At 42.2% G+C, this 460,423-nt stretch overlaps 1 protein-coding gene across 2 annotated transcripts; it reads right to left on the minus strand.

Annotated features, from left to right (window-relative positions):
* Positions 1 to 7,320: 7,320 nt before the first annotated feature.
* On the minus strand, positions 7,321 to 418,015 carry alk (ALK receptor tyrosine kinase). Of its 2 annotated transcripts, none has more exons than XM_030117063.1 (29): positions 417,163 to 418,015; positions 258,800 to 258,910; positions 234,988 to 235,140; positions 171,847 to 172,051; positions 105,447 to 105,580; positions 83,346 to 83,477; positions 77,211 to 77,345; positions 75,916 to 76,019; positions 72,450 to 72,622; positions 69,614 to 69,708; positions 57,755 to 57,874; positions 41,962 to 42,127; positions 39,284 to 39,431; positions 34,905 to 35,015; positions 34,328 to 34,469; positions 33,374 to 33,541; positions 31,872 to 31,970; positions 27,870 to 28,025; positions 26,735 to 26,848; positions 22,207 to 22,393; positions 19,777 to 19,867; positions 19,067 to 19,131; positions 18,850 to 18,979; positions 18,261 to 18,358; positions 15,531 to 15,623; positions 11,309 to 11,410; positions 10,955 to 11,089; positions 9,495 to 9,585; positions 7,321 to 9,047 (listed from the first exon to the last, which is right to left on the minus strand). In XM_030117063.1, exons 1-29 carry the CDS (start codon positions 417,926 to 417,928, stop codon positions 7,977 to 7,979), a joined length of 5,295 nt encoding a protein of 1,764 aa, XP_029972923.1. In that variant the 5' UTR covers positions 417,929 to 418,015; the 3' UTR covers positions 7,321 to 7,976. The 2 variants fall into 2 exon arrangements, with proteins under 2 accessions (XP_029972923.1, XP_029972922.1); XM_030117062.1 differs by having other exon boundaries at positions 234,976 to 235,140.
* Between the last annotated feature and the right edge of the window lie 42,408 nt (positions 418,016 to 460,423).

Here is a 460,423-nt window from a genome sequence, read left to right on the forward strand (position 1 = left end):
ACAAAAAACCTCAACAATCTCTCTCTCTCTCTCTCTCTCTCTCTCTCTCTCTCTCTCTCTCTCTCTCTCTCTCTCTCTCTCTCTCTCTCTCTCTCTCTCTCTCTCTCTCTCTCTCTCTCTCTAAATGACAATATATTGTCAGCATCCATTAGAAAAAATCCATTTTTGCCATGTTCTGAGGAAGACGTTCTATAAATCAGAATCTGAATGATGAACCGACAAGGAGAGGAAAAGCTTGGATTCTACTGGAAGGTCATCTGGAGAGAAAAGCCTCTCGTCTTCACCTCTCGAAAAGATATGGAACGAAGCTGAAGTACTTCCATAAAGCCTCTGTAACCCAGCTCATTGGAAAGAGTTTCAATGTTTTTAGCAGTTATTGCTCCGCTCCTCGTCGAGTAATCTGATCAAATCTGGGCTAAAAATACATTCTGAATCCAAGTTGCCGATCGTCCAGAAGAACCAAACTAAAACTCTGGAGTTTCTGTGTTATTATTAAGTGTGATCGGAGCTGACAGGTCATTCCCCGCCAGCCAGATGCTGCCATCCCGGTTGTGAATTAGAGTCTGACGGTTTGAACACGTAATGTGGAATAAAGTTCTGTGAAAATGATGAGAAGACAGGTAATAATTTGGAATACACTTAGGAAAAAAATTTAAATTCACAGGTGGGGATTTATTTATACTTACTGCAAACAGTGAAATTAGACTGGCTCATTTTTGACTTCTGCAGACGTGAATATTTGCTTCCATTAAACAATCTGAAATGTCCTGATGCAGATATTAACTATGGTTGAGCAATAAAACAACTGTGACTGTGAATATTAACTGTCTGAATTTTTTAAAAAATCAAATTCGATATTAATGTGTTTGCTTCTTATTTGCTTTGAATTTCCAACACAATGAAGTGATATTGTCGATGTGGTGGAGTGAAGTTAATATTACGGTTTTTCTCCATTGGTTTGGCTCATTTCTTGAAACAGAAATTACGTTTTCAAAGATCCTTCTCATTTGCTTTGGCTCATTTCTCCAAACAGACCAGATGTTTTCAACTCTCTTGGTTCTCTTGTCAAAAACAACCCGGATGGTTCAGCAGAGCCACATGGTTCACCTGTCAAAGCTCCGATCTCTTCCAAAACAGTTCACTCAGGCGTCAAAGCTAAATTTCTTTCTCAAACAAATGATCAATGTCCTCAGAATGCTTTGTCCTTTTGGCGCTGTGTGGCTCTGCAAGTCAAAATGTTTGGATGTTTGGTCATTAAGGCAGAGGAACATTGAGGAACATTATTCCACATTGGAGTAGAAATTATGAAAGCCTTACCTCCATATTGGAGTCGATATTATTAAGGTTTTATTTTTTTTCAATTTTCACTCATCGATGGCCTTACCATTGTAATATAATGGACTTTATGAAAAAAACTTTTTTTTTTTTTTCAATTTTCAGTTACCGATGGTCTTACTATATCCTTATCTCGGCAATAAAGGCGAATTTATGGAAAAAAAAAATTCTTTTGCATTTTCACTCACGGATGGTCGTATGATAGCCTTACTGCTGTAATAAAGTGAAAATGCTGAGAAAAAAATATATTTTCCTTTTTCACTCACAGATGATCTTACTATAACGTCATTACCTTAATAAAGTGGAATTTCTGAAAAAAAATTTTTTTTTTCAATTTTCACTCACCAATGGTCTTACTATAGCCTTACCTTCATATTAGACTCGGAATTATAAAAAATAAATAAATAAATAAATTTTCATTCACCATCTTACTATAGCCTAACCTCCAGATTGGAGTTGAAATTATAAAGGCTTTTTTTTTTTTTTTTTTTCCAAATTTCAGTCACTGGTGGTCTTCCTTATCTCTGCAATAAAGTGGAATTTTTGAAAAAAAAAAAAAGAAATTTTCCATTTTTACTCACAGATCTTACTATAGCTTTAAATCTGTAATAAAGTGAAAATACTGAAAAAAAAATTCATTTTTCACTCAGCGATGATCTTACTACCTTACTCTCCTTGCCTTACTACCATAATAAAGAGGAATTTATGAAAACTACAGTTACTACAGCCTTAACGCTGTAATAAAGTGAAAATACTGAAATTATTATTTTTTTTTTTTCATTTTTCACTCACGGATGGTCTTACTACCTCTTACTACGCAAAGAGGAATTTATGAACAAAAATATTTTTTTTATTTTTCACTCACAGATGATCTTATTATAGCCTTCCCGCTGTAATAAAGTAAAAATACTGAAAAAAAAAAGTTCTTTTTTCACTTTCAGATGATCTTACTACTACTATGGCCTTACTACCATAATAAAGAGGAATTTATTAAAAACATCTTTTTTTTTTTTCAATTTTCACTCACCAGTGGTCTTACCTCCATATTGGTATAGAAATTATTAAGGATTTATTGTTTTTCAATTTTTACTCACCGATGATTTTACTTATACCCTTACCATTGCAATAACGTGGCATTTATGATTTTTTTTTTTTCAATTTTCACTCTTGATTGATGGATTGGTGGATTGATCCACCTTTCTGCTTGTGCCCAATCCTTCAGTGACAATGGTTCCTGTGATATATTTTTTTCTTTTTTGTGTTGTTTGGCTACCAGAATACACATTGTAAAAGAAAATGAAGATAAAAAGCATTTTGCAGTAAGAAGAACCTTCAAGTTTTGACTTTGTTGCACTCATACTTCCAAGGAAACTGTAATTATTTTTATTCACACACAAAGTAACTTCCATCCATCAGAGTTCAACATGCTGTAACACACACACACACACACACACACACACACACACACACACACACACACACACACACAAATTAAATTTGTACATAGCCCACAGTGCTGTAAATGAAGCTGGAGTTTCACAGCTCACTTCTTCACTGGTCCCCGTCCTCACCCCCCTGGTCTTGCTCCTCACCATCCTGTAAACAGATCCATGTCTGGTATTCATGGTATTGCAGTTTGTCCTTTACAAATTTTGACAGTTGAACAGATGATTTTGCAGGTGGTGACTGATACAATGAAATGATGCTGAAATGTTTGGGAGAGAACAACCATTAGGCTGAGAAGCAATCAATCAGTTTAGATCAACATGATATAATCACTTGGAAATTGTGCTAAATCTAACCTTACTGTGTGTGTGTGTGTGTGTGTGTGTGTGTGTGTGTGTGTGTGTGTGTGTGTGTGTGTGTTTAAAGACGTTCTGAGAGATTGAGACATGTCCTAAGATATTTCCAAAGTGAGGAAATCAATGAGAAATGCCATCCTGTTGTGAGTAGTTTGCAAGTTTGTCCGTGTTGTTTTGCGAATGGAATTTGTGTTTTAAGAAAGGAGCCAAACTGTAATAGTGTAATAAAGAACTGAAATATTGTTCATAAGGAAATGAAAAGAGACCTTGAGAAAAATTCAAATGAATCAAACACAGCATCCTCACGGAACTTTTCCACATCTCACTCTGTCACATTCAGATAAAATATGAAGTCAGAATGATTCATTCATTGATTTATTTTCACTTCAAAAGAAGGATATTGTACTTTTATTGAAATATGTAGGGCAAACATTTTTTGTACCGAAGATGTTCCAGAAGATTCATTAACACGATGCACTGAATGTTTTGAAAGAGTAACATTAACTGTGAAGCGTCGGCTGCATTATGTTAACATCAGCTGTTATTTAATCTTTCATATCGTCTGCATTTGTTTCATGATGTCATGAATCTGTTTTATTAAAAAGTGCAACCGTCTTGATTAAAGAGCATCGTCCTGTAGTAATTTCAGCTGAAGTTAAAAAATAAAGCAAAAAAGAAATTTTCCAAGAGGCGATCAAGGTGCAGAAGCCATTACGCCTCACGTCGGCAGCTTTATCACGACAATCATCCTGAAAGCTCTTCTATAAACGCTGCTTTTACTGACTCATCCAGTGCAAAAAAAAAAAACAAAAAACAAAACTTTAATATTTAACAATTAACTCAAGAAAAAGTCAAACAGAGCGGATGACAATGGCTGACAAGCTGAGCGCTGAGTGTCTGTCTCAGTCGGACGTGGAGCCCACTTTCAAGTCGCTCATTGAGGGAGTCGCTGTGAGGAGGAGACGGCTCACACACACACTGGGGCACATTATCGTCGGTATTTGTGCAAATGGTTTAAAAATGGAAATTGGAGGCGGCTTTGCGGAGAGCTCCAGCTGATGAGCGGAGTCATGAGAAATGTGGCCTCTCTGCATGGCGTTTGTTGCTTGAAACTCATATCAGCACTAAAGCTTTCTCTGTTTTTTTTTTTTTATCTTGAAAGCATTGCACGGTCCTCCCTCTGACACCGGAGTGTAAAATACTTCTGCTGTTAAAGATGTGGAGGACGGCGTCTGCGGATCCTCGGGTAATGTGAGGCGGCAGAAGAATTCAATCCGATCCGGTCGCGCTGATTGTGGTGATTCTGACGGAGAGCAACATCTGGCTCCTCTGGAAGGGAGATGAGGAGCAGAACGCAGAAACATAGAACATAGAAACAAATCCGTCCCTGATGGGAGACAAACGATCTGAACCATATGCTTGAAGGAAAGTTAGTTTTTTTTGAGCGCACAGTCGACACAGCTGGTAGAGACGTACCAGGAAGGGTGTTTTTTTTTTTTTTTCTTTCTTTTTTCTAGACATGTTTACAATCCAGGGATAATCCTGCTGGGGGTCTCCATTCATCCTGTCAGGGCTTATGTGCAATAATGACCAGCTCACTGTACATAATCCTGTTTATTACACAAAGTGAGCGGCGGGAACACGACGCTAAGTATTGTTTTAATCACTCTCACTCGAACGGGAACAATGTAGATTACCGCGCACAGGTCTGACTTTTAAATCATCTGCGGACCACTGAGCAGGCTATTATGTTCTGCAGTGGGCAGAAATCATCATCACTGATGTTTCTCATTTGAATGTTCATTAAGGGAACATCCTGTTTGGTGAATGGCCTTTGCCACTTATCCTTTCCTAAAGAGGACTTAATAGCTTCCACAGCCTCCGCTGGCCGGGAGGTCGAAGTGGAAATCCTTTGTTCTGCAGTCCAATACGAAGATGGATAAGTGAGGTGCATTTTTTATTTTTTTGAAATTGAGGGCGGATAAAAAAAAAAAGATACAGGCTTTGATTGGTAAAGCTGTTTCATTTGAGGAGAAATGGAATCCCTTCCTGACCTGCCGTCACAAGATGTCCGATTACTGCAAACTGAGCAACGTGGAAATTATTATTTAATTCATTTGTAGATTCGGAGAGACTCAGTTCAGCTGAAAGTCTATTTCTTTATGAATAGAGAAGATCCATTTTCTAAACCCCCTCCATCCACGGTCGTAATTTAGAAGTTCCCAGGAATTTAATAAATTCGGTTAATAATTAAAGAAGTAATGACTCTTTGGTGCAGTGTGTTGATATAACTTGGCTGAAGCACCAATGAGGTGCTTTGTCTGATGTTCTCTTAACAATCTGCCAGTTTTCCACAGTCTGATCATCGTCTTCATTTCACAGCGGAGTCAACTATCCATCCAACCACTTACCTGCTTTATCAAAACAAGGAATCGCTGAACATTAAACATTAATCATACATTATTAATCCCTTTTTTTCCCCCAGATTAACCCTGTTCCTGCGGCACTGCAGTCTCATTACGGCGCTGCAGAGAGCTGACGGTAGTTAAAGGATCAGCTGACGGCTCTTTAGGGACCCGCAGTGGTGATCTGCGTTGTTCGAATCAGCTTCAATCTACACCTCTTCAACAACGAACTCTTTAAATATTAGGCCAACACTGAGCCGATCGCAAATCTGACTCAGGAAAAAGGAATAGATTTGTGGATAACAGAGTCAGTAATGAACCCTTTGGTATGTGTATGATAAATGATAAAAGGTATCAAGTAATTGAAGATTCCAGAAGCTTGATCTGAGTTTGAAGTTTCGTTTGTGAAGCCTGCTGGAAAAGACCCGACGTTTTAAAACAACACAGACGAGCTGCAACACTTCTTGGAGGAGAGGTCGATGTGAAAGTCACTGACAACTGGTCGGGCATCTTTATAAGCCTCTTTTGATTTCCTGAGGAATGTGTTGCAGAGCGTCTTGTACTCCTCTTGCCCTTTCTTCCTCCTGTTTATTTTTTTTTTTTTTTGTTCCCAGCAGCTTCAGAGGTTTTGTTGTGAGTGGAGGAGAGGTTGTCGGTTTGACCCCCTCCAGACAGCAGCAGGCAGACAAATGCAGCTATTATATAGTAATTTATTAATTTTGGCGAATGTCTTCTGAAGGCCAATGTACAGCTTTTTAACAGAGCCATAGTACAATACTCTATAATTACAACATTTACAGGTGTTGTCTTTGTACATCGAACAGCGGGGATGAGCTGTGAGGAGAACACAGAGTGAGTGAACACAGGCACCAGAAATGAAGCGGAGAGAGCCGCCGTCGGCCGCCGACCTCGCCTCTTTTACAGCGGACTGACCGAATACTGTCAAGCAAAAGCATCAAAAAACATCTTGTCATCATCCACCTAAACATGAGCGCCCCGCCGGCATTAATTTGATAAGATACACTATATGCAACTGCTGTAGGACGGAACAAAAAAAAAAAAAAGACTGGCGTGGAAGCAGAGTCAGACGGGTTTCATTCACACGAGGAGCATTTAAACTCCTCACTCGCGCTCATTTGTATTCCACAACAGTCGTCCTTTAATAGAAAAAGATAAAATATGCAAATTTAAGAACGTGGAGTGCATCGAGATAGCGATTTGAAGGTTAAGATTGATTCAGCAATATCCAACGGTTTCTCCATCCGACGAGAGGAGGAGGAAAACATTTTTTTGACAAGAGCCCAATGAATAAAAGGTTACTGAAAGAGCCAGGAGGGAAAGAGGAGCCTCGGATTCGCCGTCTCAGAGCTCTCGCTCGACACGCCGCGGAACAAAGCGAGGGTTTGAAAGAGGACAGCTGGCAACAAGCGGCTTCAAATGTTCGGATATAACTCCTAAACGCCGCCGAGGTGGCTTCTTCTTGTATTCTTTTAGTAAAATAATCTCCTCCGCCTGCCTCCGTGCTCCACTTCTCCACCTGTTCCACCTTAAAAAAGAACACAGCGGTCTACCTGTGTGTTGTGGGGGTCTTGCTAAAAATAAAGTTCTCGCTCCTTAAGAACAAAACCAGAAGTGAAATCTGAGTCGATGCGAAATGAATTTGTTTGGATTTGAAGAAGCATTAATAATTTATAGAGCCACTTCCAAATAATAAATAAACAAATGAATAAATAAACAAGCAGGCAAGCAAACATCAACAAACACATTTTCCCAGTAAATTTTTTTTCTCCATATAAATGTCTCTGGTAATCCAGTGTCTGTTTCTGTGATATTCTTGAAAAATAGTCTGATACAAGTTATTCAACTCACTGGTTTCTCTCGCTTCTTTTGTTTTCTTGTTTTGTTGAGTTTGTTTTCTCTCTGAAAGGATAAGGAACAGTGTGTGTGTGTGTGGGTTCTGCATGTTGGCTGCAAGCTGTAAACAACTTGCTGCAGTCAAACAGGTCACCAAACTCTGGGAGCGGACGTCTGGCAGAGACGGGCAGGTCCGACCCTCCTCTGAGTCCACGCCAGCAGGCCACGGCGCTCGCTCCCCGACGCCGGGAAAGTCTCCCCGTGCTCCGGACTCTCGGCCGACTCTCGTCCTCTCAGAACCGATCCCTCCAGCAATGAAAAAATACATTTTTAAAACTCTTAAAACTAGCCTTTTTTTTTGTCTGCGTTTATTCCTCTCAGAAGCCGGGTGAGTTCTCTGATGTGCTCCGGGATCCGCCGGGGAATCGAACACGCCTCCAAGGTGAGAGGAACGACGGTAGGGGGGCGGTGAAAACGGGTCTCTGTCCTGGCACAGTGTTTGATGCCTCCAAAGACACTAAAGGCCCGGAAGGCCCAGCAAGCGCCGGGGGTTGGGTGGGGTGGGGTGGGGTGGGCGGGGCTAAAGCACGGTGGCGTTGTGGCCCTCCATCCTGGGCAGCCGCGGGTCCTGCACCGTCCCCATGGTGACTAACAACGGGCGGCTGTCCTCGGGCACCCCCGGCCGGGCCAGGGTCACTGAGGTGGGGATGGAGGGTCCGCGCTGCAGGGTGGCGGAGGGCGTGCCCTGAGGGGGCGGGGGAGGGGGGGCGGCGTCCAGCGGCAGGCCCTGCTCCTGGTAGCCGTAGCCGATGTTCCCGCAGGGGAAGCGTCTCAGTCTGTAGAGGGGAACCGGGGGCAAGGCGGCCGAATCCAGGAGCAGAGGCGACTGGGTGGCGGGAGGTGGGGGCGGGGGGAGCAGCGGCCGGCACAGCCCCTGCTGCTGCTGCTGCTGCTGCTGGTGGTGCAGCAGCTGCAGCTGGTGCTGCTGCTGCAGCTGATGCTGGAACTGCTTGTGCTGATGCTGGAGGCCCAGCGCCCCCGCCACCTCCGCCACCGTCCGGCCCACGTGCTCCTGCCCCTCGCCGGGCACCCTGGCCCCGCTGCCCCCTGCACCCCCCACCCCACCCTGCCTCAGCTGCTGCTGCTGCTGCTGCTGCTGCTGCTGCTTCCTCTGCTGCTGCTGCAGGAACCAGGAGCCGTACGTCGGATTCCACAGACTGGTGCTTTTGCCGTCCTTCTCCGGCGGGTGGCCCTGGGCGAAGGCCAGGTTGATGTGGCCCCCCTCGGCCGGGCCGGGCTGGGTCGCGACGTGAGGCCCCTTGGCCGCGAGCATGGAGGGGGCGGCGCAGGTGACCGTGTTGGTGGTAGTCATGGCCATGGCGGTCTGCGTGTGAGGCTGCTGGTGCTGGTGGAGGTACGGCTGCGGCGGCGCCGGCGCCGGCGTCTGTGCTTTGACCTCCGACGCCGCGCTCGTGGAGACGGCCTCTGTCGGGTAGGAGGGCGGCGGCGGCGGAGCCTCTCCGTCAGGCACCTGGGCGTTCACAAGCACGGTCGGGGCCGAGGGGTCGTCGGGGCGCACGGGGGCTCGCTCCTCCTCTTCCGGAACGGGTCCGTACTCCACAGGCAACAGCATGGTCACCACATCAGGGTCCTGAAAACAAACAGTGGACGATCTCTCAATGCTTTCAGCTTGTTAAAACAATAAAGTCATAGAAGAAGCGACATTAGCATCGATGGTCCTGCAATAAACTTAATTCCTGTTTTTGTTTCAACTCCTAAAAGTCAAATGTGGTTTAATTGTAAGAAATGATCATGGCGGTCATTGTGTTAACAACGTTAGCATCATTTCACAGTTTCTTTCTTATTAGCAATGATATAATACTGGTTATGTATGTAAGTCGGGGTGCTAATTGGATTTCTTGCTAATTTAAACAGAAACTACTGCAGTGCAGGTCATGCCACAACTATTGTGGGAATTCTTTTGTGGCAAATCAGTGATTTTTTTTTCCAGAAATACAAGAAAATTGTAGTGAGGTATTTTCCTGTACTCCTTCGCCACACGGTGTTTATAATCCTGCAGCGTGTTCCACCTCCTCACCTGCAAACAGTAGTCGATTCTCTCCAGGATGGTTGAGAAGTTCGGCCTGTCCTCAGGCTGGTGCTGCCAACTCTGAGTCATTATGCGATACCTTAAAGACGCGGAAGCACAAAGTTAATACACTGTATGCAAAGCTTTGTGTGATTTATCACAGGGCCAGGTCAAGAACTATTTTTATTTGGTTGTTTTTTTGGGGTGCAGAACTACAAAACAGACACAAAAAAGGATTAGAGATAACAGTCCTGCTGCAGAAACCCTGGATGAATGTATGTTCCCAGCAGGGCTCCATCAGATCCTAATATTGACTCTGGAGTCTTATTTTACAGAAGCTCTGGATGCAATCAGGTGAAAATCACATCAGGATCCGAACCACATTTGAATGGCAGCTTTAAACAGGGTCCCGTCACAGTGTGGACTCGAATCCCGCTGATGTGCTTTCATCTGTGTCCTGTTGTGTGGCTCGCAGGAACTTGGGCTTAATGCCGCATCACACGGCCGTGTTGTGTTTTTTTTTTTTTTTTTTTTCGAAGGGAAGGTGCACGTTTACAGGGAGGCGAGGCGGGTGGCAAAACGATACAGCAGCAGTAATCTGCAACGCCGCGGCCGACAGGTGCGACGGATAAAGCTGTGAAATCACGGGGAGGCCAAAGTGCAAGCAGACAGCCGGTACGGCACGGGGGGGGAGAGCCTGTCTGCCGATATGTATGTATTTTATAATAGAGTTCACATGAAAGGCGGTATATTCCGCAGCGAGCCAAGAAAATACAGTGTGATTTGAAAATGGTTTTTAAGCTGCCTATCAGCTCGCCATGACTTCCAGCAAATTGAGAGGCGGACATGAAAGAGGAGCCTTGGCGTGGCTTCCACAGCGACTGCACGGAGAGCGATCTCCCGTTAGGTTTTCGTGACACCTTCTGGGTCACAGCTTGTTTACATGTCAATATCAGACGGCCATCAGAGCCTTTCACACGTGCGAGCGTGTGCGCGCTTTTGTCTGGATGCTTTCGTATGGACAACAACGGCCGAACCTGAAGAGTCGAAATGAGACCTCACTGGGTCTGAATGCATTCAGCATCTGGGTCACTGCGCAGAAAATCAGCGGGTTTCCTCAAACTGTCCCGTCTGGCCATCCTGGATTCGCTTCAGATCTTAGTGAAATGTTGTCAGAATACTCAACAACTCGCAAAATAAACTTATAACCTTTAAAAAAGAGGTGCAGGTTCCAGGAGTGCCGTTCCAAATCCACACGCATTCCGGCTTTCGAGCTATTCTGCTGTTGGACACTTTCAGCATGTATCTTATTCGGTTTCAGGGACATGGGGGCTGTAAGCCAATAAACTGTCAGGGATTTTCAACCATCCATGTTGGAACTTTTTAACTGTTTCAGGCACCGACTGGGCATCATTTCAAGCGCTTCTTTTCTCAGACGGTGAAGAAAACCGATGTGTTCACCCACTTACACTGGGCCGGGGCAGTTTTTGGGCGGGTCCATCCTTCCGCCGTTGGTGACAAACTCCAGCACCTCCTGGTTGCTGCGGCTGGGATATGGCATGTAGCCCAGCGAGAAGATCTCCCACAGCAGGACCCCAAAGGACCTGGAGGAGGAGGAGGAGACGGCGGAGGAAGAGCAGTTACTCTCAAAACTGAAGGGACACTGAGGCGCCATAAATCATCAGGTGGGTGAAGCGGGAAAGGATGAGAGCGAAGGGAGGAGCCGGAGACAAGACGAGGAGCTAAAATAGAAAAGCAGGAGTGAAGGACGGAGGGAGGTGAGAGACGCGGCGGCGTCGGGCGGAGGCGGACGGCGTCCTCACCACGTGTCTGTCTTTGATGTGAAGATGCCCTCCATGAAGGCTTCGGGTGGCATCCACTTCACCGGCAGCATGGCCCGCCCTCCCTTCCTGTAATAGCTCGCCCTGCAGAGACACACACACACACACACATCAACAATCAGCAATACACAAAAAAGAAAACAGAAAACACACACAGGTACACACCATCACACAAACGCACCCACACACACATTAGAAATAGTGAGAGTCTTGATGACTAATTGTGATACTTCTCTTTGACCAGCATTAAAGAAAGGAGCAATTATAAATCAGAAACAACAATAGAGGTTTTCAGCACCGTCACCATGGCAACCACACTGCCCTCACACGCAGAGAGTGGGGAAAAAGAAGATAAATTCTCGGGTCGAGCAATTAATTGTGCGTTTGTCAGTGTGGGTATCGGCACTCTGATCCTATCGCCTGTCGCAGAGCGAGGCCCTCATCTCGCGCCTCACGTTGCCTGAGAAGTTATCTGATGGACTCTATCTGATTTTGGGCGGTGATGGAGGCGGTCGCACGGGGCGAGCAGCTGAATGTGGGCGTGGCTGAACCGGTTAGCTTCTCACTGACTTTTGGGATTCGAGAGCGCTCGAGTTGGCTCGGCCCGCCGCCGCCTCTGCGGAGGCGTAAATCTGTTTCGCCCCTCAGTAATTTTGTCGTAAAAATGTCAATTTATTCCCCGCGCGCTCGTTTGTGAACACGGCGAGCGCTCGATGATAAACAGGACGGCGTGGCGGCGGCGGCGGCAGGCTGGACGGCTGCCAGTCCCCGATCCCCGAGGGTCTCCCCCGACAAGAAAAAGTGAAGACGGCGCTCATCCCCACAGCTGCTGCAGGTGGCGGCGCAGGACAGCGCTGTAATTACGGCGGGCAGCTCCCAGGTGGAACCGTGAAGACGGCGCAAGGAAAGATGGAGAAATCACATCCAAAATAGGCATGCGAGGCTCAGCTGAAGCGGAGGGGATCGCGGATCCTGTTCGGGCTGCATGACCCGTCACATGATGTGACAGATTTGAAGCCGCGCTGAAGCTCACCTGCGGCGCAAAGTGTCAGAAGTTGTGCTAAAAGTCGGACTGCTGAATGTCTCCGAAGTGACGTGCAAAAATTAAATCCAAAAATAGAGTTGGAACAAGCGCCAGGAGCCTGGAAGAGGCAGGCGAAGGCAGGCGGGATTCACATTCTCACTTCAGTCATTACGTCCCCAAGAAAATTCATTTGTTAGAACCTCAGATCAGCAGTTTTTAAAGCGAGTGACTACAAGGAGGGATTATCTAATTCCTCATTCAGGTGAGGATGTTGAAACTTCTCCATCTCCCTCAGTATGAGGCGAAGGCTAACAGTCGGAGCCGGCGCCCATCGTTTACTTTAACTCTGAGCTACAGCTGCGAGTCTGCAGGGGATCACCGAGGAGAGGGGAATATGGAAGATAATACGGCTAAAAAGGAAAAATATATACTTAGCAAACTATTGGCATAAGAAGTTACCCTTGAGGGGAAATTACACACAATCAATGAAGCAGAGAAAACAATCACTGGTGGAGTGTGTTAGCTTGACGGATTAGCTGAGAACGACACCGCGGGGCAGCGGCGCAGATCTACGCCCCACGCCTTAATCTGTCACTTAAAATAACACCGCTGGAATCCAGTTCCACCTCCATTCTTAGGCCCACAATTACAGGACGGAGTCGTGCAGCCACTCCTTTATTGTTCCTGTCCATCCTGACGCGGGGGGAGCGGAGGGACGTGGACTGGCCCCTATTAAAGAAAGACACAGCGCCGCTGAACTGCTGGGCCTCTGGTGGGTTCAGCGGCTTGTTGCTTTAATTATATTGTACTTTTTGTGTCCGTCCTCGCATTTGACTTTGTTGCTTTTTCTTTTTTTTTTCCCCCACTTTATGCAGACCGAAGTGCAACATGTATTTCAGGGTGTATTTCATGTGTTTTTACTGCTTGAATAGATGTCTCTGTCACTGCTGGCTGGTTATTCTGCCCTCTGCAAGTGAAATTTAACTTCAACTCCAACTCCTGTACATGATGCTACTCAGGAAGATCTCCTCTACCTCTTTAAAAGAAAATTGAGGGCTGGCATGATGCAGAACTGAAGACTGATAATCCCCCTATCAGTAGATCAAGCCTTTATTTTTCCTTCCCTGCACATTTATGGAGGTACTTATTACTACTACAGCGAACACCACCGGCAGACGGGAAGCTGAGCTGCAGATTAGCGGGGCTTAAATGCAGTCGCAGCTCGATCGGAGGTGTTTTATACGTGTGTGAGCGGGAGGAACAGTGGGAGATAGAGGAGTATTAAACCAACAGCAGCCCGAAAGACAGTGGCATGTACCTGAGGACATAATGACAGAGCTGCCCCGGACGTGTTTGTTCAGACGCTATTGTGCACGTTGGCATGTGTGCACGAATGAACGCCTTGCTGTCCCGCCACTGCCGCTCATTCCCGCTTGAATATGGTCATTTTCGGTGAAACAGCGGTTCTTTTGTGATGGCGCTGCGGAGCGGCAGCTGTTTACCTTTGTGCGATTACTGTCTGGCAGCTATTGTTTACCCAGCTTTTTATTTACCGCCGCATCGCCGCTGTGCGAGCGCGCGTGTGTGCGTGCGTGCGTGCGAGGGAGGAAGTCGATGGGAGCGCCACGTGCGAGCGTGCCCGCGGCGCTGCGATCAGGATGTAAAAAGCTGACATTAAAACCCGGTCCCGGCGCCTCGCCGGGGCGTCCGGCCCTCTCGCCACGGCCTTGAAAAGGCCCCCATGTCCATTGTCACGCACATCATAAACCGGCGAACAGAATCACACACCAACAGCCTGGTGGCACTGCGAGCTCAACACCCAGCCCTCCCCGCTGAACACAATAACGACGACAATAAAAGATAAATAAATAAAGAAAAGAAATCAGGTCCCAGCACCACAGCTCTGGGCTGAGAGATAAAAACAAAATCGCAGCGAGATACCTGAAAAACTGACATCAGCAATTAAATCAAGCGCTCCTAATGTGGCTCCCCGGGGACACTGCGCAACAGCCCCGCTCCGGATGCGCTGAGAGTGACTCTGCTCTCGTGTGACTTTCCGCCGGATGATTGGAAAGTGCTGCGTTGATACAGCGGCATGTTGTGACATATTTCCCCCGCTCTCATTTTCTTAGCAGATGAAAGGCTTGGGAGATTTCCCAGCTGGCTTGTGCATTGATTCAAACAGCGACACGTGAAATAGTACAAGCTGTATTAAGAAGAAGTGTAGCCGAGGATAATGAGCGGGCGCTTCGGGGGGAGGGGAGCGACGACAAAAGAGCTGATGTGGATTGAAAGAAAGCATTACTACAATAGTCTGATAGGAAGACACAATGGTAGCAGTGATAAGGGCAACTTTTTGATTGATTTGATTAACAGCAGCCATGTCCACAAGAACTATTTACTAAAAAGTTTCTTTTAACTGTCATTAATACCGGCCTCAAATGAACACCCTCATGAAGATAAACGCTTTTCTCAAACAATCCTGTGTCCTAAATAAATATCTATTGTATGTCTTAGTAAAACAATTAACAAGTAAGAGCTCTTCCTTTTAAATTAAACTGAAGGACTGCTCAATTTAAGTACTTTTTCAACTAAATACAATGAATTTTGTTTATAGTAAACTTTAAATGAAAATCATTCATTTACTAGTAGTGTAGTAGGATGTAGAACCAACATTGCAAAATTCCTCCACAGAATGTAGAAGTTACCTTACCAACTGTAAAAATGTATTCTAGAAAAAGCAACCGGAACAACAAAAGAATATTTATAGTTTTGTTGATCAGTACACAGAAAAACTGACTTGGACTTGCAGCATCAGACCCGATTTTGAAAATTGATCGCGACAAAACAACCTTCTTTTCTTGTGTTCAGTGCTGCAGTTTAGCTCCTCAGTTCCTCGGATTTATGTCCGCGCACGCTGACACAATGTGTCAGGTGTAGACACGAGCTCCATTCAGCAACGACGCCGAAAGTTTTCAGATGAGCAAAAAACTTTGGATGGGGCCAAGCAGTGACAGTCAGCACTTTACCCATTAGGATGTCAGATCGGATCATTCTTGTGCCGCTGACTAATGGTCACAGTGCATACTCCACAAGAAAAGCCACGCTAATTCCTGAGCGAGCCGGAGCCTGGTCAACAGGTCCGGTTTGCCGCCTTGCACTTCCGAGCTGGAACTCTACCTGTAAATGTCCCGAGCCATCCCGAAATCTCCGATCTTGGCGACTCGGCCCGGTCCTTTGCACGTCAGGAGGCAGTTCCGTGCAGCGATGTCCCTGAAAGAAGAGAAAGGCTGAAATGCTGACGTTCAACTCGGCTCGTCTCATCTCTCATCTGCTCTGTGGTTAAACAGAGCTCTCTGTACATTTGCATCTATAGGAGGGTTTGATGGCCGAGACACTGCAGACGATCCCCCTGCTGGATCTGAGGCCCTTGGCAAACCGGCAAGTGTGGAGTTTCTTTATAGTGTCTTTATGAGTCTGCCCACATGGTGCATCCACAGAGAAAGACTGAAATATTCCACTGTGTGAACGGCTGATGGGCCAAAAGGAGGAAAAATTCATATTTGCACTGTACTGATTCGGTTAGTCCTTGAGCAAAAAAAAAATAAAATAAAAAAAAAATACAGTAGTTCACACAGCATGCTCCAATCCTGTCGGGAAAGGGGGGAAATGAGCTCACACACACGATTTCTGCTCCCAAGGCATCCAATTTCATGTGGAGAAATGACGTAGCGAGGACACTGTTTCTCATCGAAATGAAAGATAAATGCGCGATGAAGGCTGATAAATAGCCAGAACTGAACGTCAGGGTAACATCATGTGACACCGCGTTTGAGCATGAAGACAGAATTTCACTGTTTTAACGTTTTGCCCCCGCAATCTGATTAACTTGGATAAGAATTGACACAATGAGGTTAAAGTAATAGTTCGGCCTGATTTAAACTGAAGGCTTTTCAAGATGGTATCACTGCGTGTCTCTTGGGCAGAAATGAAGAAGTAAAAAATCTTAAAAAATAGTGAGAAGAGCTGAAAACAGGTCAAAACCTTCAGTGTCCCTCTGAGTGAGCTATGACCCCGTTTATGCAAATTTTCAACAGCTCAGTGCTCAAATAAGTGAATTTCTAGCTCCGCCTCCTCACTCGGTGTCTGTAGAGATCCTGTCAAATTCTCCCATCACCTCTGTCAAGTTTATAACGTCCAGATTCATCGCTCGTTTGACCCTGAACATCACAGTCAAACCTAGATCCCAACAAAGACGGAAACGCAGGCGATGAAGTGATGGAACGGAGTTAAACGCTTTACTGAAATTGATCCATCCCTCAGACCTGTTACACCAGAATCAAAAAACAACAACAACTATTCAACACCCTGGGGTCTAAGACATCCATTTGTTTTCCATTTCCTTTTAAAAGAGGTCTGTTTTTTTTCACTTTGCTTGACTCAAATTTAGTCTGAAGCAGTTTATTGAGTTTCAGCGAACAGAGCTATCAAACAGGCTATTTCCTTAACTGTGTCATTACGCCATGAAATTTTCTCTTCGGCATTAAGCAGTGAAACAATCAGTCAATTCAGGGTCAACAGATACTTTAGGAAGGTTTGTGTGTCGCTCTGAAGGAGCGAGAACACCCGTGCTTTTCTGTGAGATACTACTGCTAAATTTAAACGACTTTTTTCCCCGAAAGTTTTCATGAAAACTAACTGCGGTCCTTGAAACTCCGCATTAGCTGTCACAGACCACCAGCCGAAAGCGTAAGAAAAAGAAACAAAGTCACGTGGACACGGTACATGCAGCGAGCACGATAACGCAAAAGCAGTGCATTACTGAAACGTTATTATCTGGCCTTACACTGTCGAGCTTATTTACAGTAAATTCTAAGTGTGGCGTAAAGAGCCATGCCACTGCCGCTCTTCGACAACGATCCGCGTTATCAGTCCGCTTTAATGCCTACGGTTGCATTAAAACTACACAACTCCTTCTCAGGTTAGCTACAGTTGATGCTCCAACTGCAAAGCTTGTTGTAAAATCAAATAATGATCCACTGACTCTAAAAACGGGTAAATACCACCATTAAGAAACTGTTCTCAGACAGCATTAACCCTGTGATTTAACCTGCCGGACCCCAGTAATCCCAAAGAAAAGAGCTGCATTTTCCAAGTCCAGGCGACTTCTTTCACCTGCCCTTTACTCAACCTGGCATAAATGCACCTCCATGAAATTGAAATTTGCCTCAAGGACAGTGTTCGGGTGAATTTTAATAAATTCTCCAAGGAGGAAACACATCAGGCGGTGTAGAAGATCAAGAGTCAGCCGTACGGTGGATTGATGGAGTTTTACTGCGCGGCGTTGGAGCAAACAAGGTTTACGAGGCCTCGTTTTGTCGTTTGATGATTCCGAGGAAATCAAAAGACAAAAGGCAGGTGAATCCATTTTGACCTTTCCTGCCATTCTTCATGGACGTCCTGGAAAAGGAAAATTCGGGGAGACCACATGTGGAGGCCCATCAGCGAACACGGAAAGGAAACGCTCTTGACTCGTACCTCGGATATACGTCGAGCGTAAAAAGGCAAGCCGGCTTCCCCATCTGGCCGCTCTGATACTAAACTCATCACTTGTCCTCTCTGCTATCGCGGAAAGGCAAAAACCATGCAAAGTCCATATGTTCCGCTTGGAAGGACGCAGTCGGTTTGTAATTGTGAGAAAACGCTCGCTGATGAATGTGGGCATCACTGTTTGTCCGATGTGCATTTTGCATTCCACGTGCGCACGGCGGCATGCGTGTCCGTATGTGCTGCGTATTATTTACACTTGGCTTGGTTTGTGTGGGAGGACCGCAGAGAATATTACATTCTCACGCATTAATGCAGATGGATTGTTTGTGCATCTAAATGAAGAGGCGGCCGTCCGGGTACCTGTGTATGAACTGGTTCTCCTCCAGGTACTGGCAGCCCTTGGCGATGTCTCTGGCCACGTTGAGGAGGTCCACCATGGTCAGGCTGGACGGCTGCTCCTAAAGAAAGGAGAGAAAAGATGATGTTTATTGTTAATAATAATCAGAGTGTGATATTTCTATCCTGGAGATAATATAGAATTTCAATCTCTCGAAGACGTGCTATACTCTCCATTCGTCTTGCTTTATTTTCAATGGTAATGTGATAAAAGTATTGTGAAAACAATATGACAGTGTGAACCAGCTCTCTTCGACTGACGAACCAGAGAATTATCGCCTGGATCCGCCGCGGCGCTCGACTTCACTGCCTACATAATAAAACAGTGAGGTTCATCTGTTTGCCGAGGCTGCCCGGCTCCAGTTTTACGGCTCCGGTTCGCCCTCACTGCTCTCACGGCGATACTTTGATTTCCTCGGCGAAGACGCACAAAAACACACCGTAAACTACAAGCTAAACAGAGGCCACCAGACATTTTTTTTTTTGTGTCCAGATGTGATCCGATCACAGGCGGCTGGTAGAATCCCAGCTGCGTAACGTCAAAGCGCCTCACCAGCCGCGGTCTGGTCTCTCTCAGGAAGGTCTTCAGGTCGCCTCCGGCCATCAGCTCCAGCAGGATGAACCTGGGCATGGCCTGCAGGCTCACTCCTATACAACGCACGATGTTCTGGTGGCTGAACTTGCTGCAGGGAACAGGAACGGCAGAGGGACGTGTGTGTGAGACGGCGAATGAGAATCGGGGCTGCGGCGGTAGACGGTGCAGGCGTTACCTGATAATTAGCGCCTCCATGAGGAAGTCCAATTCATCCTGCTCCGAGCACACCTCTGGAAGTGTCTGGTGCGAATAGAAATCACATCTCAGGGCAATGAAACAGTTTTAAGATAGAGATAGAGAGGGTTTCATGTCTTTGGATGAATCTGATTAACTTTTATGTAAAGCTGAAATTACTGTATTCTTTCCTGATATTCTCATTAGTATCAGTTCTTCAACCCATCGACAACAAATGTTTTTGTTTCTTTTAACTGGATCATCTCAAGATAACATCTCAATATATTATTCTTGAAGTTTTCTCAGATTGATGGAAGTAATGAAATAAGGACGAAACATTGAGGATTACAAACCGAGACCCTGCAGTTAAGCAAGTTCTGATGCTGCAAGTAAAGTTTTGGTCTCGGTTCACTGAATTAAAAGTGCTTTCATATTTAATCTACAGCAGCTAAAACTAGAGAGCCAAACGTAAAACTGAACAGTCCAATAAAGCTCGTAGACACAGAATATATTTTTTCAGCTGGTTGAGAGAGTTGCTGCTCCTCCTTATTAGCATACATGCCTCTAGTCTTTCACAAAATAATATCATTCTTCATACGACTGAGATAAATTAGTGGTGAGGAACACATTTTTCTGCCGTACACCAAACTCGCATCACATATTCACTTGCGCTCTAAACTTGAGGACTTTGTAAAGGAAGTTCCGCCTCACCTTCACGGCCACTTGCAGCGGACTGGGTTCGCCCGGTATCCCCACCGCCAGGCCTTCGTAGACCTCGCCAAAAGCGCCGTGACCCAGACCCCTGCAGACAAAGAAACGGATCTATTATTAACCGCCGCATCCATATTTCAACCGGGAAGATAAAACTTTTACACTAAAGAGTCGAACCAGAGCGCTGGTGTGATTTCCAAACTGAAGATATCTGAAGCAAACAGCAGTAAAACGTGTCCTGAAGACACCTCTGTCCGAGCAACGATCCCCGCTGGAGGGGAAGCAGCCGTGGAGTAAACTAACAAGAGTGATTTTTTTCTTTTTAAACAGGACAGTTGAGACTCTTTCGGTTTTCTAAATTAGCAGTTGCACAGCTTTTAATCCCGGGAAGACGAGCCGTTGTCTCTCTGTCACCATCCTCCTGCGGAAGCTAAAGCACCGACGGATAAACTCTGACTCTGAATTATCGTTCTGATTTCCCTCTTTTCGCAGTCGTTTCACTTGATCCACTACTTGTACAACTCCAGACGGGAGTAATAAATGGAAAATACTCACCGGTCGGTAAGAAGAAAGGAGTTATTGCAAATTTTAGGAAGTGAAATGATAAACTGGTGAACTATAAACACATGAAAGATGCATTAAAAATTGAAAAGATCTCTGCAAAAATAATTTCCCAGCCGCTTGGACTCACGCACTGCGAGACTTTACACGTTAATATTTCACGCTTTATTTTAGCTGCGACTTCTCACACCATGCTGTATTTATGACTCCACTGTACTTAAAGCGGATTTTCAAAACCACGATACAAAACTATGAGGCTGTCGTTTACTATGTGTGCTCAGCTGCTCTTATCCTTCTTTGTTTTCAGTATTTCCACTTCTGGGAGCCCTACTTTAGAGATCTATAGCAACTTATCACACACTTGGCACAGAGCGGCACCACAGAGCGCAGTGCAGCATTTTCTTTTTTCTTTATTTTTTTCTTTTGTTGCTCGATTCAGACCAATACTGCTTTAATTTCCCTATTCAGCATCCATGTTATAAAACAGAAAACACAGTCATGTCCGGCTGTGCACCCATGGGCACGCTGGGTCTAGAAAGAGACGTCAGGCATATTGATAGTCTATAACTAGCTCCAGGCTGTTAGCTCCAGGCTTTGGAACATTATATACTCAAGTTATCTGTGCTTTCTGTTTTTCTCTGCTTGTATTGAATATCGAACCACATAGCAAAATGATCTCTGTATATCTTCAAAAAAGAGTCAGCAGAGACGTGATTATTTACGTAGATAAACCATCAGGTCAAGATGCTTTGGCTTTGAACTGCAGGTGATGCTGTGGAGATTCCTTCATTTCAGATCGGACAACTGTCGCACAGCAACAGTTCATTTGTTACATCCCTGTTTTGTGTTCTAAGCTCCGCTTTTATTTATTCTTCATGAATCTGCTGATGCAGTGAAGCATGGGAACATCTTCGGGGGGAGAAATGTCAAGCAGTATTGTCTGTCGACCAAAACTGAACACTTTTATTATTTAATAAAGGGACCTCAAAGCACACACTCCAAATCAAATCATGCATGTCCAAATCCACTTATGTTTTCCCATTAGAAGATAATCTGAGCAAACATTTCAGAGGATGGATTAACTCTTGAGGTTATTCATTGTGTGTAATGGTACGTGTACCTGGAGGTTAGCGCATTGGTTTAGTCAGGATGCTGAATGGGCCAACGCAATGAAGACAGACAGTTTAAAGGAGCTTCGGTGTCTCTTCTCTGCATGCATGCATAGATGGCTTTATTCCATAGAAGGAGCTCCCACTAGTGGTCCGACACGTTAACTACATCTGTCGTTTCTAATGCGAAACTTTTCTGAAACAGACGCAAAGACAATGAGTTTTCACCTGAAATATTTTCATGTAAACGGGGCCTCAAAGAAAATGTAATAATTCTAAATATAATTGTAAAAAATAATTGTAAATGTGCTAATTTGTATAATTTGCAAATAAATTTATTCAGGCAACAGAAAGTCTGACAAGCCAAAACAACCGACTCTATTCAATGAGCCAAATTAAAATAAGTGGCTCGCTGAAACGAACCACAATTCCGTTCACTAATTGGGAGCCACTCGTTCTTGAATTTACTCAGAACAAAACAAAATTATCCTTTGATTTCGGTGCTGATTTGAGTTGTTCGTGACCTAAATGGATTCCTGGTTCTTCAAGATAGCGATCCACCAGTCAGGATTTATCAAATTCAAGTTTTTTGGGGAATTTTCTTTCTCATTCTAGGAGATCTGACTTCTGTTCTGACTGATGCAGCCTTCAGGTCTGAATGTGAGTCACAGATGTCGACATTCAGTCAAACTTACCACAGCTTCCCTGTCAAATTAGTTTCACCTTTCTCGCTTCGGGTGTGGCGTCTCGGTTCTCCTACCTGGTGAGAGAAATGTTTCTCCGGGGCACCTCCTTCAGGTCGTTGACGGAGGCCGTCTTCCCGGCGAAGCAGTAGTTGGGGTTGTAGTCTGTCATGATGGTGGAGGCTCGCAGCTTACTGAGCTTGCAGTCTGGGCTCTGCAGCTCCAGCTGAATGGACTGCAGCTCGGTGTGTTTACGCCGGTACACTGGTGAGACGAGAATGAAAGCGGGGTTTCATTCCACTGCCGAGATCCCCCTCAGTTTGGAAAACACAAACAAAACCTCCTACCCATCTTCTTGTTGAAAATGATTGCCGGCAGTTGAAGCACAGAAAGGGGAAAGCTTTTTAAAGCTCTTATTTCTCTAAAGACTGTAAGCGTGTGCAACAGCAATCATTGCTAAATTGACTCTCTTTGTGTGTGAGAGATATCGATTCCTCCCTGTAATGCCAGATTTGTCTTTCTAAAATATTAAAGAATTTGGCCCCACAACATTTGAATCCATCCAGGAAATGCACACATGTCAAATACACAAACTCTAATATCCAACAGAAACAAACAGCCACAATACTGCATTGAAATGGAGCAGATACAGAGCAGCAAACAATGAGAAAACGTGAACTTCTCTCTCTCTCTCTCTGTGTGTTTCACACCGACACACTGAACCTCACACTGAGAAGTGCTGGAAGCCTCGACCTGTCCTGTGAACACGTTATTTGCAAAGAGAATTATCTGTGTTTGCTTGTATTTGTGTGTGTGCACACGGAGAGTTATTTATTTATTGTGTTGTTTAATGTACGAGGGCTGTCGGCTCCCGCCTCTGCAGCCATCCATCATTAGAGCCTTTCATTCATCAGAGAGGTAATCCAACGCCACGGCTGCCCCCTGCCTTGTACATCCAAGTGAGTGCATGAGAAGAAGGTAGATATATATTTATATATACATGTGTGATTGCGTGGAGGAGGAGGAGGAGGAGGAGGAGGAGATGGCTCAATGAGTGTCTGGCTGTGATCGCCTGAAAGCAGGCGGGCAGCTGGATGTCTTTGCTCGGCGGTGAGACGGCTGAGGGCTGTCTGAGAGGAGCCGCGGAGACACAAGAGGAAACTGCAACTGCGTGGGTGTGGGTGATGTATATATGCATTGTTCAAGAAGAAAACTCACAAGGAGGGGAATAAAAAAACAACAACAACAACAAAAAAACCTGTTCTCAATGTGAGTTTGTCCATATGGTTATTTACATCGAGATATGTATACACAGTAAACAACACCTATTTTCACAGCTCAGCTAGTAAACCATAAACATATATATATTTTAAATATGCCTTTTATTACCCTCTGTCATGCCGAAATGGTATCATGATAATGTCAGATATTTCACTGTTAACTCTAATGCATTGGGTGTCACGCACAAACCTTTCAATGGTGAATAATCTCTGCATAAGACACAGTCCACGGCACAAATGTAATCAATGGTAGGTGCATTAATAGAACGCTGTTCAATAAATCGATCAAATATCCAAGTTCTGTGCGTGCACGACTAGAAATTAAAGCAACAACCGTGAAGAAGGTCAGCACTGGGAAAGTCCTTGAAGTAACAAAAAGCTGTTTATAGTGAAGGGAATGAAACATTTTCTTCTGTTATTAGCTATTTAAACACTGGATGAGAAAATGGACTTTATGATCTGAGCTGGGTAAAAGCTTGCATACTCGATGAAATGTTCATGAGAAGAAGAAGAAAAAAAACGAGTTAATGAATGTAATAAATATTGAAGACTCGGGGTTGCTGTACTAATTTACTCTCTGATTTGTTTTCTTGTGTTTTGATTGAGTTGTTTTGCATGTTTTTACAATAACAGGGTTTGACTGATCGTTCCTGTCATTAACCGACACATGCTGGATGGATCGCAGTGGAGTGGAGTATATGTATGCAGGCTTTACTCTGTGTTATTGACACTCTCTCCAGACGGCCTTGCACCTTTTGCACTGCATCCGCAGTGTGTGTAATTACCCTCTCTGCTTATTTTGAGAGTACCAATTGATTTATGGGACTCACCGATGTTCCTAAATCCTCCCTCTTTTTACAAAGGAGTGTGAGGTTTGATAATCTCTCAAACAGAGCGCAAGTTTTAAATGGGAGCAACGAAACAAAACAGCACAAGAAAATTAGAATATCTGTTGAGGATTATTGCATGCTTGAGGGTAATGAGAAGAACTGGACAATTCAGTTTGAGGGCTACTGGGCCAAAACTGGTCCACCCATCCCAATTAAGACCAGAAGCACACAGGCTGATGGCACCTTGTGTTCAGATTCAGCTTTATTCAGCTAAATTGCAGCTCTGAGACGGCCTTCAGGCGCCGTGCAGATCCTGAGAAGGTGCTCACATAGATCTGCTAGAGCCTTTTACTTCCTGTTAGTCCCTCTGCTGACACGGCATTTTGCTGCTTTGCCTAATTCTGCTTATTCTGTGTCTCTGTAACACAGTTAATGATGCTTTCTTTGACCTTTTTAAAGACATATTCGAGGATTCTCCGCCTATTTCGTACAACATGGCCGATTTGCCATTTTTGGAGCGCTGCGCATGCGCGGCTCCCTCCGCATGAGGACTGTGGGGAGCGCGCACGTCAGCCGCATGTCAGTTTACATCCGCGCAGCTGGAGCATCGTCTTTCCGCGTAGGATTAAAACACATTTGTAATCATGTCGGACTCTTCTTCCAATCATACATAAGAATACAATCCGTAAAGTGGTGTCTTACGTGTTCATGCAACAGAAACACATTTGAATGGGATAATAAGCATCATGTTACCTGTCCAGCAGAAACTTCCCCACGTCGTGATCAGTCCGAAATCCCTTTTGTGATTTGAATGTCCGCCACCTCGTAAAGGAATCTCCCAGTAAAACACGCGTTTTGCCTTTCTTTTCTATGACCTTTCTTCTATCCTCTGCCATCTCAAACAATGTTCTTTTTTTGTAGCTAGCCATCTTCAGAGGTGTTCGCGGGAGGAGCAAGCCGCTGAATGAGATGCGATGGTAGCTCCCACTGCATGTCACTTCCTAAACAACGCTCTGCGCATGCGCGGCTCGAAACCAGAGCGCGCACAGAGGCGGCGACTCGACATGATATGTCATCATGCAAACGCCTTCCCAGATTGATTGACATTATGACTGCCCAATCACAATTTGGAACCATACAACGCTGATTGGTTCTAAGGATCCTCCAGTATGTCTCAACTGATTCCTCAACTGTAACCAAACTTTGCTTTAGGGGATATTACCTAATTTCACTTAATGTTTCTTATAATAAACTATCAGCCACATGGAGACAATGATTAAAAGCACTGAGCATTTGTTTGAATTTCAGACTTTTTGTGCATGAGAACAACCCTGTGACTAAGTATTGTCTGTGAAGCTAAGTCGATTTCCAAAATCGAGATTTATTAGTATGCAATAGCTAGATTACCTCCTGCTTCCACACAACCTCAGCCCTGATGCTCATGTGTGTAAAAGAATCCGTGGTGGTGAAGAAATCCTCCCCCCCCAGCCCCCGCCAACAAACCCTTTTTCACAGCCTGCAGGTGAAACAATGCAGCCTTTATCGAAAAACATAAACCATAGAGACGTTAACAGCTGATATCAAAATGAGAGAGTTAACTCCCGACTGTAGGTGAGTGATTATTAAAGCTTTTGAATACTTAAAATGACAGATATTATAAAATCTTCAAACTCTTTCAAGGTCCTGCGGGACTCATTATCACATGCTTTGGTTCATCTGCCTTAAAAATGTAGGTGTTTGAAATATTGATTCTCACGGTTGCGTTAATCTCAAGAGTGTGTTGTGTGTTTTGAAAAACGCTTGTGAACCCTGTAACCCATACTTGCTTTTCAAATTGTATGAAATTAAAAAAAAAAAAAAAAAAAAAAAGACTCATTCAATCATGCAACATTACTTGCACAGAAAGTATCTTTTCAAACCGAGGGCCTGCAGGACTGGCATTGAACGTAATTATTTTACAATGACCTTTTGAATCCACACAGCCTGCCTCCAATCACTGTGCCGTTCTCTATTACAATACCGAACGCAGCTGCTCACGGTAAACCAATTAATAAATAGAAGTACTTAATGTGTCTTTGTTTTCACTTGGAGGTTGAAAATGAAGCCAGAATGAATGTGACCTCTCATCGAGTGCATACGGTGCTCAGAGTGGACTGAAACTTTGTTCTGATTATATTTGTAATGCTAAGTTTGTCTTCAGAATTCAGTTAAAGGTGAAACAACGAGGCACCACTCAACTTAGCTCTGACCTTTGAGTGTGTAAGAACCTATGGTGGTCAGGGGACTCAGAGCGGAGTCTGACGCACAAAATAACACACAATCAATTCAGCGAGTTGGCTTTCGGAAGTGTGGGAAATCAAGCAAAATACTGGGAGGATTTTACATGAAGAGATTAATGGGCAATGCGTCATCTGACCTGTCTGAAAGAATCTGTATTATTGGAGATGGACGGATTTTAGTTTCAACAGACTTTAATAAAAGTGCGTGATGCTTACTGATCATGACTCCGGACACGGCCAGCAGCAGGGCGGCGATGAGGGCCGAGGTGCCCACCGAAAGCCCCAACGCCAGGTGGGACAGAGAAGGCTGCGGCGGCAGCAGGGAGCGCTCTGCAAGACGAGGAGGAAACGGCAGCGTTGGACAGTTGTTGTCCTCCACAGGTGGACTGTTGGCATTCACTTTCGCCACTCTGATCCCCGACATAATTAATGATGAGACACAACAGAGCGGAGGCGTGGGGTGCATGGGGGGGGGTAATCTCTTTTCACTTCCTTAAGCTGAAGAACAAAACCATATTGAGACCGTGACCTATAATGACCGAGCATCATAGAATTATCTGCTGCTTGTCATTAACCGAGAGCAGATTTGCGAATCAAAGGGCAAGGAGAGACTGGAGGTCGTTAAGATATTATTGAGATGGTAATAGCCCTGTTATTTTGTCTCAACTCGCAAAGTGACGCTCCTACGTATTAATTCATTCCAGATCTACAGTCAGAAATGTATTATTCATTGGAAAAATCCTAATTGGAGAGGCCCACAGGGAGGAGAGTTCAGTCCACGTTCCTTTGTTGCCGTTTAACCTAAAAAGAAAAAGCCTTTTTTTTTTTTCTTGGGGAAAAAAAAAAGAAGATTTTTTTGTTTGTTTGTGCTTACACCGCCTGATGGGCAGTGCTTGTTGTGAACTTAAGCCCGTTATGCAACACAGCGAGAATCCAGAGTCTGGAGTCGCTACATCAATATCCAGGTGAAGCCTTTGACATGCTCAGATAAAGAGCTTTTATCTGAACGCAGCCGAGTTAAATTACACATCCCAGAGCAGGAATACACACAGATAATAACGCTACATTCATTTCCATTAGCAGGTTAGCTTACTCTACATATTGATAATAGTTATGAATGATTAAAGCACTATTAAAAACATTTCCTCAGATAACGATTCAATAAGGAACAAAGCCTCCCGGGCCTAATTACTGTTGCAGATTAATTCAATATCTATTCTTTTAATCACAGTCTATTACAGGTATGATTACGTTTTGACATTTAGATTTGTTTCACGTGGGATGGAAGAGAGAGACGCGGGCGATGATTCTTCATTACTGATTTTGCAACAGCGGCTCCCGCGTGTCCGACCTGTGGCGTTGATGCAGGACACTTTGTCCCGGTCCAGGACGAGGTCGCCCTCGCAGAAACAGACGACCGCGTCGTCGATCACGTGGCACTCGCCGCTCTCACAGTGGCTGCAGTTCTGCACCGGGCTGATGATCACCTCCCCGTCTCCCTCCATAGCTGTGGGACGCACACACACACACGCACACACACACAGGAGGAGGAGCAGAGAGTTCAGTATTTGATTAGACGTCTTCAGAATGTCTTCTGGCAAAATGAGCTCCAAGTTCAATAACACTCTGATGTAATTTACTGGAAATGATCCTAATTAAAGAATCTATGAGGATTACTTTCTAGTAGTTTCATTTCACCCTGTTGTCGTCGTCATCATCATCATCATCATCATCATCGTCAGAACAACCTCTGATTCAGTATAATATGATTTTCAGTCATAAAAACAAAGTTTGTTGCACAGTCATGGTTCTTGCACCCATTGTGGAGGTACGTGGAGTTTTAAGCTCTATATGCCACTTGGGGTCCATCCATCCATCCATTTTCTACCGCTTATCCAGGGCCAGGTCGCGGGAGCAGCAGTCTCCGCAGGGATGCCCAGACTGCTGCTCCCGCGACCATTTGGAGTAAAAAAACAAAACAAAACAAAACAAAACAAAACAAAACAAAACAAAACAAAAGCCTCAAAAATGAAGAATCTGATATGAGAAATGATATTAAAAAAAACTTCAAGCAGTTTTACGTGGTCAGTCCCAATCTCTTCTCACTGAACACGAAGCTAAATACAACTCTGTCACTGAAACAGCTTCAAATCATCTGATGGTTGAAATGTTTAGACCCATTAATAATACATTGCTCCGTGGAGAATGATTAGACGGCGCCTCGGCCACAGGATGTTTTCATCCTGTCTTCTCTACTTTGAGCCCAGACTTTCCACCTAATTCAAAGCCCGACTGATAACATTTGGAGACCAAAGGTTAACGTATTCCACTCCTGCACGAGAGCCAGACAGGAAGACGTTCCTCTTTAAGACAAATTCTCACTTGGGGTCTACATTTTATGGCCAAAGGTCACTGTAAGCTCATGATAACCGCTGAATATAATGAGGTGTACATGAGTAGCTGGGAAGCAGGAAAGTTTGAAGTTCTTAGTGGTAAAAATACACCTGAAAGCAGCCAGTTTTGATGGTATTTGTTAATCTATATGGGGAACATGAATAGTATTCATGTTATAGTATAGTGTAGTAATTTCTATTGGTGAGTGGGCATCAGCTTGTGTGTAATGTCATGTGAAAGATGGGAAAACCAAAAACCTAACTTAAAATGTGGAAATCGTCTGATTTGGCCTTCTTAACTAGTCTGTTCAGCACGGTTTTGTCCTTTAGAGTCTTGGAAAAGTGCTTTGCACTGGAATATCGGCGCTGCAGTTATTTAACCAAGCTGCTATCACTGCTGTGGTTTGACTTCGTGCTCGCATCGATTTTTACCGTCAGACCAAAAGATGGAAGCAAAACACCTCCTGGACGGCTGCTGGTGGATCACTCTGGCGATGTCCAAATTTATGAAAGATTTGTGAAAGATTTCATTAAATAACTTTATACCTGGGTCGTGCAACCAATGGCTGCACCAAGCGTGTGAAGCTAGACGTTGTACTCTTGTTACTGGGCCAACCGAAAGCGTCCAGATTTTCATTACGGCCATTCTCACCTTTAACTCGATGAATTTACTGATATGAAGCGGAGGCGTGTTAATCACAAATACAATCTCCCCTGCGCTCTTGGGCTGGAAGGAGATCTGCAGACTCTCTTCCCCGCGCGGCGCCGCAGCCAAATATAGGTTTGATCGGTTTTCACATCACCCTCTGTTTTATTCGGGTTGTAAAGGAAGCCATTCTCTTAATTGTAAGCTGCAGCACGCGGCATCCTGACGTGAATTAGTCAGGGGCCTGCCCGCGAAAGCGTGACTCTTTAGTAAGCAAGGCAAACGCACTCGTCTGCAGAATCTATTTTCTCTCATCACTCCGTTATCAGCTTCATAAGTACAAATACATAAATGTAACCCAGAAACACCAGAAAGGTTTCCAGAGAAGAATACAAATGTGTGGAGTGCAGCTGCTGACTGCATACTAATGTGTGGGCGTGCTGCTGTGCGGTGAGGATGTTTAGACACAGTCGTGCGGAGCGCTCCTTCAGAAGCTGACGGTGGCTGGAATTCCACCAACTCTTCCCGAGACCTTCTGTCTGCACGTCTCATTTAGCTCAACTAAATGATTGTATGTGCAACTTCAACATCAGCATCAAAGCCAAACGAGTTTCTCCTTGCAGGGGATATTCTCCCCCTTCAGGTAGCTGAATGATGACCTGAGGACTGGATTTCAAAAAGGTGAATAAATTGAGATCCAGGGCAGATCGACCATGCATGTATTGTCAGTGCCCCGTCTGTCTCCAGCAGGTTCAGAAACACTCTGTATTCAGCAGGAGTTTTTCCGAACATGTCGCCTCTGTAAACACTGAAATGCTTTTCATGATCCTGTATTTTGGAGGCTTTTATCTCGAGCAGCTTGACTGTCCTGAATCACTCAGAACCAGCATTAGAGATGAAAACAAAGCTCCAGCTGAGAGGAAAATTACTGGTGATGCTGTTTGTGATTAGACCTGTGAGGCACATGCGCCCGCAAAGTCAAATTTCACAAAGACAATAAGTGAGCGAATGCGTGGTTTTACATCACGGTGCGATACATGGAGAGTTATGGAGATGAGTCAAGTTATGGAGGGTAGCTTCGCCAATCAACAAGCTTTCGGTCATGCTCCTAAAAGTTCTGCATAGTTAACTATGAACTGCAAAAGTGCATCACAGCACACACAGCTATCACTAAAAGTGAAGGAAATAAAGTTATTAACTGATTCGCCGGCAGAACTATCTGTGTGGCGGAGTAGCTGAGGTCACATTAACATTAAAGACGTCCGGCCGTTTCAGGTCTACTGGTTTCCATAGTGACTGTTGAGTGCCTTAAATGCCGTCAATGATTGCTGCTAGTTACAGGTAAAGTTGTAAAATGATGAAAATTAGACGCAGATCTTCGCTCGTTCAGATGTTTTGGTAAATTCTTCAGTTAGACTTAATGTGTGAATCCAATAAGACAAAAAAATAAATAAATTTCCACGCTTTTATCTGGTTCACACACAAAAAAAAAACAGTCCTTAAATGTGTTGTTAAAAATGGCGACGTGTTTTGTTTCTGTAATTACCAAGCAGAAGTGAAAGCTAAGCAAACAAGTGTTGGTCTAAATCACAGTTATTTACATAAGCCTGATGACAAACTGTGGAGTACAGTCATCATTAGTCCGCTATGAAGCATCGCGCCTGTTCAAGCTCAAAAAAGAGATGTAAACAAAAAACACACACCTCAAACTTTACTTTGTATTTCCATCTTTTTCTACTCCTCTCCAGAGTTGCGTAAAGAGGGAGTCTTGGATGATGTACGAGCGGTCAATAGGCTTATCGCTACCGCAGAAGTTTTCACAGTCAGACTGCTTTTTGTACCTGCCAGCTCCAAAAGAATCGAGTCGGAGTCGGTGGGGATCAACAGGTTGCCAGGGAATGAATTTACTGATCTTCCATATCTCGCAGCATGTTAGTCAATAAAATAGTTTGGTTTAGCTGAGATGAACTGCCGCGCTCTCTCCGTGTTTCGGTGTCACGTTCCCATCTGGCAGTACACATCTCCATTACTTCTGTTTGCTGCTGTGTAGTCTTCTACTATATTAACACCAGTCCAAATGTACCACAACCAAAAACCCATTTCAAATGTCAATTGGAAAAAAAAAAAAGTGTTTTCTCATTCTGTGAAGCAGAAACACATTAACTCTCACCTACACAGACACACACACACACACACACACACACACACACACACACACACACACAGCAAAAAGGTAGCGAACGCTGCAGAGGCTGCATGCTAATTAGCAGGTGGCGGCTGAGAGCGCATTCTCAAACGCATCCCGTGACATTACCTTTCAGGGCATAGACGAAGGGCTCTCCCTCCGGGCTGAGGAAGGACGTGCCGTCATCGCCATCGTGCTTGGGGTTGTTATCTATGGAGGTATTACCGCCTGGAGAATACAAACACGGCATTAAGCACACCAAAGACGACATAAAAGTGACAGAAACCCCGAGTAACACACTGAATATTCATATTACTGGCGAATAAAGGGTGGCTTTCGTCGACATGTGAACCTTAAAATACTGTAATTGCCATCATATGCATCCATAAAATCTGTTTTTTTTTTATAGATGTTACAGTGAAATGCTTTGACCTGGTATTTTTGCTCGGAAGGTGAGTTCAGATTTCACAGCTGCTCTACAGATATGTGACCAGAAAAGAAAGTGTTGTTGAGGTATTTAGAACTTGTGCTGCCCCAGACAATGAAAGCCAGCAGTTTCTTTTCTATGAAATATAAAGCATTTTTTAAAGTAGGAGTTTAATTTAAGCTGCAGGTAATGGTAAATAAATCTTGTGAGTAGTTTAGTTTCAGAAAACTTGGGAGTACTTCTTCAAAAAGTTGTGCTTTCAGTAGCTCTGAGCATCGTTGTGCTGTAAACAGACACGCAAAGTGCAACAAAAGTTTTCCGTTTTCACTTGAAAAACATAAATGAGCCCTAAGAGAGGAGGAACGACAGCTCTGTTCGCCGTGATGTGAATCACTAACCCATGCATTCCAGCAAATGGTTACGAATTATTAAAAGAATAACACTACTCAAATATTAATTTTCATTAACGGGCATAACGGTGATCATTACTGTGGCGAGGACATAGCTGCAGGTCTGGAGGAGCATTATCGTTTTTCCACTCATTAGCCGGATAATCCTCCACGCCATGGTCAGGGCCCGAAGACACGAGGGAGGGAATATCTCCCTCATCAGGTACGAACCCCGTGCTGCCTGCGGGCCAAACTTTCTCAGGACTGTTTGCGACTTGAGGTGCTGCAGAAATATTTATTTACTTGTAATTGTAGGTGAATTTACAATTTACTTTTTTTTAAAGCAAACTTTTTTTTTTGAGCTATCATCAGGCTCTGATTGCCGTTGAACGCTGAAAACAGTGATTCCTCACAGATATTACATGATTTTTTTTCACAGAAAGCGCAAAAAAGATCCGTCAAATAAGACGAAAACACAGCGCCACACATTATATTCTCAGCGAAAGAAGGTAGAAAGGAGTCTGTTTTGACAATATGTGAGACAAAAGTAACGTCTAATCCAGATTTACAGCTGATTGAGCAGTTAAAGGTAAGAGGCGCACATCTGTCGCTGGGATTCCTCTGGATCCCTGATCTGTATCAACTCTGTCAACCTGTCAGCACCAGTATAAAACACAGATGGCACGACAAGATGTAAGTTTGGCTCATACCTGACAGCTCAGAGGTGTTGATTTATTCAACTTTTTCTAAACATTGCAGGAAAAAAAAAGAAAAGAAAAGAAAAGAAGGAGCTGGGACATTTTCCCCAGACTAACCTCTGTAGCCTCCGCCGCCACCGCCGGACATACAGCCGCCCCCGCCGCCCCCGAAGCCGCCGCGGGTCTGCCAGAACTTCTGACAGGCCTGCCCTCCCTGGCCCCCCAGCACCGCCGGTCTGCCCCCCTGACTGTTGGGAGCGGTGTCGTTCCAACCTCCGCCTCCACCTGTCACCCAACACAACACCGCTTTGATATGATGCTGTAATGTGTGTGTGTGTGTGTGTGTGTGTGTGTGTGTGTGTGTGTGTGCGCGTGTGACAAAGATGTGAGAGAATTTGCAATAAGAGGGGAGAAAAGAGAGGCTTGTCGCATCCTCTGGATTGTAGTCTCGGTAAACATACTTGCATAAGATCCAAAAAGTTAAACAAGTTAGGACGAACTTGCCGCATATTAAAAGACAAATCATTTCATTTTCTTCTGCAAGACATGCTTAATATCGCATTTTGCCTCAGAAGTAAACCTTGAGTTTTGAGAAATTGTGAAAATCAATATTTGTTTTTTTTTTTTTTTGTGGCGTCAACCATGAATAATGGAAGCTGCAGTGGGTACAGACGTAACGTTGCACAAATACAGAGGAGGAGCGTGCAGCGCGGCGCACAGAGGTGGCAACATGCGATGAAACATGCATCAGGACAGAAGTAAACAGCTCCGGGATAAATGGAACGAGCGCAGGTAGGTATGCATATAAACCATCCCGCCATGAGTTCCGGCTATAAACTCTTGTTTATTGTTTCGGCGTGTGCGTGCACAGGGGAGAAGAACGCGCCCCGGCTCTCACATCCGAACGCGGGGAAGATAAGACATCCGCTCGCAAATCACATCAGCAGTCGGCATCAGTCGAGCGTTTCCGCCCGCCTGCGCCGCACCCTCTCGCTGACGCGCTTTATTTCACGCAGCACGTCGCCGGCGCTAAAAACAAGTGGCGGACATCAAAGCCGGGCGAGGCGGTACCTGCGGCGTTGGACTTCCCGTTGCGTCCCGGTTGGCTGGGGTCATAGTCCATCTGCTCCAGCTGGTTCTCTGATTGGCTGCTGTAGCCTCTTCCGCCTCCCCCGGCAGCGATGATAAGAGGGGTGTACACCCCTTTGTCCACCTGGACCGGGAGGGGAGCCAGTCAGACTCAGGCAGCGGGAGAGTGGACACTTCAAAGGAATTTTATGTTCACGCAAAGCAGGAAGATTAAGGATTTCTGCTGTGAATATACAAATCTACAACGTGGGGATTTCTTAAGAAATGGAACCAGAAAAAAAAAAAAAAAAAATCATCATGGGTTTGACTTTTATTTTCAAAAAGTCAGAATTTTTTAACTAATAAATTAGGGGAGACAACTTCATCATGATCAAACATGGAACCGATTAGTTACTTTCTGAAATGACAAGAAGGTGAAGAACATAATCTGAACGAGAAAAATCTCCTGAACGGTGACCAACAGTCACGCACACAAGCCGTTTTGAACCACACACCAACATCTGGAGGGATTATGTAAACATCAGAAAAAAAAACGATTGCCTTCTTGGAATCTCCTTACCTTGAAGACATAAGTGGCCCCTCCACCTCCACCTCCTCCACCTTTCACTTGTGTTTTGTTCACCATCGGGCCGCTCTGTTCCAGGCAGATCTTATTCAGCATGGCGTTGGACTGCGGGGAGGAAGAGAGATGTCAGCTCACCGAAGAATTGCCTTCGTGGATGTCAGCCGTGTGTATGAGAGAGGCTGAGCAGCTGCCAAACCGCCGGCTGCCGGGAGTCCAAGGATTTAGCATTATAATAGTGAGCAAATACCAAGCAGAGATATTCACGGGCGCGCAGGAACTGAAAAAGCAGAGCGAGAGCACCAGCGTTCGCTTTGAAAGACAATTCCAGCGTGATTCCGCCCGGCGCTGATTGCGACTATCCGTCGTGTTTTACATAACAGCGATGCTGTGATGTTACTGTTGAGCATCAAGGGTGATAAAATTAACAGTACCCACTAAATAAGACAGTTAATCTGCTCTTTTTTTCTTCCAGAGGAGGAGAAATTCATTCTGAATGCTGCAGAACAGCCTTTGGTTTGGTGTATTTGTTTTAACAATGTCACTCTGTTGTACTGCTCGAACAGAGACAGGAGCAAACTTACAGTCGTTACTGAGGCCTTGTCTAATTTGCTTATTTGTAAATGTTTGTAAAGCTTCACATCAGCTTGAGTCGGAGATTATTGTGTGCAGCTGGTTCACTGGAAACCATGTGAGCAGTGATAACACACCATGAAGTCTTGTACTATATCTGACTTCATCTAGGGAAATCTGAATACATGCGATGTCTAAAATAGCATTATAGACACATTTACCTACGCAGGAAGCTCATAATAATAAATCAACTCCACTGCACTGAATTGTTGATCATCACAAACATCAATACTGCATTTTGAGTTAAAACCCACCATAAACAAAGGAAAAATAATTATAAAAACAAGACATTTGGTTCATAAGGATAAATACGTTGATTTACTCTGCAATCTTGTTGCAACAGTTACTATTTTCCCAAATCCCCCTTTGCTGGATGAGGAGCGACAGCCGCATGAAATATGTCCCGCTGTCTGTGACATTAACATCAGCCTGTATCCACAGTCGCTGCGATCCGTCAGCATCATTACACAAACGCTGGCTTCCATTTATAACATCTGTCAGCACGCCGCTAGTTTGTCTCAGCCGCGTTGTTGCTGCTTCCTGTCGTCACCATAAATTCATAAATCTCCTTCTTTTCAAAAAGCACTGACGTCCGCGTTATTGAGCATCTTACAACAACGTATTGAAAGGAAACTTAAAGGGAAACAAGAGTTTCCTCTCCGAGTATTTAGTCTTTATTTTGAGATGGAGAGAAGCTAACTCATAGCATCCACCTGGAAAATGTGGTTAAAGACTGATTCGAGAAATGATATCATTAAGAAAAGAGTATTTTAGTGGTAAATGATAGTTACAGATAACAAAACTAAACATAAGACTTGATGAGGATGACAGGCCCAGAAGGACGACAGCATGATCTGGTTTATGTCCTCGGGCAACGAACTTCATCGCTGAAACGTTTATCCCGCCTGGTGTACTGCTGTGGCGCAGTATTTGGAAATATGACTGAACTTTGTGCAGACCCAAAACTCTAATTAATCTTGATAGTTGGCAAAGTTACTCCAAAGATGTGGGTTTGTCTCAAAGGACACGGAAAAAACTCAAAAAGTATTTTGTGCTGAAATTATGCGGTGAAATTGTTCATACTGTTAATTTGCAAAAGCAGTGTTTTGACCTGCGTGCTCTTCCTCCACTATTCCTTCCAGAAATCCAAAACCCTCCAGGTGGATGTTTTGTTGACTTCTGCTCTCGCTGGTGCGTCTTCCTCTCACGTACGCTATCCCACCGAACCGCCTGAAGCAGGGCCTGCTTGTGAGAGCGAGCGGGCTCGAGCTTTTTCCTTCTCTTCACCAACCGTGTGCGAAACGCAAGCAGTCGCAGCGGCTCCTTCAACTCCCCCGTCTGTGATAACCGAAACTCCGGAGGGCCCCGAAGGAGGGGAGGAGGAGGAGGAGGAGGAGGTGGAGGAAGAGGAGGTGGGGCTTACGTGACTGTGATTGACATGCAAGTGCGTTCAAATGTTCTGGAAGAGTCTTCTCCGCTTGCTCTCCTTTTGAGTTGGCTGTGTCACCGCAGCTTCTCCTTTTTAAAGTTGAGTTTGTGTCTCAGAAAGGAAAAAAAAAAAAAAAAAGAAACTAAAAGTGTGTGTGCCTGTGTGTGTGTGTGTGTGCAAGAGAAACAGCAGCAAGTGTCTCTCAAGACAAGGCGAGGTGTGTGTATCATCATTCTAAAGCTCAAACTAGGAGTGAGAGAACACGGTCTTACAGCACAAATCACTTTCTGAGCGACCCTTTGGAGAGACTCGCTGCCTCTCGCTGTCAGAACTGGGGGGAAATAAGAGGAACCTTAAACGACTTCAGTTTCACTTTGGAACGGCGGAGTCCCTCTCTGCCGTCTGCGCTGAGCACTTCAAGACACACCGCTTTAAAAACTAATAACGGGATGACAGTGGAGAGAGGACCCCTGCTTGCTAAGCTAGACGTTTTGCTTGTAAAAACACACACGCACGCACAAACACGCACACACGCACGCAAGGACAGACCTTCGAGCTTTAACCCAATGAGATTCGAGACATCCTGCTAAATCAGCACCACTCCAAACCGTCATTTTAAACTAAATATTTATGCTCTGTGCAAAATGCTTTCATTGCGTGTTTTCTTTAGAGCTTTGACAAGATATTTTACTTCTGCACGTCTGCTTGTTGGCACAACATAGTTTTGCGGGGTTGTCCCACGAGACTGCCTACCTACAGGTGTCCCAAGGTGACTGCATGTTATTCAATAAGAAAAAGGTGTTGCTGTAAAGCTTCTGGCTTTGGTAGCACTAGACACGTACCTTACTGTGATTATGAATTCAGTAATGCAGATAAAATTGACCTTTTATTATGCACCGGACCGTATTTAGCAACAGGAGTACCACTTATGTTAGAGGACAGTGGTGCTCTAAAGTGTCTAGGATGTAGTGAAATGATTACACAACATTTTCAAGAAACTGAATGAGAAAAGTCATTCATTCAAATGAATTCTGAGGAGAGAACCTGGAGAATAAGCGTGGTTTTGGTAAGAAATGTAGTTTAGGGATGGCAGACGCTTACTTCAAAATCTGAAAAGATTAACAAAAAGAACACAGAGAAACATTTTTGAAATATCCTTCAATAAAATGTCTGGGATGAAATTCTCTATTCAAAAACATTCCAACGAAGTTTCTGTTTTTAAGCGAGATTGTTACTTTTTCGTACATGAAACACTACCTTCAGAGTGTTAGCTTTAGCATTAGCTATGGCTCTGTAGCCATGGTTACTGTTTTACTGAACTCTTGTTTACTGGAGTGAATCCATCACTCATCCTGAACCATCTCAGTCCTGCTGACAGGGAGCTCTGCAAGTTACAGCTACATTACCAGCCTCTAATAAACAACTTTATTTCTTTAAGGCTTCACTGCCATATAAGCAGGTATTTTATCTCAGTCTCTCTTTTTTTATTTTAAACAGCAGGAGCAAACAAGGCTTCAAAACGCACCACTTTTTTTTACTGTCTAAATATTAAGGTCTGTTGCTAATTAGTAAAAAAATTCCATCCTTTACACACAGTGGAATTACAGAATACAGCTACTGGATGTTTAAGTTTCTGACAAATTGATGGTTTCGGTGGATGGGCACAGTTAAAAGATGATTAGCGGCCGTGGCTTGTTTGCATTCAGGACAATGACCTCCAACATCAGGCTGCGGGACACTTCGGCATACCTGACAAGAGCCGCAGGGGCTTAGTTATCCTTTTTCATTAATGCTGAATAATAATGATTCCCTCGTTTTCCCTTCTAGTCATACCGAGGTCCACAGGGAGGCCCGCGGCTCAGGTGGGAGCGCAGGTTGTGCACTAATTGCGTGGCTGGCGGTAAAATCCTTGGCTTCTTGGACAAGACACCGAGTCCCAGGTTGCTCCCAACGGAAAGTAAATACCATGCAAATCCACTCTACTACTGAGGATGTGTTCATGTGTTTGTGAATAGTCGAAAAAGAGATGAAAAATGTAAAAAAGCATCATGTGGACCATTTGCAATGATATCAATCAATAAATCATTTAAATTTGGAAGCAAGGAGTGGCTGTGCTTATTGAACAAGAGAGGACTGTTGAGTCTGTTCATAACACTGATTCACTGCAACATTTACTGCTATTCTGCCATCAGTTTTAAAGTTTATCTTCTCTGACAAACGATTCACTGCAGAGTCTCGTAAAAGACAGCGCCGCTACTCACTCCACGATAACTGACTTCCCGAACCGCAGTGAATAACTGTGAAAGACACTCACGTTGGGGCAGGCGTCCTCCCCCTGCTGTCCCACCAGGATGTAAAGCAGCTCGCCCTTCCTCAGCAGGAAGTCCCCGGTGATGTAGATGCCGTGCGACCTGCTCATGGCCAACACGCTTCGGCCGCCCGCCGCACCGTAGGCGGTGATCCTGAGGTTCAACACGGACAAACACAGACGGGTCAACACTTCACGATTTCTCCTCCGCTGGTCGCAAGAATTTTGACTCAGCGGTGGTGAATTCTTTAATATTATCTAGTTTCGGTCAGTTAGAATTTAACATTAGCTGCTTCATTTGCACCAGAACAACTGAGAGGAAATATTCATTCATTCATTCATTTTCCACCGCTTCATCCCTTTCGGGGTCGCGGGTGGCTGGAGCCGATCCCAGCTGCTGTGGGCGAAGGCGGGGTACGCCCTGGACAGTTCGCCAGTCTGTCGCAGGGCTGACATATATAGACAAACAACCATTCACTCACACATTCATACCTAGGGGCAATTTAGGGTGATCAATTAACCTACCATGCATGTTTTTGGACCGTGGGAGGAAGCCGGAGTACCCGGAGGGAACCCACGCACACACGGGGAGAACATGCAAACTCCACACAGAAAGGCCCCGAGCCCCGGCCGGTATTTGAACCCAGGACCTTCTTGCTGTGAGGCAAGAGCGCTAACCACCGCGCCACCGTGCGGCCCACTGAGAGGAAATATGCAAGACTTTATTTTCCACATTACTGTGCAGACAGACTGGATGGGGGACGCTAAAAAGCTTTAAGACCCTCTAAAGTCATGGTTAAATGAAGAATGAATAACTTTTTTTTCCCCATTTACTCAGGTTTCTTCTTCTTCTTTACCCTATCGCCAATCAACGCAACACATTTGTGGCTTCATTTTCACCACATCAGCAGTTAACTTACAGACAATAAACAAGCTGAATACTGTGACTGTATCTTCTCTCCACCAGTTACACCAGATACAGCATGAGGTCATGTTCCTAACTTCAATAATCCATTTTCCGCTGGTGGCTACAGAGGCAGGTTTACTTTTGAATACAGTGGAGACAGCTTTAACAACAAGGACTTTACATTAATTTTAGAATTTCCTGGAATGGCAAATAACCTTAACAGACTTTAACCGAGTGTACTGCAAACTCAATCAGTTTTTTTTCTGTTTACAGAATAACTTTTCATTAAAAATGAAAGCAAGCTTACGCTTATATTTGTTTGCTGAACAGGTTCACTGAAACACATGCAGCAACCGAACTGCACTTTCTTTCACACTTAAGTAAAGACATTGGATATTCAGAGCCGTTCAGTAGGCGTTTATCAGACATAACTCCAGGCTAGGTCTTCGCACGTCCTTCCCTCAGTTTTCATGAGTGTGCAAGAATATTAAGTAACAGCTGAAAAAATTATTTTGCAACTCTTGAAAACATGTTTTCACCCTGGGTGCTTTTTTTTTTTTTTTTAATAAAAACATTTGACCTGCTGCAGCTCCTTTTTCAGAGTGAAAAACAAACAATACAAAGAACGGAGGACACACGAACACACCGCTTTGTGGCCGAAGACACCAAATTTAAACGCTCCAATTCTTCTTGGCAGAGGAAATAAAAAGGCGCTTGATTGTTTTTTGGGAACCTTTCGATATTTCTCTTCCTGGGCGGTGGAGCTAGGTTGGGGTGGGTGGATGGATGGGTGGGGGGAGGGTGAAGAGTGGCCCGGTGCTCGGTTGCAGCTACCTCAGCTGTTTGCCTAATGACTTCTGGGAGATTCAGAGCGCATATTCATCTCTGTGGCCGTCTGTCAGCTTCATTTACAGCCTCTGCCAGCTACAGCGGCCCTGCATCCAGACCCATTGTGGAGTTTTGTGTTGGGAAACAGAAGGCGCTGTGTAAAACTACGGGCTGTGTGGGAAAAAAAAAAAGCCGGCGCTGTCCGCGCTGCTGTTCGTCAGGTGTTTTCGGTTTTTCAGCGGGTACGTCTCCCGTGCGTGCTTTGTTGCTTTTCCGAGGCGATGTGGGAGCCCGGCAAGCTTTTTTGGAGACGCCGGTTGTTCAAAAGCGAATCCGAGTTTAACACCTTGGGTACCCACAAGAAGAATATTGATCTCCGAGAAAGTGCTGGGGGTTTTACTTTGTTAATCCTGGAGCGGTGCAGTTAGCTCGAGGTCAAGGTGCGGAGGCTCATCGTTGAGGTATTTCATAAACCTTTTAAAATACTGACGTGGGTGTTTGTTTTCTTTTTCCAGTCAGATCTGTTGAGCTGCTCTTTCTGCAGCCTCTGCTCCCTCCTGCAACGATCTGATAGCGAGAGCCCTCTGCTTGCTGCTGAAAGATTGATACGCCGCTGATGAACAGAGAAGGCGAGGTGGGCGTGAGGAGAGAGCCTGGAAACAGAGCGAGCGGCAGCCACAGCGCTGATGAAGACGGATGGGCTAAGTGTGTGTGCTGTACTGTACGTGTCGAGCGCTCATGAGCTCAAGTGCGCACGTCTAATGACTGGCCCGGCATCGCGGCAGAGACCCTTCAGAGCAAAGAGATAAAATTATTCCAGCGTGGGCGTCGAGCGAGAAATCGGTGGCACAAATGGCCGAGGCTGACGTGTGTGTGTGTGTGTGTGTGTGTGTGTGTGTGTGTGTGTGTGTGTGTGCTGGGAGGCTTTGCTGGCTGGCAGGAGGCCTACCTGTAGGTGCCAGTTTCTGGGACCCGCCACGTCTGAATGCCTTGGAAGGGCCCTCGGGTGCCGACTGTCACGTTGACGTTGCTGTTCCTGTAGGAGTTGAGGCACTGAGTGGGAGTCGGGCCTTCGGGGCCCACAGCCCCACAGGTGTGAAAAATCCACTTTTTGGCTGCAACATAAGGAAGAAAGAAAAAAAAAAGACAAAAAAAAATATAAAAAAACTTCAGTGCTTTGTGAAGTGTGAACAGCTGCTAAGACACATTCAGTGTTTATTTACATAAACGCTCAAAGGTAGTAATGTAAGTAACATGTCAACCCTTTAAACTAAAATGATTGTTCAGGTTTCTACTCACCCTTATGAAAGTGTTCTCATTTTGACTGTTGCTCAAAGTGACAGAACGTTAGTGAAATGTAGCAAGCAGGCTGACAAAATGACGCCATATTAAATTGAGCATTGAATGAAACAAATCGGATGGTTTGAAGTTATGTTACGGTGAGGATATCAGTTTTTCCTCCGCTTATGTCTGTTCGCGGTTTCTTTTGTTGCTCAAACTTGAATTTGAACTTACAGTTCCTTTACCATCAACACATGGTGCTGCTTTTTCTATTGCTAGCCGAGGCACCAAAGTGACTCCTGACACCACCTTGTGGTACAAGGTTGTATTGCAACAGGGTGATTTAACATTTGTCTGTAGGAGCACTGGGTTGCTGCTGTTAGCCTCATGGCAAGAAGGCTGTGCCTCAGAACACTGGCTGGTCCTTTACGTATGGAGTTTGCATGTTCTTCCTGTATGTGCATGAGTTCCCTCCCATTGTTAAGTTAGATGACGACTCTGAATGTGAGTGTTTGGACCATGCTGGACTGGATGTATCCTGCTTGAAACCACGGATATCTGAGATTAGCTTCTGTGATACATTCCAAGCGGTACAGAAGAAGAACAGATGGAAATAACCCTGAAGCAGAATCTATAATCATCATTGCAATGGTGTCAAAACACTTGTTTCTTGACAGTGTACTTAATATTTCATGATATATTTGTATATATTACAAATTGTACCCGGTAAGCAAGCATGACTGAGAGGCTGGAATTCAGTGTTGAACACAGATGAGTTATAGTTCTCTTTTTGCATTCATTTCACGTCAAAACATTCCCTGCTGCTCCACTTTCATAACTCCAAATGTAAAGATTTGAAGCAAACTCTCACATATTAAGGAGGTGAGCTCCGTACTGGGAGCTGCTTGTGCAACATGCTGCTGTTACATTCACAACAGCAGCGGGGGGACGCAGTGACAGCATTACAGGTGACAAACATTTCTCCTCATTTTCTGTGTAATCCCATGTGTCGGCGCTAATTGGAATTCTTTTCACTGTAATTAGCACGAGATTAGTCTTGTCAGATGAACGTGGAAGGACTTAACGCCGCAGCACTAAATCCTGATTTAAGGCTTGTGAACACAGAGCGAGGAGGTAGACACAAGGGAGGTGAGCTACCTCCTGTCGTCCCTCTGCACGCCCGCGAACGCTCTCAGACTGCTTCCAATTCATTTCGGGGCTGGGCTGGTATTGCAAACCTGACGCCAGATGGAGTCGCTCCTGTTGTAAATCCAGTCACACGGGGGCTCCTGCAGCCTCCGAGCTGCAGCTCGCCGAGATCTGACTTTAGATGCTGATAGTGCTCCACAAAGACGAAACCGCTCTTCATTTCCGTTCATCATCAACTCCGGTAAAAGTCAATCTCGGGTCATAGCGTGGTTTGTGTAACTCAAAGAAAACTAAACTGAACAGAGCACAGAATAGCTCCCGTTTGACCGCGATGGCCATGAATGGTGAATGTCCACTTGTGCAACCTCTTGAACACGACTTTAGCATTCAGGAGAGTTTGCAAAGCAGTTTCTACCAACAGTCTCCACCTGCTAATGTTTTGGATACGGCCCATGCACCGAGTAATTCATTCCTTTAGCGTCAGCAGAATTTGTTGTCTCTAATAAAGGGCAACGCTTTCCTGAAACCATTGTTTACTGGAGCAGCGGGGTCATTAATCCGTGGCTAATTAAAGATGTCAAACTGTAATATCAGCATTAAGCTGTTTTCACAGTAGCTTTATACAGTAACACAACTGTTGGAAAATGGCACCCAAGGTGCAATTTTTCAAAAACGCTCTGAGTTTGTCTCCGTGTAAATCGGAGGAAATGCAACTTTTTAAAAATGCTCCGACATCATTTGTTTAACTGGGAAAAACGGAACTTTTCTGAAATGCTGTACAGCAGATGCACACTATGGCAGCAGCAAATACTTCTTGCATGTGTGGGTAGATGTTCAACAACAACAATGGCGGCCTCCAGAGTGTCGTGACTCCCAGTCCATATTCTCCTGGGATTCTTTAACTAGCAAGGCAACTTCACCGGTTTTCAAAATGTGATTATTAATAGTTAATCTAAGACTAATTTGTAGTGATTTACTAAACAGTCATGGTATTTTAGGGGTAAATCTGTTATCTTTAGGTTTGCTAACGTCCCTCTGTTGCTGCTACCGAGCCTCTGTGGGGTTGAAACAACTTTCTTTGTGCTTTCAATAGACAAACAACAGAAAAAAGTTCAAAAAGTGACAAGAAAGAGAAGAAAGGAGACAAGACTCAGAGGTGGAAATTGAACTCATGAGCACATTTTGCCTGCTGTGTATTGCCTACTACAGCCGAGGCTGAGAAGCCGAGATCGTCATATTATTTACCGAGCAGCATCCTTGCTGACTGAGCACAACAACAGCAGGAAGATGGTATATTTAGCAAAACAGTATTTTTCCTTTTTCTTTTATACAAATGACGAGAAATACTGTGTTCCTATTAATTTTCTCCAGCTGAGTTATGAGAAGGAAAAAGACACATTTTTAATCATCCGAAAGAGAAAAAGCAGAGAGCGGCTTTCTGGTACCTCCAGTAGTGTTTCCTATTACCGCAGAAACCTGGATGGACTGCCTGCGGAGCCTCATATTTGTCGGTCTGGTCCTCATGATTGGAAGGGCACGAGGTAAGAGGGAGACAACATCGGCGCCTCATACTGAGCGCCGCTCCGTCTCCCCGCATACATCCTCTCTCGAGTTCGTACTGCCAGCGGAGGCGATTTGGAGCCGGCCAGTACTTTGAAAAACACTTTAAAAACAGCACTGTGGTAAAGAGAAGGATTTGGAGTTTAGCCTGGTTTCGGCGAGCGCACTCCCATTGTAAGAGAAAAACACAGTTTGGGCGAAGGGAGCTCTGTCGGGCTGGAAAATAAGGACTTGATGGATCAATCGATGTCTTGCAGATAGAAGCCAAAGTTAAAAAAGACTGAGAAGCATTGGGAATGAATACATCCCTGCTGCAGAAAGCCTCCAGAGCCAAACAGTGCTTTAAATCTCACCAAATTTAATGGGCAAACACAGGAAGGCAATTAGTTAAGGAAGGAAAGCTGTGGTGAGGCGAATCAAAGTAAGGAAGGGAGAGTTTTCTAACTTGGACGAATGGAGATTATTTTTTTTTTATTTCATGAGGACGATGCTTGATATGTAAAACAAGGGTGACTTTTTGACACCAGCTCTGCTGTTGTTGAACACGGACAAGTTTTCTTATTGGCTTTGTGTCAGCTCTCTCCCGTCGCTCTGCATTTTACATCTTAATGATCTCATTGGTTTATTGATATGAACGGCCTCACGCGGCGCCTTCGCTGTGAATGGAATGCAATCGCTCGCCCTTTGGCCTAATCTGAGCCGCTACAACTAAGAGCCTCATGCCAGCCTGGAAACACACCATGCTCATCTAACATTATGAAGAGATTTCTCTCCACATATCTGAAATTAGACAGACTGAAAAATTCCAAGCCTTTTGTTGTTTTGTTCTTTGCTCGAAAGTCATATTTATGATAGTTTTTCACAACTTCCAGTGTTTTTCCTGTTCTTTTAACATGAAGCCAAAATAATGAATGGAACGTTTCAGTCTATATGTTCTGAGACTAGAAAGAACTGACAAAAAAAGGCGACTTTTACGACTCTTTTCCCAAGTTGTTTTTATTTGTTTTGGACACGTGTGTGTTAACCAGTGTAGGGTCTTGTGTCCTCCTAGTTTCCAGGATACATAAAGGGAGTGTGTACACACAAACACACAGAGAAATATATGTACAAGATACAGATAAAGGAGGTGAAAGCCACAGTGGTGGATGTCAAAACCAAGTGAAGCTGTCATCATAAACAAAGCATTGTTTAATTTCATGGTGTAATCTGAGTTATTACCAATAATTACAGAAAACCTGCAGGGGAGGAGCAGAGAAGCAGCTGGTTACAGCTCGCAGCCCTTTCTTTATCTCTCATTTCATGGTTCTTCAGCATCTGTGGGGAAACTCCTGCATATGGCTGCTGGTTGTGCACGGAGTTGCATCATCGCGTGCCTCTGCAACATAGAGGCTGATTTCAAGTACTGGGGAGGGGGTGTTAGATCGTCCTGTGATAAACATGGCAGATGCATGACTGCAGTTTCCAGAGTGTTCCACGCGTGGTCAAGCATCCAGAATACAGACAGCAACACACCTGTCAGGTGTGGTAAAATGGTTTTTATTTCAAGGATGCAACCCACTGGGCCACATCACTGTTTGAATCTTATTAAATTTATCATCAAAGAGCAATTTATTTGTCTGGGTGGCAGATTTACCAGTGAATTCATTTCTGTGTTTTATCAACTTAGCAGCTCTCAACAATTAGAATAATTGCAATAGACATGAAACAAAAAGCAAGTGCATTTTCATTTCCCTCTCAAAAATCATGTCATTCACGCTGCAAATCCAAAAACGCTGCAGGAAGAAGGTGGGGCTGATGGAACCCCACATGACTGAAAATGAACCGGATGAGATTCAGAGGAGCCATCTCATGCCTGGCTCAAGTCCTGATTCCACAAATTGAATCAGTGTTTCTACGTTTGCCCGATTTTTTTCAACACAAACATCAGTATTTCCAGTAAAATACATGACATGCAGCCACCGGTGGACCTGGCCGTGCGCTTGGCTCGGAGCTGTCAGGAGCAGAGAGAAGGACCCTAAATAAGCTGCTCTCCACGCTACACAATGGCCCGCCACACTCGCCCGGCAGAAGAGCACTTTCCGAGGCAGACTGCTGTCTCAGCCTGAAGAGGGCTTTGTGCCCCGCGGGCCAAACGGTTATTCAGCTCTTCCCGGCGGTTAAATTGAAAGCTCACCTCCTTTCTGTCGTTAAGTGGCTGGACGGCTGCTTACTGGTTGCATTCACTACATGCATGACTTGTTATTGCTGATTTATTACTATATATATATATATATATATATATATATATATATATATATATATATATATATATATATATATGCCGTGTCCATCAATCCGCCCATGCATGTGTCTATCTATCACAGTAATTACCTGAACTGTTAATCTCCTCACTTCCCCTATCTTAATTTGCGCGTATTCAATCACAGCCACAGCTCGTTGCAGTTATTCATGATCTGACACGTCGCAGTTGTGTTTCTGTGCTCTGTGTTCCATAAAATATCACATCTTTCTTTCTATCTGCCTCCTTGTCCATTTCCTCCTTTCAATGCACCATTCTGACAGAAGATTGTTTCAAACAAAAAAAAAAAACCTGAGAAAAAAGCACACAAGCTTGAAAAAAAAAAAAAGTTACTCCATCTCTATGTCAGCCTGCCACCTGCATACAATCATGAACTTTGTCCAAAAACGGAAGGAAAAGGGAGAAGAAGACTAGAATTACTCTCACATTCAAGAGTGGAGGCAACATATCTTTGTGGCTGAGTCTGGACAGTCACGATCACTGTTTGATCTAATGTGTGCAAAAAGCTAATTACTGTAAGTAGGTCAGATTTGATGCAGTTGTGCACTAATGTAATGTGTTATAGAGTATTAACCACACTCCCGGGGTTACATAAATGATTTTAATTATGAGTACAAGCAGCGGCTTCGACTCTCACGCGCGTCCATCTGCCTTATATTTCACTTTTCTCTTAGTCGCATCTGGTTGGAGCCGAACCTGAAAAAACACCTGGAGAAAATCCAAACAGATAGAGAGAGAAGATGCAAACTTCACACAAAAGAATGCCTTGAGCCTGGAATCGAACCGCGGTCTTCTTGCTGTGACGTAAGGTGGATCATAGAGCCTATAGAGTCATTCAAAAGGCTGAAAATTCAAACACTGCAGCATCTGAGCCTCTATGTGAGATTAGTCAGACCTTGAGGAGACCTTTCTGTCTATCTCTGTGCGATTGTTTGCAAGATTTGTGTCGTTGTCACTTCAGTGCCAGAGGCTAACCATCGCTCACTGTAACTCGGCCGATCATTCATTAAAAGCATGACAAGGAAGACTTTTAGTGGCTACTGTATAATAGAGTCTGGGTACAGCAGCTATATATATATATATATAGAAGTGGTCTGGGTTTGTCATAGCATAGTAAATTGTAAAATTTGTTCAGCTACATAAAAAGACTAAAAGTTATTAGAAGGAATATTTGACGTTCTCGGCTCTGTTCTTTGCACTCATGCTAAAGGTTGCAATCAAAGCTGAAAGCAAAATGTTTAATCTCAAATGTTAGCAGTAGAGGGCTGAAAATAGTAAATATGGAAGATTAGTAAGGAACTTTAATCAGTGTATGCACACAACCGAAGCACAGGATTTTGTAGTTTATATCCATTTCTCCACAACGCAGCCCATCGTGACATGTTTTCACTTTTAATTGTGTTGAATATGTAAATTACATGCAACCTCTTGAGCAAAGCCCCTCAAATTAAATTGTCTCTGTGAGAGGGTTAATTGAAGTGTGCTTTGACGCTGTAGTTCAGGGCACTTCCCATCTGCTAACATGAAGGGATATGGATTGCGACTTGCACTTTAAGCAGCCTCCAAGGAGTGATGAAAGTGCATCTTCACACAATAGACACAATAAACAGCCCTGCCAATGGATTTTGGAGTCTTTTATGAACGCTCGGCGTTCCGACAGAGGAGGCAAATATAGGAGCATCTGACGCGAACGCCGAGTTGACGAGACAGTCTTCGAAATTTTCATTAGCTCTACTCATTTCACCGTTACGCAGCAAAAACGCCCACTTGCTCAGCTGCGGGGCTGACTCCAGTAATCGCATGCCAAAATATTTAGACACCAGAAAGCGTTTAGGCGCTCGCTGACACGCGGCGCATTCACGGCCGCGCGCGGGGCTCACACTGCCGCCGCTCATTACCCCGCCGCATTAATCATCAGCGAAACGTCTACAAGATCCCTCGGCCTCGCTTTCCCTTCTCGCTGCAGCCCCGTGGATCTCGGCCAGCGCTGCATCCTACATGACCCCGCACATGAGACAGAGTTGAAGTGGCACAAAATAAAGCTCTGCGCACACACGCGAGCACTGAGTCACTCTCAGCTTGGCACTTGGCAGAGCAAACAAAAACAAGGCCGGCTCTCACCAGCGTCCGCTAATAAGTGGCGCGCTCCCTCGTAGCCATGTCAGGCCCCCTCTGACATGCAGAGATGCACACGCCGATCTGCACGGACACGCACTGAGGAATAAAGAAATCCAATCCTGGGAAAAGCGCCGACTCCGTCTAACTATTACACGGATCTCCTTTTTCTGTGAACTTTGCCACTGGTGGGATGCCATCATCATAACAAACAGTGGCCTCCATCAAAAAACGAGGGCAACGCTGTGCAATTTCATCAGGGGGAGAAACTGCCGCAGACGAGCCACATCACAGAGAGAAGCATTCGAAGGGAGAAGGAGTCGTGGTTAAGAAAAAAAAACGTGTGATGGGATTGCAGAAGAGAAAGCAGTGCAGCAGCGGTCTTTATCCCCTGCGAGCGTTATTGAAAAGAGACAACAGCAAATATTTCAATCTCTGGAACCAGCCTTGGTAGGGGGGCAATCAGGATGAAGAATACATAAACCTTCTCAGCCTCGGGAAACACTGATTGAGATATCGCGTGTTTGTCTCCCACAGATGGTCAAAGAGACAGATGGACCGGACTGAAGCCACTCTGTACCAGAACACATGCTGTGACAGTCTCTCTGATTCTAATATGTTTTTACTTGAGCCATGTTTTGGTGAGAAAAGCTCTGTCTGATCGAACATCTCCTTAAACAGAGAGAGACACACACACACACACAAGTCTAAGTCTTGGCACTTGAAAGTACTCAGTCAATGGCAGACTTTAATAAGAGCATTTGTGGTTAAAATCCCAGGGGACTTGTGTGTGACTGGTGGGTTGTATATGGGAAAATCGCCCACTCATGTCAACATAAGCATTCCAGTGGAGATCAGACAAGACTCTGAACACAGGCAAGTGCATTCAGGTGTTTCTGAAGTTGTAAATTGAAAATAATTGGATCTGATCGGATCTGTTTATCAATGTTGACGGCAGTAACTATGGAGAACGAGACACTGTGCCTTTTATCACTGTGGTGGCTCGAGCTCAGTGGGGAGAGTCCGTTAAATCCCATTCGATCCTCAATCTCGCCACGTCCGTGTGTCGAATGTCCTCAGGCAAAAAAACTGAACCCCAAGTTGCCCCCAGTGGTGATCCAACCCCTTTCCATGGCAGCTGTCACCATTAGCGTGTGAATGGATGAATGTGACGATCGGCGCAAAGTGCTCTGAGACAAGTCCCTTCAGCAATTCCAGAAAGTGGTCCCATTCAAACAAAACGGTTTGCATTGCAATATTTGAGAAACTAAGAAGTTTGTGCTTCTTATCCACCTCCGTAAAAGCCCGCCTCTAATGGTTCTCAAACCCCACAAACAAAAAGAAAAGACAAAAACAAGCAACAACAAAAAACAGTTCAAACACTTTTCATTCCAAGCTGCTCTCCTCTCTTAGCATGTGCCCTCCTTTTCCAGTGACAGTTGTCCTCCTTGGGCCAGCCATTAGAAAGATGGATCAAGGCTGGCACGCCATGAATGGATGTGAATGCTAAGTACAAAGCTGATGGAGCAACTGAGGCCAATTAATTAAAAAGCCTGTTTTGCGTGGCACCGCTTGTTATCGGTCTCATATCTGTCTTAGTGACTAATGTTTCTCCCCTCCAAAACCCACAGTAACAACTACTAGTTAACTGATCGCTGCAGGCCAGCATTTATGAACAAGTAAACAATGAAGCAAATGCCCGCGTCTGCTCGGCAAAGCTAATTAGCGGGCACAGAAACGGCCAAATCTCCTTTCTGCGGCGAGCGTTCGGGGACCGACATCTGCTGTCAGTTACTTTGAGGAGCCAATCAGGTCGCTCCAGTCCGCATCCCCTCAGTCTGTCTCTTGGTTTGACGCCAGTTCTCATCTGCTTCACACGGCTCAGTGTTCCTGTTTTTGCATGAATGGAAGTGGAACACCTCGATATGAGAATGCACTGTCTGTTCAAAGAAGCTAATCCCCTCAGATAAGGTGCAAATATGTCAACGCATCATGACAGCGTATGTGCGCGGCTGTTTCAGAGTCTCACCAGAACGTGAAAACATTAATCTTTGCCGACACAAAAGCAAACTATCGATGCGCACTGGGAAAAAAGGGTGATTTTTGCTCGAAAAGTAAAAAAAAAAAAAAACCCTTCAAAGGAAACAAGTGAGAATTACCATGGTAAGATTTCAGAAACTGTGACATCTAGACGGTTCATGTTGCAAGAAATTCTAAAAACACACAGAATTCATTTGTCCCAGACAGGATATATACACCCAACTCTAGATTTTTTTTCAATCATTCCCATCATGCCTTTAGTATTTGACAAAAATCTTTTATTCATTAAACTTTCACTTTAAATAGAAAAGGAAATTATTTTTTGGAAAATGAGTGAAAAACCAATTAAGAGGTTTGCTGAGTGTTTCCATATGAAAGAAATTCAGCATGTGAGAAAATGATTGCTTGAAACTTGTCAAAAGGCAGCAGTATACACTATATGTTTCTGAATTCTAAACTTTAACTGCTCTCCAGATTTTGAAAAGCACAATTTCTCTGGATCTTACCTTACTTTATGTTACTCCACAGCAAAGCATTGCTATGCTGTGGATTATTTCTGTGAAAAGCCACAATGGAGAGCTCAGAATAACAGCTACACCTTCTGCAGCAGCGGCTGCATACCAACACCGAGCCGAGAGATTCATCCTGTACCTGCTGATGGAACAAACTGTTTATAGGAAGCGGACACTGTATGCTCCCATCAATTAATCAGTCACTGTGTTTGATAAGCCAATGTGAAGTTTAATTTTGATTTGAATCTTTCGTGTACACAACCCAGCATGAAAAAGCTCCGGTTTACCGTATTTTTATGCAGATCAGAAAGTGGTTTCATCAAATAGTTTGCTGCAAAGTTTGCGACTCGTGCATCATCTTTTCATGCAATTCTTCAGTCTGGCTCATAAATAAAGCAGTCTTTTTTATTTTTGTTGTGCTCACTAAAGATCAGAAATGACTTATGTCCCATTTTTTGCTGGAAAAGTAAAATGCAATAAGCGAGGAAACCAAGATGACGCAGTAAGTATGATGCTTTCTTGTCTGTTGCTGGGTTACTTTTTTCATGTTGTGACAAAAAAAGCGATTGCAGTTCCAGCTACGCATTTGAAAGAATCTATCAGTCCTACAAAACTGTCTTCAAATGGTGCTTCCCAATAGCCACATGGCAGAGTGAAAAATGTGCATCTTTAGCAGGCTACACACACTCAAAATCAAGGTTTTCTTCTGTTCTATTTCTGTTTCTCTTTGTGCAGAAAAAAATAATGATTTAGGGGGAGTTACTGAAGAGATTCTGACTTTTCAGTTTTGGTTTCAATTTCTTCATACTCACTTATCCAAAAATAGACTCTTTTTGAGAAACAAACTGGAAGCGGAGCCGCGGCACGTCCACATTTAGAGATGAGCCAGTTGAGATCTTTTGGGCCTGCTGGTTTCTTTCCACTGGTGGTTTAACAGACTTGACTACCCCCAGTGAAAATTTTGAGGCTAACCCAATAAAAGCCTGGTAGATTAAGTCTCCTGGCTGGATAGTAAATCTCCATATTAACATTTGAGCTCAGCATAAAGTTAATGGGGGCAAGAAGATGGACGAATACAAAACGACTTCTTTTTTTTTTTTAATTGGATGATCGAGTCAGATTGGTTTTACAACATCAAGTGACTTTTGTGATTGAATTTCCAGGAACCTGGAATAACCAAGAAAAATTAATTGAAAAATGAAATGTTTACTTGAGGCAGGATAATCCATCTTTTATCTACAAAGTATCATGGAAATCTCATGACATGCTTCAAAAAAAGCATTGTTTTTTAATCTGAAACATCAAAACAAGGATATGTTTAAGACGTGGAACTCCCAAGAAACAGTACATACCTATATCTTAAAGAAATGACAGACGCTACAAATCGAAATATGACAAATGTACTTGGAAAGACTTGAGAATTTTCTTGAAAAAAATGCACCGAAAATAAGCCTGGAGCTCATTTTGAGCTTAGCGATGCATTCTTTTCCCACCAGGAGAGCTAATCGCAGAGAGAAAAGAAAGAAAGCTAATATGGGTTGAGTTCTTCAGCTCCGCTTCCACCCGAACAAAAGCAAGTGATGAGTCAGCAGCGGGTTACGGGCGCCACACAGTTGGGTCGGTGGTGAGAAGTGAAAACGTCAGAGTGTGGGAATCAATGGGGATGGGGAGGAAGAACAAGAACAAAGAAAAAAAAAGAACGAAGGTGAAGTCAGGGTGAAGAAGACGAGCTGGGGGAAGAAGTCGGATAGCGGGCTGAGATCAGAGTGAGCGCTGACAGGAAGACGGGGCGGAGGGGCGAGGAGGCAGTAATGTGAACTAACAGGCAGTCAATAACAGCTTTTACATGAAGCAGACGGGAAACAAATGGAAAAATAAAAGGGGAACACGCTGTCCCGAAAGAGGCAGCCACGGGTAAAAGAGAGAGATGAAGGGGAGGAGGGAGAGGACACCCTGACGTTGGGTGGGGTTAATCACCGAGCGTGTCCGGGGACGGGGAGACTCTCGATGGAGTGACGGGTCTGCCGAGCTGAAACCCTCATCGAGAGCGCCGTCCTGCCCTACAGATGTCAAGGCGTCAAACTCCAGAAGGGGAGGCAGCGAGACGACACCAGGCGAATGTTAACTGCTCAAGGTTGTCTTTGAAATGGACCAACGCTAAGACAGCGACTTCTACCTCCTGAGTTAATATCTATGATAATCACAAGGGCGAGACAGGTGAGATCTCCAAGTTCCATCTTCCTCTGAGGACATTTAAGTCCTTCTGCTTTTATTGTAACCGTATGAAGCATTACCTGTGTGACCACTATGAAATTGCCTTTCTATTGCTGGCCTTGCCACAAAACTACGGCGGCAGGCTCCCTGATATGAAACACCTTTTACATAATCTCATATATACAGCGCATTTCCCCCTCGTGTCTGAAGACGGGCTCGGTCACGGCCGTGCCTGATCCTCCGCTGTCCCTGTGTGACCCTCCAGAAAGAAACACTACTTTGTGCTCAAGACCAAAGACACATGGCAGACTTTAAATGAGATAAACCTGCACGAAAAGAGGACAAATTAGCTCATTAGGTTGTGGAAACACCAATTTGAGAGTAAATAGTCAACAGTGGTACACTTTGGACGGTTGCTGCTGCTGGGTGAACTTTGGAGGTATGTTGTATAGATAGATAGATAGATAGATAGATGGATGGATAGAGAGTGTTGTATGATGTTGACTGTTCTGGCTTGAAGATATTGAAGGTACACACGGAGTAAACGAGGCTGTTTAGATCTATCAGCTGCTCTTCAGAAGATCGAACGCTGTTTGTGGAATCGGCAGCCATCTGACCAGCTGTTCACTCTTAATCAATCAGGCATGTCTCCCACTTAGTGCAAATTCTCTCCATTTTGCTTCCCTCCTACTCAAGAAACACCAAAGTAAAACAAAGAAAAACTTTGTGTTTTCAACTTCATCGTGTTTTAAAAAAATAATAATTTTTCTTTTTTGGTCTTAGACCAAAGGAGAAAAATATTAATCAGTTTGTGCCTACTGGCAAATACAACATCAGGTCCTGGACCAGGCATGTTCTGTTTCTCTCTCCAGCGACCAATCATCAACTCGTTCTGCCTCGGTGCTGAATTGTGTTCACATGCTTTGTATAAGAGAACATCTCTTTACAACGGCTGGCTCACTCCCACCTGGAAAGCTGGTTCTTTCCAAACACTCAACTCATCAGCCTTTTGTTGAAGGTATACTTTGAGAAAAAGCGATGATTATGTTTCCTTCACTGTATTTTTCTTATCTTTGGTCTGTGCTTGAGCTAACTTGAGCAAAATCTTCTTTCTTCACTGTCTGGCTCCTTTTTTGTGCCGTGAATGAGCTGCGTAACCTATAGAATGAAAACCTCCCTAACAACGCTGTGTGCTGAGACAAATTCACACATGAGCTTGCTGTGGGGATTAGCGCCCTGCTGAGGAACTCACCAAGAGTTGACTTGAAAGTATGAAAACTAAAAACATGAGCAGGAGCTGCTTCATTACACATATCAACACCTGAGTCAGGTGAGCCACTAATTCATCTGGATTACAGAACCTCGAACGGCAGGTTTGTCACCAAGTTCAATAAGATCCAAGCAATCTGTCACTGGATTTGATGAAGTGTGGACATAGTCTGTGACTCGATTTTCACCTTTCAGTTTGGGTACAACAACATTTTGCACTGCACACTGTCAGCCTCCACGTCCAAAGACATACTGAACCGGGATGCTGGCGCTCTCGTGTCAATATGCAGGGCGCTTGGGAAAACAGACTGATTTAGGATGCCGATTCCACAAAGAGAGCTGGGCTGTAATGCTGATCATCATATTCTGCTGCATTCTGATTGGTAGATGAGTAGCTGTAGGTGATAGCTGTGCGGTGTGGTTTGCCATCATGTAATTTCCGACATTGTCACATAGTAATCACTGTCACAGACACTATTGCTGGCGGGCGGTGGTCGCACAATAACAGAGCGTGTATAGCTGCCATGAGGCTGTTTGATAAGCGTATTTTAGTGCAGCTTTCAAACAAACTTCTTTGAAGTTTGAGTGTGGTCAAGTATGAAACAGTGCGTACTTCTGAAATGGACAACCAGTGAAGTTTGTTGGTTGATTAGCTTGTTAGTGGCTGACTTTTGGTGAAGATATAAATTGTTCTAAGACTGATTGGGGTTAATAGGTGTTTTTTTTTTTTTTTTTTTTTTTTGTGCTGGTGCATTCTAATGATCTTTAAGGCCTCTATTCCTCCTTCTTGCATTCCTCCATAGAAACAAATTGATCGTTGCCAAAGGGAAAAAGAAAAATCATACATCCTTCAGATCCATTTCATCAAGATTTGAGAGTTTCTGGCTGACTTTAGATATAAAGGACGAGTCATCCACAGTCAATAAGTAGGGAATGGGAAGAGTCTTAAAAAACACACATAGGCACAGGAAGAACATGCAAACTCCACACAGAAAGACTCCAGGCTATGAAGAGATCATAATGATATCTTGACTATTTAGGCACAAATCTGTCCAATGTAACTTTCTTGTGTATCTTTGGGTTGGATACTGTCAATGACGACAATAACACCATCTTTGTTTTTCCCACTACTGAAGGAAGTGACCCGCAGCTTCAAACAGCCTGGAACAATCGTTTGAAAAAAGAATGAAAAACTCTTGCTTCAGATGACAAAACATGACAGCTGGCTAATGATTTTAATCCTGCAGTTAAACCAAACTTTGCTCGACAGAGCGGCTAAATGGTTGGTCTCAGTCACGGAGTCGAGATGTGTTGTTTGTGTCCCACAGTGTGCCGGACTGAAATGTGCAACTAGCTGTGGATGTGAAGCGAGTCTCCGAGCTTTAACAAAATTGATTTGTTAGCTTTAACAGCATTTGAATGCCATGAAAGGCTTTTACACCGCCTGGGTGAGAAAACAAGATATAGATGGATGCAATTACAATCCCCAAGCTTAGGAAATGCTGTCCACACCAATTGTGTTTGGCCCGCAAAAAAAACAAAAAAAAAACTGTCATAGACAAAAATTCACATTTGTTCAAGGCTTGCATAGCAAGTGTTTTTGTATACATGGTTAGTGGAAGGCGTTCCTGAGAAAAATGAAGGCTTCAAAAACCATTTTCCATTCAGGGTAAGTCTAATGGTGATGCCTCTCCGCAGCAGAGCTTCAAGTTTGATTGTACCTCAAGTACTTCAAAGCTTCTCGCGAAAGAAAATGTGTTTTTAAAACAGGCTTGATATGAAAGTAACTCGAACTTATGACTTTAAATATAGAAATTGAATCCTTGCTTGTTTTTACCCTTTTGAATTGAGGGCAGAGAGAGAGAGAGAGAGAGACAGAGAGACAGAGAGACAGAGAGAGAGAGAGAGAGCGCAAGGTGGAAAATGTCAAGTCTGTGTAACTGGCTCCATTGACATTCTCAGGAGACAAATTGGAGGATTTTACACTTCAAAACTGCCCGTCCTGCTCCATTTAATGCCAAAGGAGATCTGTGCAGCACTCCCTTGAATGCGGATGTGGTGCCAACCAGCAGGGGGCACACTTACTTTATTGAGACCCAACTGTGCCATGTGCCAATGCTTAGCACAAGTAGAGTAATTGTGAATCAGAAATGCATGCAAGCAGAAGGAGGAAGCAGAGTACGACAAAGAGACGGAGGGAGAAACAGACAGAAAACCGCATTGTGGAGGGTTTTCCCCCTGAGGGTGGAAGGAAAACACACTTCAGGATCACCCACACATTTTGCCCCTCTTCTCTTACTTACAGTAATCTGTGGTGGGGACGTTTAGCGACGGGCTTCTGATGGATGGCGGGAGAGTCCGGCTGGTCGGTCTGAAGGGCAGCCTGGTCGTGCTGGTCACCACGGGAGGAAACTCACCGTTGGCTGAAAAGGAGCAGAAAGCCTTTCATTGACAAAAGCACGGCAGCAGAATCCCGTCAATGTTACTCTGAGAAAGTGAGCTAAGCGCAGCAGCTGAGGACCGCTCACCCACACATTAAAAAGGAAAGGGGGGGGGGTTGTTTCATTCGTACGACCTTCTGTGGTACAGTACAGGCTGTGAGCTCCACGTCTGCTTCTATCCCCGTCCATCCTGATAGAACATGAGTAAGCACTTTCAGCCTGGGTGGTTTGTCGCCAATTATCAGTAACCCTCCCTCAGGGTATCCTCGGATCACAAGCCCGTCGGTACCTTGATCTCCCCAGTCTCAAATTCAAACCCTGAAAGGAGTCTTTCAGGCAGAGGGACTGGCTGGTCGGCGTTGAGGGTTCAACACAGAGGAACCTCTTTTGCCAAAAGATGAGTCGGGCGAAAGCCATTTTAACTACCAAAATGGTTTGATCCCGACCTAATAAAAACAGCCATCTGTCCTTATTCCTTTAGTTCTCAGCAGAGGTGGAGGAGCAGCGTTTCCCTGGTGGCTCAGCTAAATCACTGCACAGATGACTTTTTTTTTTTTTTATTACTTCTATGCAATTGGCAGTATGAAATATTAGTGGTAAACTCACTGAACGGTGTTAGAAGAATCTGTGGCCAGATTTGATCAGACACTGCAGAGAGCGATCAATGCAACCCTACTGATTGAACATGATTAAATGCTTTTCCAATATACGGTGCGTCTAGGTATGGAATACTGTGGGGAAGGCGGGGGCTTGTTCAACCGTGGCCTTAAAGTACCTAGTTAAAATCTAAAAGTCAAGCAATCACCTCCATAGACATCGCGGGGCCATGCACCACTCCAGCTCGAGTACACATTTTCCTTTGGTTTCAAAAGGTCAGCCGCAGTCTTCAGTTTAGCAGCTGTAAATGCGTCTTGAGTGGTATTTTTAAGGTGAAATTCCCATTTAAAGATTCTATCACACGTGATCCGCAAATTTCCAGTCCTGCTGTAAATGTGACGATGTCTTACAGTGTCAGATACAATTTACCGATACTGGTGCGGTCTGGTAACGCCGCTGTGAGCAGCGCACGGTAAGACAGATCAACCCGGACACGTTTTCATCACCTCTCATGTCTAGACAAACTCCAGCGGTTCTCAGTCTCAGTGATTTATGGAGCAGCAAAGTCTGTTTGAGCTCCCATAATCTATTCCGGAAGTTTGTAGCATGTGAGGGACAAACAATTCGAGCCAGATTCAGATGAAGTGAGACAGGAAGACGTCTGAGAGACGTAAAAACCAGATGCTGTTACAAGTTTAAACAAAAAAAAAAAAAGAGTAATTGAACAAATATCTTTCCTTAATAGTGGGATCAGAATGAATGAATGAAGATGTAAATTGCTTTTGGAAAAAAAAAAAAAGACTACATCAATAATTCAAAAAAATCTCATTCAAATTGTGACTGATAAAATAGATTACAACCCAAATGTTTCTACAAATTATTCAAAAAGCAAGTAAATACAGACTAAAGTGAAGGGAATAGCATGTTTAAAAATGTATAAATGCAGGGAAAAGGGGTTTGATGGTAAAATAACAGCAAGTCTTCAAAGATGAGATTTAAAGAACTGGGAATACACAGAAATGATAAAAGTAAACAACATCAAAAACTACTTTCTTATAAACACATGTGAAACTAAATCAATGGAAAAATAAGTACACAACTATGAATTTGAAGTGATGAAGAGAAAACAAAATAGAAGAAGGGGAGTATGGAAAAAAATAATTCCATTAAATAAAGTCATTAAAACTAGAGCTATTATGCTGATCTGGTTAAAATTAATAGATTGTTCTATTCCGGGAGAAACACATACGAGCAAGACTTTTTTTTAAACACTGCAGGCTTTGTTTTGGGTCTGTTTCTGCACAGGCCTCTCTGTGTAGCCGGTGATCGAAACCGCCTCAGTTTGGGCTCGACGGGCTTTCAACCCTCAAAATTTAATAAAGACCCTCCCTCATTTCTCTTTATTTATGACTTCCAACGTGTCCCGTACAGACGTCTGACGCGTGCAGACAATGAGTGGTAAGTGATGCTCTGCGTTCATGTGACCCACATATGGAGTCGTCTTTGTGCTCTGCATACGGAGCAGTCTGTTGCATGATTACATGGCTTCAGGGTTGATTTGCATTTCATACAGCGGGGGGGGAAAATGAAAGAGGTTTGCCAGTTGTAGACCGGCCTGTCTCACGCAGCAGCAGAATAGCAAACAGTGGGCTGGCGCCGTGGCTGCGTGTTATTCTCCACAGGGCTGCCCTGGATGGCAACCAGCAACAAAAGATGATTTAGAGGTTCATGAGAGTATATTTTTCCACTTTCTCCTCTGCTTCAAGTAAAAGACATGGGGAGTGGAAAATGAAGAAGTCGCGGGCCTGTGTAAGAGGAGAAAACCCACTGATGAGCAGGTGGTTTTTCCGGGATTCTTGAGAACGAGTCACGTCAGGCGCCTGCCGAACGGAGATCAGATCCGTCGCATCCCAATGAGCCGTCCGGAACGTGACAACGGCGGATGAGAAGACAAGGCGCCTCATTCCTGTGATTACTTTCCTGCCTCTTAGTCCCCTCAGGCTCCAACAACACGGCCGGGGGGGGGGGGGGGGGGGGGGGGGGGAGCGGCTCCCTCCCCTGCAAAAAGGGTTAAAGTGCACGAAAAACCTGCTGGCTTTGACTTACAGCAACTCTGAACTCCAGCTCAGTTGTCACCTGTCGGTAACATATACCTCTGAAAGCTGCTCTGGCTTTAAATGTACACCACCGCTCTGCGCTGAACCCGGTGGCTTTGACTGCTGGTCTCCGCTGAAAACGTCTCAGGGTAAAGAAAATCTTGTAATTTCGTCTTCAAAAGCTTAAAGCGCCTCAGCCACTGCTTACCTAAAATCTGCCAGAGAGGAAAAATCAATAGCTCATTCCCAGCTCTGTAATCATCAAATAAATATGATCGTCTAAGTCTCCACCGCGCGGGGGCTTTGATGCAGAACCAGCCTGTGTGCAGATTCGACGGATCGCACGCACAAAGCGAGTGACCGCAACATGTCTGATCACACGGTGTCTTTGTGAGCTAACACCCATGAATGCGCTCAACTTTTTCACATCTGAGGCAAAGTTGCTAATAAAGCTGGCCTTGTTGTCATGCCAGGCACGGCCGGCACGAATGCAGAACCGCGAAGCAGACAAGAGGCCATTGGTATGCTGCTGCGGCGAGAGCAGGACTCTGCAGGTCCGCTGCGGAGAAGCCTGAACCGGAGGGCAGGCCGGCAGCCGGCGCGGCTGTCACTGTTTATTAGCCCGGGCGCCGTAAGCTACCTGAAGCTCACCAGAGGCCAGTCATGGGAGAGCGAAACGGAAGGAGGAGGTGGAGCGCTTTGTTACCACCCATCCACTCAGCCGGAGGCCGAAAATATCTTCAAATTGCAAAAAGCTCTGACCAAAATCCACATGAGAGACCCCTCATGCTAACAGGCTCAAAGCAGGACACCCACAACCTGCGAGCTTTCCTCACTGCAAACATTTAGTCAAAAAAATCAAAACGATCTCAAATCATAATCATCTGTTGTAAAACTCATGTATGATTTAGGGTGGCAGGGGGGCTGGAGCCCATCCCACCTCATAAAACCTGAAAAGGTACACCTGGGAGGGTCAGCAGTCCATTGGGGAAAACACACCGACGGGCGACTGGAGCCTGATACACACTGCTTTAAAGCAGGGGTGTAAAACTCGTTTTAGATCAGCAGCCAATTTCATCTTGAGTGAACTGGACCGGTAAAATAGTGACAGAATAACTTTTGAACCTTAAAAGTTTATCCTTGCTGTGGCACAGAGCACATGTGACGAACATGTCTATATTTCACAAAACAGTGACAACCGGAAATGACCACAATCTTAACATAAAGCCAATTTTAATGAGACCTTCTGGTGTAAAATACAATAAAAAGTCCAAAAACAGCTCGATGGTTTGACTGGGTGTGTGTGTGTGTGTGTGTGTGTGGAGGGGGAGGGGGGGGGGGGGGGGGGGGGGTGTTGAATATGCTGGATAACTGGTCCTTAACTGAGAACAAGTGATCATAAAAGACCGATGATGGACATACTCTCTGCTGGAACCTGAACATTACAGCTTCTATTTATGCTTCTCTGTCTGTGGAGCTTTGATTGTAGATCCAGTTGCCTGTTTGGTTTTGACAGTGTTGTATCTGATTAACAGCGCCGTGTCTTCAGTGGGAATGTATGCAGAGCCTGAAGTGAAGGCCTGTGATGATAAAGACGGCTGATATCAGTGTGGTCGTATGAGTTATCTCTGGCCGCACATGTAATTTTTGTTGACGCAAAGGAAGCCTGACTTTGTTAGACTTGTGTCTCAGTCCTCCAGGCTCTGTTAAAACCATGTAATTGGTCTACCATTCATCCAACTGAAGACTTCTTGCTGTTTGTTCTCAGTCTTGGTGAATCCCAAACAATTCAGATGATAAAAAAGATGAAATTCTAGCTGTGAGAATCAACTTTTCATGACAGTTCCTTTTAATTATCTCTGTTTGACGACACAGTGAGTGCACTGAGGACATGACGAGTGTTTGCGCTTAGATCTTCATGCTTCTCACATCACCAGCTGCATGTGTTTAATTACTAATACTAATTACCTTCCTGTGATTTCCTGTTGTGTGACACAAGTTGGCATGGCAGGTAACACTGATCCAGCAGTCGAACAAGATACAGTATCAATCCATATATATATGAACTCTCTCAACACTTTTGACTGTGTTGAATGTCCACATTAGTAATAAAAACATCTTTTTTTTATCTTTTACTTTAAATGTATTGGTAGCGTCACATAAATGTGAGCTTCCCTCGACTTAAACCAAGCTTTCCTGAGCTATTCATGAATCTGTTTCTTTCGAGGAGGGATAACGCTCAGATTATACAGCCTTTTCCTCCCACTCACTGACGGTAATGAATAAATCCATCATCACACTGACCCACACGGTGTTCAGCTAATGTGCCACAGCAACACGGAGACAATACAGCCATCGTCGCATACAGACAGGGCCGAGCCAGGGAGACCATTCAAGTCATGCAACTGTTACTTTACTAATAATAAAGTTACTTTTTATTTTCCGTAACTCGTACAAGAACTCCACCATGTTTTAAATAAACAACTTGTAATGGTGAGAAGCATCGCTCGTAAGCTTGACACTCACTTGGGCTTCTGGTTGTTTTTCTCAAAGCTGAACATTTTGCTTCAAATGTACGACTTTGTGGACGGAGTGTATATTTAAAACGCTGCTGCAGTTCTGTTATTAAGAGTGTTTTAGTGTGTTCATTCCGCAAAGTTCCCTTGAATAACAGATGAAGTCAGGGGTGTCAAACACATTTTAGCTCAGGAACCACACGCAGCCCAGTAGCAACTTGAGTGGGCCGAACTGGTAAAATAGTGCAGTAACAACCTTTACGTCTAAACTGTGGGGTTTTTCTTTGTTGTGGTGCAGCGTATACATAATGAAAATACCTATAGTTCTGCAAAAACAAAGCAATTTTTGCAGAAATGACCACAATGTTAATATAAATCATATTTTAATGCTACTTTTTGGTGCAAAAATCTTCCCAAAAATTCTATAGCAGTCGCATTATACATGTTTTCTTTTTTTAATTGGATCTGCTTTCGGGCCTATGGGCCTTATGTTTGACACCCCTGGATTAAGCTAATGGTTCTTCAAAGTGAGAGAGAGAGAAAAAAAAATACTATAAATCGGTTACTGAGCTGTTCCCTGTCTTTTCAAAAATCCAAATAACTGAACTGAACCACACACCAGCACAGCATTAAACAATATTTGACAACAGACCAAAATCTCAGCCAACTTCATTCTCACAAATCAAGTTAATTCAAAAACCGATTTCTACACTTAGAAATACTAGCAGAGGCGCTGATTCACTACATTTAAAAAAAAAAAAAAAGACACGTGTTGGATCAATGTAATTCTTGCAGAAGTTGGAACAAGTCAAAAAAACCCAATGAAATGTTTTTTATGTTTGGCTCTTTTTTTTTCACCAAGTAAAACTCAGTTTAAATAGATTTTTTTTTCATGTAGTCTTCAGAGACAACAACAAATAAAAAGAAAAAAAAAACACGTTTCCCTCCACAGCTTTTTTTTTTCTTCCTATGTGTGTTTTCATCTTTTGAGAAGCAGCACTGTACAGACGGTTCATCGATGTCAAGGACTCGCTGCTGATGAGGCACACTCACAGTCTGCTGCTGGGGGAATCTCTCGCTCGGCGCGTGGGGGAAAAAAAAGAAAAAAAAAAAAGAAAGAAACGATGGCACACACCAGAGAGAAAAGAATGAACTTCCGGTGCTGTCTAACCCAATAAACTAATTTAATGATGCCGGTGAAGATAAAATGCTAAAACCGACAGCTCGGTCCAACACCTGAAGGGCAACGGCTGCATCATCCGGCACACACGCCTGCCAAGCCATACATCACACTGAAGCCAAGAGGACGGCGGGGGTTGGTGGGGCGGCGGAGAGGGGAGGGGGGAGACCACGGATGGCTGATCGTCTGCATAATGTGCTCGCAGTATGTTTTCTCGCTAAAACACATTACGAGAATGTGTCATATTGCTCTGAAATCCATCACGCTAATCAGTCACGGGGATCACTCTGGGAAGCGACGCCCTTTGCCGAGACTCGGCGTCTCACGCCGGCCGCTCTGATTGATAGGCGATAAAAAGTGGCGACGTGGAGTGTGGCTGCAGGTGATAGATACCCGGTCCAGATTAGGAACTTGCCATTTGGATAGTGAGCGGAACAGGGATGAATTGCCGTAGCAGTGTCGCCGCTCCCAGGGACTTAAAATACAAATTGGTGCGCAAATATCTCTGGGGAAATGTCATGTCTTTAAATAAAGAGTCCCTGACCCAGGAAGCCGGGTGGTGGCGAGTCTCCGCCGGCGCAGATCAACAGCGATTCCTCACATCATATTCAGCTGATAAGGCGACGGTATCTGATTGCATTTTAGAAGTAGTTTCCCACAATAGCGTGAGGATTATGCTGAATAAATTAAATCATCGCAAGGTGACACGAAACAGATTATATGTTCCCGCCATTCGCTGCTTATTGGGATTGAAAAGCGGTATGGAAGTGATGTGCTTGACTAACGCTGGTGTCAAACGCACACTTTTCAGTACTTCATCTTGACGGAGGCGGTGCACGCGGATTCTCGGAGCTGTGAATTGAATTACGTTACTGAACAGTGATGTGAGGTATCAGTGCGACTGTTTTCAAATGGGAAACTTCTCTTACACCAAACAGAGATAATACAGAATCATATACATTTTGTGGATCTGCAATGTCAAGAAGCAGGATGTCAACAAATATAATCCCTCTTTAATTCAAAGTGAACAAGTGCTAAATTTGCTAAAAATATTAGAAATGATCAGCTCTTCTTCTATCTTCGGGATCTGTCACATTGAGGTTAGGGAAGCAAGCAGAGCACAGAGGTGAATTCACAGGTTCACTTCCCACAGGTTGCCACTGTGAGTCCTGACTCTCACCTTCTCTTCCCTCCATTCACACAGTGTCAACCTTACACCTTACTTATAGTCACAATTTTTCTCCGCTAGATTACTTTCCAGTGGTCTGCCAGTTTTTCGTGGTTGGTGAACTCCTTCTTTTCTCTGTCCGGTCAGGTATGTGGAGGTATTAATCATGTCATGTAGGAAAATGTTCTGCAGTGAGACAGAACTGCATCGACTTCACTTCACCACACCAGAAACTGACGGATTCTTCAAAGTCCCTGGTCAACTCGCCTGGTGCCGGGACCACTTAGGCAACTTAATCGGGCTAACGGAGCAATCTATGCAACACACTAAACGAGAATCGATACGGTTTAGTTGTGGAGCGTGGTGTGTGCAGTCCAGCTGTTTGTGCTTTTACCTCAGCTCTCACATCCAGACGCTCAGACATTACTATTCCCGTCACAGCTGGAGAACGTTCCTTTAGATGGGCAGAGATGGAGGGAGGAACCGAACTCCTGACCTTTCACTCCCATTCTCGCACGGTTGTCATCGCAGTGCTGTTTTGATACTGATAAACCATCTCAATTATAGCATAGAAATATCTAGAAAGGTGACGTGAGGGTTGACCTTTGGAAGGCAGCAGTACAACAGTAGAACATCAGACCTTATCAATCAGCGCGCCACACTGTGGCAGAACTGAACAGTTTTTGACATTTCAGGACACGTGAAATGATTTAAAGAATGAATGATGCAGTGATGTAATAATGTATATAGTTTTCATAAGGTTTGGTCGGATGAACGCACGAAGGAAAAGACGCGGCTCATCTCGCAAGATCGTTCCAAGGACAGCAGGCGGCACATTGGGGTAACAGAACATTTTAAGACGTTTAAGCCTTTTTATACTGGCAGTAAAAGCAGAAATAATCCCATTACTACAGAAATTGAGACCTTCAAATAAACTTTACTATTAATAGACTCCAAATATAGTTCAATAGTACAATGTGAAATGCAAAATAATGCCAATGAGTCAGTCTAATGAAGGACTCAGAAGGATTCGTGTTGGAGGAAAATGCTCGATAATCTGGATTTTAGAAGAAACTGAAATGTTAATAAACTACTATCATGTAGACAGGAGGAACAAATATTGATTCCTGTGATGAGAGGGATGATAACTGTAGTTTTAACAAGACACTGTAAAGTTAATGTTACTCAAAGTGGTTCATCTGTGAACAGGATAGAGAGACAGCTTTCAAAGGAGTTCATCTACGGACCGAGTGCACGTATGCACATCGACTGCTGTCTCGGAGCAGCCTCCCGCTCTACTGATATGTTTAACCGTGAACGAAACAACCCGCGCTGCCATGAATTTTACCACCTGCTGCTGGAGTCATGGCTGCTCCTGGGAGAGAAACTCATTCTTTGGCTGGAAAAGTAGACATTTTGTATTTAAGTCAGATGAGGCCAGAACTTCTCTGAACATTGAGAATTCTGCCTCCCAGCTGTGAAAATGCTCTCAACATCCAGGGACTCATCAAACCTGAAGACACATCTACAGGTATGAAACACACCTGAACTCACAGTGAAGGTAAAGTGTTATTAGCCTGCTAACCTGTCAGTAACCTGCTGCTGAGAACCACAGCCTCACCAGGCTGAACTCAGAAGAATCTGATGGAGGCAATAAGATCTTCAGCCTGGATGGAGGATTTACTGGAGACTGCATGTTTCCTTCTGTCACTGAGGAATGAATCAACTCTGAACTCTTGAAAAAATACTTTGCATGGCCGACCTGAACACAAAACCCTGCTCCTCACTACAGCAGTACAGCTAAACAGCAGACTGAGTATATAATATAAATGTGTGTTGACACTGTCAATGTGGCTCCTGGTGCTGCTGCTGGACTGTAGAACTACTGGAGGAACACAGTCTGAACTGATGGAGCTGATCCTGAGTCAGAAAGAAAGAAAGTCAGATTCTCAGTAGGTTAGAGGTTAAAGGTCATGTTGTTGGTATTAATTGGGTCTGAACACAGAGTTCAGCAGAGTTCATAACACTCAGAGCTTTTAGTGTTTACTGTGTAGAGTTGTTGTCAATACACTGTGAGGACGGCACATTGTTTTTGTCTTTATTTTTTGTTTGCTGGTGAAGTCATGTAAAAGTAACTAAAAGTAATCTGGTACGTTACTTTTTAATTGAAGTACTTCGAGTAAGTTATTGATTACATTTTTTGACAAGTCACTTGCAATTGTACCGGATTACAATTTTAAAGTAATCCTCCCAACCCTGCGCGTATGACAATAAATACAAACCTGATATTCCACGCACATGAGAGGAACCTGTTCTAATGATGGGACACAGTGAGGATCGTGGCTGACAGACGCACGAAATAACACACAGTCTATTTAGTGTGTTTACCTTCATGCATATGGAATATTAGAGGCGTTTATCACAAAACACAGGGACCAGTATGCCAACTGAGGAATTCACGAGCTCAGAAAATGTTCATCGTAGTTTAAAATGGTCTGTTTTTGATGAATTTCCTGACTACAGCTTTTATCTGTGGACTTTATTTTAAGATAGCTCCTAAAATTTTCAATCTTCGCTTTGATTGTACTTTTCTTTCTCTGTTTTTCTTATGTGAAAATTCAGAGATACTTGATGTAACTCTCATTTTCCACACACATTCCCAAATAGATATTTTCATGTTTGAAGGTGTTCAGCAGCTTGACTGCGTGAAGACCACAAGTGAAATCACGGAAGCGTTGCAGCTGCCAGCACATCTTCGTCATGTAAACACTTTAAAAACACAAAACCCACATTTGAACGCACAGGTTTGTGCATGATGCCACTAAACTACAAGCACAACCTTTCTGCATGTGTGTACAACCGAGGACACTCGACTCAGGATTTCAACAAATCAATTCCAGCCTGATTTGCTCAGATCATTATTTGCTCCAACGAATGAAAAAAGCCTAAATTACCTTCAGAAGCAAACTGTAACTGTGTTGCTAGTGTTTTTAGGGGCAATCAAAACCTCCTCAGTGCAGAATTGACAGCGGCGTGTTACTTTATCGCAACGCTGCAAAAGCAAAAGACCATATCGTTCTCTATTTCAATTAAAAGCTGCTGTTGAATGACAGACTGCACGGGCCTGACGACAAATCATGAACACTAAACGCTGCTTGTTAGTGTGTTCACTGGAGACTGAGGCTTGTTGTCGCAAATCTTAAGAAAGCAGGCTTTTAGGGAGGAGCCTATTAAACTTTATATCCTCACCCCGTTCCCGCTAACAGCATGTAGCATGAATACTTCTCCTAACCATAACTCCACCATTTACGATGTCTACAAAATTCTAAAACTACCAAAAAGCAGAGGGATGGAGCGTATTACTTATTAATACCGCTGCTTCCAGGACTTCTGCAGTACGCGATCCAGCAGTGTGACACCCATTTGCGAAATCATATAATAATATTGAAAAACTGTCAGATATTAAAAATTTAGGCAATTTTAGCAGCCGGGGTAGAAGCACTCACTGTTTGACAATTTTAATTTCACAAAATCAAACTCACTGCAGGTGGGATGAATATAAATACAGTAGGATAAAGAGTCGGGAGCTAACATTGATCGTTTTTAGACAGAAGGCGAACAGTCCCAGTAAAACATTAGAAAGGAGTTTTCGCAAACAAAAAAAAAAAATCATGAAAATCTAATGCTGAAGAATAATGTGGGAGGAAAAAAAAACAAAAAAACAACAACAACCTGACATTGAGCGTAAAAGGTCCTCTTTAATTATCTCCGATGATAATTAAAAAAAATGTTTTGCACTGCATAATTACGGCTGAGGAACGGAAATCAATAAATCATGAATAAGCAAGCCGCTTGATGATGCTCCAAAGTGTTCAAAGCTGCAGCACAGTCAAATCTTATCTCTGTTAAACATAATCGCGAGGCAGACCTGCACCGATTATTAATTCAACACTTTTGGGTCACGTTGAATGTTCGACTTAAGCTTTTCGGAGGTCCCTGAAAAGTGCTCCAACTTTTTTTTTTTTTTTTTTTTTTTAGGTATCTCAGTTCTCCCCCCCCCTCTGTGCCTGTCATGGTCAATAATTCACACAGTCAGTCACACAATTACTTCAATTCAGCCATAAGTAAAAGTGAAAAAAAGAAGGACTTTGACATTTAACTCACATGCCAGGAAGCAGTCCATGCTGAAAGAGACGTTGTCGAGAGAGATGGCTGAGCCGGGTCCAGGTCCATCTTCGGTGCTGAACTGGAGCCAGAACCTGAGGAGAAGCGGAGCGGCTTGAACCATCTCGCACACACCCAGCGGATGGATGCTTTCTGGCTGAAATGACGTGGGGAAGAATTTATTGTGCTTTAAGAAAATTGCCGAGGAGAGTTTGGCTTCGCCGGATGTGCTTTGCGTCCTCTGACATTCACGTCTGTGTTGTTGCAGACTGTCTGCTCTTTCAGGCCCAGACAAAAGGAGCCGTTTGACTTCTCTGAGGATTTAATGTATTTTCTGGTTCCAAATTAAATGTTGCTACAGTTGCACAAACATGGAGGCGAGCGGGGGGCTTTAATGTGAAATTTTCTAAAGCAGTACTTTAACATTTTGATGCTGTTTGTACTGCTGAAACTCAGACGAGAAGACTAATACCCCTCGGATGTCTCTATGGAATTAATGAGGTTGGAGTCAAGAGTTTGCATAGTGTGCAGGAGAAAATGAGGGAACAGCTAATCTCGCTCCGTCTGCAGGTTAAAAAAAAAAGAAAAGAAACAGGAGTTCAAATTAGCATGTTACATCTACTGTATCTTCCACTTTTTACTATTAGAAACAACCATGTGGCTTTTCACTGGAAAACGCTCGACTAATATTTGATCCATGCATGACATTGATTTCCAGTGTTTTTTTTCTACACCAGTATGTCGTGGAAACTGATTAAAATCAATGTTAACGAGTGGTTCCATGAAACTGCAGAGGCTGTCAGGAATGAATGAAAATTAAAGAAGTTGTTTAACTTGAACTGATCACTGGCCTATTGAATCGGATGATCCATGATCCATATGCAATACAGTCAGAAAAAACTGCTTTTTTTTTGTATTTCAAAGTTCAACTTTCAGTGCTAGTCAACTGAGCTCTTATTTAAAGTAAAATGAAACACACTTGTTGTTTCTGTCTCCGTATCAACAGAGACAACTCCTGATATGTGAAGTAGTGCACTAATGCATCCAGTCATAGTAAACAGGTTATCTGCACATGAAAAAGATCAGCAATAATAATAAGTGGTAATTCACAGAGTAATGTCAAAGCAGCTCACTCTTGTGAATTGAACAGCACTCAGGCCCACATAATGAAGAATTACTGCAGCCTAAAGGTGCTTGAATGTTACGCTGTACTGTTATTTACAGGTAAGTGTGTCTCGCTGTATCTTTTTGTAAAGCCATCGCTTCAGAAAAAATTGCATAAAAAAAAAAGCCTTTTCCACTTGACCATTGTTGTCTAAATAAGGCTTGAGATAATCATATTTGAGTAAGTGGGAGTATTTTAAATTCATGCTACAACAGTAGTTTTGGGTTTTTTTTTGTACTTTGCTAAACTAATTGGATCCCTACATCATCTAACTGGATCTTTTTACTCAAAGGACAGTTTGATGCAAATTTGACCAAAGTTTGGAGTTTAAAAAAATTAATTCAGAAATCAGTCTGATATCTTGAGCTACAAAACTGTAGCGGCAGTGTTTCGGGCGATTTTAATTTATAAACTATAAAAGCAATATGTACATAATTTAGGACCTCTGGTAGCCAGAGTAATTAAAAAATTAAACAATGAAAGTGTTTTGTTAGCAGAAGTGAACAGAAAAGCCTGTATTTGGAGGAGGATGGGGCGGATGGACGGGTTACACACACAGCTTCACCCTAGAGACTGGGCACTGATCCCTTTTAAGGAGGGACAGATCAGGATTTGTTAAATGCGTAGATCTTTTATTCTGGAGCAGGAGCTTCTCCTCCTCTTCCCCCAGTTGCTACTTATCGCCATTTAGATGTAGTTTAAGGGTAATGACATGTCCGATACAGTTAGCTCCATTATTCCACATGACTAAATCTTCCCTGTTACACTACTTGAGTTTTAAATGAAGACAATAAGTGACTGAAGGTTTCTCGGACTTGATACCTCAGCTCCTCCAACCTAAACCCTCAGACGTGGTTTCTACATACAGTTTGCTGAGTCCTGACTTCTGCCTGCTCTTGAGGCAGCATTTCTGATTCTATTTAAGCTCTCCAAAGGTCAGTGTGCAAAGTCGGGCAGGTTTACCTCGTGGTTGTGGACATGACATTCTAATTAAGAGCACAAGCACAGCTGACTACATATCCCAGGAATCAAAAATTAATCACTCTCAGGGGAGCGGGATTATCCAAGCTTGAATGGCAAAGAAACCCCCAGTCAGGCAAACAGAGACGAAATGCTTTATCTGGGCTTTCTTGCTCTCGCTCCCTTTTCTCTCACTTTCTCCTGTTTTGGTTTAGTTTCTCCCTTCATTCAGGGAAATCAGGGCCGTGGTTAATTGGAAGGCAAGTAGAGTGCAGTGCCTTGTGTATTGATTTCTCTTCCCTTCATCACAGACGAGCGGAATAAACAAAGAAGGGGGGGGGGGGGGGGGGGTATTTTGTACGGCTGTACACATGGCAGGTCCATCGTATAAGGCACGCATCCCTTTGGGCTTCATTAATTTGTGGCGTTGGGAGGAAACGTTTCTCACAAAATGGAATAAAAATTCTAAAAATCTGCATTTATTAGGGAGAGCTCCTGTGTCTCTTAAGACTTCCTTTGCGGTGGGAGCGCTTAAGTATCTGTGGGAGTGTGTCAGAGGTTTGTTGGGATGAGAGCCGGATGACTGATCTGCTCTTAAACACTTCAAAGCAGCTGCCGACAGTTTGATGCTCTCAGACAACCCGAACACGCCGACATGATGTGATCAGTGCTGCCTGTCGTGTAGCCCGAGCAGGTGATCGCTCCTCGTACCAGTCTGCCAGCCCGTACAGCGGCAGCACGATGAGTTTCCAGCCCCTGTCCGATCGGGGCTCGCTGGCCGAGTGCCACAGCCGCCGCTGCTCCTCTGGACCGGTGCTGTTCTCCACCATCCACAGAGACAGCGAGCCCATCTGCGGACCGCCGGAGCACAGCCAGAACCGCACCTGCCCGGGAAAGATCACACGTCAGGTTATCAGAGTCGTGGAGGACGGAGTGAGTCTGCTTCTTTTTGCTGTAGATTGCTGAGCGATTTTTTTTTTTTTTTTTCCAGACAAAAGATCAAAACAATATCGATATTGCATATGGAAGTTCACTGCAGCAGACACCACCTTTGAGAATGTCATCGTGGTGACAAATACATTCTACCAATGTTAATGGAAATCAATGTCGCACAGTGCAGCAGCTAACACACTCATAAGAGTCTGTAGGAGCCTGTGTTCATTAGTCCAGAGCGGCGGTGAGAGCTACAGGAGCGGAGACTAAACTCTCTTCTGGAGAAATGCCTCATGAGTTATGAACTAATTCAATTCTTCTGACGGCAGCATGAAAGACGCCTGAGCATTAAAAATAACCTGCATCCAGACAACCTGTGACGCACTAATGCAGCCTGTCTGCACGTCGCTGGTTTACTCAGCTGTACAGAGAGCACCTCCGTGACTAACTCATGTAAGGCAAGTGATACTATTAAACCACAATACTGACATCTAGCATCTAAGTCTGGTAGGTAAGTGAAAAAAAAAGCACACATTTTGCAAAACTTTAACAAGGACTAATGATTAGAAAACCACTTGGGAACGAGATCAAACCGACTACAGCAGATCTCTTTGTAAACTTTCTTCATTCGATAGTTTTAAATGTTGGTGGAAGTTCGACTGGTAAAGGCTCACGCATACCAGCTGTGAGTGTTTCCAGTCTGAAATGTCCTGAAAATGATAAATAATCTCTCCAGAATCATCCCAGTGAGGTTAGAGGAACAGTTTGGAACAATGTCACTAAACTCTGTCGCTAGTTAACCTGGGTAATGATGGATTGTTTGTCACATCTTGGACGTCACTGACCACTAACAATGAAGCAGGGTTACTGTTCGAACTCCATTCCCAGCTTATGTGTCTTTTTTTTTTTTTTAAATCCCCCAACAAACCCCATACTGAGCAAAATAAAATGCTAATACTCGCTGTGGGGGCGTCTGTTGGAAGACCTCCAGTGCCTGCTGTGTTTCTGACAGACTGTCGATTTATTTTGATGTACTGGTCTGCTTTGTTTATTGTCTATGCTGTTAAGATTGATTTGCACCATTTTTAACAATCCTTTGTTTTCTTTTGTATAGCAAAGAACTGTGCAGGCAGTCAAACCCATCAATACTGAGACGGCTATTGGAAGCATTGCTGTATTTTGAATTTTCAGTCCATTTGAGGGATGCTAAACACCATTTATAGATTCATTGCAAAGTTTTTCTCTCGCTGCTACGTGATAAAAAAAAGAGGATTTGGATTGCAAAACTGCAGATAAAGCAGCTGTGTTTTTGAAGCCTGTTTTAAACCACAGACAATCATGGTATATGTGCCTAAATGCTGCAACTTCCTGTTTGATTTCAAAACAAAATCACGTTTCAAATCAAAAGCCAAAAATCAAAGTAGACTTTTCAATGACCATCAACTTGGGGATTTTGTACAAAACTTAAAAATGCAGAGAAATGCTCTATAAATTATTCAGTTTTTCGCTCCATGTGAGTGAATCAAACAAAAACACAAACAAACAAAAACCTGCTACTTCATTTCCCAGTGAGGATTTCACAACAGAAGTAAAGCAGCCAAATGTGTTATCAGTTAAAAGCGGGATGGACTTAAATTTGCACCGAGATGAATCAGCAGCAGCCATCTGCTCAGTTCTAATTATTACAAGATTAATAGAATTCAATCAGGATTATAATTTGGGTTATTTTGCGATCTGTGCTGCTCTCGCGCGGCGGCGACTGCTGAGTCTGATTCAAATGGACAACTCATTGGCTGCTACAGGAATTAAACTACGTAAAAGGAAACCTGAATCTGAAGCTCTGGATGTGACCATTTTGCTCTCCAGCATTTTTTATTCTTGTTATTTTGTTTTGTTTTGGAGGCAGGAGGATAATTCTTTTTCCACCATTTATGTGGAACAGATGCTGGCTTAAGCCTGTCGACGGGGAAAAAAAAGAAAGAAAAGAGAAAGAAAGAAAAACCTCAACACTTCTAGTCCGGGCGCCTGCATTGTGGCCGGCGATTGCGGTTCTTATCGTCAGCGGCGCGGCCACATGGCGGTCATTTAAACATCAAGATTAGAGCCGCTGCACGGCGCACACCGGGCATGACATGAAAGTGAACGTGTTCTGTCGCTAATACCCAAAACTAATATCCTCAACATAGTTGTCCAAGAGCAGACAGGCAGGGCTGAACGGCACCAGCTCGCTGTGGAAAGAAGGATTTAGCCCGCTAATCTGGAATCATTGCTAATCTTTGGCGGCCTGCCAAGAAGCGGCGAGGGGAGGTCTGCGGCGGTGTGCTCCGGCTCCTCGCTAACGCCACACACCTCAAACGTACCTGAGATTGAGGCAGCCGCCTCAACGTGTGTTCTCTTCCCTCTCCCGCCCGCAGGCTCTTTTCACGTTTCAATCGACAAGGCTGACTGTATTTCGGCGTCTTATCTCGCCGTCTGACCGTTCGACCCCGTGCATCGGGCTCCAACTTTCGCCCGTCCCTCCCGTCTCGGCCGCCCTCGCTTCCAATTATTCCTTAACTCCGCTCCAAATGAGCCCGGCAAACAAACAGGAGGTCAGAGTTCACGGCGGCGTGATGCGGGAGACCCGCTCGGACGCCACGGCGGGCTTCATCATGCAGTACTTTCTCGACCTGTGACTGACAGGTTGGGGATGACTGCGAGGATCTCCCAGGATGCTCAGGCCGGCCGCTGTGAACCGGCTTGCTCGGAATAACGGAGTCAGATTTCTGAACTGTTTCTCAAAGTAATAATTAATGCAGCAAATGGCAGTTTTTTCAATGATGCATCAAAAACTGTGACTTGGAAATTAGCTAAATGGGCATCTGTGCGAATTCATTTCTTCTCATTCAGATTCTTATTACACACAAGTTAGTTTTGGACTGATACAGAAACATGAAACGTGTTTGTGTTGGGACCTATTTTACCGCTTAATGATTGATATTTACGCTCAATAAATTTCCAGATGAACTTGTTTTTTTGTTCAGTGCTTTAGAAAGTTCTACAAATTGATTAAAGTAACTGTTTCTTTCTTGTGAATGGAAATTTATTATTATATTTAGTTGAAGGAAGACGCAACAAAAATGTACAAATGATGTCCAGAAGAAAACAGCAGAGGTGAATAGATATGTATTTCCACACAACAAACTCTGTATTTCATGATTTCAAATCGAAATAAAGGAAAGTCACACACTGTGAGGAGTTTTACCGTGCAAGGGGAGTTTCTCAGAGGAGGAGGGAAGAGCGGGCTCCTCAGCAAAGCTAAGCCACGCTGACCTTTAGACTGGCCTCCTTCGACAGTGAACGTAGAACCTTTAACAAACACGCAGAGAGAAAAAAGAAGTGTCAGAGCAGATTATCAATCACACACTCACTCAGGAGTTACAGCAACACAGGATTTTTTTTTTTTTAAAGATTGCAGTTTGCTTCGGTTTGTCGATTCGTGATTGCTCCCTTCACTGCAGCAGCCACTTGCTGTCGAACACAAATATCTGTTTCGGGTGTCCGTAAGCAGAGCAACATCATTGTGTCTCGATATTTTCCCCACAAATAAACTAGTAAATAAATTAACAAAGTAAAAATTAAATTAGTTCAGCTTCAGAGAAGCTGTCTCACATCATTAGCTATGTTTATCATGTATTTTAGTACGAGAAATGAATCATTGCATAACAAGGCAAACAAAACTGAACAAAAGAGTCCAGAGAGTTCTTTAGTTTTATGTAACAATGAGGCAATGAGGCTGGTGTCAAATTACAAGTCCTCGATGGTCTGGAAAGGAAGGAAAAGATGCAAGTTAAAACACAGTTCCATGTATTTCCATTTATTTGCTACAGTCTGATATACAGTGCATAAAGACACATTTTAAACTAAGTCATTGAATTAAAAAAAAGCTAAACAAATAAATTAGAACAACAGCTCCAAGTTCAGTACCCAAATTTAAAAATGTTAAAAAGTTTCCAAAGTAAGATTTTCAAGGAGCCCTGATTAGAGACTGTCCTTAATTCCAGGTCAGTGTAGCAGGCTGTTAAAAAAACAACAAACTGATTTTGAATCGCTTACTATTTACTATGAAACTCAGAGCGCTTCATTTACAGTCCCCCCGCGCTACCTCTGAGATTTCTGTAAATAGTTGAGATCAAAAACAGGCCTCAGCAAAACTGAAACTTTAAAACCTCCTCTGGAGACACACTTGAGTCGCTGCACTGATGATGAACTGCAGTTGGAGCCCGTCCCTCCTTCGGGATCGCGCGAGTAGAAGCGCTGCGAGCCGAGCGAGAGCGACATATCAATGTCTGCAGCGTCGCACAGCCTGAGTCAGGGTCGATGACACACCCTCACCTCTTCGCTGCCCGCCGATATTCAACAAACCCTCAGGAATACAAGCAGCAGTTCCCTTTTATTCTTAATTTACATAATCTTTCTACATATATACTGTATTTGCTAAAAACTATTCCCACCATAGCGATTGGACTATATTAATAAGCGGCGGTGTGGATGGGTCACCTGAGGCCGGGCAGCTCTGTCGGGTCGCCTTGGGTAGCGACCGGAACTTCCTCCAGGAGAGGCCGCGGCCCGACGCCGGCTGCCAGCTGCAGTCGCCGTCTTCAAAAGAGCAGTAGCTGCCGTTGAGGAAACGTCCTGCCGAGCGAGAGAGAAAAGTGATATTACATCAGGGGAGGGGAGTAAAAGATGATATACTAAAGCAGGCGTATAATGAGCGGACGGGCCCGGCAGGGGTGGCTGGGTGGGCGGGAGAAAGGGGGAAATGCCATTAAAGCCGGAGCCGGATTTCCAGGGAAAGAGAGAGAGGACGGACGAGTGATGGAGGAGTTGAGCGACGGCGGAGGCGAGGAGGGGCCGAGAGCGCTGGAGAGAGCTGCGTGGAGGCTAATGGCCCACAGGACTCTGGGTGTGTTGGAGGGAAAAAATTAGGACCGAAGTGTGGAGGGAGCTGACGTTAGAAACAGAGGCAGAAAATGGAAAAAAGTCCCGATGTGTCCGGAGCGGCAGATCGGAAGACGTGATAGAACAAGAAGAAGAGAGGAGGGGGAGGTGGTGGTGGTGGTGGTGGTGGTGGGGGGGGGGTTCCGAGGGGAAATGAGAGAGCCACAGTGGTGACGGGATGTCAATCTGTGGGAGCAATCAACTTCAAACTTCAACCAATCGCAGGAAGCTTTTAAACCGCCGTGTGGGTAAAAGCTGGCCTGTCCGGCTGCGATACAAAGGAAGAGTTTTACTGGAAACAAGCGAAGCCCAAAACACTCGAAAGTTTCATGTTTCGCTAAATAACTGAATAAAGAAGATAAACAAGTTCAGGAACAGCACATATTTGAACAGTAACACGTCCATCACCAAGCCAAATAGATGTTTTCCAGTGTTACTGTGTCGGTGTGCAAAGGGCCTCACAACAATTAGATATTTAGAAACTGAAATCAGTAAATGTGTGCTTAAAATATCAAATGCATGAAATAGCACAGAAGAATTTAGAATTTAGGAATCAAGTTACCATCATCTGGTCAGTTGTAGCTTTTTGGTTCCATTAGTATGAAAAACTCAAAGTTAATACAGAACAGATCAGCTTGCAAGACACTAATACCCCAAACTATGGTTGTGAAAACTTTCTTCAAAGACATACAAAGAAAATGTCTATTTAGAGTTTTTTTTTTGTGAAATACGTTGCCATTTTGTCCAGTTTTATTTCAAAAGTAAGACTTTTTTCTTTTTTATTTACATTTTGCACATTATTCTTACTGATCTCACACTGTTTTCTTATAATACTCATTTAAATACTATTGCTGACAGCAGAGAGAAAAAATCATTTTACAGGCAAAACATGTTTTTTGAATCGCTAACAGCACATAGGTGTTAAAATACACAAATATTAAAGTGGTTCATAAAAGGTTAAAGAAGACTTGAAACCATGTCAAAGATCGCTGTAATTTGTATTTTACTCACACCGTCTATGCACTCAGAGCTTCACATTGAAGAAAAAATGTAACATTTTATGGCTCCTGTTGGAGTTTGATGTGTTGTCTTCAAATTTCATTGAGCCACCTTATCTTTCCTTTATGTTCCTTTTATCATGAGCCGTTGTCTGAGTGCCGATTGCATACGAGGAGCCACGGCCTGATAACTATGAGCTTTTTGTGAAAGGCGTCCTCCAGGTAATGGGATCAGAGGCTGGCCTGAGGGGGGATCATACAGCAGGTAGTCTTCAGGGAGAACAAACAGAAAAACTGTCTTTTTTCCCCCCAATGACTGAGTTTTTTTTGTTGTGCAAAAGAGCCAAAGAGCGAGTAGCAGAGAATGCAATTTCATAACACTAGGAGAAAAAAGGAAAAAGTGGATGGCTGCTTCCTGTGATGTTTTCAAGCGAATGCAGAGCATCTCGGGACTTTCTGCTTTAATAAGTAAATTTCATCTTCTTCCGTGTCTTGTGATATGAGTCACTCTCTTCGTTACATAAATCTGGTATTGCTCCTCTTAGATGTTGTTTACGCATCTCGCAGAGATTCACAGTCATGTTTCCAGTGCGAACAGAGCCGTCTGTGATGATTTAATCTCTCTGAATGTCATTCAGTTAATGTTGTCAATTTCAGCCCAACGTCAGCGCGACTGTCGGCTTGACAAGAGGATGCGGCCGATGAAAATGGATTCTTTTATGACCAAGACTTGAAGGCAGTTTGGTTTTACTGGTCTACTAAACACCACCAACCTCGCTGATGTTTAAATGATACTAATAATTCTGCAACAGGCTTTATTGGAAAACACATGTCAGGAAGGACGGAGAGGCTTCAGTCTTCCCACCTTGTTCCTCATGTTTTTTTTCTTCCGGCTCCCAGTATCACTGTTTGACATTTAGACAATTTCATTATGTCTTCTGTTTGTTTTTTTTTTTGTTCACCGTTACTGTAAATTTCTAGCGGGAGCTGTTTTGATGTGACAAGATGATCCACGTAGAGAACAGTACGCCGCAAACGTTGAAGCTCCTTTAAACTTTCAAAAAGTTGGCTTCACTGACTTCGAACACCAGTGTTAATATATGACTGCAAGAGTCAGGCCCATCAAAACAAATCATAAACAGAGTTATCATCGACATATTAATCAAGAAAAGAATAAAATATAAATAATGCATGAGGTTAATCTGAACGATGCGTCTAAATAGTTTACTTCATGTGCTTTAGAAACATTTAGCGCTGGACTGGGATCATGTCAGCTCTCTTAAAGATGAATATAGTATGAAATGTTTCACTTCTCTGAGGTGAACATATAGGGCTTCTAGTTTGAGAAATATGGAAATACTAATTTTTAGCATAAAGACGTTTGGTTGGGTGGACCTCCTGCTTTAAATAATAAAACTCTGTAGGAAATGAAGAGCAATCTGTGAATGTTTCATATCTAAATGACTGAAAAGTAATGACTTGTGTAATTTTGTTATTTATAAGCAACTTCCTTTAAAAAAATTGATTTTTATGCCTCATTATCTTTAAAATGGAAGAAATTACATCTTAAAAATGTGAACTTTAGACGCTGAGTACACATAAATTATGTTTATAAAGTAAGAAGTCAGTTCAGAATGGTCATTTGGGAGGTTTGCTCTGAGTTTCTCACAGTTACTGAGCTTCAAGCCTTTACACAAAGTTGGAAACGGTTATTTCAAACAGCACGTAACGCCTTATAGACGTGTTTCGGAAACCCTACTTCTGGAAAGCAAAGATCTAATAGAGGGAGTTTATACCTAAATTGTATAAGCTGATTGAATTTTTTCTTTTTTAAAAGAATCATTATTAAGTCATCCAGAACGCAACACCTCTGCCATAACGCTAAACTCACAGCTGTAAATCTGAAACTTCACCCCGCCTTTATTGTGTTCAAATTAAAACTACTGAATGGGAATAGTTTATATTGTTTAATCCTTCTCATACATGAATTAATATTGTTTTTGCTCCATTCCCTCTCTGCCTTGGTTAGCCCGTGTACTTCCTTCTACTGTCTGGTTGGATGTTTTTAAGAATTAAATATTCAACAGACCATAAATAGCACATTCCCCAGTAAAACTGTAATGCTGTACCGATCAGCACTTGAAATATGGTCTTATAAACTAATATATTTACTCTAATGCCTCTACTTTAGGCTGTAAAGTCTGAGTGATTGATTACCAATATGAAATCATTTAAGTCTTATTATTATTGAAGTTTCAGAGCATGAGATGTGATTTTTGCAAATGGCTGAACAGCTTTAATGCCGTGATCTCACAGCGATATGTTCACCACCTTCAATGTTAGCTAAAGCTATCTTCTTCAAGATAACTATTTCACTAAACTCCTGTTTATCAAAGGAGCAACACTGTGATTGTCCAGCTGACAACTCTGTAACAACAGTTGCCTTTATTGAAACCTTAATTTATTAAAAATCATGTCTCAGGCCACAGCGAGCTTTCTCTTCTGCTAGTTTTAGGCTCTATGTTTAATATTATCATAATAATAAAAGAATTTCCTCAAACTAACTGATGTAACTTTAGCCGTAGTCCTTTAGCCGTACATCCATCAGTCATCCGACTGGCCCACACGGTGCTGACAGCTCCGTTAATGTGTCAGGGTGAGACGGTGAAGTAATACAAAAGATATTACTGCCTACTTTTTTTTTTTTCAATGAGTAGTAAAAGAGAAAAAAAAAGCCACTACTTTTAGAAGATTTAATAAAAAAGCTGTCATAAATAACAAATGTTCAGTACCTTGCAGAACACTTTTAATGATCCCTGGGAGAGGCGAGTGGCCGTGGTATCGACAGGGAGAGAGAGACCTTGTACTGGTGCTTAAAATTTCAAATTTTGATGCAAAACAGGACTTCTGTGTCTCCTCGGCGATGTAGTGTTGGAAAGCAGAGGGGTGTCGGCAGAATTTAAAACCGACTAAGATCAACTGAAGGAAGCCTGCAACTCTCAAAGAGCCGGGGATGTGTTTGTGCATAATGATGGAGGCCGGGATGCTGAGGAATATCCACAGGGACTCCATTTCCCTTATATGTCAGGAGGCTTTGTGATTGACACCGGCTAAGTTTGTTCCTCCTGCCTCTTTCCGCCTTCTCCCCGTTAATGAGCCTTGGCGGGGCTTATGAAGGATTTAAATAGATCAAATCAGACGAAGATAAGTCATGGATAGATCATAGAGAATAGGGTATCAGAGCGGGAACACTGTGTGATTTGGGGTAGAGGGGGGTAATCTGTGACGACGGCGAGGGATGAAAATGGAACGAATCGGGAGCCCGAGAGGAAAAAGAGCATGTCAGGGTGGAGTGATGAATGGACTCCTGGATCATTGCTCCTTGTCCTTAATCAGGAAGGATTATAGGTTGTCACATTTAAGAAAAAAATAAAAGAGAAAGAATCAACTGAGGGAGGAGAGGAGGACCTTGATTCGGAGGTAATGACAGCTGGCCTTCATGCCTCTGTGAGCATTATGAAGATACAAGGGGGGGGGAGGGAATGATGTGTGAAAATGCCCAAAATCTCTCAGCACATTAGGTCTTTCTGTGGAAGTTCCATCGGTTTACTGTAAATGCTAAACTGGAGTTTCCATGCTCTGTTTGCCGCCAACGCAGTCTGATTATCACCTCCAGAACATGTCATTTAGTAATTCTCCTTGCCAGTAAATGACTTGGACAAGCTGTCTTTTTGTCTCGCTGATTGTTACTTGTGCTTAAACGTCCTGATTCGCCGCTTTTAAAATCAAAACATTTGCACACTTATTGCATTCAGATGGAGATTGCACCCTTGGGTCTGGCCTCTCGGGCCAATTAGCATTGATAAGTCCTCCCCGGAGCGGAAAAAAAAAAAGGGAGAGTGCACCAGGAAGGGATTTTCACCCTATCGTTAGCCTCTTATCTCTCAGCTTCCTATTGTTTGGAAAACCTATATGGGCCAGGGAACGGCCATCATTTTAATAAGCACCTCATGGGAGGCTGACCTGCACGGTGGGCCGCGGAAAATTAATTCAGCTCGGTTTAATACGGGTGAAAATGGCTAAAAGTTCTGAACCGTGCATGTGTAAATCTGAGCGAGAGTGCAAGCATGCAGGTCGGGGGGAAAAAAAAAAAAAAAAGATTCCCAGCATTCACACACGGAGACACAAACCGGGAAGCCTGTGGGACTTCACTTGTGAATAAGATGTCAGCACACTTGGCTAGCGTTCCTTCTAGGCCTCAACAAAAAAAGAAGCTGAAAACAAATGTGCAAAGAGATAGAAATAACAAGCATGGAATATGTCAAGGGTGAGAAATGCTAGCCAAGCATAGCTACGCCGAGCTTTTCTCTTTTTTTCCGCTTTCTCTCGCTGATTTTTTTCATGCCGAGAAATCTCACGCAGATGCTCAGTCGCTGCGCCGTCGGACAGCATGAAACGGCTTTATTAAGGGGCGGCTCAGCACGGCTGGCCGACCGCTCAAGCACGCCGATTTCATCCAGAGCTGAACTGGAGGATGAAGCTTCAGCTTTTTGCTCTCTCCTCCCAAAACATAACATCTATTCACAACTTATTCTTCCCTCATTTTCAGAATATTTCAAGTCCTAATGCTTTGAATTAAACGTATAGAAAAGCTGTGTGTAAGTACGGTGTGTGTCATCAATGTGTGTGTACTCACGACATCGGTCTCCTTCGTCGTCGCCGTGCGGGCAGTCCGGAGTGAAATCACACAGCTTGTCCAGCGGGATCCCGGGTCCCTGGTAGCACAGGTACTGTCCTTCTAGCGTGATGTTCTGGCCTGGCGGAGCCGCTGAGGAGAAACAGAAACAGGACAAAGAATCAAACCTGTGACTCTGTGCTTCTCACACACTCACCACTCAGCTGTTTACTCGATGCTGTAACGCCATAATGAACCAACTTTGTTGGTAACGCTCAATGAATCTGTAACACAGGTTTATGTAGCATACTTAGATGAACCTCTGTGCCGCTATCGGCGCACTGGTCGACTATTTCAGCTGTTTTCTTGCAGGCCGTTGTCTTCTCCATCAAGTGCTTTTATTTATTCCCACTTTCAAGAAACACTTAAGTCAAAGTTCAAGAGCGTCTGATGTAAGTCCATTAGTCATTAGACTGAGTCTCACAGTGCGGACACGATAAAAATACACTCACACAGAAGCTAGTGAGATGATGAAAACATTGTACATGAGTTAAATTCTCAAGTAGTTCATCATTTTTTTTTTTATGACCTTTGAGAAAGAAAAATAAGAACATTTAGAAATCGAGTTCTGTGAAGAGGACTGAAGGTCAGTATGAGATGTATGGTTTGGAAAGTGTTGAATGTGGCAGAGATGAAGAGGAGAATTACACCGAGAATGGACAGAATCAAAAATGAACACCTTAAAAGGACACCAAGGTTTAGCGGGTGAGAGATGAAACTATGCTGGCGACACGCTGAGAGGAGATGGTAGATATGTTGGACGAGTGGAGATGGAGCTGAGGAAGATCTAGGAGATTGTTAGTGTAACGTGGAAGAGGGTGAGAAACAGGCCGATATTTCACCGTGATAACGCCTGAAGGAAGCAACTGAACGACAAACAGGGAGTCAGTGAAATCGTGTAATTATTTCCACAACTGGTTAGAACAACAACCATTAAACTGTCTACCTCAGGAGGAAAATTAGGAAGAAACTTATCTTTGTTTTTGGATTTTGGTGCTAAATTCACACAAATAAGCTGCTCAGACAAAAATCATGACTAACATCACCCAACAGAGAGGAAATATACAATTCTCACCAAGGAGTACATCAGTCAGTGACACCGGCTCATATAACCCCTGACTGTAAACCTTGTATGACAGCCGCAGTGCGCCTTCGCCCGCATAAATAACTCGGCTTCGGGTTCGTAAGCATCTGACTTTGAATACAGTACATATCCATCCCAGAAGGAAGCACAGGCAGCAAAAAAACAATGACCTAGATACAGTGAGAGCACACACTCACACACACCTATTCATATCATCGGCCTCAGCTTACTCAATTGGGACATTTGCATATCTATGTAAATCGGAGTAGTGATATCTCCGGGTTGAGCAAACTGACTGCTCACCTTCACCTTAATCATCTGAACCTGATCGCAGCAAACAGGAACAAAACTGCAAAGCTGGGAGGAAGAAAAAAAAAAAAAAACTGCCCACAGATGAGAATCTTGTTTTCTCACCCGCTCTCATGAGAGAGGCGAGTCGAGAAAAGACAAGGAGAGATTGCTATCATGAGTGACTGGCTGCGCTTACAGTAGTTTGCCCTTGATCTGTAATATGCAGATTTGTTCTCCGCGTTCAGACGAACTCAGGAGTCAAAAGTGTGATAAGGATTCCATGACAGGAGAGGCAGCGCTGAACAAATGCTGTAAGCCGAGCTGACGGAGATAGGCGGTAATGCTCAGCTAAATTTCAACCTGAAGTTTGTAATTAATTTACTTTGTGCTGCGTTCCAGTGTGCGTGTTTGGATGTACAGTGTGTGTGTGTGTGTGTGTGTGTGTGAGAGAGAGAGAGAGAGCCAGACAGAGGGTGAGACGATCCAGCTTCGTTACACACTTTTGTCAAACTGTAGCGAACAACGGGGTGACAGGCGAACAAAATGTGGCAGGACAAGATAAAAGTGCAGCAAAAGTCAACACATTTATAACACCGGCGTGTCAGGAGAAACCGAACAAATGGGCCAATATTACGACAGTGTTTTGCTGCTGGTGCTTTCAGTTGCACTCCCCAGACCGCTCATACATTAAGTTGAATAATCTTCACAGTGCTACACATTCTCTCATATCCTCCAGAATCAATCAAACCAAAATAAAATGCTAATCAATGCAAAAAGGACATTTAATAAGCTTGTATTATTTGGCTTATAGTGCAAACACTTCTACTACAAGTTTGACCCCAAAATTAAATCAAACTACTGAATGATCAAACAATAATATAGTATGCAAGTGAAAACACACACATCCCATCCATCTATTTATCCAATTGGGAGTCCAATCCAAAAATACTCAACATTTTATGGATAGTATTACGAATCTTAATATTCAAGTTTCACTTCAATCTAATTCAATAATTTGTGTAGAATAGAAATGAGGCATTCTTAAATTATGCATTTAATATTTCTTTTTTAATATTTTCCAAACAGTTCCGTTGCCATTGTGCGTGTCTGAGTGTGCGTGCACGTTTGATAGATGTAATTAAATCTTTTCAATAAGACTTGTTCGCTTTAACCGTAGAAGAGGCCATATTAATTACCTCGGACCAAATAATTAGCCCCTAAAATATAAGGTACAAAAGGTTCAATTAGACAAATGAAGTGCTGGAGTTTCGGCGATGACCCCGGACTGCACGCTGTAAAGCAAACTAAACAGAAAGGCTTACAAAAGAGACGAGTCACAATATGACAGAAAGTTAAAATGACGATTCTGTCTCAATCTGAGCACACCTCTACTTCGTTTTTTTTTTTTTTTTTGATTCTTAAGCCCCTGTCAGAAGCTGACATGCTGCTGGATTTCGAGGGAGGTGGTGGCATTCTTAAATGGACCAAACCCATTTGTCACAGGCCTCCCACAGACCTCCATCATGGCAGGACTTCTGCATCTGCCGCTGAGCGATCCGGCTCCGGCTCCTCTCAAAACTAGCATCAAATGACTCGGATGATCAACACTGTGGTGTGTCAGCGCTTATGAATTGTCTCTCTGTGTTCTTTTCTGCAGCTCGGGTCTGCGTAAGCACTCTGAACAGACATCTGACATTTAGAGGGGATGCAAACATAATATTTTATTGAAATGAAGCCGAACGAAAGCATGTTAGTCTTACAAACCCATATGCGCGCATATACGGGTTTGGTTTTTTTGCAGCGTCTACTCAGTCATGCTCGGCACATGTATTATGCATCGGCCGTGCTTAGTGGCTTCCTTTCTGTATAATGTTGACACCGCGAGCCAAGTGATTTATCAGGAGAGAAAAAAAAAAAAAGTTATCTGGAGTACACCGGAACCTCTGGGCGATGTATGTAAATTCATCGATTTATCTTACTTTGATGACAAGGGGAGTAAAAAGTAGTAGCCAAGCGGCGATGCCACTAACTTGGGGCTCCTGGAGCAGGTAAGTGCAGCCAGACACGGCCGCTGCACTCCTGGCCTACCGCAGTTCTTAAATCACACCTGTCAGATTGTGAAAACAAGTGGGTCAGCGGGGGATGAATTGCCTGTGGGAGTGAGCGAGTTGTGTTATCCCCGTGCTGGCGGGGCTGGTTTGGCTTTGTGAGGCGAATGATGTATGAGTGTCGGAGAGCTGGAGAGGTGAGCGGTAGAGGGCACGGCGGCCGCTGACAAATGACACGGCGAACGCCCAAAAAAAAACCCGCCAGAATCGCAACACTGGTGGGCCAGAGCGGAATCGTGATCAATTAAGAGTCTGGATTTCACTTAAGCGTACCGCCGGTTTTTGTGCCGGCTTCATGTGGAGTGGAGTTCAGGTTAGAGGTTCTCATAGCAAACACGAAACAAAAAAACAAGAAAAAAACGTGCACAAAACACACAGTAACACATTACTGCAGGACTGATGCTCCTCAGTTTATATGTTTATATACAGGAGCGGCTCTTTTACTGTTTCACTAAAGTTCTTTTTAGAAAATCTATTGTAAAATTATTAAAATGCTGCAAACAGCATAACTTTAGTGTCTTTCACCTTAATCGCGAGTCTAAGGAAAATATATCCCTCATCCGACACTATACAGATGGAGGAAGATGGGGATTTCTAAAGCCTCCCATAGATTCCTTTTTTTTTTTAAATATTGAAGAGATGGCCCCGGAGGATGTCAGCCTTGCCACTCAGGAGGACAGAACATCTTCATTACAGAGCGAAAGTGGTCACTATATAATCTTTACACTGATTTGCTGTGACATTCCGCCTAATATGGGTGAAAGTGGACCCAGTTCACCAAAACATGCTGAGTCTTACGGCTCTCCTCTGCATTGGTCACTCAGCTGTGTACTTTAAGACAAGAAAAAAAAAAAAAGCACATTCAGCAGACAATAACCTGATCTCTGCGACAAAGCAAGTCCATTCAGAAATCGCATGCAAGTAAAAGCAGTGCCAAGAGTTTTTATACAGCGATTCAAAGTCTTCTCACCAAGGACGGACTCCATTGTTGCTTGAGGCTCACGTCTGCATTTTTCTGTTTCATCACAATAAACTTCTGATGAAAGTTACTGGATCGCATCCCCTTTACCACCAAGTGAAGTTCCCGTCCAAAAGAACATTAGCCACTTCGCTGTCTTTTGAAGGACTTGCGGGGTTTTAGAGTCGGAGGTTTACTTCCACATTGATTCTTCGCTGCAAGGCTGAAGAAACAGCAGAAGACAAAGAGACTGAGATCCTCTTGTTTACTCAGTTCTCAGCCTTGCTGCTTTTATCTAAATGTCAGGAAGAAGGGAAGCCGTCCAGAGCCATCTGCTACGATCTATAGCGTTTAGATTATCACGACTGTCTCCTGACAACTATTAAATGAGAATTGGTAAACAATTAACAAGCTACAAGGTAAGAGTCAATTAGAAAGTGTTCTCAATAGGTTGTAAGAGCTGGTAGTGTTACTGGTGGCATCCGGAAGGTGGAGAGCGTCGGCTTCAACAATATCTTTGCTTCCAGTTGCTTCCACAGTGAATGGAGCTGCTGCAGTCAACGGAAAGAGCCAAGTAAAAAACACATTGGCACATTTTGCTTGCTTCTCTTGAAGTCTCCGTTTGTGAAAACCTAACGCAGAGAACAGCGAATTATCATAACAGAAGAGTGTTAAACTAATTGGACAAATGAGCAATTTTTAAGTGAAATTCACTCTTCATGTCCGTTACCATCAGTTGCGCGCCTTTCAAAGACGGGTTTCCAGTGAAGCAAAGTTTTGCCTCCATCTCCTCAGATTCCCGGCCAGGCTGCCCTGATTTCTTTCCTTCATTCATGCCATCTGTTTGCAGGATGAAAAATCAGATGCTCTACCTACAAGATCAAGAGCAACCGACTCAAGCAAGAAAAAAAAAATCTATATAGAGATTAGATAACAACTAAAAACTAGTGTAAAAATAACCACGAAGCCCCCAGTTCTATTTGAACTATGTTGAATGAAATACTGTTAAGATATGTCAAACCTTCTTAAAGCAACACTAAGGAACTTTCAGTTTTTGTTGATTTTGGCGGCGCCAGTGGACAAAAGTGGTAGTGTTTTGCCTGAACGAATACTACAGTTCCCATGAGGACTAGCGCGTGGCTTCGTAAAATGCTGCTCCCGGTGGCGTGCTGTCGGACTGAACTCGCCTTTCATTTGTTTCCAGTGGCTGTGTGAAGGATGGATAGTGACGAGGTAATGAATCTAATGGTGGCTAAACAATGTTATATCATGATGTGACGCATGCCGTAAAGCAGTCCGCACATTTGGAGTTTTTTAGTGTGCAGGGTTCCTACCACCCTCCTCACAGTTGCTTAGTCCAAGTGAAAGCAATACTGACGCCCTCAGGCTGTGGCAGAGGGGTCATTCAACTAGTTGTAAGTCGATGTATCATCACAAAAGATATTAAAATGTTTCATTATGGTTGAAAAGTTCCTTAGTGTTGCTTTAATTGAAAAATAAATAGAGGGTTCAGGAACATGTGGCTTCCTCTCAAGACTAATAACAGTGAATAAAAATAATATTTAAACATAACTTACAGGAAACAGTTATGCAAGTTTGTTGCTTCCAGGGTAAAGTCATTCTTTACACTGTTACATTGTTTGAAGTAAAACTTATATTATGGAGATTAATTTGATTTAAAGATTAGTTTTAAAATCAGGTTTTAACCCCGGTTTAATCAAGCTAATAGTTCGTTCAAGACAGATCGCTTTCTAGTGAAGCTGCTACAGGTTTAGACTGCTTGGAGATCTGGCACTGAGTTTCTCTTCTTTCTCACTTTCCATACATTCAAAGCTCAGCACTGCATGCTTCCAACACTGAGTTTCTCTCTCCTATAGTCCTTGCTCTCTCCTCTGTTTTCTCTTTCTCAAATTCCTGCAGGATCTCGAAGTGTGGAATTTGAAGTTTTTGATCTCAGCCTCCTGCTACCATCGAGTCTGCAGTGAAAGGATAAGCTCGCTGTCTGATATCACTTGGTTTGTTTGATCGTTGTTAAACAGAATCGGTTCACCCGTAAGCTTTAACATTCGCCGTTGCCTCCAGTTCCATTTCACTCAACTCTGGTTTCCTGGAGAAGAAGCGCCACAAAACTAAACTATTCTTTGTGTTTTCATATTACTGCACATCACTTTGCACTGAATAAATTAAAGATACAAGTATTTAATAATAATAATAAAAAAAATCATTTTTGTAAAAGTGAAAGAGGAAGTGAAAGAGTCTGATCCCACATTAAAATCACTTTAACAATAACATTGAATGTCTGAGTGTTTTTGCATAACTGTGTCTCTCATATCATGTTTTCATAGATTCCGCCGATAGACGAGTTGCACTCAGCGGAATATCACAAAATCATGCTAAGCGATGTGTCCAGACATTTGAATAAAACTTTTGCCACGCTTTGGCGGAGATCGCTTCTAGTTTTGAATAAACGCGTCCTTGTCGAAAGATGAGCCACAACAAAACACACAGGGAGATCGGAGAGGCGCAACCTCAAACTGAAATTAACGTGGCTTTTGTTCTCCTACAGATGAGCGGGCACGTCAATCATATCCTTTATTCCTTTTGAGTGCTCTGGAATAATAGCAAAAATACTGCAGTTTGAATACTGCTTGTGTTTGATGTGTATAAAAAAACACAACAAAAACGGACACAATCAAAAGCAAGAAAAACAACAACAAAAAAATCTATTCACAATCATACAATTCAATCTTTTTTTTTTTTTAACAATTTATTTATCCGTTCTATTCATTCCTCTGTATTACCCATATTCAGAGATACAGTACTTGAATGGATTCCATGAAGAAGGAAAACTTTAAAGGACCTCAAAGTGAGGACGCCGCTGCTTTCTCTCCTCTCCATTAAAGGCAAAACCCGGAGAAACTCACGGAGATTTACAGCGCAGCACTGAAGACGGATGCAGCAGCGGTGCCTACCGGACAGTTGAGAGAACAAGAAGTATTTGCTCTTGAATTCAATTAACTGCACGAAGCCATGCTCGATTGGTTCGAGCGCCGCCCAATCACAATCACGATCTGTCATGATCCCTTCCCGGACAAAGAGCACTGGTCCAGATAAAAAAATGAAAATAATGCCTTTAATGTCCATTCTACAAGCCGGAGATGATTTCTTTCATCGTAAAATTATAAATTGGTGAGAGATTATCTAAATGGCCAATTTGTTTTACTTACAGGCAATCCTTTAAATCCAAGCCAGGGCCTGTTAAAGCGTCGCTTGTACTTTTCCAGGCTTTCTGAGTACTTTTCTTATCAGTGTTGAGTTTATGGAGAGAGGTTTATGGCTTTATAGCAGGGCTATGGACCCATTTTAACATTAAAGGCACGTCTCAACATAAGCACTCACACGAATGTGAAGGGAGCCACATTTCATTCAGCGTGACCTATAAGTTATACTACATGTAAAGGGCAAGGAGGAAATCTGTGACTTAACTACTCAACATACTTGTCACTCGCAGTCTAAAATTACAGTTAGTTGAAATATCCAGCCATATCAAGAAGGATATAAGAATATAATAAATGTGCCGGCAGTTTTCTTTGTAAATTATCATTAATGTCACATCACACCACATGATTAACTGCTGAAAGAAACAGCCAGATGATCGATGAAGAAATCAGCTGGGTGGGTGAGCAATCCATTTCACAGTTGACCAACAATCCAATAAATAAACGACTGAGCATCTGACCAATCAACCAAGAGACTGGCCACCCAATCAGCTGTCCACAAAACTGCATTAATCATTCAGCTGAATGACACACTGACAAATCTAAAAAAACAACAAACCAAATTGATAATATATCCAACAACTGAATGAGCAACCAGCAAACTAACCATGAAAGCAGCTCGCCCAATAGACAACTAACCAGTTCATCATCTCACTGACTGAATAACCAGTAGAACGATCAAGTAACAGACTAAACATTGTAGGCATCAACCAATCACATTTTTGTTTTTTATGACGTTAGTGGCTGGGGGTCTGACTCGGGGAGACACCATTACTCTGCTTGTTTTAAGGAGCAAAAATCAGAAGAAACCAGTGTAAACGATCCCTCAGACTCCTTCTGCATTCATCTGCAATTTCCATCTATTTCCTCGGAGCGTGCATTAAGACCGACATTCACAATGTGCATCCCCGCTCGTCTTCGTACTTAAGAAACACCAAGCCCCACATGATGGCCAATCTCACCGTTGAAGTTGCTCTTATGATGACAACTACTTTTTCTTATGAGGCAAAGTAAACATTGTTCCCGACAAAAATGAGGAGAATCTTTGACATCAAAGAACGCCGTCTCTCAGACAGACTGTGGTGAAGCAATCAGCATTACACCGCCTGGCTTTCACTCCACTGTGTACATGTGCTATTTCAAAGTTTTTGCTTTTTTTTTAGTTTGGTTAGACAACATGTTTGGATTCCTCTCACAGAGGAAATAAAGATGTTGCATAAACATTATCATGTCACAAGAGAGCTTCAATGGCGTCCGGTGGTGATGGGAAGCACTGCTGCGTACATGCGCAAAGAGTTAGAGCTCATGTTATACAGCAGTGGTTCTCTACTGGTCTGACTTCTGGACCCACCATCAGCCCTGAAAGACAAACCTACGGACACTTTAAACTTCTCAAAAGTCACTGAATGGCAAGACAGTTTGAACTTGAGATAAAAAAAAAAAAAATAATGGAAAATCACAGTATGTCAGCATAACTAACATGTTCCATGATGAACCAAAACAAGTGGAGAGGAAATGTTAAATTTTTTGCTCAATTAGCTGAAATTTAATAAACACGAACTCTTACTTCAATAACTTCAGTCTTGTTTTTTAGCGACTCAACTGTGTTTTAATGCACAAACATGAAATTAAAAAAAAGTAAATGTATTGAGTAGTCATTTAAAAAAATGCTCAATATGTAGCTTTAGCTGAGTGCCCACTCAATGAATAAATAATTAACAGTCCTATTAAAACTATTCAGTCACTTATTCAGGCATGATAAGGCCGACACATTTCATTCACACACATTTTTAACAGACTGAGTGTTTTCATGGAAAATACATGAAATTAAAAGTATACCTGATTTGAAGCTTGTTTATTTTTTTTAAATAAAATCTATGAAGATATAGGTGAGGATCCTCACTCACTGAACCGATCACAACCAACACCGGACTGTCGATGAAAACGTTTCTTCTGTAGCAGAATCTATCCACAACTTCAGAATAAATTCAGCCAAAAGTGCAATTTAAAAGGATTCAAGTATCTATATTTAACTTTTCTTTAGATGACCTTCTCAGTCGGTAAATGAAGCAGCTCTCTTTTCAATATCTGATTTAACTCTGAGTTTGGAGGAATTAATGGAGAACTGCATGTTTTTACCTCCTGACAAGAGTCTCAGTCTGAAGTTTTAGTAAACAAAGCTCAGTGTGTTTGTGTGTCCAGTGTGGATGTGCGTTAGTGTGTGTCCAGTGTGTTCAGCTGAACAGAGCTGACAAGAAACGCTCGCAGATGAAGGTCGAGCCGTTCTCCTCACAGAGCTGCTCCACAACTGGAGAGACTTTTTCAGCCTGAACTCCGAAATATGTCCGAGTCTCACCTGAGTTTCTCTGAGTTCAACTAGCAAATCAAAACAAGCACTGCGGTCTTCTTCTATGGTGTCAAAGGGAGAGAGTCGACCGCATTGCAGGGAATTAGCGCCATCTATTAGGAAGTACAGATAGACATTCAGGATTTTTTTTCCCTTAACTTTTTTCCCCCCTGCAGCACACTTTGGGGTCACCCACCAGTCAGAAACACGAGCTCAGTAGTGTCAGAAATACTGTGATACTCTCAGATGTGTTGTTGTACATGTTGAATATGACAAAGTACTGTCACATATAAAGTAATTAACAGCACAGAATAACATGGCACTGAGTTAATTATATAAGTTAATCAGCCTCTTGTCAACGGAGGATGAAGAGATGAAGCCACCTGGATGAGGGGCAAGGCTTCAGAACATCTGATCAAGTCGTGTCTGACCTGATTCGATTGCTTTACGATGGCACCCAACACAATACCGACAATTACAACATGATTCAGTTAAATCTATAACAATCAAAGTCACAATGCTACAAAAAACTACCAAGATGTACAACAATAACACCACCAAACATGTCTGACAGCAACTGTGTAACTAACCCAATTACATTTAAATTCATATAACTGAAGAATCATTGTGCGTACTGTGTGAAGATCTTTGTCACGTTTTTTTTTTTTTTTTTTTTTTCTTATTACATACTCCATAACTGGGCATGGTAAAAGAAAAACAAAAAACACCCCAACAGATTGGGGTTTGAGTCAAGTGTGGAGTTAAAAGCTGTATATACCAAACCAGAGGCCAGCTGCTTTAAGTTTAGCACCTCCCCCTCATCAGTGATCACACGTTTTGAGAAAAGAAAGCTCTTTCTCGAGCCAGTGTTTGATTGGTCCATCTAGTTTCCATTAACCTTGGACCCGGTCTCACTATTAGTAGACAACCGATTCAGATCTCTGGGCCGTCGCCCACCTCTGCTCAAGGCTCAAGGTTTAATCATTTGAAGACAGTGTGTTGAAAAAGGAGACACTGGAGTAATGGGTTCCTGGTCTTGGACTGAGAAATACTAGTTTCAGTTAATGACGTTAAAATGAATGTTCACCTTTATAAAAACACCTTTTTTCTTTCTTCCATTTTCATTTTCTTTGCACAAACTCCAAGGCAGTTAAAGTCATTCACCCCCTTCTCTCAGCAGGTTCAATGAAATGTCCCCCTGACAGATCTCATTAACAGCACCTAAATATTTGCATGTATTAACACCGTACTGTAGCTACACTGTAATTATAATGCAGAGTGTGCTGTTTGGCATTAAATGGATAGAAGTGGCTCAATGGGCAGATTAAGTGCTTCAGGCCGGCATTCTCCGCAGAGCGAAATGAGATTTAAGGTCGCTGCATCTTAACGAGTGACTTTTCTTCGATGATGCTTTAAGTCCATAACATGCAGAAATTTTCTCCATCCACGCCAGGTTAGGGTTGATTTAGACATCTGTTCCATTTGGCATACGCAAGCTGGGAATACTTCACTTGGTGCCCTGGCCCATTTAACACTTGCTCAATATCTTAAAATGAAACTGCCTGTGTAGATTGCCTTGGAAAGGTGCCTGCAACAGACACAGTTTTTATTGAGGGGGGACGATGCTCGAGGAAAGGCCTAAGGCAAGAGATTAGAGTTAGAATGTGATGAAGCTCAATACTGCCAGATAAGGCCTCGCCTTGGCAACTTGTTGGCTGCCCATCTCTCTGCTAATTGATGGACTTTGTCTCTTTGCTCTGTGTGCATTTGCCAGGAGTCCAAAAAAAGTGTAACCACGGTCAGTTTTTCTTTTCTTAAAGGGACCTCAGTCTCTTCCACAATTTTAATACGAACAACAAAAATGTAGAAAATGGCTTCATATAATTACCTTTAAGTGAATATGTCAGAAACATTGGCCTCAAGGACCCTAAAGGCTTTGGCCAGAAATTAAAGAGTGACTCATTTTTAACACACTGATCTCCATGTACTTCTGAGACGGGGATTTCTTTGCTGCGTTAGCGATCACAATTTTGTGTACTGTTCGGTTCTTTAAAGCCTGCGCCTCAGGCAAAAAAGACACATTCAAGGTAATGGAACCAAAACAAAGACTGAATGAAAAGGGATTATAGCAATTTGTGAGAGAAACACAGCCGGAGTGGGGCAGGAAGCACCACACATGGACCTGGATTCAAAGGTTTCCGTGTGTGTGTGTGGGCCTGGCTCCTGAAGGATTTTAAGGTGCATAATAAACAGATTTGTAAAACCTCAACATCAGGTGGCATTTGGCTTACAGTGGATAAACTCCAGCTCCAACTCTGGATGAAACCGCTCGTAAATATTAAGCCTGCAGAGTGTTGAAGGAGTCTGGACATGTTGGTGTGGAGACCATCCAGCTCTGGCAGTGACCTGACCCAGAGACCGTCGGATCACATCTATAGCCAGTGTGAGGAAAAAGGGCTATGAACTGACGAATGAAAGCCAAATATCCAAGGTGCAGTCAGCGTAGACCCCAGTGGAGTTTTTTTTTTGACCATGAGACCTCCTAGCCTGGGGAAATGCCTACAGCAATGCAGCAAAGTCACGAGCACAGCAGAGGTTTCCAAGATACAGTGTTATATCACTGTGTTATATACAGTGTTATATCCCTAACACACACACACACACACACACACATATATATATATATATATATATATATAATTTTTGAATTATTTTTCTACTTTACCAATAGCACTTGTACAAAGCAGACATCAAACTAAATAAGGTTATTCAAGTTTGCATGTGGGACCTGGTTTGTGGGTGTTTTTAACTGTGCTAACAGCGTGGCAATGAGGGGCCATCAACTGATCCACAGCTTGGTTTATGGCTTCAATATATAATTCAAAAATGATGAGCAGCCTTGAGATTTTGCACAAACATTCATGTGCGCAGAGGATAAACACTGACATCTTTGGTGAAACCCTGACTTTTCCTCGTTCTCAGGAAATTAACATTTCTTAGTGCACATGGAATATCTCAACAACTTCTTTTAGATTGCTGTGACTTTCAGAGAAGACATTAGATCCCGCATTAAAATTAACCTGTAGAAGAAACATTTAGCATCATTAGCAGGTCACAGTTCTGTAATTGTATAAGTCGTGGCTTCATTGCTACTTGGAAATGAAAGATGCACAGAAGCCTGACGTATTTTTTAAACATTAAAGATGTAATGATTTGTGCACATGCCCACAATTAAATGAGACACAGTATTCAGTTCAAATTAGGAGGCAGCTCTTAAACTGAAATTGCATAAATGGAAAGTTTATTTACAATAATAATCATAATGTTCAGCAAAACTTGGACAACTGGCTTGCCTGTCCTCTGACTCCCACACTAAACCAGCCTGCAGGACTGCCTTGTTTTACATGCACAGTGTCACTAAAATCAGGAACATATTGGCTCAGAGTGATGTTAAACTCAGTAATGCATGCATCCATTATCTTTAGACCAGACTGTTGTGCGTCCCGGTTTTCTTTGTGTCCAAATGATTGTGTAAAAAGTCTCCAGTTGATTCAATATGAAAGAGATCATATTCCTCCGACATTTGTTTCTCTACATTGGTTCCCTATAAAAAGCTGTTAGGCCCATATTATACCAATAAATCGGAATTGAAATGTTTATACTGTTGCCATAACAAAGTGAAAAAGAAACCTCACTATAGCCTTACATTTTCTTTTCATTCTTTTTTTTTTTTTTTTTTTTTTTTTTTTTTTTTTAAAGATAAGTGCCATAAATTTCCAAATGGGGTTTTATTTCCCATGAAATGGAGAAACGTCTCACATTAAACATCCAACATGTTGGTTGTGTTCAGTTGGGAATAAAATACGAGTTTATGAGCATTGCTGATGTTGCATCCTATTTTTATTTACACTCTGTACATCATCCTGTTTTGAAACTTTATAATATTTGGAATGTAATAGTAAATGCAAACTTAATCCCTATATTAGTTCTGAAATGCTAATATAAATGAAATCAAAGTGCATATATGAAGATTCGATTAATGTGTTTACAACGTCTATGTGAACCGAGTTGCTATTCTCTTGTAGTCAAGCAGAATCACAGACAAAGTCTCAATCAAACCTGCTGGATGAAGAAGTCGTGCGACGCAGCGACCGGCCTCTTTCCCGTACAAAACGCCGCCGCCCATCCATTCACTTGTCTCACACTCTGTCCACTCCACTGGCTCTCTCCAAACCCATTTCCCTCATTGCCTCCACAAGGCGGATTTTGATTGATGGGCTCGGGGACACCCTACAGCCGCTATGTACCTAATCGCCAAGTATAGACTGGCTGTGACGCTCCATTAAGGGCCTGAAGCGGCACGGCGTGGCGGTTAGGGAAATGGGCCAGGGGAAGGGAAGGTCACCGGTTCACATTCCCACGGGGGCCTGCCTTTTCTCACCTACTCGTCCAATTGAAAAAATAAATTGTGTCAACTGGTGCGGTTATTCATGAGCACAAACACGCGGTTTGCTCTCCGCTGTGGGCAAACACAGTTCTAAGTATTAGGAAAGGCGTGACCTTTCTGCCGCCACGCCGCACGGCGATGGAGGCAAAGTCAAACCTGCTATTGACACAATCTGGTAATGAGCTTGTCTGTCATCACAGCAGTGTCTGTTTACTCCCAGAATGAGAAACTGTAAAGAGTGCCGCTGACATGTTTGCAGAGCTTGAATAATTGCGCTCGCCGTGCCATTATGCCACCGCCGTCAGCAAAATCCTGGCAGAAGGTAGGATTCTAACGTCTTGTCGGAGGGTTGAGCTCCGGAGATGGGCATATAAACACACAAGTCACTTTAAGGGCAGCAAATTGGATTGCTTGTTGGTCCAGTGACTGATGAGTTAATTAAAGCAGAAGGGTATGGAGAGAGGAGTCAGGCAGCCCTCCATTTATTTATCCTGTATTGACTATATCTCTCCGCACTTCGCCGGCAAGAGGAATCGCCTGCTTACTGCTCAGGAAAACAACTCGGAGGGAGAAAATGGACATTGTCAAAATTCAGCTCCAGATTGAAGGGATATTAGGGAGAGTTAATTAGGACTGAATCACAAGGATTTAAGTCAGTTTGAATCAGGTGACAGCAGGTAGGAAGGAATTCGTTCGTCGGCGATGTGGCATCGACACGAGAAGAAATTCCTTTAATCCTGTTTTATTAATGAAGCAACAACTAAGTAAGACTTCATTAAATTTGAATTGCATATCATGTTATATTGATGAGCATTTCTTAATGATTGAGGTGTGTGTTGTACACTTTTTGGAGTTTCAAGGGATGTCAAATGGTGAAACAGCCACATCTTCAGCTCAGTCACAAGAGCGATTTCTGTGATTTCAGTAGATTTCTCTCTATTTTTAGAACTCATCACTGAAACGACACAATCCCTCATCAGTATGTGTGGATTTATCATATCTTTCTGGTTTTACTGTCTCGGTTAAAGCCAATATCTTATAAGATGCTATCACTGACGACCTGTGCAACACGCCCTCCACCTGCTTTGGAAAGAGCGATATATAAGATGAATAGATGCTATCACTCACTGACTTACATGACTCAACTAGATCGAGTCCGGTTCAATCTATGTTCCAGAATTGTATTCATTGTGAGCTTTGGCATTTTCTTCCCTTTGAAAATAATCAAATGTCTCATTTTTTATGCACCCTGAACTTTAATAAACCCACATCACTCCTTATTTCTGTGTCCTCACGTCGGCATCGGTAACATTGTGTGTGATGGAGTATTGTGTCACCAGCAGGATTAGTCAAGCACCTCCTGGCCGTGGAGGGTGACAGGTAGCAATCATGAGTTGATCCAAGTCTGATGAGAAAAAGGTGGCTTGAGGAAAATAAGAAAAGCTGGAAGTTAGGAGCAAAAGTTTCTACAGCCACCTTTGTGAAGAAAATTTGCAAAAACGATGCTTTTATACGCAAGGAATTGTACTCCTCCATCACTCTGTGCATCCACATTTATCAATGCCCCCGTGAAGCCCACCCCACTCCCCCTCTTTCTGGCCTGGGTCAAGTTGTGCCACAAAACCATTTATTCTCAATGCACCATTTTCTTTGCTGATTTTCCTGATGATTTCCACAAACACACTGCCTCATTTGAAACAAATTAAACGTTATTTTGCTGGAAAAAGCTGGTCACGTTACCCTGATGTCTCCTCAAATCACCAGGCACTTTGGTTTGATTGATACAACACAAGATCTTGAATTTACAACTGATCATTAGCATGTATTTCTCTCAGAGAGTCCTCCCAGTGAAACGCGCTTTCTTATCAAAACTATCCCAAATGTCAGGGAAACTGTTATTCAACAAAAACAACAGAATGGCAGACTGAACATTTGGCGCCCACAGTCTCATGTTTGGATTAATTAGAACTTCAAACCTTTGGGACAGCATTAAATACAATTATTCCAATCCAAGTTTGGATCAGTCTTTGTGTTATTCACGCCCCAAAGCCTTACAATACAGGTCATTAATAGCAGTAATTAACACACTGGGAGCACATGAGACCAGAATGACTAAAGCAAACGAGTGTTATTCGTCAGAAAGCGAGCGCGAGCGCCTTGGCTTCATGTTCCGAGCTGGGAGGAAAGGTAATTCGAGCCCAGGTTGGTGACAGGTGCTAGAGGGGAAAGTCAGGGAGGTTCAGCGCGGTGCGAAATGTGCTGGGGCCGCGCCGAGTGTGTGCCGAGACGGATTAGGGCTTAGTTTTGGGAGTGGGATGTGTGCGGTGGGTGTTGTGCTGTGGGAACCAGGTGCAGCCTGATGGGAGAACGGCGTGTCTCCCAACTGGGCACAGCTGAGAGGAAAACAGCAAACCAGGAACACCGAACAATTAGACACTGTTCAACCTGGTCCTAGGTGCCGCTCTGCTCCGTCTCAGCAGAAACAACAGGAAGAATTACACAGAAGTCGCTCGTATGGCAACAGGCAGGGTAGGATTTCAGTTTCTCTTGCTCCACTTGTATAATAAAAGTGTTTCTTTGTTGGCTTCGAAGACAATTACAGGAGGTGTTTGACTTTTTCTCTATTCCCCCTATAAAAAAAGTGCTTCACACAAACAAAGGAAGTTGAAGTTTACGCAAACAAAACCCATTCTTTTTAGATTTAGTTCAATAGAAAGGTTGCTAAAGTATAAGCTGCAAAAGAAATTAAAAAAAACTTTTTTATGGATTTATGCTGTCAGTGCGTCAACAGTAAAATGTCTTCTTGCAAAACCTTTGTCACCTCAACTATCAGCACTTGGTGAGATGGGAACCTCAAATAAATGTCATGATTTCAGTTGTCCTCCCTCCTTGAGCACTTCCATACACTAAAATTCCCGCAGTTGAACCTTTTTACAAATGTTTTATTATTTGTGGTATAATTGATGTCATGTACATCAAAATTTACTGGCTGCATGTTTATGCTGTCAGTGCAGGAAAGTCCCAACGTGGGGAAGTCCCACGTCTGTGCATAAAGTGTTCACATGACCACATGTCCGGCCCCCAAAAATCTGCAGAAAATACCCGACAATCCAACCATCATGCATACAAAAAAAAAAAGGTTAATAATAACATCAGGAAGTGGAAAGGGTGGGTCGATCAGAAATATTACTATTGTGGATAACTCTCTGCGTTAGCCCTGACACTGACTGCATTATCCTCACTTTGACACAGTGCTGGCTGGGACATAATACAGCAGCAAAGATGGGACTTTCTCATATTTCAATTATTTTAGCTTCTACTTCCTCTTTTGGATATTATTATTAGTTTAAAAAATAATGTTTAAATCAATGAAGGACAAAATTGGAGTTCTGCAAACAGTTTTGAATATGGAGGATATTAAAGCAGGGAAAAGGAGCGACCTGCAGTGAGTATCAGAGCACTTCATAAACTGGCCTCTTCCTCAGGGACATTTACACTGACCAACTACGAACATTAAAAAAAAGCCCAGCTGTATATTAAACAACCCCGCCTACCATGGGTATCTAATATTTTCACTGCTGCCCTCTGGAAGGAGACACAGACTCTTTAAAACTATTGTGTCCACTAAACTCTTGAGGTGAATCCAGCATGCAGGGGCTCAGTTTCACCAGCAAACAGCTAACAAGAATATTAACAATGACAGATTAATTTACGGTTACAGAGAAGAGCTCGGTGCTTTTGTTTTAAAAGGTAAAGTTGACTTTTCTTTGTTTTCATTATCAGTTCATCTTTGTTCCCCACTCCTCCACACCTGCATGCATATTTGCATATCAGACAACCAAATCCAGATAAAGTAGAGCTGGGTGTTGCTGATTTCTGTTTGTTTGTTGCGCTTCCGCTTCTTCCAACTGCTGCAGCCTGATCAGAAGTCCGAGCTTCACCAGTTTCCAAACCAGTCTCCCGGTCAGGGCCGTCCCGCAGAGCAGTGCTCCTCGTTCAACCCGAGGAAAACGCCGACCCGGCATGAAAGTCGTTTCCGAGCACAAAGGATGAAAGTAGAGGAGATTAAATCTGCTTGACTGTGAACGTCTCTTCTGAATTCAAGGAAGACACCTCTGGGAATGATCTCTGTCTTTTTTAAATGCTCTGCGTTGTTTAGTAGAAACTACAAGGCAGAGTTCTCCTGAATGCCTTCCAGTGCGACAGAACGAACTCCGAGCACAATGAAGGCCCATCTGTCAGACTGCTGTCCAAGTCCTCCGTCCAAAATCTCTGGATGGGTGTCAGGGCAGCTGAGAACAACTGAAGGCCACATGGCTGGGAGCAAGCGCTCGCAAGTCAAGTGATTGACTTTCATTCATTATTTAGTTGTTCGTTTTATTTAAATGTTGCTCTGGTGGTAAGAACTCCCGCCTCACCAGTCCGAGTCAGGGCTTGGATGACTTTTCTCTGCTCGCCTTGTGCATGTATGAGATTTCTGGTTGCATTTGGGTCGAACCGAAGACTCGGATCGTCTTCACCCACACTTTTTAGCTGCACTTTTGCATGGAGCGATTGAAGCCTCCCATACTGAATAAAGCATTGTGGACAGAATATCACGATATGTACTTATTGGACCCCTTCCTCAGAATGGTCTCAGAGTGACCGTTTTAGTCACCACCGCATTGGCTGATGTCAAAACACCTTGAAATATTCCTAAATTCAAGAGCACAATGCATTCCGACTGTGAGCGCCACTGAAACAAATAAAAACGATGAATAGATCAGAATTCGTGTGGACCGAGACTGCAAGCTGCCAAAGCATTAGTTACTAAGTCCTAACAGTACCAATCATCTCTTCATGCTGCAAAGCTCAATTTTCTATTCTTCAGGATTTCTCTGTGTGTGTTTGTTTCTGTGAGGATTTCACTGACTAGTTTTTTCCACTAAATAACCAACACAACATGCAATTTGCTCAGAGGGGTTGAGATATTAGCATACAAACACAACAAAATGCTCTCAGACCATCGCGGCGCTCAGTGGCACGGTCTGACAAACAAATGGGGAAAAAACAAACGAAGTTACATTTTTCTCCTGAGTTAATGTTGCTTCAAACATGATTAAAGCGAAAGAAGAAAAGTTAGTTATGTGCTACGATTAAAATTCAACCCTGCATCATTCATGTAATTTCTTATCTGTTCAAATCATTTAATTCTGTTAAAAGAAAAAAAAAAAAAAACGGCCAAAATGATTCTGAGTGTTCCATTTTAATTTCAATAAATGAAACTTGTATTTTTACATTCTGATTTTATCAACCTGGTAAATAATAAGGAAAAACGCGGCTTGAAAATGTGGCTTGAAATTATTATATGGGGAAAAAAAAAAGAACTTAACTAGAATTTGTTCTTGGTCAATGTAAAGACAAACTTATTCATTAAATGACAGACTGAAGGTGGTACATGAGACAAGTCTTACACAAAGCACAGTACAAGTTGTTTTTGTCTCTTTTCCTTTCCAGATTGGATGTTACATATAACATTATGACACATTCCAGCCTTAATTATTTCTTTGTTTTGTTTTAAACCTTATTTGAATTGTTTCAACCAATTTTTGACAAATTCAATTAACATTTCATATTTATATTAAACTTCTACAAACTGTTTTCAACCATTTGAGCTCATTCTGATGAAACTTTTAATTGAAATTGCATCGCTAAAATAATGTTTTATATGTCATTTCCCATTCAGTGTGGTCTTTACATGCAGCCACAGTGAACCACCTGATCTAATTCAACTATTTACAATGAAAAAGAAAGGAAAGAGACGACATATTCAGCGAGGATGCGTGTTGGAAAGCACAAAGCGACAATCCAAATGTTTCAAATGAAAAAGAGATTTGATTGCTTTGTGACGCCTCCTACCTGGACAAATCAGAATATACACAGACGCCGAACAAAAGGCGCCAAAGTAAATCATTATCAGGTCTTTTAATTGCAGAGTTAAGACGTGTTATCAGTGTGATGAGCAGATAATTGAACTGTTTGTCATTCTGTGCTTCAGTATTTCTGCTTCAGGGCATTCGGAAGGCTCTCTGCACAGATCCAGCTTTGCTCGGTAAAGAACTGCTTTTGATAGTAAAATGCATGGAAGATATTTCATGTTCGACGACACTTGGTCCCATGAAGCCCGAGCGAGGATCGTATCTGCGGATCCTCGGCGAGGCGCGCACGAGATGTTTGAGCAAGCGGCCGCTGCACTTCTGCGTCGAGTTCAGAGGAAATTGAATCAGTCGCATTAATTCAATTTTCAGGAGCTTTCCAGGCTGACAGAGGGGGATATTATTTCAGTCTCGACTGGTTTACGCATCTCGTTCCGAAATGCGGATGTAATGAAGTTAAAAAGAAATCACAGAGAGCGGCCGCGTAAATTCCAGTCTGACGTGTGAGGGCTGCTTTGGGAACTCAGCCACTTTGTGGGACATGTGAAATGCATTAAGTCCTCACAGAAAACAAAGATCCTAAGAAATCATCATCTAATATCTGGACTTCTGTGGAGAGGAGAGATTTGTCTACAAGTTAATCCTGCAACATGTAACTTCACAGAGGATATAACTGGCTTCATTCCAACCAGAAACCTGTCTTTGTGAAGTTTGCACGTTCTCCGTATTCCTGCCAGTGTTTCCTTATTTTACTCTGACGTCTTCTCACAACAAAAGACGAGATTAGTTTCTCTGAGCTGGATGCAATTGTTTGCGTACTGCCTTATGCCGAAACAAACAACTCAATAAATGCAATGAAAATGATAATAAAAAAACAGATTACAGTACAGATAAATCACATCACTGTATGCATCGCTATTTAAGTTTATCTGGTCATAAAACGACCATGAAATCAGATTTGTCGATATTAGAGTAAATAAAGAAATAAACAACGATTCTGTTTTGCATCATCCAATTGCTTGAAAACCTCTTTAAAAGTAATGAGCATTCAGTTATAAAGTCACAGATAGTGTGTACACTCTTTCTATCACTAAAAAATGGATTATGTTTTATCAAAATAAACTTGCTCCAAAAGCAAGTATTCTCATTTTTAAGTGAAAACACTTATCAAGGTAATCAGTGTAAATAAAAGCAAACAATAGATCCCAACATAATTCATTACTGCAGAGAAGCGCAATATTTTTTATATCACCGTCAATGCATCTGCATATTAGGGGAAAATCTATTCATGTTCAAATGTGAATAACTGTCCTCCTTTTTTTATTTCAAAGAAACTAACATGATGAATAAGAGAAAAAACGTAAAACCAGACAGTACCTATTGATGCTCTCGTTATAAGGATCTTTAAGACCTTCTTGTTCACTGCACAGTGAATTACTGCATTAAACAGTTCACATTATGTTTCAGTCACTAAACCTCCAAAGACTTCAACTTTTAAAAGTCCAAAGAAAATCCAGTAACACTGGCTCTGAAATGGATGAATTAAAACAGCAGAATAATGTAAAAAACCCAACGCCTTGCACTTATTCCAGATTCAAACGCTAACGAGCGGCGGCTTCATTTTCACGACTTACCCATGGTGCAGTTGGTGGTGAAGTGGGGCTCGATGGTGGCCGTGTCGTCCTGCGGGACCCTCTGATCGTAGCTGCCCAGGATCTTGAAAGGTGACCCCCTGTGGGTGCCCAGGGTGAGGTGGACCACCGCCCAGCTGCCGAGGAGAGAGAGCAGGAGCAGAGTGAGCGCCAGGAGCAGACACCACGGCTGACAGAGGCGGCCGCAGCCGCCGCGGGGGTCGGGGGTCTGATGGGTGGCGAGGGCCTGCTCGGCCTGGCACCCCTGACTCTCAGAGGAGGAGGAGGAGGAGGAAGGAGAGTCGCCCGAAGCTGCAGCGGGAACTTCTTGGTTTGACCCTTCCACTTTGGAAGGGTCGCTTTCTTCCTTTGTCTGGTGCTGCATGGCCCACCCAGTGAGCCCACCCGCCGCCGTCAGTCTGAAAGGTGTGCGGGGGGGTGACACCTCTGCTGTCCGGCCAGGTGCGCGTGTTTGTTTGTTTCTGTGTGTCTGTGTGTGTGTGTGTGTGTGTGTGTGTGTGTGTGGTCAGGAGTCCCGATGGAGATGTTGCGTGAGCGAGCCGCGGCTCGGATGCTGTCCTCCCTCCGACCGCCGGCCGGCTTTGTGCTCTTCCACCGTCCCTAATTTTATTAAGCAAATTGTGCTGATTTCTCTTTGGCTCCCGGCTCGTCGGCAGCCTCCCTCCCTCTCGGCCCTCCCCCTGTCCACCCCCCCTCCGCCTCCTCCATCCACTTCCACTCACAACTCATTCCTGGCACCAGACGCGGCCACTGCCCTGTAAATACCTACTTCTCTGATGAGACAGTAAATTTGTGAATGCCTCGGCAACACGGACACAATAACTAATGGATTACAGTCTTGCGTTGCACCGTAACGCGGCCTTGCCTTGTCACTTCAGCTCCCCGGTGATTCATTGTCGCGCCGCCGTTCTCATCCCACAACATATCTGCAGCTCAGGACTGCATGCGGGCGGTTTGAACCTCTGCGAAAACTCTTATCCAGACCTCACCGTCTTCACTCGATGATGGAATATATATGTACGCACATTTAATGTAAATCTGAAATATAACATGCGTATAGAGTCTCTGCGGCTCAGCGGAGATGAGATCAGTCACAATGCGGCGGCTCCAGCGCGAGACCTGAGCAGGATTTAATATGGAAATGGAGTTAATTCATCCTGGATAAAGAGACTGCACTGAGTAGCACAATTTAAAGCAATTCAATCTCAAAAATATCGCAGGTGACATTTTTCCCATGAACTCATACCTCAACATTAATCTGACACATGATATAAATTCCAGTAAAATGTATTCACAAATGATTTACTTTAATTGAACTTTCATTTTGGCTTCATCCTTGACCTTTATACCCATATCTTTGAAAGTGAGACGATCTTTTGTGTTTCTGTTTCAATATTTCCACATTATTATAGAAATGGCACAGATTGACATTTTAGATCCTTTATGTAGATTTCTCTTTTTAAAGAAACAAAAAAAGAAAAAAGCTGTTACATACAGTAATATGACAGACCTCCACCTTCTCAGGTGGTTTTTCCTTTAATGTGATCCAAATACGCGATTGACCAAATAACCACCTAAATCTAAATCTAAAGACCTTTCTTAATGAGTACAGCTAATATACAAGGCTTTTTATATAAATACGTGTCCAAATCTATCTCACTAATTAAAAAGAAAATACTGATTTCTGCAGAAAAAAACATCTGGCTAACCTTCGGGAAAATTGTGGGGAAAAAATGAACTGAATGTCCAGCGAACCGAGTTCATTGCCAGATCTTTGTAGAAAACAATATACAAGTACTGTATGTATTAAGTTACAAAAGTTGAAAATCCCGAGATTCTTTTCTTTTGCACCCTCTAGTGGACATCACTGAAAAGAGTAGGAATGAAGAATGAAGTGAATGGATGAATTCTAAATCAGTGGAGTTCAAGCGTAATGTGGAGTTTGATTGGTTAGATGCAAAACACAGTCTTTGGTCCAAAAAGTTGACTGATTTACATGTATTTTGCCACACGTTTCTTCTTGTAACCACATATACCTGTTGCTACCATTCTCCATTGGTCACGTCAGCTCCCGTTGTGTTGCTGAGGAGCTTCGTGTGTTTCTAACATCCAGGGTGAGCTGGATGCTGTTTGGGGACGGAGTGGAAACCCCCGTCCTCTGTAGTGTTGGATTGTAGTGCAGCCCTGTGTGTGGGGATGCTATAACCCAGAATGTTTTAAAAATTGATTTTAACTTGGATGAAATGATTGGGAGTGGTTGGGGATGAAGCGGTAAGAGCCACTGTCTTTCTGTTTGTGGCTTTTCGGCAGCCAGAGACCACCGGTGACATTAAGTCTGAGACGTCGCGGCGAGTGTCTACCTTTCCATTATGGCGAGTGCGCGGGGGAACGGGGGGCTGTCTGTGTTTGTTTGGGGGTTTTTATTTTGCGCTTTGTTTGGGTGGAATTGTGCTGGTAAGTGTACGGCAAATATAAATGCACACATGCACACAGAGGCCCCCGCTACGCAAACAGGCTCTGAGCTTGTCTGATTTCCCCAACGTCTGCGCTCCAACTCAACAGGCTTTGCTTTGCTACCTCCGCCGGCTCCACTTCTTATGCTTTTTTCTTCTCTTTTTTTTTTTTTTTTTACCGCTCTCACCTCTTTCCAGCCATTCTTTACAAAAGTGTCTTTACGGCGGCTCTCTCTCCTCGCACAGACACAGATGCCGCTCGGAGGAGAGAGGCGGCGGCGCACGCCAGATGGGAAGCGATGTTACGGCACCTCCGGAGCGGCGTTAGGAGAACAGCTCTGCCGTGTGGGACCTGCTCCCCGCCATTCTCCATAATAGGGAGGAAATGAAACGCTAGATAAGGGCTGTCACTGTCTTCTTGATAACCTTGAAATGATTTCGCCGGCTGAATAATATACATATGGTTTCGCTGAATTCACCGCCGGCTCAGCTGAGGGCCAAATGTAGAAATGGCCTTTTTTTGCGGCGTGAGTGCTCAGCATGATGATAGTGCAGGGTTATGTGCCAGTCAGAAATCTGTCAGGTGAAGTGAGTTCGGCCGTTGCATTGCAGAGTTTCAACTTATGCAATTTTTTTTCCTTCATGCAGACTTTCTGCAGCATGTCTCTGTAATATCTTAAAAGACACTGTCTTATATAAAACTGGCATTAAACACTGGACATAGCACCCTGCTTAAAGTAAACAGAAATCGACCTCATCATAGTCTTTTCACAACAGAAATGATGTAGAAGCCGCAGACTATTGAGTTATCACACTGTGTCTGTGCAGGCGCTCACCGAGCTGATTAACCGAGCAGATCTGATCAGAGCAGAGCTGCCAGAGCACATCACTCAAACATTTAAACCTAATTAGTGGCATACCATGCAAGGCACAGCAGTGCCGAATATAAATAAATAAAATAAAAATGAATGATAAAGACTCGTCATGCGGGAATTAGATATACATGACTAATCCGAGTGCGGATGCTAATAATTCTCATTACGGTTCTTTGTGTCCTCCTGGCCTTGGTTGGTTGTTTAAAAATCACCTGACCTTTGTGGAGGCTGCTGTTTGGTGAAGGCCTCTCCCATGATGGGAATGTTTTTTTTTTTTTTCTTTCACTGCTTGGAAACAAAACAAAACAGCTCAGGCCAACTAATCTTTGCTGCCAGTTGACAATTCTCATTTCATAATGCTATTCATTTATGCTCCCTTAGTGCTCGGCTCTGGCTAATGTTGCTCTTTTAATTTTCATCTGGTGTGTGCGTGCACGTGTCCGTGTTTGTTCGGGGGTGCAGGATGTTTATGTCCTAACCACATCGAGACGTATTCGTCTTATGGGCACTGGGTTGAATTAGCAGTGAGTCTCATCTATCAGGACAAACAATGCATGAGGTGTGCTGCATGCCATGTTTTTTAAGTGCTGATTCTTCTCTAATGCTCTGTAAATGCTCGCTCCTATCGGCACAGTGAGGTCGATTCAAGTTTCTGTGTCCTCAGAATGATACGTTATGCACATATCCTTCCACGTTTAGCACTGTTAAATAAAAAAAGAAGAAGAAAATACCTCCTTCTAGTCACCAAAGGGGCTTTTCTCTGTGCCCTTAAGGGTTTCTGAAGGATACCCCGTGTTCTATTTCATGCTAGTTAGGTTAATTGGTCACTCCAAACTGGATGTAATTGTGAGCATTTGGGAGGAAGTCTATGGATGGGCAACTGGTCCAGGGTCTGCTGCAGCTTTGCTCTGTGTTAACTGGGATTAGCCGGAGCTCTGTGCAACCTCAGCTGAGAAAAAGCAGGTAAAGAAGACAAACGGCTCAGCTTCTGAAGCACGACAACATTACAATAACATAGCTATGTAAACACCATTGGCCTGAGGAATGCAATAAAACTATTGTAAGAGTTCCTTTTCTCCTGTTTGGTTTTGTGAGCTCAAGGCGAGCGCGTCAGCGGCTTAAACCTCGTCTCTCATCCTGTTTACCCTCCATGCTCTCCCGAAGTGGGAGCAGATTTGTTCAGAGTAATATCAGTCAATAACAATATTTATTGTGGCTGTAATTGCACCTCTTGAACAAAAAGAGCAGACAGGTGGCGATGGTAATCTCTCCATTTATGAAACTGAGATGATCTGTCGCGAGACAACCCTGGCATAAAGCCCTGCAGGTCCAGTCCAGGTTTGCCATTACTCTCTCCACACAAGACAAAAGAAGTGATAGATCGGGAGTCTGTGCTCTGAGTCCTGCTCATGGTTCAAGGCGTGGCACATTTCCTATCAATTAGGAGCCATCCTTTTGGCGTAATCTCCTAATCAATATGAGAGGCATGCAGCTCTGATGGGAAAATCACAGGGAACCATGTATCAGATAAACCTTAGCTTTGCATTAGGAGGACAGACATCAAGGCAATGTTGCTGATGTTTTTACTATTTGTTATTTTGTGCTGCTTACTGTCGCAGTGTTGAATGCCTTCAAGAAAGACTGCGGACCCCTTGTGCATTCTTTGACTTAATAAAACATTGCAGCTCCCTCTCTTTGTGATATAAATTCAAATGTATTACTTTTTTACATGTGCAGACATGTCTTCCCTCTTCACCCAGTTTCAACGAAAGCTGTTCAGAAGGGTGGAAACACTGTGAGAGAGATGCACAAGAGCGTTTTTACCCATAATTACTCAAAATGACAAAGCTGATTAGTATTTTTTGACGCAGGCTACGAGAGTGTCAGAAATGATAAAAAGCAGCAAATAGACATGTTTTTCAATCAATCTGCTTTAGGTCAAAGGCTTGACATCCAATCTAGGAAATGTACAAGTCGCCTGACAAATATTGGCCCTCTGTTGAAGAAAAACAAGAGATATGAATAAAAAAAAAAAAAGAAATTTGCTGTCGATAAGACGCATTACTTAGTATTGACAAACCCATTTAACTCATGTCCTCCAGTCTGGAGGTGTAGAATGAAGGGGGTTTCAATCATGCTCAAAGTCCGAGCGCCCTGTTGAATGAGGCTACTGTAAAACTAAAAAAAAAAAAATGAAAGATGAGGGGGAAGGGTGGAGATGAAAACTGCTTTACATTGTAATGGAATTTTTAACCCCTGAGAGACATCGCCACCGGTGTTGATGATGCCAGCTGGTTCAGATCGAAGTGAGTTTTTTTTTTTTTCCCCTCCCCTTCAGAGTAGAAAGATGAGATTGATCGAAAATGACGACGCATTTGCAGGTATGTATGGAGGCTGCTCGGGTTAAGATCTTCGGCGGCGAGCGGAGGGGCGAGGGTTGCCACAATGATTGCTGCGGGATCGGGATCTCGACATAAGCCACATTGATTTTGACTGTCAAACGGCGCCGGCGTTTGCGTCAGGCTTAAGCCAGTATGTCAAGGAAAGTGCAGATTAGATTGAAAAGGCCTGACACAGCCCAGCTGACGGAACGCCGCTTCCTCCAAACTGGAGCGGACACTTGTGAACGCTATCCCACAGGCAGGGAAAATCAGGTTATTCTACAGTGAAGATAGGGCGATAGGGCAGATATGGTGACCTGGGTTGTGTTGTACATGGAACAATTGTTTTGACAGGATCTTATCTGCAAAACGTCTCTTTTTATTAATAGAAGTTCAAAATACTTCTCATACAGAAAAGCTCTGCAGTGCTTAGTGGTTTAGCTTGATTACGCATGAAGTGATTTCTCTGCAACAGCTTATAAAGACTTCCAAATGAGGACGAGCAGCTCTGCTAACGGTAATCACGAAGCTTTTCACACTATTTCTGCAGACTCAAACTTGGGATTGCGCTCCAGGCGAGTCGCAAGCGGCCGTACGTTCAGACGAGTCACGCCCGAATACGGCTATCTTGCATTTTCTTATGCAAGGCAAATCAGTCGGTGAGTGAGAAAAGAACAACCTGCCACGAGCAAATTGCACAGGATGAAAGTAAACCCAACCAAATAAACAAACCCAGATGAAGAAAAAAAAAAAAAGAAGAAAAATGGGATGTGAGGAAGTCCGTGGGGACTTGTGTCAGTGTGGCATTTTCACATGGTCGAAAATACAGAAATGTACACATCAAAAACCAAAAAAAAAAGAAGAAAGAACAAAGAGTACAAAATGACCTCACACAGAACCAACAGTGCTGAGAAACACATCTCCCGACATGTACTTCAGATATTTCCAGACCACTGATGTTTTGCACATGGACTGCATAATGATCCGGCGTTCGTTTGCAAAACTGGGTCCGTTACTGATTTGCAACCGAGCCGCATGAACCGACGTGAACTTTGCATAAAGGCTGTGCTCGTTTTTACCAAGAAAAGTTTAAATTCTCTTCAATAAGTGTTGCCACAGTGCTTTATCAGTTTCTTGACCTCACAGTTTAAGGTTGTTTGTGCAGCAAACCATGCTTGATTCGGGAAAACTAATACAAGCAAGAAAGTGAGCAGAGTTTCTCCAGCTGCTCCAACTTCACCGCCCAACAGAAACAAAAAAAAAAACACGCTTGTTACTTTGATTGGTGATTTGAGATTCACTGCATGTGTGAATGTGGATGTAGGATGATTGGATGCCCCTCTGTGTGTTAACTCGAAATTACACTGTCAGTTTGCTGTGGCTGTGCTATTTCTAGATGGCTTCAATTAAACAAAAAAAAAAAAAAAGAAGAAGAAGAAAGAAAATGACTATGATACCACAGTTGTATTTATATCGTGTTACATCTGACAGCCTCATGGAATCTGTACCACGGTATTTTCTGCAGTGATCTGCACGATGCAGAAAACAATATTGCATCTACAACTCTGGGTAGTGTTGTTGGTAAACTGTGTGCACAGCAAGGACACAGTATTTATCTAACCCAACATTTATCTAGATTGTAGAGTCTGATTCTGAGCATGAGGGTCACGGACAACACTTTCCTCATTTGGAACGATGAAGCAAAGCATTTAAATTGAAACTGAATATAATCCTTCCACAAATTAATAGAGGTCAAGCTGAAGAGGGAGTACTGGTTGACTAGAAGTCCCGGAATCAGGAGCTATGAAAGAATTTATGAGAAAAACTAAAGAAATAACAAAGGGCGCCGGGGTCTGATCGAAATAGATGACTTGAATGTCTCCCGGTCGGGCGTTCATAATAGCAATGCATCAAAAAGAATGACAGGTCTACAATAGAGTCTCATTTTCTGCACTTTTTTTTTTTTTTTTCCCCTCAGTGCTATAAGCATCCAGCAACGACACCGGGTTAATGTCTGCTGTAAGAGCTGTATCAGATCTGACAATCCTTACAGGCTGGTAATGAAGCCAGATCTTTTGGTATCCTCTGTGAGCTATTCAATCATCAATAAATGGTGTGGGCATATTGGGCAGGGGCAAGGTTTGGGAATTATAATATACCTCTGATTGAAGTGAGCCCAAACCATCTGCGAGACGAATAAACAAAATAACGGGGGAGAAAGAGATGCTCAGAGGCTTCACAGGGTTCTGTGTGACTTTAAAAACATGTTGCAATTTCAATATAAATAATGATCAGAAAGGCTTTGCATCAGCGAGCGCAGAAAGATATGAATGCATATGGGGTCCCGGCAAACCAATCAGAAGTACGCAAATAATGATTTCAGTGTTATGAAGAAGAGGGGCAGCGGAGCAGAAGAATCCATACAAGCTAATGGAACGAGGATCCCGCATCTTGTTGCTGATTGGCAGGTTGCTTCAGTTGACTGCCCATCTGCACGCAGACATCTCTCGCCAATTTCTGCAGGCTTCAGTAATGACTTAAAAAGTATCTGATGTTTACAAGGAGGTAAAAGAAGAAGAAGAAGAAGAAGAAGAAGAAGAAGAAGAAGAAGAAAAAAAACAGGCAGCAGTTAATCCTGATACCAAGACAGAAGAACCTCAAGAAGCAGAGTCCGTCTGGCCATCTGGACCAGAGCGAGTGTTCCCGGTAGCCCATTAATGTGTGGGCTGGCAAGAGTGATACAAGAAAAATAAACAAATGTCACATTCTGTTTGATTGTGTTAAAGATAAGCCAGCTGGCTTTATGCTGTTGTGTGTGCGCGTGTGTGTACGTGTATGTGTGTTGCTGCTGTAAATCCAACAGATCTTGTAAATACTTCCCCTCCTTCATTGTGGTGCTTTTTCATCATACGACTGCAGATGGTTTCGCAGTGTTTTAGAACCTGTCCACGCGGGTTTCAGAGACGACTTTTCTCTATGAAAACTATCTGCTGACAGCCATTTTGCGAAAAAAAAAAGTTTTCTTAAAAAAAAAAAAATTGATGAAATAACAACAGCTTTGTGTGTGTGTGTGTCTCATAATCATTATAAAATTATATTTTACAGAAAGTCTCGATGTTTACATGCATCTCTAGCATATACTGTTACAGGCTGAACCACCAAAACCTTTAGAAGAGAAATGAGAATGAAAAATATCAACGAATTATATGTTTTTACTTTAAACAATTCAGTACATTTAACAGCAAAAGCAGACAGGAGCTGTAGTTGTGTGCTGCTTCTAAGCAACACGTCTGTAAAATAATAAGAAGGCAGAGAAAGTTTGAAAGAAGCCAGACTCGAAGCCAAGCGGTGAGCGATATTGTGTTAAAGCCATTAACAGAGGCAGCATGTGGCTCCTTCTTGATGATGGCTTCACGGCGGCCCCGATGGCCTCGGCTTATTCATTCTGATAATACTCTATCCGACAGGGAAACAAATGCCTGGCAGCACTCGACCACAACGCCGGTCGCCAGTTCTCAGGAACCTGTGCAGTTTGCAAATCAGGGGGGGAAAAAAATAAAAAAATAAAGGCATGAGTCATGAGGCCCGGAGGGCGTCCCACCTGCTGCACGGCGGCCGCGGATGACAACACAGTGGATTGCAGGGAGGTAAATATTTTGAATAATACGTAGAGACAAACAGTAGGGGTAGAAGAAAAAAAATAAAAAAAAGAAACCATTTCAAGTTAAAGAAGCGGTACAGTTGACTAGACGGTTTTCGCCTGTGCTGATGCAGTTGTTCAGTGTTGCTCAAACAACGAGCCAGAGCAGCATCCTGGACTTTCACAGGGCGGCAAACAGCAATGCTCAAAGGGAATTCACATTACAACAAAACCTGACTCCAAATAATTTGGAAAATTCACAAAAAAAAAAAAAAACGAGAAATTGGATAAAAAAGATGTCTACGCCCCACAGGGACGGAGGTGTGTTTTGACCTCAGGAAAACCCTCTTTAACAAGGCTGAGTCAATTTAATGTACATTGAATTAGATGAGAGTGAACTATGGGTGTAAAAAAAGCAGCGTTGGACAGGGCTGCGTCTCGTCTCCCTTGCTTTTCCACACAAGAACTGACATCCAGTGGATTCTCGCTTCCCAACTTCATGACCTAGATTCTGCCGACGCCGCGGCGGCCGTCCGCTCCCACTCTCACCAGCGTGCACAAACAAAGGTCCAGTCACAAGCGTCGACGGCAAGGCTAACGGGTTTAAAGATCAAAAGGAGCAAGACTAAGGTTATGAGGATCGACGACGGCAGCCATGACGGTGCCGAGACCTGGAGGGGAACCGCAGCCATCGCAGACAGGGTCCTGGCGTTTGAGACTTCAAGACCAGAATTGAACTCGGAGCACTGTAACCACTGAAACACCATGCAGTTTGTGGAATCCAGAGTATTCCTGCTATAAAGACACGATAGCAGGCTCGGAGCTCCAGCAGCTGAGAGGAGGGGACGCTCCGCAGAAGACAAGGCCATTAAAAAAATTGCTCAGAGGTATGTGACCAGAATCGAACCTTTCAGCCATCTGACAATGAATTATATTCGACGGTCATCAAATTTATCGTGGTTCACTTTCAGCGTATTTCACTTCTGGGGGTCAGAATAAAAAGAAATGTCTCTCAAGAGAAACTTCTGAAGGAGACATCTAAGCCTTCGTCAAATATATTGTACTTAATGTCTGAAGAGGAAACCTGTCACTCTGCCACTAACAACTGTCATTCTGATAGTGATGACTTAATAATACAGAAAATGCCAAAATAAACACAAATCTGCCAAATACTAAATCAAAAGAGTCGAACATGTATTCACTTCATAAATAATGTGGCTTTTAAATATTTGCTTAGAAATGTATTAACAATGACTTTTGGCTGAATTCTTGCCAGTTTGGCAGGAATAAGCAGATGTGAGGGTGACCAGAGAATCAGCAGAGGAGTGCTACAAAGCAGTTCAGTTCTGCGCTCGGTCCCCTTCCTACTTGGCTTATTATATAATTTCTCGTGGTCTGTTTCATTATCCGGGCCGCGATCTGTTACATTGCTTCACTGTGAATGTCGTCACTCTCTGCCGTCGAGTCTTTGAGCAGCTCTATAATGAGACGTGTTTTTTTCCGCCTACAGTCCCACTGTTTGAAATAATTCTGAGGTTACACCTCCACGGTTGCGACGCCGTCGAACAATATTGTGCTGATTTGAAGGATCGCAGCAATTGTGAGGTGGGATTTCTCGGAGCTCGGGCCCTCGAGGCGCCTGGGAAACACGGCTGACATTCTGGCATAAAGGAATGGGAATAACCTTTTCTTCAACCAAGTAAAGGCAAAGCGGCGTTTTTGCTGAACTCAATAGCTGGTGCTGGATATTAACGGCGGTAATATTGCTTATGAAGCTCTCACCGTGACTGATGGTTAACTCATTTGTGTTCCCCTCTTGTCAGTGGAAAAAAAATTAAACCACATATCCAATTTAATAAGGCTGCTGCTATAGCTCACAAGGCACATAAAGCATAGAGGACTGCTACAAATTACCACTTTCAGTGATGAAAAGTTTGCTACTTGATGTAAACTGTGGCACTGTTACAAAGATGAAAGGCGAGCCGGGGTGGGGTGGGGGGGGTTGGGTCACATGGCTCCTTGCACTTTTTAATTATGACCTAAATTCAATTACTTTGCAACCTCATACGTTACGGAGCCACAGGAAATTGCTGCAATCGGGTGACAGCACTTGTGATTAAAACATGTTCACTTTGCGACATTTGAAGCGTCGCCATTAAAAGCCTGGGGGCCCCCGGCAGTGGGGGGGGGGGGGGGGGGGGGGGGGGGCAGAGGCAGATGTGTGGCGCAGAACAACAGAAAAACCCAGTCAGGCCGTTCAGATTCACTCGTTTGTCGCATGTCACGTGTGGGAGGTGTGACGAGTTACACACAGGCTGGACATGCAGCTGCATGCAGACTTAAAAAACACCGTGTCGTCCAAACACTCGCCTGGGAACTCAGTGATAGTTGTTCGGACAATACAAGGGAAGGATTTCAGTTCTTTGTTCTCAGTGAGCTGAGATACGGCAGAAGAAGAAACAAAAAGCAACCTGAAACAGCTAAAACACTAGATTAGAACCAATGTCGATTCTTAGATTTTCATGAGCATGAGAGGATTTAAGTTGTAGAAAAGGTAATATTATCATACAAATCCCACTGTGGTCAGAAAACTACTCTTCAACAAAGTTCTGAGCAGCCCCAACTCAGCTCAGGGATGATAAAGGTACCGAACAAAGCGATGCTGAACATTAAAACCTGACGATACAGAAACATTTCCATTGAGACAACGTTTAATATTCTCACAGCAAAGACACACATAACACAGACGTTTGTGTTTGAACAGCTTCAAGCTGGTTAAATAAGACAAAGACAAGTCTGTAAACTATTTCATGACTTTGTTGCAGCAAACCTGACAGTTTTCTTTCTCTTTCAGTACAAAAACCGAAACAAACAAACAAACCGACTTCAGCTCAAAAACATTTAAAGTCAGGTAGCTAAAACCTCAAACCCGGCCTGGTTATTTTCTTGGTAAATAAGATGAGTTTAAGCTGTTGGGGAAATGGCAGAGCACAGAGAAGGAACATGCGTGCTGAATGAGCTGAGGATCTCGGCTGCTCCCATGATTCCTTGCTCTTCCCTGGCATTCAGCCTTTTCCTATTTACCATTATCTGGTTTTGTTTGAGGCATTGATTGATTCACGTCCGAAAAAACAAAGACATATTGACTTTTTGAACATTAATCCAATATCCAACAAGGAGTCGAACACAAAAAGCTCATTCAGCTCTGCTGCTCATCCCACAAATGCATCTTCCTAATAAAAGGGGTTTGATTTAAAGTTTCAGTTAACCTGCTTTACCACAGCACGATTTTTTATTTTTTCCCAAGGAAGGCTTTGATGCAATAACATATAATCAGGAGTTCTTTTGCTTTGGGATGCTGAATATCCAATTAATCATGTTGTATGTTTCTTAAAAAAAAAAACAAAAAAAAACAAACTATTATATCAAATTATTCACAAAACTTCACATAAAGTAAATTAATTTTTCCCATTCATTTTTGTTTTTTCCTGGAGCCCCTCAGTTGCTTTAAAACCGGTACAGACTGTGGTTTTCTTTGTCATGTGCAGATCTAAATTTCACATCTCAGAACAGGCAGAGCCGAAACCCTCTTCCCCCCCCCCCCCCCCCCTCCACCCCTCAATCCCCAGCTCTTCGACCCCATGTCGGGAACCACTGATATAACCGCCACACTCATCAGAGGTTAATAACTTCATGCAGAGATTGATTGAACTGAGACGACTTTTAAAATCTTTACATATTGAAAAAGTTTGACCTGGCACTGATTTCAGGTGAGCGCGCGGTCATGTGTACGGAACATGAACGCGATGGCGTCGCGCCTGTGAAGAGAAGGTCGCTGATGGAATTTTAAGCAGACCGCAGTGTGCAGGAGTAACTGCTAGCACTTTTCTCGCGTGTTCTCTTGAGGCCGAGGCTGAAATTAGGCTATTTATTGTATATTCAAAGAGAATATGTGAGTGATATTTATTTGAAAAACCTCTGGCCTTGGCCTGCATGAAAGGAATGTTTTCCATGTTTAAACAGCGAGGATGCAGCAGTGGGTGTTTGGTTTGGTTGAGAGCTTCGAAAGTAGAAATCAAGGTGAACGCGATGTGATTTGGTTTCACTGAGGCTTGCTGGCAAACATAAATAAGAGGGAAAGCAGGGGCTTTGTGTAATTGTGGTCCTTAGCAGAAAATTCCTGAGATCTTCTGCTCCTTGCTTGTTACATAACTACTGATGTTTTGTATCGTCCCGATGATGACAAAACTGAACACAAACACCATGATAAACCATTCAAAGAAAGGTCAAGTTCACTGATTAATAAGCTTCTTCAAATTCTCCACACAATTAATATTAAAATTCAACAGAAAGACACACATTCTGACACAGCTGGGGGAAAAAAACACCAATAAAATGACAAAATAAGCTAAAATCAATAGTGAGTGTTAATATATCAACATGATATCAGATGGTTTCAGGAGTGTTGTGGCTCAAAAACAGATGTTTTGCTTCTGCTTTTAAAAAAAAGGTGAAATTGTGGACTGATGAGATCTGAGAGGATATTTAGCTCCACTTCAGTCTGGTGTGAGATCATGCAGCGCTTTCAATGTAAAACCTGACACCCTGCATCCTCCTTTTGGTCTTGAACTACCTGCAGCTTTTAGATTGTTCTCTAGTTAACCACTGAGGAGCTCGTGGTCGTCAAACCTGTTAATTTCCAAGGCATCAGTCAATCTTTGTTGATTAATTAGTTTATAATCAACGTAAAAAGTTTGATCACAACTGTTTTTTAAACAGCCCAGCTTGTTATTTAGGAATAGTAATCAATTACCGAGGAGATACTTATGAAGCCATTTAAAAACATCACCTTGTCGAGGGTGTAAATAACATCTGCAACGCTTTTCTTATTATATTTTACCTTTTCACACACATGATGTTTCACCACCAAAACAGTATGTTCTACTTGAAGAATCAGATTTGATTGGTTCTAAAAACATTGTACACAGCCTCAGGACTCAAGGCTGCAAAGTCCGTAATGGTGACAGCAGGTAAAGCTTCGCCTCAGAATGGTTCATGTAGCAATTATTAATGCATTCAGGAAGAACGTGTTGTTACAGATTTAAATATCAGTCATTTACAAGTTGATTTTTTAAAAAAAAACTCATATGTTTTGACCTTTAAAAGATAATGGCATCAGCTACAATGTGACATGAAAAGGCTTTTCAAAAACAACAAAAGCATTTTTTTTTAAACGAAGGGGAAAATAATGCTATGGATGTTGGAGTCTTGGTTGCTGCTTGACTGAGCATTCTAAATGAATAATCACGTAAGCTGCAATCATGTAGGACAAATCCATGATCACATTTCTGCTCGCTCCTGTGAGGGTAACTTTATGTTTTATGCACAAAACTACATCAACGTTTCCATCTTTCACAGGAAAATGACTTTCATCAAGAACCTTTCCTGCATTTCGTCAGAAATACGGTTAATTACAGAGAGTAAAGGCTCACGCCTACAGTTTTCGGTTTCTTGCTGTTGTTTTTTTTCGCATTTATGAATAAATATCTGCATTCAGAGCTTCGATTTCAGTGCCGTGCAAATGAACCTCGTTGGGCTCGTGCCAGAGAAGTGACAGCGCCTCCTTTAAGAACCACCGGAGCTTGGCGTGACCGGGGAGTGGATGCTTAATTCGGACAGCACGGGGCAATTTTCGTGCCCCCAAAAAACTCTTTTGCATCACTGCCTACAGAGATCACACCTCGGCTCAGATGCTCCGCCTGTACATTTGCTTTTCTCAATATGATTCCGGTCATCTCAAACTTCCCCGCTCCGGGAATCCCAATTTGCAGCACGTTATGTTCACCTGTTTCAGTCCTTTCATGCACATTAAAATGTGTGAGTGCAGCACGTTGGAAACTGTCTCCATGTGCTTCTCCTCCGCCATACGAAACATCCCACAGAAGGGATCAAGTCCAATCTTCTCAGTTGATTAAATCTCTGCAGCCAATCTGAAGGCACCAGGACCAGTGTGTTTGTTCCAATTAGAGGCTCTAATTTGGGGGATGTGCTGCGTATTACCATAACCGTGTCCAATTACATTCACCTCATGTGGGCAACTGTGATTACATTTGGTGCATCTCAGACCTGCAGCACGATGATGCATGCATGCGAGACACCGGCTCTCTTGCATTTTGTGAGATTATGGACTTTTTTGTGAGCGTGCAGGCGGCGTTCGATTTCCAGGCTCTGCCACGTGACCGACGCTGTTGCTGTTTGCTTAAAATGCGGATCTAAATGCCAAAATGCCACACCGCGGTGGCACATTTCTGAGGAAAACACGCTGCACGCTGTCAGCATTCACTCTTTTTCCCCCAAAACGCCAAAAAAAGCTGCCTGTTGGTACTTTATCTCAGCTTTTTTGTTGCTTCTGCTCTAATCATTGTATGTTTTTGTCGTCATGAAGAGGTGCTGTGCCGACTGCTGCATGACTACCCATAATTGTTTCCACCTCTCGTTTGAAAATACTGACTTACTGCCTGAAACACAACCAGAAACACATGCATTTGACTACCAACTGACTAATATAGCTTCAACGGAACTTAATGAATAAATCAGTCACCCACACAGACAGCTCGACTAATGCCTCATAGCAATGCAGCTGTGTGGACGCAGGATATCTTAAATGGAGGTGGAATATTCATCACAGCAGATCACGTGTACAACATTTTCCATAGACTCGAGGCCACCACTGCTTAATGTTATTAAACTAGTCTGCAGCAACATTTCATTATTTGATAACTTGCGAATGGAAAAAAAAAAAAAGAAGCATTTATCGCGCAGCAGTGCTTTGGAACTGAAGGCCTTGGAGCTAAAGAGGAGAAGCTGAACTTTATTTTCATGACAGAGCATGATTTTCATCACAATGGTGAACACAGGTGACTGTTTACACGAGGACGTCCTCAAAAGAAAATGAAAAACTTTTTTCAAAGCAGTTCGACTTCCTGCATATGCACGAGTCGATGCACAGTAACATCAACGGCGGCCTTCGGAGTGGCGTGACTCTCAGTCCATATTCTCCTGGGACTTGGTAGGTTTGTGGTTAAGAATTACCCTGAATAGCGATCCAAACTAAAGCAAGAATCATGAGAATCACTTCTCAATTAACTAACCCAGTAAAATAAAGGTTAAATGAAATAAATTCAAACAAATTTCCCTTTGTGTTTTTACTGATCTGTTCTGAATGAAATACATGCTAAGATACTGAGACCAGCCCAGCGTCACTCACGCCGAGCCGCCGGGTGATAAATAAAGCTCATAAAACGACAACTTGACCTTTTGTCATGCCTTCCACAATATCGGTCAATCTTCTCAATCCCATTCATCCAGGAACATTATGAGCCGCATTATTTCAGTTTATATCCTGTATGGCACAGTTTGCCGTGACGTCCGCAGAGCACATTAAGAATCATTGTGATTGCAGGAAGAGTTTATAACAAAAGGAACGAGGAAGCGGTGCGTGGAAACGGAGCACTGAATGCAACGCGTCTTTATTCCCTCTGAAGTCCTTCAGACTGCTGCATGTCCGCTTCAATCTGATGTGCCAAAATGTTACGGAGAAAACGAACACTAGTGTACAAATCCACTCTCAGATTATGACAACCTCAGAGCAGTGCTGGGTTCCACTTGTAATATTTAAAAGATCCTGGAATCACTGACTCAGACATGATGAACCTGGTAGCTTTGCCTCAAAAATGGGCTCAAGGCAGACTGCTATGTTCAGCATCAGGTGATAACACTGGTTCAGACATGAGAGCTCTGTTCGATGAGCTGCTGGCCCCATTTTCCTCTTCACGGCTTTGAAACTCTCAAGTGTACCTCCATCAAACTCCTTCCAGATAAACAAACAAAAATAATTAGTTATACAACCCCTGTACATTCGATTATTCCGTGCATCTTTATCTCCCAAATTAAAGTTGTCAGTGCAAATGACTGCACGAGGAAAATATGTTCTGGGAACCTAAACTTACTTTAAAGCGAGAAACTCATCTCCTGTTGCATACAGGAAGTGGCACATACTCATATTAATCAGCGCTTGTATGCACATCAATTTGTGGAAAGCTGGAAGAACAGAGAGACTCAGTCCAGCTTGAAAGTACTGCCTACCTGGGAGGAGTTGATTGTGTTTGATCGAGCCTTCTGGGAACCAAGGCTTGAAATGAAATGAGTTACATATTGACGATGACCATGGGGACTGCTGATTAAAAGTCTTGTTCATTGCATTGTTTGCTTGGAGTAACTTCACTTAAAAAAAAAGAGCTGGCAGGTGAGTTGGGATTTCTTAATATTAATATCCTTGTACAGATGGATTGTGCACACCAGAGCTGAGGAAGCTTTGAGGCGTTGAACCCACTCTGCTGGTGTGCTGTGGAATCTGGACCCTTTCAGTCCCAGAAGTTGTGAGCTGGATGGATCAGATTTGTTTATCCAACAGATCCCAGAGATACCAGAGAAGTGGATTCAGATCTTCCAAATCTGGAGACCAAGTCAACATCTCAGACTCACTGCTGTGTACCGGCAGTGGACGGAGGTCACCACAGGGCACAGTGTCTGCAGATGATATCCTGACTCAACTGTTCAGCCATAGTAATCTGGCCCTCGACAAACTCACTGAAAAAACTCCCCCCAGCTAAACCCACCTCATGAGTTTTTTGAAGATTTTATGTTGCATTTTAGTTTTTGATGACATTCGCAACTCATTTCACTCCAGTGATCAGTTCTCTAAACAGTTTAATTCTGTGTACAGCATGTCATGTTCCTGTCATGCTTTTCAGTTCTTTATAAGTAAAGACTGATTGAAAGTTTACTAATATGACTTCGCTCACTCATATAATAGGTGATGTTTGCATGACTCCAAGACACATTACAGGAAAGAGGTGATACGTCTTAGCTTCACAAGTTACCACAATAAGGTAGACAACGAAAAGTCCTTCTATATTCTTATCTTTATATTTATTTGACTAAAGGAATAATTTCATACTATGATTTAACAGTTCTATTAGGTTTCATTGTTGTTTTTTTCTTTCAGTTCCTTACTATGCACTTTTTATATAAATTCAAAGAAATTTGGATGAGTGTATGGATGAATTACCTGCTGTTACACCCGAATACATGGACAAGCTGCAATTCTAGTAGCTACGAGGGGGGACCCAAAAGAAACCGGATTGTGGTCATAAAATACTAACAATAATGAGTTTCGACTTTTGGCAGTCAGATGTGCTACAGGTAAGCCTCGTGCATATCTGTGAAAAAATCTGAGATCCCAGAGTGACGCTGACGTCTGTCACGCGCTATTTATAGTAACAGCCTGTCGCCTCCCTCTCCGATTTCTCCACAATGGCGACATTGACTGGAAAGCCAGAGCAGCGCGCGAACATTAAATTTTGCTTTTTGCTCGGAAAAACAGCAGCAGAAACACTCACCTTGTTGCAGCAGCAAGTCTACAAGGATGATGCTCTGGGGAAGACTCAGGTCTGTGATGGTTCGGGTGGTTTAAGAAGAGCCAGATGTCCATTGAGGATCAGCCCACATCAGGACGACCCTCCACCTCCCGCACAGCCGCAATTGAAATTGGGAAATTGAAGCGGCTGTGATGGCAGATCGACGCCGGGGCATTGGAGAGGTGGCTGATCTGACGGGGGTCTCCTGGGGTGCCGGCCGGAGGATCATAAGCCAGGATTTGGGGCTGCGCCGTGTCTCTGCCAAAACGATGCGCACACGGCTCTGCCTCAGTTATTGACGAAGAATGGGATGACTCTCCTCCCCGATCCGAATTATTCCCCGGATCTGGCCCCGTGTGACTTTTTCTTGTTCCCCAAGTTGAAGAAGGAGCTGAAGGGACAGCGGTTTGCAGATGTGGAGGAGGTGACAGACAAATCGCAGCCGGCCCTTAAAGGCATAATTACGCACGAGTTTGTCGACACATTTGTGAAGTGGGAGACACAGCTGGAGCGTTGCATTAATGCGAATGGAGATTATTTCGAAGGCGACGGTGGTGTTTTATTTTGAAATATAAGAAATAAAAAGGGTCCCCCCCTCGTACTTCAAATTAGTCTTTTCAAAGGTGATACCAGAGTAACCTACAACAAATTTACATTTGTTTTTTTTTTTTTTTTCTTTGTGAAAGGTTGCAATCTGAAATTGTTACCTGAACACAGGATTTCTGCAGCAGGTTCACAAACTCATCCTCACGGTGTGGCCTTGATTCTGTTTTGCTAGCAGAAAGGTGATTAGCGTTCAATGTTGCATCACTGATCTCTCAGCTATGGGCATTGTTGCCATCTGCCCATCTGCTTCAGTTTTTGGGTCTCAGTGTTGCGCTCTGACCTCTAAACTTACTGAAACAATGCACCTCTCAACGGACACATTAGGAACAGCAGTCATGTCTTTGGAAATTGCAGTTAAGTTAATTTTGTCACTCGTGCTGCAAGGTCATCCCGCCCTACAAGAGGGTTTGATCTGGACCCGAGGCTCCATGTCTGACACCACTGCTTTAAAAAAAAAAAAACAAAAAAACAAAACAAAACAAAACTATGTAACATGCCTGATTATGCTATGCATGGACGCACACCAACACTGTAAACAGCAGCCATGAATACCAAGCTCAGCTGAGTTTCTGTGTGTTTGCGCCCTTCTCATTCACACAAAGTGAAGCCTCTGTCATTCAAACGCAGTGAAACTGGGCCAGGGTGAGTGACATGCAGCACGGTGCTGGGAAAAAAATAAAAAAAATAAAAAAAGGAAACGTTGTTGTGAATAGGCAGTGAGAACACCTTGCCATGAAATCTTTATGTACCTAACTAGGGGGAAGATAAAAGGAATAGCTCTATTTTGCCATATGCTTTGTCATTACAAACAACTGCTTGACGGTTTGTCTCTCTAATTTGTCTGCTTGAGCTCCAAAGACTGCAGAGAGTCTAAGTTTAACCCCTGAAGCTCAGGAGGGCCAAAACGCGGCACATTATCTTTTCTGATTATTAAAGTGCATCAAGTGGGCGCGCAAGTGCATGGATATGATTTCTAATGGATTATTAAAACTGCGTGGTGAGAAATGTAAATCTCTGCAAGCTTTAAAAAAAAAAAGATTGGCTGTAAGGAAGGTAGATTTTGTCCATCTTCTCTTTTCTCAGCCAGTTCTCATATTGTTGTTTATTGGAATGTTTTCTGTGCAGAAATGGCGGCGTTGCAGCAAAATGGTCCTTTAGTTTCCCGTCTTTGTGACATTTCATCATGTTTTAATTTCTTCTAACTTTTGCACTCCTTTTTACTTTTTCCTTCTACCATTTTCCATTTCTGATGCACATATAAAGCCTGATATGAACGACACTCATTAGTTCATGTGTGGTTTGTACAACTTCAATAAAGGACAGAGTCCTAATTTATCACATCCTCGCAGTGTGTAATCCTCAGCCTGTGAAGAAACCGGTGTGTAATGTATGCTCTGCGGCTCTGCAGGAGCTGAACAAACAACCCCGAGGATGTCAGCCGGGGTCGCCGGGTCAGCTCAGCGCCGGGGATTAAAAATTTATGACAGACGGCTTGTGTTACAAATGAGAGGTGTAGACTTTTTAAGACATGGCTATTTTCCAAAAGAGGTTCACAAAGGGAGCGGAGAAGTCGGTGTTTTTGAAATGTGTCCCTGACTACAAATTAAGGATGACTCAGCACTTCTGACAGCAATTCAAGATCTGTCCATTATGTTTTCCCATTTGGCATGGACGTAAATGACAAGAGGCAGGACAATTTCTCAGCAAAAATCCATCCATTCATCCTTAATTTTACATATGGAGATATAATTCTCAGTAATGCAGGCGCCTGTGGTGAAAACACTCGCGCTAATTACAGCGGCAGAACGGTATGTTTGTCATTTCTGAAGATTGCTACAATCAGCGACTCCCCCGCACACCTCAGCTCTCTGGAGAGCGTCCCTCGAGAAATCAGTGAGTGTGTCGGTGTTACTTTCAAGACATCAACCAGTGTCTCTTTAGGTTTCAAAAATCAAGACCGCCATCTAATCCCCACACACACACACACACACACACACACACACACACACACACACACACACACACACACACACACACACACACACACACACACACACACACACACACACTTCGAAAATGATGAAGTCCAGCCAAACAACTGAACTTATGGTCCATAGAATATAATATATGAACATTTCTACATCTGTGATTCTCTGTGTTTAGTATTGTAACCATTCAGATCAAACCCTGCCTGTGGCTCACGTCTGTCTGGCTTTACAATAAAAAAACAGACAAGAAAGTCATGTAGAGTACAGTCAAACAGTTTGTCAGTTGTGCACTCTCATGATCTGCCTTGTCTACTCCTTGTCACTGATGTCCTGGGATTGACTGCTATCTTTATCCCAGAATCCAGCCTGCATTTCCCAGCTGGGGCCAGCAGGCTTCATGAATCAGCCGGCTGGTGGGCACCAGGAAACACACAGCTCTCCTCAGAAAACGCACCCTTCCATACCGGGCTGCTTTACATTCAGCTCCAGTGCTCCGGGAACACTCAAGCATAGTTTAGTGTTAAGGACGTGAAACCCATAAAACATGCTCAGTCTCAGCGAAGATTTATCATCAGGCTCCCCCTCCGCCTCCGCCAGCAGTAGATTACATGTCAAAAGTGGCACGGGGAGCAGATATTTCAGCCAATAAGTATGGGTGGAGGGAGACTGGGACTCGTCTCCAGAGTGATATTGCTCGGCATGGCAGTGCGAAAGGCTCAGGCTGACCCCTTGATCCTATTGTTCTTAAGAGTGATGGCTGACCATAAACCTGCCTGACATCATTGAGGTGAAATGTAGCAACAGGGGGAGGCAAAACAGATTACAGGCCTGAGGTATAAAATACTCAGAATGGGATCGTCTTTCCGAGCGGGTGCATATCTGCAGAGCTGGTTTCCATCTTGTACAGTTGCAGAGGGGCAGTTATGAGCCGATGGCACAGAGAGTCTCACCGTCACACAAATCACTGCAGACAGCATATGGCTTAATGGGAAACCATTCCTCCCCAAGGCCGACGAGGTAAAGTATTCAGATTGGGCTCATGCAGGCTAGTTAGTCAAGATTAAAATAAAAAAAAAAAAATCCCGTAACATTGATTTCCTCACAGACATGCTTTCATTTTTTTTTTTTTTTTTTTTTTATTTTTTAATCATCCAGAAGCTAACAGACACATGTGAAGGCGGTGAACTGTGTCAAGACTGATGCTGTTGACCTGGATCAAAACAAATCCTCTCACAGCAGCTCGAATATCAACTAAATAACTCACTTCGAGGCGGCGCGCAAGTCATTAAAATTGAAAGATTGCTTCATTATAAAAAACGAGCACTTTATCTGAGATCAGACGTGCTGCAGAAGCATCATCTGGTGCAATAGCATGAGTGATATTGCATGTGGTTTTTAGAAATGCATCAAAACATCGGATTGGAAAACAGAGTTGCCTTGTTTCATTAAACATTCAATAAAGAAGATGCTCGAAGCTCCACTTTGCTATGTGGTTTTCTGCAATCAGTTTCAAGATGAGATCTGGACAGCCAAAGTATATCAATTACACCAGCCAACAGTTCCCGCTAATTGCAGACTGTCGCGGCCCGTCATACTTCAATTTGACAATCTTTGATGAATCACAGGCAGATTCAGCTCACAGATTGAAGCAAAGAATACGATTTTTCTCTCCTGCAGCACCACCTGTAGGCTGCAGTCCACCAAAATCAACCGGGACACAGCAGGAATGACACATTCGCTTTCCTGTAAAGGAAAACTCGATCCATGAATTTAAAGAAAGATTTGTCGGGTGAATAAGCAATAAGTGAACAAAGAAATCCATTACGGCCCAAGACTGTTTGCTACTGACTTAATCTCATTCCATTGGAGGCTTTGGAATCATCCATCTGATCTGACCTCCCAGCTCACTGCTTAGCAAAGACCTGGTTGTGATTTATTTCATGTTAAGTGGACTAATAGCCTGCAGGCTGCCCATAGCATCAGTGTATTTCAGCTCTGTTTGCCACGCCTGGTTGGAAAAAGTAAAACATATTGTCCGTCCCAAGAGAATAGAAGTGTTAATTGTTGGTAACTCTCTGACAAATGACTGAACGGGAAGAAAATATAACCGATGCTAAAAGCATCCTGCATCTTCCAGCTGCTTATTTCAATGCTTCATCTGGAAACAGCTGCCCGTTATATAGATAACTTATAAAGACTTAGCTGATATAACACAAAGCGAGGTAAGAAATACAATACAGGCGAAAAATAAATAGCTGAAAATAGAAGAGAAAATAAAAATCACATCCCCTCAGTTTTTCTAAAATAGACAGAAAAATAAAAGGCCGATCTAATCATGCTACTACTTTTATTAACCTGCTTTGTCCGTCATCCTTATGCCTAAAATGCTCTGCATAATCAATTCCCCATTTGTCACTGGGGGTCTTTGAAATTTTTCACAAAACAGTGTCTGCAACAAGAGAAAAATACGCTGCCCCGACTCATTAAGCACATTTCAAACAGCCAGAGGAGGAAAAAAGAAAAAAAAAAAAGAAAAAGGTGAACAATTGAGAGCATGATGCAGGTGCTCGGTGCTATTCAGACGGCAAAGAAAGACACAATAGTTCAAACGTCGTCGTGCCGGTTGATAAAAATCAAAGGGATCAGCTCATGCCCACAAGGCAGCGCAAACGCTGACAAAACACTGTGCGAGCTAAAACCAAGAATATCTGAACACACAAAAAACAAACAAACCAAAAAAAAGCATTTGAGAATAACTCCCACACGCTGCCCAGCGCTGAATGTACCTCAGTGACCCAGTAATGATTAAAACACACTGAGGGAAACACTTTCTCAAGGAGGAAAGCGTTTCAGATTTGCTGCCAGGATTCTTTTGGGCTTCATTAGTATCTGATCCAGTTCTCCAGTTTAGATGCTGGAAATTTGAAAATACAACTTTGTTCATTCCCTGCAATGCATTTTTAAAACTTCAACGATGTGAAAACAGACGACATATTTGCCTTTTTTGTGGCTTAGATGATGCAACTTTATGAACTTTCACAGCAGCAAAGCATCCTTGGATAAATGCTCCCATGGGAATGTCTCGTTTTTTTATTTCCCAGCTTGAAGAAGTTTGAAAAACAAACAAAGAAGTGAAAACAGCGGCACAATATCTATTTCAGATAAACATCAAGAGGTGGATGTTCCTCCATCTGTCGCATTGTATGGTTGAAGAGTAAATGAACTGAAAACTAACCAAGGTTTGACGGTGTGCAGCAGGTTTTGGGTTGTATGATCCACATTTGTTTGAAAGAACTGTGATTACAGAGCAACAACATCATTTCTGCGTAAGTGTATTAATGCTGAGAGCACATCTTCCTGTTCAACACCGGTAAAAACAAACAAACAACAAAAAAAAAAGAACACTGTAATTATTACAGATTATAATACTGCCACCTGGCAGCCAATGGAGAACGACAATTTTATTATTGAAATGCATTTGTTTCCAAAACGGTTTGGCACTGATGAGGCCTGCTTCAGGAAAGAATATGAAACAAAAGCCACAAAAACTATGTACCTTCAAGCATTTGTTTAACATAATCCAAAAAATTATATACAGCACTGAAATGCATTCTCTCGCTATCAGTATTGTAATATATTGTATCATATCAAAGTCTTCCGTTTCCCCCAAAGTCCTGCAGCCGGATATGCAAAGCCAGTCTCCAAAGAAATATGCATAATGCAGAGATAGACTGAATGGACCAAAGCTTTTGCCCACATCTTCCCACACAAACACACACAAAGCGATCCTGGAAAATGCTATGCTTCCCTTTTTTAGGACAACAGTTGTAATTTTCTGTTTCGGTGTGACTGAGCTGCAGCGCACAAAAGCAGAAACCGTGAAGGAGTGAGCTGATGATGGTTTAGTGGTCAGAGAGCTGGACTGGCCCACTCAGAGCCCCGACCTCAACCCCATCCAGCACCTTTGGAAGAACTAAAACGGGGATTGCGAGTCAGTCCTCCTCGTCCGAGCTGATAAATACTCCTCAGAATGAATGGACACAAATCCCCACAGAAACACTCCCAAATCCCTCCGAGCAGAGTGGAAGCTGTTACAGCTGCAAGAGGAGCGACCGGCTCCACACTAAGGATGCAATTTATCGGCAAATCAATACATTTCCTGTTAATATGACCATCATGCATCTGGATGTTGGTCTCCATATGTTGCATTTTTGTTTTTATTGCATACTGGCACGAGTCGCCAACATGCCAAATCCCCACCGCCATGATTATGATACATGATAAAACCATAACACACCGCAGTTTGGCAGTGTTACGGGACAGACAACATCAGGTTTTGTTGAGGAGCATTCTGTTATTTCAGCGAGTCCACATCGCTTGTTTCGTAAGTTCAACAGCTTTCAGAGGTCATCTTGTTTTCTAAATTTACATATTTTGTTTGCAGGAGACAGTTCTGTACTTCTTAGATTCAAATATAAATGTTTGCAGGAGGCAGCAAGAAGCCAAACAAAGCAAAAAAGACAGGATAAATCGTGCAATCACAATACTGAACTAATTACAGTTTTCTTGGAACACAAACTTCTGAAACATTGTCCTTTCTATATCTCCTCTCAGACATTAAAAACACGACGGTAATGGTGTTTAAAAGTGAACGAAAAATATGCCAATGATTTGCTACATTTATGTCAGATATTTATGAAGCCGTCGCACTGTTGCCTTTCTGCATAAGCTTTCATTCAGACTGCTAATGAAGCTGGCGTGCTGTTTTTGGCAGGCGACCAGACCGCAAGGTCATCCAGAGGGTTTGATCTTACATAAATTCTCCCTTTCATTTATGAGGGGCAACACGCGCTCCAGCATTCTAAAGATCCCATTTAACTGTGTGTTGTTACTCTCGGCTCTGTGAATCACACCACAACAATCATCTGAGACTCTTTTGTTGTGTTTTCTGCAATATATTACAAGGCGATGGCGGGTTGATCTCACTTGGAGGGTTGTCAAACGTAAGGAATGTGGACCAAAATCGGTCAGCAAGAGACTCCAATCTGGCCCAGGAAATGGCCAAGTAAACAAAACAGTTAAAAAAAAAAAAAGAAAAGAAAACTTACAATGAAACCATCGACTTTTTGACAGTTTTTGACAGTGACAGCAGACATAATACTCAAAGTCGTCATTCCAGGACCTGTTTGTAAAAACAGGAGACATTTTTAAAACATCTTTATGGTGAAATTTTCTGCATTTTTGATACTAATTGTTAGGTTTTAAAATCACTTCAGCAGTTTTTGGTAATATCACCATTATGAAACAGATATCACAATTTTCCCCCTAAAAAAAGAAAAATCACTGCATCATAAATGTTTTTTTTCTTTTTTCTTTTTAAACTGGCTCATCATTGTGCATCCAAAAACTTCACGTCACTCTTATAATTAAGGCGAGCTGTGGACCGGATTTGATTTCATCTGGCTGCAATCTGAATCTGAAGGTTGCCTGAAAGTCTTTTCTTCGCAGTCTCAGTTTTTTGTTTGTTTGTTTTTTAACCAAAAGTAATCTTAGAAGTGAAAATCTTTCATGAAGTCTCTTTGAAAAGTCTATTACAAGTACAAGATGCTTTCACGCAACACTGAGGAGGATACCATAAACACAGCAACACGCAGCATCTCTCATGTCTGCTGCCGGCGCAATAAAGCCTGTTTTCCCCAAAGACGTCCCGCCACCTACTGTTTGCCAAACACGTACCTCCTTATTATAAATCACACAAAGCAGATCACTTCACGACAGGAATCTTGGTGGGATTTGGGGGGGCTTTTCTCACTTTCTCCTTGTCTTTGACATTTACCACTTCCCTGCATTGTCCTCCGAACTCAGACGATTGCTGCTCTCTGTCCTCACCCGGGTTCCTCGTCAGAGAGCCGGAGCAGCCTCTCAGGGCTCTTCACGGCCGAGCGAACCTGCCTGGATCCATCACCAGGCCATCAGAACTCCCTCCTGGCTCTGTCTCTCTGCTGGTATTGGACCCGTCCCCGCAATCCCCCTCTCTCTCTCGCTCTCTCCCACACAGTCCTGCCCTCGCATCTCCTCGGAGCTTTTCTCTCAATTAAATACCGGACCCCGGCGCTCCGTGATGCTGTCCAGCTGCGGCGGTGTAATCCAGTCCGAGATACATCAGCGCGGCAATCAATCAGGGCTGCCCGTCCTGCCGCCTCTCGCTCTCCAGAAGAGTGACTGATGCGTGAGCCGTCGACTTACTGTCACTCACAGAAAGCCCTGCAGACGCAGGGGTGCGAGGCCACCGCCAGCACCTGGGAACAATTCGCCCCGCTTCCCCAGAAACTCCGCTCCTCAAAGCTGAAATTAAAAATCATTTAGCCCGGTTTATTTCCTGGGAATCCATTAAGCGAGAGGCTAATCAAACTATGCTTAGATAGGCTATTAAATCCAGATATTGATGAAAAAGAGTGTCAAATTGAGCTGTGAATGTATTCAATATCCCATTGTGTTTTTTGGGGGGTTAACAGCTTGTAGCATTAACAATAACTCTAAAATCTTCTATTATATTACAGGAAGGTGAAGTTTTCACAAGCCAGGCTACACAATAGCTGTTAGGATATTATATAAAACATCTTTCTGCTTCTGTGTCCGCCTGGTGCATTATTGATTGAAGAAGTTAAATTCGAAGTTCAGGCCCAACAGCGATGCAACTCAATGTTAATTCAAAAATATGAATACATTTGCAATAATTACTATTACTTTTCCCAGATTAGACACATAAATTCATTAGATTTTTAACAGTGCTAATCAATGGAGAATTTAAGTGGATGTGAGTTTCAGAATACAAAAACGTTGCAGCTGCTCATGAATGAAGCAATGCTGCGGTGACCTTACCGCAGGCGGTGGTAAAGGTTTGTGTATGCTTCATTAAATAAATAACGGGAAGGCTGACTGGCTGCGTCTCAACACTGCAGCGAAATAACAAGGAAGTCGAACCAGGACCCTGGGACGGGTTGCTTTCCACCACAACACACAATTGAACTTTAATCTCTGCTTTCCGCTTAACATGAAGTACGAAGGAAGAACTGTTCAGGATTATCATGAACTGTTTGACGTGTTTCTCTGGAAAAAGGCCGAGTGCTGTTGCAGTTGCTCAGTAACAGAATGCAGGGTTTCCATAGATTGGTTTAGAAAAGAAAAGAAGAATTCTCTGGGAGAATGTGCCTTGTTAATATCAGAGACAAAGAAAATCGCCAAATCGAAATGACAGAAATTCAACGGCTCGAAGAACCACTGGTTACAACCACAGCATACACAAGACCATAATCTCCATCACTGCTGTCAGCTGAGAACAGAAAACTGAGGCTACAATTCTCACAGACTCAGCTAAACCGGACAATAAAAGGCTGGATTAACAATAGCACGTCTGATGGGACTGGACTCCTGTAGGATCTCCAGGAAGAAAACAGGACGGCGTGGTTTGATCTCACCTCCTCCAGGCTGCCGTCGCCGGCGTTCGACCACGGAGCGTTTCCTGATTACAGCTGCTGATCATGTCCATTGCTTTATGAGCGCCGTGTACCATTTCCTGATGGCTACTCCGGCAGGACGGCGCATTATGCCACAAAGCTCTAATCATCTCAAATGTCAGACAGTGCATATAGCGGGTATTTTACTGCTCGGGCAGATTTAATACGCTTTACAATGTCAGAGACATCCCGCCATTCACACACAGCCGTGGACACAACAGCGGAGCTTTCAGGCGAGGAGTGCGTTTACTACATGGTCTTCAGGGTCCTGCTCAAGGACACTTAGGCACATGATTCATGCACGGAGAGGGATTCTTGGGATTAAGAATATAACTCCATCGAACACGGCTGCCTGTAATGGAATCACGGCATTCAAACATCTGGCACATCAGATTTCAGTCCCACTGAGCACTTTCGGGATGTATGTAGTGGAATTGGGGATTTCACACCGCAGAAGCAACAAATGTGAAGCATCTGGTTAATAATGTGAAGCAAAAACTCTAGAAAATGTGTCCACTGACAATTTTAGAGTTGTAAAGTAGCTGGAAGAATGGATATACTTTTGCTGCTTTGAAAATGATAGAGGCGCTGGTAGATTAAGGTGAAATCTAAGCAAACAAGTGCATAATATGAATATATACCAGCAGTGCCTGAAGACTGAAAAAACAATAGTAGAATGAAGAGCAGATATACTGTGCTGTGTTTTCCAATAAAACGATCAGCCTTGTGCAGGTCTCCCTTCTGCTCCCTGCTCTCAACAAACTGAGATAGCATGTCTGCTCACATTTCCATCAAAACCTGCCATAACATCTGCAGGAGAGGCTGGCTGTTTGAGGGAAATGGATCTTCAAGATCCTTTTCTTTCAACTGGCTTTTCTTATTTTTATTTTCTTCAGGCCAGGCTTGGAGTAACTCAGCTTGTCTGGGAAATAATAACTTGGAGAAATGAGAGGGTAAGATTTGGATCATAATGGTTTGAACTTAAACATCTCACTTACATTTGGGGAATACCTGAGTTTGACATTTGTGGATTCGATTTTTACCGTCTGATTTGAATTCATTGTGAACACTCGACTTCTCCCTCTGCTCTGGCGGCAAAATCGCTGCTTCTGATTTGGCCTTGGTGAACAACTGGCGTGTGTGAGGGAGTAAATCAAGCTGCCTTGACATATATTATTCAAGCAACACTTAAATAAATATTGTATAATACAGAAAAAGAAACTAACAAAACGTGAGTATTTACACCTTGGCCGCTTTAACTGAGATCAACTCCTTGACTTTGAACCACGTCAGATCCCATAGTTAAAGAATCCTTTTCTTGTACGTGAGTGAAACCAAGCCACAAAGGAAAGAATGAAAAGAAGAAAGGCTCTCAACTTGGTTCCTAACGTTCATATTAAAAAAGCCATTGAAAAGGTTCTGCTCGTTCTTGAACGTCACCGCTCTGCAGCATTCTGAGCCACAAAGGCCCCTCCGTCGTAAACGACCACACGAGTCAACCTTCACGTCTCACATGCATTAGTGAGCCGTGATAAAGAACAGCAACGCAGCAGGAGTCCTCATTTCTCTTCCTCTAATGCCACGATTTTGAAGACAAAAAGGCCGCTTGCCGGCTTATATTTCCCACTCAAGAACAGGGGCAACAAAAAGGGATTTTCACTTTACCAGTCAGTGGTCAAAATGTTACAAAGTCAGGAAGGATTTTTCGACTATAAAGGGCTGATGTCAAGAAAAAGTAGGAGAACCTGGTATATACTATACCTTGCATCAATACTGCATGTAGGAATCGGCTGTACACGAGGCAGCGTGCGGAACAGAGTGTGCACTTTTCCTCAGCTGGGACCAACAAACAATGCTTTTGCCAGAAGTATTGATGTAACTGTGCGTGCTTCATGTGTATTCCGGGGCTTCTGGGACGGATTCTGCTTTTGCACTGACACACATTGTTTACATAATACCTCAGACTACTGGGCCAATATCCGTCCCTCACCTCACTGAAGCACGCTGCTCTTCATGGCTGATTTACATGTAATAGGCGACATGAAGCCTGCCGAGGCTCCGTACAGAACGGGCTCAGCAATTCTCCACAGCTGCATCGCTTTTATTTCCTCACTCTGGAGTTCCACCCAATTGCTCTCTGGTATTTGTATTAAAGTTGTGTATTTATAGGCTAATCAACTCTCTCCCCTTGGCACAGGGTTCTAGATCAGGGGTGTCAAACGCACTTTGGTTCAGGGGCTACAGTTTCGTCCTGAGTGGGTCAGACTGATCAAAACAGTGCCATGATAACCTTTGAATTTGAACTTTAAGAGCATGTGTGACGAAAATGTCGATATTTTCAACAACTCTCAACATAAAGTCAATTTTAATGAAACCTTCTGGTGCAAAATACAGGGAAATGTCCCAAAAAACCTCTCCTACAGCTGCTGCAGTGTGTATATTTTCACAAAGTCATCCTGACGGAGGGGCTTTGAGGCAAGTTCGCATGCAACAATATCTCACTGACATCTCAGCTTGGGCTTGAGTGTTATGTAGTGTCCGCTACTCCTAAGAAATTTGCTAAAAATCACAGTTTTCATTAGAAATTTTAGAATTTGCTTGTTAGTTTGGAGACGAGCCTCTTGTGGGCTGCTTTTGGTCCATGGACCTTATGTTTGACACTCATGTAACTCATAATATTCTCATTTGTGCTTTGATTGTGGAAGAACAAACCTCCCTTTATAAAAGCTGTGCAGAATTCGCTCGTTTACGTGACAGAACGCCTCTTTTACCCTCATGTATTGGTTTGTTGAGATAATCATCATTGTTTATGATTTGCCAGATAGCTCGGATTGTTATATTTTGTTAATGGAATAAATGTTGATTGGTGAAAGAGCAAAAACCAAACTACCGCTGCTGGAGAACAGGTGCTCTGTATGCCTTCATTTGAAGGCTTTTATTGTCGTCTTACATCTGTGTGTTCATGAGGCTGTGCGAGAGGCTGTTGACGCCATATGCTGCTGTCTATCATAAAGTCTTTTATCAATTTTAACATGGAAAATTGCCAAGTGAGACTTTTTTTTCCCCCTACATTTTTTAAATATAACACAGTGGCTCCAATCACATTTAATAAAAGCAATGGTACAATGGGAACTGGTTCTGTTCCAATTATTCTTCTTTCTCTGGGTGCCAAAGTGGATGTAATACATTATTGAGAGCAGGGCCTAATAGTTGAACCCAGTCAGGTCCGCTCACTTTAAAATGAAATGGGAAAACAGGCAGCGACTTTAATATGAGTATATCACCCCATCCTGGCACTTAGTGCTGCTTTACGGGTCATTGGAGCTCTGAATACGCACAGGAAATACGTGCATTTCAAACAATATATATGTCAGTGCCTTTATACTGCTGTGTGTCCATTTCACCAGAGGGCACTGAAATGCAAAATCCTGGCCAAATACCTGGAAGAGAAGAAGAGGAGCAATATTCTATGGAGAGGAGAAAAAAGTACAAAAATAAAAAAAAAGGAAAGCTGCAGTCTGTGGCAAGTATCTTGAGGTGTCAGGTCTTCTACTCCCATTGGTTCCTGACCTCTAATATCAGCACTGCCCCGAAAGTTACTGGTGGTGCTATTCCACTGCACCAGATGCATAAGAGTTTTCAAAGTATGGCGTATCCACTGCTGCATGTACCATTCACTTTACATTCAACAAAGAAATATAGCCGGGAAATCGACTTCCCAACAAAGCACAACAGTGATTACAATCGCTTTAACTTACGCTTATAAAAACGCACTCTGCATGGAGAACATCTTATCAGCTGATCTGAGTAACTTCAACAAGTTTTTTACTTTTCAATAGTTTTTGGAGCAAACAGAAGTGGGATTTAGAAAGTGCTAGTTTCACACAGACCCACACACACACACACACACACAAATCCATGCACCCATAGACAAACCAGTCTGCTAGACTGCAGTGACGGAGTACAGCTGGAAGATGTTAATAATAGTTGACATCAAAGGCCGAGTCGTCGTCTCCCGACGAAACCCCGGCAGAAGTGGTGAGTCATGTTCAGGCCGCTGAGAACAATGTGGAAATAACTACTTGTGCATCGCCAGAGGTCACGGACTAGTCACCGCATTGAAAATTCATTCTGCGTTGTGTTATTGAATATATCCATGATAATGGCCGTGCTGACCTGTGGCTGACCCGCCGAAGCGAACGCGTCACTTCGCAGCACATGCACACGACGTTTCCCATCCATCACATTAACCGTGCGTGGGGATTAGAAAGTAACCATCAGCGGCGATATTAAAACCACCTGCCTGGTGAAAGGGCTGCTTACTGAGAAATGAGTGGCCATGAAGGATTGTACTTTGGAATTTTCTGTTTTTAATTAGTTTCACTGACACCAGGTCTCTCTGAACCACGAAACAATCAATTCGTCACCTAACTTTGATCAGGAGGTGCCCTGGTACAGGCAGTATTAAAATACCATTGGTCACAGAATGTGCACAAAATTTACTGGACAAACTAAGAGAACCACTGCAACTTGATCCAAAGAATAAATGCTGCATTTCAATTTGAAACCACATTTTATTTTTCCTTCAAATAAAGAAAATTATACCGATTTTTTTAAATCAGGTTTCTCGCCAAACAACCACTAATCACCCAGATGTACGCGCAAAACTTTTCACCTCATTGCCAATATCAACGCATGCATGAAAATAATATTGCACATTGCAATCACATTGTCTTTGTACGGGGGCGCAAAAGAAAACAGATGCATGCTGTATCCCTGCAGAACATTGTGTGAAATGTCTTCATAACGTGATTTTGTCTTTTAATTTCAACATGCAATTTGTGCTGTCTTTTTCATCCAATCACCTCTTTTCCAGCGCAAACATTAAATTAATATTTCCTCATCTCCAGTTTTGATTTCGAGTGAAATTGCACTGCATGGGCAAAACACTGAATTGCCTGTTGTAGTGAGATGCTAGATGGATACATGCACGGTGTGTGTGTCTCACTTATTCCAAACTACAACCCTGTTTGCCGCACACTTTGTGACAATCGACCTGGAAGTGGTTTTCACATCAAAGTTGATTGTCACACACCGTACTATCAAAAAAATCTTGAAGATTTAGTTTCCAAGAAGAAAAACTCCCCGCTTCAATGAAAGAAAAAGAAAAGAAAAAGAGAAAAGAAAGCCTTTTTCCTATCTACTACCAGTTCAATATGGAGTAACAAAGGCAGGTCAGTCCAAATTGAGGATGCGTTGGGCTTCGCAGAACTTTCTCAGAATCTGTCAGAAGCAAGTTGAGGTGAAACAACAAACACATTAAACTGTCTTTGTCCTCGAAGGCTGCAGCTAAAACTGGACAGAGTGAGTATTACTGTCTGCTTGGCACAAAACGCCGGATGATTAGGCAGCACGGGCTGCTGGAAAAACCAGAGAATCATCCATTATTTGTTGGGCTTTTCTTTTCTTGTTCTCGCAAGAGAGAGAAAAGAGAGAGAATCAGAGTTTCATTGTCATATTTTGGATGGATTCACAGAGGAAAGTTTGCCTGTTATAATATTAAAAAATGTCAACTTTTGGTTTTCTCTATTATTCCAGTGAAAAACGTGTTACCGTGGTAACAGTACACAAAGATGAACCGTTCCATTGATTAGCTGATATAAAAAGAAAAAGAAAACACTGAAGAAAGAAGAAAACACATTTGATTTGTCCATTTGGAACAAAATTCCAGTGATTAAATATGTGAAATGCAAATTTTAGTGAGAAAACTAAAGGGAGAGCATATCAGGTTGCAAAATTACAGATGCATTTTTGTCGAGTAAAGACTCAAAAAAACTCCGCTCAGTCCTTCAAAAAAGGCTGTCGAGTACTGTCTCAGAGGACAAGCAGCTTCCTCTAAACAGCTTCTGAGAAGGGGAAACAAGGACAAACAATTCACAGTGGAGAAATGGACAAAAAAAAAAAAAAAAAACTCTTTTAATGACGAATCCAAGTCAGACATTAGTGGAATTAGCAGTAAGAGGAGACATGGAGAGCATAACGCCATGGAGGACCGAACTCGAGCTGGAAGCCTGAAACAGACAGACTCTAGAAATACCAGTGCAATTTTAGTAAACATATTTAAAATGTATTGATGATTCAACATGGAGTGAAAAAAAATTAGGTGTTGATGAAGTCAAAAGTGAATATTTATACTTATACCAGTCCTAAAAATAGGAGCGGATTTAAAACACATCACCTGAAAAGGCAAGGCTTCAGTCAAACAGTGCAGAAAGCATCGAGCTTTCCTCAAAGTAAGTAGTTTTTGGCGCCTGAACAGAAACTTGGTGATGACAGTCATGATGTTTGTGGAATCGCTGATCGGTCAAAGTGCAAACAGATGAACTCTAATGAAGCCCTTTTTCTTTTGATTAGACAGAACTGAAGAGACAAAACTCATCCAATGAGTTTACAAAAGGGTTGCCCAGTGTGTGTTTGATTTGGATTATTCTTTACCGGGCATCCTGCTTGCTTGCTGTAATTATTTCTGGCATAACAAGACATGTTCCTCTGGTTTAATGCTCCTAATGAAAAAGTTTACAAATCAGCCAGATCTGTTCTCTGCCCACAGTGCTCTCTTAAAGCGTTCAAAGCTGAGACCGAGGTGGTAAAACTGGTCTTACTCCAACATCTCGCGCAGCAGTTTGATCCCCATCCTCGCCTGCCCTTGAGCCAGAGCAGCTTTAGGCTCAACCCCAAAACACCAGCTGCCAATCGTCAGTCACACACAAAGCAGTTAAAACTTATTAGGGCTGATCAGCGTATATACAGATATGTGTCTCCAGAAACTTCACACTTGTGTTTCACGTCTACAATAGCTTGCTTTGTGACAAATTCCACCCAGTGGAGGATTGTCAGCATAATACAATAGTTGTAATACTCAGGGACAATCTTTGAATCGGTTTGACATTTCGAATAATCCCTTTCGGTGCTTTTACCAATGACTTGAAGTGATAAGACATTTTTTTTCCACGAAGAAAAAGAAAGTCAACAGAAAGATGTGTGAATCTGTAAAAAAAAAAGAAAAAAAATCTGTCTGTCAGAGAAACACACATATGAAGATGAGTGTGAAAAACTCCCGGAGCGCGGCTACAGATGGAGAAGTGACGGATTCCTGCTGCAGGTTCAGTCTGACTTCCCGCAGACACACTCACACTGCGGGTGCTCCTTTAATTATTGATTATTAAGCCGGGTGTCAAAATAAAACTGTCACACTGACTGTGAAGCATCCAGGATACAAAAAAAAAAAAAGAAAAGAGAAAAGAAACACAAGTAAGATGACAAATAAACACCTACAGTAATTTGCATTCTTTTGCATACAGTTTGTTTTCAGCTTTGCTCTGTTTTCATTCTGTTCAATTTCACAACTTTCGGAAATGGAAGAAACACCTGGAGGATTTTAATAGCAGAGAATATACTGTATGAGCTTCTCTCCTGAGATACATGGATCTTTATCCATGCATGGGAATCTGGTAGGTGAGTAAAACCAGAGGATTTCAGGAGAACTGTAACCTACTGAATGTTAAAAAAAAGTAAGCATCCAATGGGAATATCTGTAAAATACCCACTTTTAGAATGTTGGCACATTTGTAGGGCCAAAACACCAAAACGCTTTTTAAAATTTCATATTTTGGAAACTAAACAAAGCGGTGCCACTTTTTTCAGTTGCTCTTGGGTGCAGTAAAACAATTTATGGAGCACAGGAACCAGATCCGTGGTGGTGAATCATGAGATTTAACCGTGGGAATTCTTGGAGGCCTTGTGAAACTGGGAAAAGCAGTTATTCCTCTGCGCGCGCGCACAGTAAAAGCTGTTAAATGACTTATTGCTGTGGAATAAAAATAAAACAAATCATCTTCTATGCTCCTGATTGACTGTGAATTTTATCCTCTCCCAGTAACCGATTTTATATATGATGCAAATGAGTTTTGTTCCTACTTATTCAGATTTGTAGCCTGAAGCAAGACTGAAATAAAAGGAAAACTGCTGATGGCCAATGCCAAGCTTTTAAACCATCTGCATGAGACATAACAATATGAGAGTGTGTAAAAGCTCGAAACCATGAGTTTTGGATTGGATGGTAACATCTGTCCTCAGCTTTAGACGCAAACATTTTTAATACGAAGGTTGCCTCACTTCCATCGTCAGAGGTCTGCGATAAATATTCATACGCGACTGGTCATGTGAAATTAATACTATAAGACAATGCAGCAGTTCAGCAGCAAGGTCCTCCATCTGCTACTCGACCATGATGCAGTGCAGGATGAGCACTTTTCTCTGTTTAAAGACGGATAACTTGCGAAAGTGCAAGTGGCAGCTCGACCTTTTGAATCAGACGGGTGCTCGAAACGGCTTCACCCGCGATGCTCCCCGGCACGTCGCCGCGCCGCCTGACTGTTGAGCGGGGCTTCAAAAGAGCATTTGATGAGTAACACAGGCATCCGCCAAGAGGAGGTCTCCAGATGCCAAATAATGCTCAGGGGACGGGTGCATCTGCTCCGCCGAAACGATGCCGAGAGTAAACAAAGCCGTGACAAAGAGAGTGGGTGGAGGCAGGAAAACGCCGGAGGGGGGGAGGAAGGTGAGGTGCGCGGCGGGACGGCGGGAATGCGTGTGGCATTTTGGAGGCTCGGTGAAGTGAAGGGATCGACCGGGCGAGAGGAGTGTGTGCTCACCGACGTGTGGCTGTCACTGAGGCTGTAGCGGTCTGCGGGGTGGGGGCAGGTCCCTGGCCATTTCACACTACGCTGGATCCGCTTGAAGCCAACCTTGACAAAGTGAGCAGCGGTCTGAACACGGGGAGCTGAAGGAGGCCAGCGGGCGCCCGCTCCGATGGGACGCCTCCGAGACGGCGGGTCACGGGAGGGCCGGATGCGGAGAGGAAAAAAAAAAAAAAAAAAAAAATGGCCGAGGCAGTTTAGCAAAGCGCATCATCCGTGATCCCGGAGGAACCTCCAGACTTTCCGGACAACACAAACGAGCAGCGAGAGCCTCTGGGAGATTCCCTTCCCCTGCAGACCGAAGCGTTCGGCTGTCCAGACCTGTCGGCTCCTAATGATGAAAAAGGTAGCAGGTATGCGCGCGGCAAATTGTACATGATGAGGTTTCTGTCTCTCCCAACGTCTCTGTCAGAGGATTACGCATCCCGGTAATCTGATCAAGGTGGCCACAAAGACAACTCTGACAAAAACCAGTATTTACTGCAGGAGTCATTACACATCAGAGGCCGCACTGGGGTCCATTTATCTTGGGGTAGGCAGCACCTTGCGCTGATATTTAGCCTCCTGCTGCTTCGAATCAACCTAATCTTATTTCACATCCTGTGACTGCAGACAGGGCCGGTTGCTCCACTCTGCACTTTCCCATCTGCCTGCAGCAATAAAGGAGGAGAAGATTGCCTGTGAAGTTACGCCATGACCTTGTAATGATTCACATCCTCGGCCAGTGTTTACAAATGAACAATGCGTGCCGCGTTTGCTTCAGCCCAGGCTACTTTTAAGGGATGATCCTGCCGTCGTAAAGTTAAGGGAACACTGTAAAACTTTGTTTTATGCAAAACCATAATCACAAGAAATTGATTTTTTTTTTTCATCTCCATAACAAGTAAACTAATAAAAAAACATAAAACATTACTGATGAAACTGATTTCAGCCAAACATGAACAACTGGTTTTACTAGTCATAAATACTGACTAACCATGATCTCTGCATCAGACGCGACGGCAGATGGCAGCCTGTGTTGGCTGTTATATGTGTAAAGTGGAAGAAAGTCTAAAGCAGGAGGCAAAGGTCAAGTTTTCTGTTGAGTGATTATAACAGAAGCAATAAAAAAAATCTGGAAAATATATGAATATATGTAAAAACGAGAGAAATACCAACTCAAGAGGCAAAGGCCAATATATCCATCCAGATTATCAGTGATCAAGTAGTCTGTTATGTAGTATATCACACCATAAAACATGGCTCGTCACTGAGAGTAGGTATTTGTGCCAAATGTTGGAAGGTTTCCAGAACAATACCAGCCAATATCAGGGCTTTATTTAAGCTAAACAGTGAAGATATTGTTTGTATCCTTGATAGATACTGAATGGGAGCAGCTGTGAAGGCTGAATGGGTGGTGGAGGGAGAAAGATTCTTTCCCACGCGTTTAATTTAAAGTGCTCATCAGAAGTTACAAAGAGTATTGAGGCTGTCGCATGATGACCAAAAAAGAGAGAAAAATTAATGCCTGAAAACTAATCAAAAGGACAAAAGATAAGCGTCTACCTCACTGAACAGAAGTGAGGAGAAGAAACCTGGCTGTGTAGTAACACCACCGATTCCCACCCTCGACCCAGTCTTAACAAAAGAGAAATATATATTTACTTGGATTCAATCTACTTCTAAGGATTGATCCTGTTCGCCCGGGGCACACAGAGCTGGGAGACCTTTTTTTTTTTTTTTAACGGTAGTATGCATCTGACTGCCAAAGGTAAACACTGGTGCGACTGAGGCATTTTCAGGATCAGAGGAGGTGAAGTGAACATGACGCATCAGATTCCTCAGGTCTCTCGCTCTCTCTCTTCTTTTTTTTTTTTTTATTTGCTCAGCTTTTTGCCTGCAGGTCCATTCAAGTGCATGTTTTTCCTTTTGTAAAGCAATTAGTCAAACTAGTTGTTTTGATTCAGGCATTCAAATATGTGCTTCCAAATTATTTGCACACAGCGTGCTTAAAAAAAAAAAGAGGATTCATTTAAAAACAGTAACAAGATGGGAAAAAAACGCTGGGTTTCAATTGATTTAAGGCACCAAGTTTGAGAACAAGCTGTTTGGGAATCCACTTAAATAAACAACACAATTCATTGTCAGGCACAAAACCCAGCTACCTCTTTCACCAAAAATGAAAAAGCCTTGAAACACTCATCTGGTTTTCTAGCATCATAAATTATTTCCTGTACCTGCGTTGTTATTGCGTTTCGTCTGATTCGGCAGAACAAGTCAACCCAGCTGCTTCCTCGCTGCAGTTATCAGCTAACAGCAGCCGGTACACAAGCGCAGGGAAAATTGAGTTCTGCATTGACTGTGAGTGAGATTTAACAAGGTATTCTTCTTTTCCTCCATACCTCTCCCTGTAGCTACCGGGCAGGGGGGGGGGGGGATTCATGTAATAAATTGTACTATCAAAGCAGTTGCCATACTTTCATCTTTGCTAAAATAAGCCCCCGGGGCTCATAGGTGATGGAGGGTTAACGTGAATCCAGTGGGAGGTCCGTCAAGGTGCATTGTGGGATGTATAATTGCGGTGAAGAGGGCGACGGGACAGCGGGGGGATGATGCAGCATCAGAAGAAATGAAGGCCGATGTAAAGGCCACATGGGAATAAATAACAGCCAAGCTCTTCCTACGGCAGGCGTGAGACTCTCTAATGCGTTTTCTGCTTTTACACACAGCGATCTTCAGACAGAAACAAAGACGTAAACCACTTGTTGCTCCGGCAGAGAAGCAGCAGTACAAACCTGAGGCTGTTTTAACTCTCAAAGCAAAAATATAAAGTGTAACAGATTTATATTACCAGCTCGTACAACAATACTCACTGCTGCTGTACTTTAAATCAGAAACTTAACCTACGAGGCAGCGGCGGTGTTTTTATTAGCGCTGAAAGCATTTTGAACAGCATATATTCAGGATGTGATAAAACTAATGGGACACGTAAAAGTTAGGCCATAAATTACTATGTATTTCTGCGATCTAAATCTGGTCTAAAATTAAGGTTTGTCATAGAAAAAAAACATTTCCGTGATGAAGATATCCCATGTCTCCGTTAAACCTGGCTGCTAAATTAATATCCATCTCAAATAAAACCTGTCTTCTAAATATGCTAATCTCAAATGAAGGCCTGTCTCAAACAAACACATATCTCAAATAGAGGCTGGTCTCGAATGAATTGCTGCCTTAAGTAGGATGTGCCTGGAACCAATCCCTGTCCTGAAGTCAATTTCAAATAAATACCTGTCTCAGATGAACATCGGCCTTAAATGAAGGGACGTCTCAAATGGTTATCTGTCTCAAATACACACCAGTTTCATGTAAATCGAACAATATTGTAATTAAACAGCTGCCATAAAATCTTAATTCAAACAATATCGTTGCTCAAACTTGAATCACACATCAAAGCACCACCGATGCAAAATAAACTATCCTTCTAAATACAAAAACAGAATTAAGATCACATCTTGACTTTGTTTACTCTCCGCTCTGTGTCCTTGTCATTTGATGGACCGTTAGCAAATAGTCACACTAATTTGAACAATTATTTCCCTTTGTTGTTCAGCCAGTGCCTCGAACACGTGGATGCACGTCTCTGTGATTAAAGGAAACAGAAACCTCAGCACGTGGAAAGAACAGTGGAAAAAAAAACAAAAAACATAATAAGGCTCTGTTGTTTTCTGCAGACTCTCTAGTTTGTATTCCTCGACGACTGTAGGTTGAGACTGTGGACGGCCTTGAAGTCTCTCTTTCGTCATCTGTCTGGGAGCATCATTCCTGTGACAGTTTGGTTTTATGAAGCGATGGACATCAAAGAAACACAGAAGTGGTGTGATCTGTCTCCACTCTGAAAATTTTATGATTCCTCTGAAGAACGGCTGAAAGATGACATTATTTTTATGGCTTCTGACTCCAGGAAGGTGCTGTAATTACTGGGAAATGACACTGAGGTGAAAAGACTTTGCGGTTGATGTTGAAGACTGAAGGGAAGGTTAGGACATTCTCATTCTTTCCCAGAGGTTGGAAAAGTGAGAAACAATAAACAAACAATCTGAGTGACACGAGTGAGACTGTACAGTGAGAGATCGGTGGAGTGGGAAGACACCCGTCAGCGTCAATCATCGGGGCAGCAACTCCTCTGATCGCGTTCACAGCACCGTGACGCTGGTGTCAAATTACTAATTGCTGTTTGAGGCGTCCAGGTGACCAGCGTGTGCATTCTGATAAGTAACCTGGGGACACACATTAGATTGAAAATGAGCCCAACAAGGTTTCCTTTAAGAAGCACAGACTCAGTACCTTCGATTTTGTTGTCCATCCGGGACGGAACAGAACATTTGGCTGCTTTCCAAAACATTCACATCCAAGGCTACAGCTCAGCAGCCCAGGACGCAGCTGAATACACACGTCCTAATGAATACACACCATTTAATGAAAATTACGTAAAAGCTTGATAACAACAATACTATGAAGCGAATTTAAGTGTTTATCTCGTTGTCCCTGGGAAATCTAGACCGATCATTGAGGTCTCAGACCGACAGGGCTGATGGGTTCAGTCCCTGCTCTCTGAATGTCGGTGCTGATACATGAAACACGCGTCATAGTTTGTTTTTCACAGTAACTCAGCGCCCAGAGAATGTGCACAAGTAAATAGGACACATGTTGTTGAGAAATTACAAAGTAGATTTATTTACAGTGAAGTGAATAATTTGCAGGTTTGCTCCTGTTTGATGATTTTCAGTCGATTTAATTGAAAGGAGAAAAAGGAGAGAACAAAGTTTCTCAATGATTTGACATCTTGAAGAACAGATACAGGACAACCTAAGACATTTGGTAAAGGCATGAGAGTGGTGTACAAATAAAAACCAAAAATCTCCTTAATGTGCAGTGAACAAACACAGTTTGTATTTAGTGAGTGTTACAAACACTTCATCCTTCTCCAAAGCTAATTGAGCAGGTTTGGTCCCAAAGCTTGACTAAAGAGTGACTGTGTCATAATGTGTTTATTGTGAGTGCAGTGACAAAGGTCAGCTCTTGCTGGTTGTGTCTGGCAGTCCCTACTGGGTCGACCAGGGAGCGGAGCGGAGCCCCGCAACCCCGCATCGATAAGACTGATGATGACCCACAGCAACAGTTCGATCAGGACGATACCGCCGGATGCGCGTGGCTTTGCTTTCTGAACCACCGCGTTATCATAGTTATTCAGAATTTATGACTAACCTGTTGGAAAAAAAAAAAAAAAAAAAAAAAAAAAAAAAAGAGCAAAAACTGCAGCTTTGCTCGCCAACCCAGATGGAGGGCTGAGCAATCAGAACAAGCAATTTCAAAAGAAGAACAAAGTGTGATTTCGATCCATAACCCTTCGGCTCCCCTGGGATTTAAGAGATGCTGATTTAGACAACATATTCACTCAGCGGCGATCAGTTCATTGATTGCGGCGGCTTCTGCTACAATGCGTGTTGGCTGTGTGGCGTCTGGGGAGAGGCCGGGCGGACCGGACCGTACCGTACGGCGGTGAGGACCAGGAGCCACGTCACACGCCCACCCGCCGCCGAGGCAGAAGCACCAAGGCTCTGCAGCGTGTCACCCAATTGCATCACTTCATTTGGTGCTTTCTTCTATCTGGTTTCCCTCTGTGAAAATAAATCTAGTTTCTTCTCGTCGTGCTGGCGCTCCATTATCGCGTTATCAGTCAGCGTTGCCCCTGAAGATGTGTGACGGCAAAAAGGGGGCCGCATGCCGTTTTCTGCCGCGTTCAGGTTCGTCTAAAACCGTGCTCCATGGTGTCAAAGAGGAACTACGCAGTGCTCAGCCGCTGATTGAGGATAATTCCAGCCAAGGAGCACTGATGAGCAGCTGGATATTTTTATGCACTATTAATTACCGAAGGGCCATTATGTATCAGGGTCTTGTCTCCAATTGCCAATTTTAAGCACTCATTAAAACAGCAGAAATTTAAAAACCCTAAAAACAGTAGAGATTACTTAGGAAGAAAAGGCCCATGGTGATAATTTGGAAAATTAAATGTTTATCTCACAGTAGTCTCTGTGCATCTGAGGAGAACGATGGAGAAGATAATGGTTTCACACAGAATTCAGCCAAAGCATTCTATCCACCTGCCCAATATTGTCAGTTCCTTTCGCTGCCATAACAGCCATGACAGACCGGCACGCTCGCTGCAGATCCTTCAAATCTTGATGTAGGATCCAGCACAGGGACAGGATCGGGGAAACTTGGATGCAATGCTTCAAATTGGTTGCAATGGTGCTCAAAACCATTTTCTGGATAGTTTCACTTTATGGTCAAGCGCATTATTATAGTGAAGAAAATCTGTGCTGCTCCATGTGAATGTAACAGCCACACAAATGGCTGCGTGCACGGTGGGGCACGGCGTCCAACAGATCTTTGCCCGAAGCATTATACAGTGTCTGCCAGCTTCCCTTCCTCCCGCAGTGCATCTTGGTGTCATGGACTCCTTGAGCAAACAAGTGATCATGTGATATAAAAGGAAACATGATTTTGTCAGAACGGGCTCGGTTTGTTTTGATTCATTTTTCTCATGAGCCTCATGGGATCATTGTTAGCTAATCTGTTGGACTGGACCACACAGACAAGCCTTTATTCCCCGCCGCCACGTGTGACCATGCTGTGGGTTCCCCGTTTACCCTCCTCGAACCACTTTTGATGGATCACTGAACACTCCATAAGAGCTGCAGCCTCAGAGATAGTCTTACACAGCAATGTAGTTTCAGCAATTTGGTTCTTATCTAATTCACTCAAATGTTTTTTTTTTTTCTGCTTCTGACACAAACCTCAGCATAACTGTGAGGACAATATGTTCTCTCGCCGACTACGCCAGAGACATAATTCACTCCGCCTGTCAGCGGCTGTGGTTAATGTCGTGGCTGATATGTGTGTAAGCATGTTCGCGGACTTGCCGGCATTCAGGGGTTCATCTGCCTTTCAAAACAGAGAACCCAAACATCTCCTCTGATCCCCCCCGAAGAGCAATCTGTACAAAATGATGCATAACAGCCGGCTGGGGGCAGAACACAAGATAATTCAATGACTTCATGCTTTTTAGGAAGCAAAAAAAAAAAAAAAAGAAAAAAGAAAAACAAGGCGGATATGTTAAAATGCAATAAACTTCCATGTGGTTTCTATCAATTACTGTTTCTAATTAACCATGGATTCATTATCTACTGTTAAGGGAATTATTTACTGGAAGTCAGAGAGTGGCAGTAATTGCATCTCCTTGTTTTATGCATGACAGCAGTGGCAGGGAAAAAAAAGAGAGAAAGCAATTTGAAGTGTAACACGACGGCAATATATCACTGTGTAATTACTACATTATATATAGAAACTCCCTGCTTCTAATTTGATGAGAACACAAGAAACATTACCAGCTCAAGTCAACCTGTTAAAAATGGAGGCAGGCCTCTTCCTCTTCATTTCTCTATTATTCAGACAAACGCCAGTGCAGACTTTTTTGATTTCTGAGCGGCCAGACTGAGCATGAGGGACAATGATAGCTAATGAAACAATTGGCTGCTGATTTATTTGGGCTTCATAGAAATGGAGCTCATTAAAGTCACAAAGTCTCTGCGAGGGCGACTTGCATGGTTTTCGTTTTGATTTTGTGAACACCAGAAACTCTGAAACCACGTTTCATAATGGTTCGTCTCCGCTCAGATTTTTTTTTTCTTCTTCTTTGGCCCATGAAAAATTTAAACTGGTTGTACTCAAGCTTTTATAGCTGCAGCCCAATTCTTCTCTTATATGTTTATACAGGGAGCCGACATGGCTCGAGAGGTGATGAAATGCCCTTGAGAAAAACACGCTTCCTCTTCGCAGCATCATTTCCAGAAGAAAGGCTCCCGCTAAAGAGAGGAGAACGGCTTTCTTCCACAGCGGTCCCATCAGGGCTCTCAATGGAGACTCTGTTCAGAGGTCTGTTGAATAACTAGGACATTGTTTTTGAAAGGACAATTTGGTGTTGTATTTTTTTTTTTCTTTTAAAGGGACTTAATGAGGGAAATTGCCTGAAAAAACTAGCTCTGTTTTCAAAGTAGCAGCGCTTTTCTTCGCCGCACTGCTAATTGGATGTATTTTGATCATTAATCCATTGTGAGCTTTTATCTTTTCAGCTCCGTGACATGATGAATGGCTCAAGAACTGTCACGTGAATGAACTAAACCTGTAACTTCACTGCGTCGCAGTGACTGTAATCCATTGCTGAGTTAGGATTCAATACAATAAGCCTGCAAATAATGCACAATATATTTTCTACAATAATTCTATATATATATTCAATGATAAATGTATTCTTCCATGATCTAAAAAAAAAGTCTTTGTCAACATTTACTTCTATACTATGTACATACTAATTTAATCATTTAATTGCATACAGGCTATACAACATATTCATATACAAAAATAGTTCACTTCTCCTACTCATTCACATCCCAGTTTAAGGAAAGGTATCAAACATGCCACGCCTCGCTCGCTGGATGAAATCAGGCCTGCGTGCTCCATGTTACATATTAAGGAAGAAAACACAACAGCTTAGCGAAAGTGACAGCTTAATTTCAGGACAAAGGATTACAATGTAGTCGCTAATAAATTGTTTCTGCGTGACACCTGCACTGTTATACATTAAGAAACGTCCACTAACATTTGTTGGCAGATTTAATGTTGTGGTAGCTGCTGGCACATGCATTAACATGTATTTGTTCTGGAGGTGCATATATAGCAATCACTCTTGGAGAAAATACTTTTAATGGCAGCAGGAAGCAAGAAACCCCTAACCTTAGCTCCTGGTGGTTCGCTGTTTTTAATACTGAAATGCCAACAGGAGTGGACGAAAATAGTCTGTAATGTAGGAAGACGGCTGGGAGAAAAATGAAATAAATGTATTGTCCTTGTTTTACTTCTTGATGTCAATATATCAGATGCCTCCACTCGTCTGAGTGCCTTGGGTAGATGTGAAAGTGGCACGTGTTCATGACACTGGTGTTACATTTCTATCTTTAGACAATGAACAGTGATTCAGCCTACAGCGCAACTAAAGTTGGTAAGAGCTTTAAAACTTTTTCAACTATGGACATGCAGACAACTCTTCTATAGAAAACTATTCCTGTGTTACTGGGTATAGTTAATCTTACTTAGACTAACAGACTGAGTCGGTTCAACATGAATGGGATGATTATAAATGCCAATAAACAAGAGATCAGCAAAGTTGCAGCGATCGAGTTAAGAATGTTGGCAAACCCTGAAGGTTCAGGAGAGGCAGAAATGGCAGAGCTGAAAATAAGATCATTTACAGGTTTCTGTTTCAGAAAAGTTTCAGTTTTACCCCTCAGCATTTTGAAATCGAAACAGGGCCTACGTCTTGAAATGTGAATATGATATATAACCACGTCTTTAGCCATATGTTAACAGCACATCTGTGTATAATGACCGTGAACAGGAAATGACAAATGTTCACCATTTAATCTTCACTACGAAGGCGACAATAACCGAGTGACTTAGTGGCTCAAACTCCCATAATCAGTAAAGTAAAGCTCATAAAGCTCATGTAATTCCTCAATACACGGTTTTTAGGCACCAAGCTACACATAAAACACAATTTTCTGAAAGATATTACACATTAGAGCACCACCCAGCATCCCTTCTGCTGCCTCCCTTCACATAATGCTGTCAATAATTGATAAGTTTGTCTATCAGTGAATGGTGTAACCCAAATAGATCTATTCCCTGTTTGCCAGGGACTGCCATTGCATTTACACACTAACTGGGACATTTCATCAGCACTCTGAAAAAAGAAAGAAAGGAATAAAAAGACGAGTATTTCATTAGTTGACACTCATCACTTTGGTCCGTTTGTACAGATCTAATCTGGCCCAGAAATGAAAAATATCCTCACACACGGATTGCTGGCGTCTATCTCGTGTGCATCTTACTGTAATAATCTCAGATGCTGGAATATCAGATGGAATCAGTCTTTGATCCCTCCACTTTGTTCTGAGTCAGTTGGAGGCAAACTGAGCGAGTGTGGGAAGACATGCTGCGGAATTAGCCTCATCGAGGTTGAAGCTTCCAGTGAAACGTAAAAATCTGAAGTGTTGAAAACAGAAGCTTGCAGAAGTGCTATGGAGACAGTACAGTTGTTTTTTTTTTCACCCCATGAATTGTCCTGCAATTGTCTTCAAATTTCTGATGAATAAATCACCCATGAAGATTACTGGAGTTTGATTTTGACTTTTTTCATTCCAAGGGAGGCTCGGCAGAGCAGCCGAGGCGAAGCGTAACGCCGCAGTTTCAGACCTCGTCCACCCTCGCTATTGCGCGTCCTTATTTCCTTTCAATTTCCACGTGGCCACTTGATCACAGGGTCAACGAAATGAGTCAGGCAACAGATTCATGCCCACAGCCACCAATTTGCACAGACCTTACTTTTTAAAACTGAGGAAGCCAGAGCAAATCGAGGGACACGTAAGCCGCTGCAACCCCATAACACATCCTTTCAATTTTAAGCAATTGGAAAAAAAAAAAAAAAAGATCTTGCCATTTTTCATTCTGTTTTCCTTCTTTTTTTTTTTTTTTTACTTGTTTTCTTTTTTTTTTTCCCATCCATTGAGCCCTGCAGAGAGTACATGTTTTTCTGGGTCAGCGTGCAAGTTAGCGAGTCACCCTGGATCCTTCCACAAAAGGCTAATTGGATTTTCAACGGTTGCGGAAATTAAGCTCTGCGAGAGGCAGAAAGCTCCTGATACTTACATGTTGTTTTCATGACAATAGCTTTACAATGTACTCCCCGTTTTAAAGCACACATTACTTCCATCTGCAAGGACGTAAACACTCGTATTTTTCAGCACGGCCTTTTCTCGGCTGCCTTTAATCTATGAGACTCGCGGCGTCCCTTAATGTCTCTGCGCCTGAAAATGGGAACAAATCACTCCTTTGCTTCTCCGGCGCTTTTGACGGACTTGGGCTCTTTTATATGGAGGGCTGCTGGCTTACAAGGGGTGGCATGGTGGTATGGTATGTTCTCAGCGGACGCACGCATGCACACACTCGGTTTATCCATCCATCAAAAAGAGCAATGCATTGCTGCTATTCCTCACCCACATGTGGAGTTATTGAGTTATCTGTCGGCTATGGTTATTCTATCCATGCACGCTCTTGTGTTTGTTGGTCTACATTTGGTAAAACACTGCTCATCCTAATTTGGTTAGCAGTTATTGGTTTAAGATGTGGTTTATGTCTCCATGTTGGAACCGTAGCGGCAACGCGAAATGTCATTCGGGAGGATTCCAGTCTCTTCCTGTTGCTACACCGACTAAAGACACTCGATCATGTGATATTGTCTGCTGCAGCTGACAAAATCTCTGAAAGATTCAATAATAAAAAAAAAAAAAAACAGAATTGAAAGGTTGATAAAAACAAAAATATCAATTCTTTCAGTCAAGCTCTATAAAAAATGCCATTAATAAAGCAAGCAGGATGTGCTTATTGGACTTATTTTATATACACTAAATGAACATGGCATTAACTTAAACACATGTGCTTTTGCAGCTGCTGCAGAGAGGCGGGCAGCGCGGATCCGGAGGCCATGTAGCGGAGGAGCCGCCGACTGCCTGGAGATAATGAACATATGTGTGGGTGCAGCTCGAGTGGAAGCTACTTGCGGGGAAGTAACCCCTCAGGAAGAGGGGCTCATAACAACCATCTGTCTCTCTTCCAAATAAGAGTTGGTGTGAGAATATCAATGAAAACAGTCTTATTCTGTGAGCGGTAAACAGCTGTGTATCCAGTTTGGCCGTGAGAGATCAAGTCGAATCAGTTTCAAGCGTCAGGGGCAGACGGGTTTCGGGGAAAATGTGACACACTGTGACACTTTTCTGGAGATTGTTGCAAAAGCCAAGGCTAATGCAATCAACTGGAGAGATAATTAATGCCAACACTAAATTACAGGCAACCTGTTGAAATTGTTTGTGTGGTTAAGTTTAAACAGTCAAAGGGAAAAATCTTCAGTTTAACTGATTTTTTTCAATGTAAAAAGGCAGAAATGTTGACTTTCACAACTGAATATTTGCCCCAGTCGCTGGTGAATATATATGCACCATAATCCAACACAGTCTCCACATACAGCCTGATTATAATGTCACACTCCCGTTGGATGAGAAGACTGGCCAGATTTTACTCCCAAGCCTCCTTCTTTTGGGAGTCTTGCTCTGTATAAACAAGGTTTTGACGTCCTTATATTACCAGGAGCACCCCAATAACCAGAAGTGCTATTCCACAAGATGGTGATGTTGACAGGAGGATGGCCAGATTGGAGGAGACTAAACATCTGGAACAGGCCAACAACTGTGTATGTAAGGGTCCCAATGGAGAGAAAGCTGTTTTTCTGGACTGACCAACACAAATCTGAGCCACGAACCTGTTGGCACCTCCCTCCCAGCCTCCATGCATTTAAGCTTTGAAATGTGATCCATATTCTTCATTTTTTTGAAAAGCAATACCAGTGATTGATGATTTACTGCAATCAACTCAAACTCATAAAGCATGTGTCATATAAAATATTAGAAAAAAAAGGATGAAAGCTACATTCCCGTATTCAAAGTCAGTCAGTAATATTCTACTGGACGAGGCTGCTGTGGTTTCCAGGTCAGCGACTGAGGCTTTTCATAACAAAAATGTCAGGAAAATTCCCAGCGAGGTGTAAACATTCAATAAAACTCAGAAACAGAAAAGTAAAAGAGACAAAGTTTGCATAAAATAGTCAGCAGAGTTGAGAGAGCGGGTACCAGGGACTGACGCAACCGAGATCAACGTGGATCAAACAGAGAGACGGGAATGAGGGAGGAGAAAACCAACGGTTCTCCACATCAGACGTACCTTCTTCTCCGTCAAACATGCTGGTGGTTCTGATCTCAAGCCAACTGAGCTGCATTCTAATTGGTAAAGACGAGATGAAACGCACAAAAAGACACCACGACAAGTGGGACGAATTCACTGAAGGATGGAATCTAAAGGCTACAAATTGGACAGCTGTCAGTGACTACGCTGAAGACAACGTCCCCGTAAAGACTGAACTCTTCTGGATAGGCTACATGCAGAGCTGCGGCAATTCTAAAACAAATTAGGATGTTTTTTTTAAGCATGCAATCACAAAAGACGACATATATAAAATACAAACAAAAAAAATGAAAATGAGTTTCATATATACTCTGAAGACTGTGAAGACGAGGTATTTGTGAATTTCTCCCACATTTATCTGATTGCTCTTTCTAACTGAGACGACTAATTAACTCAGACACTGAGGCAAGGTAGTCATGTCAGCTGTTTTTCCATCAGACTTCAAATGCATCCTAAAGGAGACATAAAAGCCCTGGAGAAGGTGGTAACTGAATCACAACACCTACCACTGACAAAAGCAATCGTATTCAAGTCGACAGTTCCGAACATAAAAGAATGTCGTCACAAAAGTTAAGACTGGTATGAATGCAGGACATTCCCATGAAGCTGAGGGAGAATCGGAGAGCAGCTCACTGCTGAGTCGGTCTCTACGAGCTGCTCTTCGTATGCTGTGTTCGTGCTTTCAGGCTGCAACACCTCACTGTGCCGTAGTGTGAACACACACAGTCACTGCGACGCTAAGCTGCAGAGAGGCTGAAGTCGGCTCGCTGCTGATAAATTGATTTCAAAATGAATTAATTGTGAAGCAGCAAAGGCAGAGGGAACATTTCATTTCGCAGCTTTATTAAGGAGTTTGGCCAGTTGGGTCAAGGTAGAAATGAAATTTATAGATGACTGAATCTTTAAAGAAAATATGAAGAGGAAAGTCTGTCAGTGTGTTTTCTGAATGTAGGTCAGGCTATTTTAACGAGACCATTTGGAGTAAATGTTAAAAAGGGAGCAAAATGGCCCAGGTGCACATGTGGAGTAATCACTGGCGGGTGGAGCAACTACAGCAGAGCTGAGTTTTTTTTTTGTTTTTTTTTTAGTGCACAATTTTCAGTTGTCATTCTCCTTTATTACAATCATAGCCTGGCACCCGATGGTCCATGAACAGGTGGCCGATCAATCCAGGCTAAAGTACTAAAAGTTGAGCAAGAGGCCAAAACGAGAATAAACGAAAATTAAGCTTGAGGTAAATGTGACACAATTAAACCGGCTTTGACATAAAAATGGCTGGAACGTCTGATAAACACAGAGACTTGACGTGATAAACTGACAGATGGACTGAAGAATCCCCTTCAATCTGCAGTGAGGGAATCCGGGGAACCAGAACCCTTTCATTTCTAACAGGCTGACAAAACAAGACAGAACCAGACGACTGTTATTCTCCAGGTGCCTTAGACATCCGCAAACATATATTCACTGACAAAAACTAAAGAAAGTGATCTAAGGCAGCACGATGGTCAAAAGCATTGGATGAACATTTGAAGGACGGTGGCTTGAATGAATGGATAAATCATGTCAAGGAATTTCATCTTAGAAATAGCACTTGTCCAAGTGGGCAGGTAGAAAAAAATATATATTTTTAGGTCCTTTAAGTACAGTTGCATATATCAGATCCTACACATAAGTAGTCCAGACTTGAAAAGACAGTTAAGATGTTTATTGTTGTGGATAAAGAAGCAAACACAGCTGACTTCTCACTGTCAGGAATACAAGACTGCATCTAGCAGTCTGTTAACAAAGCCATTTTCACAGGAAAGATGAGTGAATCAGCAAAGTTAAACTGGTGAGAATCCATCTGGTTCATTATCAAAACTAACAGTCCCCAAACTGTTTTGCACATGCAGCATTTGAAGTGACACATCTGTATGATTTTACTGATTTAGCAGAACCAATGTGCTCGAAATGAACTAGTCCTTGCCATTACAGGATTATTTCAATGATTTGAAAAGCTCATGAATGCTATTTCAAAAGTATAACCAGCCACTAATGACGCCAGGGCATCGAGAATGGTTAAATAAAAAACTGGGTCAGACTGTCTCTGAAACAGGTCAGAGTTTTTGAGCCCCATGAGCGATGACTCAAATTTACTTTAATACAAGCATTTGGCGTCAGATCTGTCTGATGTGGGAGACTCCAGGTTGTACCACAGGAAGGGATGTGTTCAGGGATAGCAATGTGCAACAAGGTATTGTACCACGGTCTATGTCAGTATTGTTCTTTATTTTGATCATTTTATGGGCTGTCATTTTGTTAGCTGGGACATGGCCGTAATATATAGAGTTAGAAATACAGGCCAGCAGAATCTCAACACCACAACTGAAAATATTAACACTAAGAAGGATGAATGAAGCAATTCTGTATTGGAAAAATAAGAATTCAGTCTCTGAATACCAGACATGTCATTTTCACATATTAAATCATAACTTTACAATATCTAGTCTTCTTCAGCAGTACAGGTCTTCTGGATCTGTCTTGAAGCTTCTCAGTCTGCTTGATGAGTTTCTGACAGAACCAATAAACTGCTGTAAAGATTGGAGAAGTTATTTCGACAGAATGTGAAGCATCTGATCACTCTGACGATTGTGGAATTGGTTGAGAAAACGTATAATCTGTCAAACGACAGAAATTAGGCTCTTTGCTGATGATCATGTAGTCTTTGGTTTTGCTCAGATTCTCTGAGCTTTTTTGGAGCTACACAATCACAATGGCTAACTGCCTCGCTGTGTCTTTAGGATGGGTTAAATGCAGAAAACAAAGTTTTACTGCACTACTTATGAAAAAAAAAGAAGCTTTTCATAGCATTTTTTCTTCAAGTTAGCACAGTCCATTATTTCATGTAACCCAGCACGAGAAAGCAACTCTTGGTCTAGCAAATGTTTCGACTCTTTGGATGACTGCCAGCCTTCATCTGACCTGAATGCCAACGCTCCGGGATGAGCAGTGGCCTCGCTGCAATGTCTGAATTCAAGTTTGCGCTTCTAGTTGAGTGTCACTTAATGTTGACAAATGACAAATGGCTTCTTCGATGCAGGCCAGGGAGCTCCCAATAAACTGCTCAATATTTTGGAGGCAAAATGACTTTAAAATGCGAAACGTTTAGTCAGTGTCAGCAGAATGTCGAAATGCTAGATTTACATGCAATGGCAGAGTATTGACAAATTCTCTGCTGCCTCCAGTCTGCAAGCTACCCTACAATTTTATAAGTTCAGATCATCCTCCAAGTCAGACATGATGTCTCAACTGGTCAACATTAACAAATTAAGTGATGCTTCAGCCTGCCAATAGAAGAGAAATATGAGTCAACGGCTGGGTTTTAACTGGTTCTTGACAGTTTTTGGCCCGTTTGCCTCAGTGATGACCGAAAAGGAGTAAATTCTGGAGTTTGGTCGAACTCCAACTTTCACCAGGAAGGTCATGCAGAGGTGGGTTTTCGTGTTTGACTCTAAAATGTTCTGACAACTGGTGACCTTTGGTAAACCTCGACGAATGTCATGTGCTAATATCATGCAGGTTCAAACTGAAAATAAAAAAAAAAAGAAAGAAAAAGTCAGAAGGAAGCAGATTTCCAGTTCTAAAACCTCTGGATGCTTCCCAGGCTCGATAGCGTCTCTTCAAAACTCTAATTAACTCACTGATACAAGCCCATATCATCAAGCATGCTGGCTTTTGAAGTGCGCCCTGATAAAAAGCCAGATACATCATCCTAAAATTACCAGCTGTTAGTTCAACTTGTTTGAATATTTTTTTAATCCATCGCTCATTTCATTCTGCCACGATGTTGAGCCGTAATGAATTTTATGAGTATTCCAGCAATTATTATTGACAGCAGACAGCAGCAAAGCTTTGGCAAAAGGCTGATGGCCCCAAGTCAAATAAAGTTATGAAAGCTTTTACAAAAGCACACACGCTTATATTGTTCTCGGTCGAGTTTGCGAATATTCATTCCAAACAAATCACCATCCAATTATTTCACTGATTAATGCTCTCAGCATTCTATGTCACATTACTGCCTATTGCTCGGCTGTATTGATCTTTAAAGAGGGTAATACATCTTGTTTGATGAAGCCAAACAGCAGGTTGCTGCAGAAAGCTGTAAAAAGCCAACAGCTACCCGGCGATGGCATCAGATAAGGCTGTGAAAGAAACAATACTGTCTCAAATAAAAGCATCCTGCCACTCAAGATGGGGATTTTAGAAAACAAAGCTAAAGCATAACAAAACATGACTGAATCAAGATCGTGTCCCAGTTTTATACAACTCTGATAACAATTACAGTAATGACTTAATTATTAAGCAGCTTTCCAACAATAGTAAATCAAGATAATTTACAAAAGACAGGAACGCCACAAATCTATCATAAATATGCATAAAAACAACATTGAAATATATGAAATATATGAAGATTATTTTTGAATTTAACTTATTTCTTAAATCTAGTTTAGAATTCCAAATTTTATGAGGACGCAAACAATAAACTGCTTCACCAGGTTACCTATTTAATCATTATACCAGCAACACAAAGGAGAATCTGATTTTCATAAAGAGAGGGATGAAATACTTTCAGAAACTCAAAAATGAACAAAGGTGCTAATCAATAAGGACATTTCTCGAAACTTAGGAGAATTTTTCAGATCAATTCCACATGGTGTGTGACCACCTAATGCAGTGAAGCTAAAGGAATTATTTGCTCTCTCTTTATTGAATAAGTTAATACAGTCACAGATGAACAAGCCGTAATCGATTGGGATTTGCTTTCGGTTGACCCAATAACACAGTGTGCATCTGTAGGAACGGCTGATTATAGGAACATCTGATGAGAAATATTGATACGTTGAAGAAGAATTCTTCCGTAATTTCCTATTTCAGCAACATTTTTAGCGAGTGCGACACATAAAGTGTGACTGGTTGCTATCTCTGCACATCCACATTACACCTGAGAGTCACACTCTCCATGCTGGAGAGCCCAGGAGAGACGGGGGCAAACAGGAAAGGGGGTAAAAAAGAAGCACTTTATCTCCAACTCAGCATTTACTTTGATGCAAACTGTGGATCACAGGAAAAGGCTTTTGTATTTTAGGTGCCAGGCTTTTTATATCTCAGCTTGAAATTTCTTTGTGCTTTGTTTTGCCACAGGTGAAATGCTGAAATAATTTAAAAAAATGAATGAAAACTTGAAATTTAGAAAAGAAACTAGGCCACTGTTGCTCTTCCCTAAAAAAAAAAAAAAAAAAAAAAAATCACCTTTTCCTGTTTTGGTGCGCAAACTTCTGCTGTCAGAAATGTACAAGACGACTTTTAGGGGGGAGAAAAATATGATTAGAGATTCTTGGATGAGACGGAGGGTGTGTGAGCACGGCGGGAGGAGTGCGACTGCGAAATCACTGCACCTTATGTAACCTGTCTGTGAGAAAACTGAAATAAAATGGAAGGAAAAGACAAATAGGGAGTTCATGAGAGGCAGAGGATTTTAGAGTATGCAAGCAGAAGATGACAAGGTATAACTCATCTGTGGAGAGGCTGCTGCTATTTTTTTATTTATTATTTTTTTTCTTTCCTCAAGTGCCTATATGAGGCTGAAATGTTTCATTTCTGGAACTTCTGATGAAGTCCCACCGGGATGTGCCACCAGAACGCTACAAAAACATCATATTATTATTTTGTCAAGGCGGAGAAAATGGAGAAAATGTGCAAACAAAACGAGACGTGGAGACAAAACATACATCACAGGGGCTGCTCAGGGACGTCTGCGAATAATTACACGCGGCACAGTCTGTCTTTAATATATTATATCTAATGCATCGTCTAACCGAGCAGTCAGGCGACTTGTGTAATAAATAACAACATGTTTATAGTACAAGGTGCAAACAAAATGCGTTCTGTCACCTGCAGTAAGACAGATGAGGCTGGAGTGGATTGATGGACGATACATGAGACTTTCATTCTAAGGACCGGTGCTGAAGTCTAGTGAGAACACACCAAGGATGCACTAAAGCAGAGGGGATGTTTTCAAAAGAGCCACCCAAAATCGTGAAATTCAACTGTTGAAAAATAAACATTTTCACAAAAGTTGTGTAGTTAAAGTCCTCCAATGTATTTTTTTTCTGGCTTGTGCTGAGTAACACGATATGCTGATGCACCCCAGCCTATAGGGACGGTCTTCTTGAATTACACTGTAAGAGAGCGTCGCAAAGTAATAAGCTGAAGAGACAGGCTGGCCAGCTTGCCAACACGGTCCTAAAAAAAAAAAAAAAAAAAGATGTCATCTGATGTTTGTCTGCAGCAGTGACAAAAAAGGTTTGGCAAGATGAGGCGGTTAGAAATCTTGACTCATACATCAGGTTGTTTCAGTTCTCCCGTCTCTGTTTGTGTCGGTTTCATTCAATTTGATATGACAGTGAGATTTTTTTTTTTTTTTTTTTTACAACACTGAATTCTTTTAAAACGTGTAAGCACAAAATACTGATCCTCAAATATTTACTAGATTATAAATATACCTTATGAGACAGCTAGATTGCAGACATGTTCATAAAGTTCATCCTCTGTTCAAAGGATATATGAACACATGGTTTTCTCGAGCAGACGGTGAAATAAATCTTATCACAACTGAAAATACCAGACCCAAATAAATCATTCATGTGAACGTGTTACTGATGGAGCAAATAAAAAGAAAAAATATGTGAAAATATATATATTTTTTCATTTGTTGTTACAAATATCAATAAAAAATGTATAAAGTGGTTTCTTTTGTTGCACAACATGTCTCACTGCGAGTATTTAGTCAAGTTAAGCTTTGATTCATATTTTGGCCTCAGCAGGACATTAAAAGACTTAGCCTGCTTGTATCATTCTGAACAAAATCAAATGCAGTTTCCTAGCTTTGAATCACAAGGCTAACGGCTAACTGCTCAGATCGCAATGCTAAGGAGTCGGTTTCCATCACTGGGAATGTGGAAATATTTTGGGATGAACCAAAAGTGTCTGTGATTTTAGAAAACCGGCAGTGGTAAGATTTGCATGCCAACAGGGTTCCCGTGAAAGTTTTCCTGAAACGTCGTGCCTGAAAGCGTCTGCTGACAGTCACGCCGTGCGGAGATCCCACGCGTGTGCATCAGGAACACAGCCAGCGGCTGCACAGCCAAGCCCTCGCTCCGACAATCCTCGCCGATGTTAAACTTTCGTGATGATATGAAGCAGCGCCGCTCTGTAACGAGGTGTTGCTGTTGACTTTTTGACATGAAAGTACAGTCTGGGAAGGGAAATATTCCGAGCGAAAAGTGGATATCTGGTGCCACGACATGAAGAGGAGGCATCCAGATTACAGCTCGCTTCTTTTCTCCTAGTGCTGAGGCGCCGCAGCTCCAGGTGAGGGCGGGGGTGTAAACAACCGCTAACAAACAGCTTTGAAGATTTATGTCTGGACTCGCCCTTCAACGCTGCAGTTTAGCGTCGTGCTGCTTGTGTAACTGTCTGTCAAAGTCTTTGGCAAATCATGCCAACTCAAACATAGTCTGAGTAGTAGCTGTATTTCTTACGTAAAGCGGTATTTCTTTCAGAAAGTCTGACATTGTTTCATATTTTTTCAAACAGAGATCTGCTGAGCTGTTCAGTAACTTGATACACTGACTTAAAAACGATCGGGACATGAATAATGTTTGCTAAGAGTTTTCTGAGACGACTCAAAAGCCAAACAGACACTGAAGCAGCAGGACACTGCCGCAGAAGCCCCCAATTCATGTTCAACACTCCCAGCACCTGGTTAAAATATTTCACGGATAAATAAAATATAAAGTGAAAGCGCTGCCGTGCATTCGCAGAAGCTGAGGCCACCTCTTGAATTCTTGCCGCTTCCCTTTTTTCTCTTCTTCTGTCAGGAGCTGTGAAAATGTACTTTTCTTTTTCTTTTTTTTTTTAATCATGATGTTATACTACACCAGAGCAAAAGAAAGGCAGAACGTGTCAGTCAGTGAGGGAAGAGAAAAAAAATCCAGCCTCGCTGCTGCAGCTCTCTGGAAACCCGTATGAAAGCCAATGAGAACAGTGCTGAGGCCGCTGCTATAACAAGTCTCATTTACATTTGAAATAGCAAATAGCAAAGTAGACTACCAGGGAGCCAAAGAATGACAGGTAAAGAGGACTTGTCAAGGACTAAAAATGCATCCCCTCAGAATCTCTCTCCGTGGCTGCGCCTGCGTCACCCACGCCGCAGAGTTTCCTGTTTCTCTTTGCTTTAACACTGTTCAAGGCGAAATTCATTAGCGTCTCTGTGACTAACAGCTCTGTAAACAAACATGCACATTACTGATTGCAATGAGGCATAATGCAAAAGTGTAACCACCAAAAAGAAAGGTTGATAGCACAATCTTTATAAAACAAGACTGTCATTTTGTGACACTTTGTCTCTCTATTCAGGAATCTCATTTTCTCGCCAAAGTGAAGCCTGTACCAAAAACAAAACAACAACAAATTAGCAAGACCTGCTGATTTATGAGATGTGTTTCAGTTTACATTGGACCAGTTTCAGTTTATGGTGTCCAACAATCCCAAAGGTGATTTTACACCGTTAAGCCGTTTGGTAGCTTTCAGGCCAAAGGTTGTTCGGATGACGACATTTCTGAACTCGTCAGTGGAAGGAGGCTTCGGCTGTTTCTTTGTTTCGGTTCTCAGCTGCTGTACGGTTCTATCCTCATCGGTAGCAGGATTCTCGTCCAGGCTTGTAGGATTATCAGGATGAGGTTTCGAGATTTGCCAGTGAGACGTTCGCCAGCTTATCGATGACAGAGTTACACCGCTGCTGGTATCGGGTTTTAAAATGGATCAACTGTTTGCACTGAAGGCTTCTCGACTCTGCCCTGATCGGCCACTCTGCTCTTCTGCAGTATTTTTCACTCTTGTCCTGTTAGATAATCATCACTTGGTTCCTGTTCTTGTCACTACTCGATTGCTGAAAAGTGTTTTCCACACTTATGAATCTGCAGTTTTCAGAAATGGAGCGAAGAGAGTAAATTTACTCTTTTGTTATTTTAAGTTTATTATTCTGATGACTGGGTTAATGGAGGACAAGTGTAATGTGACATAGGTGGAAATACTAAAGTTCTCTATTCGTCTGTGCAAGGCAGCGAGTTTCAAACACAACGCTGGATTCTGGCGACAGACTTTAAATTCAATTCAAGAACCAAACTAATACATTTTCACAGTGTAGTTGCAAGTTAAAAAAAAAATCATGGCCGTCTATTGCCAAGGCTACGACCCATGTGCGACAAAAACTTCAAGTCGTCTATTTTTCACAGCACAACAAGACTGTAATACAAAGGACAGCTGCTTCTGCAAAACCTACCACACTAAAGACGAGACGGTCTCTCAGACGCAGCACAGACCACCGTGTATGAGAGATCAGCATAGAGCCAAACGCACTGCAGAATAATAACGCTGAAAATTTGACTTCAGATGTCCTTAACCTCAACCAGCTACCTGCCTGTGTGTGGGTCAAATGGGTGACTTTATATGCTGTCTGATAAAGTTAAAGAAAAGTTGTTTCCAACAGCTGCAGAGTTCAGGAGAATGTCTGAGTCTTGGTTAAAAAAAAAGGTAAAATAAAGGGGAGAAAGCTGGATCCTTGTGATGTCTGGTAGCACAACATTAGCCATATGTGACTATATCGTCCTCTCCGCGCCCTTGAGATTGTTAAGTATAACCTGATTGGCCGAAAAAAAGCAGTAAGATCACACTTCTAAACGATCTCTAACAGTTTCAGCCTTCCGACTGGCAGCGCTCCCAGATCTGCAGCCGCGACGCCGCCGTCAGCTGCGACCACAGCCCGAAAGCTGGAGGTCAACTCCGGAAACCGCCGGGGAGGAGAACCCTGCGAGGGATGAGTGCTCTGCTTTGCCAGTGAGATACCCCGGAGGTGACCCGTCTTCGTTTCCTTTCATTCACTGAAGGGTCTGGAAACACGGCTGTCACACGCTGTCCGAGGGGTGAATTCAGCTGAATTTCTGCCTCACAGAAAATTACTACTGTCTGGCATCAACAAAAAGACAGGGGGGGAAAAAAAAGAGCTTTTGGATTATTGCCGAAAAACATGATATTATGCCAAAAGTAAGCGATGGTGTGGGATGATTAAAGTAAAAATAAGTGCCAGACTACAGTGACAGCTAATTACCTTTTTATTTTTGTGCATTTGTTTTGAAGCTGCTGCTTGTACATGGGCAAAGATAAAACCCCAAATGAATAAATTAAAAATACTTTATAATTAAAAGCTATTAACTACTTACAAAATCTTTGTTTAACTACATCAAAGCCTTTTTAGTCCAACAAAGCCCAATGAAAGTTCGCTGCCCCCCCCTTCATAATGACTCTACTTCAGACATTTCAGACTATGTGTTTTATTTTTGGTTAAAAAAAAAGTACAAACTACCCTTTGAAATTTCAAGTATGAAAATTCCGAGTAAATACGATGGCTTATTGCCCTCGCAAAACAATTTCTGCACTGGTGTGTGGCCTCTGAAGGTGTCCTGAAGTATCGTCTACTTTATAAGCAGATCATTTCAGCCTCATACTGTTGCAAAACAGACACACACACACACACAACGTAATTGCAAAGGCTTTTTTTTTTTTTTTTTTTTTTTTTATTTCATTTGCAGGACTGTAAATTGAATAATTAAGTTTGCCGCGAGAATAATCCCCTTTACTTACAGGGATTACAGTGGCTTCAATTTGAAATCAAATTGAGGCTTTGCTATTGTTTCTAACCGACTGTCTGCACTGCGCTGGAAAACTTACAATCACAACCTTCCATGCAACCTTCCTGGCACAGAACACACAGAAAAAACACAGAACTCCACAATTACTCAGACAAGCGGTTCCTCTTACATTAAGGCACATTATTACCACTGCATCACCGTGCTGTACTCACAATACACATCTACATTCAAGACCTTTTCCTGATAGTTTGACCTCTGAATATCTGAATTGCCTTTCAAGTTGACAATGCCGGACACACAGGTGACAACCTGAGCAGGTCACCGGGTGTCCATACACACCTACGGTCAGGATAGAATCACCTATTACACTAACAACAAACTCCACATGCATTTACGTGTGTTAAAGCCACATTTCTGTCCTCAATACCATCAATGCATTCATCCAGTCTGTTACAGGAGCGTTCACACCTACAAACATGATGGCTGAATGACGAATTATGGCTCTGTAACAACTGTAGCCACGGCTCAAAGAGTGTTTTCAGAGGAGATACACACACACACATAGACAAAACAACATGCATTCAGAGCAGAATAATATGTTTCAGATTCCAGTTACTTTAGCATGAAACAAATGTGAGCTGATACACAGGCCATGACGACAGCTGGCATGAAAAACATTTCCTCATAAATTACAGCTGTGTTCACTTCTATATGCAAGCTTATGTAAGCGGGAACATTAGCTCATATATCACTTTCCGTAACGCTCTGACTGTATGTTAGAATTTTGCATTAACATTTACCTCCTTTGATGTTTCCTTCCCCCGCGTTTCACAAGCGATCGATCAGTAATAAAATGACGTCGATCCTCTGAATGATATCAGCTGCATTCCACGCCAACGCACGAATTCATGCGGTCACACCAGGAGGCCTGGAAATCCACTCGCATGTCATGCGGCATCACATTAATGCACTTCACAAGTGAAGCCGATTGATGCATGAAGTGCTAATATCAAGTAAACGATTGCATAAGCGTACAATACATGTGAGTGCATTATCTGCTCGCGTGTGATGGATGTGCTGTGAGGTAGTGCTATGATACATGAAAGTGGGCGGGTGTGTGTGTGTGTGTGTGTGTGTGGGGGGGGGGGGGGGGGGGAGGGGGTCTCACGGCGAAAATACACCCGTGAGTCACAGAGCCGATAATTTACCGCTCATGAGCGTGGTAGAGGCGCAACGCAGTGACCCGGCACGTAAAGGCGGAGGCTGTGTTCATTCAGAGTTCGTGTCGGGACGAGCGTGACGATATGAGGACCGACACACACACACGCACACACACGCGCACACACACACTGCTGCATCCTCTCTCGCTCAGTCTGTCTTTCGGTGCCGCTGACCACTGAGGCTGGTGCTGTTTCATCTGTCAAGTCCTTCGCCAGCTGCGTTCTGGAGACCTGAATGAGATTCAGGTAATTAACTTTACACCCAGTCTAATGAGGTCTTTGGTTGGACACCCCCAAACCTCCCGGGTGACTCAATTCTGAAACTACCAACTCCTAGGAGAACATGGACCGGGAGTCATGACACTCTGGAGGCAGGCGTGCAGTGTTGGCGTGTAAATGGGCACAAAAAATTTCAACAAAGTTTCCCATAACATGGATTCCATTCACTTACATTCTCATCTGCAGTCCAGTTAGCCAATCAATGATGGAGTTATTTCAAACAAACAAAGGAAACATGGCCTCCACGCTGCAGCATCACTGACACTCGGTGTCCTCGCTACTCTCGTCTTCTGTATCGTCTGTGAAATTTGATCTCTCACTTAGGAAAGAAAAGCAAAGCATGAAGTTATACGAATAATTTTTCTGAGTCAACTTTCATTCCAGCTTTCATTCCTTTCCTTTAGACTTTACAGCAGTGAAAGTATTATTTTCCACTCTTATACACACACTTACAGAGTATGAAGCAGTAGACTTTGAGAATTAACTTTCCAAGTTTTTTTTTTCTCTTCTTTTTTTTTGTGGTTGGACAACTTCATCAGACGTGATGCAACATTAATGCAATGCAGGCAGCCGAGCCGCTTTCAGGGGATTCAAAGCGAAAACTCTCCATGGTTGGTGGCTGGAGTTGCGCTGAGACTGATTTTTGAGCTAATCAGACCCTCCTGATAACAAATTATGAAATAGATTATTATCCTGTGGGGCACCGTCAGTTTTAAAAGTCCCGTTAATAACTAGAGTTTATCGAGTCAACAGACTGCAGTATGTGAACAACCTCAGTATGAAACCTTTAATAATAATCTAGAAGTATTTAAATGCCAAATATAATCAACCCAGTGTGCTCTTAAAATGAAATGTGGTTCATAATTGACAATTAAAACCAGGGGTTAGCTCTATTGTACGGTTTTCTCATTAATAATAGAGAAGTCCTTATATCACCTGGTGACTTTAAACCTTGTACATCTATGCATTTAGCAGAGTTAACTTCTGAATTAATTAGATACAGGCAGGATGTGTGTATATAATTGACTTAACACACTTGATTTGTTGACATGAATGCCACTGTTTGCCAAATGAACGACCTGAAACAAGTTTTATGTCGATAACGCAGCTCTATTTTATTACTGTTGTTATGTTAAGGATGTGTCTAGATACGACGTTAGTTCATTCTTCACTCGTATCTTCTGCATTCAAACATTTAGCAGCAGTTGTTTCATAGTTTAGCAATAAATCATCACAGGCGTGAAGATAAGGTCCGACAGCAGGGGGTATTGTGGTCGTCTTCACTTCAGACTGATGAGCTTTCACAAAAAAAAAAAACCTAACTAGTGTCCTGGATCTTTAACTAATATTAATATTATTAGACCCTCAGAAATGAGTACTAATAAATCATTGTGCCAAGATAAAGCCACAGAACTCCAGTCCATTCTGTACTGTAAATTAAAAGCAGAGACTTGACATTTTAATGTACTCTATTATTTTATTCTGAACCAAATGTCCCGAAGCACAGAACTTGCAGAACAAAGGAGGCTGTCAGGAAAAATACTACTGCAGCCCGACCAGATTTAATCTACCCCCTAGTCGGAAAGTCCTTGGTAAATGACTAATGTGAACAAGGGTGTTTTGTTTCCTTCTTGGCTCGCTCCGGACTTTACGGCCTGACAGCTGAATCGGGGAAACATGTCAAAACAGAGCATTAAAATTCAAAGGTAAAGACAGCAGTTGGCAATTAGTAACCCGGCTGACTCTTCCACAGGTGGCTCTTCTTCCTTTTGTTTTTTTGGACACGAGTTTCTTCCCTCACCAGCATAAATAGTGGGGAGCTCGGCTGAGCGAGTCTCCGGTGTGGCGGGGTGAGAGACACACAAACACGTCCTGATCCGTTACGCAAGTAATGAGTGTGTCCCCCCGCCACGCTCCCCTAAGAACACACACCAGCACGAACACACACAGACATGCAATTCAACGCTGTTGACGTGCACTGTAAAAAAAGAGACAGGGGGTGGCATTTATATGATAGTGGCGCTCTTACGAGATTACACACACAATCGGCATGAAACATGTCCACAGTGGCACACTGGCAGTTGCTTTTTGTGTGTGTGTGTGTGTGTGTGTGTGTGTGTGTGTGTGTGTGTGTGTGTGTGTGTGTGTGAGTGAGTGTGATCTCCCTTCCAATGCAGTAACTCCAGGCTAATAAAGGCCGGGATGGAGCCACACGTGGCCGCGGCGTTGCGCCGGCTCCGGTAACCTCGGTGCTGTCTGTGAAAGGCACCGGCCACAATGAGAGGAGCACAGACCTGCTGGTAATTAAGGATTAGTCATGGCAGAAGGGAATATAAATGCAGTAATTACTGATTGGTGCCTGGCTGCTTCAAAAGAAAATTACACATGCTTTGAACAAAATATTCTTCCCCCTTACCCAGTCATATCTTCCCTTTCTGCTTTTGAGCAGAGGGACATAATTTGATTTAGTATGTTTGCTTTTCTGCCTCTAATGTGACACTCTGAGTTTAGTGAGAGGAAATCGTGTTGGCCAAGTTAAGAGCATTTTCCTGTTCAGACACGTGAAGCCACAATCTCACGAGTTCCGCTAACAGAGCCAATAGATAATGATGATGACCACTAAGAATATAAACAAATGGTTTGCGCCAGGGAAAGTTAAGGAGCTTCAGACGAGCCTTTCTAATTTTTCAAACTTCCAACAGCTTGTGACCTTTTAGCATTTTGTATCTTAAGAGCCAAATGGCATTTTTATCCAAGTCAGTCTTAAATATCATTTGCATTTTGAACATATGGCTTTATTTATTTTTAAAGTGATATTTTAAGGGTGTAATCTTTGAGATTTTCAGAAGTTTGAGGATCTTTTTTTCTTTAACAAACTCCTGACCTCAATATGTCAGGTGTTGTGCATAGCATGGACAGCAGAGTCTGTTTCATGGCCTCTGAGAAGTTTCAGTGTTGTTGAGCTGAACTATGAAACAGTGAAACATCCGAGTGACTCTCAGAAACAGAGAAATCTTCATTCCTTTCAGCCAAGTCACTAACTATGACTTCAGGATTCCAAGCAGTGAAATCATCCCTTCATGAAGCCTTTGGGCGTCATCTCTGTTTTTCTATTATTCCACGCACATCCATACTGTCACTCGGCTCAGGTCTCCAAGCTCCTCCAGCGAGTTTCAAGGGTGACCTTGAAGGATTCAAGGTAGACTAAAACTCCATCGCTGAACATGCTGCTCGCTCTAAATTAAGAAACCCAGACAGTTTCACAATTTTATCATTCTACACCAACAACAGAAGAGTAACTCTTCAGCTCATATTTTGGAATATGTACCCCAAAATACATGTTTACTTGGACTCTGCACTTTGTTTTTTTCTCTGCAATGCTGTCTGTTGGATCTGAGAGAGAGAATCTGGCCCATTGGAATGTAACGTGGAGCCACATTTACCAACAACAAGCAGTTGAAACGCCTCGAGAAGGAAGAAAGCGCTTACCCTGTGATGCGAGGCAGGGTGTCAGTGGAGAAGAGGGCGAGGGGCGGCTTGTCTCGCTCAATCAGCCAAATGGTGTATTGGCCACCCTGTCTGGGGTGAAGGAATACGGCCATGTCCAAGCCACAGGAGCCCCGCCCCCCCCACAGCCAGGGACTCATCACCCAGGGGCCGCCGAACGCTGAACTGTTCACCCACAGGAACTGACCTGTGAAAGACAGTGGGAATAAAAGAGTATTATGCAGCAGATTATATTAAGAATCATCTTATAATCTCACCAACATCACATGCTGATATAGTGGGTGATTGTACAAGGTGGTTCGAAGTCGATGGCTTTCGGATGCTTTCATTGAAAATGTATGAAATAAAGTTTAGAGTGAAAGTCAGCGGCCGATGGCACTGAAGCTGCGCTAAAGAAAAGAGAATGGAGCTGTCGAAGAATCAAAGGACGTTTTTGTGTCGCTTTGATATAGAGTCCCATTTCCCTTTCAAAACTATTGCAATCATTCAAGCAGGAAGTTCATCAGAAGCTCCAACTTCTGTGAGAAGGCATGGGTGTGAGGGGAAGCACAAAGAGTCTCAACTTGAAAGGAAGAAAATCCAATTTTAATATATTCAAGTTGAAAAAAAAAAAATCTTGTTGAGGAGGATCTGGATTTAAAAAAAAAAATGCAAAGCAGAATTCTTTGCTGAAAAAGAAAGTGACCTTGTATGGTTCAGACCAGCCATCCCAGCTGATTCACCTGATAGTCTGAATGCTGAGAGGACACGAGGAGCCCTTAATGCTGGCGACACAGTCACAGAGCTAAAATGTGAAAGTATGAATCTATTATTCCATCAGAGCACAGATGTGTTTCTTTTTATTTCTTTTCTCTTGTAGACTGGCTCCATTCCCTGCCTCTGGATAATGATGGTTCCATCCTCCCAAGGGTCAGGATGTATTAAAATATACTTCTCTAACTGGGGCACATGTATCTCCTTGAGTGTGTCACCCATTTCAGTCAAACAGCTTTTTGCCTTTATGCAGTTTGTATGTTGGCACTTATGAAACAGAGGAGAGGCAGAGAGAAAAAGCTGAGCAGTGGAGAAACGCTGCAAGAACCTTAAATCTGGACTATTTAGTTTTGCGAATACACCCAAATCATATTTCAGGAGGACTTAAAGGTCTGAGAACAGAAAGGTTCGACTCGGTAAATCCTCAGCAGAACTGATGTCGGGTGACTTTGCTGGAAAAGTCCTCCCAGTTTTTCATTTTCTGATCGTTTAGCTCATTATCGTTCTGCAGTGTGAATCCCCCTGTCGGTGTCAGACCACATGTGCGGCGCATTCCCAGCAGCATGTTTCACTTTCGGTGTGATAAACTACTATCTGTTACAGACACTCAACATCCGGCCTCATCTGTATGTTGGAGCTCAACCTCTTGCGCTTGTCCTCGTTTCTCCCCCCGAGAAGCAGTTTAGAAATTTCTACCCGTCCTCCGAGACCATCACCACACGGCTTTCTTTTTTGACAGGTGAGTGAACAAATCTTGATGTATTGATCTTCTGATGGGGTGGTCAATTTTGTCTTGCCCGATCGTGCTTGGGATCCAACTTATCCAGTTTCCACAAAGTACTTTTCGAGCTCCATGCCCTTCCCTCTTTACAAACTTTCAGCCAAGCCGTGATCGGTCTGGAAGAGAGCTCCCCATCACACACAACTGCTGCTTTGAACAAATCAACATTTAGATTTGATTGATAACCCACTACTGGTTTTTTGATTGAATGTTCTGATAATTCCCACATCAAAATTCACTAGAGCTGCCCTCCCTTGGACTCATTTTTTTTTTCTTCCCACACTATCTGTACTGATGTTATCACATTGCGCACATGCACTGTTGCCTTTGCATGTCTTTGTCAAATCTGATTTCATGCACATTACTTCCTTAATTTCTCAACCGTCAAGCATGTAGGGAATGTTTCAAGTAGGTGCAAATGATTCATTTCCATTTCAAAATGAGAAATTAACAGACAGGGCAGAAGAGTCCTGAGCTATTTGTGTCTGCGCTTCCATTTAAAAAAAAAAAATAAAAAAAATATTGGCAAAAGGCTTTTGCTTTTTTTCTGATAACTAGCATGCTTCCTTATCGTTTGAGTTAGCTGGGGGAAAAAAAAACGGTGAAGTTCAAATTGGAGTGTTCCAGTTAAGCCTCATTTGCTCTCACTTTCCGCATTTGCATGCGTCTTGCAGGCCGAGTCTCGCCGCTGTCGGGACGGAGGCTGGAATTTCTGAGTGTTTGCAGGAGTGGGACTGAGTGCCTTTATAAACACACACGGCAGCGGCGCGATAGAAGGGGTTTTAGGACTTAACCTTGCAGGGCTCCGGACCCAGAGGCAGAAACCTAATAAGTTGTGTTTTCCAGCCTTAATAAGATGAAAAAAAAATACCTGTTTGGGGTTAGTTACCAGCGGAGTACAAATTATAACGACAAACTGCAAAGAGAGGTAGACTGTAATTGCATTAGTTTGTTTCTGCCTGGGTTTCACCTGCCTAACAGAGCCTGATGCCCTCATTTACTGCATCACAAGGTCTGCCTCAACTCACTGTCAGCCCCAATTTGAATAGTACAGGGTGAGGACAGATGGGGGATTAAGTAATGCAGGCAGTTGTTGCTTGGTTGCATTAAAAAAAAAAAAAAGAATCAAAAGAAAAGTAATATTTAGTGGCTCAAAGTGTACCTAACTAGTTTTTGATGACTGAATAAATTATTCAATGTGATTCCACCCCAGTTTAAAAAAAAAAAGAAAAAGAAAAAAGAATGCTATGATCCTGTACTGACCTGAAATACTGAAAGGAAACAAAACATAACAAATGTTAAACCTGGGATTTCAGTCATCTGTTGAAAAAGAAATTCTCCTCAATTTTATATAACACTTGAGAGCAAAACTTGAAATGAGGTAACAAATAAAGGAGAAGCTGGATAACATGCACATAAAAAGGAAACATAGTTCGGAAGACCTAATTAGTTAAATTTGCAGTCCTTTAGCAGCATCCCAGAAAGGCAGAGTCTTTCTTATTTTTCATGAGCTGGAGTCGAGATGAGAGGAGGCTTGGCATTCTATAAAAGACCGAACGGGCAAATACTGCAACTTGAGAAAAACACTCAAACAGCTGGGAAGATTTCATCAACCGGTGCACATAATATCGTGAGAACATTTCAAGAATCATGGATGAAAAGCAATCTAGGATGGCCTTGATCACAAGGCCTTCAGACAGCGCTGCGCTGAAAACAGGCTGGATTTTATAGTGCGAATCATTGTATAGTGTCAGGAACACTTCCGTTAATCATTATCTGAGAATACGGCTCCTCGCTACATCCAAAAGTGCAAATCGAATCGAAAGAAACTACTTGCAGAGGTTCTGACCTCTTCTTAAGCTGACATATGGCCATTTAAGATGGACAGAAATGCTCTGGGTAATTGCTCTGTATTCCAGGGAATCGTCATCTGAACAACATTTGTGGGATTTTGTGCCATTCCGGGCACATTTTCCTCAGACAAGGCTCTGTTTTATTAAAAACACATTGCCGAGCCGTATTCTGAACATATTACAACAGAATGGCTCAAATGTCAAATAGTCTGGAGTATTTCATGATGGCTCTCTGTTCTTTAGTGTTGGAGCAGTCAATAAAACAAGCTCAAAACAATACAGATCTATCTATCTATCTATCTATCTATCTATCTATCTATGTATCTATCTATCAGGAGATGACTCATCCCATCTGTGGACGGGCTGTCAGTCAGTCACAATCCACACAGATTCGGCATTTTGTTTGAACGGCGTCAGATTTTTAGTGACTTACTGTCTTGTTTACATCGGCCAATAAAGGTCACCATAAACCTGATATCATGACAAGAGGAGCTGCAGTTAGGCCCAGAACAAAATCTTTTAGGACACTCAAATGTGTTTATTTTTTTTTATATTTTCCTTTTCCGTTTCCTTCTCTTGATGGGTTTGTAGGAATCCAGTAAAAACACACAAGAAAAAGTGGAACACACTGAATATAGTGGAATCTGTGCCATCAAAATGGCGAGTGGGAACGTTCATGCTGTGGTCGTCTCGTGAGCCATTTCACTAGAGACTAGAAATGATGTAATTTTCCCAGGGAATGTGGTTCCTTTGCATTAAATATGCTACACACGCTCGCTCGTGTCTTATATCTTGCAATCAGAAAATAAAAAAAAGAACCCTTAAATACATCCTGCCCACATACACTGGGCACCCAACGCATACACACACTCACACACACAATAAATAAACCACAAAAGCCTGGATTCGCCAAACGGCATTAAACCTGGCACAATGCTATCTGTACAGATGGTGCCAACTGTGCAGAGCAAGCCAACTTAATCGCAGGAAGACATCCGTTCAACGACATACATTCTGGAAATGATGTTTGTTATTGAGTTAGTGAAAAGTCAACAATATATACATTGAAGAAAAACAGACAAAACCGCATTTCGCATTAAATTTGCATGATTATTGTACTACTGTCACGCCAAACACGCCCAACACTGTGTAAATATCTCTTGGTATGGTGTTGGAGGATCACTGCATTCCCAGTCTGGCGTGCTGCCACCGCTATTAAAATATGGACAATCCATTTCCACCTGGGCTGCCAACAAAGCAACGTGCCACCATGAATGAAAATGCAGAAAAAAGCCGAACTTTGAATGGACTGGTGGGAACAGTTGACTCTGATGTACAAGCGTAGTGGTGTATTTATTTTGATCAAAAGATTTGCGAGTACTGGAAAAGCTGTTGTGAAGTTCATACGCAGTAAACTTTTCTATGTGGTTTGAAATGATTCAGGAAACTTGAGGACTATTTTACGAATGTAATTTCTGTAACGAGATAATTTTTTGTATTTTCTAGAAATGTATCTAACTAGTATATTTTATTACATTTATTCAAAGTTTGAGCATCTGCTGGAGATTTTCAATAATCCGTTCAGCATCATGAGAAACATCGGTTTTATTAATATCACATCTTTCCTCCTCAGCTACTCGAACATCGACGAGGTGTTCGCTGAAACAATCACACGACTGCTGCTCGAAGGAACCTCAAATAACCACTAATCTTTTCATTTCTCTTCTTTTCTTTGAATCCTGATGGGCGCCGCTTGTACTCCGGGTTGGCTTATTTTTCCCCACAGTGAATGTTTCCTTGTTGGAGGCGTTTTTCTGCTCATCTGTGAACTTCGGCTTAATCAACATTTCTAAAACGGCACTTGATTGCGGCCCCTCGGTTTGGGGGGGGGGGGGGGGGGGGGGGGGGGGGGGGGGGGCCATGTTACTCCCTCTCAAAAAAACAGGTGCAGACACTTTTCCCTGCGAAGTGACAGTTGTATACGGTATCACTGAATCAAGCTGGTGGAGTGTTTTCTCGCCCTCTGTGTGGTTAAAGATTCAATCAGCGGATGCTCTTGTTGACATAGCATACCAAATCAGGCCAACTGGTGGTGAGAGCACAATTCCCTCAGATAATAAAGTTGCGACTAAAGGCCTGAGAGGAAGAGGAAAACAAACCATTCAGATTCTGTTATAGTAGACTGCATTTACCCAGGATTCAGCCAGCAGAAGCTTTTTGGGGTCCCCGCAACTTGACTGCCGCACATTTTAATTTACTACCCATTCAATCCCGTGACACAGTTTCCCCTGCTGAGAAATGGAGTTAAACGTATGTTCTGCATGCTGATAAAGCGCCGCCTTACCGTGGCGTTTTGTCAGCGCTCTCCTTTCCACGCCGAATAACTGCCTCGCCGATTTCACATGTAAATCTGGTGCAAAGTGAAGGCTTCTTTCAGGACAGCCACAGACATGTCCATTACTGTAATTACTGTGTGGCTGTTGAAAAAAAAAAAAAACCCAACTGACTGTGACTGGCCATAGGAAAAAAAATAAAAAAATAATGAGCACATGTAGGAAAAACACTCCTCAGGCCACTGCTGGCACAGTATGCAATGAAGTCTAGCAAAAATAATTAAAAGCCTGACTGGAGCAAGTATCACTGTGGAAGAAATGCAGCAGGTGAGTTCTGATTTCTCCCGTGTCGTGTCCAACTGCTCTCAAGGTTTAGAGACAGAATCAATTTCTTGATCTGCTACTAGAAGGCAAGGGGCGAACCAGTAGACGCCACCGTCCCTCTTAATGGTCGGCATTTGTGGCCCAAGCAGAAGCGAGACCTGGAGAGGTCGGACAGTCCCACAGAATCAAACAGTTCCAAGTTACCAAAAAGCTTCCACAGGTCTTTGAACGAGCAGCTCGAGGAAACCTGGCAACAACAAATGACCTCAGGCTGGAAGCAAAACCCACAGCGTCTCGCTGTAAGGTGAAGGTGCTGACCACTACACTGCCAAGACAGATATCCATGTTTTTTTTATTTTTTTTAACACAGGTTTGATTTGATGGCGAGAAGAAAAATAATTCTATTTGAAAATACATTGCAATTCAGACATCGGAAAAACAATATCTTCAGTGTTACAATATTCTCACTGTCAGCTGAAATTATCTTCAGCAGTTAACTTTAAAAAAAAAAACGAAAAACGAAAAACAAAAATAGCCTCTACAATAAAACATCTTGTCCTATTTGTTTGGGGGCAAAGGGGAGATGAACTGCAGCAGATGTCCTGGTGGGAGACAGAATGTGTTTTGTACACCACAGCAGCAGCCTGGTCATTGAGCGGCTCAGCGTGCCTCGGCACATTTATGGTACATTGGTCTTCCTCACCAGTCAGCGCAATGTGTTCGCGTTTCCTGCAAGCTGATCAAAGTTTTCTGTTTTGTTGCAGTTGGACTGTATGGCAACAGAGCAAGAAAGTTTCTTTTTTATATATACATGTGTTTCTTTAACGTAAGCAGCTTTTCGACAAGGTTTTTTTTTTTTTTTTAACTTCAAAAACAACTATGTTTCCATATACTGTAGCCACATTGCTTACAACCATGGAACGAACTGACTTGATGTCGTGTGCTGACACGGCAAAAGGTTCTCATTGTAGGAAGGAACTCTTTGGGGCAAAAATCAGTCATTCTACTGTTTAATGTAACACACACACACACTCGCACATTTACCCAGGTAACCATGGTGACTCAGATGTTGCCGTCCTCCTAGTACGTGTCGGTAGGCAGATGAGAGCATCACTCGTAAGAAAATGAAATAATGCGGACGGTGGAAGACTTCAGGTAAATCCAATTTCCACATTGATTGGGAGACTGAAAACCAGAGTTATGTATCTTATTGATAACAAATCCTGATTGCTCTGCAAAGCGCTCGGGCTATTTGAAAATCAAGAGCTTGATAGAAACGTTTTTAGATTAGATCTATCTCAATATTATGTATGAAACTGTGTTATTGTGGTGTTGCTGTGACACATTATCTGAGCAATGTGTGCAGAATGCAATGTTCTCTGACTGTCAGAGGAAAGAAAGAAATTCATGAACAACGTCAGTGAGCAGCAAGTGTGAGCAGGTGTACTGAGACAACAGCTACATGTTGCTTCACAACAGCTCATATAAAAGTAACCACTGTTCAAAATCGCCTCCCAAAAAAAAAAAAAACATTGTGACGAAAGGCAAAACATGAAACAATGACTGAAACCGCGACTTCAGCCTTTTTTTTTTTTTTACACCTGTCAAAGTCTGAATTTTTGACCAACAATTCCTACGACTGCTCGACACACTAGCCGCACTAAAATACACTCTACCCTGCAGCACAATCAGCGTGATTGTGAACTAAAAATAAAAACCGCGAAAAAGGAAAAATAAACACTTATGAGTAACCGAATAACGCGGGGTTGTTCGCGGGCGTGTTGCCCATTGTGAATGCGACTCGCTCTGATGTCTAACGTGCATAAAAGCACATTAAACATGATGCGTGGGAGCTATAAACATCGCACTGCTTGGTTTTATTTTTACTTCACGCTCTAACGAGTTTTAAAAATGGAATCGCTTCTGATGACAATGCAGTGCGGGCAGAGATGGCGAGGGCGTGATCCCTCGTGAGTGGCACACAGATAAGCAATCTGGATGACAGCGAGAGGAATCTTTGGTTATCTCACCACATGATTTTGTTCCGCGCCTTTGTGCCACATTTTCGCTCTCAGTTCAAAGTACTTCTGGAGTTAATAGAAGTAAAGAGAGGCACTCTGTGTTTTTTTTTTTTTTTTTTTGCTTTCACTTCACTTCGCTTTGTGCCAAGCTACTGACTCGTGTCCTCCTGCCCACTGAGCTGGGAGGGAAGCAGAAATGACACCTAAGCTAACCGGATCTGATGAGGGTCACTGTGGGAGTCAGAACAGAAGAGAGATGCCACGAGGCACCTTTTCTTCTTCCTTGACGCTAATAATACAAGTTTCACTGGATCCCTGGGCTGGTGTCTTAAATACTCCCTATATTTGAGCAAATCAGTGGTAAAGTTGTCAAACACTGATATGTTACTCCCATAAATGATGCGAACAAAAGGAGCTACGCATCAGGTATGTTAGAAAGTCCAGGGCCAGTTCGAACATTAGGTCTGCTGTAATTTGGTCCTGAATTCCTGAAAACCATTGCTTTTCTGTTAAGATGCTGAAAGGAGTATCTGTTCTGAAAGTAGAATCGTGCATAGGAGCCAAACTGTATGATCGTCACAGCCCCGATGTGCTAAACTGCTGGTATTAGTGAAACATTATAGACGTACAAAGACCCAGTTTCTTATCTATCATTCAACATCTGCCGCGGTCCCGTCTGCAGAACCCTGCTAATGTTTGTCTTTGTGGTGGTGTACAATGCATTCATAAAATATTCAAACTTTACTTGTGAAGCTAATTATCAAGTCAATAAATTCACAACCGGGGACTGTTTGGGTGAACGCTGAACACTGTTTGAGCCTACATTTGGATACCCAGAGGAAAACTCTGTGGCTGCTTCTTTGTCTCATTAGAAATAAATCAGTTTTATATTTGGAGATGACTGACCTGTTTCGACTAAACCGCCTCTCGGGAGAAATAATTAGCAAAAGAGTCAAAATGGCACAAGCTGAAGTCAATTCATTCCTGATAATTTGAAAATAACAGCATAAACACACAGGAAAAAAAGTTGAAGCTAAAGTAATAATACAGTCTGAAGATGTAAATCGTGTTGCGTCTCCAGGTCAGCCTCTGGCGCTCGCCATGATCGCTACATGTCCCTCTGACTGGCTGCCGTTCGGACAGAAGATTCGATTCCTCTGAGACTCCTCGGTGGGGAAATGCTACAGTTGTGGGTGGAAGACAGACATGTAAATGCGTTGGCTGTGAAGTGAAGATATCGCTGGAGGATACTCTACACTGCTTCTTAAGTAAAGGAGTGTTATGGTGGTGTGTGGAGGTCACAGGTCATCAGTGGAGGATGTCTCTTAAATGTCCTTCAGTGCACGAAATCTTTGCAACAGCTGAAAGGCGATGATCACCCCAAAGTGGAAAACATCTTTGCTGAGAATGCCAATCTCGGGTATGAACGGCAGAATTAGTTCACAGACAGTGAACTATTGGAGACATGATACATTTGAGTCCTTCGACCATCAAGACATCTAGAAAGATGAACAGAAGTCAAAATATTTGTCAAATGTTTGATATAAATGAAGGAATAATTCAGAAAGTGATGCACAAAGCAGTTTATTTGAGTCATTTGAGAAAATAAGTTTGTTTTTTTAGTTTTTTAACATTTTGTTACAGATATAAAATAAGACACTCGGCCACACCAGTACCACAAATTTGACTGCTTCTTTCTGTTTCCTCCCCTGGACAGAGGACAAAGAGCTGGAAGATGTGACTCTAAAACTGACTAACTTAAAATGAAGAAAAAGATCTCAATCGGTGGCAACCACAGTAAAAGACCAACATGAGTATCTGCAGTGCGCTATCACAAACTGGAAACCCATGAATGAAAAGTCAGACATGACGGGTTTCCTGTCTCGATGAAAAAAACAGCATTTTCTTCGCGGGATTCTTAAACAACCTCTCTTTAAACCACAAAACCACTGGTTTGTAAGTATGTTTATTTGCTGCAAACTAGGCACCTGGCCACATAAACCACTTACCAGAAATGTGTTTTATTAGTTGAACTCTGAAATACCACCAAAGCAGGAAAAAACATTTTGGATTTCAAATTTGAAATAAAGAGATAAGAGCAAGTTTTAGTATCAGACGAGGGCGATGCCAGTATTAAAGCAACACTGAAGGCTAAACACTGTGGGTGCTGATGTTAGATTTATTTATTTATTGTTTTTAATGAAATCACATACGTGTGACTGATTGACTACAGAGGACCATCTTTGAGTATTAAGTTTGGTTATTTTCAGAGTCTGAATCTTTCATCAGAATTGCAACTTCTATGCAGCTTTCTAAATCCTCCAGCCAATCAAACGAGCTGTGGCTGCCTTCGGACCATCTGCGGCGAGTGACTGCTCCGGTCCGTCAAGAAGCGGTCAGAGCGACACGAGGACCGGCAGCTTAGAGGGCGGGCTGCTGACGCCAAGTCACGCCAACAGGCGAAGCCAAGTAAACAGAGGAGGGGTCAGAGCGCACTGTCAGCCATCTAAAGAGAGTTTGCAGTGATTTTGGCCGGAGGGACGAAGCGTTGGGGCCCAATTGAGCGGACGAGTCAAAGAACGACCATGAACAAATGCAGCCAATGGGCCTTTTCCCAAACCTGCCAACAATGCCACAGGCCATCCAGCGGGCTCTCGGCTGCTGCTCAGTGGTGTCATTTGCAACAGGTGCTGCGCAGAACGAAGCACGACTGACAGTTTTCCCGACACCGTCATCCGACTGCTGCTGCCACAATATCAACCCTTTTCACTCAAAGTAATTCTGCCGCTTGGAGTGGATAATTGTAAAGTGGATGACTGTATAATTTCATTTATTTTCCTTTCCTTTCTGTCGCTTCTCCTGCGGAGTCTCTGCATTTTACATTTACCACAGTCAGAAGCCACTTCTCTCTGTGCTGCACTTGTCTCTTAAATCACATGCATTTACTGTATTCTCAAAACCATTTAAAGTGCAAACAATATGTTTTCATGAATGATCAGTACATTGCACCATAAAAACGGCTTATTTTTGTTCAATTCTCACACTTTTTTTTTTTCTTTACTATGGACAAATAAACAGGTAGTCATATGTGCCATGCAATGAGGGTCGAGTAATCTGGGAAATAACTCTACTCACCGATCACAGCAAATCCAGAATAATGTCTGCAATGCACCCAACCTTTGTAAAATACGTGAGCACAAAGCTTTGCTGTGCATGCAAAACCTGCAACAATACGCCATCATTCTGCAGCAGCAGAATAATCAGCCTTTCCTCTGTAGGACCGTCGCACTCTTGGCAGAAGAGGGACTGGAGCCAGCGAAGCACAACAGGGCAATTTGAGAGATTTCGGTGATTTTTTGCTTTGGTAGTAACTACAATGGTTATGAAACGAGTTCTCAAACGTTAGTGGAGGTTAAAGCATTTAAAAGGTCTGGCTGGTTGAGAGAAAGACGCATCATTGATCTGTTTTTATACTGCTTTTGTCCAACATAGAGCAAGCACAGAGACATCTACACAACATGTGGAGGCTGTGCGAGAATGTGTGTTTTGTTACTTTATATTCGAAAGATTGTTGATTACTTCTTTTTAAGGATTTCGATAAACCTTCAGTAAAAACTGAAAATAAGGCAGGTAACATTTCACTTAACTGGAAAAGTTTGGTCCCAAGTGGTAAAAGCAGTTTGTACAATCAATTTAATAGTTCTTTTCCTTTTTTTTATCACGGTAACTGCACAGAGATAAACTAACAGGTTAAATAAATACACTGATGATTGAACATTTAAGGAATTGAAAAGGTACCGAATAATATTAAATGAAGTGCTGAAGTGAGATTTGAGTGCACGTTCTTTTGCATCAGCTTCACAATCATACCACGCACTCACAAAACTGAAAAAAGAAAAGACTCGGCTGGTAAAAAATGTATATATATGAAAGTTTATTATAATTATGACAGGTCTGAGGTTTTCACATACTTTCGCTTGAAGAAAATCATGCAAAGATTTTTCGCATATGAAATGTTTTTTCCATAAAGGAAGTCATTTCCTGCCACATTCCTCTTCATACCGACGTGAGCTGAAGGTTTTCTGCTGCCTGATGACAGAAATTCCCCCTTCAAGGTATAGTTTTGATGCTAATACTCGTTTTGCAAACATACCTGAAATCATTTGCATTTTTCCTTAAGTAGTAGCTTCACAATATTTAGTAGTGCTTCAATCTCATCTCTACATGTTTTGAGACATCAGTGAATTGAAGGACCCTTTACAGAGGCTCCCGATCGGAGGCGTCCTGAAGAATTACGTTACATTGCGGTCTTCTACTGTTCAATTCAGATTTGTTTCTTTATTATGACCCAGTTCCACACAATCCTGACGCGTCTCATGAGTGCAGAACAACCCGAGCTTAGATGTGTTATTGTTTACAGAAGCAGCTATGGATATAAACTGTACCAATTCCAAAACTGAGCTCTAACTGGAAGGTTCTGAAAGAAACATATTCATGAGACCCAAAAAGAAGACATTTAAGTGATGTTTCACTGTGAACTGTTTGGAATCGGTAGACATTTTCTATATACGTTCTTTCAAACCTTCTGCTCAGCATCAAACCTTGCTAACATATGAGTAATAGTGTTTGCTCCGGAATTTGTGAAGCTATGATGGTTTAATCAAATGTATGTGTGTCTATACTTAATTTGATCACATTTTTAGTATATTATATTAGATATACAGTACTATAGTGCACAGGTCCGGCATACAGGTGTTGATATGGAAATGGGAACTGCACAGTTACTTTAAGTAACTGAGATACCAGTGAAGAATACACTGGGACATCACAGTCTCAACAATAATAGGAAACATTTGCTTTCAGTCCTGACTGGCAATAAACTGAAGGGAGAGTTTTTTTTTTTTTTTTTCTCACTCCTTTTGGCATCACAGAAATGCTCAGTGCAGTCAAGCTCGATTGTGTAGTGTTGCTTCTTACCGCACAAGTAATCCTCAACCAAAACTGGAAAGCCACAACATTCATCATTTGCCACTGCGCTTTACAAGCATGAGTGTAAGAACTAAAGAGTTGCTGGCACCGGCGCGCTCAAATAATTCATGTTTTCCATGTGAGAGTGGACTGCTGGCACAGCAAGCTGCAGCAAAGCTGCCACAAAGCAGAAGGAAATGTCTTTCACTTAGTCGACAAATACACCCCCTAAAAACGAAACAAACCAGTTCAGTATTGTTTTCCTTTCACCGTTTCAACTTTTGTTCCTTTGCGATGCTTCTTTTTTTTTTTTTTTTTGTGGAGAACATACACAAACAAAATAAAAGACAAAACTTCAGTCGATACTGAAGGAAGAGGTAGAATGCACTAAATATAACTCAAAGAGCAAGCGGATGGTTGCAGTAAACATTTTGTTGCTGATTGGTCCATCTTTAATGCTAACGGTTAGAATTCAATCGATAGTTCCTTATTTCTAAGCAAACTAATAAGATCATCAATACCTATTAAAGCAGCTCTCACAGCTGATAATCTGCTGTCAGATGTAAGTAGCTCTGTCTGATTGAGGTGCCTGGGGAAGGGGGAATCTAATTTTTCCAAATTCGACCACCCCATCATTTAGTGTTTCTTTCAAAAAGCCTGCAAAGCATGAGAACCTAATGAGAGAGAGAAAAAAAAAAAGCATTCAAAGATCAATTCTTTAAGTGGCAAAAACAACCCTGTGTGATGAAACAGAAGAAAGGAAAGGTGATTTAATAACTGAAAGAGCGAGCTCATCTAAACTCTGCCATTGTTACCTCCATCTACGGACAAGGCAGGTTCAACAAACTCTCAGGCTGACCGTGAACTCTGTGTTGATCCATTCTGCGTTGGAAAATCTGAGTTTCTGGTTCCAGAACAGGTGATTTGAGTTAGTCTGTTCAAATGGAAGTACGGTAGTTAAAAAAGAAGAGCATAATTGGAGCCCCGATTCGACAGGTCACCATGACAACGGGGGAAGCGGAGGGAGTGGCTTTCACCCCACTGGAATCAGGAATTTTTAATGGACTCATGGCGGCATTACAGCATGTTTTTAGAGAGTCGTGTAACACGCTGCAGCTGCAGAAAAGAGGGAGAACGTCGCCGCATGGGTCAAAAATGGAGTCCTTTCAAATCACAGAAATGCTACAGGGGTGAACTGCTTGAATTTTCAGCTATTAATTCATTTAATTTAGGTGTAACCGGAAGGGGAGAAGCAGCTTAAAATAAAACGTAAAAACACTGTTCAAACCTGAGAGTAATCTCATGGGAGAACATGATGATTTTCAACATATTTTACTAAGAAAAGTAAATATTAAGTGTCTAACTGCTTTTTTTTTATCCACAGCATCATGTTGCTTTCACACACAATGATTTCTCATCTATATCAGGTTCGTATTGTGTGTGTGAGATGATGAACTATGTCCAGAAACTGCACTGCTAGTAAAGATAATTGTCTGGAAATGCTGCTGTCTGATAACCATCTCCTGACCAACATTTCATTCGCTGCACCTTCATCCACGGATCGTTATCAAAAGGACACGGCATGTCAGTGAAAAAAAAATTCTCCACCAACTGAGCCTAATGAACTTCTAACATGGCAAAATTGATCTTTCAAAAAAAATTACTGCTTTAAAAAACAGACGAGTCTGTTAAATTATATAATGTATTATATTTATACATTATAAATATAAATCAATAAAGCCATGATGAGTAGTGTGTGATGTGTGTCTGTAAATTAAGCTTAATTAAAGATGCCGTTCAAAAAAATGAAAGCTCCCTCTCGGGAGTTGTTTTTAAAAAAGTTGCGTGTTCAGTGGCTCTGAGCACCGTTGTTGACACCCACAATGCAAGGTAGGCTTTCTGTTTACACTTGAAAATGGCGCGTAAACATTACCGAAACACAGCCACGACGGAGACCACTCAAGGATGCTAATGCTTTTAACCATGAAGGGCAAAAATCAATGCGATTGTTTGTACTCTCCAGCGCTGCAGTGTGAGGACATGCTGTTCCGCCATGCTCTCAAGCTTACATCGCAGTCAATAATCAGAACCCTCACCAGCACACAGGCATTCATGCCAAGACGCCCGGGGCAAGAGGAGGTATTTTTGCAAGCCTTTTCCTGATAAACACCAGCTACAATGAATATGGATAACCTCCATCTCCAAATATTAGGAAGGTATTAACATTTCTAATACCCTTGTCAGAGCTTTTTCTGCTCCGTCTCTGCCCTGTTTTGATAGAGGGAAGCTGGTATTTGAGAGTTGTCAGAGGCCAGCTTTTCCACAAGATTATTTCCCCTTTGGTAATCAGTGTCAGAGAAATTCAATATAAAGTCTGGAAGTGTTACAGTTCAACTGCAACGCGGTCTCACCCAAAGTCAAACAGTAAACTCTACTTATCAGCAAGACGTTCATCAAAGTGTCTGAATAACCGAGGTCTCCAGATACGGTGCTGCTCGATGGTGTGTTCGAGTAAAGTAACCTATGAGCCCCGTTAGATCCACCGTGCTGTCAAACGACCTGAGAGGGTCAACACTTTATAAAACACTGAACAACTTTTTAACCACATATTGCAGCAAGTTGGGGTTTGTTTTGACTGAAAGGTAACAAATGTGCTGTTCCGATGAGCCATGCGGCACAACTGTGTATTTCTACTGTAGACTCTGAAACGATTAAAACTAGTTTGATAAGGACACTTTCATTCGATTTAATTTGATATGATGGAATATGCCACAATAGAATTTGGCTGAAGGGTACATTAAATCATGCTGTATTCAGGTTATGCATCATGTTTTTGAAATGTAAAGCAACGATTAAAGAAAGTAATTACTTTTGAAAATTGACAAGTAAACAGTAGAATAATTGGATGAACTCATAATTAGCAACTAATTACTGTTTCCAAGCAACTTGGAGTATTCTATTGTCAAAATTCAAATTCCACACTCTGCTGGATTTTCATAGGAAAAAAAATCTGTCTGATTTGATTTCCGATTTTTCTTTCTTTTCTCTTCAAGGATAAATTACTAGTTAAACATTCAAGTGACATTCGTGCAGCATACATATTCAGATAGTCCAACCTGTCCTGAAAAAAAAAAACATTGTTTCTGCATCACAGGGTTCAGGTTTCACATGCATTAGAATGAACCATGCAAAAGAATACTGAGACTCAAGCAACGGCAGTTGGACACTAAGAAAATAATAAACAAACACACCAAAAAAAAAAAAAAAAAAAAATCAGAGGCATGTTAGGAATATGGGTGGGACCAATTTACGCAATTTACACTGTCTTGCCCGGCAAGTGAGCTCGTGATCCAACAGCAGAGGGAAATATGTAAAGAACTGGGACACGTACTGCCTTTGTAGTCGAGACAAAAAAGAATGAATACATAAATTAGTGAATTCTCTGAGCGGGAGAAAACACCCGAGTATTCATTAAATAAAAAAAAAAAAAAAAAAAATTCCTCTCGGCTGCAGATATCTACCCAGTGAAGTTGCGATCATGAAGTCTGTCGGAAGGTAGATAAGATAGCTTGTTGATTACTTCCCAGACTAATGTCGATAGTATCTCTCCGAGTGAATCCCTTAAGGCTCGGACATTATCTGGTTATGGAATATTACAGTTGTAATAACTCTATTAGGTCTGAACCGATGGTCTTCTGTCCTGTCTTTCTCGTCCTCCTTTCCACCCCGAGACAACGTCTCAGATCTGTCTGCTTAGGTGGGGGAAAAAACAAAAAAATAAAAATGCACTGTCTGCATTTTATGTGCATGTTTAATTCATTTGCCTCAATAGGAATTAATTGTTTGTGAGTAAAGAGTTCCATGAATAGACTGGAAGACTTCTCAGTGTTGGTTTAGGGTCAGATCTGGAGCGTCAGACGTAGAGTCAGGCCCTCACAGTGTAGAGTGTGATGGCTGCGGTGGAGGGTGGGGCTGATGGATTACAATCCACTGAGGAAAGTCAACACTTCCGTCCCCTGCCAACACCTTCTGCCTGGCTCGCTCGCAGGGAGGGGGGGTTCAGAAATCCCAAAGCTGCTCTCAACAAGAGGCCTGGAAGCGCTAAATGGGGAAAGAGCCAAGAAGCACACACATGGCGGGGGGGTGGGGGGGGGGTACGGTGTCTGTGAGCCTGCATTGGTGTTTGAAGTGGGCTGAATGGAGGCTGTTCAGCTCTGTTCATCACAATAGATTCAGTTTTTAATGCCATAATTAAATTAAAGAAAAATGTAAAAATGTCTATTTGCACTAGCATAGTTCATTCTGGTGAGTTATATCACAGCAAACTGTAATATATATCTGACACTCTGAGGCTGTCAGGCATTTTTTTCTTCTTTGTGTTGTTACATCCCTCATGCCAAGTCATCCGTAGAGACAGAACTGGGTAAGAAACACACTAAAATTAAGTATTTACATTATTCCGTGGTATGAAATCACTGATTGGAAATACGTCTCTGTCTAATTTGATCTGTTTGAACAGGAGGAATGAACTCAGACTCGGTGCATGTGTTTTTCTTTTTAGTTTGCTTTCGGAATGAGCTGGAAGTCTAATGAAAATTCAGTGGCAGACTGCAGACTGATGGGGAAGAATTTCCCAAATGGCAGAGCTGGTTCAAGGCACGGAGAGGAACTGATTTAATCACAGTATGAAAGAAAATACATCACCGGCAAGACTCGCCACAAGTCCGCCTGACTCATCTGAGGTGATACGGAAACCTAACTATGGAGAAAAGTCTACTTCTCCACCGTGTCATGTTTTAAAAATCAGAGGCAGACATCTTTAGAAAGTTGAGGCTTTTGATAGAAACATGCTGAGCATTGGCAGTGCTGGTTAACTGGAGAATGTAGAAGATGTTCATTTGGAAGAAACAGTTCTTGGCTTCCTGTGTTTGTTGCTGATACTTACAAAGTCTTAACCGAAGAACAAAACTGGATTTGCGGCAACATAATGAAAACCCACAGTGAACATCACTGTTCTCCCTACCGGTTTGGTTTATATCAGGTAAATCATTAAAAATAAATGTATGGGCTCTGTGTCGACTTCAATCACACAAAGTTATTTATTGCTTGGGAGCGAAGTGTAGCAGCCCCCACACTTAACACCTCACTTTTTTATACACAGCTAATTAGATGACATCTTTAAAAAGCTTTAAGGTATTTAATTCTATTTCAACATAATTGCTTCAAATTTTCTATTTTAATGTACACTGTTTGATTCAAGTCTGTGCGTTGGTGTTCAGTGAAAAAAAAAAACTGGGTTTTTTTGCAGCTCAGATCTTTATTTCACATTTACTCTGTAATTGCCTGCTAATTAAATATATCAATATGAAAAAAATACATACATCTTTTGTTTTTTTGGAATTTTCAGTCTCAATTTTAGTTATTCCACATGTGTGTGTGTGTGCGGTGTCAGTCATCTTTCGACGCACAAACCTGAAGTAGATGTTGTGTTGTCATGGTATTTCATTTTCCTACTAGATAAAGTCCATCTAACACAACATATTTATTGCTTTCAAAGATGAAGAAGCTTCAAACCTGAATTTGTTGGTGTGCTGCCACACATTCAAACATCAGACATTGTGTGCGTGTGAGTGTGTGTGTGTGTGTGTGTGTGTGTGTGTGTGTGTGTGTGGGACGTTCATGCAGCCATAGTACAACACATCGCTATGGCACGGGGAAGGAGTAGTTCTGCCAGCGAGCAGGAAAATAGGTCAAGCTGTTCAGCTAAAAGCAAAAGAGTGAGATAGCTTCGACTCGATTGACTTTGAGATGAGCAAAGCAAAAAGAAAAAAAAAAAAAACATATCAAACGTGGCTGTGTGTCTATGGCTTTGTAAAAGATATGTATCAAAACATTTCCAAGAAGGTCTGTGAGACCTTCACATTCCGGTCCTCCCAGAATGAATGAATATGGCTTTTTTTTTTTTTTTTTTTTTTTGGATGTCGGTTCCACCATTTAAAGGTTGGATGAAATTCTGCATGCCTGCTTCTGGACAGATGGAGTGTGTGAGACATTTGAAACTGGATCAAACTGTGTCTGATACATATGGAGGTTCTGTGGATGACTGCAATGGACCATTTCCAGACTCAGCGTGAGACTCCTCTCTTTCAAAACCCTCCTGTCCTTTTGATTGGAGCTGGTCTGAGGAATGCGAGTGAATCGTCAGTGTCGAGGTGCGTTCAACACAGTCTGTGCCGAACAGGCTTTTAGAGAGAGCATTTTTTTTTGGCTTTCTTTTTCATATCGATGCTTTGTTTTTAACTTCTGTTGGGTTAATGGACTTGTTTAGTTTTCTACCACTGCAGCAGTTTCACAATCAGTCTCATTCACACGCCAATTGTGACGCACAGCTGCCGCGCATCAGGAAGCCACTTCCTGTTTAGCGGTTTTGCCCAAGGACACTTTTGCACATGGAAAGGCAACAACTTGGATTTAAATGCCAATTTTGGATTTGGACGACGACCTACTGAGCGAGACTCGGAAACAATGACAATTTTCAGTCTGCATGCTTTTTGTGGGTTATTCTCTATGAGTCGCTGGAATGAGGGTTGTGTTTGCTTCCTGTTAATCTTCGAACGGTTTACTAGGAACGTCGCATCCGTGGTCGTTTGAGTTGAACTTGTCCATGGAGGAAGTTATTAAACATGTCCCTGAGCATTAAAAGCGAGTAAATCTGAATTTGGTCAAATAAATTAATCATACAATAAAATATGGAGGCTGATTGGGGAAAAAAAGAAGAAAAAAAAATCAAAGAGGAAAAAAATATTTCGGGAACAAAGTACATAAACAAAAGTAGAAGCCAGCCAGCTGAAGAAATACAACTCATCAAAAACAGATGCCATAATAAACAATGCAAGCGTCTCCAGAGGTGCTAAATTATTCCTCGCATTGTATCTTAATCACCTAGCATATACTTATAATTGGCACGCACAATCTGGAACACATGCCTGATGCTCCATATTCATGAATTCAAACAACTTAAATCAACGGAGAACCACTTCACGTGTCTGTCAGAGCCGATCATCACCTCGTTTCCTGAGTGATTGGTGTCTGCGTGTGTTTTACTAATTTTGTGCTTCAGTGGAGTTTATGTATGATGTGCATATTGGATGACTGAATTTTGTTGTACTTGATACAATAACAAGAAATATATTCGGTGTAACTGGTTAAAGGTGGAAAATATACTCCCCAACTGTGTGGAAGACATGACATTGTATCTTCAAACTGTAGCAAATGTCACGGTCACCTATTTAAAACTTCATCTGCAACCAAACTGTTATAAATTGTTCACGAAAATGTGAGATAAGGATCCTCGGCAGGCGAGACAACTGCAGCCCTTCAAAGGTTCAAGAAGAAACCAACAGCAAAATAACAACAGCAGCTGAGTGTGTGACACTGGATAGTTTGGTGATTTTTTTTCAATTGATTATAAAACGGCTGGGAATGTGACGACAACCCGGTGGCCCTTTTGAAGGTGGTTAAATTACTGCTGCCAGGAGAGTGAGAGCGAGCAAACAAACATGGGTAAATCCAAGAACATTTGGTCTGTGACACATCTTTACAGTTGTTTTCACCGCTGATGCCACAGCAGTATTCATTTTATAGATACTGCAGGAGTGATGCTGCTGCCAGTGGAGAGCGGCTGAAAAGATAAGCCAGATCTACAAGCTGGACTTTCACCAAAGATTCATGACTTCTCTCATGCTTCATTAGATTTGAGTTCACATCAGCAACTAAACCTCAGCCAGGCAGAGCCAGAAATAGGAAAATACTTCTTGATTTTCGTGATTGTGCTGATAATGATCATACAGACAGATTTTTGGTGGTAAAAAGTAAGTCTAGAGAGGATGCTACTTCACCGTTTCAGTTCAAAACATACAAACTCCTTACATAAGCCACTAAGATCAAACCATGAAAAGAGGACGCAAGTGAGGGTGAGAGAGAAAGAAAAGCAAGCGCGCGCACACACACATACATTTATACACACGTATATACAACAGCATGCACAACACACCACACATCTTTCACATTCAATTCAAAGAAACCTTTACAAACACACACACTGAAACACACACACAAACTTGCACACACAGAAATACAAAAGCAAGCACAAACGCACCACACAAAGTCACATAGAAACCACGCATAAAAATACACACTTGGTCCACATTCAATTCAAAGTACTTTTACACAAACAAAAACACATACATTTATAGACACACAAACACACACACACACACACACACAAAATGAAAGGTAATTTAATTAGCTATCCTGCCAAACAGGCGCTTCTTTTAATTACTTTGAGGCTGCACCCCGCAAAGTCGCTCACAGCTTGCAGAATAAGACACTCAACATGGAGTTTATTAAGAAACCACTGTGTCATATATGTGGGCTGCAATAGAGCAAGTGACGAATGAGACAGAAGCTGTTTACAAGCCAAAATGTGGCCTTGGATATATAAAAAGAACAAAAAAACCCCAAGAAACTCAAACAGAAAAGTCATTCACCCAGTCCCTGTGAGCGAAGCTGGGTTATTAGAACATACTTTGTCGCTGTGATGGAGAGGGCCGGGTGTATTAGTGTGCTGGCTTTTGTGTTAATGGATCATAGAAAGGAGCAAATATGAGAAATTTAACAGCTGAAGTAGAAACGGGCAGAGGTACACAAGGAAAAAAAAAAAAAACAAAACACATTGCACATGACATGTCACAGTGAACAATGCTTACAGTTCGACTGAAAGCGATGATGGTTATACTGGTGGGGCGTATCGATCGGCTCTTTTTCGCCTGCCAGGGTCAGCCGCTGCTGCACTTAGCACGGAACAGTGTCGCTGTTCTTTGCTAAAATTACATTCTATCCAGTAATCTCACACTGTGATTGTATGGTACAGAGCGAAATACAAATGTATGAAGACAGAGATTTTCTCCATGTGGGCATGCTGTGTTACTGTAGTATAATTAACTTTATTTAACATGTCTAGCAGGGCCGCAGCAACAGCATGAACAGCTTATACCTCTATCCTTTAACTGAAAGACTATTTAGGTTTTATATTTCAATCAAAACATACAATCACAGTTTTTTTTAGATGACTGTTTAAGCACCAATTGTTAATATGAATGAGATGCAACCCGCGATGAATAAGGCATGCGTCTACGACACGGAGCAGGGAGCTGAGGAACAGCTCAGGGCGCGCATCAGTTCATCAACATGGCTCATAAACAAGGAGCGGGCCTTTTTTATTTCTTTTTTGTAATATATTCTGTCTTTACAGGAGGCTATATATTCTTTATACACGAGCAGCGAGCCAAGCCTAACCCCAGAGGCCTAAATCCATCTGTGTTGCTCTCAGTTTTAATGTGCTCCTCTGAGAGCCACTCATGCCTTTCACCCCTCTCTGCATCTTCACTGCTGTCGGTCCGTTCCTGTCGGTGGGAAAAGGAGAAAATGTGATCGTCATGGTAACTAAGCCCACTTGCACTGACAGAGACGCTGTTGGGTTCTAACCAGCAAGAACAATTCAACACGTCCGCAATGCCAGGAGTGTATTCAGGGGCAAAGGTCAGGCACCTAGGAAGTGGACAAGGTTTTAACTGGATAGCTAGCAGCTCTAGTCTCTCTCTCTCTGTGTGTCCTATATATATTTACAGCACCCACACCAATCATATCAGCAACATTAAAATGCTTTATGTTGGATATGTTTACTTTTCACTGCCAAAACAGCCCTGATGAGTTGAAACGAGTCAAACCCGAAAAGCGTGCAGCGCTGTCTGGCACAAGAAGTTAGTCGTAGTTCTTTCAAGTCCTAGATCTTCCCAGGTGGGGGCCTCCACGAGTCGGGCTTCTCTGTCCAGAACATCGTCCAGATGCTAAATTAGATTGTGAGGTGGGAAATTTACCGACCAAGTTAATGCCTTGAAATTTAGATTTGTTTTGCACAAACCCATTCTGAAACCAGGAAGATGTAACTGCCATCAGGAAATAGTTTCATTGAAAATATGGTGCAAATATAGTCAGACTAAAGTGTTTATATAGTGCAAATTTAATTGGATTACTTTTGGTCCATGTAACCACAGCTGCTGTTGCTGGTTCACTATTTCTTCCCGCTGCTGATATGCACTGACCGCCACAGACTGATAAACCCGAGAAAATCCTGAAGATAAACAGCCAGGATTTTAATGATCTACCTGTGCAATTACTGACAACAACAAAAGCTTCTTATGAATAACAGGGAGGCGAGGCATTATCTTTTAGATTTTCACTTTCTTTTGCGGCTGCATAGAGATTTTCTGCACTCCATTCATTTTCAGAAAACACAAAAAGATGTTAATTTGTAGGAAGCTCGGGGACTCTTAAAGCAGGAGTGGATTCCAGTGCCTCTTAATAAAAGAATTCAAAGAAAAAAATAAAGCCCTACACTTATAGAGTGCCGAAATGAGAGAGCCATTCAAGCGGTTGGTATTCGTCACGCTGCTTCTGCAGTTGTCCTCATATTTACAGGTCAAGCACGTAACATATCTCCTTTTGTTTCGCCTTGAGCAACCTCAGCTTGAAAAAGTGAGAGAAGCATGTAAATGAACCTGGGAGTAGAATTCCAATTTCACCGCAATAAAATTGTTGCAAAAACTTCTCCAGTCGAAGAGATACGACACGTCTCCTCCAGCTGCAGGTATTGTAGTGGAGTGATACAAAACCACAGTGTCTGAGTTCTTTTTTGGAGGTTTTACACTTTCAGACTGGATTTCTTTCAGTTTGATGCTTGGAATCAGCTATGTGGTTCCAAAAGCCTCAATAAACATTACAAAATTCACATACAAAAAACTATGTAAATACTGAAATTTTACGCCCGAAGAAGTCATCCTTCTTGTCTAAACTTTCAAATCTGCAGACCTGCTGTGCATGTCCTGGCCTCCAAGCTGATTGCTATCTTTAGCATGAGCATGATAGGGCGCTGTTTCCTTCAGTGAAGAGCAGCTCTGTAAATATTTAATCTGTTCAATTCGGCCCATCGTAACGTGCACATCGCTGCAGTATTGTTGCGTTGCTGTACAATTATCTGAGCTGCCAGCACAATGTAGGCCAGTCTGACGACTGATTCACTCAGGAAGCTCCGCTCAAGTTACATTACATGTTTGGAGGAGGAAGCCATTTATTCTGGATGCTTTTAGAAAGAAAGTTAGTGATGAACCATACACAGAAAACTCAGGACAGAACGTATACATGTTGGGCTGTTAATGCATTCATGCATTCATAAAGCAAATGCATTGTAACCACTTGAAATAATTAGAGAATGTCGAGCTTAAATGGAATTAAGGAAGTAGTCGATGGTTTTAAAGACTTGACCTCCAATGAAACAGTGAAAACAGTTACTAAAATGAATTAGTAAACCTCAAACCCACATCTATAACTTCTGCTGTAAATCCGACAAACTTCCCTACAAAAGAATGTCATTTTATTGTTTAGAACCAGCGACACACACCAGTTCACCAATGTCAGGCCTGCTTCTTTGCTCTCCCAATTCACCAAAATACTTGAAAAAGTTCTTCACGGTAGACTGGGCATTATCTGAAAAATGTTCTGTACAGATAGAGGGACATAAATCAAACTATCAGCATATTATTTGTGGGGAGTGACGAGGATAGGTTTAAAAGTTTCCATTATAGAATCAGTAATCATTGAATTGCATCAAAAGCATCATTTGAAAATTCCTCGTTTGCAGATGACATAAATGTGTTTTGTTCTGGGGAGAATCTAAAGATATGATAAATGATCACTTTAGAAATAAACAAAATGCTGTTTGAGAGAGTGAAAAAAAATCAAAATCAGATGAAACAATAAAGATATGGAGAAAGCATGACACAAATGCTCATGTAGATCAGATGATCACCAACACACACTTCAAAAGGGTTTAAGAAAATACATTTCCTAGAACTTTCACACCACAGGTATTAATCAATGTAGGCCACGGAGAACACAAAAAAATTAAACTCTTTAACATTTCTGGATGTAGTTCATTTTAACATGTCGCAAAGTTTGTATACAGTCAGGAATAACTTGTTGTCAAAAACACACAGAATGATTTCATGGAAAGAGAAGATGCCTCTAAATTTATTGACTGTAGAAAAAAAAAAACTGTTAATGTGTTACTGATTCAAGGCTTCCATCATTCCATCATGTCATTTAACAATTGCACTAACATATAACACATTACTCCATGGATTGATCATTTTTGAACAGATACATACTAGGACAGCCCACGAAGGAATGGCTGCCATTTAAATCACACAATCAGTGCTACGCCCCAGATGACTATCCCAGATTACTAATTTAGGATCTACACAATTGCACTGTGAAAAAAAGAAAATAAAAAAAGCAGCTCAATCAGCTGTCCTTTACATCCCTTTCCGGTTGCTTCTTTTATTTTTTTGGGGGGAACAGTCATATTTTTGATTGCAACTGCTATCACCCGGTTGGCTGGAGGCAGCAGCCGTTCAGATTTGGCTTCAAACACAGCGTGGCGGTGGAGATGCTACTAGCGGGGCACGGATCTCTCTCTCTCTCCGCCCGGCTTCTTCCCGTCCTGTGGTATTTCTAAACAGTTGCACTGTCAGTCTGGCATTCAGCACCGGCATTGATGGACACTAATAAGGGCTCGGATGCTCCACGATTACCCTGAAGAGAATCCTTGTCGGCGAGTATGTGATCAGTTGCGTGTTCAAGGGTGTCGAAACTGCAACATGCCTGATTGATCCAAGAGGTCCTAAGGCAGATCTGAAACACAGCTGTTTCAATCAGGGAAGACGTGGTTTTGAACCCCCCCCCCTCCACAAATGTTCTTTGACATGTTCTTTGTCCTTAATCAGTATGGATTTATGCTAATGTTATTTATGCACATATGTGCTGTGGGTGTGAATATTGTACAGTTCAAAATGCAATTGAATGCATTATTGAAGCTCAGAGTAACGTTGGCACAGAAGGAAATAAGGGATAAAATTCCGGACAACCGCTTTGTTTTTTTTTATTGTCAATCCACTTGGTTAATTAACACGCAACTGAACAATTTATGGTTTTGAGTCTGATTAAGCATAAGATAGGAGGTACATTTGTTCCGGTTCACTCTCCTTGATGAAAAAATTATTATGATTAAATATGTAATTAGGATTAAAACGCTATATAAAGCTTTAAAATATATTGGTTGACATTTTCCATCATTTTCTGACATTTCAAACTGACATTTTAATGCCCAGCTCAATCACTTTGCAGAACCGCGCTTTAATCATTCTACACGACTGAAACATTTGTTAAACTTCACTTAACCCGATTGAGCCATCTCATCCGCTCTGTTCTGCCAAAAAATAATAGTTTAATAATAGTTTTTTTAAATTTTTATTTGCCCCCAAAGAACGGAAACTAATGAGGAAGGTACGCTCATTACAATCTAGTCTATATTCACCCACAAGCAAATACGAGTGTCTGCTCACATGACTTTTTTATACGCTGCTTTGCAAAATTGTCAAAAAAAATTAACTAATCTTAAAATGTGTTGCATTTATTTTTATCAAATTAGTTTAGGAACAGATGTTCACTTCATGTAGAGTTTGGGTTAACAAGGCAGAGTTTTTTTTTTTTTTTTTTTCAATTTCTGGACTGTGAAATGTACTTGGTGATGAGGAGCTCTCTTTATTGCTAATACACTATACATTACATACTGTCATTATTAATACTGGGATCAGAGTCTCTGTCGAGCCGCTACACTGCTTCATATTGAATTTTTTCCCCTCTATACTATGCATGTTAATGGGGTTTTTATTGTCCTTGCTATACACCATAGTGACATTAATCGTAGGTTGATTGCTCGTGTGACATAATTTATCTTTATCTAACACACGGGCCGTGTGAAATGAGTCAATTAGAAAGTCACAGTATGGATTGATCAATGTACTCAAGTAATTGGTCAGCCCTGGGGTATAATTTGTATTCACAACATCACCAACTGTGTTTTTGCACTGAATATCTGTGTGATAACATCTCCAACAGAATCACTTGTACCGTTCATCGCTTTAATGTTGTGACCCCGTCCAGCAATTTCCACTGGATACTGTATTTTACAACCTTGAATTTTTTTTTCACACACTCTGCTTAACCTATAAAAATACTGTATGCTGGGTAACTTTAAATGTACTGCTGCTAAAATGAACACAAATATGAAGAATTAAAAGATGTATGTTGCATTTTTAAATTGCTAATCAGTGAAAGATCAGGTTAAGGTAACCTAGACCTGGAATTCATCCTCATTATAAACACTCTGGAGAGACCACCTTGTTGGTAATACACTGGATTTCTTCTGGCTTCGCAGCTGCTTTCATTCTTGCGCCGCTGATATGTGAAGCTACAAGAAAGCGTCTCTGGAAGACTGTGCTCCGTATGGACGCGACATGACAGCCTCACACAGATGGTGTTTGTCAGCTACACATCCGTGAAGTGAGTCTCCAGCAAAGGTACTCTGTGGCGCTGCTTTCTGGTTGCCATGGAGACCGTTTGGGTCCGGTTATGTATGGGATCAAGCAAGCTTGTGTCACGTATTATGCTGTTCTGCTCGGAGTGGATTTCTGCTGGTCGAACGGCGCCGCTCGTTCTCGCTCCGCGCTTTGCAGATCCTTCTTCAGCCATGCAAAAAAAAAAAAAAAAAAAAAACCTCTTGAAAGTCAGAAAGACTGCTAAAAGATGAGGTAGAGTCTTGTGTTGTTGGTGGTTACCTAAATGTTCGATTGATTCCTGTCAAATCACACAGCTCAGGTCTGCATCTGTGTAAAACACAGAAGAATCCTGTGTTCCCGTTGCAGACACCACCACCACATTAAAACGCACACACACTGAGACATACGAAGATTAAACAAGTCTGGCCGGCTGAGGATTTGAGCAGTCTTCCCAGAAGACAGTCTGAAAATTGTTTACTGTCCAAAAAAAAAAAAGACAATTTTAAACATTTCAAAGAGCCTGGCAGCAGTGTGAGATGATGCGACTATGGAAAATATACACAAAAACAAGTCAACAAATGAGACCTCTTTTGGATTCCACTTTGTCTGTCGATTAATTTTATCTCAGGGTAACTTTCCCTGCAAATTTATTTTCTGTCACTGTTTTTAATAACCGGAGCTGCTGTGTATATTCAAGCCGACGCAGTTTTGACAGACAATATCACACTGTGGCTGTGTTTTCTCCAATGGGATTTGAGGCAGGATAGAAAACATAAAACATAATTAAAGTTGGAAGCAATAACACTGGTCACATGAAGACATCTCATTAGGCAAAGCGAATACAACGCATTCAAAGTACGTATATATCGAGTTTACATACATCCTAACAGAGGACAGTGATTTCACAACTAGAGGCCAATGACTAAATATTGATAAAAATGGTTAGAAATAAGAAGAACAGCTTAAAACTGACTGGCCTGTGTGATTTCAAGCAAAGAATAACAGTGTTTGTCATCTAAGCCCTGGCGAGGAGTGTTGCACGTAATCAGCCTCATAACAACTTCACAGCATCTCTAAAACAACACCTGTGGAGTAACTTTTATATATATATATATATATATATATATATATATATATATATATATATATATATATATATATATATATATATATATATATATATATATGTATTTATATATATAACTTTGGAACCAAAAACCAACAACCTTCCTCACAGATTGATTTTTCCGAGCTGCTGGTTGTAGCTAAAAACGGACAAACCCACACTTTTGCAGGCACAATGAAATGCAATGAGTTAGTTTCATCGGGCGAATACAGCAGTGTGCACACGCTGCTCACAGCGTGCCACGTCGGCTGCATCATTATCTGAAATTGCCATAATTTCGAGCAAGGTTTGAAATAGGAAGGAGACTGATCAGAGGATTCATTTGCTGCTGGGATGGAATGAAAACCTTCAGCTTCCTGAGGAGCCGGAGCTCCAGTGCTGAAGGTGGGGCCGGGCTGCCTGAGTTCTAGTCAGAGAGATGCGAAGCTCTGCCCACACTCACTCAATATACATATATATTGCTATACCGTAGTTATGGTTATGTATATAAAACCTGCATCAAGTTCAGTTTCTCAAGTACAGTTGGTAAATATACAATAACTTTTTGTGACAGTCAGTTATTTTGACTATAACGTGGAAATAACGGGATGGGTTTTGTACAAACCAAGTTGTAAAATTTAACTCACAATATCTAGTTACAATATTTGGGACCAGATCCACATCAGATTTTTGTTGTTGAATTGACTCTAGTTGATCCAGATACTTTCCATAACAGCTTTATGGTAAACAAAACAAGATGAACTTGTTCTTTATGTATTCCCCGACTGTCCATAAAGTCCTGGACGTCCTCTTTCATAATGCTCTGCTGGACTGCATGCGGCTCTGCTCAGTGTTACTGAAGCGTCAGAATCGATCCGGCGTGCAGCCAGGCTCGGCAGTGACACGCGGCAGCACCGGAGCTCCAGATGTCTGCAGACTAATGGCGGTCGTTCCTCCTTTTCAACGGTCTTCAAATACTGTTTTGTGCCGTTCTGGAAAGGCAACGTATGAAATATAATGTCGGCAGCAGCACTTAGTGCACATCAGAAACATTTAAAAGGTGCAGGCCAGAGATTCATCTGCCTCATACGGATTGTTACACGTAATGACTGAAGCCCTTGTCTGTATGGTGTCTACTAAACGCACATCACTGTTCGTGTGTGCTGTGGATAATTGTGCATTTGTGAAGTGAACTGCATTGCTCTTCAGCCGAGCTGGTTTCAATGCCAACACCTCTGAAAGTCTTGGCATTGCAACATATTGCAACTGGCAGTTGAGGTTTTTTTCCCCCCCCTCACTTTCTCCTTTGAAATATTTCCACACTCTGACATTTTAGTTACTGTGTTGCTGAAACGTAACCAGGATGCTGTTGCTGTGAAAGGCTAGTCAAACTGAACCACTTAGCTTTGTTATGGAAATTCTCTATTCTTTCCTCTGCCATTTGTCTGCTTTGGCAACATTTGTTGGACGTCTTGTGACAGATAAGCACTTAGAAAACTAGAAGGCGAGGATTGTCGAGCTTCCTGAGTCGCAAATCATTGCGAGAATAGAATTTGGTTGGCTTCACACTCACTACAAGAAATGTTTCCAGAAGGTTAATGTCATTGGTTATTTTTGATGTTGGTGTATCTCGAAAGTGATTTTTTTTTTTCATTTTTTTCTCTAATGTTGCTTCAACTCACAACTTGCAGTTGGACAATTTGGTAATAAGAGTGTATACCCAACACAACCAATCGAATTGGAGGATGTCACACTCTGCCACCAAGGCCACGACGAGAGCTTTTCACATAGATGAAGCTGTGTCTTCCCATCCTCTCACTGTCAGGCACATCTGGCCAGACACGTGGACTTCCTGTTACTCACTGAGGAAGCATTCGGGGAATGTGGTCACAAGGTAACGCTGATTCAATAAGCGCTAAATATACAATCATACAACCCAGTTTATTGTCACTTTGGATTAATTTACTTTCCTTCACAGACTTAAGGTGTTGCTGCGCCTCTCTTATTTTCTTGAATGTCAGATGTAAGTAGGACACCAACTGTTACCTACAGCAGATGTCTTTACTCTCCATCACCGTCTCATACACTCCATCCTCCTCTTATTTCTGGCATCCATCTTTCTCCCTGCCACGCATTATCTTCGAATCGCTCTCCCTCTAATCTCTTTTTACTCCATCAGTGCCTGTGACAATTTTTCTCTTCTTGTGTCTACGTGTCTCATTTGTCTCCCGCTCCCTTCTTTTCCTGGGCTTGCGATTTCACTGCGTCTCCCAGAGCCTCCAATCTCCGCCTGTGTCCTATCGGATTTTTTCATTGTGTCATTACCAGCTCCATCTCTTCCCCTTGTGTCCCACACAACTCAGATTTGTGTCATTGCTTGCCGTCCTGTCGGCGTCTCTACTTCGCTACCCACCTTCCCGCCTTCCCATTCCTCTGCTGCCTTTGCCGTTACCCAGCTCGGTATTGCGGAAGGCCCTTGCTGTGTTTCTTCCTTTGAAGAGCAAAGAGTGAGGGAAAATAAGGCCCTTACCGGTATTGAAAAGATTTCTGTCTTCTGTCAAGAGCAGCACAACACACTGGAGGCATTTTAGAATATTTCAAAGAATAAAGCAACGCAATCACGAGCAGCACATCCTGACTCATGTGGAGACTGTTGATATCAGTGGGGAAGGGGCTCAAAACTAAATCTATTTGACGTCTCTGCTTGGCTGCCCATTAGACCGGTTTAGAACAGCTTAAAAACCGTTTGGACCTGCTGCTTCCTCCCTCACAGTTTCCTGTGGCTGATTGGAATTTACATCGTATCAGCAACTATTTTAAGGTACAATAAAAGCTCTTAGATTACCTCCGAAAGAGTAGCAGTAGCTGGGAGGGGAGCAGGCTGTACGATTAGGGCTGGAGGCTGCAGCTTCAGAACTGAGAATAATACAGTACCAAATGTAGACATACTTCATCCACTGTTATATCGTAAAACTGCTACTGATTATCATACTTGCATAAGAGTTAGCGGAAACAGACCTCTCACTTTTGTGATGCTCTCTGCTCTCCTATTGGCCCGAGGAGCGGCTGGGTTACACGTGCATTGATTAGGACGCCTAAATCTCTAACCTCACCTGGAAACTGTGCTTTCAAGTTTCTGACTCCACCATCATTACCAGCGAAGCAGCTTGGCACCGCGCGCCGATCTTTTGTGAAGCAGACTTTTTGTATATACCCTCCATGCTCTCTGTCTAATTAGTGTCAATGTTCAATTCGTCTTCTCCTCAACGTGGCACTCGCTCACTTCCCACCCACCATCAAAGCTCTCAGCACAATTAAGCGCGCAAAGTGGAATAAGGAGGAAAGAGAAAAGGTGGTGTGTGTGTGTGTGTGCGTGTGTGTGTGGTGCATACGTGCGATCTTTGAAGTCCAGATTTATATAGGGCAGGTAACCCTCTTGCGGTTAGTTTCCAACACTGTTGGCAGGTGGAGGGCGTGCACTCAGTTCAACGCCTCACTCTATTTTTCTGGTGTTTTGTGCACAAAAAAACACCACAAGAGAGCGACAATCAAAAACACTGTAATTCTGTCGCTTCGTCGTGTAGCTTGAAAATGTGTGGCATTAATTTTCATGTCTTTTCAGATCGCTTCGGTTGACGTTCAAGCTCGATATCTGCTATTTCATGAATCGCGTGACAGGTTACTTGCCTCTTCTCTGCAAGTCTACAATTTTTGCCAAATAGCAAAAAAAATAATGAAAGTGGAAACAGAAACACCCTCCATGTATCACCAATAACAGCCATTCAAGTTGTCATAGAATGAGTGTAGACTTGTGAATATAAGCCACTTTCTCACATGTGAGTCCTGTGAGTCCTACATGATGCTGAAAGTTAATGTTTGTCTCACTTCTCTCTCCTTCTGTCCATATTTTTCACTCAAACCTTCCTCCAGGCTCATCTCTCACAAAAAAAAACACTTTGACTCACTTTTCTGTCTCCACACTTACTGTGGGTGGTGCACAGCCACCGTGACAGATGTGATGCCGCAGAAACACTGACCTGAGAGAAAATTAAGTTTCCACTGAAGTGGGAATTAAATGTGAGGTTGGCCTTTACACACAAATACTAATTTGGATAAAAAGAAACATGTCTTCTCAAGTAGAATTGGGAATAATATGTTATAAAATACTGCACAGTTGCTCATTATTTAATATTTGGACTCAAGAAAATATAAGAAAATGTTCTTCTCAAGGTTTCCGTTGTGTTTTGGCATCATGACAGAACTGGGAATTAAATTTGTTTCCTCAGTCTCACGTTAAATGAAAAAAGAAGACTGTGTCTTGCTGTCGTTTGAGGTTGAGCTACAAGTGCAGCAGCAGCAGCAGCAGCAACACGGAGTGTTCAATCTGTATTCACACGAGTAGAGTTCGGGTACAGCGCGGGACAAAGGTCAAATGTATTCTGGAAATCTTCAGAGTCTAGTGCACAGTGACTGCAAGTCCGTGCATGCAGTTTGACTTCAGTCATCCAAAAGAGCGACCGATGCGATACTAACAGTAAACTTTAGAGCGGGCTTGACTGTTTTCAAGCTGCATTTTGCTGTAGTTTTCACACAAAAGCAACAACATCTCAACAGTTTTTTTTTTTTTTCTTTCTGATTTGAAAAGCAGAAATCATGTGAAATCGATGGGCATTGTGTGAACAATCATGTGTTCCACTGTGTTGAATATCCAGAGATAAGCATCGACTAAAGTGTACTGCAAAAGAGATACAGTCAAAAAATTCATTATTTGGCATGGAAATAAATGAATGATGAGAGTATGGTTATGAATTCAAAAAAATCCAATAACGAATGAAGAATCAGAATTATTGGGGACATAATATCAGGCAAAAAACTTTTACATGCAATTTTGCCTTCAAAAATATACATACTTTTTTAGCCATGTCTTCGTCTCCCTCATCCATGCCACTCAGCAACACTTCTGGCCTCCACTTTTAAAAATATAGGACACGGTTTAATAACACTAGAACCTCCAGAGTGCATGGGTTTAAATCTGGATTGTGGTAGGTTATCAACACAATTTATGCTCAGAGAGTTGCCTGTGAATGTAGTAGGGATAATGACCACAAAGAGTACTGGGGACAGCAGGATGCTCGCCTGCTGAAAGATCTCTTCACCTGCTCGAGTGCTCTTTCAACTGACAGACTCATTTCCATTCCTTGAACTCCGCCGGTGAAAACAACTTGTTTTCCATGGTTTGTCCGTGTCAGAGAAAACGAATAGCGCAGGCATTTCCGTTCTAATTAGCTCATCAGTTACAGGCCATCTGGATTATTACCTTCCGTCTGTATGAGGGCAGTAGAGACGTTATAGACATGAAAAATAAGGGGAAAACAGCAACAAGCCAACTTGGGGAGCAGAACAGGTACAGGAAATAGAGAAGATTGTGTAAAATGCGTCACATGACCAGACTGGATGTTGGATCATGGCTCAGGTGAAAGTAACAAGTAAAATCAGGAAGGCTGTGACGGGTGAGAAAGGAGAAGAGAAGGGGAGAAAGACAAATAACAGGGGAAGGAAAGGCGGCAGATACCCTGCAATTTTAAAAATCATTCACATGTTTCCACACTAACAGTCCTGGCGCTGGCCATGGAGATGTGGACAGTGAAGTGAACTTCTTGTTGGAAAAGTACTGTGTGAAAGATCACTGCATCATGTGGTGAAATACATGAAGTCTAATCTTTAGTGAATTATGAAGACAGATCAAGAAATGGAAGGCACTACGAAACATGCAGTACATTCTCTCATCTGCATTCGAAAAAGAAGCAAGTAAGACTCGAACATGCACAAGAGAGGGAACAATGTTGAGTATTCGATGTTGAGTAACACAGAGAAAATTGCTTCTTAAAAAAAAAAAAAAATACAAAAGCCACTGCATGCTTATAACTGGCCGAGAGCATTTTAACTCACTACACTTCGTTTGATGTGGAAAGAAATGGTATCACGCACACCAGTATGAGAACATGATCCCCAGAGTGAAGCCCAGTGAAAGAGGAATCTGAATTTGGGGTTATTACTGAGGTTCTGGATGTCTTAGAAACTGACAATTCACCTGATTATGGAAGTAAATCAATCGCGTAGCTTCAAAAACAGAAAAACACACTTTACAAAGAGACGAAATTCAGAAGAGATGCTTTGGAGTGAGTTCAAATAGCTGTTCACAGCAGACAATCTGGGAATCTGGCGGCGCTGAAGCAGGTCTGGAAGGAAGATGGTCCAAAATGCCCGCTGTATGTTTTGTGATTTTATTCTCCATGGTATTAAGATAACTTTTTTTGTGTATTCATCAGTGTAATTTATGCACAACAGACACAAAGAGGAAAGACAGAAAATGAGAACCTACAACACATCTGAGAATAAACCAGTTAACACTGACGCTTCAGCCATTGGCTATGAATGACTGTACTGATTGATTCAGTTAAATCAGTATCTGGACTTCGTTTAACTGTTTGTTTACACAAACAATCTGCTGCCTTCATGTGTTTTGCCTTAGATTTAGTCAGGACACAGCAGCAGCCGTCAGCAGAGGAGCTAACGAAAGACGATAAGCAAGTGAGCGAAATGGAACGGGCCAAAACCAACTAGGGAGCTGTGTAAATCAAGTTACATGTAACTTTGACGAACTCCCAAGTCATCCAAACACTTTCAATGCATTGTTTTATTTTGCTGCGTGTTCTGAAGTGGAAGTAAAGAGCTCGCACGCCACCTTATCCTCCAAACACTTGATTCCCTCAACCGAGAGCACTCATGACTTTTTGAAGAAGAAAAACAACCCCGGAACTGCTTGAATGTCTGGAACCAACGCCTGCTCAGTCATCCATTAAAGCAATCCCTAGGAGAGGGAGACTTGATATCAAAACAGCACCGACCAACGCTGGAAATTGGCCACGGTACACAAGTCTAAATTGTAGCCAAGAGATTGTGCAAGGAGAAATCAAGCACTTGTTGCAGGATTTAATAACAAATCAACACTTTTTGCATGTCTTACAAACACCAAATTATCCCAAAATAGTTGTTTATTTATTTCATTTGAGAGCAGTTAAGTGGATTGGTATTAGAGGCTTAATTGGAAGAAACAAATTAGCTAAAATGCTCTAAATTGCTCGCTAACAGGTGAGCACGTACACCCACCGGCATTAAGCATGCTTCACAGCATTGATTATGTGGTTAATGGCAGCGCTTTCCTTTGAGGCACTAAAAAAAAAAAAAAATAAGGTTGTTAGTTTATGAGGATCATATCAGGGTATCGTACCGTAGAAAATCACTGTAAACTTGAGCTGAAGTCGCTGAAGTAAATCAACACATCATCAGGGGATAACCGCAGGATAGGCTGGCTTCAAGTTTTGTATTAGCTGCTGTTGGTTTGGCTGAGGCACCACAAATACTCAGAACAACAATAAACCTCACTAAAGAGCTGCATGATCAAATAAACAGTTTGCATGTTCGGCTGCATGTTTTTCACTGGATTGTTCAACTGAGGAATTTGTGTTCATTAAGGAAATGAGTCCTGTGTGCGTGTTGGGAACGACACTATTTCCATGATTGATTTTGTTTACCATTGAGCAATTGGACAAAAAAGTTTAAGACAAGATTACAAAACCATGGAAATAGTTGAATTACAGATAACACTTTGTGAAAAAGTCTGCCAGTAAAAGTCATGGCGAGCCAGCAAAGAAAATGTCTCTCATCATACTAACAGCAGCAGATAACATTTCACTAAAAGGCCACAACAGTCAGCAGCATACATTATTCCCGGTATTTTTTATGATCTGGAACACATACTTTGCTGCACATATGTATAATTTTAAACATGATAAATCATTATTGTGTCTTCTTTTGTGCATCTGTCAGACAATCCTCAGATGGTCCTGATTGTAGATCAGCTACAACATATGGAAACCTTCAGCAGATGTGTCATGCCACGTCATTATAAATCACATAAATATCATATAAATCACCCATTAAAGTCACTTTCTTGCTACTTTTTTATCCAGCACGCAACATCACGTCCTGCCTGTCTTCTCTTGCTACACTACGGTCACTAAAATTCATAATAAATCACACAGGCGTCTTGTTTGCAACACGTGGATATTCTGATGATATTCTGATGTTTTTTCATCATGAGCAGAGGCTGTAATCCTCTAGGTTTTTCTACGTAGTCCAGTGTGAGACCTCGAATCATAATGCCGGAGCTATTTGCATCTTTTAATGTAAGACTGCATAAAGGCGTCAGTGTTTTTCATCACATCAAGAAAACTAAAGTGTCATTTTTTTTCCCTTCACTTGAAAGTTTTTTGCATTTTCTTGCGAGAGGCCTCATAAATAATAATAGTTACATCAGTTTTGTTGAAAGAAAAAAAAAAAGCCTCGCACCTGAGGGTTTAGCAGGTTATTAAATTCTGGAGGGAATGTCAGTGTACGCTTTGAAGTTAAAATTCAGTGTACTGGATTAAAGCAAAGTGCATGATATGTATATATACCCCTATCTCTCAGAACTCATACTGTGTTGCCCCTTGTATTTAACATCATACATCTTAATTTTCCATCCCAATTTTCCATTTTCCTCTGGTATGAAGAATTTAACCACTTGCGCTATTTTTTTCCTACATGATTCATAGACATTAGACTTCTTTAATGTTCAATCCTTATGAGCATGATACACAAGTTAACCAAATGCATAATTTTGAGGATAAAGGGTTGTCACATTTCATCAATACCTTCAAGTCGTGATATATGACTGCTTTGACGGATGTAAAGTTCTGCTGCTACATGTTTGTTTACTATTGTTATCATTTCTTTTCATCGGTTAAAGCGTACTCTACAACAGCAGGTATGTTGTATTCAGTGCGCATCAGATCAAGTCGAAGTGTTTCACCGTGAGAAATAAGATATGTAAAAACAACAGCAATGAGCTGCTGGATAATAAGCCACAGACAACTGGTGCTCTCAGGCAGCGAGCAGCCGGCGCCGCCTCCATTGTTTTCATTGTTAAACACCATAGATGACGTCTGAGCGTATGACGGCTCAACTTTTTCTTCCAACACGCTGCTGCAGATCGCCGTGTGACCATGGCAACCACTCCAGAGAGGGAAAACAAGGGCAGGAGGTGATTTTCACAGGTAGTGAGTTATCTGATCAACACAATCCTTCACCAGCAGGGAAGAGCTAACAAAGTATTGATGGACGACAGTGTGAGTTCCCAGTGAAGCTTTCTTAAGCAGAGCAGGTATCGAGCATGGATGGATGAGTGAATACAATTCATATCATGTCACGAGTAACACAAGATATATACAAATACATATCTCCTGTAGAGGGAAAAGTAGATAAAATAGATGTATTAGATGCCAGACTAGAGGGAAAGCGTATTCACTGACAAACGAAAAAAAAAAAAAAAAATGCAAATCTTACAAAAGAATAACACTGCAATCATTCAGTTAGATGCAGCTTGTGCGTTCCTGCACCCCGGGGCGATTCAATTTGCAACACTGAACATTTGCTACTGTACACCACAGACTGAAATGAGTGAGTTTATCCCCCTTCTTGATCTGTTGTATCACGTCAGCAGTCAGCTCGACGGAGAATAAGGACAGATTGAAACAATGACTGTGAGATTACCCAGAGGGATTGTGTGGGGAAAATGGATACATCTTCAGACACGCACTGGCTATCAACTCCGCGACAGTGATTTGGACATAAAAGCTAAAACAAACATGCTGAGTCCACAAAGTTCGACTGCAGCGGGGCAGCTGCAGACAGATCGGTCTTGCTTGTTTGGTTTATGAAGACAATGTAAGACAATTCATTACTGGAAATGTTAAAAGACTCATGAACGTATGATGAAGTTTTTAACCCGAGTTTGTTGTGGTGTGTGAAATCAATTGAATATTTTCATTTTCTAAAACTAACCAATTGTTCTTCTTTAAAAGACAATGGCAGAACGGCTGTAATGTTCTGACTAATGTAATGTCCTCATGTTGTTCAGCTGTGAGGACACTTTGAGCCTCCATGGGAATAAAAGCCATTTCAATATAGAATAGAAATCAGCCAATCGATCTGGTTTCATTATAGGAATGTGTTACACTGGTCTGCTGCTGATAATGTCACGATAAGTTATGTTCTGTGAGTAAGCAGCAGCGTTTCACAAACCAACCCTGAAAGTAGAACGAGTCCGCAGGGACCACACTGATTTTCTGCTTTACTGCCACAACTACTGTTTGTACACAACTCCAGTTCATCAGTTGACTTTGAATGACAGGGAACATAATGCATTTAAATCAAACGGGGAGTCAAATCAGGCACGTAAATCTCTGTTAGGTCAAGAACAAACGTATTTGACATCAAGGGATATTTACAGAACCCGCTGCATGAATCTCTTTAAAGAGAGAGCACGGAGCAGAGAAGCAGCCATATGCTTTATGTTGTTGCCAGAGGAGGATATAGTGAATAGTTAGTCTGAGAGAAGCACCAAGGCTAAGAAGACAAAGTCACACAGAAGTGCACGGAAAGGAAAAAAAAAAAAGAAAAAGAAAATCAAGGACAAAGATGATACAGCACAGGCATTTCTGCAAAGAAGCACATTTCTCTCAGTTTTTTCGAATGTTCCACTGAGACATTTCTAATTTTTCCTACCTTGCATATAAGATCTATAAAAGCTACTTTCTTCAGCATGGGATGGCTGGAAATACCAAAATTAGAGACAAACCTTTGAGGACACCTAGAACCTTGATGTGAGTAAAGGTATACAATTTTAGTGTCGTAAGCCACCAAAATGCAAACAGTAACAATATGGGTACTGCATAGTAATAACAGCTTTATTGCTGCAAAAGCCAATAAATATGAAGGTCAAAGCAGTAAAATATGGCATTTTACTGTGGCATTTGAGTGCAGCTGCTGCCTTCATGGCAGAGAGAAAACGCTCTCCTTTTTCACACCAGGTCATCTCAGTCTTCCTGTCCTTTCACACAGGCATCATTAAACTCATCGGCTCTCAGCAGGTGGAGGAGAATCTCTACACGTGTGGTAGATGGAGCAACAGTTAGAGCTAATCAAATAGGGGGGCCACCCGTCTTTATCAAGCCATTTGACACTAATGCCATTAGATGAGATGCATCGCTATGTGAGTTCATAAAATCAGGGCCGGGGCCAGCGAGCTGAGGTAGTGCAGACGCCGGGGTTCCCATCCACAAGCACCGTGATGAGATTAGCATGATGCGCTAAGGGCTGGCAGGCCTCATCAGTTCACATCAGGAGCAGTACGATGGCAACGCTGTGAGGAAAACCATACCACCCATGGTGGAGGGGTGGGAAATCAGGAGGGGGGTAAACAAAAAAAAAAAAAGAGAAAGCAAGCTGAACAGTGTGACAGATGACGGTCAGGGTCAGAGACTGTTTGTGTTCAAACTGATAAAAACCATCAACAATCAACAAGACTCAACCTCTGCCTGGGAAGGCCAGATGTTCTGCAGGCCCCCGTCGTGCCAACGCCATTAAGAGCGCAGCCAAATACACTTGCAGATTCATGTTACTGATGGCAGTGCTGATGGGTCAAATTGAGTGTTACAAGTTCCAGCGAGGAACGGACGACCTGCCTTGGAACACTGATTGCAGCAGACAGGCACTGGAACGTGGTCTGGGGAGAGCAGACGTTTGGACTGAGCTCTGCGCTCAGGCCAGTTTTGTCATTCTGGGACAGCGTGACCTTGTTTGGGCAAAGCCCATTAGCAGCTGTGGAAAGGAAGAAAAAGAGCTGCGCCTGCCGTCCAAGTCCACCAGCAGGGTTTTCACATTTTTATCAAACGCATGAGAGATATCAGAAATAGCTCTCCTCATTCCAACGTTCACCTACCAATAATACTAAAATAGCAATAAAGGCTGTACGAGAGTTCGCTACCACCTCGGCAGATTTGGTTTGGATTCCTTAAATTCTGGTGCGATGCTTACAATTTTCAGTACTGCCAGGCAGGCAACGGAGTTCAACTCGAAGGGAAAAATTCTCGATCGAGACGACGCATGAAGGATTCAGGCATCCAGGAAGGGGTCTCTATCAGGACCGAGCATAAACCGGATTAGGCCCCAATCTGGACCAAGCACATGAGGGAACAAATGGACCAAACCAGAAGCTTTAGTCAAAACCCGTTCATTTCATTACTCAATCTAAACAAGGTAATACGATTACATGGAAATTCACCATTCATCAACGCTCATCAATTTCTGTAAATTACCAAGTGGACTTGATGAACAAACCAAAGATTGAGACGCACAGCAACATCTGCTGAAAAGAAAAGTACATCTGCTTCAGTTGGAAAACCCCCTACCACCTCAAAGGACTTCACCAAGGCTGAATCGTATTACAATTTCCACCCTTCAAGTCCCTCAAAGATCCATGTAATGGCTGTTTAGGTTGAAAGCAGCAGCCATAACATTTGTATTCCTCAATAAGACTCCCCTCGGGTTCCTTTTCATTTGGACTACCTCCAGAACTAAGAGAAAATAACCGGCATCACAAGAAGTGTCTTAACCCTGACCACACGTGCCTGCCTGATGCGTCAGACCCTTCGGAGGGAATTCAGAGCAGATTGCTCATTAATTGGGGGTTCATTAACGGCTAATCACTGGGCAGGTAAGCCGTGATGAAATGTCCATCTTGAAAGGGGAGGTACAAAGGGGATTTTCTCAATCAGGCCCCGAACTGCACTTCATTGCTTTAGCGTCCGAATGCTCCCCATGACGGGGGGAGGATGGCGGTTTCTACCGCTGCCGCTAATCAAAGGACACGGGCTTTTAAAGGCTGAGAAACGCTGGCTGTGGTTTGCTTAAAAAGTGTAATAATTCCGTATTAAGTTCGAAGACAGCGTAAAAGAGCTCTTATTGTTGGTTTGATTTAAAGAAGGACTGACACTTTAACAGCACTCAGCGTCTATTAACTGGGTAGTTTGACAGGCTGTTAGACGATGGAGGAGCCACAATCTTTTGTTTGCCGAGGCCTCATTAACTTGCTAACCTTCGACACAGGCGCGTGCAAAGCATTAGTTCCTCCAGCCAATCTAAAGACTGACTGAACTACAAAAAAACAGTGTGCCGCAGTCTCTTTATCTCTCCGTCAGTTGGTTGTTTTCGCTAAACATGCAAACAATGGCAGCCCCATTCTGCCTCCTCAAAGAACAACAGCAAACTCATTTATTTTCTTTGTCTCTGAACAGATATTGTTGACTGCGGAGCAGGTGATCCGCTCATTCTCCACACAACTCTCACTCTATCCAGCCTCTCGGTCTTCAAAGCAGCCGCTTTGTGGCGGGGAACAGTTAGCAGTTTTATTTTACCACAAAGGAGGCAGGAGGAAGGTTTAAGCCACCATTATCTTTTTCATTTTTTTATCATTAGTGCTTTGGACTAACAAAAAAATTCCTTCAAATTCTTGTCTCTGAACTGAAAGGTATGCTTCAGAGGATTACCTTGAATGAAACTGTATTAAAGATATTAAGTCCTTGTTGAATTGTGGATTTTCCAGGCTGAGATTGTACAATTCAGGTTATGTTTTCTCAAATCTTGTCTTCTTTTTTCATGTTTCTGAATATTTTGGCTTTTGTCTTCTTTGAAAAGATGAGACAAACAATACAAATTGGAAGACAAAATAAAATTCCACTTTATGAGACTCGGGCAGCCAAATACAAACTACAAAAACTCAGAGGAAGGAAATGTCACGTTCCAGAGGAGAAAGCGCTCCCTGCCAGGAGGTGGTGGGTCTTATGTAAGCGAGAAGCAGCGGCCAACTGCCTGTAGTTGCCTGATGAGTTCCAGTTTAAAGCCAGGCTGAGGCCTGCAACACCTGCGATAAACACAAACAGCAACAACAATGAGCACACACGTGCCCCGCGTGAAGCCTTCAGGCTCTTCTTCTATTTGGTTGCTGTTTAGTTTTAACATCTTATCTCTATTTTCAACATATGTCTTCATTTTGACAATTTTTTTTCTAGCACTTTTGAGATTCGGGATTCAGAATTTCTGATTTCAACCTTTTCTCAACTAGATCTGAAATATTTCAAAGAGATTCAGATATTACTTTCAAAAACCTCACTGTCTGAATTTCAGTTCCATTCACAACATTTTTCCCTTTTTTCTCCAAAAGCCACACAAACGAATGTTTGTCCTTGCATATTTGCGCCTTAATGTGGCCCTAATACTTTGTCACACATCTAATGACTTTCTGAGTGAGAGAAATGGATCCGTCCTCCCTCTCGGGACTGAAGCGACACGCTGAGCAAACACAGATGGATTGAAGTGGAAAGAATTAAGAGCGGGGTCCTGGCTGGGGTTATGAGTGATGTTTCACTCTGCTTGTTTTGTCAGGTCAGCAGCTTATTTTGGGGGAGAACATTGTTGAGCAAACCCCTGGTGTTTAACCGGGCTTTAGGCCTGCCAGACAGGTGTGGGGCTGGTCGATAAGCCCCCAACAGGTCCACTTCTTCTCCCCAGTCCAAGAACAAGAAAGCCAGAGTGCATTACCACGGATATAAATGAGCCTTATCAAATGCCAGGCACTTTTTTTTTTTTGTCATCTTCTCTGTCTATCAACATCTGAGACAATCTCTCTCATCTTTATTTCTCTTCGACTGCAGTTTATGCACTCCTCTGAAGCGAACTCGGGGCCTCGACGTATCTCTTTTGCCTTTTTCCTCCGACGCTCTCTCCTCACTAATACTTCTTCCAGACTTATCTCACTCAGTCTTTGACAGCGTCTCTCTTATTATAATATTATTTTATTATCTTTTTTTAGCATTCATGCTCCCCCGCCTCTTTCCCAGTTGCCCTTTTCTGATCCATCATTTTCCATCTCCACACTGCCGGCGCTATCATGAATAATGGAAGGGGGGGAAAAAAAAAAAAAAAAAAAAAAAAAAATCGGTACGTTGAAAAAGAAACCGTTTTCGGGCTGAGTCAGCTCCCACAGCGCCGATGGTATTTCCTGCGGGTGAATATGAAGTCTTGGAGGGATGCGGATGTACATTCACCACAACACTACAAGAAGGATGGCGCTCCGCTTCAGAGATGAAAATACAATGAGGGGAGTAAATCAGTGAGTTTGCTGAGACATATGGGCTGAAGCCTCACTTCTGTGAATATTGTTTGTGGTGATTGCACAAATAATTTTACTCAGGTGCATTTTTGGATCGTTTCTCTGCATAACAAGTGCATATTTAGTTCAGATTCTGCAAAGAGTGGCTGATACTGATCTGGAGACCCCCCTCCCCTTACACACTTCATGCACTCATTGGATAACAATATAGCTTCTGGAAGAAGCCTGTGTGTGTGTGTGTGTGTGTGTGTGTGTGTGTGTGTGTGTGTGTGTGTGTGTGTTGCTCGACTATCAGAGCTCTTTGTCACTGTGGACCGTGGTGCGCTTGCTTTTCTGATCCAGCCAGATTAGCAGTGATCTTAAACAGATCCCGTCTGATCCGTGCTGCACAGTGGGCTCCAAACACGCTCCTGTCAACTTTTCAGCACTGATTCACAGAGTGGCTTAAACTGCGGTTGACTCGCTCGACTTAAATAATGCAACACGTAGTATGTGAGGAAATATTGATTCTGTGAAATCTTGGGAAAACAAATTTTATGGTTAACCACAAGCTCTGCCATGGTTTATATTTGGATTGTTCTCACTGTTATGACAGAAACTGAACACATGTAACTGATGACAATTGATGTTATTAGCTATTTCTGTAAAAAGTCATGGAGTTTGTCAGGTAAGTAATAATAATAATAATAAAAAAAAAACTATATAGTAAGGTAAGCTGGACATTATTTTGAAAAGTCTCTGAAAACTCTACATCTTCACTCTATAATACTGTCAGATCATACATGGCACGAGCTGAGCTGTAGGCAATTTAATTAACTTATTTAGTTTAACTAAAGTCACATCAGTCAGGTGAAGGACGTTTGAGAATCTGTTTGTTAGTAATACTTGAAAAATGGATATTTGAATGGCAACCAAAGACGTGGCCACAAAGCAGCTGAGATAAACGACCAACATGCAGACAGACAATACGACGGGAAGCGAATGCTAATTCAGTTCTGCTATTGTTAATCACAGAGAGTGAGGATGCTAATCAGTGACAGTGGGACATTTTTCACGATGCCATCAGCAGGACGGGGTTAGCCGTAATGAGGACATATGTACTGTTCTTTCTTTGTTTTGTTTTGGTTTTTTTTCCTCTCTGCTGGTGAAGTTGCTTAAATCACTACGAGGTGACATAGATTTTATTCCAACAGAGATAAATGATTCACAAACACCACAGGAGGGAGGGAATCCCACCTTTTTCCTCCGGGCAGTTCTCACTGTCTGCATGCAACAAATTCAGATGGGAACATCAGGTGTGAGGAAACTTTGGTGCCCTGCAGCGACACTTGAGAATTTGACTTGGACTTCTGTTGACATCCTTCAGTTGTGGAGTAAATGAGTTGACATACAAATGACAAAGCCTCGGGGAAATTATGCTTTTGCAGGCAGGGGTGAAGAAGCAGGTTCAGTCGGGCCCCCGAGTCCTTTCGGGACCCGGCTTTGTGTGACATGAACTTCTAAAGAGCTCTTCAGCGCTGGCAGTCTCTAACGCCACTGAGTACTTCCTGTCACCTGTTTTCTGATTTACTTCTTGCTACCTTTAACCTCTGTTATTCAGGATTCATCTCACGATGTCTGTTCGGACATCATAATTCTATCAAAGGAACATGATGTTCAGACATTCTCGCACAAAGACACACATTCACTTTGTTGTACAAGAACAGTGTGATTATGGAGTGTGTGGCATTTTTCAATTGGGCTTGCTGATAAATAGAAACATGACTCCGACAGCAGAGCAACAAATTTAGTATATTAATCACTAAAGCGACGGCACATTGTAATGGATTTTGTGTTTTATCAAAGTTTCAATAGAGCTACAACTGATCTTATCTCCAAACTGCTTCACACAGTAAAGTGACACTCTGTGCACTTTTTACCTGAAACAAAAGAGGAGCAGGAGATCACTGCACAATGATCGTCCTTGACTGGCCACTGTACCCAAAAAGAGAGATTAGACACTAAACAAAGAACAATTATGACAAGCTGTAATTAAAGATTACTACTTCTTTGTCACAATGATTCCTTTTTTGCTAATCCTACAGTTTAATCTTTCTTTACTTTTGGTGCTATTTCAAGATTTTTGTTTTGTTTTTTTGTCTTTTTCTTAAAAACGAAAAGTTGAAGCACAGAAAAAAGGCAAATTAAAAATGTACAGTTTTTTTGGCTGGTATTTTTTTTTTTTTTTAATAACTGGAAAGTCACCTTGTTCATTTCTCTTTACTAAACCTGAATGACACCTTTTCCCTTATCGTTCGATGTCCAGCTTAGCAGGAACGCATCTGCGGGGCTTTTAGACACTATGGGTATTACAACAAGAACCAAACACACCAGTATACATAACACTTCCATCGGAAAACATTGCACCACTGCTGGGAAATCTCTCATTTGGACCAAGAATTTGGCAGAAGCGGATGTTGGCCTGTTTTTCTTGGCCTGTTGCTGTCTGCTTAGGGCACAGCAACAGCTAAAAAGTAATTATGCGAATGTCAAATTACAAATCCTTGATGATTCATGTTCACAGGCTGACCACCACTGACACCGAGACAACATGAACTGCATCCATATGCCTCTTCTCTATTTTGATTTACAGGATGAAGGTGCTTTTCTTCCAAATTGTACCCTTCTATTAGAACCACAGCTCATAACATGCTTATTGAGTGATGCTGCTCAGTAAGTCATTCATTATTTTTATTGGCTTGAGACAAGAGAAATACTGTACAGATAAAATGACTGGCTCCACTGTTTCAGCTAACTTTAATAGTGAAGTGGAATACTGCCCCCCTGACCAGCTGCCAGGATTATGCTGGCAGAGATTGATAATATTGTGAACACTGAGTCCGTCCCACTCAAATCAAAAAAAGGTACTTCAAGGTCTCTTTCTACAAAAAGATACAAAAACGCATTAATTCCAAACTCGACTAAGTAATCAATGAATGAACCCAGTAGGGATTTAACTGTTATTATTTTTTTTACATATTGTAATTTAAATATTTTGTGACAGCATTTGATGTGTGATACTTTCCTGAATATGTGTGTGTGTGTGTGTGTGTGTGTGTGTGTGTGTGTGTGTGTGTGTGTGTGTGTGTGTGTGTGTGCAGCAGAGCCTTACTTTACCTGGTCTATTTAAAAAGTTCCATCATTCCAACTATTTTCTCAGTTTTTTTTTATTTTTTTTTATTTTGCACTGAGATGACGACCCTCATCAAAACCTGTGAACTCAGCTGTCAGTTATGTTTCATTTTCAACCCAGTGCATACGGGGACAGAAATATCTGGCTTGAGGAGAAGCGAACTCGATTGAAATTTAACTGTAGAAAGATTATCTTTTTAATTATTGATGAAAAATCACCACAAAATGAAAAGTAAATCAGTTCCGATTTGTGGCACTGCTAAAGATGATTGCGTCGGTAGTTGCTGCCATGTTACTACAAACAGATTGATGCAACGAGGCTTTGATGTGACGCGGTAATGAGAGTCTCATTGCGAGCAATGCCAGCCCCCTTTTGTTAATTTGACAAAAGCACTTCCCAATCTGACTGTCGTATTTGTCTGAGCCTATGTGAACACACACTTCGTCCCAGAACAACAGATTAGCACTGAGAATATTTGGATTATGACAATGAAAAGCAGATGAATCCACAGGATTCAGCAGGAGGCATCATAAAGCTGTGGTTAGCCATGTTGTCTCAGCAATAATGATCAAGTTCTAATCTTATCAGCAGCTTTTCTGAGTTGAGTTTGTATGTTATTGAACTCTCTTCCAGAACTCCAGATTGAATGGCCGTCTCTAATTTGGCCAAGCCGGACCTGAGAATCCGCCTATTGCATTCATTTTAAAGCCTCCAGTTTTTGTGCACCAGCATCTGACTCCTCAATATTTTGACAAATAAAACGGCGAAGAAGGGGTCCGCATCATTTCGTCGAGGCAATCAGGGCATCCTCTGGGGAAATAAATTCAGAGATCTCTCTTTCAGTGGGTCCATTATCCTGAACACCGAGTCGAAACTGTGTTTTTGAAAGATTAATGCATCAATCCAGTGCACAAATATTGAGTTCCAGATACTTTGGCAAAGCCACAAAGTGAAACAAACCAGTGTTTAAGCAACAAGGATGGATGGAAAGATTTTTATAGATTTTTTTTTTTTATATTATGATTTGAGCAACTGTCGTGGCCCATAGTAGACAGAAGTTTGCCGCCATAGTCATCACAATTGATTTGAAACACGGCACCGATCAGGTTCCTCTTTATATTGGTGAAATATGGAGTCGCTAAGGAGAGGTGTGCTCAGTCTGAGGACCAAAGTAACGTCCACATGAACGATAGGTCCCAAGATATACCAGCAGAACGCTAACAAAATTGTCATTTTAGCTCCCATTTTTCCCGTAGCGCCTACTCCTGCGACTTCTTTTTCAGACTGCTTTGAAAATGTTTTATTTACCAGCCCAACATCTTCCATTTCATCCAGAACTTGACTATTAAACAAGTGCATTCATCTTGCTTTCAGAAAATCACATTCAAGAGGCGACTGCTCCCTTGCTACCTATTAGATCCCAACACTTGCAAGATGCCATAGTGATAAAATAATCAATATTATGTACTTCTCTCGACAGGCTCTTTATTATACAGACAGAAGGATTGCGGCGCAGTGACTAAATGCTTGGTGTGTGCTTTAAATCTGATCCCTCTGAGGAGTTTGGGTCAGCCTGTCTGAATTTCGAAGTTCTCAATCTGGGGTGGTAATTATGCAGCAGGCGTCACACGAGTTGAGCTTAAAAGCACCTCTTCAAATAGAACAGGAAGGAAGGGGAAGATATATGGACAGATGGCTGCTTTAACCCTGAAGAGCGATGGTGGAAGTGCAGCGAATGACTGAAAGTGATTTTATAAGCCGGAGGCAACAGAGATATGCTGTCTTCCATTCAGTTGAATAAGCACTAAATGTGCACGGGGGCATAAATGTAATGTGGGAATATTGTACAGCGCAGACAGCTGTAGGAGACGCCGTGCTGCGGCAGGACAAAAGTTACTGATTGTTGAACTGCTGGAGTTGTTAGTAGCCTCCGTTTCCAAAGAGTGCACAGGGCTCCACATGGGGTCTCCTGTTTAAGGCTGCATCACCAGAGCAAAGCACTAAATCAGAAACTGTTTGCACCGAACCTCCACCTACGAGTTGAACACTTTTAGACCAACATGCTTCTGCTACCTCTGCTTTTAGTACATTAGTGTCATTATGATGTAATTTTCTTGACTGTTTCCATTTCGTGCTGCTGTTCCTTCAACATCACTGCACTAAAAACTGTTTTCCCCCCAAAAACTCAGCGGTTCTCATCACACTGGTGGTTCAGCATTTTGCCCAAGGGCACTGTAGCAGAGAGGGATTGGATTGCCACCCTTGGCGACACATATGGACGGAGCAGCACAAGCTCCTCTGCCATTGCCTTCTGCAAACGCTCAGCCTCAACGGAGCTGTGGACATTTTGCTTCTCAGCGATGTTTGACTCTTTCCACAGAAGCTGTCATCAGCGAACAAAGCAGTCAAGTATGACAAATGGACTGTACGCCCGCACACATCCGCCAACAAAAGGCTCACGCTCGCTAACTCATGGTTTTAATTAATTCAGCCATGTTATTCAAGAGTAGAGGGAGGCGCAGTTGTAATGCATTTTTAAATAGAAGCGTTGTTCTTTTTCTTGTTAACTAATTTTAATCCTTCCTCTGCTGAGCCAAACACAAACAACTCTCCAAAAGTTTTGAATGATGCATTAATGCTTATTTACACAAAGTAACTTATGTAAAGTAGCAAGAAAAACTTTTCCATTTTAACACAATTTTCAGTATAAGAAGGCTTTCAAATGAGTGTGCCAAAGGTCAGAAATGTCATCTAAGGGTACCGTAAAATAACAATATGCGTATTTCATGGGAAATAGAAATGTATTGACAATGGTTTGTTTTTCAGTTTCATGCTCCAAATCATGAAATTTATACTCGACTATCAACATTAGGTAAGTCAGGTATATCGCATGGTAAATGTAGTGGTTCTTATTAACGCCTCACAGATAAATTGACTTTGCTTCCTGGCTGAATCTTTCTTTGTTTTATATTTTGATTGGATGAATTTCCACTGGGTCTACTGGCTTCCGAACCAAATCCAAATGCATGCTTGTTAGGTTAATTGGGGACTGTAGTTTGCCTGACACGGCGTGAATGTGCGTGGGGGAGTTGGACTGGTGACCTGTCCTTGCTGTAGCCTGGATTTTGCCCAATATTAGCTGGAAAAGGCTCCATGCCTGTCCAACCCTAATTTGGATAAATAAAACTGAGAGGATGAATGGACTTAGCTCCCAGTGAAAATGTAGAGCTCCAAAGTATGAACAGAGTTAACATCCATTTTTGCAAGCACTACTGAGAAGAAAAGGAATCTAATAAACAATGGTTAACAAAATCTAATAATCAATATAATGACATTTGGATGATTGACCGACTCCTCTTCTATGCAGATGATGAACATATTTGTATTTGTTTTGATGGTAAAATAATGTCATTTGAGTGAATAAAGTTTTTCGTGCTTTTTTTTTCTAAACATATTTGGATCAGCCTTGTCTGAATACAGATAGTTATGCTTAATACAACATAAGTCTAAGGAATTTATAAAGCATGAACGAGTGAAAAAAGAAAAAAAAAAAGAAACCCTCCATGAATTAAACATGAAACCAACGGTGCTATCAGTGCCGCCGGGTACTGCAAACAGAGTCTGGCGACTCAAGCTCAACATATTTCCAGCAGAACATCAACATCATCCAGAAGTCAACCAATCTTATCCAGCAACTGCTTATTTACTCTGCTGCCACTGGGCAAACTGCAACAGTCTGATGGCTAAAACTGTGCAGGTCGAAAGGACCTTCTTCGCTTTGGGCGATCAGACTTCTCAACAAGGACATGTCTACTGCGACAAACTTAAACACACCAACCTGAGGGCTTCTCTGATGTGGCTGCCACTGAGTGACACTGGCAAACCCACGCCTTCCGAGTAGTTTCAGCCATCGCCAGCACAGCCACTTCAGATTATCATAGTTTTAAATCATTTTATCGTCAATTTATATCTTGCTCATTGTTTTGTTGAACTCCAATGGTACATTCCTTCATTTAGATAACGTATTAGACTGATTATATTTACTTATACATTCCTGATGCTTAATTTCTACTTCAGAAGTAGCAGTTTCACAGTGAAGCTGAACAAAGCCGTTGTATCAGCTCAGACCGGATCGACTGAGCCTCACCGGATGAAGTGGGAAGAAAAGCCGGATGAATGACTGAATGAATTAACGTTAAACCAGGGTGATACAGTGGTTTAGATAAGGCGGTAAAGTTGATTTATGACTCAAAAGTGTGTCTGGGTGATTATTTATCTTATGCATTCTGTGATAAATGTGATGTACCTCGCTCCTTCCTCAAGTCTGGCAGGGATAGGCTTTGACTTTCATGGCCTCATCTGAACTTAAAGTCCAGTAATTTTTTTTGGAATATCACTTGGATATTCCTTCCAGCCATGACTTCCCTAAAAAACAGACTCCTTTGGTCCTTTAAGCCAAAACACATACACTTACTTTCCACTCACTGTCCACTAGAAGCCATAATATATTGTGCAGCCTAAAAATAACCCTGTGTGGAAAAACAATGACTGATGTGACATGTTACACGTAACGAGCATGACCGTGAAGAAAGCTAAAAAGTCATGTTTCATCTTTAAATAACTGACTTTCTGCCAAGCCGGTGCCAGAATTATGTTGTTTTGGTATCTCGGAAAGACTCGTTTAATCAGTTTATCTCTGCATCCCTCCTCCACCTTGATGACTTTCCTCCATGTCTAAAATGACGACCACATGAGATAAACCATCAACGTTCGTCAAATGCATTCCTCATTCGTTCCCGTTGCGTTTCATATGATTTTCTGTACAAGCGGATTCACACGTGAACTCTTTTGTATTTACAACATTTGTCTGCATGAGGAGTTTTCTCTCTACCTCTGCATTTCTTATCACTGCTGTTATTATGCTGCTCTCGGAGGACAGTATGAAAACTGTCATATTTTACGTGTTTGAATTCAGTGCGGCAGAGAACATTTCAAAGCATTCTGCTGGATTCCAACAAGGCCAGACAATGATCTCTTTCTGAGCAGACTTCTTTTTTCCCCTTACATGTGTTCAGAGAGTTCCCTGGTCACGATACAGTGAAAAGTCTGAGGCGCTATTGTAGTACATTTTGACAACACGGTTGAGCCGAATGGTTAAAACCAAAACGTCTACATGTATCTCATTTCATTCATCACACACTAAATGGATTACAATTGCAGCCACTAACCTGGGATAAATGAGCGAGGTCATTAAGAGCCTTATTGAGGTTATTTATCCTAAGCTTTGCTTCAAATGTCTAATATAAGATAGTTAAGAGAGAAAATCAGGGGGCCAGAACTAATGTACCGACAAATTATTGGAAAGAGGGAGGGAGAAAATGTGTGGTTTGAAAAAACAAAAACAATCAATAGACGGTGTATTTATTTTGTGGGCATATGTGTGTGCTCCTTACTCTGATGTGCAATCACGATCTGACAAGCACAGGGACACTGTGAAAGCACAAAATGAAAGTGTCTACGAGACAAGCCTTTCGATAAAAAGGACAAAGACAGGTTTGCATAATCTGACACATTGAAAATAGGCTTTGACAGCCTCCTCTAACCAAAAAAAAATCAACTTTACAAATGAAACATTGCATGAAAATTTGATTCTGATTTCTTTCAGGGCCCCAAAACATTGTATTAAGAGTCAAGACTTATTTTAAACTTTGATTACAATCAGAGTTAGTGTCATTTGACATCAAATTTGATCAAAAGGTTTTGATGGATTTAAAAAACAAAAAAAAAAAAAACAACAGTTGACCCCAACTTTGTGAGAACAGCTCATTGAGAAGGTCTTTTTGAACTGAGACTTTGGCAGTCATAACAAAGTCTCTTTCAGAAATGTCACAGAATTATAATGCGATGTCTGCTTTACAAGGCTTTTTAGGCAAAGGTTTACCGACCATCTTTGTGTCCTCAGAAGAATTTGACCAACTTCTATAAAGACACATCACTGGATGTGTAATATCACATCCAATGTGATTGTTTTTGTTTTGATTTCAGCAGTACTGTACTGTTATTTCTGAGAGAACAACGTTCTTCGAGAATCGTGTCCTTGGGGATTATTTTTGAAGCTGTTGCCAATGACATCCTCGCTTCAGATCTCAGAAAGTGAACAGGAAGCAGGAGACCTGTGTCCCCAAACATATAAGGGTCTGTGCTGTTGGATGCTTCACATACCAGGAGATGTCAAGTGGAGGTCCAAGACAGAGAGGATGAATCAGACTCTCCACTAACCTTGTTCAAGTCCCTGCTGAAAGCAAAAATCCGTCTGATCATAATCACAGGGAGTCCAACTTTATCTCATATGCACCGTCTCCGACTCTCTCTCTGCAGCTACGTAACGTTACAACATTTCACCTTGGATTCTCAGACAAGCTCCCTGATCTGCTGCTAATGCAAATTCTCCTCACTTTTACAAACTAATGAAGGACATGATTGAGTTAAAATTGGATATTTTCTTGTGTCTGAGCCAGACTACTTCAACATTATGTGCACACATTCCTATTGACCTGCTGTTCAGGTCTGGATCGATGGTTTGACTGATTGTGGAAGGACAGATATGTTGGCAACGGGCAGGTTATGGGTATACAATTGAGTATGAAAGACATTGGCCCTCAACAAACCAATTGATCGGACCTTTAAAGATCAATGATCCACTCAAGACTAAGTGAGTGAGGAGAGGAAGAAATATCAAGGTAAATACTCCATTCCTGTGGCCTCACGGCAAATGAATATAACAGCAATTAACCGAGCAGTGTTTTAGATTTAATTTGTACTTACTTCTAATTACTACTCTTTGGACATGCAACCATAAATCATTGTTTCTATATTGTGGAGGAGAGAGCTTACTGCCACCCAGCACTGATTTTTACTACCAGTGCCGTCACTGATTAATATTCTGTATCAGATGCAACGGCATGGATTTCTTGGATATGTCAAAGTTCTTTGTTGCTAGATTGAGAAGACCCGAAACAAAATGTACAATTTATTATTTCGTCCATGCACATGGTAAGAAGCAATCCATTCATTGTTTTGTTTCTTTAATTTCCCTCCATCTCAAAGCGAACACTGAGCTTTAATAGCTCTTTAAAAAGATAGAAAAGAAGAGTAAAATTTCCACAAATCGTTCCAGCCGAGTGACACTGCATGAAGGAAAATTACACATTAAAACAAATGCATGGAAACATTAAATGTTCCCTTAAAGGATCTTTTGATAACAGATCATACAAGCATAATGAAGCAGTCTTGTGTTTGCAAACACAAATCAGAGGACAGGATTAATAAGCTGACAGTCTGCAGACTGTGCTGTAATTACATAACAATGAAGGTGCTGAGATTTTCTTGACTCTTTGGAAGGTATGTTATACTTGTAATTGATTCCTTCCATTTTATTTGTCTTTTCACTGTAGTTTACTATACTGCATGAGAGAACAGAGAGCGACAGCCACTTCACAGCCGACGCAAGAGAATACGAGTGTTGGTTGACCAGAAAGAGCACCGAACCCAAGATGAAATGAGAAATGGAAGAAGCCATGGATGCCAAGAAAGGATGACAAAACTATGTTTTAAAAATAAAGTTTTTGTGCACCAGCAATGTGTAATTTAGTCTATTATCCTAAGTAAAGAGATTAAAAAAAATGGGCCAGTTTTTAGAGCAGAGTAACAATTTCAAAACCACGAAGAGATGAGATACAGAGGGTCAAGGCAATTAAAGGAAAAAAACGGTTGGGTGTAATTATGGTATTGGAAAAATGGTTGGAAATAACATGGTGAGTGGAATATAGCATCAATGCAATCCTGACCTTGATGTTATAGAGTGGGGTCAAAGGTGAACCGTTTCCTGCCAGGAATCCTATGAAAACATGCAGCACTCTGATTGGGGTCAGCACTCAAGGTTATGATGTGTGTATGGAAACTGGTCTCATAAAGACTCTTGTATCGTGATGGAGTAGCCCTCATCACCATCAACGCCGTCAAGGTTTGCACATTGATTAAAAGAGAATAAATGGCAACTCGAACCGATCTTTAGCAGATAATGACTAACATTTTATTAGATGGAATGCCTTCTGAGGAATAAAGGCTGAAAATAAGAGAACCTTGAGGCTCAACTGTAGATATAGTCACTTTCATTTTTTGTGGTACGTCTTAGCAAGCCACATTCCACATGTAATCTTTCACGCCATGCTCCGCTGGTCATCTGGTAGCCGGGGCGTGCCTTTGTACATGATAATGAAAGGAGAGAATGCACAAAGTTGAGGAGGGGCCTGTCCATCTCTTCACCTGCTCAGTCTGAAACTAGGTTCCACAGAAAAATGCAGACATCCTGAATCCTGCAGCCTGAACGGTTCCCCCTGAAAGAATAAAGGCCTCACACACACCTAACCGAACACAGACACAGAAGGGTGTGGTTTACTACAACTTGAAAAGAAGCTCTACGTGACTGAACTCCTCACCAGACCACAAAGACCAGTGTCCACTATGCTGACATTTAAAACAAAAACTAGTTCCAGATCCCTGAACATGGGACGCCATTGTACTTGTCATTTCGAAGGAACTCGAGTCTTTGCAACTCTTTCTTGTATATTAGACAAATGTGGTTTACCGCACAAGAGCAACTGCTAAACAGACGTGAATAATTTGACCCAAAGGTCAGCAGAGTAGGTTTTTGTTTTTTGTTTTTTTTGCAACTTACAGGAATTATTGCAGTCCGCTTTCGAACACACTGACCCCTCACAATACCAGGATCCTGACCCTCAACACAAGATGAGGTGTTTTTTCTGTTGCCATGCTAATTGGAGCATCACCTCCTCGAGACAAGCTTGACCCGAACAAACCACGTTTTCCTCGGGGATGCTTCCAAGGAAGCTCCTTTCCAGAAGGTTTCAGTGATTAACCTTAATCTGCATCAGGGCACATATCTGCAACCTTTTCCTGAACCCCTTACAGTATGTTGTGCGTCGGTTCTCTTCGCCTTTTCACCTGAATGCTTACTGTTGAATTCTGCGCACACAACATGAAGCAGGTAGAGCGGGAGGAAAAATCTCATCAGGTATTTTATCTGATGGCACAAATGTATCCTGGGAAAGGCCTAAGTGGTCCTGTGATGCATTTATTATGCATTTATCCTAAACTGTTTATTTATGCAGGTACTTGTGGTCCTCTGGTGTGAGTTAAGTCTTTAATATTTAGCGTGTCCCAATTATGTGAAGACTGGAAAATACAGAAAATCTACCTAAAGCATTTTCATCTGATTTCTCATGTAAAGTTTTGAAAAAACATGATGTATGTTACAGTCATTTAATAGGTTGCTGATAGTCAAGAGTCGAGTCATCTCATACAGAACAAGAAACTGAAAACAGAAGCAAAATCTTATTTTCTAGTAGGCTTGCAAGCATGCTAATATTCCCAATATTTTACTGTCAGTGACCGAATGTTGACGCACAAATTTGAAAGCTGTTTTGACAGAATAAATTGCAGAGGCAAGATCTTTTGTTGTGACTCAGTCAGTCAAAAAAAACGAAAAAAACAAAAACAATACATTGATAACAAGAATGTGGAGCCACTGTTGGAACACTGCCACACTGCTAATTTGGTGAGGAATACAGGTTAAAAAAAACAAGATGTTCAATGTAAATTTCTCAACTGCATACATCGACGAAACAGATGGTGAAAATTATAATAGATTTTTTTTCATTTTTTAAGAATGGTGGATGCAACAACACTGAGACCCGAGCTGAGATATTGATGATGCTGGCATGAAAACTATTTATCTCATTGATGTCAGGAAAGAAAATCTGAATCGCTGTTTAATGCCAATGTCTTTTTTTTTCCCTTTTTTTTTTTTTAATGCAAATGCTGAATATGAATATTTCCATCGAACACTAACACATTTCCCCTTGGGAATGTGTCTGACCCGATCTGAACTAGGTGATGGTCTCACAGTGTCGTTGTGACACACAAAACGAGAGAAGTGCACTTGACTTACAAAGGCTAACTCAAACAACCCAAAAAAGAAAGAAAGAAAAAAAAAAGCGATATCCTGGAGCGATTCCACAGTGGAACGGTTGGGGTTTTGTTAACATTGGTTTTCTTTTCATCAACTCTTCTCTTTTGATCAGCATGTCAAACAAGTGTCTGCGAGCTGGGAGGCACTGAAGCATTGGAAAATACCGAGAAACAAAAAGGAGATTTAAATGATTTTCAAGTGTCCTGCAATGTGTCAAGAACTCCAATATGAAGCAGGACACTTGGTCAAAATCAGTATATCATAATGTACTCACATATTGTTCGCTAATGAAGTGCAGAATTTTAAAAAAATAATTTTGTCTGGTTCCCAAAAAGACTTGTGAACTGCAGAGTCCTCCTATCAGAGTCCTCGAAACAGCTCAAATTGAGGTGAAAGTCACGTCACATGTAAGTTTTCATTTATTACATCATTTTTTTTTTTTTTTTTTAAATATTCACTGCATTTCTGTTATGACTGTTTTTTTTTTGTTTTTTTTTAATCCCTGGAGTGTTAAAACCGTTGAAGTGCTGCCTCTGGTTTCCATTTGATTACAAAGGCAACAATGACTTGCACAGTGGGCAATGACTACATTTAAGTACTTCAGCTTTTATTCCAGCTGTAAAAAGACCACATTGCCAAGAGTTTACTATTATGTTAGTAATCAAGAGGGCATGTCAAGCATTTTCGTGCCACACTGGTTCTGTCTGGTAACGTGGAACCGTTTTCTTTTTATTCTTTTCAGAAAGTACAATATGTCTTTTGAAACGTGCATGAAAAGGGTTTGCTCAGGACAAAAGTTCAAGGGTGAAAAAAAAAAAAATATTGCTGAGTTGCCAACAGTAAATCAGTTCATGGTGTTGGTGAGTTTGGTTTACTCAGGGAGCCAATTTTATTTATTTATTTTTTTTTTAATCATGTTAGACAAACTGTTCAATTCTTAATGCCTTGCTGTTCTGTTTTTAGCTGAAGAGAGACACAGGTCTGACGGGCCAACTGTGTTGCCATGGAGGCAGCCGTTTTATTTGATTATTTATTTTCATGACATTCTGGTTTTGCCATACTTAACTGGTCGGGTTGATGAAGTGGCGAACCCCAAGGCGCTGTCTCGCCACCAAACACCAGGGCCATTACATTTCACCTCCAAAACAGATAAGTAGAACAAATTGCCTCTCATCCCAAGTAATGGTTCATAATTATTTGCTCCGATAGGGAAGGTTCTGGGAGCAGAAAAACAAGGCACTGGATGGCTTCCCTGCATCCGAGGCAAGTGGACCATTGATCTGTCGAGATGCAATCTCGGTGCATAAAGGTGAGGGCAACGATGCAGTAACCAGTCCGGCTCGCTTTAAATCAAACGCTGAGAAACTTTATATAGAGTTTCAAATAAATAAGGATCACCTGCAGTGTTCCTTATCATTTTTTATCTTCTGAAGGGTGCCAGAACAGAGTCGATTTGGGTCCTTCCGTCCTTATGAGGGAGCTTCAGGGAAATACTCCCAAAGGGCGTCTGTGAGACACCGCTAAAGGCACTTTAAAGTTTTGTGGGCAGCTATGCTCGCCACCTGCACTCCTCACTTTGCCCTGTTCGCCTGCTTTCACTTTCTTCTCAGAGCTTACTTCCAGAGCCACAGCGACTGAGCCAGAAAAACAGTGCCACTTCACAGTTGGCTGAAAAGTAACTGATGAAGAGTCTGTCAGTCATTGTGCTTGTCAACGCCGCGAAAACACTCCCTGTGCCACACAGCTGCACACACACACTTGGCTAGCTTTTGAACGCGCTCCCTCCCTCTAGTGGTGCGTGGGGGCGAATTATGAAAAGACATGCAACGGAGACAAACTTGAGGCGTTCTCGCCAGTCCATCTGGGTCGAGTTATTAGCCTTTAAAATTCAATAATATCACTGTGGCTACCTTCGTACTGTGCATTCACACTTTAGGGTACATACTGGACAATAACTGTATTCATGTTAATACACTGAGAGAAGGAAGTGTCCAGAGAATCCACCCCTGCTGCCTCTTTCATTTCATCCACAGCAGCAGTTGGCAGCACAATAACACTGGTGTGAAATTAAAAGCACCATATACTGGGAGCTTTCCATTCTGTTCGAGAAGCATAAAAAGGTATCCGTACATAAAACGGACAAAAGTGATTATAATAGGGTCTGCTTTTCCAAAAAAGCCAAAGAGCTCTCTGTCTATATTGTATGGCTTCATAATGTTCTCCACATGCCAATTAAAAGCATTCAGTAGATCAAGGTGTGAAATATAAATGCGACACTGGATAACATTTAACTGGGGCAAAAAGCAGTTGGTTCTTCAATGGTCTTACAGGCCTACTGCTGTGCTGAAACTGCTTTTTTTTTTTTTTTTTCAACTCCAAGCAATGAAACTAGGATGTAGGATAAGAACATTAGCTCCTGTAAGCTAGAGCCAAGCTCCCTCTACAATTTTTTTTTTTTTTCCTATTTATCGCCAATCCTATAATGCTCAGACCGGCTAAGAAAATCCAGATGACTCCCTGAGTTGGCAGATGACAGACAGCCTCAGGGCCACTCCATTACAAACAAACAAATCAACTGCTCCAGCAAACAGCGTCCTACTAGATATATCCTCCTGCCAGTCGGCTCCCATGCCTCTCTTATTCTGTGTGTGAGAGCGAGAAATCAATGTGTAATCATATTCACACTTTCTTTGGCAGGAGACATTGGGGGGCAGACGCGGGATTGAGACGACCGAAAGGGCACACATTCAGACGTTTTTTTTTTTTTTCCCTTCTTTTTTCTTGTCGTCTTTGTTTCGCCTCTTCCTCTGCTCCTCAATTCAAAAACCTCTCCAGCACACGACAGAGGTGATTCATTTTCAGTCAGCTTGATTGGCTGTCACTGAGGACATGTTTGGCGCTGAGATTTTGGCACAGTTTTATTAAAAGGATGTCTATTCCACATGCTTTTCCTCCTTCCACAGTCACAGCTGCATGTCACTTCCTGGTAACCAGCTGGCGAACTGGGAAAAAAAAAAAAAAGTGTTATCTTCGCAGCTACTGCAAATACAAACTGCTGAGACACTTTGAAAAGTCTCCATCAGTTGGGGCTGTTTTGACAATATGCACATTGCTGTATAATTAAAGTGCTCCAGCTGAGAAATAAATGGAAAATGATGCAGGAGTGAAATACATGTGTTCAACGAAATAACAACTCTTCATGTGCAACGCAGGTAAAGAGTTAGAAATGTAAATAAAATTGTGTTACAGTCTTTATCATATTGATTACTAATGCAGTCCTGACGAAAGTAGCGGTGCAAATGTAATGCATGATTTAAAACAAGAAGATGCTGATGCTACCTTGCAAGCTTGGACATTAACGATGCTATTTTGGCCCTAATGGATTTACATTTATTCATGCAGGTCCGTCCATATATGTTGGTTCAACTCAGGGTTGTCAGAACTTTAGCTGACGAAGGGCAGAAGCAAGGCACGCTGTACACTGGACAAACACACACACAGCTGAGTGCAGTACGGAGTCAGTGTTTAGCCCGCATTTCTTGATTTTTGACATGTGAAAGGAAACCAGAGCAAACTGCACACAGAAAGTCCCCTAAACTTAATGAAGGGGCTGAACATTATATTCTTAATCTGTATACATATGAAATTCTCTCTGCCGTGCTGTGTTGACCCTGCACCAAACAGTATGTGGTCAACACAATAAGCAGGATTAAACTTCAAACGGCAAAAGTGCTGCAAATTTCAACTTAACAAATCAAACAAACAAATTAAAAAGGCTATATATACCTTATAGTTTAATGGAAGAAGTAGTGATGGGCATGGATTTCATGGTATTCAATTAAAATCACTCGACGAGTTGCAGAATTCCACCATGTGGAATATACCACTCAGTGAAAAGACGACAACAGATTCTGGTATTGTGACCACAATGGTAATTAGTTTGATTTCTCACAACTGTATCTTCAAAGTTAAGGCATAAATATGACTTGCAAACAAACCTCTGTTCATGGATTCCGAACTCTGTCTTGATCCGGCTAACCTCTGATTCATCCGTTTGCACAACTGTCGCCACCAACACGCTCTTCAAGAAAAGAACACTGCCCATTTATGAGCTTCAAAGTTGAACATCTTACCACAGATGAATTAGGTACTGGAGAAAAACAGCTTTAGCGATTCCACAGATCACAGCCATTAAGTATTCATCCCTTATTTCCATCTCTTTTAAAAAGCGCCAGTGAAATGTGTGGAGACAGCAGCTCGCCCGGCTCAATTATTCAAAACACGCCAACTGCATTGTGGCTAACTGAGGGCTCGAACATGATTATGCACATATATTTCCTTTGTACTCGCCGCTGCCTACCTTCAATCATGATCAGTTTGATATTCTTTCCTTTTTTTTTTTTTTCAAAAAATCTATTTATTAACTTTTTTCTACTTGGCGCATGATTGAATGTTAATGTGTGTTACAGGGTCAAGCAGAGGACTGCTTGTCCTCTTTGAGTGTATCGAGGAAAATTCTATCCATTTTTTTTAAGGTAATCCATTTGGTCTTGGGGATTTCACATCCTTAAATTGAACCTAATATAATCATTTTACATGGGCAGATCAGCGGTTTTCTTAATGTTCTGGCGTAATCCTTGTTTTGGAACTGGGCGAATCTTGTGTTTTTACCATATTTAACAGTTGATAATCCCAAAACTGATTAAGCTGTGAAGATATGATCTCATAAATTTACAAAGAAAAAAAAAAAAGGAAAGTAAAAGTTAACATAATTCAGAATTAGATAGATTCACTTAATGGAAGTATCTACATATTTCATTGGACATAAATCATTATTATAAATCCTGCATGGAAACAAATGCAGTCGTTTCTTGACAGGATCTGCAGTTTAGAGAGAAAAAAAAATCACTTGTTTGCTTCCCTGATACCGACAATCACTTTCTTACACAGTTGCTGTTGCTTTTATCTACAATTATAGAGAGTGTCTCTTACAGCTGCTGCCATCCAGAATGAAGTGCTGGAAGCTCGACATCAGTCTTATCTTCGTCATAAGAGCTGATATCAGCCAGAGCAACCCGCCTTCTTCATCCTCACTTACAGAAAGCACTGAGTCTCTGAACGGCAGGAAGAAGTCATTCTTGTAGCTGGAACGACTTTAATTGATCAAAAACAAGCAATACAAAACTATTTTCTGTGAATAATAATCAACAATTTCCAACAAGTTACAATCTTCATTTGCTTTGTTAAAAAGCTGGTGGAAGCTCATCAGAAAAACAACGTCAAGCCTGAATGCAACATATAAGATCCCACTTTAAAATGCATTACTTCCCCTGCGGTAACCTGAGTGAACACACAAATAAGCCCGCACACATCATCCGCCTTCATTTACAGCTTAAAGTAGATGTACGTAACCGGCATCAATCACCTCTGCAGTCCGCACGCACCCACTCCTCTCTCAGTCAGTATATCTCACTTTTCCAATTTCATTCAGTCCTCCACCCATCTGGTCTCAGACTTGTAGCTCATGATAGGAAGAAAAAAAAAAAAAAACACATTTAAGGAAATAAATAGACCCTTCTGTCTCCCTCCATTTCACCATCACCTCAGGAGATAAGATGAGAGAAACTGTTTTCTCATCTTCCCAGGTATGAAAATGAATGATGCTGCAGGATATGGAAGATTTGAAAGCAGGGGCCTACAAGACGTTCCAGAGTACCGGCTCAGTAAAGCATCGCCAGCTTTTTACCTGAGGAAACCTTATGAAAAAGTCACACCTCTATTGTGCCTTGCCTACACAACTTCATTGCAGTACTACACTGAAATCATCCAGGGAGAAAGGTTCTAGTGCCTGTTGAGTGCTACATTTATGTAATTGTAGAGGGAAGTGGGCAGGTTTAATGTAACAGAGCGGTATCCTGTAAGTACCACCCAAAAAAAAAGAAAAAGAAAAAAGAAAAAAAAAAACCTTTAATATCACAGACAATGAGATAAATGAATTATTTCAATAGATGATCCATTGCTTACACAGCTTTTTATGAGTGGAGCATATCTGCGAGTGAGGCATGGAGGCTTGAGAAAGTTGCTGGAAAATGAAATTCCCCGACAATGGGAGAATGTGATACCTTCGGTCTTACCTTCCTCCCAACCCTGGGGACTTCCAGCCTTCTTCTCGCTTTTCTCGCCGCGTTCCCCCCGGAGGTCTCCGGCGGCCACGATGCTCCAGGTGAACTCCGGGGTGCCCTCCACCTGACGGTCACATGTCCTGCTGCTGCCAGGACACTGGTGACCTGCGGAGAAGGGCGGAGTTCACGTGTGAGGAAATATGCACCACTCATTATTCACCATAATAGTCTCTCGTGGAGTCTCTCTGAAAGACCTTACAACCTATTCCAGCTCACTGAGGGAAATCACTTCGTGTATGTGTGTTTATTTAAAAGTTTTATCCGGGTCTAACGTTGCCAAATTACAAAATGACAGTCAAAAATTGAACGCTGAAACCCATTTTACTGGAAGCTTATTAATCTAAACCCTCTGGGAAGGAAAACTGATGGCACCAGTAAAGTGTTTGTATGAGTCACAGATGATTAGAATATAAAACAGTCTGAAACACCTTGTTCGGTCTGATTAGCAAATGGAACTTGTAATTACATGTGCCACGAGGGGGAAAGATGTATTCAATTAAATAGATTTAATGTTGCTACATTATGTTTGTTGGTTTTTTTTGTGATTGAAAGGCCACAGTTTAAACGCTGCTGGGTCGCAACAGGCAGGCTGTTTGTCCAAACTGGAGGGATTGGAGTTTATTCCAGCATCAGATAGGAACACGGTGACGCTGTCTTCATATTCCAAGAACTCAATGGAGCGTGAACGGTGCATAAAGGCTGTGTTGGTCAGTCTGGTGAAGTGTTTTTCCACTCTGTCAGTGAAACGCCGCAGTATGATATTGTGATGCATGGCATGCATTTTCCCCGAAAAGTCAGCAGCGCAGCCAGCCCGTATAGAAAACACTGCTTCGACTTCAAACAGGCAAATATTTTAATGGAAACATCAGAGACTATTGTGCTGGCAAGGAAAGGTTAACTAATGGCAACAGCCTGCAATCTTGTTAAATTAAAAAAAACAAGAAGAATAGAAAATGTGTCAAATAAAGAAAAGGACTGCAGCTTTCAGGTTTGTATTTTATAATGTGGCCACTCCTATAGGTCACCAGCCTTTATCCACTCAGTAACTATCGCAAACAAAAACAAATCTAACCATTGGGGCAAAAGAAAATTCAACAAGCAGCACTATTTAACAATTAACAATTACGCTTTTGCATGCATTAGAAGGTTCAGATCAGTTGTGTTTGCGAGCTCTCTTGCTTGAAATTGCCAGATGAAAACCAAACAAAGTATTCTGAATTGAACCGAACTGTGAGAAAACTATCAGAATGAATGTAGCTGAGTTGTTTTAAAACCCTTCCCTGTACAGAGTTGAAATTGGCATAATGTTGAAAACTGATCTCACTAATTTCGAGGATCCCAAGACTGTCTCAAAGAAATCAGAAACCTTTCACTCACTACTCACCTCTTAAATTTCTAAAAAAATTTGCTTTTATTTGAATAAATTCTCATTGTCTTAATTCATGATTTCATACACTATTTCTGCTCTTGATCTCGTGAATTAAGTGTTCACAAAATGATAATAAAGGATGTCTCAAGTGTGGTTTGTGTTGACTTTCTGTGTGAATCGAATACAAGCATCACGCTTAAACAATGTAACCTATCCAGTCACGGTCGGTGGCGGAGCGGTTCCTCTATCAACACATTGTTGTAAACACAGTCTGGCTATACGCATAGGGCTGTATTTTGATCGAGCAGCATGGAATTAAAAAATAGAAAAATGAATACAAAGATTCTGGCATTGAGGGAGAAATCTCCATATGGCAGGAACGAACACATACCTTTACATCAGAAAACAAGCATTTCACACACTGAAGTCAACGCGGCCCATAACAAACATGCCACAGGCATTGGGAAAGAATCAACAGCCTTCCATCTGTCTTTGTTGAACGGGCACTGTGGAACTAAACACAGTGTGTTTGGCTACTGCTGTCGGGAACGCTGGGTGTCTGACCAAGATGCACCATCCTCTACACCCAAGTCAGCTGCTCCAAATGGACAGACCCAAGGACGGATGGACGGAATGAGGAGGGACTTGGCCAAAGGTCACTGCTCCATTTCAGTTTTCAGGACTTGACCTTAGAAGAAAGTTGAAAGCTGACCCCAAAGAGAGGACCCTAACTGCTTGGTGACTCTTTTTCCTCATATAATTAATTGCATCAACGGCCAATTTGAACCAGCAAGCGGGTTTAGAAACATTGCGGATTAAGTTATGTGTTCCTCTTCAATACCTTCCTGCTATTTGAGTTTGTGAATTTGTAGTTTTAAATGCACGGAGAGGTCCAATGAGATAGTTTGGACCGACAGCCCTGACAAACTCAGATCTGCTCTCCAGTGGTAAAATTGTTTTCATCTGTTTCAGACATGTACCTTTTGTGATGAAGTGTACGCTATAAACAATTCATTTTTCAAAATATACGTATGGCACTAAAGCCAACACAGGCGCCTGGCAGCACTCTCACAGAGAGAAAGTGAACTATTTCAAGCAGCTGTTGTGGTTAAGTGTTGTGTTATTCAGCTGAAAGAGGCCATTGAGCTCAGGAAATACAATTTTAAGGCTGTATAGGCTGCAACAAGGCTTAGGTGTATGCTGCTTTATTTAACAGGCACATAAAAAAACTAAAGAAACAGTGATGTTAACGGTTTTCCACATGAAATGTTCAGTATACGTAAATCCAGAATTAGAGGTCAGAAAATACTCTTTCTATATGCTAACATAGCGAGGCAGCTAACTCATTTTAGAGTAACTTATTATTTGTTCTGTTAAGTTTGAATGTCCCAACGCTTTAGAAAACGTTGTTGTTGTATTTGTAGTCTGCTGACTGTTGATTCAAATACTTATAATACATGCACTTTAAGCTACTACATCGCATGTATATTTGAAGAAAGTTAAAGGTTACTGCCGGCCCGAGGTAGTGGATTGAATGCTTAAAAGCTGCTTTAAGCTAATGAGGTGGCATCCAGGCTACATTAGGCGGGTTGGGAATGGCCTGACTGTTCAGTCGAGGAAGCAGCTGCCTTCAGAGGAATCATAGCGGCGGTGGTTCTCAGCCACTTAGTGCCAGGAATAGTAATGGTTTACATAGTTAAAACTGTTCATTGAGGGAGGGGAAAAAAAAAAAAAAAGTCACCACTGGAGACCTTCGGGGCTGATGAGATGTGGAGAAACAAGGTTCAAGGTTGTAGTGAGAGCTCATTTCCCTTTTTCTGATAAATGTCGCCGCGGAGTGGAGCGGTTCAGGGCGCCGAGCCGTTCAGAGCTTCAGAGTCACACAGAGCTGAGTTCAGCACAGCTCTTCAGACTCATATACATGCAAACAAGCACATCCACTTTCAATTCAAGTCGGCATTGATTGGGTTATTCACCGGCGTTCGACACAGTGGTTATCAGTGACTGCAGGCCTGCAGACTCAGGTGGGATGGAAAAGGTGACAGTTTGGTAAATAGAGCTGAACTTTGCTTTGCAATGCTTTTTGCAGTGTGTAAAAAAAATAAATAAAATAAAATAAACAACTACTTTGAATTAGCTATGGACTGTACTTATAAGGACAATGGAAAATAATACACTTCAAATAATATACAGTATATTGAAAGTAGCATGAGCAGGCATTCAGTTTTACAAAATCATTGCCACAAACTAAGCTGTACTCATAAAAAAAAGAAAAAAAAAGCTTGGCTGCTCTGCTTCATTTTCTTGAAAGGTAGAAATCAAAGAAACACACGTCCCTTGTTTGTGAATCTTTGTAAAGCAGTTACTTAGTGAAGGTCTGCAGCCTCCACACTGACACACTTCCACTTATCCACTGGCAGAAAATGGACAAAACCATTGTGAGAGAAGATGGAGGAAAGACCATTTATAGAATCATTCTTAGTTTCAAATGAAAGTTTCTTTTAAAAGTCTGTGTGAGACTTCCTGGAAAGGTGAGTCTGTTGAGATAACACTCAACTCAGTCAGCTTGTTCACACGAGATAAGATATTATAATAAAACCATGATGCCCTTGAAAACTACAGGATCCGATTAATTAATGGGGGAATATATTTAAGGGGGAAAAAAATCTTACATTTCTTGAAAGAAATGACCTTTTCCTGAAAGCAAAGCTTAAAATATGAGATAAATGCTTTTCACCTTACATTTTATCTCATTAAGACTCAGAATAGAGGCAATCAGAATCAGAGAATCTATGAAATTCACACCAAAGACAAAGTCACTAAAGGTCAGATTGTAGGGTGTGATCCCCCCCCCGAAAAAAAAAACAGTTCCAAAACTCAAATATGCACAAGGTATTCGTGCACATATGAACGTTTGTACCAATACCTTGAATACGAGTATCTGCATTCTTCTTGCCGTCACAGAGGCTTTCTGGAACTCTCTCCACACTTTTTACCTCCGCTGGAAATGACACCAACCTTCACGTTCGCAGCAGCTCACTGTTACACATTCCTGCCATCGCTGCCAGGTGAATATTGATGAGTGAGATGATTCCTCCACAGCAAGCAGGATTAGGATCTGTCATGATATTTCATCCACCTCCTGCATGTGTGCAGCGACTCAGAGCGGCTGGCCGCACAAATGATGGGTTCCAATGCTTCTTTCATTTCTGGTTATGCTTTGATTTTTTTTCCTTTTTTTTCCCCCACACCCAAACCATATTATTTCCATATTGGTTTCCAGTTGTGAAATGGATCGTCTGTCTACTCCCATAGGAAAAATGTGTTGCTCATCTGTTGTTCAATCTCATCTCGTGAGATCAATTTGAGCTTCTCATATTCATATCATTCTGTGATCATTTGTATCTGAATTACTTCTCCTAAGGGTCCCTTAGGAGCAAGAGATAAGCTAAAAAGAGACAAGACATCAGCAAGACAAAGGAGGTTAAGTTGAGAAAACCATTTGAGCAACATTTGAGAAGTGGGATAAACAGATAAGATCTCATAATTGTATTCCCCTGATCTCAGTTATGTCTTGGTTATTTGAAGGAGCATTAAAAGAGATTAACATGAGATGAATCTGAGACTTTTATGAGACAAATCTAAGAAGTATGAGCCTTAAAAGAGATCTCATCAATGTGTGTCCAATGTCTCTTCTATGTCTTGATTATTTCTCTTAAATGTCTTACTGAAGCTACATATGAGAATAATATCTGAGCCATATTTGAGAAATATGAGAACAAATTGAGAATGCAATTTAAAGATTAATTATCTTTAGTAATTAGAAATAATGTCAAAAACATACTCAATACTGAAAATTGGAAAATTTTATTTCAGTAACACCATTTGTACAATATAATGTATCAAATCACCATTAGTATTTGGGCAGCAGCATTGGTGAACTATTTAAGCAAAACAACAAAAAACATTCACAAAATTGGAATCATGCTGTTTACACCAAGAGATCTCTTTACAACGGTGTGAAAGCTTAACTTTAGATTAGCGTTTATGGAGCTGGAGTAAGCACTACGAAGCATTCGTAAACTTTCAAATTGCAGACATTAAACACAGTGACCAGCACCGCTGGGGTACGTGGAACAATTGCACTTGGGTTTGGCTCAAATATAGGAAACCATGTGAAAAGGAACTAGGAATCTACTAGTACTACTAATTCACACACTACCAAACCTCAGTGTCAACATGGCAGGAACTGGTCCATGAAAATGAATAAGAAAAAAAAAAAAAGTAAGCGACGGTGAAAAAGAGATAAAGCAGTCCACATAGGGCAGGCTGTATCAGTGGGCTACTCCTTAGAACCTGTTCTTGCCCTACATTTGTTGACAATGGCTTTCTTGAGCTTGGCCTCCTCGATATGTTCTCAACCAGGCAGAGTTGCACATCTAAGGACATAAACTGTAAGACAAGAGCAATAAAATCTGTAATGAGTGATTTGGCAAAAAGACTTACCATATAGATCATACACAACTGCAGTAAAGGTTAAAGGGATAGTTCAGGATTTTTGACATGAATCTGTATGGCATCCCCATCAGCAGTGTTGTGCATTCACACAGACTGACCCCTGACCCCTGACAGCGTCCAGTGAGCAGAGGTCCTGTCCGGTTTTGGTCCAGACGAAGGTAGTCCGGCAAGTTTGCTGGGGTCCTGAAAATAAAATGTTTTCTTCTCAAACCAATCTGTGTTCGAAAGAGAGATATATTTGCATCACAAAACCTTTGTCCACAAAAAAGTCAGACCTCGTAAATGCTTGGCACTATTTTCTCTCCCTTCATATCACTCTGCGCTGCCTCCAGATGGCAGCCGCGCTGGTTTCACTTTGGTTACAGTTTAAACTTAGCTCCAGCTGGAGGCAGCACGGAGTGATATGAAGGGAGAGAAAATAGTGCCAAGCATTTACGAGGTCTGACTTTTTCGTGATGAACGGTTTTGTGATGCAAATATATCACTCTTTCGAACACATATTGGTTTGAGAAGAAAAACACTTTATTTTCGTGAATCCAGCAAACTTGCCGGACTACTTTCGTCTGGACCTAAACCAGACAGGACCTCTGCTCACTGGACGCTGTCAGGGGTCAGTCTGTGTGAATGGACAACACTGCTGATGGGGATGCCATACAGATTCATGTCAAAAATCCCGAATTATCCCTTTAATAGGAAATAACTCAGTGAGACGTCCATTTCAGTTGAAAGAATTTGAAATCAGCAAGTAAGATTTTTGGTACAATCATAAATACAAATGTAAGCAACAGTCTGTTATCGTTAAAGGTGCTGTACATGATACTGGATAAAACTTCATTTCTGGTATTAAATTTCTATTCCGAGAATTTAGTCAGACAACTATGAAATGAAAAAATAAAACTGAGTGTAAGCATTGCAAGCTCAAGCAAAGCTTAGGTATCATTGAGCATGGATGTAGCAGGTTTTGCATTGGGCTGTCTCAGTTATTTATTCCGTGTAATGTCTTGCAAAGATCATTCAGGGAATGAAGTTGCTCCTGCAACTCTTTAAAATAAATAATAAGCAGATTTAATGGCAGGCAATTTCATTTTGAGCATAATAAAAACATGCCAAGATGATTACAAGAATTATTTGATTACTTGCCTATTCTCGAGATGATTTCATCGATCCTTCTCTTTTCGTGTAGGATTTTTTCAAACTCCCCCTTACAATCCTCACATGGTACCCATGCACTGACTGGTGGACCAGCTGCATGGCCTCCACCAGACGTTGAACCAGAGATGTTGAGGCTGTTTGGTGGTGGGCCAGCTGCATGTCTTCCACCAGGCGATGGGCCAAAGGTGTTGAGGCTGTATGGCGATGGACCAGAGGTGTTGAGGCTGTAGGGCGATGGACCACAGGTGTTGAGGCTGTATGGCGATGGACCAGAGGTGTTGAGGCTGTATGGCGATGGACCAGAGGTGTTGAGGCTGTAGGGTGATGGACCAGAGGTGTTGAGGCTGTAGGGTGATGGACCACAGGTGTGGAGGCTGTATGGCGATGGACCAGAGGTGTTGAGGCTGTATGGCGATGGACCAGAAGTGTTGAGGCTGTAGGGCGATGGGCCAGAGGTGTTGAGGCTGTAGGGCAATGGACCACAGGTGTTGAGGCTGTATGGTGGTGATGGGCCAGCTGCATGGCCTCTGTAGGGTGATGGATCAATGGTCCCCCCTTTGGTAGAGCTATCATAAAATCACATAGAACCAGAAATGGCATTTCTGTAAACACAAATTGCCCATAACAGATATGACAAATAACTTCAAAGAACTGACTGAAATGACCAGCAGAGACATAAAAGAAGGTGCTGCCTTGACAACTGGTGCTGTCAACTGTTTTTATGTATATGGTGGCTAGTACTAATAATATAAATAAATGTACTATGCCCAAAATCTGCCATATTTGTAACCATTTTATATTTTAAAAACATAACACATTTCAATAGTGGAAATAGCTGATCAACAACCTCACGATATGTTGTGGCATGTGAGCTTGTAAAGTGGCTATTTCCATTCTTTGTTAAAATATTTGAAATCTATAAACATTTTTCAACAGATTCATTTAATTACATTTTTTATGTAAAATATTCTGACCATTATGCAGAAATAATGACAAAACTAATGGCAAATAATTTTCATCAGGGCTCACACGTCATTCACATACTATTTACTGAAATAATGGGCTCTATGCACAGCTCCACTACTTCCTGAACTTAAACAAGCTCCTTTATTTCCTGTCTGACATTATTGGACAAATTGATTAATCCAGATGTGTCTGACCATTGTGACTACTCAGATGTAAGACAGAAAATGAAAGAGCAGCCTTAAGTTCAGGAAGTAGTGGAACTGTGCACAGAGGCTATTCTATGATCACAGATTGGATAACAAAGTTTTCCTAATGCTGTTTAGGGGGTTTTGAACTTTGCCAGACCTGTTTGGATAATGATTAAAAGTTTTGAACACGTGAGCCCACGGGGATTATATAATAATTATGACAAACCTACCCATTGGGTGGTGGGCCAGCTGTGTTGAGGCCTGTTGCATGTCCCCCATCAGGTGATGGATTCTGCGATGAGATTTTCTCGCCATGTTCAGACAGTGGGCTCCGATCTATTATAATGGTGTCAGACCCTGATGTTGAGTCTGATGGCTCATCGTCTTTTAAAATATTTAAAAAGGACTCCTGTGGAGTTGGGTGGCCTTGTGGTGGCTTAGCCTGATCTGATGAAACATATTCAACAGTGGCCCTATGAAATTTACCATCTGACCACTTTGCTAAAACAGAATCTCCTGATTTAAGATCTTGCAGCTGCACAGGAGCCTCATCTCTTGCCAAAATGTCAGAACCTCTAAAGACTTTGCTGGTATAAGCATCCTCCCATCTGACAAATGCAACACACCCTGAGAGAGAGAGAGAGGGGGAGAGAGAGAGAGAGAGAGAGAGAGAGAGAGGGAGAGAGAGAGAGAAAGAGATAGAGAGAATGTTTATATTCCATTTGTATTTGAGCACAACAATTCAGACTACTATTTTTAGACATCATATGGACCTTATGATTGTTACCCCTGCCCATCCCCATGCATAACAGAAATTATTAACTCAATACTTACCAGATTGCTCATTTGGGGGAGGGGAGCTCTGCAGGGCCTTCATTTTCTTCTTGGGAACCCATACCCTCTTTTTTGCAGGCATTTTGTTTTTATCCATCCTGTTAATGAAAAAAGAAATACTGTATCAACTATAATATAAATATACACTATTTTCACCTAATTCACATCTTTTTGAGGCAAGAATTAGATCAAAATAAGCAAAAGTCAAATCAAATTATTTTCCGAACTGATTGTTAGTTTCATCATCTGTAAATATTTTACACACAGGAAACAACATCCTGCTGCAAAGTCTGCTTGAAAGCAAAGGCAGCGACACAACCAACTTACTGCAGCACCTCAGGTAGAGACCTGCCACCGAGTAGGAGAGGCGCTGCTCCCAACATGAGCAGGATATACATTTAAACGTTGTACAAACTGCAGTAAGCAGCTAGCCAGCCGTCCCATTTTCACCGGTCTGAATGAAAATAGCTACAGTTCGGAGTTTCTTTGTTAATTACCTGTTGGACAGACGCCAAACTACCTAATCCCCACCTTCCAGCGTACCACTCCGTTACCACAACTGTTAATATTTCACCTTATGATAATGTCAAAAGAATTTCTTCACAGCATTACATACCACAGCATTCTTACCTCTCCAAGTTTCGTCGTGTCTGGAGCAGCAGCCAACGGACGCGTCTCCCTCTTTTTTCCCTCCAGAAATTAACGGTCAAGTTCCTTTTTCAGATTCTTCTTCTTGGCGGTTGTGCAGCGCTGCAGCGCACTACCGCCCCCTTTTGTTCTGGAAGATACCTTCCTGGAAAATATCATTATCATTGCACGCATGCAAATTTGGGATTGTTAGTATTATTATAGATTTTTTATATGTATTTTTTTCTCTTTCTTAGTTTGTTCTTTGGAAGATTATAGTCTGTAACTGCCCACTCTGTTCTCCTAAGCTACCGCTCAATAGGTGGCGGTAATGCTCCCTGAAATGGGTAGCAAACTGCCATAAACTGCCATAAAGAAGAAGAAGGACGCTCATTCAGCAGGCAGGAAGAAACAGCGCAGCGTCTCTGTAAAGAATAACGACTAAAAGTAAGTAATAACTAGGGCTGGTCCAGAATATCCGAATATTCGGTCGCTATGATGACATAGAGAACTTGATGACATGTGAATGTGTTTTATGTTCAAAAGCCACCTTCTCTGCTGTCTGACCTGTTTTAGCCACACCCAGTCCCAAGTGCAGATGAGAGAGAGATCCTGAACACAGTTAGTTCTGACTGAGAATCACATCAAGATATGGGGAAAAAAGAATATGCAACCATTAGCTGTATTTGCATAATGTGTTCAATTTCTGTCAAATTGCCTCTTGTGTTTTAAATGTTTTCTGTTTTTATTTTGTTATCTTTTGAGTTTCTTGCAAGAAATCTTTTCTTTGCTAATTGATGAAAAATGTAATTTAAGGAAAATGTGACTCTTTAAATATTTTAAGAGGGTCTGGATCCAGAAGAAAAGGTATGAACTATTGATGTGCTCTCTTTTGTGTCAGGAGGTAGCAGCAGGGGAACACAGCAAACGGCGTCAGAAACACTCACCATGGTCCAGGAGGCGTAAAAACATGATGCCCTGGGGAGAACGCAGGTTTACGAATGGTATGGGCGCTTTAAAAGGGGCGAAATGTCCATTGAAGACCAGCCCCGCTCCGGACGACCCGCATCCTCACGCACGCAGGAAAAGATCCGCGAGGATCTTTTTTCTGGAAGCCGAGCACAGCGAGTCTGTGCCACCTGGCAGTCTGTTAACCAGGACCACTACATCCGAGTCCTGAGGCCGCTCCGAGAAGCAGTGACGCAGAAGCGTCCGGAGCTTTGGCGGGATGGTGAGTGGTGGCTACACCATGACAACGTGCCGGCGCACCGGGCCCTGCGTGTAATGCAGTTCCTGGAGAAAAACGGGATGATCCTACTGCCTCATCCACCCTATTCACCAGACTTAGCCCCCTGTGACTTTTTTCTCTTCCCAAGAATGAAGAAAGAGCTGAAGGGGCGGAGATTTGAGGACGTCGAGGAGGTTAAACAAAAATCGAAAGACGCACTGCACGGCATCATTACGCACAAGTTTTCAAACGCCTTTGAAAGCTGGAAGACACAGATGCAACGGTGTATTCAAACCAGCGGGGATTACTGTGAAGGCGACAGCTTTGAACAATTGTTACAATTAAACACATTAAAAGTTATAACCAGTGTCCGTTTTTTTTCTGGTTCTCCCTCGTATATATGATGCAGAAGTTTACAAACAGCTTGTAGATGATGGTGGTCCTCTTAGGGACCCTAAAAACATCTCTCTCCCTTTGAACACAGATGGGGTACCTATTTTCAAATCGTTCAAGTTTTCAGTGTGGCCTTTTTATTGTATCAAGTGAATTGAGCTTCATGGAACACACAAAGAGAGAATATGATATTTGCTGGACTTTGGTATGAGGATTCAAAACCATTCATGGTTACATTCCTTAGACCACTCAGTGACACACTAAGTGAGCTTGCAAACAGTGGAATTCTTGTGCAACCTGCAGTGTTGATATCTGAACCTTTTGTGTGTAAAGTGCTCACCATTGCTGGAACATGCGACTTACCTGCTAAAGCATTAGTCCTTAATTCAGTACAATACAATGGGAAATTGCATTGTACTGAATAATCTACTGTATTATCAGGGTGATTTGAATGATTATCAAAACAGTATTTGCTCTGTTATGTGTTACACTTCCCAAGACTCTGTTGTACTGCTCTATATAATAGAGCTTTGCTGTGAATTCTGTCAAAAAAAATTATCAGCACCATGTCAACATCTAGAAAGTTCAGACATTTAAAAAAGTCTCTAAAAGGTGTCTTTGAGTCCATCACGGCAGTTTGCTTTAATGGATTAAGTTTTGGAACTGAAATTGTAATGATGATTGATAATTGAAATGAGTTATTAACACATTTTGTAAGTTGAACATGATGTATAACAAACCATATATCTCAAATTATTTGCCTGAATTGATTTTTTTTTTTTGTCAAATTTTGCCATGAGACAAACTTAGATATGATTGAGGTTTTATATTAAATAATGTGTCGTATTGAGACTAATTTGAGAGCTTGCACTACTCTCATTTTTCTTTTCGCTGAAATTGTAGAAAAGAGACAACTGTAAGAGAATCTGAGAACTCAAATAGTGAGCAGTGAGAGACAGAACCATGTATGTTTCTCACTGAGACATAACAGAGATAGTGCTTCCAAGTAAGGATATCAGATTGAGACATATTTGAAAGCGGCAGAATAAGTCTCATTTTTCTCTTAGTTGAGATCAGGAAAAGAGACAGTTGTGAGAGAATTTAGAGAACTTGCATAGTGCTCACTGTGAGACTTAATTCTCAGGAGAAACATTTGAGAAGAATGAGAAAACCACTCTTTTCTCGATTAGTGCTCATTTATATCTAGGAGATGTAAATGTGACATAAAGGAGATCTCATCTTCAATTTTGCTTTGCTATGGGCTGCCACTTCATGCAGATGCAGTACAATCAAAGCTGGAACAGGGAGCACACTCAGACATCCTTCAACATGCCTTGTGAACCAGATCGCGTTTCCATGTCGTACATGTCTGTCGTTCTCTTTGAGACACGCTAGATTTACTGCCGAGTAGATGCGATAGGTGTTTACAGATATGTATTACATAATGATTATTGTCAGGAAAGCTATGATGATGGCTTCAAGAATCGATATATATCCTAGTAAACAGAAATGAGGTATAAAGTGACTTGTAATCCAATTTTACAGCTTTTTTTTCTGGAATTAAATCAGCATTCAATCAAATGAGCTGGTGTGCGCTTTCACAGAGATATTGTTTCCAAGGGTTTCATTTCTTTTTCCTGCCTGATCCCTGATTCTCTCTCTCTCTCTCGATTAAATCTCTCTCATCTGAAGGTAATTCCATCAGTCCTGGCCTGTAACACGGCATATTACAACTGCCTGGAGAAAACATTACTGATTAGAATCACGCCGTTATTGTTTCAGTGGATCTGTGACTCAAACAGTGATTTCTGTGGGTCAGAGAGGGCTAAAAGAACAACGAGCGCGGATGAAAGGGAATCTGATAGGCAGCCTATGAAAACCAACACCCCAGAGATAGTGGTTAATGGTCAGAACACAATAAGAACAGAGCCGCTGTTTGAGGTTTGCAAATGCAAGTCTGCCTTCAAAGACTGTAAATCTGTGCGGTTCCTCGTGGCCAATTATCACATCCTCCATGTCACTACTTTATACCAAGACTAAAGATGATCAAGATTAAAAGGAAACCACCATGTAAATTCTTAAAAAAAAAAGAAAAGAAATGAAATAAAGTTACAGCATCTCAATAATGGCATATTTGCCAGACTACTAAAAATCACATCTGTTGAAAACTGTGTCATGAAGAGGAAAAACACCATATAAATGTTGTATTTGTACATAAGTCACATTTGTTTTCACGCGCAAACGTAACTGCACCATCAATAAGCCTCATCCAGCAGCTGCTATTCAGGAACCATCTGTGAATTCATTCCTCCAGCTCCGGCCGTCATTCTTTCAGTCTATGATTAGCTCCTGTTTTTGTTGTTGTTTTTTTTTTTTGCTCTTGGAACTTCCTCAAACATTCCGCACCCGTTTCTCTGTTTCTGCTCATTTTATCTGCTGGGTAGCTTTTTTCTCTTTTCATTTGCTTGCTCGGTCACTCAAACATGACGGGAATGGAGATTTTTCTGAGTCATTGTCTCAGCATTTTGTCCCACGTATACAGACAGACTGATCCTTGATAACAGTTTTCTAAACTGTACCTGAAAAAACTCTCAAGCCACAAAAAGACAAAATTCTCCGGTCTGATGAGACAAAGATTGGACTCTTTGGTGTGAATGCTAGGCATCATATTTGGAGGAAACCCCGACACTGGCTTGAGACATGGTGGTGGCAGCATCATGCCGTAGGGCTGCTTTTCAGTGGAAGGAACTGGGATACTAGTCAGAATAAAGGGAAACATGATTGAAGCAATCTATAGAAACATCCTAGATGAAAACAAGGTCCAGAGCACTCCTGACCTCAGACTGAGACAACGGTTCATCTTTCAGTAGGGTAACGACCAGAGGCACACAGCCGATCAATCAAACGACCGTCCGCAGGACAGCTCTGTGAGTGTCCCGAATCCGATTGAACGTCTCCGGAGAGATGTGAAAAAGCTTCCAGACCAATCTGATGGAGTCTGAGATGTGTCGCAAAGAGGAAATGGACCAAACTGCTCAAATATAGATGTGCCACGCTTGGGGCATCATATTCAAAAAGACATGAGGCTGTAATTGCTGCTAGAGATGCATTTAAAAAAAAAGTATTGATCAAAGGCTGTGAAACCAGGTGAAAATCCCCCCCAAAAAGCAGATGGAGTATTTTGTGGATAATTTTGAGAAGAAGAAAAAAAAAAGATCAATCCATTGTGGACTAAGGCTTCAACATAAGAAAATGTTGAAGAAAGTAAAATGCTGTGAATACCTTCCAGATGCACTGCATCAGCCCCCAGACAAAGAGCTCAACATCAGTCCATGGAGCTGTTTTGTTGAGGGAAGTAGTGGATTAGGCAAGTCTGGGGTGCAATTTACATTTTACAAAACATAAGTTGTTTCATGTCAAACACACGAGCTTATTGTTGATACTGCATTTGTAGTTTGAGTTTTCTCAGATCTCAAGGTGAGTGCTTTTGTTCCGTGGATGGTTTCGAACAAGAGAACATGACGGCATTACAAAATGCAGTGAACTTGACTTTCTTTTTTCCATGTTTGCAAAAAGGTAAGAATGCAAGTTACTGATGCCATCGGGATACTGGTGGTTTAAACTCCAGGTAATTTCAGTAATATGTGAATAAATGGGGTGGGAACAGAGGTGGGGGGCTGAAATGGAAAACAGGCAGCCGTACAAGCGTTTGGTCACAATTCAGCCCACTGGTAGTGAAGGCTGTGCCTGGTAGTGTGAAAGCTCTTTTTTTTTTTGCCAGAGGCAGAGATTGTCAGTAGAAATGTGGGGGTTTGATTTAAAGAAACTGGCTGGAGGTCAAATAGAGGGAAGAAATATCGCTCCTATGGATTGTGGGTAACAACCATGAATAGGGTTTGAAGAGTGACGCTCTCTGGTGGGATGTGGATGTTAATTATAATGGGACCCGATCGAAGCTGTTTAGTCACATGAAGCATTCATCTCGGCAATCATTAAATATGCAAGGGAACCCTCAGAAGTCTTGATGTGCAAATCACGAACATAATATGGAAAATTCTAGACTCTTATCTTTAATTTGTGTTGAATCGGTCTACCTACCAGCTTCTTTCCTGACCCCATTTACAACGTTTAAACTTAAAAAGACAGAAAAAGTTCCACATCTTAAACCAAGTTTTGCCCATCTACACGACGACGAGTCGGAGTGTTTTCAAAAAGTTCCACCTTTGGAGCAATTTAGCCTAAAAGGCAACAGAAATTTTCCATTTTCACTTTAACTGAATTTAGCAAGTGGACTTACAGCATGGATGGTTGGTTAGGGTCAGGCTGCCTCTCTCGCTCTGCAGCTGATTGGAATCAGTCAGGGCTCACTGATTCTGATAGATGCAACTGAAGTTAGTACATTTTCTGTGTTTTGCTTCCTAAACAGCCTTAAATTGGAGTTGCGTTGGTTCAGTTATTACCTTTAGGACAGAGAGCTGTGAAAATCTGTTATTATGTGATGATTCCTCCAAAGAATGAATCTGTGGACGTACATTGGTCCTGTTTATATGTACTCAACAACACAATAATTCCTCCACTAAAAGGCTTACATCCATTTGCTTACCTCAATCTCATTCATTATGTTACTCAGTGAACTCCTCTTACTCATGAAAACCCCTTGAATGTTATGCAATGAACAGAATTTCTCTCTTTGAGCACCAAATTAAAGTATATTGCACTTTGTTGTTGTTTCCAATCTAACGAAATCACAATTTATAGCAGAAATGCATTTCTTTATCTCACAAAAGCAGCTGTTTACATCCAAGGTAGTGTTAGTTCAAATAAGAAAAATAAAATACACGAGGTCATTCAAAATACAAACACACCGGACCAGGGAGGGTAATTGAACTTTATGTCTGGAAAATGATACTGTATGTTTCAACACATCAAACCCATCCTTGAAGACCTCTCTGTTTAATCCAGCATGGTTTGGAAGGATTAAAAATGATATGTGGTGTGGGTGTGTGCATCTTAACATGCAGCAGATTATTAACACTGACTTTTCTCACCCTTTGCTAAAACCAATTGATGCCTGTCTATTCACTTTATCTTTTACAAATGCATCATTTTAATCACACTCCTGGTTCTTTCTTCTGTGTTTCATTTCGGTCCGTGTCTTTGGTCTCATCTCCTTGATCCCTTGCGGATATAAGAATAGAATCCAGTTATTTTGGAGTTCAGGAGCGGTTTTAAGAGTTACACAAAGTGGGTGTTGTGAAAGATTTGTCACCTTGAGGTTGATTTACTAAGGGGACTTTGGACAGTTTAAAGGAGCCTGGGTTTAGTTTTCATTGTGGCAGTGTTTTCTGCGTTTTTATTGCAATAAAAGTTTTTTTTTTTTTTGTTGCGATTCTTTTGCCCTTTCAATGAGTTATGGATACGGCTCTATCATGATGTTGCTGGTAAGTACAAAGCTAAAGTGCTCTTGAGGATAAAATGAAGCAAGGTTTTGCTTTGCCCAAACCAGCCAAGACAAATTTTTTTCTTGCTCGTCTTCAAAACCTGGCCCTATTTGGGCTCGTCTGGTACATCTCCACCAGAAACTCCGCTCCACCAGAGTGGCATCTTTGTCAACTGCCAAACCAACTTAACTGATTCCACAATATTTTCTCAAACTCCAAAATAATAATAATAAACAATAATAAAAAAATCTGCCTGACACGGCCACTGTGATTTGTTAATGAGACCATCAGGACGCCTCAATCCCCAACTCCGTTCATCCCACAGAACAAAGACTGAGCCATGAGGTGGAATAGACATGGGCCAATTGAGGCAAGTCTTCACTTTCTCCATAAATGAGCTCGTCATTTCCCAGAAGAGAGCAGTTGTGTGATTACAGGTGTAAAAAAAAAAAAAATTAGATGTTAGATCTGCACAGCACTTCAGACGTCAACAAAATTGCACCTCTAAAAGTGTGTTGCTTTCGTGGATCCGGAGGAAAAACTGTGCTGACAAATGTCTTCATGAAGCCCTTTAACTGAGATGATGAATATGTTTACTTCTTGATTACAGTGAGATTCTGACTGACTGAGTTTATTTATGTATCCATTTGAGTTTTTATGGCCTAGGTTTCTAAGGTAAAATCACTCCTTCTCGAGGGATCTAGAGTTTTCTGTCAAATTTAGAGGGACAGATACACAAGGGAGGACTTATTTTTGGAGGCACTGAACAAAAACGACAACAAATACAACTCTTATTGCTAAAATCCCATAATATGTTTCCTCATGATGGGTTTTCTTCACCATACATACATATATATATATATATATATATATATATATATATATATATATATATATATATATATATATATATATATATATATATATATATATATATATATAATCATCTTTTACAATCCCACAAATGATCTTTTGTCAGATTTACTTTCACTTAATCAAAGTAGTATTTGGTGGTTCAAAATGTTAACATGCTGTACCTTTATTTTTAATCTGCCTTTAAGACACAATAATAATAAAAAAAAATACAATGGCTAGCACAAATGCACACACAAGCTAATACATCACATGATCCTATAGAAAACGATGCACTGTGAAGCAACCACCAGCTCAGCTCAGTGTTAAATACAGTACAAGCGTGAAATTACATGCTGTATCTATTGTCCAAAGTTCATCCTAACAGTAATTTAGCGGCAGCTCTGTTTGGCAATATTTCACTGCAAAAAACATGGGACACACAACCCCTGAGGCATTGCGGCTGGTTGGGATCTGATTTGGCGGTGGAAGCATTTCCAGTGGAGTTGATCTGCACAAAGACCGGAGCAGAATGAGTCCGAGGAGGGAGGAGCAAACGGTTTGTCAGATAATCTGGCGATGAGCAAGTTCATTTTTTTGCCTGCAACTCATTAAAGTATCACATCAACCACGCGCTTGATATTTGATATTATTATTTAATTTTTTTAGAACTAAGTTGAATACTTTACAGTTACCTTGTCACGACTACTGATGTAATAATCATTTGAGTGAGATTATTTAATGTATATTAAAACAAAGAATGAAGGATTCATAAAATATGATTAACCTAAATGTTTTTGCCTCCATGTTTTCATTTTCAGCAAGTATGTGTGTGTGAGTTTATTTTTTACCTTTTTAAATCAGAGAGGAAAGTCGTCACACTCTTTACAGGGTCTGCACACAAACTAAAGGAAAGTAGTTCACATTTATTTAAAGCCCTTCACTGTATCCATAACAGCAATTTGCATTTTGGGGCTTATTTTATTGACAGTGCTGTCAAAAAATCTAGCAAAATACTGTATTTGTCAACTAAAACCACCTCCTACTTTCTGGTTTTAAAAATTACACCTTGGTTTAATGAAGATTTGTGAGAGCGATCGGCTCGCCGTGTGCGACAGTTTCTGATGCTATTTCATCAGGGATCAAAGTCAAATGTCAGACTTCCCATTCCTTGTGAACTTGCCTCCTCACCTTAACCATAAGCCTCCCTTCTTGAAAACTACAAAGGCTGCACACCGGCGGGGGGTCAAGAGAAATCTTCACAGCCCTTCCACATCTGAGGAATTGAAGATACAGGAAAAAGAAAAAAAGAAAACTACAGAAAAACCGTAAAACATGTTTTGCCTTACAGTAGGTTGCAAATCATTAAAAGAGCTTGTGAGTTCTCCACTGTTGTTGTCAATAACAACCTGGAGCCATTGTAAGAAGCAGCAGAAACCGTCAGCAAATTACAGACAGATTATCTGCCCAGATCAACCAGTGTGAAAAGCAGAACTCAAAACATGCAAGCATGTGTTTTCTCACAGAGAAATGTGTCTGCAGGTTGTTTTATTCACTGAAAACGAAACAAAAACTGCACGCTCATACTTGTTGCCTAAAATACTTAAAGTAACTGTGAGACATAATCTTCAGTTTACAACAAGAACAGAAAGTGTGACAACACAGTCCTTGAAAAAGCGAGACAGCTAGAGTTGTTAAAGATTTGCTTTCATGCGATAACGCCACTGAAAGACTCGACTGGGTATAGAATATAGAATTAAATCACGGGTTTTATTTCTTTTTGATATCTCACTATACAAATATTCTATAATATGGATTAACTTCCTAATTAACTGTTTGATGGAGATCTTCAATGTGAGTTTTAAAAAGCACAAATATATGCTGTACCTTTTTTTAAACATCACCATTCCCAAAGCACGGAATGGATGTAATTTTACACCAGCCTCACTGATTTTCTGGCAGGCAAAATTCTGTGTGATAGCCTGCACATACTGTATGTGCATTTCAGTGGTGGCTTTTCATTAGTTTCGCTCGCAAACATTTGACTGAACCCTGATCGAACTTCAGTGTTGACAGGTCAGTACCTGATACTTTGACTGATTGCTTGTTACTTGACAGCAGCGTGATCACCATTCTGATGAAGCACCAACAATGCAAAGTTTTGTAAGCAGCTCATGAGTATCTCCGCATAAACCATTCCCTCATGAAACAAATGTACATTGGATTTCAGCTCCACACCCGGAAATCAAATTGTTTGCTAAGATTAATAGACAAGGGTTAAAGGTCGTATTGACATGATTCCTGGAGGACGCCATATTTATGCACCTTCTCTTGCTCACTGCACCCTACCCGCCTTTGCAAATGTGTTGTATTCCGCTGCTGTGTCTCATTACACAAAAACAGCGCTTACCAGCTGAGAGAGGCAGATGTTCTATTGTAGAGCACGGCAGCTCCTCAAGTGGCGAGCATCCATCTGAGTGCCCATGCTGCAGCTGGCAGCCCCAGCTGAACCAGGACAATCCATCTCAATGAGGAGAATAGGCCTACAGTGATAAAGATGGTGCATGGGACGGATTTTGCGCAACAGAATAAAGAAATGGGCTGCTCTGCTGTTGCTCTCTGAGGGAAAATGACACCGCAAATGGGCGGCAGCCTCCTGACCTGAACTTGTTAATGGCATTCCTCGCATAGAGTGGCAACAAAGTCAGCCAAACCAGCACTGAAATTCAAATCAGGGAGCTGGCTTACCCTATGGCCCCTGCAGCTAGAGGCTGCTAATGAAGGCACCGAGGGAGGGAGAGGATAGAGGCAAGCTGGTGGCCATTGTCCAGTCGGTCTGGGTTGGCTTTTGAGGAAGCTAATGAATGCCAGTGGACGACAGATGCTGTAGGGAAGGCTGAGATCTACGCTCGGTGCCTAAAGGCATGTTTGGTATGACATGTAGTTGGGATCGATCCTGCTCCAAACCTTATTTTTTTTGTACTGTGCAACAGCATGTGCCAATCACAGAAAGGTACAATTCAAATAATGCCACTTCTGTACATTTTTGGTGCAAGGCGTGGGTAGCGTCTAGCGGAACTGGATTTAGATTTTGGGGTTTTCTCCATTGGATTGAACTTGCTCAGTCTTATCACTGTAATAAGCAATCATTTTAGAAACTATCCCATTCAAAATCAGTGAAAAACAAGGTATAATGTTGGACTCACAAGCCTTTTAAAATACCACTTTGCACCTTTTAACAGCAACGAGAAATCCTCTTTCCTGAAGAAAAAAAAAAAAAAAATAGTAAAATGGTTCCCTAATGTTTTGTGGGAACAATTTTCCCCAAAGAAATATATATATAATAATGTCAATGTTAAAGCTTAAACAGCTGTAGCTGTAAATAAACTGCACTGAAGCTGTGATGTGCTGTTTTTCATGCACAATATAACTCATATGCTCAGATCCAATCACTGTCTTTTTATTCCTCTGTTTATTTTTTGCAACAATACTGGATCCTATGTTTGAACGCTAATTCGACAAACTGCATACATGACGGTATGATTAAGCAAAAGCTAGTTAAATAAACAAATGAGAGAAACTTACATCTTGCAGCTTTCCTATACTATCCAGCGTGCTTACCATCAAAGCAAGTGATTACATGACTCATTCTGAGGAGGCTGTGGTTTAAAGATATCCCAATTTACCCCTCAGTTGCAATTTTTGTCCATTCCTGCAATTTCCTGTGGGGAAAAAAGAACACCTTAAAAGCCACAAATCACATCCAAATTTGGGGGGGAAAAGGCCCCAAAATCACATCCAAAGACTGTGAGATGTTAGAGGAATGGAAATACTTTTTGAGCTCACAGTGACAAGGACTGCCTTCTTCTTTGGGTTCTTTAAGTCATTATTTTACATTTCTGTATTTACAAGGTAATTTCAAGATGTATCATAGTCACCATTTTTAGCTTGTATAAACATTGAAAAAATATTAATTCACTGATAAATTTGTATAGAAACTGAATCTGTTAAATTATTATTTTATTTGAACTCAGTTTCACAAAAAGGGAAAAACAGAAAGAAACTTCTATTACTTAGTGGTAAAATGCTCAAGCTGCGAGGTCAGAGCTGTCACTGTGCAGAAAAATGTAGTCTGGTGTAAGCGTGGCCGCTTGATTGATTCAGAAACTGTGCATCGATCTATCATCTGACGTCAGCCACAGTGAGTTCTGCAGCACAGTCACTGTCACATCCACCATGCAGCGGAGAAAATGTCTGTGGGAACAGTCAGTAAAAGGGCGTGTTTTCTAAACAGCTGGATGACAGCTGGACACCGGTGGGATGTTGAATCATCACTTACAGAGTGACATCCCACCCAGCTGGACGTCAGGAAGGGGCAGCAGAGTTTGGGGAAGCTGGTTGTGCCTTCGAGTGATGTGGAAAGGCCTCCAGGGTCTGATGTGAACCCGATTCACACAAGTCTACAGACTGGCACAACCAAAGTTATGGCTCAACCATGTTTGAGATGAGTCAGGGGAGAGAGCCAGACAGAAAAGGAAAATCTACCTTAATTCATCCCCTGGTGTCCCACAGGGCTCAGTGATCGGGCCACTATCACTTGGCCTTCACATGATATTTATGCTTCCAATACAGTTTTTTTTCCCCTACAAGGTTTTTCATAACGATGAAACTGATCCTTACTTTAGTCAGACGAAGCTCTAGGTCAGTGTTCGCCACGTGGGTGGAGGGATGTCAGTTTGAGACAGGACAAAGAAAGGAAACCACAGACAGTCTCATCTCTCACTACAGCTTGGACGAACCTCATTCTTGCTTTATCTCTTAACTCTATTTGCCTTTACCTAAAATTGCTGGGTTATTTGTTTGTTTGCTTCCTTTTCTTTTAGGAAATTGATTATTGTATCCACAAGGAAAGCATGCTCTTAAATAACCAAATGCATCCTCAAGGTCAACAGATGTCCCTGTAACATCACAGTATATGCTTCAACATATGTGAACATTCACACATGGTCACTGATGCATTCCAATGCCCTGACAGACTGTTGGTTCTGAAACCATCTGAGGTAAACGTATGCCTTCCTGTGGCAGTAAGAGAGTATGAGGTTCCAGTCTTGATGCAACAGCAAACTGAATTACATAAAGACTTTCCAACATGTGCTTGAACCTGTGTGTCTATATTCATCACAGCATAACAGACTCTCAGTTCTCATTTATGTGGGCTTGAAGGTCACACAGATTATTTCCTTCATTCACTCTGGACAAACCAGGATGCACCTAAAGCAGAATCTGTGCTGTGTAAAGTGGTGAGCCTTGACCAGTATTGGCTAGTGATGACTAAAGAGGTCAATATTCTGTTGTAATCAGAGTCAAGTCAACACTCTCAACTTTCAACAAAAACATGTGCTTATAGTGGAACTGAAATATTCTATTAACGTTTACATCCCATTTTTTCCTTATTTCTTAGCTTGTCCTTGTGCTGATGTTGATTTTTTCAACGACTTAAAAAAAAAAAAACAACCTCCCAAGCGTCTGAGAAATTGAGAAACTGTTATTTGCTATTTGTTTCATTGGGTGGTGACGTCCTTTCTACTCCTTCTAATCTACCAAAGAAATTTACTCTTGCATGAAAGATTCATGCATTTATAATGCAATGGTGTCCCCTGTTTATGCTTGCAATCTATGGCCCTGTTTACACAATCTTTTCAAGTGAAAATGGCAATTATCGCTTTCCAGTTGTTCATATTCAAAATGTAACGTATTCAGATGTTATTCCACACCTCTAGAAATGGCACTTTTTGAAAACCTTCCAAGTATACTGTACTTCTGTAACCTACAGAGGTAACAGGGCGATGATAGTTCTGAATTACACACACAGACACACTAAAAAGATCACTTTCTCATGTGCTTACCATAGTCTCCCATATTTTTCCAAAACACACATTTTATCTTTAAAGCTACTTCCAGTTTCTAGTAGTGGGTCCTTGAAGGGGTCACGAAAAGGCAGATCAAAAGAAGCGCAGTTTGTGTGACAGTGCTAGAGCGGATGGCGGAGGGCAGGCGAAGACAAAGACATTGATGCGGGCTGATGGGGTGCTGATGCCAGGTGTCCAGGCCAATTGGGAGAAAAGAATGGTTGGGGCACAGAGGTGTCCCGGCCTGTCTTGTCAATCTGAGGAGAGCTGACAGTGTCCCGACTCACCTGACAGGGGCGTGGAATTGTTAGGAGAGCTCAGATCGTCCTCAGCTACCCAGGAGAAGCTCCAGTACCCCCGAGGAACACCAGCAGCAGTCCTACCATCCTGAGATTCACCTGCAATAACAGATACAGAAAATTTGAGTTTCACAGCAAATACTTGACAAAAAATAGGAGCAGTTCAAACCAAACACAGTGGGCGAAATGACGACAGACCCTTGTCACATCTATACGGCTTCATCTTTGATTTGGCATTCAATTATCACAACAGTGATCGTGTTTGGTTGCAAAAACAAGCCACAAATGCTGGATGCTGTTAAAAACATGTTTATTTTCTTCAAACGCTTCAGGTTTTGGAAAGGACGGTGTGCTACATGGGGACCAAGCAGAACAGGACCATAAAATGCATGACAGCTCGACCAAAACTAAAAAAGCAGGAGATCTTTGTGAGGAATGTGCAAACTACTATAGAGGTTACAGGAAACAAAATGACACTATGTAAGTGTGCATGTCCATGCAAATGCTTTCCTATGTGCATCTCTGTCGAGTTACCCACAGTAAAAATGTTAGGTTTCTTAATAAAATGCATTTTTTTCATGATATTTGTGAGGATTTGTGATAGAATCGTGTGATGTTCATTGTAACTTGAGTCATGCAAACCTCACACCGAGGCTCCATTTACTTGTTAATTCAGCTGACTCATGGCCTCACTTGATTTATTACCTTTGGTACATGCTGTTGGCTTGCACATTTTTAAATCACTCATTACAATGCAAAGCCTTTCTTGCAGGTGGCTTTACTGTCTAATAGATGAGGAAAAAGCACATGAAAATCTTGACGGGGCCTTCATCTCTGTGGAGAGTGACGAAGTGATAGTCAAGCCATAGCTGAAGTTACTGCAATAATGCTGAGGAAAAGACAGTCATTTCACTGGGCTGCTAAAAGTTTGAGGAACATCATAATGATCTTTGGTATTTCTAAGTCAATGACGCATTTACAGTATTGGTCCTGATGATCAATGGCTAAAAAGCTGAGCAGTGACACAATGCACTTGAGTCATAGTTAAAAAGTCCGAGGGGCCATATGAATTGGTTATTGGATATCAATAGCTTGAATAATTACCTGAAGGCTGGTTTGTCTAATTTTGTTTGACTCTGTCCTCACCTTCCAAACTCGAAGACTAATTATCACGGGATCGAACTGAAGTCTGATACTGTAAAGTGCATGCGACAACTTTCTCTTCTACTTCTTGCTCCTCTGCAAGCTGCCCGCACGCACACATCCTTCTCACTTTGTCCTTAGTCCACGGATAATTACTACACAGTCACAGGCCAACACACCGCTGCTCAGAGAGGAGACTCTTGCATAAATCCAGCAGTCATTTCCAATGAGCCTTAAAGAGCGAATGATTGTGAATGCTGCCTTTCATGGCACTGAGCAGGGCATGTGTTGGTTTTGGCCAAAGAAGACAGAAGCAATGTTCAAGATTTATTATTAGATTTATTATTTACCCTCATGACTTTCAATGACATGTGGAACAGATATTCATCGGATGATGATAAATGTTAAATTTTCAGCAACTTACAGAGTTTATTGTTAGGCTTTCCAACTTGCAACCAACTGGTCGTACTGACAGTCCAACTACTCTATCAAGCAATGCGTTGTTGGTATTCTGCAAAATCCCAGGAAATCAAGCAGTTATCATCATCACAAATACAACAAATGGATTTGCCCTTCTTCCTCTTTGTTTTTTGGTCAAGCTTGACCCACAGGATCCGACCGGGCCAAAAACAGTGAGTGTTGCGAGAACTGACTGCCTGATAGCTGTACCTTCTGAGGAAATTTCACAAAAAAAACTGTGACTGTGAGATGTTGCGAGCGTTCTGATTGACAGCTGAGGGTTGGAGGAGCTGGCTGACTCAATTGGCTGTCATGGGAGTGCTTTTTGCTTGCTTTTTGTGGGGTGGGTTGGCAATATGTCCTGATATAAACTGATTGTGCCCTTTACTCAAGGAAGAGTTCAAAGGAGCCTGAAGCAGAAATACAGCAGAGTGCCTGCCAATTCACTTACTCTTGTACCTGTTCTTTTCTTTAACTTTGATTGGAAGGGAATTGGTACTGCTTTTGTAGAAATGCAGGTACTATACCACACTGTTGGTACCTATTGAGAAGTAAAGACATGTGTTAACATTGAACATCAACATTAAACGTAGTCGTATTTTCAGAAATAAAATATTCCTTCAATATAAACAGTCAAAATGAGAGTGTTTGTCATATGCATGACACTGTGTGTGTAAAGTCAAGTGCTATTTGACTTTGACTCAAGTAGTATGAAAAACTCCTTCATCCCAACCACAATCAGACTGTAAAATACCAGAAGGACCTGAAGAGTATTATTTTCTAAAGGAGGTTCCCTATTTTACCAAATGATTATTAGTCTGTTTTTAAATACATCTTTTCTTTCAATAAATTGTCTTCACTTTAAAAAAGAAGTTACATCATAACGAACACCCCCCCCCCCAAAAAAAAAAAAAATCAATAATTTCAGTAGAATTATCAAATATCCAATTTACCGATGTATCCGGGCAGCCACTGTAGAGCTTTGTAGCAACTTTGGCAGGCGCTTCAAAGCTTCTTGAGCGAGGCTCAACAAGCTTCACACACCTGGATTTGGGCATTTTATCTCATTCTTCCTGACAGATCCCCTCAAGCTTTTCCATATTGGATGGCAAGAGCGTGTGAAATGCCATCTTCAGGTCTCTCCTAAGATGTTCTGTGGGGGTTTAAATCTGGGCTCTGGCAGGCCCACTTACCGAGAGCACCTCTGAAGCCTCCCAAGCATTATTTTGGCTGCATGCTTTGGGGTCATCGTGATGCTGAGAGCTGAGTGCTGGAACGGCGTCAGATTTCTGCTCTTTGAAGCAGGTTTTCTTAAAGGACCTCTATTGTTTCTCAACATATTAATTCTCTCAGTCCTCCTGAACAGCCTTCCGTCCTCCTCCACTATTCTATACACGTTAGTATAAAGTTGATCCCACCTTGTCCTTGCCTCATGGCATTTGGCATTGATGGGCGCAGCTTTCTGTTTGCCCAGCATAAAGCTGGAAGTTCTGACCAAACAGCTCATTTTTTGTCTCATTACACCAAATATATTTGTTTATTCTTTCTACCTCCAGGCAAGCAGACATACAATGTGACTTTTATTCCGGAGTCGATGCACCTCTCCACTATAAAGCCCTGATTGATGGTGTGTCACTGAGATGATGGTCCTTCTGGCAGGTTCTCCCATTTCTGCAGAGGACTTCTGAAGCAGGCGTTCTTAATCATTTTCCTATCTCAGGCCCCTTGGAAACACGGGACACATTTCTCAAAGAGGACGCCTGCTAACTACTACTATACCTTCCAAAAATGTGTCAGAGCACACCGCGAGTGTTGAACCTTGTTTTTCAAAACATCTATACAGCACTTGTACATGGTTGCTTTGCTGACAGACATTTTCGTCTGCAATGTAGCCTGTGCTTACGAGCATTCAGAGCGGAGAATGATGACTCAGTGAAAGGTAAAGACGGGGTGAGGGGAAAACTTTTTTCTAGGTTCTGAAAGTGAGATCTGAATTCTCCCGGAAAGGGGACGGCCGGAACTTTTCCTTTAACACCTTCTTGAATATTTTGCCAAGCATTTGGCCGTGACATAAACATGGCTGCTTTTTTCTTGCCTCACCTTTTCAATCAGACACTGAAAAGAGGAAAAGAGTGTTTACAGTGCTGAAAAGGAAAGAGGCCCACAACTTCTAACCTGACTATTCCAGGCACTCTTCTCTCAGCACATCACAATTTAACAGCTTCTCCTTTAGTGTCTGCCTACTGGGGCTTCCTGATGAGACACCCTACTTGTTTGATCACTATTCACTTGTTCTGGGCGGTGAACCTCAATTTCTCAGAACTGTTTCTATTTTTAGGCATCAATTTAATCTAATGGCTCCAACCCATTATTCCAAAAAGAGGTTGTGAACAGCCAAAACATGGCGATCTGTTCAGGGTGTGTCTTCAGTTCATCCAGTGGTAAAGGCTCGAGGGCCCTTAAACCCCACAGTGGGTAAAGCTAAGTATAGAAAGTCAAAAAAAATGGATGGATTATAGAGAAGTGAAATGCTAGTGGACATGTCCACTTTCACAAACATACAGCAAGAGTAATTTTTACATCAGGGATGAAGGCAAAGTCCATGGTGGTGCTTTCCAAGGAAATTTTGGACCATAAATTGGGAACTGCAGCTTCAGTAGACTTAGGCTGAATCCCATTTCACCCCTTAGCCCTTCCCCTTGGCCCTTCCCCTTAGCCCTCCGCCTATGAAACGGAGTGCTAAGGGGTAGGGGAGAAAGTCAACCCCTCCGAATTGGGACACCCCTCCGACAATCGCGTACGTCATCAGTGGTCGCCGCTGCCGATGACGTAGGCAGATGCGACAATTATCTGCCGAAGAAGAATGTTTTTCTTACATTTTAAAACTTTATTAATTGACAAAATACTGACATTTATGAACGTCTTTCGTTGCGGACGCCGCCATCTTGCCGATCTTGGAAGGCTTTCTGAGAAATCTGTCATCCAGTGGCGATGGTGGCGAGGGGCGCTTGTTTTGTTCGCCTGGACCGTGGGGTTAGTTCACTTCCGCATTGGCGGGGGCGCTCGTTTCCCACCCGCGCATTCCAGGCGGGCCGTGTTGAAGAAACCAGTTTATTGAAAATAATCGTCTATCTGTTGTGTTTGGAATGCGCCTGGAATGCGCGGGTGTGGAAACGATCACTCCAGTCAATGCGGAAGTGAATTAACCCCGCCCGCCAGGCATGATCTAGGCTGAAAGAACAAGCGCCCCTCGCCATCGGCCGATACCCCTCCGTTTGGAGTGTGCCTCTCGAGAATCTCCTTTTGGAGGGGTGACTGGCCCTCTTTCTTGGCCCTACCCCTCCGTCATAATGACAATTGGGACACTCCTACCCCTCCACGTGAACGCGCAAAACGAGGGGTAGGGCCAAGGGGAAGGGCTAAGGGGTGAAATGGGATTCAGCCTTACTGTCTTTATTGGCTGGCACAAGAGACAAGCTTTCAGTCTAGCTTCTGCTCTCAACTAAGCTAATTTGATCATTGCCATCATGTTTTTTTTTTTTTTTAATGTTTATTTTGTTTTTCCCATCATGACTGGAGTTTTTGGAGTTCAAAATACATAATTATATTTATCTAAACTGATATCCTATATTTGCAATGATAAAACAAGTTGATGGGACTACTGATGTGAAATACTACTTCAACTGTGTAACCTTTATGCAGAACTCGCTATTAAGATACTTTCAATTTACTGACAAAAAAAGAAGACTTATCACATCACAGTTAGGGCTTTATTTTAAACTTTAGGAATCCCAGGTGCTCAGCAGATTAATTGATAAACTTAAACAAACCTAATCATGGTCTCAGTCACTCAAAAGCATGAACTTTTGGTTTCAAATAACTCGGTTGTATTGTTTCAAAATGCAGTGAAATCCTCCCCCAATAAAACGGTTGCCTGGAACACAAGGAAGAGACAAATAAATAAAATTGCCAGGTGAGGAGAGGAACAAATACTTCTTGAGTGGACAGTACTATACATGATGTATGTGGTGCTTTAGGCCTTTGTTTCAAGGGAGTGCAATGGCCCAGAAATGCAGGCACTTACCCATAAAGAGTGGTGGCAGGGGGGGGCCGAGCGCAGGGAGATATGTGGAAAGGGCTGTGGCCTTCACTGAGATCCCAGCCTTCCCTAAGTGGTTGAACTCAGACTAAATGGCACTTCTAATATGCTCGGAGATTGGATCGTCTTTGAGAAGATTGTCCTTAACGAAGGCATTTGGAAAAAATGTCATGAAACGCAACTGGAGTATTAACCAGTTACCGCTAATTAAAAGGGAAATGAGGAAGCCACCCCTTATATCCTGCTGGAAATTCATACACCTTGGTTCTCCCCATCACGATTGTCCTCTTCTTTTTTACCCATTAATTAAAGATTTACCTAGGGATACATACATTACTGCCTAAATAAATTGATTACCTGTCCAGCCCAGTGACGCGTCATTAAATGCCCGTCAAAGTCTGCCAACGCCACATCAGGCAGCTGAGGCCTGGAATTGGCTGCTCTCTCCCTGCTACAAAAGACTGCATTGATTTCCATCAGAGAGGCCCTCATGCTCACTAAGCACTCTGACTTTCATTAAAACCATCTCAGAATTCCACACACGTCGCTTCCACAGCATTTGAAACTGCCCACATGCGAGTCCGTCCTGGTATACGCTCCCTACCTGATCCGCCGGCAGAGCACGGGCACGGCTACTACGACTCCGATCAAACTGTCTGAGCAACGCTCTGCTGCGTCAGGAAATCGTTCATTGATGTCCTGACATGAATAATGATCACATTTTTTTGAAGGCTGAAGTCTCATTCAAACCACCAGCAGCAGAGGTTACGCAGGGTAAAATTAGGGTGGCAGCTGGAAAGGGGTCTTGTTGAAGTATCAGGTGTTGGGGTTTGTTTGAATCCCAATAAAATCTCAACCAGCTGTATTTTCAAACAAATACGTAGTTGTGTCCATCAGCGCCATTATTTGCATGTTTTGTGCAAATTGTACCAACTGCGTTATATTGCAGATCTCCTCTTTATCGTGCAAAACTGGAAATGTTGAATTAATGCTTAACCACTGTATTTAGAGTAACACAAAAGCAATCATGAACAAAACAAACAAAAACAATCAGAGAGAGAAATTGCTGTTATGGGTTCTTACTGACACATACCTGAGGTAAAAATCATATATAAAAAAAGTTGTTTTCCCATCACTATGGAATTCCTAAAGCAGTAATGTAGTTGAAATGACTTTGAAACTACTTAAATAAGAGCCGACACTGGGTAGTAAAGTTTAAAAACAAATTCGTAGGAGAAGCTGTCACTGATAAAATCTTAGTGTTTCATTAAATTCTCCAGAATGTTAAGAAGAACAGACATTTCTCTTCTTATCAGCTTATGAAGGTGAGTGAAGGTAAACACTAACTGTCCACCTGGATAAGGTCTAATGCTGAAGGAAGTGATCTATTGTTGCATCACTGAGCAACTTTAATCTGCTCATATCTGTTTAAGTAGTCAAGCAATACACCCGACAAACCTCGGTATAAAACGTAAGGGGTCTCATCACTTTGATGGTCCATTGTGGATGTGCAAAACCGCTAAAAAGAAAGGATGTTGAGAAGCAGCATCGAAGTGAAGCTCAGCTCTCATTATTCACAGAAATAAAGACACCGTGGTTTGGACAAAACTTCTATTTGGTAAACATTAACTCTGTTCCAATCAAATTTTTTTTTACTTTCAATTTGAACTCACAATAAAAACCAGCTGCTTCATGTCAAATTATTTTTGGTTTCATAGCTCCAGCGGATTTTTGCTTGTGGCCCCAATTATACGCCGTCGGTACTGAGATGTGGTGAACTTGAATAAAAATTCCCGATGTGATTAACACTGTTTCAAATATCGACTTTGAACTTCAGTCGGACTCAAAAACTAAGTTTACCACGATTCATATCAAAGCGCGCCTTCTTTGAAAAGCTGCACATTTTGTGTTCCTATCATCAACAAATATGACGTGATATGAAAATATACAACAAAAGCAAAGAGTTCAGTCAGCTTAACCCTAAGATTGAGATATATGGTGCCACAAGTAGTACTTTAAATAGAGATTTTGGCTATAGTTGAAAAGAGCAGTGGAGAATCAAAGGCATCAGCATTAACCACTTCCCTTGGATGTTACTGATGCAGCTGCAGTAAATGAGTTGCTAATGTGGTAAAAGTCTGCAGCGAGTGGAGACAGTCTCATAACATATGATGAAACACCGGCTACAGCCGGGTACCGCGTGCCGGCGCGCCGTCAGACGAATGCCTTCCGACAGTACTTAACGGACTCCCCAAGGTAATGCATGTTCGCTCGACATGTGTACCCCAAATCCAGAGCAAGATCAAGCACCGTTTCAGCTCTGAAGATGAACACCGAATGATTTTATCAAAGAGATGGATCACAAGACGTCAGTCTGAAGCTATTATCTCGGGGAAGAAAGGGCTGCGAAATGACAATGAAGATGTCAACTGGGCTTCCCTGATGCTCATTAATGAAAACGATTTTGCTGTTGTACACCGCTGCCCTTCTCCTTTGAAGCTTTTGCCGCGCTAATCAAACGTAATACAACACCTTATGATGGCCAACCCGGTATGAACAAACAATGCGGAACAGTGACTCATTCAGATGTATATTGTGGCGATCTGAGGCTGCAGAAAAAGTTACCGGGTCTCATTCGCCATGCCGTGTAAAACCCTTAATGGCCGTGGGGTGTCTGGTTTAATGACGGCAGCACTAATTTAATTAATTATCTAAGACCCTTCTCGTTTGTGCATGTTTTACAGTGCGTGGCCCGCTGTGACAGACTGCTATTGCTACTGCACAAGTGCAAGTACACTTTGAAAGTGTTCTATTAAATTTAATTTAAGAGTCAGTACGACAACAGAAGCAAGACAGCCGACACATGCCTCATTGCTGATTTATTTTTTTAGGCATTTTTAATAGTTTTTTTTTTTTTCTTAAATTACACATGTGCAGAGATCTTTCAACTGTGAGAGGCGCTGATTTCCCATAGAAAACTGACACCTGCTCAGGGAGAAGATGCAAACTGTGTTTGGCTGGAGTTTTGGCTTTTTAGTTAACTGTTTGCAAATAAACATATTGCCATCGTTTTTACACCTATAGAAATGATTGTATATTGGGTTCACCGATCAAAAGACACATACATGACCTTGTTCTTAGTCTGATCATTCGCTTCCAAAGTGTTGTAGCTGAGTTTATTTGTAGAACGTCAAAGTAAAGCATATTAATTGTATTGATGATTTAGTCGTATTGGAGGGGCAACTGATTTGAAAGGGATTTCGATGCTCAGAGTTGTTTTTATTTTTTTTCCCAGGAACCTCAGGTTTGGCCTAAGTTCCCTTTAGACCTTAGTGAGTTGTTATTAGTTATTAGTTTCCTATTTATCATGCACTCTTTCAACACAGCTGGAATTTATTGTAACCTCTGGGGAGAACTGTAAATAAAAAACACCAGGGAAGGAGCGCTCCAGCCTCCACCACTCGACCATCCATCACAAAACCAAACACAAACAATGGGGATCACACACAAGGCACAAGTAAGCCAAAAAATTCTGTTACAGCTGTTCAAGCATCCAAATAAGTTATGGCCCACACACAATTATCAGCAACTGAAAGAATCATTCGGTCTGGCCGAACAAACAGAAGAGATGAGAGTGCAGTGGACGGTGAAACAGCCAGCTTCCCCGTTCTAATGAAAATAAAATAACACCCCTGAAACTAAACAAAGAAACAGCTATAAAACAGGACTGCCGGGCAATCTGCCCCTAAAAAGAAATCCTTGCACAAAGAAAACAAAGAGGCAGGTGGTGGACAGGCCTGGACTCCATGCTTCATGTCAGCTTCTCCCCTCACACCCACAGCACTCCCACCTTTACAGCTGATCGTTCAGCTGCTCGAGGTGAGGCAGCCACACTGCGGGGAAAGAAAAAAAAGGCAAAAAGGGGGAGGAAGTGTGCAACAGAAACAAAAAAAAACTTTCATTTAATAGTCTGCACATGAAACACATAACACTGTTGCAGAGAAGCTGTGCTGATTGCCGCCTTTGAGGCGCCCGAAAGTGAGTTACCGACGGTCAAACAGGAGCAACTTGTTTATCAGGTGTTTCCTTCAGCATGTGGAGCTCACACATGAAAGGCCAGCCGGTGTCTAGTTTTCAATTCAGTCTCTCTTTTCATCTTTTGAGAATGAAGCGAGAGCCACAAGGCATGTGAACAACACCGAGTTGGAAAGAAAAACGGCAAATTGTCAAGAAGAAGGAAACAATGAAAGTTACCGCAAGTGGTGCAAGTGAGAAGAAAGAAACCGTTGTTGGCCTTCAAAATGAACACGGAATGACCTGATTCCGGTAAATAACTGCCATCAGAATCACAACTGCCACAGAAACAACAGTCAGTGACATTAGCCACAGTCTGGAGAGCACGATGGACCCAACTCATGACCGGCTATCACACTTTAAATCCTCCACAGTGCTTCCAATCAGAAACCTCCAAAAGAACCTCTGTTTTGCAATGTGATGGATGCTGAACGCAAGTTGCCAGTCATCTTCAACACACTGAAAATGTTTACGTGAGACGCTGTTTACAGGATGTTCAAATGAAAACAGAAATTCTGTGAATTGTTGCTTCTGCAAGTGTGCGCTGCTTTTACAGATTTGACCAAAGTGACAAAGACGGACATTTTAAAGCGCGTCCACATCTGCAGCGTACTGTTCTCTGTGTCACGTTAATGGAGCCTTAATGGTTCTAGGTTTGTTCAAAATGATCGGTACTCAGTTGGGGTCAAGTATTCAAAATAAAATAACTAAGCAAAGTGTTTGGAAATAATTAAGTAGGGCTTTTTTTTGTTTTCCTTTTACAGAAAGGGAATAGACAACATTTTTGTGTTTCCTAGACTCCTGTAAGAAAAAGAAAAACGGTTAAATACAAGGGAGAAATAACTCAATCCAGTATTATATTTCTGAACCATGACTGCACAGTTAAAGAAACTCTTTCAGATAAAAGTCGAGCTCCTGTTTCCTTCCACCAACTACAGAGACCATTTTTCAAGAGTGCCAGACAACTACTACTCATCCGATGTTTCTTCAGGAGCTCATTCATAATAAAGGCTGTTTTCTTCCAGAATAAAGGAGTGTGTAAACAGCAGTTTCATTGAGAGGTGATGGTCACTTCAAAAAGTCTTCCTCATCATCAGACCTTCATCTCCAAGTTGTAAATGTTGATGAGGAAATGTTTCCATGCAGTTTCGACACCTTCCAAATAAATGCAGTCATAACTTAGTAAAAAGAAAATGTCACTTCAGGATCAGTGCAGCTGAATTCATGGGTGATGTGCAACATGAACTAAAAAAGCACTACACTGTCATGAAAACAGCATTTTGGCTCCTTTTGTGGCTCTTTACATGCTGTGAACACACTCTGCACGTGAATATGCAAGACTACTTTCACATTAGATTTTTTAGCACAATACAATCAGCTAAAAGTATTTGCTGTTCAGTGGTTAATAATATATGCATAAAATATGTTCTCTTTTCTTCCTTTTGTTACTGCTAAAATGACATCTTTGGATATGTGTGAAATGGAATTCATTATTTAAATGGAATATTAAAATATGATTTTGAAAAAAAAAAAGAAGCATGAAGTACAATTGATGCAATTACGCCTGAGTATATTACGCACAATTTTTATGACTTCTCTCAAGGGCACAGTGCTTTGCAGTTCTCCAGAATCCCGGTTTTAGCTGTCTGATTGCTACATCACACCAGACTCTAATGGACGACTTGTTCTCAAGTTTATGCAGCCATTGATTCATTCGAGTCAGGTGTGATCCTGCAAGGGCACTCAGGGACAAGGACTGAGACGAAAAATACTTTTAAGATTTTATATTTCAAAGAAGAAATCAGCAAAGGTCACAGCTGCAACATCTGATCAAGGCTGTTTTCTTTTTCTTTTCTGATTTCAGACCACAGAGTTCTTAAATTCTTAAACTTGGTACCTTTTAGGGTAAATGGCTTGCAATCCGTTCTTTGAAGACTGACTCTTTGGAAATGTGAGATGCAACAGCAACAGGTCTGAATCACGATCACCTACAAACGCCAACAAACGCCAACCAAAGGGTTCAGCTTATATTGACGCCATCAACCATTCAGAATTTCTAAATCTGAAACATCAGGAATCAACTGAAGTAGGTCCTGGTTGAAATAAATCCAGCGTCTCACACCACATGAGTTTGAGTGCTGCTGAAACTTATTTAAAACTGATAAAAACATAACTAGACTATTGATGTGTCTCGTGAAAAGACACAAAACCTCAGCACCGTGTTGTATTTCGACAGAACGGAAAACAAAAGGAACGATTCAAAAAAATTAATGAAATGTTGCCAAGGTCTTGTTCTGCCGTTTCCGCTAAACGTCTGTATCCTCTGAGCACTGACACTTACTCCGTATTTCAAATGGAAAAGCTCATAAACAAGCAGGCAATGAGGAGATTTACTCCTGTAATCTGCCGTTTGATCTCTCTAACCTACCGTACTCCTGCCCCATCCCGCGCTTGACCATGATGTCAGGCTTCTTGATTCTTACACCATCAAAGCAGCCGCCGAGCAACATGCAGGCTGCTCGTACCCGCCGCCTGTGAGACCGATCAGCTTGTGACTCCTTTATTTCCTCAGAGACGACCAACATGTTGGTGTGCGTGAAGCCGCGTAACGAACTGGCTAGTTGGATATTTCATGTGCATATGAATCATTCATCAAAGCCCTGATTTCAAAGCCCGTGTGAGAGGCCGTAATCACGCAGGTGAAATCACTGTAGTTTCTATTGGATTGCACCGACTTCAGAGACACTTGAGTGGACAATACGAAGGAGAAAATACACAGAGGCTCTGGGAGGGTTTGGGAAGTGTTTTCAGCATCCATTAATTCATATTCGATCCAACTTTATCCATCTCAGGATCACAGGGCTCTGCAGTGGATCTCAGTCAACACACTGAATACACCGTGGACAGAGCACAAGTCAATCACAGAGGGACTGGGCATTGTTAAAGTCGCCAATTCATTTCAGTAGCACACATTTGAAAACTCAGGAAAGGCCATGGTTCAGGCAGAACACGTAACTGAAAGGCCCCAAGCTTTTATGACCACTTTTATGCATGTTTTAGGTAGAGCTTTGAGATGCTTGACTAAATGAACAGAACATTACAAATATAATGTATTATTATTAGAGGTCAGGATGGGATTGGAAACAATGTGTCAGGCAAGATTGACTTCAAAATAACTGGTCTGTGCCGATTCAAAGTGGTTTGTATGTTTTCTTCAATACAAAATATTGGTCAAACTATAATTTCATACTGCTGGGAAGCTGTAAAACTACCATAATGTATTATATATGTTCTTCTATAGGTACAGAGACCCAGCTCTCTGTTCCTTGAGAACTCTGCTAAAAGTGAAAGCTAGAAATACTTATTCCACAAAGTGTGGTTATACTTGTCAGTTTTTTTTTTCTTCAGCAAACATGGATGCAATCATCTGAACTCAGTGTACACGATACTGAGAGACCGAGTGCATTTTATAAACAGGCCACAATCTCCTTTCAAACTGTGGCAATGTCATATTGGATATAGATTGAAATCAGCACCCAGCAAAGTCCAAAGAGCCACACACAGATCGAACGCAATAAGAATGTCCTCCATTCTTCAAAAGCTTGCTATTGTGTAATATTGTTTAAATCCTGCTGCTGTTTGATACCGGTCTTCATTTAACAATGCTGATGGATTGAAGTACTGGAAGTTCTTTAGTGGGGCATTCAGCACATCCATCATTCTGCTCATCATATCTTTTATTCTTTAATAATGTTATTATTAACAGAAACCGAGCCAGACTTAAGGAAATTGAAGACAGGGTTAAACCCACATGCAATTCTGTTCCTCCATTAAGACGGGCCGGATCAGTACAGAGAGAGAACATGCAACGTCATTCATGTGGCTAAAAGATCGGCAACAACATCAGCGCTGTATGAACTGTGTGCGTTCGTTCGCTCCGGAGGGGGGGAGGGAGCCGGCAGGGAGAACGGCGGGCTGAGCGAGCCTGTTCCTGACTGCTCACAGATCAATCCACAGCGGCGACGGCTGCTGATGCGACATGCGCGTCACATCAAAGCGAGCCAGCAGACTGAGGACAGTCAGAGCGATGCCACTCATGTTGCTCACCAGCTACTGGAAACGGCAAGGCTCTCGTACGGCGGAGCGGCGCATCGAGAACAGTCAACTCAGTCGCAAACGATCGAGAAAGCTTCAGTCAAACTGCGCGGTCAAATCAGGTGTGTACCTGATATAGAAGACATACGTCTTGCACCTTTGATACCAACATCACATTTAAGCAGGATGGTAAATAACATGTTTATCTGTGCAGAGGCAAAGTCAGAATTTTTTTCATCACGGCTTCCGACAAGTTCGACGAGTGAGTGAAATTGAATTACCAGAATAGTTTGGGAAAAATCAAATGTCAAAAAGGCCTTCTGGGACAGATGCTGATGTCTCTGCTGCAACTCACGGATCAAGTGAGAAGAAACATCAGTGAAAACGAGACCCTCAACACACCCCTCAGCCAACTGGCCTGCCACTGACAGCCCCTCTGAAGTGCAGCAATGTGAAGCCACTAATCAAATCCTGTCCCACAGTGACCAAAGACTTGCTGCCTGTCTCCATTTTTTTTTTTTTTTTTTTTTTTTTTCCTCCTCCATGTTTTTTTGCTCCTGTGAGTTTCTGCAATGTCGCGGCTGTGTCGCATGTATCCTGCACCGGGCTCCACTAACAAAAACAATCCATCAAGAAAGAGCCGCCGCGGTATGAAAGTGGACATGATTTAGCGGAGCGCCTCCCCACACCCACCTGTAATCACCGGAGTTAATGTAATGTGGGCAGGCTTTTAAAAACTGAGACGCTACTCCATAAATCTGGCCTCACTCTTAACCTGCCAGCTCCGCTTTCTCCTGTTTGCACCAGTAAACACACACACACACACACAGACACACACTGATATCCAGTCAGTCCATCTGGCTGCCTCTTCACACCAGCAGCCTCTCCGTGAAATCCGACTCTTACCTGCTCTTTATTCTGTGAGATTCCCCCTCCACTCCAGCAAGGACAGCCACAACTAGTAAATCATCCCTGCCGCCTCTCGTCCATTCGTCCCCAGACGTTTCTTCACTGCAGCTTTGTTGGAGTGGGTGTCCTACTCTGTCTTCTTGACACTTTGAAACATGTTTACTTCATGTTGATTTGACTTTTGGAATTTATTCCGCTAAAAATGCAAGATAGCGATGTAACGCTGATGCAATACGTGCACGCTCCGCTGCCTTGAGCCTGCCGCTCTGGGCCCCTGTAAACATTTACACAGCACTAGTAATGTGTAGCAGGTGTTAAACAGCAGCATGATCAAGGAATCATTGAAAAAAATGATCATTAAGGCAAGAAATGTTACTGTCCTGTTAGATTATTCACCGTTTTCCTGCATACCAATACAGTCATCTTATTTCAGACCCTTCCTTAATTGCAGAGCTTGTCCTCTCCCGCCAAAATATATTGATCTAAGGATGTGATTTCTGATGTCTGGACGTCCGAGTTCATTAATGAATGCAGATGATTTTTGAGCCGATGACACAGTGACGGCGGATGTGTTCTTTTGTTGCTTTATTTATTGGGCTGTAATGGAAAAATGGCAAAAGGCGCCGGTGCAATACCGTGAGCTGCTGAGAAATGCTCGCCATTAAAAATCATCCATCAAGACGTGCAGCTATGCACTCTGAATACTCCTTGAACCAGTTCAATCTGCTCATTAACACCGGTCAATGCAGCTTCTCAACGCTTATTCAAGCAGGTGGAGTACGGCAGCGTCTGCATTTCTTCCTGTTTGATAGTTTAATTGCTGTACCAACACATTATTAAATTGTTCCTGTTAAACATTGAGCAGTTTTGTAACCTGTGGCAAAAGATTTTAGCAAGTCACATTTTGAGCGATTTCTCCAGTTCAGATTGGTGGACATGTGTGGTATTTCAGTGGATTTCTTTCGAAGGGTTAACCTGAGATGTGAAACTCTTTCGAAAGGGTATTTAAGAAGGCTTCCTGTCACTTCAATACATTGATTTACAAAGCTCTGAATTTTTGATCTTCGCTCATGTGATAAGCCTTCGAGGTCAACCGGAATCAAACTCTCTCTCCCCTGAGCCTGACCGCACCAAGAAAAAGTTGCTTTTCGTTTTGATGCGTCGAATATTGTGAAGAAGCTCCCAGAGAACCAGAGGGGCGCTGAAACTCAGAGTTCTTTTTAAATCAAGGGTGAAAACCTTTCTCCTGCAGTTTTTCACAGAAGTATTCATTTCATACTGCTCTTTAACTCATGGATTCGAATCACTTGCCAGATAAAGATGTTTTTACGTTGTATTTTTCTTATTTTTTACTGTTCGAATTTTCCCTCACTCCATGTTTGTTGATATAAAAGTCTTTCAATTGCATTTTTGCAAAATCTGCTAAATAAAATATGTTGTCTTCTTTTGTCTCTCATATCTCGAGAGGACCCGTCAGCATCTATCACTTCATTTGCTGCCTTCAGCAGTTCAGTACAACATTGCAGGCTCCTGATGTTCCTCCTGATGCCTCCTGACTGAGTACAACAATAAAGAGTTGCATGAGTTTATTCAATAAGGGTTAGCTGGAAAAACAGAAGGACTCCAGCTGGACTGAGAGTCATGCAACTCTGGAGACCCTCTTCGTAACCGAACCTTTTACCAGAATCCTCGACACAACCTGAAAAAACTTTAGTGTAAATGGCGCCAAATCAAGTTAGATGTAGAGGTTCACAAATTAGCATGTTTAATAAATGAAATACTCAAAATTCAATCAAATTTCTGGCAGTATTTTTTTTTAAATTTTTTTTTTTTTAATATTTTTATTGTCACTACATGCCATATTACATTTTGAAAAAGTAATCTGTCTCATGAACAAACACCTTGCTTTTTGTGAAATGTTTCACTTCTTTTTCATTATTGATTCACAACCTGGAGGAATTTTTTTTGGCATCAAGTTATTTTTTTTTCCCTTCAAAGTCTTATGTGCTCAACTTTAGTCATTTTGTATTGGGCTCGTACCTCCTGCTGCTCTGCTATTCACCATGGATAAGTGATTCTCAGTGGATGATTGTTCTGTTCTTTGAGCCGAGGGGGAGAAAGAAAAAAAGGGCAATAATGGGAAACCCGGTTTTTATCTCTATTTGGTGCAATTCCCTGATATTGCCAGTTTTGTTGACAACAGGTGGCGGCTGTTCGGCGGCATTGACAAGAGAGAAGGTTTCTGTAGAACAGCTATATAAAACTCTTATCGTGAAGCTCTGTCCACTGTGATTAAAAACCCCTGATGCACAGGCCTGGCGTATGGTCAGCTGAAAACCAGCAGCCCACTGGGCTTGCGGCACGTCGGAGAGAGAACAAAAAAAAAAAAAAAAAAAACTAGTTTGATTTGGTGAAGGCAAGTCACCTTTCAAAACTATAGCTTGAATCAAGAAGGCATTCATGGACTGAGCAATCATCTGAGAAAAACGCAGCACTGCCTTCACCTGATCGTGAAAATAAGTCGCCCGTGATACTGCAGACTATTCAGACTAAACTACACCGAAGGTCTGCCTGAGCTGCTGCTGTTCCAGCTTGTGCGACCTGCTGCAGAAGGGTTGGACTGCAAAGTGGCACAGAGGAGGCTGAAGCACCGCGGTCGCTGGATACATGGGAGGCAGGCTGACCTGCGGATCAGGCTCTGCAGAACCGCTGCCTTGCGGTTTCACGTTATATTCCAGATTTATGCAAACATCCTCGCGGTCCTGGCCTGCTGAGGAGGTCTAGTCTGAGCACCGTTCTTGCTGATCTGAGTGGGAGTGTGTGTGTGTGATGTGTGTCAGGAGACTGGCGGATGTGGCTCTGCTGGAGAACTGTGTGTGTTCTGATACATCTCCAAGTTCACACTGAGAATCAAATTTGTGAAAAAATAAAAATAAAAAAAATTTCAAATTGAAACATGGTGGCATAAAATTGGAATATACATTGGAATGAAAGGTTTCTTGGTTGCTTAGATTGATATTAGACGTTGCTGCAGCCAGTCCTGTTGCGATGTGTCACACAAGCGTAGAGCAAGTAAGACTTTTCAGGTTTTGACTTTCGCCCCAGGGCACCGTATCTTTTCAGGCTGTAGAAATCTGAACCTAGGAGGGGAAGAGGTTTGCCTTCAGGAAACAAAAAAAAAAAAAAAAGTCAAGCAACACTTATTTCTTATTGTCAAATACAAGCTCAATAAAGAGAGCAACATCATTTAAGGAAGGTCCACAATTAGCATCCGTTTGATTGTTGATTGATTGTTCTCATTTTCTGTCCATATTCTCAAAGCAAAGGGAGGAAGATGGAAAAGTACTTGAAGCAAAAATCATCCATTCAAAAACCCGGATCTGTGTCCGCAACACACTCCCAATTCAACTGAACCACAGCAGGAAGACTTTATCTTAATTTTGGGAGCCAAAGCTAATGCTATCTTCAGTACTCAGTCCATTTATCTCACTCAGCAGCGGCTTAAACTGCCACAAATTCACTACCACTTTACATATTTTTTTTTATTGTACAACTGATTACTTTGAGGAGTGGTGGAACCACAGCCACACCATTTTCATTCTTCCGTCTTTTTTGTCCAAGCACCACATTGGCTTTACAAAACTTTTTTTTTTTTTTAAACCTCGCAATTTCTCAGAAAAATCTCCAAACATAAAAAAAAAAAAAAAAAACAACACTTTTTTTTGGGCCATTGAGAGAGAAAATTACACAGTATTACACTTATATGTGTGTTAGGAAAGACTGTTTAGAAATATGAGTCAATCTGAAATTTGAGGAACTGCAGGAATAAGAAGTAACTGCAGTGAGATTTTTCAGGGGTTCACCTCATGTCTCATCTGACACAGTCTAATCGTAACCATTAAAAGCGCAGAATTATCTCACAGCATAAGTATATTTTATTTCATTCTATGTCCACACTTTGCCCAGTTTAAGAATTCAGTAGTGGCCAGCAGCGTTGCAAAAGTTGTTTTCGCTTTTTTAAAAACACTTACATTCCTGCACATTGCATTAATAATGCAAGTACTGAAGGGGATCAATAAAGTATTTCAATAAAACCCCCTGGTTGAAATATTCTTCGATTAACTTCCAGTGTTTCACCAGACCTTGTGAAAACACGCCGGCGATCCGTGCACATGAAGATGACGGTGCTTTGTAGTTTATGAAATAGCTGTTATCAGTGAGCTGATAGCGGTAATCCCGTTTCACGGTCTCTGGGATGAAAAAGTGCCTCGGAGTGCAGACAGCCGCCGTCATTTAGTTCCCACGGCAGCCAGTCGGGGCCAGCCGGGGCCCCAGGTGTGCCGAGGAGCTTGTGACAGGGTCGCACTCGGCGTTCCGACGTGCGCGGCGTGGTTCTGATGCCGCATTCTGCCTCGGTTAACATCGCTGATCGCTCATGTCTGGAGCCTCCAGCTGAGTCGGCGGGGGAACGTTTAGCGTGACCGCCATCGCCGCCGCCGGCCACTCCCTCCCTGTCTGTCCTCCGCTACATTTCTTTTTCTGGTCACAGTTTTCTCGCTCGTTCGAATGCTGCGCGGCTCTATTGAATCCTTCACATCCGACAGTTTCATCTTATGCTTGAGGCACATATTCATGTTTGTCATATTGATCAGATTTTGTCCCACACGGCGTGCGTTTTTCAATAAGCTCTCCTCCAAAGTCAAGAGGATGGAGATTTGCAGCACAACAAACCGGAAAAGCAGAACTAGAGGAAGTCCTCAAATCTGTTTTGTTTCTTGCACCTTACAGAAAAAAAAAAAAAAAAAACTGTAAATAAATAGAGATAATGACATTCAAGCTGTGAATTAATTCAGAATCATTTCTGAAGGAGAGAACAACACACAGCGTGCTGTTTTCAATTAAAAACCCATAAGTAACACCACCATTTAAGTGATTCACCCTCTCACTTCTCCTCCTCCACGAGAGCCTTCTTTTTTTCCCTCTCCAAGGTTTCGCTCCACATAATCAGCTCTTCTACTAATGAGCTATTGTGTTGATTTCCACTCTGCGGTGGTTAAGTGGAGGCTGTTTGGTCAATTGCATCTGCACGGACATTAAGTGAAAGCCAGAACGGCCTGTACAAGAGGGTGTTCTCAGAGGGGAGAACGGCGTAATTAACACGCCGTGACTAATACAGTTCTCGTGTCGCACCTCGCTGTGCTCAAGCCGCTGCAAATATTTGGGTGGGAAACGCTCTCTTTGTAAGAATGAGAATTATTGCAGCTGTCACCAGGCCGCATTAAAAGTTTATTACCATTACCGTTTCCTCCAAAAATTCTGCACAAGTTGTGAGTAGAGCCAGAAAAAAGCCTTTTTTCACAATGTAAAATCACTGCCAGTCAACTTACAACAAAGCTACCTGATATTAAACAGATTATCGATCATTAATAGTTAAAAATCAATTCTTCCTCTTTCAAAGGTCCCCACAGCAAAACTATGACTCACCTGTGCCTTTTATGTATTCACTTGACCTGAATTAACACCCGACAAAAAAATAAAATTGATTGGTTGTAGTTTTTTTTCCCCCACAGTGATAAAAAGCTGTTTGCAAGCATCAATAATGCTGTTATCAAAAACATGAAACTCCCAAGACTACAAGGTGCACGAAGGTTAAAAACAGCACACAGGACATGGAAAGAGCTCCGGGCTGAGCTGGATCAATGTGGAGTGCTGCTTTCAGCCTGTACCGAACAACAAACACCGAACTAAGCTGGACTCCATGGACCAAGGCCGAGCAGGGCAGGACGACTGATAGCGGCACAAAAAAAAGGCAACGAGCGTCAGATATGCATTGCAGCTTCTCTGGGATAAAGATCTATGGAATCATGAAAGCAAGAAAAGGCTCTATGGGAATCCTCTGCCGCGCTTTGAACGCCGCCAAATGAATCGCAGCTATCAAACACGGCGGAGGCACCATCATGCTGGTGGGCTGCTGAAGATGATTAAAACATGTTACGGGGATTGAATGTGCTCTGCATCGTCATGAGCCAACTCTCACCTCCAGCAGCTTCAAAGAAAAGGATGGGATGTTTCACAGCGGCCAGCAATGAGTCCTGACCGGGAAGAGCTGATTTCTGCTCACCAGCACAGTGACAGCAGCAAAGCAAGGCTAAAAAGCTTCTAGACGAAATGTTTAGAGACTAGCTGCACACAAAACCAACATATTAGTGTCCTATAAAATAACTCCAGTTATTTTCTCTCTGTTCCCAACTTAAAACTTAACATATTTACCTAAAAATAAGGTGTAATTATAACAATCAATGCAGGTGTCACAGGCTGTGTGTTTCAGAACATCTGTACTTCCATAATGAGCTCAACTAATTGGCAACATACAATATGCAGCACTGCGCTAATGCTGAATATAGAAACTATGCAGGGATCGCTGCCTTCTACAAATGTCAATATTGACTGGTAGAAAACATGCAGTAGTAAGTACACAGAAGAACAAGTCAAGCTGCGAGAGGTAAATAGCGAAATCTGCATTTGCGGACCACAAAAACAACAGGGAGACTTCAGAAAGTCACAGTCCCAGGCAGACACACTGTGATTCTTAAATGGCCTCCCGCTACGTCTCTCGTTCCTGCGGTTCCCTCCACCCACCTGCTGGCCGGGCGCTGCGTGCAGTAACTCATCAGAGGAGAGACGAAGCGGGGTGAAACGCAATTACCTTGCCTCCATCTGCCGGCGCGTGAGCTCTCCCCCTCCGTATTTGCACACAAACACAAAGGAGGTCACGCTTCTGACCAAAACACACATTATTGCCCGCGGAAGAGCTTCCAGCATGCGCCCCCTGTTTTCTGTCCCCACTCCTTCCTCCCGCCACTCCATTGATTAAAATCTGTCATTGTCGTCGTGGCTGAGTCCACTTGAAACAATCCCCACCGCGTCCGTCACGTCCGCCGCTCCCCGCAAGGCGTCGTGTGAATCACGGCACCTGGCTGCCTGCAGAGCGCAGGCCGAGGCTGCAATCGTGTGTCACCACCGTTCGTTTGACTTAATTAAAGGATGGATTCTGGTGAAAAGGTTCAACTCCGGGAATCAAGAAACCATATGGCAGTGCACCTGGTTTCAACGGGGATTGATTTGAGAGATTTCCTGTTTGTTTACGCCAGTCTGAGCCCGCGGATTCTTATCTGTCTTCAGGGTTTCAAAGAATGTGTGAATTTAAAGATCACCTCTGAATAAGAAGCCGTGACCCAAACCTATCGACACTTTCAACACCGCAAATCTGCCGGACGACACTACAGCTCAGTTTGAACCCGAGAGAAACAAGCTCCATGATGAACCAAGACAACTAACAAGCATCAACACTGAAGAGGGAATATTCTATTTTATGCTCAATTTAGCTGCACTTTATCACCAAAAGTCTTTACTTCAATAACTTCTGCATTTCTTAACAGACTCAAGCGACTTTAGTGCAGACCTTAATGCACAAACATGAAATAAAAAAGTCAAACGCTTGAGAAGTCATTTCAAAAAGGCTCAATATGTAGCTTTAGCTCAGTATCCACTCAATAAATAAATAAGAGAGTCCTGTTAAAAGTATTCAGTTACTTATTCAAGCATTAATCATCAGGCTCAGACAACAACTAGAACATTTCATGAACAGACATTTTTAACAGACTCAGTATTTTCATGCAAAATACATGAAAATAAAAGTACAACTACTGACAAGTAAACAAAAAAGCTCAATTTATGTAGATATCGCTGAGAATTCTCACTCACTGAACCGATCGCGACCAATACTGCACTATGGAGAAACAGTATTTCTTCAGTAGCAGAATTTATACTAAAAATCAGAATAAATTTGACCAAAAGAGCAATTTATAAGGCTTCAAGTATCTATAATTAACTTTTCTTTAGATGACCTTCTCAGTCGGTAAATGAAGCAGCTCTCTTTTCAATATCTGATGTAACTCTGAGTTTGGAGGAATTAAAGGAGAACTACATGTTTTTACCTCCTGACAAGAGTCTCCGTCTGAAGTTTCAGAGGACAAAGTCCAGTGTGTTTGTGTGTGTTCAGCTGAACAGAGCTGAGAAGAAACACTCACAGATGAAGGTGGAGCTGTTCTCACCACAGAGCTGCTCCACAACTGGAGAGACTTTTTCAGCCTGAACTCACCTGAGTTTCTCTGAGTTCAACTAGCATATCAAAACAAGCACTGCGGTCTTCTTCTATGGTGTCAAATTGACAGTGTCAACCCGTGTTCCAGGGCATTAGCGCCATCTATCGTTAGGAAGTAAGGACAGACCTTCAGGATTTTTTGCTCCCCTGTCAAAGACCCATGACCCACCAGCTGAGAAACACTTCTCTGAAGACAGCTCTAAATTTCATTTATGTTTATTGAAAATCACTCATGCCGACGTTAATTCCACTGGAAGAATTCCCAAAAAGCTGGATTAGTAGGAGGAGTTGTATTTTGTGTGTTTTTGCTGGACTTACATGAGTGTTTTTTTTTTACATAAAACAACCACCGAGCTCCATCTTAAGCTTTTTGTGTCGCGTTGTCTGGTTCTGAAACAAATCTGTTGTCTTTTCTTAATAGTTATTTGATTATTAAGGATTTTCACAAAGCTTTTATGATTCCAATCAAGAGTCTTTGACTTGCCAAGTATGTCATTTTCACATTTTCACTACTGAGAGATTTAGAGAGAATCAAAGTTCCATTTTCAACAGTTGTACGGAGAATATAATTAAATCAAGGTCTGATAAGCGTTGTTTTCATGAAAGTCAGAATCAGAATTGTACCAGCTACTCAGTTGTCATGGTAATCCTGGCAGCAGTCGTCACACAGAGAGAACTAGTTTAGTTTCACTAAACTGAATAATAGTCTTATTTCAATTGAAAGCATATTTGATCAGGAGGTCCATACATGCTTCACTGAACTCATCATACATACTTGCAAGTTTATGAATTTGCAGGTTGGATGTGATCAAATATAAAAATCCTCTAATAAATAAAGAAAACATATAGTATAAGTTTTGCAAAGTCTACTGAACTGTTTTTAATTGTTTATTTGCTCCCCTGTGGGGCGAGTATGAGTTAGCACATCAGTGACTTGGATCCTTTTTTTTTTTTTTATTATTTCACAGTTCCTACTCTTGCCAGCGCTGTAAAACTTGGACTTGTGCATTTAGATCCTGTCTCTCTGAAGTGTGTCTCACCCTGACAACTGCACAATCCATCTGCACTTCACTCGGCTGGAGAGACCTTCGTTTTCACAGCTACTTAGAGAAAATGTGCCATTTCAATCTGCATTACACACCAAAAGAGGAATAAACGGCTACAGGCATTGGCTGAGGGGGACTGCGCTCCACTGTACTGAAGAGAAAAAGAAAACATTTCAAAGTACAGTGGCAGTTGAGTAAATACGATTATTTTTTCATAATTGCTTTATTTAAAGTCCTAAAAATTAATTTCCAGTTAATGAGATGAAAATCATTTGAAAAAGTTACCTCAGGTTATCAGTAATATCCAGCTATGACTTTGATTAAAAAAAAAAAAAAACACTATTACTACAATAATTGATGACATTTCTTTACATATTTTCAAATTTAGCACATTAACAAATCAACAGTATACTTGTAAATGTTTTCTGAAAAACTGCACTGATTTTTATACCAAACTACAATATAAACACAAAACTTCTATTATAACTGTTCTCAAAGTTTTACAGAGAACTAATGACAATTTATTGACGGTTTATGAAAAATACAAGAATAAAACTCTGATAATGAAGTAATAAGTTTGTCATTTTCACCTCCATAAAACTGAGTACATGACAATGGCATTTCTTGGTGAACTATATTGTTATTTTATAGGTATCTAATTATACAGAAAAGTCAAATTAGATATTTAATTGTGAATGCTGTTATTGAACACTTAGAACCACCGAAGCATTTTAATTACATGATCTTACCTTTTCTGTTATTTACAATATGACTGAAAGGAGTTCTTTAAATATTATCAAGGGAAATAGACTTTTTTCTTACGTTATTAAAAAAAAAAACATCATTGTCAGAACATTACAAGAAGCGGTTTCTATCTTCTTTATGTGTAACATTAGCATAAAAAGTTTTTTTTTTTTTTTTACAAAAACATGATCTCTTACAATATTTTTTGCAAAATTAATCAACCAAAAACGATGAATGGTAATTTCTTCATCTTTTACTTGATTAAATATGATATATGAACAAATTCTCCACGTCTCATTGCAATTTAGAACACTATGAAAGGTCTACGGGTTTCATCAATGCTGTATATTTTCATTCCCCTGCACAGCGACTGGGCCGTTAACACCGCAAAGGGGTTAAATGATGTTTTAACAAAACGTTTCCGCTCCGGCCGCGGCCCGAGCCGTCACCCCCGCAGGTTCTCCCAAACAAGGCTTTGGTGAATGAAACAGGAGCGTTGCAGGGACGCCTTGATCGATATCTGCACGAGCTACGAATAGAGGTTATTCCAGAGGAAAATGGCCCATGATTGAATGTCAGTGTGTGGATGTGTGTGTGAGAGGAAGAGAGAGAGAGTGATAGCGAGAGAGGTCTCTGTGATTTTCACAAGGCATATTTATGCACAAGTGACCTAATGCATCAATCAGAGGCTGGCGATAGCAATACTGACAAGCAGGCAGAGACAGACCCTGTGGGATTCCTCCTCATCCCCAGAGCGCAGCGAATGCGACACATCGCTGAGATTGGGAAGCTGGAGAAGTGGGGCGGAGATAAGTGTAAAATCACCTTGCCCAAGGGTAAGGCCCACACAGATCAATATCTGTGAAAATTGAACGGCGGTGACTCGCTACATGTATTGTGCATGTGTGTGCGTGTGTGTGGATGTGACAGTGAGAGGGAACAGCAGCTCCCTCTGTTGGACCTTAATACAAACTTAGTGTCTCGGCTGCAACTGTATCCTGAAGGATCATCACAACGAAATGAGTGAATAAATGCAGCTGCGCAGCTAAAGCTTTATCAGAAAAATGGAAATGACCAAAACAATTTATTTTAAGAATGCTGATAAAATGAGCTTTTTTTTTTTTTTTTTTGTGAGATAAAGACAGTTATGATTGTGTTGTTTGTAAAATCATCAGGATGGAAAAGACATCTCTGGGTAGGACATACCTCAGGAGGTTGGTCATAAAAATAGATTCATCCTCGTGCAGCAACGCTGCCAGACTCTTGTTGCAGAGAGAAATAAGAAATCAATTCAGATCAAGTCACACCGTTTCTTCTCAATCTCCCTCTAAAACCGCTGCTGCATGATGAATCCTCATTAAAACTGATAAAGTCTCTTAACAGTGGGCAGTAGATGCACAATCCTGCCAGAATCACAACACTGGAGGCATTATGGGAACGTAAAAACCATAAACACTGGTCAAAACCTTTTACCGTGCTCCCAGTTCTGTCCCTGTAAAATGACAGAGAGCTGGTGAAATGCTGAAACGCTTCTCAAAAGAAACCCTTCCTGGTTGCCAAAAGCATCAAAGCAGAAAGTTGTGTGTCATGTGTGCAGAGATTTAAGGCAAAACGTATCATCAAAAGGTTTGTTGATAGCCTTAATTGGACTCAATGGACCAATTCAGTTTTTGTTACAGCTCAACTTCAATCACTGGAATGTCTTCAGACCATGTAACAAACTGAAGGTGATTTTTCTCTTTTTACATTCACGGATGTTTCAAGTTTATTGAGTTTTAAAAAATTTTTGTTTCCTCACACCTCCATGAATAGACTGCACACAAAAGAAATCAGAACATGTCTTTAAATCTTAATTAAAATCCTCCTATTAGTGAAATTCAATATTGCTGAAACTCAAAAACAAAATTGAAAAGAAAAAAAAAAATGAAACTTTGAATCCCAAAAAATCAATGACAAAATTGGAAGAGAACTTTGTTAAGCATTTAGTGAACTGAGCATCAGTGATCTAGACCTTGAAGACTTGGTGTTTAGACCAGTTTCTAGACGAAGACCGCTCTCCAGTCCTACACCCCGACCCACGATGCATCTGTTCTGAGCTATATGTGACACACTGCAGATATTTTTTTCTCTCTCTCTCTCCAGTTATCGCATCGACACTGAATGGCTTCCGTCCGTCGCTCCCTCTATATGTAGGTTAATTAAAAACGGGTTCCGTCAGATGTTGAGAAATAATTTCCCGAGGGGGATCAATAATATAACTTAAGGTTTAAATCGCTGACTCATTCCAGCAGGCGTTCCACATAATACTCCCCGGTCAAAGTAATGCTGCTAACTGTCTCCGCATTTCACATCGTATCCTCGTCGAGTGCTCGGGATATTGTTCAGCTCCTGCTCAGAAATAAAAAAGCCTTAAAAAAAAAAAAGTCCTTCACTGAATTCAGATGAAATTCCAGAATCATGGGATTCAGTCAGACTGATGATAATCAGAGAATATCTGCTGAACATTTCTACACATCTGTGGTTGTTTTGTGTTTTGATCACTACTTCATCAAGATCGACCATTAAATAAAGTTTCTTCGATCTATAGAACTAATGAATAAGTTCAATAGGTTCAAAACAAATAGCGGTTTTAATTTAGTGCAACACATGTTAAGTTTGTTATTAATAAATTATTGAATGAATCGGTTTATGTGGAGCCTTTGAGATTAAAAATTGTTGCTGTGTGTTACCAAATGCTGCAAGCTGAACCTTTCCCCTCACATTTCCTCTTCCAGATGAAATTAATCTTTTAACAGGAATCTGCCTTCAATCCACGGTGTCACATAAAAAGGAGGTCCGAAAGAAACGAGATGAGAACTGACAACATTAGCATTTTAAATGCTTGACATGCAGCTCATGTTTTCACTCGCAGTGTGAATTCAGCGATGTTTTTACACAACAGTCCTCGAGTAACAGTGAAGTTGATCATCGACGGAATCTGAGTCTTTCCTCTGAGTCAGTATCAGAACAAACCAAACGACTGGGGTTGTGTAGTGAGTATTTTCAGCCTCTATTCTGAATAATGCTGTATGTAAAACACTGGGGCAGAGCTGGAGGGGGGTTGAACCCCCTCCCAGGTTAACCCAGCAGACTTGTATGTTTTCTGATGTTTTGTTTGTGTGCAGTGAAATAGATCCCGACTTTAAAGTCACACTTTTTGGACTGTGATGGAAAAAAACGGATGGAAACTCAGCCTGAATTGGGCTTCAAGGCATTTACATTCATTTTGTGTGAAATGCAGTTTTTTTTTTTTGTTTTGTTTTTTGCACACACCCCACAAACATCTCTTCCTCCACCGGCTCCCTTGCTTGTATTTATGTTCAGCAGCAGTCATAAAACCTCCACCTCGTCCTTGCACACCTTGGACCCATTGATGCGTTTGATAGGCGCTGCCTTCAGTCTGACATTATTTGGCTCATTTTTCATCATTTTTTTCTTTTTTTTTTTTTTTTCCTCCCCTGCTCTCCTTCTGCTCACAGCAAACACAGAGCTGGAAGTTTGCATGTGGAATGTTTGAGAAGGCGCAGGGAAGGAATGGAGGGCTGCGCACGTACGTACGCACGCATGCGTGAATGTCAGTCAAAGTCAGAGAATGTTTAAGTATCCGGCCGTGCGCTCGCCTGCTTGTACATTTATCTAAGTGCAGGCGGGGAAGCGGGGCGATATTTCACCCAATGTAAACCGACTTAAAGAGTGACAAGTGTCCTTCCACGCTGCGGCTGATTGAGGGGGTTGGTTAAATTTGCCACGCTGCGCTGTGGAAACACAATAAGTGTCCAAAGTTGCCTTAAAAGCGACAAAAACAACATTGGAGTGCATCCAACGCGGACAATAACATACTGAATGGCTCTCCCCGCCGTCGAGCGCCACCGTCTTTAGCTCCCTCTCCTCAGGTGGCAATTTTCATCAGGTAGCAGTCAACAAAAGGAGGAGCTCCCCCTCTGCAGTCCCATGTGTGGGTCGGCGGACTGACGGGGCCGCCACGGCCGAGGCACGATGAAAAGGAGAGCAAATTGAAAGCAGGTAATCACGGACATTGGTAGTCTGTTCCACGGATCCCAACCCACGGGAGCCAAAGTGGACAAATGGAGTGGAGGGCAGGGGAAATAATAATCAGAGCTGTTGTCCCTCCCGCTGCCATTAATCTGATATGGATGTGTCCCAGAAAGGACACTCTCAGCCGGACTGCTTCATTTGTGCTGGAGGGTTCGCTTCCTGCGCTGCTTCACTCAGGCAGCGGCGGCGTTCTGCTCGGGATCAGGCTTCCTGAGGCGTGCTGCGTTCTGTTTTCATCATATTGTGTTAACACATTCTTATTGTTATGATTATGATTAATGAAATGCCTCAAGAAAGGAAAAGGTCATAAAATGTGATAAAAAAAATATTTAAAAATCTGAGTTCTGATATACAATTTACTCATTACTGGGAAGCACAATATTGCATTCAAGCAGTTACCTAATCTCCATTAGCAGCAGGTGATCATCAAATTTGTTGTTGATTACAGGAGCAATATGGTAAAATCCAAGCGTTTTAAAGTATAATGACTGATTTAGTCACACTACAGAAGAAAGCGGTGTTAAGAACTCCTCAGATTCCTCCTGATTAATGTTGTAGAAACTCAAACCCTGATATTCAGAGACTACTCGCCAAATGTTGGCGCAAAGACAGTGGGGGTGTGATCACAAATGTTCTTTAACACATTTTCAGAGAAAGTAATAATAATGCACTGCTTCAAATATCATCAGGAGAATAAACTATTAATGTTAACAAACAAACGGTGTGAAGTGATCAAGAGGAATCGTATCTTTATGGTTGCTGGTTCTAGTTGTCCTTCGTCATTTCCTGTCTTGTCTTGTTTAGAATTTAGATTTATGTGGTGGATTATGTTCTCACGCTGCTCTGTGTCTGTCCTCCTCATTAATCATTATCACCTGCTTTGTGTCACTAAAGTCTTGTTGTGTCTCATTCCTGTAAACGGCGTTGGATTCTCACTGCGTCTCGTTTCTGTCTCGCTCTTGGCCTGTTCCAGTCTGCTCTTCTTCTGTTTAAGATATTGATCGGTTTATTGGTTTATCGACTGTGCCTCGGACAGTCCCGTCATGTACTGAGCCGTGTCTGAACGAACTGTTTGCTTTTACAGCGAAACCGTGACAGCATGTTGAGCCATATTAGTTCCGATAGTAATCGACATCAGTTTCCGTCTCGACGGCGGGATTTCAACGCTGATGCTTTGAGGGACGGTTTACTTAAAAACAAAACACTAAAAAGATTTGACACAAAGTTTTGAGAGTGCTTTTTTTTCTAATATTCAGTCCTCGTCTGTCAGTGACTCTGTGTCACAGTTGATCGCTACATCCAGGTTTACTCTGTATATATGCTTTTCACTTTAAACAATTCAGAGCGAGGTTCCCAAGGTCCCTTCAGCTCATTTGTAATGTTTTCTGGAACCGAGAGGCAACCTCGGCCCGAGCGCCGTGATTAAGACCGTATTGACGGCCAAATTAATTCCTGATTGGCTGGCATGATGGCTGGCCTCAGCGATGCCGCCTCTCAGAGAGAAAGCAATTCCATTTAAAGATTTCCCTGCCCATTATTTCCCCCAGTCTCACCTATGAATCCTGCTTGGTGCTTTCTGCACACCCCCCCCACCCCCACCCCACCCCCGCCTTTCTCTCCCTCAACAACAAAATCCGTCTGTCTCGAGGCATGAGCTCATTTCCCCCAACTAAAGGGCATTGAAGGTTGAGTCATATAATTGTAGATTTGTCTTAGAAACAGAGGGAGACAACGTATGAATCACTTTTATGGCCCCTGGTGTGCATGAACCATTGTCGCTACAGCTGCTATAATATCTTGTCATTCACACAACGCTGAATGCCACTGCAACTGCCGCCACTTTCCCAGGGAGTGCCTCCGTGTTCCACACGAGGAATTGGAGGGGGACGGGGCGCCGTTTGGGATGATGACACCCCTCCTCGCAGTAACGATAACATTTGGAGCCCGGGACATGAGAGAAGCCGGATGAAAGACCGTCAGGCTGGCAGCCATTGTCAGTCAGCCGCCGTCACGGGGAGAGGGCAAAATGCCAGGACGTCTGATGCCTCGCCGCACGCCACTCCGCGGCTGACAGCTGCCAGCGAGGCCCGAGAGGCGGGGGGGGGGGGGAGTCGAGAGGGGAGGGAAGCCTGGGAAACGACGTCTTTGAGGTGAGCCGCCGCTCCGAGGGGAGGAGCGAGCGCACGGCCGTCAACGGCAGCCACCACAGGGACGCGCTGCGACAGAAAGGACGTTCAGTGACTGAGTTCTACACTCAGCGCATTATCATAATGAAAGGAAGGAATGGAGGGAAAATGGAGGCGCGCCATCACATCATTAGATATTTGACTGATGTAACGGTGATATTCACACGGCATTTTTGTCCTTGTGGTTACAAGAACAAATTGGTATAATGTCTAACGTCCCGGGGGACATATATGGAGCTGCAGTTGCTCCTGACAGCCCACGAGGGGGTCAATGAGGAATTATAAATCAAATGAAAAATGAATGTGCAAGCAATATAACTTCCTTTCTATGCTCAAGAGCTTCTGTCAGAGGGTTTGTGAATCCATCAATCAATCTTTCATACAGCTTCAACAGTTCAGGGCCGATCAGAGGAAAGTCTTGCTTAAGATTACAATTTAAAACAGATGTTTGACAAAACATCTAATGCACAGCCGATACAGAATTGATTACAACTTATTAATATACCACACCCTCAGGAAAATATGTATCCTAAATTTGGTACAACATCAAATTATTGGTTTAAGTTTTCAAAAACTCAAAACATCATAATGTCACTTTACTGACTTGGAAAAAACATAACATTGGCTGAAGCCTAGCATCTACTATTCTCCATATTATTTGATTTGATTTGATTTGATCCTTTTTCTGAAGTTCAAGCACTGAGGGTAGATATTTTTCTAAACTGTTATCTGTTGAGTTTTCACGAGGAAATAACCTGCATTTCTATTGGATAAGATTTGTTAAGCATTCGAAACTAGATGTGTAAAATAAAAATAAAAATTTCCCCTTGTTTAAAGTGTGATCAGTGGTGTGTTGTTACTTTGGCTTACCACGACTGGCTACACAGCAAAACATCTTGTCTTGAACTCCTTCTGTTACCAGCCTGAACAAGAATAAAGAGTGACCCTATTAGAGATGCCGGAGTCTCCTCAAACCCCGAATGCAAAAATCTGAAGATCTGAACAGGGCGTCCGTGATCCCTTTAAGACTTGCTTGATCATTTTTTAAAGCCAATCAAAATCAATATTTACTCAAAAGCTGCCTGGAAGGCATAACTTCTCAGGGAAAATAAAGAACAACACAGACAACACACAATGTCAGAAAACTCGGTTTTTCTGAACTGGCACAAAATGAAAACACCACTTTCGGCTGTGGTAAACTGAGCCGGCTGTCAGCGGATACTTCACAAAACACTGGGTGATCTATTTTCATAATTTGTCAAGAGTGGTCTCCAAGGCTGAAGCGCACATTTTTCAAAGTAGTTGATGAGGGAATATTAGATTCCGTATTCTTCTGAGTGCCCCATGGAGGAATTACATTATGGAAATAAATCACATTATGGCAAATGAAAGAAAGCACTTTTATAACACTATATGTGGAAAATCCTACCATCAATAAACACAGAGTATGGAAGAGGCACAACACTGAAAGCTCAATGTATGAATTGCCCTCACTTTGTTGACGGCCCATTATACGCTTTTAGGAATCTATCTACCATCTCCGTTTCACCACATTTAGCTTGGAGCAAGTTTGTGCAAATTTTGCATTCACAAACAGCTCAGTGCAGTGAAACCCAGATGTCCTCCTTCTGTGTTTTATTACTGCTGCCTTCATTTATTCAGGTTTTTTTCTTGATGGTGTAGGACATGTATCTAAATGTCTCGGCGTGTCAGCGTCGTCGTGAAACGCTTTATGCTGCAGCACAGGGTGCGTTTCAGCCAAATTGGTGTTTTTCTCAGGAGTGTAGAATTTCCAAATTACTACTCACTACCTACCAATTAAATAAAGCTTAAGCTAATCACAGATCTGCCTGAGTGCAATGCGGAAGTGAATATTCAGTTTACACACTCAAAGATTAAAATTACTTTTTAGCTTATGTATCTCATTAACCTGGATATTGTAAACCATCTAATTCATTTTTCTCTAAGTAATACATGAATGTGTGAATTTTTAATGTAAAAGAAGTTGTATCTATAAAGTCTTTTATAAGTCTCTTCTAAAAACAAAAAAAGAAACTCAACCAACTCGGTTTATGAATCTTGTTTTATGTGCTGGAAAATATATCAGCTTGTTTTGGACGTCAGTTGACAACAACTCTGCAGGTAAAGTCAGTTAAAAAGAACTATTTAAAGCTGAAATATTTTACGTGGGTAGGAAAATCGATACAAAAACAAGATAATTTGAAAAAAAATTCAAAGCTTCACATTAGCTATGTGTGTTTTGAGTGTGTGTCTGATGTATTCTGAACATATACCCTAAGTATTATTGTGCTGTTACGGTGATAATGTTTAGAAGAAGAACGGCATGTTCAGGCAAAAAAAAAAAAGAAGCTCTCAAGGCTATTTGTTAAGAAAATGTAAACTATGTGTATAGTCATATAAAATATGTAATCTGACTTTGCAACATCAGTATTTTGAATTTTCAGCCTCCCAGCTACATCTGAATGAATAAATAAAAGTACAAGAAATGCACCTCAAAGTCTGCAAGAACCCAGATATTCTTTCTACGAGAGCAGCGGTGACATAAAGCATCTTGAAGGCAGTAATCCTCCCAAGATTAATTCATCACTTAATCCCTCTTGAGGAAATTTAAATCACCAGAACGCACTATCCTTCAAATGTGGCATCTCAGGGAAATAAATTCACACACTGAAGGCAGCTGTTTAGTAAGGATGACACTATTGTAGGTGTAAACTACGACGCTCGCTCGATCAGAACATGTGCGCTGAAAGAAAAACTCAAAATTGCCTTAATCATTAGCCTTCATCATCATTTCTCTTTCTAAACAATGTAATAATAATAATAAAAAAAAAAATCCTAAACTGTCTGGAGAACAATTCGTCTAAACTTTAATAGTGAAATGTTGGAAAATGTTTTAATAAATAAATCAGCCTGACAAGGTCTGATGTTCTTTGATCAATATTCAGCTTTCAGAAATTCCTCATAACAAGAATATTAACGTAGAACAATTAAAACTTTTTATTGGGCCAATATATATTAAGCCACACTCCAAAAGACAAATCCAAAACATTGTCATTAATAATTTAATGCTGTTGTTGTCAATATTTCTTTCTTTCAGTCACAATTTTTTTTTTTTTTTTTTTCAAGTATTGGAAAATCAATGATTATAAATTGTGGAAACGAGAGTTCTGCCAGTTGATTGTAAGTTGCTGTCTAAAGCTTTGCAGTATGTGTTCCACATGTTGGACTCGAGCAAAATGAAAGGAATTAATCCCCATATTTGTCATGAAGTGTGTTTGGGTGCATCATTTATATTCCGTGTGTTGGCACGGCTGCCTGTGTACTTACCACCACTGAGAATTTGAGAGTAAACAACATGCAGATGCAGGGCTTCGGAAATCTGCTTAACTAATACTTTACACGGTCATGTATCTGCCCGTGAAACAGCAACCGTGTGCGATTATTCAGGAGTGCACAAAACCAAGCGAAATGTTCATGTAGGCTGGCACCAAATGCATCTCAACACGGAAAAGCGAGCGTGAACATTTACCTCACCAGCGACACATTAAAACAATCACAGATTCTGTCTGAAGAAAGCTCCTTCAGGACACACTCTCCCTTTGTGCATTTAAATCAAGCTGAGTGTTTAGTGACGTCTACTAAACAAAGTTCCGCTCTGCCCTTGGCGGCCGGCAGTGGGTTTCTCACGGAGTGAAGGAAACACGCGAGTCCAGAGTCACGTCTCCGGGCGCCAGCCGCTCGGCGGGACTCCGCCTCATCGCCTCTTGATACACGGGCAAGGACAGAGTCCGCGTGCCCCTTGGCATGGATTGAACTCCTCGCTGGGAGTCGGTAGGTAAAGCGCTCCCGTCGCCCTTCTCGCCAACCTCAGCAATCTGACTTGTCAAGCAAATTGCTTCGAGCAGCTGTTCCCCCAATCTGCCCGCTGAGCTGACTGTTGTGCGCTGCTGCCGGCGCCTCGCCACCGTCCACCCCCCCCCGCCCCTCCTTCACCCACCCCTCTCCTCCAACCGCTATGTTTCTGCTCAGACGCCATAAGGACGGCCATACGCAAAGCGCCCGTCGGAGGCGAGGCGCCCAGACGCCGGTTCGCTGCACCGCAGCGCCGTATCTCCAAGTGGCGGCTGGTTAACGTAATCTGCCGGTGATTTGTCTGAATTCTGGCACAACGCTGACGTCCCGTACTGTAGTTTGTGTTTGGAAATGATGCACTTCAACTGCTGCAATTTGTGTAAATTGTCACGCTGCTTTGTTTCACAGCAATAGAGCGAACTGCCTGCCGAAAGACGGACGAGGAGCAGTTCACGAGGCTGAACTTTCTGTTTAAAGAAAAAACTGTACTCAAGTTCCACATTGCGGGGACTTTTTTTTTGTTTTGCTACGTCAGCTGGAGTCTGGCACTCCAAGCAGGGTCACCCACGCCGAACAGGTACCAGACAAATAGTGATCCAGCTCGGTAGGAGTTAGGCAACAAGCCATATACTCACCTTCAAAATTAAAACCATATATGAGCCTGGAAAGACTGCTTCACTAGCTCAAGATCATAAGTAGTGCTGTATTTTTGTGGTTGTCTTATTATAAGTAAATAAGGTTGCACTAAGTTTAACCACCAGTATTGACACTTGTTTATTTGCCACTTGATGAACCAGGGATAGGCAAGACAGTAGAGCGACTCACACCTACACAATGCCATAAAAAGTGAAGTAGCTTCATGCTTGCAGGCGAGTGTAATCAGCTTTCAATCCATCTGTCAGAATACTGAAGTTGAAATTTGAGTTTAGTGAGCCATCCTCATTGAGGTCATGAGACCAGATAAGTTGAGACTCAAAGGAATTTTTATTTAACAACACGTACAAGAAGAAGCAGTCAACTCTTAAAAGAGAAGAGGAAGAAAAAAAAAAAGAGAGAAGAGGAAAAAATATCTGAAAGATCAGATGTTAAAAGGTTTTTTTGTGCATGCAGACTGATTTAAAAAAAAACATCATACTGAATCACACACACGACAGAAAAACGCTCTCATCTTCCAACTAAAATAGCCTCAAAAGACTGCGCCGCATGCATAGTTTCCTCTAAACCTGTGTGGCGACGATGGAAAACCTTCCGGTGTGTATCTGAACACTGGGACATGAGGAAAAGTCCTCTGAACAGAAACACTTCTGCCAGATTGCTTGATAGGTTACATTTTTGTCTTATAATCGCCCTGTCGAATGCAAGCTTCAACGACATCTTCAAAGAATAAATGAAGAAAAAGCAACGAGACCTCAGATACTCACTTAGAATATCTTCATAACTTTCGACTGAGTTGTTTTTCCTGCTGTAGTGTTGCTATGCAAACAAGTACTGTGCTTGTGTGGACAGGTAAATACAGCGTGACAGAGGACCTCAGAGGGGGACAGCTGCTGGTTCCCGCTCTGCCGTGCCTTGCTGAATGGAAATGCATGGTCCAAATGACTCCCAACCTGCGTTCGTTGATACATTTTAATGAAGTCCCTTGGGGCTGATATAGATGGATGACATTCCATTATACCACTGCAAGACCCCGAAGCAAATCTGCTTCTCTTACTGAGCACCTCCTCTCATTCCACGTTTCCCAGCTGCATTCCATTTTGCTCCCTCACTTTATCTTATCCCGCCTGATCTTCAGGCCCTCTGTCTGTTGTTTGTGCCAATTTTTTTCACCGACCTCTCCCACTCCACAATCCCATCTCTCCCAGTGAATTGTTTCGCTATCTAGTCCTCCTCCTCTCAATAGCAGAACCCATCATCCCCTATTCCAAATCTCCTTTGGCCTTTCCCACCTCCTTATTCCCTTGACTTTCCCTGGACCCCCCCCCCCCCCCCCCCCCCCCCCCCCCCCCCCCCCACTCCCTCCCCCCTCCCCTCTTTCTTCAGCTGTTAACAGCCTTTTGTTTTCTGCACGGGGAGGGAGGCGTCCAAATGGTGAAGGCATCTGGTGTGAACTGGTTACAGCGAGGAACAGGTGTTTAATGCTTAGTGATGTTGCACCTGGCAGAGTGTGGACTGTGAGGGGTTCGTAAGGGGGTTGGGGGGGTGGGGGCTGACTGATGATGCATTAAAGAATCCCTGGCAAGTCGATCCACTATGTGCTCTATTTCCCAACTAAATACTTTCACCGAGGGTCTCTCACTAGCCACGTCAATGCTTTGTTTTTGTTTTTTTCTGTACACACCATTTCCTGAACAAACTAACTGTGTTTAAACTAAAACTTAGCTGTCCTAAATAACTGAGCTACCAGATGTTAGTAGCGTACTGAAATCAGTAGTTTGACGGTTTTGCGAGGATGTGTGACAACATTTAAAGTTGCAGAACCTCAATTCCTAAGGAGCAAAATAATGACCTTAAGAGTAATGAAAATCAAGCACATCCGAAAGTGTAGGACCCCTATCATTGGCTTCAAAGAAAAACAATGAAAACTGCAATCGCAGGTTCTGTGAGGTAAAAGCCGATGATCAAGATAGCTATCTGACAGATTCAATCAGGTACGACTAAAAGCCAACAAGAATGAAGACAGCTATCTGGCTAGTTTCTGGCTTAAATCAATGATTCCATCCATTTTCAGGAGTGGCTGGTCATTTGTGGCTGTCAAGTCTGGAACAATGAGAGAATCTCCAGTCGCTTTAACTAGAAAAACACCTGGGAGAGGCAGTCTCCGAAGCATTTCTGAATATTAAAATACCATCTGAAGCAGTAAAGTGAGTTTTAACACACCTCTGTGGATATATTTGTGGAAATTTTGATTGCATCTTTCTGGAGTGTCTAACAAATTGGTTGGTTAGTTAAACGGAGTTCAAGTTTCATTAAATGTCTACGTCTGGCAAACAAAACATGGAGAAATTCGAGGTGTTAAATTAACATGGGTTGTAAATAAATAAGGCAATTAAATGAGGAGCGTCTGCAAATTGTACAAATGTCTGTTTTTCACAAGGGTGTTGATTTAAGGTTTGCTTTGTACAAACCACCATGCCCTAAAGAAGCATCAATTTTTTTTTTTAATGTGTGCAGAAAAACATGATGAATTGAGGACAAAGACAAACAACATGCTCTGGGCTATAATTACGTGTTATTAGTATCTGAACTGACATTGTTCATTCTTCCCTCTCCTCTAATGGTGAGAATTTGAGAGAATAATGTAGATAGACCAGTGCTATTTTTCATAAAGCTGAAGCAAAATTGCCTATTTTCAGTAATGTACATGGCAAAAAAAGAGAAGCAAAAAAAAAAAACAAAAAAAAACCACAAGATGACCAATTATGACTCAAATTTAAGGGCAACAGTTTACTGTTCATGAAGTCCAACCTCATTAAGTGGCTTCAAAGGTCTGTGGCTGAACTGAACCACAGCAACACAGACAGTTCTGCATTAAGCTGCTCTTCTAGAAAGATAACCATAATCGGTAGACGCAGGACTAAATCTTTCAAATCTCTTTAATGCTTTTCTGTTCTAGCAGCATCCTCATACACTGGTAACCTGATCAGGTTGCACGCTGCCTTCAGCCACGCACAGCCTGGACTGGCTTCCCTGAATAGGATAAAATGGCACAGACGATGGAAAAACGGATGAGAGAGAAAAAAAAAAACCCTCCCACCATTCACTTCTGTGTTCACAAGTACTGAAAGTAACAGTTTGCCGACTGCAAACCTTCCCTCTGGACCTGCTGAGAGCCTCTCAGGATTCAAAGTTATTTGAACTTATTGCTACCGTCCTTTATTTTCTCGATCACTCGGTCCACATCGGCACTGAAAATAAGCCAACGGCAGCTCTGTCGCAGGAATGACAGGCCTGTCTTTGATTGTTACTTTGAATTTTTATTTTTCTGATAAAGAAAAGAAGCATATGGCCGAGCTATTATGCTCCCTCGTCATGCTTGTCGTGCCTAACTTACCCTCGACTGTTCTCTATGATCTGTTCTTTTCTCTTTAGCGACTATCTCCCACACTTTACCGTCTGCTGGTTTCCGTCTAAAATTGGGACTGACAGGCACAAACTAGGCCAAAGAGAAGCAGGTTTAAGACTGATGAGACCAGATCAAACATGTTGCTGAAGAGAACCCTCGAATACACTGCTAATAGCTCGCCTCCAAGCAGGGAGCTATTTATTATGTGCGACTGCTCACACCTCCCCAACAATTCCACTGTTTTAAAATGTTAGCATTTCTATTCGTGAGTGGAACAGCTGGCAGCTTCTGATTGAAGCCATCCTGGGAGAGAGTTGAATCCTTCATCTTCAGTGGATTTTATTAACTCGCCGTTGTAAAGCGAAGGATTCATTGAGGGAAATTACATCCCTCGGATGTAAACAATGAACACATCAGCAGAGTTAGGAATTTGAGAGATCATTTATTTGGACTATAAAAATGCTCCTGGGGTAAAAATAACAGTGCTGAGTAGCTCCTGTCTGTTGGTGGTGCCATATCTTCAAGAAAGCACATCCTGCTGAAGTAAATCAGTGGCTTCTAAAAGGTTTATTTGTGCCTTTGACTCGGAGCATTCACAGACTACATGGAAGAGCGGGAGCATCTAAAATAAATGCAGTGTGTAGTATCCCGTCCTTGCTCCGGTGGGCATTGGCTAGAAAGGAATTCCTAGCAGTGTAAATGGTTTCCGTTGACACAGGAACATGTCATTTTGACAGCCTCTTAGCAGGCCCAACAGGCCCAACCCTGTGATCTGCCAGCCCCAGCCCTAAAGGGGGGTCCTGACCCCAGTCTCGTAACCACAACTCTCCATCTCCGCTGAAGTAGCTTTTCATGTTTCACATTCCAACAAAATACCCATTTATGCCACATTTTCCCCGTATGGAGCCCGTCAGGTCTCAAACAAGTTGTTTCCGTTTCTGCCTTTACCGGCCCAATCCCCCGAAAAGACCGCTTTTTCGAGATGGGCCATCGTCTTGGACACCTGCAATTCAAAATCAGCTGCAACACTCCTGAAAATTACAAAGTAGGTTGATTTAAAAGTGAACCAAACGGGCTGCACTGTCACTCATCGAAAAATATATCACCGATTTTATTATTTTCCAATCGCTCAAACACTGTAGCTCCAAAAAAGAAAAGGTTTGCTGGCCTGTTTAAATCAAAATGTTGGATTGTCATATTCTTTCTCACTTGTGTATATGACACACAGAAACAAGAATTCTTTTAATGTGACTTTAGCCTACACTGTGCAAATTCCTATTTCCTTGTTTGAATAATACATCGAAACCCTTTACTGAGTTAATAAAGCACTCTTCAAATCGAACCCCGGTGTGAATGAATGATGTAGAATTGCACATTGACTTTTCAGACATTTGCCAAATTACAGGGAAAGACCAAGGCTGGATAAAGGTTTAACTTCAGAGTTGTCGAGACCAGTGCTGCAGTACAGTAATCCAGAAGTCAGCAGGGAGCTGGGCAGGCGGCGACCACTTCTTATTGGACGTATGATGAAGTGCAGCAGAGTGCTCATGTTGTGTTACTGGTAAACAGAGAGAGTTTGCTTGTCCTTCAGTGAGATGCTGCAGATCAATACTGTTGAGGGAAGAATGCGATGTCTTCCTGATGCGAATCGTGTTTTGCTGAAGATATTGCAGGTCGCTAAAGCAAAAAAAATGTTAACTTATCCTGAGGTGATTGTATTATTGCTTTTCTTTAGAGAACAAGTTATATTTAGAAGTACTTTTATATTATTTTATAACACAGATGCTTCTTTTCATTTCCACTTATTCCTCATAGTATGAGATGATTCTGCTCACAGCACAGGATGATTATGGAGAAGCACGTTTTCTACAGACTGTTCGACCGTCTCTCGCTGCAGCTCCTCAACCTGTGACAATTCATTTGTGAAGGGCGATCTTTGATTTGTGCGTATGGATCGCTGATGAGTGCAGGCACTGAATACATCAGGCTGCTTATGCATCACAGGATGTGGATATAGGCTGATGCTAATACAGTACGAGAGTGTTTTCATGTTGCTGTCAGTAGGATTAAGTTAATTCAGAATTAATAAGGCCTTCATTTTCCAGTAAAGGAGCATTTAGTTCCATTTCTAAAGAAGCATTGTTTCTAATAACCTTGTCAGTGCGGTAAGTGTGCAAACAGTCTCGCTCTAAAAATCGAAGTCTTCTATTGAATCGATTATTCTCTTCTTTGTAATATTGCTTCATTCAGTGAGGGTAAAGATAGTTTTGACTTTGCTGGTGCCTTAACAGTTCGAGCTATATGAAGTGCTCCCTGTGGGTCAAGAGCATGCATAGAATAAGGACAAGGCTCTTGTGTCTGTCCCTCTCAAACGCTGCAGCATCTGTTCTAGTGCAAGCTTTATTCTAAATATTGCCTCACTGCCACATATCACAAGTCACAGACCATCATAGCAATTATAGCAAATTACAGAGTGTGTTGCTTCACAGCTATTTTGCTTCTGCTTTCTTTAATTTAGCATTGTGTTCTACCTGTAAAATAACCACATGCCAGGTAATTAAACTCAACTGTGCATTAGAAACAACAGTGATTGTGAGTGCGCCATCAAACCAGTCCATTACACTGCAAAAGGAAGAAAGAAAAAAGAAACCCAGTAGATTGCCATGTCGTCCTTCGTGTTCCCGTCACCCGACGTACCTTGACATGTGCGGTAATGATTCCAGAGCTATTCCTGGGTTTGCGCAGCATATGTAGTACTGTAATGTTGTCATGTGCAAACCAAATGAAGTCTGACCAACGCTACCTTCCAGAGCTGTCAAGCAGGGCAACAGGGGTTAATAGGAAACCAAACTGCACTGCCAGGGAACTTCTTGTTCGGGGTTTCTGGAGAGATAATAAGGCTGCCTGTCACAAGTAATCACTGTCTCCAAATCTGTAAATAAGGCTTTTTTTTTCTCTCTTCGCACTACAATAATATGTTATTACACAGACCAGAACATATATCTTACATGAGTCAGGCACAGTGGTTTTCCATTACATTTTGTCAACATAAGACCACGAGCTATCATTTTAGCCACAGCGTGGTTTAAATGTAGCTTTTCCCTTTTTCAATTTTTGTCCTAAGCTATTATTTCAGCATCTCTGCCTTTCATGGGGCACAAATTGAAGTACTTCAAAAAGGAAAATTTAACCAAAGGATTGCATATGTGCATTGCATATGGTTATCCTTCTTTTCTTCTTCTTCTTCTCTTTATTGAACGCATCAATCGAGTACACTAAAAAAAGTGCAAGAAAAGTTTTTGACATAGCAAAATAATAATACTCAAACCAAGAAGGAAGCCATGATCAGCAAGAAATCTGTAAAAATCCCTCAGGAGCAGCATGTATTTCATTGCTTACCACAAACTATTTAATCATCTGTTCTGTCAATGTCAATAACTGATTTGGAAACATTTTTTTTAATTATTTCAAAGAGGTTAAACGCATTAACTTTCCTAATGCAGGATAAAGTCGCCCAGGTAACCTTGCCATCAGTATGCCACGTGCAAATTGACAGGAAGACAGGTGTTGTTTCCTATAAAGGTTTAACAACAGGAGAATGTTACGTTCCACCAGCTTTATGTGAGGTAATAATGACTCTGCATAATGTACAAGACAATCAAAAGTAAACTTTATTGACCATATGTGTCTCAGGGTTATAGGCAGGTTTGGATTTTGGCCTTGGAAGACAATCTGCCCATGAAGTTCTGTTTTGTTTTGTTCGACAGGGGGGGGCGGGGGGCTTTGCTGCTGAAAAGAGATTGGAGAAAAACACCCACATTCATCACCTCCTTCCTAACATTCTTATCTGCAGCCTTCTCAGTCCCAAATCAGCAGTGCTCGGTGTTAACGTTGGTAGCTGGTGAAAGATAATTCTCCTTTGACTTTATGAAGTTTATTTGCAGCTAATTTTACCGTCTTATTCGACTTCATTGTTGCTGGTTGACTTTTTAATTTCAAATTTAAATTTAAATTAAAATATTTGATTAAAAAAAAAAAGTAACTGCTTCATGATTTGTAATTCTATGTTCCTGATTTATTGCACTGACTGCACATGAGCATATATGTGTGTGTCTCTAACCTACAGTGCCGTCACCGACAGGACGCTGCTATAAATCCACTGATTGGTGTCAGTCAGCACTGCCCTCAGCCTGCCCTGCATCCCTGTTATGACAGCGCCGTTGGTAAAGTATTGCACCATTTTCTTCCCTGTCGTCTGGAGGGAGGCTCTTGTAAATTGTTTACACCCCTTCTGCCGCTTCGCTAACCTGCAACAACCCAAGTTCGCGCGGAGCAGCGAGTTTTTACATCATTAGCCGGCGTTGCCAGAACTGCTTTCAAACGGTCTCATTTGTCACTCTCCTAACCTTCTCCATCAAGGTTTAGAGTTTGTCTTTCGCGGCTCTATCTGCCTGATTTTTCTTTCTGTTTTGAGAGAGATTTCGTCTCGCCCCGCTTCTCTATTTTAGCTCGGAAAAACACGCCCCTGCTCATTTGTCAGTGTTTCCCTTATCTGCAACCACACTGTTTCTCTGGACCTCTCCACAACTCAGGTTACCCGAGAAGGTGGATGGAGTGAAGAGGAAGTGAGGCAGGACTCCTGCCCACTTTTCCAGAAATCCTCCCTTGGTAGACGATAAATCTCTCACGAGGGGAGGCGCGGTCGGTTTTTCTTCGTGACATGTTGTTTAAGTGCGCCTGCCTGTTCTGCGATATGAAAACTGCGTCTGTTTATGTGGACGTAAACTTTGTTTTCGCATCACTGGAATTTGCACACATTCATGTCCGGAGGTCCTCTCACTTAAAGATGCATCGGCGGATCGAAGAAGGCAAAGAACGGTCTGCAAAGGGCCCGGTGACACGAATCCAACTCTTTGAATAAAAACAAGAAAAGCACCGTTTGCAGGTGATTACCCTTTTTGACCGTGGAAGTGCTTCTCGCTTCTACAGCCGTGGGCAGCGTAACGCCAACATCATGTCAGCAGACCACTGCGTGGGAAGCGATTGTTGATTTTTGCATCAGTTTTACATCATGTCCACATTTCATTTTTTTTTTTTTTTGCGCACTATCAAAGGAATTCTACTAGATGTATCCAGTATTAGCCTTTTACAAAGGCTGCAGTGTATGCAAAGGAGCGATATGTGTGTGTCTGAGGATGCTGCATACTCCAGAATATATGGCAATGCCCTGAAATGTGTCCATATGAGGTATGATTACTACCTCTATTTTATGTTTGCTGGTAAAAAGTGTCATGCTTCCTCGGTGGACGAAATAAATGGGTAAATTGCGTTCTTCCATCAACAATGGTGCTCTTGGCAGCAGCTCAAACAGCTCTACTCAGTGGTGTTTGCGAGAAAGAATTCAGCCAAGGTAAATGATGGAAATATCATTGAAAATTCAAGACGTTGAGCCATCCTGGTGACACAGGTCGAGAGGATAATGGGGATGATGCATCGTCAAGTCTGTGGAGGGAACAACATCCTGTCACGCTGGAAATATGTCAACAGGTCCTGGAACAACAGTTTTTAAATGGTATGCCAACATTTGGAGCTCCTGCTACATAGTCTTTTTTTTTTTTTTTTTTTTTGTCCTATTGGGTATAGTTCAGGTACGTCCATTCTATGTCTTGTGAGTAGCAGGTGCCATAAAATTGAGTTGAATTTCTAAAAACAAGATGCTGCAATATTTGGAAATTCTACGTAAGTACAACTATTTATATATAATGTTTTTAAAGAAACTGTAGAAATTAAACTTCAAAGTGCTAAATAACTAGTGTATAAATTGCATCTTATATAATTGCCTAACCTAAAAAGTTAATCCCCAAAAATGTCAACGTTTTTGAAACTCACTGTTTTCAAATATCAGCACTAAAAGTAGGCATTAGTAAGGACTGCTTCACACTGTCGGAGCCTCAATCAAAAGATCTTTGAAGTTAGAACAATCCTTGAAGTTTTAACATAACGCTGACTCGATAAAGTATTTTGTCTGTTTGTGAAAAATAGACTAGATAGATTTTATGTTTTACCACTAGAATCAAAACTGCCTACAAAAACCCAGTTGTTTTTCTTTTCCAAGCAGATGTCAATCAAGGACAAATCCAAAAAGATTACTTGAAAGAGGAAGTTTTAAAAAGAAAATGCAAAAAATACCAGCTTTTTTTTTAAAATCTCAGCAATATGAAGCAGCCTCTGGAGGTGTTCTCTTTTCACAGCTTGATTGATTCATCTAATGTCACCTGCTATGTGGACAAACACATGCGACTAATTGAAATATAAATGTCTTTACAGTTGTGGGTTGAATGCCTTTTCTCTGGAAGAGTGGTCACGCGATGCTACGTAATCAGACGACATGTCAGCAGTGGAATTTCTAAAGGTCTCGTTTCATCTGTTTAATGGCTGTGCAAGTCACTCCCTATCTTCCTGTCATTTCTTTGGCCTTTGAGCGACGTATAATCTATAAACTCACGGCTAAGGACTTTCGAGAAGCTTCAACGTTATTAACCAAGTACCGACACACATGCATGCCAGTTTCTAATCCCGTGCTGGCCTTTCCTTGGCTTTTTATTCGAGGGAGGCTTTGGGTTCAGCTTTAGTTTCATGCCGAAATATCTCGGTTTGCTGTATGAGACCTGAATGAAAGCTCCTGCTGCCCGACCGGCAATTAACCGCCGGTGGGCAAATCCCGAGGAGCCTTCCTGGTACCAAATCCTGTCAGGACCGAAATCCTGCAGGACGAGCATCGTCAACACCTGCGACAGAGTGGCGTCGTAGGAATTGAAGGCCAAGCTCATAGCAAGAGTGATGAGATGTTAAAGGAAGGAAAATTAAAACAATCAGAGAGAGAGAGAGAGGCAGAGAGGGAGAGAAATCTGAGGGGGGGAAAGCTCACATGGCTGCTCGCGCCCAGTCAATGCAAGAGCCGCATCCAGCAGTCAGAGTATTATCTGCATAATCCAGCTATCGTTTACACCCACACACTCACGGCTGGCCGGTAGACGCATTATGGATTTACATGGAGGATTAGGTGATGATAGTTTGTGCGAGACGATGATACAAAAGGACATCATGACAAACGCGGCAACTGCGATTACGTTTCATTATTTTGCTGATGACATTTGTGTGTTCAAAACTCTGTTTTTATTAAACAGCATTCCAGCAAAACATTACCGACGTTTGCTTCAGATCCTAGCTGTCAATCTATTTCAGTCTATTACAGTGTGTATACATATATATATATACATATATATATATATATATATATATATATATACATATATATATATATATATACATATATATATATATATATATATATATATATATATATATATATATATATATATATAGATATATATATATATAGATATATAGATATATGTATGTATATGTACATCAACAGAAAGTATGCATACCAAATAAATCTGTCTTACAATGTGAAGTATTTGATTCATTTCTTAATATTCATGCACACACACTCACGTTGAGATCAGGTAAATTCTGTCTCTTCAAAATTCAGCAAGTTAAGTAACAAGTAGTTGAAGCTTTCAAAGAAAAGCGGGGCTAATGAAAGATCTAAAAGCATTTTCAGCTTTATCATTCCTATCACTGTCTAAGATGTCATTGAGAAATGGGAGTTCAAACAGAACGGCACAAACCCTGACAAGATCTTTGAGGTCAAAAGAACGTTCAGATAATAATCGGCGTCGTCTGGGCGGGAGAGAACCCCCTCCCTGTCTTGATGTGGGTAAAAAGAACTGCTGTGAGGTTTTTAGCTGACACATCAGAACTGATGTGCTACATCGTTCCAGCACAACTTCTTGACGCGCCAGAGTCATTTTGGAAACAAGTGGTGTGGACAGATGAAGTTAAGATTGAGCTCTTTGGCTGCAATCACCAAGGGCATGTTTGTAGACAAGAAAGGAGCAGCATTTGATGAAAACACTGCCTCGCCAGCAGTTAGGCCAGCTGGTAAAAACTTTCTGCTTTGAGCTTCTGTGGTACTGCTGCATGAAACAAAACCTCAGAGTTCACTGAATGAAAACATCACTGTAGTTTTCCTTCTTTTACGGAAAGTTCAAAGGAAGAGTTTGGCTTTTAAAACAGGACAATGATCCAACAAAACGCTTTCAGTTTTTTTTAATTTTATTTCATGAAACACCTCAAGAAACTCGGCGGGGAGATTTTACAATAGCGCCCACAATCGCTTGACGAATATTACGGAATCGCTTTTCTGGCAAAAGAGAAAAAAAAAATATTCATCAGGATTTGAGGCAATCTACAAGGAAGAGCAGCTAAAAACTTTTCTAAATTAGGCCACAGGGGAGACGGCTTCAACATCTTCCTATAGAGTTTGTGAGCAAAGGTCCCGTTGATGTGAACCTGGGGGTGTGGGCTGTCTGAAGGTACACAAGATAAATTGGAGCCATCTTGGAGTGATTAATGAAGTAGAAATGAGCTCTGCATCAGTGAATTAATGTTCTTTTGCTTGAGTTTTCTCTGATTTATGAAGTTTTGAGGAATAACTTCTTTTTCTTTAACGATAGAGACGGCTGAGTCGGGCATAATGAGGAGAGAGGGAACAGTCTTCGCTGATTCCACTTTTCCTTTTTATACTGTTCAAGTATACATTATACTTTAAAAAAAATTTGAGTAATGAGAAAAAATTCAGATTTATTTATTTTTTGATCAGTGTGGCAGCACATTGATACATGATGAGGGTTACTGTAAGGCTGGTCTCACATGAGCACTGGAAAGATGATTTCATAATGGAATTCAGACCAATAACTCATCTGCTATCATTTCATCTCAGTCACAATAGCTACTGACATTAAAGGAAGAGCCATTATATTGCTTTTATTGGTTTCATCGTCCCAAATGACTTTCTAAGAGTTCAGTAACCGATGGTCAAAGAACAAAAAGAAGAAAGAAAAGGAAGGTAATTGTTATCTATTATAGACATTAGACAACATGACATAATTGATGACTGAAGGTTAAAAAAAAAGCATTTATCTTTACATCTCAAATGCAGAGAGTTACATAAAGGCACCAAGTGTTCATTTACAATTCTAGTAATTGGTATAGTAGTAATTTAGCGGTCAAACTAACCTGGTCTTAGGGTGAAAATAAATGACCGCGGAATGGGATTTTACAAACTTGTAAATCAATATTGACTTTTTCTTTGTTGCAAGTGGCCTCAAATTGAACTGTGAACTCTAACAATCGTTTTTTAACATGTTGTATCCCATCATCTTTAATTTAATTTTATCTTGGTTTACAAAAGACATTTCCAGCTCAATTCTACAGCCTCCCTGTTTTTTTTTTCCCAAGGATGGCTTGTGTTGTCCAAATGGAAAAGAGTTTGAAAGGTGCAGGATTATTATAATAAAATACCAACAAGCAGCGCATTTTATCTGTACTGTAAATATATTGTGAAACGCAGTGAAATTAAAAAGTCATGAAGTATTGGTTTCAAAATAATTGAAAAACCTGATGAGGCATGTGTAATTTGCCCAATCAATTATGTAATGTGTTTGGGGAATTAAAAAGTTCAAATGCAATTTCGGAACATGGAGTTTTGGACATCTGGGAAATTGAATTAGTGCTGCTCAGATTATTCCTCGTGCATGTATTGTAATGGGGGAAAAAATGTCAACCACTTACACCGCAGCTATCTACGGGCTCTTGGTAACACTTCCTTTTGAATATGACTTCTATATGCAGAGGGAAAAGGCCAAAAGCTTGAAAACAAAAGCTATTTCAAGGAATTTCCATCAAAGAACCAATTTCCTCTTTTAAATAAAACACACTTGCTGGTGCTTCTGTGACAATGTCACAGAAAGAGCTTCATTAGCTGTCCGTAAAGTGCTGCAGACCAGGAAAATGCACAGGAAGGCTTTTTTTTTTTTTTTTTGTTTCCACAGGCAACAGCTGCTGACTGTTTCCATTCAGTGCTTGAGGAAACAGAAGCGCCAGAAGAAAAGAACGGAGCAGGTAATCACTGGTCATTTAACAACAGGGACACAAAACCACAAAACACACCAGATGACTGATGGCTACACTTCCAAGAAGAGCCACCCTAAACACCCCCCCACACACACACACACTCCGATCAGGCCAGTGATCATATTTAACAAGTACAGCATGTTTTAATGGGGAATTCACAACGCAGTGTGAGAGTTGAAATAAACAAAAGGAATTACGACATACTGCAAATCACCGTATTCCAATTTATATACTCACACCAAATGCATCGAGCACTCGTGTTGAACTGATATTCATTTAATCAAAACCCTACTGTATTTTAAAACTGTGAATATATTCAACTGGTTAGTCAAAGCGCACCTCAAGTCAAATGTGTACTGTCAAATTAAATGACAGTTACAAGCTACGATCGCTCAGTTAGTACTTTTAATTCTCCAGAACTGTGAAAAACATTTCACTCTGGGATATTTTTGGACCTTTATTTGTCAGACATGTCAGTTGATGCATGTAACTTGTGCAGCAGATAGATGGTCTGTGAGGTTGGTGGTAAGTCTCACGGATATTAATGTCAGATAAAACCTCATTCACCCCACATGGGGAAATTCAGTGAGTGAATGAATCTTACACTGTTATCTTGTTTTATATTATATTAGAATCCTGTAGCTGACCAAACTGTGCTCACGCTACCTGGCTGGCCGTAATCACAACGTTCACTTTCTTCTGTCAAACTGATAAAGTAGCTTGACTTTGCAGTCACCGGTGACAAGAAGGTGGTGGTAGTGGGGAGGGGGGAGGGTGGGGGGGGTCTGCGAGCTTGTTGCTTCGTGCAAATGTCAAAAGAAAACGATATCAACACACATTGGACACTGTCCGTTTTTCTCCTTTTGAAGGAACTTGCTTTTGTGCGTTGTTCGTGTGTGTGTGTGTGTGTGTGTGTGTGTGTGTGTGTGTGTGTGTCTGACAGCGTGCGGCTTCACTGAAATGTTTCGGCTAATCGGAGATGGGAGAGGGGGTCCACAACTGTCTCACCTGGGGAGGGTGGGACGCTCCAGGGGGGGAGGAAAAACAAAAGTTGGACAACCACTGCAATAATTCCTGATAGTTCTATGATCAAAGACGAAAATATTACTCCCACACACCACCTTTTCATATATATATATATATATATATATATATATATATATATATATATATATATATATATATATATATATATATATATATATATATATATATATATGTTGTATATCCACACACACTCTGCTCCAGCTGTTTCAGTGGGCGGCGTTCTCACATGCCCTTCTTTCAATAATTGATGTGGTCCACCAGGGAGTTTGGCAGCGCACGCCACTGCACATGCCTGCAAGGCTGTAAGCATGACACACACACACACACACACACACAAGCATGTGTTAGAGTATGCATGCAGGTGCATGATGGGGAAACGAGGTGGAGCGATGGGGGCGGAGGTGCTTTGCTGAGAGGAGAAGGACAGCAAGCAGACTTATGTGGAGTGTCGTGCGGTGCCGTACTGCCATCCCAAGAGTGATTAAAACACCGCCTGGGGTCAGCAGCGCGTTAGGACGACGGGGGGGGGGGGGGGGGGGGGGGGGGGGGGGGGGGGGGGGTGGAAGGAGCGGAGACAGCCAATCAGCATCTGCTGCCAATGTGCCACCCATGCCCGCCCCTGGAGTTTAAAGGAGACACTCCTGCAGCCACCACCCCCCCCCCCACCCCCCACCCCCCTCCTCCAGGGGTGATGTGACAGCATGAGGCTGATATTTTTAGTCGCTCCTCAGACACACATGCGTAGGCGAGCACATTTTAACTCAAGACGCACACCTCATCAAACGGGAGTGCGAGGCTCCATGAACTTTGCGAGGCAGTAATTATTCGAGGAGGAATGCATGCCCGCTGCGGAGATGTACACTCATTTCCCCCCAAGAAGAAGAGCACGAGGACACCTTGCCACTATAGCTCATTAAAATTCAAGTTTCAAGGATCAGAACTGATCCTACACTGCAAAAAAATTCAACTTCCGTCCTGATGTATATAATCCTAATCCTCTTGGGAAAATTCTTTTTAAAATGGCATTGTGTTATAACAATAATATTTTGAAAATGCTGTCTCTTTACACACAAAAGCTTTCTGTGAATGAGAAACTCCTGACCTTTCAGGAAATGAAAAGTCAACATTCTCTATGTGAAAATTTTCTAAATTAAACCCTAACAGCGTCGATCAAAGTGTCACTCAATGAGACAAAAATGTTTAATATAACTATGTATAATTAAAGCTATAAAGTTACAATGTCAAGAATCAAAATTGCAGTTATATCAATAAATACTTAACATAAAAATAGTATTTTTTTAAATATAGCAACATGTTGAAAATGAGTTTTATGAAATATACTTTCCCAGTATTGCCTTCCATAAAAAGATGATCAAAGGGTCCTCGAGAGCAGAGCCATATGAGTTTGTTTATGTGTGCACATATGTGACATAAGTGTATCTAATTGTGAAATTATGCAGAGTGCAGTGCCAGCACTCTGTTTTTGGTGCAAATATGCAAATCACCGTCATGCTGCTACACTTCACTCAGAGAGAGAGAGAGAAAAAGTAGGAAAAGGGGAAAACGGCATTGTGTTGGCAAAGTGGAGCGACTCTGCTGGATTCTTTCATACTCAAATCACTTTCCAAGTGGATGCATACCTTGAGAATGTCACATTGGGCTGACTCACGTCCAAAGAGGCTTTTCTTTCCCCCACCCGGCTTTGCACCGAGTGACCCTGAGAGCACAATGGGAGTTTTGTCTGAAATGTTGTTTCACATAGAGCTAAATATGATTAATAATCCATTAGTGGAAGATGTGCCGCCGGAGACAAACGGCGTATGAGCTGCACCGCTACAATAGGGTTACCCAGAGAGAAGAGAAGGAGAGCAAGCTTGATGCGTTTGCTCCGAGTGGTTTGATCTCGATCGGTCCCTCAGCGAGACGGTATTCATGAAACATCATAAAATGTACTTTTTCCTTGTCAGAAATCTATTCGCTTGTATGCAAACAAATAATCTGTACTGAGTTGTCAGCATTAGTCCTTGTTTGAATGATTGCTGTTTGCAACACTTCATGAAAATGGAGATGGAACCGACAACAGATGCTTGTGCGGCTGAGGCTCAGAGCCATATGTACTCAACATGAAACTATCATAGTTTCTGGATGAGATCGAACTGTTAGCCTCTGAATTCCTTTACAGCTGCAAACCAGCATGGCCTTACACGAGGAGTCATGGTACAGTAAAGTCAAGCCAACTCAGAGAAACACTGAAGCTCAGATACTCGGTTTTTAAAGCCTGATACAAATAAAACATTTATGATATCAGGCATTTCATTACTTATAAAGTAATGGATGATTCATGTATGGGCTTTTTTCCAGGTATGTATTAATTTTGAATCAGGTTGCATAAGACAGAGAATTTAAGTCTCCGTTCTTTTACTGGCTTGCAATAAATTGTGCGCATTTCAAGCTGCCACGGTGTAAAACTTGAGTCGTGTGAAGAGAGTGTTGAGACTTTTTTGGAATTGTTCTATGCTTCGATTGTTCTTTTTGGTTTGGTGTTGCAGTGGTCAAGTATGGAGGAAACACATGAATAATGGCCAATCACAGACACCACTTTGTAGTGGCCTGGACCTTCAGCCAGTGTGTGAACAAAATCAAACCAAACATTGTTTTATTAGATGCCTGCACGCTCTGACTACAAGGGAAACTGTGCTTTCTGCCACACTCTTTGTCGGGACAGTTTCTCCCTTCATTTTGTTTCTGAAGTTAAACGTAAATTGTTCTGTATTTCTATTTTCTGTCAGAAATTGCTCCAACATCGACTTCTTCCAAAGCGAGCAAAAAAAAAAAAAAAAAAAAAAAAAAAAGCATCTTACTTTTCGCGATTCTCTCTCAGAATAAGGAATCAATTGGAACAAAACTGCTAAATGCAAATTGTGACAAAACATGAAGGAATAAGACGGACCAGTTGGCAATTTTCTTTTGCAGAACAATTTCCATCAGTGCACCTTTTACTATTGATTGTTTGGGATTTTTTTTCTTAACTTGGTCCAACCAAGCTGTGAGCCTCACAGACAGCTGCATTAGACTTCGGTTTCTTTTGGGACCTCGGGAGCAAGAGTGTCCACCGCCAGTAACCCAGTTTAAATGCTGCTACCGCCTACTTCATGACCACAACCAGCCAGCATCAAGCTCCACATCAGTCTCCTGCAATACCCACAACAGCAAAAAAAAAAGAAAGTTTGGCTTTTACTCCACCTTCGATAACCTGACTTCTTCCCTCTCCCCCTCTGTAAATATGGCGCTCTCCACAATGGCACTGAATATGGTTCTCATGGGAAACGCGGCGAAATCAAGCAGATTGTACACCATGATATAGGTAGTCTATCGCACAAATCGGCCTGAAGACAAAGCTAAATTGTGTTTTTCAGCACTCTGGTGCCCTAATGGACCATTTACCTGAGCCCCATTATAGTCTCCTACAAAAGGACTGCCATTAAAGGCAGACAATAGATCTGGGTGAGAGATAGACTCAAGCTCACTTTAGTTATTTTGCACTGTCAAGTGAAAGTAATGCATGCAGGGACGCATGTCAGTGCACCTATTACCTGCTTGAGGTTTTCCAGAGGGAAGTGTGCACATCTGTATTTATTTTCTTTTTCTCTTTCAGCGGTATTGGAAGCCGATGGCCGAGCCTCATTGGAAGGGAAGAGGAGGAATATGGCAGAAGCCGCTATCTCTTTCTTAACCAGGCTGCTCTCTGATCCATGGACTGCTACGACTGCACTATTTTTTTTTTTTTTTTTTTTTGGAGAGGAGGGTAGTGGTGGGGTGAGGAGGAGTGAACAAGACCGGTCTGAATTCTGTCCACAAAGCAGCCCCTGGTCTGCGGGACCTGGCTACACTATTGATTGAACTTCTGAGACGGCACTTTCAAACGTGAGGGACATGCTAAGAGCTGCCAGGTATGGGAGAGAGAGAGAGAGAGAGAGAGAGAGAGAGAGAGAGAGAGAGAGAGGGAGAGGAGGGGGGAGAAAGGGAGAGAGAGAAACAAATAGCTGCTGCAGGATGAGACGGAGCTGTGCATGTGCTCTGCTCGATTGTAAGCGAACGTGAGGCAGCATGAGTCGGAGAGCGGAAGGCGGAATGGTAAGAGGTTTTGGGGGAGAAAAAAAAATAAACGAAAGGGCGGAAATGAAACTTTGGAGGTTACAGCCAGCAGATCATATGATGTATCCCACATTCCAGTGGTCCATGAAATCTCATTTCAGTGCCGAACCACAGTACGTGCATGTAAACAGTTTGAAGGCCAGGCCTAGAGATTGATCGGAGGACTTTTTTTTTTTTTTTTTTTTTTTTTACACTCTCAACTCATCCACCGCTTCTTCAAGGTCCACCAAAGGTAAAATCAAAACGGGGGAGCGGGGGAGGCAATAGTGCCAGGCGAAGGTAAACAGATCCTCTCTTTTTTTTACCCTTTGAAAGCTGGGGAAAAGGTAACAAAAGGTGCTTCTGCTTTGCCAGATCAAGTGGAAAGAAGAGGGAAAAGGGCAAAGCACTGCAGAACCTGGGAGTCAATGTGCAATAAAGGGTACAATAAAGACAAAGAGTTTCAGCAGCAGAAAAATATGGAAGTGCACTTGCCTGGAAAATCAATTTAATTCATCGATTTCGTTCTTCTTTTTACTGTCTTTCAATCAATGATCTTCACCTCTCTGCAAGAGCGTAGACTTAACCCCCAGGGTGTGCATTATCCTCCAGCACTGAGCAATACAATAGTGCACACCTGTGAATTTGAAGAAATCGCCTACCCCTCCTAATTACAATTCTATTAAATATTCATACCTTAAATCCACCTCAGCGCAGTCATACTACGCCGTCCTATTTCTTTGACTTATCATGTGTGCTGTGCCGGCAGCCTCAGCCTGCGGAGCGAGCGCTGACGACAAACCTCATATCTCTCCTTGGGATGGCTTCACTCGAGTCCCCAGTCAGCCAGGCAGCCGAGTGCATCGGCGAGCGGGAGGCGAGGTAACCTGGAGTTGAGGCTTCTGTCTTCAAGAGGAATGGCAGGCTTCCGAGGAACTGACTGAACAATTTATAAAGGCATATGAGTATGTTTTTACCCTTGGGCTTGAATATACGCAACCCCAAGTACCGAATCTGAATCATACCTGTCTGGCATCCGGTTTCTTCCAGGATTCCACCGCGTCTGACCTTTCGTTCCATCATTCAGTCGGAGTATTATCTCGTAAATCTCAAGAAGTTTAACCGGTTTTGCTGGTGAGCTCCTTGAATTGCCCTTGAGTACAACGAATGCACGTACGAAACGCTATTTGAGAGGAGAAGACGCTTCTTGTATTTGAAACTAAATACGATTGTGGTTTTTGAAAAATAGGAAAGACTGCTTTTTTGCACACAGTTTGCTGAAGAGCCAAGAAGTCAAAACTGCTTCATAAATTCACCAGTACGGGGGATCAGTGCAGACTACCTCACAATAGTGAATGAAGTGTTTGGAAAAATGACAACCAGTCGAAATAAAAGGAAACTTGTTTTCCAACACACAACAAGTTGCTACAAGAGCAAGAATTGGCATGAAATGTGACTCCCAGCATGGAAGTAAAAACACTGAATGTCTACTTATAACTCAGATTTTCTTATCACCTGTACAGCAATGATGTCCTTTAAATGTAGCTCCCAAACTCAGCACCAACATGATAATAATAAAGAAAGTAATTTACACACATCAGCAACCTCTGGCAATGATAACCGCATGGCTAACAGGTTAGCTTCATTAGCTTAGCTTCATCAACTCACCAAAAGTCCTCCACAAGTTAAAAAAATAAATAAATGAAAATTCTGACACAGGTTCACAAATCACCTATTTGTCTCAGATCAGGGTCCTCAAGCCAACTCAGGGTCAGTAAAAAAACACAATAATTTGAATTTCTTCTGAAATCTATGATTTTCTGCACTGCAACACACATGCAAGCAGGCGCACCGGAAGGCGTTTTAAGTAGAGGGGGCCGGCAACTGAATGAATGAAGGAGTGACGTCATTGCATTTTTTTTTCCCTGCTGTAAAAACACATCGCCACGCAGGCTACTGGCTGGAAGCCAGATGATACACACAAACATTAAGAAGTTCTAACAAATTCACATTTTATCACATTTTTTTTCCTCCATAAGGAGGTCGGCAGCAATTCACCATGACAAGAACAGACGAGAACAAAAACACTTTCACGGCAGTAAATCACTGCCATTTTAAGCGCTGTCCATGGTGCTGAAGATGCAAAGAAACAGTCAAGTGGGTCTATACTTCAAAACTCACTACCTCTGACGTGACAGGTAGTAAGGATGGATTTAAAAAACATCAACCGATGAACACAAGTCCCGCAAACCAACAGCAAGCGACGAACAGATGAACATATGGAAGAGCCAGCGGCAAACAGCGAACAGAAAAGCACAATTCCCGTGGCGAACACCACGGCCAAAAACTTTGAATGTCTGGAAATAAAAACAACACAGACAGCTGTTAGCAACCTAAACTGTTGTTGCTGCAGCTACTATTACATTACTTATGTAATCCAAATGAATTAAAGTTTAACCAATAAAAACACGTAATGTTATCTTTTTTCCCACAACGAATAAATTATCTCATCTTAACGATTGGCTCAGAGAAATGCAACAGTTGTTGCAATTTTTAATATTATCACCACCACTTTAGTAATGAAATGTTTCTTATATAGCCTCCCGCACAAACTCACCCTCAAGGTACGCCTACACACACGCAGGATCTCACTCACACACATAAAACGTGTGCTGGAATTTAAAAGCATGTCTGCCATCGTTGTTGTTTGATTGCGAAGAAGCTGCGTCCGGGTGTGGGAGGAGTCTCCTCAACAATTTAAATTGAATTTCTTTTAAAATTGATTTTTCCACATATCCCCACCGCTCTGTGTAAATCCATTCCACACATACTTTTTATATTTTTATAGTTTTTATTCAATTAAGTTTACGTTCAACGTCATATTCACAGATACTAATAAAGAATTACAATAAAACAGCAGGAGGCCTGCGTTACATATACCGTAATGCTAATTAATAATGTTCTATGTAATGCACTAACACTGACTTGTAGTATGTAGTCGGTAGCTTTATAAGCATCGGCTGAAATAACATCGTGCAAAAGAGGGTCAGTGAGACAAGATGATTTTCAGATGGATGGGTCTTTCAAGTTTACATGGGTAAAAAATAAATCATAAATCTGGGACACTGCCAAGAGGATGCAAGACGCAATGATTTGCAATCCTGATAAACTCAGATTTTCTTCACGATGTAAATTACATTTTGGGTCAGTGACAAGACTTTAAGGTTAATTAAGTTCAGCGAAGTTTAATTAAGACCACTGGAGCAGTTGCTGTTTAGTTAGGTTCAGAGACAAAAAATACTTGGTAAGCACTAGGAAAATAAAAAAAAACAACAAAAAAAAAAAACAACAACAACTTTGTTTTCACACATCTGAATGTTATGAGTCATCCTAAATCTCGGAAAAAAGAATGTTCACTTTTCTGTCCACACTGAACTAAAATGGCAGTTTTGGGAATTAAAGCTAACCACCTTCCCCGATTGCCTCCTGCCAAAACGAACTTTCTCACTTCTTCCCGTCGAGCTCTCAATACGCCATTTTTGATGTTGGTGCTACCATAAGAACGACCCAGCAGTCTTGGAAACACAGCACCTACACTTAAACACACCCCAGCAGGCAAAAAAGGTTAATACAATGTAGGTGGACGATTTATTTCTGATGCTCATTCTGAGGTTTTTTTGTGTGGGCATCCTGGTAAGTGAAGCTAACCTCATGAACTAAACTACACACCCACAACACAAATATTTGCATTTCAGCAACTTGCTTGAAGACACATTTAAGTGAGTCTGGCCGTGACCGCAGAGGACCTCAGTTCAAACTAATGGCAGAGAATGGCAGCAATGCTCTCACTTGCAGAACTCAATTAACAGTTAACTTAATATCATTTGGAAGAAAATTCTCTTTGAAATGAGAAGAGCTTTTTGTGCCCAGGGATAAGTGGGAAGCTGAAAAGGTGAGCGTCTTTTCACATTTTTCTGAAGCTGTTTCTTTGACTCACTCTGCTGTTTGTGTTTGCCCAAGGCAGAAAGTAGTGCCGGATGGACACTGGAATTAATAAATGCTCTTTCAGAGCTCTTTGTTTTGTTTTTTTTTGGTTTTTTTTCCTGACCCTCTTTAAGTACTTTCACATTTACAATCATTTTATTTTTTTTTTTCAGATACCCTTGAATTCGGCAGCCTTAAAAGCTGCTCCACATGACTTCACTTCCCATTTCTCTCTCCACCTGCTATAAATGGTTCTCTCCAAAAAGCATGTGCTTCACATGCACAGAGGGCGCATATGGAAATGAAAGGTACCACGAAGTGCATCATTAATTCTCCTCAGCCTCTTCTGACTTCTTTACATCACTAAAATATCATTTAAAGCATCCATATGCTGAGGCCTGATCAGAGCTGTTTGACAGACTGACGAGGCATCAGGCGGCCGAGAGCTCACCGTCTCTTTGACTGATTTGGTCATTTATTTCCACACCAGTTCCTTGCCTGGTTTGACCCACTTTGATACGAGCATTTTTTTTTTTTTTTCTTTTTTGAATCAGCAGGATAATCAAAAAGGAGGAGCGGTGAAGAGAAAGGCCGTCTTTCCAGGGCTTTACATTTTATTCTGGAGGATCGATTAGGCTTTCCTTTTGACTCCCTCCACGGCGTTTGGCGGCTCTGAGCATCCGATGGGAAGCTCAGAGGGAACGCTGAGCTTTTCATCCTGTTTTTCCATGCCAAACCCTGGGCTTTGGAACCTCCGAAGGTTTCTGCTCGCATCCCGATTGAGGTAAATATGCAGGTCGCTATGTTTTGCCTTGACTTTTTTTTTTTTTTTTTTTTTTTTCCTGCTTTTCTCAGGAGGAAACTGCCAACCCCTCAGCTCGTTTTTTTCACTGATAAAAGGGAGGAAAATGTGGAATGAGCAGTCTGGGTTATGAGAGCTGTACAGTTACATTTGCCCTGGATAGGTGTTTCTGAGAGAAGAGCACGGTGAGAAACAAAGAAGTCGGTAGTAAAATGTAAATGCAGTGACATAACATGGAGGTACAGAAAGACTCCAGTATAGCATATAGGCTGATATTTTCTCTTTTTCCATATATCCAAATGACTTTTGTTCATCAAGGGAGAGATAAAGAAATCATTTGCTTAAAGAAAAAAAAAGAAATACACACAACCCCCCTCCACAAGCAGCACAGTTGTCACAGTTACAGTTAGGGTGAGGGTTAGCAGCCTGGGCCACTGTTCTAAGGGTCATCTAACTCCTCAATTTGCTCTTTTTTTTTTTTACCTGCTCCTATCTCCGGTGCTCTGATGTTCTTTCTTCATCCTTTTTTTTTTATTCATTATACAGTTCGCGGGCTTTAGTTTCAGCTTCAGGTGTTTTAGAAGGAAAGGTTTTCCCTTGATTTCCACCTTACGTAGCCACTGGCTTTAGGCATTCCTCGAGTTTTGGAAAGTTTTAAAGTAATATTTTTTTTCCCCCTTTAAGTTATCACTGCCACTGTTACAGCAGGACATTATCTCTACTGACAATTAGTCCATATTAAATGGACCACTGAACCCACATGTGTCACTTGAACAGAAACAAACCTGCATATGAAATGACTGGTAGATGTTTTCACAAGTTACCAAACTGACCTTTTTGCAGATCATCAAAATCACAGAATTCTATATTTTTAATATTTGTATGTCCATCTGCCTCAGCTCAAGTGAGCCCGTGCAGATAGCCTTACCTATCAACCCAACAAGCAGATATCTTTTGTGGGAAGGAGCTGGAGAACTTGAAGAAAATCAATGTAGTCCACAGGGAGAACATGCAAACCTACCTATGAAGGATTACAAGAACTCAACGGGGAATTTAAACTTGAATTTTGACAGTTATATTAGAGCAGTAACATAAATCACCTATTTGTGCAAGTTCCATCGCAAACTGAAGTTACAGACAACAATGACAATCAGCAGGGTAACATAGATATATAAGGTCAGCCAGCAATAAAAAAAATGTGTTTACTTTTGTTTTTGTTTTGTTTTTGTTTAGTAATATCAATCATAAGATATGTCACAAAAGGACACCGCTCTGGCTCATTCAGTGGAGGCTCCATGCTGTTATTTTTTATCTTCTTCCTGTCTATTGTGTGTTGTGGCTGTCACATATAAATACTTAACTGCCCACTCTTCTGGAAATATTTCTCTCTAGGGTTGCGCTTTTGATTAGCACATAAAACCAGCGGAAACTCAAATCAGTTGAACGCATTTTTTTTTTCTCTTGGCAAGAGCTCAATCTACAAACAAACAAAAAAAAAAAAAATACAGAGCGCACAACAATAAACGACAGTTATGCGTTTTCATAAAGCAGCTCTCTTGACAACTGTTAAGCCACCCAGTTTCTGTTCCACAGTCTCAATTACCACAGAACTGGGTCAAAAAAAAAAAAAAAAAGAGGGCCACACAAAAGGCACTTTGGAAAAAATTAAAAAAGGTGTAATTTGCTTCGACCTCTTCTTGTCAGAATTTGCTCGGCCTGAGTCAAATTTCTAACAGCTGCACGTGCCCACAGCGGTGCTGCAGAGAAGAATACACAGTAGGCGGAGGCGTTCCTGTTAAGTCCGACTTCTTCCTATTCCGACTTTCTCGTCTGAAGTCGCAGCCAGCCAGAGGAAAGGCTTGCTGGGAGGAAAAAAGCGCCCCGCAGCAGCTCTTGGCGAAGCGCGCCGTGGCACAAACTCGCTTCCTTCCGCGCATAAACACACAAATTCAGGGCAGATGACTTCGCGCCAAAACGAGAAAAATGACGATGGCATCCACACGTGTGAAGATGAAACCGGGGGCAGCCCGGCTTTACCCACTACAGTAAATCGAGATTTATTTGCCAACATTGACAGATGGAAGAGTGGATGATGACGGGCGGAGGGGAGGGAGTCGGGGTGAGGCTGACTCATGGGGTTGCTGCTTGTCTGTCTTCGCTGGCAAACGCCTCGGTCCTGATGGGGAGGTAAAAGTCTGGCACTGGTCCGCAGGACCGGAGTCTGTTGGTCGTGGTTACTGGGCTGCGGGACATTGATTTCATGGGAGTTCAACAAATGGCAGCTGAGAGATGAGCTTTTAAACTGTAAAGGCTGTGAGGATTTATGGGCCTAGCAGCTAGCCGCACAATGCAGCCAGTGCGTCATAAACTGTTTCATTTCCGTGTCTTTGTGGTCGGCACCAGTCATATATTCTGTCCAAGTAATTGCTGGCTGCTCTAAATCCCGCAGAAGCAAGCAAAGACTCTTTTTGTTTTTTTTAATTTTTTTTTCAGTTTGTATTGTGCCGGGATATTTCCATAATTGAAGTCGAACTTCTGTGAAATGATGCATTTAAACAACGATCCTCTTGCAGCCTACAGACAAGATCCACTATTGATCAGCACTGACCAAACACGGAGTCTTGTTTGCATCTCATTGTTCCTTTTCCTGCCCCAAAGTATGTTAAAGCCATTCATGTGGAAATTTAAACGAAGGCAAAGAAAACAAAGGAAACGTCCAGTGGGTTTTAAACCCATTTCCAGTTTTCTTTTCCAGATTCAGGAGTTGCACAAGAGTAGCTTTCAGACCTAATTATTTGCAGTTTACACATAAACAAGTCACAAAGAAAAGTACATATTTTACAGAGATTATTCTTATCGTGTCATTACTTTTGGAGTTTGGGTACTGTTTTAGACCTATAATAATATATCCAAGGCTCTTGCTTCACAGACACTTTCAGACGTCAGTAGATGGTGATTTTACCAACAAGGTTGTCTTGTAATAGATATTTGAACCACAAGATGGTGGAATGAGCCACTCAGTATTCTAGTCTGTCCTCAGTCATTGGACGCTAACCACTGGTGACACTCAAGGAAACTGATTAGACGCCACAATCAAAATTGAAGTTCTGCGATCAATTAACTTTGGATCGCTGCTGTCCAGAGGACACGGCCGACGGGGAGTAAACGAAACAAGGCTGCAGCCGCAGCTGCTGTCTTCAAATGTGAATAAACAGCTGTTAATGCTGTCATCAGCTAAATGTAGTTTTTGAGGGTCGCGTTTCTTTCTTCTTTTTTTTTTAAGCTGCTCCATTGCTTGGTTCATCGTTCCAAAACAGAACATATAACCAACTTTGTGTTTTTTGCTCTCTTCTAGCTTTTGATCCTCTTACAACAGATAAAAAAAATACGGATACGATGAGCTGACTTGACTTGTAGTAATGCGTGCATCATCTTATCGCTGACTGCTACAAGCAGACATGACGTGGTCCGCGATGAGCGGACACACGTCGCACCTGATCCAAACCGGGCATGCACGGCGCTAAAACCTGACAATGTTAAAGCATGTGACGCACGAAGCACTTGCGGCATTCAATGAGCGACTGACACTGGCATATTCAGAATATGGCAGAAAGCATCCAATTAGCGCCCATTTAAAATCACTAAATTGCGAGAAACAATCTTGTTTAGAAAACATTTCAGCCCGCCGAAACAGCATGCAGCTCCAATAATGAGCTACTCCAACTGTGTCACCTTTGACACAGTGGATCGGGGTACTAGTTGGACACATCAAACAACCTAATTACTCCCGCAGCTTTATCAGCTCTGAACACCATCACAATATGTTCTGGGAGCTTCCCACTTCTCCATATCTCTTGTTAAATTATCTCTGATTGAGATGAAGCACTTCCCTGACAGATGTCAGTCTAATTGAGTGTTGCGGCTCCATTTGGTGGGGCTGTTGCTTGGCTCCGTGCCCTTCTCTCTAAATCTATGCCTTACATGACGTCGCAGAATGGCAACAAGCTACTTGCGTGACTCGAACAGAAGCCCCCGATCCACTTTGTTGTCCTTTTTCTCCTCCGGATGCGGCACAATGCAAACAATTTCTCACAATGCTTAATGGCTGAGCGCCACTTACATGCTCCACACGACACAAATTCGGTATGAATGAGAGTACAGTGGATTCTGTCTGCTAGCGGCACACTCATCACTGTCCACTGATCCAATTAGTGAGCCTCGCTCGAGCCACACAAATAGCAATCAGTATTGCTGGTGCATCTATTAAATCCCTTTGGGCGCCATTTTCAACCTGAAAATTAAATAAATAATCAGCAGACATTGCATTGGTATGCAACCTGCGCACTATAAACACAGGCCTGCCTGAGCCATAGACTCATCAATATATCACTTGTTTATGGCAATCAAGTTGTTTTGGTGTTTTAAAAAGCAGGCATAGAGAAGACTGGTGCAGACTTTTTAATCTGAATCCAACATTGCTCACAACCATATCATATAGTCAACTAGTGGCTGAAAAGCTGTTTTATTCTGCAGCACAAACACTAACGCAAACACGGGTAGCTTTTTAGTTTGTGTGGAAAACATGTCTTACCAAATTTCATTTTAAGTGTGAATGAAAATTATGAAAAACTTATCTAAACCATAAGTATCAAATGTTTGGCGCCCCAAACATCATCATCTCTTTAACTGGGTTCCTTCTTTTGGAACATGTAATCCAAAGGTGTCTCTTGATGCAGTGCTTTTTAAAAAAAAACAAAAAAAAAACAAAATAATCCCAGTTTAGCTCTTCCCTCCATTGATCCATTCATCCATGCAGCTATTCACCCTTTTCTATTAAGCATTGTAGTCAGACTAATGTTCCAGCACGTAATATTTGAATTGCAAAACAGAAAAGCCCCAAACCTGGATTTGTTCCTGGACTTTCATGCTGTTATGTGATTGTGCAAACCATGTCCTCTCTGTGCCACCGGAACTGGCCTTATACAAGCAATCCATCCATCAAAAAGAGGAATTTTATATGTTATTTCATGTATTCCCCAGGCTACAGTCAGATCTCCACAGTGCATTTCATTGTCCATTAGGGAGATTATAGGGGCTCTTTTTATTTTTAACTTCATCACTCACAATGCTCCACTCAACCTAGGTTCTGGAAATATTACACAACAAAGTTGTAGTCCCTGATGCCTTTCATAACTTTTCAAATAAGGTACACTGATGTTAAAAGGAAATTACTCAGAGCCTTTTGAAAAATATCAAATGCGCAAAATCAAAAAGCACAGTGTCAGAAACAAGTCAGACGAGTTCAGATGTGTCACAGAATCTTTCACACCAGACAGACAACAGTTAACAATGACTACGTCCCATTTCCAAGGTTGTGATATTTGTGTGCATGTTGGCCCGCCGTCACGGTTCCCCTGGAAACCCAATGGAGCGCAGCCATTGTTAACCACATTTGTTTCACCTGTGATTCTCCCTCAGCAACGAGTCAAAAATATCTGTAGTGACAATGGCGTATTGAGAGTCGAATTGGCACATTATCCTTTAATTGGCAAGGTCCAAATTGCTGAAAAGAAGTGCTATGGGGCATAAACCACAAATGAACAATCAGGCACTTGTAAACAAACCTGCAGGTCAGTGAGAGTAACAGGCAATGGTAGCAATTATCGCCCAGCTGTCCTCAGTAAACATCCACATTTTCTCACTCTGCTCTGACCTGCTGTTCTTTCCATACATTACATTTCTCATGCGGATGCTGTCTGCCATATGATCGATTGGTCCACTGCGATGCAGTTTTTGCTAATTGTGCAATTTATTGAAAAACCCAAACAGCAAGTCCTCTCAAGGACTGAAAAAAAAACTTGCTGAACCCAGATGTGCTGTGGACAGTTTTCACATTTGGAAGTTATTGTTGCTACAGATACATGTTCAGCCATATGTTTCCCACATTTAAGTACACCTTACACCCACAGACTTGGCTTTCACAGTGTTTTGAGTCGAAACCTACACAGAAAGACCGTGCGTGTGTGCCCACAGATTCAAAGTTTGCAGGCCTGATGGGAACCCAGAGGGCTGGCACTGTGCACTATTTTGGGGATTTATCTCCTCTGTCCCTGATCATGCACTGCTGGCTCGAGTCAACAATGAGAAAGGAGGGATGACTCACACTGACGGATGCCTCAGAGCAGCAGAGACAGGAAATCTCAGCCCTCCACTCTATGATCTCTCTCTTCCGTGTCACCAGTCTGATGAGCATCTGTACAAACCTCTCACGAACATCTGTCAGTCACGCACCGAATATCATTTGGATTTAAGAGGTATCTCTGGCTTCAGGTGGGAAACTAAAAAGAACAAGTCTGGTTACATTTGGATGGGAGACAGCCTGAGGTGACACATCATATTAAGTCTAAATGCTAGGTGACAGGCCGGCTGTGGGATGAATGGCGACTCTTTCTTTTCTCCCGTGCGCGCCTGGATGTGGCACATCTGACAGGTAGCAATAGGTTCTCATTATTTTTGGCCTGAGTAATCTTTTGCTTTTTTCGCTCAGCCACTCAAGCAAGTCTGCAGGATTGCACTTTTAAAACATCTCTCTGATTGAAATATGGAGATGTGACTGAATTTTTTTTGAGGTTCGGAGGAAAAAAAAAAAAGAGGTGAAGCGTGTCAATTTGCTCTGCAGATGAAAGCAATAACCTTTACTGCTGCAGAAAAAAAGCTTGTCTTGACCAATCTGGTGTGAGCAATATCTTTATTTCATTTTTTTTAACACTTCATGAGCCAACTGGCAAATTGGCTTGTTCTTTCATTACCTGTATGAGTCTGTCAGAATGATAGTCCCTTATTGATTTTGTCTCCTAACTTCACTTATGTAATATACAATTGGAGAGCGTGTGAGAAAATGGAGGATAAGAGGCGCTGAAATTAGCCTGAAAGAAAAAATTCTCTTCAGATGTACAAATAAACAAACATCACCACCTTGAGAAGGACCCAAGAAGTTGTTGCTGACATTCTGTTTCCAGATTTGTTGATGAGCTACGAACATCACATATGAACAAACAGAGGGAAACCTTATCAGCAGTGCTCATTATGATCTGAAAATATTATATATCCTTGTAAAAATTGTGTAATTTGAAAACAGGACTTATATAACTATACCACTTTACTTTGTTCAGACCTAGCAGTGGAAAACAAGACAATTTAAAGACAAATTGATACTTTAAATTCAATCATTAACTAGTCAGTGGAGGACATCCTTGACATGTAGCCTCCAACTTCAAGTGGGTCTTTTTTTTTTTTTTTTTTAAATGGTGATTAAAACAACTTTCAGTGTGTGTAAATATGCTCAGTGGAAGATCAAGTGGAGGTGGAGGAGGATGTTTTTCACCCGGAACCTCAGTAAAACATGAGATTGATTTTTTTTTTTTCTGTGACACACACAGTGTCTGTCGTGTTTGCGTTACTTATGTTAAAATAACCATCAAGTTGTAAACGGCAAGTCATGTGGCCACAGCGGCCCGCGAGCAGAAAGTCATTCTGTAACCTCAGCAGTCTGTGCGACACACATGGCCAGGCATGAATCGAATTGCAAATAATGTGCAAAGTCATCAAGTCATGTCGGGATGCCGCGTAACCATGTAGGGGCTGCTGCGGTCACACAATCACACATGGTGGGTGATGTGAGCAGCGGCCAGGTTTCTATCGAAAATGCGGCACATATTTATATTAATATTAGAAGGCGGGGGGGGGGGGGGGGGGGGGGGGGGGGGGGGGGGTTCATTAACAGTTGGCGGTGCTAATTATCCGGTTAGATTCAATTAAACTCTTGCTGAAGGAAGGGGTGTAATTAAAGAGCAGCGTTTCCAGCTGACGCGGTGAGAAATCTAAGCAGAAAAACACCACAGAGACAGAACGAAACATGTCTGTTTTATGTATCAGTTTGAGAAAGGTTCCGTTCTCCTCCGGGAGTTCTCATGTTTTGTTTACATCATTACATGCTGGAAGTCTGTCGCTGCCAAACTTGGATGCTTTTTGCTTTTATCGCTGCACTAACTTTATGACCGTGCCGGATAAGGTTGGCGCGGAACAGAAGTCGCTCAGCAGACGACAGTGGCTCATAGCTCTGGGTGCCTTTCTCAACATCTTCCCGCTGAAACAACTAAATGGAGCCATATCTTCAGCCACACAGAGGTCTGTTGGGATATAGGAGTAATACAATCATTTAGGTTGTTGCAGAGCACTCGCAGTGTTATCTGGAATGCTGAAAATCCATTTGCTATACGGCCCCTCATCTGCCGCCTCCTCCCGCCGCCCTCCTTCTGACCTTGTCATATAATGGAGTCGCGCCGTCTTGTCGTTTAGAATTGGGAAGCCGTTTTGTTCTCGATGGCCGCCGCTCGCCTGCCTATGGCGGGCAATCTCACATCTGTGAGTGCTCATCTCATCCACCCGACCGGAGCTGAAACTGATCCCGGAGCGGCGCCCGGCTCCCACCTGAGGCAGGTGCAGAGGAGGAAACGTCCCGCTAATATTATTGAGTGATTGTTATTTGAAAGCATTAGGAGCACTGCTGTAAATTCACTCATTTTTGCTTCTAAGTACTTTGTGAAAAGGTGATAAAGACTAACCATCCATTCTATCGAGCCGATAATAACCCGGCAAGTAATTTGCAAATACACAGAGTGAATGTATGATTCTTCTTTTTTTTTCTTTTCTTTTTTTTTTTTTTTTTTTTTTGTGTGGGGGATTCTTTCCAGTACTTGGGTATAAATTGCCTCATGTTCCACTTGAGCAGAGCCTTTTAGATGTCTGAGTAGCTGTCCACACTTTTCCAAAGGAAAAAAAAAAAAAGTCAAATGTGCAGCGACTCATAACTGGCCGACTTCAGAGGCCAAAGTCAGAAAAAAAAAAAAAAAAAAAAAGAGAGAGAGACCCAAACAGAATGCAACAACAAACTCATCCCTCACAGAGAAAGTCCGGTCATGTCCTCAGCCATTTAACAATTTATTTGACAATTAGTCTTTAATAAATATAAATGGCTGTGGCTTGCCTGGGGAAATGATCGCCCCGAACATTAACCTCCATGTAGCAGAACCAGACCCAGCTGGCCTGTCATGTCCCGCCTCGACTCTGGAGTCAGAGCCTCCTGATGGATGGAGGTTTAGTCCAAAGGCTATAAAACAAAACACTGCTTCATGGGCGCGATGTGTTTATGGTGGAGATGTGTGGAATAAAATCAGGACAGCACTTCTCTCGTCCAACATCTCCAGTTCTGAACCGATCTTTAACATTTTCCATTAAAAGAGTTTGCAGAAGGTCTAAAACGGGGTAACTAGGAGGATGCTGTGTTTTTTTCCTTGCTAAAATAAATCAAGTATTATGAGAGCGCTTCAGATTCTGAAGGTGCACTGAATGGGGTTCAGAGTTGAAGAGTTGTTTTGCAGTTTGCTGTACTCAAGCAGAAACTGGGTGTGTTTTTCATGGGTCACACAGAACAGAAAGATGTAGTGGCAAAGATAGAACGGATAGTTTGAAGTTGACTCTGTCAAGCCACCAGAATTCCCCAACGGTTGAAAATCTGTGCAAAGTTGTGCAAAGTGTGAGTAAAAAGCAACATACAAGAGCAAAATACAGCACTTTTCTGCATTTTGAAAATATATGCTAATTTAAAATGTATTCCCAAGACCGACAGAACACTGTTCAAGTTGTTTTATGCAGAAGAGTGTTGTTTTTCAGAATTGAATATCAGGCGAGTGACATAGATTCACAATATCTAGGAAAATGTCTGTATGCCAGTTGGATGCAGGCAAACGCAAACTCTTCAATTTATTCCTGCTTCCACAAATTCCGTTAAAAACAAAATCAACATCTGCTGCCCACATCACTGCTTTTGAATGTTTGCATGATTGTTTCAGACAATCCCAAACCACAATCTGTGAGTATTACAACAGTACAACATCTCAGAAAGACGTGTCTGACTCGCCTGTAGCCTGGAAAAATAAAGTATAGAAAAGTTCCGATTTTAAAACTTTTTTTTTTTTTTTTTTTTTAAACTTTTCAAGCTCCAACTCCAGAAATGGTAAACCTCGAAGTATTACAACAGCATGGAGCCGTGGAGCCTCGGAGCAAAGAGCCTTGGAGCTAAAGCTCAACTCGTCTATTGCGAGCACAGAGAGAATGGGAAACTTTTAACGATTACAAAACCCCCAAAAAGAACCCTTAGCGATGAAGCAACTGCTACAATAAACCACATTCTGCAACAGTTGCTAAAACGTGGCGTCTCACTAATAATGTGGGTGTTAAAGTAAGCAAGAAAAATACAATATACTGTATTTACTTTTGAATCATTTCATTGTGAACTAGACACTGGGGTTTTTCCTCAGTTATGTTCAACATTTCTGGAGCACAGTGGAGGAGATCAGGCGTCTTTGTGAAGCATCAATGAGGATCAGGTACTGTGAGAGGAGGTGGAGGACAGGCACATTTTCATAATCTGTGAATTAATTTGACATAGAAGTTTTACGCAATTGCTATCCAATACTAATGAAGTTGGTTGAAAAGCTAGTTGGAATATTTGGAAGTTTGTTGTTTCTTGAGCCTTGTCTTCATGATGTGATTTTACTTTCATTGCTGGTAAATCAAATTAGGCATCTTTATTTAAGTTGGAGACATTTTAATCAATAATGCAACAATGCTAAGTGGCAGTACGTGTTCCACACAGCTTTTTCCATAATGAAAGCCATTTTTCTCACTGACTGACAGCAACACTGCTTGCAAAATGCAAAGCTTTTATAAACAATGTTATCCTTGATGTGCTTTCAAAGCTGTCGAAGATTCCTGGATGGAGCACAGACCGAATGCATCTTTATCCATGTGCATATAAAGTAGGGGTGTAATGAAACGCTAAACTCACGAAATATACAAAATAAGACACAGCCAAAGATGATACCAATCTGAAATATGAATTTGGATGATTATTACATTCACTGTCAACTATAAAACTGCTTTAAAACTAAATTCTCATAGCATGTGTACTGGAGGTCCTGTGTAGATGTGCCGCTGCAGCTTTTCAGGACTGTTTTCCCTCCGTTTCCATGGAGACGGAACATTTTCGAAAAGTTCCACGTTGGGAGTCATTTTCAGTGGATCCCAGCACCACTGTCTTGTAAATGGACACCAAAAAGTCCATTATTTTTTTTTTTTTTTTTTCATGTAAATGTGGCTTTAATTTTTGGGGCGACAGTAGCTCAGTTGGTAGAGCTTATAGCGGGAGCGGTTCGATCCCCGCTCCCGCAGGCGTAAAACTGTCATTGTGTCCTTGGGCAAGACACTTCACCCACCTTGCCTAAGGTGGGTGAAGTATGAAAGTTGTGAGAGTGAATGGTTGGTGGTGGTCGGAGGGGCCGATGGCGCAGATTGGCAGCCTCGCTTCCGTCAGCCTGCCCCAGGGCAGCTGTGGCTACAGTAGTAGCTTACCACCACCCAGTATGGAGGGAATGAATAATGCAATGTAAAGCGTCTTTGAGTGTCCAGAAAAGCGCTATATAAAACCAATGCATTATTGTTATTGAATGTCCCTTAACAAGAACTGTCTGCATGTCTGGATTTTATCTCAGCTGTTTTGTTGGATCTCGCTCTCAATCAAAACTCGCTTCTTATTATCTTCCAACTAACTTCAATTTTTGAGGAACTAATAAAGTAACTGCAGTACCTTTCCAAAAAGTAACTAAATAATTAGCTGCATAAATTTGATTAGTTGCATGCAAAACTATCTGGGCTAGTTTAGTTTCCGACTGCTGGTTTTTGTTTGTATTTTCATTTTTTTCTTTCAGTGTATCCTGTCTGTGTTCCACAACAGACCATTATTTTCAGGAAGCAGCAGTTGACACTGCTACCAGGCTGTCCTTCATCCTCAGCTGAGAAAATTCCACCAGTCCCAAAGCACTCAGAAGTGTCACAGTCACAGACTGAAATATATAAAAAAGAGGGAAAAAAAAAATGGGGAAGAAAAAAGAAAGAAGTGGGATAGAACGAAAATCCGAGAGCAGCCGGTCCGAGTGCTTTGAATGTGCTCAGATACCAGCAATGGACTGTTACCAATTACAGCACAATGTAATACAGCTTCTGAATAATTCTTCACAGGCGGCGTGGAGCCCCTTAGTGATAAAATATGCATCATCTTCCCACGGCCCAGTCTCCCAGACAGCCGGCAGAAGGGTCGGGTAACCTCCATACATCTGTGTGTGACAGCAGGCGAGAGTCTGACTCGGCGCCAGAGCCGCAACTCTCCAGGGAAATCATTTAGCGGAGAAGTTGGGCCCAGTAACGGAGCCTGCTGGCTGCTGATAAAGGGGTCATCCCGTGCACGGGGTCCCGTCCCGCACCCCTCTCCACATCCCCGTTTCCAGAGCCCATCAGCCCAGCGATGATTAACTCGGAGGGAGGAAAGATTAAAGGAGAAGAATATCATGAAAGAAAGAGGAGGGCGGGAGGGGGAAGGGCGTGGACTGCTGTCCGTGTAATCACACAAAATGCCACAGTTTTACTGACGGGGATATAATGGCTTCGCCTTTGAAGGGGCCAGCAACAGGCTGCCGCTTTGATGTCGGACCCCACCACTTTTCAAGTTTCACAGCTATTTTCCTCGCAGTTCAGGGCTTTCTACCTACCGCAAGTCATTTCCGCCCGGGACGGAGCGCAGTCATTACGATATTTATTCTGGAGGATGGAAAAATAATAAGCCCATCCTGTCAGAGCGTGTGATGCCAGGCAGCACGTCAATTTGCGCCGTGTTGAAAGTAATTAAGCTTTCAACATTGTCATGCCAAAGATAGCCTTTCTCCATTTGGTCATTCATTAAAAATATGTTGCAATTAAGATGATCCATTATGAGCTTAATTACAGCGTTAATGCTGACAAATCCGCAGTCTGCGAGCGGGATAAAAACATGCAGCGTCCTCCCAGCGCGGAGGTGAAGCTCGGCAGGTGAGAGGCAGACGTACAGACTGACCCCAGGAAGCCTTCGAGTACCATTTGGCCTCTCCTCGATGTGCTCGTGTTTTGCATAAGTGTTTCTCTTTTCTTTTTTTCAGTTCTCCTGTTTTCTACCTTCACATTAATGGGATCCACTCTCAATTAAAATCCTGCCGTAGAGCCTGACAACCACTTTAATTTTTAATTTTGCCATCCAGACTGCATGCATCTCGCCATCTCTGGTTTTCTTATAAACAGCCACCACCAGGACTGTAAAGCAATATCTGAGCTGGCAACTTTCTGAGTTCCCAGTCATATGAACAAGTAGAAAAGTTCCATTTCGATGGTATTAATGCACTTCAGTATTATTGTCGGGGAAACCGCAATAACTGTAATAAGCCCGAGCTATCACAGAACGGATTATTGAAAAGTACCTGTATATATTTTTTTCAATAGGAAGTTGAGCTCCATTGGATTTTGCAGTGATCCAACCTGCACAGAGCATCTATTGCATCTTGAAGGAATTAGGAATTAGAACAAAAAAAAAAGGGGTCAAAACACTTTAAGCAATAATATGACAGATCTGTCAGTATTAGCCACAACATTCCATCTTCATAGCACCAATAATGATGATAATAATGAACAGAGGCTCACACATCTGCTTGATTACGCTTCTTGTGACCAAAAAAATCTTTTTGTTCACTCTCTATGCAAAATTAACCCTTCGAAGTATTATATTACAGGCTTCTCGTAATCTGTCAGCTGACAGATGATGAGCATGCACCCCTCATTTAGTTGATAAAATTTCCATTAAGAGGCGACGAAACCGTTATCCGCATGCCCCATTCAGAAAAAACGACAATTAAAAAACTGACCAATACGTGCGCGGTAGGGCTGAAAGTAAGGATGGTGTTGGGGAAACCACACATGTAGGAGGAGTCACCGCTGTTTAACAACCTAATTTCCCAAGAGGCGAAGCAGAGGATGGATAGGAGAAGAGCGCAGCTCCGACACGCAGCCAATTAACAAGGAGCTGTTTAACCTTCTCGCTGAGGGAGACAGGACGGGTTAAACGCGCGGAGGATTTCACAGAGTGTCAACGTTTGCAGCAGCTTTCCATTTCCGTGCTTCTCCTGCTTCCCCAAAACCCCTGCCGCTGGAATAATAACTTTTTTTTTTTACTTTTTTTTTTTTCTTTTTTTTAAATATCATGCAATGGCACACTTTTAATTTGAGGAAGCAGAGGAGTCCATCCGCGGGTTTTGTGTTGGCTCGTCTTAAATTGTGTTCGAGAGAAAACAGCCGCTGAAGCAGAGACATGGAAAACGCACCGTTAAAAATCAGCAGAGAAATGGCTTTGATTGCAGCTCCTTTAAATAAAAAGACTGGGATTTTGTTGAGTAGTGTGTGTGTGTGTGTGTGTGTGTGCCCACCCAGTGAACAGCAGTTAACAAGAGTGAAATGACTGTTTTGCCTTTGGAGGAGTTTCCTCTCAAGGGACGAGATGCTCGCAGAAGGACGAACACACAAACAGAACTGCTTCCTCAACCGTACGCCAGACTGAGAACTCAACATCATTTAATTTTATTGACATTAACCCTTCAACCTCTTATTACAGCTGCCTATTGTGGGGTTTATTGTCAAGGTTGAGGCAGTAGCGTTGTAATTTGAGATATAAAATGACATTACATCCAGACGCCTTGCCAAATGAGTTCATGAGCTGCTGATGAGGCCCACAGTAAATCACTGCGTGTCTCACAGCATACAGAACGTGTGGCTTTACATACATTCTCCCTGAAAACCTGGATGAATTTACAGTGGCTGTAAGCTTTTTAGGGGCAGAATCAACAGTGTATCTGTAATTAATCATATTTGTGCAACTGAAATTGGGTTTATCTCCCATAACTTCTGAAGGAATAATTAACAGAAGGTTCTTCTTGTCTATAAAAAAAATAAACAGAAATGTATGTTTGTTCCAGCACACTTCACTGCTACCACCTATGAGTACTCATCAATGAAACAAAGCGATAAAAGGTGCAACAATGAAGCCAAGGACGTCCAGGTTATACTGCGTTTCATTTCCCTTTGCACATGAGTGTGTAGAACAGTAACTGGTTCTAATGGTTATCTGATGTTTTTTTTTTCCTTCTGATGGCACCAGAGGCATACAACAAGATGTTATTTTTATTCTTGCATAATGGAGAACGTCATATCGGCTGGAACCTCCAATCCAGTGGAGGTTGATAAAAGCATCATATCAATACACGCATTAAACTCGATGAGATCAGGCTGCACAAGTGTAGCAGGAGGCAAACTTATGAGTATTAATCTAGCCTTTAGGTAACAAGAGAGCCCTGCACCATTAGCTCTACAGCTGTGGGTTTTTCAGTCAATTGCACATTTGCTTTCTATCGCCCTCAAGCCAGCCGCCAATGACCGTGATTACAACTCATGTCAGGACCAGACTACCCAGAGGCACAGAGACTAGTTCATCCAATGTTTCAACACGGTGTGTAATGGATAGGACGCCAACTGCAGTTCTTTGTTATCAATGTAAGTCTGAGCTGTAAAATTACTCTCCAAATGCCTTTTAATATGTGTTTTGTACGATCTAAATTCCAAGCTGTTTTCTTTGACTTACTATTGGCAACAACTGTTCGTCAGCAGAACAGTATCAAAACCAAAAGGCACATTTGTGTACTCATGTGTATAAACATTAAAAAAAAAATATAGTGCGAGCCATTCATGAAGCTTTATTGAGCCACTGTAGGGTGAAAGCGCACAGGGAACATCATACATAACTTTAATGTTCATTTACTGCACAGCAGGATGTGTTAGATAGTATTACCAATAAGCAGTTTCATATTTTAATTTGCTTACCCTCACATAAACTTGTGGAGTGCGTTCAAACATCGCCTGCAAGTCCTGTATTGTGCTGTGAACCCGAAGCGATTAAAGCAAGCGAGACAGCAGTTCTTCAAAACTAAAAGTATATAAGGCAGTAATACACCAATGCAGTTAAATGTAAGAATGTATCATTTCAATTACGATTAATTATTTACTAAAGAAGTTACTCAAACAGTATTATCACGGTGTGTGAAAACAGCCAGGCCCTGTTGTCACCTGTTGATGAGTGTCTTCCATCAGAAGCTTGCATTTACAGAACACAAAGCGTGCAGTGAACGCAGCATTTAGACACTAAACCAGTTCGGCTTACGGTTGTGACGGCTGCATTTCTAATACAGCGATAGAACAGAAGAATTATTCTAAAACAGAAAGTTGCAAAATGTCTGTTAAAACTCCTGAACAGTAGAATTTACCACAAAAAAAAAAAAAAAAAAAATCATCGGTTGCTATTTGGTTTTAGTCTGTTTCAGGACTGTCCAGCATGGTCACCTACCTAGCAGTCATCAGTCCAGTTTAATCAAGCAAAAGTGATGCTGATTGGCGGCGGCGCGGCGAGCCCCGGAGTCCTTTGATTTGAGGCATAAACAATCTGACTGACACTGACAAGCCAAGAGGAGCGCCGCGCTGGTTTTCCAGAAAGAAATTTGATTCGGAATGTTAACAGACTGGTCCAAGGGACGACATGTCAAGACCTGGAAGGGGAATGACAGCTTTCAAATTGCTTTTGAATAAACGTATTTTGAAAACCTCTCAATCATTTTTTTTTTTTTTCCTCTCTACAGGGAGAGGGAAGGTTATTAATGTAGCATCATTCTGGCAAAAAAGGCACCTCAACTTCTTGGACGGTGGAAAAAATAGATGAAAATGCTGTGAGTCCCGGACAGAACGGGACAGGTGGTCAATCGAAAAGTAGCTTCACATCATCCCAAGACCAAGTTGCATCTACTTCACTGCTCAGTGAAGACCCGGACTACTTTTTACAACAAGTCCATCTGCAGTCGATTTGAAAATGATTTTCATCCTCAAACGACTTCGGCAACAACGCTGCACACAAGACGGAACTAGATGCAGGATAAAAGATGAATAAATCGTCCAGCATGCAGAGATAAACAGACGAGCTGCAGGAAACACGAAAACAAGGTCAAACACGAGGAAGCAAATACAGAACAAGAGGAGCTGGAACGCTCAGCCGACAGTACTGAGACAATCTGGCAGCGAGGAGGAGGCGGTGGCAGGTCTGGAAACTCCTGAGTGGCCGATTACAGAACGAGGAGCAGGTGGCAACGGGAAATTGAGCTAAAACTAACTCAAACAGGAATTTGGAATTACATACACAAGGACTTTTAAGAAATGTAAAACTAAGAGTCAAGACAGGGAGTTAAATGTGTTTGCATTCATTTATTATTTTTTCAGCTTTAAAAATACGTGCCTTCCACAGAAAAAAAAGTGGCTGAGTCTTCAATTACATGAAAAAAAAAAAACATTTTGTAAACACATCCCCAGCTCTTTCCTCTCATATTCTCATGACACAGACTTTGGTTTTCACCCCGCTGATCCTTGTATGTTATCGCAAGCCTCATGTTTGCTTGATTGAGAACCACTGGAGCGGTAAGCTGGAAACAGCCGCCTTGTTTGCAGGATTCTCCTCCCATAGGGCGAGATGGACGCCCCAATCAAAGCAAATCTGGGAACAAGTTAACACTGATAGCGAGAGTGTTACCAAACTGTTGCGAGAAGCCGGAGAATGCCGGACATTTTCGCAGAGACGACTCGCGTGCGGTGCCTGACAAAGACTACCGCTTCAGAACAAAACCGCCGTTGTGTCACTGTTATTGTCCCATCTTTTGTGTTCGGCAAGTGTGCCGAGAGGAGTTGTTATTTGAGAAGGAGAACAAAAGGATGAGATGGGAAAACGGCGTTACGGCAGATGGCGTGATGAGGCAACTCTTACTCGGTTTGGAGTGCACTGGAGTAAATAACAGCAAAGAACACAACTCTCCATTTTCTGCTCCTTGTTTCTGCTCTCATGCTTTAATACTGACTCCTTCTCCTCCCTGGACGCCAGTGTTGTGTGTGTGAGTGAGTGTGTTTTTTTTTTTGTTTTTTTTGCCCGGTTCATATTTTCCTTATCTCACAGGCAATTTTCTGCTTTCATGCCGTCTGTCTCATGTTCTCAGTGATTCTGCCGCTCTGTCCCGGCGGGCGCATTTAGGACGGCGCAAAATTAAGTTCATCCATCGCAGATTGATGCTCGCCGAGATCGTCCTGTTTCTGACCTGATAACCGCGAGCTCCTGCCGACGGAGGATTTAGTGTTCGCGTGTGGAAAAAGGTTATATTGAGCATCGGTTCTTGGATCTCATGGACTGATAAGAAGGATTTCTCCAACAAAGAGTGGAGTATGAGATGTACTACGGCAAAAGCAGTGCAAGAGATAAGTAACAACAAAAATTTAACCATCCCCAAACATTTATGTCTGCGGCATTTGATTTTACAACAGGTCGCCAAATACACCTTCCAACGACAACAGTTCAGCCATTCTTTAGTCATAACTGAAATAACTGAATAGGAAAATGGAGGCATTCTTGTCCTGACCTGACCACACATTCTGGATCTAAGTGGCGACCACACTCATTAAAAGCACAAGGTGAAAACTTTAAGGTAAAAATTACGAGGGTGAATCTGGCTCACATTTGCGTCCATTTCTGTCGACCAACGTAAAATATGTGCTACTCGCCTCCAAGCTGGTAAAAAGAGATTCATCAGAGATTCAAAGAGATGAGTAAAAAAGAAAAAAAAAAAACCCTTCCTGTCGTTGTTATCAGAATGCTTGGAGTTGAACCAGTCGCTAAGAGTTCCAGTTTGATTTGATGCTTTGGAAGCAGAAGGGTTTTGGAAACCTCAAGAAATGGGAATTGAAGCTTTGCAAAGACGAGACCGAAGGGAGGCAGGTCAAAAGTTGAGGAAGCAAAGAATGGAGGTGTTGAAGATTGATGAGTTGGAATAACTGGGGTCAACCATCCGGAGCAGAAAGGACGGCGCACAGAAGAGGCGGACGGTGATCGCAGGAAGGACAGATCGGGTGGAGACAAGTTTCAGGGCTGATGTGTGACAAGAGGGGTAGCAGCAGGAGTGAAAGGGACGGTTTACAAGGCAGCAAGTGAGAGCTGTTATCACGAACGGTTTAGAGGCAGTGACACTGTCTCAAAGACAGGAAACTGAACTGGAGCTGGCAGATATGAAAATACCGAGACTCTGACTGGAAGTGACCAAGATGGGCAGGATTAAAAATGAGCAGATCAGACGGACAGCAGAGGTTCAGCTGTTTGCAGATAAAGATGGAGAGGGCCGGGTTTTGAGATGATGCAGACATGTATTTGGAAGAGATAGCGCGTGTGTCAAGCAGGAGAAGATGAGAAAAACTCAGAATAGATACCAGGAGAGTTGCTGTGACAGATGAGGAGGGAGGAGTGAGGTGGGCTGGAGGCTGAAGAGATGCTGTAATAATTTAGAGAAAAAAAAAATCCATTATTCTAATGTTAATAGGGCATGTTAGTCTTTAGTTCGTTGAAATGTTCATATAATTCTTACGTAGCATTGAAATGAACGTATCATTTCCAGCATATAAAGTCTCAACCTTTGAATTGAAGCTCAAAAGAAAAGCTTGATGTTCTCTTCTTGCTTGTACTATGATAGAGATGTGTTAACCTTCACACCGACTATCATTACATCACCTCATCACAGAAAAATGCAAGTGTTTAGCATCAGCTGAGTAAAACAACCAGACATTCAGACAAAGATCTCATTTACCAGTGAGAAGTCAAACACATTAGCTGGATGTTATCTGTAACAAACCTTTTTATTGCTTATCAGTTCAAAATGTGATACCTCACAGCTGATGTTGATTTTCAGAAAAAAAAGAAATTGCCTCAGTCGGAAATCTGCTATTAGAGCTCATAAAAAAAAAGGCATTATTTCTGGAGATTGAGTTTGAAATTGACTATTAAATATTCAAGGACCAGACCACTGCAGGTTCACATAATCAGATATTCATTTCTAATAAATAATATGGTTTTCTACAGTCTCGCAGCTGATGGCTTTTCAAGTTTGCAGCGTCATCGGGAGTTGGACGGGGCCGAAGGTGTTTTGGTGCGCCTCGCCCGGCCCAGTGAAACGTTTCCAAAAGATCCGAGAGCCGCTCGGCCCGGGCAGAGGTGGAGATTAATTTGCACCGAGGCATAACAAGCTCATGGTGTCTCTTTACAGCGGCGACCGGAGTCTGCCAAAGACAGAAAAATTACTGCTGTCACAGATGATAAGCTCAAAGAGACCGTCAGAAAAATGCTGACAGGGGAGTGTGTGAGTCTGCGGCTGCGGGACGAGATACACAACTGTGGGTTTGATGAATTTCACTTTCCGGAAAAAGGAAGAGGATGTTTTACTGATGGAGACGCTTTTCTTGGATCAATTTAATGCTCATGAAAGTTTCCCAGCAGGATAGGAGTGAAAGTGCTTAAAATCTGAAGAAAAGTGCTTTATTTTTTTTTTTCTCTCTCTCCAACAGATGTTCAAGGATTAGAGTCGCCTTCATGCAGTATTATTCTCCTGAAGCTAATTGTGCTCACCCACTCAGTCTTTCAGCTCAAATATAATGCCATCAGGTCTATTATTCAATCACTATTCATGTTTATTACAGGGAGCATGGTTACACGATTAATCATCCATGTGGGCTGCTGAATAAATCTTGCGTCCTGGCTTTTCCTCCCTTATAATTCAAGCCATTCACTTGACTGATCGTGCGATGCTGCAGTCACTGTGGGGGAAAAAAAGAAACAAAAACTAACACTACATCAGACTCTTTGTGTTTGTGGCTCAAATAGTATTCAAGTGCCTCTTTCGCCTTTCAGGTTGACTCAAGAAGCAGGATGCATGCAGCAAGAGTCCATGCGCTATTGAACCGAAGGGGAATCGTCCAGAAGAAGAAGTCACTCTTGCAGCAGTAATTAGCAGCATCCTGCAGAACCGTGCGTCTTAACATGAGAACTCGCCGACACATGGATGGAAATATAAATGACGCCTCCGGGCTGATCTTAATGCATAATTAACGTCTAACTTTTACAAGCCTTGGTTTATTTAGTTTTTAAAGATTCATGATTATAGATGCACACTTGAGTGTGTTAAAATAAAAAAAAATAAAATAAAAAAGTTTACTGGCGTGGGTTTGGAGAGAGGAAGAATATTTATCATGTGGAAAACAAGCGTACGGTTCAATTGTTCATACGGAGGGGAGAACGAAGGAAAAGGAGGGGTAGATGGGTGGCTTCTGCACAAGTGAGATTCACATCGATTGTGATGGATTCTGTAAATAAATACGACACCATCATGGCTGTTTTACAACACTTTCCCCTGAACCTACCAGAGTTTCTCTGTTTTTAATTATCGCTGACTCTTTATTTGAGGTTGTAAGGTGACACAAAAGACAGTCGTTACAAATTACACCCGTAATCACAAAATCGAGAACACAAACTACAATCAAAGACCATGATCTATGCTCTATTTTTATAGCTCTTTTTTAATTTCTGTGCACATATTAAAAGTAAATTATCCTGCACAGTAGTTGTGCTCTGCTGTAATTTATACGATCAAAACTATTATTACGATGATGAATATGGCACAGGGACTTTTTATAACAACTGGTTTTACTCTTCAAGTAAAATGTGTAATTAATCCATCACAGTTAATCATACTGAAGTCACATCAGTATTTGATGCTAAAAGGAACCATTCAATGAGAATGTAAATTTTCAGACGCATGAATTAATCAGTGGTCTTACATATTTTTACATTAATTGGAGCATCCGTGCTTGAGGCTGCGTGATCCTGAATATCAAATTGTTTCAGTGGTTTCTATGAATTCTTTGCTGCATATTGTCCACACAGCTGCGCAGTTTTATCGAGCTTCACGCCACAGTTGAAACTTTCCGTCCAGCAGGTCAGGCTCCATGGTCTCATCCACGCCGCGCATTGCAAAGTCTATCACTACGTTCATCTTTTGCTCTCTTGGTCCGATCACCTCTCCCCCACACAGAGGCCCTCTAACCTCTGCTGGATCAATATACGGCACACGGCCACCACAGACGATGCAAATCGTATCAGCAGACTATCAAAAGCCTTCATTCAATGGTCAAGCTGAGGATTTAGTTCTGAAAATCCGGAGCGTCCGTGGGCAGTTTAGATTCTTCAGCCCACCTGACCTGCATGTTTTTCCAGTAGCTGCAACTCAACCGAAGGATGGGAAAGCAATAGAACATGCAGGTCCACACAAACAGGGCTCAGCTGAAGGAATCTGGCCTTAGTCCTTCACGCTCAAAGCCAACATTTATAAACTCCCACGCCACTACCGGAGCATTGGTGATTCAGTTTTCCTGATTTTCACAGCCGGTCCAGGGTTTAAGGTTTGACTTAGATGTATTTCTTGTTTTCCCACGTTGTCCAAGGTGAAAGTAGAAAGTCTTGAAAACAGCATTTATTCCATCCAAAACTCCACAGGAAGGGGCGCAAATGAAAGATTCGGCAGTGACCTGATATCTGCTCGACAGAAAGAGGAACTCTGGGAAGCATTAGACCTTTGAACAAAGAATTAAAGTACTAAAACATCACTAAGGACATTATTGAAACGAATAAATCTAAAGTACAATAAAAGAACAGCTTGCATTGCAGCCATATTGAGTAGCTTTAGAAAAAAAAGAGAGAAAGCACTGGCTGTGGAGGGTGGGCTGTAAAACTGATCGATAGCCAATAGCAGAGCTGAACAAGATTCAAATCATGACATTTAAACTGAGAACCTATTCATTTAACCTTTAGGATGCAGCGGCTAACCCCTCGAGCAAAAACAAACAACCAAAAAAAAAAGATGATGGCTAAAAATGATGCAATGCATGTAATAAAAACACCTTTTCAATTGAAATGAAAGGAAATTGAAAACAGGATGCTTCGTGCTTCGGTCACACACCGAGCCGACTCGAAGGTCAACTTAATTTTCCTATTCTATAGTAGATGAAGAGATGAATATTTTTTTAGAAGTCATCTAATCTCATGAATATTATTAATGTTGCTTTATTTTGGGATGATTCAATCAGATCTGTGTGTGTTTGCTTTGGATGTTCGTTTGACCTGATTCCAGCTGCATTCACACATGAAACCAGTTCCCATCCCACAAAAGGGGAAATAATTACATATTTAATGGAAATCTTTAGGTTGCTGCTTATTTTTGCAGCAATAATGAAACTGGAAAAAAAAAAAAACAAAAACCTCTGCAAGGTGAACAGCAAGAAAACTCACACGAGCAATGGAGAGAATTATTAAAAGATAGCGTGCTGAAGAATCCCCTCTGTCTGCAGCTTCAATGAAAGTAATGTTCATGGAGCAATAAGGATGATGGGTTTTTAATGCTGTGAGATATTTCCAAGTCTCTCTGCTTTCTGCTGACTTAAACACTAATGCTGTATATTTAGGAACCTGTGATTACAGATGCACTGCACATTATCTGTATTCCTCGCGGCCTGTGTGCAACACAGCAACGACAAGAGAGAACAAAAAAAAAAACAAAAAACTAAAAAACAAACTTCCTCTTCGACTTGATGCAAATGCAACAACAACAAAAAAATAATGGGTTATTTTCATGCTACATGTTTTATGACTCTCACGCCTGTCTTAGAACTGTCGGGTCAGCAGACATGAGAAAACACAAACTCATCCAACCAACAATGTTTGGTTACATTTTCAAGGTTTTATCTGGAGCTACAAAATAGAGTTACAGGTCTGATAACTGCCGAAAGTCTCTCACAGGTTTGTATTGAACTGTTTTACAAAAGGAGATTATGTTCTCTCATACTTAAAGAACAAAATATGCTCTCTAGTTATTGAATTGTCTGTTGGGAGCAACATCGATCATTAGATAATACTGGAACAACTAGTCTGTTAACATCTGGAATTCAACAGAATATAGGAACCACTGAAAATGAACTTTGAAAATGCTTTTTGAAAACAGACACACTCCATCTCAATGGAAACAGAGAACACTGCCACTTTTCATGCACACCTGGCCATATTAAAGGGGCTGTATCATGCAAAATTCACTTTTTGTATGTTTTAACCTTGTTATATAGTTATGTACTCACCAAAAATGCCCCAAAAGGGTTTTTTTTCCTTCGTGCCTGCGTGTTTGAGCTTTGCTCGTTGTTGTGCTGCTCAGAGAGGCAGCCCCTCCCGCACCCGTGAAAACGCTCTGTTTCCCACGTTCACGTCACACGGTGAAGATGGCTCCCCTGAGCCCCCCTCCCGCAGGCCCTCGGCAATCAGCGTTGCCACTTTTTGTAATTCCGATTATGGAGATAAACTTTAACCCTCGTCTGAAAGCAACAGTCAAGCAAGAGCAAGAGTCTGAAGGGTCTGCGCTTGGTGAGTTTCTCACAGGAAAATACGTTTTTGCGTGTCTTTGCGTGTAAAGAAGCTAGAGCTAAAGCTAGCTAGCGTATTTGTTTTGAAGCGCTGATTGGTTGAAGTACGCTGTCAGTCAAAGTCCACAGGGGGAGAGGCGGGATTTTCAGTGAAACAGAGCGTTTTCTCTTCCGGGTTTCAGAATTAGCCCCAGAAAATCTTTTATTTCACACAAAATGACTTTTCCTTAGTGCCAAAAATAAACTATTACCATGTTAATGCCATTTCTAGGGCTTGGACTAGCTAAAAAAGCATGATACAGCCCCTTTAATCAGTTCCTCTGTGCATGCACGAGTAAATTCACAATAACAAGCAGCGGTGGCCTCCATCGTTCGCAGCATTTCTGTCGTTTCCATGTAAATAGACGTCATTTTGAAAATGTTTCTAAGTAGATGCTCAACTTTTCTGAAAAGAAAATGTTTTCACACCATGCAAATGGGGCCTCAACGTAACTATGTCATCCATTTTTTTGAGAAAACACACACCGACCCAAACTGTGTTTTTCTTTTCTCCTCCAGTGGACAGAAACTAGTTTGCACAGCAGGAAAAGCAGATGATGGGAGTTATTCACAGCACCAGGACGGGTTAACCGTGAACCTAAACCCACCTGTCAGGCATTATAATGTAAGCTCTCATGAACCTTAAGCACACTGAAGCTGCTAAACTTTCTCGCTTAGCGCTCTATAAGTGAGATTAATGGCGCTTGATGAAGAAACATTAGCAGCCTATCAGAGCTCTCCTTGTTTTGTTTTTTTTTCTTTCTCCTCCTTCTTCTCCCTGAGCTGAGTACACTGCGTTTTAATGAGCAGTGGAAACCAAACACAATGAGAGAAAGATGATTGAGATGGAGCCAATTTGAGCGCCGGCGATGGAGAGTGCTGCTGTAACGAGTGCAGGAACAGACAGATGAAGATGGGGGGGGGGGGGGGGGGGGGGGGGTGACAGGCGGAGAGGTGGGGCGCTGAGATTTCCATGTTTCATTAAACTGACCCTCGCGTTCAGCGATCGGAGTGACGAAGCTCATACGGTATTTGACATGGAAACACATCGCCGCATGCAAACGCCAATAGTGATTCATGTGTAAACTAGATAATTGACTGATTTATTGATCAGCAAATGAAACCATTAAAGGGCAACCTGCTGGTGAAAACACAGACCCCGGCTGCTCATTATCGTCCCTGAAGAGCTGTCTTCTCTGACTTGCTGAGCGTACAGTCCCACATTTTTTTCTTTTTTTTTCCCATGACAGGGCTTTTCTCAAAGGAACGGCTGCATATCTGTGCCCACCTGCATTCTCACGCTTCAGTAAGACAGTTAATGGGAGCTCGAGCCTTACCAGATGAGAAGTGATGTGAAAGAGAGAGAGAGTGGCCATGCTTATACAAACAAGCCTTTCTCATCGCCGGACCGACTGCCGAGCGGATCCCTCAGTTGTCGATTTTTTTCCCCCGACTTTCCGCTCTGAAGGAAAATGTGTCACTGTTATGCTAAAACACCATGTAGCGGTTGTGTAAGGAGTGACTGTGTAGCGCACACATTTACATAACCAGTATGCTCTACTGTAATGTATTTGGATAAACACCCCAACAAAATACAGTACTGTTTTAAAGAACGTTTAAATAATTCTGCTGTGGACATAAGAGAGGGTAGAAAACGAAGATCGAGCATAAAGCACATAAAGCAAAGCCACAGTAATCAAAATGATCTTTTAGTAAAACTAAATGGCAGACATCTGACCCAAGGCCTTCACTGCGCACGCTGCTTCTTTTTAGCAATCATAGAAGTGATTATTAGGCATAAGAGTGTTGCATTTTCACCTTGGAGGCACGGGCTGAGGCAACTTGATCCAATGACTGAAGATATGAGCACACGCATCTTGAAATGAATCACCGAGTAAGATAATGAGAAACAATAATTTAGGGCAATTTTGGTTTAAGAAGATGATAACTTTTCTTCAACTGGTGCTGTCGGGCATACGTTCATCAGCGCTGGGCTTCGCTATCATGCTTAGACGACTCAAACGCCACAACTCAGCATTTCTTTGAAGCAATTTGAGGAATCACAACAGGAGAAAAGAGATAGAAGAACAGAAGCTGAGCACTTAACCCACATGGACGTCTACATAAACGTAAGCTTTCATACGATACGTTATTTTGCAGTAATCATTGCTTCTGGTAATTACCAAACAGGTAAACACATTTGGATTTTCCACAACTGCGACCAACAAGTGAGACTCAGAGGCAGGTTTCAACTTGGTGACGGATTCCCAAGGTGCAGATGTGTTTTTGTCATTTTCCAACAAGGACCCTCAAACAAGATGAGGTTTGCTGGAAGTACAAATGAGCAATATTTTCCATTTCAACAGACTATCATTCCCATCAGTCCAAGAGATTAACTACCTATACACTGCAGGAAAAAAAAAAAATGCTTGCAGCAATGAGGGGGAAAAAAGCGGTAATAGACGTTTTATCAGCTGATGGAGCGGATGATGACTTAGAAAATTGTATGATGAAGATGAAGTCAGCTCAATTGAGAAAAACAAACACAAAGCTAGATTTTTTTTCATAATTTCTAAGGTATCAGACTCAATGATTCTTAAACTTTTTTTTTCTTTATCTGGCTATATGTCTGAGTATATACTGGCTCTGAAAGAAGCATCCTACAATGACGACTACCACACACGTTTCCCTTTTGAAGCCGGATTGCTATTGACAGTGATGCTTTTGTGGTTTTCTGGCTTCGCTCATCAAGAAAAACATGAACACACTTTACAGACATAAAAGGTCGAAGGTTTCAGTTACTGACAACTCATATTTTTCTGAAGTAGTCTACCTTGATGCTAAACTCAAAGTGATTTCAGCTACAAGACGAGCCATGTCAGTGATAACACCAGTGCCGGAGATCCTACAAAGAGATCGGCGTATAAAGAATGAATGACAGCAAAAAAGAAGGGAAGCAGCAAAGGACGCTCAGCTGAGACCGTGTTGTTCATAAACCATTCGACTCTTCAGAACCTCACCTCAAATTAGCTCACTGGGGACAAGAGAAAAAAAAAGAAAAAAAGCCAGAAAAGAAAGGAAATCCTACAGGAACCCACTGGGCCAAGTTCCCGACACCCTTCGCTGTACTGGCCGAACTTTCCTGGACTGTGAACACACATGGCACTTGACTGCCAAAAGAGTGAGTATGGGAGGGGTGAAACGGAATCCAACGAGGACAAAAAGTGCTACGGGCAATCTATCTGCCACTGGATATGTTAGAGATGGCAAGGAGATGATTGCAGAGCAGCGAGGAAGAGAGAAGGAAAACTAATCGGCCTCTGCCTATACGCTCCTGACACATTTCTTAACCAAACTTGACAAGCTTCAAACCAGAGAAGGCACGTTTGACGGGGGGGAGACAGCTGAGGATGGCTCAGAAACATGATTGGTTTGCGCAAAGGGACGCCGAGAGCCTGGTTCTTTTGTTTGCATGCGAATAAACAATGCATAAGTTCTGGGAAATGCGCTTGGCTGTGACCGTGTTTGCGTATTCCAAGCTCAGGTGTGTTGTAGATTCTTTTCTGCCCCGAGGCCCTCCGCCACACCGCAGAAGCAGGAGCTCACAAATGAGAGGCTCTAACAAGACTGGAGTCGAATGCAAACTGTGGCGCCTCGACAATCCAGAGTGCTGCTTCACACGCTGGAGAAAAGCAGTCACACCTCGCACCTCGGTGCTGCTGGCTGCTGGAACATCCATCTGCTTCAGAGATGTATTCATTTGTGGAATTTTCAGACCACACAACGAGCCATCAAGCCGGCCAATCATTTCCCCTGCAAATGGAGACCTCAGAGGGATCGGCGCACGCAGATGGTCATTAAGGCCGAACGGCAGGACTGCGCCTTCCCGCAACAGATAGATGTATCGATGGGTATCGGTGGCACCTAAAAGGGAGATCAGGGACGCCGCTTCGCATTCTGAAACCATCTGGATACGCGCAGTGGGTTTCCAGCTTCCATCTGATGGGAAAAGTTTGTGCCGATGATTGATTGGCAAGTATTTCAGATAAGGGCTGCGTTTGGCATGGAGTGTTGGCTGCCAGTGATGAGGCAATCAGAGCTCTCGCCTTGAAGCGGATTGAAAATGCTTTGGCATAATTCAGTCGCTGGGCTGACTGAGGATGAGAGGAGCTTCAGAGGCCAAAAGGTTGTCTCTCTTTATCGACATGAGCGGCACTCAGCACACATCAACATGCCAGGGTGTTCTGCAGCACCCTCGTGCGTTTTCAATAGCTTTTATTGAATAGGTACATTCCCATTTATTTCCAGTTCAGAAAACAATAAATGAGATTCCAGAATCATCTGATTTTACCCCAAAACGCATGGCTGTCCTCACCCAACAGCTTGATAACCCTCCAATTTGGAAATAACATGCCTAAAAGGCAAATTTGCAGAGCTGCCTGCATTATTGCTCATGTTTTTTTTTTGGACTGGAATCCAAAAAGAATTTCCTTTCCAATCTATTTTCAAAAAGTAGGGCATTGGATGAGCTATATATCCAACACTCTATAATTAATATAAAATATTAATATAGTATTAGTCAGCAGATTCCTTTCAAAGCTGTGTAAATATAGACTGGTGTTTGCATAGATGGCAGTTGCCTTGCTATGCTAAGTAACCGTTTCCTCATGTTTCAAAGCCACATATGGCTGAAACACTGATCACGCAGGAGGAATTCAGTCTCGACAGCCACAGGCCTTTAAATATATGGATTTTTAGACTTCAAAATAGTGACCTATGATGAAAGTTTCATCTATAAGTGGCAAAAACCATCTATTGGCGTGAAACGTATTCTCAGACTACATTACAAGATCCTCTCTGTGTGATCTTCATCATGTGGCCTTGGGACCCTGCGACTCCAAGCAATGAAACATAATGATGAGCTGCGCATTGCAAATTGTGAGAATACCAGTGAGAAGTGAGATCTGAAAGTCGATTTCATTTTCACTTGAGAGCTCCTGCTGGAACCCCCATTAAATACAAAAGACATGGCTAAATTACATGTATCAATCAATTTTTAATCAATGGGAATGACGCTTCATGTCACCGGGGATGTCGACGGCGCGGTTCGAGGACATGAAAAAAATATATACTGCGCCACTTAATCTGACCACAGTTCAGCTTATCAGCAAATATAAGAACACCAACCACCATCTGAGAGCATTTTGATTTAACAGTTAAAAAATGTGTCTTAGTTTCCCTCTGATTACACGATGTGCTTCGCCGATCCGACCGGCCGAAGTTGGCCCGTGATGGACAGCTCTGATGGACAGATGGTCCTTCAAAGCGTCCGTCAAGCGATTTGTGAAAGCGCCTGCCCTTTCCTCCAACCGTTTCCAAGGACGGCTCCTCAGAAGGTTCTGTGTAACAAACCATCTGGCAGCAGGTGAGCCGCTGGTACGCTCACCTTTCTCAGAAAGTTAGATTACTCGGGAAAATGTCAAGGCGAACACGGAGCCAGCTGTTGTGAAGTTCATGAAATAAAAGAAACTCTCTGTCAAAAGTAAATATATGATTGCACCACGAACCAGAAATTCTTTTTTTTCTCATTCAACCCAAGTGCGAGAAGGAGATATGAATATTCCAATTACTTGTTCTTTAACCTTGTCGAAAAAGCTTTTAAACTTTAACTGAGACCATTTAGTTTTGCCTCAAACTTGGTGCAGCCAAAAACTTAACCTGTCAAATTAATTCTGTTCCCAAGTTACCTGACTTGTACAATAATAACTTTTTTTTTTTTTATTTTCTAAATTCAAGTTTTTGCCACACAGCCCAATTAGTATGAGCAAGATAAACAGCACTATTTTATTTGTACCCATTTATTATAATGGAGGATACTGAAATGATGAGAGAGAGAGAGACAGAGACAGAAAGAGAGAGAGAGAGAGAGAGAGAGAGAGAGAGAGAGAGAGAGAGAGAGAGCTTCTGTGGAACTTGGAAGGTCTGATGTTTATTTCAGATGTGCACATTGAAAGAAGTGCAAAGATCACACAGTCAGGTAGGCTTTTTTTTTTTTTTTTTTTTTTTTGCATTATTCAAATACCAGAAGAGACTTTAAAAATAGACACCTTTCCCTCAAAGAAAAGACAAATCGACGGAACTGAGGTGAATTGAGGCATTTCCACCCAATTAGGTTCCTGGACTTGAATATTTTTTTTTTCTCTCTTTTTAATCACACATTGCATTTGGGTCACAGATGTCTTTGTAGCCAAAACCAGTCCAGTTAATCTGCATGGGCACCGGGGAGAGAAATCCACAGAAAAAGAGAGAGTGGGGGGGTTTTTGCAAAAAAAAGAAGGTTATGGCTGTGCACAGGATTTGATTTGAGCTCCCTCTCTTGCCCCGATGCCATGCTGCTTTTTATAACGCCGACTTATGTTGAGCCAATGTTCAAATAGCCATTTTTGTCAGCAATTCCCAGTGTTTGAGCATCCGAAACCTGAGCGGTCACAACACGAGCGCGACTGCGGGGCTGATCTGCAAAGACATCACTTGGTGCCAGTGACAGCGACATGTCAGCTGCCTCCCCCCTCCTCCTCCTCCTCCTCCTCCTCCATGCACCTTTCAAAGTGAGGGAACAACAGCGCGGGGTGGCAGGTTTCCTGTGCTCCGTGTCCTATTCTGCCATCATCTGTGTTCAGAGGAAGCAAGCGAAAAGACATGCCCGCCTAAGCCACGAAATTTAAAAGTCAAAATCGTATGAATAAAAGCAGATACATGAGGGCACGTCAGAGTAGTGTTTATTTAAATACAACAGGGGAGAGGCCGCGAAACGAACTGGGTTTGGTATGCATGGAGGCGCGGCTCCGGCAGACAAGGCTGCCGCTGTCCTCATCATTAAAAGTATACAGTAGACGCCTTTCTGCAACCCTCTTCTGCAAACCGGGCTGCACCTTGCACGTTATGACAGACAGAACAAGAAAGAGGAGAAAAGTGCGAGTTCAGGAGGAGGAAAACAGCGGTGGCAAGTCGGATTTTAATTGGCTGTTTGTTTTCATCAGCCCCAGAAGAGACAATATTTATGAGCTTGATCTTTCTGCGTTGTTATTAAGATACAAGCCTGCGTGGCAGGACTTCATGAGTTATGAATCCTCGTCTTTTTCTTTTTTTTCTTCGTGTGACGTGACATTTAACACGCTCTCCCGGATTTAGACTGCTTGGCGTATTTTGCATTGTCCTCCAAGGTCAGTATGACACAATGTGGAGGGAGCCCTGGTTGCAGAGGCCTCTCCCAATCTGTTTACAGTTAAATATTTGTGAATGTCTTTGTGGGTCTGCAATCTGTTGCTGGTCTGTGGTCAGTGGTGACAGTGTACTTTGGAAAACTGCCCAGTTATACCAACACAAACGTCCCCACTGGGAGGTTAGGACGGTTGGGGTGAGTCAATGACGACATCTGGACGTTTTGCCTTCTTCAGGCAAAAGAGCCTGATCAAGGCGGGTTGGTGTGGCGAGACGGACATAGTCAAAAACTTGGATTCAGGAAACTGAAGCAAACATTTTCTTTCTATTCTTGGGATGTTGTGAATTGTGAGTCCTATTTCTTATATAAATGTTGACTTACTTGTGGATATCGCTATCTGCCTTTCATGGGCACCAAAGTTTACAATAGGAGAAACAGAAATGAATCAGATTCTTCTGAGAGCTCCGACGAGCCGTGAATTTTTTATAATAATGCTTCAGCTGTTGTGGATAAAAGTTTAAATAAAAGGGAAAGCATCAATCCATGGAGTAAAGCATTGAGTCAAGACTTCCTGGTGTTGACTAAACTTTGATCTCACAAGCTCAGTTATAGGTTTTTGGTTTTTTTTTTCCTTTATTTAACAGAAGGGGAAATAAAATCCTGCTCAGACTACAATGATTTACATTAATTTGACTGTATAATGAGCTGAAGGGCCAGGTGGAGACAGAGAAAAAAGAAAGGAAATGTTTGAGCAAACCAACTGCTTGGAGTAAGATTAAGTTATCCGAACAGAGAGAGCTTCTATAATAGAATACCAAGACAGATAAGCCTTGCTATGGAATTATTGATGAGGTTTTTGCAGCAGGTGCTACAAATGTTTGGCTAACCTGACCTTGGGTTAATCAGAATTTGAGAGATGCTGCTACGAGGGATCGGCCCTTATTTCTCGGTGTAACGCTGATGAGTCACACACTAGTATACCTGAAAAACATCCAATCGAGCCCGTCTACCAAGACGGCTTCTATTTAAATGCCAATGAAAGCTTGGAATCTGTCTGAGGCAGTGGAGAAATGCCATGTTTTTACACGAAAGTAACAAAATATCTTTTTTGATTTGCGATTGAAAAATTGAAGCCAAGACTTTTTTTTTTTTTTTTTTCCAACAAGAGGCATTTGCTTGATAGTTATTCACATTATTGCATCAATGCGAAATTATTCTTGCTCTTGCAAGAGCTCCATCTCGGCATTCTTGTTTCAAGCAGGGACCCTTGAGCATTTTTAACTTTGACTAATACTTATTTTTTGCTGAAGAGAAACAGCGAATCACCCAGAGTGAAGGAAGAACTGGCAAATTCACGCCCACGCACCTACCCACTCGTGCCCGAGCGCGCCTTCAGATGTCGGCGAGTGATGTAACGCGCGGTCTTCAGGTTCCACCGCAACCAACTTATAGCTCAATACCACTCAACCTCTCCGAAAACGAGCGGATCAGAGAGCGCTACGGGTGTTCAGCATGCAAACTCGCACCAAAGGAACACGCGGGGAAGATTGTGTTCATTAGACGACGCATCGCTAATAAAACCAAGGGAGCGATTCGCGAGCAGAGGGAGCCGCACACCCACATCTCGGGCACGCTTAAGCACCCACACACGGGCGCCCTGAAGCACCCAGGTAGTCCAAGATGGGAGGCTTTGATGAAGGAACAGCTGCTTCTCATGCCGTCCAACAGAAAGGCCTTCATCGCAGCCTTAAGGAAGCCTGGAAAGTCGAGTTAATCTTGGATGCTTTCACTCGTTTATGTCATAAAAGTCTTCTACTTTGGGCAAATTCGTACCTGAGATTCCTCCTTCCTACACGCCGCCGCCGACCCGGCGGGCAGCCCCTCCGGTGCCTCCCCATTTCAGCCTCGACGCTCACTTGAGCTTCAGTTTATAGGTCTGTCTGTCTCCAAAAAAAAAAAAAAAAAAAAAAAAAGTTAGATTCCTCTTCCCCGAGGCAACGCGAGTATGGAACTGGTAAGCTATCAGGGGAAAAACATCGACCATCATGAGAAGCCGCGCAGAGTGAGTGGTGCTTCTAACATCGTGGAGTGACTTTTTGTGATTCAAGAGAACAAAGCAAAGCAAGATTTGAAAGGCAAATGGGAAAAAAACTGGACGTGAAGAGTAGCTCTCAGCGAGTCCATGGGTTTTTTAAAAAGCCAAAAATGCTTTTGCCTTTCTAATGACTGTCAACATCACAGGTGCGCACGCCTGCATGATTTCAATGTGTCCCTAATAAAAGTAGAAAAACAAAAAAAAAAACTCCATCAGAGAGCAGCAGCTTGTCCAGAATGCTGCGTCAGAAGTCCTGAAAACAACAGGCGAGTGGAGCAGATTGTGCTCCTCGTAGAATTGCAGCAGCTTCCTGTGGGTGTCAAACGATAAACTCTTTTAAAGCACTAAATGTTTTTTCGCCTAAAGACATCTTTTATTTACTCAACAGTTCATCGGAAGCAGGTTCACTCAGAGTTAACAGGATTAACCACAAGCAAGCTAAAGCAGCCTTTACAATGTTTTTTTTTTTGTTTTTTTTTTTTACTTTTGACAAGTTTTTTTATCATTATCATTTTAGTTTTTACATTTGTTGGTAATTACCTTACACATAATTATGTTACCTCAATAATTCAATCATTATTATAAAGCACTTTTAATTAGCTTGAGCCTGGATGATGCGATGTAAAGAAACTTGCTTTGGCTTCTTTCCACCCACTTGATTTTAATAAATAACTTCTCATCAGGCTTTCTGAGCCTCATGGTGGCAGAAACACTGAAGATTTGAGCAACTGTGACTGGAAAACAACAGCAATTTATATGTCAAATTAGATGAATTTCAGTTTTAGCTTGGCAATCATATGCAAGATATGTACTGTAATTAAAGAGGCATTGGTTTGCACACAGTATCATAACTGCAGTCACTTTTCGTATATTTTCTAATAAATCGTCTTCCTGAGGGGATTTTCAATTTATTTTCTTAATCCATATGTTAACCACAGTACATTGTTTCTAACCATTAAAACATCTTTTTTTAGCAGTACTCTGTCACATAAATGTGGTCATGAATCATAAACGAAGAAACCTCTTATTGCTCAAGTGGGAATTTTCAAGTTACTCACTTTGAGTTGATCGCATTACATTAATTCAATTGTAACCCAAGAGAATATAAATAACATTTCAAATCTCCATTAAATGCTTCAGAGAAAGTGAAAACACTCGATGTGTGGAGAATAATTACTGACATATTTTCAAGAGTTTAGTTAATAACTTTCCAGAGTTTAGCATAAGTTTAAAACAACATACACACTATAAACCTGACTCAGTACATCAGTAGATGCTGCAGCCAGGATATGATTTAAAATACGGTCATCTATGAACTATAACACATCATTTTTGGAAAATGTTGTAGAAACATTTAAGAGGCAAATTTGAACCGCAAAAAAAAGTGTTTCTTTGTGTGAAAACAGATAAGAAATGAAAGCATAACAGTGACCAGTGCAGAATTACTGGTTTAGCTTATATTCCCCACAAAAAGCAAAACTCCCAAAGCAACAAGCAGCATTAGTCGACATGCTGAATTTCCAGGCCCGTGTCAACATGGCCGCAGTCTTCAGTTTACATGGATGACGCCTTGCTCTGGTTTCAAACCACAAAAGATTGGATGGTATAAACTGGTAACCATATTAGCTCAGATGACACGCCGGCTTCATACTCTCCAATTTATCCTGCTTAAGACTCGAGAGTCGTTCGCGCCCCCCCCCCCCCCAGCAGGATCAGAACACTGTGAATCCAGAAACACTACGTATGAACTCTGCTGCTGTTCTTAAATGGAGAATAAACCTCCTGTTTTCACCGCTGCTGGAATCCTATTGCACTTAAGCCACCAGAGGTCAACATATCTAGGCGGAAATTTAATTGAAGTTGTACCGTGCAATCTGACATGTGACTCGCCACGGCGGCCCCAGCGAAGCCGCCAGAGAGAGAACGGGCTCGATTCCCACCGGACGTGCTGGATCTGCTCTCCGTGTTGAACTCCTGAGTGCTGCAGCGTAGTTTCAAAGGGGGTCAGTTGTGCAGCAGAGACACTCCGGGGATTAATGTGGTCCCAAGTAAGGTTTATGGATGAAGGCAAGTTCAGGGAGCTGGCTGTATTTTCTCAGGTTCATTTCCTTTATTAAGAGTAAAATAGAAGTTGCTTTTTTTTCCCTGGTAGCAGTGTTGGATTTTGTTTAAATGTTTAACAATTTGATCGCAGGAAAGCAAACCATGCATTGAATTGTCAAACTGCCCACGCTTTGCAGGTTTGTGATATTTTGAGAGTCTTATGCTTAATGACAAGCAGGCTTAACCTTTAAGGCTGAAGAGAAGTAACCTGTATAAAGGTCAGGAGAAGAACCTGTAAAAGCTCACTTATGCTCTGCTTATGTCATTAAACAGATCCTTACACTTCAAACCCCAGGAACACCATTGCCCTAATGCTTTAATACATCCATAGGATTAGAGTGAGTTCCATATGGAGTAACGGGCAAAGCGTAGAGCCCAGAGAAGCCAGAACATCTCCAGTTCTAACTTCCTTCAGCTCTTCTGGGAGGAACTCAAAGCTGCTCATTGAAAAAAAAAAAACTCATTTCAGCGGCTTGTATCCAGGATCTCATTCTCTCCAAGTTCATGACTATAGGTCAGAGTGGCGGATATAGAGCGACCGGTAAACAGAGAGCTTTTCCGTACGGCCCAGCTCCGTCTTCACCAAAACAGCCCGGCACAGTGGCCGCATTACTGCAGCCGCCTGTCCGAATCTGTAGCTGATCTCACAATCCCTCCTCATGTCACCCCAAGATCTTTGAACTCCTCCACCTGAGGGTGGGTGCCCCAGCATGCCATCATTTTCCATGAGAGAACTACAGACTCCGATTCAGAGGAGCTGATCTGCACCCAACCACTTCACACCTGGCGGCAAAGTGTTCCAGAGAACGCCGAAGGACTTGGTGTGACGCTGCCAGAAGGACAACATCGGCCCACGCCGTGAATGTCACTGCCTTTATACTTGTGTACAGCATTGAAGTCAGTGTTTGGTAATAGAGTCAACAGATTATACAGGTCTGGACTAGAACATTGACTAAAAACTAAAGGTATCATTCATTTTGGGAGATCGGAATGAGCACCATGGTACTAGTGTTGATGGTTTGTGAGGTTGATAAACACCTCAAGGTATGTCACACAGCCACTCAACAATTCCTCCTGTTTTTGTTATTTTCTTTTAGTTCCGACACTGCCCCCAGGACGGCTGGTGGTCCTGCATTCTCTGCATCCGTAAGCTTCAAGGCGAGCGACCGAAATACTGCTGCGAGGAGCAGACCGTGACTCTGTGGAGGTCCGGAGGCTCTTCCAACACCGAGCATGAATCAGCATTAAGACCACTGGTCTGAGGGAGAGGAACAGTGTCTATACTCAAAAGACCATGATGACTGTTGGGTCATGAAGAAAGAAGAAGCTGATGAAAGACTGACTTTATTCTGATTTCCATAATAAAGCCAAACTTTACAGAAAACAGGTGAAAAAGCTCAAAAGTAAAAAAGCTGGATCTTTTAAGGACTGGGTCAAAATGTTGAGACTTTTTTTTTTTTTGAAGAAATCATCTATTTTGCTACTCGGTTAACCTTTACTCCAGGCCTTCTACATGCCACGACTGGGATTTGAACACACGTACTGATCAAGGCCAGATCTTACTTCACTTAGTTAAACATCTTTATCCTTCCTCCTGATTGACATTGTAGCCTATCATAAAACACAAAAAAAAAACCCCCAAAACAAAACAGAAAAACACTCAAACAATGAGATTACAGAATGAGATTTGAGGCTAAAACTGCTCCATTCAATGCCAAAAGTGTCTATAGCAGCATCGTTTCAGTCACACAGATAGAATTCTGAAAATGAAACCATCAAACACCGCAGGAGACACACTTCAAGCACCTTGTGCGGTTTCTTTCATAAAGACAGAAGCTATGTAAACTTCACTTAGGTATCTCCGCCGTTCGCTGTGCCTCCTTCAATCTGAGCGCAGCCTGAGATCAACATCCTGGAGAGCTCCGGGGCGCCCGTGTGCTCGACCTGCTCTCCGTCAGGTGTGATCACACACCGGTATCTTCCGCCGCAGCCTGCTGGGAGCATGAGAGCGAGGTGAGCAGGGCTGATTGTGGCAATAAAAGAGACTTGCACCGAGGCCTGTGTGCGCGCTGCCTCTCTAAGCCGCTTTGGTCTGCAGCTTTGCACTCTTTCAAAGTGCTGGCTCGCGCCATGGATGCTAAGCCTGCCACTTTGGGGGCTGGGAGGACGTTGAGGGATGTACGTGGCGAGAAAGAGATAGGATGGAGACAGATGGACGGGACGCACAGGTATGAAGAGGACGATAGCACCAAGATCACAAGCGGTATTAGCCGAGGGGCATTATTGTATGTATGAAATGCCCAAGTCTGAATACATATATAAAGGAAATGTAGACACAGGCGCGCACACACACACATGCCCCTCATCTCTCAGATCCCCTCCGGCAAAATCTTCCCAGTGTTCATAATTTGATTTCAGATCCTTGCTTCAGCATTCACCGTACATATGGGGAGGGAAGAGGAGCAGCAGCCCCTGCACTCTCTCCTCTGTTCCGTCTGTCCGGATCCTTCGCGTCTCAAACCCTTTTGCAAGTTTGCTCTCTCTTGCGATGCTGATGAGATTGGAAAAGCAGACCCGCTCCTTTTTTTTTTTTTTTTTTTTTGTCAGGGATGCTGCACAGTTCCCCGTCTTTATCTTTGAGTTTGCGGAGTACAAGGCCGCACTCAGGCCCTCTTTTCTCCGAGGATTAGACATGCTGAGCATTGAGGGCCTTTGCATACAAAACAGCTGGGGGATAGAAAAGAAAAAAGGGCTTTGGTGATGGACTGCAAGGCACTGAATGGATGAGGAGTTTAAGGAAGAGCAAAAGATGACAAATGAGAGGAGGGAGTTGCTGGTAAACCTGTTCATGCTATTAGGACTGAGCGGATAATTAATTGTGTGCAGATTCAATACCTGATCAGTCTCTCTAGGAGATTTAGCTATGAGCAAAGCAGCTGCTGCACAAATTGAGAGAAGTCCACTAAAGATTATCTTTAGAATAGATTAAAAGACAGTGCATGTATGAAACTGTACAAAGTGTTCGCATATTAGTGCAATATGTTGTTATATATTGGATGGAAACATGTTGAGAACTGCTTACATTTCCACTGGACTCTATTGCATCTCTCATAATTACTACAACCACCGGGGAGGCAGTAATAAACGTCACTGCTTTCATCATGCGTGAAGAATTAGTGACTGTTGCTGCTTTCAGTATGTTGACAGGCGGTTCCTGACATCGTGGCCGAGTTAAACGCTACAAAGTGCCACAACAATGCCGAATCCTATCAAAGAGCCCGAGGCTCTCCTGGGATCCAAACAGATCAATCTCAGTCCAAAGTGCAGCTCTTACTACAGTATATCACAGACAGGATATTAGAATCCTGCATGCACAGCCTCATTTCCCTCTACCTCTTCCCAGTGCGGAGGATAGTGAACAAAAGGTGCATGACCGAGTCGTTGCTGAAAGTTGTTGAAAGACTGCCGCCCGGCACCCTTAACATCCCCGGTAATGAAAGTATTTGAGAAAACAATTTAAAAAGCCATTCTCCACAAGAGTGAAAATACCTTCACTTCCCCGCTGCTGCGGCCGGGCAGGGTCGAAGATAGTGCTTTAACCTTTCTGAACTACCCTTTACGAACAAGCAGAGGGACTAAAGACCCCAACACCACTTTTGATAAACATGTAATCGCCTTGTGGCATCTTGGCTGCAGCTTACTCTCTGCTCCTCTCGCTGGGTGTTACACTGGAAGTCAGTCCACCATATGTTGTCACAGCTGTGTCGCATGTCGTCTCCTTTGCTGTGGAGCATAAAGACGGCGATCCTCTGCCTCCGGCGGCATGAACACGGCCCTGAACATGTAGGATTTCTGTTAATAAACCAGGATACATCCAGTCTGTAACAGTAAAGACCTCTGGTTCATTACTAACAACTAACTCAACTTTGAAGCTGAACTGATGAACTTGCCTGACATGATAAAAACAAAACAATGAAGCTTAATCGATGGCACAGATGCAGTATGGATTCACAATGATTAAGTAAAGATCGCTTAATAAGCTAAGCCTAATATTCCCTGCTATGATACATTTTATTTCTCCTCCAGTAATTATTTTAAGAGGTACTGGCACGAGCGTAAGTGCTTTGCTCAGTGCTCGTTCCTCATTTCAATATTTGAAGCTCCTCAGTGCGGACCCCCCGCCGCTTTTCCACACCAACCGGATTTTTATTTATTTATTTTTTTTATTTTCCAGAACTACCGGGTAACATTTCGTTCCAGTGAAAGTATTTATTTTTCACATCTTTGAAAGTGCAAGTGTGGGATGGCGTTACAGGATTTTTTTTTGATTTTTTTTTTTTAACTTTTTTAAAATATTATTATGAGTATTCCTGCAAGCCCAATCAGTTAATGGTCAGAACGTGGAGCACAGGACATTGTTCACAGTTAGAGTGGGTGTGAGTGTGCAAAGTGATAGGACAGGAAATAGCTGATTCAAAATGCTTTTCAGTGTGAATCACTTCTTTAAAAGTTGGCTGGAAAAAAAAAAAACATGAGAAAGTTATTCATCATCAACAAGAAATTAGGGGGAGAAAAATAGATACGCTTGGTTTGATTGACAAGTGTTTCTCGGTGGTGTTAAAACACGATGACAGTAACCGCTAAACACCATGTACACAGCTAAAAGAAAAAAACCAAAAACAAACACATGCACTGGAAATAGTGTTGGCTCCCAGAATGTAAATCCATCACAGACGGGCCATCTTGCACGCTTTACTTATAGAACGAAGACTTAAGACATTTCATACATATAAAACCTTTTGGCTCTTCAGTGTGCGACGAGATGAGCTGCTACAGCTGTCCCTGTCAGGCGGATTTTAAACGACAGTGTAACGCTGGCATGCTGGTTTGTTCACAGAGGTTTCGGGAAAACACATTAAACAAAGCATGGGTTTGGAGTCATTTATGAACGATGTTGTTTTAACTTTTCACATTACTGTATTTGCCAATTAGCTTAAGTTACAACTCTGATGAATATTTCATCCACTGGCTTTCATAAAATACTGAAAATCTGAATTCATTCAGTGTCTAAAATTTGAAGCTTGTAACATTTTACAAAGTGATGTTCCATCAGGGTCACAGGGTCCATTGACTGGTATGTTCAAACATGATTTTTTTTTTTCCCAGCAAAACTTTTCACTTAGTAAAATTTGCACAAATGTTCAAAATGTGTCAATGGAAATCAAAAGGTTCCTGTAAAATTGACACAAACTGAAATCAGGTGCTCTTGTTTCCTCTCCGCTGCCATGATTCGTCTAATGAACCTGAAGATTCGACTTCCAAACTTCTGGAGACTAAAACTACCTCAGCTGAGTGCCTGTTGAGTATCGCCAGCTCATCACCTGGAGCAGCTCCCACACACACCTTTCATTACAGACACACTCAATCATCTCTTTACAGTCATGTCATTTGGTTTTTGAACATAAAATAAAAAGCAGTACTGACGGTGTATTGCTTATTTTGAATATAAAGTGGCTTTTGCACCGATACAGAGAAACTCTGGTGTGTATCAGGATATTGAGTCTGACCATGTGACCTGGAGTGATCTGTTTCCCGACTGGAGGTTTACTGACGGTTGGTTCGCACCAAATTACAACAGAACTTACAAAAGAAATTAAATACCAAACATTTAAACACATCATATGGAGGATGCAGCAACAGTATTCTGAGTTCATCGCTCCACAGCATAATAACTCGCCCAACTAGAATCCAAATGTCTGTTTCTTGACTGACGCTTGCACGCAGTGGATAACCGTACAACCTCTCTGTTTGCTTGAAGCTCCTGATAAGACGTGCACCTGCATCTTTTTTTTTTTTCCCTTCCTCCATCCAGCCAGGTGTCGCCCAACAGCTGCAGCAGCAGCTTCCGTCTCCAATGGTTCACATGTAAAGTCAATTGGATTGACATAAACAAATAAGCCGCAGTTATTGATGAAATGGTTTTGTGTGATGCCACTCAGCAGCAGCTGGAGTGTTTTGAAATCGACACACACACACACACACACACACACACACACGACACACATACACACTTTTCTAAAACTGACTTCTCTGCTTGATTAATGGGGGATGAAAATGTGAGTTGTTGGGCTGAAATAATGAGGCAGGCAGCGCTCGTGCAGCATCGTAGACAGGTTTGTAACACATGCATGTGTCTGACATCAGAATATCAGCATGTCTGGTTTTTTTTTTTTTTTTTTGCATCCTCTAATTTCATCATCCTCCACTTTTGTCGCCCATAAGGTGTTTATTTGCGGGTTCAAAAGGAGCAGTTTTATGTGCACTGCATAGATTTCATTTGGGCATTTAATGACTCTTGAAATGTCAAAATGAATTAGCTTGCCTGTCTGAGTATACAGTACATTTTTCACATATCCATCCATTTTTTTTTTCCCTTTTCCCTACAGAGAGTTTCCAATTATCTCTGCTTAATGCGTCATAACAGCTTTCTATTGGTTGGCACTCCAACCCCCGATGCTGAAATCCATTCAGCACTGGTCTCAGCTTTTAAATAATGGCACTCAATTTAATGCCTCTGTGTAGCTACAACAAGTCAAATCACAAAAAAAAAAAAAAAAAGAAGAGAGAGAAAAAGGAAAAGGGTTGCGGAAACAGAAATGCTCCGTCTCATGTTTCAGCCTTGTTGGTGAACAATTTGTATCACATATTACAACGATATAGACAAACATTTCCTCTGCGTTGCACCTCATTTACCGCTGTTTTTGCCTCACTTTCCTCACCAGTGTCTTTGTACGTCAAAGGCTTTATAGCAGCTAAAGGGATTATAGAGCATGCTGCCTTGAGCCTTTAGTCTAAACCTCAGTCTGTATCCACCAAAAGCATCCAGACAAAGGCTCTTCCATCCTAATGATACTGCCGCACTGTAGGATGTGTTAGATTTCTATCAACAGAAAGGGAAAAATGTATGCTTCACATGTTTTATGTGTTCAAAATTCCCCTAATAAGGAAGATTTTGTTCAGCACTAAGCAACCAAGAATGGATCTGGTGTGAGAAAAATGTTCAAAGCTTTGATGTGTGTGTGTGTGTGTGTGTGTGTGGGGGGGGGGGGGGATCTTCGGCTCACATGTGAACCATCGTACCAAAGGAGACAGACATTTCAGGGTAAAAAAAAAAAAAAATCTTTTCAAACAAGCTGATTTTGGTTTTATCCCTGAATAGTTCTCACAGAGACCCAACAGGATGCCAAGATCAATCAAGAGAAAAGGAACTTGGCATTGGATTTTTGTTCAAACCACAAATTCATCAAATGCTTGTTCTTTGAAGACAAGAAATGTCATAAGTTTTCACCAGTGAAGCAAAGTGTGACCTCCAGTGGCCTTGACAAAACATGAGAGAAGCAATGGAGACAATAATGTGAAGCAGTAAAAGAAGATGAGACAACCATGGTGGCTTTGCTCCAGATATCGCTCCAGAAACTTGTTCCAAAATGCTGCTGAAGCCCAAATCATCGCCTTCAGCCGCTCGTGTACAGTGACCTATAGTCACCCATGGACTTGAAACACCCCGAGCCACAGTCCGTAAGATGATGACAGGATGAAATCATGTAATAACTTGCATAACTCTGTGGAAATAAAGCAGTTACACCACCACCTGGCAGTTTTACTAGCATTGACGAGTGAAGACAGGGAACCATGGGTTATCAGCTTGAACCGCCACGGAGATGAAACAGATTCTCTAATAGAGGAAACTGTCTACCCATCATCAGACAGTCTCAAAAAGTAACTGAAGATAGACTGTGTGTGTGTGTGTGTGTGTGTGTGTGTGAGAGCTTGAGAAATCATGATAGTAGATGTTAACATGCGACACTGCCGATTCTGTCATTTTGAGTCGAGTGTTTTTCAGACACATCACCACCTGTGTTCATTAAACCTGAGTGACTTTCAGCATCTCGTGTACAATTTTCCTTCCCTTATCATTAAACATTAAGTCAGTGGTTAATAAAAATGTAATTCTGGGGTGTAACTCAGCAGTATTTATTTTTTATTTTTTTTTTAATCACACTGAAATCAGTGCTGCCAGCGGCGCTGGAGAATGCTAATGTTCTGGAAGATAGACTGCTTTTAAATTCTTTAAGAAATGCAAAACTGTTAGCTTGTGCTTCATGTTTATGCAATCCGTAGTCAAGACAACAACTTGTTTTTTTTGTCTTTTTTCCAAGCATCTTGCAGACTTCCCCACATTTTGGTGATTCTGGTCTCCAGATGTTGGAGCATGAATGTGGCTTTCGGTTGCTCTGAAGCAGCATGCCTGCAGCATGCTCTCTCGACTCAAATCTAATTAGAGGTGTCTGATATTGCATGTGACATTGCACAAATGATGGAGCACCCTCTTCGACTTAATCAGTGTAATTTTGAAAACCTAATGGAGGGATCCATCATTCCCGATTGCCATCACCTGGTATCTGCGACGGGCCAACGTCTTATTACCAGATGAGCGACTGTACGAGCGACACCCGGGCGATGGAATCAGCAGACACGTGACGGCGATGGCGGCAACGACAAGCACGTGAACCGAGGAGCATTTCCTCCTTTCCTTCCCCGCCGAGGGGACCGGCTTCATTATGCATGCATTACTAATGTGCGATTCTTCAAAACGGCGACGATCCGTCTTCACAAAGACACCAATCACATTCTGTATCAACTATGGAATTTATGGTTATCTTTGAGGCGAGAAACTTAAGAGTGGTTTCCATCGTGACCCTCTCTCGCTCTTTTGGTTTAATGAGCTGCCGCCGTTGCCCGGCCAGCCTGCGAGTCTCACATGAACTGGGAGCATTTCTGAGCATCGTAGTATATTCGGATACTCAACGTATGTGAGAAGTGTGGAATACGATGGGTTTTTTTATTGGTCACTCCTTGAGACACAATTTACAAGCCATTCAGGCGGCGTCAAACAAAGCACAGTAATGAGCTCTTACGGGAAGAAAAAAAAAAAAAAACAAAAACGAAGGAGGTAATGGCTGTGTTGGCGAGACGGGGGACATTAAACGTCATCCCATTTAATGGGGGGAAGATTGTCATTTTTATGGAAGCTAACAAGCGAGGATGTTTGCAATCGGATTAAACAAGCGGCTCAGGTCACATCAGAAGTTTGTTTTAAAGAAGCACATCTATCCTTTGGAGTTCCACTGTGATAACTATCAAGTCAAAATCACAGACAAAAAAAGAAAAATGACAAGCTTGAGTCAGTTTCATGAGACAGTTTAGCTACGAGCGCATGCAGCCGTCTTCAACGACTGTGGGAACACCCTCAACCTAAAGCAATCTGTTCTTCTTGAAAATGTGCCTAATCCCACAGCAGATCACCGTATTCCCAATGAAAAATGTGTGTTTATTCACAGCAAAGCTTTAAAGGTAGTGACACACGGTGTGCTCTGTTCACTGTGTGTCACCAGGCTGGTAGACTTTCAGCGGCGGATGACTCTCAGCCTCAAAAACAAAGCAAGCCCGCCGATCCACTGATCTTCTCCCATAATGCAACTGAAAATTCCTCCTTCACGACCAAACTGATAATCGCATCCAGCCTTTGCGACAGCACCTTGTAGACACAGGAGAATGAATCAAGACTCGACTTTTATTTGGCACAACCGTATATCTCCACCTCCTACTCCCAATTTTTCTTTTTTTTTTTTGTAGGTGCAAAACACAATTTGCGGGTAAAACCTTGGATTATTACCTTGCCGTTAAATCCCAAGCGACTTTAGGAATTATAAAACCGGCAACAAATCAAGCATGTAGGGAATTTTTATTAGTTTTTATATAAAATGAAAAATGAACGCATAATGGAATTACATTCAGTGATTACTGTTGCATGAGCTCGGTCATAATGAAACGCACTTGAATGTAATGCTCTCTTAAAATGCAATTCATTACTTGTCGCACCTTGAACTGAAGGCTGCTGCAACGCGCCCAGTTTCTTTTTCCCGGCGCCCTTTGTGGAGCGGTAAAGGATGAAAAGCGGCCGTGCCGCGGTTCCCGTATGAATCGAGACGGGTGACGTCTCCTCTCACCGCGCCTCATTCAGGGCTGAATTCAGATGTGCCATGGTAAACGGAAATTAGATCTTTTAACTGAAGTCAGAAGGTGTTCTTTAAAAAAAAAAATAAAAAATCGGCCTCCCAGCAGCACTAAATTGCAATCAAGGCGGCCGTCGAAATCATCTGCCAGGCGGCATCAAATGATTGGGTCTCAAATATCACGAGTAGCTTAACTGGCAACACACAACAAAGTCGCTTTTTTTAAGTTCAAACACACAAATTCAAACACTTTGTGACTCTGGTTATTTTCCTCTCACACTTTTTTATCTAAATTACCACCTCCCAGCTCGTAGCATGCAAATCACTCAGGACTTTGAAAGCTGATTTGTTTACTGTGAATATGTGACGGACAATATCTGTGAAAAGCCGAGTCCATTAGAATTTCAACACATCTTCTTTACAAGGTTTGATTATCTCAGAGAGATGCTAATCGGGGGAAAAAAAAAAAATGTTTGCATTTGTTTGTAGTGCCAATCACCTGTCAGGAACATCTGTATTATCACTTATTTATCAAGACGATCTGTTTGTCTGACTCAGTGACATTTCGTCTAAACTGCCACAAACAAGCAGCGAAAATACTGCTGACACATTCACTTCCACTTGTTTTCATCTTCACTGTATATTTAGACAATGTGCCAGGTTTTGTGCTTGCCAAATGAAGAAATTAAAGCAACGGCTCTTTAATGGCATCAAAAACAGACACAAAAAAAAGGCTGACTGCTAAAAGTATTGGGCGCTGATTGGCAGATAGCACCTTACACCACTCTTTTGCTGAAATTGATGAAAGCGTCATTTGTTTGGATGAGTTTCAGCTTGTTGAACCGAGCACCTCACCAGAATGAAATCTGACAGTCGAATTCTGTTCCGACTGCAGAAACGGGCCAATTTAATCACATCCTGTTGTCAACAACATCCATCGGAAGATAAGTGACTGATCCTGGGAAAAATTTAGGACAGTAATTAATTTCCCCTCAAAGTTTGTCGCTAAATTCGGATTCCTCCACCGCCGAACAGCACTAAACCGAACCGTAGGCTACTTCCTTGAAGAATAAAATTAGATTTTTTTTTAAACTGTCTTCACGCCATTTTACTCAGACAAAGCACAGTTATGAGATTATGCGTGACTGAGAAAGGATATAATTGAGGCCACGATGGCCGACTGTGAAACCAAGTCGGACTCGAAATGACTTCCAGAGGCTTTTGTACTCGTGGGAATGTGGCCACAGTGATTGGAAACAAAGGAAGAGCTCCTATTGTCTGTTGACTGCCGGACAGGAAATTAGGCTGGGCGTCAAAATCTGCACGTTGGGAGGTGTTAATTGCCTGGTCCCAACATTTAGAATAAAAACTGATTTTCGGAGAATTAGCGGAGCCTCGTTAGAGATCGTATATCCATCCCCCTTATTAAATGAGGATTGGCCGCAGTGGCAGGGTTCCCAGCACCCCTCTGAACATGACGGGGTTTTCCCAGGCACCGAGCCAGCCGAGTAATATTGTTTGGTATGGACATGGCGGGGTCATGTCTTACCTGTAACATTCCATTTAATTAAATTGCTTCCCTCAATTCCGTCGGATAAGCCGGCATTCATTGGCATTGTTGTGCTTGTTCCCGCACTTTATGGAGCAGATAAGTCAAAACGAGGTTGCCGGCTTGCCAATACATCCCCCAAAGGTGTCCGCACTGCTCTCTAATCACGTCTATGCAATCTGTTCAATTTGCTGAGGGACGGAAAGTTACAGCACATTTTTTTTTTGTTTTGTCATTTTGGATGCAAGAACAGGCATTCGGGTATGAATCTTCTAATGTAGACAGTTTTATTTGTTCGCTATGCAAAAAAGTTTCTCTGTGTATTGATCTGTGTTGTGATTTGCCGCCCTGGTGCTGCAATGTGGAGCGTTTTGTACCCTTTAACCTGTAAGCACAACAACCCGACACACAGGCTCCATGCTGTCAGTCTTCTAGGAAAGCGGGAACTCTCATTTGGTTTCTTTCTCTTTTTTTACCCAATAAATACTTCAACAAAGCCAAACCCTGGTGGCAGACCCCTGCATTAGGCCGACCTGCTGTATTTCCGTATAATGTGTTTTCTGTGGCTCTGAATAGCCTATGTTGTTAACTTTTACCCCCTTTCCCCAGTTCCTCCTCAAAGAAGTTTTTCAGTCTGACCAAAAGTTAAAATCATCCAAGATTATATTAATATATTTGTTTTTCCAGGCTCTATAAAGTACAGAAGTCTGAATTTAGAATCAGAGAAAAAAAAAAAGGTTAGCACAAGAGAAGCAGATGAACTTTCTTGTTGCTCTTTCCTTACTGGCCAATACGACTTGAAGACAAATCTCAAGAATCAAAGTCACTACGGCCTTTGCAGCAACAACACACAAAATAGTCAAGTCAAAATAAACTATTGCTGAACTTAATCTGAGTTTGGATGAACCAGTTTCTGTGATTTAAGTTGAAAACACTGATGCGCTGCTCAGTAACCTCCTCTGTAACCTTCACCAGTGGTTTGGGTTTGACTTGGCCTGAAGCAAGGTTCTGATTTCACCACTCTTCTCTGTCTTTAAGAATGTGCAACTGTTTTACTTTCATCATATGTAGAGATTTAAAGACCCACTGATTCCTCACAGTTAGCATTAGCTCTATTCCAGCAAGCTATGTTCATATGTCTTGATGGAGGACGTAATGGGGTAAATAAAGGTTATTTGACTTTTATAATGATTTTCTGAGGGGGGAAAAAAAAAATCATGCCTTGATGAGAACCTTTCAAGATAAATACAACAATATCAACATTGTTATTCCAAAATGGTCCAGAGATTCAGACATGTCTCAATAAAACGAGCTCGTCTCCCAATGGGATTTGCCAGGTTTAACCTGCCACCTGTTCAACTCTTCGGTATTTAAGCATTTCATTTGGGAGCAGCACCCTGCGGTCAGGCGGCGAGCAGGTACCGCGTGTCCCTGCGGCACGTCCACGCCACGCCGAGTCCAAGCCATCTGTGTGTTGATCCCACATAACGAGATCAACACCGCTGAATCAAAAGTACTGCTATCTACGACAACGCCGCTGCTGCTGTTTGGATGGTTTTTGGAAATTCGGCTGACACTTTAAAGTCTCGTTGCACCTTCCCACCGTAACCCTGGGCAACGGATTTCACATCGTTCACCTGCCATTTGCACATCACGCCAGCCTGCTGAATAGGCTACAGTTCCACTGCTGCGCACAAAAGCATTGTCTCTGCTCGTGTATCACCGTTACAGCATCCCGTCTGACATTCAGTATTGATTTTTTTTCTTTTAGTTAAAGGTCCTCCGATCTGTGATGTTAGCAGATGAATTGAATTTCATTGTAGATGTCTTTTAATCAAAACAGGAAATTGAGACAAATAAAAAAAAAAACAAAGTGCCCGTGAGGCTCCGCTCCATCTGGATACACTATTAAAGAGATGACCACAGAGGGAGCTGGGCAAACAGGCTGGACATCTTTTAGACACTTAAGATGCTGCATTGCCTCAGCAGAAGCTTTTGTTTGAATGCTTTAGAAATAAGAAAAAAAAGAAAAAAAAACCCTTCCTCTTCCTCTGCAGCCTTGCTCCAAGACTCACAATGTGCTTATTATCGAGATTAAATTGGTCTATCTGTTGATACTTGGAAATAAAATACAGAAATGTAGAATTTTCCAGATTAATTGCACCAAAGTTCATCCAAACACTTGGATATACTTTATATTAAGAGACAGTTTAAAAAACTATTGACTACAAAAAATGTCTTCACCATTAATTATACATAAACAGCATATTTGTTTGTTCTACAAAGCACCCAAGTACTTGGTGTTCCTGCTTTTTATTTACTGTTTCTGTCATGCACTTAATCAGAAGGAACCTTTTTAGAGACTTAACTTGTGTGTTGAAAGATACTGTATATTTACATTCAAAGATGGAGTTTGTGTTTTTACTACTGACCGTCTCCAACGTGATGATTCAATTTAAAATCACCGGGGAGCAGACGCACCATTTCTGCTCTTTCTGGTATAATTTTCTGTGATTTGAACAGGCTTGTTATTTCTTGTGTACATGAAAACAGCTTCAGAGCAGGACGTCTCTTCATTCTGCTGACTGGCTGATTTAAAGACACATTTTTAAAAAAAATTCCAGTCGAATTCTTTTCTCGTGCGTTTGAACGGCGTGCCGACACAGTTGGAGAGGTAATGAGGGGCCCTGAAGAAGAACGTGATTTCGGTTGGCGGCATCGTTCCCAGCAGAAAAGCCCCCGCTAAGGAAATGAGTACTGTCTGCCGCAGCAGTGTGAGCTCTGTGGAGTAACTGGGGCAGGGTTTGTGAAAAACAATGATTTCAAGTCCAAGTTCTAATTTGATCCTTTTTTTTCTTCTTCTTCTTCTTTTTTTGTAATTGTTATGTTTTTAAGACACTTGATTGGGGAAATTTCTTAGGAAACTATCATACTATTGGATTCATTTTGATCATTAAGTCATTCTGAGCTGTATTTTTTCACCATTTCAGCCATTTGAATCATTCACCCCAATTCACTGAATGCCTTTGTTCTCTCCAGAATTGGTATGCACATATTTCTTTTGTCAAGTCCCCTGAACAGAGCTCGCAACTGAAAACCCAGTCTTGTTTGCCTCTTTCTACAGAAACGCATAATTTCAGCTGGAACTACAGACAGCCTGCCTGCTCCTTCTGCAGAAATGGTGAGGGACATATGAGTAATGATAGCGGGGGGAGAGCACGCAGAGAAACACAGGAAATAAGAAGCACAAGAACAAATTTCCGCTGCTGCTGTCTTAAGGTTCTCTCACATTTGATTTTTGCGTGTGGCCGGCTTCGGGGCAGCCGCCGCAGTCTCTCCTACAGATATCCCTTTGATAAAAAAAAAAAGAACACAGCCTAGAATAATACCATTACAATAAGCTCCTGCTGGGAAAAGCAATTGTTTGTCTTGAGGCATTTGCTAACCATTCTTTAGCCCACTGAGTACCGGCATCGAAAATCCACTAGAGATCGACGATGTGCTCGTCTCGCTAAGAGGCCACACTTTCGCCGTCTCGTTCCAATCCAAAGCTTAAATTACAATTACCGCGAAAGGTGATCCACATATGATGCTCACTGCCCCCAATGACATATTCCCACGAGGCTTCATTAACACTGAAAACTCCTTCTACGAACACGAGGAAAGTAATGGATATTTCATGATAGCCATCATTACAAACGTCTGTCAGAATTATTCAGATTTCACCTGGGGCTACCATGAGATTTGAAGGTTACATGGCTATTACCCAACTGTGGAAGAAATGGCCCACACACACACACACTCACACACATATCCGGTCCTCCTGATTCTTGATCTATTCTGAGCCCACAGACGACTGATTCTGCTGCTGCCGCTGTCCAGGTAACATGAAATATTACTGAGGTCTGCAGCCCAAACTTGAGCATCTGCCAAATGGCTTTTAAGAAGAAGCCGCTCTGTCTTTGCCCTCAGTTTCTGGATGACCCTGACCAAATCCACTTCTGAGCACTTCTCCGAGGGACGACGGAGCGAGCTGCGTGGGGATTTCGAGGCGGGATTTGACGCCCCGGTGGGAACGGCTCTTTAAGCTCGAAGCAATGCATATGGAGGCGCGTGCAGCACGATCACTTCCTCTTCCCCTGTGACTCACTACAGAGGTGGAGATAAACTCCAGGGTTCATTTGGAGGAGTTTCCAGAGCAGGCCGGCTGGGTTGCCTTGCCTTCGGCAAAACCCAGAGATTGTCAGTGCTTTTGCCACGACCTGTTACATACGAGGCTGGAACATTCAGGTAGATTGATTTTCCAATTATGGACCTGCGGTCTCTAAGCTTTAAAAAAAAAAAAAAAAGAACTGCTTTAAAAATGCAAAACAAGGTTTAGTAGATTTTAGTAACACAGCTTGAGACATCAAGCATGCTCGTTTCAGAGAAAGTTATATCAAGTTTGAGTTGCAACAAGAAAGAAATCAAATTTCAATCGATGAGTTTTGTCCCTTTTCAACATCAAACATCCTTATGTACAAGTATAACTGCAAAAAAGATCATTTGCTGAGTCGTAAAGGTGACAGTGACAAGTAATGATGACAATTTGATCTTTCTTTTTTAAATTTCATTCATTTTTCTCTATACACCATCTTAAGAAACCCTTATTTCATGATGGATTAACTAACTGTGACAAATAATGAATAATCTTTTATAGACTGAAGGTAAAAAAAAAGAAAAAAGAAAAAAGCTTTACAGACATCTCCTTGTCATTGGAAACCTATCAAACTGATTGATCTGATATAACTGATAGAAATAGTGCATTGATTCTTGCAAAAATGATGTATGAACCTTTGTCACTGTTGTTTTCCGCTTGCAAAAGTTAGGAGTCATTTAGGCGTAATGCCATCTTTGTCCTACAGATGGCGTAAATGTCAGCCTGCCATTGTCCGACACAATCCGCCAGTTCCTCATACAACCAGGATAACCGAAATCAGAAAATACAAACCTCTGCAACTAACAACAGATAAACTGCCCCGTTAACAAGAAATGCATCATTTCTCATACTTCTGTCCGCCGTCGCTCGGCCTGGTTAAATACTCCTTCCTCCAGAGCTTATTCCCCTCCAATCAATAAAAGACGTCTTAATCCAGTTCTGCTGGGAATCTTCTGGATTTCCTCACTGCGCTATCAAAAGCTAGTGACCCAGATAGCAGCGAGCTTTCATCATTACCCCTGACAAATGATGCTCTCACACTCAGCTGAAAACAGTTGGCTTCTTTTTTTAACCTCTCTTTCACTGTTTATCACTAGTTTCCAGCTTGAGGTGTCAACTGTTGGAGTTTTTTTTTTTCTTTTCTTGCCACTGGAGAGCATCGGGGGGAGACGGAGGCAGAGAGAGAGAGAGAGAGAGAGAGAGAGAGAGACCAGCAGGTCCCTGTCACAGGATGCTTATTGATAATTAGACAAAGTGGGGTTTATTGATATGTATTGTTTCCTTCATTTCTGGAGTGTGACACTGACAACTTATTCCCACCCGTCTGAATAAAGGCCCCCCCGGATAAGCGCTGAACGCATTTGCTTCCCTAATTAGGAAACAGATAAGTGAGAGGCTGCTGATTATCGAGGTATTCTGTGAGCACCTGTCTATCTGGAGATCTCCAGACGGCACACGGGACAATGGCTGCTTTAACAGCCATTTAACGCCGCAATCACCACACACCCCAGACGCCAATAAAGAGGCGCTGTGCATTTAGTTTGAAATAGACTGAAATCATCTGCTTTTGAAGACGGTGATAGAGAGACGGGTAAAGCGGGGGGGAAATAACACAAGGGAGGATGGGCAGTGGACTCTTTCTCTGTCTTTTTATTGCCTTGTGAAAGAGAGGCTGAAATGGAAGACTGAGACGGGGCGCGCCAGGTGATTGTATTTTAGCCCTTGTGGGCTGTGATCAGGGTAAACAAGCCAAATCTCATTTAAAGATATCACCTGTTTGCAGACGAGTTTATTTCTGAATGGACTCGGCTGGATGACCAGAGAACTCTAACAACATGAAGAGGTAAAAAGTGGTTCCGCACAGCAGAATGAAAATAAAATAAGGTCTCGTCCGGGCGGCGTTCTGTTTCTTTTAGGTTGACTCGGCTGGGTTTACACATAAGAAGGAATGAAATCAAGGTGTTCAGGTTCCAGCCCCAGAGGTACTGATTTAAGAACTTTTTTCTCATGGTGCTGAATTTTCTGTTTTCCTGCTCTAACATGCAAGTGAATGATTGGTACAACTTCTCCCCTCTTCCTTCTGCATATACTTGGTATCTTCCCAGGCAGGTGCTTTCTCATAGATTTTAATATGGATTACCAAAGGCCATCAGATCACAAGGATGGAGCGCAGGCGAGGGTCTTCCTTTCAACGATTCATCGTAGCAGCATGAAAAAGACTGATTAATGTCATTGCATTCCACTATGGACTCTGTGCTACATTTGCATTGAACAGCCTGAAATAGTCATCTGCATACTCAAGGTTAAACCGCTGGCTTTATCCAGCGCTTTTACTCTCGTGTGATTGGGTTGATTCAGGCTGGTATTTGCATTTTTGACCTCTGACCATCGGCAGAGGTTTTGCTGAAAGCCCAGTGAGAGCTCAGAGTAGACGTTCTGTTGGGCTTCCCTGCATGGGAACCGCTAAAAAATATTACAATTTAATACGATGAACTGGGCGCTCTCAAATCGGACATCGGGGAAAACATTTGATTTGTGAGCTGCGGCCGTGCCTTTGGAGCTGCCGGATTTTGGGTAGTGGGGGGGGATGAATGTTGCATGAGGCATTCATTTATTGGACCCATTTGTCTGAGGAACAGGAGACAACTGTGACTTCCTGGCAGAGCGAGACTATTTACAGCTATTGGCAGGGTGCTGCGAACACCATCTCTCTCCCCCCGGGGTGTCTGCCTGCTAATCCCTCCAATGCATCTCCTTACCTGCAACAGCGACTGCTGGAGAGCTGCGAGGGCGCGCGCCAGAGCGTCAATTTACATACATTTCATCATTAGCTCAACTGCTGCATTTTAGAATCAATAATCACGTATGCGTCCCACTTAAATACTAATTTTCATACATGATAGCTGCACGCCCACCTTCACTCTGGCACTGCGCACACGATAAAAGCGAATTTCCTTTGTGCCACTGACTCATTCTCAGCCTCTTGAAATACACTACAAGCACGTCTGCACATTTTGAGCAATTTGAAAAACACTCCACGGGTCACAGAGATATTGCAGCACCTTTCATTTCTGAATTTTAATCAAGCCAGGGTCACTGCAAATCAAAGAAAGTCAATTATTCATGCTATTCCCACAGCTGGCCTTAGAGAAAAAAAAAGGACTGTTTGCAACTACAAGAAAACAGAAAAAAAAAAAAAAAAAAAAAAAGCATAGGAAATGATTTACACTTTAACTCCAAGACAAATTCAAATCTGAACTCCGGTTCGTGTCGAGTTTCTGCTCCTCACTGAGATCAGAACGCTTCAAAGGCAGAGCTGACCGGCCAGCGAGGGTCTGTCAGCAAACACTGAGACATCGCTTGCACTGCTGAGTTGACTTTAAAAGGTGTACTTTGGCACACTCAGCCCGTATTTGCTGACTTGCCCAGATGTAATTGCCAGATATCGCTCCTCTTGTCAGTCCATCAGTTCGGCTTTCCTCATCATTACTGCCATGAGCTTTTTACGACACCCCAGATTTATTTTATTTTGTTATTTTTGTGCAAATGCACGGAAACCAGGTTTTAATTTGCATATTCTGCTTGTGATTCTATTTCTGCACAAAGGTGCACAACAAAACGATGAATGAGGATGTGTAAACAAGTCTAAACCACCTTTAAATAGTCCTTTTGTGCTCCAAAAGCTTGTTTTGGGCGATAATTAGTGAAGACTTAATCTATTTTTAGGTTTTACTGACACTCTGGATGTAGAATATTGACATCTTCTTAATCTTCAATCCATAACCCCTCATGACAATATTATATTTAGGTATCAATTAATGCATTCTGTCTATGTTTTTTATATTTTCTTTTTCAAAAGAAGTCTCGGAAAAACAAAGATTGAGGCCATTAGTTTAAGAAGGTGAGGATATCAAGTCTCACTTTGAGCTTTTTCTAATCCCGACTCTCCCCGGACTTGTAAACCGAGTGCCCTTGGAAGTTCAATTAAGCCGGCAATGTAGCGAAAAGCCGCGTCGATGGAGATCTGAGGATAATCACTTTCACCTGTCAGTCATCACTTAAGCAAGAGAACGGGGTTTTGTACTGACTGGAGCTCGACTTAGTATTTACCATTGCAGGGGTTTTGCGGCTGCGCCACCAGCAGTACGTCCCCATCAATGTTTTTATTATGTTACTGTACACGCACAAGGCTTCTTTTGTTGCTGACTGAGCGTGGCGATTAATTTTATAGCTGGTCGTTGTTGACATTCAGCACAGAGCAGCTTTACTTGCAGGTTAAAGTCTTTAGCATGCATGCCTTCACTGTTTAAGGACAAGTAAACAAGATAAACACAGCGAGAATAAAAGAGCAGAGTGCAATCTCACATTCGCCTTTGTCATTTTTTTTTTTCTAAATTGAGTTACCTTTTTCTCTTTTATCACATATTTGGCTCAATTTTCCACTTTCCTCTTTAGCAGGGGGAGACAGCAGCGCACATTTCATTTTCATCAAATCGCAGCGATGAATGCCCACATTAAACAGATCGATATCTTTGTCCCTTTGGGACTCCGAGGATTGATATTTCAGCGCAGCGCTCTCACTTCTCCGCTGTTTTGTGTTCTTGTGGATTACCGTTATCAAATGGACACAGATGGAACAACATACATGCAGCCACCGTGGGATCTCCGCGGCGTGCGCGCAGATCGATACACAACAGGGATCACACGGCCCTTCTAACCTTATCCTTCCACATGCACACCCGGGTGCGTTAATACACTTATAGTCATTACTGGTGATGGTATCGCGCGTGAATGGCAGCGATTAAATAGAGAGGATGCATCTGCTGTCAGGATTAACGCAACTCTGGATAAGAGGTGAGGAAGAAACGACTGTCCAATAATCGCAGCCTCTTTCATGCATGACGAACCACTGCTGGGCACCCTCCCTCTCGCTATTATTTTTTTTTATTTTTTTTATGTTGCACATAACACAAAACTTCTTCAAAAATGAATAAACCAGAGGGAACAGAGGGAAAAGGTCTCTTATCGTAAACTAATTAAAAATCGAGCTCAGGACACAGGGAAGTGGCTGACGGAGTGCCATCCGTTTTAATCAGACACAAAGCTCCACTATAAAGACATCACCTCAACAGATGCCCCACTTTCCACAGGAGGCAGGAGACAGTCTGTGAGGATGACAGCTTCGCTTTATTCCTTTTTTTAATTAATATTCTCTTAAAAAAAAGAAATTCAAGTTTAAAAAAAAAAAAAAAAAGCTTCCTTCTTTTTGGCAACGTTGTGAGATAAGGGGGTATGGAGAGGGAGGGGTGTGTGTGTGTGTGTGGGGAGGGGCGGGCAATATAGTTTTGCACGGATGTGAAAGTGTTTGTGGGGAGGATTAGCTGAACGGGAGAGAAGGTGGCGCGGTGATAAGGAGGACACCTTTAGCACACGGTTTACAAACTAAACCAATGTGTTTTGGAGCAAAGTTTGTCGGGAAATTTAATTGCTGGAGCGTGAGGGAAAAAAGGAGGAATATTCTGGATGGCTGAATTGCTTTTTCTTTACCTTTTGGTGATTCTGCCTGCTGCTGTCGCCGCCGCCGCCGTGCACGCTCTGAATAAATTACATTTATTGAGAGGAGATGAGTTAGCCGTTTAGTTTACGAGCAGGATCCTGGTTGAGCGTTACTGCCCCGTAATGCTGCAATTTATTTGAATTAAGAAAGCTTCAGATCGTATTACGACGAGCAGGAAAAAGCAAATTAAAACAAAAAAAAAAAAAACAAAACTACTGGAAACATACATGCAGACCAGCAAACAAAAGTCACAATGTGTTGCATGTCCTCTGCAGCTTTTATTGCACTACCGTCACCCACATTATCATAAAATTTCACTGTGCTCAGTGGTGATGGCTCATCAAACAGCACGGAGAATTCCTCCTCGTAAAGGCTGGCCTTTGACGGAAAAAAAAGTAGCTTCAACCTTTTGGCCTGTGGAAGAAAATGTTTCAATTCATTTCACTCGCACAGAACGTTGCACACATGCGTCTCCTACAAGTGGACCACAGTGTAAAGGTTCAGCACAAATTCAGAGTTGGAGAATTTGAATCAGACAAGTTGATGTTGTGAATGTGTTTATCAGGGGCAAGACGTGTAAAGAAACTGTGCCGGCCAACGCAGACGTTCAGAATATCTGACATTCAAGCCCTGGCGTTCTTTTTGTGTGCGCTATAATCACATAAATCTGCCACGGGAAAGGTTGTGGATTTCTATGAGTCTGATGGAACCCATGGAAAATATCTCCGAATGAACTACATTCAATCCTTGCCCTTTGACAAGATTCTACCTCAGTGGTGCAGATTTAAAATAATTTACAAAAAAAAAAACGTGATGTAAAAATGTGGGATCCAAAACCAGCATTTTATCAGAGGATTTCGAGGCAGCTCAACTGAGTTTATTAAGAGCAAAAGGCACAATTTTAACTACGTGGAAAGCAGAGGCGATTCAAACAGATGTCAAAAATGCTTTAACCCCCTCATTAAACTCCGCAGTTCAGTTTTATTTTCTGGTTTTTCTCTCTCTCTCTCTAGCACCAACCGAGCCGTAAGAACTCCCAGCAGATCCGCAGCATGTACAGAGTCTGTCTTTGGGTGGAATTTGCAAGAACGTACTACCCACAAACCGCCTCCTCCATTAATCCATCCATCCCCGCTTAATGCAGAAACATGCTCTAGAACCGATCCCAAACAATTTTAACTCTTTTTAAATCTTGGTCTGCATATAAACTTGCACTTGAGCGGTTCAACATGAACCTGAGGAGACGACGGGACGTTTGATGGTCTAAATAAGCCTTGGATTATACTCTCGTGCACACCCTCGCTTCCATTTCTTTTCATGCTCTACAAATCACAGAGCGCACTGGACGCTTTTGGCAGCTTCTCTCAGCTGTCCGACAACGTAGACGTGACCGCTCCCTACATCAATTCCACCACCTTTTCATGTGGAAGACGCTCATTATCGCCCAGTTTTCATGCATTTGCTTCACATAGTTTCGGGCTGCTAATGGTGTGCGGCCGCCATGCGTGAAGAGCTGCTAATGAGTCTAAAACACACACTCGCACACTAATCTCCCATGTAATATTTGGTTAGGCGGCAACAGCAACTTCCTGTCACCATATATATTCACCTGCTGGTATTTACACAGCTCCTTGACTTCACACCACTTTGATTATGGATGCAGGGACGGCTTCTGCCTGTTGCAATATTCATGTCTGGAGCTGGCTGCTGAAATATGGGAGGTTCAGCTGCGATTCGAACCCATTTCCCGCTAATGCCTTTCCCCTAATTAGATCCGGAGGTTGTTCTTTCTTTTTTTACTCCTCTAGGTCTTTTCTCCGCCTACACACACACACACACACACACACACACACACACACACACACACACACACACACACACCCACACACACTCAGCTGCTCTCCCCTCCTGGTGGATTCAGAGTGGAGTCAAAGTGAAGGCAACAGAGCTAATTGCATTACGATCAATTTACGAGTGTGGCAGTGGACAGCTGTGTGATCCGCTGAAGTATGGGGCATCGAGTAACGGCTCGAGAAAATGCGGCAGGCATATTCTTGCTCATCTGAAGACGCGCGTCAGCTTCTCCAGAGAGAAACGATCTGCAACCTAACAACCAAGTTCTCACACTGGTTGCGATTATCGGGATAGTTTGTGAAGGACGGAGAGCGCCGTTAATATTTCTCCACATCCAAGCGATCGCTCGTCAGAATTGATCGTCCTGATTCCTCGTCGCCAACGAGCCGCCGGCGACATAAATCATCTCCCGTCTGTCACCAATTTGTGGTCACATCGCTCCCGTCTCGGCTTCACACAATCCGTGTGGAGGCGAGGCTCAGGGTGTGAAGCCGCCGCGCCGACCGAGTAATGTCAGGGCGTTCTGCATGCCGCCGTCCCGGTGATGAGAAGCTTCCCTTTCTCGCCGTATAGCCGAGTCGAGGTCCGCTCCATACTTAGGTGTGAAAAAATAGTCATGGCTGAATAAAATAATTGAATTTGTCGAGTCATGCAAACCTAATTAAAACGATTTAACTAAGTTTAATACTTCAAATTCTGTGACAGCTCCATCCTTTTGAAGATAATTAAACTATCAATTTTAATAAGACTGAACTTTCTTTTTAATATAATAGTTTGGCACGACTTAATGCCCTCTGTACTTGTCCCTGTTGTGCATCTGACGTCTGCATCAGCATCGATGACTAACAAAGGGAAGTAGATAAAGAGGCTCAAATAGAAAAAAAAAAAAAAAAAAATCATAACATCCTAAGAGCCTGATCAGGAGAGACAAGAAATAAAGCAAAAGGGTGAGAGAGTTCATGTCCATTAGATGCACTATTAAAACCATATGAGTTTGAAGGATAATCTGGCTGCTGAGGAGATGCTGATGTGCAGAATGTAGTTCAAATAATGAGGCATGAAAATATTGGTCGAACCAGTTTATCGACTCTCCATACTTCCACTCTGAGCCCATGTGGATTTAAAGATCGATGCTGCTCTTCATGTGCACAAAAACCGGAAGTATCAACACTGCCCCCTCAGGTCAGTTGTGGTACTGCTATATTTCACTTCCAGGAATAAGATACAGACAAAAATCAATACAGTACAGATAGAAAGCAGTTATTTAGTGCACTGCTCTTTAGTTCCTTCAGTTGGTAAAGCATCTAAACATTATCGACCTTTACCAGTTATTTAAATTCATTATTAATGATATTCTTAATTGCATTGACATAAGACATTTATACTGTCACTTTAAAGCCTGTCACATCATTTAACCGGCTGGTATTACCGTGGGACTTTAATTAATAACAAGTCAATGAAGTCATTTATTTTGACAGTTTAATGTACTGTGACATTATCTTTAACCACAATTAATTGTGTTTTTATGAACTGAATATCACAACAAGTTGTGAAGTGAAATGTGAAGAAACACAGATCTAACAAGTTACATTAAGCTTTTTACCCTAAAATGTAATAAACATCAACCAGAGCAACAAGAGGATGATTGGCTTACATGTTTGAATGATTTCTCAGGACAACAGTTGGTTCACTGACTCACCATGTAAGAAATCTGATAATTATTGCAATCCTCACTATGCAACATCTGCACCCGAAAACTATAACATGGAATCAATAAATTGGAAGAATGGATTGAAGACTATTATACTGAAATCTGCCTTTGTGCTGCTGAGTCCTGTTTGTTTCAGTGTGTTACCATCATGCAGGTACTGCACTCCTTGTATTGACAATATTTAGAGTAATCATCACAACAGAATAAATCGGCGCAGTCTGTGTGTCTGATGGGGGCTAATTAGGTAGCATTATCCGAAAACACAGCGCATGACTTCAGACCGCACTGTCACACCGACACTAAGATTTCTTGCAGCTGCGCTCCCAATGTTTGTTCCTGAAGCTACGTATCGGCGCAGAGCTTTGAACAACTCCTAATTTGTTCATGCATACACAGCTGGAGGGTGAGTGATAAGAATCGTCCCCGCCGCTGATGGTGTGGAGAGCAACAAAAAAAAGTAAAAAAATAAAGCTTTGATGTGCTTTAACTTTTACTGTTGATACCAAGAGAAAAAAAAAGTTGTTTGGCTGTTTGTTTTGGGTTTTTTTTTTTTTTTTTTTCTGTGAGGAATTGAATATCTGCTGAAGCTACTGCTAAAAAAATCCAGACTAGGGTCCTAATGTCTTCAATAAAGTTGAAATAATTACATGAGTCATATTTAAGAGTCAAGTAGAAATATTGATCATATTAACATTTTTACCACATTTTAATTTTATTCCTCAGAAGTTAATTCACTTTTTGACTTTTATGTCGAAATGGAAAACTATGAAAACAGTGTGATAAAGGGTCACTCTGGTGTTTCATAAAGTTGAAGGGGAACTGTGGTTTATATCGCTACGATGCATCCTTCAGACTCCTCACAGTGATTTGATTTATTGCTGATAAAAAAAAAAATAAAAATAAAGTTTTAAGCTTTGATCATTCATTAAGCTTGTTGACGGTTCTCATATCCAATGAGCTGCATTCAGCCGTCTGCTCTAACAGAAAAGATGGACTGGATCATGCTGCGCACGGCCAAATGCACTGGCACTCATTAAGTGAAAATAATACATTGTGCACGCCAGACTCCGTATTCCTTGTGCAGACGACTGCTCCGGTGCACAGTGAAAAGACTGTGGGACACACGATGCTGAGTGACTAATCGGAGAAAATGAGAATTTGTGGCTGCTTTAATGCTAAATGGCGAGACGTCCTTAAATGATTTATGGGCCAAGTCTGGCAGTTATTGTGCGGGAGGTAGAACTCATATAGAATCTGACGGGGATCCTTAATTATATTTCATAGAACATAAACATCTGAAGAGGAGAGGACGGACTAAAGAGATGCTTACTGCCCATAACGTAATTATCCCCGATTATTCCAAATTTAACTGCAATTATAATGAGTACATCGAAGCTTCTGGGCTTTGAGCAATGCAAAGCAAAAAAAAAAGAAGTGAAAATGCACATTCCTTCAGCTTCTGTATGTGTTGATTTGAATAGTTTTGTCACGATGGAAACAGATTCTTCGTTTTAAAATACAGTTCAAATCAGTTTTTGCTGTAACAGATTCAAATGAGTCCTTTTATACTCAGTTTCTGTGTGTGTTTTTTTTTTTTTTTTTTTGCATACTAAAACTTTCCCAAAACTTAAACAGTTTTTATCATATGTGTTCCTTCAGGGAGCTCTCCTGAGTCAAAAAAGCCGTCGCAGTCGTCTCTCTTGAACTATTCTCTGTTTACTTTTTAACACGATGCACTGTGGATTTCTACTTCAGCTACAAACTAGCTGTTGCATTCTCTGCTGTTCCGACCACATAAAGAAATCTGTGACAGGCGGATGACAGCTCATGTGAGCACACATATTCAATGATATTGAATTGTTATTGGAAAAAAAAAAAAATTTTCATCTCATAAGTTTAAAAAAAAATGTTTTGAACACTGTTCGTTTACATGGAAGTAAAAGCTGAAAACAGTGTAGTTTTCATGTTGAGCCACTGGTGGGTGCTGCTGTTCATTTTTTTGTAATATAAACAACATTGTTGTTACTGTCTATTCACTTGCGCATGTGCAGAAGAACTATTTACCCCGGCCTTGGTGCGCATGCGGAGTGTTTCAGTGGATGTTGATGTTCAGCACTGTTGTCGTGTAAACAGACATAAAACTCGAGGAAAGTTTTCTGTTTTCAATACAACATCACGTAAGCAGGGTCGTCAACTGTGTTTGATAGAAACACCTGATATTGTAACAGTCCAAATGTCCCCTTTAAGGTTTGACTCAATAAGTTTGGTGTCTTAACTTTGAATTCTCCGTCTGCAGTCGGCGCCGTGCGGAACCAGAGGTCCGTGTTTTGCTGGCTTCTGCAGAGTCGCTTCAAATACCAGGTCGCGTTTCCCTTTAACGCTGCGGGGTCACCGCGGCCAGCGCCAGCCATCTCTGTCCACTTAATGTGGCCCCAAGAACGCTGCAGAGTAAATGCCATCCTGACAAAGACGGCATTTACTCCCAACCAGGCATGTTCGTCCGCGGCCAGGATGCCCCCATCAATTCCACTCTTTGTCGTCTCGATTTGGCAGGATCAAACGTCACGTCTGTGTTTTTTTGTTGTTTTTTTTTTTTTTTTTTTACCCCCTACGTTCTTCCCCCAACTCCCCTTCAGTCAGACGGTGCAGGAAATGAGAGAATTTGAGATAAATCCTATCAAGAAGTGATTATTTCCGACCTCGCTGGGTGCGCTCAACCTGTGTGAGTGCTGATAACGCGTTTAATAACACCGTCTCTGCCGCTAATCTGCGTGGAAATGATGTTTGAATATTTCAAAAGGTCAAAATGATCAAAATACCAAACGTCCTCAAAAGCCATCGAGAGAGCCTGTTACAAGAGCCGAGTCAGGAAGGTGGGCATCGACGGACGGTTTGTTTAACCCATTTAGCTTCGAGTTTAATCGCTTGGCTCAGTATCTCCCAGCAAAAACGCCTTTGGATTGATGGAAAATGATGTATTGAACAACCCAAAGGCAACAGAAAACAAAGTTTAGAGACGGCAGGCACATTAATGTCTTTTCCACGCACTTTTTTTTTTTTTTTTTTTTTTTTTTTTGGTGAGCAATCCAGAAGTGTCCAAAATAGATAATATTCCCTGCTGACGTCTCCTGAGCTTTCATCCGAGCGTATTCTCCCCCGGCGCACGCATCAGGCTCCTCACCTCAGCCGCCGCCGCCCACACGCTGAGAGGCTGTCAAAAAAATAACATCATCACACCTGCTCATTGTTACCCCTCCTCCACCCCTCCCTCCTCAGCAGCTCCGCTGCCATGCTAACAAAGTTAGCACTTTGCACGCCCTCAGCCGTGCATTCAGTCTTTCACAAAACGTCTTCGCCCACAGCGATCAATAGGAAATACACGAAACGTGATTTGTATAGGAAAACTTGATCACTTGGCGAGGGGAGCTAATCCGATATGTAATGACCGTGTCTGTAGTTACACGGCAGAGGACGGGATTTTATCAGACACATTCATGACGATGCATAATCTAAAAATATGTTCCACCTTTTCCTTTTGCTTACTTTTCATATCTGCACTATTTAATTCAAAGCCTATATAATGGTCATTATGGGACTGCAGATCGGAGAAATATATTGTAAGAGAAGGTATAATAACTAGAAATATGCTCTTCTGACATTACTAATGTCAATAGTATCCAGTTCCTGTAATTTGACACCATTTTCATCTTTCAACTGTGTGTCAAGCTCACGATGATTGAAATCAAAAAGTCATTATATAATTCTCAATGTGTGCTTTGTTGATTTGTTGATATATTCATGAGTGTAATATACCTTTACTATGTGAGTCGAGAGCCCTGACAGATATTTTTGTAATTTGACACCAGCCTCACTGCCTTGGTAGTTGCTGCCATATCTAGGCAAGGCAGATCTGTTAAATGTGATATTTTAGTGACCTTTCACCTCATAGAAATATACGTTTCTTGTTGTTTTATAGGACTAGTGAGTAGCTGTCACCCAGCGATGAACCGTCTCTTCACATCTATTTTCATATCGTGTCTGGCGCTACAGATGTACCGCAGCTTTAATACGGGGGTCTCACCTGCTTCGCACTGTTTTGATTTCTAATCCGTTGTAGGAAAATCAGTGGTGCGAGACGTCTGTGGGTATTTTATCGTCACTCCCGATGCCTGAAAAGCCCACTGAGCGTCTGCCGGTAGCGTGGTGAAGCATTCGGAGGGACGATGCTCAGAGCAACACGCTGTGCTTTAAGCAGCGGGCTCGGCGGCTCGGTCTCAGGAGGCGCCGCGCTGAAGCTCGCATGACCTTTAAACATCATTAACGCTAACTTGGGCACCGTTGTACCTGCATTTGTAATGACGAGCCGGCGCGCATACACTCACCTTAACGCTCAGCGAAAACAGAGGGAGGTGAGGACAACAGCTTTAGAGAACAACACGCGCGCACACACACACATGGAAAGGCACAAATCTTTTTTTTTTTTTTTTTTCCTGTTCCCTCAGCGAGGGGCCAAATCGATACCAAACACACCACACCAGTTCTATTTGCATGGCTTTGATGTCGGTCTCTGGCTCTCTCTGGAGAGGTTCGCTTCCCCCACCTCCCACCGTAATGCTTGGACACACACACAGACACAAACAAATGCTTACAAATGATGGAAACACACAAAAACCCTCAGCCTGCACACTCATGAAACCTGCAGTATTTACTGGAGTGAATTAACAGGCTCGCGTTTATTCCCTGGCGTCATTACAGAAGCACATTGTTCTGAATTAAAATCAGTGAAGTTAGCAAGGTGTCTCTGTTTAACCAGAGCAGTAAGTAGGTAGGGATTTAAGGGGAAAGCAAGTGTGTGTGCATATGTGTGTGTGTGTGTGTGTGTGTGTGTGAGAGAGAGAGAGAGAGACAAGCTGAAAGCCAAGAAGCCATAAACAACGGAGCTAACAGTGCCCCGGGGTCCTTATGAAAGCTGCTCCACGTTGCACTTAAATATTAATAAAACAATGCCACATTACTTTTCAGCTATTAATACGCAGCGATTACCCTAAACAAGACCAAAACACATCGCAGGGAGTTCAACTGTACTGGTTTTACAGCACAAAACCGGGTTGTTTTACAGTGTGTGACAAGGGAGCTGTCGGTTTTGCTGGGAGGACCCCGGTGTGAGATTCCACAGGTTTTACTACCTGCTGTAATGACATGATAAAGTCAGTTTATTTGTAAATTACAATCAGTACAGCTCAAAAAATTGCTTTATAGGCTGGAAAGCCGCCATGGCCATCAACAAATCTATTGGCACAACAGGAAGGTAATGCTACCAAGGAGGATGAATTTTTTCAATGTTTGCAGTCGCGATTTTTAACGTTTGTCACGTCTTTTGTCATTACCTAGCTGTGCCAGCCCATGGCCCAACAAGAAAACGATATTGTTTTCAGTGTTTATGCTATTATGCCATGAAAATAGACAATGTTTTTAAAAAGTTGTAGAAGAAATACAAGCCTTTCCTGAAACAAAAAGCCTAAAAATGATGCGTGTGAATAAATAAATATGTTTTTCCTACCACAGTGACTCATTGTTAACACATATCAACCACATAATCATCTGATAATGACATGAACGTGCTATAAGCTGCACGAGAGCATTGTCAATGCAAGCGGCGAGGATGTCAAAGGGATCTCTGTATTCACCGTTGAGTTTTACAGACATGCTTCAAGCACAAACAAGACGCCTGGAATGTTTCTCCCCGCCTGGCGATGGCTGCCGTAACCTGAAGACACTCTTATTCTTTACGAGCTGTTTTTCCAAAGACGCCTGCACGGTGTGTTCCGCCACTTAAATCTTTCCCCCAATATGACCCGCGTCATAAAGAGGTGCGACTCCCAGCTCGCGTGCCATAAAAACGCGGACTTTACTTTTATGTACTGCAAGATCTCAATTATTGGCGCGGTGCGGAGGAGGGTTCGACTATAGCCATCTATAGCGCTGAAATCAAACCGAGCCTTTGATCATAAACGTGCGTTTCATGCGGTGTCAGATTAGTTGCTTGTTTATGTTGTGCAGAGTTTCGTGAAATATTAATGCAGGACAACGCCTGTAAGACTTGCAGCGGAATTAGCTGTCTGAGCAGAAAAATGAAAAACGGCAAAAAACTGTGAGAGTTGGAGTCCGAGTGATCAGCTCCGTGCTTTTCATTAAGTCCACTTTGAGAGCTTTGAGAGCACCATCTTCTTTGGAGCATCCCCTCCCTTCTGTGAAATGATAAACAGCCTGGTTTTGCATCAAAAGCAGCTGGGAGGGGAGATAATGAAATATGCTAACGGAACCCGCGGCTCACAGAGGCTGCAGCCTCTCCTGATGGATGCCACAACAATTTATTCCTTAATGGGCCAGATATTTGCGGCAAATCCTCCGCGGGACGCCGCAGAAACCCCGCTTTCGAGTGGCCAAATGGAAGTGACCAGGAGAGGCGCGTCGACCTCCTGACCCGCGACGCATTAGCGCAATCATTTCCCGCGAATGCGGAAAATGAGTTCATAATGCTCAATAGGTGTTCCCCGAGCGGCGTTCGACAACAACTGCTTGGCTTACTTAACTGTCAGTTAGTCCATTAATTTTCATGATCTCCAGGCAGCGTTCGCCGAATCCACCCTCTGGATGCAGTTCCATGTCTCCGGATGCTTCTCCGACGCTCCCGCTGACTCTCAGAAGGAACATAATGTCATCTCTGGCTCAGCGTTAACTTTTATGTAGTGGGGATTAATCTCTCTGAAACAGAGGACTGAATAAACAATGAGTCTTTTAACACTTTGCGCTTCCAATCAAATGTAAATATGTCAAGAACCAGGCGCCAGAATTTGTAGGCTCTCGGTTATCTTTTCATTTTCGACACCGACTTCATTCTTCGAAATCTGTCATTAGATGTGAAACTTCTCCTTATTCTTGATACTTTAAATGTATCTGGAGAAAAAAATTGCTTTAATTTGCAAAATTGAATCTTTATTCTTCACAGTGTCTATTCTTGATATTGAGACTGCCGGGAAATCTCTTCTCCTCACAGCAGTACAATCATTTCTTTAATGGAAAATCTTTTTCATGGACGTGACCTTTTTACGCTGCTGCTCAGACCAGCCGTAAGTGTTCCTTGATTTATTTAAGTAAACCCAACAGGAATAACATAAAATACCAACAATACAAAATAAAATTAGCCACAAGCAACGGAGTTTTGATTACAGGGATGAGTGGGTTTGCTTAACCTTTTACTTGACGACTCACTGCAAACAAGCAGTTCAGGTTCTAAAACTACCCAAAGCATGAACTCCTCATGGAATTAGTGTTCGTATTATGGCGAAAGTTCAACACGGCGTACCTTTCAAGCTTGCGACTGCGTTTGTGAAACCTAATTTGGCTCAAACATGTGCAGATCCAACTTATCAATCGCTCGCAGGAATTTTATTCAGGAAACTCGGCTTCACACTCGAGTTCATTTCAAGAATTTCTCACTTCTGCGGCGCTTTCCAAACCTCGAGCACCACTCCAAATGATGATTCTGTGCTTTCCAGAGAATCCCTAAACTGTTTAGTCTTCTTCACCTTTGACTGTCTGAGTAGCTTCAGCTTTGCGGCAGTTTCTTTTCTTCGCATGTTAACATGTCCCCTTCAGCTCTGGAGTGTGTGGACGAGACCAGACCACGGGAAGTAATCACGCTAATGTGCAAAAAGTGTTGCATGAAAGTTCCAGAGAAGAAAAAAAAAAAAATCCACTAAATATGCTAATTCTTTTTCTTCATCTTGTCGAGCTCGGCGGTTTAATCGATTGATTAATTGCGAATTGAGTGAGGCACTCCCTGCGTGTGCAGCGGCGGACCTTAAAGAGGCTTTAAATTATGCGTCATGTATGCAAATGCTTGCCTGCGCGCAAAGGTATTTGCCCTCTTTTACGGCGTCCGTTGCTGCCCATGTGTCCCGCCTCCGTCCTAGATCTATTACCGCCGCGCGCCTGCGAGCATTGAAAATTTTAATCACGCCAGCACATGTCGGCGCGGACGCCGCGGACGGACGGCCGAGAAAGCCTCAGAGGCACGCGCTCTCTTATACGGCGATGCATCTATTACATTCGAGAGAGAAAAAAAAGGGGGGAGTGAAGGAAAGAGGAGGAAGGAAGGTGAGAGCCGTACTGTCAGCGTTAAAAACCTGAATTTGACTGACGCTCTCTGACGCGCAGAAATCAAGACATAAGTTGTCACTAAACATTAGCATTGACTGTGCGCTCTGATTACTCTAATAGTCCTCATTAACTCCTCATTAGCGGAGTCTCCATTTTACATTTGTAAATACCATAGATTGGGAATTTTACAGCAGTGCCGTGTACTTTTGCCTCTGCATGTATCAAACCATCTATTTGCTGCTAATTAGCAGTCGCACTGCACTCCATTCTAATTGGCCCATTTGGTGTGGTGCAAATAAAAAAGGAAAGGGGGGGAAAAAAATCCAATCAAAAGGCAAATTTTGAGTTGATTTTAGGGTGAAAATCTGGAAAATTTCAGCTTGCAGGAATTATGTGTGAAATGATGGCGGAAGATTGCTGTGTGCGGCTGGATCCTCTCCTGTCTCATTTGAGGGAGTATTTACAGATTCATGGCTGCCCTATTTGGATGCAGACGCTCTCCGGAGGAAGGCTAAATTAGCAAAAAGTAGCGCTCGTCTTATTATTACGGCTGTGTACAAGGTACGCTGAGGTGTTGCCAAAAACGTCTGGCAAAAGCCTCGTGGAGGATACAAAAGCGAACACCTAAAGACGAGGGATGCATAAGTGGTTGGAAAGTTTTAATTCCACCGGTCTGTGGAGAATTGCAGTGTTTGTGCCTTTTGTTTATGAGGGCCGCAGGGAATCAGGCTAGCTTAGCTTACCCAGATACGCCACGATGTTTTCTAACACACACACACACACACACACACACACACACAGGAGCGGCACAGTGTATGCACACAGCCCGACTCCACAAAAACAATCTAGGTCATCTTTCATCATCTGGTTCTCCTGCTCAGGCAGAGGATGAGCTCAGAGTGGACACAAAGGGTGTGCAGAAAAGTCTGCCTGCACAGCCTGAAAACACAACACCCGACTGGCGGGGGCCGTTAATGATGGCACACGGCAATGCCTCAAATTATCAGCACGCGTTTAGCATGGGAGAGGAGGAACAGCAGGCAACGAGGTGGTTCCGTCTGAAGACTCATGTTCGGATCATCTGAAGACTCGCTTGTTAAGTGGTGACTCCGAATTGGCTGTTAGTGTGAATGTGTCTCCATACAAAGCGCACCCTGGTTTTCACTGATATCACCTCAGACCGGCACGCCCCCCCCCCCCCCCCCCCCCCCCCCCCCCCCCCCCCCCCCCCCCTATCAGCCCCACTCTGGATGAATCTGCCACGGAAAGAAATGAAGAGACGGATTTGTGCTCTTGACATTGATGCAGGTGAGAAGCAAAACCACATTCATGTAACTCTGGTGCTGCCAGTGTGCTCTGTCTTACTGAAAAGTTAGTACTTGACAATAAAAGGGGGAGCTGTTGTCTTTTAAAGTGGTGTTTTCAAGGACTCCAAGCACTGTTGTGTAAAGTTTCGCATTTTCACTTGAAAACATGTCAGGTTCAAGGAGCCTGAATGTAGGCTCATGATTTAGTTGACTGATAATCCAGTCTTGAATAATAGTACAGCTAATGTTCATATTACTTACATCGGGACTTCATTTTGCTGTCAGCAGTACTAAATCAGTTCTGGATTAATGTGTCATTCCAACAGCAAACAGGAGTTTGGAGAATAGTAACAGTGATAGCAACAGCTTTGATAATGCTAACATGAACAGGTGACTCTGCAACACTGGCGCCAAAAGAAGTGGCATAACAGAAATGTATGGAAAAAATGTTATTCACGTAAATTCCAACTCTCCCACAAGCATGTTGATGGATCAGACAAATCATAGTTATTAGTTATAACCTCCAAATGCATGTTTCATCAAATAACTACATACAAATGCCGACCTGTGTCTGTCTTTACTCTATAAATGCTTCATTTTCATGCATGCCAGGGAGGCTGAAACACAATTTGTAATCTCGTCACACTGCAAACACAAAAACCCAATCATGTGAGAGTAAATTAAACATTTGACACACAATTTCACAGTGCAAATAACTTTTCGGCAGTAATACAAATCTGCTGCCATCTGCATGTTTCTGATGAAATCGCGGGCCATAAAGATTCTCGGTTTAATGCATTCTGGACCCGTCGCCAGCGGAGGAGGACTGAAGAATTTATGAACGCTGCGTTAGGGACACACAGGCTCATTCTGAGGCACTATAAACATAAAACCAGGAACATATAGTCCCAAAAGTGGTGGAAGCCTGTAGATTCTCCCACATTTACGACGCCGTATCAATAATAATAAAAAAATAAATAAATAAATACTTGAGACATGTACCTGAAACCTGACTGAAAATTCTATTTAAATGCTCGCCAGTTATGGCGGATCGCTGCCTCCTTTCTCTTCTCTCTGACCGCCGCTGGTCTTCAGTGTTATTTCCCGGTTTTCCAGGCGTGTCCATATGTCATGTTGTGTAAATCAGCAGTTTTATTTTAGACTGTTGCACCTGCTGTTTAAACGCAGCTGCTCTTGCATCCCTTGAAGCCACTTTTTTTTTCTGGAAACTGAAAAATTTTGTTTTGTTTTTTTTGCAAACCTGCCAAACGATTCAAACTGGCCTTCAACCTAATGCAACCCAGATCTGGAGCTGTGCTTCAAAAAAACACTAGTAAATAAAATGAATGCTTTCTGCAGTTTTCTTCATCCTTGTTTTGTCAGATGTTACAATTTAAGCAAAGCATTCCAGCAGTTACTGCGCCGTTCGTCTTTTTGGTGCAGAGCCACGGACACTTTAAAGTCTGGGCTCGCAGTGTTTCCCTAAGAAAGCAGCATGGTTGCCACACTTGTGGTTTTCACTTGAATGATGGCTATTACACAAGTGCCGCGCTCTCTGAGGTGCAAACGGGCAAAAAGCTCAGGGAGTGTCTGGGGGGAAATTACATATTGGTTTTTCTGTGCTATGGTGCCTCATTGATTCAATATTCACAGACACATTGAGGCGAGCAACGAGCTATATCAAAGCCCGGACACTTTCTTGCCTTGGCTCCCCAGACACTGTGGCTCCGCCGTGTTATTTTTTATTTTTTTATTTTTTTTATGTTCTGAGTTTTCCTTGGAGCCTAGATGTATGAAAGTAACTTTAAAACTATGGCTAATGCGGAGAAAGTCATAAACTCCAAGACTTTATGGCTTTCTACTGGAGTTCTTGATTATGTGTGCTTCCGCAGCTCTTTAGAAAGTTACTTTAAAAAACCCAGTCATGTCTACTGCCTCACTAACTAAACATAAAGGTTTATTACTGGGCCCGCTACTGCTGGCGGTTAACGGGTTAACGGCTGATTTCATGTTCACACACTGCGGAGCAACACAGTGACCGGTCTCAAGGGTGTCTCCCTCCTCTTACAGCCCAGAGTCATTTCTGGAATTAATAGGGCTTTAAAGACAATAGGTATGTACATTGACCTATACCTGAAGTGCTTAATCATGACTCTTATTACTGAGAAGTTTAACAACCATCCAAATATGTGACATTATCGTCAGGAATTGTGCTCGTTGTGTTGTTCTTCACATGATATGGAACCATATTCCTTCTTTAGCTCTCGGGAGCCAAAATGACCAGCTGCTAAATACCTCGTCACGTCATTTTCAAATGAGATTTCTCTGTGGAATGATTTTGTTAAGATTTATGGTTCATTTCTGCAGGATCGTATCGAGTATTTCAACGATGATTGATTAAGTAATTCATTTGCATTTTGCATAGTAGTCAACCGCTTGACCAGCCAAATGAACCATTTTGAAGGATGTGTTGTGATTATCAACATTTTCACTGTTTTGATGTCACATTCCAGCATTAACTTGAATCGACTTGTCTATTTCCCCCACAATGTCTCAGAAAACACAGTGATAGAAAAAAGAACACCTATTTTTCAAAAAACAGTCACAGATTGTTTTTTTGTTTTATAATCTTGCTTGTAAAAAAAAAAAAAAAAAAAAAGTTTAAAAGTAACCTCCTTTGAAGCATACAGTGGCGGTTTCAGAAATGCTCAACAGACCAACGGTGTGCCGGACTAACTATTCAAAATCCTCCAAGTACTCCTTTCATATTTGTGTTTTTCTCACAGAAAACTGAAGCAAGGCTCCCAAAAGAGGAAAGAAAGAAATGTATTCTCTTTCAGAGCACTCAAAGCAAATGTCAGGCAATTAATGAACCGGGGAACATGTGTATTCTTTAAACAGACACCGCAACAGCGCTCGGGTCTGAGATTTACATTCTGCTTTTTTTTTTTTTTCCCACAGAAAACACAAAGAAAGAAGAAGATGAGAGAAGTACAATAATTCCGACTTTTTTTGAAGCTCCACTTTGAGGTTGCATGAATAACTGAACGGTGTTCATTCAACGCAGGATCACATATCTGCCTTCTCTCCCCTCTCCTTGGCTCGTCTTATCTTTCATCTCGTCCCCATTCTTTAACACCTGTTTATTTGACTTTGCGTCTATAGCTTCCCCCTCGCCTCAACGTTCGTCGAAACAAGCCTGGCGCAGGAGATGTGAGGACGGCGTGTTTATGCAGCCATATAGCGCGCGCTTTGAAGCGGCATCAAAGCCGCGAGTCACATCATGCGCGGCTCGCTGCGGCAAATCGCCAACCTGGACACGTTTTCATCTGCCGCGCAGTTAGAGAAGACGACTGCGGTCACGCGACCGACGACGCGGGGTTAAAGAGGCGGCGAGTGAAAGAGCGGCTTGAAGCTTCCGCTTGATCGATTCCTAAATTGTGAAGACGATTCAACGCATTTAGACGCCACACGGTCAAATAATATGCAACCACATGCACCACTTCCACATACTTCCCTTCCGCAGCCTCTCCCTGCACAACCGGTGGCTTTCAAACTTTGGAAATTCTTGCGTAACTCGTACGACTGAGTCACTTCGCAGGCTTTCTGACTCAGTACTTGTGCTGCTGTTACATTACATTTTTCGAGCCTCCAAAAATAAAGGCGGTACTTTTAGCTCTAAAATTAACCTAAAGTCACAGCCTCGCTGTTGGAAGCCTCCGCCGAGCTGTGAAGGTGCATTCCAAGTGAAGATCTGCACAGATTTACATACGTGTGTAGGCAACGGAACAGAAGTAAGGTGTATGTTCTGGTATACGGGAACCACAGAGTTCTGAAAGCCTGAGTGAATATTTTCTGCACGGAAAGCGTTGTGCTTTTCATATCGTTACTGTGGAAAGTCAATGGACACCGTCACATGCAATTTCTCAAGGGGGTAAAAGCAACATTTCAACATTTCAAGTGAAAATGCACCACTTTTGAGTTTACACAGTGACCTGTTGAAAGTAATGCCTCTTCCCACAGACAGTATGTCCTGTGAATGGCCTGTACAGTAGCAGCGTTTCAAAAGTGTCTTCCACACAGATGGAGTTGGAGTAGTTTCAAAAAGTTGTATTTTCAGTGGCTCTGAAGCATTGTTATCGTGTAAACACACGCCCAAAACACAAGAGTTTTCCAGTTTCACCCCGAACAAAATCTTTACTTGCAGGCCCATGTCTTGATTAAAAACAATCCATTTTGTCTGCATCACTCTTATTTTCAAATGGAACTGATATTATTGCAAGGCCTGTTTGCCACTACAGTACAAATATGTAAAGAATTGCCTGGAAATGTTGCAAATATACTAGATTTCATTTGATTCCTGAATTCACACTGACCACAACTGACCAAACAATCCAAGGCATGTGTTCTCCAGTTGGCCTAAATCTCTAGTTTCCGCTTCCTCCTTTATATAGGAATTTATATCTATATACACTCCATAAACTGCGTTCAAACTCTCCAACACGCTGATCTACTAGCCTCCCTGTCCACGCATATGGAGAAAAGTCCTGCTAATGAATGTGCTAATAAGAAAACCATTTCAATTATTGCTGAAAATGGCTCATTTGTTCTCAAATTATTACACTTTAAGTGGCAAAAAAGACCCAACTGCAGATGAAACGGTAGCAGTTTGAGCAGTCATTCATCCTGGGGAGATAAGTAACCCTGCCAGATGGAAGACAATGCACGGAGATGTAATTAATCACTGTGTTCCCGCTGGGTCAAAAAAAGGAAAAAAAAAAAGAAAAAAAAAAAGAGTGGGATTTGCAGTTTTACTACTCTGTGTTCAAAAAAGGGTCGGGTAGGAAGACAGCGGACATTAGGCTGTAACTCATTTAAACGAGGCCGTGAAGTGTTGGAATCTTCTCGCACATCGATTTCTCATCATTTCTCCTTAAGACGCTGGCCCTGACCGTTAGCGTGGCGTTAAGGATTTCTGCCTTGCGGACCGAGTCTTTGTCCTCATTAGCCAGAAATTCTTATCCGAGACCCCCGGACTGCCGGCGGACCTCCCTCCTGACCCGTCTCGATCCCCACGTTACCGACGGAACAAATGGACGTCGATGATTTGGGCTCCTTTTCCAGTACCGAATGTGCTGGCATGGCAGGAAGATCGGAGTGAGAGAGAGAGAGAGAGAGAGAGTGAGAGAGAGAGAGCTAGAGGACACCCTTAACAGCCCCCTCGAGCGAGTTTATGACCTTTTAGTGATAAGAGGCTTGTCTTAGTGCCCGGCAAATTTATAGGCGGAAAGAAAAAGCACTTTCTAATGTTACCTGGCATCTGTTTTTTCTTCGCTTTTATTCGCCACATCTGTGTAGTAACAGAGCCACACGCACCGAGGAGCGTTTGTATGCTAATTAGCGCAGGTCTCATTTGACTTATTCCAACACTGATCAGTCCACTTGAAGCCATAATGAAGCCTCGGAGATTACTGCAGAGAGCCAGATCATGCACACTTAAACTGCAATTACTGCCCTAAAATGAGGCTCGCCAGCGAAATGGCACAAAATATATTGTTTTTATTTCACAGGTCAGTTATGTCATGTTAGGGTTTTTTTTTTTTTTTGTGAGGAGAGGCATTTATGTGTTGCACTTACAGGTTGATTTCCTCATATTTCTATCAACTCCTTCAGCAAGACGCTGAACCTCAATGAATGGACTGAGCATCTTGCATGGTCACTGTCTCCATTGATGTGTGTGTGTGTGTGTGTGTGTGTGTGTGTGTGTGTGTGTGTGTGTGTGTGTTTAACAGCTTTTAAAGCGCATTAGGTGCTGCTCAAGCGGTGGGAATGTGCACAGTGAAATCCATTTAACCAAATGTGGCTACATCTAAAATGATCTGTAAATAATATAAATGAGCAGGTGCATGCAGTACATACATAACATTTTTTTTTTTTGAGATGATTTAATTTGATTCTTGGTGCATGTTTGGACAAGCAACTTAAAAATTAAATGTGAAAATTCTGTAATTCTATAACTTAGTAAAACTATTTGGTTTGTTCTCGTGGGTTTTCTTTAGTCAGTAATTCACAAAGTAGAGTAAAGATGGAATATAAAGACCTGTAAAATGTTCAAATGCTTTTTTTTTCTTTTTTGTTTGGAGTATAAGCACCAAGGCACATTATGATAATATTATTTAACATATGAAGGTATAAACGTTAATCTTCAAACTTTACCCTGGTTGCTGGACCCCAATTCTTTTTTTGTTTTTTTAATGGGTGTGCTTTGACCATTCTCAGGATAAAGATGAATTAATCACATCAATCTTGACAAAAACATTTCAGTTTTCAAGAAGCATTCATTCATAAATTCAATGAAAGTAAACATTACACATTGAAAATTGCAATTACATATTGATTTGCTTTGCTAATGTGCTAATTTGCTGTTACTGTATATTCCAACAGACATAAATTAAACAGTAACTGATTTTAATTCTGAAAATTTATTGATATAAAGCAATCTGCATGATCATGTAACACCATTCCTCCGCATGAGGGTGTAGCGAGTCAATCTGGAATACGTCATGAGAAAAGTCAACGGCAGCTGGTCAAAGGGAACTGATCGTATTGAACATTACATTAAAATAAACCATAGAATAAACAAAATGTAGCTTTCATTGTTCCACATGGGATCAAAAATCAATGTTAATATGATGTGTTACATACACAGCTCACAATGTATCCTCATGGCGGCATAGAATGAGACTGATGGAGAGCCACTCAAGAGGAAGAACATATATCTCTTCCCCTCCAGTTAGGTTGATTATATTCCATTTCCTTCTCTCCAGTCGTCTCCCGTCCGCCTTCTCTCTCATTAGTTATTCACATCAACCCCTCATTCTCCTACAAATGTCCCTCGTGGATCTTGACCCTGCCGTTCCCTTCTTCACACAGACATATTGACTCTTTTGATGCTCTCATGCCACTCTACAAAAATACCCTCCCCTTTTTTCTTTTCTTTTTTTTTTTTTATTCAAATGAGAGCGCCTGTGGAGAGGGCCAGTGTGAGGATCAATGCACAAATCTCAACAATCTCTCCCCAGCTGCACATGTGTCAAACACCGTGTAGTCGGGAGATTACACTGCACTCACAAGCGCAATGTCTTTTCTTTTTTTTTTTTTTTCCTCCTTATTTTTTCCAGCCTGCCAAGTCTGTGGGATGCCTGGTGAAAATCGATCATTACATTGGGGGCTGATGGCAGGAACTTAAGCGCCCCGCCTTCGGCTTAAAAGTTTCTGGCATCCACAGCAGTGGAGCAGATGGCTGGTAACCGAGGGCACCGAGCGTTGAAAGCAAACAGATATAGCGTGCACTTCACAATAAGCACCGGAATCTTCTGGAGTGGCACAACTTTCCAAGTACCTCGCATTAACGCTGAACTGGGTCGTGTGCCACAGGTTGGAAACGTTTGCAAATATGCTGATGAAGTCTCAGATTTGCGGGGCGTTTAAGGTTTTGGAATTCGCTTCATTTGTTTAGTTAACTGCTCGGTACCAAATCTGTCCTTTTGACAGAAACTTTCCGCATGAGTAAACAGTAAATATCATACAAATGGAGTGAGTGAGAAAGCAGCTGCAAACAAATAACATTAGAAGCTTATGCAAATCAAAGTGGGAGCTGTGCTTCTCAAATGCCAAGTGGAAATGAAGGGAGTGGGGTTTTCAAAAAAAAGCAGAGACGAGAGGATAAAACTGACAGCGGTTCAGGAATGTGCTGATTAAAAGAATAGGCGAGGCGTGTTCCGTGTCATCCACTAACATGTTTCGAGGCCAGGTGATGTGCGTAGCAGCTACGCCAGTTATTAGGTGATTAAGCTTTGCTATTAGTGGATTTAAAGGGCCTCAAATTAAGCATGACAGTGGAAAAGAAGCGAGAATTTGGAATTTCATGTGCCTTTCAATAAAAACACCTGTTATAGTAGCATAATGTCTAACGAGTGAAAACAGAAAACTTTTGCGCATCTGTTTCCATGGCAACAGTGCTCGGAGCCACTGAAATTGAAACTTCTTGACAGTTCCGACTTTAACGACGGGCTCACAATGGACGTGGTGCAGCTCCAGTCCGGCTCCGGAACGAAACAACCACTGCACTGTGACTCACACTGCCTCTGGTATGTCTGCGGTCCACTGAAGGAGGTTGCCAGATCTGTCGGTCTTTCAGCTCAAATACAATGATAAACCCGTCCAACAATAGGAAGCAGCCCAAAGCTCCGTCTCTGCAGGAAACTCACATTAAAACCGTCTTTGCATAATAATAAAAAAAAAACATCACAAGCAAAAATAGGATCCTTAAGCTTGCGGAGAGTTTCTGGACCGCCTGACGGGCTCTGTAGCGGCGCCGGAGCTGGACCGCAGCCGCACCGTGGCTGGTGTGAGCCGCAGCATTGATTCAAATGACGACTGATGAGTTGCGGTGTCCGGACCGGAGCCGCACTGCATCCAGTGTGACGCCGGGCGAAAGTTCAGACTCCATCCCAATGGAAACTAGAGAAAACTCAACTTAAAAAAAAAAAAAAAAAAAGCTCCAAGTCTGTCTCCATATTTGTAAGTATGAAGATAAAATGACCCAACCGTGTTATTTTGAAGAACTTAAAGATCCTGCTGCTGTCTGACGATACACAGAACAGCAACAACCACGGCATGTGTACAAGCAGAGTGCACGAACCTGGACCATCAGCATTTCTATATTATGCTAATAGTGCATCCGTGCATTCACTAGAATATCCTCTGCATGTGGCTTGAGGGCAGGTTTTAGTTGGATAGTTGCGGAAATGCTTTCATATGTATGCCTCAATACACAGTAAGCACAGAAATCATCAAACCAGCACAATCATGTTGGTGCATCTGTGTCATACCAATAAATCAACTCAAGAAAGTAGGGCATGTGATCAATAGATGAATGAAAACTGATAAATTAGGAACATGTTTTGCTTTATTGCCCGCTGAGCGATGGTGGAATGACATGAAGCAAAGGGAAAACAGGAAATGAGTCTACACAGATGCAATATACGCAGTTACTGTCAAAACTATTACAAACACTGAACCTTGTTGAATTCAGTGCTGGCATATTTCAACAAAGTCTCATATCTCGAAGCATAATATCTTAATATTTCTTCCGATTCAGCAGACGGATTTCAGATGTCAGAATTTTAACTGCAGACAGGTTCTGAAATACAGACCTCAGTCTCTGACGTGACAGTACAAACATTTCACACCTCTGCCTCAATCTCTCCTGCCAACTCCATAAAGTTTGTGCACATTTTGGATTTCAAAAAAAAGGGAATTATTGCCTTCATCTGTCTATTTTACTTGCTTTATCCAACTTCAGAAGGCCTTGCCAGCTGTCTGTCGGTAAAGACCTCACAATCACACCTATACATAATTTAAAACCACAAAAAGCAGGTATTTACATGACAAACAGTCCTCAGACAAAATCCACTCAAGTACACAGAGAACAACAAAACTCTAAAAGGTCTTCTCACTGTGAGGCGACAGTGCGAACCACTGCAGCACTGTGTGGCCGACACCACAAAGACTGAATGGGAAAACAACTGAGTGTAATATCCACTTTCTGGATTATATGGCTTTGTCTGCTTCAGCAACTCGATGTGCCATGAATTTCGTTGAGCTATCTGCGTACGTCTTGGCTCAGAACCGTTCATCCATTTTTCAGACAGAATAAAAACCCCAAAAACACGGTTTTTATTCCTCTCAGCTTGACCAAACATTTCTTCCGTGTGGGTCAAGAGACCGAAACCTCCCCGCGCTGACGTGCGGTCCGTTAAAATAGAAGCACAAACAAAGCCAATACAGATCTTTAATGGCTTCCGCTCCTTTGATGGCCTGGATGTTTAATCAGAGTAAGAGCCGGGTCTTGCCTCACTTGTGCTGGCCTCCATTAATTGGGTTTCTCTTTTTCATTTGGGTTTTTTTTTTTTTTTCCTTTGACTGCTCCAACAGCCAGCTGGCATTCATCGTTGCTCCGAGTGAGTGCCGTTCGATAAAAAAAAAAGCAGCGGCCGGGTTAAAGACGGTAACTCACAGTTCCACCTGGTCAATGTCGACTCTCACTCCACCCAAATTGGGGAAGAGGTTCTTTGTTGGCCGAGGAAATTTGACTATACATAACACCCGCCATTCGTTAAAAAAAAAGAAAAAAAAAAGAAACAAATGTACCAATATTAGTCAGTGTCAAGTTTGGCACAGCTTCTAAAGCGATTTGCTACAGGTGATGCCAAGGAGCATTTCAAATAGTTCTTGTTTACAAGAAGACACAAAGCAATATGTAGTATTAATCACTGTAAATAAATGGTCGTACCTTGACAACAGATCCAGCAGGAGAAGGATTAATCTTGTGCGAGCGCAGCGGTAAAGACTAAAAATTGATAAAGCTAATGTTACGACAATCTTTTGCAAAAAAAAAAAAAAAAAATGTGCCCCATCTTTGAGATTGAAGACAGTCGCCATGAAAAATGGTTGCACTGACAGCCTTTATAGGATCAAAGGAGCAGGGAACGAGGAGGAATCCATCACAGATGTGCAACAACTCACTGCTGAGATAAGAAAGAAAATAATTGTAATTTATCATTCCAGACCTAAAGCTAAATGAGTTGTTAAGAGAAGCTCCTAAACACAACACTATCTGTTTCTCTGCCAAGAAAGCTACAGAATGCAGATTATCCAAGACATCATGGAGAATCTACTTTTTTTTTTACCTTATCTGTCAGTTTTTGAAACTCATTGCAGTTTTCAGAAGCATTGAACAAACTAGTGCACTCCCTCTCTAAGATCATCAATGGGAAAAGTGAGCCACTGTTGTGTTTCAGCTTAACAGGCGAAGAGCAAGAAGCAGCATGTTGAACGTGAAGAGCGTGAAGCCAGGGAAAGGATCAATAACTATCTAATGATAATTACAAGCTGCCAAAAGTGGCAAAACTGGCAAAACAAAAGTTGAAATGAAGCAAAACCAGAGAGCGTAGTGATGGTTATCCTGCTATAGAGTTTGCTCTGCTCTGACCGTGTAATATGATTTAACGCCATAAGGTGGCACAGCAAGTCATTTTAGAGTCCGTTATAAAAGGGAGCGAGAAGGCATAATGAGGTTATAAACACTGGTTAAATGGTGCTGTTCACATAAAAATGGATGAAGCTCTGGGGTAATGGTACTCATCAATCCCATTAACAAATATCAAACACATGGGAGAGAGAGAAAAGTCTTTCATATAGATGAAGAGCAGATTGGAGACTAATGTATCATCACCACGTGAACGTCGTCCTAACCTTTAATACCAGCTTCAACTACAAAGTCAAGCATCAGATCTCTTCCGGCTCTGCTTATAATTGAATAAGAATGATTTCCAGACAGCAGACTGAATAATATGATTACCTGCCTCTGAATGGACAAACATGGCAGCAAAGGACTTAACAAAAATCTTACATGATTGAATTTGAAATCCTCGGCTTGCATTTTGTAACAAACAAGATATATCTTGTGTATTTCTGCTTTAAAGTAGTGGAGTGGTTCATTTTTGAGCTGTTGAGATCGCGACTACACCAGTTCACTTCTATTTTTTTTTCTAAACTTAGGCTAATGGGATCGCTACTGTGTTCATAACACAGAGACAAAAGAGTGACACCAATGGCGGCAACCAATTCTCACAAAGGAAATGAGCAATGAAGCTTTGAAAGCTTTGAAAATGTGTTTGTATCCCGACGATGAAATCTCCTCGTAAAGTTTCGATAAATTGCCCCGAAAAGGCAATTTATTTGATTTTGACAGGTCGCCACAGAAAAAAATAAAATAAAATGAAACAATTACGCTTATTTTCTCCAACGACTTGGGTGGATTGTTAATTGTAAAAGCTCCTCAAGACAGGAGTCAAGAAAACCTGCCCTCACTAATGCAATGTGGACATTCTGAGGCGCTGTTAAGAAATACGATCTGTATTTCAACCAAGTATTTCAAGTCTGTTTCATTGCAAAGATGTTTGTACCAGCAGAGTATTTAATGAGCACTCGGCAGTAAATATGGCTAAGCTAAATGAGGACGGCTCCTCATCAGTGAATAAAACGTCTGGGGCCAAAGGGAAAGTGAGTTAGACTGCGTTTCAAGATCTGTCACATCAGGAAGCTGCCAGCCTCCTCTGGCTGAAGAAAAACACTCTGCCTTCCACCCTGTAGGTCATTAGCTCGAGCCGGCTCGGCCCCCAACCCCCCTCCCCGTCGGACCTTTTCTAAATGGGCCGGCGCCCTGACCGCACGGGCGCTGCTCTGGGACCGTGTCGAAGCCGTCACACTACACAGAGCGACGCCATCGGTTCCAAGGCTGAGTCACCGGAGCCGGTCCATTACGTGACTTGTCATCGCTGTTGGAAGACAGGCGCAGTCATTCGTGTCATTTTACGACGCCCCGCGGTATTTCATCTCAGGGAACGGGAAGAGCGGCGAGAAGTACGCCGACGCCTTCGCTCAGACCCGAATCTCTCGTGTCCCGATTTTACTCTTCTGCGATGCATTGAAGCTTGATCCATGTCACATTACGGCTACAGTGTCCGCAAGTCAGAAAGATAAAGAGGAAACAAAAATGTCTGCCCAAGTTCACATTGTAAACGTTACATAATCTGTCCTAAAGCTTCGCCCTCTTTTCTCCTTCTTCTTTTTTTTTTTTTAACCCAGCCAGCCTTAAGGCAGATGCATTCACCATCTTTTCCTGTGATAGTGCAGAAGCCAAGCATTTTTATAATGAAATGCCTGTGAGGTGACAGATAAGGTCCTTCTCATACTCGTCAGTCAGCCACTTCGCCCCGTGGAAACTTGAGGCATGAATCTGGAGTACATGACAGTTGAGTCAGGCTTTTCTTTAGAGCGGCGGGCGAGAACTAAAGATTGGATCGCGCTTTTCTCAGAGCGCTTGTGTCACCACACTCAGATTACATATTGGCCTACTCACTAAACCTGACACCCACTCACCAACACTATCTCACATCGCCTCGTGATGTCTTCTCACGAATGTTCCAACTCCGATGGCGCCCCCCTCATTTGGTTGCTGCTCGTACAATATGTTACCTCCTGACTCCAACTGTGCATGGCCAAGAGTCTCCATCATGGATTTGTACATCTGGCTAATCACAGTCCGTTTCTGCCTAATTTGGAGATGCAACACTAAAGGCGGGCAGCAGAAGGAGCCTCTTTGAACGTAATTGGACTGACAAACCGCTGCTAGTTTAGCTCATGATGCACTGCAGGACCTTGCTGATGAGCCTCCCCGCCGAGCTGCAAGGCTTCAACAGCGTCCACCCAAAGTGAAAATCTGCACCGGAGCAGCAAGTTCCATATAACTTGGAAAGAAATTAAAAAAAAAAAAAGAGGAGGGACGGTCTTATCTCCAGCATATTTGCAGGTCAGCAGAACCTTCCCGATATGCAAAAACCCAGCACTGCAATGGACAGCACCACCAGCAGCAAGTAGAAAGTGTTGCCCTCACCAATGCCTGGATTGTATAGCTGAACTGTCGTGTTGCTGTTTTGTTTATTTTTTTTCTTACTTGGCGCAACAAGAACAACTCCCAAGGTCAGGTTTGCAGTTGTTGTACACGACCGAAAAGCTGTGCGCGAGCAGAAAGAAGGCTCGCGTCAGAGTTTTGGACGATGAGGTCTGAGCCGCGGCTCGATTTCATGGAGTAGGTGCAAGGATGGCAAGGTCAACTCGATGTCATCCAACTGGCATGGAGTGGAAAAAAAAAGAAAAAAAAGTCTGAGGTGCTGATCTTATTTTTTTCCACCTCCGATGTTGCACTGTGGACGTGGCTGCTAGCTCAACCTCACTGTTCTAGCAAAATCAGATGGCGGGGGATGTGAAGGAGGAGGAAGAGGAGGTGTGTTGTGTTGAGAGAAAGCACCTCAGTGCTCCCTAGTGGACATGAACCCTGTTAACACACACTAAAAACACGCACATACACACACACACAGAGGGGGTAACCAATATGCAGCCCCTCCACTCTAGATATTTTTGCAAACTGCAACCGAAATGCACGTGCTTAATGCAACTGAAACGCTTCTGTGGGCGGAAATAAGAGAGATGGGCAACTGCCCAGCTGAACACAAAGGGGGCCGAAAACACGGTTCATTTTTAATGGCAGCGGCCGATCAGAGATCATGCTAGCGGTCCGTGGAGATACTGCGGCTGCTTGTGATGGTTACACAATGAGGTTTGATACACAATGCGGCTCATGGAAAGAAAGGCAGCCAACCTGAAAACAGAGTGGTTCTCAGTGAAGGTCAGCATCCTTCAGGTAACAAGACGGAACGCTGCAGAATTTTGCGCACAGCAAACAAAGATGGAAAGTGGATTAAATCGATCTTGTCAAAGGTCCTTGAATGTTCAATTAGAAGTACAGAGGCAGAAGCTTGGATGTTGAAAGTAAACAGGGGTTTGGAGGATTGACAAACAGTTTTCTAAAAAAAAAATTCTAAAATACTAAATCCATTCATGCATGTAAACAAGGTTTGAAAAGATCTGTTGCCATGTTTCACTGACAATGTTATTATTCTGTGCAGCTATCCGTCATTTCCTAAATGTGTCGATGAGCAGCTTTTCCCTGTGCTGCAAAGCTGAGGGGAGAATAGAAGCAGCCTTCCTGTGACAGAACACATTAGACATTCTGAAGTTCATTCAAAGCTAACGCAGAGCCCCGTCATTCTGCGGGGAAAGGTCGAAGAGGAGGTGAGCGGAGGCCACGATGAATTAAACACCAAACACCCCCCGAGAGACTCCGCTTCACCACTCATACGAAACCAAAAAGGAGGTTAACATGTAAGGTCATGTGGTAAACGTGCATTTCATCCCTTCTGTGCCTGTAATTGGAGCTCCGATCACTTTTAATTTCATGAAGGATGTTTACTGGTTTCAAGCCAGTTTGCCATGTAGCAGGCAGAAGCCTAAGTGATTATGTTTTCAGTTAAAATTAAAAAAACTTCACAGACTAATGACAGTGAACACTGTAAACACCAACAATAGAACACAGACATTCGTATGGATAGACGTCCAAACTGGATTATTACATGTGACTCAACTATAAAACTACCAAGTCCCAGGAGAACATGGACCGAGGCTCATGACACTCTGGAGGCCGCTATTGTTGTTACTGTCCGTCTACTGAACACGAGCAGAAGATCTGTTCACTATGGCAGTGTAGAAAAGAAAACAGAAGTTAACAACTTTGACTTTCAGGAAGCAAGAGCGACTCCTATGTTTCCCTAAACGCTACTTGATCATTCTCCATCGTCCACACATCATGATGAAGATGCTTCTAAATTCTTTAGGTTGTGTTGGCACTCTTTTAGTCTGCACAAGTAGACACACTGGGATTCTAAACAGTGTGTGATGATTGTACAACAATTTAATTTATGTTACAATGCTAGGCGACATGCACTCATGAGGTTTTTAATGCGGAGCTTTTAATCAGATCATCGCTGAGGTTCTGCTGCTCGTTGCATAACGCCCATCGTGTATTCATTCTACCAGGTATGGATGCAACAGGGATCAGTTTTCAGTATTCAAACACCAGTCAATTCAATCAAACCTATTAGACACCTCTCCTTTTTGACTTCTCTAACTCCTTTCGATACCACAGAAGCACAATATTAACTTCAATGAGCAATGACAGCGCCACATGACTCATGCAAAGAAGGTAAGCATGCATGACTTTTGCCAAAGAAAGCCAGAATAGAAATTATTTTAAACTCTAAAGCAGGAAAAGCAAGCGACGGCAGAGCAGCGGCTGAATCACTTCATCAAACCTCCCCTCTGCTTTCTACTCCAGCTGAGGAGATAAGCCGTCCCGAGGCACTAGTGAACCCCCCCCCCCCTCCCCTCAAAACAGCCACGGCTCAACACTGTGTTCGTTTCCACCGATCTCGGGAGCTGAGAAAGATGCACTTCCATCCCCGGAGCGAGTCCAGGCCACTGAGCATGCTGGGAGAGCCGATAAGCCACAAACATTGTCTCTCATGGCACTGAGGCTCTGGCTCTTCATCGCGGCCTGTGACAACCCCATTTACCCCCGCCCCCTCCCTTTACCAGACACATCCACACCGTGGGAGGTGGAGAGGGCAAGCGCTGGGCAGAATTTCATAGACTTGGCCTCCCCTGGTTGGGGTGGGAAGGCGGTGGTGGATGTGGAGGTTTCAGGGGATAAGTGGGTTCAGTGAGAAACTGCTCCTCCTCGCTCTTTCATGGCGAATCATATCCCATTAAGTGGGTTTTGTCCTGTGATGAGGATGCTGCTGGCGCTCCTCAACAATCCCATTAGAGATCATAAAGGGAGCCGGGGATGTGGTCTGAGAGCACTCGTGCTGCTCCTCCGCGGCCGCCGGGCTCCTCGTGTACGGCGACCGCGCCGCATCTAATAAAGGCTTTTTAACTCCAGGTGAATGTCGGGAACCGTTTTTTGGTTCAGACCCTCTCAGCCCAGCGTGCTTTTTTCCCCCCCCAAACAACCTGACCAGCCCAGCCGACCACCCACCACTCCCCATGCTTCACGCTCGCCAGTTGGCGTCACACAGGCTGGTTTGATTTAGCTCAAATGTGAGTCTGGCTTAAGATGTGTGAAAACCAAGGACAATCTGACAACAGAGGAAAGCTTAGTGGTAATGCTTCACTGGGCTGGAAAGACCACGGTTGTGTTACGCTGTCCTTAAAATGCTTCCTCCCTCTCTTCTTTATATGTCGTCCTGTCCTGTCTTTTTTTTTTTTTTTTTCTTTTGACCCGTCATCTTGCCAGCTGTCTGGATTCAGCAAGAAATAAAATAAGAAGCTACTTTTTTGAACTGTCTTTCTAGGATGGTCTGAGAAACATCGTACCAGCCGATCTGGACATAGATTTAAATCCTACAATCAAAAAGGGAATAATTTTTGACTATGTTGTATCAAAATTTGAATCGGTGCCATTTGGAGTAACAATCCTAAAAAAAAAAAAAAAAAATCCAGGACAGTGGAAACCGGACCAGGGTGGTTTGTTATGACGTTACGTCAGTTTCAGGGTGAAGATCTATTTTCTCACTTTTGTTTCATTTAATTCGTTTTGAGGGAGGACTGAAATTGATGCTAGTCACACGGAAATGCCAGAAAAGCTGAAAACGATGTATCTTGCATGGAGGGCATGTAGACGCTGTTGTTGGTTTTAGGTTTTTTTTTCTTTTGATCTGCTTTTTAACTGTTGAGGGAGTTAATTGTCAAATGAGTTCTCCTGGTAGCTTTAGCAAGGTGTACCCAACCTAAGGCAAAAATGAAAACTCATTTTTAATGTGTTAAGCAAAAACAGCTTGACAGAGAGTGGATGATGCAGGGGAAATAGGGATAATGGGTGTCCTTATTTTTAAGCCATTAAAAAATAAGCACGGGAGAGGTTTTTTTTTTTTTTTTTTGGTCATCAATCGTTAAGCAGGGGTGAGGTACCTGAAATTGGGATTTGGGAAATAGAATTTTATGTTAAAGTCTTTTTTCCATCACTATATGCATGCATGGTCATGAAACAGTATTGAAACAGGCTTGAAGACAGTCAACTCTGTGGCTTTTTGGATATATCCCCCAATTTATCTGTAATGTAATTTAACTTTACACTATGTACACAAAAATTTGGGGGACCTATATACAATGCATCACTTTGCGACGTAAAAGGTGAGACAACCTGCTTGACAAGGTAAGAATGCTGTAAATTGAACCCATGCCGGCAGCATGGCATTCACCTGGGGAGCGCATGCAAAGCACACACATACACACCAACACACACTTAGCACCATCCTGTGCAGGTTCTTCTATATTCACATTTTTATGCGCGTTATTTACACCTCTCATTACTGAAGTGGAGCATCCGAGGGTGTGAGCGCCTCGCGTGCAGTCCAGGTACGGCGCTGCTTGTATTCCTCTTCCCACCTTGCTCAGAGCTAAACTTCTGCACGGAGCCCTCTTGTAAAGCATTGCCATTAATCAAACGGGCAGTCCTCAGTGTTTTTTTTTTTTTAAAGAACGAGCAAGTGGCATAAATAACTTACACATCAGGGAAAAGAGAAGGTGAGGGGGAAAAAAATGACGGCACTGAATAAGAAGTGAAAAGGAAGTCTCTGTCAAAGTCACCTTGAATCTGGTTAATTTACAAAACGGTGACACGAGCATTAGCAGTGTGATTAATATCACTGAAGGAATTAGTTGCTGTTTACATTGTCAAGGTGTTTATCTGCAGCTCGCACTTCGGCAAGCGTTGCAAATTTTCATCCCATATTCCAAAGTATTGCACGCTGCAGAATGCTAACAGATTGTCTCTTTGGGCAGGCACATCCCCGAACCTGCGAGATGGAGAAATCTAACGCCGAGGCCGATTCGCAGGCTGTGCATTTCGGCAGCTCGGGCAGCCAAATTAATGATTTCCTCACTTCCTTCAAGTCAAGAAGAATCAAGCGTCTCATTACACTGACAGCGGCTCTGCGTTCAGTGCGACTGTCATAAACGAATCTGAGCAGGTTCAGGGGCCATCTCATTAAAATGCATTAATTTCAAAACCGTCCATGCTGGACATGGTGACACTGAGAGCGGCTGTTTTCTTAACTCAGAGCCATTCCAACAGAAACGGTCTGCCCCGCTTCCTGTGGGCTTCCTTGTGAGGCTCAGCAGGAAGAACATGCACTGCAGTCGCATGCTGGAAGGACAGAACAGGTTGAAATTCATTTGTTCCCTGGATAATAGACACACAACACTCGGTGTGCCCCAGTAGGATCAGCTTGTCAACAATACACCGAAAAAAAGTAGAAAAGAACATCAAAACAGGAAGCATTTGTCATCACGGTGGAGGTCTTGTTTGGGTAAACACATTTGTCACATTTTGCAGGAGTTTATCTGAGTTCCAGCACCGGAAATAATGGGGTTATGCGTTTGAAATACGGGCACTGCAAAAAAAAAAAATCTCTTGAGCAAAGGACATGAACAGAAATATGCTACTCTGATTGATCCTGAGCTGATCTGGTGATCTGGTGCCAGTCTGATCGCAGTTCTTGTTCCGCTGATCATTTCCAGCACAGTTTGGTGCAGCCCTGCTTTCTCGTGCACCGCAGGTTCTTGGATGGCGTTCGGCTTGTCACACAGCTCTGGGGTTTCCTGAACATGCGCCAGAGCCACTTCCTTCTGCATATTTGGTGTGCCTTTCTGTTCTGGTTGGTAGACTTGCATGGATTTTTAGAATGGATTACCAATTACCTAGTTGAGGTTAGGCATCATATTTAGTTTTTCCAGTTTAAAGAAATAAAACTAATTGGTTTGGTAAAACAATTGTCAGTCTCAGCTGGGGAAAGGAAAGCTTTGGCTATTTTTTCCAAGTTTGAAATGAAAAATACAAGTTTTTGGTGCTTTTCATGGCATTGCATGGGTTATAACTTCTGTATTATAGTAGTGAGTGCGGATGAGACATCAAACACGGTTTCGATTTGAATAAATGAAACAGTATGAGGCACATCGATCTTTGGTTAGTTTGAGGCATATGACAGTTAGATCTGGGCACAAAAAATATTAAGGTAGTTGTTCAATCTTAACGAAAAAAATGTAACAGTTGAGCTGGAGATCTTCAGAATTCAGGGTCAATCCGTCATCTTTTCATTGAGTCCTCCTACAAAACCAAACTTTCTTGCGTCTAAGAGACAATATGCAACAACATAACCATTTATTTGATGATACGATTATTACAGAAATTACCTTATGTCACCAAAAGATATTTCTGCACTGGACTTGGGTCTGTAAGTATACCAAATTTTGAGCTCCGAGGTGTTTCCATTGCAGAAGCTGTGACTGTCTCATGATTCACACTTGCACAGAGAAATGATTCAACTTCCCACAGATTGACAGCCAGTGAAAACCTGCAGATGCGGGTTCCTCCTCTCATTTGGAACTACTCGCTTTGTCTTCTCCACACTGTGTCCACAAATGCCCCATCATGCAATGGGGTTTTCGTTAGAAGCTGACATCAAGGCCAGAGCACTTGATCATGCTCGGTGTAACTCGCAGCATCGATCAGCTGGACAAGGGTCTCGTGGGTTTGCCGGGGGTGTCACACAGCGTGCCGCCACTACTCAACTGAATTGATCATACAAATGCATAAATAATAAAGTGGCCCGTCATTCTGACTTCCTATTGATTTCCCCATTAGTAGCTGATTGATACAAGCTTTAAATGTCAGGAGGCCCCATTGATTACAGCGGCTCGACGCACTCGCCCGCAATGTCGCGCTGCTTTTCTTGAGAAACTGCAGCCTTCCACCTGGAAGGACTAAATTAAAGGTCAACAGCAGGGCCGTGTCATCGAGCCGCATTCAGGCAGCGCTCCCACCAATGTGTTTGCACATGCTCGACAGTGTTTACTCGCCCCGAGCTCAGTTCATTTGATACCGCTCCAAGTTCACTGCACAAAATGCCAGAGATGTTCCCTCTTGGCCCCCGAGTCCGCCGGACATCAAAGCACAACAGGTTTTGGATACTGTATATAGAGTGTAGCATTAAAGAAAGGTCGCTTTGGGGTGCCGGAATTCAATGAGCAACACTGGAGTGACATTTACATGAGAAAATTGGCATTCAGCAAAAGAAGAAAAAAAAAAAGGTTTTCTAGTTGAGCTCCCTAATGTACACATTTAGAATTGCTTGAATTGTTTGACATCATTTCAGTCTCCTACTTTTGGAGTGATGGTTGTTCAGAACTGTGGCGTGGATTCCTGCGTCCTTTCAGTGTTTCTTACCTCCACAGCTTGTGCCTGCAAATTTGTGAAGTACGGCCAGATTTTCACATTTTCATCTGGTGATTTCGACCCAACTTTATTTATTTTTTTTAGAAACTTGGAGTCCCCTCAAGCTGCCTCTGAAAAAAGGGTGGCATGATGTTTTCATAAGTCTCTAATATTGCCTTTTACCTTTATGTGATTAGTTTTCAAAGTTCATTTGGTGGACTTAGGAAGAGGATTTAAGAAAAAGCCAAATCAACATGTGTTTATAAAAGAAATAAAAAAAAAAAAACAACCTGTGAAAGATAAAACTACTCGTGTCTGCTTGTGCAAATCTTGACAAAGCAGTTCTGAATTTCCTCGAGGATTTGTTGATTTTGAGACTTCTGAAACATGAGTTAATAACTAAATCCTCTGGCAGTGATTGGATGCGTCGTGGTTCATATCATACACGATTACAGCACGTTCACTAACCCGGTGACGATCGGCGGGTCACGCTTGCTGCTGCCTCCCTGGGAGTTTCACATCAGTTTCATCTCTGCGTTCAAATTCTTATTTAGATTCTCCAAACACCCGCCGCAAAAAAAAAAAATGTGTGCGTCGAGGAGCCACTTCTCTCTCCAGTTGGTGGGGGGGCCTGGACACTTCTTGTGAAGTCAGGACACATGGGGAGCTGTTTGCAGTCACAGAGGCTCAGCGAGCTGCGGGATGGTCAGTAAATCCCTTCAAATTGTAGAGGCTGCCTGCTGCTATAAACCGCAAAGGCCTGTTTTCTTTTTCTGTCTGTCTTAAAAACAAGTGCGTTGTGGCATGTTGAGAATCTGAAGTGCAGGGCGCATCGGACGGGGGGGGGGGGGTGCCCGAGAACAACGCCGGAACTCGCAGAAATACTAAAATCCAAATCCGAATGCAGAAGCCAGGATGTGGATGCAATGGGCAAGCATTCAAAAAGCATGATCACAGTGTTGACTAATGATCAAAGTAATCCAGAGCAAGGGTTTTTCTGAGTGTGCTCTTGTTTACAAGTTTCAGTAATTATGCTGGGCAAACATTAAAGAAGAAAATTAGAAAAATTAAAAAAAAAAAAAAAAGCAGCTGAGGAAACTTTATTTTCTCCAAGGCACATCAAACTTCTCTTGGGGCTGCTGCTGCCTGCTACTTCTTCAGGAGACCGGGGAGCAGGGGGAAGCATTTGGGACATAGAAAAAAATTAAAAATTAATTCCTCTTTTAAGGAGAAGCCTCCTCGCAGACAGGCCACGAGCAAAATATGGTAAACAAAGTAGCAAGCATGTAATCTAGTTTAAGAAATTCACTGTTGACGTTCTCTTTTGATTCTGAGGAGAACTGCCATATTTGGTAAAGAGTGAAAACAGAAGATTCGAGCCCCTTGAAGGAAACAGCAGATTGGGAAGGTAGAGCAGGACGGGGGGTGAAGCGCGACAAATCACAAGACGGCGTGTTTCCAGTCTGGGCAGAGCTGAGGGGCAAACAGAGGGCGGGGGGGGAGTGGAGGAAAACCTGAACACACTCAGTTACTCCTCTGAAGTGTGGCGACTGATGGCGTTGTTTTACTCCGGGGATTTCAATCAGATCCTCCTCGGTGTTTACGGAGGCGCCTCTCTGCTAATGGCACGCCGGGAAACTTGTCAGCGGAAGGCACGAGCGGGTTAATGAAGAAGGGGTTCCTCGCTTTGCCTCCGCTATAACGCCGAGATCATCTAATGATTCTTCCAAACCCATTTACGGCGCTTGCTTGGTGAACATAACAGAGGTTAATAAAGTAGAGGTCAAGTCTTTATCACACCTGCCGAGCATTGTTTCCCCCATTTCATACCATAACTCATACAAGCATTTTCTCATTAATGGTGTCCCCCATAGGGCCCATAAGGCGGGTAAGTATAAATGCACAGTGCAGAGTTTAACGCCTACATTCCTGCAGGCACACTTGCCTGATTGTCAAATTATTCCGGGTGCCACGGCGGGTATTTATTTCATGCTAATAGCCAACATATAGCTTGAGGCTAGGTTTAAAAAAAAAACAAAAAAACAAATGGAGCACGAGCACTACATGAGAAAAAAATGCCAAACATGGGTGAGTCGGGGTGCAAAGGAGCGGAATGGAGTCTGACAAAACACATCGGAGTCTTGAGTAGCGTCGTTCTGCAGGGAGGGGGGAGTGGAGGGGGGAGAAAGCAAGCCAGGCTGATCGGCGGACGAGTGGCTTTCCGGAGCGTCGACGGCAAGTAAACAGAATGGCGCCTTGCAAAGACTTGCAATGTAATAATCGCTTGTGACAATAACCGTGACTCTGCAAACATGCCTGAGCGTAATCCTGCGGGGAGCGCTGGGCATACAGAGCGAGGTTTACGAACCACCTGTGCACTGTGGAGTGCGCACTTCTCATACTTGTTACTTGGAAACACAGAGGGTCTTCGCAGAGGGTCGTATGAGGGTCATCTGACAGGAACATGCTCACACTTCAGAATTACAATAACACAGCTTTTACACTTGTCTACATATAGTTTAGCCAAATGTAGTTTATGTTGAATTGGTTCCATTAATAGTTGACGTGTTAAAAGACTTTCTGATGTGTTTTTTGTCAATTTTAGTGGCTTTAGCGGTCTTATTTTTGCCATTTACCATTTTGCCATTGGGATGGTTTCAGGTTGCTTCATCCGTTTTAACCATTCAGCTGTTTTATGATAGCTTCTTAAGTCGTCATTTCTCTGAACTGTATCAGACCTGCAGGTGAACTGGCATCATCGGCAGTGAAATCAAATGAGCAGCTAAACCTTGGATGGAACCTTCTACATATTTTTTCTCGGGTGTTGGGTTAGCTAATTTAGGTGTCACATTTGCCACCTTGAGCTGTTAGATAAGAGTCCCTTTGAAAGATTATTTGCTGTCCAACAAAATTAATATAATATTTAAAAAAAAAAAAAAAAAAAAAAAAAGTTTATTTCCGCGAAATTGTGTAAAAGCTGCAGGGAGTCAGTAGAGAGACTGTGGCTCAAGACCTGCGGTTCGCTACTTTAACCCGTCCTGAACGCTATCTGCTTCCCACACATACACACCCACTCCTGACTCAGCACAAACTCCTACGTGAGATGCATGTTGTATATCTTTCTGAAAGCCCAAATCTCCATCTCATAACCCAAACGAATTTGGAAACCCTTGCCTGAATCTCTAACCCCCTTTATTTAACCCCATCAGACAACAACTCCTGCTTTCTGACCACATAAAAAAAGGGCTCACACATCCTCGAATGATTTAAAATTTTAAAATATCTTCAACACATCATAAAGTTATGACTCCAGTACATGTTTGACCTACAAATCGAACCTATGACGTCTAAATCTGACCCAAACCATAATTCTCTCAAACAATTCAGCAAAATCATTAACCTATAAAATGGCTGAATAAAACTTCATTATGTAGGGCCATTTTACCACTCCATCAGTTTCACAGCACAGTTTCATTAGATGATTAGTCACATGCACCCATTCACACACACACGCTCACACACCAGTGGGGACAGCTGACTTGCATGGCGCTCACCAAGAGCATAACTAACACCAACAACGTCCAAGACCTCGAACAAAGAAACCTCCCAGTCTGCATTTAGGGCTTCCCTTTGTTAACATGGCCACAGTGCATCTCTGCTACTTCATCACTACAGTTTGATTTAAAGCACACGACACCTGCATGCACAAAGGCCGTATAATATATACATCTTTCAACTAACCCTTCTTGACACTGGTCAGAAAGAAAGAAAGGATGTTCAGAGCGGCCCAGCGGTCTTTCACAAGTTGGCTGATACAGTCAGACAACTGCTCGTACTCAGCCTTGCACTTACATCTAATTATACCTGCAGTCACATCCATCTGATCTCGCTGTGCAGCCTGAGCTGACATCAGTCGTAATATCTCCAGCAGCGGATCGCGCCTTTAAATTTTACTTTTTGAGGGTTACCGAGTTAAGATGTCTCTGCATACTCAATAAATACCCATTTCAAAGTGAATTATTATCGCATGCTGTTTGCCCATTACCAAGTTTTGTGACCAAAACAGCCTTGAATCATCTGTCCTTTCATATTCATACTGCTCGCATTTATCTGAAAACAAGTTTCCAGTTCCCTTATTTCATCCTCTACAGCAAGGGATTTGTGTGTTTGCTGCTTCAGTTCAACTTGTGTTTTCAGCTCAAACTCTGAGTTTGAGCTGATTTCCACAGAGAAGACCTGGGGAGCCATCTGCTGTAGGCTACACTGGATAGAACCAATAATTATCTTAATTATCAATAACGCTAAATCTATTTCATTTAACAGAGTAAATTGGTTCTGATTTATGAAATGACACTTTACATTAGTCAAAATATTCAGCTCACATGAAATTGGTAAATATTCCCATTTGAGTAGCTGGTTTCTGGCATTCTGCTTCGAAAAATATTGGGTAATTTACAATCAAATATCAAAATGTTTGTATTTCAGCATTTGCTCAATTGAGTAATTAGCCTAATCACTTCAGCGCAGGAGAACTGTTTGGTATTTAGGTACCTCGGGGAAATAATCAATCAATATATTCGGTGTCTGCAGAGGCCCAACAGCAATTCTTGCCTCAGGGGCCTCTCGGCAAGTTAATGCGACCACGGCTGCCAGTAAAATTAGGAAGCAGGTGATTAATCTGAGTGAGATGCAGCAGGATCCAACTGACGGGTTTCTCCAAATAGTGTGGAAGAGCATTCAGCTATTCCATATTCACAAGGCACACACACAAAGACGTAGTGCTTCAGAACCGCCATAACTCGTAGACATATGTCCATGCTCGACGAAAGATTTCCTTCGAGAAGCACACACTCTGCCATACATTTTCCAAACAATTAGCTTCTGCAGCAGGAGTTTCGAAGACGACTCAGAGCGCACAAAGACTCCTCTCTTCACTGAATTATTTGTTTGGTTTTTGTGCTATTGACACTGTGCTTCCACTGCAGCCTGCTCTCATAACAGATTTGAAATGAATGGGTGCACTCCCGTGGCTCCTCGCTGGAGCTTCCTCCAGGAAGCGCCTGCTTGCTCCTGTGAGCGACATACTTCCTTAATGATTAAATTCCTGGGTTATGAGAGGATGAAGAATGCAGGAGGTATGAAAAGAAAGGGAGCGATCATTGATGTGATCAACAATACACCAGAGTCAAATAAATCCAATTACGGCTGATCCCTCCTCACATCTTCGGCGAGTAAGTATTCATGAGAGCAGAGAGCAAAAATGTCTCATTTTTGTTGCCTTTTAAACACATCGGAGATTATGAAATCACTGAACTTGCCAATAAGTGAGGTACCCACAGCTTATAGAGAATAAACCTGGAATTACGATCATAGTTTGTTAATGTCACTGTCTGGCTTGGTAAACACACACTCATGTTAGTGGTTAGAGAGAGAGAGAGAGAGAGCGGTGTTCCCACAAAAGATATTCAGCAAAGGCCCCCAACGAAGCCCACAAAAAAAACAGGCATGACATGATCCCCTGCTGCCTCCCCACCTGCAAGCACTCAGAGCCGTGTTGGGTGGGATCCCTGCTGGGAGCTAACGCTCCACATCCACATGGAGTAAAAAAGATCAACTCAACAGTCGAGCGCCAGTGTGGGTGTTCGGAGGCCTTTCGCTTTGATTTGTGGCTCAAAAATTAATCTTTCAGTTGTTCCCACTGTTGGAATAACCACAGTGTTAAGCAAAGGCAAAAAAACAGAAAAATACATTTGGATTTTTTTGACTCTGGACTCCTACATCTACACATACCACAAACTGGCTGCCCTCACTGAGACCCGAGGCAACATTTGCTTACATGATGACTTGCAACATTTGTGGGCTTCTTCCTTTAAAAGCTGATGACTTCAGCTTTTCCAACATGCATGAGTTGGGTCCGTGAAAAGATAACATGAAAGGGGAATGTGTATGTAAGAGGCCCCCTGGTCCTAATTTGTTAGGAAAAGAGAATGCTGATTGCTGAGAACATAGGAAAGGGAAATCTATCCACCCGTTTACTATGATCGACAGATTAAGACCAGCATCAAACCTTTCCACAGATCGTTGCTTGAAACCTTGATGGATTCAAACCTTAAAAGCTGAATGATTTCCGTTTTTCTATTAAGTAATTTCCTGCAGCTCATGGTGAATTCCATTGTTCTTGCGTTCTTAAATTAAATGAACAAACAATGACCGTCCGTCTACCCCGACCTCCTCCCTCTGCAGATCGCTTATCTTTGAGTACAACAGTACAGGGAACCGTTTTTTTTTTTTCACCCCAACCTCCACCTTATGTCAGTTTGTTCTATAAACTGCAAAAATCATCGACCTTTACCTGTATGCCAACTGGCATGCCAATCTCGCCATGCCGGTCAAACACTGATTACATGTCCATGCACTGAAAGACTGAGGTCTCCTCTTAGAACAGAACAGTCGTGATCATTAGCAACATTTGATGCGCAGCATTCCAGGAGCTTAGGAAGCAGTGAAAGCCCATTGTTATAAGCCACAATAAGTCTTTCAATATCTGAAAGAGAGTCAAAAGTCAGTGGTAAAGAGCAGGTAGAAAAAAGTCAAGAACAAGGCAAAGTTCCCAACGCCAGCCAAGTTTACTGCGCAAGCCGGCTTCACACTGTAAATATCCATCACCTTGGAGAAAAAACACAATGGGAAATGCATTTAGAGTAGTTGGACACTGGATGGGGCTTGAAAGCAGTGCTCTAAAGAAACACAACAGATGATGCTTTTGCTGTGGCATCATATCATCTCATGCTGACTTCCCGCCTGCTACCAATACCAGGAGCATCCATGTGGAGCGAAAGATGAACCGAGTACTTTACATGAGTGAACAATTTAAGCTGATGTTCAGGGGGATGTGTTGGTTGAAAAAAATAACTGTGCAGGACAGTAACATTCAAACTCACTTACTTAAATACTACCCTTGCCTATGTTCCTGTTTTCCCAGCTCAGTGTTACCTACTGCGAAACAAAAAAAGAGAAGAAAAATCCTCCTAGATTTCTCAAGTGCTTTTTCTTAAAAGAAAGCCTAAATGGTTGCTGATGTCTTTACTATGAAATCATAGGATCTCCCGCTGGCTTCCCACCTGCTAGCTGCTACCAGCTGTGTTATCAGAATCCCTGTAGGGAGCTGCAAGGGTAGTCCACTCAGGTGCATCTTACAGTGTGTGTGTGTGTGCCCGTGTGTGTGTGTCCATGCATAGTAGCCCATGCAGCTGAAACACACTGATGCGCTTAATCTTGTCAGTCCAACATATGTCAACTGAAACCACACAAAATTTTACCCTACTGCATCGTGTGCGGTTGTTACTTTCATTCTGGCTTTCTCATTGCAAGATTTCATGTGTTGGATGACTGTTTTTTAAACACACACTGCTGGGGAGGGAGAGGGAGAACATTCCTTGCATCATCAAGCTTTCCGAAGCCCCAGCTGGCCTCATCTTTTGCTGTTGTTGGATAGATTCGGTAGTATTTTTTTTTTTTTTTTCTGGGGCCAGCCTTCCTCATCAAAGTGATTAAGCAATTACACTGATTGTGCCGATGCTCAGAGAAACAAGGGAGGGGGGGAAAGGACCCTCGAGTATTGAGTGCAAAAGCCTTCTTGGAGATAACGGCTTAATTTGTGCCTAATCAAAATAAAGCCTGTTTTCTTAAAAATCCCCCAACCTTCCTTTTGGTCCTGGGAGGCTTATGCAGAGCTGAGAAGGTATAGTGAAGAATAACAGTATAATAGCAAAGAAGTCCTGCAGGAGGGGAGAGAAGGGGGTGGGGGTGGGGGTGTTTCTCTAAATATCATTGCATAGCTTATAGTCCTCCTGCAATGTGTATGCCTGTCATTATCAACCAACTAGGCCCTTTCAATGAAATAATAATTAAAGTCTCAACTGATTGTGGTGGAAACCTCTAAAGATGTGGCATGTACCCACTGTGAATCCCAATTGGAAATAATCAAAGAGTTGGGGAATTAAATCAACATTCAGTTCATCTCTCAGAGCTGCTGTGGGCATCAATAATGAAACGGGAGTCTGAGGAGCACTCTGGATCAGACCCGCAAACCTGTGTCGAATTCCCAGAATCTTGTTTTCATCTGAAACGCAACACACGCGTTCACATGCATTCATCATCATTTTTCCTCTCATCAGACCGTGAAAAATACCAAGTGCTGACATGTCCTCACTCATTTTCCACAAACAACAAGCAGGCCAAAAAAACAGCATCATTTGGCATAAAAGATTAATCACAGAGCAACTTTAAATCATGAGCCCAGTTGCACGCGGGGGTGTGAGCCAGCAGCATTGGGGGTGGGGGTAAAGAGACTGAAAGTGGGGAGAGGAGTGAAGCGATTGGAGCTCACCCTGGGAGGATATCTGAAGGTAGAGGCGGGGGTCTGCAGCCCGTATGGCCGCCGTGTATCGGTCCTCAATGCCGGGCTCCTGCGCCGCCTTCTCGGGCATGAGCCGGACCCTGAGCCGGCCCCCCTCCGCGCCCAGCCACCACTCCAGAATAGTGGTCAAGTCCATCTCCAGCGTCAACACCGGGGCCTCCTCGTACACGGAAAGCCCCCCGCATCCCGTCCTGACTATATCCTCTCCGATCTCCACCACAACTTGGTTGGATTTCCTGCTGGTCTTCGTCAAGCCCAGTTTCAGAACTTTGGACAGCGGCCGCTTGTAGAAGAAGGGGAGCTGTCCGTCCGCAGACGCGTTCCTCAGTGCTGAATCCGACTTGGGGTCCACGAAAGTGGCGATGGTTTTCTGCAAAGGTATGCAGTGCATTTTCAAGTTTGCGCGCACCGTGTAGCAGCCGCTGAAAGTCTGGCAGTCTCCGTTCAGGGGTCTCTTCACGAACTCCGCCAGATAATAGCGCAACAGAGAGGGCACCGCGAAATCCACAGCCAGGGTTTTCCTCTTGTTTCTGGACATGATGGTCTGGTTCGAGTCTCTTTTCCCCCCTGTTTCCCCACTGCTGCCTCCTCCGCCGCCGCCGCCGCCGCCTCCTCCGGTGCTGGTGTTACCGGCGGTGGAGAGATCCATTCCCGCCGTGGTCCTTGGAGAGGCGCAGTGCAGCCCGGCGAAAAATGCCGCAGAACAAACAAGCAAAAAGAATATCCTGGTGTGCATGTTGAAGGGAAATAAATCAGCGTCGTTTCGAGGAGAAGCAGGAGCTCTTATAATCCCAGCGTTCGCCCTCCTCTCCGCTGCCTGTGTCACAAACGCAGCGCAAATGGAGGAAAAGAAAAAAGAAAAAAAAGTGCGAATCGATGATCCTGCTTGTCCTGCGCCTCCGCGCCGGTGCGCACCCGCGGCAAGCCGGAGCTGCTTTTATTCTGTCAATTCCCTCACATTCGTTCCACACTCACTGTTGCTGTCCCCCCCTTCTTCAAAAAGTGCCATGGCTCTTTCCCCCCCACCCCCCGTTCTCTCCCTCCCCCCAAAAACCTCACGCACCTTTTTTTCCCGGTAAATTAAAATAAAAACGCACTCCTCCCTTCTCCCTAATCGCCTGTGCCGAACCGAGCCGGTGCGTAAATCGCTCCTCGGGACTGTTGATTGATATGCCGGTGAGGTCCGCTCCGGTGGCTTTCAAAGACTCCCCTGTCTCTTGGCACAGTTGTGACGGCGGTACAAGTGGTCTCTCTGTCAGCGGCGGGATGCAGAGTCTCTCTCTCTCCCCCCTCTCTCTCTATCCCTCTCTCGCTCTCTCTCTCTCTCTCTCTGTCTCTCTCTCTCTCTCTGCCCCCCCCCCCCCCCCATCACCTATTGAATTCTATATTTTCGTTTATTTTGTCTCACACTATGATGTTTTTATTATTTCTCTCTTTTTTATTTTTTGGCTGGTGCGACTGTTACGCACAGTTCTGCCTGACTGCCAAGAGGTGCAACCCCCCTTGCGGTAGCGCGTGCTATATGAAAGATACCAGATATTAATTAAGGCTGCTAATATGTTCCTCCTAAGTGTTTACATCAGTTAGTTTGAACAGAGGTGATCTGTGCATAACGCGCTTTGAATGTAAAGTGCGTCGAGTTAAATAAATCGAGGGGACGCACCTCTATGCGTGTATTAGGATCGATTCATGACAGTTATTTCCCCAAAATGCACCTCTTATCATCTTTCATAAAGTAATATGAACAATCAAAGTATTTGGCACACTTTTTAAGTCAGTGCTGTGTCTGTCTCGCATGTTACAGAAGTTTTATTGTTTACACGCGTGTATTATTATGTCATTCCCAAGTTCCCGAAAGCGGATCATTGCAATCAGATGTGTTCCAGAAGACCTAAAACATTCAGAACGTCCCTCTCAGAACCAAAACGATGAAATTATAATTGTGTCCATCACGATACATTTAATCTACGTTAACTCCATGACCGTGTAGGGGGCGCACACATATTATATACGTAATATATATTTTTGAGGGAGGTTGGAGTCAATTGATTTTATGTATTTTGGCGAATCCCAACACCTTCTGACTCCATTGAGTGATTGACACACGCAGCATTGCTGAAGTCCAGCATTTTTTTTTTTTTTTTGACGCGCTTCACTTGACGCGCCGTCGCGAGTCGAATTAAAACGGGCAGTCAGGGCAGAACGCCGCGCAACGCCGACACTTCCGACCGTCCGCGCGCCTGCCTGCCTGCACGCACACGAGGGGAAGTCATTCACACATCAGTTTGACGTCAATCTGAGCAGCGCTGTCCACTCGGAGAGAGAGAGAGAGAGCGAGAGAGAGAGAGAGAGAGACGCGTCTGATGCGCTCTAACGACGCATCCATCCATCCACGGCGCAGAGATCACAAGTCACCCGGAGAGGCGTCAAAGTGGAGACGACGCAGCTCCAAACAGCTCCGTCCTCCAGCTTCTTCAGTGAATCATCGCTCTTTTTGTTTCATTTTGCAACTGTGTCCGGAGACTGCAAGGGGTGAATCACGCTCGTTTGTGCGCGTGTGTGAGAGGAAGAGAGCGCGCACTCTGCTGTGTGTTGTGGAAAAAAAAAAAAAAGATGGAACACTTTATTTGCCATCTCGAATGTTCATTTGTCACACAGAGCTCTTAAAACGGGGGAGCTGAAAGGTTCCTGTTTGAGACGGGAGTAGAGATGAAAAGAAATACCAGAAAACGCGCACTACCCCCCCCCCCTCCCCCCGACTATTCATAAAATAAAACCTGATCCAAGTGGACATTTCCGCTAGATGGCGTCCGCGCACACACACCCTTTACATTTCACACTCCCCAGTTGCACTGACAAATCCATTAATGCTCTAATTGCTCAAGATTTTTTCCACACCGTCTCATTAGAGCCTTATCTGGAGGAGAGGATTATGGGGGGCGGAGGGGCTGTATAGGAAACATTTACATGAGTCGAGGAATGGCAGGGGAGAGTCGGAGATCCAGGACTGAAGTCAGATTTAGGAAGGAGTGAAATGAGATTTCTAGATTCAAAGCTGCATTTACATGACAACACTTTCAAGTAAAAAAAGGAAAACTTTCGCTCTGTTTTGAGCCTCAGTTTACGTTGTGTAAATGGGGGCTAAATCTGCTACTCTGCTCCTGAAAGGTATGCACAGTTTTACATGGCTTCCAAGTTTCTCATCATTATATACTTTTGTTTCCTTCAAAAATCCAAACAATGTAAACACTGCCGTTTGTCAGCAAAATGTGATTTAGATAGACACTCCGCTCGAGTGTGTGATCAGTTCCTCGTTTGTTCAGTAAGCTCTGGGTAAACGCAATCGCACGCCAAGAAAACAGTTGCTGAATCCTCCTGCTTTTGTAATTCATACCGACTGAGGGTTGTTTTCTTCAATTTCAATTGTGGGTGATTGTCACAGCGCGGGCCGGCGCGTGTGATTAAAAAACAAATCAAGCGCTGTCAAAGAAAATGAACTGCATCAAGCAGATTGCAGAGAACCTTTTAGTGAATGACTGCGCTTATGTGCAGAATCATACTGGCTATGATTCTGGAGTATTCTGGCTCCGATGCGCACATGTGAACAACTCAAAAACTTCAGTGTTTTCTTAAAGAGTCAGAGATTTGCAGGCCAGAAAAAAAAGAAAAACATAATAAAAACAGTGAGGCAGTCCTCATATATAGCCTTTCTGAGGCTAAATAATTTAGATACCTGCACTGAAGAGCAACTTTAGTGATATGTCTAAAGGCTCATTTATGTCAATTCTACATAAACATACAGATGGATACTGAGCCTTCCATTCACATTCAACTGTCATTTCTGTCCGTCTCCGTGAAGTAAACCCAATAGAGCAGCACCACCTGTACCTGTGCGGCAGTGTTGAGGTTAAAAGTTTATATAAACAAATGGCCTTGAGGTGTATACTACTGCATCCACAGCCCACACAGTGCAGTGCGTAGTCTTTACGCAGTTCCTCGACCTCTGGAGGTTTTTGGGAAGGTCAGGCTGTACAGTATGTGCTGTGAAGTAGTTCAACGTCACAATGCTAGAGGGGAACAGGAGGATCGCTTGCCATGTCTATTATCCGGTTGCGTGTTTGTAATCATAATGAGCGATCATACTACCACCGATTGTTCCTCCTTCTCAATATCTACGTCAGCTCTTTATCATTGAGTCCCTTTTTCTTCTTTAAAAAAGACTGTGACTCTTCTAGTTGGTCCAGATGCTGATTTAAAGTGACACCATTCCTCCTTGACGTATTTACTTGTTTTTTTAAATCTTATAATAGTAATGAAATCTATCTTGATGCCAATAAAGTAGTGGACTTCCAGTAACACAATACATGACTTGTTATTACTGAAGTTGGTTATATTCTATCTGAAGTAGACATGAAAACTGTCCTGGAAATGACAGAACTCATGAGATACCGCGGCACACGGACAGTCGAGGGATTGCTTCGTGGGGATAATCTCCACGGCGGCGGTCGCCTCGCGCGCCGACCACCCACTACTCCCTCCAACAAAGTGCTGCGGTGGTAAGCCTGCAAACACCAACAATACTTCCTGTGCGTCAAAGGGATTTCTGGCAGGATTTCAACCGGAGCTGAAGTGCGTGCCGATAAATGCGAAAGCATTCACGCGCTGATTATTGAGGGGGGAACAATCACTCCGGCATTATGAATAACAGCAGACAGTAGAAAACGTTTGAGTGAAAATATAAATTATTGCATTCCTGCTACACTCATCCCCATCAACTAGAGACTGTAGCTCGGAGCGCCGCTCTGCACTGCAGCTGTGCTTTTAGCCACTCTGCCTTTATTATCGCCGGCCGTAGATACACAGTATTAGCCAGTGATGTATTCACACATTCATTGTCGGGGCCGGCGCTTGCTTACCGCAGCGGCGGCCCGCTGATTGCACAACATTAGCCCCCCCGTTTAATCCACGAGAAATATGCAGGTGATTGTGATTAATTTTTTTAGAGTTAGACTTGAACTCGGTTGTATAATTTGTGCTTCACTTTGTATCTTCCTCAGAAATTAACTGTTCGGCCTCTCGGGGGTTAACCGAGACACACTGGTGGGGGTGGAGATATTAAAATATTTTTTTATTGATTGATCACTTGCCTTGTGAATGCATAATTACTTCCCAGTAATGGAAGTGTCCTTCACAGAGGCCATTCTTCTTCTCTATTCTTCCTTTTCTTGCTTCCTCCATTTGGACTGTATTGCAGCGATTGGACAAGGCAGCTATTGGCTTATTTGTGATGTGGAGCCGCACGTGCGCAGAAAATGCACGAGTGCAGACCCGAGGAGACCCGCAGTCGAAGGTGAGCTTGTTTTCAACAGTGATGGGAAAAAAAAAACTTGTAATTCAAGGCTTGTTAGGCGAACCTGAAGCAAAGACTGCATTATCAACCATTCCTGTGATTCACACACACACACATGCACACGGAGCTATCTCTGCCAGGGACGTCTTTATCTCCTATCCTGAACGCAATCAAATCATGCTTTTTGTTCTAAAAACCAGATTTTCACCCGTTGAAACAAACCGATATAACTCATGGAATACTGTATTTTGCACCCCGCAAGGTAAATCAGCCTGGAGAAGTAATTGTGTGCCAGGTTTAGAAGAAATACAAGACCATGCACACACACACACACACACACACACACACACGTCTCGCATGCACGTCGACAAGATAAAATAGCCTGGATGAGCATGATCTCCACTTGGCTTGCCGGTGAAACAGAGGAAAGTCTGAGACAAACTTTTCCTTTATTCTTCATGCAGGATGTCAGATATCTGAACACATTATTCAAGACAAGTTGTTTTATTCATCAGCAGACAAGGTGAGGAATCATGAAATTGTTGTGGGAGGTGGGGCTGAAAAAAAAGGGCTCTTGCAGAGTTGGGAGAAACTTTGATTCAGTATCTAATCCATAACTTTCCGTCGCCGTGTGTGTGTGTGTTTTGCCGCTGCGTTCCTATGCATGCTAATGGACATCAATACTGGAGATTCTGCTGGGTAATTGCTTCGGTTGAGGCGATCCCATGCGATTGGGCCCAACTGTGGCTTAAATGCAGCTTTGATGATTAGGGTGTGGAGGTAAATGAACTGTGGAAATAGTAGAACTATTCAATGAAACACAACAATACGTGGAGTTATTAATAAAAGATTAAACACATCAGTAATGTTAGTAAAATTGATTTTTTTTCTTTTTCTTTTTTTTTTAACCAGCCAAAGCCGAAATCGAACATTTCACCCTGAGTTTCCTTTCTTAAATAGATTTTAATAAACAGATATTTACGTGTATATCTGATCTGGCTGTGTTCATTTGGAGCACTGCAGGCTGAAGGCTGAAGGCTTGCATATATGGGCTGAAATGAATCGCTCTTTGTTAACAGTTTTGCTGGATTCTTGGTAATAAGCATGCACTTTGAGAGCCATTTACCAGACCGCCAAGGCGAACTCAATTACTTTCTGATTGATCACTCATTTCCACTTTTCAGTCCCAATGGAACAAAGCGAACCAAAGGCTGGATATCCATTATCCACAATGTCACTACCTTTGAGTACACTCACACAGCAATACGCGCTGAAAAAATGCTCAGCGGTGTCACATGATAGTTATTGGTATTTGCCCCACAGAATGTTTATTAAAAAAAACAAAAAAAACAAACTAACTAATAGCTCCATTTTGTCTGTTTAAGGACAATAATATCCTACAGCAAGCATCACTGATGTCACTTTGGACTGTACAGGGTAACAACAGTGGAGAGCCAGGCTCGAGTTACTTCAGAAAAAGTTTTTTTTTCTTCTTCGTTTATAGTAGCTGTTGTCAATACAGAGTTGTGCAGGTTCACAACTTGCTAAAATAAAACTGTGTAAATCAGCATGCTAAAATAATCCAGTAAAAACCCTTTGCACTGACTTCGATGTCGGCTCTTCCTATCATTGTGAAGCAGAATTCACCAAGCGCTGGATTGTTCACCCACTAATAGGGAACGTGAGCTGGGATTAGACCGCCGTGAGACAGGTTAGTTTTACCCTACTGATGATGTGTTGTTGCAATAGTAATCCTGGCTTCACTTTTAAGGAGCAGTCACATCATCCGTTCTGCCTCCCATCAACGTGTTGGCCAAATATTAGCTTGTCCATGTAGCAAACCGGATGGAAATATATTCTGAAGCTGATTGATCGCAGTCTGAATGCCATAATTAGTTAAAAAGAAAAAAACAACAATAATAATAACTGGACTAAAAATGATCAAAAATGACAAAATCTGCCATGATAACTGCTCCTTGTACACTGAAGCAATCAGTTTATGAATATTTGCATGAGACCGGTTCACAAATCAGTTTTTTTGAGAAACTGAGGTATTTTATTTGAGGTACATTACATACGTAACGAACCAACTGCCTCTCAAACTTTTTTTTAAGCCATGTCCTCCTCCATTATCCTGAAGATGGTAATGTGATAAATCCTTAAAATATTGTGACCCTAAGTGCTGCAGAGATATTCAGCTTTTTTCCTTCTTTTTTTTTTTTTTTTTTTTAATAAATAAAGCTAAATAAAAACATGCTGGCTAACTAAGATTCAGATATTTACTTGTTCTGAGCAATGCAGAAAATGAAATAGTTACTAAAATCTGCAAGCCATTTCACACACCATTGGTGTTTGCTTGTGTGTGATTGCTCAGTTTGCTTGCACTCACACACACACGCCCACACACATTTGACAGCTTTAAATTGACAACATTTTCTTTTTTTTTGGGGGGGGGGAGGGGCATAGCAATCATAATTCATCATGTGGGATGAAACGTGTGAAGCAATGATTCAGTGTTAGGACGAGTGACAGCTGTGTGTGTCCATTCAGGCTCTGCACTGATCGCGAAAGGGCAACAGAACAGAATCGAATAGTATAGAACGACTTCATTAATCCCAGAGGGAAATTCTTGCTATTAAAGCAGCAGGTTTTATAATGTGCACCATGTTTGGTATCCAGCTCACAGGTCACGAGGAAAGGATCCGTGGGGGAGTGGCACTGTGATAAATTACAGACAGATAAGTTCGTACAAAGACCCTTCCCCCTCCTCCATGAGCGCCACTTTTCACAGCGTGCTGTAAAGCTCATAAATCAGTGGCCGGGGGTCCGTAACAGCCCACCCTATCGGGCAGCATCATTGTACTCCAGAGCTCAATTCATCCGCTTTTCGTACGTCTCATCAGAACTCCGGAGTTCGTGGCGACAGCCGCATAGAAGGATGTTTGACCCCAGGAAGGAAGAGGGGAAAAAAAAAAACACTCCCCCAGTGCTCCCCTGGAGAAGTTGTGGGTCCATCTTCTCACGGCTTCACGACCATTATCGTCTTCTGTCTATCTTCGCCTTTCTGGATGCTCGACACGCGTTCAGTGATTGAGGAAGGATGCCGCGAGTCTCACGGACCCGTGCATTTTTACGTATTCCCGCTTCTTTCAGCATTCCCACCTCATGACACTTTTCCTCTTCGTTCCATAAATCAAAAGAGTGGAGCTGCCGACTTGAAGAAAACCAATAAGCCTTTTGAAAACAACTGAAAAAAAAAAAAAAGAAACATGATTTTGCACAGAAAGTGTTGGAGATTTGGAGGGTTTCGCTGTTGACAGCTGTAATCAGAGTTTGGGGGTGGTCATCTCTTACACTGCGGGCTTGCAGGTGCAGGAGGGGGAGGGGGGGTAAATATTTGATAAGTGGCAATTCCCGGGGTAGTGAACTTGAAAAATGTCAGCCTTTTAGCTTCGGATCAGTGAGCACCGTGCATGACCAACACTCACATTAATCACTGCACTGCAGGGGGTGGAGTCTGACTTTGAGCCAGACAGTTAGCATGTCACTAGCAATGCTGAATCAGACTCGCAGATGCTGCTTTCCGCATCCTAAGAGCGGAACTCTGAGTCTGACTCAGCTGCCAAACAACAAACAGAGAAAAACAACCCAAGAGCGTTTTGGGATTACTGTGATAATTGGAATAATGGGACGAATCGCGGAACTCTGCCTCCCCTTTTTCCACCTGTGGTCTAACCTGTCACACATCAGATTATGACTCCTGAACCACATAGTTTCATTCAGACAGCAATGACAAGTGGCCGTAGTTAGTTAGACTAATGGCACGCGCTCATCTTAGCGGAAGATGTGATCGGCCAGCTCGTTTTTCCCACAGAGGCGTCAAAAACTGTCACAAATTCAGATTCATGCAAAGTGGAAAAGTTGTGTGGGCACGTGTGGTGCAGCACGTGCAAACCAAGACTCAGTGCGGCTCTTCTGACCCAAACTTGACTGAAGACGTTTCTGGAGCTCCTTCGCGTTTCTCCTCTAACATGTTAATATCCAGACTTTCTCTAGTTAGTCTCGAACAGTTCAGTCGTGCAAATCCCAAGTATTCATATCCACAACTGGCTTAATGCAACACTGGCTGGAACACTGGGAAGTGAAGCACGCGGCTCCACATCAACTTCTGAGCGCTTGTCAGGTGTCAATATGGACACTTAGTATTCACCGGCATGATTCCTCCTCTGTTAACAGTGTGGGTTCCTGACTGCTGTCTGCGCCTCGTCTAAATGATGGCGGTCGAATACAGACGAGTGGGGAGCAGCAACGGTGAGCGACGACCGAAAGCTGCAGTCAATTCAGACACATCTCAAGAGCACTTGAGTCCTGGCAGGAAGTCGCAGAAGCACTAGTGTCCCATCAGATCCCATCCTGATGTAAGACAATCTCTTCAGTCCAATCTATCAGCTTGTGCTCCAATAATAGCTGTTTTATTAAACTATCTCATTTTATATGGGCAGTCTGACCATTTTGACATGTTTATGGTTAAATCTCATGTTACTACATTATCACTGGTGAAAACAGACACCCAGATCTGATGTGAGATGGCCAATATATCAGCTTACTGCTGTACATAAATCAGCTTCCCAGCCTTGAATGCTCAGATTATCTCTCCCCCTCTCTGCGTTCAGCCTCTGATAAATTACCGTCACGATCAAGCATATATCTCCCATTTTCTCCTGGTTGAAAAAAAATTCAGCGTGTAAGTAAAAAAAAAACAAAAAAACATTGATTAAACACAAGCAAAGCATCTGAAAATCATCAGAAACGCCAATTGTGGAGCCAACATCTAAAAACCTTCAGATCGAAGGTCAAATTTAGACAACGATAAGGTGGTACCCTTCAATTAAAACTATCAAACCTGCATTATCTTCTTCTCTCACTCTCACAAACATCTTTTAACACCAAAATGAAACCAGAGACCATATCAGTGGGGGACAATAATAACAAATATGTCTATTATACTCATTCTTTTCTGCAAACCAAGTAGTATTCAGTTTGGCTGAAGGACAAAATGCTTTGCTTTTATGGCAAACTGCTACCTGGGTTGATCATCTTCATCTTCTCCAAATGAGACATTTCAAGGTTAACCAACATGGTCTTTGATCCACAATGACGCATTTACCCGTTTCTTTCTCCGAAGGTGGACTTGCTACATTTGATTAGCCTTCCTTTTCTCCAGTTTTATTACATACAATCGAGGTAAATATACTGAATGAGTCACTTGTGCATGATTCAGACTCAAAACTGTTTGCGTCTTTTAAACCTGTATTATATATTTCTCTGTGTCCGATCTGCAGCTTGCACGTCCCATTTCGACACAAATCACACTCGGCTCATGTGAAGGCCTGAGTAATGTTGACCTTTGGTGCAGTTCAGCTGAAGAGCTAAAAAAAAACAAAAAAACAAAAACTAAAACATGTTTTTTTCACATTTCAGTCACATATAACCACATGAGATTGTTTTCAGGTTGGGCAATCTACTATTTTGCACACGATAAGGCCTGATCACTGTGAGATATGCGATCTGTCTTCTATGAGCCTGGTATGAGGAGAGCAGTTTTCGCTGCATTAATTGTTTTTAATTGCTTACAAGAGTCTTAAATATGTGGAAGTGCACAACTCAGTTCCTGTAAGTTCCCCTTTTTGCTCCAATGCGGAGATTCGTGCTCACAAACCTAAAGTTAATTGCATGTTTTATGCATTTCAAAAAAAGGTCGGTTCATATAAACATCAACAGTTTTTCATCAGAACTTTACTGCAGTTGCTTTACTTCTGCAGAAACACAATTTCATTAATCTCCAGCCTCGCAAATTACTGGATTATTAACTAAAGAGATAGGGGAATGATACGGTTGAGCCTTTCATCATTTCAGCTTCATTCCCCCATTTCGTCATGAGCGCCATCTCCTCCGTTGGAGCTCAGAGGGAGGGTAAGGAGCTGGAATATGTTTGTGTTTGCCTTATCGCTTTATCCTGTTGGCTGGGCACCTCATAATGAATTCATTGCCTCAGTTCGTTCTCTGCTTTCGGGCTTTATCGAAAAATGCTTAAAAATTGACAAGCTGACCACTTCCAAAGAAATCCATCTTCCCTGAAAATGAATTCCTACAAAGCGCAGGCCCCCAAAAATAATGAAAAGCGTGTAGGTTTGAAATGGGAAGCGGATCTGGCACCCGCAGAGTTCTTCGGAAAAAAAAAAAGAAAAAGAAAAAGTGAACGCACGCGCGCGCACGCAGACGCACGAGCAAACAAACAATGCCTTGGGTGCTTATCGTCAGGCATGGGATTAGATCTCTATGGTTTAATATGCTTAAAGCTTTCCGATGCAGCTTTCTTCGTGTCGAGGCTTATCCTTCCATCGAGAAAAACACATTTCTCAAAAGGCCTACGAGCTTCTCCGATATTCTAATATCAATGACTACAGTCCTTCCTTTGTACACTGGAGTGTGTTCAGCTCAAGGATCATCCATCACCCGTCTGCTAACCTGGAATGAAGCTGATCTGAAACTCACCTGAGATTCTTCGAGCTATAACAGGAGACAAGTGTTTGCTTCACTCATCCTTATCCTGCATAAACGATTTTGCAGGGCAAAAATAATAATAATAAAAAAAAAATAAATAATGCGAGACATCCATGTGAGTCATTACATCAGTCTGAGATTCATTGAAGTTATCAGTCATTCAGGTCAATCAAGGCGGCCCGAGCACCCTCTGCGATTCTGACTGATCATTCAATCGCAGTTATGGATTGAGGGGACGGCCGGGGAAGTCACCGCCGGAGCGCCCCACAATTAGTTAACCATCGACCTGCCTGGGGTCTAATGGGCCATCGGCGGTCAACTCAAGCACCAACATGTGATGAATTCCTGCTCTGGAACCAGAGACGGCGGCGGCGGCGGAGGAGGAGATGCTGGGAGGGGGGGGGTTGCTGGGCAATGCAGCGGCCGGATGGTGAGCACCAATTCAATCTCCTTCACGGGTCACGGAAAAAGGATGGGAGAGGAGAAGGCAGTATCGGTTGTGGAGCGGGTCGGGGCAATTTTTCAACAGCTCTTGTCAATATGATGTGGTGCTGCAGCGCAGGACATCAAGCTCGAAGATGATGTATTGGCCGCGCGGCGTGGGATGCAGGAGCATGCCTAGCACTTCACTTGGTGACATACATCATGGGTGGTGGGAGGCGATGGGTTAGAGGTGCATTAATAGTGAGTTCTGGCGTGGGTGGGGCGGGGAGGGGCAGCTGAAGGGTCAGTACAGAGGATACAGAAAGACGGAGACGGGGACGCATTTGTCATGCCTCTGGAGGGAGCAAACCTCACATCAACGGCTTCAAGTTTTAAAGACAAAAGGAAAATCCCAATGCAAGGGTGGAGCATAGGGGGGAAGAGAGCGCCAAAAATAGACTGCAGCAATGCTGCTGAGTATCAATGCACAGCCTTCTTGTTCTTTCACAGAGAAGTTTTCCACCTCCCTCTCTCCCTTTGCTCTCTCTTGATCTTTCCGTCTCAACCCTGTTTCCTGGTAACAGACGAAGATTCTCCCCGTTTGTCCAGTGGAATATAAATCAAAGCCTGCGTTTTAGCATGTGCATCAGAGTTTTCGTTAATGCCAGCTCAACGACACCCAATGCATAAACCAGTCGGCGGCAGAGATACAGTCCTATTAAGCCATGTGTTCCGGATGCGACTGCAGTTTAGTCTGGCGCAGGACGTAAAAGGAGAAGGTACAGCTGCTGCACAGGTTGACCGTCAGGAGCTGGCAGCAAAGAAATTGCCCTCATCTCAGCTTCTTGTTTTCTCTAAATTGCTGCTAGTAAAAGCAGATGCGGCTCCCCACATCGCCTGGCTTTGTGTCCCGTTGTTTCCATTTCCTTCAGGTTCGTTTGTTATCATTTCGTCTTTTATGACCACCTCTTCCTGGGTTCTCTTCGTGCGGTCTGAACTTGCTCTACCACTGACCGCATGCGACTTCCTGTTAATGCTCTGACCTACACGGAGGAGCTGAGCCTCAAAATCTTCACGGGACTGCCTTATAACACCTTCTTGCTCTCATCATGTCGTTTTTGAAATCTTTTGAGCAATTGCCCAAAAGATCTCAGCGCTCCGATTTCCAGAAGATGATATAACGGGCCTGAGTCCGCTTATTTTCTTCTGCTGTTTGCAACCAAGACTTGTGAGTCGCCCGCTGAGAGAGGTGTGTACAGAGAAAGGATCGGCGCTCTCCAGTGAGTCACGTAGCCCGCCAGTTGCTCTGCGGAGTCTCGGCTGAGAATAAACAGCTGTAGACAGGCACAGCTGCAGGGATTTCTGATTGAAAGCCATTTGAATGTGCTCCTGTCTGAAGTCCGGACGAGGGATTTTTCTGACAGGGAGAACCTTTTCCTCAGCTTTGCCTGAAGCTGACCACCTGGCTGGCATTTAGCATTACCTGTCAGTCCTTCCCGCTCTGTGTGTGTGTGTGTGTGTGTGTGTGTGTGTATGTGTGCGTGTATGATCCTGTGGTAATGCGCCCCAAATTCCAGATATTACCATACTTCACAAAAAGTAGCACATGTCTTAATGAACCAATGATTGGGTCGTCTTCTTGGAAATAATTAGCTCAGGGATTACACTCCAACTGATCCCAAATTAAGCTGCTTAGTCAATTCTGCAGTCTGACGCAGTTTTTTTAAATGAGAAATGTTCAGTGTTAACCCCAGGTATTGTTTTCAGAGGCATTCTGTGCAATGTGAATAATGACTATTAGGAAATGTTACAGGGCTCTAAAAAAAAAATAAAATTAAAAAACAGCCATATATTCTTTCAAATAGGACTGGTTTCCAAATGAGAACTGTTTTTTTTTTTTTTTTTTGGATCAAATGTGAAATATTTCAAACATAGGCCATTATTGTTACCATTTTGAGAATATTCTTCTTTACCAACTAATATACTAAGCTATCTTAAATTGAGTAAAGCACATGGACAACTCGACCGCGGTAAATAGTTGAATCAGCGGTGAAAGTTCTGCCAGCGACGTGAGGCTGGTCGGGATGGACAGCAAAGCATTTAACGTCATAAAGTCAAACCTTTTCTTCAATAGCTGTTCAACCGCAACCTTCACCAGCAAGCAGAGAAAGAAGCAGTTCCACCTTGACACCCTGCTCGCAGGTATATTACAGAGATCAGTCAGATCTCCTCACCTTCGTCTTCAAACGGAGGGATTGCAGGTGGAGAAACGTTCTTTATTCCCCGTATTTTCGAGCCGGGGTAAGACGGTGGGATGAAAACGTGTGCTCAAACTAATCACCTGAGTGGACAGATTATTATTCCATGCTCTTGATTTATTATCACATCAAATATTACTGCTTGTGTCAGAGGAAGATGAGGAGACAGTTGTTGAATACTCAAGCAACATGACATTTGTGAAGCTAAAATGTGGGTTAAAAAAAAAACGGACTAGCTTCTCGCCTCGCTTCATCACTTTATGACTTTTAATTTGGAAAATGTAACATTGTAAATCTCAAAAGGAGGCAAAATGAAAGCAATATAGTTTTTTTTTTTTTTTTAAGCAATTGCAGTCATTGTTTTTTCATCAGTTTCCTGTAAGAGTCACAGATCAATAATTTAATCCGAACAATCAGGAGTGATTCACATGAGAGTTGTCAACCTCCCCGCACTAATTATCTTGTAAGAGGAACTCTGCGACATTCAGGTTGCAGCTATTGAGGGAAGTAATCCATGTGTGGATGAACCGCTGCGACCCAGAGGAGACGGTGGAGACCAAAACCTGAGTTAAAGACCAGGCGAGTCAAAAATACACTTCCACGTGACCAGGAAGACAATCAATGACTTTGGTAGCAGCTACACATCCCAAGTAAAGCAAAATAAATAAATAAATAAATAATATAGGCAATCTTTCAGTAACAACTTTGAAGAGGAGAGACTTTCATAGTCTTTTTTGCAACAAGGATATATGGGAAGTTCCACAATCTGTGAAAAACTATGCAAAAGTGCTGCAGAACAATTTCCAGGAGAAATGATCCTCAGTGCGAGATACTGAAGACTGAATACCCCAGCAGCCACAATACATAATATCAAACCATTTAAAGAATGTGGGGAAATCTCTGTGGGTTTAAGCGAACACACACAGGCTGTTAAAGCAGAGGGAAGAAGCAGGTTTATGGTGCTGTCAGACCCCTAAAGGTAAACTCTCCTCTATAAAATTAAAAACGGAGCAAAATGAGTTACTGTTTAGCTCGGACCGACTTGGCGCCTGGGGATCCTTCGCCGTCCATTTCCCTGGCTTCTCCAGTTATCATAAAGCACAGGAGGAGTGTGGGGGAAAAAAATACAATTCATTTCAATAAGGAGGAGCCAGGAGGGCCGTGCGGGGCAGCCGGAAACGTTTTGGTGATGGAAAAGACTGAATCCAGACATGATGGAGACAACCAAACAGAGGAAGTAATAACATTACAGGTCAAAGGTGACATCCTGAAAACTTGTCATATTGATCCACTGTTGCCATAAATCTATTATATCGTAACCCACACAGTGACACGAGGAGCCAGCGCTGCCCTCATGCGCCCCTACTTACTCGCTTTTATCAGATTTTCAATTACACAACGGCATTGCTGCTGTTCGATTTAAAGATGGAAGGCATGGTATGGATTTTTTCTTATTTATTTTTTTTGCAAATTCAATATCCAGTTGTTTATCACTTCTAATGTTTCATTATTTATTTCAATTACACAACCATATTTTTGCAGGAGTGTTGAAGTTTGTAAATGTAGAGCTCGATTTAACACATTTTATCATCAAAAAAGAAGGTGAAACATTTGTATTTTTTACATTTTGAGTGCAGGTTTTTTTAAGTATTAAAAATGTTTTGAACAATGAAGTTGCCCATTAAAAAAAAACAAGAGATGTGTTTCATGAAAAAAGTGTAAAAAAAAAAAAACCTTCATCTGTAACAGTGTGCTACTGACAAAAGATAATCTGTACAACAGAGTTCTGTTACTATTTCAATGAACTGGTTAATGGTGGGAAACACAGCACTAACCTGCAGCCTGGACAGGCTCCCATCCCTCAGAGTCCAACTGGAATAAAAACAAGTCTGAACTGAACAAAGGGTTGTGTGCATAAAGCACGAAATATAAAGAAATATGGTTGTTATTATTTTCAGTGCAGCAGATGAAAAGAAGCGACAATGCCTCTTTCCTACTGCTTGAGTAAAGAAACACAGAACTGTGGATTACAGCCACTACATTTGTCACAAAGTGTGTGTGTTTTTTTTTGTTTTTTTTTTCATCCATTATTTGATCTATTGACAGTGAAGCGAGAGGGATGAAATCCAACAGAGGTCCAAGGCCAGATCCAAGGGCGTTGAGCTTACATGGTGGATACGGCAGACACAGCGCACACACACACACCCACACACACACTTTGAGCTGCCTCATAAACCAGCCGCAACACAGTTAGGGATTTCTGTAGGAACAGAGGAAACACGTTGGGTTGACTGTAAACTCTTACCAAAAAGACGCGTCCTCATCGGGTAATTTACTGCCATCTTTTCTTCCGGAGCTTACTTCACTTCCTGTCCTGGACTTGTGGCTTTTCTACCAAAGTTGAAGGGTTCCCTGTCTACCTGACAGTCAAATCTTCAAAGTGACGTAAAGAAGGGATGAAACAGTGCTCCATGTTCACCCCGTCACTGAATTTTCTCTCCTTTGTCAGAGCTGAAAAGCTGCCCGTGCAAAGCAAGCCGCCAGGGGCCGAGGAAACATTTCAAAGAGTCAATTAATCCCCCAGCTAATAATTGCTCTGTTAGGAAATGGCGCCTGATGATTTAAAGTTGTGGAAGGCGTTCAGCACTGTGTTTTCTACGCCATGGGACCATCCAGGAAGACAAACAATTCATCTGAAAGGATTTGCCCCCTTAGATCATGTTCCTTTATTTTTTTTAATCAGCCATGATTGGTATATATGACCTTTTCGTACAATAAATCACAAAAGAATTTTGTAAAGGACTGTGAACATCCCCCTTTGACCAAATGGAAACTTACAAGCCTTTTCAATTAGTTTGAGGTCTTGGCTTCGAGTCATTGTTTTATTTGAAAACAGATCTTTGTTCCAAAGCGGGAGCTGCATCGTTCTGTGGCAAATGCATTGTAGTAATTTCCTGCAAAGAATCAATAAAGTTCAATTCTATCCTAGCTAATGGATTCACAGTGGGTCATTTAGGAAATTGTCAGATTAACATGTGATAACTGTGATTTAAGCTGCTTCTGGTTACTTTGCTTCAACAGGAATCCATTTTTTCCCGTGTGTCCATCATTCAAAGCATCCAAGAAGTGAAGCTGAACTTCTTCACCTATCAGAGGTTTATGGGAGTTTGGCAAAGAAAAGAAAAATGTGTTGAAGAAGCTCTGAGCTGCAGAGTAATCCAAGGACTCTCGACGTTCAAACACATCCGTCTCACTTTCGCCCAGTGATCGAGTTCTTGAGGACGGCCTGATCGAGGCACATTTCAGCACATTGCTTTCTTCATGATTCATTAAGCTAAACTGAAGGGTGAGTTAAGTGACCTGAACATTTTTTCCTTCCATCTTGTGACTTCTACTTTTCTTTGAAATCTTCATGAAGTTACTTGAAGTGTTCCTTTGTTTTGTTTTTTTTCCCTGATATAACGCCGCATAGCAGGAATACTGATCAACCAGTCCCATCTTGACTCCTGAATCACACACATTGATCCCCAGAACACAAATGAGAAGACTGACTGATCCTTCATTGAATTACAGATGACAAACTACTTTAAGTTCTACATTTCCTCTAAACTAGAAATGCTACACTGTACAGTATGTCTCAGAAAATGTGATGGCTTAATGGGATTAGATGGGCGCTGCTTATGTAAGATCTGTTAATTAGAAGCCGTTATGACAACGAACAACACATCCACTTTACACTTCCCTTAATACCTCGAACACTGTGTTGTTCTTGCTCTTTGCATCTGTTAATTATACGGATCTCTTTTGTTTACCGTTGCTCAGAGCACCAGCGTCCCCCGATTGCTTTTAACCGAAAATGATCCACCTCATGAACCACCCCATCTGCCTCCTTTGACTCCAAGTTCAAGACCACAGGCGAGCGGGGGGATGTTTCCGTTTAAAAATATTACCTTCTCCTAAGAAAACACCTCGTGTGCAAAATCTTGTTAAAAGAAGGGGTTCTCGGGGGTCATTTGTGTATTCTGACCATCATGATCAAGGTTATGTAAATTGGTATAAATGTACACAAAAAAAAGGATAAATCTGTTCTAAACTTTTGATGATTCCTGTTGATCATGATTGCCTTCATTCAAGCAACAAAGGGGAAGTCGGTGCTTTCTGTACTCATGTATACTGAAGCAGCAGCAGTTTCAGAGAAATTTATCCCTCAGAAGCAAAACATAACAGCAGAGAATATGTTTGTTGTTTCTCCCTGACATAAAAAAGGCAAGGAGATTTAGTTTGTTGCACCATCTGACTCTGTTTTTGGGGGGGTTCCTGGGATAAGTTTTGCGTCCGGAGGGAGTTGATTCATCTTTGTTTGCGGTGATGTACAGTGATATTCGTTTGCCTGAGGGGCTGTTTCGTAATCCTGTTTACTTGTGTTCCCCTCTCAGCACCCCATCTTTCCCCTGCTAATGTGACTCATGGTCGTGTTTGTTCTGTGTTACTCTCAGCCCGCCGCCCCGTCCCGCCACTGTCACACTCGCTTTGTGTGGCCCGGCGTGGAAAATCAGCTCATTCAAAACAGTCGCCTTTTATTCCTCCCAACTCCGAACATGATCCCGAGTCAGGTAAGGTCAGCGCCAGCTCCCATAATGCTGCATTCACTCCTCCTCTCCTCCATTAATTCTGCCTCCCTGGTTGTGGTCCACTTCCACTGACACTGTCTAACACAACGCTGTTCATGCGGGGAGAACTGAAGAAGGTTACAGACTCCATTAGAGGCTCTTACATAATTCGGTTATATCATCATTTAATTATATTTACATGCTACTTCGCGTATGGACGGCCGAGTGTTTTGGCAGACGTCTAGCCCGCGTCGGCCGTGATGAATAGCAAACATGGAGCGCTGCCACCGCCAGTATAGCGCTCGGGCGTTTGTCTGCGGGCTCGCCGTCGCTGTTGGCTTGTGTAATTGGCCGCAAATGAATCACGCACCCTGGGAGCTGAGCAGACTGGGCGGTGGCCGTCGCGTGCCACTCGCCTTATGCTTCAGATTTATTGTGGCGGTAAATCTGCAACAGCGACTTCCGAGCATGTCCTTGGATGCACATTAAGTTCCGGTGAATTATTAATGCCTTGCTAATAAATGGTTCCGCCTCTTTCTTAAATTGTGAGCGTGGTTTAAGTTCAGACAGGGAGGGTTCGAGGAGGAGGAGGAGGAGGAGGAGGAGGTTCATCAACCCCACAAAGAGGAGATCACACAAGTCAAGTGGACGGCACTGAATGGAGAATCCAAGCTGCCAACCTTCAATTTACTCTGCCACTTACAATTGGGAGGACATGATAAGGCTCTTAATGTGAAGGGGCACTCCACTTATTTTGAAAGATGAGTCCACCTAATCACTTTTATTTAAGTTAAACAATAACTTCAAATTCATTTTGAGGATCTGATGAGCTTCAAAGAATCGTAGGATAATCACTGAATCCAATGCAGCGAATAAGTACGAGATTTGACAAAGATTTCTGCCGCAGATAAAAACTAAACGGGAAACATGTTTTTTGATGATTGCACCTAAATTCACCAAAACGAATCACGTAATCACAAGTAGTTACTCCAATCAAGTTATGTCTGAAAACTGCAATAAATGGCTGATTAAAAGTGAACTCATTCAAAATGAACATCGAAATGATTGTCATTGGAACGTCTACCTGACAGAAAGAAATGTGTTGTCAGAGTCAGAAGTGATTTGATTTACAGTACATCCTTTACTACAACCAGGCAGATGCTTTGGCTTCAGTTCAAGTTATTTTTGACGTGACTGTTTTTATTGCAAACATCTTATTAATAAGTCAGTAAACACCTTTTCTTGGTTCACTAGTTGTTTGATGTTTGTACACCAGTCAGGACTTCACGGCTAAATGTTGACATTTCTGTCAGAGGGCAGCGAGGCACCTCTAATGGTCACAGTACTAGGGGGGAAAAAAAAACATCAAGAGCTGGGGTGTCAAAAATAAGACCCGAGGACCAAATCCAGCCAGCAAGAGGCAATTTGTCAAAATTTCTAACAAAACAGATTTTTTTCCAACACATTTCTGAACAGTAGCAGACATTTAAATAAACCAAGAACTTTATGCTGAACAAGTAATTTCAGAGCACAAAATTCACCAAACTACAACCAGTTTGTCACTGAACATCCATGGTTTATATCCATGGTACGAACAGCAGTGAAACTCCTCAGATTAAAGCTTCCCCAGGTTTACATTAGATAGGCCTAATTATACGTAAAACTTTGACATTCCTGCAGGAATGAGGCAAACCAGACAGAAAATGACTTGCATAAATTCACCAATCTCTGTTTCGGTCATAGAACTTTCATCGATCAAAACTAAATGTCTAATAATCATCTTGATTTAATAGGAGTTTTTGCTGAGTCAGCTGTGCTTCTCTTTCTCTCTGCATGATGTGGCTCAGAGTTTTCCGCCAGCTTGTTGCAAAGCAGCTCGCGAGACACGCGTCGCCGTTATCTGCAAGCCGCCGTTTCTTTGCATTCCGGCCGTTGTTTTCTGTTGTTCCCGGCCGAGTTCGCAGAGCCCTTGATGATTAATGGCTGCGACAGCGACTGTCACTCATATGTTGTGCTATTTGTATGCTTTCTCACACACTGTGGTATCAGGGGAGTTGCGAGAATGACTGTCAGGAGCCAGCTCTGTGTAACCCCCTGCTGAATGTTAACTCCAGAGAACTCGCATGCTGTTCATTTGATGCTGCTGTATGTATGTGTGTGTGTATACATATATATATATATATATATATATATATATATATATATATATATATATATATATATAAATAAAAGCACAAGTCCAGAAAAGTCGAAAATTGGATCACAATGATGTGCAACTTATTGAATACATACAGTATATATTCAAAAAGTTGTTGCACGAGACAGCTCAGTTTGATGACTGATTCCAAATAAAGTTAACTAACCTCTAAACATTGAAATAATCTGATTTTTAATGACAAATTTTTGCATATCATGACAGTGTGTGTGTGGCTTTTTTGGCTTCACAGAGAGCCTGATTTTCTTGGCTGGGATTGCTTCTGCAACACATGCCATCAGTTTGGCAGGAGGAGGTTTCAGACCTTGCAGGGGAACGTTTGAACCTTTATGGGAGCAATAATTTCCTATTTCTGAATAAAAATTCTGCAGCACTTTCATTTGACGCCCAGCCGAAACGCTTCCCGCTTGCTTCCATCTCTGCTTTCACAAGTTCCTTTCAGTTACATCAGGCCGCACTCAGAGAATGCAGATAAAATGCGTATGTATGCTTTGTGTGTGTCCGGCTACTGTAAACTGTAAATGGAATCAATCTTCATTGTGGATTTAAAGGACAGCTTTCTATTTCTTCATGGATCACATTTGAGTACCTTTATCTCACAGCTCAAATATAAACAGTTTCAAATAAATTAAAGGTACATCTATCCATTTATTTATTAATTTGACCAGGGAAGCCATTTGAGAACTGGTTCTCATTTTCACCGTTTTAATTCAGATTTTTTTTCGCGTTATTGTTAAACAGAACCCACTCTGTTACAGCTGCTACAGCTCTACCCAAACCAGGGTTTGGATCTTTTATCTCCATCCCTGAACCTGAATGGAGCAGCAGAAAGTCTCCACCTCTGCAGGTTTTCTCCCCATTAGGATGAAAGTTTTCCATTCTCCCATCATCGACGCTCGCTCATGCGGAATCGCTGGGTTTTTCTCTGTAAAACAGCCTTGAAATGACTGTGTTGTATTTGGCGCATCAGAAATAACACTGATTTGATTTGAACTGAATTGCTTTCACAAACACAAAAATAGGACGAATCAAAAGATTCCTTGGCACTCGCTTGTCGTTCTCTCGCGCTCTGAATGCTTGCAGGTGAATGAACGATCCCCGAGCATCTTCTGTGATGTTTGTGGTCGAAATAAAACATTAAAAAATATCCTTTGTTTGCATGTCTACTTTTTAGAGGCGCCATTTATGAGAAAGAATGAACAGCGAGACCAGATTTTATCCCTCCGCGTCTCTGTCCTCCTCTAACTTCCTCTCGGTGGCGGCTTTCCAAGACGCTTTACGGCTGAGCAGAAAGATCGTTTCTTCTTTATACCGATGCTGATGGAGCTCTGAGGCTACAGCGCCATTAATGTACAATGAAGTCGGATAGTGAGCGGGCAGTGAACTCGCCTGGCTGTAAATTCTTTTGCTATTCCCCTGGGAGTTTCCACTTTGAGCTTCACCGGGGGTTGTATTCGCGTCCCCCCACAAAGCCCATTGCAGCGGAGCGCGAGGCCTGCAGGTTTTACAAGGCCGCTCCGACTCCGCGCTTCCTCCGGTTTTTAGCGGAATGAGGTCTCATCACAACCCGCCAAGTAACGTCACATTCAATTTCAGATTTACAGTCATGTAACGGGGAAATAAAAGTACAATATAGGGATTTCATTAAGACTGCGTTGTTGGCAGATTCCAACAAAAAAAAAAAAAAAAAAACAATCACGAGGTTGTGAAGCTGCACCACAAAACCAGAGAGCTCAGAAGGAGAAGGTCTGCTTCCTTTTAAAGCCGGTCTCATTTAACACAACATCAATCAAAAAGTTTCCCATCTTTGAGTTTTAATTTAAAATATCTCAATAAAATGAGACGCTTTCGTTGTATAATAGTGGTCAAGGAGAAATGCTACAAATACTGAACTCTAATAAGATAAGTGGGGAAAAAAAGCCTGAGAAAAGAAAAAAGAAATCGAAACAGAAAAGTCTGGAATGAATGTTTCCAAAGCTGAATTGAACTGAAGTGCTGAACACAGAAAATTGTAAACACAATTCAGCCAAAGTGAGACGCTTCAGCTGTTCCATCTGCAGACAAGTCAGCCTTGAAAGTATTTCTATTCCTGCATATTGTAGTGAAAAAGTAACAAAAGGTTGACAGGATCTGTCTCAAAGAAAAAACGATTTCTTTTTTTTTTTTCTTCTTTTTATTTTTTTTTTTTAAATAAAAGTAGTATTATATTTCTGTCTGGAATTTGAATTTTTGAACGACAGAGGTGGAGTTATGCTTTTTGGAGCATTTGATCTTGACCCCTGTAACCTCACTCTCATACAGAACTCCTGCCTTTCACCTCAATGAAAGACAATTCAGTCCATCCCGTCCAAACTATCGCTCCATCTCTTTGTCAAAACCGCATCTTTTACAAAGTGTGAGAGAATCTCTAACAGCCTGGCTCAGAAGGTGCAGTTGGCACTTTTCAGTCTCTCTTTTTTTTAATTCAGTTTCTGTCTTTTATTTCTTCCGAATCACATGAATGGGCCGTTATTTCATGATGTTCCTGTCACACTTTCAGAAGGCCATGTGGTAATATCAATAAACCGCGAGCGCATACAGATGTGGGCCAAAAGATGCGTATTCTGAGAACGCTCAAGGACCAGATCGGGCTGAAACACTGGATTTTCAAAAAGGTTTTCTAGACTTGAAAAAGTTTGGAACACAGTTGATTGGAGAAGATCGAGGACATGACTGATCCATGCTCAGATGTCTGTGTCAGATCGCACAAATTAACAAGCTTCAATCTGAAGAAAGGTTTGGAAGCTGTACGCATTCAGCGTGAGTGTAATTCTTCTGGCGTTTCATTGTGTAACGGCCAAGTCTTCCATGCCTGAAGACCTTTGAGCGCTCTGTTGAAATCGGCCCTTTTCCCGGCACATGGTTGACCTCAGACACGGACATATGGACCAAATGTCAGACGCCTCTAGAAGGCCCCCCTCCAGCCACTACAGCGCTAACTAACTGCTGTTCCAGACAGTCTATGATATGGACCAATGTCAACCCTCCCTGTGAAGCCTCGTGCCGCTCCGGGCCGTCAACTCGCCTGTTCTCGGTGTGTCTGTGTGTGTGTGTGTGTGTGTGTCTCTGTGTTGCCTGTCAGCCTCATGTGAGCAGTGTAGTGTTTTGAAAGGGATTTTATTTTTCATGATGCATTTGTGCATTTAATGATTTTCGTGAAATAATTTCATTTCATTATGATTTTGAATGTCTTATTAATGTGATTCTTAAAGCACGTATGTTTGTTTTCAATGGTAGAGTTTTGATGATTAAATATTTTACCATAAATAATTGCAAAAAAAAAAACAAAAAAAAAACTGAAAATGTGTGGAAACCAAAGAGCCAGTTCACTTTTGATTGTCAAAACCATCAACAAACTTATTCTTACTTCCTTCTACATGATTTTTTTAATTTACCTACACTTTTTTCATGGAGGATATTCAGTTTTACTAATAAAGTGGATGACTTTTCATTTTTTAGAATGTTTGGATTTGAAACATCTCGAGGAGATGACCTTTTCTCAAGCTGGTAATTTCCTGTTCATATTTTCCATACAGCCAGAACTGATTCAATTGACTTCTTTCCTCCAGTTGTTTAATAAAAAGCTGGCTACACTCCTGATGCTGGTGCACGAGGGAAAACTAAGCATTTAGTTAAAAAAAAAAAGAAAAGGAAGAAAAACTATGAAACTAATATCAGATACTGCAGAACAAAAGTGGAGAAAAAGCCAGCTTCGAGTATATAATAAGATTTTATCTGAGAAATTGAAAGTACACTTAAAAAAAAAAAAAAAAAATACAAACTGCTCGGCAAATTCACCTCCGGTAGATATTAGCACAGAAAACCCCAGGATACTGTTGAATATAAGAAACTTATAAAAATAAACTTAGTCCAATGGGAGAGATTTGCAAAAATGTTTCTGAGAAAAAACAGCAGCAAACATCATGTGTGTTTGACGCAGGCTGCCAAAGCAGCTGAGGAGCTCCCAGTTTTGACCCGGATGATGGAGAAAGGCTCAGAGAAGTTGTAAGTTGAATTTACAGTGGGACAGAAAATTATTTAGTCAGCCACCGATTTTGCAAGTTCTCTCACCTAAAATGAAAAAAGTCTGTAATTTAATTTTAATTCCAGTCTGTAATTTAATTTTAATTCCATAAATTCAACAGAATGTGCAAATAAACCAAAAAAAAAAAAAAAAAAAATCTGGGAAATCTGCAGAGAGCTGGGATCAAATTAATAACCTTTGACCTCTGTCATTGCCAACAAAGGTTATATTACAACGTATTGAGTTGAACTTTAACTTACAGATGAACAGTTTAAGAATCGTGTCCATTTCCCGTCACAACACGTGTTTCAGATACTTGTCTGGAGGTCTCCAAGTATAATAACAAAATGGATTTTTTAAGTGAGCTGCGCAGTTAAAAAGTTGTGCATTTGTGGAGTTTTACTTCATCAACAAGCAAAGAATTATGTTTTTGTTTTATTCAAATTTCAATTCCATCGCTGCAGTCAGTTCTGTGACCAAGTATCCTTTTTTTTAACATTTTAAAAATAATACAAGGGTGCTTTCATTCATTTCTCTGAAACACTGACCTTTTAATACATGCTTCCATTTAAAGTTTATTGGACTATAGAAGTGCTTTTCTTTCCACTCCAACAATACTGACTGAACAAGACCAGCTGAAAGTACAGACGCTTTTAAAAAGAAAGCTTATATATCTTAAGTTTCGGTTTAGATGGTCAATGATGAATGTTTTTTTTTTTGTTTTTTTTGTTAATCTTTAAAGTACGTTAGAGGGAAAGACTAACTAAAAGTGTACATAGTCATTTAATTTCAGTTTTCTCTCTCATATTAACATTCAGACCCTCTTTATTTTTCCTCTCGTGGGTATTTCCATCCACTTTCTTTTCCCTCTTGTCTGGTTATCTTATCGCCGTATCAACCTTCCTGTGAGGTACTTTGAATTTTATTGGAAAAATTGATGGATTGATTCTGTAACTGCTGTCAAAATAAAGTTATGCAATATTATCAGACTTTTCAAGTGTTCTTTCACTAAGTTTAAAATTTACATCATTAAACCAAAATTAAATAGTAAAATACAAGTGACTTTTTGTTAATTACCATGGGGAACTTTACACATCTACTTGAAATTTCCATCCACTTCACCAGTCTGGCCAAGTTTTAATTGCTATTTGAGGCAGAGTTAAATGCTGCTGCTGCTGCTGCTGCTTTGTGAGAGAATAACAGTCACTTTTAGTTCTCTGAGCTGTTCGGGAAATGAAACGACATCCTGCGCATTTCTATTTAAATGCTGTTCTGATGCTTGAACTTTGCAGTTGCGTTCTAAAATGAGTAAAAGACACCAAACGTTATTAAAACGACTATTAGCTCAGTGAAGGAAAGAGACTGAAACAAACAGGCATGATTTAAAACAGAGAAATAGGAACTGTTTCAGGGAGAAAAGGATGAATTTTCTGTAAAGGTCGAGAGTTGCTGCCAACATTCTTCAGACATGTAGTTGGACAGAACTTTTTCTTTGTCTCACAGCTGTTGCGTAATTGGTCAGAAATTTGAAGATCGCACGCTTAATGTGGAAAAACGAACACGCCACCTACGTTCGCTCTTATTTCATCAAATTAGTTGGACTTGAGAATCTTGTGCGAAATGCCCTCACTAAAAGAACAAACTAATTTATCTCTTCTTGCATTTATCTGTTCTCTTTGCTGATGTTAATTCGGGTGACTTTTGGGAACGCATTAAACTATTGATTTAGACAAATTGAGCAGTATTAAAATGATTTCAAATGAAGAAAGATGCAGAAAAAGCCTTAAGTCATGCTTAATACTCGTATTGTGTGTGGTGGAAAACCAGCAGTATACAAAACTTAAAAAAAAAAAAAAAAAACTGACTATAAGACTTCTGCTCCGGTTTCCAGTGACTTCCAGCCCCAGAAAATAACTCACAGGCTCTTATATGCGGGATTTATACGGCCAGAACTCATACATTCTGCTCTATAAATGTCCTTTACGACTGAAATTATTGTCTTCGTGTGAAACTAGTTTTGCACAGTTTGCTACTTTAACATAAGGAGCCTGGAGCGTTGGCAGGCGTTCCGGTCTGGACCACCTCCACAATCTTTACGTGTTTCATACACAGAAGAGGAAACAATATCTCGGCAGGATCGTCAAACAGACCAGTCTGTGGTAGACTGACTCATCTACTGTTTGTCATCCTGGATCGCTGAAATTAACCAAATGGAAGTGTTTTAACTTGGCAATGTTGAAAGATCACGGGTAATTACTAACTGTTCAGATGACGCACAGACAGTGCTCTTATCTAATGAAACGATCTGAACAGAAAAAAAAATTACATCTCACATCTTCTGGTGCACTTCCCAGAAGAGAAAAGTGTGGGCTTTCCTGTCGTTTGGTCCATTTTCAGCACGTCATGCAGCCGACCACCTTCTGGGCGGATCCCAGCAGCAGAAAAGAAATATCCATCGGCTGTGGCTTTATTTGGCGTGTGATTAAACTTCCAGGAGCTTTGTTATTCTGCATTTAGGCTCTGTAACTGGATGTGTTCGGAGAACTTTGCACTTTGATTTCCATCTGGGTAGATTCGGGAGAAACAAAGGGGATTGCATCAAACGACGTGTTTATCAAAGTGCAGGAAGAAGGAATGAATGTCGGCGCCGTCCTCGCCCCATCCTGACAAGCTCTCTGATACTCCTGAATGAAATCACTCACAGCTTTGAAGATTTCCGTTTCGGATGAACGACACCCCGTTAACGGATCAGTTCAGCAGTGGGACTGAGGCCCACGGCAGCGTTTACATGGAAATGGAAAAATGCAGAGTTTATATATGTTCACAATGCACTTATGTTTTTCTATTTCAGTGGCTGATGAAGTTTATTCCACCGTAATTGGTTTTTTTTAAATTAGCAAAATTAAATTTGTCATAGCAAAAGTGAAGTGTAGAAAATTCAATTGAACATTTATATACTTATGTCTGATTTTTCTTCCCCCTAATGCCATCATATTAGCTTTGTGCACTGAAACTTTTCTAGGCATGAAAAAGATTAACCTTGTCTACACTAGCCGATGCTAATATATAACACATCTGACACCTGTGCTGTTTAGTTTGAATAGATTTATCTGAATGAACCAATTACATAAACACAAGTTTTTCTATGGCAGCCTCTTATTTACATTAATTCCCATTTTAGTTTTTTTTTTTTTCCACTTATGCTTCTGTTGACCTACAGGTAAATTACACTAATAAATGTAATAATTGCCATCCCATCATGCCTTATGATGTGTATAATAAGGTTGAGCAAGGCCATTTGACCTTACTCTCCATTGCAGAGCATTAAAAAACAAAGGGTCAGTGAGTGAGAGTGAATTAATTACACACTTTGTGCGTATGATTGCTTGATATTATGATCTAGTCTGCAACAGCACCGACACAATCGGCGTTAATGTCTGACTGAAATAGACTGCGATGCCTCTAAAGTGTTTGCTTTGGCCCATTTGGCAGATAATCAAACAGTTTGGTGGAGATATTTTCAGCAGGAATTGAAAAGCTCGGTAAACACTAAATGGTGATCCGAGCAGATTTTCAGCAACCCAGAAGGAGTCCCAACAAATGTGGCGCCTGCTGCGCGACCACAACCGACAGATCCTTAATCAAAAGTGAACGATGGCGTTCCAGAACACGGCACCTCCTTTGTCCCATTTCCACCTGCTGGTGATTATTAATGACATGCAGAGTCCACTGGCAGTCTCACCTAATAATACTCGTGATCAGTTATTTCTTTGTGAACTCTTAATGCACTCGAAGCAGACAGTCCAGACCGCCGAGAGCATTAAGTCGTCCTCCAGATATAAAACATTCCAGTCAATAAGTTACCTGTCAGTCAATATTGCGGTTGCCGTTACTGCAGTTTTTTATTTCATTCTCCGGCAGCATCACGCAAACAGAAAGTTGAAAGGGATGCTTTGAGAGTCTATGTATAGATGCTGGGAGGCAGTGTTTTCTTTTTCTTAACCCTCTGATTTGTCACTCCTGTATGGATTTTAGGTTTGCTGGGCACTAATCAACCTGCATTCAGTGTGTTGTAAACATCTGATTATCCCCGTGGGTGTCTCGCAGTGAGACAGGTATTAGCAGCGGCGGCGCGGGGCCTGAGAACACCCGGCGTCGTCAAAATTTCCGACCTGCGCTGCCGCCGTGAGAAACAAAACAGCTGCTCCGTTGTGTTTGACAAGCAGAGCGAGGATTAGCTCGCACGGCGGCTGGCTGCAGCTCACTGACTCTTAACTGGGATTTGCCTCTATAGTTTTGACATGCCACAGCTGCATCAGAGTGTGAGCCGAGTTCTTCTTTTTTAGAACAGTATTTTATTGACATCTTTATGCTCTGGAAAACTAATGAAAGATTTAGATCCAGTTCCATGTGATCCAGGTTACATTGATATATTCATACTTTGTCTCTGAAAGTCGTCAGAAGTTTGGAAGTGCTGTTGACTGTTAAACTGATCAAACCTTCAGATAAGAAAGACCTGAAGCTTATCAATTAAATGCAATTGTATTTCCTGATGGTTGGTTTAATGGCACCTTCCGTTAAATTATTATAATTATTCGAAACTGGTGGCATATTTATCGTGTAACTGGCTGCATGGCTTAACTGCAGCTTTATATTGCTATAGTGCTAAAGCTGGATAAAATCTATAGGAGGCAGCTGTGGGGTTCACCTCTGTTGCAGTTCAGTTTTATTTATCTCTCCGCACGAACGCAATCTTCAGAGCTACGGTGAGTCTCTGAAGGTTCCCGGCCATTTGGGTCATGTTATTTATGCACGAGCGGGAAACATTTCAAGCACGAGGTGAAATTTTTTCCAACACTTCAAGCAAGCTTCATTGGCATAAAGATGTGTTTGATATTATTAGTAAGACCTTCATTAAATAAGTGACCTTTCCTTTTGAACTGATTAATGTCTTCTGATGATTTGCCAAGACTGAGGTGCCTGTGAATTTTATTTGTTAATAGGTACAAGTACAAAACAAAAGTCGTGTTATTTGGATGTTGATTGTATAATTACGTCACTGTTGTCACACTCCATTTTTATACCAGTGTGACATGTGAGAAAAATGCTGCATTTCCAATACCGACGTTACACCTCGGTATCTTCAGGTTACAGTTGAAATGAAGGACAAACGTAATTAGTAAGTTGTCCAACTACATCATTACATTCTGAATATTACAAGTCATTACATTGTAATTACAATATTGTAACAGAGGCCTCACAGTTCAGATTTAAAGGTCTGTATCTGCTGTAGAGGCCAAATGAGAGCAAAAGAGCTACAGAGGTCACCTTTGACCTTTCACAGCAGGTTTCATGTCTCAGTGAGGCCTCGGAGGGTTAAGTGACTGTTGTGACTGCGACTGCCTTTGTCGCTTCTGCGGCTGGGTGGAGTACGAGCTGCCGCGCATACTTCAACTTTCAATTAACACACTTTATTGAGTTTACAAAACTGTCTTAAGAACAATGCACGATAGCACAAAGCGGTGAAAAACTGTGCTCACCCAGCCACACACACACCCACACTAACTACCCACGTATATACCTTCGCCTATGCCTTCCAGTTCGCAGATCAGGGTCCTGATCAACCAGTCTAACAACCAGTAGAGCAAGAGCTCTCACACATCGAGGTCGAAACAAATGAACTGCATATCACATCCATAAACCGAGTGGATGCTAAGTAGAGAAAATGTATATTTGTCTCTAGAGAAGCATTGTGTAAATTACAACACATATATTTCTCCTTTATATAGTTTTGGTTGTGATTAATCTTTGTTTCAGAAAATATTTTAAAGGAAGATTTTGTTTTAAAAACCAAACTGTATTCATTATTCAACGCAGAGGAACGAAAATGTGGCTACGTTTAAGAGCAACTCTATCCGTTAAAAAAACAAAACAAAACAAAAAAAAAAAACTGCGTCTAACCACCTGCCCTCGCAACGAGGGAATCGTAGCGTGGCTACAATGTAGAGAATCAAGCTGAAAGAACAGCCACCAAAATGAATAAACTACAGTTTGTGTTCATCAAATGACTGGAGAACATTGGAATAAAGTGGACATTTACCACTAGGAAAGTAATCAAAACGAAGGTAAGTCTTCAAACTATCTTCAAATGCAGCATTTTCCACCGAAAACAGAAGAGATGTCCGCCATGTTTTTCATCGGCGCAGGCAGAGAGAAGCCGACTCATGACTTGAAGATATGCCCATAGGAAAGACTGGGATGATCACACGTCGCAGTGTAACACACTCTAGGCGTTCATTATGACATGTCGACAGTATGTACTGTGGACCAACCTAGCTATATTACGCAACTTGGAGTGAGACTGGATTGGAATTACACAGTGATGTTTGAAGAGAAAATACAAAACTTTTGTGTTTAAGCTTTGTGGAAGAGGAAGCACCAAGAGAAAAAACACACATCCACACATTGGAAGAATATCCAAACTGAAGCGCAATTTAGCAGCACGAATTTACCACATCCAATGACTTACTGAGTTGTGAGAGGAAGCTGGACCGCCCAACGAAAACCAGTCATGTACAGATAGAACCCTTTGTACGTAGAAACGGAGACATTCTCATATGGCTTTAGTTCTCGTAGTCTCATCTTCAGACACGGCCGACTGATCCCAGAACAAAAGACACAAAAGCCAGGTTGACAGAAGTTTTCCCACTTTGAAGAACAAGTGGCAGAAAAGGCAACAAATTCATGTTTGCTATTTCAGAGGAGGAGGAGGAGGAAGCGGGAAGATGCCCCAGATAAACCTACATCTGCTGCATATGCATTACATGTCTGAGCGCCGTGAGTCGCCCCTCATTTAAATGAGGCTTAGATGTATTCTCGTCATTAATAGGATCGCGCTAACAATCCTTCCCGCTTCCCTTTCCGGCCTCCTTGGTGTAATTTGCCCCCCGGGCTAATACCTGGGATTGCATCTCGCAGCCCCCCTTGATCCTTGAGCTCGCCCTCACGGAGTTCACTTCCCTGTCTGCGCTGCCCAAGCTGCCTGTAATTGTTCACACTTCCTACTCCCATTAATCGATACCTCCATCTCCACGGACTGACAAGCCCACCTACGCATGCTCCAGCTGTCAGGATATTTTTTTTTTTTTCCCTTCTCCACCACTCCTCTGTAGTAGAGTACACTGGGTATGAAAAATTCATTAGCCGCTTGGCAACCAGCGAGGTGAGCCTACATGACGGTTGTTACGCAGAGAAGTCGGAGAAAGCGAAGAGTAGGCGTACAGAGATGAGAGACAAAGAAAATGGGGATTATCAGAGATATCAAGCAGACGTGGATTTATACTAAACCGGTTCATTATCATCTTGGACGTGACGGAATGAGATTGGAGGCCGGGGCTGACCGGCAGAGAGGGGAAGTTAGAGGACCACAGGGACGAGCCTCTCCCTTGTTTCCATAACAAGTGAGCATGGTGGGCCTTGGGAGGCAGCGCGTGGCTATAAATCACCACAAAGTGGACTGGCACACGGCTTCTCACCTGAAACGACTCCCGAAATGAGGCTGTAAAATTCAATCTGCTTGTGCAATCCACACCGAGTTGTTTTATTCTAAAATGTGATAAATCACAGAAGCATAATAGCAAAGTTGACAGCGGCGTACTTATTAAAAGACGGTTCTCGGACATGCACTGGCGGCATGATAAAAGTTTGTGTGAATCTTCATTGGTCCTGTGTGACTGTAACACTTCAGAGATAGAGTTACTGTTTTTTTTGCAGAAATAAAAACAAATGTCAGAAGACCTCACTGCTATCGGCGATCTCTTTATTTTCTCATGAGTGATCATCAAAAAAACAGCGAATCCCCAGCAGAGCTACTTTCAGCAGGGCCAGTGGTGATGAAGGTGAAACTCTCTGGACAGTTGCCAGTAAATCAACATTTGTTTTTTGTAAATGTGAGCTGTACAGGCTTCTAGAGTTCATGTAAGACGAATCAATAGTATTGTCAAGAGTCACACCAACATCAAATGTCAAGTAAAAAAAGACCAAGTGTCAAAGTTATGAACCAGTAAAAGAATAGTAAAAGTTTAGTAAAAGAGGATAACACCAACCCAAATCTTGCAATTTATTAAATGCCACAAACTATCAACTGATGTATTAATTAACAAACTAGCTGAAAACTAGAATAACGACAGGCTGGATTCTCACTATGTCAGGAAGCCTGAATGCTTTGATTGTCAATAATCCTCTAATCTTCGTTCTCCCTGGTGAAAGTTAGCAATCCTATTTGTTTTAAAGTGATCACTGCAGAGAGCAGTTCAACTGCTAATCCTCAGCATTCTATAAACACCGGTCCTCGTTTAATTCTTCAAAAGAGGAACTGACGCCTTGTTGGCAAACCGGAGCACATTAGGGCAGATCAGCCGAAGAACTATAGAATTCCAAAAAGAACATCCAAAAAAAAATTGTGGCTCAGTCCAACAATACATATTTAAAATGTTTAGCACTAAAAATTTAATAAAATGACAACTTGACTATGTGTCCTTGAGCAAGACACTGAACTTGGTGTGTTCACAATGGATGAACTGAGCGTCTTGCATAATAGATGACCTTTTACCTAATTTGTTACATTGCAACCTCTAATTTGAATTTTTTTTTTCAAATCAGACTTTTATTTGATGGATCTGCACAAAATAGTCCAAGTTTTGAAGTGAAATGAGAAATATAAATACAAAAAAGAAATTTTAAAAATTAAAAAAAAAAAAAAACAGAAATGGCCACATGTGCATATGTATTCACCCCCTTTGTTATGAAGGCCCTAAAATGCTCTGGTTCAACCAATTACCTTCAGAAGCCGCAATATTAGTGAAACAAAGTTCACCTGTGTCCAATCTGTGGTGGCAGTATCATGCTGTGGGGATGTTTTTCAGCAGCAGGCACTGGGAAACTGGTCCGAGTCGAGGGAAAGATGGATGGTGCTGAACACGGAAATTTTCTTGAGCAAAACCTCCATCAATCTGTCAGTGATCTGAGACTAGGACGGAGGTTCACCTTCCAGCAGGACAATGACCCCAAGCATACTGCTAAAGCAACACTTGAGTGGCTTAAGGAGAAAAATGTAAATGTGTTGGAATTTAGTCCAGTTCAGTCCAGACCTCAATCCAATTGAGAATCGGTGGTCAGACTTAAAGGTTGCTGTTCATAAGCGCAAACCATCAAACCTGAAGGAGCTGGAGCAGTTTTCCCTTGAAAAATGGGCAAAAATCCCAGTGGCAAGATGTGGTAAACTCGTCGAGACTTATCAAAAACGACTTGCAGCTGTAATCGCCGCAAAAGGTGGCTCTACAAAGTCCTGACATTGGAGGCGGTCAATACTTATGCACAGTGATGTTTTCTGTTATTTTGTCGCATTTGATGTTTGCTTCACAATAAAAAAAAAAAACATTACATCTCCAAAGTTGAGGGCATATTCTGTAAATTAAATGATGCAAACCTTTAAACAATCCATTTTAATTCCAGGCTGTGGGGTAACAAAACACGAAAAATGTCAAGGAGGGTGAATACTTTTGCAACGCACTGTATACCCATGGAAAATGTGGTCAAGGTGGTGAAGGTGTAGCTGAGAAGTAATGCAAAGCCGGCCGGTATCTGATCAGCCTACATTCCCAACGGACATGGTCGTCATGACCGGAAGACTGACCAAATAGGAAGCGGTTCAACGCTGGCCATGGAGCTGCTACAGAGGTTTGTCGATTTTAACTTTGTTTCAGACCTGAGGGGTTTGTTTAAGACAAAGACATCTTCATAACTCAGTCTCATTAACAGCTACTCTTGTGTATTTCTAGTGTATGACAAATTTTAAAAAAGAAAAAAGACAGAGCTTAGCATGATAAACATCCTCTCAAGATATCTCCATTGATGAAACAGTATATTTGTTATATGGTCCGCTATTGAGTGCAAGAGCTTTCATTTAAACTGTAGTTATAAACAGTGGCACTAATAATGTTAGTAAAGTAAAAACATTTACTGACACTACCAGAGTTCTTAATTAAAGGAAGAGAGGAAATAAGCCCCAGCAGAGGAGTCGTGCGTGAAACTGCCTGAGGCCCCAAAATCATTAATTAAAGTCCTGATTATTAGCCAGTTTATTGTTCCCGAAAATGTTGGTGCCTGACCGCTGGATTCAACGGGGCCAGTTGTGTTTCCTCCCATCAGTTTCTGCATGACCTCTCCGACAGACCCCTGAATCTTTTATGGGAAAATGTGATCGAGCTGCCGTCACGCACGAAATGTGAAGTCACGGGAATGATCCAATGCCCGCAGTAATGAAAGCAAGGTGACATTATTCATGCATTTAAGTTAAATGAACTGTCTGCTTTGCCCAATTATGTCCAAAAGAGCTGAAATCAGACCAAACTCAGATGAATCCATCACTCTCAAAAAACACAAATAAGCATCGACTCACTGTGTGTTAATCTGCAGCCCCGTTCGCCATGAATAAAATATGCATTTGAAAAATTTGAAAAAGGTTAGCGATCACTCAAAAAAGGTTAGAATTTTGTCCTTGGTTGATTGAAGTAGCACGTAAGGATGAAATAAAACTAATATTTCACCAAATAAGTAGTCAAGTAGTTTTGTTTTTTTTTTTTCCCCCATTTTGGTACAGAACAGTTTGCAATTATAATACTTCACCTGGACAGACTATATTTTCCATCCAATTCATGGTGAATTGAGAAGCATTACAAAAAAAAAAAAAAAAAAAAAATTCATCATGATTCCTTGCTTACTTTCCTGGATAATTGCTCAAAACTTTAACTCATTAAAAATGACGTGACAAAAACGAACAAGTAAACAACCATTAAGAGAAAAGCAACTGCAAATTTACTCAAATGTTGCCAAATAAGAGGAGACGCCAAATGAGGAGATGCAAAACAACTGCAGACACTCAAACTATTAAAACACTTTTGAAGATATGAATAATTCATTGATCACAAAAATGAAAAGCCACAGATCAAAAACAAAAGACAAAAGACATAGATGCACAAATGAATAGATAAACGCAGACTATAAGATTTCATATTAACATTTTAATAATAACATTAAAAAAAAGAAGTAAAACTGAAAGAAAAAGTTGGAAAATCTAAGCTTTTAAGCATGGAGAAACACAAATATGCAGAGACAATTGCAAACACACACACAAACGAATTTTTAACAAAAGAGCAGAATATTTTATAGAAACAGAATATTTCACTACAAAAATTCCCAAATAAATTGAAGGCACACAAACAGAGACAAACAGAACAAGATACACAAAAGACCTTTAAAACACACACACACACACACACACACACACACACACACACACACACACACACACACACACACACACACACACACACACACACACACACACACACACACACACACACACACACACACACACACACACACACACACACACACACACACACACACACACACACACGAAAGCTGAATAACTCCTCAGAAGCATCAAAGAACTACAAAGTTAAGAACTATAAATAAAACAAAGACGATAATTTAAAACATGGCAGGAAACACACATGCACACACACGCAGGCATGCACACACACACACACATCTCAGCTGTCAGTACAATGATTGCTTGATTACTACCCTCGACTTTCTTCAGGCTCAGACGTCACCTAGGTCAACAAGGTCTGCATCAGTTGCTTAGAAACCAAGGCGGTGTGATGAGAAAAGGGCTAGTGGAACATGACAAGGGGAGACAATATGGAACTGATGGAATGTTACCACACAAGCAATCCGAGAGAGAAGTAATACACCCTGAGAACATAGAACCTGGGGATACTTCAGGTGACCGGCCAGGTCAGCAGGCCGAATGTTGCAATCACCCTCACAATCTGAGATAGGGCATCAAGCACCAGTCAGAACACCCTCAATGTCAGAAAAGTGGACCAAAGAAGAAATATCGTGTGCAAACAGTAAACTTATAGCCTCCGATGAGTACCGTGGCAGAGTTATCAAGTACCTTCAGACCATCTGCTAGAAGATGAGAAGACTGTCCAAAATACCTACAACAATCATCACTGAAAGCTTCAAACTAATATACAGTACGGCAAGAGTAGAACATAGAACAGTAGAACAGTAGTAGAGCATACCTGATCATGAAGGAACCAAAAACTGGAACAATCCCATACGGCTGCTGACCGAAGGCCTGTCTCTGTACAATGTGGAAGCTCTTATTAGGACAACAATCATACTGGACAATACACGAGAGAGGTATGGAAAGGATTGGTGCCAATACCAGACGACTCAGACAGAGTAGTTGACATAGACTGAAAGAACTGGATTGATGTCAAGGAAATTGATGCCTCAGAGTCATAACCAGTAGGTACTGCAATGTCTGGAGCTGTAAAAGATCAACAGATTACCAAGAATCTTCATAAAGTACTCCATGGGATTGTGGAAGATGACCCTGGAAGTGAGTCAAAGCCAATCACCCCAAGTTAACATCAAGTGTGGCATTTACCAAGAGGATGGTCAATCGCCACTGTCCTGCATGGACCTGAGCCCCCTCAGTCAGATCACCACAAAAAGTGGATACCAACTCCAAAGTGGGTTAACAATCAGCCACCTGCTCTATGCAGACAACATTACGCTGTACCACAAGAAAGAGGAAGTCGGTTTGTTTGAGAAGTGCCACAGGTTGAGGGAACAACTAGAACAGATATGGAGGGTTAAAGAGGATGTTGTCCCTGTAGTATTCAGGGCAGCTGGAGCGCTGACCTCCAAGCGAGTAAAGTGGCTGCAGCAGATCCCAGAAACAGTATCTGAAGCGTCAGTCCGAGAAACTGCTAATATACTGCGCAGAAACCTCAAATTCCCAGAGGACCCGAGCTCGAGGATGATACAGATACCACCCAGCAAGGGTGAGAGGGTAAATAAAGCAAAACAAATAATCAAATGCCACAACATAGGGCATGAATAATTATCAGTATACCAGATTCCTCACAACAGAATAATGAGACAAAAACATGACCACGAAGAGACAATAAGCAGCCGCAGAGAAGTAAGACACAAAAGTACAACACAACTGTCACTTGAAACCAAGATATGGACAATACAAATAACATAACAGCAGCCAGGCAAAACAATTAAAAAAATCAGAAATCTCTCTCTGTAAATATAAAAAAAACAAACCAAATCAATGAGATGCATTGTTCACAGCAAGAGACTACAGTTGGCATAGCAACAAGACATCGCGCAGAGATGTGCCAATTGAAACATTGACTTTGGCTTTGACTCCAAACTCTCTGTGATTGTCAAAATGTTGAAATCTGTGCCTGTGCATTACACGCTGTAATTTGTGTTCTTGGATTTGTGTGGCAGCTGACTTCCTCCATTTGTGATCTCAAGGAGCCGAAAACGAGAGACAATAAGGCAGGAGAGTCCAAACGCTTTGTACAGAGAGCCACATACAAAGGACCCAGCTGTGCACTGGAGGTGCCTTTTCAGCACGGACTCGCTATGACGCAGTTTTGGTCTTTTTGTTTATCAGCAGCAACCTTTCTCATGACAGAGTCAAAGCTCACGAAGTGCAGAACAGTCAAGTGCATGTTTCAAATGTGTTCAAATTCATTTTACATTGATCAAAGCAATTCAGTTTTATTCATATAGCTGCAAATATAACAGTAATCTCATGGAAAGAAACCCAACAGTTCCACTCGTATAAAGATAGGCAATGGTGGAAAGGAAAAACTCCCTTTCAGCAGGAAGTAACCTTTGTAGAACCAGACTGGAAACAACTCCAATGAGGAAGATTGGAAAATAAAATCACTTTTTTTATTATTTTATTGTAATTTCTAAATATTTGTGTCCATTGAAGAAGCATAAAATTCCTCCAAATAATTTCAAACCATTACAAGGTGCACATTTACTATGAAGATTCAAAGAGGGAAGAAAAACATTTAAAACTATTGCAAACTGCAATGCAGAGCCTTGTTCATGCAGAAGCAGAGAGAGAGTCGGGGAGAGAGAGGGAGAGAGAGAGAGCACTTATTGAGACCTTTTTGCTTAATAGGCCATGACATGAGTGGATAAGACGCACAGCGCCGATACAATATCTGGAACAGTAGCGTATGAAACAGTCCTCGGAAGAGCTTTTCCTCGGGTGAAACATGAAGTTGATCTCCGGCATGAACAACATCCACTGCAAACCCTCTTATGTAAGCGATCACATAGGTTAACTGTTCCCTGGGGACATGCTTCGCGCACACAGCTGCGCGAGCTACAAGTGCGCCGAGATCCCTCGCAGTTTATCGCACTGACGCATGTCTGAGTCAAAGCCAGAGCGGGGAGATGATGGAAGCCCTTGTGGCACCGCTGTCACCACAGGCACAACATTATCATTATTATTACCTTTTATTCATTTCCTCATTCATCCACTTCTCAAACCTTGAGTCAAATCGGCGGGATGTTTTTCCTGAGGTGTGTGTGTGACATGAGACTTGTTTTGTCTGAGGGGGTGTCCACTGAAATCAGGGGCATCATCATGAACAGATTACACTCATTTTGTATGACGGTTTGGAAAGTGAACCAAAGGCCGTTGCTGATTAAAACTGAAATAGATAAGCAATTACGCTCAGCCTTGAGCTTTGCAAACCACTTGTGTTGTGTAATTGGAGCTGATATTACAGCTATCCGAAATAGATATTGTTGTGGAGCGGATATTAATCTGAATGTGGAGACTGCAAAGTGTATTTCACTACTTGATTTGTTGGGGGGGGGGGGGGGGGGGGGGGAGCACCAAGTAGATCTAATTCAACAGGTCGTCCAAGTATTTATCCAATCTCAACATCCTCAATGTACTAAACTTCTTGCTCCATCTCATCCTCCACCGAGAACATGCTTTTGAGCTCCAGTCATCCGCTTTCAAACACCTCAAACCATATATCCACCGTCACCCTCGTGTGTTTATCATTTTTAGTCACACCAATCTGTTCACCCTAACCTTTCTTTAAACACAGACCTCCATCCTACAATCGTTGGGTGACCTCATTCTCCTTCACTTATCGATTTTCTAGCACTATCCATTTGTTCGCCTCGTTCTTCTATCCTCCTCCAAACACAGATTTCTTTAGTTTACATCCACCCATTGATCAATCCCATCCCACTCTGAATGCCTTCTCCTGCATCACCTATCTGTCATCATATCCTGCTTAAAGTACAGACTTTCTGTTCAACCCTTGAGCCGCTCAATCCTCCTCGAATTGCAGACTTTTGAGCATCACTATTCTGGGCACAACATTCTCCTCAAAGAGCAACATTTCCATCCACACATCAAATTTACATTCCTCCAAATTCACTTTCTTGCAGCACCTTATCTAGCCACAACATCTTTCCCAAATTCAGCTTCCCTGATAAACCGAGTTAAAAACCACTTTTTTTCTCCAAGCACAGATCTAGTCCATACTCCTCTGTAGAAAGGCTTACTTGACCAAATATTCACTTAATATCTTTTTTAAAACTAAAAACACAATGAGAAGCAGACATGTGTAGATGAACAATTGCACTGTTTTTACTGTAACTTCTTCAATATGTTATGTTACCGAATTTTTGATTTTTGGAAGGTCGGCATCGGGTTTTGTTCAGTCAAGGTTCGGCTGGTATACAGTTAAAAAGTCTCATTCAACCACATGAAGTACGAAATCCATCGACGCTTTAAGAGACGGAGGTCAGTCAGTCACATTAAAAGCTTCGCATCAAATGTAGGAATAAAACGAACTCTCACAAGGACCGCCTCAGGAAAGAAGACCAGCAGTTCTCTGCTGCCCAGCAGAGCTGCCAGCCTCAGAAATCAACAATTAAAAGCACCTCGGGTTACAGCCCACATCAGTGCTTCCCGGAGTTCAACTGCAGAGCCGCCTTTACATCACCTGCTTGGAGGGGAAAGTGTGAAACGTCTCTTTGTGTGAGACTGAGGTAAACTGACACAAAGAGAATAGATTGAGTTGAGAAACATAAGGAGAGCCTGATATGTAAGAAAGTGGACTTTCAAAACTGGCCATAACCCAAATAAAAAAAAAAAAGACTGGAATCAGTATTTAGAGCCAATAAATTAAATTAGTCTAAACGCTTGCCACAGATTTGCTGTGACCGTTGGAAGAGGTGAGAAAAGTGCATGAAACAAATTGATAGACATGTAAAAATAGGCTAAAAACTTCTTTCTGGAAAAAATTAGATGAGGTTAGATGGTTATTTGATTCTGATATACACATATAAAGCAGAAATGTTTCTTGGTTGCTTTACTTCCATCAAAAACTCAGCAGTTTCTGACTGTAAGTTTCAGTGGGAGTCTTCACAGTTGTTCTGTTGTTGTCTTCACAGTTTGAGCCACACTCCTCCATCCATCCCACCATACACACTCGCTCGCGCTCTCCTTCACACACTTGAGTACATTAGCACCGCTCGGGAGCCAAAGTCACTTGCGTAACAAGTACTTTTCCGTTCCTGTTATCTTTGGAAAAGCTGCGAATTTTGCTCTTTCTACCTTCAGATATTTATCCCAACAAAGAGGCACAACTCGAGAGTTTAGCTTTTCAGCTGCCGTCTTTGTGAGAAGGAGAATTTGGGCATTTGGTCACCACCGTGCAGCACGGAGGCGGAGCTGCGATGGCGGCACCGTTGGCGATTTGCTCAGAATTCAATGAACCAGCACGATTATCACAACAATGTGCAGCGGGCTTGGCGTCCCATCCGGTTTGGGCTCAGTGGGACCATCGTTTGTTTGTCACAGAGACGATGAGCCAAAACACACCTCTGGGCTCGCTGCAGGCTGTTTGTCCACGGAACAGAGTGACGGAGCGCCGCACCAGATGACCCGAGGTAAACTCAACCCAGACAGTTTTGAGATGAGACTGCAGAGAAAGCAGCCAACAAGTGCCAACAAAGACATATGTTTTTTTTATTGGAGCATTTGATGTCTTCAGCGTTCCTCAGAAAACAGAAAGAGACACATTTCAGCGAGTGGGCGTCTTGAAACTTTTGACTGAATGTACGAGGTGCATGTTACACAAATTCATAAGAGCCGTCTTTGTACAGAATGGATTGATCATGACAGCCCGCTGTGGGCTTTTGATGAGAGTGGCAAATCAAGATGTGAGGCGTAAAATCAAAAAAGTATTTTCTGCAGAGCTCAGGTGAAACTGCACAGCGGGATGATAACTCTGTGCAGACTCATCGCTGCATCCATCTCTGCACACAAGTTACATTGGACTGCGATCAATTCTTTATATAAAAATATTGATCAGTGCAGCTTTAAAAATGATCATTCTCAACCGCTTCAACAAAAGCAGCTGTTTATAAAAAAAAAAGAGAAAAAAGTTTAAATTCTAAGTTCAACCTCTGACCAGTGTTGGAACATGCATGTCCACATTTTTATCCAACCTAATGATTCCTTTTCATTCTATAACAATAATATTTGAAGAACAAAATCAACACCATGCCCATTATTTTCCCTTTGATCTTTGCAAATTGAAACTCAAAAGCTTGACTCTCTTTTTTTTTTTTTTTTGCACCATTCAGCTTGTGGGAACAATTCAATCTTTTGTTTTTTTGCGATTCTGGTGGAAAAACATGCTGTGCTTGCTGCGAGATCACACTAATCCACCGTCTGCTATCTGTGTCAGCGCAAGTCGTGATTTGCACGGCTGCGTGTCCGATTGCCTTGCCTCCGCCTGTGCTCCGGGCGCC

The sequence above is a fragment of the Salarias fasciatus genome, chromosome 19 (genome assembly GCF_902148845.1).
Source record: "Salarias fasciatus chromosome 19, fSalaFa1.1, whole genome shotgun sequence".
In the NCBI taxonomy this organism is placed as follows: domain Eukaryota; kingdom Metazoa; phylum Chordata; class Actinopteri; order Blenniiformes; family Blenniidae; genus Salarias; species Salarias fasciatus.

Excerpts from the sequence above, each read along its gene's own strand:
- alk (XM_030117062.1), bottom strand. The coding sequence starts at position 417,928 with ATGCACACCAGGATATTCTTTTTGCTTGTTTGTTCTGCGGCATTTTTC. Across the intron at positions 76,020-77,210 it reads ACAGAGCTGCCCGGCCTCAG|GTTCTACGTTCACTGTCGAA; the intron begins GTGACCCATCCA and ends TGTTTGTTAAAG. Across the intron at positions 42,128-57,754 it reads CGTCCCCACCACAGATTACT|CCAAAAAGTGGATTTTTCAC; the intron begins GTAAGTAAGAGA and ends CTTATGTTGCAG.